This window comes from Colias eurytheme, chromosome 11, assembly GCF_061535395.1.
Source record: "Colias eurytheme isolate Ceu_HAF_F1 chromosome 11, ilColEury1 Martin Lab GWU primary, whole genome shotgun sequence".
Taxonomy (NCBI): Eukaryota; Metazoa; Arthropoda; class Insecta; order Lepidoptera; family Pieridae; genus Colias; species Colias eurytheme.
The window spans coordinates 5,122,246-5,681,537 of NC_142990.1; the positions used below are offsets into that span (position 1 = coordinate 5,122,246).

A 559,292-nucleotide genomic window follows, 5' to 3' on the forward strand; every position below is an offset into this window, starting at 1 on the left:
ATTAAAACATATTATAGTGTGCATATTTTATTATTACTTATTTCGGAGAGACTCTACAAAAATTTAAATGTTTTATTTTTAATATTATTCCTTTTAAATGTATATTTAAAGCAATGGCGAAGACCGGCTGAGACCTTCAGGAATTCAAGTAATTCTTGACTTTCACAATGATAATATTTTGTATGAAGAAGCCAAAATAGTGTAAAATGATGTTATTAGTTTCGAAAAATACGCGCAATCATTAAATGCTTCTGAATAAAACATGCAATTTAGTAGAAAGTGAAGAAAACACTTTCTATAATACCACAGACTTATTATGATAATTGTGCACAGGATTTTCCTTCATAAGTTCTTTCTCTATTATAAGTTTGTTGCGTAAAACAACACATTCGCTATTCTACGTAATTTATATTAGCGCCATCTATAATCAATTACTTGTAAATACAACATATAAGCTTAGTCCCTTTACTAATAAATTCTACGTATAAACAAAGATGGCTCTGATAAAATAAATTAAATATTAATAAAGATACAAATTGAAAGTTAAAAATGTCTACTTTCATTTAATTGTGTTACTTATTCATAGTTATTATGTTAGTTAAGGTGAAAGCAGGCTACAAATAAATCCGAACAAATTGCAATAAAGTGGTAGGTAGAGTCCTAAGTTAATCCACCAAAAAATTTATAAAAATAAATAAGTCCTTTTAGGAAAGTTGAATAAAATAATATGTGGTAGTGTAATATATGTACATGTTAAGTATCCTGTCTTCTGGAAGCTTCCTAATCGTAACTCGATAAATTGCAGGAAAATTTGAATAATCTTTACCACGTTACTTTTGCTATTAATGTAGATTCAATTAAGTATATTTCTGTATTCAGACAACTTATTATGACAAACTTATAAATTTTTATACATTTAACTCGACATTTTGCTGCTAAAACTGGAACTTTTTATTAAAATTTGGTACAGTGAAAATGTAAAATGTATGAAATTGAAAAAAAAAATATGACTCAAACCGCGCTCATTTGTAAAGCGAGATTTTTACAAGTATATAAAATACGTGTAATTGGAAGAGGTCCGTTATAAAATAGGTCAAGATGAGGTCAAAGCTGAGGTATGTCTCCTTCACAATATAGCACTCTTATGTGTATTTGCATTTCAACATTACATTTTTATTACTCTATACCTACTTGAGACGTACAAAATCATTCGAAATTTACAGAATTCTAACTCTATGATGAAAAATTAGAATGCATTTTATTTAGAAATCATACGAAAACTAATTACACGAATTGGCTCTTGGTTATCCTATAAAAAACAATGTGTGTTTAACAAAAGAAAAGCTACTTAAAAATAAAAGTTTCTCATTTGTCTACAAGCTAAACAAAAGAGTAACCAAAAAGAATAGAGAGTGTTCATTTCTATCGGATTACAAAGTAAAATCCAGTAGCTAGTGGTAAAAATGCCTGTATGAAAATTGGACGATAAGAAAAGCCTGCGCGCGCATTTCCGCCATGTTGAAATTCTATCCCACTCCCATGGCACAGTAAGAAGTAAGCAGGACGTAGGTAACAGCTGTTTCGTGCAACTAATTTTGTGAAGGGTTCACCAAAATTAAACAATTAATTAGGTAAAGAATTCCTTCGATTCTGAATCCCTTAGAACGTTTAATACAGCGAGAGCACGTACGTGTCCTCAAGTGAGTTACGAAATAAAATTCGAAAATTATCGATTTTACACGCTCAAGTTTGCTTAGTGGTACTGTTTGATATTGTGTTTGTTTTATCCTTAGAGCGATACTTTGTACATATTTATTAGCTTCTGTTAAATAAAAAGAATCGATAACAGTTGGTATTTGCTTTCATTACGTGAATGTAAGAATAGAGCTAATACGACTACTGTGACATCACTGTAAGGCTCATACATAGCTGCTTTACTTCGTTTCTCCAGTGGGAATATTTGAAAGGTAAGTTTGAGTAGATTACTTGTAAATTTTAAGATATTTGTCTATCGTATTATATACAACAATGAGAACGTTTTGAAAATATGTATGTACATAATGCTAAAATAATAGTTATTGCCAGCGGCATCTATGTTGTCAATTGATAAATATTATTTACGATGTTATATAATACGTGGAACGTAATTCCATACAAATTCAGGAAGCTTAAAATCTACCCGCCTACGCTTAACCTTCATCTTATTGCTTAGTTTGATTGCACAGGCGCACTTAAGTTTTAGATAAACATCTGTTACAGAATTATAAGGAGCACGGATTAATTAAACTTTCGCTAACATTCTAAAAGGGTATTTGAGAATCAACGACACACTGATAAACGGGGTTGGGTATCAGATAAAAGTAGGTCAAATCATGATAACATTTGCGCAACGAATAAAATATTTAGCAGATAGAAGCTGGCGCATTCAAAATTGTGGAGAGGATTCGCCGACGTGGCGCCTTTCAATTCTGTTTCATATTAACATTCACACAACATGAATAACATGAAATCAGCATCTTATTTAATATAGCTGTACACGCTATTCACCACACCTTATGATGTTTTGATGTTTCGTTCTTATTTTTTTTCGTATGAATCAAGACAGTAAATGGGTCACGCGCACATTTGGGTATTTAATTTTCTTAGAGGGTGTGGACCCTCTAAGAAAATTGAAGTAAAGTAATGACTATATTCTTCTTTTAAGGAATAAGGATTTTACCCATTAGAACATCAGTTTAAAAACATCTATATTATCTTAAATACGGCGTCCTTCTATGGTGGAAGGATAAAAAATGTATCCTACTAAAAACTACCTATCTATTCTTCTTATTTTTTCTATTCTTTATAAATTGATAACTACCTACCTTTTTCAAATTAGAATTCAAAATTTAGAATTCGTAATAAGTCATGCATTTAATAATAGAAGGAAAAATCAAATTGGACTACTTTCCATAAATATTAGATAACTGCTACAGAACAATCGAAGGAATTCTTGTAATATCTGCAGAATTCGTCTGACTCCAAAAATGATATGAACGATAATGTTATTGAGGGATATGACAAAACATTTTGTTATCGGCGAATATTTAGATGTAGCTATTACAATACAAAACTTGTACAAAGCAAAATGCTCTTTATCTCATGCACGCATATATATTTGTTGAAGAGCATAAAACACTCAATATGTGGTCTGTATTACAACGATGTAAGGCTGTGAATGTTCATATCATTTCCATTCTGTTTTGAACACAGCGGTTGTCGTGCCTGTTGATAATGAGTTTCCAGTAAAACATGACAGTCAGAAGCGACTGTTAATTAACGTTTGGAAATGAACAAGTTTCTGTAATGAAGCGACGAGTGACGTTTTTCTAATAGAGTATTAATCTCGTAGATGGCTGGCGGAGGCGACCCCAAATGGCCGAAGGAGGCGGCGGACCAAAACTTCGATTACATGTTCAAGTTACTCATCATTGGAAACAGTTCCGTGGGAAAAACTAGGTATTTTTTTGTATACGTTCTATTAACATTTTATATTTGCATACATTTGTTCATATTTTAATTTTAACAATCGGATTTCTGATTGATGAAATTTTGAGAAACTTAAAGAATTCAAGTCCTTAACATTTTCATTTACAAGTAAAACAAGAAAACGCTAAGTCAAATTCCATACAATGGTCATAAATATAAAAAAGTCTGTTTTACTAACGATGATGCTTTGTATAATATTAAAATTTATTTTATTTTTAGTTTTCTGTTTCGCTACGCGGATGACTCTTTCACTTCAGCATTCGTGTCTACTGTAGGCATTGACTTCAAGGTCAAAACTGTCTTCCGCCACGACAAACGTGTAAAACTCCAGATATGGGTGCGTTAACCTAGTTTTTGTTTAAGTACTTCTAGTAACTAACTTAACCTATTCACTGTTTTAATTGCTTGAAAACTCTACACATTCTTAGAATACCGAGATACCGAGACAAAAGCTTAGCTCTACTCAATTTAGACTATTATCTAACTGTATTGACGTATGCTTTGAATTGTTATATCTGTATAGTTTAGATAGAATACGAGTTCATAATTCATAGTTCTTTTTATGAATACCACAGAACGCCTTCCTCTCTATCATTAAAATAGCTCACATAATTAATAACACAAAAATACATCATAATAGAGTAGTATTCTCTCCCTATATATCTAGTAAATCAATTGTGTAAAGTTATTATCAATTATTTTGAAATTAATCGATTACTTCACGCTATATCTTAAATAATTTTAATACAAACTTCCATCACTATTGATACATTTATCAATATTGTATTACAGGATACAGCGGGTCAGGAACGTTACCGCACAATCACGACGGCATACTACCGTGGAGCGATGGGCTTCATCCTCATGTATGATATCACCAACGAAGAGAGTTTCAACAGTGTTCAAGACTGGTAAGCATATACCAGTAAGATATAAAAAAACTACGATACTAGGAAAAGACGTAGACGACGAATGTTTCATATCAAATATTTTCCCCTTTTTTAAAGCTGTTCGAATAATGGCTTTACTAATTATCTGATTAATTCCTATTTAATATTTGCCAGTCAAATTGGCGGATTGGTAATTGATATACCAAGGAAAATCATAATATTTTTTTTTTGCTAATACGCATTAAAATTCTAAATGCATTCCACCTGGTAGTGAAAACTTGTAATCCTTATCTTATCTCTTTCCCTTACTGTTTCTTTCTTACACGAGTTAACGATGCGGAAAGGCCTACATACTTTTTATTTTCCATTATATAAATTTATCACAATGGTATTTAAAACTTTTATCAGCTCCTCTTTATGTATTTTATTTTCCTTTTTAATCTAGACTATTCAATTATTTATCTTATAAGTAAATGTCATACAGAGATGATAAATAAACAAAATTTTCAGGGTCACGCAGATTGAGACCTACTCCTGGGACAACGCTCAAGTGATTCTGGTTGGAAACAAGTGTGACATGGAAGAGGAACGCGTGATCAGCCAGGAGCGCGGTCGGCAGCTCGCTGAACAGCTCGGTGTTCAGTTCTTCGAGACCAGCGCTAAGGAGAACATTAATGTTAAGGTAAGAGTTATAATTTCAATAGAGAAATCTGTCTAGTGAGTCGACTTTAGACGTCGCGCTTTTTTTAAATCTATTGTTATAAGTCTGGGTTACCTACCTATCTTAATCTCAAATTTTAATATTCCGAATATCATAATCCAGAAAACGTTTGGACATTTTTTCATAACCCGGAATTTTAAAATTTCGAAGTTTTGTTTGCCATATAATCGCAACTCCGAATTTCATTTGCCCATTTATTTATTTGTACGACGTTTTACAATCCAGACGAATGAGTTCCAGACATACGAAATCTAAATGCACAAAATCCAGATGACCGTAATCCATATGCACGAAAGCCAGATTTTTAAAACACAAATTTTTGAAATACAGTTAATTGATATCCAGACAAACAATGTCCAGATTTTTGAAATTCAAATAAACGATATCCAGCAAAACGAAATCCTTCCAGGGGGACGCAGCACGAACCTAACCTAACCTTCTGAATAGATTTTAACACTTTAACCTTTCTGTAATGGGCAAGCAAAACAATAGCGAGTCGGTTCTGGCACTCGCCGGCCGCTGCCGCGGCACGCTCGCTTCGCTCGCTCGGCTCGTGCGTAGGGGGTCACAGTTCAAACCTAACCTAACCTACTGAGTCGAATTTGATACTTAAACCTTTCTGTAATAGGCAAGTAAAACAATAGCGAGTCAGTTCTAGCGTGGGGGTCGTAGTTCAAACCTAACCTACTGAGTCGACTTTGACACTAAAACCGGTCTGTAATGGACAAGTAAAACAATAAATTTACTTACTGACAATGTTTATTTTCAGTCGATAGTAAAGGTATAATCACGATTGTATGGAAATCAAATAAAAAGATTATGAAAATCTGGCAATAGTTTATCTGTTATACGATTATATGGGAACCAAATAAAAAGATTATGAAAATTTGGCAATAGTTTATTTGGAAAATGGTACGATGGGAAACAAAAAAAAGTATTCTGAGAATCTGGTATAATAAGATCTGTATTATGAGAATACGGGAAACAAAAAAATACTTTTTAAAAATCTGTTTTTGGTGCATCTGGAAATTGATTCATCTGGGAAGTTAAAAAAGGAATTTTAAAAATTTGTCATTCATTACATCTGTCTTTTAAAAGTTCTAACAACCGTTTTCGGGGTTTTAAGATTCGGGTAATAGAAATTCGAGTTTTTAATAGGTTACCATAAGTCTGATTCCCAAACTAGATATTATAGAGCATTCTTATGAAGGTTTTAAAAATGTACTTAATTATATTAATATGTATTTATTGTTGGGTGTTCCATAAATAAAATCAATAAATAAATAAATATGACAATCAATGATGTGAAATCACAAGTTCGGATTGGCAATTGAAATGAAATGAAATAAAATAAATTTATTTGTCCATTTATGTTTCACAATTAATGTACGACAGGGGGTCCCAAACTAAGTGAAATACTTGTGTCTTGGGACCCTAACAAGAATATAAATATCTACTACGTAATTAGAATGTAAATTGTCATTTTTTTAATCATAGTAATGCTCGATATTAGCTTATTGGTCGTTGATATTTTACCATTTATTAAGATCTAAATATCCATTGACCATTTAAAGATTCACATAATATTGCCAACATCAAAAATATACACTAGCATGTTCAATGTGTAAAAGTTTATCAAAATGATTGTTTTCAGGCTGTATTCGAGAAACTAGTCGACATCATTTGCGACAAGATGTCAGAAAGTCTCGATTCAGAGCCAGCCATGGTCGCCGGCGGAGCTCGCGGGCAGAAACTCACAGAGCAGCCGCAAGGAAACAGCAACCCTAACTGCAACTGTTAATGACATAAAAAAATACTTATTCCTGCCTTGAAAATACTGGAATTGACCCAAAGTATTATTTAAATTTCTCTTTAAAACCAATTACTGAAACAAACCGCTGTATCGTTACAGAAATGTAGAGTTTTTATTCATTTAATTTATCCAGTATCTTCAAGGTTTATTTTTATAAAACTATTTCTTTTTTATCCGTAGTTCCTAGTAATGAGTAATTCTACGTGATGAACTATTCTTTGATAATAAATTAATTTTAATCTTGCGTACTTTACGTGATTCGCGTTTAAAATGAATATGTGGAGGAGAAAGCATAGTTTGTTAAAGGTTGAGTAACAATAATGGAAAAATATGTATTAGCTTAGGTGTTAAGTAGCCTCTATATATTTCGAGCTGGAGTAGGGATCTGACTCTTCTGTAGTTGTTAATATATTATCTTTTATGATAACTGTATTCGAAGTTTTCAATGTAACGAAAGTTTGCGCAAGCTGTTAAATATATTAACCGCAATTATTGCTTTTGGTGTTTGTATTTAGTTAAAATTGGTTAATGATTGAGGTTTACAACGAGATAAATGTAAGCTAATGACGAATACTGTATTGATTTTGCGAAAAGAGAGAATCATAAGTGCATGTGCAATAGGCGAGGAAGACTTGTGGAAATCGGACCAAAGTCAAATTCATTTGCTTTTTCACTATGTAATAGGCTTTTTAAAGGCGCAAAATATTTTTAGAAATAATTTATAATCTATGTGTGCATTTAAATGGACTAAAGCTATGCATTCCATTATTTTAATTGCTTTATAAATAAATTCATTTCTTTATAAATTCATCGACATATTGCCTAAAAACGTTTTGCATTTTGAAAGAAAAAAGGCAAGTCATCATTCCCAAGTCCCTAGTTCATGTTTCATATAATAACTATGTGGTGTAAATATGTTCTCAGTGTATAAAAATGTAATTGTATAGTATTATATCTACGTACTAAATATGTTTGTATTCTTGTTACCTGTGCTATGTAAAGCTCTGTGAAGTAATAATATAGGCTTTATTGGATCGCAGTCGTATTATCATATAATGTGACGTAAGTATGACTTTTAAACCGCTAATTACTTACATCTCACAATTTCGGGTGTATTTTAATGTGTTTAAGCACATTTATTATTACTATTATTAGACTTATCTGTAGAAGACATAGACAATACAATATATATCAAATTCTGTTAAATCTCTGCACATAAATTTTAGTGTAATGTTTAAGTGTAATATTAGTTCAACATCGTATTTCATACGTATTTAATTTTAGGATACTTTTGTGTTTAGATCGTGATCAATCAATGCTTTTAGAATGTAATATAACATAGATGTTTGTACCTTTCCACACTTGTTGTTCATGTCAAAACTTTATTTCTAAAAAAATATTTCTAATATTATCGGCTCTACGACTTTATTTATTTATATTTATATTTACAAGTACAGATTATATGTGACAGACTACTGAAGTATAAAGTATGTCAATTTTTATGTATTCAATTAATTTGAAACGAATGGAAAATTTGTACTGTAGCATGGAAATTATTGGAAGCTTTTCTGATCGTATTAACTGCTGTTAATAAGATCTAATGAGACAAAAATATACAGGACAAAGTAAATGATCAAAAAGTACAAGGTAACATTTCAAAATAATGACATAGAAGAAAGGCCATAGTATAATATATGTATAAACGTTACCTACTGAAAAATAAGCATAAAAAATTAACCAGAAAATATATTTTGACATGTTATGCCTGAAATGTTCCAAAATATTGAACAAATAATAAGTATTTATATGACAATTGAAGTTGTATTTGAATCTGTTCGTAGAACATAGTTTGAATTATACTTATATTAAATATTATTTTAACTTTAATTAGTGGACAATTACTAGGATTGGAATTTGGAAAGTTGTTAATTGGAAAGTGTTGTAAGGATTCGTAGTGTGTGATTGTATGAGGGGTATATTGGCATATCGTAGTGGAGAATTTAGGAAAGGTCCTCTATTGAAAACTTATGTTATTTACGTAGAGTGGAATTATACTTCATTGGGTATTTCTTTTAGATAACCTATTTGTATGCAACTAAATTGTCTAATCAAGTACCTATAAAACTTGTCATTGGATTCAAAGTGTATGCTATCATAGATTGTTTTTATTTCTTCAAGAATACTGTCTTGCAAATAATGTTTGGTAATACGTTTAAAACTAATCTGTCTCATCTACAAACAGATATTGCTATATCTTATTATAAATGTTAAAATAAACATAATATTAATAGTCATATTCTTTGTTTCTTAAGTGTATAATTTTAAAAAGCTTTGGAATGGGAAGCATCAAAAAAATTAATCAATTAGATGTATTAAATAAATAAATGTTATTATATTTGTTGTGCGTTAATAAAGGAATTATTTAAAAGATACACACGTGTAAAAGGTTTATGAATAATAAACGTATACAAACTGCGTTTTATTTTTCTTTTATTCTCATATGATTAAGTTTATTTTTAGTCACAAATTAAAATAAACTCATACTTAACTAATTTCGATAGCTGATTGTGTTATACTAACTGCAAAATTGTTATTTCTCATATGTGTAAAAGATCATTGTATTGTTCTTGTTTATTTTATGAGATAAATAAAGTTCTTTAAACCGAACTTTAAATTTTATAAACACCTTATTCACATAAGATTGTTTCAGGAAAATAAAATATTATTTTTAGAGAAGTTTACCTACCAATAACATTTTAAAAATATGCTGATGAAAATTGCACAGAATAAATTATCATATTTAAATGAGATATCTACCTACATATTATTATCAACAGTATTAAGAACCACCGCCTAGCCGACCCATACGCACTTTATTGATCGTTAATTTTATATCCAAAACAACTAACATGTTTTAAAGGACAAATTTTACTCATAAAGTGATCTTGATGAGAATATTTTGATAAATATTCATGCTTCGTTCAAAGGACATCTCAACAGCTTTAGATAAAAAAAAATTCTTTTATAATTAGAAAACAAATAGCGCGACACCCTGTGTTTAATTTAATTGTTATCGGTTCAGTAGTATTTGCGTGAAAGAAAACATACATATCTACACAATACACATACATCCATCCTCACAAACTTTCGCATTTATAATATTAGTAGAATAGGATAGCCTATAGGATTATTGTCTTTAATATTAAATAAAAAACATATTCACGAAATATAATATACACAAAGTCAGAAACTTTAAATGTTTATAATATTTTTGTTTTCTGATTGGCTCCTGCTTGCAGTCCCTAATATTAATTCAAAGTAACAACCTAAATATTGAATATATAGAAAGCATGTTATTCGGTTTTAGCTCTATCTATTGGTATTAGCATGAAACAAGCAAATTCATAGTTTAATTCCTGCTAATGCTATAGGAAAAGCGAATATTGCCCTCATGAGCAATGATTTTAAAGTTTGTATTTTTACGTAGATGGCGCTCTAATATATTCAAGAAGTATTTATTTTCTTCAGTTGTGATAATTCGGCATAGAAATATTATTGTTAGTGATAAGGTATAGAAAAAGCATACCTACACGTTTTGTAAAATAATGCATAATGAATTCTAAATAAAAAATTCAAAACAGTACCTATCTTTATACTATGCATAAAAGCATACCTACGTTTTTATGAAAGCTCCCTCTTATGTTAGATACCTATATGATATATAATACCTATATGATAGGGGATATTACTACTACTACTATTATTTGTAGTAGATTTAATAAAGAAAGAATCCAAAATTTAAGTTTCCTAAATACACACATCTTTATAAAAAATAATCTATGTAGGTAAATCTACTAAACATAGGTTCTCAATAACGTTATAAAATTTTTGATTTACCACAAATACTAATAAATGTTATGTTCTTCAGACTACTGAGACATTTCATGCATAAATAATATCTTCAAAATAACTTCAATTTAATGAGAATCCATAAAATACTTGAAATTTTCTTAGAACTGTGTAGGTTTTGTACTGCGTAGGTATGAGCCGACATCTTTTTCTTATTATTTTTATTCAATCACTATTTTATTACACCCACGACCCAAGACGAACGTTAAGAAAATATTTTTCTTTTTTTATTTAAAATAATAATTATTTACTCAATGTTTTTTTATTATTTTGCTCTGATAATAAAGCCTAAATAAACCTATCTTAGATACCTAATATTTTTAAATGATAAATTATAACAGTAATTTTAAATAAATAATATAAAACATAAGTTTCATTTCTATAGAATAATTTTCTTTAGTGTGCTCCTTATTATGAATTTAAACTTTCAACTCTACGTGCTGAGTTACTAAATTCACGAAGAAGTTTAACAGCATGCATGAACTTATATTTTGTCTTTATATATCGTCCTATTCTATGAAACCGAACAAAGAAAGTTAAATGAACGAACTGTAACGTACACATTCCTAAAGTTTTTCTTTCTGGGCCCTCACGTAATTGACATAATTGCTACAAATAATAATTCTTTGTTAATGCTCTTTGCTTTCCAAAGTAATGAGTTTCCTTATTTTCTCAGGCCATAGGACATAAATGAAAATTACTTAACTTACTTTACTAAACAAACATTTTTTAATAATTAGTATATTATTAAAATATGATGATTAAAAATTTTGTTTTTTTAGCATTTATTGATATTATGTTTTGAAAGAATTAATAAATAAATCGTGTATTTATATTACATATTATATTTATATTTATTAATGTATGTAACATATAATGTATGTATGTCTAGGTTATTACCCAGGCTCCTAAGATAGTATACTTAGTAGAATTCTCAAAAACTTTTTGTTTACATTAAAGACGTAACAATTTAAGCACACCCTTAGAGATTTGTAACATCGTTTATCTTTTGTTACGTTTACTTGTTACGTAACGCGATGCACGTTCAGACAACATTAAAGTGTTTTCTTTTGATATTTGCTGTGATAAACTTGAGGAAAGTCCTGTTTTAGTTGGGAGATTCAAGCAAACGCGGCTAACGTAATTTAGAACACTTTTGCTCGTGTAAGCGGAAAATATATTCCGAATGACCTGTATTTACTGCATTATAGTGATTTTATTACTATTCAGGTGATATTAAATTTTCAATATTCTTCTCTGTTTATTTGAATTAAATTTTTATGAGTGTCAAAATTATTGATAGATTATTTCTCTGAAATTACTTAAATCCTATAGATTATCAGTACATTTTATTCTTATTTCCTTGTCTAACATGATACATTATAAAACTCTATATAATAGTTTGGCCTTAACAAAACATCTCATATAATCAATTCTGAAACTGCTGAAGGATTTTATCCATCTATCTATAATAACATTGTCCGATGTTTGTTTGAATAAGCTTGTAAGTCAGAACTCGGCTAAAAGCCATGATAGTAGCACTTTGAACTATGTCCAACCATTTGTTTGTGAAGTTTGAAACAAAGAAGTGACGTGGTCATGAACTGTTCGCTAATTGACTATTTCTCTTTTATACTGGCTTAGTGGTTTTATGTAAAGTTGGACGCTTTTGAATGAAGTTGTTGAGAAATAATGATTGTTACTTTGTAATTATTCATTTATTTTATTTAAAAAATTGTTACCTAATACATTCCTTTATTATTATTTTTATTATGTTTCTCTCCATAATACACGGGTATCACCAGAAGGAAGATACCCGGTCCTTTGGGAGGCTTACGTGGGGACACAGGTCCAACACGCAGAGGCCCTTTAGAGAATTTTAATGTGTTTTGGGACACCAGCCGCAGCCTGCCCATGACTGCACTATAGAGATACAGCCCTGGGCAGTCCGCGGCCAATGTAGGACTATTGCAAAATATGGGAATTACGAATCTAGGCTATGGAAAGGAGGTGTTCGGTGGATCGGTAGGTTGGGTCTATGGGGACTATGGACGTCTGCCTTTTCAATATTAAAAATTGAAAAATATGGCAGACGGTGACTCGCCAGTTCGGTCGATGGGCTCCCAAAAAGTTTACCGATAATGGCAACAAGGGGGCAACATCAGCTGAACGGCTAGGGGTGTAGAGAGGTGCGGCACCGGTTTCACCATCGCGGGCCCTCGGGCCCGTAGCGGGTTTCCCCGCTATTACGCCATTAGACACTTCCACCCCCGAGCATATAGCTCTGGCGGCTCCACTCTGGACGGCCAACAAAGGCAAGCCAGAGGTGGGGGATCCTGAACCTCGTCATTGTTCACTCCGAACTGCCACTGGGACAGTCCGGAGGTGAAGACAGGGACCTCCCCCGGGAGCGCTCGGTTCCCGCGGGGTCGCTACTCCCCGACACCTCGCCACAAGGTGCCCTGCGGGGTGACTGACTGCACGGCTGGGATATCTATTGTAGATATGCCATCCGAGGGCGATGGGGTCGTCACATCCCTACGCCTTTATTATTTTTATTTATTATTATTTTTATAATAGAAAATAATAATCAATTGAATATAGAGCTGTGTTTGAGGTAGACATGGTTACTTTCAGTACCTACAGATTACCAGATCTAAACCATTCACAACAATATACATAATAAAATTATTAGACTTGGCGTATTTCATAGGTACACAAAATATAATTTGATAACTACTATCATCTATATATTATTTGGTAAATATGCATATCCATCTTTTAGCTAGAGAGTCTGGGCAAACTAAAATATTTTATTTTATATACACAGGATCACTCAATTTACTCATTGTTAAAAATTATTTCTTAATAAATAGCAAAAAATTCGATTTATGGTTTTAAAATGATATCTCATACAACATGAAAATCAATTTTGTAATAGCACTTTAATATACTTGGAATGAAGCCAAAACCGATTTCATGATTCTAACAAGAGTCGGATATGTTTTTAAACTTGCGAATCTTGCTTAAAATGGATACGTGGAAGCCTCTTAGAAATGATACTGGTTTTTATTATTAAGAGAATTTTAACGAGAATAATACATAAGACTAAAGAGGTTTTAAAATTATTAATATTACATTTATAATGAATGTGCGTGCTTCTATAATACCATACCAGCCTATGTCGGTTTAATAATATAAAACGAGGACGTTTTTATAAATTATTTTCTAAACGACTCTAAACTAAATGAATGTGTAATATGAATGGTCCGTTCAAAGCGGTAATACTCCGGGAAGAGCATCTGCAAAATTTTATTAGCTAACAGGAATTAAAAGGAAAAACGAAAGCATTCGCGGAACGATATGTCTCCTAACGTGACATGTTCTGGGAAGTATAACAGGGAAGACAAAGAAAATAGCACATTGTGTACCGTCAGCACGAATCTTCAATAGACTTCTTTATGCATTGTGACATTAGGTGGCATTGACTCGAATGCTCCCGAGAGATCAAACCAGACGTGGCGATTAAATTGCCGACGTACACAAACATTCTGTGCACGACGTATGGATGAAAATGTGCGTCTGTTTACCTCTTATGCTATTTAAACAGTGCTTTTCAGATATTTTTGCAGCTACTGCGCTTAGAATCCAAGAAGCCAGATTTGCGGAATGACTAAAATTTCAAGTCTTAAATATTTATTCCATTTTTATTTTATACTACTTATTTTTTTTCAAATTGGCGATCAAACGAGTCATCGAAACAAATATCCGTGTATCTGACAGCTGATGCTTTCACGGTAATGCAGATAATCCGATTTGAATGGAATTTTACATGTAGATAGAGATCAAATAGGCTTTATTTTATTTCACCTCTATGGTGACAAATCCCCGTAAGAATAGCAATTTTTATTGGAACTTTTTTCCACATTGTTTTGCTAGTAAAATTGTAAATATTACATGTGCTATCCATCAACTCTTCCTCGGTCAATATGATGGATTATGGTCTTGAACCTAATAGGAGAGCTATGTTTGTCCAATGATAATATTAAAAATAAAAAAGGATTGATTAGTAAATTAATCATTTTTTATAAGTCTCTATTAAAAAAAACATAGTTGTCAAACACATTGATTTGAAAGTCGAAAATAAATAAAATAATACTGCTAAAGAGACAACATAAGAACGACAACAATTTATAAATTGTCTTAACGTTTAATCGTTTCTTGACAGTTACCAAAGGCTTTGATTTTACATGAGTAGTACACTACTGAGTATACATAGTAATAGTGACTTGTCCAATGATTGGAATATTATAGAAATTATGCTGATAACATGGTGATGTAAAATATAATGACGTGCTTAAAATCAGTAAAAAAGTATAAAGTTCTAAATGTACAACGGATCTCAATTTAGTACCTATATGAATAACTATTCAAAGACAATGGATATCTTCTGATTATTTATTTAAGATTATTAATGAATAACAATAAATCATGAATCATATAATTTATTAGTCGTTCAAAATTTGTGTTTTATAGATTGTCATATTGTCGTAGCGACTCGCGAACATAAATGGGTATTACTTGATATTTTGACTTAATGTCGAGGGCTTTGGACGAGGGTCTTTGAATTCACCTTTACTATTGTTTAACATTTGGGTATTATTTAAGATTAATTGACATTAGCGTCGTAAATAACTGAACTTCTTCACGACCCTTCTATGAAGATTATACTTTGAGTTAAAGTAAAATATCATTGATAAAGATGCCTATAATTTACATTATATCAATGTCAATAACATTATGAGTTTTCTGAAGGAAATATCATATAGAGGGCACTTTGAAAACGTTTTATAATCACGTTTAATAAACGTTGAGGATGGGATTTTATGACGCGCATAAATAACACCAAAAGAAGGGTTAGAAAAAATAATTGGTCTTTTAATAAATTATCCTCGTGAAGATAACATAATGAAAATGAAAAAAATATATGAGCTACTTTGCTTTAGTAAATTTATTCATTATGGTCTATTTGTATTTGCACATAGGAGATAAGAAAAAATAAAATTAGGTATTCATGATCATTAATCACATTAGAAGAATAATCTACAATAATAATATGTATCTCATATACATATTTTATATGTATTTTGTGTGTCATTGACCTGTAGTATTATTTAAAAAAAAACTAAAAGCGACAGGATATATTAAAGTGAAACTTTTATTACATCGTCTCAAACTTTTTGGTCTGTGTAGCGCATGTCGCGTGTATCGCGGCTGCCGAGTAGTACCTACTCCGACGACCGACACGCGACATGCGCTACACAAAGCAGTGTTCGGAACCGTTCGAACAGTTTCACTTTTACCGTGGTTTCATAAAACCACACAACATTTTTTTTATTGTATGAGTCTATGTTTATATAAATTAATTCGTACTTAAATGTAGTGAAACAAGCCCCGTTGCCGGGGGTTCCCGTAAACCCTGATAAAATGTAAAGGTAAGCTACGATTAAATTAAGTTAAGAAATACCAAACATAAACATTATATTTATAAAACTAGCTTCAACCATCAGCTTTCTAGGTAGAAAACGTACTTTTTTAGATTATCACCTATATTATTATTGACTAAGTTATAGACATCAGTCGAATTAGAGAAAAATTATTACCTCTTTTAAAAAGCAACAAACCTCAATCCATTCTCAATCTAAATAGAAAACTGATATGTGACTCAAAAGGCGGGTTTTTAATATTTCTGTACTTGAAATACCCAGTATTTAATATCCAACTGTATTTGTGTTCCTAAGTTCGGATATAGCGTGTATGTAGATTTGAATCAAACGGCTTGTTATGCAAATATACAGACCATTTGAACTAGAACGAACGGATGATCAAAGGCAAATGCAATAATATTTAAAACTTTGTATTGGTTTGAAATACCATTTCAAATATAAAGCTTATTTAATTAAAAGTATTGGAATGGTGATTGTTTCTCTGTCAAGCTTTATAAAATGAAGCTTTAAGCTCTTGCAGATAAATATTTAAAACAATTAAGCTGTATTTGTTTGTATTGTTGAATATTCAGGTCTCAATAACTACAGATTTAAATGGAAAATCACTTTTAGTGCTCTATAATCCATTTATCGGGAAGACTATATTACATCACGCTTCGACCATTAGGAGCGGAGCATCAATGAAATATGTTGCAATATACGGATAAAAATATTCCATTTGACAGCAGATAAAGTTGCGTGTATTAGCTACATATATTTTGATATGAAAACTATGAGATCCCAAAATGTGATAATTAATTATTCTCAGTGATTATGAGTCAATTTTTCAATCCACGGTTAAATCTTATTCGTCGAATATAGTACAAACAAGTAACAACCATTTCAAAAATGTTTTACTTGCCCGTTTTTTGACCTTTTACAAATGACATCTGTGTATTATTGTGTATACTTTAAACGACCCTAAAATGTGTCCTTTTTACTAAAATTCCTACCTACTTCGGAAAGTAAGTTCAGTAGCAAAAATATATACAAATAACTTTATTCATATTCTACGATATTCATAAGCAATGTTTTACGGTTACTGTTATAAGTTATGATCGTTCCTTCCTTCCAAAAAGGGTCTAAAATTAAATTATAACTTTTTGATAGATCGCCACGATTTGTAGTAGGACATAGTTATGATTCTTTTGCAATTTTTCAACCAACAGATTTGTATCGTACTGTTTATCAAAAATATTATCATGAATAGCTTACCTTTATAGTTAATCAATATAAAATGAAAAGTCTAGGTTTAAAAAATGATTATTTCTTCTGTGATGCCATGTTTTATTATATCGTATCTTTTATTCCCTAGGGAACCTTAACGCGTTGATAAGTTTATTGGCAAAGAAATATAAATTATAAAGAATTTATACAGTCTGCTGGGTACGAATAATTTTCCTTTTTATATTTGATACAAGTTGTATCAAATATGTACAAAATTTAAATGATAAAAAAGAAATACAAATTCAGACTGAAACAGTAAGGTATATGTCATCAAGTTGTCGTATTTGGAATATAAAAAAATGTTATTTCCAACAGATTTTTCTACAGAGATATTTCCCAACATATTATTATGTAAATCGAGACAATTTATATTTTTAAAATTAGTTAAAAAAACATTTTATTAATAACACAGTTTACCATACCATGTACTGAAAAGCATGTACTGAATATCAAACAAAGTTTTTACTATAAAAATTCCAAAATATATGTAAAAAACATATCCCAACTCGAATGAATGTATTCTTGAAATTAATTTATTTGATTGAGCTTTCAAAGATCGGTTCGCCAATTGAGCTGTGATTGCGAAAAAGATAGGTTAAATTCTGAACGCTGTTAATAGACCTGCCATTGGTGTTTAATTTTCACAGCATGTTTCCACCGAAACGTTTTACTGAGATACAAAATATTATCCTTTAACGCCCAGGTATTTTGTGCGATGTGTGGAACGAATTATTTATTATAGAGTTATTTACTCGTATTTCTTTCTTTTTTATCTTTCTAAAATAACTTTAAATAATAATTGCAATATATTTTCTATAATTAATAGTTAGTTGTTCGCTATTCGTAAGCAAAACATTTTGAAATATAAAAATAAGATACTCATAGATATATCAGAATTTCTTCAAAGTCAAAAAGTTGAATAGTTCAAAGAGTTCTTCGATTCCCTTATCTGAAGGAACATAAGCTAAAAGTTATATTTTTGTACCAGATAGTTATTGTGACTTGCGTAAAACATTCTAGAATTTTCCCGACTGCACAGGAATTAAGTCTGTTTGTATTTACATAAAGTTTTGTGCAATTTAATACGTTGCTTGTTTGAAAGCCACTGAAATCCTGGTGGACACAACTATGAATAGATATAACAAACAAAACTGCTTTTTGTTGTATACGATAATTCCACCAGGTACATTTAGTAAATAGTCAGCCAGCTTGTTGAGTCCCAAGAGAAACACATTGTACATATTTAATTTGTTTCCAGCAAATTGAATTACAAATTCTATGTTATTACATGTTTAAGAAGGTTCGTTCAAGATCAACAAGCGTGTTTTCCTAATAAGAATTCTTGTTATAAACAGTATATTTTACTCTAGTTGTAAATTTCTATATAAATAAAATAATATCCTATCTCTCAATTTGGATCGAACTGCACATGGTGTGCGAATTTTATTATAATCGGTTAAGTGGTTTAGGAGTCCATTGAGGACAAACATTGTGACACGAGATTTATATATGTATATAGATTAAAAAAGTAAAGCGATTGGCACGAGTCAAACTCTATCATTTCATTTCATCTTAGTATTAGTATTATTATTTATTTCCAATCTTCACAACTAACCAAATCTGTTTTATCTGTTAAAGAACGTTCAACTCTAAAAGATAAAACATGTTTTTGGTAATAAAGTTGTTTTCGGGCAATTTTATACTTGAGCCGCTATTATTTTTATACTAAGTCATTTCAAATGTGTTTACCATTATAAATAATTGAGTGATTATTAGTATAATTTATACTTTGTAACTCTTGATGAAACTGCATATCAGTTAAGATTTTTTAAATAAATAATTACTTGTAACAAAACATGTTGTCAATGCTTAGGCCGTATTCAGAAAGAAAGCTGGAAACTTATAAGCGCTTACCGGTGCTTGTCAGCGCCCTTACGTAGGTAATATGAGAATAAAATAAACAACCTTTTATTTTACATTTCATACAAAAACTGTAAAAAGCCAACGGTTGCGCTTTAATTGTTTTTCGTACACATTTCGTGTACCAACTATGTAGCTGCAGTTTGTGAGAGTCACCTGAACAAATGTTAAACTGTGGTTTAAAATGTTTATTTTTCTCTAAAAAGTATTCTATTCGTTTTGCATGCTGTTCACAGTTAAGCCTTTGTGGAAACATTAGGTTTTTATAGCTACTTAGCATCTGCAAAGTGATACAAAATATGTATGTCAGTTTATTTAAAGCTCAGTTTTGGTACTTATAAGTTTTTTGTAGCAATACATTAAGTCATCGAGCTTTGGTTTTGTTTACACCTGTACTTTTTACCTGACTGTCCAAAAAAGGGATAATTGTATTGGTATTAATTTTAAAATTTACATAATGTAGATAGGTAGTTATTGAATATTAGAATTTACTGACTTTTCATTTTGAACCAATCTGTTCTACATACCTAGATTTGCATTGTTATTATATTGTTATTGGGTAAATTAAAGAGAAAAAAAACTACAACTTAATACTTATTTATTTATTTCATTTCATAACCTACACACAACACTGATACGACACGATCAGTAAAAGATTTAGGGCAGATATTCACAAAAAATGAGGTCCGCAGTGAATGAGTTCAATTTGTTTTCGACTTCAATTCCTGCCAAGAACACACGCCGTCTCCACATAACGATCTTATAGGCTCCTCGTTCATGTAGAAAACAACGCTGTAGTCATCCTCTTGGCTTTCACTTTTACATCTGCAAATTTAATTGTTATTTAGATTATTAGTTGAGTAATAAATTTAAAAAACTGTTTTATTAAATTCTCATTTTACAAGAGATATGGACATAAAAAAGTGTCAAATGGGAATTTACTTTAGTAGGATATTACATAATTTAATACGCATTACATAGTTAATGTATAAAGAGAGACAATTTGAGATATTAAGTAATTAGCTCTATCAAACAACTTTAAAGATCCAACTATAATTAGAACAGCGAGTGTATGAAAAATGAGTAATTTTAAATTTGAGAGAAATTTTAAAATGTGGTAAGAAGCTTTAAAAATATCATAGAGTGCTTTAATTTTTAATACGCTCGAGCGAGTTCGTAATCCTTATAATTTTAACAAAATACTCTTTGCACCGACCTGTGTAATACTGCTAAGAAATTTCCTGAATATACAGACATAACACTGGTCCTCCATTTTCTCTCTGGGTCCCTTTTTGTGCCTGTTAACGGGCTGTTATCTTTAAACAGACCAAGCGCGGTATAAATTTGTTCTAGAGTCTCTGCATAAGTCACATACGACACGAACTTCTTTCCTTCCCCGAGTTTGACCTTCTCGAAATTTCCAAAAAGGTCCGTTAAAGGCACGCCTCCCAAAAGTGCGCTGACGGGAGATCCATAACCATTTGAATAGAAATGTCTCAAGTCTTCTTCATATTCCAAAACTTGCAAGTCGTCTTTCGTGAAGAGTGCACACCAGGGACTCGCCTTGCCGTCGATCCCCGACCACGTGTAGCGACACAGATTATACAAAGCCGTAACGTTGTCATCTGTGAGCACATAATCGATCCCGGTTCGACGCTGAATACGATCCTTAACCTACATACAAAGAAACTTTTATGTATCTAGAATGTAGATAGAAGTTTAAAATACATTAATTGTACATAAATTTGTGAAGCACTGTTGTTATTAAAATAATAAAAAAAATATATTTAGAAGGCTACAGTACCATTACTTTTTATTTGTTTTTTAAAATTATAGATGATTTATTATTAAGAATATACTTACAACAAGATAGTCTGATGTGTTTAGATATTTACTCATTTCTACGTCCAAGACAACATTATTTTTCGTAGACTTTTCACTAGTAGCTGACGGCTGAAATAAAATGAAATTTAAATATATATCATGAACTTAAATTAAAATTTTACTAATTACTCAATCTTTTAATGTTGCTTACAGCAATATCATCATATCCCGTTTTGGGCTTATCAATAGCGACATTTTTAAGTCCCAATCCTTTGACAAATTCCTTTAAACTATTTTCGAACCACGGGCCTTTCGCAGATCTAAACGTTGAAGTACTTGTTTGCACATCATTCAAAATATCAGGGAACGCTTCCCTCAAGCGTTTCCCCAGAAATAGCATTTCTTTGCGACCCTCATCAGTTATATCCTCCTTGTTCTCAAACATTTTGCCGTCAAATTCCCAATTGCGTAAATTTTCCACATCTTGAGCGCATAATGAACTGTGTCCCTTTTCGTAACTCGAAAATATGTATTTTCTAAGAGATACTGCTTCTTTCATAGCTCTACCGGTAGTCAGATCGGGATATGGTTTACCATGTCTGTATATTCCCCAGACACTTACAGGTTCACAACCTAAAAAAATGTGGTATTTTTATTTTTTGTTCGACGAGGCAGAATATTTACATTTTTATTAATGGATTCACATAACATAAATAAAATGGATTGCAAAAATTTATTTGCATTTCGATTTCGAAAGATTTGTTTGTTTTTGACATGATTTTTATGATGTTTGCAACATCATAAAGTATATCTACAACTACTCGTATATTAAAAATCAAAGTATATGTACGAGAGTCAAATTCTAAAACAAAACGAGTAATGATTGCAAATAAGACTATCTATTAATAAAAATAATATCATAACAATATGCTCAGTTTCAATATCGTATATAAGCAAGGTTCGGTTTCACGTTTTGATAACCGAGACTTTGATTAATTTAGATCCGACCAGATACCGACCTTAATTTTAGCGACTTGTCATTTCGAGAAACTAATTTACTAATTCTCATTTGCAGCGAGATATAAATGCAAGATGTAAATAAACTATTCAACTGAATACTACAGTCAGAGCTTAGGAAAAATGATGAAAAGTGCATGAAATTTTGATTAAAAAAATCCATTTATTTTTAAAAACTATACTAACCACACTCGAAGGAGAAAAACAGGTATGCATTGCAATTTAATTTTAATACTGACATGATTTTCAATATTAATGTCGATTTTTATGAAATCCTACAATGTTATATTATATAGCAGAAAAGTTTTAAGTTATGAGATATAATAACTTCATTGAATCTTACCTTCTAATTTGACTACTGAATCGCGTATATCACCTCTTACTAAATTATAAGGCGTTTCACTCGATAAATATTTATATGGACATCCCGTATTCCAGTAACAATAGTAGGAAATTACAGAATTAATTAAGCAACAAAGGAACAAATTTAATAAAATTATCTTCATCTTGATTTTATTATGAGATGTCTAACTCAGAGAGCGCATAATCTTGAAATGGAAGCCTTACCATTAGTATTCGATCAAGCATTTGAGAAACTAATGTAAAATAAAAACAAATATTGATCGCTGGCTATAAATTTGGTGGATGTTAAGAGGATCGGCAAAAAAACACTTGAAATGCATAAATTAGTTTATTAAGTATAAACTTGACTAGGTTCAAGGACAAGTCGTACATAATTATAATCGCTAGAAAGAGAGTTGACGAACCGGTAGATTGCTTTTGTCTCGAACAAGTCCACAATTTCTTAGTCGTTTATCATTGGTTTTATGTGCAGTACAACCTCTTTTGAACACAAAGGAAAATCATAAAAGCAATCGTCACAAAAAAGTATGAATTATTGTTACAAGTAAGTTTTGAAGAATTATGTTACTTATAATAATATGTGTCTCCCGGTGGTGTCTCCTCTTCAGACTTCCTCCAGGCTTTTCGAGAGCTCTATTATTTATTAATATTCAACTTGCTATTGCGAAATGTTACTTGCATTTGATAAAACAACTAAAGCTATTATTGGATGAGTTTATACTTTGATACAAAAGCTTCTCTCACAATTCTTCAGGTCCTCGTCTTTACAAAACACAATTGCATGTTTTTAATCTATACTAATATTATAAAGCTGAAGAGTTTGTTTATTTGAACGCGCTAATCTCAGGAACTACTGGTCCGATTTGAAAAATTATTTCGGTGTTAGATAGCTCATTTATCGAGGAAGGCTATAGGCTATAATATAATATCAACACGCTACCGGCTACGACCAACAGGAGTGATGCCACGGGGGTGAAACCGCGCGGAGCAGCTAGTAACACATATTATCAAGCGTTACGTTTAGAAATGGTTTCAATTTATTTTCAAATTCTTGCCACGAACATATTCCGTTATCACACATTGATGTTAAAAGCTCTTCATTTAAATAAAATCCCACTTTGTAAACGTTTCCGCATCTGTAAATTTATGAAAATTGTTAACGACCTCCATTTGTGAGCAAAAAAGGGATGTTATTTACTACTTGTCCCCATAATGGTTTTACTGACGATTTGATTCGAATAGGGTTACTTTAGTTCACTAACTAGGATGAATAATGTCGTCCTTTCTCTACTAGACAGTTAATATCCATAATATGAAACCAAAATTTTATGTATAGGTACTATTTAAAATGTTATGAGTGTTACGTTATTTTAAGGTGATCAATTAACAATTGGAATTCTCACGAATACAATTATATCCTACGCAAACAAATTTTGATTATAATATGACATACACCAAGATTATTTCATTGGTTGGAATTACATATGTAGGTAAACAGTGTAACATTACCCGTCTCACATTTGTATGAATGTACGAGTGTATTTCCCCCTGTTGCTTTAACCATTGATCTATTCAATGGAAGCAGGCAATTTAGAACCCCACTATATAACAATTAATTATCACATTCTATCAGATCAATTAAATGTGATCATATCAGTTACATTCGTAGTATATTAATTATGTTGAGTACTTTACAAATCTAACGTAGAAATGTGAGGAGCAGGGTTTGATTCCCGAAACTTGGAAGAATAGGTATCATTCAGGAGATTGATAAATTAAAAAAATGCGAAATACACGCAAGGATACTGGATGCAACATTAAAATTACATTTTTTATAAGTATTATATTAATAAAGGTATACGATATCAAAATTCAATTATTTAGGTATCGGTACACTAAAGCGAAATATCCAAACCAATATATTTCTATCGTAAACATCCCTTGTATTCCAGTAACAACACAAAGCAAATTCTGCGTAATCGCACTCAGAACATGCATTCACGTGAAATAAAACTATCACAACTTTTTTTCCCAATACTAGAGTTCAAAATCCACCTAGTGGCACAAAAACAAGGTCAACACAACGTGCCAATTAGGTCGGCCAGCTTTCTCAATTAGCAAGTATTAAACATGTATCGTATTTAAAAGACAATACCTATACAAAACTGCAATTAAGTTCGCTGCGAATGCAGATACTTTTGAAGAACGCCATTTTCTATTCACGTTACGAAATGTACCCGTGAGCAGCATTTCATCGTTAAATACTCCGAGAGCTGATACAACCATATCTATCATGGTAGCATGACTAAAATTCGCTACAATTTTGACACCACTTCCATTTTTTGCTTCTTCGAACTTCTTGAATAGATCAGATAGGACAATCTCTCCCATTCGTACATTAATTTGATTGCCAAAGCCGTTCCTGTAATAATGTCTCAAATCTCCGCCGTATTCCATAATTTCAAGGTCTTTTACTGAGAATAAAGCGCACCAGGGACTTGGTTTATTGTCGATGGCTGACCAGGCATACCGACAAAGGTCATAGAAGCCCATAATGTTATCATTTGTAAGCTCCGCGCCAACTCGATTTTCTATTCTCTTTTTTGCCTGAAACGTATGGTGGATCAATATTCAAAAACATTTCATCTGCTTCGTATCATACATTTTGTTTTGTTATTGAGTATTTTGTATTCGAGATTTTTTTTTATATTTACTTATAGCAGAAATTGAAACAATTTAATGTTAGCTATATTCTGTGAATGTGATTTTGGTAAAAATATTATTATCATTTTTGCGTTTATAAAAATGCATTTTTATATTCTATAACTTTTCTGATTGTCTTAATTTTATCAAAATATGGGATGTAGTTAATATAAAAACTAGCATTGCCAAAATTTCTATCAATAATATAACAACTCCCTATGGAGCAATAACGAATTTATCTTCCAAGCAATAATATAAAACTGCAATAAGCAGTACTTTGTAAACAAAAACGTACACCTATATTATTTTGTTACTTTATTACTTGTTTTAAGGAAGCGAAGTAATTCTCAACTTATATACGTAATAATTTCAGATAAGCTTCCTTCATGTGTATATTTATTATTTACTACTTACTGCAAGGTATTCTTTCGTTTCAAGATATGTATTAAATGCGTTATATGTGTCAATATTTCTTCGAACTTCCTTCATGTACTTGGGACATCTATAATAAACCTGTAATAAAGATTATATTTTTATGCACACATATTCATAGGACACTAAATAACTAAAAAAACAATTGCTACTCAGAACATACTTATCAATTTTATAGTACAACAATAGAAACGTAACAATATTTAAGGATAAAAAATATATCTAAAGGGCTTTCATATGTATGAAAGCTCTTTATGGATTTGTATTTGATTTATTAACTTATAAATTCTTCCGCAACATGCACAATACAACGAACTTTAAACAAACTATGATGCACGTATAACATACCGCTAAACTATCATTTTGCTGAGCCATATACTGAATCTCCATACTCTTGTTGTTCGACAAGCCTTCAACGAAACCGGGCACGCCATCTTCAACCCAATCTCCATACGCCGATCGTATAATATAGCTTGCATTTTCCACGTTGTCCAACAGTTGTATAAAGGCCTCTCTTAACCTCTTTCCAATCCCGAACATTTCTTGATAGCCCTCTCTGGTTAAGCTTTGTGGCTTCTCAAACAATTCGTTGTCAATTTGCCAATTAATCAAGTTTTCCACATCTTGTGCACACATAAACCTATTTCCTTTCTCATAAGTGGATTTAACTTTATTTCGAAGTGGTATTGCGTCTTTCATGGGGATGCTATAAATTGCTCCTGGACTTCGCTTGCCGTGCCTTACTATTGTCCAAATACTAATAACTTCACATCCTTAAAAATCCAATATTATATATAGACACCTCTACCAAGCCTCTACCATTGTAGAGGTACAGTTTACAAACTAATTATTTCACGGGATATACTATAAAAATATCATTTCTGAATGAATATTAAATTATGACATTGTTTTGTTAAGATGAAAGTCTCGTCTCTATAAAACTAAAAAAATTTAATCATTATCTTAGAAAATATTTTACGGTTATTCAATATTTTCATATTTAATTGTTATGAAACAGGCTACACATTTTAACGTCATATGCGGAATTTAAAATATTGTAGTAGTTTAAAATTGTATGTTAAAAAAGGTCTATCACTATGATAACGAGGCATGTGTAGAACATACATCCGGACCCGATTATGCATTTATCAGGTTGATAACTAATTTATGGCTTCATGTTACATCAACTAGATACAACTATTAACACATTCCCATCAACTCAAAAATATCTTTGGGATATAAACTATTCGAGATCAGTAAACTTGTGTATGTTTAAAATTCCACCGTCCATCTGATGCTTGTAAGGAATTGTCCATATAAATGTTATCACACTGAACAATATCTTTCCCCTAGTGGCTTTACTATATGAGGCAAAAGCATTCCAAATGGACATTTAATTCAGTCATCAATTTTATTCTAATTGATAAACCTACTAAGTACTTATAATTGCTTGTACATGTTTATTATTATTGGGGGGGCAAGTAGGTATCTCGCCTTGCGGCGGTGTTGAAAAGAACTCCGGCTGATTGTTATAAGTGAGCTATTAATTATTGTTATGCTCCATTCGTTTCAATGCAAAGAACATAGAACGTACTAATTTTCTATTCTGTATGCTTGGTAGGTATTATTTATTCTAAGTTTCCAAAAACTTTTCAACAAAATTTATATTTACAATAATTTAATAGGTAGATATCTTTTTAATTAAATCTCATCTAAAGCACGATAAGATAAAGACGATTTAATTACTTTGATATTGTAATATATTACATCAAGGTAATAATTAAATTCTCTCTTTTTATAAAAAGGCGCATAAATTGCAATAATTTAACTATTATGCAATAATTTGCAATAATTTAACTATTACATTATGATCGTGTAAGACAAACAAATTAATAGATTGCCATCGACTTAGATTGCGTAGAGTATTTATGGTAAGTAATTAACAATAGCTTCATCAAGGTCCGAAGAAAACCCTAAGCAATTAATTAACGCACAATTTAATTAAATAACTTACCGTCAAGCTTTACAGCAGAATCCCTGATATCACCCCTTATACAGTTATACGGAGTTTTACTTGAAAATTTTGTATATTTACATGAATTCCAAAAGCAGTTCAACGACATGGAAATATGTATACAATTGAAAATAAAAATGAACGCGTAGAGTTTCATATTTTCTCTCTAAAATGTAGACAATTTTACACAACTCGGCCGTCAAATGATATGGTGGATACTAAATTGATAGAGTGTACGAATGTCACAACTCATTATTCTTATTAACAAGGTTTTTATAATGATCTATATATATATTATATAGTATAGTGTATACATTTACCATCCATTGAAGCATTAGACACAGTACATTAACAATTTACTTGCATTCATTTCTCATGAAAATTTTACATTAAGATTTATTTTTAAATACTCTATTATTAGACTAGAGTAGATAATTTTTGAAACAAAAAAAATCGCAGTCGGATGAAACCCATTACAAAAGGAGGGGAATATGATAAAAATGTAAGGAAAAATAAATTACGGTCAATCCGAGTTCGGGAAGCGGGAGGGGGGAGCTTTTAAGAGAAAAAAATAGTTTCTCTCAATTTCCGACAAAACTACAAGTCCTATAGAAAAAAGTTCAATGGCAAAGTTGTAGGTAATTAAAAGTTCTACAACTTTTGTATTCACAATTTTTTTCACATAACCTAAAAATTTAGGTGAAAAATTCAAAAAACCAAGTTTTTGGTCTTTTATTTCTATCTACTTCAAAATTTATTTTTTTTCTACGAAATTTGGTGAAAACTTACTTTATTATGTCCCAAATACACTGTAATTTATTTGATTGAAAATATTTATTTTTTCGCCTTATTTTGAATTAATACCAAAAAAACAACCTAATTTTCAATCGAAAAGTCACCCGTCAAAATATCAGCTTTTTTCAAAAACTTGGGGTGCATTTTATTCATTGAAATCTCTACTTTCATATGGTGTAAAAAAAAATAAACACCACCATAGTAAATGTTCTCAGGAAATGCATACAAACAGTCTGAAAATAAGCTTTTACTAAATCAGGCACACTTCTCGAACTACCTGAAATGTTTTTATCGACACCATTTTGCTTTTGAATATGCTGTAAAATATTAAACTTAGAACAGATAATTATTTTTCTTTTGAAATATTACCGAAAAGCCGATACAAGAGAAGATATAGAGTTCAAGAATTATGCCTGATTTAGTAAAAGCTAATTTTCAGACTGTTTGTATGCATTTCCTGAGAACATTTACTATGGTGGTGTTTATTTTTTTTACACCATATGAAAGTAGAGATTTCAATAAATAAAAGGCACCCCAAGTTTTTAAAAAAAGCTGATATTTTGACGGGTGACTTTTCGATTGAAAATTAGGTTGTTTTTTTGGTATTAATTCAAAATAAGGCGAAAAAATAAATATTTTCGATCAAATAAATTACAGTGTATTTGGGACATAATAAAGTAAGTTTCCACCAAATTTCGTAGAAAAAAAATAAATTTTGAAGTAGATAGAAATAAAAGACCAAAAACTTGGTTTTTTGAATTTTTCACCTAAATTTTTAGGTTATGTGAAAAAATTGTGAATACAAAAGTTGTAGAACTTTTAATTACCTACAACTTTGCCATAGAACTTTTTTCTATAGGACTTGTAGTTTTTTCGGAAATTGAGAGAAACCATTTTTTTCTCTTAAAAACTCCCCCCTCCCGCTTCCCGAACTCGGATTGACCGTAATTTATTTTTCCTTACATTTTTATCATATTCCCCTCCTTTTCTAATGGGTTTCATCCGACTGCGATTTTTTTTATCTTTTCATTATTTTCAAAGGCTTCTACCCCAGTCTATATCTGAATACTATAGAGATAAACTGTATTTTATTTATATAACATATTGTTTGCATGAATGCTATTAATACGTTAATATGGTTTGCCCGGTTAGCGAAGTTTGGGTCGAGGTAAACCGATCTTCAGAATCACTACATAGTATAAAACAAAGTCGCTTTCCCTGTCCCTATGTCCCTATGTCCCTATGTCCCTTTGTCCCTTTGTACGCTTAAATCTTTGAAACTACGCAACGGATTTTGATGCGGTTTTTTTTAATAGATAGAGTGATTCAAGAGGAAGGTTTATATGTATAACTAGCTGTGCCCGCGACTTCGTCCGCGTGGAATAGTGACTGCATAGTAGCTACTACTTAACACACAATTATTGAGTAAACACGTCTTGAAACACGTACTATCATATACAACTAAATTATAAGTACTTACACATTATTATAAAGTTAAGAAATAAAATAAATAATAACACAAAAGAACTGTTAGTAAAATTTATTACTTAATTGAGCTATAAAACTTAGGTACAGAAGAGTTCAAAATTTCCAGGATGTGGTTATTCTCCCGCTCCCATATTCCTTCTACTTTCACAGACTTTCAACTTTTCCCTTTCACCCCTAGTAAATGGCAGAACCGATTTTGATCTAAACCATGTCTAATCATACCTATATATTATGTACATGTCATATCCTTTCGTTTGGTACTCCATTTGGATTATTTATCCCCACTATCACCCCTAAGGTGCCCTATATGTAATAAACAGATTAACCAATTTTGATAAAACATGACTAATTGTAATTCACACGTCATTTGATATGCCGCTTGATTATATTATTTGACCACATTCGATTATTCATTCCCACTTTTACCGCTATAAATCAATAAATGGATGAACCGATTTTGATTAAATATGCCTCATCATACTTCTCACGTCAGGTCATGCCCTTTCATTTGATATTCCACTTGGGTATATTATTTGACAACTTTAATTCCCACTTTTATACCTATATCCAATAAATGGATGAACCAATTTTGATAAAATATGTCTTATTGTACTTTACATGTCATGTCTTTCATTAGATAAGTCACTTGAGTATATTTGATAAAATTTATTCATTTATTCCCACTTTTACCCCTATATCAAATAAATGGATGAACCGATTTTGATAACATTGGACTACTTAATTGTTTCTGACAGGTCGTCTTTTTTCATTTGATATATCACTTGGGTATAACAGACAGCATTCGTTTTTCTCATTCCCACTTTTGCCCTACATATAATTATTGGATGAACCGATTTTGATTATCACCTATGCCTCATTATACTTCTGACGTCAGGTCATGCCCTTTCATTTGATATGCCACTTAGGTATATTTGACAACTTTTATTGCCACTTTTATCCAATAAATGGATGAACCAATTTTGATAAAATATGTCTTATTGTACTTTACACGTCATGTCTTTCATTAGATACGTCACTTGAGTATATTTGATAAAATTCATTTATTTATTCCCACTTTTACCCCTATATCAAATAAATGGATGAACCGATTTTGATAAAATTTGACTAATTGTTTCTGACATGTCGTCTATTTTCATTTGATATATCACTTGGGTATAACCTACATTAACAACCTACATTAACAACTAACATTCGTTTTTTTCATTCCCACTTACCCCTATATAATATAATAAACAACTAATGTAACAAAAAAACGCATCTAATTCGTATTACCCGTTAGCGAGCTACAGTGGCACAGACAGACATGTAAACACATATAGCGGACATAACACCCCTCTTTTTGCGACGGGGGTTAAGAATATAATACCCACGACATAATTTCAAAGACCTTTTATATAGAAAATTTACCTAGAAGTAACCATAATGCTATTTGTGCAGGTTTTAGACTTATGAGCAAAAATCTAAATAAAGTTCCTTTGACCCCCCCTACTACCCCCTCAGCATATCCACCCCCCCCCCCACGCTTGGGAACTTTCGATATGATCATCTGGACATGTCAAAGAATAACTTTAGCGTATAATTTACGTAATAAAGTAATTCATGTATAGAATGCCTTAGCAAATGTTCGCTGTGATTACTTAAATGGTCATAACTTTTTTATTTATGAACCGATTGACATGAAATAAACACTAAATGTTAAATGAATCTTACCACAATATATTAGTGAAAACCGCATCTAAATCGGATAAGCCGTTTCTGAGATTAGCGTGTTCAAACATACAGACAAACAGACAAACAGACAAACAGACAAACAGACAAACAGACAAAATTTTTTTTAACAACAGTTTTGGGTTTGGGATCGATTTAGTAATAACCCCTGCTAATTTTTTTTTACATATTTTCATTGTACAGACACCACTTTTCTAGAATTTTATTATATGTATTGATGATAATATCCATTAAGTAGTGGAGAAGTACTGTTATTTTTAAGGTTTCTAATGTGATGTCGTAAAAAATTACATTTATTCCGCTTACATTGCAAACGCAGGCTGAACCCTACGAGTTTTATCAAAATAATGTACTAAGTATTATACACATTGAAAAGGTCTACAGAAAAGTCCGCGATGGTATATGTCTATCTCTTATGGATAACCCACAATAACTTTTTTTTTGTCATTTACTTTTTACGACAAATAATGGCTAATTTTCGAAGCGATTTTAACCAATACAGCATTAATCCTTAAGCAATTAAATACCATGGATACATTGTTCATTTAATATAGATCTATATGGCCCTTTACACCGCATGATTTAAGTGAATATTTTCGAAGATATTACAGATTTAAAAATTGCGGGACGTAGCGTTTGCGGCCGCCCGGCTATGTATTTTATACCCGTGCGAATTGCGATGCCGGAGCGGGCCGCTATATTTTTATACCTATACAACGTTCACAATTTTTCTGTAGTGTATTTAGTATCAGCATTGCACCCGTGCGAAGCCGGGGCGGGTCGCTAGTACAATATATAATCTACGATAACTATTGCAAGATTATATTGTTATAATTAATGAATGTGCAAATATGAACTTGTCATAAGTTATAATTTATTAACCCTATTGTACTGTAATACAAAACGTACGTTACTTAAATCTTTTTATTAAATGAAAGGTCTTTTAATAGAAAAAGGGAAATGAGATTAAATATTATTAACTATACTTGTTACACGCTATCCTTCGTTGCTACTTTTACAAAAAAGTCATGCTTTTCCCAACGAAGTATTGATATTTATTAATTATTAGTATAGTCAACACTTGCCTTTTCGTCTAACTTTTTCAGCAATCTTAGAAAAATATATTAACCAGGTGTTATCAGATTCAAAGCAGTGAAGAAAAAATTTAAAATTATAAAAGCACACAAAATTTCAAAAGTAGGTATGTGTAATTTTATACACATCCGATTCTTTCGAAGCTATAAAAAATAGGTCAGAATAATTAGCAAGCTATTGATTTTATTTTTCAATTGAAATGAAATATTTTTTTATGGATATTGTGATGTAATGTATGCGTGAGTAACTCCATACTTATAAAAATAAAACAAATATCAATTTGGCACAAATAATATATATTTTCTTCATAATTTACAGGATAATTAGACACTCGGACAAATAATATGATATTTACTAAACAAAAACCGAAAACTATTCAGCAATTATTAAAACTTGTTCTTTTAAATCTTTCAAATATATAATTAAAATAATTCGTAGATATATTTACATTACTTAACATAGAGATAATTTTATTTATTTTATTACATACATTTAATTCCTAGTAAAATTGGCGTTTCATTAAAACTCAATTATATTTTGTTTCGCCCGATCAATTTATCTTATTCATTAGTACTCATTATATCTATAATATATTTAAATCATTCAATTATTAAATACACAAAATAATTTTCCGGTTAAAAACTTAAAATGAAACTGTTAATATTACGCTAGCTGGCCAAAAGATTAACAGAATAAAACTGGATTACCAGCATGTCGTTACAAAAATTACGTTGCGTTGTAATAAAGTTTATTTCTTTTACAAAACAAATGCAAACTTCGTCTACGTTGGAACAAATAATTCTCTATTTTTGGACTGTTTACTAAAATACAAAATTCATTGTTTTTATTACTATAAAACTCATAGTTAGAGCTAAAATTTACTCGATTTTGATTAGAATATCTGACAATTAGCTAATTACGATTGTTTTCTATCAATTCCTATTATTTTCTAATTCTAAATATCTAATGTACAATATTTTATAAGAGAAATGCATAAGACATTAATATCACTAGATGAATCACATCCAATAGATCTTTACGAGCCATATAATTTAATAAATAATTTTATTTTGGTCCAAAATTCGAGAATAAACCAACCATAGAAATCCAGAACTGCTCAAATTTATTTTTAGTTAAAAAGCAATCTGGAAAAATAATAAAGAGTATTAAATAGTTTTGCTCATAAGATTTGAAGATAGCTAGCATAAGACATTGATAACTATAAAGGAATATTACTTGTCTAGGGTGCAATCCTATGTTAAGGTTAACTTATATAACCTACTCCTATAAGGTAATGTTGGCAGTATTTTTGACCATTTTTATGATATTTATTATCAATAAAATATTTCATTATATTTATTTCTATGCGAGTACATAATATAGTTTATTACCTCAAATCGGATTAAAAACTCGATATATTTATCCATAGTGCAATATTTAGTAAAGTAAATAATTATAAATAGAAACATCTTGTTCAAAACTCAAAATTGTTAAAAATTGCAGAAATTCTATAATTATATAAAATACTTGATAAATAAAAAAATGCAGACATTATTATTATCTCAATTAATGATGTCAAAAGCATTATGTGTGCTGTGTAAAAGATGTACCTACATCGGCACTCTACATAATACATAAATTACAAATAATATCTTAGGTGGTATCGTTACACATATGAGAAAATAAACTGACTAAATAAAAGCTTTAAGCACGTATCCTAATACAATGTGATAAATGCAACAAAATGATTGTTTATTTTTTATAATTCAAGTAGTTATAACACATCAACAAATTAAGCATAATACGCATTTTTTTCAATGCATAATTTTATAGAATAAATATAGTTCAATCGTCATATTTCTATGATACCTAATATATTTTAATTCATTTCTGAATAATAAGTCGTTTCGAATAGACACGTTTATTTATCATTAATTTTGCATTACAACATAACTCGGTATAATGCAATCTACACTAATAGTAGGATAAAGCACTTTAAATATGGTCTTAGCCAATAACGTACTCAATGCACACTTAAAATTTTAATTAATATATTTTATGCAAACTTTTACACACATAAATATTCATACATCGTTTCTTAAAAACATACTGGACGTAATTATTTTAAAATCATCGCACTTTTATTAAATTATTTGATGCCGATTTAGTTAAATAAATATTAAATTTAAGGCAGCACCCCCAATACAATAACAACAAGACACTAAAATGAACACCGATCGTTAAACTAACATCAGTTCGATGTATCCGCATCAAACAATTTAAGAAAGGCACAGCTCAACTACTCCGTGCGGTCGCGTAACTACACTCCTTATTATTCACCACGTGACGAGCTGCAACAATAAGGAATACGAAGTGATTTCCAAAAAATTTATTTCCTTTCCGTAACGCGCTATATTAAACCGCTCAGCCCGGATCTTGTTTGGGGTCCAAATTTGCTCTTTTTTCTTGGAGCGCAGCTAATAACGCTTCCTTCACTTCTCGGTCTGAACTTCGCCACAGTCTTAATAATTCCTCTTCAGACAGTATTGACAGTTCGGACTTAGCTCCCGGAGGAGATACACGAGGATAAGGTGGGGCGGGAGGAATGGTTTCACTTTCCTGAGAAACCATAATTTCTATGCTCGCGCGATGACTTGGAGCGTCTATTGTAAGATAGTTGTGATTCTTTTCGGAAACATTTTGATAAGACCTAGTGGAAGACCCTTCAGCTCGTCGTACCATTGGAGAGGGCGATCTCAATCTTGTATTAATATCCGGAGGAGAGCTGGTTAAAAAACTGACGTCTCGACTCAATCTCCTACCTATATTGAGACTTGTCCTTTCGTATATTGAAGCAGAATCTGAACCGAGAACTGAATCTGTACTGAAACGTCGAACGTTGAGTCCAGCGAGACTAGATCTTTTTCTTCGACTTCTAGGGGACCGAAGTTGTCGGGGTGACCTACTTTGGCGTGGTGACCGGCTAGAAACATCGGGCGAAGGCGATAAGAACTTTGACTCTGTCATTTCTTCGGATACCTCTGAGGTTTCTATTGCGACATTTTCTTTAATCGAATCCAGTGAATGATCTCGACCTTGTTGAACTCTGATAGAAAAAAAAATCTATCATTGTAATTTAACAATAAATAATTAATTCACGTATCTTATGTTAACAAAATAAATTTAGTTTATACACTTTTTAGCTGCATACCCGGTGAGCAATGCTATCAAATAAAACATTCATCGTGAATTTATTTTCAAATTTAATTTTAAATAAATACTTATGGATAATTGGAATAAATACTTATAATTTTAAATAAATACGATGGAAAAGTAAAATGAAAGGCTCACCTTCTGATTTCTTGAATCATTTCAAAAAATTGAGCTTTGCTTTTTCTTCGTCTGCGTTGTTCGTGTTCCTTCTGAAACAAACGGCTTTCCTATTGCAATCTGACTTATAAAATGATATATTTGTGTTTAAAATAAATTCATTCTGCCTTGAGTATTTAATTCTATCACAAAAAATATCTCGAATTTTAAACCAGATCCCTATAATATCGTGTAATAATTGGACGATAAAGATTAAGAAATAAAATTATACCATTACCCTTTTGACGCTCTTTTGGAATAGCGAGGTAAAATGCCCTTGACGGATGGTGTTTACAAGCTCTCGAGCTGCATGATGCGGAGACACCAACTCGACACAATTTATGAATCGGTACAATTTCTGAAACAAAATGCACCCATTTAAAATGTAAACAAGTTATTTCTAACACAGCATACGAATTCAGAAAGTCGCAGTTGTGAGCAATTTGCATTTATATTTGAAAACATATCCCATAAAACCGCACTAACCTGACTAAAAAACATTATGTTCCTACTTCTCCATATTGTTCCTTTCGGTTGGTGGCGTAATATCGGCAATGTATATTTATAAAAAAGGTGCTCCAATATCAATATTAAACATCCTACGACCATTCCCACTCCCAAAAGTATAAATACGCCAGCAACCGCGGCCACCCCTGAAAATAATAATGTCTCTAAGTTCAAAAAGTTTCAATTCATTTTTCCCTCCCTTTACATTTCCGTTCAATCAAACCTGTTCTTGTAATAAATTTACTACGAACAAACTGGTTTAGTGTGGTTAATGATCTATGAAGTCCACAGCCTTAGTTGTTAGAAATTTATGGCACGTTCGATCGAGCGGTTGCCAAATTGACTGGTGATAATGAAATGGCTTAGCAGAATTGGTTACAAGGACAATTATATGAGCTGTAATTAAGACGTTTCACTAATGAAATAATATTGCTTAGAAAAGCAAGCATTCAAAACAAAATTGTTAATTACTTAATTGGGCTGCGAAACGAATGGAAAATAAATTTTAAAAGTTATTCATAAAGGAATGCCAGCGTAGGTGTATAACAAGGGTAATGTGATAAAGTTTTCGCAGTTCTAGTAAGGTAGATTAATGTCTTCTACACAGTAACGAGGGAAGATGATAAACCGCAGTAAAATTTTCCAACTCCAGTACTAAAGGTACCATGTGACCCAGTTCAGTCATTGACTATAATACACAACACAAGAGGGAGGCACGTAATAATCTTGATTGAGATTATTATCGTGTTCGCTGTACGAGTATTAGATATATATCAAGTCTCTGCATCTTAGAGGAGCTTATTTAAATGCACTTGAAATATAAATCATACATATGTGAAACTAATCCTAAACAACGTTAATGTTAAGCTACTCAACTAAATTTGAACCCTGAAGCTTTGTAGCTGCCCCGGGCGAAATGGGACATAGGGATAAAGTACAAATTTGACCCACCTCAAAACAATATCGTTAAGCAACACATTAAATTAATTTCATAACAAATATTAGTTTAAACGAAGTTAATGCTGCTTATTTGAACTATTTAATATCGAAACAATGCTAAAATCTTTGTAGATGTATCTAATTATGCATGATATTTACCTCTTTGATTATTTTCTAACAAGTATATCTGTAGGATTGTAGTGTTTCGCTTTTTAAATTCGTTAAATAGCTGCTTTTAATTAATAATGATTTACTCAATATTTCTTGATCTTATAGGAATTTATTTAACGTTTAAGGATTAATAATAGTTTTAACTTTAATTATTAAAACAGTTTAAAAATACATTCCTGTCATATATATTACAACTAAAAATTCAGATCAAGTTAAAGGTTTCAACAATAATTAATATTTTTCTAAAAACAATGAAAATCGCAGTAGTATCATTTTTACTGTTTATAGAAATAATGATGTTAACAATTATTCATATTATCATAAACGAAGGTAATGTATACCACTCAATTTTCGAGTTGAGAGCCCATTTCAAGAGAAGTGAATCGTTAAAAGAAAAATGTAATCTACTGCTTGGCAATCCACGATAAGTTATTCTGCTCCACTTGATACTTTATTTGCATTAAGAATATTTTATACTTTATATCGAATACTTTAAAGTTTCATGAATAATCATTGAATTTAAAATTTTGTACTCTCGAATAAAAACCGTGTCATTAAAAAGGAAATGGCTTTATTCTGTTGGATGAAAATAAATGTTTCAACGAACGAGTTGTACAAGTCCTTTCATGCACGGATCTCGGATTTGCGACACACAAATGTAAGCGCAATGTCGCCGAATTTCAATTTGTTTCACTTTTAATTTTCTTTGCGTCTATTCTTCGGATTATCCTGAGTGAGAGGTAAATACACTTTACGTGCCATCTCATTTTTTCAGCGATAAATTCCATGTTTAATCTTTTAGGTTGACTCGTGGTAATATCGCCCCCTCGCGTGCCGAGGGGTTGGATTAACGTAAGGGTGGTGATAAATCCTAATGAAATTTCCGCCAAAGAAACAGATGTAGACGTCGTTGAAATATATCAACGATGTTCTATTTAAATGCATAGAGTGTGACTTTCCGTTCGGCATAAACAAATACATGATTCCATTACATGACTTATTCAAAATTATAGCATTTTCGGGTTACATAAGTAATTCTTTCTTGTCAAATGTAGACATTACATCCAATATATATCTAATTATAATGTCCACATAATAAGAACCAATGATTAGAAAATTTTAAATTTTAAAGATGAAATCAGAATTCTTCTAATAATTATTAATAACATATTATAATGTATAAAATGCACTCTATAAGACATTCTGCATTACCTCGATCTAGATACATTTAAATGATATAGTAATTATAAAATATTGATCACGAAATTTCATTTACGACTAGAAATTATTTATAATATTTGTAAACTTAGTTGTAATCTTACCCAGAGGTTTCGGTTGAATGCCATAATCCGGACTAAGCTTGAAACACGGTAATGCTCCATACCACTTTTCTGTCAATATGTCCATGTAACCATTCGATGAATATTTAGCAATCACAGCTGAAACACTGTCCTAAAAATATACAACGTTAATACTGAAGTAAATCATTAGTTAAGGAGAAAAAAATTGGTCCTACAAATATAGCCCCCCATCTGGCATCTAAAGTTGAGCACATTTTCTTACAAGATACGAATGCTTATGAGAGTTTAATATCTGTGGGCTGGAAAAGTTATTTTGTGGATAAGATAAAATGATGTATAATCTTGCGAATGTAAGCTATATGACATCGACTATCGATCACACCATTAGCAGCCTTGCGTCATCAATCTTTCCTTGCTAAAATCCGAAGTCGTTCCCCTGTCACTCAATCAGCCTATTTACGTACTTCGTCAAAATATGCCTCACTTAATACTAGTCCGTAAAAGTATTTTATACCTTTAATGGAAAGCCCTTAGCCATGCCGATAGCATAAGTGTCGTCGGTGAGGGAATGCTCTCCGACCCGCTGTAGTTTACATCCGTGATCTGTTGCACGGTAATAATCTAGCACAGGTGTATCAGCTATCAAAAGGTCCAATGTTCCATTTCTGTACAATGGAAAATAATGTTATTTGTTTGCAATTTAATTGTAAAATCTGCTCAGAAAAATCTTCTAAGAAGTGAGGTATGAAAGTGTTTTAACGTGGGTGTGAAAGTTCACTGCACTTTCCACCTACATAGAAAGGATAATGAATCGTATATTTCACAAATATTTACCTAAGTCTTTCTATACCCTCTTCAATGTCTTGAATACCGTATCGTCGCATTTGTTGAGCCAATTGAGGATTATTTCTCTGTACATAATATTCGGCTGCTGATGATCTTGGAGTACCCACTTTCAATGTTAACCACTAGAAAATAATAAATATTTATGACAAACTGCAAAAAATAGTCATAGTGATATTATGTCATATATAAAACCACTTACGTTACTTCGTCCTTGAAATTCATCGACAGCATTGTGAAAAAATAATCCGGCTATAAGAGCAGCTATGTTAGCTGTATAGCTGGCTACGAAAATTACAGAAAATCCGCCCCAAACGTTTATAAGAAATTTATTAGGCCAACTTTTCGGCGCCTTAAATGCAACTAAATGACCACAAAGTAACCCCCACATGACCCATAAAGCACTCGATATACTAAAGTTTTTAGACCTTTGACGTCCCCATGGATTCAGGCCAAATGGTGAGAGCCATTCGTATATAGCTACGGCAATGGCAGTTATATTTAGTGATGTGAAAATTGCAACCCATAGCTCTGGTGAAAAAGGCAAAAGGAATGCGAGTAACGGTATATCAGGCCTCTGGTTGGGTGCAGCTAAAATTGATATCCCGCTAAAAAAATATGGCTGACTGAAGTCTACAACTTCTGCTCTTGCTGATGAAACGCTCAGGGCGGCAAATGACATATGTGCAGCACCAGAAACCAAATCCCCAATTATACCATCCCATTTTTGTCGATCTTCGTCAATATTTTCTTCCGACACATATTGTAAATTGCCTTTATGCAATGTCTCGTAACCTCTACGATACTGCGAACGATAATTTTCTTCATTGGACATATATTCATTGACTGTATTATAATTTTCATATATCTTTTGAAATGGCTTCATATGCTTTCTCGATCCGTACAACCCATCCTCAACTATGTATAAATGGAAATCAAATTCAAGTTCTTGTGCGATATTTTCTAAAAGATCCATTGCAAGGCCGTAACAACAATGCGTTGCCATTTTTGAATCTGTATCTGGTTTTGGAGTAGGCATAAAGAAATCTTCTCTCATAGGTTCACTTTCTCTACCCGGAACAAATGCAAGAGTAAGGTTATCTCTATCGGATGTCTGCGGTCGATGACAAGGTAAGCCTCTGAGACATTGACCATCTTCATCAAGCTCGCCTTCCATAACAAATGGTGGAGCTAGGGCTGTTACGACACGAAATATAGTACGAGCGCCTGTAGATTGTCCATGTGCTACCAATCGACCGCCAGGCCAAATAATCGTATGCAACTTAACTGTCCGACCAATGATATGCCCAACCTGTCTCCACTTATTACCTCCTACTGGATTCGGTACCAAATTAAGAAAAGCAAACTGTGCCATTAATGATCTTTCTGGGTATTCTGATCCCCCATCTAGAACTGCAGCAGTATTTATCCTCATTTCTCTGAAAAGAAAACACACATCGAATAAAATTGCAATGCTATTCGTACGCTACAGTAAGTCAATAAAGACGTGCGCTATAAACTTTGATTGCAAAGTACATTTTCACTTACAAATAAGATTCCATGTCAAGTCTTATCACAGATAAACTTTTACGCCAACATTACCAGGAGTGTAGCGCGAAGTTGAAAAGTTAGGAATGAATGGGTTAAACTAACAGGGGCAGTTGTTGAGGTAACTTAGCTTTTACAGTGGGTTAAAAGATACGTCTGTAATTCCTCGAATACTTTTAAAGTAAGACCATTAAGTACCCTCTACATAAATCTTAAGTTATCTTCATATGGAGGTTATTTATCGCATATTCGATTTGGTTAGAAAATATTTTGCAAATTTATCATCATACAAGATAATACGCACGGTGTTTCGAACGGTGGTTTGTATCTGACATATTCAAGCAGCTTTTGTCTGTAACCGAAAGGGGAACAATGTGTGACGGCTGGCTATGAATTCAAACTTTTACGCTAACCTAGATTTTGAGGGGTTAATTATTCATTTTGACTTCGACGTTACTCAGGACAAAAGGTCAAAATTTTCTTTAATCTTCTATTCTTTTTCTTCGGCTTTATTTTTCGTACCTTTAAAATTAAGAGCGTTATAGTAAAAGGAAAGGGTGGAAAATGTATTTTAAGTTACTTAACTTCAGTAAGAATACTGTCGATACTTTCAATTTAAACCCAAGCAAAGGCGATCCAATATATTACGAAATAAAAAGTGCCTAATCTGTTTTACAAAGCATTCCCGAGCTGACCTGTAAAGGCGGCCTAATTCCATGATAAACTGAAAAACTATTGGCGTCAAGTCATGTCGATGGTCTGTAGTCATTGTGTCGAGTCAGCGGGCACAGCCTGGCTGTCGGCCAAAATTAGCTTCCGTTACATCCATCGTTTTATTGTAATACAGTAGCAAACTACTTTTTATACAATCGTTCATCATTAGTTATTATTAATAGTTTATTAATTAAATAGTTATTATTTTCACTAGAATTGCATTCCTGCGTGTTTGTGGTCTAGGTACCTACTAACTATAAACAGAGGACATTTTAAAATATGTAATATACGTGAGATTTATCTTGGACATTACTAAACAAACATATTGACTAATTATAACCGAAGGGGATTTTTATCGAAATATATTACGATACTAAAACCTTTTTTACTCGAAAATAATAATTAATCTATGTTTAAAATGATGGCTATTTTGAATAATTTAAGGTGAGTAATTAGGGAGAAAAGACAAAAAGTTGATAAGTTATTCATGGACTAATTATACGTTTTTCCTATCTCAGAGTAATATTTAATATTATAAGGAAAAATAATGTCATTTTTAAGTAAATTAATTTTTTTTATAATAATAAAATAATGCAACAGTATAAACGAGTGCCTTATCTCGGGGAAATTCAAGACAAATGAGTAGACGCAAATGCTATAACGATATTATCAAAGGCATTATGTATGGTCGAAGTCCAATATAAATACATTAAGAATAATTTATATTCCATTATATGAGCTTTCAGCGAAAGCTATTTATTACATCTAGATAAAACAAACATAAAAATTCAAAACTTTTCACTAAATAGCTGTTTTCAAACAGATTATTGGCAAAAGAATTTATCAAGCCACCGAAGTTTCGAAGTGAAGCAATCTAACTGCCAACTAGTACAGAAGATGCAATTAATACATGTCGCCAAGATAGGAAATCCGTTTCGAAGCGATAAACTTTTATTTCTCTTTTGACGAACGTGCTTATCATTAATTCACTTTTAGTTTTATTTATTGGCTGTATACGATCCAAATAGATTAAAAAAAATTCCGTTAAAGTACAAAGTCAAATTCGTTTATTATTTCAAAGAAATGTACAAAATGGACTACTGTTTTACTTTTAGTGGTATTTCTGTATTGCCCCAAAAGAAACATCATAAAACTTTTAAAGAGGTATTGAAGCTGCCTCCCCTTTGTTAAAAGAGTAAACAAAAATAACGCTCTTTATAAGTCAGTCCGCCGTTCTTAAAAAGAAATAATTGCGTTTTACGATATCCCGCAAAAGAAATATAACAAATCATTTATGTTTAAACAAGTTATTCGTTATTTGTGAATTAACTACAATGAAGAAATATAAATAGAGTCGTGTGTTTTCTGCAATTTTAACATCTTTAAGTAGAAAATGTTTCCTCAATAAAAAAAAATTAAAGTAAACAAAATGATGAGTCTGCATTAAGAAGAACAATTTCCAGTTGGCAAATAATAAAAATGGCGTATTTTAATGAATCTTTCTGATCTTTATATAATCTAGTATGTGTATAATGATAAATCTTTTAAATGCCAACATTTTAGCACTAGGAACAAAAATAAAGCATTAATTTCTTAACACACACTACATAAGGAACATGGCAAAATCCCACGTTTCTTGTTTGATATTCAAGTATTTCGCTATTCATTCAAAATTCATAAATCAACATCATATGTGCGAGTAATTATATAGAGCTGAAACCACAAACCTCTATTGTGCGTTAGTAAATAGGTAACGGAGCAAAAGTTTCATGCAATACAAGCAACCCTTTTTACATATTTTATAGGCCGTGAAACGGAGGCATAAATAATGTAATAATGAACGTGACATACGTGGGATATAAATTACATATTTTTATACGAATCTTGAAAAATAGGTGTGAAATGTATTTAGAATTCTTTTGCGCTACCTTATATTATATTGTATATGATTTTTTTACTGTTATAAATTAATGCTTAAGCAGTTTTGAATTATCAATAGGATATCTTTAGCCAAGTTAGTTTTAATGATAAATGAGGTAACATTATGAATTGTATTGCTATTATTTTCATATCTGTATTTCGACAATGGAGTGAATATTAATAAACATAAATTACACACAGGTTCTTAACATACCATGTTAGCTTTTTATAAATAGCAACTAGAATTAACAGAGTTTATTCTATGTTAGAAATACGTTAGCAAAATTACAGGCAATATTTTGTTGTAAATGAACTGACCCACGTTGTTAATTGAGAAAACATTCCCAGTTCGTGTCACATGTATGTAAATGGAACCAGGCTCACCACTTATGGAATTTGTTTTTGACAGCCATGTCTAGTTTATTGTTTTTTGGAAACACATGTCTTTAAATCGAGCTAAACTTTATTCCGAAACTGGAATAAAAACTCAAATTGTGCAGCATTCTATTACGGTTTTATAACGTAGAGTAATAATCTGTACAAATATATAAATATTTGTACAGATTACTAATAGCATTGAAATGCAAAACATACTGAAAAAAGCAGTTGAATAAATATTAAACTATGTTTTTGTTTCCTTGCCAAAACTAAGCAAAGGTGGCAGATAGCTGACGAATAAAAAACAACTTAAAGAGTTTTCCGCAATGTGATAAAATATAACGAAACCTTCAAGAATCAGGTAAGTAGTAAGTAATAAAGGAAAATTTGACCTTTTCTATGATAAAAGATATCCATTATGAAATAAATACTATATTATACACAAATGTATAATATAAAAACATAAAAATCAATAAAATTTATATTATAAAATTAATTAAACGTTTCACATTATACTCCACATAAATCTATTTCCAGATACAAAATAATCAAATTAGACGCTCACGCTATCACAGTACATTATTATTTATAAACATATTCACGTGGAACTCAATTTCACTTTGTTACGTTCCACGAATACAGACTATCGAGAATTTAATAGGATAGGATTAAATAAATCGAAAACAACTCGTGTGTATAAAAAAATGAGTTAATGAAGATTCAGTAGGTACATTATTGTATAGTTATTGTATAGTTATTGTGTAGTTATATCGAAAGGAAAGTCCTGAAAACAAGGTTTTATTGCGTAATGCAAGGCTCTGATATAAACCGGCCATCCTTCGACTAGAGATAGAGGGACATAAAAGTAATCTTGTGTCGTTCACGGACCAGCTAGTCAATTTGCTTTTACGATGATGCTCTACGCTTGTTTCCATTCTATTTTCTACATTATACATTGGGAGTTAGCGGTGAGAATTGAGGGGTGATTAAAAGATACCCTTGATTTTTTGTAATAGAATTATGTACGAAACAGGAAAATAAGACTTGACAATGGAGGAGTAAAGAAAATAGCATTGTGACTTTCAAAATTAATTGCATTCTCTCGTAAACGTATAAAAAAAATTATCACGTCTAAACACGATGGTATATATATTTTTACGTAATTTTCACTAAATTATAACAAAAAAGAAAATAACAAGATAATTCCTAATATTCTAAAGATATTTTCTGGTTTATTTTGCTAGAAACACATCATTTTTTCTTTTTTTGATATTGTTAATATAGTTGTGAAATATAAGTTGCTAACCAAATTCCGCTATTTTTTCGAAATTTTTACAAAAACAAAACAAAGAACTGTATTTTTAATAATTTTAAATAGTTACGAAACACCTATACATAAAATCGTCAGAAAAACCGTTCAATCTTATTTAATTAAATGTCAAGTAATATAACGAAAAGAGGATCAAAGCCCGAAAAAAGTTTCTCATTATTGTCATAATAAGAAGCCGCAAAGCAAAATGATCCATCAAGCGCAACGTAATCAGTCAGGATGGTCCTTAATTTAAGGCTCATAAGAAAAAATCTCTAGATTATCACGATGGATAACTATTTTTCTGTACGATAACATAAACATTTTTTGTTTTCAATTAAGCGATGATAGATTGAACTGTAAACGAATACGTTTTATTGAATTTATTTTATTTGATTTATTCAATTATTCCCAGGTTGTGCTTTAAATGTTCGAATATTTCTAATATTACGTGCGTTTTGGGAATTAAATTTTTTGTGTCATGCTGTTATTTATGTTTTGTTTTTCACATAGAAAACACACATAGAAAATTTTAAATAAACATTAACAAACATGTACATACCTTACAAATTCCAATGAAAAATCGGTAGCTACATCACTAGTTTCTTCCCAGCAAGAAGCAGTTGCGTCGCTTAGGAATTGAGCTTGAGCGGACCACGCGTCGCAAGCATACAGCACTCTCCTTAGAGCTCCTATTATCAGTCTAACTGCATTGTGTATGAATACTTCATCTATTAAAATTAAAAATCGTTTAGTATCTAAAACATATAATAAAAAGAATATCAAAATAACATTGAAATTCTTACCTATTTTCATAGGTTCTGGATGTAAAGCCAAGAGTCCTATTGGTAAACTGTTTAATGTCTCCGTCACATTGTCTTTAACATCAATAATTGGTTCGTCCATTATAGGATCCTCAACTAAAGGATCGTTTCTCTTTTTAGCCGTATTCCTAATATTAGTCGAAGTATGCACCGTGGGATTCATCAAGAAATCACTAATATCACTTGAAAAAGATAATCTACTTATAAGATCTCCACTACTTCTCTCCTCACTTCGTTTCAAAACATCATTACTTTCATACATATCACGTACACTTATACTATTTACATATTTATTAAATGATTCATTTTTTAACTTACTAGAACTAGTTTGCCTACTTTTATTTCTGCCGAGGGAAGATTTGCTTTCCTTCTCGACAGAATTGCTTTCAATTTTAGAAGTTTCAACGCCTTTATTATTTACATTATAATTCCTTATACTCTCAGAACTAATATTGCTACTACTTTCATATGATTGACTAAAATTTACATACAACGATTTATTATTAATGTGCGTTTCTGTCTTATTAATATTCCTTATAATACGACGAATGAAGGAGTTACTAGATTTATTCATTACAAAATAACCAGCATCCTTGATGAGCGTTTCGCGGGAAACCTTTTTCATTAACGTATTGACAATTCTTGTTTCCTTCACTGTGTTATTATTGTCAATATAATCTTTTTTAATGCGTTCGAAGCGATCAAAACCAATCGTCTCGTCTTCAAATTTTTCAGCATCTGCATAGTTTTCGGAGCGCTGAGCATATTGCGTTCTATTATAACTATCGTGAAAAACATTAAATTCTCTAGAAGCATCAATCCAAAGCCAAAAAAAATGTCCATCAAGCATGTTGAGACGCTTAGCTTCATTTGTTATTAGCTTGGCATATTTCACATCGCATATCATAACGACAACACCTCGAGTCAACCTTGATATATCAGCCAACCGCCTGCATGAATAAAAAGTGTAATTTATCACCACGTAGTACCACTTATTGTATTTTATTTCATGATTTGATGAAAATCACCGCGTATTCACGATTTTTCATGGCTGCATAAAGTTGTCGCAAAATGTGTAAGTTTCTTTAAACAACTTCACACTCTAACTTGCCACGAAAATAAATTTATGGAAATTTGCTTTCAAACTGCTGTACAGAATTTTAAGCTTTTGCCACGGCTGTATTATTAGACTAAGAATTTCATGTATTGTGTTTAAATGTTTTACTTTTTATTTGATAGAAAATGAATGTACAGTTATAAGCGTACCTGAAAACAGCACGACGTGAACGACTTGAAGGAAGCGGAAGCCATTTAGGATTAAGCGGTTGAGCGTTGAGTATCGAAGATAGATCTTTCCTTAGGGACAAAGTTAAGTAAATATCCTCCTCGGTAAGTAACGTGAAGGCATGCCAATGCGTGTGTAGGAGAGTTGCCCTGTGGGGAATAAACTTTTTGAGTTTGGCATATAAAACACACATTACGATTTATCAAAAAATATGGAACACGTATATTTATTACGGGAAAATATTATAGGTACTTATATAAAATTTGGGTAAACATTTAAAATCAATATTAGTTCAAGAGTTACATATTCTGAGCGATTCATATAAAAAAATAACAATATAATATAAAAAGTACCTGAGTGCATGTAATGTTTCCCTTATTGTTATTTCGAGACGAATTTCCAAAGTTAGCATATCCTAAAACAAGTTGTAGCGATTATTGTAACAATTATGACGTGACACGCCTCTGGTGAAAAATGTTATTAATTCACGTCACACTGTAATCGTAGCTAAAGCACGTTATGAATGACTGTCATTTTTTGTTAAAATTCACAATTTTTTCCCTGAGAACACGTTTTTATATAGAACAAAGTTTTATAATGCAGCTAATTATTGAACTAGATTAAATATTGTTTCCAACTAATTTAGTTTAATGATTGTGTATTTAATATATTTATCTTAACTCGAATTTAACTAACCAAATTACCTAGGTTTGTAAAGAAACTGTAATTACATTCAATGTCTTTTAAATTATAGTGATACAAATAACAATTTCAAGTAAATTGAACCAAATGTGGTTACTAATAGATTCTGTAAAACACAACCACACATCACACATGTCATTGGCGTAACCACAACGTCATGTTGTTCAATTGGCCAAATTACGAACGACGTATTTTCGCCGCATAGTATTAAACCTCATTTTCTTTGAAGTTTGAAGTTTGGAAATGTTTCTGTACCATTGGGAGACATGTGAAGTGAGAGAAGAATATCATACAAGTAATATATATATAAAGTCTCTCGACGTTGCAAGTAAATAAATTGTCTTTAAAAAAATATCTGAATCGTAAATCTAGATTAATCTATAAAAATCAAGGGTTTAGATTTTAGACTCTTTTAGATACAGACGTAGACTTAATATCTAATGAATTAGTGTCGATCTTGTCGACTTCTTTAATACCATACAGTATTTTAATGCATACAATTAAAAAGCAATAAACGATTAAATAGAGTAACATTATAAACTATAATGTTGTTATTCAAAACTACTAAATAGAATGTATCAATTTATAAACATAACAAAATACAAGGATTCCTCTCGAATGCAGACTGAATTTTTGAGGTTTCGAACAAATAACTTTCATACAAAGGAGCTAACTCTAACAGGAAGCCTTTAAACTTATTGCAACATGTTACCTATATACCTTTAAATTTAATTTTGTATACAAGTGGGTATTCATAATACTTGCGCTAATTGAAATATATTAAAACTGCGCAACGTGACCAAAAAGACCCGAATAAATTAGATATTATTTTTTATCTCCTACTATTTACCTTCGTACAAACTTGTAACGGCATTACCATTTTTATTCTCGTAGTAACATTCATATTACGCGGTATTACGAGCCAGATACGAGTACATAATATCACTGCAAATGACGAATAAAAAGCATATCACGTTTTATGTGAAAGATATCCACGTCGGAATATACTATCAAGCATTGTTGATATTGAAGCCACATTTAAATTATTGTCTCTTGTGTGTACAAAAATAACGTAAAATACAATATTTTTCAACAATGGTTTTTATTTTTTATTACTGAAATAAATTTACATTTCATTTTTCTGAATGAAATAACAACGGCTTTACATAAAGAGTTTCACACTGTTTTCCCTGAAGATAATAGGCAAAACCTTCTCGCTTTGTTTACCACAAATCACAATCTAATGAAAGCGAGAAAGTACTCCGCCCCCGTAGAAGACCGGCGTCAATTGAGTTTTAAAGGAATAATTACGTTTTGTCTGGTCAATGGAAACGGGGTTCAAATGCTATCCCCTTCCTTGTCGTTTCCTGCAATTCCCTTTTTCCTTCGATACGACAAATTGCCGACGTTTATTCCCTACCCTTATGTAACATGCTTGTTTACGCTCCCACCCTTGATATAAAACGTAAAAGAATTTTTATGTCTGTATAGAGATAATCTTCTTTTATATCTGGTAACAGAGAAATATTCCTGTGTCAGTTAAGCTTGTGCATTTTTTACACGAAACAAATCTCGTGGTAGTAAATGATCACCAAAATTTACGACAATTCAGTCGTAATTTACTGAAGAGAAACAGAACAATCCTACTTATAATGATAATATCCATTATTATCAGTGTTTTTAAAGATTGAAGAATGGATGGACATTTGTTATTCTTTCACACAAGAACAGTTGATGAGATTTGTATGAACTTTGTATCAAACATAGATTAAGTCTCGACACCACATGAGTAAAGCCGCGGGCTCTAGAACTTTCTGGAAACTTTCTATGATAGGAAGATTCTACTCACATTAGCAATGGTATAGGGTAGATGCAGATGGGTGGGTGATGCTCGTATGGTGGGGACGCCAGCGTGCGTGGCAGCAGAGACCAGGGCCGTGGCGGCAGCGCCTCCGCTGCAAACAAGCAGCGCGGCCACCCGCCTCCCCTCGAACGCCGAGCACGCTTGCTCCAATACTCGCGAACTGAATCTGTTGACAAAAACCAGCAATGAAACGTTCAGTTGAAGACATTTGATATGGAGTAATGCAGAGAAAAACACTTTCTTGCCCGTTTCTTCGTGTCATGGAAGCAAATTAAAAAATACATCCAACTGAAATATCATAATCTTTATGAACTTTTCTTTCCTACCAGGTTGCCTGGCAGAGATTGCTGTGTTTGACCAAATTTCCTATATTGTTTTGTACAATGAAGTGTTATAAATAAATAAATAAATAAATAAACAGTTTACATTATGCTGTATATTTACAGATATATAATACAGGCAAAATATTACCACCAAACAGATTTCTTCACTTTAACATTCCAATTACGTTTTATTAATTACTAGGTTTCCGCCCGCGGCTTCGCCCGCGCAGTCAAAGAAAAACCCGCATAGTTCCCGTTCCCGTGGGATTTCCGGGATTGCGTCATTGTCCCCGGATAAAAAGTAGCCTATGTCCTTTCTCGGGTATCAAAATATCTCCATACCAAATTTCATGAAAATTGGTTCAGTAGTTTAAGCGTGATGAGTAACAGACAGACAGAGTTACTTTCGCATTTATAATATTAGTATGGATTTATCTTTCAGCCTTAGGGTATAAAAATAGGAGAACGTTAAGTGCAAGCAAACGATACCGCGAATAAGAATGTAGATAATAAAAGAAATAAAATACACAGACTATGTATATGATATTGCAAGCCATCCATAGATTACGAATCTTGTATTCCAATTTATTAACTGTGCAATCAAAGCTTAGGGGAATAAAGCTTCTCTTTGAACATGCATCATATAATAATTGATGCGCTCTTTTGAATGTACATTGTACACAAAGGTTTACAATACTCAAACAGTTTTATTATGAATATAAATTGTATTTATTTTATCCTACAAGCTAATTATTCAATAATAAACACGATTTCATTTTATGTTCTATAACTGTGACAATTCTAAGAATACCCTGGAACTTCAAGTCGGTTCAGACATTTAGAAATTGTGGCGGAATAAAGAAATTCACATTTTCATAAAAATGAACTTTGAAAACATTTAAATCTGCCTTTGGACAGTCGTGTATTAATTAACGTCGTTAGTCGTGTATAACTAATTCTAAAGAAATATCGTTTTCTTTCTCAATTTAAATTTAATTATAATATTAATGCTCGACATGAAATATTGCAAAGATATTTTATAATTTCGTCAAGAATTATACAATTTTTACAAAATATATAACTGTCTGGATGAAGTCAATGCAGCAAGAAATCCTCTAGAATTATTAACTAGACGTAGTTCGGCGCCATTGCCCCCTTTTTGTTGTTTTTTCTCTCCAAGAAAATACTTCCCTGTGCCTTAAAAAAAATTAAAAAATAAATAAGTACCCGAAATATAATTACTGGTGATTACGAGTATTAATTGTCTTTTGTTTTTCGTAGATTGTAAATTGTAATTCAAGTAAACATTAAATACGTTACTAGTACTTACATCTATATAATATTACTTATTTATTACAATAATTACTAGGAGTTATTGAATTTCAAACCTACCACAATGCTTTGAATACAGATATCTATTGGTTATATAACAGATATTATAATTTTAAACGTACTGGCATTGTTATTGTTCACAATTAAAACTTTAGGGAGCCAAATACCTTAGGGAGCAATTAGTAATCATATCTCGATTTGGAGGCAAGGACAAATAATTATTAGAAACTAAATCCATACTAATATTATAAATGCGAAAGTAACTCTGTCTGTCTGTCTGATACTCAATCACGCCTAAACTACTGAACCAATTTTCATGAAATTTGGTATGGAGATATTTTGATACCCGAGAGAGGACATAGGCTACTTTTTATCCCGGGAAAATGACGCAAACTCGGAAATCCCTCGGGAACGGTAGCTATGCGGGTTTTTCTTTGACTGCGCGGGCGAAGCCGCGGGGGGAAAACTAGTATTATAAAAATATTAAGTCACTTTTACCGAAGTTTCAATAAAGGCCTATCTAAAAATAAAAATTTTCCATTTACAAAAATTCTCCCAAAAATAAAGGAATTTAACATGTGTCATAAAACTTAAATATGTCATGCCCCACTTAGGTTACATAATACCCGTGCCTCGTTAAGCATCCAATTACGCTTGTTTGTGTATCACTTCTATCTGTATAAGAAAAAAAATAATATATAAAATTATATCACGAATTTAACGCTTAAAACAATTCAAGAATCCCTAAATCCCTCAGAAATCCTAAAAACTACACACACAAGCAAAGTGTAATTATAGAACATTTTCAATCGCTTTAGAAACATAAACCAATGAAAAGCTCTTCTAAATCAACAAACGAGTTTTTTCCCGTAATTAATCATGAAATTATCCCGTTTATTTATTTGTTATTATGATGATAGTACCTTTGCATCCAATAACACCGCAAACGTATCGCGGGATCATTAACAAATATTATATTACCACACATCGATCGCATTGCTTTGCCTACAGATACAGCATGATTAATTCAAATATTAATTAATTTGCCTTTAATGTTAGCTGACGTCTTCCATTCATTGTTCACTATGGTTCTAATTAATTAAATACACAAATAAGTGATGTCAAACTATACAAGTGTAATAAAATTCGACGTATGTGTAATACGAGTATGGGAGCACAATACACTTCATTAAAACGCTGATATTGTTTATACGCTGCAGAAATAGGCTTTAATATTTAACTAAGCTTTGGGAGTAGGTAATTCAAGCGAATTGTTATTATTTAAACAATCTTAAACATATCAAATTATTCCCTATTTCACGAAATTCTATTTATATTTATGGTAATTTCCAAACAAACACAAAATGTATTTCGGTTGCTGTGAAACTCTAGGAAATGTTAGCATAATATGGGAATAAATGTTTAAATCCTTCGAATTTAAAATCGAGGCGAAACAATAAACGAGAGGACGACTCCATCAGTGAGCTAAATTAGAGTTTAGTGTGTGTTTCCTGCAGTTAAAAACGTAGTTTGATTAACAGAGATGAAAAAAAAACCGACATTCGTAAATGACGTGCAGTAGGTAGCAGTTAATTAAATTGGAATACGTAGCATTTCGAATTGTGGTGCAATAAAACTTTATATTAATATAGTCGGTAGTTATAATACGATAGAAGCTTCACTAAAGGTAAATATGATTGTCCACTCTTAATATGCAATCCACAAAAAAACTAAAAAGAACATCCTGTACAAGAAACATTATGTATCTATTCAGTCGTATCTAACTTGTAATAGATTCCAAGCCGTTGTAAGGAACCACATTACGAATACAATTCAGTATCAATCCGTACTGCTGGCGTTTTAGAAGTCTTTTCAAATTCAAGCGCTGAAGAATTATTGAGCGACATACAATGTCTCCGCGAGAATATCCCAAGATTTGGGGGAAATTCGAGCGTAATGTTGAAGGGAAGGGCACATTATCCTTTGTAATAGAGGATGTCCCTGAAGCTATGTGGGATTCGGCAGTGGAATTTATGCTCGGTAATTACGTAGAAGAGGACGTCTGGTGGTCGACAGCTGGTAAGAGCAGATTGCATTTTCAATTTGCATTTTTTGACATTAAGCCGTTATTGCTCAATAGCTAAATCCAATTCTGTCCAGTGTTAAAAAGATAAACAGAAAGGAATTTCATAACCATTGTTGTATTTTTGTACTTCCTAATTACATGTTAATGAAGTTCGTACATAATTCTTACTGTGAAAACTATTTTTTAAATTATGAATTCTATATTAATACCATTCAGTTGAATCTGAAAAATAAATACATAGTAAGAAAATTAATATTGAGTAGAAATATGTATTACAGAGGTAAACTCTACTAATCTTAACAAATGTTAGGCTTTGCAATTAATTAAGCCTTTAATCTGGCAAGGAACTAACGCAACTAAATGCGTAAGTCATTAAACATATTCAGCAGAGCAGTGCACACAATTACAGTGAAACTTGGTTAAGTGGGACCTGGATAAGTGAGAAACCTCCATAACTGGAACTCATGCTGAGGTCCCAACACTTTGGCACTGAATTCCCTCTGTTAGTGGGACGAGGTAAACCTCTATATCTGGGATTTGTTCTTTCGATTTATCATCATAGTTACCTCTATAACTGAGACAGCAAGTAAATTTTATATGCATAAACCTCTGTAACTGAGATAACATTGTTTGTTTACTCATTTTTATTCAACCCACAAATTCCACACGTAGTTCCAAGTACGTAAGTACAAATTTTGAGCTTCAATTACCTTCAATTTTAGTTTCGCTTTAGTATCATACAGATTTTAATTTGAAAAATGTCAAAACGAAAGCTATGATCGTTATCACCCCTCTGTAAATGAGACAGATATTTATTTATACCTGTATATCTGAGACACTGGGTAAGTGGAATACCTCTATAAGTGAAACGACATTGCAGGTCCCTTGATGTCTCACTTAACCAGGTTTCACTGTATACGAGTTATACGTGGAAAAGTCACAGGCATGTAGTTTCATACAAAACTTTATTTCAAACGAAATGGGTTCATTTAACACTTTTAATTACTATATTTCCATGTAAAGACAAACAGCGAACAAAAACAGATGCAAAAATTTTTCGCATTTGTGTCTTTCCATGTTATATTTTTAATATACGCGCATTTATAAACAATATTATAATATCACAAGTGTACTTTATTTATTAAAATTGTATACAATACAATATTAATATATTGTTTTATTAACCTTTTTACCTTTTAGTGCACTCTCTTTTAAACCGGTGAAAACATTTTTCAGAATCGGTTTCCCAATTCAGAAATATGGTCACAATTAGACATACTTTTTCATAATGAGTATACCAACATATTTTGTATTGTTTAAATTGTTTCTATAAATTAAATAGGATAATGTTAATGTTATTACAACATAATCTAATGAAAATTATACTACTTATTCATAATCTAAACTGAACGTAGTTTAATGATTTATTGGGTCCCCAAAGTCAAAACTATATGCAAATACGTTTAGTCCAATATCTACCCTAACGAATTGTATTTATCTTTCCCTTGTATTTAATGTTATGCTATTGTTCAGTATTATCACTATGGACAATTCTAGTTGGAAAATAGAGTTTGAATTTAGTGAACTAATTACAATTGGTCCATAAATAAACAGTACAATCTGTAAAGTATTGACGCTATTAAATAAAGTTATCGAATAATAGATATGTTGTAAATTTGCTAAAATCTAGGTCATGGGTTGGGATAAGTAGAAAGTTTTTCTAACAGAGATATTCTTTGAATATCGATGTCGTAGCGAAACCACGCGTAATGCTATCATTCTATAAGAGATGCAAGTGGTACGTGTGTAAGGGGTACGTTGCAAACAAAGGTATATTTCCAAACTTAAGGCAGCTTTAAGGTTGTAGATAAGAAATAGCACGTATAAAGTGAAGATATTAAAACATTTATTGAGTTTCAAACTATTATTGTACATAATGCCGAAAATAATCTAGTAGGTAACACCGACTAGTATTTAGCTATATATCTAAAGTTTAATTTTCTTTTCAATTATATCTAATTCCTATTGTATATATTTATATATTTATTAGTTGAACAAAAACCACACTTTTTATGACCGTTGTTCGAGTATTTTGTAATTACAATACTAAATCAAAGAACTTACTTCTCAGCTTACTCGAATACTCAGAGGAAATCTACATCGGAACGATATTTAATGTTAAAATCGATTTTAACAAATTGATTTATGAAGCTCCATTATTTTAGACTTTTGGCGGGAAGATGATTAATTAACGTCTCTGAAATTGATAGGTACTGCGCAAGACCAAGATGCTATACAGGAATACCGAGTGCTTTGGTCGTCTATCATTCGACAGAAAATGTCTCTGGCCTGTTTTCTGCTTGGAGAAGATGGTACAGAGAGGAAATTGGTGGGAGTCAATATGTGTATGCTGCAAGAAAAGAATCATTTCGTCGAACATAACCCCGTAAGTTGTAATTTTGTACTAACAATAATTAAATCACGTCCCTTGACAATTAAATGAACAAGGCTAGGCACTTTCTCCATATTAAAATTATATTAAATACACATAAAATATATTTACATGGTTTCATAGTAACGAAACATAGTAACGAAACATACTTTTAATGTTTTTATTATGAAAAACCAATTCCGTTCTAGAATCGCAGAAAATTTGAGATCTATACCTAATAATATATAGTCCGGGATACATCGCCCATTTTTGCAAGTGATTACTATCGAGCTAATTTTTCGTGAGTAGCTTTATTTTGATGAGATGCCCAATAATTTCATGTAGGAAACTCTCGATTGTGGTAGCTTACAGAGGTAACAAGGATAAAAAATTTTGATTTGACGGTTCTCAAATATTTATTACGCAATTTGTAGGACAATATGTCTGTTGAATTATATAAGTATTAAATAAGTGAAAATAAAAAAATCAGCTGGTTAGTAATCATTTATGATGACTTCGTTATCGATACACATTGGAAAGAGGGGTATACTCTTTATATTCGATATACTCTTTGATCAAACCATAGATTTTGTAGGATAAATATTTTTTCGAATAATTTTGATAATTAACTTGAGATTGAACAAAATAAAAAAAATCAGTTAGTAATAAATATTTGAGAACCATCAATTCAAAAAATTGTATCCTTGTTACCTCTGTTAGCTACCACAATCGAGAGTTTCGTATAGGAAATGATTGGGCGTCTCATCAAAATAAAGCTACTCACGGAAAATTAGCTTGATAGTAATCACTTGCAAAAATGGGCGATGTATCCCGGACTAATAGATATAGATCTCAAATTGTCAGCGCGTTCTTGAACTTAAATTCGAGAACGCGCTACCAAACACCTATTTCCTTTTTTTTAACAGCCTAAGACGAAAGCAGGCTTGCTATCTCTTCGAATGTTCGCTGAAGCAATGAAAGTGACAGCGGTGTACGATACATACGACACGGCGTCCTATCTCATGGGGGCGGGCCTCTCCGTGGCTCCGGAGTTCAGGAAACTCGGTATATCTGTTGAGCTGCTCAAGTGCAGGTAGGTATTTACTATTGAAACCTAAAATATTCCGATGCTCTATATAGAGTTTACGTATGCAGTCGTTGAGCTATTTCTAAATGTATTTTTAAGCGAAACATTTTTATTTTAAACCAAATAAAAATATTTGGTTTAAAAATATTTTAGTAAAATTGTAGCTCTTTTATCAAGCATGTAATAATAATTTTCTATTACATACATTTTTGATGATAATAAATGCAAATGCAAAAAAGTAGAAAATATTTTGATAATTATGTGAATAGATTTTGATTATAAAAGAAAAAAAATAATGAATCTAATAAAACTTTTAATATTTGTGGCTAGATTGCAGTAATTAAGATAAGTAGCATGCTTTGTTATTTAGATTTCTATGAGCATATACCTACTTTACACTTATTCAAACTACAAATAACATCTGAAAGCTCTTCAATTAAGAAAAATTTATAACCAATAATATTCCAATATACTTTTACGACTATAAGAATAATTATGATAGGTCCACAGTCCACTTCGGATGCCCAATAAGTCTTCGGCTATTAAAATTATTCCGTCTCAGTTATTATTTGTAGGAAAATAATGAATCCTATTTTCTCGGCGATAGTAGGATCCCATTTCCCTTAAACGTGTGGAAAGGCTATGCAGTTTTATAATGAATTTTCCTTCTTAATATACCTATAATTAAATAATTTGAATTTTTAATGAAATAATTAAAGTCATATTTCTGCTAATAATTATTAAGTTATGCCCCTTTAACCCACATTTTATAATAAAAAGTGTATATTTAATTCCAGAATGTTGCTAGCTAAAGAGCTTGGTCAACACGTAACTGGTGGTATATTTACAAGCACCGCCGCCCAACGAGCAGCGGAAAAGGCGGGAATGGAATGCCTGTACCAAGTACCATATAAAGAATTCGGAGAGCAATGTGAAATCGATTTCAACACTGACACCGAGTCCTTAAAGATTTTCGGTAAGAGAATCGAATAGAATTACAATAGCACTATAAAACGAGTCCGGGAAAAATCTTTAATATTAAAACGCTCTTCCTTTTAGTATTCTCTCTCTTTACGACATCATATTACAGGATTGTAAAACCACTTCAAGTTTAATGTTCGCCCTATTTCGAACACATTTTGTATTTCTTTTGCGTCGCTTGAGTATCGTAATAAACACTTTATAAACGAAATATATGTTTCATTTCAAATTACCCATTCGGTTTATGTTTGTTGTATCATTTTGCTTTATTTGAGCATTTAAATAATCATTTTACCTAATCTTTATTCATAATGAATTATTGATTGAATAACCCACTTAGACAAGATACTTCCGAGATTACTTGTATAAATTTGGCACGATAATTATAACGAATCTTTTGAGAACGTGATGTACATACAGATGCCGTGAGATATTTGCGTTTAATTACCTACAGTAGCTTTAAGCTCCGGCCTCGTTTGTCAAAAGGACTGCGGAATAGCCTATAATTTCTAACTGTTGACGACCCGTAGTTTTGTTCGTATCACTCCATGAATTCTGACTGCCAACTTAAATTGAGCGTCATAATGTTTTGAATAATATTCTCGTTACGTGTAAGTGCAGCTGTCGGATAAAATGTTTTATTCCAGTTTAGCTGAACCTTCCAGCTATATTATTTTTAACTTTGTGTATTTTCAACAATGTGACTTTAAAACCAACTGAAATATAAACGTCCTTTATCTGTGGATTTAACACTATCCATTCAACAAAAATGAAGTATTGCACGCCTCATAAGCGAAGCGTTGAGGTGGGTACTACTGTCACTTCGCGCAAAACATCTGATTTTTCTAACTTAAAATGTCTTTATGTATCATACATTGCACTTGTAAGATAATACATACACACACATATTAAGAAAAAACACTATTTTTAACATTCATGATATTTTTGATGTCATTTTTGTTATTTAAACTAGTTAAAAAACAGTTTAAAAAAGTTCTGTCTTGGACGTCCGTGTGTCTGTATGTGCGGATCCTTTTTCTTGTTAACACGATAGCGACCGAAATACTTTACTAATCGAGTCTTTTTTTTTCTCTTACGCTTGAGTATGCTCAGGAATAGAACCCTTTCATTTTTCAGGGTCTGATTCGATGTGGTTTAATTGTTATTAAATAAACAAAAATAATAATTAATAAATAATTAAGTATTAAAAAAAATTATGAGGCGTGCACTTTTGGATTTTCCAAACTATAATAATAATATTTTACGTTCAAATAAAAATATTGCGACACAAAATATCATTATTATTAATTTTACCATTACTAATTAGATAACAAAATGCAGAAATATGATGAAGTTTAAAGTAATTGAGATCGCGTAACCTCCCTTGCTAGTGAACCATTAAATTAATTGCTAATAAATAATTTCCCCCTACTTAGTGCGAAGCTTCGGAGTAATTACCATCTTCGGTGTTTCGGAGAGGCTTTATAGCTTAAAAAGAGCCTGTATTAGAGAGCTAAAAAATCGACAGGACATCTTCAATGTTCTAATGTTATGAATTTATGAATGGTCTTGAAGAACACCTATTCACGTATATGATTTATTGTATACGGCATTTGCTTGAAATTACTATACAATACAATACAATACAATCTATACAATCAATTTATATACTTAATCAATTTATAATTTATTGTGTATAAATTATTAAATTAATAATAAACGATCCATAGTCGCAGCTAAGTCTCATAGGTAGTGTATCGTGTACGCTATCTAGACGCTCTACTAAATATGAATTTCCTTGTGTATAATTATTATAATGTCCCCTTTATAACAAAATATTATTAACAACAAATTGGTAAACTTACAAACTTTGAAAGCTCAAAATATAGCTCTAGAGATAAATTACAATACACTTCGGTCGATCAATCTCAAATTTGAATATTCAGACGCGATCAGCATAGTTAAAAGTGAACTAACGGTTTTGTAAAATGCAATCACAAACTCATTCACCTATCAGCGCAGGGATTACTTGAATTGCCTTGTATAATATAGGTTGGGAACGATAAAGTTTATTTAATGCGATCATGTTATAGCCGCTCATATTTCACAGTTAACTGTTAGTTATAGCTAGCTTAACTTTCCCTACATGCTACTGTACCAGTCTTAATAGAACTTTTAAATTCCATCACGTCTGTCCATCTGTTACGAAGTTTAATTTGTTTGAATTGTTTAAGAGAAATCAAAAAATTTCCTCTTGTGTATCCAAACTTTTATATTAGATTTTCAAAGTGGTTTTGGTTAATATTTGAAAAATGTCATTTTTTAAGCGGTCATTCACTTTTTAACTTAAATTTATTAATAAATTATATTACAAAGTAAGGTCAAAGGATCTCTGCACTTGAAAAAGTGGTTCATAATATAATGTGCTCTTTTATAACGTGACCTAAAAGACTAGAAAAAAGATGAACCTAATACACTGAAACTGAAAAGTGAAATAATAAAATACACAGCCAGCTTTGTAATTTCATATCCGAAGCTTCATTATATTTTCATTTTAAATATTGGCATATAGCCTGGTTGTAGTTTACGTGTAATTAAATTAAAGGAACTTTTCATTAATCAACCCTTACGCTTTCGAGAAAAATCCTTTTAATACGAATATCTAAAGCGTCTAAAAGCAGACTAATTAATCTGTTGGCTTCTGGATTTATCGTTTTTTATAGATTTCTCATTTCTGTTAAAACAATTTAATACCCACACAAACACAATTGAGAATAATCATAATATAATTTTAAAACTCTGTATATCACCACTTACAAATTTACAAAAATATCTCATTGAAAATTACGTTCAACTAATTGTTTTTATAATGTTTTTTCATCAACTGAATTATTGTCATAAAATTGCCGGCCGATTATCTTGTCTTCAACATTAACGATGTCATTTGTCGAGCTTACGTTAAGGGTCGGCCATTTTAGTGAACACTTTGAGGTGGAACTTGGATGGATCTAGTGGTAATACTATTGAGGTTTAGGGCTAAATCATTAGTATGGAAGGACACTTGAACGGTGATAAAATCGTTATCGTATACGTAGCGGTTACTGGCTACGGTCGCGTAGAAGCGCGGTGAAAGTAATAAATGTCATAAATTATGTATTGGCGCCTATTTCACTTTCATATTTACACCATAATGATAGCTAGCAAGTTATGTAGTGGAAATTCAAGAGCGGGCACATGTTCCGTGTGTATTAAGGGCTTGGTCTAGTAGTGCAAACAAATGCATCCTGTCATCCTATATGTAAATAATACAAATGTACTAAGGGAAAGTTGCTCCACTTAATTTTTAAAAATTAAATCATTCGTATGCATAATTTAATATTCGTAATAAGTACCAAAAATGACAATTTGAAACAATTTTCGTGAAAATTACACCGGGTGATTTTTTTTTATCAGTACACAATATTTGCGAATACTTTCTATTGATATCTTCAACTTCATGTTTATATAACTGATCAACTTTTACAAAGAAATTTGGACGAAATATAAAAAAAATAAGCTTTCCATACAAAATGCAGAACTCTATACATTTTTTTCGACCTAAGTTTCTTAGTGAAAGTTGTTCAGTTTAACTAATAAAACGGATAAACAAATTTTGTATATAATAAAAAAAATGTAATGTTTGTGTTAAATGAAAACAAAAGATATTTATTTCTGACTAGCTTCCGCCCGCGACTCCGTCCGCGCGGATGTCAGTCTTCGCGTCTTCTACAGATTTATTATATTATGTGTAATATATAGATTTATTGACGACGCGGTTGGCGCAGTGGTAAAGTAACTACCTACTGAGCCGACGGTCCCGGGTTCGATCCCCGGTCAGGGCAAATATTTGTGTGATGAACTCAATTATTTGTTCTTGGGTCTGGGTATTATTATCTATATATGTATTTATTAAATATTATATTTATCGTCGCCTAGTACCCACAACACAAGCCTTAATTGAGCTTACTGTGGGACTAGGTCGATTTGTGTAATAATGTCCTATAATATTTATTTATTTATTTATTTATTTATATTGATAAACCTAATAAATCTTTTGCTAGCATTCTGATGCTTTATCGGTTGCACTGGATTTATCTCTTTTTTTTCAATCGCTTGAATGATATAGGATGGGTCCTTGATGGACATCGAATGCTGAAGTCTCGAATCAATCAATTCTGACAGTAGGCAATTTATGTAAAATCTTGATAATGGTCCATCATTTTATTTTGCCTAAACGTTACATACTTTTTTATATATTCTATTTTTAACGAATTATTCACTCCAGTCCAAACAGCAAATAAGCAGACTTCTGCTTCTGCAACGTTTAGTTGTCCCTGAATTTAGAAAAAATAGTCATGATTCTTATCTATGACAAAAGTGTTATTTTTTGCATTGTATTTCAAATATTAAATTTTTTTTTTAACCGCATCTTCCGCATTCATGTCTTTTGCCGGAATTAGACATTTAACTTCTACTAGTCCCATTTTCCCTTTTTGATATGGGAGTGTATAAAGTAAATTTTTTAGATATTTCTCGTTATACTTACTTTTAAAAAGTTATTATTGTCATTTTGCTCATTAGGTAAAGTAATTTCGATATCAGTTTTAAGTTTTTTGATACCTGCAATAATAACGTCATAATCGCCTGCACATACTTATCGATTACACCCTGTATACAATCCACCATCCACATTCATAATGTTTTCCTGTCCTCCTCTCCTTTACGCTGTTCACCGATACATTTGAAATGAGTAAATCTGCTACCTCTGAAGGATGTTTCATTGTGATCAGCAAATTTTCACCACTGTTGTCGATTATTTGTTTTTCATTTTTAATCAGCAATTGGGAATCATCAGTTTTGTTTTTTGCAGATTGGTGATGTACCCTAACAATACGTCGAAAAGGGAAAGCATCAACGAATTATCGTTTTCGTCCTCTTTTTTTATTCTTCGCGTCTCTGTTACTTCTGTTTGTTTAGTTCTCAACACCCACTGAATTTTCTATGTTATTGTGATCTTCCATTACATCTGAGTTTTGATGATGTGATGATAATCCATTCGTTTTAATATTGGTACTTAGAGTTGGTAGACTAAACTAGAAATGGCGGACTAAATTTGTCAGCGCGTCTGTAAGATCAGAATATAAAACCAACATCCTGTATTTAAGTTACAAAATTAATAATCAAACAACATGCCGCTACGTTGAAAATGACTAGAAGAAAAAATTAAAACACCTCGGATCAATTTTGGAGTAAACAAATCATTTTCCCCGTATGGGGATTTCCCCGGATGAACTTGGGAAGTTCAAGTTCTCAATACAAGTTTATATTATATTTCGTATTTCTCAAACCAAAAATAAACATTTTTGGTACTTCAAAAAATTATATTATAAGAAAATTTATGAGCTTACTTTAGTTTTAAAGAAATATACATCCCTTTACTGACACCCCGTAAAATAAAGAAATTGTTGCCAATCACCTTTGCAATCTATTTGGTTTCATTAACTTTATGTTCGAAGATAATTTTTTTTCTAGTATGTAGTTACAAGCGTATTTTTTTCGTTTATTTTCCATATCGAAATCAAATGTTTAAAAATACGAATATTTGCACAAAACTAAGATAAAAATAATCAATTAACAAAAATATTAAATTTAATGAAGTAGAGCAACTTTCACTTCGGTATGAAGGAAAATCGAGCGTAGAGCACACGTCAGAACGCTCCGGCCCAAGGAGCGCGACTAAAGAAATTCGCTAGGATTTTTCCTAATTATTTTAAATATTTTTTTAATATTTAAATAATTATCAAAATTCAAAAAAAATGTTTTTTAAAGGATTAATACTCATTGGTCTTCAACCAACTCGAATAAATTAATGGAAAAAATAACTTTTAGCAGTATTTATCAATAGATTTTGTAAGGCAAAAAATGGGAAATTTAATGAATTTATAACGTTCTAATTAAGAAAATCATAAGTTTTTCGGCAATTGTATTCAGCAGTTTTTAATAACGACTATATAAGGATAATAATGCGCTGATCAGATTGTGTAAATTGTAATCGGTTGCAACGTAGTGAGTGCACAAACTTAGCTCGAAATGTCTTTGGGGGAAAGAGACTTATCTTGAAGGCCTGATTAAGGTAACATAAAGTAACTTTATAAATGTGAAAAAATTCACGCGCATTGCGTATATAACACTAATTGATAAACAAGAAAAAAAAATTCAGTTTATCATTTCATTAGCCGGGAAAAAATTGTCAAATAACTTGTTGAAAACGTTATTTTGCTAGACTGCAGCCTTAACATAATATCTATTCACTATATGTTGGCTGTATGTTGGATACATATCCGTATGGTAGTAATGTTGCTCCTTACATATGTAAATATTGTATTTGGGTTGTTATTTATGCTAGTAGTTATCAGAATAAATAACTACGTGGAATACCATATTTTTATTCTTTGAAAATGTTAAATTGTAATAAAAATCACACTAATATTTAAACTTTAAATAGTTATATATAACAAATATGTATCAAAAAAATTTGATAAATTGTATTTTTAAACGCATCAAACGCCTCTCTATATAATTTCAACATGTAGATTGTAGATACTCATTAAAAGTTATAATACATTTAACTTTCCTTGGGAATTTATTAATTAAAACAAACGCAGAACAAACTAACTGTAAAATAAACGAAAACATTAGTATCGCGGATTAAAACTGAAAACTATTATTGCGATCGGACGTAGAGTAAATTGAAATTATATAATATTTTGCTGGAACCCTGGGTACTGAATCAACTTGCGTTGTTTTACTTTTGTCGCTTTTTCAAATGCTTTCAAATAAACGTAACTTTGGTTTGCAATATTATATTCTCAAAATTTTACCTTTTGATATTCACATACACATTAAGTAATCTGCCCCCCTAGTCAAGTGGCTTTCTGTTAGCGTAGCGTTCAATCGAATAGACTACGAATGTATGAGATTGACGTAGGCTGTAGATAAACGTATCGACAGGTTACGTCAATCTCATACATTCGTAGTCTATTCTATTGAACGCTACGCTAACAGAAAGCCACTTGACTAGGGGGGCTGGTATACCCTGGATTCTTATCGTTTTTTTATAAGTAATGTTTTCTCATAATCATAATTTTACTTGTTATTTTAAACTGCTTCTATAGTATGAATTTCTACAAATTAAATACCTATTATATTTAATATGTTAGATGTATACTATTTTAAAGACATTCCTAAAATACAAAGTGGTTTAATTACTTTGTCTAGAATAATTATACAAGCTTAAAATAAATGGTTAATTTGCATACATTCTCCGCGATGTACATTAAATTGAGTTTATAAGCATTGTTTCGAGGCAGGTGAGCTAGAACTATTTATATATAAAGCGTAGGAAGTTTGTAGGAAGGTTCCTTGAACTTCTATAATCTGCGTAATAAAATCAATACGAGTTCCTTCGTAAATATTAATAAGAATTGGCGCGATGACTACGCATATACTTGGAAGTAAGAAATAATTTCATCTGTATTCTCAGTGTGCCAAACAGCTCTGTAACGAAGAGATATTTTATATGACAAATACAAAAGCCCTGGTGAATATTTACCCGCATAATATGCAAACTAGCTGATTCTACGTATGGAGTGATATGGAGATTTCTGTACGCTTATATCATTAGGTAATAAACTTTATATTGAATATGCAAATGCGGCATAGTAAACAATAAATATGTTTTAGGATAGGCATGTATGCATTAGGATATATTATGTTTACATAGTAGGTACTATGCACCTTTGTTGATCCTTAGACTCGTTTTCTCTTCATTAAATATGTTTAATTTTTTTTATATAGAATCTTCATATAGGTATACGATATCATATGGGTTGAGCAAAGAGCAAATTATAAAAAAGTCTGGTATTACCACAGAATACATAATAGTAGCTAAACGCTACAGAACGGACACTCTCCGCCTCCCGCCAAAATTAAACTTACCTCACCCCCGCGCGATCAGACATAAAATGGGCCATATTTTTCTGCAAGGACGATACGCAACGAAGATTGACAACATTAATCAAATTGACTTAAAGTAATTTTATTATTTTGGATTTGTGATTATCGTTTTTCGTAGAAAATGGTTAGATATTGTGCTGTTTACGGATGTATTTCATCAGAAAAACGCGAATTTTTTTTTACGCTAGTCACAAATGTGCCAACCATAAAGCGTTAACACACACATTTGCAGTCTCTACAGTGTGACTGTCAAAACGATCATTTTGTATGGAGTGTCCGGGGTGTGGTATTACATTACTGGGTACCTTATTTCATTAAACTACTGTTTATCGTGCATTATCTATTTTACTGTTACATGTTTTACTACTTGACTTAATGGTGGTGTAAATGGAAGTTTTAGGTATTGGAAATGTTAACATTATCGATTCGCATTGGAGTAGGTATGTTCCATTACAGATCAAAAAACTAACCTTTCATCTTCTGGTAACTCGATGTAGAGCGGCAGCAGCGATATATTGCGCAGGTGCAGCGGGAAGTCGCCAGCCAGGTAGGTCTGCGCGACGTCGGCCAGGGTGCGGTTGAAGGCGCGCACGGCGCTTGCGGCCGACGGCGGCGCGGCGATGCCCACGTAGAACGCGGCGGCGTCGTCCTTGAGCACGCGCAACCTCCGCCCAGACGCCGCCAGCACAAGCAGGGTCAACAGCAGCGCCGCGCGCCGGTGCATCGCACCCGCCTGCCTCACCGCGCCCGTGCCTGCCGCCGCCCGCGCCGCGCCATGCCAGCCCCTTCAACACCATCCACGTCAGCGACACCGACCCGCTCTAACCATTACATGCGTGCGATGTAGATCTTAGTGGGAAGCTTCAGCTATTCCGGTATCATTGTTGTGCTTCTTTTGAAGTTTGTGTCTTGTGCCGTCTGTATGAGACCTTCTGAAACAAAAAAATAATTTCAATATTAACATTATAAGTTAGGTAGTACCTACACATGAACATGTGTATAGACGTATTAGTTCTGAAAGTATAAAGATACGACTGAGTTTAAACTTTAAACTTATCAAAGAACAAAGCACTACTTATAAACATAAAAGTAGGTACCATATACCTATGCATCGTGATGTCTGTCTAGCGTAAGGAAAATAAAATTAAAATAAATAAAATAGAACAAAGGGTATCCATTATCTAAACTATTTTAGATAATGAAAATGTTCATCGTCAGTGCTCTGTGAACTCGACCCGGTCAATCTGTCTGAGCGTTGATTAATCTCGTTTCAGAAAGATTCGTTAATTAATTTATGTTGGGTGCTATAGTTCAATTTCGCCCATTCCAAGGCAACATCACATCCAATTTAGTGGGGGCCTGCAAACGAATACTTGTCATGATATATGAAGCTGCGTAAGATAATTAGAGGTTACGGTTTTAAAAATAAGATTATGTGGGGTAGCGGAGAGCAGCACGTTGTAAATTCATTTAAGTAGTATCTACCTATTTTTTCTTTATTGCCAAGTTCATGCTATTATCACTTATCCACAATATTTTTATAATACAAACATATATCTATTATAATATAATATATTCTCCTTTACTTTCACAAATAATTATCCATTGATGAGTAATTAAACTGCATTTTTGTGTTTCCAGACTAGGTATGTACTTGTATCAATTGTAATGTGGGACAAACTTCGCAACTTTATTACTGGTTTTCTTACTGCCCGATTTATTGCTACGAAGGTGCTATTTTATCTTCATAATAATAAATAGGCGTAGGGATGTGACGACCCCACCGCCCACGGGCTGGATAACTGTGTGACAGTAGTTATCCAACCCGTGCAGCCAGTCAGTACCCATTCCCAGCAAGTGTGCAAACCGTGCTTCAGCTGGGGAGTACATAGGGTACTAAAAATATATGCAATTAACGGTTTCCTCGGGGAAATGGGCGACCCTCGAGTGTATAAAGCCTGGTTAATGGATGGCAGACAATAGAATACGATCAGGGCCGCTTCCTGGGGGTCGCCAGGGCGCGCCTGGAGCTGGCGCTGGGCGCGGCAGCATGCGGGACGCCAGCCAATCCCGCCGACCGACCCGACCACCTGGTCGGTCGAACCCACCATCCCCACCAGTTAGCTTGACGACAGCAGGGCCGGCAACGACCCAGCATGTGGAGTCCGCTACTGGTGGAAACAGAAAGACTCGCATGAGATGGTCAGTAGACCAAAATAAAAATGCCATGCGAGCATATTATAGGGCGACTGAGGGTGAAACCAACCGGACTGGATACCGAGTGAGACTGCTCCGCGAATTCAACACCTTGGAACCCAACATCACCCTCACTGAACAAAATCTGGTGGCCCGAGTTCGATACATCTTGCGCAGGAACATCTTTAGCGCCTCCGAACTCGAACAACTAGGATGTGCGGCTGTTTCCGCGGAAGCCCCTGAACCGACGCGCGTTGATGACCCACCCGATGTGTCAGTCCTTTTTGAGGAGAACACCGGGGTGGAGACCAATGTGATCGGAGCGGAGGAAACCGAGGAAATAGCTGCCCAGGACATGGAAAAAATCAGGAGAGAGCTTGAGGAGACGATCTCTCATTACCGAGGAATACCGGTTGAGCAGCGCTCCCAGCTTCCTCGCGTTCCCTATAGAGCGTCGACCAGACTTGCCGTTGAGACCGTTAATAAACTACTGCCACCATATTTGGAAACCAGTACTGACATTGGTGATACGGGATCGATACTATACGCTGCGGCCGTAGTCGTGTGTCGAGCGGTGGGGATTAACTTCTCGAATACGGGAAGAGGATCTCCGCAGCGACGTACGACTCCTGCTTGGAGGCGTCGTATCGAAGCTCGAATCGCTAATGCCAGAGTCCTCATCGGTAAGCTTACTGCTTTCAGGTCCGGTAACACAAGACCGCGAGTGATGCGCTTTGTCAGGTCTGCAATCAGTGAGATATCTCACAATCTGCCCCAGGCAGAACTATTGCGAATAGTGACTGTGCGCATCGACACCCTGAAACAGCAGGTCGCAGCTTGGGGCAAACGCATAAGACGGTACTCCGAAACAACAAGGAGGCACCGTGAGAATCGTCTCTTCGAAAGTGATCAAAGGAAGTTCTACAAGTACCTTCAATCTGGGGCTCGGCAAGCACACATGGAGCCACAACCCGAAAAGGCGGACCTGATTGCCTTTTGGCGTGGAATATGGTCTCATGCTGCTGAGCACGTCGAAGGTGCTTGGATGACGGAGCTGGAGGAAGCGTGCGCAACCTTACCACCCATGGACCCTGTTGATGTCACAAAAGACGACATCAGCGCAGCAGTCCGAAAATGCCTGAACTGGAAAACTCCAGGGGTAGACGGACTTCAGACCTACTGGCTGAAAGGGTTCAACGCATGCCATGCTACCTTAGCCCGCCAATTTGGAGAAGCGATTGAGCACCGCTTGCTTCCAAACTTCCTTACTACTGGGGTCACTTATCTAGCTCCTAAATCCAACCGCTCCGCTGACCCGTCTCAATACCGCCCCATCACGTGCCTGTCCACCATCTACAAGGCACTGACATCTGTACTGGCCGCCAAAATTGCCAAGCATATAGATGGCAATAGAATTCTGGCAGACACACAGAACGGATGTCGGGCGGGTGGTCGTGGAACTAAGGAGCTTCTCCTGATTGACACGGTTATTGGTCAGCAGGTCAAGCGTAACAGACGCAACTTATCTGCCGCCTGGATCGACTATAAAAAAGCATTTGATTCGGTCCCCCATACATGGTTAACGAGAGTCCTGGAACTTTATAAGATCGACCCTTCGATCCGAGGGCTTCTCGGAACATGTATGGGGCAATGGAGTACGATGCTTTGTCTCCGAGGTGAGCGGCTGTCTGACGCGGAAGACCGTATAAGGATACGGCGGGGTATTTTCCAGGGCGATTGCCTGAGTCCTCTGTGGTTTTGCCTGGCACTAAACCCTCTAAGCTATTTGCTAGAGAGATTAGGGTCCGGATTTCAGCTTCGCAGAGGTGGTCTAAGACTTAGCCATCTGCTCTACATGGATGATCTCAAATTATTTGCCCCTAATAGGTCCAGGTTAACGGAACTGCTAAATATCACGTGTGATTTTAGCAGCTCCATTGGCATGGAACTTGGGGTGGATAAGTGTGCGGTTCTGCATGTGGAGCGGGGTAAAGTAACCGCGTCTGATGACATAACACCATCTGGCGCGGCCCATCTTAGGGTACTTACAGAAGCTGAAACTTACCGGTACTTGGGTATGTCACAGAATATATGTGTGGAGGGGACGGGTGTGAAACAGGATGTTGTCGAAGTATTTTGTGAACGCATGACAAAAGTCTTTAACAGCTATTTGTCGGGCGTGAACAAGATACGAGCGTTCAATACCTGGGTCATGCCCGTTCTCCTGTACACATTTGGCGTACTCAAGTGGACTCAGACCGAACTCAACGCCCTGGATCGGAAAGTCCGCACAACTATGACTCTGCATCGGTTGCATCACCCGAAATCGTCAGTGATGAGGCTGTATATCCCTCGAAAGTGTGGTGGTCGTGGCATGTTAAGTGCCCAATCGCTGCATAATCGTGAGATATGCAGTCTCCGAGACTATTTCCTCTCAAAGGTTGGTCATGCAATCCATGCTGAAGTCATAGAATGTGACAAAGGACTCACTCCCCTATCCCTGGCCAAACAGGACTGGCAAAAGCCGACGGTACTCAGCATCTCCGACAGGGAGGCCATATGGAAAGAGAAAGAGCTACACGGTAGGTTTCACAGGAGTCTACGTGAACCTCACGTAGATTTCTTGTCCTCCGTGCACTGGCTGCGTTTCGGTGACCTCTTTGGGGAAACCGAGGGTTTTGTCTGTGCGATACAGGATCAGGTGGTTAGGACGAACAATTATCGGAAGTACATCATAAAGGACGGGACCCAGGACTTATGTCGTATGTGTCACCGTCCTGGAGAAACTCTCCGACATGTTACTTCCGGTTGTTCCATGCTTGCCAACTCTGAGTATTTGCACAGGCACAACCTAGCAGCCAGGATTATCCACCAAGAGCTCGCTCTGAAGTATGGCCTTCTTGAAGGAAAAGTGCCTTACTACAAGTACGCGCCGGAGCCAGTCCTGGAAAATAACCGTGCCAAGTTGTACTGGGATCGGCCCATCATCACAGACAGGACTATTCTAGCGAATAGACCTGATATTGTGGTGATGGACCGAGCAACTTCTAGGATTTTCTTGGTAGACATCACTATTCCACATGACGACAATCTTGTTAAGGCCGAGTCAGATAAACGGCTCAAATATCTGGATCTGGCGCACGAGGTTGTCGAGATGTGGGACGGTGTGTCTGCCGAGATAATCCCTATAGTTGTGTCCACCAATGGGCTGGTTCCTGCCTCCTTAAAACAATATTTAAGGAGGTTGGATTTACCGGTAAAGCCCATGACAGTGGGGATACAGCGGGCAGTCCTTCTGGATAACGCTCGGATAGTCCGAAGGTTCCTCACTCAGTCGCCCTAGACTCCGGCCGTCTGGCCACTCAGCCGGAGTTTTTTTTTTCAGCACCGCCGCGAGGCGAGATACTTGCCCCCCCAATAATAATATATTTAGTGGACTCCTTGTATACGTTGTTTTCATGTACCACGTTCACTGTTCATTTCGGAGTATATTATTTCAATTAAATTAAATTCCGAAACTGCGAAACATGTTAATTTATTTCATTTTTATTAACCAAGTAATAAAAATAATTAATATGTTGCTCCCGTATAAATTCGAATACCAACGATGTTCTGCCGTGTTGAAATAATATTTCACCCCTAGAGAATCGGCATTGATATATTTTGCACCGAGTCGCGGTTTTTTGAAGTATCAGCGATATTTTAACGAATCTACCCAATTCCAATGTTATGGGTATTTTAGCCTATGCATAATATATTTTATATTCTAGAGACTGTGATTATTTAATTAAAAAAACAATATCATCAAATGCATACAAATAAAACAGCTATAGGTAATATTAAACCAAATCCTGAAAAAGTTAGGCGTAAAGCAATTTTTATTGCTTATAAAGGATATAAAATTATGAGGGTTCCATAGTGAACTTGTAACTATTCAAGCTCCCCGTCCCTTTTATGGCAAACGAAACCACTGGATTAACAGATAAACTTGCTATAGGAAGAAGTGTGATACATAACATTTTCTTTATTACTATTAACTTCGTGTGCGTTTGGTTTCATGATAAAATTGCATTTCGCATTCTTAGCTACAATATTATCATTCGATCATATTCGAAGACAACCTTATAGGAAATTAAAACGAAACGTAGCTCATGACCTGAATGCTAAAATAATATTTTTGCACAGAAAAGTAACCGCCTCCAAATGGTCAGAGTTAGATATAATTTAAATGGGACCAACCGGAAGGCCATAAAAAAAGAATCATCAAAATTTTTTTACCCAGTCGAAAGTTCTGAGAAAACAAACCCAAAACAAAAAAGAATCAAGAACCTACTCCTTTTCTGAACTTTAAAAAAAATAGATGATGCAAGCATAAACGCTAATTTTAATATCATAATAACCTACGAGTGTATTCTGCAGGCATAGATCAATTCTCGGAAAACACAGTCGGAAAACTTAAAGTCGAAGAACTTGTTAGTTCCAAACAGCTTGCTCGTTTAACAGCTTAATTTTATCGAAAGGGTATTTAGTTAGAGCGCCGTGCAACTAAATATAACTAGGTAAGGTTTTAGATAGGAGCTTTAAAACGTTTGTCTTCAGGGAAGCTACGCAATTTTGTGTGCTACTTAAATTACTTTTTCACCTGGAACTCATATTATTAATAAAAGAGTTAACTCTTTTTAACCGACTTCAAAAAAAGGAGGAGGTTCTCAATTCGACAGTATTTTTTTTTTTGTATATTTGTTACGCGATTACTCCGGCAATTATAAACCGATTTGAATAATTCTTTTTTTATTTGGTAGGTCATACGTCAGAGGTGGTCCCATTGTCACCAGGTCAGGATCTGATGATGGGATCCCGGGAAAATCGAGGGAAACCCTCAAATTTTGTAGGCATATACACTGTTTATCAGAAATTATTTAAATTTGTACATATAGGTATAGTCTTGAAGTCGGTTTTTGTTTTTTTTCTAAAAATTTACTTTATTATTAGTTTTAGTTATTTTAAAAACAAATGAATTCATAAAAATCAGAAACACAGAGTATTACAAATGTAAAATAACTCAGTAAGTACTATTAGTATAAAATACAGTTAGGAATAAATTTTTCGTATTCAAACTGAAGTTTCATGTTTATATTCATGTTTAATACTAGCACACGAAATATGAATTTTATATGCAAATAAAAGTTTATAGGCAGCTATCTCTGTACCATTTCTTCAAGGATGATCCAATTCTAAAAATTATTTCACTAATAAAAACTCACTTCATACCCGATCGTTTATTTTTTATTGACATAATAATATGTGTTTCGGGAAAGCTACATTTTCCAGTCCTTGGTAACAAAGGTTCTACTGAACTATGGCTGCGACCGCTTTTGTCGTTGCGATTGCATGCATCTTTACAAACTAGCCAACTGCATAGGATTTATTGCGAAGTCTATTTAGCTTTCCTTTCTTTGAAGCTATTATCATAATAAATAAGATAAAAGGAGAGAAAAATCAACGCATGGTTATGGTGTCACCTCTCAACTGTCTGCTTCTGAATTTGAAAAATCCAATATTATATTTTTACCCCAAATCAAACCTGTCGAACCAAATTTACTAACGACATACCTGATGAAGAAGACATCGTTCGGTGTTTTTCGCATCAAATCATTTTATTATTCAAGTTACATGTTGCTAATACAATTTAGATAGAGAATATTAAGAAAAACCTGACTTCAGAAGGAGAAATTTTTATCGAAAGCTATTGCTATCAATCAGTCATTTATAATACAATACTCTGAAACAAGTCAATACCCTTATTACGGATTGTATGTTATTGTTTTCGTGCAATTTATAGCCAGATTATGTATTGATTAGTGGTTTGGTTGGAACATAATACAGAAATGTTGCTTTCTGCTTTGTTCGATTTCAAATGTATTAAATACGAGTTATGTGTTATTTTATTTTGGTGTAACATTTTACTTACTTGTGACTTTGTTATGAGTGTGTCACTATTCTTTATTGGGAACTATAAACGTATTTTGAGTATAATTTGCATGTTACTATCAACTATGTTTCAATTTACTTCCCCGTACTTCTCAACATAGTAACGTTCTTACAAAGTTCTTTATTAATATAATTTATGGCTGCACCAAACAACATGCAATAAATAAGGAATATTTAATATATCTCCCCACAGAACATTCTAATGAAGAGCTCTTTGTCAACGCGATACTTTATCTGATCTCATAAAATATAATTCACCACGTACTTATATCGGAAGCTAAGTACAACACAATGTAGCATCTCGGTGAAGCCGCGATAAAGCAGGGCAACCTCAACTAACAACTAATTTAGAGCCAGTTAGTACATAGAAGTTCTATTTAGGAACAAGTTCCAACGTTCTAGACATGCTTCGCTATTTACTCGCCTCCATGTCGAAGATAAATTCGACACTTTTCCTTTTCTTCTTAGTTTATATAAAGTTCATAGCTCAAAGAACACATTTCAAAACGTGATATTACCTACGGAAATCTCCCTGAGTATAATCTGAATATAAATAAGAAATCTTAACACCTACTGCACTTATGAATACAGAATAGAAATGGAGGATGCTTTCGTTTTGAACACCGCTCATTATAATATTCTAAAAAATATTCAATTTAGGGGAATCTCATTTTAGTAGAAAAAAAAATTGAATTCAAGATAACTATTGTATCTACTAAAACAGTAGCAGTTATTAATCAATTTAATAATTTGATTTTTTATCTACTAGTAACTAGATTATGTACCCATCAATCAATAAAATTATAAGCGCACCCTAAAATTACATAAAACTTTCAGCAAAGCAAAGCTTTCCCACATCCCAGGAACTCCATACGTGAATCCAATCCAATAAGGCAGGAATGCGGCGCGTGTCATATTATTCACGTGCTGGCGAAGTATGCATAATGTAGCCGAGTTAATGGTGTGACATACCGAGATTATACCTCCTAATACCGACCCTTGGCCCGCAGAGTGCTACATTTCGCACAACACAAAAGGGATTAAGCGTTTTTAACCGACTTCAAAAAAAAGGAGGAGGTTATCAATTCGGCCGGTATGTTTTTTTTTTTTTTTATATGTATGTACACCGATTACTCCGTGGTTTCTGAACCGATTTACGTGATTCTTTTTTTGTTCGATGCGGGATGGTGTCGAATTGGTCCCATAAAAATTTTATTCGGATAGGCCCAGTAGTTTTTATTTTATGAGCATTTTTGTCTGTATTTGTAAATGTTGCAAGTGCAAGTTTGAAGTCGGTTGTTTTTAACGCAGTTATTGACTTGTATTCTTTGTTCATGTAAAAAGTAAAAACGTATACCCCTAACAACTATAAGTAGATGCAGTGTGCCAGGATATAAACGAATGTAGAAACTGTTTGTTTAATAAACACGCGAATTTAATAGAATTTAGGCATGAAATGTTACAACATTTCAACAAATGACAAAGATACTCAAATGTTGATTACGGTGAGATAAGCATTTTGTCATCAAATAAAACAATTAGGTATCGTAGGTATGATCAAATTACGTGCCAGAAGTAAAAACCGTCTTATTCTTAAAATAATACAAACAACCAACATGCCAACAACGAAATTTCTTCAACATAAAGCACACAAAATATTATTTCACCAAATAACTGAAATTATGTTTATTACTTGTTTGGTCGGGGACCGGAATTTCCCCTCCTAATAAATTTCTGGTTACGGCTGCCATTTCAACTATAGCATAACTGCCTTCTGTAGAATAGTTGATATAACATGTTAAACATAATACTAAGTCCAAATATTTCCACAATGCAACCTCAAATGTACTGGTAGCATGCATAATATTGCCTATTACGTATCGCTGCAGACCGAACTTCGCTAAGTTCAGAAAACTACCATCTGCAAGCTATGGTTCGCATTTGAATAACATTTTCATTTCAAAATAACAATATCGGACGACTTCCGGTTATATCTTTATTATCGAGACGTAGTAAAGGAAGTAAGAGTTCATTACAGATTTTCTTGTTTAGCAATTCCATTAATTTACATATTTTATGTAAATCTGAATTTAAACTCGCAATCTTCCGTACTAATTCTATAGTATCGATACACGGTTATTAAAATATTGTCATTATTTTGTTCTTTTAACTATTTATCTACTGTTCTTGAAATTTGTGCAGTGAAATAAAATTAACAAATACGTATGTTGCTTTTTTCTTTAGAAATATAGCAATTCTAATTTCGCAGCTACAAAATTTTAACCGTCATGATATTATATTTAAATATATATTCTAATAAAGTGGCAATTCATCTTTGAAGAATTTGGACAAAGCATGCACCCCTGTCGAAATCTGTAAAAAGTCTGAAGCTTTTACTGTGGCAATTAATCACGCGTAGCTCTACCTACTAAATTTCGAGAAGAATTTTCATTAAAATACGAATAAATGCAAGTGGGAGTCGTGTTTTAAGAGATTTCGTGACTAACTATATTATTAAGTGGTCGTTCATCTTTGAGAAGATCATGTTTTTGACATACTATTAGCAAGAAATACAAAGCAATTCTGTTACTTATCTGCAAGTATCGAAGTAGTAGACGTCACTATCTCCGTAACTCGATTTAAAAAATGATCTTCACTTAAAGGTAAATGAAACGAATTCTACTTCCATCCTTCATATCTTCGCTCGTTTGCACTGTTGGCTTGCATCATTAACTGTGCAAACATTTTGAATGCACATGCCGAAGCTTGATTCGAATAACACCTACATCCATTTATTATTCACACGTTTTGGTCTTCTTTTGAACCATTAATAAAATACAAGTCATAACGTTGTGATTTATGCAGAGTACCATGCTCTTGCTGTTACTAATCTTGCAATGAATTTCTGAATGTTATGAATAGTTTTAGGTATGATGTAGTTCCGAACTACCTAGATATTATTATTTATTAGCAATTGCTAGTGCAGCTTCTTAGATAGTATAACATCAATAAATTTTTTATGTGGTACCTACTTGATTTGTTTTCTTGATGGAACTTTGAATTAAATCAACTTTTTGTATAAAAATCAACTGCTTTTTACAGCACGGATCACCCTTCTAGAGTTCGCGCGCGCGCCATTAATGACAGATTAAGCACAGATCACAGATAATAAATACAAAGAAAAAAAAGTTTGATGTTGCCAAACTGAAAAATAATATTTTTTTTATTTACAATTTAATATTAATGTGAATGTACAAGTGAGTGAAATAATCGTTAAATCCTTTAACCCTTAACTAGAGTCGTGAACAATTGTTACGTGTGTATAGTCGTGGGTCCATTAGACCCATGTATTTTTAAATGGTCATAATTACTTATTTATGCATTTATTTATGTAAATTTAAATAAAATATGATATTTTAGTTTATGAAGAATATATATTATAAAAATCAACAATTAGAACTTTTATTCACTTAACATAATTTCACTTATAAAATCAGTCGTTGTTTTCTTATACAACAAAAAGGCGTCTTACAAAAATTAAAAATCTCAACGAAATTTTTATTTTTTTTAAATCAATTTTTTTTATCTAACTAAAAAAAGTATGTTGCTTCCTAGAAAAAACAAAAACAAACTAAAAACTCTTATATATAAAAAAATAGCAATCCCTAATTACGTGCAAGATTTACAAATTATATTTGCTCAAGTCATGCATATGGGCTCCCTGCATTTAGTGCATAAATGTACAGTTTTTGCTCTTTTGCCAGGCAAACAGAATGAACATCGCTTCCTTTTATTTTTATCTAACAACAAAATCTACATCATCATCGGAAAACTCATTATCTGATTTAGTTTCTGCAATACGGGTAGGTGTTGAGTTTTCATCGGAGTCTTCATCATTTCTTAACAATTCTTCATTTAACCCTTGTTCTAACATCTCTTCGTTATCAACACATATACTTCTGGGATTCTACATAGCGATAAACTAAATAAAAATACAATAATAAATTTAATAACGAAAATAAAAAAGATACGTATCTATAGTCGTGGGTCCAGTGGACCCCTGTAAAGGTCAGTACCTACCTAAGGAGTACCGAGCCGAACACGTCTGTCTCACAGGATACGCTCCGGCGTACTATAGGAAGGTACTGAGCAGTGGGAGGTTCTGCGGTAAGTGCCGTGGAGTAAACGAGACTTTAAAAACTCAACCTGGGTCCATTGGACCCACGACTCTAGTTAAGGGTTAAAAATATGGATATTTTCGTAAATAATGAATGTAATACATTTACCAATGCTAAGACGAGTTTCTATTTACATACGTTGTGGCTTGCGACTAAATATCTGAAATAATTGCATCAGAGCAAAAATTAATATCTATTTTAATAATTTTTAACTAAGTCATAGTAACTTGACCCGTATTAATTGTTACGGTTCAAAAAATTTTTGAAAGCGGTTAATCACAGTTGCAGCTGTGCTTGATAACAGCTTGTAAACAAAAGAATACAGTACGGCCGTAAAAATGAAGAACATACTTTGTCGTATTTTATTAGGAACTCCGGCACTCAATTTCAATATTACAGCAAAGGACACCCTTCTTGATGTTTCTTCAATTGGTTATTTCCGTAAAAAATAAAATATCTTCCATGGGAAATTGCGCCACATTTTTGGCTTTACAATGCCCCGCTGACGTCTTTATGTTGTTTTACAATCACCTGCTCCATAATGTTATTGGAAGTTGGATTTGTGTTGATGAAAGTGCGTTTTTTTTAAAACCTGATGAGGATTACAAGTTCATCTTATTTATATTCATACTCATCGATATTAAGGTTCTGGTTGTTTTTAAAAACAAATTCTATTTTTAAATCATACTAAAACACACTACTTCCAATATAGAAACACCACAAGCCCTATTTTTGTATTGAACTGTTTGTTGGACATTTTTCGTTTTTAACTAAGACAAACTTTGACTTTTTTTTTTATCTTACGAGGGATAAATTACCTACGTTGGAGATATATTTTCCAGAGAACTTAGTTCATTTGCGAATAACAACTGATGGAAGTAAATAATTTTGTAGCAAAATGTTATGCTGAACTTTATATATATTTGCATTGGGTCGGAATATAAGAAAATGTTTCAATGCGATTGATTTAGAAACTAGTATATTATAGCTAGTAGTAGCTAAGCAGGTAAGTCAATAAATAGAACAATATCCGCAAGACTGTCAGGAATGTCGTGTTTCCATGACAATTCAATACGATCGCCTGATTCAATTCACCTTGTTCTGGATTGGTTCAATGACGAAGATAGTCTGGAATTGTATTAGTTTTATAGGAATACGATTTTATATTTTTCACTTTGTTACCTAATAGGATTTCATAAAATATCAATATTATTTACACAGATTATTTATAACTATTTCATCAACTTAAATGTGAATTTATTATGTTCGAAAGTAATATACTTTCTATTATTTGTTAGCTTTATTAAAGCTTAATAAAATTTTAAATAAGTAATAAAACCATTAAAAATGTATCTCTATTTTTATCTATAACCGAAGAATTTAAAAAGCTTATCTTGGTTTATCACATAAAATATTAACGGTGTCAAAGCTTCGAATTCCCCGGGCATGGGCAGGACATTGACAGCTGAATTTTAATATCCAATAAGAGTTGAATGTACTACATTATACTTTGTTATAAACTTGTGAAAACTGGTAAACTAAACACATAAATATAGTAAAATAATTGGGAGCACCAAAACTACAGAGTTAAATTAATCCTAATAAATATAAAGTTAGGTGACATTTCAATCTAACTTTACAGCCTTAATTCAGAACGGAAGATACGAAATTACGAGGCAGCCATTAATTGCTATTTAAATTTAATGTAATTAGCCTTATCAAATTAAAAGTTCTACATTTTTGGACTTTTATTTAATCTAAACCAAACTTATTTACAGTAATAAACATGATTTAGAGAACTCACATATCAAAGAGATTTACATTCTAAACGTTTAGGAAATAAGTAGAAGATACGTGGTATCGATCGAGCTTGCAAACCAAAAAGTCTCAACTCCTATAGGGCATAGACATTTGATTACATCTCGCGCGTAATGAAAAATCGATCCGTGTTTCAGACGCACGATTTCGTATTAAATTTCAAACTGAAAACACGAAAATCTAATTTTAATTACTAGAAAACACAGACAACCAATTTATATTCAATTAAATGTAAAGTATTCTATGTCTGTAATAGTCATAGTTTTTATCTCTTATAGTATGTTTTAAATTTCTTTTGATAACTAGCTATTATTTGACCAGCATAATGATAAACAATGATTCTATAATCCTAACAACGACCAAAAGGCATTGAAGTCAACAGACAATAAATAAAATGAATATAATAAATGTAAGTCTAAATGCGCTCCATTTTCCTCTATAGTCAATGCGAGACTAATCCTTTGCAAATCAAAACTTAATGCCAGAGCTCCTTAGGGCTTTAACTTGGTTTAACTTTATAAAGGTGATTACGGGCATACCAATATTTGTACATGGAAATTGATTTTATATAAAGAAATTACTTTTCAGCCTTAAATTGAAATTTATTTAGGTATCAGGTGACTAGGTATTTTTCGCTTTAAAGCAATCCATACTAATATTATAAATGCGAAAGAAACTCTGTCTGTCTGTCTGTTACTTAATCACGCATAAACTACTGAACCAATTTGCATGAAATTTGGTATGGAGATATTTTGATACCCGAAAAAGGACATAGGATAGGTTTTATCCCGAAAATCCTACGGGAACGGGTTTTTCTTTGAAAACGCGGGCGAAGCCGCGGGCGGAAAGCTAGTATTTCATATGTGAAAGAAATCAAACAAAAGTTACAAACTATATAATAATCTCATCCTCGTTTATTAGCAATGCTTTTATAATAGCAATAATTTACTTCCGCAAGGTTTCACGTGTCTAGAAGTAACCTTCAATAACCTCTAATGTAAGAAATAGGTAATTCAGCCTTGTCAAATAAGAAAACCTTTTCATACGTGGTTTTTTTTCTTTATAACCTTAGTTTACACGCACCGTGATTTAGATAACGCTTCAGTTAATCAAATCCATTACTTCACTCTGAAAAACGCATTAACAGGTTTATACTATAAACTAATCGATATTCACAAATAACACCTTCAATTAATCATGCAGGAAATCCGAATTATCACCAAGTCGGAGTTAACTAATGAAATCAGGGGAAATACAATGTATTACCCTTATCGACCTTATCTGAATGTTCTAAATCTGAGTAGCTCGGTTTAATCCGTGGATGATTGAAAATGCTCACCGTTTGTCATCCCCTAGGGCCGTCAGGTACGAATCTGTGTTCAATTGGTTCTTATCGTTCAACGGTTTTGTTTTAAATGAAAAATAAAATGCTGTTTGTGCGTATTTAAATATTTTTTACAGTGGTTTATATAGAATATAATATTAATGGTTCAGCAAATTTTAAATTGTTTATTTAACAATATAAATTAGGGTTACGCATAATTTTAAATATCTTTCTACCCTCTTCTTGTATGAATGATATGGTTGACGTCTCCCGCGCAAATTGTCAGTTTGCGTTTAACAATTGTGGGGAGGGAGAATCGCTTTTTGAACTTAAAATATTGCATATCAAAGTATTGATTTCAATTGTTAAAGTGGATAATATGTTTTTTTTACGTGAAGATACATCTACAAGCAGGACCGGTGATACCCAAGCTACAAACAAAAGGAATTCGAGACGAAACAAAAACGAAATTAAGGTTAGTTGTTTACTTCTCAGATATCAGCTATATTAAACATCTATTCAACAGAATCATCCTGGTACAAAGCATAACGTATATCGATTTTACCCTCGCATGTTGTTTATACAACGTATTGTTTTCGCCGTGTGCATGTGATATTAATTCCAAAATATCACATCATAATCAACAATTAGAGGGACGAGAGTTTAATTATTTTGAATCTATATTAATCTATTATAATTACGAACTATTATACACATTTAATACACACTTCGTGAATTCATGAGTGTGCTGAACTATTTTCAATAAGATTAAAACACAAAGTCTTACGGAATAAATAAGAACATTCAACGCTTTATAAATGAAAATTCTTACACAATCTAACTGCCTTTGAAATTACGTCGCACGGCGTAGAGAATTTCATTTCCTTCTTTACATAACAATGTTATTAGCACGTTTAAAAATTCAAAGCAAGAAAACTGGGATGCAGAATGCAACAACGGGCGAGAGTGCTCTAAACTCCACAGGCATTGTCCCCCTATGCAAGCTAAATAGCTCTTCGTGTCTGTCACTTAAATTTTAATTAGCACTGTTTAGCGGGCGATTAAACTGTTTAAACCTTTTATTTCATGGTACGTTTTACGCGAACTTAATCGGTGTATTACGTTTGAAATGAGATGATTTATTTGTGTTTGTTAATTTATAGGTATATTCTTCTTTGTTATGTTATAATAAACTCCATATTTAATATTCTAAATGGATAAACCTATCTCTTTTATGAATAGATCGTTCAAATATGGCATGGCAATATTTGCTGATCTATGGTCAACACGACTCCTTTTTTCTTCATAAATCAACTATATTCGTTGCGGAATACAAGATAGAATTTTGTATGTCGATTGTCGAACGACTTTTAGTGACAATACCGTGAATTACAAACTACGTCAAAGGGAAAACAAAGACAATACAGTGTATAGTAAGCCATAGTTGTTAGTTAAATCTGTTTTCATGATTTACTAAGTCTCCACGTCAAAATACTCATAATTTATTTGTAGAAGAGTAAAGTAATAATAACTATACTGTAAATAGTTCATTGCATAAATCTGAATTTACATACACCAAACTACGAATATAAGCTTATTACATTTCCATTGCTCCAACTATGTCTATATATATTGTGTTATGTTTTAATAAACCGACCTCAACTTTTCCGAGAAATGGAGGGTCATGCCCATAGATGTAAAGCCGGTTATTAACGATTTTAACCGTGCGGTTAAAAATGCATTTTTCGTTATTAACGGTTAATTAACCGTTAATAACCGGGGGCGGGGGGAGGTTGCGCGCCGGCAGCATGAGATGATGAAAGGTTATCGTTTTTAGGCTATTCATTTCATAATTATTATGTTGCAATGATTAAAGAATCTATTTTAATCAATATGTATAGTAGGTAGGTATCAGTCGTTTATGTTATGTTATTTATTATAGGTATAGGTTTGTAGTATGAATATTTTAGATACTTAAATTGTGTTTAGTTTACGTTAAGTGACTTACAAAAAAACAAAACACAGTACCATTTTTATAGGTCGCAGTCGGATAACTAACCGTTTTTTACCGCACTTTATGGGTAGCTAACCAAAAATTTAGTTAAATAACGGTAGCTAACGGGTTTTTTACAACTATAGACTCATGCCTCTAGGTGATCTAGAAAGATTTGAATATTCATGTTCTAACAGAAACATAATGTACAAAATATATGTTGCTCAATTTAATTAAAATGAACCTAAATTACTTTCTTTTTCGTTCATTATTGCATGTTCAACTAGTATCTAACATACAATTAACCGTAAAAGAGGATTATATTTTATTTCTTCAACGTGATTCAGTTGTAATATCAAATTCTGTTTTAATCTTTTTCTATATTTATTTTTTTTCTTACAAAAAATTCTTAATCAATAATGAAGCTCAGCTCTTTCTTAACACTTAATAATGTAAAGAACAAAACTTACACATGTAAATATTATTTTGTTCACGAGATCTATCACTTTTATAATAATTGATGTCTGATACTTCGCCCCTCATTTCGGTTATTTCGAATATTGACTTATTAATCATCATGGTTTCATTATTTATTGCCAATTAATAAAATGTATCAGATTTCCTATTTTCCCAAATTAACATTTAGAAATCCACTATTAAAATTTGATGATATTGGGGTAAACGGGGTTAGAATGTTAGTTATGGCGACTCAATTCGGAAATTGTTTACCTATATGTACACTCGTGAGCAAAAAAATCGACTCAGGCGACACACCTTCAGTCGCAAGTCACTGGCAAAAAAACTGAACGCGAAAATATTTTTTTTAGTTGATAGTATTAGCTTCAAAATGATATAAAATATTGTACTTAACGTTTCTTGCTAACACAAACCAACAATATGTTGTGATCGGTAATCACCCGTTGTATATCGTATTATTATTATCATAATATTAAATTAAACTTAAATACATAGATACTATAGATACCTAGTTATAGTAACATATATTTTATACATATATCTATAGTTCATTTTATAAAACTGATAATACCCCGTATCCGAACCAAATAAGAATTTGAAGAAACAACAAAACCATTATGGAAATACACAACAGTATATTTTAATTGAAGATAGTTTAAATCCATATAAGTGTAGCGAGAACATCTTAACAATCTCGGGTTACCAAACAGAAGCTAACCACAACAACGATATCTATTCTCGGTGAGCCATTACTTGCTTTAGTAATAGGTCATTTATGTATTTTCTATTATACAATAACCTGCCCTGACTTCACGTGGATATGTTATAATATTCTACGAAATCTTCTTTATTCATGAATCGCTCTGAGGCTCTGACTAGTGACTAATCTGTGCTAGTTATGAAAACCTCAACGTTTTTAAACACATCGCGATCAAAGAAAGAAGCCGTAGTATGTACCTAGAAACGGCAAAAAACTGTTTTATAATATTTCTCTTTACCTGGAATGAGCTTTACTCTGATTTGAGTGACTATTAAAATACTTCTATCATATCATACTATCACTACGATGTTCATTTTTGTTATTTCGCTAGCTTTAACCTATTTCCTGTATGTAAATTCTTACTGCGTATTTGTAATTAAGAAATTCTGATACTAAAACACTTTATTAGCGCCTCGATAAACACGCAAGAACGCTCGAAAAAGTTTTAATTGCACCAACTTCTGCATACCTCTCCGTGGCGGTTAAGTGTTAAACTTACATTCTGTACCCATTTCTATCCAACGCTTATTAAAACCATAACGAAACCGAAAAAATATTCGAGCAATGAATGAAGTTTTTCAATTAAATTTTTTCTTCTCGCTGCGCTTTGAAATTGTGCTATTTTTTAATTTTTAATTAAACTACGGAAAATTTATGTAGTTAGTTTGAGTGACGTTTCAATGGTTGTAGAATATGTGGAAAACACTGGTTGTCAGTTCAAACCAAGTGGTAAAATATGTTACTTGGCTCTCGTTAATTACTGCTTCGTCATTGTACAGTCGATTTGTACCTGAACAAGGGAAGTGATGCACGTGTGCCGTTGTTATAGAGTTATTGGAGGTTATAGTGCATATTAATAAGATAATAATATATGAATACTATATAAGTTGTACTCATAGCTAGGTAAAAATAAATGATATATTTTTACAGAGATTCGAAAAACTTTTATATAGAAATACCCTCATTGCCATTTAATGCGATATAAAACTTTAAAGAGAGTTGATAATATTGAAAAAATGATGCATACATACTATGTAAACACGAAAACTATAACTTCAATAAGTATAAAAATCAAATAAAGTAATGGTGTAACGAAAAATATATCATCCATATATGTATAATACATATATTATATCAAAATATATTATCCATAAATAATAAAAAGTCCACAAATAATAACAAACAGTAAAAATACCACGCCTCGGGTATCATAGCACAGTTTTTCCCACAATAATTGAGTTATTTCCTCGGTTAAATCCACAGCAACTGGAAAATCATATTTTTTAACGTGCCGAGCAAGCAAAGTGTGGACATCAGAATAAATTTATTGATAGGCCATACATGGCTGTCGACAGGTATTCAAACCTCGTGCTTCGTATGAAAGTAATAGTAATTTATGACATGAATCCGATCACAGTTTTAATATTGAAAAATGGAAGTCGCTATTGAAAAGGCTGGAATAACGCTTGGTTGGTATTTATTAAATTTATACAAAGTATCACTTTTTTGACGCACAGTTAGCTGTGGGTATCAGAGGCTTTTAGGATTTTTTTTTTCTTGTTTTTAGACCACAAAATTATATTTTATAATTTTATACATTTACTATAACCGTTTCTAAATCAAAATTGTTAGACGTGCATACAATTAGAAAATATTAAATATGAATTTTAATAGTGTTTGCACACAATATACATCTTGGCCCAGAAAGTAAGAAGACCTTTACTTTGAAAATATAATTTCATCGTGGAAGTCGTTTAGCATAAAGTAATTTTAAATATTACTTTTATGAAAATTATGACAGAAGACCAACTAAGAAGAAAAACATTTTCACAGTGTTATAAAAAATATGATAGTAATTGTATACTTATCTAATGCTTATGTAGGTTTCGTAATATTATTTAATTCTATAAAAGATATGTTTATTAATTTCCTAACCAGACAGATTATTATTGATTACAAATATAAACATTACAGATTTTGATATAATTCCTAAATAAACAACTTTGTTTAATATTCTCATTGCAAGGTTTTATTGCAACCTAACATTAAAATAAGTAGAATTATGTTATTATTCACATCCTACACAATACATACGAAATCAATATCTACCATAGCAACAGCATCAATACCTAGTCACGTAATTTAAAAGTTCCATCTCCAGCCTTCATTATCATCACACCAGCCAGGGACCAATACGATAACATTCCATTGTTATTCAAGCAGCCTCATTATACCACATTGAAGCTAATCGATGCCTACATTCACAAAAAACAAAAGATTCTGATAATACAAGAATACGGAGAATATGAGCAATTGAGCATAGTATATACGTATAAGCACGACGGATATAATTAATCCCACACACGGATCTTTAGCGAGGCGTCTACAAATTAGCTTGATTAACATAGATCTAGTAGGCAGATACATTATTAAATGTTGTATTCTAAAAGCAATATTTAATTATTAATATAGCCATTTAAATTTACGATGTATTTAGATAATGGTGTAATCCTACAAGCGTTTTAAAGAACATTACGTCTATTATAAGAAAAAAAAAATTATATCGAACCTGAAGAAAGAATCATGACTAATCTTCACCATAAAACTTGAAAAAGGAAATTCCCAATTACTTTTGCTCGGATAAGGGGTATGATTGAAGAGGATTTTTATTGCCTTGTCACAAAAAGATTTTAAAGCGTTATAAAAGATTTTATATTGATATTTGGTTTGTTTTAAATGAGAGAATGCAAGCGTATAGATACGTGATGTGATGAGTAAGCAACTGTCCTTCAGCTGTGCCCTTACACAAATGGGATTGCAAGCTCGACAGGACAAGTTTTAGGGATTTGGGACCCTCGACCACGGATTCCCAGTATGAATTGGTTAACATACTGTAAATACACTACATCTTAACGCAATATTCTGTAAGGTTAGTTAACTTGTCTGGCGCGAGTTTGACCCAATTCAAACTGAAGCATTGCTCGGCTACCACTTTCAAAACTCAATTGCTAAACTAGGCTTATTCCTTTGTGTTTTACAAGAATGTTCTTTGACGGTAGTTCGATAATTTCAAGTAGTGACGTTATAAAAGTACTCTCAACCTCCCCTTTGCCGAATTGTTCAAAGTATCGCTTTGAACGTAATTTCATCGTTCTTTTGTTTAAATATAATAATCGTAGGTACTATATAAGCCATATTTTTTTGTTTTTAGTCTTCAAATTTCTTCCTTTATATGGTTTGGTAAGTAAGTCAATACGTGGTAATAATTACTTATAATAATAATTTGTATTCGAATTATAATATTAAAGCATTATATTGTTATGAATTCAAGAATATGTTTATATATTTACAAAAGGTTTAGCATCTCTGTCGTAATGGAGTGTACCTAAAACACTAAAAGCATTACCGCGTTGAATAGCTAAGTAGCTTTGTTAGAAAATACGGTAAATATTTTTTTAATATATTTCAGTAAAATTACTTATATCGGACGAATATAACGAAATAAATTTTTAACGACCCATTTATTAAAATTCAAGTTAAATTTTGATCGTTAAATTTTTATACAATAGAAATCAATAAGATTATAATGGTATGTTTTCTGTCTGGCAAATTTATGAAAAATTAGTGTTATTTTGTTAAAATTATTGGCTAATAAACACGTGTAAGCTGAAAACAAGATAACCTTCTATTCTTGTTTCTGCCTCCTTTGATATGAGAATTCAATTCAATCATTTCGAATAATGCTATAAAGCTTAATGACGCGCAATACTTTGGTATAAATCAAGACAATTTATAAATATACCAAAAGAAAATCTCGTAGCAGTATATGGAACGTTTATTTTCCTCAACAGCGAGGTAATGTGGTTATAAATAGAATATAATACAAATAAACATTTCCTTCCTTTAAGATTTTACGGGGTAAAGGTCTAATAATATTAGGGTAGAGATCATTTCTATTTATATTGATATTGACGCTTCAATATACTCGTAATGGTATAATGGGTATCAAATCAATCATTAATAACATATTTTTGTCTTGTTGTAACTGATATTGACTATTATTTAAATGTACTTAAAAATGTCGTAGCCAAAAATATAACATCAATCAGTAGTACTTTCGAATACCTCATATTATCTGAACTGGCGTAGGCGGAGGCATAAAAATATCACGACAGTTACATGCAACAAAACACATAAAAAGCATTAAAAACAAGAACATCAGGTGTTCGCTTGCAGTGGTCTGCAGAAAGTATAATAAAAAGGGGTGAGAAACATGTTACGAAACAATCTGATCGTTTTCTTTGGACCAAACTTGTGTACTAAGTTTGAAATCAGACGTGATCATGAAACTGACGTACACGAAGATAACTTCATCTCATTTTTCTCTTTTTCTCAGCTGATAAACCTCCACTAGCCTAATTTTAAACATTCAGTGTTGATATTAGTTAAAAATGTCTGTTAAATTTACAACGTCCGTAGTAGTATGTATATTGTCTACAATTTACTATTACTAACGTAGCACGCGTAAACGTTTCATGTAGTTTAGATTCAAACTAATAAGAAAGATCATATAAATAGATCTAGATTTGACATCCATCTGTAATAATCAAGTAATAATGTACCCAGTAAATGTCTGAGAACTTAGAAGCGGTTTATATATTTTTCTTTATTTTTCCAAAGTAGGTTTATACTCGTAGTTGTTATATATCGCACGCTGAGAACGAAAGTGACCTAATACGAAATTCGTGTTTTTTGGGAATCATCAAAAAAGTGTTCGTAATTTACAGAACTATTTACAAATCATGTCATAATTTGTTCGCATGCAAAGTTATATAAGATATTAAAGTCTGATATCATTTTAGAGGATATTGTCCACCCATACAATCCATAAAAAATAAATTAAATTAAATTTAAATATTTTTTATCTTTTTTTAAAAATTACCATTAGATATTGGGTCACTTTAGTACTGAAAACTTGTAAATCATCTTTGACTAGTTTGGGAATGAGTCACTTTAGTATTTTTGTTCTATGCATGCATTTGGACGTAACCTGAATTATGTCATCTTAGTATTAAAATATTAATGGGAAGTAGTCTAATGAAACCAAATGTTAACTAAGAAATTATATTTATTGTTTGTTTCAAGACTCATTTTTACTATTTACTTAATACCTATGGGCAATCAACTCTAATATTGGTATTATTAATCAACAAAAAATTATACTTCAGTATAATTAATTAAAAAAAGTAATACAAAAGTGCAGTTTTAGTTAGGAACTAGCGGTCCGCCCCGGCTCCGCCCGTGGTACATATTTCGCAATAAAAGGTAGTCTATGTTCTTTATCAATGTCTAAAGATTATCTGTGCCAAATTTCATCAAAATCGGTTCAGTAGTTTATGCGTGAAAACCATACATACATACAAACCTTTCCTCTTTATAATATTACTAGCTTACCGCCCGCGGCTTCGCCTACTTTGATTCAAACCTAATAAATTATACACTAAAACCTTCCTATTTAATCACTCTATGTATTAAAAAAAACCGCATCAAAATCCGTTCAGTAGTTTTAAAGATTTAAGCATACAAAGGGACATAGGAACAGAAAAAGCGACTTTGTTTTATACTATGTAGTAGGTATAGATTTATTTCGCACCTCTTAAAGTGAAAGTTTATATAAAAATTTTTGCTCAGAACAGATAGATAAATAGCGAACAAAACGCAAGTAAGATCCTGGGAAGTACTAAGTAAAATTCTACTAACAGCTGCGAGTGAAAATCTAGGTAATGAGATACGATGCAGAAACAAGTGGCCGAATGCCAAAAGGTTACTAACGAAAAGAATGAAGCATACCTATCGTTACAGCAGACCTACACTTGCAGACGAGAGAGAGCATAAAGCGCGACGAAGGAAAAAAATAACTACACAAGAGAAAGAAGAAGAAATGTGTTGATGTCAACTTGAAGAGATTGCTAAAAGTTTCTCAACGAAGGACTCGAGAAACTTTTACAGCCAAACTAATAGAGGTAAGAAAGATTTCAAACCCTCAGCCTACCTCAGCTTGTAAAAGTAAAGATAGTGAGCTACTAAATAGTAAGAACGATATTATTAAAAGATGGAATTAGTACTTCCAAGAACTGCTAAATAGCACAGAAACTGCTGAAACACCTTCTGCCATACAAAATTATACTAACATCCCAGATATCTCGCTGCCTACAAATAGACGAAGTTAGATTGGCCATTAGGAAACTCAAAAATCATAAGCCACCAGGAACTGATTACATCTCTGTGGAATTGCTTAAATATGCTGAAATAATAGCTTTAAGGAGAAATTTTATGAGCTGATAGTCCAGGTGTGGTAGTCTGAAACGACGCCCTGTTAACTTTTCTTTATTCTTTCTAACACATTGCATAGGTACATGAACCACAGACTAAGTACAGGGTTGCCACAACAATGACATAAGAAAAATTATAGTTAAGTTTTTCTAAAATAATCTAATACGCCCGATGAGTGGAACATCGCAGTAACATAGGGTATATATTACAGCGGTGTGTACAGCACAAGAAAGATGACATATTTGATTGCCAGAATTATCACGTTATATCTCTTTTAAACACGGCATATAAAATCTTCGCCTATGTCCTTTTCAATAGAATATCTCCATACACTGAAGACAAACTAGGCGACTACCAGTACGCTTGGGGCCCTAACCGTTCGACTACTGATCAGATTTTGAAACACTTGAGTTCAATGTCATAACACACCATATTATTTTCGTGAATTTTAATGCTGCATACGACAATGTTCACCGAAATTTCCTGTACCAAGCGTTGACTGAGATCGGCATTCCACCACAATTGGTGTCACTTACAGCAATGACGTTAAAAAATAAAAAAGCGTCGTTCGGATCCATTCAGTATCTTGCAACCTTTTAGGGCAATGGAAGGCCTTAGGCAGGGTGATGCGCTCTCCAGCCTTCTGATTAACATAGCCTTAGAAAAATGCATCCGAGATTCCAGAAATTGAGACATCGGGCACTTTATTTTTCGAATAGATACAAATACTGAGATACGCGAATGATTTAGACCTGGATCAGGAGGACGCTACCAGCAGTGATCCTCTACTGCTGTTAACGCATATCTTGCTATAGACCAAACTGCCCAAAAGCTCGGTCTACAAGTCAAGTTCGTGGCTGTACGTGACTTTGTGTACCTGGCATAATTAATAACAAACCAGAACGAAATATCTGCAGAAATATGTAAACGAATTATGTCTGATTCGGCCTTCTAAGATATTTTTGATCGAAACTGCTATCCCGAAACATAAAGGTACTGCTATAAAAGACCCTACTAAGACCAGTACTAACATACGGGTCCGAAAGTTGGGTCCTGAGCAAAAAAATGAGGATTGCCTGCTGGTGTTCGAGCGAAAAATCCTTAGACGGATTTTCGGTGCTGTGCTGGAAAATAGACATTGGAGAACGCGGTATAACCATGAGCTTTATGAAATGTACGAGGAGCCGAATGTCTTATAGACCATAAAACTAGGCCGTTTACGCTGGGCCGGATACGAGGCACGTATGGACGACAAGAAGGCACCTCTGCGTCTTCTCTATGGAAAACCAGATGGGCCGAAGCTCCGATGGTTGGATGGCATCTAATGATTGCTGTGAAAATCTGGAGAACTCAGACTAAGGACCGAGAGATCTGGAAGAAAATACTGGACCAGGCCAAGGCCCACTAGCAGCTGTAGAGCCTCAGATGATGATGATCACTCAGCGAGGAAACTCTTGTATTTCATGATAACTTTTTGGGTATGAATTTTTCGTTTTCTTTTTCATTTTCTTGAACCATTTGTAATGTAAAATCATCTTTTATCTCTTCATATAATGACCTAAACATAAATATTTAAACAAATTATTATTGAAACAACGACATAAACTTTAATACGCCATAAAATTAACTTATCAAAATATTATTAAAACGGCCTATTTATACATAATACACTTAAACAAAGAAAGCATTTAATAAAGTACAGGCATAACGAGAAATATGTCGTTACCTTTAGAATAGTTGATAATACAAAAATGACTTAATATGATTTAAGTCACAATTCATAAACTGCATTTTAGTACAAAAGTGACCTAATACGAATAACGGTCTTGTTAGGATTAGAACATTGACAAAATATTTACTTAACTTTCGGTAAAAAAACGCCGCAATCAGGATTAAATCACTTTAAAACTAAGAAATGTAATCACCGTGCCGACATAATACTAAAACGGTCACTATTTTAGCGGAGGGACGTTTAAAATACGCAAATTATAAAGAGACGCAACATACGTGTTTTTCGGTTTCTAGGTGACATAGGATAGTTTTTGATTTATTAAATGATAGAATACCTTATTCTGAGTCATTTTATGAGTATAACTCATTTTTGCAAAATTTTGAGTTAGGTCACTTTCGTTCTCAGCGTGCGATATGTGTATGAAAATATTATATTGTACCCCGCAGACGTGTTCGTTACATTGTAACAGTAATAATACGAGCAGATATTTGTTATGTTTTCTAGGTTTCAAAGTAGAGAGACCATTACTATGTTACAGATTTTCATAAAACAGCTTGATACATTTTAATACAGAACGTAATAGACAAAGTTAAAGTACATTTATATGTTAAATGGACAGTATTTATTTATTCAAAATTTCCAAACTTCCACTGTAAGAGATACACTAAGATATAGAAATTAAACCTATAAAATATAGCAATAATAGAAGAAAAATCTCTACAATAAACGAATAAAAATTAAATTTATTTAACTTTAAAATATAAATAATGTGTAGAGATTTTACACATAATTTATTACGCGAAGCCAGACTCAGTCTAACTACCTACGTGCGGTGAAAACTTTTCGATACGTCGGAATAAATAATACAAGGAATAAAGGAATACAAGGAATAAATCCCGTTAAAAGGCTTCCTAATTTGTACATTTATTCACAGAATTATGTTTCTTTCGTTAAATAACGTAATAAACTTTTATGCAATATTTAATATTTCCATAGAATAGACCGAATATAATATTTTGTTATTCAAACTTAAATGTTTGAACGCAACGTCGTAATTGGTTTAAAAGCTTTTCTGCCATTTTGTACAGCTTTATCTAGATTTTACGCCATAACAATAATTGCTTTCTTTAAACTGGCAACAATTCATTGAACTTATTGTTAAATGCTTTGTAACAAATGAAATAGATATTAAATGTAACTTCTCTTAATTATTACCCTTACGTTCTAATTCCTTGGGAGACATTTTCAACTACACTAATCATATCAATACGTTATTTAAAGTTAATACCAAACAAGTAAAAATTAAAAGTACCTATGTATAGTCATAGAAATTCTGGATTATTTATTTATAAGTTATATAATAATAGTTTAAATTGGTTAGAATATCAAAATAAAACCTTTAAACCTCCTAGATGCTTGTATTTCCTAGTAAATTGAACATCATTTACGAGTTGTCTCTAGGGTTATATTAATTAACATGGGAAATTAAGTGGTCGTTCAAGATACCTTTGAGATGACAAGGTATTTCTAGAACGCTACGAGAATATAACTCTATTACTCGCTGAGTTATTATATTTTCTAGGTTTCTTCCAATTACTTAACTTTGAAAATTAAACGCAGAATCATACGTGATCATACTGATATATTTTATAAGCGAATTAACGTTTCATAAAACATAGTAGAACACAAAACCCATTCGTTTTCACTATATAAAATGAATGCTTCACCGCAAATGCAACATATATCATGTTTTGACTGCTATGAATTTTACATAGAATTTTACGTCCGATGAAATGTGCTTATGATGCTCAAATAAAGCTAACGGTCCAAATAAGGTTTAGATGAAATGTGAGTTTCCATCTGATGAAACGATCGACGAATTTACAACGCTATAAAATTACATTGCTGAATCGTTTTGATTTGGTTGGTAAAAATTTATTGGAAATATATGGCGATTACTTCGATCCACTTCGTAAGAAAATATCTGGACGTAGAGACGCGCTGTGAGCTTGTAACAAAACACGGGCGTTCGTTTAGTTAGTCCTTTTCCGTATTCTGTAAATGTTAGCGGTATACTTATCCAGGGACGTGACTTAGTGTCTATAATGAGAAAAGCGCGCCTTCCATTGGCCTTAGCCGTTAGCGTCAAGTATATTCTCGACCTAAAAACTCTTTCAGTCGACACCTCTCGAACTTAAGTGTATGGGATTGACTACGGAAATAATAATTGACAATACGAGAACCGCGGGTACTTCAATATTACTATTAATACTTTAATTTTAATATACATTAAACTTTCCATGTCAATGAGATACAGATTAATATGTTTGAATTCAGACAAGCAATAGGTAATCCCCTAATTGACTTGATCCCAAGACAATCGGAGTATGACGTGCTAATAAATCCTACGGGGATCAGAGAGGTAGTTACTGTACCTGTCTTAACAAGTTCCCGATAACGGTTGTTGGCATTGAATCCTTTAGGTTCTCTGTAATAAGTCCTTGCGTATCAGCCTCTCTTTCAGTACCAATTGATTTTATTCAATTCCAAACCTGATTTATGCGAATCGCTTCTCGAATGTAACAAAGTTAAGCGACGATAAATGCGACAACGGGATAATACTGGCTCTAAAACGTATGCTGAAAGGAGCAAACATAAAATATTTGCGTTATAACTTGTTTATGGCGCATAATAAATATTTAAATATTCCATTATTTGTCAATGTAACCTTTGGAAGCTATTTTTACATAAGGATGATGTCGTAAAGGTCGTGTTTTTATTTATGGAGTTCAGGTGTTATCCAATTGTTGCGCTTGGCATACTTGGCTGACCTGCGATCCCAGGAAGGTATGGAAATTTCAGGAATAATAAATACCTCCGTTTCTATTTCATGATCTAAACTATTCTCCTGACAATTTTTTTTACCCGTTCCGTGGTATGGACGTATTTGACGGACAACAATAGCGGGGTTAGGTGAAATATTTTTGCGTAGAGGCGCTAAATCTCATTATTGTTCGAGCAATATTCTTATATGAGTAGTTATTCCAGAAATTTACTGAATATTTAAGTGATTTTTCCTACGAACCATTTTCTGATTTAATTCGCATTCGCTTCCATAACCAATGTTTTACATCGCTTTCGACTTTGCAAATCATTGTATAAGCATTATTAGGCTCAGTTAGCCTGCAAATTCGAGCCACAGAAGTGAAAATATATTACTACATAAAAGCCACAAAACCGTAATCAGGCCAATCAGCTTTATGACCCGTGAAGTCCTCATAGTTATAGGGAATTTAATATGGAAATAATAAAACGGTAGGTCGTTATGATAGATTATTACTACACAAAATTTAAATTATTTAGATATTATTATGACGTGGATGACGTAGGTAATTCGACAGCAAACCAATATATTATTATAGACGTTAATGTAGTCCTGCTGGTAGTAAACAATTATAACTACGTCGTACATATAGGTACTAATAAATACTAAAACATGACTAAAACAAATAAAAATGCGATTTATTTTAATACATATAGAGGGCGTTATAAATTTCCCAACTACTGCTTCAGTGGCCAAAAAACAGGCAATCAAATAGCGGGTTTCGTTTTATCCTACAAAAACACAGCGTCCTTCGAAAAACAAACGTGGCTTTTCGACAATGTCGTACTTTTTACTTTCTGTAACCGGGGACTCAATATCATTATTCATATTTCTTTCTCCTGTTATAACAAACTCGTTCCTTTATTATAAAATCAATTGTGAACGTAAATACATTGTATAGTAATGTATCATGTTAAGTTTACCTACGAATCAATCATATTACTAATGTGAACGAAAATATTGAATACACTTTATAGAAGTAATGTATCATGTAAATTCTGCCTTGTTACGAATTATTTTTTTTTGTTCTACGGTATTGGTCGGTGGTCCCAAACCACTACCTTTTCTATCAATGTCATTAGACTTATTACCCATGCAAAATAGCATTATCTCAAAGTTAACAAATTAAACACAAATAAAGATAGGATCGCCACTTCGCACGCGTCACTTGGTCGCGTAGATCTCAACGTGTGAAGGATTTATAGTCCTAGCGTCCTTCACACGCATGTGTGTGTGAGATCGAACTCTGCCCAGCCTTGGTAGGCGCCAGACACTTATTCAAGCCGAATTGTTCCTAGCGACACTGAAAAATAATACGACCTGTATACGTTATGACGGTGGAACTATTTATATAAGTGGGAACGCCTGTTGGTATCGGAAAACAATATGTTAGCCCGCATATATTTTGAATAAACGGTATTACGATCGTATTTGTTAATATTGGTAGAATTCCACCTAGCAATGAAAGCTGGAATTTATAGTTATGTGTCTAATATGAAGAAGGATAAGTAAATGTGGAAAATAGTAATGCATATATTTAAAAAGTGTAATGTTTTTAAAAATAAAACATAAACATATATGCCCAAGAACTTAAAACTATTTCTTATGTTATAAAGAAGAAATATATGAATTTTATTAAGCTTGTTGTAACGGATAAACTCAGATTTCTCACCAGTATAAAGATGAATTATTCCTGAGTGATATTATTTATCCCGGATCCAGCCCGGGCGAAGCCACTGCGAGAAGTTAGTGTTGAGAACCATTATTTTTGTCATTCATCTTAAACATCCTAAAATAATAAAGCTTATAATAGATATGGAAAGGGTCGTCCTATATCTAAATATGCTACATATTGCCCTACGATGGCTACGAATATATTACAAAACATATTAAATATAATAAAGTTGCAATATATTTTAATCGCTAATCAACACCATAATATTTATTTTAATGTTTAATTTTAGCGAATGAAGTCATAACGCGATTACTTTAATTTGGTTCTTCATCTTCTTTTAAATAAAATAGATATTAAAATTAGGTCAGAATGCTACGAATCGTAAGTTCTACACAAACTTATGTTAAACATGCTACTAATTCATTTTATAGATTTTTGGATAATTTATAAAAGTCAAAGAAATCATGTTCAAGTATTCCTTTTTATAATCAACAAATTAAATAATATCCAATATCTACCTTTTCAATCTCAGAACCGTATTTATATTGCCGATAGCTGATGTTAGTCTACGAAATTGAATAACATTGTGTATCGACTTCGTAAAAGTAAATCGTTTTGTAAAAACCGCTCATCTAAAATTAAAATAATTGATGAATGGCAAACAAACCGCGATTGGTTTTAAATTAATTAGGCGAATGTTAAAAATTTTTTCGTACAGTTTTTATATGGTATAATCAATAAAATCATAATTTATATAGGTACATATTATAATATAATATTATTAAAAAACTCAATATAAAGCTTATTTTTCGCATCTTGTAAATTATATTATTATCTAATGTTAAAAAGAAGATGAAAGTCATATTGTGTGAATACAAGTTTTGCAACATCTAGCATACAAATGAAATAAGTTTAACACTAAAAACTAGTAGAAATATAACCGATTTCCTCACACAAAGCAGGAAATAACTTTTATTTTCACCATTTATATGAAGTGAGTGCATTTTATTTAGCCTTCTATTTCTTACTCGATTTTTGGCGCCACGGTCCTCGAATAGATGTTAAAAATATAATAAAACTTCGTTTCAACTTTTTGTATGAGAAAATGGACTTTATTGTGGGAAGTTTTTATTTTTCTCTCCGGTTAAACACAATGTTATAACAAAGAACCGTGCATTGTTTTTCTACAATTTAAAAGTACATTTATTGATACTGTCCAATATCTCGTCATATTTTTCAAAAATATTGTAAACGTTACTATCAGTTGAAGTATACCCAAATCGAACAAGGACACAATGTAAAATTATTCACATACAAAATTTTTACCCCGCTTTGAATCATGAAAATCGCGTCGAATTGAGTTCTGTTTTATTTGGCGGTCGGTTAAAAGGAACACGAAGCAGTTAGAATGACAATGCTTTTAGAAAGAAAGAAATAAATTTACAATTTTAAATTTCATTCATTGGATATCTATTAGTTTTATAACCTATGCAGTACCACATAAATTATATTGACTATGATTGTTCCACGGCAACCGCGTCTCTTCCTTTTATCGAATTCATTTCAATGTTGTGCAGTCCTTCTAATGAAGCGAAGAACGTTTAGCACAGAAAGTAAAGAAACAATCATACTATCTACAGTCTTTCTACATATATCAAAAATTTCAGACGTACTTAGTGAACAGTGCACACAACAAAAGCAACGCATGGCCGTGTCTATGTCACTGGTCACTAACTAAATTTTCCATATCTGTAGGTAGCCATTCACTTTACGTCCTTGCGCCGCTAACCAGCCGTAATGAAACTGAAATGATGTTACGCTTATACTTTGTATATTCGTCTAATCCGATTAAATCCAACGCTTTACTGAAATCTTGTATCGTGAAAGTTGGAAAACGTCCGTGTGATTTATGTTGACGTATTCTTTGACCAGCGTTGAGATAAAAATGTTAAACTTTATGTTGCTCTTATCTTTGTAATACAAGTTCAAGCTGTTATATGTAAAATATGCATTTAATTTTTTTATATAAATAGGTATAATATGTTATAATTTTATTGTTTGTATTTTTAACTGGAAGAAAATAGTAAGATAATATAGATTCGTCAGTCACCTCGATTGTGCTATCTATTAAAATTAATAAATTCAAAGCGTATGTTTGTTATGTCAACTAACAAATTCATACAAAATTTAAATAATTTGGAAAATCCAAAAGTGCACGCCTCATAATTTTTTTTTAATAAATATTTATTAATTATTATTTAATAACAATTAAACCACATCGAATCAGACCCTGAAAAATGAAAGGGTTCTATTCCTGAGCATACTCAAGCGTAAGAGAAAAAAAAAGACTCGATTAGTAAAGTATTTCGGTCGCTATCGTGTTAACAAGAAAAAGGATCCGCACATACAGACACACGGACGTCCAAGACAGAACTTTTTTAATCCATCAGTCCTCGGAATCACAGACACAATAGAAAATCTATTGTGTCGCGCCCCGATCGGGCCTTACGGTGGTCAATGGGTTAAACTGTTATTTAACTAGTTTAAATAACAAAAATGACATCAAAAATATCATGAACGATAAAAATAGTGTTTTTTCTTAATATGTGTGTGTATGTATTATCTTACAAGTGCAATGTATGATACATAAAGACATTTTAAGTTTGAAAAATCAGATGTTTTTCGCGAAGTGACAGTAGTACCCACCTCAACGCTTCGCTTATGAGGCGTGCAATATTTACAGGGCAAATATTACTCAAACATTTTTATATTTGACTAGACTACCCTCAAAAGCGCTTTTGAATCGTCACACAATATTGGACACGACAGTCGGTCGACAGTTTACTAAATGTGATTTACAAAACGGTAGCATACATTTATTATTAGTCAAGTCTTTTACAAGAAAATGTTGCTAGTATAAGAATTCTCTATCACAAATTATTAAAAACACCATCGTAAAAAATATTTTTATAAAACATTTCTTTTTGTATTGAATTTGCGTCATCCAGTTAAAAATAAAGTACGCCATACATAACAAAATCAATCATTGTTCAACGTAAATAAACGCAAAACCAATGAGGGGCTTTTGTTAAAAATATAATAACTTCACCCTCAAGTATTCGGGGTCGCTCATCCGTATTCATCCCAAAAGCATGAGATAAATAATTGATAAAAGACATTCTGTGATTTTTATCCTTATTCATCACGCGATGGGTACAACCTTTCCTCTTTTAAACTTACCTAACCTTTAAAAATGTATCTTTAAAAACAAAAGACCTAAAGATCATTAAGCTTACCTCATTAAATGATATCAGCTATCGAAAACAAGTCTTAAAACCCTTCGTCGTTCATTCAACAAAAGAAAGTGACAATTCTTTTTTATCTCGCTATAAAATCTTTTGCTTATTAAAACTGCTAACTGACTAAGAGCTGCTGCTCTTTTCTTAAGGGAATATTATGAAAATTGGTTCTGAAATCATTACATGAGGCTGACGGAGAAAAAAATTTCAGGGTTATAAAAACATACAATAAACATTATTACAGTGACATATTATTATCTTAGATACTAATAGGTATTATAAAGCTGAAGAGTATGTTTGTACGCGCTAATCTCAGGAACTACTGGTCCGAATTGAAAAAAAATATTTCGGTGTTAGATAGCCCATTTATCGAGGATGGCGATAGGCTATTGGTATATCATCACGCTAAGACCTACAGAAGCCGAGCCACGATGGCGAAACCGCGGGACGCAGCTAGTACAATATAAAAACTGAAATCTCCCTGAGAAATCGTAGAGCGATTATTACTATGAGCGTTATCAATCGAAAGAAAATCAACAAAATGGATACCTCAGCGAATTCCTTTGTAAAGACAAGAAGAAAAACTAAATTCTCTTGAAAACGGAGGGATTCACCCAATTTCGTCTGATGCCATTCACATCCAAAATATATCTTCTATTTTCCACAATGTACGAGATGGCTTTGGGAACAATCTATTGTATTTTTTCTTCATTTCGCATTCAGAATACCTTTTGAAATTGCATATAAAATACACTAACTGTATCGCATATATGTTTTTATTATTTTAGGAAGTATTAGGTACATTTTGTAAATAAATCAGCTAGTAACTTTTATAAAACAAACTGTTTAATATAATGAAGTTTTTTATAATGTTACGGCCGTCGAGTCTAATCAAATTTAATTATTCCTCGCAAACTAATTAGCTATACCTAACACAAATTCTGCACCTGTTTTTATCTTTTTTTCTCTGCTAAAACGAACGTAAACTTCCAATTGAATTAAATTTCACACAATACCTTGTTATTTGTTAAAACCTCCAAAAAATGAGCACAAACTGAAACTAAAGAGCATACAATGTACTTTTCTGAACTAGGTATACTAAAAAAATGTGAATGAGTAACTAACTAGATACTTTTATCGTATAATTTCTTGAAAATTTCATAGTCCTTACATTATATTTCCTGCTATATATTTAAACTTAACCAAAATTACAATATAACGTTACCCAGTAATTCCATACTTGTCCGTTCACCAAACGTCATACTTTATTATTCAAATTAAAACGTCTTCATCCAGCTTAAGTATCTGGCAAGTGAATAATATATTCGTTATCCAGCAAAATCCATCAAAATAAATCACTTGTGCCTGCGGGCCGTATCTTCTGTCCGTCCCATTTAGAGGGTTAACCCTTGGGATACCAAAATAACTAGATCATTTCATACCTAAATCAAGTCCTAACAATCCGTCAACAATTATAAATGAATTATATTTGCTTCAACAAACTTCTTACACGAACATAAATAGTAAACGATATCTACTCTTATATCTTTTCAAATCTAAATACTGCGTATAGACCAAGCATTTAGATTTGAAAATATCACCTCATCTCATTGAAAATATCTCTATCATCTAGAATATAAATTTTAGATGATAGTTTGAAGACAATTTTATGTTTTCTATTACCGAAATAAGTAACAGTCTTCTCTAAAAAAATAATTTATAATAAGTATGTAAATAGGTAATTAAAAACCTGAGCTTATAGAGTCTTAGAAAACGATACACCTCAGCTTTAACACGATTATATTAATCTCTGCAAAATACCTTAAAAACATAAGATTAAACTTTACACGCGATAGCGTAGCTTTATTAAAGAAATTCTGCTACCAAAAATAGACCCATTCTTAAATTACACTACTACTTTCACCTACTTGTCCCAAAAGAAAAAAATATCAGTAAAACAGATGTATGCATAATGTATCTGCCTCTTACCCCACTAGGGGATACGGGACTTCACTTTTATTAATTAAACTTCCCATTAAAAAGTGCCTTTAAGTACGATAAAACTATATAAAGTAGTTATCTCTTCGCACGTTAAATGAGGTATCGACCCTAACACCCAATGATTCCCTATTCGAGCATAATTTAATATTGGAAGTTATCGGACACTCATTGGTAGCCTTTGCTTATATTGAGTGCCATTACATCCAACCGTAACTTTCGTGGAGAAATGATTTCAAACAAATGTTTCATAAGATTAAATTTCTCTCCGCAAAACGCTTCGTAGTTTGTTATGCGTATAAATTTCACATTTAAGAAATGTTTAAAATATTCTAGAATACGGTTACCAAAACTCCCTCGTAACAAAACACAAATAAAAGTTCCAAAACCTTAATATAAAAATTAACCATAACCAATTCCACGCCCTTCACACTTTGAATGTCCAGAAACGGCTCTTATCCCGCCACGGTAAATATTTTGACGAATATTTCCTTCAGAGGTCCCGGTAAGTTTACTCATCTTTCGGAGAACTTGACATAATTCTATAAAATAACACATCCCTCAAAGAATTTTTCTTATCTGATGGCAATAAAAACTTTGAAACTCCTATCACTCGTTTGAAAACTCGAGGGTGTCAATGACTTCTGAAATCCATTTGTATAATGCGAAACTTTATCGTTGTTTAGTTCCTTCTACTCTACTACAAATTATATAAAATAAATAACAATAAAAATTAGATGGAGAAATACTTTTCTCCTTATAAAGTTATTATACTTTCTAAAGTATAAACGAACGTACTTTATAAACAAAGTTGTGTTTCAGGATTACCCTTAACGATGGCTCTATAAACAGTAAAACCGCCCTAATAATTCGCTGATTCAAGCGACAGGTATTTAATTTCACAGACTTTGCTTAGACTCGTTTTATTTAATCTGGCATCTGTCCTCTGCGTAAATAGCAATGTTTACTCAGGCGCAACAAATCGTTTAAGCAAATGTTTTACAAAAACCACTTCTTTATTTGTATTCACACCAAAGAAAATACAACCTAATTTTATTGCAATTGGATTTGGAGTATAGAAACTCCATAAATATCTTTAAATTATGACGACTTTACTATGCATAAAAAAATTATATTCTACTACCCACGGTTTTATATTAATCTGCTCCTATTAGTCTTGGTGTGATAATATATTATAGTCTTTTAGCCTCACTTGATAAATGGGCTATCTAAAACCGAATAGTATGCATCATTTTTAAATCGAACCCCTATTTAATGAAATTAGCACATTAAACCAAACAAAATCTTCAGCTTTATAATATTACTAGCAATGCACTGCGGCTTCACTCGCATAGATAGCGATATCGTTACAGTGAAAAGTCTACTATAGGTCGGACTATAGGTTTAATTTTTAATCACATGAAAATCACCTTTACCCCGTCCCGCACTACGGCCTTTTTTTTTTGTTTTAGTGGGGAAATCTTTCATAGATACCCACGGCCTCCGGGGGAGGGGCCGTGGGTTATGACGGATTCCTACCGACCAAAACCCCACTGTGTTCCGTCAAGACGCATATTGGTAGAATTCCTCCGTGACCCCCGCACTACGGCCTGCTCGAACAGTATACCTACTATTTTCTGTAGATTGACACTTTTAAAAATTCGTTATATCTTTTGAATGGAATATCCAATTCTTTTCATTTAAAAAGTATTTTGCTGGTATTGAAACAGTCTATAGTAAAACATCATTTAATGGGATAAGGATTAATATATGTGTATGGATAACATGGTTTGATTACTGTCGGCACTTCTATTTACTTTGAAAACGTAAAAAAGTTGTTGTAGTAACATAACTACTGAAGATGGACATAATATGGTATCGCGGACTTTCTTGTAGATATTGATCCATTCTATAATACCGTAGAACATTTTTTTGTTCTATCTTCAATAGATTCTGCAGCGCACGCGATGACAGAAATTTTATTGAGGATTTTTTTACACCTTGGGTTACATTATTGCATTTTTGGTAAGGATCTCTAATTTTTTTGAAAATGCAATATAGCCTATGTTGCTCAGTAAAGATGCAGCTTTCTAATGGTGAAAGAATTTTTGAAATCGGTCCAGTAGTTTTTGCGTGAAAACCATACATACATACATACATACATACATACTTACAAACTTTTCCTCTTTATAATATTAGTATAGATTAGTAGATATAATTTGTATTATTTTCAAAATGTCTGAATGGTTAACATAATATACACATACCTCGCGGTACATTCCTCTAAATTATTGAACATGTTATTAATTAATTAACGATAAGCTTCCTAAATCGACAGTGAATGAATTAAATGCGGTTGTTTGCGATTTAGAATAAGGCCTATGATTAATTTCCGATGAAATCCATTCTGCTGAAAATTATTTAAGTAAATCTATAGATAATGTTGAGTGTTGTGGGATAAATATCTATATCAGTTCGAATTCCGATTTGTGTGTGGCAGGACATTCCGTCTGTGTTTCTAAGATTGTGCTTAAAATTAAAATTTTTTTTTTTTTTTTTTTTGCCCGCCTTGGATTTGAACTCTGGTTTCGCGGATCGAGGGCCCGACGGTTGCGACTTCGAGCTATCTATGCTAAGAGACTTTGCGCGAAACAAGTGAACGTATTTAGCTCTGTACGACGTTCTATTGTCGCCTGTGCTTACAACCTTCGGCATGAATTGCAAACGTTGTAGCGACTTAGTGTCTGATGGAGCATTTTGTTCGAGCTGCCGTTGCACATATCACTTTCATTGTGCTAGTTTAACAGAAATCGGCTGGCGTAGGCTCGGCTACGAAAGACAGAGTGCGTGGTGTTGTCCGGAGTGTAGAAATTTAGCTGCATCTGGTGAAGTCGCCAAGTCCTGCGAAGAACCTTCTTCATATCAGTTATCTTTAAATCGAATTGAGGAAATGCTCTCGACTCTTTCTTCGTTGCCTGATAAGGTCGAAAAATTAAGAAATGATCTTAATGACTTAACGAGCAAAATTAATCCCAATGTCATTGAGGATATGTATAAAAGAATCGAAGATATTGACATTAAGTTATCCTTAGTAGACAGATTGAACGAAGATATCCAGAGGTTGAAATCGCAAGTTAAGGGATTCGAGGGACGGTTGCATAAGTATGAGGTGGATTTAGTTAAGAGTCATGATATGATAAAAAACCTTCAAACGACTGTTACATCCCTCGAACGTGAATCCAAGCGTACTGAACAAAAAAGTAGATTTTTGAATGTGGAAATAGTTGGAATACCGGAAGAATCAAGCGAGAATCTACTTCAAGTTTTTTTTCGTTTGGCATCAGCTATTAATTGTGATCTTAATAAGGAGGACATTGAATTCATTACTCGCGTTCAGTCATTCAGAGAGAAGAGGGACTCCCCACGTAAAATTGTCGCCAAATTAAGGGATAAGCTCACTAAAGATACTTTGATAAGCAATTTCAAGAAGTGTAATAAAACTAAGAGTATTATGTCGCATGACCTTGGTTTTACCGGTACCGCAACGAAGATCTTTATTAACGAACACCTCACCGTGGCAAATAAAATGTTATTAAATACTTGTAAGAAACGTGCCAAGGAGATGAATATTAAGTTTGTATGGATTAAAAACTGTACCATATACATACGCGCAAACGAGAAGGCTCCAGCCAAAGCTATATCTTCCGAAGATGATTTAAAAAATTTTTTAGATTCCAAATTGTAGTAAATTTCTGTTTGTTTATGTTTAAATTTTTCTCTTTAAAACTTATCCTATATAACACATATTCACAGCGTAACACAAATCTACACTCAAATTTACACATAAAAATTAATCATGCATATATTTATATACCTATTAGATTTAAAAATAATTTTATATTCCAAATTATAGAAATTTTTTATTTGTTATTGTTTGAAATTTACACGTTAAAACTTACCCCATATTACACGTATTCACAGTTTTATACAAATCCACACTCATTTTTACACATAATAACTAGTCATAAATCTCATACATATTTATTTTATCGTCCTAATTTTACTCCAGTTATTAATATTAAAGTGCTGTTCGATCTATTAATAATTACTAATAATTCCATAATTTTGCATAACCATATTTACTTCCGATCTTTAAAAGGTTTATCTCCCCCGATTTACACTGTTCGTTTGCAATGGACATTGAACTTGACGACATTTTTTAGAACTGCCCGCGGGTTTTTTGATATTTTTTGTAACGATCTTGTATTTCTTTGTCGTGAATATTTAAATAGTTATTATTCGTTTAGTACATTAAAAACCGTGTTTGTTAACAATATGTTTTGGATTACCGAGTTATATGCTTCTATTGTAATGAAAATTATAGTTTATCAACTTATTCTTATAGTTTCATTAATATTGTTTTTTATTTTTTATTGCATAGCTTTTGTTAATTTCATTCTTTTTCAATGGTTTCCAGAAGTAAGGATATAAGTATTTATTATCAAAACACTCGCGGCTTACGTACGAAATTACCGGAGTTGCATAGAAACATTTTGTCGAACAATTATGATTTAATTATTATCACAGAAAGTTGGTTATGCGATGGAATTTTAGACTCGGAGATTTGCGATTCGCGTTACGAGGTTTTTAGATGCGATAGGAAACACAATAGGAAAGGCGGTGGCGTATTAATCTGCATTAAAAAAATTTACAATGCTCTCATCACTCAAAATGTTCAATGTGGTAATGTAGAAAGTGTTTGGCTGTCAATGCCGGGTGATATGTTCGAAGATAAGGTGGATTTCCACATTATTGCCGCTTACCTGCCTCCTTCTTCAGATCTGCCTAATCTCTTAAGGTCTTTCAGTTCTGCGTTGCTTTCGATTCATGACAATTATCCCAATAATAATTATTTAATCATTGGTGATTTTAATTTACCCTTTATTTCTTGGGTGGATAAATTTAACTACAGCATTAACAATTATTGCAATTCGGATCTTTTAGAAGCCAGTTTGGGTTTTTTAAATATAACTAATTTAATGGGTATGGGTCAGTTTAACCATACACCAAACTTTTGTGGAAATATTTTGGATCTAGTTTTCTCTAATTTAAGTATCAACTGTCAGGACATTACTTCTAATTTCTTAGTCAATATGGATAGATTTCATACACCTCTGTTAATTACAATTTACGACATTAACAATAAGCCATTACGACCACAGTTTGGTAAAGTAAAAAAGTTTTTTAAAGCGGATTACGATGCTATCAACTTAGAATTAAGTAAATTTAAGTGGGATGAAATTTTAAACTCTGGATCAGTTGATGATGCTACCAATAATTTTTATGGTATTATAAGGTCATTAATAGATAAATATGTGCCTTCTGTTCGTATTTCTTCGCGTCGGCGTTATCCAAAATGGTACACTCCGGCTTTGATAAATATCATAAAAGAAAAATATAAATTTCACTGTAAATGGAAAAAATATAAGAATCCTAGCGATTATTCAACCTTTTCACTACTCAGAGCTAGAATAAAAGAATTAAAAGTAGAAGTTCACTCAAATTATCTTTTACGATGTCAAAATTCTATTAAATCTTCTCCTAAGGAATTTTGGACGTATATCAATAATAAACGTAGGAATTCTAGCTATCCATGTTGTATGTCTTATCGTGGACATATGTTAAGTAAGGGTAAAGATATGTGCTCGGCATTTAGCGATTTCTTTCAATCTGTTTTTCGATCAGACGATTCTGCTGATCTTGTAAATCCTATTAAGGAGTCAAATGTAGCCGACTGTTTATGTTCAATCTTTCTTACCGATAAGGATCTAAAAGCATTATTCAGAGAGCTTGATAGTCGGAAGGGTGCTGGGTCCGATGGTTTACCTGCAATCTTTGTCAAAAACTGTCAGTCTGGTTTAGTAATACCCTTACGATTACTCTTCCAGCGTTCTTTAAACGAAGGAGTCTTTCCTAAATGCTGGAAGGAAGCTTTAATCATACCCATACACAAAAAAGGATCTAAAAATGAAATAACGAATTATAGAGGTATATCTTTACTTAATATATTCGCGAAAATGTTAGAGAAAGTTGTACATAAACACTTATATAGCTCAACGATTAATTGCATCCCTTCCAACCAACATGGCTTTGTTAAGTCGCGTAATGTCACTACGAATTTATTAGAATTAACACAATTTGTGAATAGTAGCATGAATGAAAGAGCGCAGGTCGACGTGCTTTATACAGATTTTGAGAAGGCTTTCGACAGAGTCAGTTACAATATATTAATTCGCAAGCTTTACGCGGTTGGCATCAGAGGGAATCTCCTCAGGTGGTTGGAGTCGTATATTCGAAATCGTAGTCAGTCTGTTATCTTGGGAGGCTATAGATCTGACTTTGTTGATGTTACTTCCGGAGTCCCCCAAGGATCGCACCTCGGTCCCTTATTGTATAATATTTATTTATTTGATATTGATACTTGTTTTAAAAATTCAAAATTTCTGCTTTATGCTGATGACAAGAAAATTTTTAGAAAAATCACGACCCCTCAGGATTGCCTCTTACTTCAGGACGATCTCAATAGGCTTACCGATTATTATAAATTAAATAAAATTTCAGTAAACATAAATAAATGCCAAAAAATAACTTTTTCTCGAAATAAGGCTACTAAAATTATACGTTTTGACTATAAAATTAGCAACGAAATTATTCCATCCGTTACGTCAGTAAGGGACCTAGGTGTGATCCTCGACGACAAACTTAGTTACCGCATGCACATTGAATTTATTTCTCAAAAAGCCTATAAAAATTTAGGATTTGTTTTGAGACAAGCTGAACCCTTTAATGATTTGGCATGTTTGAAAGTTCTGTACTATGCTTATGTACGCAGTATTCTTGAGTTCGCTAGCGTCATCTGGCGACCTAGCTATAAATGCCATATAATAAAATTGGAAAAGATTCAAAAGGTATTTGTAAATAAAATGAACTATAAAAATAAACAATATGACTTGACCTATTCACAAGCTTGTTCTCACTATAAAATAAATACCTTAGAGGATCGTAGAGACGTAATCGACCTTATGCTATTGTATGATATTGTCAATAATAACTTTGATTTTCCTGTTGCTTTAGAATACTTACAGTATCGTGTGCCATCACAACGTACTCGTCATACGCCTCTCTTTAGTGTGCCAGCAGCCTCTACTAATTATCTCAAACATTCAACCTTTCTGAGACTTCCGAATAATTATAATAATAAATTCTCCTCGGCTGATCCCTTTCAATTATCTCGCACGAAGTTTAAAAAAGTAATACTACAGCTTATTGACCAAAATTGTAATGAAAATCACTAATAACACACACACATGCACACACACACACACACACACACACATACACTTCACTTTCACTCACACATGCATAATGTTACCTTTATACTTAATTGTAATATAGGATTTGTTTATTATTAGTACTGTATCTTTTATGTTTTCTTTTTTGCTCACACACTGTATCGTATTGTTATTGGTGTACCTTGTAATTGGCGTATAGTATTGTATAATGTTCTATTTAATTTATGTTTAGCTGTAAGGTACCTTTTAGAAATAAATAAATAAATAAATAAATAAAATAAATAAATAACATTTAACTCAGTTCAAATCAATTCATTTAAACTCTCTAGAAATTAACCGGACGACTTTACTAGCTATCGAAAATATAATAAAATGAAACATGCTTATAATCTAATAAATTAATACAGAGATTAATACTACAATGGTTTTGCTATAATTGTATTTCATAGAAAACTGTTTCATATTCCATCTCAATAGCGTAGAAATTGGAACAGACGATTATTGTAACAATGAATCCTGTGAAGCCTTTAATTGCATTCGTTACAACATGTTCTATTGAAAGCGTTTAACGAGAAATTTAAACGCAGCCATATTTATACTTTCTCAGCTCTTTGAAAGGAAGAAAAATATATTAAAAAGCAATATAATAAGGCTTCTGAATAATCTGATAGATAGTCAATTAACTCTGTAATTGCGCGAATTGCAATTCAACCCACTAGATAATTGTGATTAATGTAATTATGTGATAATAAACTTCATAGTAATTAATTATTAATTAAGTTCAGTGTATTCATTTAAATTATTTACTGCATAATGCATAATAATTTACGTTTAAATTTGAATACAAATTCAAAATAAAAAATGGGCATTTAATATTAATTAATCACAAAGGTTATCCGGTAAAGTTTGTATTTCCCAACAGACGTTGGCGCGTCTAACTATTGTAAGATCATAAGATATCAGTTTGAAAGCCCGTGACAACTCGCTGGACAGCTCACGGGAATCGTGACTCGAGTAAATTCCCGAAGAAAAATCTTTCTGATTACTTTTCTGGTGCCGTAGTCAATTATCTTAAGATATCTGTTACAATTTCCGTTCTCTTTATGAAGGTATTAAATGATTTTCCAAAAAGAAAACACTTTTAGCTACTTTTAATTCGCAATAGCAAAGCAAAATTAAAGAATGTGATGGTAAAGAATGATTAAAATGTAAAGTTTTTTCATTAATATTTCTCAAGACCTCAATATCTTCAAAACTAAATTCTTATTGCAAGTTCATCATTACTTTCGCCACAGTTTTGAATTCGGGATTTATGAATAACAAATATTTCCAGAAACGACAATTTTTAATATCAATAAAACCTTTCAAGCAGCTTTTATGCAATCTGAACTAATTGTACGAATATTTGAACTGCTGAATAGTAATTTACATGTCACATCGTTTTAAATTCATGTAATTCAATTTAATGAATATGTAATATCGTTTGCTTTTCACTGAAAGCAGAAATCCGATCCATACAAAATATATATTCATAACATGTTCATAAGGCAGTGGAAGATTATTCAACTGAGCAATAAAAAGAACGCGTAGTCCCTATTCGTAGAGGGAAGTCGACTATGTCAACTACGCAGGCCCTAATTATGGTTTCACGTTAATTACGGACTTCGCTGGGGTTGTTTGAACGTTAAGAACTTTTATCTTTCTACCTATAGAAGAACCTTGTTGTTTTATGACTTTAGCGAACACTTCACTTGAGTATTTAAAAGCTGCGGCGAATAAAGCTGCAGAAGACATTATGACTTGCCGTATACTTGATGAATCCTTTTATTTTATACATTTTTAAAAATGAAATATCATTTTGATTGTCTAAGACTAGAGGAATGGAAGATAGAATAAATAAAAATGGGAAGATAGCTATCATTAGCGCTTCTATCCATACTACTTAATACCTACTTCAAATTCTTTAAGTTGCAGAATTTCCGTAATTATAAATTAATACAGTGTCTATTGCATCCAATTAATATTCTATTAATTATTGTGATGTATATATGTAGGTGTATACTTGTGTTAGAACAGAACGGAATGAATAATTAACAAAATATTAATGAATCGTCCGTAGGCATTATCTTTAATGGGAACCGTGCCATTATGAGCTCATTATTAAATTAACACATTCCCCAGTTTAAGCTTGTTAAAATACTTAGTATAATATGAAATACATGTAATACTGGCGATAGCTTTTTTATTTCATGTCTAAAAGGGAATATGAAAAACACTATACGAATGAGGTTTTGAGAGGAGTACGTAAGGACAAGTGCTTTACATCGTAGTTACATGAAAATGTTCTCAGATACCCTTACATTTTGGATAGACTGTTAGGTTATGTAAATATGAACATGGGAAAAGTATCTATCTATATATTTTTAGTGACCTTTTTACCGACGACCCAAAAAACTAAACGATTTACATTTAATAAATTTTTAACTGAAGCAAAATTACTAAAATGTCAACGGTATAAAAACATGTTTACTACATTGGTTAGGCACGTAAAAAACCATGATATAATATGCAAAAAGTCATGAACATCATCTAAATATTCATGTCACTCACGAAAGTATTACCTTAATGCGGTTTCACTCTGAGTGGGGAGGGCTGTTGGATGTTCTAATTGTATACTATAAAACATATTCCTTTACGGTGCTAAGTGATTTCCTTAATAGACTCGCTCGGAAAGTGAACTTATGGATTATGAAATGATCTATATTCATGTTTAGCCATTACTGCTAATAGTGCAACTAAACCTCAAAGCAAAATCTCATGATTCATTTCAAACAGACATGCCGTCTTAATGAATATAGAAATGTTCATAAGTATAACCTACATAAGAGAGGAATTTAAATCTCATCATATTATAATTATTCGATTGTCCGATCATAATATATTAATAAACTTCTCGAGTCTTATCTCATACAAAAATGCAGCAAAATTTGTAAAATTCCCTAAGGCTCTTTTCCGTCTTCGTATCCTTTTACCTTATCCTTTCTCACTATTATAATGTTCTGCTCAAACATCCTATACAGAATTAAACAATTTAATTACGGAATATGAGCATTCTAGAAACATTGTACTTATTTCTAGAAATATTTGTAATGAATTGAAAAAAATAACTCAACTGGTTTTGTTCTCTCTCATTAACAAAATGCTTTTTACCCAGTGTAGAAGTTAAGTCCATACTAATGAGATGACAAATGAGCTCTTTTTATACTGCAATAATATATCGTTACGGACACAATTATAGTTTGTTAAATAGGAAGAAGTAAATAACCGATGATTTTTCTAGGGTATACGTCAATCACATATGTTCTATAAAAAACCAACAACATGCGTCCGCAATAATGAGTCGTAGTTATAAAAACCAATTTAAAAGGAATTGAAAGCCAACAACGAGCTAAGTAAGGATATGTTCGTCATACTCGTGAAGTTCTCTGGCGAAATACAATAGCATTCGAAATGAGTGTGCTTGCGATCCTTGCGACGGCGCCTTTTCATTGCGACTACCTTATAATATACACAATATAAATCTACGTATTAACTACGCACACAGTAACGTATTATTTGTATGTAAAAATATATCCACGTTCACGTTGGGTTCAAAATTGAAAAAGCTCCCTGGATTAATCCATAAATAAAAACGTTCGCTCCAATTACTAACGCTTAAATGATTATGTATGGCATTTCAGTTTATTTATCTGTCCTGAAACCTCTTTGAATACGCTCGTCGCTACATGCTACAAAGGCATTGAACGATTTACAACATTTATTTTCATGTGTACATGTTCTCTGATGACGTCATTAAGGTAAAGCATGCATCAACCACTTCATTGACCGATTGATCCGCCCGTATCGACCTAAATCCTTTCTACTTTATCACCGCGCTCGCGCCTGTCAAGTGTCAATCATACTGCCCTTCGGATAACATCTACATGCTGCCAATCCGCTGACAGTGACGACATTCAACTATACCCTCAGCTGCCCTCAGCAAATGTATTTTTTGCCACGAGTGATTGAGTCTGTTATACATTTTTCTTTTTTAAGAGTTATAAGGCCACTCCGATTTAATGGAATCACTATTGATGTAAAATAAAAAGAATAAAGAATATTAAAAGTTAGTCTTGTAAAACTTGCGGAAACTGATTCGACAGATTTCAGTATTAAAGCACTTAAGAGAACAAGGAAATTGGAAAAATGGGATAAAACAAATTGTAGATACGAAATGCACTGATTTATCTAAAAATGTTTTTCCTCTTATTCATAAATAATACTTATTATTTATGAATGTTTAGAATTGCTAGTCACGACGTTCTCTATTTAATTAGTGATTAAGTAAAACCAACTCACAGCTTACACAACCGAAATGCAAGACAACAACAGTATTTACATAAAGTTCTCTGAAATTGTCTAGCCACGAAATTAAATTAGCCGTACGAAGTCAGACCTTATCATTAGTATAAATAAATGAAAATAAATAAATATTTCAGGACAATTTTCACACATGGCACGATCTGATCCCATACTCGGCTTTCGCTTGTGTTATGGAGACCAGATGGCTGATAAACATACATATATAATTTTAAATAAATACTTATATGGATAATTAACACCTAGACACAGAGCAAACATCTATATCATAATATGTTCATCATACAAATATTAGCCCGGGGTGGGAATCGAACCTACGACCCCTGGCTTGGAAGGCAGGGTTACTACCAACCAAACCAACTCGTAAGTCAGTATTTCATACAACTGCATATTTATATTTAGACAACAAAAATCAGTATTCAAATAGCGAGATAACCCATCCATTTAGAACTTACACAAACTTTTGCATTCCCAACGTTGTAGCAAAGAGCCACGATTTAATGAAATAAATCTTCAGACTCTGTAGCCGATTTGTTGAAACAATCGCCAAGTGAATTCATCAATGTCTTCACGGTCACTAAATAATGTAGTACTTTAGCGACGATTTACAATATATTTCTTCTTACAAAATGGACAAAAATTGCATGCAAATGTTAAGTTGATTTATCTGATTGTGAGATTCATAGGTATCATGATATAGGATCACGCTCGTTACATAAAACCAAAATTCTGACAAAATTTTTTCATCAATAGTAAATACATTTTCTTTTATGTAATTTCATAAGAATTTTATAGGAAAAAAGCAACGTTCCATAGAATCGCTTTCTTAACCTTATAGCGACTATTCAATTAAACCATAAAGGCACTCCCTCTGTTAACTTTAACCATCTAAATTAATGGTTCTACTGATCTTTCCAAAGAAGAAATACTTGGCTATAACGTAGATAATATGTATTCTCGTATATACTGAAGTTCAAAAACCAAATATGGAAAAATATTTTTAGCAATTACAAAAGAATAAAAACATACTGAAGCGTGCTTTCCGGTTGAAGTGAAACATATTTTCTATCGAAATATTATTCGTATGTCAAGCCTTGAAATAACTTTGCCTCAAAATATGAAACATCCAAAACTAAACAAAAGCCCAGTGAACCTAGTTTTATGTAATAGGACCATTTGAATCACACGCTTTAGGTTTCATCGATATTCCGTGCTATTTGCTTTGTGCGAGACCGCATATTATGCAAACCTAAAATTGAAGTCTAAAGCTAGCTTTTAGATTTAGTTTTAGCTTCAAAGACTTTAATTAGAAAAACCTTTTTAAAAAACTGTTGTTTTGCTCAAACAGTACTTTCGGCACAATAGGTTTAAATGTTTTTCCCAGAAAATCAATTCAAAGGTTGTTTCTTAGAAATATATATAAAGAAATATACGCTTCAGATAAAGCATAAAGAAGAAAAGTATAAATAGATGATGTTCAATTTGTGCTTTGATTATTTAAATGAAAACAAGTTAAAAGAATAAAAAAGATGAATCCTTAAGCTGCTTGAAATATAGACGTAAAAATGTGAATGTCTTTTACCTTTTTTGTCTTATTTCACATAGTTCGTGCTGTTTAACGTTAAAATTAAATAGTTTAAAATTGATTAGGTGTTTACAAATGCCACATTGGTTTTAATGTAAACAAAGCAAAACAAATATCCTTTATGTACAAGACCATGAATTATTAAGTCTCACTGAGTGTAGTAAATACTTATTCTGTATCTACTGGTGATAATTTGGAGTATTTTTCGGTCTGTAGTGCTCTATAAATTACCCTCAACAGCAAGATTAATAGGCTGGCCGGTAAAAAGTAATAGAAAACGTACTTCAGTGACGAGTTGTTTATTTTCCATGCTTTTAATTTTGTTTCTCGCAACACTACTAAAACATGAATTATGTAAGTTTAAATTCTCAAATTGCTCATAAAGCGTTGAATGTTCGACGGAAGGATAGCACCAAGACTCGTTAAGAAATTCTCATTGTAAATACCTAATAAAATTTTGGCGTGATAATTGTTTTTAAATGAAGTGTTTATTAATGATGACGTAATTATTCGCAGTCTCACTAACTTTGAAGAGCTAAACAAAGCGAGTATTTTATCTCCATCCCGCTGAATACAAACTATTCAGGAACTTCTGGGTCTTAAAGTCTTTCAATGATAATTAAGTATTTGAAAGTAGTAGACGTTCTTCACAAATAACTCCCACATTTTCATGAAAATAAATATCGCTGGGAGATTTATTACCCTTACTTGACCCTCACACAGAAACTGAACAAATATGTCAAATAGCCATTAAATGAAAACATCACGGACAGTCTATTATATATGTATACGTACATAAAATATCAAGTGTCGTCCATTATCAGTCGCCCTTGAGAAGGGTCCGGCTTACACAGCAGGTTTTGTTTGGCAGTGAACAAATTCTCAGATATATTTATATGGACGCCATATGGTGGGTTCGAGCTGCAGTGAAAATATATTCGATTGTCTGCAATTTTATTACTCTATTTGTAAGGTATGCTCCGAAAACAACGTGTGGATCTTTCATAGAATATAATATGTACTTGTATAAATTTCATTAATTCTTGTATGAATAGAAATCTTTTTCTCGTAAATTATTGATCATAATATATCAAAAACATTCTCATTTGTGTAATTGTTAAACAACATTTCTTTTTCTCATTAACTACACTAATTTAAATTCCAATCCTCGTTAAGGCACGAGTATTTTCGTAGTACTTCACATATAAATAAAATAAAATAAATACAACACAACTACAAACGAAGAACCCATTCTATACAATCTTATCAATAGATTTGACTTGATATCTATCGCTAGTTCCACATGACCCGTTATCTGTAGGAACCCTCGGGCTACGAGACAAGCTACGGTCGTACGTACTTGACAGGTTTTTGTATGAAAATGGGGGTTATATAATGGCCGGCACTTGAATACCGGAGTAGGGAAATTGCGGTCCCGTCAATGTCAACAATACATTACGCCGTGTGCAATTTTTTATTTTATGTTTATCAATTTTGAGATCCGGTTCGATTTTATTTTGCAAATTGAACTGTATATCGAGATGAGTGAAATGTTTTGTAAAACTTATGTGATTGTTATAAACAATCTTAATACTTGATTGATTACAGGAAGTTTCATTGTTGAAGAAGATGTTGTAATGTCGAGGAACTAAAATCTCTTTATCAACATTAATAAATCGTCGTTATTTCTATAAATGTAAACGATTCATTGAATTTGAGTTTGTTTGATTTCGAATTATTTCGTGGCCTGACGTTTCATTATAAATTGCATACTTAAGTTATTGCAAACAGCAATAAAATCCTGTGATAAATCGTAGAATAGAATTTGTGTTTTAAATCAAAAAATAAATAAATTTCTATGATAGTAATACATTTGAAATTTCATATTCTGAACGTGAAACTGTCATTGATATTGGATAAATGGCAGATTTATTTGCAAACTGCACAGCATAGCAAAAATACCATCATATTGTTATTGTCCACTGAATTTACTTACTTTGCGAAATTTCACGATTCAATTTACAACATTATTATTAAATACTCGACTATTGGAATATTAATTAGTTTCTTTGATTACCAGATATTTGTTGATTATTGTTTTTAATAATATGTAATTTTAATCCATCATTCATATTTAAACTACGGTTAACACTTTTTATTTCAATCAGCTATTAAATAAGGTTTCTATGTCTTTTTGTTTTATTATTGCACCAAATACTGATAGAATTGACTCTCTGGTGTTCATATAAACTTGGTGTCCCGCAATCGGTATACTAAGCGCGAAGGGGCTTGTAGTTTTGCATACACTGATCGCGTAAAAAATACTTAAACAACAAAATTACGTCAAAAATTTTTTGCTAAATTTTTTCTAAAAATTCATGATTTCTTCTCTAGCATCGCGCAGTCGGCATATACCGCTTCGCTTATGTGAGCATTTTGTCTATAAAAACATAATCTTAAACGATAGGTCACGTGCTGGTATCAAAGTTGGGCGGGTAGCTTGTTAGGGGTGTACACATAGAGTTTTAAGAATTCATCTATTTGAAAAAAAACTGCGTCTGGAATTTTATAACTATTTTTTACGTACTCAGCGTATGCAAAACTATAACCTCCTTTGAGCTTAGTATACCAACAGTGGGACACCCTGTATAGTTCTTGTTGTTTTTCGTAGCCAAGTTATTTTTCTTTAGATGTAGATATTCTTAATAATGAGTAAATCATTTTAATGACTTAAAATGTCATGTTTCTGTAAACACCATAAATTAAAAGTTGTATAGTTACCTAGTATTAAACCAAATATGAATTGTATGTTTACCAGAAATATAAATTTGGTTCAGGTACGTTAATACGTTAATATTATAATAGAAATAAATTACAGTTATAAATCATTAACGCAAAAGCGCAAAATCTTTTCAATCTCACAGTGGATTAAGGGAACTATTTTGATAATATCACATTTTTGAACAAGCATGCCAAAATTCCATGTGCTTATATCAATTTTACTAACAAATACTATTCTGAACATGAAAATAGACACTGAATTCTTACCACTTAATACAATAAATGATAAATATTGTAATAGATATTAGTTGTACCATGATATAAAACAGCAGTGACCCATATACCACGATTTTAACGTAGTCGAGAGGACATAAGGTAAGGTTAATAGACCATAAATAAGTAAAGGAGTAACAAATCCAATTGAATTTTCAGTACACTAAGTTGAATGCAACTGTAACCGTTCAATCAGACACAGCTTTACTAAATCGCTCTATATCGCTTTCTAGAACATTTCAACTTAGATACAGATTTTGATGTCTAAATTTCGTATAGAGGTTATATTTATTTTGTATTTAAATTCGACTATTACGTCTTATATTCTATTAAATTAACATTGTCAAGCCTTAGTATCGCTATAAGTTGAACTTTTTTTTTCAGGACATTTTTCACACACGGCATGATCTCATTAATCCCATACTAAGCTTTTCGCTTGTGTAATGGAAACCAAATAGCTGATAAACATATATATTATATAACTTTAAATAAATACTTATACTATAGATAATTAACACCTAGACACAGAGCAAACATCGATATTCATCAGACAAATATTTGCTCTGGGTGGGAATCGAACCCACGACCTCTGGCTTAGAAGGCAGGGTCACTATCAACCAAGCCAACCGGTCAGTCAAAATTCGAGAAATAGATTCAATGATACTATATATAATCATTATTGTGGCGTTAGCTTTAGAAAGCAGACCAGTCTAGTCATTTTAGGAACATTCCAGACTCGTTTGAGTGTCTATATCGTCTTCCAAACTTTAAATGATAGTCGTCTGTGTTAATAGTGTCATGGACTTCTTCAAGTATGTGCTTTAACTATCTTGTGATATCCCTAATTTAAATATAAGAACGTTTTATATAACATATAACTTTTTAACAACCTAATTTGTGGAAATAAGGCATTATAGTTTATATATAATATTTTAAATGAAAAATAAATGAACCTATACAGATTTAAACTAAGTCGTAACAATCCTCACAAAAAGAATCGAAATAAAATACCACAAATAACATAGAAAAACGGTTAAAGATTCCTTCTTTAATATATCAGAACCTTTCATCTTCAACACTGACTACAATTTACACAAAATGCAGCCATACATAAAAGAAGCGAGATTAAAAGTAAAATTCGATTACGCAGCAGACATGTTCATAACGTAATATTCTTCACGACTTCATATGAAATTTTTGTACAGAACCATAAATCTTCCGACGTAAGGAGGGTTATAACCCAAGATATTTTTTACAAGTGTTTGTTTAAGACATACTTACAACCATATAAAATTTTTGAGATAGACCTGTATTTTATATGTAAATTTTGCATTTTTATATTTGATGAAATTGAATCAAGTTTTAAAGAAAAATCTGGAGATCTAAAAAATCGTTAGTATATTTGGCTAATGGAGCTAAATATACCAATAATTAATACGTTGATATATTAAATATTAATGTAATCAGAGGAAAATTTCAAAGAATTGAAAACAAATTTCACCTTACCGTATTGGCTGTATAAGTTGTTCTTCGAAGTAATAAAAGCATTATTTATATTTTGAAATCCTTTCAGCCCATGACAGCCTTATCGATCGAGCTCATTCACGTGAAAAACGCTACATATACCAATATATAATATGTATTAGTTAGTGGTCATACTATTCATACGGTTTTCAACATCGTCAGATATGTTATTTATTTCCTTTATGTTCAGATAATACATGGCGTATTGTCCCTCACTTTAATAGACGGAGCTCATTGATTTCTTTTCACATTGGATGATAATATAATTATCTAGAATATTACAGCTATTTCATTGTAAGTACTTATAAAATGTACAGAAACGTTCCAATTTCAAAGTGGTGAAGTGTTTATTCATGAGTAAGAATATGTTGAAAAAAATATAAAAAAAATGTGAAAAAAGTAATATTTATTTGAGGTCAAAGATAAACGTTACAAATTGAGGAAAGTATATGAAGTAATATTAATAGGTTACCCGGGGTTACGATAGAGATCGAAATAGCGTTTTGCCTCTACTTATCTTTATACCAAACCAACCCTCGCCCCCGTTTGACCTCCATTTAAGACGGAGTATTTATCCATACTTCTTACGAAAATATTAATTTTCTTACTTTTGGTAAAATTTTAAATAAATATTTCTATTAGAAAATTATTTTCTTATGGGTATTTGTTCATTTTCTATATGTAACAGTACAATACCAAATTATCGAATAAGCAGTAAAAAAATTCCTCATTACTTTAGTACAGTCATGAAAATACCTTTCAATAATCTTAATACTATTATAAAGGCGAAAGTTTGTATGGATGTATGGATGTATGGATGTATGGATGTATGGATGTATGGATGTTTGTTACTCTTTCACGTAAAAACTACTGAACCGATTACAATGAAATTTAGCACACATATAGAGGGTAACTTGGATTAACACATAGGATAGTTTTTATCCCGGAAATCCCACGGGAACGGGAACTATGCGGGTTTTCCTTTGCAAACGCGGGCGAAGCCGCGGGCGGAAATCTAGTTAATTATATGTTTAAATTCATATTTAGGCCTCAGAGATAAACAATTTTTTTGCCCTAAATGCAAATCCCTCAAGATGAACTTCCTTAATTGTTTCCTTGAATTAATCCGCAGGAAGGTGTTTTTAAACGCGTTCTCAACGACCTTAATTTGCAGTGTGATACACCTTAACTTTGTTTCAGGCTTATTTACGGTCAACGTAAATTTACTCCTAATTAAGTGAGTTTGTGCCGAAACGTTTCTGATAAATAGTTATATTTAAAAGATCAAATCAATATGCAAGCAACGTCACATTTTTGTATTGTCTTTTAAAACACGTTTTATTAAATTTTACTACAAAAAAAGCTTAAGTAAGAAGTTTCAAACAGAAAGCAAATGATGATAAAGAATCTAAAAGTTAAATACATTTTTAACGGCAGCCTTAATTTCCATTTGCTGAATTATCATCCAGTGTTTCAACTAAATCATACCTAATTAGAGTAATGGAATAAAAGCTTTCAAGAGAGGTATGACGTAGAAAATAACAATAATTCTATTTTGTCACATTTTCCTTCGTTAGTATTATATATTTTTTACTTGACTCGAGCTGGGAAAAAATATATCGTCAGGATTGTGGTCACGAGACGAAAGCTTCGGTCATTAATCACGAAGATGTCTTTTTTATCTGACGTTATCTTATCATTTGTTTTAATAACGTTTTGCAGTACACAGAGCATGTGTCCATTTGGGATCAGTTTGACATTTAATTCGTCTACGGCTAGCCCAAGTTGCCTTTTCGCCCACATGCTCTTACCCACGCTTTATCATAGATAACGGAAAATTGTGTCTGGTTTGTTTTTCTGCCGCCCTCTTCGGACAGAACTGAATTAGAACATTTTATAGATGTTTGCTTTTTTATGGTTTATTGTAATAAGAGAAAAGATATTACATTTCTGGTGTTTGGTTGATTTGGTACATATGAATGATAATATTATAAGTTTATATATTATTATTTTCAAAATGAATCTGTAGTTACGATTCTAATTATCTAAATTTTTCTAAATAACCTAGTTACTATTCATAGCAATAAATCTAGTTACTCACTCAAAACAGTATTTCATCTAAAATACTAATAATAAAATACTACCAAATTAGGAACCAAATCTACTCATTTGTATTTTTTGTAACAAAGGAACTCAAAAGATACGTTTTTAGTATTTTCTAAAGTTTGATTTTACGCCAGTATTATTCATTTAAAAGAAATTAAAGACTTTTTAACGGATTTTAAACGCGATTTATTCATTTTATTATTTTCCCGACGTCGAGTAGTGATTTCTTTTATTGGATAAAAAATATCAAGTTATTGAATATTTCGCTAAAAACAAGTATAAATCAAAGATAGAAAGCAATAAATCAAACAAAACTTTTTACAGTGCCTAAAACATTAATTTAATAAACTAGTTCAAGATCCGCGAAAATAGAGTTTATTTTTAACCAATTCAAATGAAAGTCAAAAGGTTTTATTCAATTATAACATCAATTTAGTACAATATAACTTATGTTACGGCAATACGGCGCCAATTTTATCAATTTTTATTGAGATTAATTAAAATCACAATAAATGTCACAAGTGGCTCTTGTGTTCGCAAGTTATAAAAGTCAATTTTGAGCTGAGCGTCACAAAAAGACATTATAAAATTAACAGGGTACTTAACAACATGATTGCTACTACATAGTGAGACTTGCCTCATTCTGACGCACTTTTCTGTTTTATGTATTCTTTAACAATTATTTATAAACTGTTAAATTCGAAATAAACCGCGAGTTTCAGGAATTTTAAATCCCCTAGCGAGATAAAATTATACTGCTTATATTAATTATCGTATCGAAAACATAATTGTATAAAGCTTCATAAAATATGTAGGTACACTACTTCACAAAGAGATCGTTAAATTGCGTTTTCAAGTGATGTCTGGCTCGTAAGCCGATTTTGCAAAAAAAAACAAGTGGATTAATGCCTTTCGTTTTAAATGAGCTGGATTTCGTTCAATCATTATCTCTCTAAAATATTAGTATGTTTCTGACAAACAAGGAATTTTTAGATACGTAAAAAACGGAAAATTAACCTGATTAATAACCATAGTATGTAGTTTAGATATGTCTTTGAAGTTAAATAATATTCAATATACGTATGTTTCTAGCATCATAAGTAATTTTGCTTATATTTAATTATACTAACTTGGCAATGTACAACAATAATAATGCTTATGAATGTATATTCTATCGATCAGTTTATTAGAGTAAAAGAAATATCCATGCCCTGATATTATCTTGGGATGTGCGTGTGCCAAGTCACGATATTATTTATATAAACAAAGATGTGTAATCAAAATAATTGTTTAATTTGCAATTTAATTATAGAAGGCCTTGTATACTTATTGGATCACACATATTATTTTTATGAAAGCTTCTTTGGTACAATGGTTAACGCATGAGTAAGGGGTCCTGTCGTACATTCCCGGTGAGGACTAAAAAAAATATCGTTCTAGTTCTATACAGAAGTAAATACTACTTGTTCATTAAATAGGTACAAATCGTTTGCTTCATATACCACACAAGGAGACACGAGACTTCACTAAAAGTTTCCTCGCGAAGCTTGGTATATTGTACCTATAATATTTAAGGTTTTTCGTAACAGATTTAATAATAACGCGAAAGTGGTTTCAGCGATATCGGAATAATCCGGTTAATTAATATCGGTCGCATATTTTCTCAATAAATACTACAATAACAGATTTGTTACGAAGCCAAACAGCTTCACTCATAAATGTGGTTTATTGCTGCACTAGAACGCAGCCGGCCCCAAAATATGATACTTAATGGAATCATAACTATTAAAAGTATTATTATATCATTTTATGGAATGATAGGACATGAAAGCCTTTCAAAACACACTAAAAACATATATAAAAATGAAATGGCTCTGTTAAATTTATACTCGAACCGATGTTTTAGTAAAAAAAATTTAAAAATCTAAATAATGCCAAGGGTGATAATAAAATTTCCGTTTGCGTAGAAAAAAGTATGACAGTTTTAATTTTTTTTAATTCCAGCAATATCTAATTATTCGTAATGTTTATAAAAAATGTATCTACAAAAATTAACTGGCCCACACAATGTCTTTGGATTCTGCTTATAACAATATTTGAACGTTGATACATTGTTCATGAGCTTCTGAATAATAACGTAGGTAACAAAAATATTATTTTGTAATAAAGCTACATACAGTATTATAACTCTAAATGTATAATCAAATGTCTGGAATAGCCAAAGTAATAATACGTCCCATGTTGTTTTATATATTATTTTATTTATAGTGAATGTATAAATATCTGAATGCTATACTACAGAACCGTACGATATATATTATGATATTTCAGTACAAGAAAGGAATAAACTGGTATCCTATAATAATACAAGACAAACACAATTATTACGAACAACATTGCAAAACGATTTCCGGTAAGGATAAAAATAATATCATATGAAATGACGAATAAATCAAAACTCAAAATGTAATACTGTCAACTGAATTTTGTCTCAAAGATCTTTTTAATGTGAGATTAAAACGATTTCAAAGAAAATCCCTCGATGGTCCCTTGACAACAAAATAAAGGACTTTGTGATTAGATTTTTTTATTCTTTGATGTCAATTTGGAAACAATAAAATGAAATAAAAATAGGAAAGGTTTCAGATTTCTAAAATCAAACTTGTCGCCTTATTTAATTTATTTTTAACGTAGATATTAAGCTACATTCCGAAATTTGGAGAAATATTATTTATACAGTAATCTAATTTAATATATATAAATCTCGTGTCACAATGTTTGTCCTCAATGGACTCCTAAACCACTTAACCGATTATAAGAAAAATTCGCACACCATGTGTAGTTCGATCCAACTTGAGAGATAGGATAGTTTAAACATATACACATAGGTACCACAGGTACATATAGGTACCACAGGCGGATTCGGGGCAGACCGCTAGTCTAATTATTATAAAGGGCAAAAACGTAAAATTCTGAATTGGAAAAGGCGAATTATTAAAATATATTAAAAATATTGAACAATTAAAAATAATATAAGCAAAGCCTGCACTCACAGAAAACCATTAAATTCTATAGAATCAAATGGCATTATATTATAAATGTTAACAAGAAAACGGTTCTCCCTTGTAAACCGATACCGTGGATTCAGATAACGCGAAGAAGTTCAATTTAGCTTGAAAACTACACTAAAATGTTTAACAGCAATTATGAAGTAGGTGCAATATCACAACAACTAAAAGCGTATAATTATTGTTTTTTGTATATTCTTTATACAAAAACATGAACAAACAAACAATATAAAATAACATACGCATAAGTCTCCGATCAAATACATTGCTTATAAAAGTGACTGAATGAATGAATTAAATATTTTGGGAAACCAGCGTCTTATTTCCACTGATCGTATTCTGAAATCAGATACGACTTTCAAGTGATTAAAAACACCGGAATTAGTTAATTAGTTAGACCCTTTGGTGAATCACTCATATTCACTAAAAGGAACAAAATTGTCAACCTGATTTTACGTGTTCAATGTATAAAATTATCAATTTAATTTAGTCCCAATACCTATAATAAAACAATTCAAAAGTTTATTTTATTTTTCAATTATATGTCTTCTTAAAAACGGCTAATAGAACTCTGATGAACCTCAGCATTTCTTTATAGAACGAGAAAACTTCCATAAAACTTCCATTCAAGATTAGCACCGACTAATCACACAGAAAGTTAATCCTACAACCATAAACTTCATAATTATTAAAGTTGAAGGCAAGTCGATTTTGCAGATTATTTCATACCTGGCATTTATCGGTGTTAGACTTGATTGAATTAGAATTTTCAATTAAACCTGATTCAACAGTTATTGAAAATACCGTTGATATTAAAGAAGATGAAAATAAAATAAGAATTCATAAAAGAGTATTTCATTAAAAAAGCCCGCTGAATTTATTTATAAAATAGCTCATTTCTATTTGAATGATAGAACGATGGTAACAGAAGCAGAAAACAGGCTTTAGAAAAAGAATTTATACATTTGTATCCACCGTTAATAAAGCAGATGATGTTCTGTCACGTAAGGGTATAAATGGATTAACGGTTAGACAATTGAGGGTCGGGATTTTGATCTCAGCGCAGCTAGTTACGCAACATCGCACCCGATGCACTTCAAAGCGAATCTATCACAATTTGTATTGTGCATTTTAATTGTTCCATCTCGTTGATCGCGAGTAAGACTTTATCGGCAAATTTATTTTATTATTTTTTTAAGGTTTCAGTTTTCAGGTTATATATTATTACCTATAGGTACTTGGTAAGCAAATAAATAATTCAGGTTTGGTAGTTTAGAAGAAAACTCCTTTAGCTTTAATTTTTTGAACCCGCAGATTTTTTATTTTTTATTTTCATACCTGTACGTTTAGTCCTTGATTTAGGGATGAGTTACAAACGGAAAAACAACAATAAATAACATTCTATTTTACGTTCAGCGTCTTACCCGAAAAATGACATCCACGGACATCGGCAGTGTCAGTTCAAGTCACAAAAATGGTCCATAAGTCCGCGTCCATAGTCACACGCACTGGCGAAAGTTCGGATAAATCGTGCGCGGGTAGCCGAAAGTTGTGAGACAGGGGCGACCGGAGTTCGTGCTCGCCAACCGAATAGTGTCGGGCGCGCAGCCCTGGAGCGGGGGAAACACAGCGCATGCGTTGTCCATCCGAGCCCGGAGCGCGATGACGTCACTGGCAATCGGTTCCACCCGATTCGCAGACCTCGTTATCCTCACACGCTACACTTAACTAAAACTTCTCTACTTATCTCGTATATCCATGTAATCAACTCACGAGATATTTTTTAAACAATAGCACATTTTGTTTTTGAGTGTGGAATGTAAGAAAGCTCTGACGTTTCAAAGATTAATGTACCGTTTAAACATAAACAACTTAGCAGGATTATCACGCAAGGATAAGTGCTCGAGGGGCTCTTTGCGAGTTATCGTCCTGAAGATTCTACAAGGAAATTTATCATTTAGACTCCTGACAAAGAAGTTCACGGTTAAAGCTTATAATTAAAAAAAATACAAAATATAAACAATTCAACTTACCCAAAATTTATAAAAAATAATATCTAAACTAGATCATACCATATTTTATACCTTAAAACCGACCAAATATAGTCTTAGTATGGTAACTAGGTTTTCAGCAGCTGCAAGCATCTCGCCAATGGAGCGGAGTAGTGCATTTAAGATGATCCAGAAAATTAGTGTAAAATGAAGAAAAGAATGTTAAATGTTACCTCGGCTTCATCCAGTTCCTATAGCCTTCGTCAATAGTGAAGTTTACTGTTAGTGAAAGAATTTTCATGATAGGATTGGATTCTTAAGATTATTTTGATAACCCTCAACACAAACAGGCAGAGTAAGAAATAGTAACTTTACCTCTATAAATTAATGTGTAGATAGACTCTTAGACCAATTAGTGTTTAGTTCGCGTAAAAGCAAACTTTTAAAATGGCCTGAATAGTAAAATACATACTACTATTTTATTAAACAACTCTAAAAGAATTTATCTGTCATCTCAAAAAGATAGGGTTTTCAAGCCTCGCGTCACACTTCGTATACTTAGTGATTCCGGCGGCATTTTACACTGAAACATTGCCAAGAAACTTAACAGGAAACAATTTATCGAAAACACCCGGGCAATATAAATATTATACCAAACATTGCATAGTACGATACATACATTACATACGATAGATATCAACTTTTGAAGTTTAGATGCGTTGAAGTAAAACTCGTGATTGCTAAATATTGGTTGGTCCGGTAATTGTCACTACTGCACATATCTTTTGGTTTATAAAATATACATACAGGAAAAACTACAAAAATATCTTCTTATGTAAAGCAATTTTATAAACATCATTGTAACTATATTTAAAAAAACAACTACTATAAGCTTAATTTAAAAAGCAATACAACAAAAAACTTTTAATTCCGACTTAGAAATATATAAATTGAGTATCACAGTATAGCAGCTGTACAGTATCGGATTGAATAAGAAACTACACTTAAATCTTGCAGCCTCATAAAAGCACATCCAGTTACTTTTACGAAACTGCCTTCTCTTAAATCTGTTCTCAGATACACTTCGATCAGAATAAAAATTTCGTTTTAAATAAGAAACTGTTTAATTTATTATTGAAGTAAAACTCCTTTAGGCGTGTAGATAGTAAAAATTCAAGGTCGCGTCATGGCAATATCGTCACATGGAGTAAGGTGACGATCTTGTTGTCCTTGAATTCTACCAAAGAAGTTTCACTTCAGTCACATGTGCTCGGCACACACACTTTTAAATACAAGCAATATGTAAGTTGTTATTATACATTAACAAGTATGTGATGAAGTAGCTAGATTTATGAACGAACGTGAAATGCTGGATGAAACCTCGGTAAATGTTTCCCAGAGTAAAAATACAAAAATAAGCGTGAAAAAATTCTTTATTTTCAGCATGATGTAGTCGACGGGATGCCAATTACACAGACTTAACACCTACTGAGACTAACTTAGTGTGCAGAAATAATAACAGCTTAAATCTTTTATGAACTGCAATAGTTTTATTGTGAAAAATTAGATTTTATTGTACTGTAGATTTTATTAAAATAGGTACTTTATCATGAAGTGCACAGCACTGTTTCACTGATATTAACAAACTCAATCCACCCGTCGAAAAATCTAAATTTATGAACCACAACTAGTCATGTAATCCCTAACCATAAAAATAAATCAATAAAAACAACATACGTATAATATTATTAAATTTTAAAATTAACTTTTGTTGTATCAATAACAAATATTAAGCTTTCCCACGAAAAGATCAACGACCTTTTAGATACCGTTACTGATAATTAATTAATTAATCTGTAATCCGTCTCTGGAAATGCAATTTTGAACATAAAATTAAATAAATGCAGGTTTTCTTTTCACGTTAATAGCTGTCGTGGTCCCTTTAAATTGTATTGATACAGGCAATCAAAATACCATTTTAACCTCTCTTTCACGAAATACGAATTTCATGGAATAATTTATAGGTATATTGTCTGAAGCTAGTTTTTTATTCAAAATGTTTAAAACGTAGTTTAAAACCATCGATATAATATCTGCTGATGCAGATGTGTCATGTATTAATACATAACTATTGCTATTGTGTCTCAAGAAAATGAATGTATATAATTTATATTTATAATATAAGAAAAAACAGCGTCGTGAAATAAGAATCTTTTCTTTTTAATCTGTGTTAAAACTAGTTACCTTTTTGATTTCTAACTTGTCGCATAAAATCGTTTAATAATGTAATACAAAATTTTGATGGTATCTACAAAATAAATAAAAGGATAAAAACATTAAAATTTTTAACACCGTTCCATACTCAACAACATTATAGTACAGTATAGGTATATTTCTGAAACACTTCCACAAGAATGCATTCTTTCAGAAAATTGCAATGAACGTTGCATCGCATGACCATCCTTTAACAAAGGGTTATTATAGCTATTTCAATAATCGAGATAGAACACGTAACTACGGTCTCGACGAGACAGAATAAAACTATATGAACGATGTCTAAACCCACACACCAACCTCCTACATCTTAAGAAAATCTTTGAACTAAAGTCTAGTGCTCTTAGAAGAAGGTAGGTACTCCAAGAATAGCGAGGGCGAATTAAATAAAAAACACGATCATTTACAATGTTTTGACGACGCTATTGTTTAAAGAGAAATGTGTATTTTTAAGAATTATTTCCACGAGAAAAATGTTTGTTGTGAGTAAAAATATTTTGTCAGGCGCAAGCTTATTTATATCTCGTAATGGCCGCGACCTCAGTTATGATAAATACCTACACGATATCATATTTTGCAAACTAGATACATACAAATATTCACATTTTAGGGCGTCGTTTCACAGAGATAAAACAGGATCTGTTATCCTTGTGCTATGATGTTTTTCCTCTCCATTTATTAGTTTATACACGGTGCGGAGATGCAATTGTAAAGTACAGCTACAAATTGCAACTCTCCATTTGATTACTTTACATTTAGATTCTCCTTGCAAGTAAACAGAAAACTCTAACATTAAACAGAAATACTTGAAGAATTTGTTAAAAATAATAAGTTCTGTTTTTTTTGGAGATATTCGTTTTTGGTGAGACTTATTTCATGCGGTTGTAATATCTGCCTGCACATTTTGATTTTCTTCATAACGCTATTAAACGTAACGACCAAAGCAATCTTTACATTCTTTGAGCTGCGGTTTACCCTATCAAGTGAATATGGCTGGTATTTTTAAAGTGAAACCCATTATGATTATTTATCATTTAACTTTTACTAATCATCATTTAACTACGAATTTTGTTGCAATAATTATTACCTCACTGTTGTGGGCCAATCACACGGATTAATATAAACAACCATAGAATAGAAGCTGACTTAGGTAATTCTTGAGATGGGGGAACTTCGATAACAACCGTAAAGTATTCAGTTTGTTTAACACATACGAGAACAACTTTGTTTTGCGTCGTTTTCTGCTTGGAAGTTTAATACAAATTTTTCTACCAACTGCTTTTGACATGAAGATCGATAGCTCATGCGTTTCGTATCGTACATTTAGGTGGTTCATGCGTAGTTTAACAAAAATTAAAGTATGTGTTATGATAGAAAGGTACAAATGTAATAAAATTGAAGGGGATTTTCGAGAAATTTCCACTACAACAAATCCTTTAAACTGAAATATTGCATCAGTTCTGAATCGGACAACACGTGGACAATGAATAGAATGCTGAATTTGCGAGTCAATGGGAAAATTTCTCGGAGTTGGAGTGTGCATAGACTGTTACACTGAAGTTTAACACGAGTTTTTATGCAACTATGGTTAAGTTTGTTTTTTTTTAATTATTTATTTATAAATAAATTTGTAAGTTGGCAAATTATCTACAGGAATCAACACACATAATATATACGAAACAATACTACCTTCAATTTAAAAGTATCGTCTTTTACATATTAAATTATGTACTTATCATGTTATTAAATTAACAATGGTATTTGCAATATTGGATTTGGATATAATCGAATACGGAAAGCAGTTAGTTGTTTTTACTAATATTGTGCATCAATTGACATTCAGATAATATTTTAAAATATAAATAACCAAAAAAAGAGCGAAACAATCCGTTCGTCGATACTAACTTTAGTAATTTTTTAAATGTGCAAATTACCATAATCTTAACGACATCTACATGAATTTTCTTAGCAAGTGTATAAGAGCTACAGACTCCATCAGAAGTCATCAGAGTATCAAGTAAGTAAATTTATATCGGCTACATTTCATAGATGGCGCTTTTATCAATATTACTGGAGTATCGACATTTTATATCCATACTATATATATATAATACTAGCGGTCCGACCCGGCTTCGCCCGTGGTACATATTTCGCAATAAAAGGTAGCCTATGTCCTTTCTCGGGAATCAAAATATATCTCTCTATACCAAATTTCATGCAAATTGGTTCAGTAGTTAAGGCGTGATTGAGTAACAGACAGATAGACAGAGTTACTTTCGCATTTATAATATTAGTATGGATTATAAATGCGAAAGTAACTCTGCGAAATATGTACCACGGGCGAAGCCGGGGCGGACCTCTAGTATTCATATAATTTTTTATAAGTTTTTTATAGATGAAGGACATAAAATACATTTTGAGGACTTTATAAGTTTATTCGGACGATATTTTTTATTTCTTCTTGGAATAGGACCTAAAGGACAAATGAAAGGTTTACTTTGAATATAAGGCGCCACAGTTTAAAATATTATTCACACTCATAGATTTCAAATAAAAATATTTATTCGTCTCTTACGTCCTTATTTATTTTCGGAAAGTAGAAGTTAACTTTAATTAAATAGATAAATTGTGTTGGTATTCAAATTAAATAGCAAATTGGACTCGCAATTTTTGCTGATGCATTTCCCTTGCAATTATCCCTATGATGATAAATAACTCTCAAATCATTGAGAGCCATTTTGGATTGTTATCTACCCATGTTTGTTCCATTGTCATACTCATGATTATGAATTGTTACGTGAACTATTGAACACAAGTTTGTATTTGTTCTGTATTATTTAATAAGTACGTTTATTTTCGCGCCATGTTTCAACGTTCAGCTAGTTTTTCCTATTAATATAAATATACTTTCATATGCTTAATCATCACATAATTATTTTACGGGTTTATAATCATCTGTTTTTTTTATATTGCACGACAATGTCCGAGGAACATTTTCAAGGAGGCATTACACACTATCCACAACCTACCTATTAAAAAATAATAAAATGTTACACTATACGAATTAAGTCGAAAATAATGATCTAATATTAAAAACAATGTTTATTAGCATATTGAAAGAAACTTAAGCCCATCGACCTTGACGAACAGAATATAATAAGATTTAGCCGGTTTCAAGTTTTTTCGATCTCCGGTTACATTTAAATTGCCAATATTCATATGAATATAACAATAAAAATCGAACAACTCGTTCACGCAAGGAAAATAATGTCACGGTTGAAGATACGTAGTATATTATTATTAGTCTGTGGTTGAAGCCCTGAAAAATTGAGAGCAATTTCTTTTATTGAATACTTATTAACGTAGATACATCAAAATTATTTCGAATAAAGCGAATAATTCGCTCGATGTGTACCAAAAGTATTAATTATTTACGCGTAGATACACTTTGACGCCTTAAGGCTGCAGTCTAGCAAAATTGCGTTTTCAACAAGTTATTTGACAATTTTTTCCCGGCTAATGAAATGATAAACTGAATTTTTTTTTCTTGTTTATCAATTAGTGTTATATACGCAATGCGCGTGAATTTTTTCACATTTATAAAGTTACTTTACGTTACCTTAATCAGGCCTTCAAGATAAGTCTCTTTCCCCCAAAATCATTTCGAGCTAAGTTTGTGCACTCACTACGTTGCAACCGATTACAATTTACATAATCTGATCAGCGCATTATTATCCTTATATAGTCGTTATTAAAAACTGCTGAATACAATTGCCGAAAAACTTATGATTTTCTTAATTAGAGCGTTATAAATTCATTAAATTTCCCATTTTTTGCCTTACAAAATCGATTGATAAATACTGCTAAAAGTTATTTTTTCCATTAATTTATTCGAGTTGTTTGAAGACCAATGAGTATTAATCCTTTAAAAAAATTTTTTTTTGAATTTTGATAATTCTTTAAATATTAAAAAAATATTTAAAATAATAAGGAAAAATCCTAGCGAATTTCTTTAGTCGCGCTCCTTGGGCCGGAGCGTTCTGACGTGTGCTCTACGCTCGATTTTCCTTCATACCGAAGTGAAAGTTGCTCTACTTCATTAAATTTAATATTTTTGTTAATTGATTATTTTTATCTTAGTTTTGTGCAAATATTCGTATTTTTAAACATTTGATTTCGATATGGAAAATAAACGAAAAAAATACGCGTGTAATTACTAGAAAAAAAATTATCTTCGAACATAAAGTTAATGAAACCAAATAGATTGCAAAGGTGATTGGCAACAATTTCTTTATTTTACGGGGTGTCAGTAAAGGGATGTATATTTCTTTAAAACTAAAGTAAGCTCATAAATTTTCTTATAATATAATTTTTTTGAAGTTCCAAAAATGTTTATTTTTCGTTTGAGAAATACGAAATATAATATAAACTTGTATTGAGAACTTGAACTTCCCAAGTTCATCCGGGGAAATCCCCATACGGGGAAAATGATTTGTTTACTCCAAAATTGATCCGAGGTGTTTTAATTTTTTCTTCTAGTCATTTTCAACGTAGCGGCATGTTGTTTGATTATTAATTTTGTAACTTAAATACAGGATGTTGGTTTTATATTCTGATCTTACAGACGCGCTGACAAATTTAGTCCACCATTTCTAGTTTAGTCTAACTACAAAACTACCAAAAAACTCTAAGTACCAATATTAAAACGAATGGATTATCATCACATCATCAAAATTCAGTGGGGTTGAGAACTAAACAAACAGAAGTAACAGAGACGCGAAGAATAAAAAAAGAGGACGAAAACGATAATTCGTTGATGCTTTCCCTTTTCGACGTATTGTTAGGGTACATCACCAATCTGCAAAAAACAAAACTGATGATTCCCAATTGCTGATTAAAAATGAAAAACAAATAATCGACAACAGTGGTGAAAATTTGCTGATCACAATGAAACATCCTTCAGTGGTAGCAGATTTACTCATTTAAAATGTATCGGTGAACAGCGTAAAGGAGAGGAGGACAGGAAAACATTATGATGTGGATGGTGGATTGTATACAGGGTGTAATCGATAAGTATGTGCAGGCGATTATGACGTTATTATTGCAGGTATCAAAAAACTTAAAACTGATATCGAAATTACTTTACCTAATGAGCAAAATGACAATAATAACTTTTTAAAAGTATAACGAGAAATATCTAAAAAAATTACTTTATACACTCCCATATCAAAAAGGGAAAATGGGACTAGTAGAAGTTAAATGTCTAATTCCGGCAAAAGACATGAATGCGGAAGATGCGGTTAAAAAAAAATTTAATATTTGAAATACAATGCAAAAAATAACACTTTTGTCATAGATAAGAATCATGACAATTTTTTTCCAAATTCAGGGACAACTAAACGTTGCAGAAGCAGAAGTCTGCTTTTTTGCTGTTTGGACTGGAGTGAATCATTCGTTAAAAATAGAATATATAAAATAGAATATATAAAAAAGTATGTAACGTTTAGGCAAAATAAAATGATGGACCATTATTGGATTTTACATAAATTGCCTACTGTCAGAATTGATTGATTCGAGACTTCAGCATTCGATGCCCATCAAGGACCCATCCTATATCATTCAAGCGATTGAAAAAAAAGAGATAAATCCAGTGCAACCGATAAAGCATCAGAATGCTAGCAAAAGATTTATTAGGTTTATCAATATAAATCTATATATTATACATACATAATATAATAAATTTGTAGAAGACGCGAAGACTGACATCCGCGCGGACGGAGTCGCGGGCGGAAGCTAGTCAGAAATAAATATCTTTTGTTTTCATTTGCGTATTTTTCTATTTTATAATTTTTTAACACAAACATTACATTTTTTTTATTAAATACAAAATTTGTTTATCCGTTTTATTAGTTAAACTGAACAACTTTCACTAAGAAACTTAGGTCGAAAAAAATGTATAGAGTTATGCATTTTGTATGGCAAGCTTATTTTTTTTATATTTCGTCCAAATTTCTTTGTAAAAGTTGATCAGTTATATAAACATGAAGTTGAAGATATCAATAGAAAGTATTCGCTTGTGTACTGATAAAAAAAAATCACCCGGTGTAATTTTCACGAAAATTGTTTCAAATTGTCATTTTTGGTACTTATTACGAATATTAAATTATACGAATGATTTAATTTTTAAAAATTAAGTGGAGCAACTTTCCCTTAGTACATTTGTATTATTTACATTTTACATATAGGATGACAGGATGCATTTGTTTGCACTACTAGACCAAGCCCTTAAGTATTACAATCAAATATTTTAAATGAAACAGAGCGTAAATAGTGTTGTCAAATCGTATTATAATGATTTATTATTTCTACATGGCACTTGACCGTTAGCTGTAATTACCAGTCACCATCATCGTCTCAATAAACGAAATATAGGCAACACAAACCTGTAATTATTTATAGTCTAATTAACCCTTCTCTGACAGAGATTACATTATTTAAATAAGATATCTATGTCAGAGAGTTCAAATATAAATTTAGTTGATATTTGATGGTGTAATCTGAAATCTGAAATTGAGCTGAAAAAATTACAATATCTGCATTTTTTCTTTTTTTTACAATTTTTTAATTTCAATTTAAAATAAAGAAAACAATATATAATAACAGAAAGAAAACCTTTGATGCATCTTTAATCCGAAACAACGCAAAAGAGTTCCTTTAAAACATTATATTAATCATAGTAGGCAATTAATTATGAAAACGTATTAATAAGGAACACATTAATCTACTTTTGCGTATAATTTATATAGAATTATATTTGAAAATTCGTAAAAATGTCACAGCGAGGCCTTGACTTATATATCTACCCACAATTATATAATACTTATTGCTGTTTCTAAATAAGATTAATCGTCTTCATTGCCTTGATGTTCTAAAAAATATTTATATATCGATATAGTTTCTTCACTGCCTAATGTAATATAGATGATTTTTTATAGTAATGAGGCGTTATTTTATAGTGTTATCATGATTATTACTGCAATTAAGATTTCAATCTTTGAACTTAATATGTTTGACCCATAGTAATATACTTGAACTTTAGATCAAACAGCATAATATATCAATTTTTACGTGCTATATGAAATGTATTTGGAAATCAGAATTCTTTAGTGCAGATTCAGTATGAGTAGTATGCATGTACTTGGCAGGTGATAGAGAAGAGTATAATATGAGAGACTTGTCCCTTATTATATTATATTATTAATATAATAAAAAAGAATAACAACAAACAGAAAAACTGGGATAGAGTGAGTTTCGAGTACGTATGCCTAACTGTTGAAGTCTTCGTTAATTAACTGTATACCTATTGCGTATGGTAAATAATAATAGTTTAGTGTACACATAGAGACATATGTATTGTCTCCAATACCTTCAAAAAGGTATTAAAAATAATGTATTAAACCTTACTGGAGATAATATATATTTATAATTAATATTACTGATTCCATGAAAGGAGTTTGCCTTGTAAGATAATAACTTATATTTAAGCCTCTTTTAATGTATTATAACATTCCCTTATTTGTATATTCAAACGAGCTCTACAAAGCTTTAAAAGACTATGACAAAACATTTTTATGTTTACCCTAAAATATGCTTTCCCAACTACTAGCATTAGCTACTAACTGTACCACTACTGAACTCATAAAATATTTTTATCATAAGTTACAGGTCAAACGTCAATTATGTTAGAAAATTCGTATCAAAAAATATATAAAAATGTTTGCAAAGGAGAATGCCCATTTTTGGTCTGGTTTTTCTCATGCATCAAGATAATAATACTATTAAAAAAAATCTCGGCAATTTAGAAGCCTTCTTACCATCGGAAAATATGTTTTGAACAGGGAATGTTTTGTAAAATCTAATAAGACATGTAATTGTTTAGATCCGTTATTATAGATTTAGTGTCCATTACCTTTTACATTTTTGGTACAGATTTTTCTCGTGCATCAAGATAACAATAGGTACTATTAAAAAAAATCTCGGCAATTTAGAGGCCTTCTTACCATCGGAAAATATGTTTTGAACAGGGAATGTTTTGTAAAATCTAATAAGACATGTAATTGTTTAGATCCGTTACCATAGATTTAGTATCCATTACCGCTTACATCGGTAACCAAGCGGTAACTATTATTACATTTACTATGGTAAATAGTGTACTAAGTGTTTTATTGCGTGTTATTGTTTTCATTGAATTACAAAAATATCAATTAACATATTAAAATCACTCTTTAAGGTATTGTTTATACACTGTAGGTTGTTTTAACATAGACAGTGAAGTTAAATAATATAAATATATATAAAAAAAATATTATTATGACATAGCTTTGTAGGTAACCAGTTATTTCTTATTTGTTTCTTTCTTCGAATATGTAGTGAAAAAATGATTCAAACAACAAGTTGTCTGAAAGCATAAGCTCTACGCATAGATTAAATATGTTAAACGAAAAATAACCTTCGGACGATAAAATGCTACCTAAACCACACATTTTGAGGTTATTTCATATTTTTCTCAAAATCTTGAAAACCCCTGTTTTTATCACAAAAAAATCAATTGGTAAAAATCTTTTGAATATCGAAGAACCCTCCAAAACCCCTCTGGCATTGACGCAACACTATATACTGTGGTCCATACTTTCATGGGCATTCTCCTTTACAAGAGTTCACCTATAAATTTCCACCAAATAAATTAAAAAACTTAGTTATTGTATTGTACTTTATTTAAATAAAATATTCTTAGTAACTGTAGATAATAATACAACAGAAAAACCTTTCAGACTAACATAAGATTCAGATTATTAACTTAACCCTTAAGCTTTAAACCAGATCGAATTACTTGTACAATTCATAAATATCACTTTGGACATTTATAACGCTACTTAGTTTGGACACATAAAAACATACAAAAAAATTATAATACAAATGCTAAGAATTTTGGACCAGACAATCTATTCTTGATTATAATGTAATAATTTTCATTAAATCATTAAGTAGAAGTATATGTATGCCTAAAATTCTACATCTTACGACTCTAGAATATCAATAACAATAATACTGCAGTTTTACTTGTGTTTTAACTATAAAACACAAGTAAAACTGCAAATTACTTATACTTAAGGACTTAATTAAGTAGTAATTACTAAATTACTTATACTTAAGGACTCAAGATTTAACTGAAACCATGGACTAATAGAATATATATATTAGTCCATGCTGAAACTAAAGCATAAGTATGAAGCGTTGTACGGCGACGTCAATTATTGGATATAGCTCAACCATTTTGCAATGATCCTTGACAATATTTAACTTTCTATAAAAAACATTGCAGCGAAAATTTAAATTGTCTAATATTATTAAAAAAAAGTCTATTTTAAAATTACTGCAACAATTGTAACACACGCTTCAATTTAGTAAGATGGCATAGTTTTAATAGCAATGTAAAATGATTACATTAAATCCTCTTTAGTACAATATGAAACTATAATTCTTCAGAAGTATAAATAGCACAATGTAGCCAACTTATTTGATTTGCATTTCATAATGAGCGAGGAGGTAAAAAACTTTGCATAAATGTTGTAATGATTTAATGTCCATTCACCCTCACTTACCACGCAAGGAAGTAATGCAATACTCGCCTAAAATTTCAATGAACCGAAGCCAATAGCCATACTTTATATTTAAGTATACACTCTTGATAATCTTTTATGAAACTAGCGCGATAAATTGAGAAAATTCTATTTTTCTCTTTCTCATACGCGCAGTGGCAAAGTAGCAACGACGCAAAGCAATGAACGAGGTCTCAAGCGAACTGCCTAGAGGTATACAAGTCTTGCAAGTAAAAGTAACTTTTAACAATACCTTGGCGGCGCCTGCGCGCTCCGTACGTCAGTTTTGCCAACTCTAAGCGCGCGGCATTACGTATCTCTATCGACCTTTTTCTCGATAATCGATATATCGTTACGAGTGATATTTACCCATTTCTTTATGTGACCTTCACTTCCTGTGGATCGGATACACATTGTGAATACCGTGCATAATTTTTCTTAACGTTGAATATTAACGTTAATGAGAATTTAAATATTTTATAGTTCTTTAATCGCCGCTTTTGGATGTTACGCTCACTTGAACGTAAGTTATTTTTGTTATTTTTAGTAAATAGAATTAGTTAAGTAGTAAGAAAAAATATTCTGCTTACGACACTTTATATTTAAAGACAAATATAAATAAAAGTTTGTTTAATATCAATAGTTTTAGAAAAAATCTGCGGTCTTTATAGACCGAGAGATTGCGAACGGGTGTTGTATCTTATAGGCTTTGCAAATAGAGTGACGTAAGTAGAAGTCCGTTTTCCAATAATTGGTCACCAGGCTACTCGGTACCTGTGATTACGGAGTTGCAATCGAACCATCGGAACTGGTTTATGTTATCGTAGATACGAGTTACCGCCTTGGGAACGTAGAAGTCAACCGTCGAGATATTACTGGACCTTATTATTATGTTATACATGCAATCGGTTACGAGATAGCACTGCAGGTATGACTTGATCTATTTTACGCAAATGCTGAAACAACCTGAATGATTCAATCCGATGCGTGAAGCATAGAAAATATTATACGAGTATCTCACATTAAATTGTTTATTCAATTAGTCTTCTTCTATTCTCGTTTATAACATATTCCAACATTTTAGCCGTTTTGGCATTTCCAACGACCTTGTAGTTCAAATGGAAAAATATTTATCAAACCTTATAGCGAAGTATGATTAATTACCGTACTGTTTATAACTAATTAATAGTATAACAACATTCCTCTGGACAAGTAGTTAATTATTCATATTTAATGAAAATAAATATTTTAATCACAACAACTCAGCCTCATTTTAATAATTGCCCATATATTTTATTTAGCAATATCATGAAAGCATTGAGTGACTTGTACATAACAACTTTTACTTGATATAAATTAGACCAAGAATTGTGTATGGACAGAGGAGCGTGATATTTGAAAGTTACATAGAAATGTGGTTAATCGTACACTCGGCATGCGTCTGATCAAAGGATGCAAATATAGACTAGAGTAGATAATTTTTGAAACAAAAAAAAATCGCAGTCGGATGAAACCCATTAGAAAAGGAGGGGAATATGATAAAAATGTAAGGAAAAATAAATTACGGTCAATCCGAGTTCGGGAAGCGGGAGGGGGGAGCTTTTAAGAGAAAAAAATGGTTTCTCTCGATTTCCGACACAACTACAAGTCCTATAGAAAAAAGTTCAATGGCAAAGTTGTAGGTAATTAAAAGTTCTACTACTTTTGTATTCACAATTTTTTCACATAACCTAAAAATTTAGGTGATAAATTAAAAAAACCAAGTTTTTGGTCTTTTACTTCTATCTACTTCAAAATTTATTTTTTTTCTACGAAATTTGGTGGAAACTTACTTTATTATGTCCCAAATACACTGTAATTTATTTGATTGAAAATATTTATTTTTTCGCCTTATTTTGAATAAATACCAAAAAAACAACCTAATTTTCAATCGAAAAATCACCCGTCAAAATATCAGCTTTTTTCAAAAACTTGGAGTGCCTTTTATTCATTGAAATCTCTACTTTCATATGGTGTAAAAAAAATAAACACCACCATAGTAAATGTTCTCAGGAAATGCATACAAACAGTCTGAAAATTAGCTTTTACTAAATCAGGCACAATTCTTGAACTCTATATCTTCTCTTGTATCGACTTTTCGGTAATATTTCAAAAGAAAAATAATTATCTGTTCTAAGTTTAATATTTTACAGCATATTCAAAAGCAAAATGATGTCGATAAAAACATTTCAGGTAGTTCGAGAAGTGTGCCTGATTTAGTAAAAGCTAATTTTCAGACTGTTTGTATGCATTTCCTGAGAACATTTACTATGGTGGTGTTTATTTTTTTTACACCATATGAAAGTAGAGATTTCAATGAATAAAAGGCACTCCAAGTTTTTGAAAAAAGCTGATATTTTGACGGGTGATTTTTCGATTGAAAATTAGGTTGTTTTTTTGGTATTTATTCAAAATAAGGCGAAAAAATAAATATTTTCAATCAAATAAATTACAGTGTATTTGGGACATAATAAAGTAAGTTTCCACCAAATTTCGTAGAAAAAAAATAAATTTTGAAGTAGATAGAAATAAAAGACCAAAAACTTGGTTTTTTTAATTTATCACCTAAATTTTTAGGTTATGTGAAAAAATTGTGAATACAAAAGTTGTAGAACTTTTAATTACCTACAACTTTGCCATTGAACTTTTTTCTATAGGACTTGTAGTTGTGTCGGAAATCGAGAGAAACCATTTTTTTCTCTTAAAAGCTCCCCCCTCCCGCTTCCCGAACTCGGATTGACCGTAATTTATTTTTCCTTACATTTTTATCATATTCCCCTCCTTTTCTAATGGGTTTCATCCGACTGCGATTTTTTTTATCTTTTCATTATTTTCAAAGGCTTCTACCCCAGTCTAATATAGAAAACCTCGAAAGTAAACTTATTAACGCCGGTTGTATATTTTACTCACGAATTACATATACGTGACATTTTGCTTTCCCTATCTGATTTGCAATGCACAGGACGAAGTAATATTCAATACATTGACACTGTTAGAATGATCTTTAGTATATAATATATAGCTAATAATGTATTCATCTTGCGGTACTAAATGTCAAGTAACATTTGGGTTACATTCTAATGAAATTTATTCTTTACACAGCCGTAAAGAACTTAATTTATTGGACTGTACATTGCGCATGTATTAAGTACTTACTCCGAATAGATCTTTTGTAGAATTAAAGTCCATTTATATAATTCAAAATTCAATTTCAACAGTATTTGCTGTTATATTAAAAATCCCTAAAATATGATACATTTGAAATGTACGTATCTACCAAATAGATTTACAAGATTACTAACCTCGTATTTATATAAATTGTGGAATGAATAAAAAGTGTCAACTGTGAAATGTCTTATTGTTAAAATGCAATAGTAAGCATTATGACGTGTTCATCGCCTTAAAGATTTATCTCATGATTGGAAAATCAACCAACTTAGCTCAAACAATATTGATTATTTAAATTATAGTTAAATACATGACCACATGATATTCTTTGAAATCGACATTGAGTATATTTATTTTTATCGACGTATTTAAAATGCATAACTAAAAATATACAAGCAAAATATCTGTTCATTAAGATAATATATAGGTAGCACGTGTGTTTGTCATATAGGTCATGCAATTAATACCTAATTACAATTATCTGAACTTCGACCTTGATAAAAAATTGCAAACACTCGACCCAAAACAATGTATCAATTTTCCATATTTTCCACCCTTTCTTACTTTAATTGCACTAAACATCTCAAAAATTACACTTTAACTTGTTTTCTGCCATTATAATATTATGCATGGCAATTACCAGATATTATTATGAAATTTTATGGACTTGGTGAGCTCGTAAAAATATTTGCTAATTGGGTTAATGACATTGTTGTCTAATCGGTAGCAAAAGTTTTATAATAACATTATTGATAAATGATTGCCGCTCAAAATTAATTTACGCTATTACTTTAGGAAGTGTTGAAATCAAGTCATTACGAGCAATGAGGCTTATACTTATTTATAATACAAATAAATTAATTATTATATGAATTAGTGAATGAATTAGTATCGGAGATAAATATTAAACAACGTTACGTATAATTCCATTTCTTAGCTGATAAATGATACTAAATTTTCAAATTGAACACTTAAATACTTAAACTCTAAAACAACGTTTTCACACGTAGGATTTTTCTATGCGTTTTTTTATGAACAGGTTTGCCAACTTAGTGCATAAAAGAAGAAGACAGTTGTTGAAAGTGTGGGCGTTTGCCAAGACAGGAGAATCCATAAGTACCTCCTCGTTGCTTCACATTTAAAACGCACACAATATTGCTTCCAAAAATAAACGCGTGTGAAGTATTATTTCTTTATTTGAGTTGAGTATCATTACGACACATACTTTACTTCTGATAGAGTTCCCGCCGATGCTATTTCTGACAACTGACATTTCCGACCTTCACATTTGTAATCGCTGCAATCAAAGTGCACTTTGACGTTAGCAATGAGGCGTAACGAAATATCACAATGACTACCGGCGGTGGTAATCAAAGACACTTTTTATTATAATAATTATCATTTTTGGACGGGCGCTTGCTGACGTCATTGGTTTGGCTGCACTTTATGCAAATTGATGTTGATTTAAATTTTTGGCCACACTTCAAGGTGAACTCTAAGAAAAGTTCGCTAGATCACGGAAGTACAAATATAAATCTATTATTATTACCGCTATTTTCTCTTTAGATGTTGAAAATGTTTTGGAGTAAAAATACCAGTTAATTGTGTTATATAATTCTTTTTAATGAATTTATTAATAATAAAACTAGGTAAGATAGTCACGTAATGCACATACAAACTATATTATATTCCTTCTTTGCAAATTTAATATTAAATCTTAACATTGTGAGTAAAACAAGACGCGACGCGACGGTGCGTTAAGCTGTGTCACAAACTTAAGGTCTAATTATTTCGTGTTGAAGACTTTGCGATATTAGATTTCAGTTTATTATCTTAAGTCGGTCACTTGTACGTTGTGCTCGACTTACAGTTATTTGATAGTCGTCTTCCGTAGATCAACGGCACGTAGATTGTACACTTTGATATAATATGTGATGGGGCGTGTAAATCGCAATTGTAGGAAGACTACGATAGTAGAATATACTGAACATGGATAGAATACAAAATACTTTTATACATTAAAGTGGAAATATTCTTCAATTTATAACTGTTTATACAAAATAGATGTTAAGAATTATGGTTATATGTGTTTGGCTCTAGCACTGATGTAAAATATAGAGATAATATGTTCATTCTCGTATATGTATTAAAATTGAGTTACCACCTTAAAATTTCACACAAAATAGTGTGTTAGGTACTTTACAAGTCGATTTCCCAGGGTACACACTACACAGCGTGCAGAAAGACAAGACAATAAAATAATATAATTTTAAATTTATACCGAACATAACCCAGCTTTTATCCAAATGAAAATGAAAATCCCCATTTTCATCTGGCACAATTAAAACATTACTTCAATTTAAATTTATTGATTTTAAATTTTAATGTATTACGTAGGCATTAGTCCTTATATAAAACCACCCTCATTTTCTTTCACCTAGTTCTTTCAAGTCAGTGATATTTCCTCAGTATCGTATCGGTTGTTAAAAATCATAACATAAAATAAACAGGTCGTTTCACCTATTATCATGCATGAGATGAGACTCAATTCAATTGGGTTTAAGATGCTGATCAATCATAGATATACCATTCCCAAACCATAGAGCATACCAACAAATAGACGAGCCAACCTACGACCAATGTTGTTCGAAGGTATGTGTGGACATCATTACAGTACGATGCGCCGCGTGCAGTCTGACGCAAGCAATGAAGCAACATTGCAACGTAACATACGTGAATATATACACTGACCTATTTACTAATTGTTTGCAAAAACGGCTCGTTCTAAATTGCTAAAGTATCAAGGAATAAGTCCTTTCGAACACGTGTGTATTTCATAATACACCCACGGTAACTACGCAGGTACTGAATATAATATCAAGGTTTTTATCAAACTCGTTTACCTGACTGCCTGTGAGAATAAGAGTTCTTACGTATTAACACGACTATTTAAACTTTTATTAAAATGGAACATTAATACATTATCAGGAAATATTTTGTGAATACAATATTACACATTAAAAAGAAATTACAATATTACAGTGTAAAAAAGGTTGTGCTAAGCTATAATATCTTATTCACATTCATTGGAGTGTGCTATCAAACGCAACATTGTAACAATAAAGCTCTATTATGTATCTAAACATTTGATTATTGTACTAAATTCGATACAATAACTACAAAAGCGAATAAGTTTTTATCAAGATAACATCGCCGTTTTTATTCGGTTCACAAATATACTTTATAATAGTTATTGCGTACTCTTCCACATTGCACTGTTCCAAACCAAATTCATTAATTTTCGGAATTTATGCCTCATTAATTAATAATTAATTTATTCGAAAAGCACACGTCAAACTGCATACTTCGCGGTAACCAAATTTCTAACAAATCTGCGGATAATTACGATGTTGCCAAATGTATAGCGAATTGAAAACGTAATTAAAAGTTACACATAGCAAACCCTACCACAAGAGTAATTTTTATACAAAATAATGATTACATCAAAATAATAGCGCTAATAGTCAGAAATGAGCCTAATCACAAACGATATGTAATCAGAGAGCTCTCACGCGACATAAGATGTGCAGGTCAGTGCCCCTTGCATACAAGTTTAAATAGCAATATATAATAATTTATAGGCTGTGCATGCATATGCACTACAATTTATTATCTGTGCCATGTCAGGTAATATTTGTAAACTTTGTAAAGCCCTGATTTCACAGCATAATATACTATCTGTATTACATAAATCGGTATGTGACTGAAAATTTAAAGAACGAAGTCTACTTGCTTTATTTTTTACATTCGTTGATGTCCAAGGTGAAATTAAATAACTTTTTAAAAACCTTCTCCAATTATGTAAGCATTGCACACAAAGGTTCGTTGTCTTTCCTTGATTTGAAGATTAAAATATGCCAAAGAAAAACAGAACTGTTATTATTAATGGCTTTAATGTTATAATAGCCTTGGGCTGTGTTTTAAATGTCTACTAGAAAAAGCTCATCATTTACCACAACTTAAAGGTTATATTTCGTGTGTTTTAAATACGTAATAATAAATCTTAAATGCTCTTTTGTATGTGAAGCTCGTCGTTACTTCTTTGGATATCTGATTTTTCTTCAGATATTAAAATTTTGTCCCATCGGGCTGTGTAGAGGAATAGAGAAGGCACTTCAGTTTGAAAGTATGCTTAAAGATACACTTTTATCATAGTTCCCGTTAGTTTTAAAGTCCCGTTGAAACATAGTTGAAGTTAGAAAAAAAACTGAGAATATCCTTTAGCCTTGACTATAGACTTTATAACGTGTAGTGTGCTTATATTGTAAGAAGTTTACAATTTATGACTTTATATTTCTAAAGAAACAGTGCAAAGAATTTCTGAGCATACTAATTCGCACATTAATGATCAAATTATAAGTTTAGTTTCATATCTGCTAATAATATTGCCCTTGCTAGGTTGAATTCAAAGTGAAATTCACTTCAAATAACACGATAAGTAAACATTTCCGACGTGTTAAATAGATATCCGTATATTCAGAAGAACATTTGTATATTTCCGAACAGAAAGATTGTATATTAATTGTAATTGTATTGTAATCTTTATTTATTTATTTATTTAAATAAATAAATAAATAAATAAATAAAGATTGTATATTTCCGAAAGTATCACGATACCTTCAAGAATCAGTCAATGATTTTCCTAATGAATATTTATTGGAGTTTTGCCTGCTGAGATTTAAAGTGATAAAATATATTATTGCCTCTTTATAGACTAAACTCAAAATACCGACTATTATTCCGTTTTCCGTTCCGGATCACTCGATTACGACGTAAAAGATGAACAAACTAGCATGTGTACAATATATTTATTTATATAACATATTTAATTATTTGTTAATAAGAAACTTGATGGCGACGACCCGCAAATGTCGGAAATGCGTGTGCAAGCTAACCTCGTGATGTCTCCTCGACTTGTTTTCAAACTTGTCTAGTTGAAGAGAAAATAATAAATGTACTTAAATTAGTCGTGTTTAGGTTTACAGTCATCTGCTTTACGTGAATAGAAAATACTTTAGTTACGCTTGTATTATTAAATCCAGAAATTCTTACCGCAACCCCAAAAGTTAATTTAACAGACTTAAGATTCTCAAAGTTTATTCAGTTCATTTTACCCCAAGCAGCAAAGTTACATTTAATTAAGAAAACATTTTCAATGCCTTCTTATTTCATACCTACCATGAGGGAAGTTTACACTTCAATTAAGTAGTATACGATTTGCATATTTATAATATTAAATTACATAATGTGTTGAACGTCATCGTTTGTTGGTCTAAACTCTAAATGATATCATATACATATTTTTATTATATTAAAAAATAGTCATGAATATAAACTGTCAGCCTATAATAATAGATAGCTAATTTATGAGCATTTATATCTGCGGTAGAAATTACATTGAAATGTCCTCATAATATTTAAGTGTTTACGAATATTGTTTGATGATGGAGAGGTTTATGATTACAATAACAAATAAAGATATTTTTAAACACCGATTGGTTCCAGTACTAATTGGTTTGTTTATTTAAAAATCAAATAACTACACTCAACAATTCCAATAAATTGCATAACATGAACGTCCTAGAGCAGTTTCTCAAGAGTATTTGCAAAGGTCGTGGAATAATGAATCGCCGTTAAAGGGTAAGGACTAAGGAGCTAGTGATTCAGGAATTCCGATGTGTGAGGCTAAATTACCGAACAATAGAACTATGGATCGTGAATTCTCTACAACGTAGCTGTGCGGAATGCGGGATTTTGAAAGTGGTACGTGCAAGGTCAAAGTGCAACAAGTTTACTAACTGTGACATGATATCCGTTCTAATGCATACTTCAACATATTTCAACGTAAAAACCGTTACTAAATTAAAATAATTACAATCACTACGTTCAACACGAACGCTATGTGCAGGTGCTAGAACGTTCCAATGATTTCGTATCCCAGGTATAATAAATAATCCACATTTCGTATTGATATTTGACGCAGTACCTACCTATTTGTAATCTTTCTATCAATCTAGACTTATCGGACTTATTAAGAAGGTCACATGTGAATGAACGAGGACAATAAATGACGGCGAGGTCCGCAAATGTCACTCGATGCTCGTAATGTAGAAAGTTACGAGTGGTCTGGCTAAATCGTGACCAGAGTGATGTTGATAACTTATCATTCGGACACTTGTACAATTAGCCGCCTTCGCAATACCCCTGTCACAAATGGGATTATCGTGTGACGTATGCTGAGAGCTAAAAGCCCATCATTCGAATAAAACTTGTCACGGATTTGCAAATCACCGTGTGCATTCCTATCGATGGTATTCACGTCTTCTTTTTATTTATTTTATTAAAAGGTTACATTCCTCGCAGTTTACAAACATGAATATTTAATTACATGATTTCCTTAATTTTGAACATCCTGTAAATATTTTTATTAGAATGCATTAGTCTATGTTAAAGTTTTTTTAATGCTTTTTTTTGCTTAGAAATAAATTATTTCATTTTCAATAAATGTATAATGTATTTACATGTATGTATAACAGGAATTCGGTGAAATTGATCAAATATACGAAGATGACGCACGGTGATACTTTCTATTGAATATTTGCTTCATTCTAATATATGCCGAAGAGAAAATATATATTTACCTACTTATTTTTAATGTACTAAAATATTATGTATTGCATAGTTTTTTATAATATTATTTATCTTTTTCAAAAAGAAAATTCGTAGTTACACTAAACATATTATGTGCTTATTCTTATTTTATTTTACAAATTAATATCATTACCCTATTTATCTATTCATGTCCCCATGTTTCACATGAAATGTAGGAATATGGTCAGTATTCACAAAGAAATAAAATGAAAGCAACAACTTTAATTTAACACGACCGAAAACGTGTCAATAACAATTTTGCAGCCAAACTGTCGTGTTATTTTATTTTAATATCAAAGAGAACAATTTTCAAAAAGCGCTAAATTCACTGACACAGCTCGTTTAACCAGAATATAAATAAAACACAAAGGGTTCTTATATGCATTCAGAATGCAGATCTTGTCTATTGTGATAGTAACTGCGAGCCGGTTCAAGAGTGTAAGTAAAAATGCAAATGAGGCAGTTATGTTAGCGCCGCGTCGCGGTTTGCAACTAAAGCGAAATCTCTAGATGTTACCACCCAAAAATGAACCTTTTAACCACCACAGAAAGTTATGATTCGTGTATTTTTCGAAGAGTTAAATCAGCAGCTACTTATAGTAGTTAGGTTTATTCAAAAATTTGTATTCAATCGATAGGGTAGACGTATTAAAATTTCTTATAATCCATTTAACTACTTTAAATATTATCTTGCTGCGAAAATGTGCTTCTGAATCCTAGTTTCCTAGTTTTCCTAGTTTTCTTATTCTTATGAGCTTGCATTAAAAACTATTAATATGTTATTTATAACAGTTACGTGAAAATTCAAGATTGACTAATACACATCTAGAAACACAGCAGGAAAATGTAATAAGATTGATATATTGTTTTGTAAAACCAATAGCAGCTGTTATAATAGCTATATCGTGCGTAACGTGACTGTTAGCTTCCGGCAAGCGTAAAAAAAATCATCAAATTATTACATTTCTACATGGTTTCATTCACATTGGTAGTATTGAACGATAATGTTCATGTTCCGCATCCATCAGGGCATGATACTGGCGAATTACATATTCAAATATGCATACGCAAATGTACCCCTCATTATGAAAGTTAGTTGCAATTGAATTTCATTCATTTGTAAACATATCTTCATGATATGATATAATAATCTTCTTTGCTATGTTGATGTTGTAATATTATTCACGTTTGTTCTTATTTCATTAGAATTAAAGAAGTTTCGCTCAATTAAAATCGTGACTACAAATGCTCAATCGAAATTGTGGTCGGTGAGGTATGCTCTATGGCCCAATATTTTTATGAAAAAGTGTTAATTTTTCCGTTCCATTTCACGCTCTTCCTAGCTACCTGTGTGTTTTTGTGCCATTTCATTTTGAAATATTTATACCTACACAATACGAGCTTAATAGGTAGGTAGGTACTATAAATGTGACTTAACGATGTTATAACAGATAACTTATAATACAGGTACGCCAGGTACAGTATTGGATTCAGTATCATTCAAATGGACAATCAAAAGGCTCATTTAGATAAGACCGGATTAAAACGAAGACTTGGTCCTATATCTTGTCCTGTTTCAGTCACAATTCGACTGCATTGGTTTTTCTTAACATCGTGTCATTTATTCGTGTATAATTTCTGATATCTATCTACCCGGTTTCTATGTAAAAACAAACTGAAAAAAATATATTTTAAATACTCATTTTGGTTCAATGTATACCGCCATAGTCCATAAAATACCAATACAGGACAGAATTTTGTTACAACACCGGAGCTATTTGAACTAAGAAGTACATATTTACAATGAGTTAATAAAAATGATAACAACCATAAACAAAACAATTTGATAAGTAACAATAAAAGCAATCGACAACATTCTTTCGCAAATACGAATGGAAGCGATCAAAACGCGATTAACCCACTATTTTCCTTTTGACCTGCTTAAGAAAACGTTACGAAATGTATTAACAAGCCAATAATAATTACATGATTCGGTATTTCCTCGACTTCGTTATGATTATATGATTATCATTATCATATTGTACATAAATATATATGTAGATCAATGTTACAATATCAGACATAAAATAAATAATAAACACAATAAAGTCAAATAATTATCTCTACGTATAATAAAAATGAATCGAATGGGTTGATAAGCGATAAACTCGAGAACCGCTGAACCGATTTCGTTAATTCTTTTTTTTATAATATTCCTTGAAGTACGAGGATGGTTCTTATGTAGTAAACGTAAACATGTACCACGGGCGATGCCGGGGCGGACCGCTAGTTTTATATAAAATCACACGTACAAATAACAAACTATATAGAGCGGTTTCTGAGGCCTATCACGAGTAAGTCATAAACAGGTATTATATTTTATTAAATATGTGTTACATTTATATAGATAATATTATACGGTTGTTCTAGCTTAAATATGAGTCAATTTAAATCAAATCTGATAAGAGGATTGCAATAAATAATTTCATGATGTTATCTTAACTTTTGGCAAATGAAGCAGCTTCCTTAAATAACATATTTTAAATAATTATCCATACACACATGAATAAATTTAATCGAAACACGTGTAAAAATATAACAATACATAAACTTTACTGATTATTTTTATCAGTACGATATAAAGTATTAAAGCTAGTTAATATATAATTTCCTATGCTCTTATTTTCCTCAACGTGTTCTTATGTAAAGCAGTTTGATGACATAACATATACATGACATTTATATGTATATGTAGAAACAAAGTCTAAAATATGAAACACAAATATCAGCACATAATTTAGGAAAACCCGTAGCCGAGACCGGTCGACGAGTTTTGCAAGGATTCACACTACGGCTGTTTGGTGACAACTCATGCTTTATACCTACGCTGAATAGCTGAATAACGACATTTTTATACTTTTTTTTAATTAACTAGCTTCTTAATTTTATGTATTTCTTTATCATGCCATTTAAATTAGGTAGGTAAGACTCTGAAATTAGATTTCTTGAAACAAGATTTGGATGAAATAAGAAAATGAGACGATAAATTAATGACGGCATTTGCATACATTACATATTTTGTATTACATATAAAAATGTACTAGTAATTATAACCCAAATCCTTAATGCTTAACCTAACTAAACATCCTCAATATGCCAAATCTCTTTAAAAAAGTATTATAAAATATTATAATTCCAAACAAAAGTAACGCAGTCTGTAACAAGTTCACCGCTCAAAACCGCCTCCAATCTCTACATCTATATTCTATACTAATATTATAAAGCTGAAGAGTTTGTTTGTTTGTTTGTTTGTTTGAACGCACTCATCTCGGGAACTCCTGATCCGATTTGAAAAATTCTTTCGGTGTTAGATAGCCCATTTATCGAGGAAGGTTATAGGCTATATTTCATCACGCTACGGGCAACAGGAGTGGAGCCACGGGGGTGAAACCGCGCGGAGCAGCTAGTTCCATATAAAAAGACGAAAAGAACCTTCACAGTCATCGTGCTATCGCTTACGTATTCGGTAGTTAGGTAATCGAAGATGCGACACGTACGTCGTACATACATACATAGCTAAATGCCACCGTCTTTCCCACGCTACTATTGTACGCAGAGTGTGTCTAGTTCAATAATTAAGCACGCTTTATCCATGCGTGTACATTGAACAACGGTTTTTGGTGTTGCACGTACTATTTGAGCCGGATTTCATTTAATATGAGACGCGAAACATTTTCTTTGGGAATTGTGTGTGAATTAAAAACTTGTTATATAAATCTCCTAGAGATATATGTACGACTGTTTGTTCCAGTGAATGATAGGAAATAGGAGTTCTCAGTACTTAATTTTGGAATCAAATTTATCTGAATCTATTACATATTATTTATGTATAGTCGCAAAATAACTTCACGCACAGAAAATATAAATAATAAACTTTCTTGTTAACAATTACTATTAGCCAAAGATTTCGATATTCACATACATATAGCAATAATGTTGTATACTAAATCCTACGGTAATAAACAGCTATTGTTCGAACATGTAATGCGGAACCACAAAGAATTCATAATACTAACTACGTATTCTTTCGTCAAGGCTTCAAACAATGATCATAATGTCGAAATGCAATTCGCTCCACTAATGGATATAATTGGTTAGTAATTTTATCTCTAAACAGTATATTAACTTGCTGGTAGCATATAGGTGGTCTTGCAACCTTCATGTAACAAGGTAATTGAATAGTTTGGATTAATATTTCGTTCCATGTGCTTTAAAATCCATTAGCAATTTAGGTTATTTGTAGGACACAATGCAGTAATGTAATAGTAATGGTCTGAATTTGAGTACAAATTATATTCCTACTTAACGTATAATTTGTAGAAAACTGTTGGCTCAAACTGTATAATTGGTCCTCTTCTATCGTGGATTAATTTATTATACCCATATAAGTACCTATTATATCATAATCAGTCTCATATGTTATCACAGATTATAAAGATAATAATCTGTGATAACATAGAGCAGCTTCCTATAAAATAGGATATATAGATATACTAGAGGTCCGCCCCGGCTTCGCCTGTGGTACATATTTCGCAATAAAAGGTAGCCTATGTCCTTTCTCGGGTATCAAAATATGTCCATACCAAATTTCATGCAAATTGGTTCAGTAGTTTAGGCGTGATTGAGTGACAGACAGACAGAGTTACTTTTGCATTTATAATATTAGTATGGATATCACTTCACTAGAGAGTGAATGTCGATCATATTCTAATAGTTGAACTTTTTTTCAATTGCTTTAATTACATTTATTAAATATTCACTGGGCACTGAAAAGATTGATATAATTCAATAAACCTAATTAATAAGATAAAGTAGTCATTTAACCATGAGTTAATATAATCGACGAATGAATGCCGCACTGTATCAAACTCTACCTCAATAACAATGAGCACATACAGTTTTCAATAAACCTAATTATTCCGTAACGTGCTGATTTTATCTGTCACCTTTGATTGGCGCCAATTGAATTGAACCGAGTGAGATTTTATTATAAGCCCAGTTAATTGTAATATAGTTATTATTTCGTTAAAGCGAGGCCGCGGCGTGCGGTGTGCGGCGGCGCGGAATGCCTTGAAAGGCTGATTTTTTTGCTCCCTGCCGACAATACTCAATAGTCATCATAGACCGGGAGATACTGACACAAAATTTCGAGTCATTTGTAACAAGGATGGCGGTTCTACAGGGGTCTTAGTACGCAATGACAAAAAGAAAAACGATGGTGTGAACGCTGGTACCGGTGGCTTAGTCGCGTGGGCGTTTGTCGAACTCGTCGGAAAAATAGCGAAAGTCAAACGATTTGTAACACAAAAATTTTAGAATTTACCGATAGCCCATAAAAAAGAAGTAGGCGGTAGTGTCATGCCATACTTTTCCGGTGTGACTTACAGCCCGCCTTACCGACGCGAATGTGTTGATTTAAATAAAACAATTATTCAACCTTTTGTACCAGGCTAACTTTTGCACAGGTAACTATCGTCGTGCAGCCATTTACGAAAATCGCCATGCCATACTTTTCGGACGATTCCAAATGGTCGCCATACCGCCGAAAATCTGCAAAAAATTTTTATTTCGCCAAACTTTTTGTACCAGTATTGCATTTGGATTTTTGGAGAGTATTTGATAAAATGTGACCATTATTATATTTGCCATACTTCTAGTAGGGGGAAAAAGTGCTGTCATACTTGAAAACTTAATTTATTATTAATTTATATAAGTGAAGATTTCCAACACATAGATCTTTGAAATTTTGTATTTATATTTGTTGATCCTCAAACTTACAGGAAAAATAAGTGCCATACTGTTACAAATCGTTTGACTTTCGCTATTTTCCGACGAGTTCGACTAACGCCCACGCGACTAAGCCGCCGGTACCAGCGTTCACACCATCGTTTTTCTTTTTGTCATTGCGTACTAAGACCCCTGTAGAACCGCCATCCTGTTACAAATGACTCGAAATTTTGTGTCAGTATCTCCCGGTCTATCAATATTTAGCACGCTTTCATTTCACTGTCGCATTTAATTCTATATGAACACTGATCGACACTTCTTTACGTTCAGTGTCGGTACAACTGTCACTTGCAGGATATCATGCTTTCTTTACGATAAAAACCTTTATGCGATGCTAATCGTATTCAACTTTCTTCTCCTCTCTAAAGGAAGTATCCGTCACACATATTAAATTAAAATTTATATGTATAAATAAGAAACGGTAGGAAACAAGTCAAATAAGTTTAAGAAGGTATTGGATAATATAGACATAGCAATGACTAACTTTGGAACTACTCATTCTTTTGTCAATCTGATATTTTAGGAGGATCATTAACCAATTATATCATCCGGCACAAGACAGGCGCAGTGATATTAACCAAACCGGTTACATGGCATTTGACGACTTATCTATTTAACATTCTCATACCAAACATTAATGAGGTGACCTAAGGCATGTCGCGAGGTGAGGATTAATAACACTGTCTACTGGCATGGACAGACTATACCTACATTATTAAAGACATATCAAACAGTTTAGATAATATATTATTAACGATTTCTATTGAATCGAACAAAGACCATATGTATAATTTAATGTCGATTTTTGAACTATTGATTTTATATTACAAATTGATTTATCATGATCATCAAAAATTCTTGGATCATTCATGTTTCGACATATCCTGTGTCAAAAAGTTAACATTTGACCTATTACATAAAGCAGATGACATTTGGTGGAGAATTTCATAGATTTAACATGAGAGGAGCAATTGTATGCGCATCAAATTATAATTACATATAAGTCTATTTATCAGCATATATGTAATACGATTTCTATCATCAACTGTCTGGATTAAATAGAAATACATCACTAATGCTGCATCATTACGCATGAATGTTAATTGGCAACATTAACATTCATGCGTATTGGATATATATTATTGTGAGATATATATGTAATATGTTCAATAACATCTTTGGTATGCTGTTAGCGTTTTTATTATACATTATGATAGCTAATCATAATGTTTAATTATTCAATTTTGAAGTATGTTTATATTTCTTATGACCCTTGATATAATTTTCTTCAGAAAATACCACCTAATTATTTTAAAATACAAACCAATGATTTAAACATTTCGAATATCAATTATTTTGATAACTTTTTTCATGTACACTATCACATGCATTATTGCATAGTATTTGTGGAAAGGAAAAGTTATAAGATTACTGTATTTGATTTTATATTTGAATACAAATAAACAATATGCCTAAACATTTAAAGAAAAATATATTTTTTTTTTAATCCAGAACATGAACATCAATGCTCCGTAGTAAGTGAGCGAAGTGAGGGGAAAAGCGCGCCATCATGAGGTGTTCACCACACCGTACCGTTTAGCCGACACGCTTGCTGCACTTTACTTTGGAGTGAGGTAAGTTAAACATCTCAAATCTTTACAAACTTTATCCACAAACTAAGAACAATGGATTCGTGATATACAGAGGAAAAACCTAAACAAAAGTTGTAAATGTAGAAATCAAACTGATGGTACAGACTATTCAAACATTCGCTTAAAAATGACGCATCTGTCGGTGAACGAAGTCGTTTCGTAAGTGTTTACATAGACATTGTAATGTCAGGCGACTAGTTACTGTCTGTCGCTATTAGGCCTTTCCCGCCAATTCATACTAATAATTCAAACTATGAACAAAAAGTTATGCCCCCATTTAGTTGAGTGAAACTAACACGCTTGTGTGCCAAGGCCGTCGGACAAATTGATATTACATCGAGCGAGAGCTTGCGTCGACCTGCCTTTACAAACTCACAGTTTGTCACGTTTTTAATGCGACTGCAATGTCCTACAATTATACACCCCTGTTGCGAAGCCAACTCATTAAATGTTACGAAACTGAGGAAATAAGGAAACAAAGACTTTGTATCTCATACCAATAAACCAGAGAATCGATGAAATAATGCACACAACTGCCAATTTGCAAATTGCAATTGATTGATTGTCGAGACGATCCCGGCCTATAATTAGCTACTGGCACTGAGGTTTGAGATAATTGTTCTATATTAGTAGTCTGATACGAATGCTATTAAACCAAAATACATTAAAGATATAATTTATAAGCAATCGTGAGGCGCCAGACGTATTCAGAATAACCACAGGGTCATAATATGACGAATTTGATAATGATATTACTTTCGAGTGTTCTAAGAATACATAATCGCATATTATGTCTGATTAATTGTAAAGCCCAGGAGGCAGTATTTTATTAGTTATGTTTTTTAGTAGAAATTACTGCTTAACGTTATCATTGGATTGTTCTGCATAAAAATAATTATAAATGAGAAACGTATTTAATGTATTAAACTATATTATCTTAAATGTAGTTCCAATCAGATTCATAACATTTTCTTTACCTCTTGATTACATGTTTATGATATATTTTATTTTATTTTTTGTAAAGGCACTTTCTTAGACGATTTAATGTACATGTACTACTAACATTTTATTGTTGAAACTACTGTACACATCATATCCCTTAAAGGTCGCCTTCTGGTTTTGTGTTACAAAGTAACTCTTACCTAATCCATGATATTTGTAAACAGAGATGATTCGCTCGTATTCCATTATCTTGACGATCTCTTTTGTAAAGCTAAAATTAACGGTTACTACTAGTAATAACCAACATTACCTTACCTTACCTTTATTTAATATGTATCCCAATACAGGCTATTTTGAATGTTATTTATTCTCGTATATATTTTGTTTTCCTTACTGATAGACTAAGATGGTGGTCTCATAATTTATGTACTTCGCAATATTTTGCAATATATTCGATATCCATCAATCACCGTAGACTGCAGTATAACGAATGTTTACTAATGATGTACCGTAATGATGAATCAACTACGTCCACAATATTGCTTTGTTTACATTTGATGGTAATGTATTTTCCCTTTAGAAAAAAACATCATGTAGATATATTATTTCCTGTGTTCCGATTTCTAATCATTACGTTTATAAATATAATAATTTATCTCCTAGTTAGCATGCGAGAAATAAACTTTATACAATCCTGTTTTATTATTATCGGTAAATTGGAATTGATTTTTATATTCTAATTTTTAGTTGAACAAAATATCTATCACAACTTTAATAATTCACACAACATTAATATTAAGTAGGTAGGTATACCTAAACGTAAAGTTGTGAGCCTGCTTTGACATACTACATAACCAAGGTCAAAATTTTAATCCTTATTTTGTTTATAATATTATAGTGATTTATCAATCACTATAATATGATATTGACTTGAACTAGTCCTTAAACTCGCTTTGATTTCTAACAAACTGTATACATTATGTCAATTTATACATTTTTTCAACTGATACTTCCTCATTCCTAGTAATTACTATGTATGTAAATAATATATGAAGTATATACAATTGAACCTCTTAATTATGGAATATAGAGCCTTTTTAAATTCTTCAAGCTAGTTTGGCGTAATACCTGACCACGCGTAATTCTTAAATGTCGTCGATTTCATGACGAGGGTTATAAATATGTATGCTATCTGCAATATGCAATGTTTAAACCTTAGTAAAGGTCTGCGATGCGAGCAAACGGAGGAGTGTAGGAAATGTCAAGGGCGGTACAACGTCAACTGTTGAAAGTTACACATGACTTCACATAGAAATAAATAATTACGCTAAAAGCGCTGTTAGGAAAAAACACTAGTTATAGGTAAAGCTCTACCGCAGCGCGAATTTATGTTCCTCGTTACGTAGTTGATAATATGCAAGATTTTGCTTTATTCTAAACATATGTGCAATGATTCAACCGTATGTGCTACGTAAATATGTAAATAAATGCGAAAATTTTAAGAATTATGAAAACATAATCATAGGAAAATAATAGATCCTATATAATATAATCCATACTATATCTAATATTATAAATGCGAAAGTAACTCTGTCTGTCTGTCTGTTACTCAATCACGCCTAAACTACTGAACCAATTTTCATGAAATTTGGTATGGAGATATTTTGATACCCGAGAAAGCACATAGGCTACATAGGCAATCCCGGAAATCCCACGGGATCGGGAACTATGCGGGTTTTTCTTTGACTGCGCGGGCGAAGCCGCGGGCGGAAACCTAGTGCTTTATAAATATACATTTATAAAGAATAGAAAAAATTCGATCACGAGGCGGGACAATACTATTCTTTTTAAATTTAAACTTACCAGAAGACTATTTCTTTGTATTAAAAACAACATAAATCATTAAAAAGTAAAAAGATAATTACTATGTTTTTCTTTTTATGTGTATTTGTCCAACGGTAAACGAGAACAGCGTGGGCGTGTTGAAAGTAAAAGCTATTAATTCACTTGCGTAAATAGATAACCATTAAGGGAACCTGTACCTATTATTCATTGAGACGAGTATTTATTAGCTTTTAAATGTCCGAGATTTAAAAAGCCAATGGACGTCCATGATTTTCACAATAGAAGCTATATAAAGAATTGTTTAGTTATCTACGATTAAATTTATGTACTTGGGTATTTTTTTATTTATTTTTATAAAGTAGTTACTACATTATTTAAAACATCTAAAAAAAGTATCTTAAAAAACACATTAAATGTGATCTTATGTAAACAAATGTATCGTTTTCCTACATTGCAACGTAAACACGCTTGTTCTACGTGAATACAAATTTTGATACACATTTACGTAATAGAAAAAGCGGGTTGAATGCGTTCTTGTGCAATTTAGCTCGTCACGCGCCCCACTAGCGGTATGCAATTCGCAAGTTCCAGATGTGTGACGTCATTGCAACGTCATTATCTTGCCGGAAAACATGATAGACTAAATCTATCGGAAAAGGAGATTAGTATAAACATCATATTAGGTATATAATCTGTAAATTTGCCTTAACTACCTCCTCTTAATGTTTTGAGTAGAGCTATGAGCTCGGAGATCAACTAACAAAATATGAACGCAAATATATTTACTTGGTAAAAAATATTGCTACGTAACTATGTATTAGTAAATAATATGTGAATTCTACAAAAGAAATGAGACAGGATTCTGATTGACAATTACGCATGGGAAGAAAGGTTGGAAGACAGAAACATATGTGAAATATTACCACAAAAAAGCGATATCTTTAGCGAATAACATAAACTATTTAACCCACACGAAACCGGGACTGCACCTAGTTATCTGATATTTGTTTTCATATGGTATAAATAAACTACAGCCAAAGTCAAATATGGCTCATAATTATTGAATAAAAAAACCTTCCTTAAATGTAGAAAATTATTAATTTATACGTTATAACTTGGTTATAACTGAAGAGGAAACGTTATTACATAAACTGCATTAACAAGGAACTATGCTCATATAATAATCTATATAAAATTAAAATAAATAATTTATAACACTTTATGACGTGCAAATCATAAAAACGTTTGAGTTATTAATCGTATGTCCATAATATTAATAACGATACCATGAAAAGAAAAATACATACTTTTTCATAAAATAGCACCAAGAATTGTCATTTTGTATCCTTTAATGTTCTATAACTATACAGTTTCCGTTGAGATTATGAGTTAACATCACATACATGTAGCACTAAGGCTTACATATATTAAGATAATCTTACGATCAGTATTTATAAGGAAATATACCCTTGAAGATTAGAATGAGGCATAGAAAACGTAATTATTGCCCTTGGAACGCGGTAACAATGATTTGCAGTCGATGCTTGTGATTCTATACGCACCACCCACTGAAAATGCCAATTCGGTAAACGTTTGGTGAATCATCAGGAATTTATTGCGACAATAATAAAGAGAAATTTTCTATTTATGCAATGGAATTGGGAAGGAAGTGGAAGTGCTTTACTTGTACCACACTTGTACGTTTTTCTTGATTTTTATATGCACTGTGAAGGATAATGCGCAAGGAAAATCGGTGATTAAAGTAAATTAACCATATAAGACGGATTAAATTACTCTTAATTCAGTCGATTTATATTAATTTCAAGAAATCATAAGAAAACATCAATTATAATTTTCTTTTCGGAAGCATATTTAGGCATTTTTATTAGGGTTCTGACTTCCGTACCTAAAGGGTATAACGGGACCCTATCACTAGCCTCCGCTCTCTGTCTGTTTATATGTCTGTCTCATAAACCGTGATAGCTAGTAAGCTGAAATTTTTACTAATGATGTATTTCCGTTGCCGCTATAACAACAAATACTATAGTCCTTTCCACCTAAGATGATTTCTGTGACACATCGATTTTTGACACGTGTAGAGATGTCTTTACTGAAATCATATCAATTCTTTCCGATAATCGATAATATTTTATATGGAAATGAAATCGATTTGAATAAAGTACCAAAATTAGTTTTTTCGGCATTTCGCCAACAATTAACTAAGGAAACTTAGCAAACAACAGCAACAAAAAGTCAACATTAACAATTAGTAACAATAACAGAATACCACGTAAAGTATCAGTATAAAAATGCAACTTGTATACAAGGCTGACGCACTCGTACAGACGATTGGCTCGTTTGACAAACGATCACAAGATGAGCGCCGATTATATGATTTTCCAACTCTATGATTTTTCAACGATCCATTTCATGTACACGAATTGCGTAGGTATTATATTTTTGTGTTATTTTATTTTATTTTTCATTATATTAAACTAAACAATACTGTTTTTGAGTTTCATTTTTATATTTTTGGTAATAATGCCGCCATAAAATAAAAAAAATATGCACTAAAATTATTTTGGCGTTTACGTAATTCGGAACACGATGAAGTGTCACAGGAATCATCCTACGTGAAAAGGACTATAAAAATGTAAAATATTTAGGGGGGTTCCCATAGTACGGAACCCTTCGTGCGCGCGTCCGACTCTTACTTGGCCGGTTTTTATGTTTCATATATATGTATATTTATTTCAGGACTCGTTTACTGTGTCCCATATTATATCGCGGAAAATTTGAAATCATCAAATAATTTCCAATAAGGAAAAAGCTCATCACAATTTTTTTTAGTTCATAATATTATATACACTTATAGCAGCAAACCGCAGCGTCTATTTCATAATTTAAAATCTTCATTAATTTGACATTTAATAGCCACAGATAACACATCCGTTAACATCTGTCAAGACAAGAAAAATATATATTAGATACATGCTTTCTCCATTGTTACTACATAGCTATTATTATTATGTCGCACTATCAACACGCCCCGCTATTTTTGATATTATATGTATTATGTATTATTGTTTACAACAAAAAGCATTGTGTATTCTGTATACTGTATACATTATGCATAGATATGACTGAAAGTTGAGCATACTTTTCGAATGGGGTCACGCTCATCAGGTATATTTACCTAACAAAATATGTTTTTATTGTATAAAATTTTGCGCTTTCAAGAAAGCAAGGACTATTTTCCAAATCTAGAATTCCTGAAAAGTTTTGAACGAATGATAGAGAATTATTAACTACTTTAATAGTAGTAATAGTTGAATTTAATTGTTTCCTTATCTGTAAACTGTATACAATCGGATTTAAATACATAAATTAATTAAGTAGAACCAGTTTTTTCGTAAATTAACAATGTTTACTTTGATTATCTATTAATTCGAAAGAATCAATAATCTTAGGTGAGTTGGATCACATTATACAATTTTTTCTTTCATTTAGTTGTTCCATATAAATATGATTTTATTTACGTTTACGAAATAGATGGATTCATTCAATGTTTTTTGTTAATTTTTCTAATCACACGAAGAAACGAATCGGAAGACACAACCAGAAACAAACGCTATTTAACACACGGCCAACAAATAAAAGGTCATGGGAAAGATGCGGTAGAATATGTGAGTATCACGTCTCTGAATGACAATTTGATTTTTTATTACCACATTGAATTTATGAAGATAATTATTAGCTACGTAAAGGTCGATACACTGCACGCCGTGACGCGGGATGCACGAGCGTGAATACGAATAAACAAATCTTCGTTCAGGATTTGATTGCATGACGAAATTCGATTTAGCGTTAGTTCAGCTCTCGTGGTTTAGCACAGTATTTAATTGCTCAAGCTACTAGATATTTCGTGCTTATTTTGTTAAAAACTCTTGGTTATTTCTGGAAATGTAAACGAGATTTTTGTGTTATCATGCCACTTTAGCAATAAAAAGGATTAAGAATTAGGATTTCTGATGAAGGTTGAAGTCATAACAATGTTTTTTAACCTTGGAAATAAATATTTTTACGACAATATCTAAATTAGTAGGTATATCAGATGTCATAAAAAATGTAGTATGTAGATTGTAGATATATTTTAAGCACGCATACGTCTATTGCATTAAAAAATATAATGATGCTTATAGCTAACATTGTATTCCCTATAATCTATATTATATATCATCTCGTCTAATATCATTTCAGACTGCATTTTCGACCGTAGCAAATTATGCCAACCATTTAAAAAGTTAATAGAAAAAAATCCGGTATAACGTACACTAGAACTATTATGCTATTAACACGTGTTACGAGTCCATGACATAACTCATACAGTGCGAAATATCAACTGTTTGATATTTTAACACTATTACATTAAAAATGCCATAAAGACATCATAACAAAGCCTTGTTAGAATGAGTGTACCAGGCTAGAGGTCAAACGTTCTTACATCTGTTGAGATAAAGTTACTTAGTTACTGCCTCAGATTATATAACTGTTGTGATGAAACAGATCGTAAATGCCAACAGTGGATCTGCTTTATATTTCGTAAATTTTAGCAATGAGTAATGAATGTTCAGGATGTTTAAAATTTACATATTCAACAGACACATGTATCATAATATTTTGATTATGTGCTTCAATCAATTAGACTCGACACATAATGTATAAACAAATTTTAGACGTTAGGAACGTAAGTACACCAATATCCTTTACATACTATTTGTTATCTTTACGCCAATATGTTAAAATTAAAAAGAAAGAGAAAACGGATTAGGATCTACCTCAACAACTGATCACTATAAGAGCGCCATAAACCGATGTATCTTTTGTATTATTTAGAAATAAAATTCAATTAGTACCTAACAAGGATATTGCAAACGTAATTATCATATTAAACACGGCTCCGTCGTTTATAGCGACTGGTAAATTAACAACAAAAAAATTCAACGAACGTCAATGAAAAGGAAACGGCGTGGAATTTGTCGGAGGCAGACAGATATTTAGCAGAACCATTTTACAATTAATATTATTACACACGCTTGCTTCGCCCACGTTTCTGCTAACAATTAACTTCCTGTTTAAATATCATAGCTTCTCATTACTCTGATAATCTTTAATTTAATAACTGTCGGTTACGGACCTAAGTTTCTTGACTAGTTATTTCAACGCGATGATATTTATTTAAAAAACGCTCATATTATTTTAAGTGCTCTATCAGGCAAAAGTTTCTTAAGTACTTGTGTCTATATAGCTGGTAATGCTTGTTAAATGTAAATATATCAGACTACTATACTACGTATACGGTTTATATAATTTAACTTCTATAATCTATAATTATTATTTATATAGACTATCGACTCTACATTTCTAATACAAAGATAATGGCTTCTTTTTTAAACACGTATAGCTACTTTTCCTACCTACTTACTACGTGTTTTCTAAAATAAAGTTATCTAAAATCTTTTACAGTAAAACATTTTAGTTATTGGTATATTTCGTAGTAATTGCGATAGAAAAGGAAAACGTTTGCAGTTTTCCTAGTAGCCGTGCAAAAATATTCGATCCTACTACTGCATATCTCATTAAGCATTTCACTCTTATGGTAAGTAAAAATACGTTTCAAAAACGAAATATTTACTTATGAAATGTTTAAAAATTCTGTTATAGTTAATGCAACAAATTCTGCTTAGAACTAGAATTGGTCGACTCATTGGCCATTGTATCCAATCATAGGAAAGGATACAGGCATAATTCTTGAATAACTGCTTCCTTTCTTAATAATTGAATCATACTTTGATTTCAATGTCTATCAACTACACAATAAACACGTTCATTTAGCCACTTCTTTATGTACATAGAAATTCACATTGTTACATTATTATACTTTACTAAGTTCCTCATCCAGCTACGACTGCTGAACAAAAGTCGAAATGGTGTTGTAATCTAAGATGATGTACAAAAATTTCTGTGTCCATAAAAGAAACAACAATTGAAGGCACTTAAGGCGTAGGCGAGGGAGACACACGTAATTGATAAGCATAATCGTACCGTGAATCAGATTTTACATTGTGGGGAACAGTTAAATAATCCTAATAAAGGTATAATAATATTATTCGTAACGCGCACTCTCATACGTCACAGTTATTACAGCAATTGAATGTGGTGTGGGGAACCATTGTTTAGAAGTTGTTACATGCTACTAGCCATTTAAACACGGGTTTAACAAATTTGCTTACAAAATATTCATTTGTCATACAAATGTTATTTATGTAGCACCATCTACATAATATGCAATGTGGATTCTATTCAATTGTAAAGAAAAATTCGGACCGCACCACAGAAAACTTAATAGCGCTAATTAACGCTAACCGCACATAACTTCTTATTGAAGATAACAGCTAGATTTTAATTTTACATTGTAAATCATATTTATATAATTCACAATCCTGAATATGAGTGAGTTCTTTCATTTTATATGAACTCGCGTTTTAATTTATTAAAAAATTTATCTTTTTACTGCAGCTCATTAACTTATCCAATCAGAAACATGTTAAATATTTAGTTACTCTTATTTTAATATATTAGTATAAAAATGTAAAAAAAATATCATCAATAAACGCATATTATTATAAAAGTCAATGCTGAGAAGATACGAATCATAGTATAAATCTAGCTTACAACACAAGTAGTAAAGCGAGTTATTCGGAACTTGGCCAAAACAGGTGCAACTCTTTCTCATATTTATATTTATTCAAAAGTTTGCATTAAATATCAATAATCGACAAATAAATAAAAATATTTAACTCTACCTTATTCGTAGTAAGGAAAATTATCTATTAAAGATACAGAGCTGCCTAATATTTAAGAATCGGCTTTAAACTAGGGCGAGCAGTTTATTGGCTTATGTAATCATCACCAGACGATTTTGTATGTTATACGAATGCTGATGGTTCTAAATCATAACAACTGTTATGGTTTTGTTTTATGGAGCGGAAGTTAGCAAGCCACCTAAAGAACGCTTTCTTTTTCGTTAACGCATTCTTCTGTTATATCATAGATCTCATTTAAGATTACCTAGCTAAAAATAAACGATTAGTCTGATATGGAATTAGAGATATTATAACTGAAGATGCTTTTCAAAAATTTCCTTATTCACGTGCAATTTTGTTGACGTTCTTTGTATTGTGTGGAATGAAACATTATTTAATTCATTTTTCATACTTTATACTATTAATTGATAATATGATGGTTGACGAAAGCTAGATATTGATTAGCTCAGAGCCCAAGGTACCTATGTGATATGATTTATTTACTTGAGGGTAATTTAGCTTATAGGTACACCTACATATTCACATTTAATAGCATTTCACAATCAAATTACAATTTTAGCGCAAATTGAGCCAAATTGTTTCAATGTTACCCCTACGCAGATAATAGCGTAACCCTATTGTTTTGTAGATTTAATGACCACCTTAATCCTATAGTATTCGAATGATTGGGAACGAAAAAAAGCCTTCTCCACTCTGAATAAGCATTGAAAACACGCAGCTCTTATGATGGAAACTTAAGTAGTTAAGCAAAAATATGTGAAATTAATTATTTCAATAAATCTAAATAATATACTATAGGTATACATCCACTTTTTACAAGCATTGAGAACACGCTCTACTTCTAAGTTATAGGAAGGCAACAGCAGCAAAAAATATGAAATTATATACCCAACCGGTTAAAAAATCTATACATGTATATGCACTTTTATGTATACAGATATAATGAAATGAATACAATACATATAATGTACTCGTAACACACTGACCGCTATCCGAGTCTGACATAACGGAGCTAAGGCCCGTTATATTGCAGGCACTGTTTAATTGCATATTATACCTTCGTGTTGCTTGGTTTTAAGTAAAATCGTATATGTACTTCGAGTAAAATATTTTGTGTAACAAATTTTTCAAGAATTTATCTTGCCTATTTTCTCACCTTAAAAAGATGAAACTAGATTTCATCTCGTGTAGTGAAATTAAAACATGCAATTGTCTCAAAAAACATCTTTGAGTCCCCCTATCAAAGTTCTTTAAAGATTTTTAAAAGTAGACAATTAATTGAAATTAACATTAATCAAGTCAATAAACACTACAAAATCAACAGACAAGTCTACATTAATCATAACAACCTAGCTACCTGCAGCTCTCAAATACTAACCTGTAATTATTCGATAATTAAATATTGAAACCGCATGACTTCTGCACCTGATGTAGTAGGTCGAAGACGTAGCTAGCCGCAATAGGATGTCTGCGACCTTCAATATAGAAAGTGATCGAAGTTTATTCTGATTCTAATAATCTTCATTAACTTCTGATACTGAGAGTTGTTTATGAGTTTCCGTGATATCGTTGCCTTGAAAATTAAAACCAAATTAATTGTAATTTTATACGAAATAATTATACTAATTAATAATACACTTGTGCGTGATAGTATAATGACCTACGTAAGATTTAAAACATAAAAAATATAGAATGTTTTAGAATTGAAGGCGGTAAACATTATACGACAAATTCGTAGCCTAAGCGTTCAACTATAAATCTAATTATTGAGAAATAAATGTAACGTTACCACTACTCTTATCCTAATAGGCGATTGTCAAGCATTGCGCTCCAGTTTCTTGCCGGTCCACTGGGCTTAGTTTTACAAAGTACGCCACACCCTAAACCAATCTGAGCTACTTTTTGCAATAGCTTTCCCCTTATAGCGTTATGTTCACAATATATCACAACTGGTACTGTGAGATAATACATTATTAAATAATATTTCATATTGTAACTGATTTTAGACTTTATTTTATAAATACTTCACGCATTCAACTTCAACATACATATTGTGATGGTGAAATGTAGACCATTTTACACATTCTCTAGAATTTAATTGGTATCTTGCATAATTCGTATAATTTTGTGTATAATTTTATTAATTTGCCTTTATATTTATCTTAAAATACCTAAAGTATTAATAAATCTAAGTTTTATATGCTAATATTTATTTTATTTAAACTGAATTTTGCAGTATGTACCCATACTACAAAATTCAGTTGCTTTTTCTGTAAATTTTAATTCAATGTAAGTATAGTCTAAATTGACCGACAACCGACATGAAAAACCACGTTACTATTTTAAACTGTCGCGTCGGTCAAAACACGTTAGTTAAAGAGGACAAATTATATAAAACAATTGATGACTTAAAAAAATGAAGCTCAAAATAACAATCGCTATTTGCGAAATATTCACAAGCGCATCGTTAATTCAACAATAGTGTTTCATCATTATTATGATGTACTTACTGACAACAAATACTTATTATTTCTCAGAAGCCAATGAGTGCTCTTCTACTTGGAACAATCTTTTAAAAAAATATGTCATATCCATGAAAATATATAATAGATGATCAACGAAAAAATCGGAGTACAAAAATATCAGTCCCTACTTTATATACCGTACTCTGAGGCTCGTTTTACTGCCTATAGATACATAGCTAATATTTTTAAATTTAACTGGTCGATTTAAAGTAATTCTTATATGGCACGTTGCCTTGCAGTCGACAATAATCAATAATTCATAATAACTATCATCAATACATATAATAAAATTCTAGAAAAGTGGTGTCTGTACAATGAAAATATCAATACATATAATAAAATTCTAGAAAAGTGGTGTCTGTACAATGAAAATATGTAAAAAAAAATTAGCAGGGGTTATTACTTAATCGATCCCAAACCCAAAACTGTTGTTAAAAAATTTTTTGTCTGTTTGTCTGTTTGTCTGTTTGTCTGTTTGTCTGTATGTTTGAACACGCTAATCTCAGAAACGGCTTATCCGATTTAGATGCGGTTTTCACTAATATATTATGGTAAGCTTCATTTAACATTTAGTGTTTATTTCATGTCAATCGGTTCATAAATAAAAAAGTTATGACCATTTAAGTAATCACAGCGAACATTTGCTAAGGCATTCTATACATGAATTACTTTATTACGTAAATTATACGCTAAAGTTATTCCTTGACATGTCCAGATGATCATATCGAAAGACCCCAAGCGTGTGGGGGGGGTGGTTATGCTGAGGGGGTAGTAGGGGGGTCAAAGGACCTTTATTTAGATTTTTGCTCATAAGTCTAAAACCTGCACAAATAGCATTATGGTTACTTCTAGGTAAATTTTCTATATAAAAGGTCTTTGAAATTATGTCGTAGGTATTATATTTTTAACCCCCGACGCAAAAAGAGGGGTGTTATGACCGCTATGTGTGTATTGCGTGTCTGTCTGTGCCACCGTAGCTCGCTAACGGGTAATACGAATTAGATGCGTTTTTTTGTTACATTATGGTCCGGGAGCCAGCAGCAGATTTTATGACCAAGTTCCTCTCAAGCGGTAATTAGTAAAATGCATCAAAGTATAGTATTATGAAGCCTCGTGAACGACAGCTGGAGCTCGGTTGGGGGGAAGAGCGGTTGTAGCCTCCCGTATCAGCTGACGGTTTTTCCACCAAGATACAGCCAGCTGACATATATATTTATCCACAGTTACATATAAGCTATCATCAGGTAAATTTTTGTTTGAGAGGAAATAACGGAAAATAAATTTTTCTTTAAATTTAACTTTCATGTTCGAGACACCAGCTGACGTATAATACACCATGTTGTAACCAGCTGACTATTTTTTTTCGTTGAGATATTGGGTTAGCTACAATTTGACAAATTTTTAGCTGAGAGGAAATGAATGAATGAATGTATTTTTTTTCCTATGTGCGTGGGAGGCTACAACCGCTCACCCCCCCAACCAAGCGCCAGCTGACGTTCACGAGGCTTTATAATACTATACTCTCATGCGTCTGACGAATTATCTCTTGAGAGGAAATAGTTAACCAAATTTGCACCTGGCTCCCTAACCATTAGTTGTTTATTATTATATTATAATATAGGGGTAAGTGGGAATGAAAAAAACGAATGTTAGTTCTTAATGTAGGTTGTTAATGTAGGTTATACCCAAGTGATATATCAAATGAAAATAGACGACATGTCAGAAACAATTAGTCAAATTTTATCAAAATCGGTTCATCCATTTATTTGATATAGGGGTAAAAGTGGGAATAAATAAAAACAATTTTATCAAATATACTCAAGTGACGTATCTAATGAAAGACATGACGTGTAAAGTACAATAAGACATATTTTATCAAAATTGGTTCATCCATTTATTGGATATAATATGTAGGTATAAAAGTGGGAATAAAAGTTGTCAAATATACCTAAGTGGCATATCAAACGAAAGGGCATGACCTGACGTGAGAAGTATAATGAGGCATATATTTTAATCAAAATCGGTTCATCCAATAAGTATATGTAGGGCAAAAGTGGGAATGAGAAAAACGAATGCTGTCTGTTATACCCAAGTGATATATCAAATGAAAAAAGACGACCTGTCAGAAACAATTAAGTAGTCCAATGTTATCAAAATCGGTTCATCCATTTATTTGATATAGGGGTAAAAGTGGGAATAAATAAATAAATTTTATCAAATATACTCAAGTGACTTATCTAATGAAAGACATGACGTGTAAAGTACAATAAGACATATTTTATCAAAATTGGTTCATCCATTTATTGGATATAGGTATAAAAGTTGTCAAATAATATACCCAAGTGGCATATCAAATGAAAGGGCATGACCTGACGTGAGAAGTATGATGAGGCATATTTAATCAAAATCGGTTCATCCATTTATTGATTTATAGCGGTAAAAGTGGGAATGAATAATCGAATGTGGTCAAATAATATAATCAAGCGGCATATCAAATGACGTGTGAATTACAATTAGTCATGTTTTTTTTTAGTCAAAATTGGTTAATCTGTTTATTACATATAGGGCACCTTAGGGGTGATAGTGGGGATAAATAATCCAAATGGAGTACCAAACGAAAGGATATGACATGTACATAATATATAGGTATGATTAGACATGGTTTAGATCAAAATCGGTTCTGCCATTTACTAGGGGTGAAAGGGAAAAGTTGAAAGTCTGTGAAAGTAGAAGGAATATGGGAGCGGGTGAATAACCACATCCTGGAAATTTTGAACTCTTCTGTACCTAAGTTTTATAGCTCAGTTTAGTAATAAATTTTACTAACAGTTCTTTTGTGTTATTATTTATTTTATTTCTTAACTTTATAATAATGTGTAAGTATGTACTTATAATTTAGTTGTATATGATTAGTACGTGTTTCAAGACGTGTTTACTCAATAATTGTGTGTTAAGTAGTAACTACTATGCAGTCACTATTCCACGCGGACGAAGTCGCGGGCACAGCTAGTTAATAAATAAATTCATAGTTCAATTATTTGAAAACCAAATATGTAAGCAGGTATTTCTTTGCATAATTCATATATAAATTATAGAGTACATCATTTATTGAAACTTATGACTAGTGAAGTTACCTTGCACACATTATTTCACAATTTTACATATGTTAATGTATAACTTTCAGATGCGGCGGCAGGGTCGGCTATCGGCCAGCGGCGCACTCGTAGTGCGTTCCGCCTCTGCTTTACAAGGTAATTAACGCCAAAAATATACAATTTTGATCACATCTTCATGTCATATTTAACAAAATATTTATGATATAATTTATATTATGAAAGAAATCGTGTGTTACTTTACTTAGCTATTACTCAAAAACGATATTTTGGAACGAAGTTCCTTATTGTGCGATTGAATACGCCGGCTAAGGGGGCTAGGCGAGCATCACAAAAATTCTTACACAGACACAGAAGTGTATGAGCATTCCTTCACTTATTTCATTTATCATTTAACTCCTAAATATTGTTAATTTAGGGCTGATTTTTCAATCCTTGGTTAAAACTTATTCGTCGAATAATGTATAAAACTACCATTCTAATTGCCCGTATTTGACAGTTTACGTGACATTTTAATATTATCGTGTAATACTTTATTGGATGGATAAGTTTTATCCAAGCATTGAAAAATCGGCCCTTATTTAATTATACCTCCCATAATACTTATTTCAAAACGGAAGGAACTTCGTTCCAATCGTGTATCCCACATGTCAGACATTTTTGTTCATTTTTCTTTGTATTTGTCTCCACCTGAATTAGAATAACTGATGGTATATTTGTTTGCAGATAATTGCTATATTTATTCTAGTACGAAGTTGGTTGGAACTAATAGATTCCTCTTTTTTCATTTCAGTGTGGCTCTGGTTGCTGCTCTTCGTATTTCAAAATGAATTCCGGATATCGTGGTCCATTCAACCCGGGGTATGTATCATTTATCATTTCACATTTATAGCTACAATTAATTTCATGTTGTGTCCCTATTTTCATTTATTTTTCAAATAAAAGGGAATTTGTCATTTGCTATACAGAGACTGTTATGATTTTGTTTCATAATTCATCTATTTAAGTAAGAAAATAAAATCACTACGCAAATACGTATATAATTGAGCCTTACTACATCAACAACTAGGAATATTTCTATATAAAGAAATATATATTTTGTAATAATTTAAATAAAAATAAAAATAAATTTTATTATTTATTATTAATTTACTATACTGTGGTTTTTCCAGTATTTGGACTTCGACAATCTTCCTGAAACAAATTTCACGTGTACCGGCAAAGTTATCGGTGGTTATTATGCAGATTTAGAGACGTCTTGCCAAATGTTTCACGTTTGCACTGTAGGACAACAAGATGAACCCATGGATATAAAGTTCCTCTGTCTTAACGGCACTGTCTTTGACCAGGTAAAGATTTAAAATAACCCAATTTAATTATTTTATTTATTAAACTAATCAAATCTGCAATACCTAATATTCCTAATATTAAATATTGGCTAAAATATGTTTTTCTGTTAATATTTTAGTATGTCTGTAATGTGGGTATTTAATTTAATTACAGGAGACTCGAGTATGCGAAAGGGTTGACGAAGTTGATTGCACAAAGTCTGAAAAATTTTACAGTTTAAATTTAGAATTATATGGAAATACTGTACCCCCTATAATAACGCCAGAACTGAAAGATGAACCTAAACAAACAGAACCACCTCAACAGCCATCCAAATCGAGCACTGAAGGTACTTCTGATCCATTTATTAACGATTCGTCTACAAACGCTGATAAAAACCTAAACCAAACGACCGATATTATTGATTCCACTGAAGATCCAATACAGGAAACTAATAAAGATGAAAATCGAAACCAACATACTAATAAACCAATACAAACTTCAACCTTGAAAGTTGAAGAGGAAGGTAATATCTTAATTAAACTTATAACTTAGGCGATATCACTAATATATTTAGAATTTATTTATTATTGCCAATTATTTTAGTCCGTTTTTAAAATAATTTCTCTTTGTATTTTCAGAGTACGAAGATGAGGAGGAAGGAGTAGATGGTGAATATGAAGATGATTATCCTCAATCTGTTACGACAACAACTACCCATCAATCGATAACAACCGTATCTTCAACAACCAAACATCCTCCTAGTACTTTATCACCATCAACTATTCGTCCTCCTATATCCCACATAATTTCTTCTTCTCCTTCTCCTACGCTTTCTTCGATTTCTTCTCCATCCTATTCTACTATCTCACCATCCTTAATTCCTTCGTCAACATTAGATCCATCATTATTATCACCACAAGAGTTTATATACCGCCACCGTGGTCCAGGATCTGAAGCCATATCGTTCCAAAGACAAAGTTTTCGACCAGCTGATGGTGTTTATATAACGCATGCTCCACCACAGCAGTTTGACCACTTTCAATACGAATCATCCAGAACTGCACCCCGCCCTACCGCACCACGGCCAGTTCCATTTGTGCAACGCCCACAACCAGCACCCTTTAGAGCAACTACAATAGATCCACGGGATCAATTGCTGCGACCAGGACAATCGCTACAAGCCCCAGAACGACATGAAATCTCTTTACAAAATAGACCACAACCTTATCCTTCACCGTTACCTTCACAACAACCATTACCTTTTAATCCATTCTATTATGATCGAAAGCGAAGTGAGGACTCTAGCCCTGAAGAACAGTCATCCTTGTCGGCTCGATCTGTAGCGCCTATAGTTGAAACAGAAAGGCCGCCAGTAAAACCCAAGAGTCCTCCTCGAGTTATTGTGACAGCCAGTGCATCAGTTAGTGACAGCACTGGAAAGCGATTGAACTATACTGTGGGTAATGTAGTTAGTGCAGTAAAACCAATTGTTGCGATAAATTATGATGACTACAAAGAATCCGATCTTATATTTGATCCATTCTTTCTGGACGTACCAAAACTCCAAGCAAGACGAAAAACAAGATCTAATCGAAATAGACAAATATTTACAGTACCTGCCACCGCTACTATATCTTCACTTGGAACGTTAGAAACCAAAATAAAGGCTACATTATCCCCAGTAACGTCACGAGCGACAACGACAAAATTATATTCTACTGAAACTCCAACGACAACAACTACGATGGCATGGAATCCAGAAGATTATGTCGACGATAACTATGAACCCCACGCATACATGCCGCCTGTTCCACCATTAGCAGTGTTGGCTCGTGATACTTTCAATAGTAGAAATCAAGACAGGCATTCGTTTAACAAAATTGTCGAGAAACATAACCAAGAAAATAAGAAAACACATCGCATGGAGCTGTCTAAGCCGACACATTCTGCTATGCAGACAATCTCTAGTCAAAGCGCGGGTACCGAGGCTGCGGATATTATCACCTCACCGTCGCCCATTGAAGCACCCGCTTGCGCCAAATCGCGCTCCTATGACTGTCGGAATCGTGCCTAATAAATATAGGAATTAGCTCACTTTATAAATAGATAAGTAGATTCATATTTAAATAGTTAGTGAATTTTAAACATAAAACTGTCTTTCCTGCTGTATAAATAAAATATTGTAACTTTTAGTTTGATTTACATAAGTAGACAATTTAATGTTATTGAAGTTACAACAAGATGATATTGATAAATCTGCGTTATACTTTTATACCATAATATTGTAAATGTTTATTATGACACCTTTTTGAATCGGTTTTAGAATACTGTAAATATTTTAACATAAAACAATAAAAACTAAGTTTCGTATAATTGTTTCACTCATTCGTTTATTTCGCTTACAATTCGCTTACCTATATAGTACATTACATAATACGCACTATGAAAAGATTAATGATAACCTGAAACTGACACTATTAACACTATAATATTATGTTAACATTTCTATCTCTTCCTAAACAACTTCTCGATAGCTATCTTGTTCTTATAATCTCTAAGTATACAAATGAATCCCTACTTATCTCGGTCATGGCATCACGCCTGAACGGCTGGACCGATTTCGATGATTCCTTCTTTGTCGAGAGATTTTGTCCATCTGTGTCTTTTACATGTTAGGTACCGACCTAAAAAGATTAATTTCTGTAGGAGTATAGACAAAATCATACATAAGTTATTAAATATAAGATTGCTAATTTGTGATAACGAGACCACAGTTTGTTAGAATAAGTCCACATAGAAAAATATCGAACTCTATCGAACTTCATTTTTTTCACTTTATTTTTCATTGAAAGTTTTGACAACCATGTGTCATATAACAAGACCATCTTGAATAAATGTGAAAAGTGTATGATTTTATGTTTAGCTACACAACATAAAATATTATTCCTATAATATAAGGTTGAGACTGTGAAAAGATAGAATTCTTTAGAAATATCAAGACCAATATGTCGAACTCTAGTATTATGAGCATCCGAGAGATGATCGATACTGCTTTTGGGGAATCTGATGTAAGTTTAAATAACAACTTAACAAACATTATAAAAATGCTTTATTATTTTTGTTAATTTATGCTTTTTCTGGTCTACTTTTTAAACGTATCTGTCTATATATTTATTCTGATATCGTATACTACTATGTTATAAATTGTAACTATAAGGTCACTTTAAATGCTTTATTGCAGGTTAATGTTGTAAACTTTAAACTTATACAAACAGTATTGTACATACTTGCGAGACAACTTAGAGTATTGGAAAGACGAGTACAATTAACAATACAACCAAGTGTGTATCCATCTAGCTCTGGCTTATCCATTAGTGAAGTCAAAATAAAGGCAAGCATGCCTAAAAAGAAAAAAATTATAAAGGCGCCAGCTCCTAGTCAGGAAAAATCTTTGGCAAAGCCGATGCCAGGACAAGCTAAATCTAAGCCAGAGACAGTAAAAACAACTATAGACTTGACATCTTCGAGCAAAACTATATCTGATCCAACTAAATCTTCCGCCAGTAAATCTACTTCTAGTAAAACTGAAACAACTAAAACTACAACTGATCTATCATCTTCCACCAAAACGACTACAGAGCCAACCGAATCATCTACCAGCAAAACAACATCGGATTTTACCAAAACGTCAACTGAAAAATCTTCCTCGAGTAAAACAACCTCGGATTTCACAAAAACTTCAACTCTTTTATCGAGTTCTAGTAAAACGACATCAGATCAAACAAAGACATCCACTGAGAAATCATCTTCCAGCAAAACTACTACAGAACCAACAAAAACTTCGACTGAAAAATCAAGCACGGAAATGTCTTCTTCCTTAAAGACATCTACAGAAATGTCTTCAACTGATAAATCTTCTTCTTCAAAAAGTAAATCTACCTCAGATAAACCTACAAGCGATGAAAGAAAGAAAAAGGTACATGTTTTAGCTTGTATTGTTTATTAATTAAAAAATTATAACGTGCTGTCTCCGAATTTTTATTGAATTAGTCTACATAGTTCTTCTCACAGGAGTTCCACAACATGCTACAGATCATCGAAGAACAGAGAGAAAGAGAAATTCGAACTATTCACCAGGTGCAATTGAAATAATAAACATTTGTTTGAATTGTTTATTTTTTTTACAGCAATACGTCAGCGGTGCTACGTTTTCTTTTTATTTTATTTATTTTTAAAGTATAGATGGCCGGTAAGTATTTCATATAAATAGTTACTCTTTTATTTAAAAACTTAAGTGAAGTAACATTTTCTTTTAGAGAGCAAATTCAAAAGAAGAAGCGGCAAGGTCACCCACACCAATGGCTTCACTTGATACTATGGGTATATTTTTTTTAATGTAGATATATAAATTAACATTTTAACCTATACATATTTATTTTTTATACATTTTACAGAGACGCAATACGAGAAGTTACTAATTGGTAAGAATTTTTTCCAATAAAACTTTGTTTGCAATCTTGATGGCAAACATATTAACACTTAATAAAATTTCAGTTGAACGTGTTCCTTCTGACGCTACAAAAACAACTAAAGGTATGCCATAAGTTCTAACTAACTAATGGCAGTCAACCGTCAAATAATATTTCCTGATACTATTCAAATTATTATAGAAAGAAAAAAAAGTCACACGCCTCAGGTTTCCATTGTGACCCAGGAACAGTTTGAAAGTTTAGCAATAGCAGTGCGAGAAATACAGAACAAGTTTGGCGCTATTGGCAAAGCCACGTTTCCTGAAAATCCGCAACTTATGCAAGAACTTCGCCGTGGTGCCTCATTGACCAATGCTATGGCTGCTCTGCAATTATCTGCACGTTTAGAAGCTGCAGAAAAAGCTTTGGACTTAATGATGGAACTAGTTACAGAAATGGCAATGAAAAAAGGAATAAATATAAATTTCGAAACAAAACAACAGGTTCAGTATGAGTTATATTTACCTATTTGATATTGACTAGGGTCCTTTTAATTATTTGGTTCTAATACTAGGGTACTGCTGAAACGCCAGAAACGAAAGTAGTATTTGAAGCTAACAATACAGAATCACAAGAACATCAGTCGCAATCACAAAAACATCGGACAATCACAAAGACATCGGATGTAAAATCTAGAGATAAAGTATCATCAATACAAATGTCAAAATCAACTACCTCAACATTTGGATTAGAAACATCTCTTGATGCGAGAGTAGAAGAAGCAACAGAACGAAGTGTAGAACCGGCCGAAGAACAAACTATAGAAATTGAATTAAAACCATCCATACAAAAACCTACAAATTTAATAAAACCTATGGATCTTGAGTAAGAATAGTAAAAGTATTTCAATCTGTATGTACATTTATTTTTGGTGATTTTACTTAGCTTCTATCTTTCACAGGCAAGCTATGAAAGAAATGTATGATGGAATGATGAAAGCAGTAAATAATATCACAAATAAAACCTCGGCTACTGCTGAAAATGCATTAAAAACATCGAACAGACTCGGTACTATTAATAACTCATAAAAAATATATACTTTGATTAATAAATCTTGGTTTAAATTGCATTACATCTAAATTTATTAGATGTATACTTTTATAATTGTTGAAAATTGTATGCATTATTTATAGAACATACTTTATTCATATAACAATGGTAACACGTCGTCTATTTTGGTGGTGTATTGAAACTTTATATTGTAATATGTTTTATTTCAGAAGCTAAATTGGAAACGGCATTAAATTTGGGTGACCGTATGGATAACTTAGATGCTCTTGTATCAGAATATGTAGAGCAAATAAATATAATGGATACGAATTTATCGTCACAGGTTTTATTTTCTCGTTATTTATTATGAACGTGTACTATCGGAAATCAATTTATTTCGGTTTTATTTCTTATTTTAAAGAACTTAAAAAAATAAGCATATATATTAATACAATAAATTACACACAGATGACCAACTATCAAGAACAATTGACACAAATGCAGCACGACTTAGAATCAGGATTAGAAAATATGGCTGAGGCTATGGCTAATACTGGCGGTGATACAGTTGGTAGGGAGACAATTTATTCCTTATGGGAGAAATGGAATTGATTATGGAATTCTTGAAAACAATTAATCAATTTTGACATTTTCATAGCTGTTGCTGAACTAAATGCGCACTTTACTGACTTGCAAGTTGATTTCGATAATACAAACACGAGACAAAAAGAATTGAAAGAATATCAAGATTGCTTGTCACTAGATTTACAAGTAAAGAACTTTATTTTTTAGAGACTCATTAAATAAAATTCTTAACAAAACACGATTAACGATGTTATTAAAATATTGTTTAAAGGCATTGCTAAAACAAATTGAAATACTCCGTGAAACAAAATCTGATCGAGAGGAAGTAGCTGATGCTCTCCGCGACAAAGCAGGTCTTGGAGCACTAAATGGACTAGTAACCCTGCAACAATTTAACGCTGTACGTGGAGATTTTGAAAAACGTATTGGAGCAGCATACGATAAATTCAATAACCAAGAAATAATCTGGCAAGTAAGTAAATTATTTTTCCTTACTTAAAAAAAATACTGATATTACGATAAATTATCCAATCCGCATGTTGCTACTCAATTTTTAGAAAGCAATAGATGATTTACTTCGTGAACTCAATGAAAAGGCCGATTTAGTTCAAGTTATGTGTTTACGTGATGATGTAAATAACAATCTTGATAAACTCAATAGTAGATTACATACAATGATGGAAATTGTGGGCGAGCCTAGAGCAGCGGCCGTAGCTAAAAGGCTATTTCGCAACACTGCGTGCTTATCATGTAATACGCCTGCTAACATGGAGATAGAGGAGCCTGGATTAATTCCAGCGCTGCCTGCCTTCCCCAAAACCTCCAAACGGCCTCCTACTATCGGTGCTGAGGGTGACTCCAATAAGAATAAAGAAGACATTAAGGTTTGCTACCCTGGACAACCAATTCAACACCCAATAGACGAAAGGTAACTATAATAATTTAAATATAAATTGGTTTGCAGGCAATTATAATATATGCCATTTAATTATAGGGCACAAATATGCACGCGATATTGCGGTGGATCGCACACAGCTGTCCCTAACACACTAGGTCGCGCCCCAGGGGGTATGATTGTGACTTCGATGCCTCGAGACCTTGCTACAGGCGTAGGATCGGACGGCAAAGTAATTAAAAATCTTCTTAATATCTATTCTTTTCGTATTCGCTTGTGACATACTTACCTACTTTAGATTTTATTACAAAAATTAAGGCACATCTTGTAAAAAGCTTTTATTACAGGTTTATATTATTGACGAAAATAATAAAATACGAAAACCTTGTGTTCCTTGCAATCAACCTTATGTTACAATCCCTCAACCATCTGAGGCTGATCAAGGTGATATATTTATTTTTACGTATTTACCTTTTGAACTACATAACGAAAATTATGTAATATAGACAGGTAGACTGAATTAAATTCCAATAAAACATTCTATTATGATTCGAATGCAATAATCACGAATCATGGCAACAATAAATAAGTACATACTAATACTAGGTACTAAATTTATTTTTAATAGCACCAACCGAGACTTCTGACATGGTACCGTGGGATTTTATGCAAGCTTTCGAACCCGATATCACTGAGGACGTGACTCCACCACCACCAACCGACGATTTAGACTAAATTATTCTTTAACAATTACCTATATAATATTTTTATTTCAAAATTTGCATTTTATTTCTTTGAGATACATGATTTTATTATTATACTCATAGTGATAATTATTCATTTTATAGAATAAAATTTATATGAAACTGAAAAATCTGTATTATTTCATGAACAATAAACCTAATAAAACTTGTGTATTAGCAGATTTTCACGTTACAGCAGTTGTGGCTCAGTAATTAAAAGACGGGGGCTCGAGACAAGATAAGCGTAGGTATAAGAAATAAAGAAATAATAGCTCAATGAGAAATAAACTGATTTTTTCAATTATTTGCATATTACCACATCACCACTGCTCGAAACTTGCTAGAAACGATGAAAGATCGGTATGCCCAACAATCAAAAGTTCGATGACATGTTTGGAGTGGGAATGTAATAATAATAATAGTGGAGTGCCTGTAGCATTCAAAACCGTAAAACCTTGGATTAGAGTTATAGCACGTTATAGTGAATGAATTATTATGATCGATGTGTTTTGTAAACTGTAAATTGCAATTTTTTCGTTGCCCTGTGGTTGCCACAAGGCACAAACAAGAAAAAATTTATATTTGAAGTTTGACAAGTGACAACTGACAATTGACATTGACAATATCGTCACCATTTCGAACTTTCAAGTGTCTACTTTTAACAAAAAATAATAACAATTTTGATTATCTAATATTACTATTTTAGTTTATTTATGGTTCGTTATAAAATATAGGTAAAGAATATAAACTGAAACTGGTTCAGTTTACAAAGAAATATCTACGGAAAAAACACGTAATTTGAGGTTAGAAATGCATAAGATTCTGGAGTTTCAAGCTGTTGTTTTAGCAGCAGGAAGAGGTTCTCGCATGCCTGATGTTGGTGGGACGGTTTCAAAATGCCTCCTTCCTATCGGCCCTTATCCATTACTATGGTATTCATTGAATTTACTTGAAAGAGTTGGATTTCAAGGTATGATATTTTGTTTTCTTATTAGTTATTGCCTATTGGTATCAGTTGATTATTGTTCTTTTCATTGGATTAACAAATAAATAAAACATGAACCTTTTTATAAAAACCTAAACTAGTGATGAGTGTATTAAACTAGAATTATGAATAATTTCACCATACATGAGGATTTTAACATCATGTGTAAAATTAATGTATATTATTGTATGGAATGTGATTAAGCGAATCATTTATTTATTTATTTATTTTATTTATTTATTTATTACGCCAAACCAACAGTAAATAAATATAAATCATTGCAAGCTTAAATCTAGAAGTATATAAATGGTAAGGATGTATCTACCAATTATAGGTAAGGACAATTCATTTAGAATATCATAAACTTACTTAAATTGTACCAACTAAATCAACATAGCGTTTCTTATGTTAATTTATTTTATGACTAACGTAACTATATTCAAATACAAAACAGATATGAATTCAGCATCAACAGTTATAAAAGTAGATTATGAATAATTATCTCATTAATATTGGGTCTCAAGCCCTTTTTCAAATTGTATAAAAGAATTAAATGTTTTAAATTATAATTATATTTTTCAGAAACTATGGTATTGGTACTTGATGAAGATAAGTCCAGTATTTTAAGTGCTTTAGAAAAATGCCCTTTGAAAATCAAATATGAACTCATAGTGATACCTGCCGATGAAGATTGGGGTACTGCTAACTCATTGAAACACATCAGCAGCAGAGTGACCACAGACTTGGTTGTTATTTCTGGTGATTTAATAACTAATGTCAATCTAAATGATGTCTTGAACCTTTACAGGAAACATGACAGTGTACTTGCATCATTATTCTTCAATAATGGACCAGAAGAATGGATTGAATTGCCAGGAATTAAAACAAAAGCAAAACCAGACAGAGACCTTGTCTGTATAGACAAAGAAACAGAAAGATTATGCTTTTTAGCAAGTGCAAGTGATTTTGAAGAGAATGTTTCCATTCCTAGATTACTTCTAAAGAAGTTTAGCTCTGTAAGCATGTTCAGTAGATTATTGGATGCTCATGTGTATGTTATGAAGAAATGGGTAATTAACTACCTTGTTGATATGGATAAGTTTACATCATTGAAAGGGGAACTGATACCACACATTGTGAAGAAACAATTATCAAAGCCTAAGAATCCTCTAGAAAAAAAGGGGACATCAGAAAAACATGTAGAATTAAACAAAGATATATTTGATTATGCTCTGGACTATGGTTATGAAAATAAAATAAGGCAGATGTCAGCTTACAATGATCATAAACTCGGTAGCAAAGGTGTTTATTACAATGACACGATAAAATGTTATGCTCATATTCCTGACAAGAGCACTTTTGGGATGCGAGTCAATACTTTATCAGCTTTTTATCTCTCAAATAGCAAGGTAATTCCACTGTTTTTTCACTTAAAATAATAGCTTAGTATGACAATATTTATATAATAAATACAATGGCATAAAAAAAAAACAATAGTTAGGTTATACAACAACAGTATTGTAATTAATTTCTAATACTCATGCAGTACAACTAATATAAGTATGTAAACTTAATATTTTTATAATTACAGATACTATCAAGATGGGAAGAAATAACTGGTTCTCCGCTTACTGACAGAATACATCCAAATAGTGATGTAAAGACCAAGCAAATTGATGAAACAAGTACTGTCGGTGAAAAAAGTTTCATCAGTGAAAAAACATCAATTAAATGTACCTTCATTGGATCTAATTGTACAATAGAGAATAAAGTTAGATTAACTAACTGTATATTAATGAATAATGTAACTATTAAAGAAGGGTAAGTTTTAGTTTTAGTTTGTATCATAAAAAATCAACAAAGACTGTGCAGAGCTTAATATAAATATATTTTTTTTTTTCATAAAAAAGTTTAATTAGGCGAGATTCCCCCGTACCTTGGCCACAGATGTCGATTTTAATGATCTAAATAAAAATTATGTACATAAACCTAAATCAGATTGTGCCATGTGTGAAAATTGTCCTGGAATATTTATTAATTATTGGTATTATTTTTAGGAGCGTACTTCAGGACTGCGTTGTATACACAGGAGCAACGATTGACACAAACTGTGCGATGCAATATTGCATTATCGGCCCCCACCATGTCGTACCTTCAACTGTCAAAGGAAACCACCAACTGTATGCAGAAACAACTGATAATATGATAACACTTGGATAATTTATAATAAATGATTCTTAATATTTATAGTATTTTATTTTGCACCTTTTAAGTTATAAAAGTTTTCTCTGATATAATGTTAAGCCCAATTTTCAAATTTTCTAAAATTTTACTCATTAGGTTAAGTCCTTTCGTTATCATTTATACATATTTGTAATAATTATGAAGTACCTAATCGCTACACTTAACGATTACAACCTGTATATAAAAAAATGTGTCAAGTGGCTGTCGCTAGAAACCATTGGCTATGGTCGATGGCCCGTCTGTGCCGAGCCTAAAGGTACACCAAGATAAAGAATAATTTATGATATGTTTAAACTTATATTACTACATATATACAATTTCTAAACAGTATATTACTTAGTAATGCTCAAATAAATCAGCGGAACTAACACGCTAAATGCGGTATTGCACAGCACGCCACCATAAATCTCATTATCTTAAGTATTATCTAGAGACATAATAATGTGATGTAAGCACATGTAAGAATGACATCACATGTGGAAGAGTGCTTAATTTGATATTAATGGGTTACTAAGCTACATGCACGATTACCGTAAATTGCTCAATAGATTAAATGTCATGTAGGTACTTCAATATATAGGAACTCACACTTAACCGTTTTTTTAAAGCTGGAGATAGAGACTATCAATATTTTTATACGGCTACTTATTTATCTATTTATATAAAAAATAACAAATTCCACTTATTTTCCTAAGTGTGCGAAACGCATTTTGTTTAATAATAAATTAAATCTATACCTAGGTACCACTAAACACTACTACAAAGATCTATTTTAATTTTGAGAGAGAGATTAAAGTGGGTACGTCTCTATGCAAGAAGGTAAAATGTACAGGGACCTACTACCCAAGCTACTTACGAGCTACGATAAGATAATGAAATAAATACCTGCTGAATTCATCTCGATAACACTATCGTGTTATCGATATCAAAACATAATTGTTGTATAATTCATAATACGATGCAACAGACATAAATATGTATTTCGAAACCTGTGACACTCAAGCTTTTCGCGGTTTTTCGCAAGCTTTTATCAACCACAATACGTGCAGTGGCGCTAGCGGAGTTTATATGTATATACCTACTTAGAATAAATTATAGGTATATTATATTATATATTAAGGATGTTAGGCTGATTTACGCATTATACGATTTACTCCATGTCGCGACCGGGCCGTGCCTGGTCCGGGGCTCGATCAAACATTATTAAATGCTTTTGTATGAAGTTTCATTTGTTTCCCGACTCCGGCACGGCCCGTCCCCGGCACGGTAAAAAGTATACAATAAAGTTTTATCGCACCCCGGACGGGGCACGGCCCAGTCGCGACACGGAGTAGCGTAATTATGGATGCATTTATGACACAAAACCGCGTCACAGTAAAATCGCGTCGTAAATTCTAAATTCATTTTGCACACTTGTAACTAATTTTGAATATTTGCATATCTAATAAATTAGAGTGAAGTCTAATAAATTATCCCATGTTAAATTCGTTATTTAATTTTGCATTTTAAAATCGCATTGCTTACATCAAATGCGATTTCTACTTTAAATGATAGGTTATTTGATGTTATCTAATTCACCAGTTTGGAAAGTCACCAAAGGCTTGTTGTATCCCAACCAATTTGTTTGGTATCGAGTGTAGAGCACTGCAGTTAGTGTGTAATACGAAAACATAAAACCACAGAAACTTGCATGGATTTTATTCTCACATGTCGCAATATTTACGGTTCATCGCGTGTTTTGGTTATATAATTGCATTCTGCACGTACACCTCGACGGTATACATCATTCGATCCGCTATCAGATACGAAAAGCAGAGCTTGAATCTTTGTTCTTCTAAAATGCCTGGATTACTTTCTAACGTTTATAATTTATACCTTATAACGATAGGTATATAATTTTCGCAATTAGTAATTACTAATTATATTACAACGCTGGCTTTCAAACAGCGGCTTTACTCTCTTGCACTTGTAATTTGATCAAGGTTTTCACTTACTTTCTTTATAAAATGTCTTCTCTCCAAATTTTTAATACATCAATAAGTTTTCTAAATAAAAGTACAGGGTTCAATTTAAACAGATTTTAGTCGGTTCGATTCCCGTAATGTGGCAAATAAATTTTCAGGAACCTTTAAACGTTTAATGCAGTTTTCTGTGTTTTAAAAAATAATGGAATATTTTATTATCTATCAAACTAAAGTATTTAGAGTACATTCCTACGTGTAGGTAGGTATTTACGTTCATTGTATAATATGAAGTAATTGAACCTGATGCGTAAAGATAAGAGTAGAATTCAACGTATTTTACTACTTGTATACACGTTCAAAATTAGATAATATTAATCTTTGAACAAACTGATTTACTTCAGCAATTTTGGAACTTAACACCAATACATAATATCTAGTTAGGTATCAATAAAATAGTTTATTACTTAGAAATTTTTATGATAGTTTTGTTATAGGTGAGCAGAGCTTTTATTGACATTTCAGTGAAAAGCTGTGGTTCTATTTCCCTATTAAAATATTAAGAAGCTGTAATATATACGTAGGCAGACATCTATTATATTGATAGAGCATATTCAAAACACAAATTTTGCAACGTATCTAATGCTAAAGTGGGTCTTGGCGCCATTCCTTTCGTTGCTCTTGCTGCATCAGATACAGATTATTGCGTGTAGATTGGGACACAGATTTCAGTTGTAGCAACACATATATCATGATATAGTTATATTTTGTGTGCCTAATATCGTGTAAACTTCTTTCTTTCGAAATAATATGTACATTGCAAGTTCCACTTTAGAAGGCGCTCGTACGTTAAAATTCAGTTTGACGGCACGTTTACGCAGTGATTAGTGACCCTGACTATTGCACCAGATAAGTTTCCCCATTCCACTGCTGCAAAAAGGTTATAGCAAATGTCTCTTGGTTGTTGACATATTCATGTTTGTTTTACTCTTTCAGTAGGTATAGAAAAAAATCAAAGTGTACAGTAATATAGATAGGAACAATGTACTGCGAATTTAGGCTGGTTCAGGCTAGAATAAATAGATGGCGAAAAGTTATTAGGTATTAATTTCTTTTTTTAGTTATCAAAGCATTATCATTTTTATGAAATTATAATGTAGATTGCATGGACATTTATCTGTGCATTGTCAAAGCACAAAATAAACGGCTGTATCACCAGATACAAAACACGGGCTCAATAGAGAAGTTAGGACAGAAACGATAATCAATCACTAATCTCTTGCATTTAACTCCAGCTTGTTTGTCGACATCACATAATTTATTTATGGTTGTCTAGTTAACACTTTGTTCATGTCAAGGCCACGAACATATTTGGCGGGCTTGGCTCGGAATTTACGCTCTGTTTGTGACACGAAAATTTCGACATGATATGTTTATAGTTTATACCAGACTGCATTTTTCATGTGCAATGTTATGTAGATACAGAGCCTTGGCTTTTGTCTTTAATTCATTAAACTCTATGTTAATATTAGTTTACATAATATTTATATTAGTATATTTGAAACTCTATGTTAGGTTTATGTTTTATTTTCATTCACTTTATTTTACATAGAGTCAAACCTGTTAAATTAAACATAACAAAAAAACAAAACTCAGAACAATACCTACGTTTTGAGATTTTTTTTTTAAATTGCCTCAATTTACTTAATCACTAATCTTCCTACAATGTTACTAAACAGATGATTACTTAAAGAAACAAAGACAAATTTTGAAAGCTAACACTATCTAGTGTTCAGCTTACAAAATATGAAAGCTAAATCTAGTGCCCAACTTTTCTTGTAACAGTGATGGCATCGACCGTCGGCGTCGCAACCGAACGATAAACAAGAGTGGAGACAAACCACTAACCAGCAGCAAGCACTAAGGCAGTTAACATAAAACTTTCCCGCGCAGTGCACGCGGCCTCTTACAACACTTGAAAACGTTCCGAAATTACGTGATTCCATTTAAAGCAATTCCCATTCAAAGTGTACATTCAGCCCTACCGATACATATTTAGATATTATAAAATCAGTTTTATAACAGCTAATAGAACACTATTATCCTGTCGTGTTTGTTTATGTGAGTTACTAGCCTATCTAAGACAAGTATAAATTGCTCGTGTGTCAAAACAGCTGTTTTATATTTCGGTGAGTTTAAAATACAATAAATCAAGCATTATGTTATGTAGGGCACTTTTAAAGGCAACTGAAACATGTAATAAGTATGCGTTCTAGAAGCACGCAGCCGGCAATGTATGTTAACCATATGAGGTAATTCTTTCTTCATCAAGTAAATAATTATACGACCTTTGCTATTCAAGTGAGAAATCTATTGCTGCCGATATTAATTATTGTAAAATTTTAACGAAATACTTACCTCAAATTATACAAAATTTCCTTGGGTTTGTACGGTCTGCACCTGAACCTACCTAAACCAAATTTTAAAAGTATAATTAATTAATTTTTGTTAACTGTAAATTAAGTAATCATTTATATTATTCGAAATCTGATTAGAACATAAATTAATATATAGAACTATTGAATAAGCTTAATACATAACTGGCGCACTTTTAATTAAAGCAAAGCAATTAATCTTAAATAAAGAGTTAGCAAAAGCACTAACAATCATCCGAGGAGATTATTAAAGTTAGCTTTAACAACCATTACATCACTTAAATTACGACGATAATTGTTCGCAAATGGTTACAATAATATGAGAGAATAATTGCGTGCCTTACGTGTTAAGCGTTTGTTATTAAAATTTTCTCGAAAATGGAAATGGATAATTCAAGGAAACACTTCCGAGTTCGTAACTAACTTTATTTTGCGATTGTAACGTTACTGCGGCCATCGATGCATGCCTCACTGCAAACTGCAATTATACGCAGCGTAATACTTTAAAATTATGATTAAATCTTAAATATATATAATTTACACTTCGTCTATTATAATTATAATGCAAAATTCTTAAAGTAATCACATCCAATAGTTTCAATTTAGTTGTGTTGAAGCGTAGGTAAATAGATATTTATTAAAAATTACGCTTTAATGTAATTTTATCTATCTGACCTAGCAATTAAATGTTTCGATCAATAACACGATTAGTGTTACCCAATATATATTGTCTCGAAGCCTTGGTCCTCCACTCTGAAAGCCGTGCACGTTCAATGTGTTAGGCAAGCGGGTTCCTCCTTGTAACGAACTGCTCATAGATTTACAGCACGCATCGCTTTCTAATCACTAGAACCTTCTAAAATAAAAATAAAAATAACAATTATTACAGCCAAAAAAATCTTAAATAATAACGTACGATTATTATTTGAACAAATTGTAAAATGGTGTATCTTTATTGTAAATAATAAATATTCTTTAAAAGAAATTCAATTCCAGAATATTTCAACGCATGTAGCATAAAAACCAGTTCACCCGCACAGTCGCGTTGTGTCATCCCGGCTTAATCATTTATTGCCTCAGCTTTACCCCAACTGGTATATAAAGTGGTCTTAGTACTTCCTCGGGCTACAATTTATCCTCCTTACACATCCAAGTATATAATTTTTGCACAGCTTAGAAAATGGTAGAGACGTAAGGGGTTACTTGATCATTCAAACATAATATCTAACATTCACAATTTCCTAATAGATAATATAATGAAAAAAACACTTGTGATACAATATTTATCTATAATCTAAATTTATTCTAGTTCGTAATAAATTTTGGAATAGAAAGAAACAATTATTAAACAATTATAAAACAACATTAGATATTGTTATAACTTACTATGTATTTAATATGGAAAATACCTTCATAGAAGATTGTTCCAATGAAAGAATCTGTAGTTCTATTGGTAATTAATCCATCTCATAAGAACTTTTAATTCACCTTTGTACACTCTATCATATATGTTACTAGTTTGTTGTACTAGCACTTAAAGTTTGATGCTCTCTGTGTTTTCTTTAATTTCCCAGAGTCCACATTATCAATACAAGGAAAACTTGTAAGACCACAATTATCTTCGACTCACCCATTTATTATGTGTGAAAGCAACAAGGAAACAATTTATTTATACTGCACATTCGTGTTAAGAATTTTTACTAAACTTTACGCATTAAATTGTTGTTAGTTTGTTATTATTAAAGAAATAATATATATAATTATATGAGAAGAATGAATTGCAGATTTTATACATTTTTATAATCAGATCTTATTTATGAGATAATTACGCTTATTAGCTTTCGTTATTATTCGACCTCTGATAAAAATAATTGTGAAAACGTTAATGAAATCAAAGCACGATACGATATAGCAACTCATGGATACGCTTATAATTATTGACGTAATTTGACTTATTCATTGATCCACGACCTTTACACAACTTACCATACAGTAGGTGAAATATGTAAAGCTGCTTTGTAATAAAAATAATAAATTTATTTATTCACTCAAATAAACTCAGCCTAAACTTATAGTTTCTACATAATATATAGACATACAATAACGATTTGGTTAGAAAACATTCTTAGAATTGCTAAAATAATTTTTAAGTTCAAGTTCAAATAATATTCAGTTCCTTTCTCAAATAATTTGTCAAATATATAAGAATTCCCTAGACGGTATAAGCAGCACATAACAAAAATAAATAACTAAAATTTTCACTGTAAGGTGGGACCTACTTTGATTGAATAAAATATTATCGCCGCAAATAATGCTTAAATCAACGGTAACGTTAACCTAATAGTACGAGTACATAGATAGTAAGTGGGTTTATTTACCTAGTTGAATAGCTAAAATAAAAATACGACACTCGTCTAAAGAAACGTCTCTACATTTCTATTTTTGCATTAGAATCCAAACAATTATTTATTTTTAGATCCACAAAACACATTGCTACACCTTACATTATTACTTAGTTCAACCATGTTATACCAACAATTTAGTATAATGTATTACATCAATGGCAATAAGAATTCGCATTGTATCAAACGCGTTTTCGCCTGACCGGAAGAGCGCGTCACTATACATTACAAAACCCGCATTAATATGATCGACATACAGTGATCTGAGGGCAAGAACAGACTTACAATTAATAATATGAGTAATAAAAAAACTGGGCAAAGCCTTGACCATATAGTTACGCAATGGACTACCAGATTCGTTTATTATTTTTAGCAGACATCAGAGCATCTTTGTTGTTGTTTGGTTCAGTAATATATATGCCGGGTTGGGATCACCAGGAAGAATCGGCTAAGTGTAAAGATTCAATAGCATGATTTGTACAATCGTATCATTTGATGCGGCAGCTATGCATTATGCAGTACAAATACAGACATAAACGCATTACACAAGAGCATTGGACTGTGGTCCTTTGAGATCGTCGTTCAAACAATACGTACGGAAATATATCAACCATTCATACCCCTTCTATAATTTAACGGACACATGGGCGTAGCCACGGTGGGGCAGGGTGGGGCGCTTGCCCCACCCTGGCTCTGACCTGGAAGGTACCTAACCAAATTTAAAAAACTAAAATATCTAGGTACTAACTATATACTTAATATTTGTAAGAAATTCACACTCAAAAGTCATCAGTAGACAAAAAAATGCGATCAAAACAAAAAGCTGGTATGATTTATCTTATGCGTACACAAGCGCAATCTTTTTTTCCGATTTCTCCGAGGAAGGAATTTCTCTCTTTTACTTTAGGGAAAAAATTATTATGACTTTTTTGTAGAGAATTAAATTCGCATCTTTTTCATCTTGTAAACTTTTTTGTAAAACTTACCGTTTACGATTTATGGCCTATTTAATGAACCGGTTTATCGTTTTTGGCTAATAACTCTTAAAATATTTGATTAATCAATAAAATGCATCTATTCATTTTTTAAGAGCACTTTATTTTCTACAATACAGTATTTGTTTGATTTTTTTTTCTAATGCCCGTACTTTTTGAGTTATAATTAGAACGTTTTATGTTGGGCGTTAAATCGAAAATTTCAAGGCATGCATAGTATTATAATGGTACAAATTCAACAAACTAAAAAAACGTACATTAAACGTTCTATACTAAAAAAATATGGGCAATGGAAAACATTCAGATTTACGAAAGGTAGAAAAGATGCGAAATTTTATTCTCTACAAAAAAGGTCACATTAATAACTTTTGCCCCAAAGTGGATAGTTTTTGAGATATTGGCCAAAAACTTTTTAAACTATATTTCATGGTAAAAAAGAAATTAATAAATCAAATTATTGTATTTATAGAAAGCTAAACTTTATAATAAAGTAGCCCCAAACATATGTTTATCAACACCTTTTTTTATCAGGAACGCGTGGATGTATTGTTTAAAACATTATCGAATACTCAAATCTAAGATCCTTTGAAGGAAAAAAAAAATGAAAAATCCAACTACTAGGCAAAGCAATCAAAAAGATACAGCCGCTTTTGCAAAAAAATTCAATTATCGAAAGGGTCCCAAGAAACAAAACCTACAGGGTACTTCCCGAAAAGCATAAATTTAAAGTAACAACAAAAAAAACATGTTTGTATAGAACCCTCGGTCTGTGAGTTCGATTCGCACTTGGCCGGTTTTTTGGTTGTGTCTACTATTAACTACATCCATGTAGTATCTAGAAGACACAACTGTTAACTTATTTCTTGATACAAGGCCGGGTGTTGTCCCTAAAACACCCAGCCAGACCCTTCTGGCCATTTTTTAGGGTTCCGTACCTCAAAAGGAAAAAACGGAACCCTTATAGGATCACTTTGTTGTCCGTCCGTCCGTCTGTCAAGACCCTTTTTCTCAGGAACGCGTGGAGGTATGAAGCTGAAATTTATATCAATTACTCAGGTCTAACTCAATCAAAAGAACTTCTAAGCCAACGCAATCAAAAGATACAGCCGTTTATGCCGCAAATTTTCGACACTTGCAAGGGAATCAAAACCTACAGGGTGCTTCCCGTGAACTCAGAATCTTGAAATTTGGTACGAAGCAACGTCATATAGCATAGATAAAGGAAAAATTACGAAAACCATAAATTTTTAGTTACATCACATAATATATTTTTTTTAATAATTTTAAACTTACTACCCATTTCCTCATAAACGCGTAGAGGTATTAAATTGAAATTCATACCAAATACTCAGGTCTATAATACCTTTAAGCTGTAACAAACCTTGCAGGTTTGTACGGAACCCTCGGTGCGCGAGTCCGACTCGCACTTGGCCGGCTTTTATTATGAAATAAAAACCGCGAGTTGAACTTGCGCACCGATGGTTGCGTATGAGCCTGTTTATAATATGTTGTTACAGAAAATTTATACTTTCCACAATTATTCTTCTATCTGTCATATAAGATGTTGCTTCTTACCAAATTTCAAGATTCTGTGTTCACAGAAAGTACCCTGTAGGTACCCTTGCGAAAGTCGCAATTTGCGAAATTTTACAGCATAAACGGCTGTATCTTTTGATTGCGTTGGTTTATAAGTTTGATTTTTTCACAGCTTCAAGGGACGGTAGACATTAGTATTTAATATTAATTTCAGCTTCATATCTCTACGCGTTCCTGAGAAAAAAGTTTAAAGATAAACAGACAGACAGACGGACAACAAAGTGATCCTCTAAGGGTGCCGTTTTTTCCTTTTGAGGTTTGGAACCCTAAAATTTAACCGGGATAAGACCTCGGGTACTGTTTTTAGTTACATATTATTTTATATGATTGCCCCACCCTGAGCCCATGGCTAGCTACGCCCATGAACGGACACATGGATTTGCGTTATATATTTATTATTTTTTCATTTAATATGCATTTGCATAAATTCATGATACATAAATATTGTAAGTGTAAAGTACAGTGTAAAGGTTTATGATACTCAAATTTTCACTATCACTTAAAATTTACAAAACAACATTAATAATACAAACATTATCATCATTAAAAAATCGTAAAATATAATTATGTAAATTATGTATGATTATGCAATAACTCTACGTATGAACAATTTCATACGGGAAGGCTGCCTCAAATGGAATGTTATAAATTATGATTTTATATCACTAAGCCAATTGGAAAGGTATAACACTGAAGGTAAACAATGTTTTATAATAATAGTAACCTCAACTTGCTTCATTCAATTAATATAATAATTTATTCAGTGTCAGTTTTCAAAATTACAGAGCACAGCTCTTTAGTAGTTTACCAATTTTTTTCCAAGTTGTGCAAAATAATTCATGTGAAAGTACACAAGAATACAATAAAAATTATAATACTTTTAAAGCCACAAATCTATAAAAATGTTAAACCTCTTCACCGAAGATTATTAAACTATATTGCACTCACCTCAATACATAATTTTGATAGTAAAAATAATTTATAGACGTTTTAGCTGATGGGTAAAGATTTAAATAATTATTCCATTTATTGCAATATATATTATCTAGTCATATTTTTGATATATGATAATGAAACATAACGTATAAGGGCAACGCTAAAATTGAATACATTTGAATAGAATAACTGGCCAAGGTACATTAGATTTGCGATACTCTACTTTGTCAATGTTAATGCTTATCCTATATTATTTTTGACCTTCCACTTTACCGTAGCGAGCACTAAATATACGTAATTATATACCATCAGATTCGCAACCATTGCAACGCATTTAAGCAATACTTCATAGAACAATATCACATTATATTTTACTGCTATCTCGCTACCAAACCGTCTTTTGTTTGTTTTAAAAATAAAACAAGTGACAGTGTCACGGTATTTGTCCGGTGTAATAATTTAGCATTATGTTTATACGAATTTATTTTTAGGTTCTAACATGGCTTTCAGGTGAAACAGTCAGAAAGCGTTAAATACACTTAAAAACTTTTAATAAGTATATCACTTAAATATTATTACTCACTTAAATAATTTTAATAAGCCTCTAAGATATCAAAATTTTACTTTTTGCTGGAAATATTATACATACACTGCAATTATTGTAGGTACTTACTTTTTTATTTATTCTTAAATACATAACATAAACCAACAGCCACATACTATATGTATTGTAGGCATATATATTTGAAAGACAATCCGGAATCACCAGCCTGCTCATGATATATATGAATACAAACATTAAAGATGTTTATTATGAGGAAGACCATTCCCGTTTTCAATTAAACTTCATTGTGTTGACAAGACCTCAAAATAGTGGCCTAATGACCACACTACCGACCGACTGCTGACCTCAATGTACAGGTAACTTCGTGACATAACAGTTACGTCGTGTGAGTTCTAGTTCGGCGCTCCTAAACTATTATACCATAATATCGCCAACAAAGACTTAATGACACATTTCTAACGATGTACATGCATGTCATATAGTATAACAACATAGGAAGTCTATTGACTTGCAAGCTTGTAACGGTGCCCGTAAATTAAGCAATTGTCATGTACCTGTGATATTTCTTGTGTAACAGTATTAAATGTAAACAAACATTTACATATACAAACACGATAGCTAAAAGAATTTAATGATTGCGGGCTGCAATGTGTATGCAATCGTTTGATTTAGGTAGGTACTCGCAATCGGTCAAGATGTCATTTATTTTTAATAGAAAACGTGTCGATTGACTTGGATGTTTTTGACATTTAGTTTATTTATGAGTGAAAATCAATATCAGTGTTCACATCGGAATTAGTTATTTAAAAGACACAGAGGCAGGTTAGGTCAGATAGAAATATAAAATAACACTACAACATATGAGTCAAGAATTATTAAAGAGACAAAAAAAAAATATTTCGAGCCACAACATCATAGTTATTTTTAATTAAAACTTATTTTAAATTCGAACATATAAATTAACCGGCTTTGCCGATGATGTCAATCACTGGCAATTATTTTATCAATAATTAGTAAGTAGTGTAAAGAATAAAGATGTTTCTAGGCCTGACGCTACATTTATTAGAGCGTAACGAACAAGCATTAAAAAATCAATGACTTTGTCTTGCAATAGGTTTACCACGGTATCAATATAGTTTACACAATGGCTGCTGATCATTTCACAATAAACGATATTAATTTCACATAGCGCTTGATTGGCTCTATGAAATGATATGTTAGTATTGAGAAAATGACAAATATTCTTACAAAATTTAAACAACCAACCAGAAATAAGAAGATACTTATGTGTCTACAAACTCATTTGCTAGTTCTATGATATAAAATTAACAATCTAAACTTCAACGATTGCTGAGTATCATTAATAAGTACCTACGTTAACTAAAGTAACAAAAACTCTAACTATAGCGTATTGTTAGTTACGTTATTCAGACTAAACTGGTTATCTAGCTTAATACCTCAAGTGTTATTGCACCCAATAATTTTCTAATAACTTTCATTTAGTAAGTATCTATGTAACTCAATACATCGCTAGTCGAGGTAAATCGAACTCGCCCTGAGCACTGAGACTTGAGAGAAAACACTTTCGTTTAATCACAACTTCAAAGATATTAAAATACCTACTTACTTTCGTATAAAAGTTAGACATGAGACGTTTATCAACTTATAATTATATCATACATTAATTAACTCCTTCTACACTGGCTTATTTTAACATACTTGACAAGTAGATATTACAAAAAAAACAGTAACAATACATACTACAATAGGTATCCTTAAAGATCCTATGTCGTTTGAAGGCATTTCAAAACATAAACTATGTTACATATATGTATTCACGTAATGTAACGTTCCATCGCAACCGAGGAAGTTAATACTAGAACGTTTGTATTGTAGCCAATGGACCATAAAAAATAGATTCATCAGTAAGCAAAACGATTGCTAGATTATATTTATGATAGACAATGCTATAAAATTACTATTCAAGATGATGTTAAAATATAGTACGAGTTAAGAATCGCATTAGTTTTTATAAATCCATATTAAAAAGGTTAGTTAAGCTAAAATCAAATCTATTATTTCAATTTGTATAACCTTCAAATAATTGGTTAGATTTAAACCATATGGCTGTTTCAATTATAGAACATGTCAAGGATTTTTTTAATATATCTACAAAATCAGTGTCAACCTATAGTAAATATTGAACTGTTAAATACATCGAGCACATAATCAAGTTAAATATAATACCTAGAAAGGATTAGTGTGAGACATTTAAAATCTACTTTAGTATTTATTCTATTGTAATGAACTCTATGTAAATTTCGATAATAATTGTATTTGACCTTCGGAAATATAAAATATTGTGACAATATTTAAGTTGTATAATAATGGGACGGTATATTATATTACATTACAGTACATATTGTAGCTTTCAAAATGAGATCGTAAATTTTTAAATAAAAAAATAATGAATTATTTTTGATTAAACCTAATATTCGAACACTTTATTTGATACTCTACATAACATGATAAAATTAAAATAAATATAATAAAATTTACAGAATTATTTTAAAACAAATTTGAAGCAGGCGGTCGTTCTTGACAATGACCGCTTTGACAAGCATAGGGAAAGCTGCAGTTAACTTAGTATGAACTATGAAGTATTGTTTATAATTATTTATGGAAAATGCATCAAGAAAGATTCTAAATCATTCATTCGTGCTTTGCTGTAACTGTCTTCTCTTAGTTAAGTTATCTAAACTACGTGTGGTTATAACAAAGCAATTAAACACAGCCAAAGCTTTGATTAGTGACAAAGAACATGACATTACTCAATCATATAAAATAATTATATTAAATAAACATTTTTTTGCTATACACTAAAGTATTTTTAATAATTTCACTTTTACACAACAATAAGAATACCTTATTTAATGAGACACGACCTAGAATGTTTGTATTAAGACCACATACATCTCCAACTTTGATAGCATCTTCATGAGAGCAAATAATATTTCTAAGATCTACGCAGAATAATGTTAATCGAGATCACAAAAATCACTTCCTTACATATAATATACTTTTACAAACAGCTTAAAAGTCACATGCTGAAATGACTTATACATTTATGAAAATTAAGCTTATGACGCAATTTTTGCCTTTTAAAATAAAAATATCATATAAAGATAAGGAAATTATCGGTTCTGAATGCTATTTATATAGTCTAAAATATGTTTTGTCGAATAAAAATTAAACCGATGTTTACATAATAGTTTTCGCATATAAAGCATATAATTTATACACAACTAGTAGTAATTACACTCCATATAAAACAATCGAATTATGTTGTACATAATAGATAGATACAGGTTGGTCGATCGAATTGGACACCTTTCACGAACCAGTCCTACCACTTTCGCTTCATCCACTCGAATCGGGTCACTATAGTCGAGTTCGGGATTTCTCCCACATATATTATACTTCTTATCTTGTATTTAGATTAGATTATACTTTAACAATGAATAAATGAAAATACTATGTTATTTAGTAATTAGTCAAATAATAATGGATAGCCTTAATATTAATATCTCTACATACTCTAAGATCTCTACAATCTACATAAAAAAAAAGGAAAGTTGAAAAAAAGTACATTTAAAAAGATGGGTTTCTGAAACCTCATTTCGGTTATAAAGAAACGATTAAATTTGTCTATGTTGTATATTTTTTTCCATTAAATTTAATTTAATTTGTAGTTCAATAGTGTTTTTTGTTAAAAATTATAATAGACCTTTTTTCATATCAATTTGCTACGCTGATCTATCTATTACATAATTCAATTTTATTTATTTTTTGTTAAATTTGCACCTCATTCACTTAATTCAATTTTAATCTATTTTATATAAATAAGAAAAATAACATTAATTGTGTTTATGTAACATATCTGATTCTAGAAAGAATGTGTGTAACTGCTAGGGCTGCCAATAGAGATATATATCATATTTATTTTATTAATTAAGACATTTAACTGCTAGTATATGATTAAATAAATTATATATATATGTAACAATAATTTAAAAAGAAACATAGATTTAGATTTATACAGATAGTTAATCGAATAAAATAATTTAAAATATCAATATCTTTATGTAGGAGTATCCTTAAATTTTAGTTTTAATACTTTTAATAACTTTATTGTCTTTGAAAAAATGATAACCCTTGCATAGCGTATACCAACGCGTTGAACTCTTTCACTCGTCGACTCTATGTACATAAAGAAATAGATTTTACGTAAACATTTTGTTTTATTTTATCAATTACTTTTTTGGTTAACATTATAAAATTGCAGAAAAGCTGTTATTTATTTGATGTAAAAAAACTTGGCTGTGAATTCGAAACTAAAATCAGTCGAGTCGAAGTTATTAGTTTCTGTTAGAAATTTGATTAACCACGAATAGTATTTTGACTTGATATAATGCTCCTAACTTTAATTAAGAAATGCAGGGAAAGTTGACCTGCGAGACATTCCGATATTTACTCCTACCAGTCACATTTACCCACTTTTTTCGAAGTTTATTCGGCCATAAAGGTCAATGATCGCACTACAAATATAAATTTGACCATGAGACTAGAAGAGAAAGGATGATGTCCATTATGACTTTTATCTATTGAATACATAATTTTCGTAATACTTGTCAAGGTTTAATTCCTTATAGTTAATCGGTATTTACAAATATACAACATCAAATGTATTGCATGACATGCTACTTTTATTTGTTGCGTGTTATTTATTGTTATGGCTGCTGCAACAAATTTGATGATAATAAAGTCTGCAAGCGCAATAAAAATCATAGATTTATTTATCTATTATACTCTATTGTATAAGAATTTTGATCTTACTTCAAAAATAACTTATACATTGTAACTAATTAAAGGTTTATGATCACTGCCTCTACTACCGGGAATAAACATTTAATCACGTGCAACATACTTGTTAATACATATAAATATAATCTTTTATCAAACACATAAAATGTATTAAAGGTATTGCTTGTTATGATTTACTATTATAATCAACTTTAACTACACCAATAATCTGTAAATTCTAGCGCCAATGTGACAAACATTTCGATATTTATTAACATACTTATTAAGATTATAATTAACAGATTGATTGAGATTAAAAAAAATAGAAAACAATTGGCGATAACCTAGTTTAATTAGCGGAACATCAAGGAATTTCATGAATAATACAAACTCAAACGTAATGAGCTTTTGATGTTTGTTCCATTCTAAAACATTGAAAAATATAATGAGTGTTCTTAAACATTTGTTTTGACATATTTTAATCACATTGTAAACACTAATATGACTTTAATTTTTTATAAATGGTATTTTTAATCTTTCAATCTCGAATGACCTTAAAACAAAATGTAGGTTAACCAGTAGTCAAAGAAGGCCAGACAGAAATGCCTACGTTTATAAATTTAATAAACCTTTCTTATATAATTATAGGTTTGACCTTTCCTAATATGTAAATGATACATCATTTTACAAATTTGTAAGAAATAATGTGTAACATCCATTATTTATAATGTTAGGTATAATTCGTATTAACATAATAAAAGATTATTTTTCTTTTGACATTTATTTATAAGTTATTTATAACATAAAAACACTAAAATATAAATTTTACTTTATTTCGTTTATATACTATTTTACAAATGTGATCTATAACATCGAATTGTGTTGGATTTATGTCAACAGACAATTTTACGATCTGCCGTTAAAATGCAAAGTAAATCCTACATTTTATTTATATTGGCAAATTCAATAGTGTGTTTAGTACCTACATAACTTCAAGGTGATTGTATATGTTCCTCTGTGCTTCTAAATGTGTGGTTTTTATGAATATTTTTCTGATTTTATAGATCTGCAACCCAGAAATACTTCCTGAACATCTATCCAAGCCAAGATTCTGACTGCTTTGCTGCATGCACTCGATGGGTTGGACTATAAATGCAGCGATCCTTATGTACTATTTTTATTACCTTATTATTTTCTAACACGCATTTCGCATTAACAAATGAGAAATCGAACCGGTAACGTCGAAGGGCTTTATTGCACACTTTACATTCTAGGCTATCTGTGACCCAGTCTGGTTGTTAGACTTACACTCAATAGCCACTTACGGTATGAATAGCATACGGTTATCTGACCTCAACGTATTCTTGCAGCATGCATTTTAAGCACTTTACTGTAAATACATATATATCTTCCATTTATTGGTTAGAAAGTCTTGGCTATTTCCTTTCATGATCTCTCTATTGTAAATCAATATTTCTTGTTGCAAATTGGTATGTTTACTAATTGTTTACAGTTATATAATTTGTAATTACAAGTGTTACCAAAGGAGCCAATTTGGTCTGAGAATAAAATTTGCATAGATACATTTCAATAAGGTAAATAAAAGCATAAATTTTGTATGAATATACCTACGTGAAATAATGAACATCGCTAACATATTGGTAATGCAGGATTTCATATAGAAAACCCTTATATCTAACTTTAAAATGGTGTTTTCTTATTTATCTTTATTTCCGGAGGTTTTTATGTTTATACAAATCGTATCACCATAATTATTAAAACTAAATAAGTGTGTAAAAAAATATGTTTCATACGTATTGCATGCAATAAAACCTCGGGCGAATAAACGAATCGAACTATCATTACTGACCTATCGCATAACCGCAGTTTCCCTATTCTTGCATTATATCAGACCATCAACATTGCATCATATAGGAAACACTTCCGTAATGCATAATAATAATAAGATTATAGGTAATATATAATCAGAGTATTTTTTCAAAGCGACCACGCGGTAAGAATTCATCAGACTATCTGATCGAAGATTTAATCAAGGAAAGAATCATCTGAAACAATATTAAAGTGAAAGTGAATTATATCATGAATTAATATCAACTGTTATAATATGCATTGTCGCTTTCGAAATAATTAATTAATTCAGACTCGCTCGCGGTCGCTTTACAATGTTATGGTTTTGCATTGTCGTGACCTTCTCGTAACCTTTGTTGCTGTAGCCACAGTCCATCCTAATCAAAATTTGGTAATGAAATAAATTGAGAAGCTATTTAGGCACGCAACTCGCAAGCAAGCCACTTTCATTTGAATATTACGTAAATCAATTTTATATATTTCGTTCTATTGTGGTTTATAATTTGACTGGTAATATACAAAAGTTTATCAAATTAATAATTAGACACTAGTCTAGGAGAAAGTAAAGAATAAGAAGCAAGATAACTACACACAATAACCGATACTTTCTTAAACGTTAAGTACTAAGAGCGTGGTAAATTCTTACAAGCTGAACAAATTCTAGAAAACTTAGACAACAGGGGCATTGATGTCATCGGTGCCATCACTAGAGTAGGTACTCAATTATTGTTTGAACGAAAGTTTTTGTCGTCACTTAATTAACATGGATAATACAGTTGGTCAAAATGAATTTATTTAACATTTGCAAAATATGACTCCGATATCGATATAGTATAAATATAAGTTATCCAACCTTACCGTAAGATATGACTTTTTCTTTAATTTAAAAATTTCTTACTCTTTAGAAAAAAAGTTTGCTGAAGTTTAAATATCATCCATTATTACAGATGAAAATATGTATTGTCAATTAGCGTCAATGTATTATTATAAATGTTATGAACTAATTCTGAAGCGGAAATTCCTGATTTTAGTATTATCGTACATAGATGTATCGGGCATGCTCTATTAACTCAAAACTCGTCGGTTGTATAATAGTTAAATCGGTCTATCGGTTGATAAACAAATTGCAGTCATTAATAAAATTTACGCAATCCTTAATAATATCAATGTTTTCAAATTGTTCAATTTAATTGCAACAAATCATTTAGTCGTGACTTGAGTTTGTATTGCGTTTTCTTTTGTTATAAACTTGCAACTATGTACCTAGTGCATTGATCTCATATTTCGTTAGACGATAAAGTTTTGTAAGATAAAAATTTAGTTAAGATCTCACACGTCACAATCACATTCACAGTAATTGAAATACGAGATAATATGAAGAAGTATAATATTCCATCGATATGTTATTTAATAATTATCACAATCGCTAAAATAATAAACATATGCTATTTACTCACACAAATTTAGAAAACCGATACCAGGAAAATAGCATCCCAATTTCATTATTTACAAATATTGCAACATTAACATAAATTTAGCATATATTGACATGATATTTTTTCAGTGTATGTGCACAAATGTTATTACGATCGCTCATGCTTGCTTATCATATTCATATTTTTTAGATATAAGTTCGAATGATTTTTACTACTACATCACTCATTTTATTTTAGATATACCATGCGGAGGCTACATTTGACTGACAGGCATCTCCGAGTGATGCTGTGGTGCATACTGTTGGGATTACAACCTGCTTTCGGAGGAATCCTTGACCCCTTCAACTGGGCTCGCTCAGACCGCATAGAAGTCAACATACCTTGGCTACCCTGTTAGTTATGTAACTGTATTTCAAATGATGCAGATGCAATTGATCGTTAATATTTATTGCAACAGATTTTACATGTTGTAATATTAACACATACATAAAGCCTTTTTATGGATTTGCATCATCAACCTTTTACCGTAGCTGCTACGATCTCACATCAGAGCATTCTTGTTTTCATAATACGATAATTATTGTGTTTATCGCATATTGAATATTTATAATAATTCATCCAATCTCTTTAATATTAAGATTTAATATATCGAAATTAAAAATGCACTTTCTACAGGTCTTTTACCTCGACCTACTAAGTAAACAAAGTCTGGCAAACCAGTATTACTTCCCGTAGACACATGATTACAGTGAATTTTAACACATAGTATAACTAAAAGACTTGAAATTAATAGATGAAGATACAACATGTACCTATAACCTGTCTATAATATTGTTGATTTAATTGTCTATTGTCTATTTTACGATCATTTCAGTTCGTAATATTCGTTTGTTATTTGTTGTTTATTTACTATTTTTCCCCGATGCCACAGTTGAGAACGAAACGCGATGTTATGATGAACTGGGTTGTCTCAACATTACACGCAGCTGGTACCACCTTATTCACCGGCCTTTTAACGTATTTCCTCTACCGAGAGTAGTAATTAATACCAGGTAAGTTTATTATTTTGAAGAATTAGGTAGGTACCTAAAACACCCTACCATCTACAATAGTTATATAACTGAAAACTCAACTAATATAATGAACTACACTAGTATAACTACACTGAACCTACACTAGTATTTTAAGGTTTTTGCATAGAATTAACAAATGCCTGATTAAGGTCTATAAAGCTGGATTCCATTTAACTTAACCAATATTCTTATCTAATACTCGCCACGACTACTCTCTAACAGAAATCTAATCTATTTATTCCAGGTTCATCTTATACTCCAAAAAGAACCCAACGGATGGACAACTGTTAAATGTCAATGTTAATAAAACAATAATAAAGTCAAACTTTAGTCCTCGACGTCTAACTAAGATGATTATACACGGCTTTATCGACACACCTTTATCAAACTGGGTAAGACAAGAAGAAAAAAAATTACGAGTATACGATACACTTTTTGAAATTAGCATTTATATAATTATATTATCATAGTAACGTAAAAAACATAACTGTTTCGTGTGTATGTAATCAAAATAGAAAGTTTTTTTAAGAAGTCAAGTTGAAAAGAGGAGGCTACTTTATTATTTTTCGTAATAATTAATATATATTTTAGGTCAGCGAAATGAAGGATGAATTAGTAAAAGCTGGAGATTTTAACGTCATCGTAGTAGACTGGGCTGGCGGGAGTCTTCCGCTCTACACCCAAGCTACAGCCAATACTCGATTGGTTGGTCTTGAAGTGGCGCATTTTGTCAACACATTGCAGGTATATTCCACTACTGTATTGATACATAGTCTTAAACAAGGTAACACTTTGAGTTTCATATTAAATATGTACTTAATTATTGTAAGTAAATGTTAATATTTGTCAATTCAAAATGCAATGTGAAATCGCTTAATAAATATTTAAAAATTATAAAGATCAACGTAAAAATGTAGAAAGTGGAGTGAAAGTTCTATTTTGTATGTGAAATACCTGTGTTATGTACTTACCTACTGTATATATCTAAAATAAATATGAAATTTCATTTTACAGAAGGAACATGGTCTCAATCCTCTTGATGTACATATTATTGGACACTCATTGGGAGCTCATACCGCTGGTTACGCAGGCGAAAGAATACAGGTATATAGATAATACTACAGCAAAAACATGTTTGTTATTTACTCGAGAAAAAAACTATCACATACATCATATTGTCCTTGATTTAGCTTCTTTGTTATTAGGATTTAGGAAGAATTACAGGACTCGATCCTGCTGAACCTTACTTTCAAGGAATGCCTACCCATGTGCGCCTCGATCCAACTGACGCGCAACTAGTCGACGTCATACATACAGATGGAAAAAGCATATTCCTTTTAGGTAACTACTTATAATATTATGATATAAACCTTCACATGTTAAATAACACAATATATATACGCTTTTTAACCTGCACTATATAACACTCATACAAATTCATCAAATAGTTAGATAACGTGATATAATATTTTATAAGAGCTTCCTTGCTATTTTCTACTAACAAATTAACATATTTATGTTATTTATGTATATTATCTATGTGTAAATATGTGTGCTATTTTGCTCGTAGGTCATCCTCCATTGTATATATTTATGTATAGTATTATATATTTTATTTATTTATTGCTCTAACTAATCATCCGACGTGTTTATTCCACGCGTGCGACAGATTTTGTGTTTATGGCAGGATATGGGATGTCGCAACCAGTTGGACATCTGGATTTCTATCCAAACAATGGAAAGGAACAACCCGGTTGTGATATAACTGAGGGACCCTTGATACCTCTCACTTTGGTCAAACAAGGACTTGAAGAGGCTTCTCGCGTCCTCGTAGCCTGCAATCACGTCCGGGCTATTAAGCTCTTTACTGAATCAATCAATGGGAAATGTCCATATATAGGTAAAACATGAAAACTCCTAATTTGTGATATAAATGATATCTCAAGTATTCATGATCTTGTAAACTATATTTTAGGTCATCAATGTCCGTCATATCAACATTTTCTTGATGGCAAATGCTTTCACTGTGGACACGGCTGCGCAATAATGGGGTATGTCGTATTATACAAACAGTTATTTTAACAAGTAGAATTTTTATTATAGTTGCGAATTAGATATATGCATATATTGTACCTTACAGTTCACAGCATCATTTACGATACAAGTAATAAAATTAAAATATCTGAATAATTTAATATTTGAAGATAAAAATATTTTATGCATCCTTATGCATCCTTCTAAACAAAATCATTTTGTTTGTAAGTCGGACCAAAGAATTGAGACGCTGCTACGAAGAAATACTTTATGTACCGTTATTTGCAGATTCCATGCAGATAGCTCACCTGGACTAATCACAAACAAGAACAATCAAACAGAAAATGAAGTTTATCCTTCTGAGGAACAAGAAACAATTGGCGCGAAATATTTCCTGAACACCGGCAAGGAACAACCATACTGTCGTAAGCATTACATCTCGATACTGGCAAATAAGTATTTCATATATTGTACATATAGATATCGTAACTTATACTATTTTTTAATTTAAATTTATATTTTACAGAAAGGCACTACAAAATCTCCATACATTTGGCCAATCCTAAAGGCGCTGAATCGTGGGTTCAGGTACATGCAAATAAATACATATTATAATTAGTACTAAATACCCGTTTACGTTTTTATTTTTATTGTTATCAAACATATCTTCTCTTTTACAGGGATTTTTGAAAGTGACTTTATTATCAGATAAAGGTGTGATCAGAGGAATGGATCTTACACCTAGCAATTACGTCAAGTAAGGCATAGTTATTATAATATTTTAATTAAAATTTAGTATGGGCAAATGTTTTCATAAAGTCCTCTTTTATAGATTGGAGCACGGTACTTCATATACCATTGTTGTAACACATCCTATGGATTTAGGCGGCAAAGTTCGAAAAGTAAGTACTTACATATTTTTTAATATTAAATGTTTCAGCACCATTGATATTGTTTATACAAAACTGTTTTTTTTTTACATCTAAAAATACCAGAATCAATTTAAATACAAATATCAAAACTTCGCGTTTGCACTGCCAAACATAGATATCAAAAGTATATTATAGTATAGCCTAAACCTCTAGATACTTACTTTATTTTAAGTATTAATTAAAAACATCTTTATTTCCAGGTAGAGCTATCGTGGGAGTACGATATGAATGTACTAGAACCACGATCTCTGTGCATATTGTGGTGTAATGACCGGCTGTATGTGAAGTCTGTTATCGTTGATCAAATGGAGCTTCCTAGTAGAGGGTAATCTTTTTTTTATATACTAAATACTTAAAATGTCGTTTTCAGCAGAGCCATTGTTTATTTTTCAAGATTTTTATCTTAATTCTTCTTTCTACAAGCGGTCCACCCTGGCTTCGTCTGTGGTACATAATAAATAGCCTATAGCACTCGGGGATCACGTCCCTGAAACGAACCTACCTTTTCAACAGTAAAATAATTTTTGAAAAGTCCATTAAGGTCCAGTAGCTCCTTAAAACAGCGCTCTCTAACAAGCAAACTCTTTTTCAGATTTATATTATTAAGTATTAAGTAATTATAATATGTAACCTAACAAAAATCTATTTACTTTTTTACAGGAAGCGTAATGTAGACTTCACTAGCAAGCTGTGTACACCAAAGCGAGAATTTGCCGAAATCCCCAACAGAGGTTCTGCAAGTTTCTATGACAACTGCAGCAGGTAGCTGTGCCATAACATCAAAATTAATTGTAGGTATTAGATGTGAAAATTATCTTGACAAAGCTTTAATGGAGAGGCAATTTGGTTGTGATAAAAGAAAAACGTTGAGTGATTGTTGTATTACAGGGACTGGACTCCATCTAAATTATAAATTAATTTAAGGCGTGTAAATAATACTATATTGTAACTATTGTATGTGTAATTATATTATAACTATTTTAATTTAATTTTTGATCATGAAATATTTATTTAATTAGGTAGTAAGTGCCCGTTATCTTTTATCTGTCCTTCAAATTCGAAAAAATATCTCTACAAATGGTAAATTTACCTTCATATGGCTAAGGCTAAAGCTGTACTACGGCTAAATCCGTGAGGATGTTAAGCTTAGCCTTAGCTTAACAGATAATAACAGATTTTTAATCGATTTTATACATCTAATAACGAGTAATATTGATACCCAGATTAATTTCTTAATAAAAATACAATTGGTAGGTAATTATTTTCGTCTTATAACATTTCTATATCGAAAACAAAATTAGAAGGTAAATATTAAATAATAATAATTAGAGTATCTATTCTACAAAAATGTACATACTTTTGTAAATAATAATTAGGATAAGGATGAGAGTAAATGAAAAATAAGTGATTTACAAATTATACTTATTTTTTATTTATTGTGCATTGGAGTACAGAATATCAAAGATTTTTTTTTTCATATAAAAGTAAGTAAATACTTAGTAATAATTGCAAACACTCCATTATGCACTGACACATACTTAATAATATGTATCTTTAAAAATAAAACTGTTTTCCATACCTATATCGTTGTTATTTTATTACGTATATCAAAATCGTACCTATTGTTATTTTACTAATACTAATATATCTATTATCTACTCTAATTTCCCGCCCGCATGGTCAAAGGAAATTCCCAGTGGAACGAGCTGTTTCACCGCGGTAACTAAGCCTATGGTACGGGAGCTACCAACGTTTTAAAAAAAGTCATTTTAGTATAGTTGGGTTTTTGATATGCTGTTTCTCTTGCTATTTCGGTTAGAGTCCGGGCTGTCTGGCTGGCGGTAGTGGTTGCGTTTATTAGTGCGCATCTTATCTTATCTACACAGGAAGATATTATACTTAACTTTAGTCATTTTTAACGCGTAATTTTTAATCTTTTGCCTTTAGATAGATCCATCAGACATAATTTTTTTATTGCAAGACGTTTTATTCGTTGTTAAATGGGTGCCATACGCATTTTTTTATTTAAAACAATTAAAATGTCATCGAAATAAGTGAAATTACATCAACATGAGTCCGCTTAAAAGATAAGTAACTAATAACTTTATTACTTGTGTTATATTATCCTTTTTTAATACTTATACATATTAAATAATTAGTAAACTAATATTTTTAATAGATGCTTTCATATTTATTACACTTTTGGGTATTAATATGAATTTGATGATATGTATTTAGTTTATATCAAGTTTACATTTATCGTCCTATTTGAGGTTCGTTGGGAATAGGAGGCACCATGGTAGATTGTTGCAAAAAAAATGTAAATAGTAAAATGAATATTATATATAGTATAAGTAACACAGTGATTACTTATCCTTCACGGGGACTCATGTTGATGGAATTTCACTTATTTCGATGATATTTTAATTATTTTGAAATAAAAATTGTGTCTGGCACCTATTTAACAACGAAAAAAACGTCTTGCAATAAAAAAATTATGTCTGATGGATCTATCTAAAGGCAAAAGATTAAAAATTACGCGTTAAAAAATGACTTTAAATTAAGGATATTTTCCTGTGCAGATAAGATGCGCACTAATAAACGCAACCACTGCGGCCAGCCAAACAGCCCGGACTATAACCGAAATAGCAAGAGGAACAGCATATCAAAGAACCAACTATACTAAAATTCTCTCTTGTCAACGTTGATACCTCCTATACGACTATAACAATGCCTTCCGGTTGGCCTCATTCAAATTATGTCCAGTTGTAACCATATTTTGAAGTCAGTTTAGCTTTTTAGAAATAATTATTCAAATTACATAAGATTCATATAAAATTGGTCTGTGCTAAACTACCACAACTGAGTAAGTATGAACGGTATGAACCTACACATTTTTAATTGTCATTATTTTATTTGTTTGAGGATGGCCTCGCACAGCTAAAATTCCTCTCTGAATTTAGATTCTTAATTCGTATTCTAGTGAATAAATATATAGGAGTAACTTACATTTGAATCGTCTCAGTTGTGCTTCATTTTTGATAGTGAGGGGCATGTTTTCTGCCGATTTTATTATAAGTGTTACGCACGTTACTGGACTTAGCTACTAAATTTTGAAAAAATAATCTGTATTCAGTTCTAGGCATTTAGTACCTTTTGTGTCACCTACCTAAAGTTTGACATATGTCAAAAATGAATAGATAATGACAGATCAATTGACATAACCGTACATACGATACGAATTACGAACAGTGTTGCCATATATACAGATTTATCTGTATCTATACAGATTTTAAGACCACTATACAGATTACAGATTTGGCTTTACTTTTATACAGATTTTAGGTAAAGGACACTAACTATGATAAAATAATTGATAAGCAAAGTAAATTTTATACATTTGTTAAAACCTTTTTTGGATAAGGACACTACTATGATAAAATAATCCATTATCTAAGTATATTATTTTTATACAGTTGTTTAAATCCGGCAACATTCATGGCGTACATCGGGGATTTCCCTCGGAACAAACAAACAATAATTGTATATTCTTCTGGGGATTTCCCGAAACATGTATTTTGTTAACGAATGAATGTATTTGTTTCTTTTTAATGTTTGCAAATCAATCATTCGTTCATTACGATGATTACGAGTCGACTACGTTTTCTGATTACATGAAAGGATTTTTTCATCTATTAATTTAATTAAAACAAAAACCAGGAACCATTTAGGCACCGAAACGATGGAGGGGCTAATTTTGACAAAACAATTATTGAATAACGAGCCATGTTTTAAGCTCAATGTTCACAAGAAATTGATTAATAAAATGAATAAAAGTATGTATTTTTTAATCAATAAAGTTTTAAGTACAATCCAATGTTTTCTTTAACAAACATACCATTCAGATTTTAAACAGCTTACGGTTTGATTTCATACAGATTTTATACAGATTTTTAGACTACTATATCCAGATTTATCGATTTGGCATGTGGCAACACTGATTACGAATTAAAATTATATCAAAACAAAATATAATACGTATTATACGTTACGATATTGGCTATTGCATAGCTTTTCCTCTAAAATAATAATCCAACATACAACTTATATATTCGGAAATCATATTATATCGAGCCTTTTAAAAACTTACTCAACCGCAAATCTTCAATCCATAATTCAAATGTCGTCCACTTCTAAAATCGTACTTGGTTTAACCTGTCTTGTTACTACAGGAATAGTTGGTTATGTGCATATAAAACAACAGTCGGACAGGTAAAATGCCCTGAGTAATTATTTTAACATAGGTATATCATTCAAACAGCAAAATTCTTGAATGCTGCACACTTACATTTTAATTTTATCCTCCTCCAAATTTTTTATTGATAAATGTTCATACATATAAAGATAGACTTGTATATGCTGTATATAGCAGTCTAATTTTATTCAATACTGCTATATACTGTAGCCATATGCCGCAGAAGGTAGTCTCTAATCTCTATCAAGGATCCATGGTATGAAGTCAAGTCATAAGACATGTAAAAGTAGGTAAATTAACTGAGCTGCTGATACAAGTGAAAACATATATGTAACTTAGAATTTTAGTGTTAAAATTTGGGATATTATAACATTGATCATTCACAAACAGGAAGCAAACTCAAAATTTTCTCAAGGAGACTCATTACATTACACTTCAAAAATTATCAACCATATCCATTTTTTAACACCATTTACAAACACTATTCATTTTTATCAAATCAGCCAATTTAACATTCTGTTATTGGATGAAAGTTATTTGTTACATCACAAAATAGTAACCTTTCTCGTACAAACATAAGAGAACAATATTTCATCTTGTCTACTTTACAGTTGAATTTTTCAAATATAACTTTTTGTGTTCAGCTAAGGAGTATTTAATTATTATTATTTTTTTAGAGAAAAGATGCATGAAGGTGTTCTAAGAGATACAGAGCGGCAACAAAGAAGAAAAATAGAAAATGTATATATCCTGGAAAAACAAAATGAATTGACAAAGCAACTCAAAAGGGACTTAGGCAGTAGTTGATAGGATTTATAATAAAACATTACTAGTTTAGCTAATTACTATTTATTCTTATAACTAAGACTAATAAAATGTTGACAATCTACTTTCTCTCTTTTAACCAAGCTTCCAACATTACATCTTGAAGGTTTAAATCTACTCCAGTTGGTTCCCTTCTATCCATATTATCAACGGTTCCATCAAGCCGTAGTTTTTCCTTTGCAACTGCAGCGAGGCATTCAAATGTTTTTGGTTCCCATGAAGCTAAATCAGACAAAGATTTACGATCAAGCATCACATTGGCACGGTCCAGGCCTTCTCTTAAAGAAAATTCTGTTATATTATGTTGTTCGCAAGCTGCCGTTATTCGTGTATCCCATAGAGCTTTCATATCTTGTTTTTTTAACTGGCGCGCTTTTGTAGCGTAAACCAGGGCACGATGAACATTTCGTACAGCTATAGAATAACAATTTCGGCGACGACCAACATAATGCGCTGCTAACCTGAATATCTTCCTTTTTCTCCAAAATTCATCTGGCCCCCGACATCTTACGAAATTTACAATGCTTAAAAATACCATTTCAAATATATATAAAGTCGGCTAATTCCTTTCTCTTATTTTATTTTCTTTTATTTACATCGAATGATTTGTAAATCATAACCTCAATCTTTCGTTTTACAAATTACAGTTTACCTTTGACATTGACTGTCATTTTTTGACATAGTAGTAACAGATAAGCAAGCATACAACAGAGCAAGTAATACGCAGATAGAGGAATAACACGCATACTTATTAATAAATTATCAAAAATGTTATAAATAAATCCGGCCAAGTGCGGGTTAGACTCGCCGCTCGCGGCCGGGGGTGCTGATTAAAAGCTTTTTTTTAAATTAAATGTGGTAACTTTTGTTACTATGCTTTTTACAATTATTTTTCCTGTTCTTTCACAGGTTCAAGGGAAGGAAGACCTTCAAAAGCAAACAAAAAACCATTAAATATAAAAAAACAATGTTAAATGGATAGTCCAGTCTGTGGGGAAATGTAAAAGCCTCTGCTCTACAAAAGGTGGCGTAGAAAATGTTTTGAAACAATATTGTTTAGGTATGAAAGGTTAATAAAAATCCAAGTTTTCGACCTTGACGGACCCAGGCGCTAGCCGCCATCTTGAATTAAAGGTGCTAAAATTAGGTATATTTTATATAACTTCTCAATTGTTTACTAAATCACAAAAGTGTCTATGAGGGGTTCAAAGAAGACAAAATTACCTACATTTTTTTCATACATTATTATTCTGTAAATCTTAAAGGTAAAAAGTTACAAGCGACGGAAATAATAATATTTACAGAAATCATATAATTTTAATTTTGTTCAAAAATTGTGCAGCAATCTTTTTTTATTCTTTTTGATGGCCCGGGCTGGTTAATGGTGGCTTCTTCATTATCGTCGCTGAAATTTTCTGTTTCATTGTCTGTATTTTTAGTTTCCAACCATGAAATTTCGTCGATTAAATTTACTTTTTATTGATAACTTTACGAATCGTTCATATCGGATATCTTCTAAGGATTCCTTATCCATGTCCCCTCCGTAAAAAGTTACTAGAAAGCGTGCTCCAGCGTCTTCGATTTCTTCTGGTCATGATGACGAAATTTCATGGTTGGAAACTAAAAATACAGACAATGAAACAGAAAATTTCAGCGACGATAATGAAGAAGCCACCATTAACCAGCCCGGGCCATCAAAGAGAATTAAAAAATGATAGCTGTACAATTTTTAAACAAAATTAAAATTATATGATTTCTGTAAATATTATTATTTCCGTCGCTTGTAACTTTTTACCTTTAAGATTTACAGAATAATAATGTATGAAAAAAATGTAGGTAATTTTGTCTTCTTTGAACCCCTCATAGACACTTTTGTGATTTAGTAAACAATAGAGAAGTTATTTAAAATATACCTAATTTTAGCACCTTTAATTCAAGATGGCGGCTAGCGCCTGGGTCCGTCAAGGTCGAAAACTTGGATTTTGATTAACCTTTCATACCTAAACAATATCGTTTCAAAACATTTTCTACGCCACCTTTTGTAGAGCATAAATACCTACAGACTGGATTAGGAATAAAGTAGTGTTTAATGTAAATAATTATACTACGATCAATATAGGAAATTTGACTAATAATCGTTATCATTGACAGATTTTTCATATTGTACTGCATCATCACTGTCTTGAGCAATATATTGATATGATCCACTTGAGGCATCAAAATTTTCATTCACCGACATAATATGACTTACGTTTTTATAATTCCTTAAATTATCAAGCATACTTTTTCGTCCGTCTATTATAATAGTTCTTAGTATGAATACCTTTAAAATGTTCATTAGTAAGTACCTGTTTGTATTGAAAAAAAATATACGCAGTCACAATGAAAAAATATCTACCATAGCTTGTAAATTTAGAAACTACATTGTATGTGACCGTACTATGATTTATATAGGAAAAGGATCAGTTCAATTACCTCTAGAAGTATCACTGAGACAAACATCACAAGGTGAGCATTCATGGAAATCATAATAATGCGGTACAAAATTTGACCACATCCGCTCGTATTTATTGAATGAGTTCCTAACTCTTTCAGATAACTTGATACACAAGATCCACTTTTACAACAGCTGGAAAATAGCAATATAAACACTTAATAAAAATAAAAGATATAAATAATAAAACTGTAGATTTTGGTGCTCGCCCCGGTTATTTTAAATTTTAACACATCTATACTAATATTATAAAGCTGAAGAGTTTGTTTGTTTGAACGCACTAATCTCGGGAACTACTGGTCCGATTTGAAAAATTCTTTCGGTGTTAGATAGCCCATTTATCGAGGAAGGTTATAGGCTATATTTCATCACGCTACGGGCAACAGGAGTGGAGCCACGGGGGTGAAACCGCGCGGAGCAGCTAGTATTACCATAAGCAGAGACGAACCGACCAACCATAACCAACCAACCAACTTTAACATAATAAAACATTTTATTAACATCATGCCTGTTATATAAATCAATCAGAAAGTTTCTGCTATGTATATTTCTCACGGTAATACAACAATGAATAAAATACGAGAGAAAAAGACTATACCTAACTTTAAAAAAATTTCGACAGTGAAAAGTAGGATAGTTAATATATTTTTTTATCGTCGTTATGGAAGGCGCGTGTGAGATGCGGGCTAAGATGGTACGCGCTTCCCTAGAAGGTACCAGCCCCCCTAGACAAGTGGCTTTCTATTAGCGTAAAGTTCAATAGAATAGATTATGAATATATTAGATTGAAGTAATCAATCGACGTCGTCGTCGTAATCAAACGTCAATCTCATATGATATATATCTCAATACATATTTTATAATCTATTCTATTGAACTTTACGCTAATAGAAAACCACTAGTCTAGGGGGGCTGTTCACTCTACGCTTGAAGACCCCCATAAAAATAGAAATGTAAATGCAGATTTTGATATAAAAAAGTCAATTTACTAAAATTAACGCCTGTAAACAGAACCTCATAAAAGCAAATTTAGAATGTTGATTTATTTCTAAAATTATACCTTAAAGGAACACTATCCACTTCATTAACATTCTTTGCTTCCCTTTGCTTAATAGTCGATGGCTCCAATTCGTATTCACTTACTTTATCATGCCAGTCTTGCTTATACCAATCCTTGTACGAAAGTAACTAAAATTCAATAATGTTTTAAAAAGCATTAAGCTTCGTTAAATATATAGGTAACGTTGGGTTATTTATTAATAGGAAACAAGTACCCCACAGCATTTAAATGTCCACTGTAGATTATCAACAAAGTTTTTATATTTTGGCACCGTTTTATAATTCTTCATACAACTTGTAATGAATTTCATGGTAGTTTCTTGGCATACATATATTTTATGTATGCACAAAATAACACCAATTACGTTGATAATTATTATACAAACAATGCAAAGCCATAATGGGCAACATAAAACTTTATCCTTGTGGCTGTAAATAAAAGTATTGTTGAAATTAGAATAAATAAAAAAGAATAAAATAAATTTATTAGGCACACCAAATTAACTACCACCACCACAGAAAAAAAAACAATATCAAAATGCACTCGTAAAGGCTATAAAAACAACAAGCATAAAAATTAAAACTAAGAATATTATTTGTGCAGTGACTGACTGACGACCTAAAGGGTTAATAATATTTCGTATTTTTAATGATAAAAATATTTTTTACATATTTTAGCTATAATAGTTATGTAAAAAATATTTTTATCAATAAAAATTTTTCTTTTAAAAATGATAATAGTAACTAGGTACCTACTTTATTTTCTTTCCAGTTGCAATTGAATTCAAAATAAATAGAGTTGTGGGCATCATTAGTATTCCAGATAGTAGAATAAGCGCATTCACTAAATCCGTTCCCGTAAAAAATAACAGGTCACTTAAACCTACAATTTTCAATATGTAATATACATATTATTCAAACCATCATCTTATCCGTGGTGCCATCGCAGATCTCCAGTCGAAAAATCATATTTTGTGGATGAAACAAACCAATTTTGTGCTTTTACCTATAGGTACATGGTTTCAGGACAATTTTTAATGCCCACTACGTAGTTTAAAAATGTTCAATGATGTATGTACTCAGTGGGGGCTGGATAGTAGGTATAGACTTTAGTTTAATAGCAAAGTTCAGTCTTTGATCGATTGAAACTGAAAGCTGGTGTACCTGTTAGGTAGCTTGTTGATTATTTAGGTAGTAATTGTAATTAAAGCGCAACTCGGAACACCAAGGAGGTTAAAATTATAATGGGTGTCTTCCGATATGCACTGCGACCACTGTAAGGTGTGAATTGTGATGTCAATTCAGTATACTGTGAAGCCGTTCCTTTATAGCCAGTTATACTGGTTACGATTTAAAACGGAACGCAATCCAGTATACTGTCAGCCGCATTTTTTGACGCAGCATTCAAATGAGTGTATTAAAGTTTTCTAGAACATAAAAATAAACTGTTTTGGAGTACTGTCCAATTAAAAATATTTTAATTAATATTAATTGTAAATTGAATTTATAATATAATAAAAGTAAGTACTTTTTCATAAAAAAGAACTTTCAGCTCGTATTGAAATTTTCAACACAGTCTAATAAAGTTAATTTTTGCAATTCTTCCATTGTTTTATTTATTAATCCAAACTAATTACAGAACTTTAAAATTTTCTGATTATACTGTAGCTTTGTATAAGACGTTAGGCACTCGAGTGGTTTTGACTGATCATATTACTTGCTCTGTGGACTGATCACGTGATCAAAGTACTGCGAGTACTTTACCTCGAAAACGCCAGTGCTCACAGTAGAATATGGCGGCGATTAATGACGTCATAAATTTCCCTAGGGTACTGCGGCAGTATACTGGCAGTCCATAACGGAACGAATTTTTCTACAGTGATAGCGCTGTGCAGTGGTTGCAGTGCATAACGGAAGACACCCATAGATTTATCCACACATATTGTACACAGGCAACCTGTGCTCAACTTATTTTCCAATTAAATGTTGTAAATTTTAAATCCTTTAACTAGTTTAACAGTTTTATTGTTTGAATAATTTTTGTCTATGATTTTAATTCATGATTTAAATAATTTAGGGTATCCCATAAAATATAGCTGTGGATAAACGTGGGATAAACAAATTTTTGGGTAGATTAAGTTTAAATTAGTGGAAAATAGTAACATTAAAAAAATATATTCGACTTACATAAAAACAAAAGCAAAGACCATATAATCGAAAAAACGGATATGGCCCATAGGAAACAGGACGCCCACACAACAAATGGGTGGTTTGGTCCATTCCACTCCATTACACTTTGTTTATATCTATGAAATATATTAATTTTGAAATAAAGTTGTTAATATTTATTTGTGTGACTGTGGTGACATCAAGAAAAATTCTTTGTCGTGGATTTGTCAAAGAAAAAAATTTTTTTTACATTGTCAGTCAGTAAGCAGTATTGACTTGAGCCCAAGTTGAGCCAATCAATTATCATTCACTAAACCGCGAGCCGAAACCGAATCGTTCTTATGCGTGAACAAATCCCTCATCATCCACCCACTTCACGAGCGCGGAGCTCACGTTGTACATTCACACGTAGATTTATGATTGACTAGGTCTCCCGCGGCTTCGGCTTATAAATTATAAAGTACTAAAACCTTCTCTTGAATTACTCTATCTATTAAAAAAAATAATCTGTTACGTAATTTTAAAGATAGCTAAGCATACAGATCCAGACAGTGATTAATTCAATAAAATTAAAAACAATAAAACGATCATATTAACAATAAACTTTATAAAACATTTATAAAATGCATAACATAAAATCATGGCAGTATACACAGTAAAAAAATATATAATATTATATAAAATATATCAAACATTTTTTCAAAATACATGCTTCTTACATGCTTAATTTGAGATTATAACTTAAGTACAAGTTCTTAGTTCAGTACATTATTCAGAATTAACCTCAGTTATGTCTCCCATTTTCTTTAGATTAGGTGAGACATGGAATTCACATCCAGTACTAGCTATAACATCTTCCACAGTAACGCCTTCAGCCAACTCAGTTAATATCAATCCTTTTTCTTTGACTACCTCCATAACACACTGAAAATAAAAAGTATTGGAATAATAATAGGGTAAGATTACAAGATATGTGAAGATAAGAGATTACATTTTAATTGTAAACATAATTTAGATTAGGTTAATGTAGCAGGTATATAAATTAATATTTTAATTACATTTTGAACTTAACATCATGTATAAAATAAACAATTATAAATGCTATAGTTCCTGTAAGACAGTGCTAATTATAACTTCAATATATTTCATCCTAATTATTACCTTCTCAGTGATGATCATATCGACGCAATGTTTTCCAGTAAGAGGCAATGAGCACTCAGGTACAATTTTATGGCCACCATTTTTAGCTGAATGCTCCATAGTGACGACAACCTTAGTTCCAGGAGATGAAACAAGATCCATGGCACCACCCATGCCCTTCACCATTTTACCCTAAAAAAAGTTATTATATTATGTTAGAAACATATAAATAATAAATAGAATTTTACAACTTCTTTAAAATAAACTAAGTAGGTATTTTGCTTGTATCTATCATAGAGATCTAGAGAGATGCCAATCGCTTGCGCTGAGTACGAAACCGTGTCTCATAAAAAATTTACGCACACAACTGCAGTAAACAAAATCAAAACAATACTTAGCGTTGTGTGCGTGTCATCACACAAAAATATGAGAGCGACTATTCGTTCGCACACTAGATTGTAAGTGACGTACATATACAGCACCGCTACAGTTTGTTCTCTTTATGTACATATTGCTGCGACACCGGCCCCGCCCCCTAACCATATCTCCCTTTAGTTTCTGTGATCTGTGATATATATATATATATAAAGCTCAAAGGTGACTGATATAGTGACCTATCAACGCACAGCCCAAACCACTGGACGTATCGGGCTGAAATTTGGCATGCAGGTAGATGTTAGGACGTAGGCATCCGCTAAGAAAGGATTTCCCGAAATTCTTGCGGGAACGGGGAAAAACGGGGATGCACGTACAAAGTCGTGGGCGGAAGCTAGTTTTGATTATAAAATTTGTGATTCCTTCAAAAAAAAACCATTAGAATTAATCATATGTTATTATTGAAGTGTCATTATTATAAATTACTTACAGGTATCATCCAGTTGGCAAGATCCCCATATTGTGAAACTTGCATAGCACCAAGCATAGTCAGGTCAATGTGACCTCCGCGGATCATAGCAAAACTATCGTCGGAAGAAAAGTATGATGAACCTATACAACAAGAAATATGTTAAATACAAAAGTATATTGATATAAATACTTATCATCTTCTATCCAGATAAGACAGCAAAAGGTAATGTGCTACTCTTTAAACAGGCATAAATTTTCAAATCATCCATATATAACTAGCTGTGCTCCGCGGTTTCACCCGCATTGCTCCGCTCCTGTTGGTTTTACCGTGACGATATACAGCCTATAGCCTTCCTCGATAAATGGGCTATCTAACACCGGAATAATTTTTCAAATCGGACCAATACTTCCTGAGATTAACGCGTTCAAACAAACAAACCAAACAAACTCTTCAGCTTTATAATATTAGATTTATGAACACCTAATACCTAGATAAAAACTTAATTGCACGGTTTTAAAGTAAATTATAAAAGGCTTTAAAGGAATTAAAAATATTTCATAATAATAATAGTATCTGCTTTCATTTTTTAGAGTGTAAATAATCAAAGATTACCTGGAAGAGTTGTTACAGTCTCCTTTCCAGCATTTATAAGGTCAGCGTCAATTTCATTTTCCGTGGGATATGGTCCTAAACCCAGGATACCATTTTCAGATTGCAATAGCACATTCATATTGCTTGGGATAAAGCTACTTGCTAACATTGGCATACCTGAAACATATTAAAGTTATAATTTTTTTGATCTTTTTGTAATAAATATCTATTAATAAGAAAGATAAGACTCACCAATCCCAAGATTAGCATGCATTCCATCTTTGAACTCCAAAGCTGCCCTTTTAATAATCCTTTCTCTGACCAAATCTGAAGCTTTCTTTTCCTTGTTTTCTTTCGGCTTGGCTATCGTTCGCCGTTCAATTCGCTTCTCAAATTTGTCACCCAACACAATTCTGTGAACATATACTGATGGTATGTGGACAAAGTCTGGGTCAATTTCATCAACAATTTCCTCCACTTCAACTATTGTAACTTTGGCCGCTTTACACATAGTTGGGTTAAAATTGCGTGCCGTTTTTCTGAATAATAAGTTGCCAAATCTATCAGCTTTCCAGGCTTTGATCAAAGCAAAGTCACCGGTAATGGCTTCTTCCATAATATAATTGATACCGTTAAATACTTGTGCGTGACGTGGAGAACTTGGTATTTCTATCTGCAATTTTTTATATAAATTACAAAAACAATACATTAAAAACTAATGTGTAAAGGCATCTAAAAATACATACATTGCATATAAATATGCATTACCTTTCCATTTTTATTATATTTTATTGGTGAACCTCCTTCATGTATTAAAGTTCCATAGCCTGTTGGTGTAAAGAAAGCAGGAATACCAGCACCACCTGCCCTTATTCTTTCAGCTAACGTCCCTTGAGGAGTAAGTTCAACCTGAACGGAGAAATAAAAAGGTAGTTATGCAATGTAATGAAAAAGAGAAACAACAGACTGAAATGACATTAAGAGATTTTTGTATAGTATGAAATACCTGGAAGATTAAAATTTCATTATATAAGCACAAATTAAACATTTACAACATGTTGTTTTCCTAATATAAAAAAATATTAATCACATTTACCTCCAACTCTCCACTTAAAAATTGTCTTTCAAATTCAGCATTTTCTCCTACATATGATGATATCATGCGCTTAACTTGTTTACTCTTCAGCAAGATTCCAAGGCCAAAATCTTCAACTCCTGTTAATTAAAAATCGTAAGTATTCATTCCACAAGGATTCATTTATTTAGGTAAAATATCAGACAAGCACCAAAAATATCTATATATATATAAAACTCAAAGTTGACTGATATAGTGATCTATCAACGCACAGCCCAAACCACTGGACGTATCGGGCTGAAATTTGGCATGCAGGTAGATGTCATAACGTAGGCGTCCCCTAAGAAAGGATTTTAGAAAATTCATCCCCTAAAGGGGTAAAATAGGGGATGAAAACTTATACCATGAAAATTTATCTTTCCACGCAAGCGAAGCTGCGGGCAACATCTAGTGAATTTATATAGGTTTATTGAATATCCATACATACGTAGCATTTAAAGAAGGTAACGAACCATATATATATAAAAATCATAAAAAATTCACTTACCAGCATTATTAGAGACAACTGTGAGTCCGTTAACTTTCTTATTGTTAACTGCTTTGATAAGATTTTCTGGAATACCACACAACCCGAACCCTCCCACCAATAGTTTTGATCCATCGTTAATATCTTTCACTGCTTCGTTGACATCAGCAACAATTTTGCTCTTTATAGAAGTACTATAAGCTGCACAAAATATAACCTGCAAGTTTTATTTAATTATTATAAAAATTTTAACTAGTAGGTACTTAGTTAGGTATAAAAAATTTTTTAGTGATATAAAATTAAAAATACCAAGAAATTTTATTTCTAAATAGTTTTATAATTTAAATTTATCTAACTATTATTACATATATTAAGTGCAATGTAATATTAATACATAATTTAAATAAATAGGTACCTAAGTTACCTAATACAAATTTTTCTTACCTTAGAAATTGAATATATCTTGGAAAGACCAGTTAATTTTGTGGTAGGTCTTAAAATTAAAAATGTCTTAATTCCATACATATTAAAATACCTAAGTTTTAACTTTTATGTAAGAGCAAAATCACTAAATAACTGAGAAACTTTATCAACGGACTGACAATTGTTTGCGGCTATATAATTTGATAAGAAGTTTTATTTTAGATGTTTGTAATAACAATACTCAGTCGTCACATCGCACTTTATAGCAAGGTCAACTACACAGAAAACAAGAATATTATTTACATATTATTACCTACCTTTAAACAAGTTGATATTAAATACATGGACGTATAAAAAAAGACGGACGGTATATCGCCTAAACATTGAGTGAAGCCTAGTAATGGCGGCGAAACATCCATGTGTGTGTGCCAAGTTGCCATGGCAACAGCTGTGTTGATGACAATGGCGGCTGTATTTTTTTCTATAAATTTTGCCGTAATAATTTTGTCATTAAAACATAAAATAAATAACTTGCTTCCCTGTGGAATGTAATCCCTTGTGTTTTGTTATTTAAAATTGTACTGTTGCGACACCATTTAACCACGCAAGACGGCATTTTAAATATTTTTTGTGAAACAGTGACGCAGTTAATCAGTCGGTAGTTCACGACGTAATGGCGGCCGACTAGCTTACTATGGTGAGAGTGTGTGCGTGTTTATTGTCTTTACACAATCGCTAGCTTACTATGGTGGCTTCACGTTGTTTGTTCGTAATACGGCGTCCGTCTTTTTTTATACGTCCATGATTAAATATTTAATTAATTCAAATCGAGTGATAGAATAGTAGGTACCTACCAACTGGTTTAATTAAAATTAAATATTTAAAGAAATATGTACATACTTCAGTGAGTATATTAATAATATTATTTATGTAATAATGTATAATATCATGTATATCTACATGCTTTTTAGAGCAGGCTCCAAGGAGATGTTCGTTTGCAAAAATAGCGGACCTAAATCTGACTTCTGATATATATTGTATAGATCCTAGACATCCTATAGACAGATGTTGCCAACCAGTTTTGTGGTCCCCCTCCCCCCACCCCGGTAATTAAATATGGCATACAAAGAAAAAAATAAAAATTTCCAAAACATGTCGTGTGGGGTATCAAATGAAAGAGCTTATTGAGTAGATCACGAATATATAGCATACTATAACATTTCTTACACTTTCTCTAAGATTTTTTAGAAAATTTACGAAAATGCTCCATTTTTGAGTTAACTTTAAACCACTATAGATTGAAAACTCATAAATATTTTTTTTTAATTATTATTTTAAATAATTAACAATAGTCCATTGTTTACGATTCATAAACGATTGTATTGTATTCGATTCTTACTCTTGAGTATGCTCAGGAATAGAACCCTTTCATTTTTCAGGGTCTGATTCGATGTGGTTTAATTGTTATTAAATAAACAAAAATAATAATTAATAAATAATTATTAAAAAAAAAATTATGAGGCGTGCACTTTTGGATTTTCCAAATTATTTATTACTTTACTCTTTGCCTACATGGTACCAACCTATATGGTATAGGTAGTCTAGGCACCTATTCACGAAAACTAAACATGCATTTATAAATTTATAATCTTTCTATAAATGAGTTTCATAAACAAAAAAAGGTACCTAGGTAGGAATTAACAGCTATAAATATCTCTTAGGAAGGTTGAATGAGTGCACCATTTATTCATTTCCAATCTTTTCCCATCTAATCGAAATTAAAATCAATTTACTTATTCCGATATCGATTTTACGATTTATTATGTATTCGATTCAGTTTGACGATTTTATTTTGACTTCTGTCATTCTACAATCTACATTCAGCTGACAGCTGTCAGCATTTTTAATTTTTAATTTTTATACAATCTTCAGGCGGCAAAGTAAGTGAGCTGCGGAACGGACCCAAATATTTGATATATTTTGCTATTGGTATATTAAATAAAATACTTGCAATTTTCAAAAAGCAGTAATCATTTCCTACTATATTTGAATTAAAGTACATTAGTGAAACAATTGAGGCATCAAAATTCAAAATGCACAAGATAACAGTGTTGCAAAGTAAGAACAATATTTATTTCAAAAAATTCGGCTACGTCTACCATTGGGTACGTATTTTAGTTTTGTAATAATTGTTATTATTTTATTATTTATATTTTTCTCTTTATAAATAGCACCGTCTTTTGTATTAGTAAATAGGAACAATACCAGTGCCTACATGTATTTTAAATTTTGTCTTATTTTGTCCAAGCCATATTATGTATATTCAAAAATATTGCAGTGTCTTCATTTTAAGTTTCCAGGTGGCATTATTTTTCTAGAATCTTCAAAAATCATAAAGATAGATATTTCAATTCATCTACAGAAAACCTAGATCTCGCTAATCGCGAAAATACAGTCATATTTTGGTAAAATAATATTTGCTTTAAGATGGTCATAATTTTGATAACTCAGTTAATCTATATATAGGTATTTTAATAAAATTGTAGGAAATTCAAAACTGTACATTAAATTTTTTTTATAAGAATACTTGAGGTGTGATAGGTATACCACCAATATCGAAGCCATAAATATAGTTTTTAGAATTTCTGTCTGTTTCTCTATATGTATGTCCCAACTAAGCTCAAAAAGTACTGCATGTATTTATTTTAAATTTTGCATAAATATTACTAACAGTTTGGTCAACTTATAGGCTATATATCATCATGCTAAGTCGTGGCTAAGACCAATAGGAGCGGAGCAATGTGGCTAAATCCGCGTTGTTTAGTAGGGAAATTGAAATAAACTACCACATTTGATTTTTTTAAATACAAACAAACTCAAATGGTTTAAAATTCGATAGCCTTCGAGATGACAACTAGGTAAGAGGAGACTTCCTGCCGTACCTAGTGTAATCTGTTCGTCGTGCGTTCTGTCATTCAAGTTAGAATATTGTTCACCTAATTCATATCACATCATCACATGTCTTATAATTTATGAGCTAAAGCTAAGGTGCATGTGGGTATTGAAAATAAATAAATTGTATTTACCTTGATGTAAATCAAGGTGGCCTTGATACTTACAGTAATAACAATATTAATTTTTACCAAAGCTTAGAAGCCGTCATATATAAGTACTAAAATAAAAACAAAATCATAGAACAAAAGATAATTTTTATTTATATTAGGTACAATCTATTTTTAGGGTTCCGTACCTCAAAAGGAAAAAACGGAACCCTTATAGGATCACTTTGTTGTCCGTCTGTCCGTCCGTCCGTCCGTCCGTCTGTCAAGACCCTTTTTCTCAGGAACGCGTGGAGGTATGAAGCTGAAATTTATATCAATTACTCAGGTCTACTGTCCCTTGAAGCTGTGAAAAAATCAAACTTCTAAGCCAACGCAATCAAAAGATACAGCCGTTTATGCCGCAAATTTTCGACACTTGCAAGGGAATCAAAACCTACAGGGTGCTTCCCGTGAACTCAGAATCTTGAAATTTGGTACGAAGCAACGTCTTATAGCATAGATAAAGGAAAAATTACGAAAACCATAAATTGTACTTTGTAAATCTTGCAGGTTTGTACGGAACCCTCGGTGCGCGAGTCCGACTCGCACTTGGCCGGTTTTTTAAATTAAATTTATAAAAAAATATCAACACAATGTAGACGATTTTGTGAAGGCACACATTTTATACATCAGAATAAAAAGACCTTAGTCAATCTATATACTTATTATAAAAAAAGAAAAAACTTAAAGAAGTTAGATAATCTAATTTCTTAGTTATTTCTATAATTAAATCTAAAATCTGACTTTTCGTCCCTAACTATAAGCTATCAACAAAGTTTCAATAGCACATTAGACAATACTTTCCAAGTTACACGAGTCTAATTATCTATATCTTATAATTTGCGTAATAAATAATTTATTCAAATTCCATTTTCAAATATGACATCATAATAATTGAGTACATATAGGCAAATATCACAAAATAAAATAAAAAAATGCACTTTCTCCGTTTTCTCCGTCCAATAAACGATAAAAATCTATTCTACTTCTTCTTTATAATTTTTCGGCAACATTTGTACATGTTTGTACTAACTATACATAAAATCTAGCTATTGTAAGTTTTAAGCAATCATTTTTTGGACCTTGTCAATGAAATAAAGATAAAGATCATTTCTCAATAGTTAAATATACCCTAAATATGTAGTTAAATAAATCACGAAGAATGGTAATACATATTATGTACATACATTTACCTTAATACATATATGAAACATTTGTGACGACTTACACATTAATTATTCAGAATAGATTGTTCTAAAAGGCACTTTAAGCAGGTCATAAATGCTAGGTATTAATATTTATGATTTTTTTTGTTATCCTATTTTTTAAGGGGCCGTTCATAAAATACATTCGCATACAAGGGGGGGAGGGGTTTTCGCGAGTGTGACAAGATGTGACAAGGGGTGACAGGGGGTCTACGGCAGCGTGACGTTCGCAGTTCATTAAAAATTTTTACTGTTCGTTCTCTCGCTGTGTCGCTGTAGCGTTTTGACTTGGTTCTAGTGGTGTTGCGATCGAACTACGATAACGTTTCTAAGCACTCTGCGCTCTCGACTCAGTAACAAATGAAAATAATATTTCTCATGCATTTATTATTGTATTTTTTATTAATATTTAAGATATTTATTCATTTAGGTATTTAAAGTTTATTATAAAAATAAAAAAAATATTTTCTAATATAAAAATTTTTGTATTATCAATCATGTTTAGGAGGGGAGGGGTCTTAGTTTTTGTGACGAAATCTTTCCAGGGGGGTCACAGAAGGTGTGACACAGCGTGACAACCGGAGGGGGTCAAAAAAGTGAATTTTAGTGTAACGTATTTTATGAACGGCCCCTAATCGGTTTTATAAATTAAATCAATCTTCTTAGAAAGTTCATCAAGTAGTAATGCGAAATGACCCTTAATTAGGATTTAATACATGAAGACTTCGTTTTATAATGGATTATTTTGTCAACAATACATTTTAACTTACAATATAAACAAAATGGCGTTTTGTGTGGCGATACGCAAAAGTTTGGGAAACTATAAAGTAGTTGGAAATCTTAACTCAGTCTGCCAGATCTCGCATCAGTTATAGCACCCCATAATTCTATGATAAACTCGTCGGTAAATCCAAACTCTTGTAAGTCGCTATTATCTATAGCTTCGGCTAATTGCATGGAATTAGTTTTTCCTTCAGCGAGATCCCACATTTGTGACGCTAACTCGGAATCATTAATTCCCATAAATGACTCTAGGAGCTCATTGATCTTCTCTATTCCGGCCTTTGATTTTTCGTCATGCTGGAAATGTGTAAATTCATTTTTAAATTAAATAGATCTTATTACTGTATATTACTCTAAATATATTTCCTTTTATAATGCTCGGGTACCACCAGATACCTAGTCTTTTGGTATGCTCAACTACGTGGGTTATTATGTAGTTCAAAATCAACAAAAATATTATAATTAATTTTATAATTATTAATATATACCTCTCACAGTGCTTTCATTTAACGTTTACATTTTGATTTCTAATGATAGAAAAGTAAATAATTATTAATCACCTATAAGTGGTCTTTAGCATTTTACGTCAACATAAAAATCTATCAATCAGTAAAAAAATATACCTAATACGACTAATTTACTAAGTGGTAATCACCACAGCAAATGTACGCAGAACATTTATAAGACTTCAGGGTCGACTTTTGCTAATCAAAAAATATTAAACGGAATAAAACAGGAATTAATCAAAATTTTACATACTTCATTTTCTATAGTGGCTTGTCCATTTGCTTTAAATCTTAAAGTTTCCTTGCCTGATCCATAGCTTTGTTTCTTGCTAGATCTTGCACTACCAGATTTCGGACCAATGCTACCAAATCCGCTTTTTAACGGTTCTACCAAGCGAATGGTGAACGTCTTGCCTTTGGGTATTTCCTTCAGTAATTTCGCTACTTCATAATGCCTCTTACCAACCATACTCTCACCTTCTAATCGTTCAATGTGATCTCCAACCTAAAGATAGAATGAATTTATGAACATGAACAGTTTAACTCAATAATAGATAGTTTCCTGTTGTCAAGAGGTCGATGACTGCATGTTTAAATAACCCACATAATGTATTGTGCGCTTTATTAAACACTGCATTCAATGCAGAGACATGCCTCACAAAAATTGTATAATGAACTCCAGACAATACAAGTCCTATAGGATAACTACATTAAGAAAACATAAACGTGTAACTACCTCTATATGTTGTATCCTTGATACAATTGAACCTTCTTTTATTCTCTTGATAAATGAATAACCAGCTCCATTGTCAGTTATTGTTAAACCGAGTGCATCTTCCGTTTTAACGATTTCTATTTCTTTTGGCCTGCCTTTTCGGTGTGCGAAAATGAAGTCCTCCAATCCTATTTGGCCACCTAAAAGCTTTTTCATATCCACTTTGTGAGTGTTCAAGGTGCAAAAAAGGATCTGGAAACATAAAATGAAGAAGTTATAGTAGGAAATGTGTTAATTAAATATTAATAGGCGAACGGACAAAACGTCGATGGTTCATATTCTGAGAAGGAAGTGTTATAGAATAATTAATTGTTGTGTGACATGTCATATAATACAATGTAGGTACATAATATAATGTAATCATGTAATGTAATCAACATTAGGTAAGCCTACTAACTTGAATATTAATATAATGTGTCTGTGGTTAGTTTTGATAAGTTGTTATTTGTATAAAGATTCGTTATAAGTTTATAACATAATCTGAATGAATAAGAAAATCAACATAAATCACACATTGCATTCCAATACATTACATAATCTGCATTTCCACAAAATACTAAAATTAAATTATAGGTAACAATTTTATGTCAAGACGAATTCTTTAATTACATATTGGAATATCTATTTTTTTTGTTAGGTAAGTACCTACTATATAACTCATGAATTTATTTAATTATTACATACTTTTAATCGTAAGTCGTAGTATATCTAAGGGGTTTGTAATAGTTATGATACTTGATAAGTTATAGAACTAAGATTAATTTACTAAATTTATTTCTCCACCCGCATATCTTTTTGCACGCCTCATAAGCGAAGCGTTGAGGTGGGTACTACTGTCACTTCGCGCAAAACATCTGATTTTTCAAACTTAAAATGTCTTTATGTATCATACATTGCACTTGTAAGATAATACATACACACACATATTAAGAAAAAACACTATTTTTAACGTTCATGATATTTTTGATGTCATTTTTGTTATTTAAACTAGTTAAAAAACAGTTTAAAAAAGTTCTGTCTTGGACGTCCGTGTGTCTGTATGTGCGGATCCTTTTTCTTGTTAACACGATAGCGACCGAAATACTTTACTAATCGAGTCTTTTTTTTTCTCTTACGCTTGAGTATGCTCAGGAATAGAACCCTTTCATTTTTCAGGGTCTGATTCGATGTGGTTTAATTGTTATTAAATAAACAAAAATAATAATTAATAAATATTTATTAAAAAAAAAATTATGAGGCGTGCACTTTTGGATTTTCCAAATTATTTTAACAAGACCCTTCACTGAGATTATATTTCGAACGCCCAGACATAAAAACGATCAAATAAATAGGTAATTGACTGCGGACCGATGGTTACCATTTACTACGTCAATGGGTCATTGCTTTACCTTGGAATGTAGGTATACTGACAGTACGTTATCACTGACCTTCATGCTAATTTACACTTTCATGTCGGAAAATTTAGAGATGTACGAATTGTTTTGGGTTTCGACAAGCAATAAACGACCTTGTTTAGTAGAACTAAATGCTATTTTAGAGTAAGTAAAATATAAATCAGTGGATTTAATGCGGTTTCTGCACTAAGTTCGACTACGCCCCTGGACTAAACTGACCCGCTTCCTGGAGAGTCAGCCATGCGTATATCCGAAACGACACTTGTAAATCTAGTTACATATAAATTAGACAAAAATCGTTTAATATTTCTGAAAACAAAAACGCTTACTTTTGCATTGCGTGTTTATGTTATTAGCTGATGGATATATGTATTATATTACCTACTACGGCTTAGTAAATTAGTACTGATTGAAGAATAAGAAAAAATAACCATCTTTACTTTCAAATGCTAATGAACATAATAGGATGATAATTTATAGAGGCTCGATACTTTATATTCTATGTTAGAGCTACAGCTCTATATAGCTCTATATTATACATAATTCAATAATGAAAATAAAAAATATTAATGTGATGTTAATATAGGTAGTAGTTAGTACTAGGTACGAAACTGACTCTCCCTTGAAGAAAGCACCGAAACAAAAATTATGCGAAAACTATCAGAATAGCGGTCACGCCATTTTCACTCGCCGACAATAACCTTTAGAATGCGCACAGCCTCGTTACAAATTTCATGGCCACGTATTGTCATTTATTTTAACTCTAAATTTTGTTAATAAAATAATGGTTTGCCCATCCACGAATGTGTCTTACTCTAAAAATATAGCAATAAATTATTGGCCCTTGTTTTTCAAGCAATGTCCAATGTCTACCTATTAGAACTATTAGAAGAAATAAAGAAACCTATTAGGTACCTAATAACTGCAATATATTATTCACTTCACTTGACGACGCGGTTGGCGCAGTGGTAAAGTAACTGCCTACTGAGCCGACGGTTCGATCCCCGGTCAGGGCAAATATTTGTGTGATGAACTCAATTATTTGTTCTTGGGTCTGGGTGTTATTATCTATATATGTATTTATTAAATATTATATTTATCGTCGCCTAGTACCCACAACACAAGCCTTAGTTGAGCTTACTGTGGGACTAGGTCGATTTGTGTAATAATGTCCTATAATATTTATTTATTTATTTATCAGTAACGCATATTTCACAATGTGGCTTAGATTTCCAAACAATCACTGTTGGGTTCTTTTATGATTCAGCACTGTATACTCACAGCTATTGAATAAAATGTTAATGACGTCACGTTATTATTACAATATAATAAACAACATTCTAAGTTTGCAAACAAAGGAAAAAATAAATCCTACCATTTTTTGTCTATCTATGTATTTATGTATTCATGAAAAAAATTATCATAGAAGGTAGTTTTGTATGTACTGATATGCAGCGTATAATTTCCTAAAACAAATGCTTCGTCATTATCAAAGTTTACTGATCGGTTATAAGCAAACAAACGTCATATTTTGCAGGCTTTATCCGGCAAAAAATCTTAAAGATTCCAATGAAAAATTTGATACAACTCTCCTAGTGTTCTGTTATAATAAATTTACAATAATTATTAGCGAATACACACGATGGACGGCTTTGGTAAGATAGAGTAGATGTAGGGATCACGGATCACCTAATACTTATAATATAAAAAAAAAAATAGTCAAGTAGAACTGATATTTTCTCTGTGCGTAAAAAATAAAAATATTCTGTTTCTTCTTTTTTTCTCTTCGTTAATATTTTAACGATAAATTTTTATCATTCTCGAAATATAGTCAGCAGATAAAAAAATGAAATAACGAAGTATCTATACTTAAATATCTCCGAAATTAGGGATGTAACGATACCGATACAGATACCGATATATCGGCCGATATATCGGCAAGCCGATATATCGGTATCGCCGATAATAAATCAACCGATACCGATATTTTTTTATTAAATTCTTTCTTTTCTTTTATGTTTTTGCATTGTATTCATTCATATTGTATTATTTCTGTTTCTGTAATAGTGTTAAGGAAGAGCGGAACCTCCTGACACAAGCATTTTATTTGCTTACTAGGAGTGTTCCAATCACAAATTTGTTTATGTAAAGGAAAGAAAAAGATAATTTTGAATTTTTTTTAATTTTTAACGTGATAACGTTTTTAAAATCGTTTTAGTCGGGTGACATGTTCATAAACTTGTGTCACACCAAAACCTCACGAGCGCGATCGCAGGTATAACGAGAGAGAGACGGACCGATCTCCCGTTTCATCTCGAGCGCTGCCACTGCATTATGTTATCACGTAAACATCTCGATCGTAAACCTACTTTACAAACAACCAATTTTTTTGATATCAAATAATTCAAAAAATCCGCGCCCAATGAACGATGCGGGAGGCCGCCCGCGCGTGCGCACTTTGTTTTCTGAAAAAACTCTACCAATTATAGTAAACTTTTATTAGGTACCACAGACATGTATCAAGATAGACTAAGCGAGTGTATGTACTTCCCGTGTCCAAACTAAGTTTATGAAACTTACTTGACGCTGGCCTACACTCAGTCCGCGCTTGCAGTTCGCCAAGGAAAGACGTGAAGCTGAATAAAGTAAAATGCCGAATTGCGCCGTTATAAACTGTAGAAACTCCACAGCTGTGAGTGGCCGAGTTAGCAGAGATGTTTCCTTCCACCGGTAAGTAATTTTCTAATCAGAATATGCACTATTTATTTTAAAATCAAATTAAGAATATCTGTGGAAAACGATCGTGACAAACACGGATACCAAATCATACGAAATGATTCGGAATACATTGCGGCTTTTACTTGGCACGGTGAAGATCGCGTCGTATGATAACAAGCAATGAATAGCGTCTTCTCATTTTTCTGTTCTCATTTTTCTGTCCAATTTTGTGGTTAGTGATGTTCATTTGATGCAACAGTTCTCGATTCTAATCGATTTTATAATCGAACAGAAAAATGATAATTTGAAGGAGCAATTTTTCAGAAAAAAAGGCATAGATTTTTTTTGTCATTTAATACGACTTGACCTAGAACTTTTAAGTATTTTAATACAAAGGTACTAAAAATAAATATTATGACATGGACGCCATTAGTTAAAGTGTCATCTTGGGAGTTTTTTAAGAAAACTCCTTATTGCTAAGACTATGTTTGTTTTTTCAGTTTTCCAAGTAACCCGAACATAAAAGGAAAATGGATCGATGCAACGGGACATAAAGATTGATTGATTGACAGTTTCATTACTTTCTTTCGATGGCCTCTCTAGTACGTAGTACATGGTAACTCAATGGGCATATGTAAGAAAAAGCTAAAACACATTAGTTTACTTGTTAGAATATTAAAAGGTTTATAACTTTATTTTATCATCCCTCTGTCTATGGTAATTATCATTTTTCTGTCTTGAATCGATTTAGTAATCGATTACGATTCATTTATTTGACTACCTCTTAGACATAGATCTAGTTTGATCTGATTTCTTTCGATTTACTTCGATGGGATAGGACGATACTAGAATCGCCGCGTGAGTGGCGGCCTAATCGATTTAGCGTAAAATGAAATTAACATCACTAAAAAGCGCTCGTGACGTCATAACGCGTCAAGGTCAGTACAAAAAATATGACACGCTTGGTTTTCATACAGATCGCGGTACTTGCGTTGTCTACTTAAATATACATGTCTGTGTTAGGTACTGATTGTATGTGTATTACTTAAAGTTTAACTGACTTCGTAAAATAATTATACCTACTAAAATAAATGGTTTTGTTGTTTTTTGATTTGGCCTTTTTATTTAAAAGAATACGATTAACAGTTGTCTCTGTTAAATGTTGGTAACTTTTTATGCATAATTCACTATTTATTTTTCTACCAAGCCATCGATATCGGTATCGGTATCGGTATCGCCGATACATTACTACAAATATCGGTATCGGTATCGTATCGGCAAAATCATGTATCGTTACATCCCTATCCGAAATGTTATTTATTTTTTTTAAAGGTAATTTTTAATTTATATGTAGTACGTGACCGTTGTCGAACATTTATGGTTGTATTATTTATACTTAACACATCCTGTATAAGATAGGAGTATACTTATAGATATAGGTCAGGTACCATTAATTTAATTCATTGAAAATGAAACCAAAATAAGTATAACAATATCACATTAGAATTTTAAATTAGTATTGAGTTTCATGGTATCTTTTAAGTTTTAACTTTAAATAAAATTGTATTAAAGTTAAGTATTATTCACGCAACGTGGAAACTAGGTATGTTGTCAGTAGCCACTGACTTACATAACTTCCTTATTAATCAGAAACTTAATAAGTATTTTATAATATTCCTTTCTATTCTATAATATGTGTAGGTTCCACATAATATGTTTCACTTTATCTTTTGTATAACTACTGACAACTGCTTGTATTTAGGTCAAATAGAATTTATGCCGACGCGACATTAACATCAAAAGTTTTTTCCTCACGGTTTAATATTAGTACATGCAACTTCTATGGACATGGTATATTTTCTCTAGTTGGTGATCGATTATCTAATATTGATTATAATATAATGCTCAAAACAATCAAGGATGTGGAAACTATACAACGGTATGATACATATTATGATTTATGACCAAAAACGTTTTTGGATATGTACCTAAGTATTTTTATTTAAAGAACGCGTCGAATGAAGTATGTACATACTCTTTTATTGGAAATTTTTCATAAAAACCTTAAAAAAAATAATTTTCATTTTCGATTTTCACAAAAACTACGCATTTTCGTTGGAAAAGAAAAGCAGTTTGTTAAGAAAATCCACTACCAGCTATCGATTAAACAGCACAAAATAATGAAATTCGGGGATATCGAATCAAATATTTAACCGTAATGTGTAACAAGCCAGTAATTAATCTGATACACTCGCAATTGTAATAGGTCAATTGTTTGTCTTCAGACAATTAATTTATACCTATTATTTTCCTCATTAATGTGTGTTTCATATATTGTGTATTAACAAACGTTTCAAGAGCGTTGTTAATAGCGAGTACACAGAAGTTATAGGACTTATAGGTAGCTATCATTTTTCTAAAATTCATCTTCTTTATTATTTTATGTAGGTTCAATTACGAAATATTTGTGTAGGTGTAGGTAATTAAAATGAAACACAATACGTGTACAAAAATATAAAAGTATCATGAAATTGTATACTTTTCCGTCATACTCATAGATAGCTGGTATATGTAGATCAACATTACGTAAGAAATACTTAATTGCAAAATAATCAAATGTGAATCGCAAGGTATTAAAACTTAATAGGTATTTAATGAGTAGAATGTCGACGAATTAGAAGACGTTTCAATATTTTTTTATCAATTATTGTGTGAGTCAGAATTCAATTTATGTTAATCCTTGAAAATTGATTAATTTCAGTATCTTTATAGAGACTATATAGATATCAATTTGCATTACATAGTTACACTCTAACTCTAGTTAAGTTTAAAGTACACTAGATTATTATTATTTATTATGGTATGACCCACCGTTCCCTTGTCGCAAATGAATTTAGCTCCACCGGGAATCAAACTCATTACCACAGACCAAGATACGATCAGAATGAATATTGTGACTAAATTTTACAAACAAATGATTAATCGCAATCTAATCTTCAAAATAGAGAATGTATATATATGTACTTACATCTTCGGGTGGAAAATCGTAACATTCTGCTATTTTTTGATAGAGCTCCTTGACATTTGAGAATCCAGATATAAGACCAAGGGGGCTTCCTTGCGCCTGCTGGCAATGAAACACTAACTGTGACTTTTGAGCACCATTGTTGTTATCTACACCGTTAGATTGATTATACACGTCTTCAACTGGAGGCGGCGGTACTGGAGGAGACGTGTATTTCGTGTTTTTCTTCTTAAATAACGACATTGCTGCTTGATCACACGAAGTAACGGTAAATTAAGATTTTCTTTGGTATTAAGTTTAGAACACACTCATTACACCCGTACACAGTAAATTTTAATCACCACACAGTCACATTGCCAGCAAGAACTTGAAATGTCGCTATCGACGCGTCATACTTCACGATAAGTTATCATCCAATGGTTGATACTGGATAAGATTATGGCGCACTCTATAGTTGAAGGTAGAACATTATCAAAGTATTTTCGAGGTTGTACATAAACGATAGAACTACACGTACACTCGACAACCCGACTGGCCAGTGACTGAGGAAATGAGGGGGAGGGGTGGCGACTGGCGAATGAGGTAACAAAATGTGGATTGTGCAGTTGAAACGAAAGCCGAATGGTTGACTTCACATGACTTCATACACTGTAACTTTGCCGTCATTTTCAAATTTCAAATTAGTTTGCGCTTCATTAGGAATTATAAATGCAAGCTTAATGATTTGTCTTTAATTATTATAATTAGTTTCAAATTAACTGATTAGATAAAACTTAATTCTATAGGTTCATTCATAATCTTAATATTACTTTTGTATTCCAGGAAATATCAATTCTTTTTGACCTTGTACCTTTTCAACGCAATGCCCGCCACTTAGCTCATCTATCCATGATTGGGTATGGATATTGCAATTAAGTATTAATAATTAAACGGTACATACATAATACGACTAAGAAAAAAAAATCTAGGGCATAGGTATAAATATAATATAAAAGAACAAAATCGTAAGAAAATGTGCGATTTTTTATATACATATTTAAGTATAATGTTGTACCTACTAGCTAAAAGTAAAGTATATAATATATTGAATATACCTAATATGTTCTTAAAAAAATATATAATTTCCACAATTTTTGCAGATAGTTACACAATTCGTACACACGAAATCATATCCGTCTTATTTCCATTATAGGTGTAGGTAATGGCTTGCATTTTCCCTTTGTTCCATAATATTTATATATAGTACACACTCCTTACACTATATATACACACTCCTTTATGTACCCGTACCACCTGTATCACATACAAGGTTATAAAAATGTTATCTTAGTCAACGCGAAGCAAAGCGAGTAGAATCTACTTCTACCATTAATTATTTTTCACCCATTGTTACTAATTTTGACCACCATTTTAACATTTCTGTTGGCGACAAACTATGAACTGAAGCTAAATTCCAATAAAATTGTGTTAAAGGCAGCCATGGTTTGAATCCCCGTAGTCGCGGTTCATGAGTTAGCCGTAACCCCAATTTCTTTTTCGCAACTAAGAAAGTAAAATAAATATCTTCTATATTGATAACAGGAACTGAATATGCCGCTTTCAAAATTGGAAGTACATGTTTTCCTGTAAAAGAAAAATATTTTGCTTACAAGTTTTAGGTACTAAGTTACATACCTATAGATTTCATACACACTATTTGCCATAAGTAGTGTAAGTAGTAATAGTAAAGGACAAAAAATTGAGTATGAAATGGGTAAACTAATTAAGCTTTACTGATGTAAAAATAATTTCTTTTCAAAAGCTTATATAGGGTGTCCCAACAAGAACGCAAGATTTAAATTTGGCGCCATTCGAAGTGTCATTGTTTGACATATCAACAAGTGTTATTTTTAATTAGTAGAAGGTATAAGGTTAGTGAAAATGGAACGCTAAACGAAGGATCAACGCATTCTCGTTATAAAATTTGTTTTACCAAAATAGTGAAAGTTTTGCGGCTACAGTACGCAAATTGCGATCAAAGAAATTGCGATCAGTAAAAGAGATTAATGGAAAAATTTGCTGAAACTGGGTCTGTTAGTGATGTAAAGACAAGAACACGCCTTCGACCTGGTCGATCAACCGAAAATATCGCAGCTGTATGTGATGATATCGCTCAAACTCCATCCATCTCAATTCAACACTGAGCTCCAAAAATTGGTGGTTCCGAATCCACTATGCAGCGAATTTTGACAAAAGATTTGCGTCTTGCATGCTGGAGGGGATGTGGTTTCAACAAGACTTCGCCACATGTCATACAGCCAGAGAAACAATACAATTGCTGCATCAGTCATTTCTCGGTCATGTTACTTCACGCTTTGGGGACCATAATTGGCCACCTAGATCATGCGATTTAGGGGTTTTTTTGAAATCGATGGTTTATGCGACTAAGCCGACGATGACTCAAGCCTTAAAAGACGAAATTGGACGCTGTATTAATGAAATACCACAGCATTTATGTAAAACGGTCATTGAAAATTTCATTAAAGATCGCATATGTGCCAGCAAAGCCGCGGTGGCCATCTCCCTGATGTGTTGTTCCAAACAAAACCTCATCTTGTCTACTTTACGATATAATATAGTTTTCACAATTTTTTTTTAATATCTGCGTTTCATGTCAAATTTAAATCTTGCGTTCTTGTTGGGACACCCTATATAATCTTGAAGACATAATAATACGACTTATGAGTTATACCTGTCCCCCTAGTCAAGTGGCTTTCTGTTATAGCGTAGCGGTCAATAGAATAGACTACGAATGTATGAGATTGACGTAACCTGTAGATACGTTTATCTACAGCCTACGTCAATCTCATACATTCGTAGTCTATTCTATTGAACGCTACGCTAACAGAAAGCCACTTGACTAGGGGGGCTGTGGTTATACCAAATTTCGTCAATCGTTAATAATAGGACGTCTATAGTACCTATCAGTTACAGGAATTGCACCTGCATCTCTTTTTTATTTAATTAGCAGGCAAACGAACAAACGAGTCACCGTTGAGCAATCGAGGTAACCCACAAAACTCCAAATTCATCTAAATAATAGAATCCGGCCAAGTGGGAGTTGGACTCGCGCATCCACGCGACGCGACGGTTTTTAACAAAACTATTTTTTATAATATTACATATAATATGTTATAACAAGACGTTGCCTTGTACCAAATTTCAAGATTCTGTGTTCACGCTAAGTACTCTGTAGGCTGTAGGTTTTGATTCCCTTGCGAATATCGAAAATTTACAACATATGCGGCTGTATCTTTTAATTTTTCCACAGTCATCACACATGTCTACATATTATATAAAATTCTCGCGCCAAAATGTTAGTTACCGTATATGGTGACCACTGCCCTACCCCTCCGAAGCTGCTGGACTGATTCCGATGAAATTTTGTGTCTATTATGTAGGTCTGAGAATCGGCCAACAACTATTTTTCATATGCCTCAGTGATAAGAGTAAGTCCGTTTGCCGGGACAGTTTGATATAAATGTCAACTTGATACATTTTTATGCGTTCATAAGGGGTTTCCGTTTTTTTTTGAAAAGCTAAAAACTCGAAACCCTAAAAATGTGCAATATTTTTGCATCGTTAAGGATTTCCCTTGTTAAAATGAGACAGGAAGCGTAAGCGTTATATCTGCATGTCACAAACCACTGATTTTTTTTTTCAAACAACAACAGGACATATTCCAGAGCAATGGTAAGTAATTATAAATTGAAAATTATTTACCATTTATTAAATACGCATTGCCAGAAAGATATTCAGGAACCATATCATCTGCGTATAACCAATGAGGAAGGAACCATTTTTCGTCTTCATTATGATAAACAGCAGCATTTTCATTCTTATAGCCTGGAATAAATTGGAGGTGCTATATAATTTTAATAAAGCCTTACCATTTTGAATTTCATATGAACCAAGTTATTACATTTAAATAACTAAAGGGGATTTGGGATTTAAGTTCAGTAGGTAGGTAACTAATAAAGACGACTGTTAATACTTGAAAAACTTTAAAAAAAGTCTAGGTTCTGTTCCTTTATGTAAGTATACCTATAAGATCTGCATCCAAATTTTCTTTAACAATTCTTTCTATCTGCCATGGATTAATTAAAATATCGTCGTCAGTCTTGAGTAAAAAATTTATTTTTGATGAACATTTCTGTGCCGTCCATTTCAGCATGAGAGCCGTCTTCAGTGTGAGATTCTGATAATGTTCTTGAAACTGGTAAACTACTAGATCACCTTTGTGCCTGTCGGACTGTAAAAAATAAATTTTTTTATTTAATAACTTATCTTACTTTAGTAAATAACTACATAATATTGTTTTCATGTTGTATTCGGAATAACTACTTCGTTGGAAGTCATTAACAAATTATCGGCACCATATTAAGGTTGATTTAGGTAATTAGATTATGTACAAGTATTACCAAATGATCAATTTCTTTGGCATTATTTAGGCCAATAATGAACAGAGTTCGCAATCGAGTGGCCCATGTGATTCTTATTGCCTCACGTTGATTGACATGGAAAGGAGAAGAAGCAACGATAACCAGAACTGAAATATTATCTCGACATGGTAAAGTTGAAGGTTCTTGTAGAAGATTTCTGAAATATTATTACAAATATGTATTTAAATATAAACAACCCCAGCTTTTTTCAAAATATCGCTAAGATACATTATTTCTTAGTTTCCACGTAATTGTTCTGTAGGTATGTACTATGTACCTATCAAGCAGCTGACTGCTGAGAGAGTTGATTAGGAGAAATAAAACAGAACTTGAACTTTGTAAAAAAACGTAACTTCACCCATTAACATACTTATTGTAAAAGTTTGTTTTATGATGCAACAAAGAAGTTTGGATAATTATTATAAAATAATAGAATAACAAACAATTAAAAAATCAGTAGGTATAACGTACATTTCTTTAATGTAATCCTCCAAATTGCGATTACGCTTGAAGTGATCGAAATAGTTCTCATGATGATGTAAATCATAAGCCTTGTAGCTAATTAATTTTAATTCCCACCAGCATAGCAGTGATACTGATAATATAATAAGCAGTACAAAAATATTTTTCGACGTCTTAATCTGTGTTGAAATTTTGAGCACTGTAATTAATAATGATGTACTTAATTGTAAAATATATATTAAATAATGGACATTTATAAGAGCACGGTATCAGATGCTGCCGCGGATAAAACCCAGGCCACGCGAGTAAAAGCAAATAATTATTTCTTTAGTTTATGTGCCTATAATCTATGTATATATCTGACAAGTATTATCAGAATCCGTCCAGTTGTTTTCCGATAAAACAGTAACAAACACACACACACACACAATCTTTCGATCATTTAAAATATTAGTAAGTATTATTACATAGTAAGTAGTAACTAGTTAGTTAGATAAATAATTTTAAATATTAAAAAAACTTTTAAATCTAATAACCTAACTAGGCGACATAAAAATAACAACTGATTCACACGCTTTTCATTTTATTTTAACACTAGCTGCTCCGCGCGGTTTCACCCCCGTGGCGCCACTCCTGTTGCTCGTAGCGTGATGAAATATAGCCTATAACCTTCCTCGATAAATGGGCTATCTTACACCGAATAAATAAATAAATAGTATCTAGCAATCATACTAAAATTTTATACTATTATCACAGATTAATAATAATATACTTAGTTACTACGTATACAACTATTATCATATTATGCACTATCATCAGTTTTACAGTACATAGTAATTATCAATATACATGATGTACTTACTTAAGACATACTTACTTACCTAAAAAATATAATTTCCCTCTCAAGAAAACATCCAGGATTTTCTTCTCCATAATCACAATTCGAATAATCAGTTTGACGGGAATAATTTAAAACCAAATGATTTAATTTTTTAAATGATTTATAAAACAAACAATTATTAAAACATACAAGTAAGTAATTTAATTTCAACGTATGGTAAGTGAACCATACGTTGTAAAAGGAAACTTCTCTCTGATAATGTTAGCGTACCTACTCGTAAGTACCTACTTATCAACTCGAAACGAGTACCCATTCGTAAACAATATCAATAATACTAAATAAGTTTCGTTTTGATATCAGTGAAACAGACATTAATTACTCTGAGCATCAGTAATAATAAATTATTATACCCTGAAACTTGAATAAGGGCTTATATCTCGCGAGGCCCGTGAGGCCCTGATTGTGTTATAATTTAGAAGAGGTATACATCCCTCTTTATTTATGACATATTACATATTATGATTCGTATAGTTCGTCAATTGCTTTTTTATTAGTTGAACCTTGTGGCGCTTGCTTAAGGAATTTTAATACTTTTTCAAATTTATTTACTGACTGTTAGGCGCGAGCGGCGAGGCCCTTAGGCACAGATTAGAGAATAGTTACTTCGTAACAGATACATCACTCCCATACAAAAGCTAAAATACCTACGCTATATTTACCTACAAAATGCGCCGCAACTCGGCTGCAGTAAGAAATGTACTCTACGAACACGCACCGAGAAGCGAGTTTCCCGCGCACGCCGCGTGATTGCGTCATCAAACGAAAACTTTAGGGTTGTACCGAGCGCGTAAATTAAACACAGAGTTGCTGAAACACTTAATTTTTTATTGTTAATTATATTCGTTACATTATACAATAAAAAAAATTAAATCTGATAGTAGTTGTTTCCTTCGGTTTCACCCGCGTGGAGCCGCTATATGTGTCTCCTGGTTCCTGTTTAGGCAATTGAAAAAAAGACAATTCCTTGTTATTCACTCTTGAACTCCGACGCCCGTCCACATCGCAATAACCGGGCATCTTGGTAGCGAGCGCGGGAAACGTGACGCGGGTGCGCAGTCTCGCGTGTGCCAACCAACTGCCGCTTGGGTCGGTACCGACCTACTGTGCGGTAGGCACTTATAGCGCGACCTTGAGCGAGTGATGGAGGCCTGCCTAAAGTTATAAACAGACGTTCGAATTTGGTACGGACCGCACCGTGACCTTGGTGCGCTCCGGACCATATTCGATCATGTGTACAGTGGTCCGCCGGACATAATTATTATTATTGACGGTACGGTTGGTTCGATGGTTTTTTCATCCGAACTTGGTGCGGACCGTACCAAATTCGCGCGTGTGGACGGGCGATCGCACCGGACAGCGCATTAGTCATAGACTATATACTTATTACAGCTTTAGTCATAGTTCTACCGCCAAACAAAACGGACGTCGGTCGATCGTTATCAATGGCGATGGCGTCGGATGACGTGGCTAATACTGAAAAAAGATTAATAATATAAATTTTAGAACTCTACAAAGATTTATGTTATGACTGCATATGTCTGAATGAATCCCTGTCTTTTAAATATAATTTTGCCCATTCTTTTCTCTTCGTTTTCTTCTTTTCAATGGTTGTAACTTGTACTTGTACTAGTACCAAAAGAAGCCTTGAACTGAGGTCTACATGTGAAAAAAATACAACATTCTAACCACGAATTTATTACGAGAAATAGATTTTCAAGGAATTCGGTTTGACTTTTAATGAGATTACTATGATGAATGCTCGAAATATTCACAAAAAAAGGAGATTAATTTGTATTAATTTGATATTATTGAATTGTCTTATAAATCTAAGATATTTTTTTCGTTCAGTTAATTTATTACATATAAAGATTATGTACCTACATATAATAATATATTGAAATATCGACTATAACTAACGACTAAAACATAAACAAAAACTTGGTAATAGATAGATGATATATATAATTTTGTTTACTAGGGACAACCCTGACATTCTTTGAAAATCTATATCTCGTAATAACTTCGTGGCTAGAATGTGGTATTTTTGTCACATGTAGAACTCAGTTCAAGGTTTTTTTTGGTACTAAACAGAGCTTCTACTAACGCCTGCATATAAATAAAAAAATAAAAACGAAAATCAGTAAAAATTACAATACTTTCGCCTCTATCATCGACAATATCGAAAATTTCAAAAAGGGATAATTTGCGCCTTTAATCACTTCATATATTAGCAACGTAATAAATTATCTAGTCACTAGTGTATCTATTTTTTATACGAATTTATTTAGCTCAGTCGGCCGCGAAAATTCCAATATTTTAAATGTTTTTTTAAAAATCGTAAATTTAATCATAATTTTTAAACAAAGAATATTTTTTTTGTGCGGCAATGCCTGGACGGATAGCCGAAACCGATTGAATATTGAAACTGTAAAGGCGAAGCTGCAAATTAATTAAATGTAATTTTAAATTATCGTGCAAAGATTTTTATACATTCGCTTTAGAAAATGAAGAGCTATTAAAAGCTGTTTCTTCCAACAGCAAATATAAATGCCAAAAATAAATTTTCTCTATTTAACATTGCTGTTTTAATTATCTCCCGTAAAAAATAACTAAAACTCGTATTTTTGATGCTGTTAACCCTTAAATCAAATACTGGCAACCCTAGGTGCGGTGCGGTCGTGTGGCGAGTCGATCGCACCGCACGAGTACGGTGGTCCGGTCGCACCAGTTCGAACGTCTGTTTATAATTTAACAGACGCTCGCCGCTCACATCCGCCTGCCTGCGTCCACTAGACGGGTTGGGGCGGGCCGGGCCGCAGCGCACCGCCGGCAGAAATCCGCCTGCGAAGCGATATCCGCCAATGCGTTGCGGCCCGCCCCGGCCCGATCCGTCGCTAATGGACGATGTTTCATACAAAACATAGGCCGGCGTATTTTTGCGTTGCGATGCGGCCCGGCACGATCCGCCTAGTGGACGCCAGCCATTACATTACACACAGCTTGACGCTTGTGCCTTGTACATAAAAGTTATGGTACGGACCGCACCGTGACCTTGGTGCGCTCCGGACCATATTCGATCATGTGTATAGGTATAGGTAAACCAGAATCTGATGGCAATTAGGGAAATCAAAATTTTGAGTGTGCAACCCTAGGGAAAATGGACTGAACGATTTTGATACTGCGTATTTTTTATTTTGTCCTCAATATCATTAGTCGCATTAAACAAGTGGATAATACTGTATTTTATAATGAGATATCCACGTAATATTATTTAGGTACTTATTACATGTATAATATACATATTACTTTTCTAAAAGTAATACATAATATTATGTATTTACACATACCTATATTTGAATATATGTATATCATTATGGCATGTGAAAATATGGATGTAATGATAATGCAGATCAAAACTTATTTACTATATTAATTAACGATTGTTTATAAATTTTCATAAAATAAAACAATAATAAAATAAAATCATGTTTATTTTCGTAAGTATTAACACATTATAAAATTGACTTGTACACCTTGGACTTGACAAATAGCCTAAATAAATTTATACAATTTATACAATAAATAAATTTATATTTTAATCAACAAACAAAATTATAGTTATCTATTTATAACATTTTTAATTTAAAGTATCAAAACGGGTAAGTCCAACTTAGCAATAAAATCTTTCACGCGCTATAAAATTGAAAATTGTGATGTGTTTGACCCTTCTTCATCGAATATTTTTCTATGCACATTGTAAACAACACCTCTTGCTTGTGATCGCAGCGGTTTTATCGACATTTCGAAGATTTTGAAGACAAAATCCTAAAAATTAATCATCAACACAAATAATTTGACAACCAATTTGATAGTTGTCAAATAAAGTTGCCACATGAAAATCTTTTATTTTTCAAATAGAAATATGCCATCAGATTCTGGTAGACCTATACAGTGGTCCGCCGGACATAATTATTATTATTGACGGTACGGTTGGTTCGATGGTTTTTTCATCCGAACTTGGTGCGGACCGTACCAAATTCGCGCGTGTGGACGGGCGATCGCACCGGACAGCGCATTAGTCATAGACTATATACTTATTACAGCTTTAGTCACAGTTCTACCGCCAAACAAAACGGACGTCGGTCGATCGTTTTCAATGGCGATGGCGTCGGATGACGTGGCTAATACTGAAAAAAGATTAATAATATAAATTTTAGAACTCTACAAAGATTTATGATATGACTGCATATGTCTGAATGAATCCCTGTCTTTTAAATATAATTTTGCCCATTCTTTTCTCTTCGTTTTCTTCTTTTCAATGGTTGTTACTTGTACTTGTACTAGTACCAAAAGAAGCCTTGAACTGAGGTCTACATGTGAAAAAAATACAACATTCTAACCACGAATTTATTACGAGAAATAGATTTTCAAAGAATTCGGTTTGACTTTTAATGAGATTACTATGATCAATGCTCGAAATATTCACAAAAAAAGGAGATTAATTTGTATTAATTTGATATTATTGAATTGTCTTATAAATCTAAGATATTTTTTTTGTTCAGTTAATTTATTACATATAAAGATTGTAATAAATTAACCTTTTACCTACATATAATAATATATTGAAATATCGACTATAACTAACGACTAAAACATAAACAAAAACTTGGTAATAGATAGTATGATATTATATATATTTTTATTTACTAGGGACAACCCTGACATTCTTTGAAAATCTATATCTCGTAATAACTTCGTGGCTAGAATGTGGTATTTTTGTCACATGTAGAACTCAGTTCAAGGTTTCTTTTGGTACTAAACAGAGCTTCTACTAACGCCTGCATATAATATAAAAAAATAAAAACGAAAATCAGTAAAAATTACAATACTTTCGCCTCTATCGACAATATCGAAAATTTCAAAAAGGGATAATTTGCGCCTTTAATCACTTCATATATTAGCAACGTAATAAATTATCTAGTCGCTAGTGTATCTATTTTTTTATACGAATTTATTTAGCTCAGTCGGCCGCGAAAATTCCAATATTTTAAATGTTTTTTTAAAAATCGTAAATTTAATCGTAATTTTTAAACAAAGAATATTTTCTTTGTGCGGCAATGCCTGGACGGATAGCCGAAAGTCGAAACCGATTGAATATTGAAACTGTAAAGGCGAAGCTGCAAATTAATTGTAATTTTAAATTATCGTGCAAAGATTTTTATACATTCGCTTTAGAAAATGAAGAGCTATTAAAAGCTGTTTCTTCCAACAGCAAATATAAATGCCAAAAATAAATTTTCTCTATTTAACATTGCTGTTTTAATTATCTCCCGTAAAAAATAACTAAAACTCGTATTTTTGATGCTGTTAACCCTTAAATCAAATACTGGCAACCATAGCCACTTGAGAATAAGGGGCTCTCAGGTTACAAAAAAAATTTTATGCTTATCAGTCCGTGTAACAACCGTGCCCATAAATTATACCTGTCGTAAAGCTTGCCCTATTCAAATTTGGTTGAGTATCTGTGCCACAGCTGTCACATTTATTATCTGGAGAGAACCAGAGACTACTTTAGAACAAAGGTTCATACAATTTGACGTCCTGTTTTAATGACAGACCAGTTTCAAAGGTCGTCATTTTTTCACCGTGCCGAGCAAAATATCGCTGCGCAAAAATGGCGTGATTACTTGAATGTTATTACTTCTTCCTTTGTGTGTTATATGTTATAATTTTCTATATAAAATTCTCTTTACAGTGATATATACGTATTGTAGTATTTCATTAGCCAAAGTTCTTATTTTTAACAAATAATGTAGGTCAAAATGCGCGTTCCAAACATGGCGGGTTTCGGTGTTGTTTACGAATTGTTGAAACTATATTTTTATATTTTGATACGTTATATACGTACTAGAAACTATCTAGATTAAGTAATTACTAATATAAATCTATTACATTCTTATATTTACGCAGATTCAACATTTTAAAATATTTGAAACGTAACAATGGCCAAGGACGTAACGATCCGGATAGCGTGCCGAGTCATTTTTATTAGTAAAAATAATAGACATATCCTGTATAATTTGTATATATTATGCATTCATTTTAAAGGAAATATAGTCTAGTTTTAAAATAAATAAGTAAAAATGAAGCCGAGCGCATAAATTTGTCGTAATAAAATTAAATTGCGAGAAAATCTAACAAAAAAAAGTACAATTAAGTATTATCATTTTTTTTAAAATATGAAATTGTAAGTTCGAAGTATATATTTTCTACTCTAATGATGCCTCATTTCATTACCTATCTAACAGTATTTTTTTTTCGTAATCTGAGCTATACTTTTCTTTCAACAAACGTTTTTGTAGGGATGGGTCACGCGATTTTTTTTTGAGCAGATAATGAGAGATATAGCGATAGCGTCGGACAGAGATCTCACGCGTCAGTCTGACAGCTCGGACCAGCTACTGGCTAGGTGCGGTGCGGTCGTGTGGCGAGTCGATCGCACCGCACGAGTACGGTGGTCCGGTCGCACCAGTTCGAACGTCTGTTTATAATTTTAGGACCGCGATGCCGTCTCTGCTTGTAGGTATGTATATTTTTTCTTGTAATTTGCAAATATTGATCAATGATATCTGGGTGATAAGCTGTGGATTTGTCATTTGATGATACTAACAAGGTATTTACTCGGTAATATTCCTTTATAGAATATACAGGGTGTCCCACTATTGGTATACTAAGCGTAGTTTTGTATATGTTACCGGAAATGTATGTAATCCGTCATTGTATACAATTCCTAGGAAATGTATATAATGCCTAAAATCGCACGGAAATTTGTGAAATAAATTATTTTATACACATTTCCTAGGAAATCTATTCATTTCCTAAATAGCTATCGGAAATGTAAAACATTTCAGATATTGATATGTCGCAGGCAAATTGTATATAATTTGGCCGTTTACAAACGGTTGGCATTTTGTAGTAACTAACTATGCCGATAATTCGTAATCAGAAATTTTTAGTTTGGATAAGGGGGTGGGTTAGGTTAGGTTCGTGTTTTTTAAAACTACACAGAAATAGGAGCCGGACCCCACGAAGTGGGGCTCCGTCGGCTCGCGACCGTCTTTTTGTAGAATTTTGGAAAATGACGAATTTTCGGCATATTAAAACAGCTACCTACCTAGCCGTAATGCAATACGGCGATTATACAATCCGACTGCGCCAAATATACGCGGGGACAGCGGGACGAGGGGACTGATAGGTACTTGCCAAATGAAAATTTGATTTTATAAGAATAAATATAAGTTGATTTTGTGATATTTACGTTAAAAGTTAGATAGTTGATTTTTAAAATGTTAATTAGTAAGATAATAATATGAACATAATATTATTACAATTTTACGGTATGACTGTTACCCGATTGTATCAATAAGACTATAATAAAAAAAATAACAACGTGTTTTATTACAAAAAGCATTTACTTTACACATTTCCTAATACGATATTGGAATTGTATACAATTCCTAGGAAGATTATACATTTCCTAGGATATGCATGCATTAAATAGTTTTTTAAACAATATTTTATACATTTCCTAATATATGTACACATTTCCTGTATCGGAATTGTACACATTTCCTAGGAATTGTATACAATTCCTTGATTTCATACATTTCCGGTAACATATACACTAATCACGTAAAAAATACTTAACAACAAAATTACGCCAAAAATTTTTTGCTTAAATTTTCCTTAAAATCCATGTTTTCGTCTCTAGCTTCGTGCAGCCGGCATAATATACCGCTTCGCTAATGTGAGTATTTTGTCTATGAAAACATAAACGATAGCTCACGTGCGGGTGGCAAAGTTGAGGGTTGCTTGCTAAGGGTGTACACATAGAGTTTTAAGAATTCACCTATTTGTCAAAAAAATTCGTTTGTAATTTTATCAGTATTTTTTACGTACTCAGCGTATGCAAAACTATAACCTCCTTGGGGCTTAGTACACCGTTGCTGGGACACCCTGTATAATAAGATATAAATTGTACCGAGGTGTATCATTTTTTGTGGATATCGATAAATTTTATAGATAGGTAAGTAACTAACTACTTAGTTAGCTTTTTTAATAAAAATGATTTCCAATTATGTATTACAATATTATAGTAATTCATGCTTATCTTGTGCGTTCGTAAATCATTAATTTTTTATTAGGAAACAACACGTTTTGGGACTCCCCTTAAAAAAACTGAAACCTGAAACAGGGAAATCCTCTCTGCTTCGATATGTTGCGCACGTGGTTTATTTTATTTTACACGCTTTATATTAGCTTCACCTGTATGTTTGTAAGTTTGTAACCGACTTCTTTGGGCGGGATTTTGACCCACTTTAAACGGCCAGATTTCGTTCAAACTTTGTAGATTTATTTAGGACCGATACACTAATTTGATAAAATAAATAATAGTTAAAAAAAAATAAAAAACACGCGTTTTATAGAAAACCGAACTAAAAGCGTGTTTTTTAGTTTTTTAAACTATTATAATTATTTTTGTTTTCATAGACAAAATACTCACATTAGCGAAGCGGTATATTATGCCGGCTGCACGAAGCTAGAGACGAAAACATGGATTTTAAGGAAAATTTAAGCAAAAAATTTTTGGCGTAATTTTGTTGTTAAGTATTTTTTACGTGATTAGTGTAAATGTAAAATTTATCTGAATATTAACTGGATATTCCTACGTTATACGGATTTTAGTCTTGTTTTAGTACCTATATAGCGCATATAAAATCACAAAGTACCTATTAAAGTATGTATTGTCAATTTGTTTAGGTACCTAGGTACTATGTGTTAAATTTTCAAAAACCACTAGGTGTCTAGGTGTTAACATTTTATGTTTTAAAGATTCCCTACAGCAAAGAAGCCTTCTAATTTTAAATTTATATACAGTCTAGCTCTAGATTTCCGACCGCGGCTTTGCCCGTGTTTTCAAAGAAAAATAGTTCCCGTTCTTGTGGGATTTCCTATTTAATAAAAAGTAGCTTCAGCTACCTTTCAGCATAGGTAGCTGCCACCAAACTTCATTGTAATCGGTTCAGTAGTTTTTATGTGAAAGAATAACAAACATCCATCCATTCATCAATCCATCCTTACAAACTTTCGCATAGTTAAGTACTTAGGTACTTAAATAATACATATCAGTAAGATATGTCTTGGAAACTATTTGATAGAGTTCTTATCTTTGTATATTATCGCGCATTAATATAATTATTATTGTTACCTATATAAAACATGAAACTATTTTTATGTTTTATATAACTAGGTAAACTAAACTCAAACTGGGCTAAACTCAAACTGGGCAACACTGATTGACGTACATAGATAAATTCTATTAGTATTATTTATTAATTGTAAATTATTTGCTCCGAGATTGTAAAGTACATAAACTCAAAATATTATTGTCTATACCTTATTTAAAAGTTTGTTTATACCTACCTATTAAATATTGTGTGATTCTACATTGTACACCTTCCGTTTTTAATCAAAGTAATATGTTTGTAATTTCGCGAATTATAATAACCGCAACCAGAATTTCTCGTGTGCAGATAAGAAAATGGCACTACATAAGTATTATTTTCCTTTATTCAATTATTTAAATTTGTTAATTTCAATTTTTCCAGTTATAATATGTGAGAATTTAACGTAACTATATAATATATATAGAATTTTACGTTTTAATTAATAAAAAAAAATAACCTTGTACACCATGTGTATACCTATATTTTTTTAACGTTTTAGGTTCAGAGGCATCGGTAAAAAAAGTACACCATATAAAATGTGTAACGACGGACCCAGATTCAAGATTCCATGCAACAAAAATAATTGATCCTCATCACGAAGTTGATTATGAGGATGTTGTTGGTAGTCTAAATAATCATAAAACACTTATTATTGATGTAAGAAAGCCAGATGAAGTTCAGTCTACTGGCCAGATTCCATCCAGTATCAACATTCCATGTAGGCAATTTGCTATTTTTTTATATACCTACTTTTAGTTTTACATAATATATTATTTTATTCTTGAACATAATAAATTAAGTCTTAGAAGTTAGAGCTAATTAAAATAATATCCAATTTGGTACCTATTCAAAAATAAAATAATTTTCAGTGGACAGCTTACAACAAGTTTTGACTAACATGTCTGAAGAAGAATTCAAAAGGCACTTCCATCGATCCAAACCAACACATTCTGATGAAATTATATTTTATTGTAAATCAGGAAAAAGAGCTACCAAAGCACTAGCAACAGCTCTCAGTCTTGGGTATTCAGAGTATGTAATTGACTTAGATTGTAATTGATATTAATTTTTTATTGCATTACAAAAATTTAACTATGTACTCACCTCTAAAACATAAACTAAGTACATACAGGCTACTAACTAAATATTAATTAAAATTTTATTGACTTTCAGGTCTAAGAAATATTTAGGCAGTTGGGATGAATGGTCTAGCCGACAATGATTACCTACATTTAATTACATGTTAAAATATTTTTGTTTTTAATTTACAATCCCAATTGTAATAATTTATTATATTAATTAAAAAATAACCTGTCTTGATGGAAATATAAATTAAAAAACAAATACTTTGACACTGGCAAATAGTTGTCTTATTGCCATATAGAAGAAAAAAAAAAGCAATTATAATATCAATTCGTAAAGATCAATCATTGGTACAATTTAATAGGCAACAATTATTTCGGTTGTACTTTTTCTGAAGTAAAAATAAAATGATCATGGTTTAAGATATCTGTAAACACCTAATTTCTACTCTATACAAGTAAATTTAGGAGGACAATAAAGAATAAAATAAACACATTTTTTTACTGTTTTTATTTGTCACAACAATACATCTACGAGGAGGCTACAGCTTTCTTGGGTGTTGGTTTGCCCTCCTTGAAACCGTTACGGAAACGCCTTCTGACAATCTTGAGGTGACGCATGCGGCCAGTGCCTGTTGTCTTCCTCCTCTTTGCCTTCACTGACCAGTGGTCTGAAAAATATTTTCATGTTTCAATGTTTCATATTACATCTTCTTTCTTATATATAAAAATGAATCACAAAATGTGTTGGTAAGCGCATAACTCGAGAACGGCTGAACCGATTTCGATAATTGTTTTTTTATTATATTCCTTGAAGTACGAGGATGGTTCTTGTGTAGAGAAAAAGTAAATATGTACCACGGGCGAAGCCGGGGCGGACCGCTAGCATAATATACAGATACATACAGTAAGGAAACTTCATACAAAATGTTCGAAATGGCTCCCCCCCCATCAAGCGTGTTTACAAGGGTATTGAGGGGGATCGATAGTAGCGGGTGACACATCCACAGATTTTGAATATAGTATGGAAAAAAGTTTAAAGTGATGTCAATTCACATTAAATAAATATCGATTGTTTCAGTTTGTAGCCCTATCAATAAATATATTTGTAAATACCATATCTGACTACAAGTTAAAAAGAGACTATTTTTTAATTTCTATAGATATGGCAGTATGAGTTTTATATTTTGTTGACATAATATTTTCTATCAAAATGATAGCTACAAATAGTACCTATCAGGAGTCCAGTAAAGATTGCATCTATTTTTTACGCAATCTAGAAGAGCACGAAAATATAAAAAAAGGAAACCTTAAAATAATCTTGTTTAAATTTATGTGCATAATTACGTAAATATTAGGGAAGAAAAATATAGATATTATAATTATTGTATTTTTATCGATACGTGGCGTCTCCACTTTGTCAAGCACTAAGCCTGTCAAACTATTTTCTTTTTCTTCCTAAAACAAAAAGATAGAGGTTCTGTGCTCGTATAATAATAATTTTAATTTATTTTTGTATATTTTGTGTTTTTTAATTTAATTTAATTTATCGTTTTAAAAATAATTTAGTAGGTATACCTACATACAAGTATTGTAAGTAATATTAATTTGTAAGTAATATTAAGTATAGTAAGTAATATTGTAATTAAAAACATCTATAATTTGTAACTACATTCTTGCAAATAAATATAATTTGAATTTGAATTTGAATTGTAAATTCTGGTTTAAAATAATTATTGAATATATGTATAATACAAATATCAAGCATTATAAATAATTTAGGTACATTAAATAGCCTTCAGCGTCCATAACAAAACTAGATTTTGAAATATAGCACTGATAAAAACGTATTTACTTTTACAAGCTGTATTAATTCGGATTGTTTCTTCTAGTAAATTCATATTTAGGCTACACCATTTTTGTATTTTAACGGGTTTTAATCTCCAAATTACCACAAAATCAACTGTGAAAAAAAGCAAACAGAAATATACAGGCCGAATTGATAACCTTCTCCGTTATTTTTCAAGTTGGTTAAATTTCAAAAAGTAACAGCCCTATAGCTATACGTCATAATTTCATGGGGGGGGGGGGCTTAGTTTCCTAACTGTATGTGCGTAGTATATATCTGTCAACTGTGCCGCTAGTTTCATATACACCTCCAACCACCTCATGAAAATTTATCTTTAATATCAGTCAATAGTAGGTACCACCAACACAATCTAATGCTAAGAATTAGAATTTTAGTAACTGACACTAACTATTCAATATCACATTAGAGTAGTAAGAGATTTCAATGATTTATTATTTTTGTAGTAGATATGTATTCTACACAGAAAGATGTACACATCTGCATAATAACTACATACCTTCAAACTATATACCTACATCTACAAGGAAATATTGCTAATTGACAAGTATCTCCTCAATCACTGTAGGATACAAACAAATATATTTGAAAGTGATTTTATTAGTACCTACATATTATGTTAGTAATAATAACAAATATCATTTTAATTAAACTTATTAAATATTTAACAGCAAAATTAATAATCAAGGTTTAGTTTCCCAACAAATATAAACAAAAAAATGGATATAAATAGGCAGTTTTCGAGTGTTAATTGATAAAATTTATGATAAAATTACATTTTAAACACAAAGTAATGAAAAGTTGCATCCAGAAAGCTCAAAATATGTCGCTAACCTCTTAAAAAACTGCATACACGTTGTATATCTTTACTAAATTAACCTAAGTAGGTACTTACATGAACGTAATTTAGCGGCTGGGTATCCACATTGTGCACATTTGGATTTCTGAATATGATAAGAAGATCTTCCACATCTTCTACATAGTGTGTGTGTCTTATTTCGGCGTTTACCGAAGCTTGACGTTCCCTTCGTCTGTAATAACGGAGTTAAACACCATTAAATAACCACTTTTTTATAAAATATATTTAAATTTCATTTTACTACACTTAAATGTAAACCACAAAAATTTAAATTTCCTATAATATAGAAAAATATCATTGATTCATTTCGATTTGTTTTACAAACAAAAAGTACGCTACCATTTTCGCCGAATTTGACAATGAAAGAAGGAAGAATTTCAGCAATAGCCAATAACCAATGGCAGTTATTTTGACATTGACACTTGCTGACAATTGACAATCTAACAATTGCGTTCATGGTTAGTTCTCTTAGCGTTCATTATAATAATATTTTAATGGGTACATAACTACATAACCATGGTTCAGAGGTTAGGTAAAAATTATCATATAGAAAATCGAATCTCAAAATATTTGTCGATACTAAATAATCTTTGGTTCAATCGTAAACCGCTAAAATCTTCAAAAGAAAAATGCAGTCATTTCTCATATTATTTCTTTTTTGTTTAATAGTTCCAGGCCTTGACCAAAATTATGTGAAATTTTCTATATCTAATCCAGGGGCAGTATTATGACCTCTTATTTCCAGACAGTTTACGCCGTGAATTGAACTGACTGGCAAATTCATATAATGATCGAAATAACCAGCCATGGTTAATAATAGTATGTGTTAATGTGTATAATATGAATTTGCCAGTCACTAAACTGTCTGGAAATAAGAGGTCATAATATAGCCCCTGAACATTAAAAACATTGGTCTATTTAGCATTATCATGGAATCGATGACCAAATAGTTACAGCTATAGTATAAGAGTTTTACGTAGTAGCTAGAATTGTCACCATCAAATAAGTGCGGGACGAGGGTAGAAACCACAGTAGGAACAGTTTTGTTTTATGCCGACGCGACGACCATATTGTATAATATTATAATAGGACATGAGCTGCTCCTCTACAACTTACGTAGTAATTAATACTTAATCTGTGTTTAAAACTGTGAACTTAGACCATGTGCAGGATTGCGTTGAATTGTTATTATAATTAATGTGTGTAAACACAGAACAGTAAACAACTCACACTTCAAACACCAGCATTATCAACTGGATTATGAGGGCTAATTAACTGATATTATATTATAATCTGACACAAAATGAATTAATCCGCAAATTAGATGAAGCGGTATTTATTTTACTCCATTCTAGAGGAAATTTTAGTAAAATGATACTGACGATATTATTTTCGGCGCGCCGACAACACTGCGTCTACGAGTCTTCTTTCGCGGCCCGCACTCTAGACTAGTACATAATCTGTGATGTAGTCTGTTTATTTATATCTGTAAAGAGATCAATAATTGCGAATCGATTTGCGACTTGCGAGTTTTTCGATTTCGGTGTCTACCTGTTATTTATTACCTACTCATACATTCATTGCTCTTGTTTTCTTTCCTATTTGAAAAATAGGAAAGTTCCCAAATTTTTTTTAATAAATCCACAATCGTGTATTGGTTTTACTTGCATCTATTGTATTGACCCGAAGGTTTGTTATTGTTTATCCACATTGCTTGCAATATTACATATCGGTTCACTTAGATCCTTCTTTTATTGATCAAATAGGTATAGGAATTTGTAGTAACTTTCAATGATCTATATTTTGTTTTACTTTTAGCATAACAAAAATATGGAACTACTTGATGTTATGAAAAGTTTAACCATTAAAAATGCGCGTCAAGAAAATGATCACAATTTTTTCAAATCCATTGCTGCCAATGTAGATGGTGTTTCTACAGAAATAGTTTATGCCGATTACACTGATAAAATTATGCTTATTGTTTCTCAGTATCAAAAAATTGGTAGTATGTTAATGATTCAAAAAGACCAAGTGCACAGTCCATTAGGTACCAATGATATTTATACAACAAAAGTTATTTTTGGTGCTTCAGGAGAAGAACAACAAGTAGCTGCAAGACATCTGGCAGAAGCAATTGAAATCAATAAACCTCTTTGCATATTTATAAACTTGAAGTCATATGATATAGAAACAGTAAAAGCTTGCAGGGACATTATTCTAGAATTGAAAAAAGAAGATAAGTAGGCATGTCAATTACTGAAAATAAATTTAAAACTGTTCAGAAATATTATGGACAGTTGGTTATTGGACCACCAGGGGCAGGCAAAACAACATACTGTAATGAAATGTCTAAGGTACTGAGAAAGCTTGAGAGAAAAGTGATAATAGTCAACCTAGATCCAGCTAATGATAATGTAACCTATCAACCTGATATAGATATTCGTGAATTAATTCATTTAGAGGATGTAATGGCAGAATATAAGTTAGGACCAAATGGTGCTTTACTTTATTGCATAGAATATTTGGAGAAAAATATTGACTGGCTTTTAGATAAAATAAAGGGTGAACATGCAACAAATTTTATTTTTGATTTACCGGGTCAAGTTGAACTTTATAGTCATCATGAGTCCGTGAGTAACATTTTTACAAAGTTAACCAGTCTTGCTAACCTTCAATTATGTGTAGTTCACCTCATTGATTCTCACCACTGTTCAGATGCCGCCAAATTTATATCAGCATTGATGTTGTCCTTAAATGCTATGTTAAAAATAGGCCTTCCACATATCAATTTACTAACTAAAATAGATTTGCTCAAAAAACATTCAGATAAGCTACAGTTTGGAATTGATTTTTATACAGAAGTTTTGGATTTGAATTATTTACTTGAAAGTTTGGACTCAGATATGTTTACAAGCAAGTACAAGAAGTTAAATGGTGCATTAATTTCCATAATTGAAGATTACAGTTTGGTAACATTCCAATTGATTAATATGTACCAAGAAGAAAGTTTAATCAAGATTAAGAATTTGGTTGATAAGACAAATGGTTATGTATTTAAAGCAGACGAAGGTAGACATATTAACAGCATGCTAGCCTGTGCTATGGGGGTACCAGATAATAGTAATGTGTACAGTGACTTTTAGTGATTACAATCACATTGTATCTTATATAAGCTCCTAAAGGTGTAACAATGAATTAGTTAAGGATACTTTTATATTAAAGAATCGTTTATATTAAAAATATATTGATAGTATATGTACCTGCTTGTTTTATTGTACCTACAAAAATTTAACACAAAAGTGAGAAAACAGAATTAGTAGTGTTTGTCTTATAAGCCATCCACACGTCTGCCGAACAACGTGACAAACAACAAACACATTACGGACAGCACTATACAAAGAAAAGAGATACTAATTTCCTTCTCGCTTCTCTGTATAGCGCCGTCCCTGTGTTTGTTGTTTGTCACGTTGTTCGGCAGACGTGTGAATTCACATGTGAATTAGACTTTTAATGTATATCTTGCTCTGTGATGTATATTTGATAATATATAGGTACTTATACTTTGGTTACAGATGTCTATAAGCAGGCAAGAGGTTTATAATAAATTATTGGAGGAAGAAATGAAAATTGATAAACTCTTGGTAAATGAAACTGATAAAAAAATAAAAGTCAAATTGTTGCATCAGTATAATAATATTAAAGATGCAACTCAAATAGTCATCAATCACTTGGCAAATCTGGAGGAAACAACAATTACCGATATTCATAAAAGATTAAATTTGAATGAATAAATAAAACAACACGTAAAAATGGAACCTTTTATTTGAAGACAAATACAACTCTTTACAATTTAATTACGTCCAATAGTTTAATGTTCATAAAGTAAAACAGTAATGAACTTTGTTTTAATATCTTTCTAACAGCAAGTTTATGTTTTAAGTTATAAGTGTTTTCAAAAAGCCACAGTTCCATGTTGCTACTCAATTACGAAAAAGGTATGAATATGACGAATACTTCTAATATATTTTATACGTTGACAAATATTAAGTGACCGTTGTCAGCAAATAAGTTTATAAGATGGATTAAAGGTATTATACTGTTGAATATTCTAAAACTATACGGAATATTGGTTTTAAGATAAAAATAAAAACTACTTCCTTCTCGGAATCAGCGCTAATATTATAACATTTTGAAATATTATATGTGACATTTAAGCAGCACACATACGGTACATTAACATAAAAGGAAATTTTATTATACAATTTCCATAAGATTAAAAGTTTGTTGTAAATAGTGCCCATTAGTTATAAACCGTCTAATCTTATACATGCATCCCATGAAATATAACCGTCCCCACTAAACATGCTTTTGACGTTACACAATTCTCTTAATAAAATGAAATTACATTGAAGTTAAAATTCTAACTCTACAATATTGTGTTTATGAATAAGCAAGCAATAATATAAAAATGTTTATATAAGTTTGCGTCGTGCGTAACGACTGCTAGCTACTCGCCGCCCGCCGGCCGCTCGCCGTACGAGCTGCTCCGATCGCTTCTGCGACGGACATAAAGTCTGTTGCGTAATTACATTATACTTTGTTTGGCGATCACTTATAACGACCGTATCGTCGCAATGTATATTTTCGACTCGTTCTGATCATGTGTCCTTTGTTAAAATCAATATGTTATTCTGGCAACATATTTGTCTCCGTTCCGGCCAGGGAATAAAGCGTTCCAAATTGTAAAGTCTTCATTAGTTCCATTCTCTATTGGTGTCAACTGTTTAGTACTTTACAGGTATTACGAACGTTTTCATTGGATAATATGGAATGTTGCTTTGAGATGTTAACAGTTTTATTCACCAATCGAGTAAACGATAAGACTTTGTCTTATGTGTTTCTTGTAAGTCATTCCAGCTAAATTTAAGTATAACAATATAACAAATTTACAAAAATACATATAAATTGAAGAACATTCGCAGTTTTGAGATTCCTAAAATGCATATAAATATATCACTAACAACTCTACGATATTCTATCGAAATAATACCCTATAGGATGTGGAAAACTCAACACGCGAATGTTCTTTCAGTTCCATTAAAGGTCTAGCGTTAGACTTATATCTATAAGTTTCAGACTCGTTTCAGGCAGTCCCACAGACTAATTTTCAAAGCACCAACCATCAATCAATAAATGCGATTTTTAATCCTAATTTCATCATCCTCCTACCACTATGTTATCAAATGTCCGACAAACAAGTGCATACGAAAATAGTATATCAAAAGATATTAGGAGGACAAAATTTTCAACAATTGTAACAATATACGCAATATCGTTGTAACATGCTTATGCATAAAAGATCCATATATTATGCAATTTCTTATCCGTGCATTAAAGGCACGCATTTTAACAAATAATAGTTTATTGATCCTAATTCGCAGGAGTATGTTACAACGATACATTTACAGAACAATCCCACATTCATTCAATAACGCCTAAATATACACCAAGATTTCCTAAAAACAAGTCTGAATACATTAGGTTTAATCTATGAAATCGATTTGCAAAGCGTAAATAAAAAGAAACAGATTTTTTATCATCGATATATATATAAAAAAGGAGAATATTTTAATCGTTAAACAATATTTGTAAAATGGAATCAAGGCTTATACAATGCACATAGATTATAGAGTAGGTATATAAATAACAATCATACAATTTGTAGGTGTAAAAGTGAATCAACCGATAACATTATATGTTACAAATAATATTTTATTTAATGTTAAGAAAAAATATACCTAACACTTTTTAGGGCATTTATAATGGGTTTCATAGACCAAACCGAGCTTAAAAATAAGACATTTTGGTAAATTGTAAATATACTATGTGTAAATAAATAATGCCGACTCAGTTATTCATATGCTAAAATAAACACATTACCTACTAAGTCATATCACTTTTAATAAAACATGACTGAATCAACTTGATAATTTAAATATATATTCACTAAATATCACTTGTCACGTAATGGATGTCCAGGCGTTTATCTTTTTTAAAGACTCTTTACGCCTCAAAAAGCTAATGACTCGTTATTTTGTCACTTTTGAAACAGATATTTTTTATTGTATAGCTCTCGTCACAATATTAGACAAAACACCCTGAGCGTAAAGTCGTGTTCGGATAAAAGCGTTAAAATTCGCTCTTTTGTCATATTCTCTTCGAAATTACGATTAATTTAACACTAAATGTGTCGAATTAATATAAAATCAGTCTCAACATCGGGAAGTCTTTTAGATGTTTAGGCACGTATACATTAGTGTCAACTTATCGGCAACAATATTAACTCTTATACCATTGTAATGTTACATTGCTAAATTACGAGATACGTGCTATCTTACTGCAATAGTGTTGCCCAAAACCGGTGTCTTAGTATATTGTTCTGGCTGAGGCCAGGTATTGTTTTTACAACTCGAGATGAAACAAGTCAATTGTAATGATTGGCTTTCATTACAAAATCTACAGAACTACAGAAAAAGATGAAATAAATATAGTACGATATAAAAAGACTGTAAATAAATACATAACAATAATTACCTCGTTTAAATAAAAACAATTTAATTAGAAACAGGCGCGTCACCCTGACCGATATGTTCCTTATCAGAGATATTAGTTTGCTCCGCCACCTAAAATAAATTGGAATAGGTCATCAATAGATACTTGAGGATAAATCTGAATGGTCTTGTAGGTTTTATATTATGTATGGTGAAATTTGATATTCATTCTGATGTCACCTTGTTCTTATCAAGCGGCCCATTGGCTTCCAAGGATTGAGCCACATCATTCTTCCCAGCGCTCTTCTTTTTACCCTTCCCCATGGTTTTCTTGGCATTTTTTCCAGTCTTTGTTTTTTGTTGCTGTGCTCCTGTAGAATATATAATTGTTAATAGGTATATTGTGTATGACTTGGTTTGCTCGCTTAATTCACATGAGATTATTCTTCAAAGTGCATGGTACCTTCGGCGTCATTGTCTAAAACATTGTTGTCTTCGTGCGGGCTTCCATCGTCCGCTGGAGGACTCATCTCGTCAGATCTCACTGTTCTCCTGGAAAGAAAATATTGAATGTTTAAATATAGAACATATATATACAATAATTTGTGTTCATGATTAGATTTATATTGCATCTGTATCTTCTATAATATAAAAATGAATCGCAAAATGTGTTGGTAAGCGCATAACTCGAGAACGGGTGGACCGATTTCGATAATTCTTTTTTTATTATATTCCTTGAAGTACCAGGATCATGGTTCTTATGTAGAGAAAACATAAATATGTACCACGGGCGAAGCCGGGGCGCTAGTTATTAATAAACAGCTAGTTAATAATAAAATTGAATACCCATCATTTTATGCATTCATCCTTAAGGTATGTATAATAAAAAATAAACTATAAACAGTTGAAAATCTAATCGGTATCAAAACAGTTCACCCAGTCCAAAGTTCTTTTGAAGTCTATGTAAACCAGTAATCAGTATAGACCACAAAGCAGATACAAAGAGATGCTGTAGGCAATGTTGCCTTGATGCCATCAGTGTTGTCCTGACATTCAAGTTCAAGCTATTCAAGTGATTCTAGGTGGCGGTAATTACGGGGCATTGCGTAACGTCCGGTCAACCTTCTGCTTCCTACCAGACCGAGACATTTTTTTTTCGGGAATCGAACCCAGGACCCCTCGGTGCTCACGCGTCAACCACTGTACCAAGGAGGCGGCTTTGTGGTATTAAGGCTTATTAGACCACCCAATTTTTAGGGACCCTAACCCTAACTAAGAGTGGTGTAATAAGACTTAGGGAGTTAGTGTCCCGAGTTTCGGTACTGACGACGGCATAATGTAAAATGCAACAATACGTTTATCTCTCTAGACATTCGCATATAAACTGAGTTAGGGCTCAATTCGCAGAGAAGTGTAATAAAATGCCGTATAGACTCACCCGTTGACCGTGAGCGTGGCCGGTCGCGCCGGCTCGTCTGCATCCCGCCTGGCTCTCCGCCCCCGCCCCCCGCGCGCCGCGTGCCCCGCGCCGCGCCCGCGCCCGCGGCCCCGCGCGCCGCGCCACCCGCGCCCGCTGTACGCGTTGCGCGGCGGCGGCGTGTAGCCCACGTAGCTCACCTGACACGATAGTATTCATAATAATTACATTGGAATCCTTTTATAATGACATCTCCTGTTTTTGTTAGTACATATTTAGTACAGAGAAACAAAATAGAAATCCCTACACATTGAGACTCATAACGAACAAAAAAAAGTGTTGTCGGATATCGAATAATTTCCCAAACAGACAAGTGTTGAAAGTGTTAGAATTCATTTCGGTCAGTATAAACGGACAATTCATTAAAAATTGGTCACAATAAACGACATGTCACTATAAACGAAGTCATTTTATCCGACTTTTATGAAGAATTTTATATGAAAACCAAACTTTGCTGTGTAATACGTCATAATAAGAGGTTGGTCAATATAACCGGAGTCATAATAAAAGGATTCTACTGTAATCGATAAATTATTACAACTTTTTTTTGCATATCTTCCGTAAAACTACAGAATACATAAATATAATTTTTTAAAGAATAGAACACCTTGCTGATACACAGATTGAATTGAATTGAATGCTATAAAAAACTAAATATTAATTTTACGTCTAAACTCTAAAGTGTAACACCAGGCAAACAGGGACATTAGCAACGAGGAATGAAACACAGATATGAACATTATGGTTGTTTGTTATGTTGGTGGCATTCATACATTTTTGAAAATTTATTAAATTGCTTCCAACAAAGTTAAGAAAGACAACAAAGTTACGTCATTTAAAAAAATGTGTGCGTGTACTAGTGTGCACACGTAAGAAGTGGAACTTCTTTATGACCTTATTTTTCAAAAAATAATTTACTATATGCAACTTTACAGAAATACGTCAATCACGCGTGTAAGGGATAAAAACAAGATGGCGCGTAACGAAAAAATGTTACACTAAATTTTTTCCCAACCCCGATAAAGAAGTTTCACTTCAAAAATCAGTCAATATTAGCAATTCAAATCACCTGTGGGTATCGTGTAGCGCGCGGTGGATAGCTGCCCCCACCCCACTGTCCCACAACCACGCCGGCGATCTCCAGCCTCGCCCCACGCCCACGCCCACGCCAGCCGAGCGGCTCGCCGACCACGCCCACAAGTGGGAGTGGGGGCATAGCGAACTCCACTTCAAGTCCCTCCAGTATAGCTTTTCGCATACGCTCCACCTAAGATTGACAATAAAATATACAGGGTGTAATCGTTAAGTGTGCACAAGCGATTATTCCGTAACTATTGCAGGTATCAAAAACTTTAAACTGATATCGAAAGTACTTAACCTAATGAGTAAAATGGCCATAATAAATTTTTAAAAATAAAACGAGAAATATCCAAAAATGTTACATTAAACGCTCCCATACATTTTATTTCCCATACATTTTGTATTCATAGCAGATTTTCGAAGTGATGTCCTCATTATGTGCAATATAATGAGGAGCTCTATTTAAAGTTTCTAAATGAACTTCCCTTCAAATTTGCGAAGTAATTAAAGCAGAAAACCAAAAAAAGAAAGAAAAAGCTAAAATCTTTCATATTAAAATGTACATGGAATATTCGTATCTCATACTAAATGTATGGGAGGATTTCAAGTTAATTTTTGTTTTCTCTCAAGAGAGCCAGACCCTCAATCTGTAGAACAAAGGTGAAATAAATATTTATTTTATATGTAGTACCAACCTTAACAACAGTATCCAGGTGGTTGTCACAGAGCTGCGCGAGATGCTTGCAATGGTTGGCGCGGTGCAGGTTGCGCTGCAGCAGCTTGCCGTCGAAGTACAGCCACGGCGCCGCCACGAGCCACGGCACGGGCGCGCCGCACGCGTCGTTAGCGAGCAGCGCCGCCTCCGCGCCCGCCATCACTAGCGCGCCGAGTTGCACGCCGCGGGAGCTTATGCCGTTCACCTGGTTATGTTTCATATTTCATACTATAGTTGAAAACTTGGTATTATCACAGAATACATAATAGTAGCTAAACGCTACAGAACGGACACTCTCCGCCTCCCGCCAAAATTAAACACTTACCTCCCCCCGCACGATCAGTCTAAAAATGGTCCACATTTTTCTACAGGGACGATACGCAACGAAGATTGACAACATTAATCAAATTGACTTAAAGTAATTTTATTATTTTGGATTTGTGATTATCGTTTTTCGTAGAAAATGGTTAGATATTGTGCTGTTTACGGATGTATTTCATCAGAAAAACGCGAATTTTTTTTTACACTAGTCACAAATGTGCCAACCATAAAGCATTAACACACACATTTGCAGTCTCTACAGTGTGACTGTCAAAACGATAACTTTGTATGGGTGTGGTATTATGTTGAGAAATGCATATTTTAGTTTACATGGTCATCAATAGAAAAGTAAATTTCAGTGATGCCTACATACATTACAAAGATTAATAATTTATGGAAGTAGAAGAATAAGTTAAAGAGGAAAACCTCGAAGACTTATTTATTTCATGACATTAATAATTTCATAAAAAAAATATAGAGAAATTAATTAAAATCAAGTAGTTGGAATATATAAAAAGGTACAAACAACAAATATATTATAATGTGCATGAATTCAAAATAAATCTTTACACTACTCACTGTCATCTCCTGCAAATGGAGAGCATTCATGAGATCACTAGAGAAAGCTGTAGCTAAAAATGCATCTAACTCCTGTCGTCTTAATATTTGGATCTGAGATGTCATGATAAATCTGTAAAGATATAAAAATATGAGTTAGTTTACTGTGAATGGAAATACAGAAACAACCAATAAAATTGTAACCTTTAATTTAAAAATTACCTTAGCACAGTTGCTAAAATGAGCAAATGTTGTGGAACATAAGAGGTATTTAGCATTAGTGGTGTATCTGATTTCATGCAAGAGAGGAAAGCTCTCATACGGCGACATTTGTCATCTTGCGCAGTTCTGTAAAAAAAAAGACAAAAATTATAGATTTTTACTATTATGACCCTATTATGAATATTAAAGTATAGCTTCAGGCTTACCCGAACCAAAGTCTTTGTACTGTGGGCACAGGCCAATCAAGCACAATGCCTGGTACAATTTCTGGACTTTTACCTGGATTTACTTTTGAGTAAATCCATTCAGCTACTTGTACTGTGCATGGGCGTTCACTGCTAGCAGATGCTGTACCTTCCTCTGGAATTTCAATACAATATGAAGGAATATAAAAAAATGTGTGCGTGTACTAGTGTACACACGCAAGAAGTGAAACTTCTTTATGACCTTAAAAATGTCACGAGTATGGCGTAACGCAAAAATGTCACGCGTACGGCGTAACGCAAAAATGTCACGCGTACGGCGTAACGCAAAAATTTTTGTCCAACCCCGATAAAGAAGTTTCACTTCAAAAAAACTTGTCACCAATATGAAGTTAATTACAGTTTATGAAAAATATACAATAGATAGTGCAAAAATCAATATGCAGTAAAAATTTAATGCACACATACCTTTAGCTTTTTGAGCCATAAACCGGTGATGATGCATATTATACAATATAGCATACACGTTTTGGCGTATTGGTCTGTAGAAATGGTGTATGGAGGGTATTTCTCTGTGGTTGTCGTCCTCCATTAATACGGGCAGAGTAATTTGCCTATGAGTTAGTATGGAAAGCATCTGTGGATGCATCAAACCGCGCGTGTGGCGCTCCGCACAAGTACGGAGTACCTCAGCTGGGGCACTGGGACAATTATCTTCACTTTGCAAATTAGCGCTAACAGTTTGAATTCCCTAAAAAAATTAATTCAGTTTTCAATTACAATATCTGTTTATTAGTAGCGTGGAACACAAATTTCGTTACATAATGATATAATACAACAAATTATATCAGTATAGCCTAATGAGCCTGAAATGTCTCTTTCTAGACTAAAAAGTATGAATTTATTATCACACCTCCTTGGATGCTGATTTCTCGATTTTATCGTGTGTTTTCTCAACTGGCTGTGGTTTGGTTGGTTCTCCATCTGCTTCAAGGGTCATAGCAGCCACTCCATGACTCAACTCATGACAATGTTCTTCTAAGCTATAGTCTGCGTTCATCGACGCGTTTGCTGTGGCCAATTTGTAATCTTCCAAGCCTTTTTGCTGCAATTTACCGAGATACAATTTTGACAACTATCCAAGTGCTCAAATAACATACATAACAAATAAGACGGATTAGTAACAAAACAAAGGTGTAAATGATTAAAACTCACACAAAAATAATAGATACAAAAAATTAAATATGTACATGATAGAAAACATAAGTAGAAAAAAAGAACATACAAGCACCCAGCACATGGTAGTTTAAAATGATTTCTAGTGAAACTCTAGTGTTAAATTATTTTGCCAATCAATATGATGCCAATATAAATGGACATGTAAAAGGCGTGGATGACCACAGCAAAACCACCGCTATATAAAAAAATTAACCTCATGCTCTGACGACTCTGCTGCTAGTTTGGAAGTATCCAGATCTGTTGAAGTTGACTGAGGACTAATCTCAGGTTTTTGGTTCTTTTTGTTACTCTTTGGGCGACGACCTGTAAATTGAAAATTAATATTTTCTGTCACAGTGGCAGTGATAAATAAAGATGTAGTTCAAAATTGTGATTTCTCTCCTTTACATCTATTTATAGACATCAAAACTATTAAAAGTAAACTAACATTTCATTGGACTAATAATGTTATGTTCTTACATAGTGTATTAACACAGTATAAAACAAAGTGTATATCTTACCAGAAGCGGTTCTATACTTGAGGAAGCCATCTTTGGTTCCATTAAAATAATACTGTACGGCTTGTTTAAGTTTAGCAGCACGGAGATCATTCAGATCACCAAAGATTTCAATGCAAGCAGCATCAATATCTGACGAAGGTAAGTCATGGACAAACTGGCCAATTGTTTTAATTAACGTCTCTGGAGGAACTTGTTGCTAAAAAAAGTTGCAAAATGAATATAATACTACATTTCATAAGGTCAAATTTAATGTGTAAGAAAATTCAGCCAACCTTCTTCTGATTAATTCCAAGACGTTTATAGAAGTCAGTCAGACTTTGTTCAGACAATATCACTCCACCAAGAAGTGCAGCAAAAAGGCACAAACGATCTTGAGGCACATCTAATACTTTAGGCAGTTCATGAACCATATACTCCTTTGTTTCCAACGATGACTAAAATGAGAAATTATGAGAAATTAATATTTAAATTGAACTTTTAAGAGTTATTTGTAGTGATATATTTATGTTAAAATTATACTCACTCTGTATGTAAGTTTTAATTGCGATGAACTAAAATACCTTGGTGGCTGGAATACTAAATACTCTCCTGAACACCCAACTAACCCAGCATATGCCTTCTCTCTACATAGACCCACAACTTCTTGACAATGATCATCAGAAGATACCATCTGTGTATAAAAAAATTAAATTAAAACCAACGCAAAAAAGAAAGAAAGCAGAAATTAAATAAGACCCAATTTCTAACTACACAAATAAAGATGACTTAAAAAATTTATACAGTATACAAAATACATACAATTGGAATATTCAGATATCTCAATGCAGTTCTGAGGCATGAGTGCAGTCCTGTAGGTGGCACCCACCATACTTTGGGTGGTGGTGTTCCCTTTGTGACAATGTGACGCAATACCTTTAAAGATAATGTATGATTTTATTCAAGCTTTCCATGTAACAAGATAAAAAAAGACAGGTTGCACTCCAGGAGTGTCGGCAGAAGTGAAAACTTGATTATTAACGTTCAGCATGTTTGATTTTTTGGAATGGTATCCGTCTTACGCATGGAATATAAGGGCTAAAAAAAAAAGGCCGTCTTACGCTTTATCGATCAGGCCACGAGTCCTGACCCGAGTTTAAGATTTTATATCCAACGCCGCTAAAGAAGTTTTCACTTCAAAAAAACCATAATAAACATATGCAGATATCATAGTCATCAAATCATAGAAAAAAATACTAACAGAATTAACTCTGTGTCTATAAGTAGCCTGGGTTTGAATCCAATGCTGAGGTAAGGCTGGTGGTGTAGGATGGGCCCCATTGAAACAAATACAAAGAGCAACTTGGTGTTCAGCGAGCGCCTGCGCTAATGTTGTTAGGAACTGAACACATCTAGCCCATTGGCCTCCACAAGCCCAATCTGAAATTTAATGAAACAATAGTACTCATGTTTTTTGTCATAGAATATGTAATTATATTCCAATTAGGTATATGTATAGACTATAGACCACAGTTCATAAATTCAGTTAAGTTACCACCTATTTATATATTGAAATTTGTTAATTATTTTCAATTGGACAGCATACTTTATCAATATATGGGAAATTTGTCTAAAAATAAAGAAAATAAATATTGTAGGTTACTAGATACATATTTATAGGGCAAGTTAAACTGCAACTCTTTAATCATGTTTAATTACATTGACATCTTATAATAATAAATAGATCACGTTCAACGAATATAAATATGCTTTGCGGTCTACTTACCAGAAAAATATCCGCCGTAAAGACGGTCAAGACATCCCTCGGCATCAAGTACTAATCTAAATCCGCCAGGATGAGATCTGGCGATTCTAAATAGATCTATTCCTACTCCTTCGTTTTCTAAAAACGTTTGTAGATCTTGTATACCCATGGTTATCGGCACCTAAAAGTACCCTTATAAATCGTTCGAATGCACGTTCGTTTCGACTAATTATTGACCGATCTGAAATAATTTTATTTCATTAAAATAATAAGAGTGTAATATGTTTCCAATTAAACTTTAAATAAATATAAATCGGATCTCATGATCGCTAAAAAACACAGGAAAAAATTAATGCATAACCGGCACGTTTAATAGCTACGACATTCACCTGGAAATATAAGCTAATACACTTTTAATTAAATATGAATAATTCGATAAGACATCAACATCATTATACAGAGGACTACGAACCTTATTTCAAAAAACCATGCCCTCAAATAATTAGGTACGGCAGCCGAAAGTTGGAAACGGAAGCCATTTGTAATTTTGTAATTTTCTAATCCATTCCCTGCTTGCCTTGAACAATTTTTTGTCATAGACAAAGAATACCATAGATAATAGCAAATCAATAATATTATTGCCCATCGAAACTTGTCATAACGGTATAGTTAACACAGTGGGCATATTTGCTAATTATTTTAAATAATTTTAACTGTAAAAATATCATTTATAAATGAAAAGACGTGTGGCAACTGGCACTCGGGGACTGCCGCCAAAGAGTACTATAATAATACGGCAACTGCCGCGGCCCGCGGTAAAGCTATTGCATAGCATGCCTTCAAGCCGCACCTCCGTGTCCGTCGGAGTGGGGAGCGTGAGGTTTTTTCGATACGCAATTTCTAGATTCGGTCCCCGCGCTCAAGGCCCGCGATAGAAGCTATGAAATAGCTTAAAAACTTATGATCAGTTCATAAACTTTAAGTTTTTTTTTTATATTTTGAGATTTTTTAAGTGCAATTACCGCCGTCTGTCCGCCAGTCCGGTGCCACACAAGTTAATTAAAAAAAAAAAACGTTTGACATTCCTTCTCCAAGGGTTGTCAGCTGTCAGAAAAGAGTTTAGAGTAGCTGTCAGCATTCAGTGTCAACGTAGGCGTTATACGATTCGTATTGTACTGTCTGGGGTATTTGATTGGGCGTTGTGAATTAAAAATAAGAATGTGTTTTTATTTTTCCGTAATTAATCCAAACTACTAATCAAATGTGTAACATATATGTATATTTGTTTTATAAGCATTAAAAATACATACTTATGATGCTGTAAAATAGTTTCCCTCTGTGTCAGAACGAATTTAATGATTGATTTTCATAAAAGGCTCATTTATTAAAACTAGTAATGCCGGAGCAAAGCAATGATTACCGTGTTGTAGTTTTTGGTGCGGGTGGCGTAGGAAAAAGTTCTCTTGTGCTACGTTTCGTCAAAGGTACATTCAGAGAATCATATATACCGACGATCGAAGATACTTACAGACAGGTATGTTAAGGTATTTTTTTTATTATCGTAGTTATTAATTAAATCTGTTGGTATTGAATAACAATTATTAATTATTACCAAAAATACGCAATTTCTTCTAGAAAGTCGCTATTGAAGCTTTTGTTTCACATGAATACTATATTATGCATCCACTGAGAGTTAACAATTTAATATTGTGCCCTAGAAATTTTTTTTTTCCCTGTTTGGCTCCAAAAATATTTTCAAATGCCCAGTTGAAATTTTTGATTTTATATAAAATATAATTATCATTATTTTTTATTACTTCATTGAATGTGACTTAATTTAATGATTTACGAATAATTAAATTTTTGTTGTTGTATTACTTTATTATTGTTTTTCTATATAATTAGGATTTGAGTCTGCTAGATTTATGTATGTAATAAATTTAAAAATAATTGAATAGATAAAATAAAATGTTCCATTTCCGATTCATTGGCGTAAAGTAAACTTGTCAATTTTATCCTTAAAGATGTACCTATGTAACTTATTAACCAAAATTTGATGGAAGTGTGATAAGAGGGTTGTAGTTGGTTGTAATTTTTTTAATAACATAAGATTATACTGCATTTATGCCGGATATTTAAAATGTCATATGAACAGAACTAATTTGTCTAAAACCATGAATTGAAAAAATAACATATTATGTAATACAATATAATATATCTAAGGCAAAATTCCATCCTAAGTTGCAAGTAATAAAAACCTTGCCCCTATTCTGGTCCTAAATCTTGAGATTAAATGAGTTTCATTTATAGTAAGTAATATTTTCACATCATGTTCATTGAAAAATCAATATCATAACAAATTAATGTATGGTGTGTTGCCAAAGTTGTTTGGCATTCTGACAATATTTAGTTGTAAGCAAAGAATATCATAGGAGGGTACACATAATATGTACAGTCAAGTTTTACAATCATAGTAATGGAGATTTCTTTTGTTTTCATAATTATGATTCTGAATATACATCATCTCTTTAACAAACTTTATTAATGAATATTCTATGTGATTACGATTATTCAGCCGGGATTTGATATCCGTTATAGTATTAAAAAAAAACAAACTTCTTGTAGAATCAAAGTGTACAACAAAAAGCTACACTTAGATTCACACTCAAAAATTTTCCGAGGATAAACTCTGCCTACGCATCTGACTTTTCGTTTTTGCTTTGACCATACATAAATTAAATATGTTGTGTAATACTCTGATGCGCGTTTTCAAGAAATAAATGTCTTTGCCAGATTTAAAGACATTTATGTATTTCTTGATTCTAGGCGGTATAGTTATAATTTTTAAGTGAAACACTGATTAAATTAATCAATCTCTTATTTGGTTTTTATGAACACCAAAAATAGCAATAGCGACAAGTTCGTTATTTCACTATCACCACGTATAAAACAGCATTGCTTTCTCTGTCCCTATGTATGCTTAAATCTGTAAAACTATGAAATGGATTTTAATGCAGTTTTTTCTAATAGATAGATAGAGTGAGGTTCAACAGGAACTTTTTAGTATATAATTTATTAGGTCAAAGCTGGCAAAACTGCGGGCGGCAAGCTAGTTATTTATAAATCCATTGCTTAGAAAATATTTTTTATTGCTTTCAGGTTATAAGCAGCAATAAAACGATATGCACTCTACAAATAACTGACACCACCGGTTCGCATCAATTTCCAGCCATGCAGAGGCTATCAATCAGTAAGGTAAGTTTTATTCCTAAAATTTTCTATGTTACCTTTGTTATTATTATTTGAATATAGTAAACTTTTGTTTAGTAAGAAATAACTGACCCAGTTTTACATGGTACAATGAATAAGTAGGTTTTGATATTGTGGAATAAAGTATGTTGAATTGTTGTTATTTTACCTGTGTAAGTTTCAATCTCATAGATGAGAAAGCTTTTTGTACCTAAAGGCGTTTGTTAGGGCATTCATAGCAGTTCAAAATCAACTCTCAGAGTGAGTTTCACGCTAGCTATTGCCTATTGGTGTTGAGAAAATATTTTAATATATTGTATTTGATCGAACCGTGATCAAAGTTATATTAGAACACCTTTTTTTATAAAACTAACGGTCCGCCCCGGCTTCGCCCGTGGTACATGTTTACGTTTTCTCTACATAAGAACCATCCTCGTACTTCAAGGAATATAATAAAAAAAGAATTATCGAAATCGGTTCATCCGTTCTCGAGTTATGCGCTTACCAACACATTTTGCGATTCATTTTTATATTTAAGATTAGGACCCAGGTGATTGAAAATCAACCTTTTCGTCCTCAAAACTCACCCACAGTGCAGTGTGGGTGTGTAGGTATGTTTCATTGCCCTTTATCGCAATGAAACATACCTACAGGCTACATTCGATGAATCTGCATTGTATGCTTGGTATCATTCAAACGGGAAATACTCTTAAATATGAACGAAAAGACCACAATACTAACTTTACCAAACACATTACAGGGTCACGCCTTCATACTCGTGTATTCTGTGAGCAGTCGGCAATCGCTGGAAGAGCTGAAGCCCATATGGCAAACGATAAGGGAAATAAAGGGCGCCGATCTTCCAAACATTCCAGTGATGTTGGCGGGGAACAAGTGCGACGAGAGCCCTGAAATTCGAGAGGTTTCTGCTGCAGAAGGGCAGGCGCAGGCGCAGGAGTGGGGCGTGTCCTTTATGGAGACTTCGGCGAAAACCAATCACAATGTCACTCAATTATTTCAGGTAATAATTTTTTTAACAATTGTTTTTTACGTTTGGCAACATTTGTAAACAGTCTATGGGAATCAAATACTTGAATCTTTAGAATATTGTTTAATAATATTTTAATCCAAGTGATATGTGGTTTTTTATATTGTTAAACATAAAAAAACATAGATGCATTCTCATACCAAACCAGCACAATTTTGTACCTATTCTGCATTCAGCATAGGTTCTGTACTTACCTATATTATTATTTGTGAATGTTTGTTCCTAAAATAACTAATTTGTTTGGAAGTTACAATTTATTCTCTTTTCTTGAAGGAATTACTGAATATGGAAAAGAACAGAAATGTCTCTCTCCAAGTTGATGGTAAAGGAAAAAAGAAAAAAGAAAAAAATGTCAAGGAAGGAGGTGAGGGATCGGCGAGTGGGAGGGAAAAATGCCTATTGATGTAGATAACATTTACTTCTTATGTAATATCCCACCTTATTTGTAAAATAACCAGCAGCATTATGTTATATATACATATTATATAAAAAAAAAACGAATTACTTTATAAAAAAGTTAAAAATCGCTAGAGAGTACAACAAACAAGTTAATTTTTTTAATGATATATTGTATATCATAATGTTGCCTGTTAGTGCTAACTAAGTCACAGTTCTAGTCATTTAAATCCATATTTTCATTAGTTAAGCACAGGACAAGTAGCATTTAAATAAGTATTATCATGCCTATTATAATGTTAGTTTATGCGATGTATTGACATCGTAGAATATATATTTTGCTATAACTAAAAATTATCTTATTTACACTAGTTACATATTTATCTATATATGAGTATAGGAAGACTAACTTATCTGTGAACTGCGCGCGACGTTTAAGGTAGGGTTGCCATATTTGAAAAACTCGTAATGTACTAATTTTACAAAAGAGTAGAGAGATAGTTTCTCTGTCAATAATAATAAAGAACGAATATCCAAAGCTGGATTGCATTTCATGAATGGTATATTATGACAAACTTTTCAAATTGCTAACATATACAAGAGCGATCCACGTTTCTAAAAAGGTCAGTGAAAAGATTACAGCTTTAGTAACATAATCGGTAGAATGGTAAATGTTACTTGAAGGGACATTTAATATGTATATGATTGCCACTTCACGGATAAGTTAGTAGACCTATAATGACTGAGACGCTAAGGTCGTGAAGTTATTCCGAGCGTTAGTGTGAAAATACAACGAAGTGAAGTCTCTAGGACTACTGTTATTAAATTATATGTACGCTGACAAATAATAATTAATTAAATGTCATGTTTGCGTTAAGTATTCAGTACCTGAAAATCGGAATACTGATAGGAGCCCGTCAAATATGCTTCTGGAAGTATTAATACATATTATAACAACCGTCAACAATTGCTATTGGTTATGTTTCTTAAATAAGTATTTATTTCAGTGCCGTTATAACATTTTAGTTTTTTAACATAAAATATGCTTTAATAATTTAGCATTTTCATCGTGAGATTACAAAAATAACGGGTGATTTTTTAAGAGGTTAGGATTTGATTTTCAAAAAAAAACACAAAAAATTTGAAAAATTTGTTGTAATCTTGGAATCGATAGAACGATCAATATAATTTAATGTTTGAAGATGATTTCATGCAAATACTGGCCGCGGCTCCGGTTTAGATGGCCCATTCGCAAGGCCCAATTTCGGCACACTCTCTACAACATATCGGCCAGTATATCACGAATAAATGCTTCAATATTGGCTCCCAGTGCGTCAATCGTTGCTGGTTTATCCCTGTAGGCATAAGAAATAGTCCAAAGGCGTTAGATCACACGATCTAGGCGGCCAATCGACGGGCCCAAAACGTGAGATAAACTGTTCGCCGAAGGCGGCTCTCAATTGGGCTATTGTTTCGCGTGCAGTGTGTCATGTGGCACCGTCTTTTTGAAACCACATGTGAGGCATGTCCAATTCTTCCATTTTGGGCAAAAAAAAAATCGCCAATCGAAGAAGTGCATCGCGCACTTCTTAACCGACTTCACACTCTCTTAACCGAGCATGCATTTTGATAGTAAAATTCAATAATTTGCAAGCGTTGTTCGTTCGTAAGTCGATTCATGCTTAAATTATAGACCAAACTGAACAAGTTTGATAAAGACACAAGACACGATTCACGCGTGATCTATCAAAAACAGTATTGCCAAAAAGAAACCAGCAAAAAAAATCACCCTTTACATACAATTTAGTATTATATTAGTCATAACTTAAGCAAATCATATGTGACTTTTAAATAGTAAACTCCACTTCTATCGTAGGAAGGAAAGCTTATAAGATGATTTATGTCATTGTGAGAGACATATTATGTGCCAAATATCTAAAATGTTTACATCGTAAAAATCATCTTGCAATTCCGTACACATGCCAGTTCCAAGTGTATAACTAAATGTAAAAAAATAACTGATTCGTTTCTAAAGCGTGTGACTGAATAATTAAAGAAAATGAGTGACAAATTTAGATAGATTATACCAACAGTCAACAGAGATAGAACTCTTATAGCGACACCATAAAGTAGTCAGTATATCTCACAATGACTAAACGCCATATTCCCTATAATATTTTGACTATAAATTAAATTTATAAATTTAATATATTAATCGTAGCTATCGCTAGTCATTAGTGCACATTATTTAATATCGTTCACTAACATATCTAATTAGAATTGTCCATAGTTACAAATTTATCTAGTCAGTCGATTATTATTATTGTGTATGCTGGTTATAGTGAGGAATAATTAAGAATTAGAAACATATGATTGTGCAGTTGCCAGTTTTATTAAATATGCTCGCATGACCCAAACGCTTATTACTAAAATATAATTTAAATAATATCCCTGAATTGTTGTGCATTTTTATAATTATTTATATATTTATAAACAATTTTTATAATTTTAAGTGTTATCAAGACCTTTATTAACCTTTAAAGCAAGACACCTGCGTTGGAATTATTGTTACATGGGCACATATAATAATTAAGAATATTATGTACACATTGATGGATAAAATCATTGTTACATTAAATTGTTGTAACTGGACCAATGTTGTTTAAAGTTGTTTGATGTTTTCCATTATTGTAGAGATATCTTTGTTTGATGTGTGTCACTGTATATGTTAGATTATACTTGTTTTTATAACTTGTCTTCTATCTCTTGTCTATGCAAACTTGAAATTTTTTTTTGTCAAAATGTCTGTAAATTTTTATTTTTAAAATGTAGGAATTTACATTTGATGCATTCCTTAATAAATTTTCCAAATAACATTTCCTGATGATGTTAAATAACGTAAAACTTAATATTCTTGGTATATTTCAAATTCGTAGCTTCTAGCTCGAAATAAAAATTGTAAATGGCATAAAACATTCCTTTAAAATTCGTTAATTCTTCATTACGCATCGTTTTCATGTCTTTCCTGACTTCAATCTTCTTTCAATAATCTATAAGCTATTTAGCATATTCTGAAAATATGTAGGTAATATTAAAATTTCCATATTCTCTAAATAATTAGTCTACAGGTAGTGTAGTGAACAAGTGAGCTTATAATTCAATTTCTTACTTTCATGGATGCATCATTTTTGTCTGCATTGTATTTTTTTATTTTATTAAATTTATATCAACAATGAACGGTTAGTTATTGTCATTTGATTAATAACTACATTCTATTCATAATGCAACGAAATAAATATTTTTATATTCAGTAAGATTGTTACAAGATGATCCATGAAAGTAAGAATTTTTGTCAGATCTTTTAAAATTAAAATTTATCGAAATAAAATTAAATCCTCATAAAGGTGCAAAATAACGTTTATGGCAATAATATTGAAATAGTTTGAATCAGAGAAGTCGTTTTTGTCTTGTGTAAGTAATAATTTAGCATCGAGTCCAGCGAGTAGGGACTTTGCTGTGGTCATTTCGTTATATTTTATAGCTTTAAAGGTTTACTGGAAAATAAATAGAGGTATAAAATGTTTCTTTTTATATAAAAAGAATTCTAGAATTATATATCATTTTTCCGAGGCAAAGATATTTAAATGACATCCAATTTTTTTTAATTCCTCTATCAATTGACTCCTTAACTTGAGCATTGCTTTAATTCTCATTCATGATTTCTAACATTATATTTTATTTAATTTAACGTCGCATAGCGTTGTTTTAAAACATCGACAAGGGTCGTCCATTAATCACATAATACCTATATGAATTTTGTTTCCTCCCTTCCGAATTTGCAATATTTGTTGAGGTTTTACACTAAAATATCACTTTTTTTTTTCGAATTAAACTAAAAAATAATACTTGATATTTAAAAAAAATACCTACTTGATATTTCACGAATGTTTTTCAACCATTTCTTCAAACCTCAAGTGATTGATGGACGTCTTTTTTTTTTGTGTGGTGTCTGTCAATGTTAGCCAGAAGGGCTTCTACATTTTAACGCGGACGCGGGGGTGAACTGAAGGTTCACCCTGGTAGCGACATGCACAAGGGCGTCCCCCCTTGACGGGGATCTCGGACCTCGGCTTGGGCTATCGCTTGAGTGGAGGAGGCCAGAAGGGCCCTAATCGGACGGGTTGATGGACGTCCCGTAGCAACATTGAGTTGCCGGTCACTCACATTCGCATGAATACGAAGCCATGAAATATGAAATATTTTTTTTCCATACATGACAAATGTACTTTGTACGAATATTTTCACGCAAGTGAGTGACCCAGGTCACACGAAATACTGCCAAAGCACGTTAAGGTGTAGGACGTAGGTACTTACTATTCGAATGTGAATCTAGAAGTAGTATTCACTCTATATTGTTTGTATGGGCATAATTATGTAATTATTTATGGTTAACAAAATTTTTTGGTTAGAACCATTGAGATACTATTACTACGTAGGTATGGAGAAGACACCGCCTACATCACTTATGTTTCGCTCAACAGAGGTCAACCGGCCACACTGCACTGAGTCGCTTTAGCGCGATGGTCGCGTTCATGTTTTGTTTGTTTTAAAGCAAAAAAAACTATGCAACTCATCAAATTTGCCCTCGAGTGTGTTACGATATTGCACTAATAATTCAAGTAATGCGGCAAAGTGCAAAGAAATAACTTTTAATCGGTAATTAACTAGATAATCATTTTTAAAACTTGGTTCGAGCAAAATTTTTGGCGGCCGCCGTTTTGCGCCATCTGTCATAGACTGAAAATTCAAGAAATGGCATTGGGTATGAAAGATGTTTCGATAGTAATATTACATGACGTAAATTTTTATAGTGGAAAATAATAATTTTACACATTTAGAAAAAGTAATAGGCAGAATATTCACAAAGTTTCGCCTCTATAGCGGTGAGTCGATGACATCGCTTAATCTATGACTCACTAGCCGCCCCGCACGCTTGGAGCACAGATTTTGTTCGTGGTGTCTTCTCTATACGTAGTAATAATAGCTCAATGGATAGAACATAATATTTACACTAGTTGAGATATCTTCAGTTCGGTTTGATAAAATTCATTCGAAGCTTTAAATTAGAATTAATGGCGAAATTTGTTTTTATTTTTTCATTATGAATTTATTATACATACTTATACATTTCTTCTACAAATCTTTGGCGTATGATTGGTGGTAAAGTATAAATATTTTTCTTGTTTGGTGATGTCTAATTTTAATATTCTGTAAATGATATGGCACATGCACATAGCAATGCTAAGTTGTTAGCTATATATTTTCTTTTTTGTTGCGTTTATGCGGAGTGGAACTCAATGAGCTGATACATCAAGTAAAACTTAACTATAAATATAATTTGAGTCCTAATTTCACTATTTTTACTGTGATTTTAAAAAAGCATTGTAAGATTTTAATTTTAATAAAATTATTATTAACTCACATGTAAATTGTGGATTCAAAACAATTCGATAACAATAATTAAAATTTATTCATATTTGTATATTTAGCGTGATCCATAAAATTGCGAGTGTAGACGATACTGCGGTAGATCCTTAGATGTAGAGTAGGTGGAAGTAGGCGCCTCGGGGAAGCGGTCGAAGCTTGGCAACACCTTGGCAACGTGCGACAGTTAGGGGTCTCTGTGCACTCGAAGTGATGTTGTACATATTTTGTTAAAATGTTATTTATTATGAGGTTGCGAATGTTTGTTGACCAATAGCATAGAATATAAGATTAGAATTTGCTTCGTCCCTAGATACAGTTGTATCTTTTATAAAAAATTCTGCTTCTTGTATCCGAAACGAAGATTTCAATTAAATTATTATATTTTTTAATTTATCTTGTAACACTTTCTCAATAAGGCATCACGAAATAAAATATGAAATATTTTGCTGTTTATTTATTTACAAAATCCTTACACATAAACATGATTAATAATTAATGAAGCGCATAATATCACAGTTAAGTACAGTTTATAAAAACATAATTCATTACATCAAATTTTTACACCTAGACAATAAATTATAAACAAAGCTGTGCGTTGTGCAAAGTTACCACAATTATTTTATACTAAAATATCATAAATTTTGTTTTAGTTTGCCTATTTATATTTAATGAAAATATGGCGCTTTAAAATTACGTCGTCACTCAATGAATGTGCTAGTCTGAATACCAGATTCAACCAGATGACTGCGACATATACATGATTACCTCACCACAATATCTTGTGCAAAATTTGTACATGACAATAAATAACTAATATCCCAGTTAATGAGATAGGAAGATTTTTAATACCAATAGCATGGACGTATAAAAAAAGACGGACGCCGTATTACGAACAAACAACGTGAAGCCACCATAGTAAGCTAGCGATCGTGTAAAGACAATAAACACGCACACACTCTCACCATAGTAAGCTAGTCGGCCGCCATTACGTCGTGAACTACCGACTGATTAACTGCGTCACTGTTTCACAAAAAATATTTAAAATGCCGTCTTGCGTGGTTAAATGGTGTCGCAACAGTACAATTTTAAATAACAAAACACAAGGGATTACATTCCACAGGGAAGCAAGTTATTTCTTTTATGTTTTAATGACAAAATTATTACGGCAAAATTTATAGAAAAAAATACAGCCGCCATTGTCATCAGGACAGCTGTTGCCATGGCAACATGGCACACACACATGGATGTTTCGCCGCCATTACTAGGCTTCACTCAATGTTTAGGCGATATACCGTCCGTCTTTTTTTATACGTCCATGACCAATAGCAATCTATTCGAAAACATGATGGTTGTGCTGCTTTTTTGCTTAACATTTCAAGTAATATTATTAATGTGAATATCAGTAGGTGCACTATTAGTCAAATATAAGAAGCACCATTCTTATTATTTAAATAATTTTTACACACAATTTTTTCAAGACACTTGTAGAAAATAATTTTACAATGAAGCATTTCATGCATCGCCACTTCCATTATGTCTTGTTTTTTTAGAGAGACTTTCGTTATTCTTAGCGTTACTGTTATTAATATTTGAAGGTAAGCTTTGTAATCTACCAGTACTGGCCGATCTTCGTATAGAGCTATGCCCTGAATTTGTTATGGCCAAATTATGACTATGTGTACTATTTGATTGTGTGGCATTTAAGGCTTTGTTACACAAATCCAAAAACCTGTTTAATGTTTCGCCACTTATTCTATCGCCTTCTATAGTTGGATTTCTTTCCACGGGTCTTTCAACAGTCCTATAGCGCTTGGGTAACACAATACTCAATATGTTAAAGAAGTTTAGTTGAAATGGTATGTTCAGTATGAAGTTGAAAATAATACTAACTAGCAACATTATGAGTAGGGCATTAAAAACTAGAAGGAGAATTCCTTGTACAATCTTGTTGAATGGGTACATTAGATCAGCTGAAACAAAATACAAGTATTATTATAAAATGACCATAGTTGCATAAAAAAAAGTGTGTGTGCCAAGCACACGTGCCAAAAGTGAAACTTCATTGGCAAGATTCAAAGATACGAAAATCGCCGCCTTTCTCCATGGCGTGACGGTATAGCCATGACGGGACCTTGAAATTTTACTTCCAGGGCGCCTAAAGAAGTTTCACTTCAATAAATTATTTAATAAATGTATTGCCAATTAGCTATTACCTGTGATCCCATTAAGCATAGTGTTCACAGTGGCACTAATCGTAATCATGGGTTCAGATATAATGGTTGTAAACATTCTGATGCCTATTTTCAAAGGATTCATATGTTTCAACATTATAAGTGGGTCTGGTGGTGTAACTTCACAGTTTGACGTCCAAAAGTACCATTTGCATGCATTTACAGCTGATAAAAACCTTGTTACTTCTTCTTTTTCTGCTTCCTATGACCAGAAACAAATGTTAGTTATCTATACTAATATTATAAAGAGGAAAGGTTTGTAATTATGTATGTATGTATGGTTTTCACGCATAAACTACTGGACCGATTTTGATGAAATTTGGCACAGACAATCTTTAGACCCTGAGAAAGAACATAGGCCTATACCTTTTATTGCGAAATATGTACCACGGGCGCAACCGGGCGGACCGCTAGTAGTTTGATAAAATAACTAGCATTATTTATAGCACACTTTAACATAAAAATAAAATCAGTTTATTTTCGTTATTGACAATAAAATAAATCTCCATTCAATGGTTGACTAATGAAAAGGGTGTATGAGTGGGCACAAGGTTGATGGCAAAGAAATTTAGTCCAAGGACTTCTTTGTCTTCAAGTCTCAAGATATTAAATTTATTACTACTGCAGTTATCTTTTTAAATATTTACATTAATTATTAATTCATTAGTCTAGTTTTAATTGCCATTATATAGGGTAAGGCTTCGCAAACTCTACTTATGAATCATATCATTCTGACCATAATTTGTCATTGGCTGATAATAATGGAAAAAGTTGCAAAAAATTGGAAATATTTTTGTTATAAATACTTACTTTATACGAAATGAAAGCTTCATATAGGTACAGCGCAACACCTAGACATATTAATATGTGTCTGTAGGATATGTAACGCCACAACCAAAATGTACTTGCTACACACGCAAGAATACTGAAACCCCATGTGAGATAATCCTGAAATCATTAACAATGATAATTGTTAAATAATAATACCTAGTTAAAAAAAACCAAAAAACACGCTTTTTATAGAAACCGAACTAAAAAATGGAATAATTTTATCAAATTAGTGTATTGTCATCGGTCCTCAATAAATCTACAAAATCTGGCCGTTTAAAGTGGGTCAAAATCGCGCCCAAAGAAGTCGGTTACAAACATACAAACATACAGGTGAAGCTGATAAAAAGGAAATTAAAGTTTGGTTTGTATTGATTACTTGGAAAGAACTGTTATTTTTATATTTTCAAGCTCTCACATAGTTTCTATCGCGGGCATTAAGTGTGGAGAGCGAATCCAGAAATTCCGTAACGAAAATAACCTAACACCCCCCACTCCAACCGGCACAGCAGGGATACTTTTGCACGCCTCATAAGCGAAGCGTTGAGGTGGGTACTACTGTCACTTCGCGCAAAACATCTGATTTTTCAAACTTAAAATGTCTTTATGTATCATACATTGCACTTGTAAGATAATACATACACACACATATTAAGAAAAAACACTATTTTTAACGTTCATGATATTTTTGATGTCATTTTTGTTATTTAAACTAGTTAAAAAACAGTTTCAAAAAGTTCTGTCTTGGACGTCCGTGTGTCTGTATGTGCGGATCCTTTTTCTTGTTAACACGATAGCGACCGAAATACTTTACTAATCGAGTCTTTTTTTTTCTCTTACGCTTGAGTATGCTCAGGAATAGAACCCTTTCATTTTTCAGGGTCTGATTCGATGTGGTTTAATTGTTATTAAATAAACAAAAATAATAATTAATAAATATTTATTAAAAAAAAAATTATGAGGCGTGCACTTTTGGATTTTCCAAATTATTTAAGCAATGCAATAGCTTTACCCCGGCAGTCTCAGAGTGCCAAACATCTTTTTTTTATTCATAAAAGGGAATCTTTACCTTATACTCTACAAAATATGTGTAGACATATTCACTCCAGGCCATTGCAATTTTTTCAGTAATTGAAGGTTTGTATATAGATTCCTCTACATATGCAATTGATCTCCGGAACATTTCTTCTGAGATAGCATTACTTGATGTTATGTATTCATCAAGAATGTTCAATTGTTCTTGGCTATATTTCATTTGTAAAGATATATCTATTGTACTGTCGTCATTTTCCTAGAAATAAGGAAGTTCAAGGGATAAATAGATTTTAACATTACATTTAAAGCCACTATATGGGTGTTTATAGCATACTTGCCTTCTTTTGCCCGCCTTTCAGGATTATTGTCAACAAACGTTTGTAAAACCAATCACTCATTCCTTGGTTAGAGTCCGTTTTAATTTTTATTACCTTTTTCGGCAATCTTAGATCTGGGGGAAGATTGTCTTCATTTATGTTTATCTGGTTATTTACTTCATCCCAAGGATCTGGTCCCATTTGAGAGGAACATTGTTGTGCACCAAGAATTAAACATAAGAAAATAAATGATTTCAACATTATTAAGTTGTCTTAATACTTTTGTGGAGTGTACCTTGAGGTATAGAAATATAATTTTCATTTAAAAATTAAGTTTCAAAGTTTGAAAATATGTATTTTACAACTACGAAACCGTTTTCAATATAAAATACGAATTTAAATTTTCAACAGCTGTGAGCTGTTGAAGCATTGAAAACATGCATTACTCTCTGACAGTTGACATTGACACTTTAATTTAAGGTTTGTACACACCGAATGTTTAAATATTTTGGATTGAAAAAGTCAGTAGTGAAACTACGCCTACAGATTTTCACTTCAAAAGTCCTAAATTTTATTTAATGACTTAAAATTTCATTGAGGGATAAACATAAACACCGAGTTCTAAAAAAGTTGGGCCGTCACGGGACGCCTGGTAGATGTGAAAAATCGGTCATAATCTGTGGTCATAATTTTATAGATAGTACCTGCCTACATGTACTTAGATCATTAAGTAATGGATAACACTCGCAGGCGTTTCCCCTTTTGCTGAGGTACAAGATTATTCGAATCGAAAGATCTTATGCTTTCATAAAAACTACTTGCGTAATCGATTACAAACACTCTGCGTATTCGTAAAACATCGAAAGGACGTCTGCGAGTGCTCCGCTAAAAATGCCGTTTTGCACTGTCAAGTCTTGCAGAAGCAATTCAAACATGTCGAATATTAAAAAAGATGGAATAACCTTTAATTTGTGTATATTTTTTTATTTTTTAACGTACATTTCTAATTAAATGCAATTTCTAATAATCGTCGATGTATCGTTTAGCGATATGATCAAGACAAATAATCGAGTCATGTTTCGAGAGAGAAAGAGACGAGACTATCATGGAAAGAAAATATACAAATTTAATCTTTATGAACTAAGAGAGAAAGTTGAATTTAAAACGCGATAATGAACCGCATTCCTTACGAGACTATCTTTTAAAGAAATACAAATTTAATCTTTATGGTCTAAGTTATAAAGTTGAATTTAGAACGCGATACTGAACCACACTCCCCACGAGACAACTTGGAATGAAATACAAATTTAATCTTTATGAACTTAGGGATAGAGTTGAATTTAAAAACTCGTCGCTTAATAGGTCGTAAATTTTTACGACTTTCGTGACACAAATTATTTTTGTGAATGTGTGATTGTGTTTCAATAGTGTGAGTTGCCCTCCCCGTGCCCTCCCCGCACCAAAATCAGCAGAAAGTTTAGTTAGAACATTTGCCAGCGTACTCCATCCATTACTTAATGATCTAAGCTACATGTAGATGTCTCGGATGAAAAGGCAATAATATTGCCTTATTTTATTGATATATTATATAATATTATATATTATATCGCAAAAAAGACACGTTCTGTATCTGTGACTGTCAAACTCTGCTTTTCACATGGCTGACACTTGACACTTGACAGCCGAGTGCCGACAAATGTCAACAAAAACCAAAACGTCTGACCAAAAATCTGTCACACATTTACAATAATGCACGAATTGAATTGAATTGAATTAACTCCGCTCCGACCATAATAATTCATAATTTATATTGTTGAATTTTTAACACTGAAGTAATTAATAACAGGTTATACCTATCAGTTGTTGGTATCAGTTGTTCTGTGAGTTGTTCATCTCAAGCAAGAACCAACAGTAGCGTTAGCTACTATTAACTAATATAAAGTATTCTGTGCCAACAGTTTCAATTCATCACAAAATGACTTCAATAGATTTGGATCCTGCCATAAAATTATGCCTTAAATATTTGCATTCAAATGCATCTGACTCGACAGAGCAATTGCGTTTAACCTTAGATGATATGATTCGTCAAACCTACGGAAATTCTAAAACCCTTGGAAACGTACTACCGAAAAAATATCTAAACGAAGAAAAAACAGCGTCTCCATCGCGGTCTAAACATAAAAGCGATAAGGGATCTAGTAGTTCAAAGACAATACCGATTCCTCAACAAAGTCCTCAGCAAATACAGATTCCTGAAAGAGATAATGATGATGATTCTGTTATGGACGGAGAGTTAGCATTTGACTTCTTACAAGAAGATTTGACCTGTGTTGTGTGTAGACAGATAGCTGTACAAGCTGGTAATCGCTTGGTTGAGTGTGATGCTTGTCATGCCCTGTATCACCAGGTAAATTATATGTACCGTTTTATCATCTTTATTTGTCAAACAAATTACAATACACAATGTCATCTACATTGATGATATTAATATTATTTTTTATCAGATTTTAGCTGATCACATGTTCTTTGAACTTAACCTAATAAAACCTCTTATTTGACAAATTAATGGATTTCTTATCTACATATTTGATTGTATTCTATTTCAGGATTGCCACAAGCCAGTTATTAGTGACAATGACATGAGCTCTGGTTGGCAATGTGCTACATGCCTGTCTTCACAGACATATTCCACAACATACACTACAAAGCCAAAATCTCCTACCATTATATCTGAACCTACAACTCCTGTTAAGATTACTGCAACTACTACAGCGTCTTCCCCACCATCAAAAGTTGTTACACCAAATATTAATATTGTATCAGCTGATAAGCGGATCCAAATTATGAAGAAGAAAGCGGCCAAGCAACATGAAAAGAAGAAAAGTAAATGACAGTTCCGAATTTAGTTTTTTTTTCGATGTTTGTTTGTTTATAACTAACGATTTGTAAAGTGGAAGCTTAGTAGTAATTATAGTTAATAGTTAATACTGTTAAAATAACAGTTCCTTTTTTTAAAGGTTAAGTTTAAGATTGTATAGAATAATAATGGGTATAGATGATAGGCATGTATTAATATAACATGTATATTTTAAAGCATTTTAAATTCAAGTATTTTTTCAAAAGTTGTGTGATAATGTGGGACACAGTTTTTTTTACTTTTTTTAAATGGCTAATTGAATAAGTTGACTATGTCATATTGAGTACTATAATGAGAAACATAGAACACAGAGCTGTAATTTGGTTCACAATCTGCCATGCTCCTGTTACCACAAGGTTGAATGCCTTGAAAAATTAGAAAAATTGGTATCTATCTTAAATAACTTTTAATTGATGAAATGCTGATTTTTTGTAAAAGCATTGTAGCCAATGTATTAAAGCATTATTATTGTGAACAAAAATAAACTATGAAAAAAAAGGTTGCTTTTTATTTCACTCCTAACTAGCTTAATTATTATTATTATAGGTACTCACCACATTTAAATAACAAACAAGCATTTCATACAGTATAGGTTTGGCTGTATCTTAAAATTTTTGGCCAACACTGAAAAAATAATTTTAAGAATTTGAGAGAATTTTGTAAAATGTCCCTAAACTTGTGATATTGTAAGATGATCATCAGGAGGTTACAGTTTCTTTGCTTGCCGCGTTGTAAGATTTCGTACCAATTTTTAAGCTTTTAATGGCATTGTAAATGTATCATAAATAATGAGATATCCATTTTTTGGTTTTGCAAAACTATACACACCGGCACAATTAGCGGAACAGAAAAAAAAGTGAGACTATGAGATAATAACGCATATATTTGACGAAAATGTAATTAGACACAAAATAACAAATTGATTAACATCTTTTAACAACGACTTTGAAAAGTCTTCGTTATTTTTTATTGAAAAATAAAGAAATTTGAAATAAGTGAAATTTTCAGATGATTATCAACCATCACAAAAAATAAAAAAAGATGATTTAACAATAAAATTTAAGCAAAATTAATAACGAGTGTTTCCCCCTCTTGCTCTGATTACGGTTTCCATTCGTCTGGGCATGCTACAGATTATGTTATCGATGATTTCTTGAGGCAACCGCTCCCAATGCTCAAGTAATGCGTTTCCAAGTTCATTCAGATTGTTGGGGGGTGGCATTCTGGATTTAACTCTTCTTTTTAGCAAGTCCCAGACATGCTCTATCGGATTTATATCGGGGGAATTTGCTGGCCACTGCATCACCGGTATGCCTACGTGGCTCAGATATGCCTGTACCGATTGTGCACTATGAGCACGAGCATTATCTTGCATTAGAATAAAGTCGTCACCAATAAATGGGGCAAATGGTACAACATGTTCTTCTAAAATGTCTCTGATGTATCGATCTGCTGTCATGGTCCCTCCTGTGACTATCACTAACTCCGTGCGAGCTCCCAAACATATCCCTCCCGAAACCATAATCGAGCCGCCACCAGAAGCCACCGTGTGTTCAAAATTAGACTGTATGTGGCGTTCTCCTTTGCGTCTCCATATTCGCCCATCGATCTGTTTTAAAAGAACTCTGCACTCATCAGTAAAGAGAACCTGCTGCCATTCGTTCAAATCCCAGGCGATGTTCTCGCGCATCGGTTTCTGTTCCGCTAATTGTGCCGGTGTGTGTATTTATAATAACTAACTAAATAATTATTAAAAATATAAATTTAAGTATGATAATTTTATAAAAAGGTTAATTAAATAAAATATAAGGCAAATAGATTTTTATTTCAATAACTAGGTACCTACCTACTTAAAAATACATATCAAAACGCGAATCAGAAAAACCTGAGAAAGCCGGCCGGAGATAGGGCGAGCGGCAAGTATTAAAATATGTTTGTGAATGAATTATATTGTATTAAAGTAAAATTGTATTGGAACAGTTAGGTACTGTTTTTTTATTTCTGAAAATGTTTAAGGACAGTTGCAGTTGCAAATGTGCAAGGGCCAGTTGTTGCGATATTAGTCGTAGGATTATCATCGGGCGATCAAACTCATTTGCCTCCTCTTGCATGTTTACCTACACTCCACGCAGAAATTGTAATAAATAAATACCCATTTTATATAGATATCTAATAGGTATAAAAAAAAACGTTTGTATTAAAACTTGAAGCACCCTTAGAGCAGGCTCCAAGGAGATGTTCGTTTGCAAAAATCGCGGACCCAAATCTGACTTCTGATATATATTGTATAGATCCCAGACATCCTATAGACAGATGTTGCCAACCAGTTTTGTGGTCCCCCTGCCCGCACCCGGGTAATTAAATATGGCATACAAAGAAAAAAATAAAAATTCCCAAAACATGCTGTGTGGGGTATCAAATGAAAGAGCTTATTGAGTAGATCACGAATATATAGCATACTATATACATTTCTTACACTTTCTCTAAGATTTTTTAGAAAATTTACGAAAATGGTCCATTTTTGAGTTAACTTTAAACCACTATAGATTGAAAACTCATGAATATATTTTTTAAATTTTTATTTTAAATAATTAACAATAGTCCATTGTTTATGATTCAATAGTTCGTAATATAATATAAGTGAGCTATGTGGTGGATTTGATGAAAATAACTATATACTATATGAACTTGAAAATATACTCGCCATCTTTGAATGCTCCCCCCACTCCCCCATGCAACTATTTCACTGTACGAAATATTGAATCGTAAACAATGGACTATTGTTAATTATTTAAAATAATAATTTAAAAAATATATTCATGAGTTTTCAATCTATAGTGGTTTAAAGTTAACTCAAAAATGGACCATTTTCGTAAATTTTCTAAAAAATCTTAGAGAAAGTGTAAGAAATGTATATAGTATGCTATATATTCGTGATCTACTCAATAAGCTCTTTCATTTGATACCCCACACGGCATGTTTTGGAAATTTTTATTTTTTTCTTTGTATGCCATATTTAATTACCGGGGTGCGGGCAGGGGGACCACAAAACTGGTTGGCAACATCTGTCTATAGGATGTCTGGGATCTATACAATATATATCAGAAGTCAGATTTAGGTCCGCGATTTTTGCAAACGAAACTCCACTGAGAGTTCGGTCTACCTGTCATCTGAAACGAACATAATATTAAAGCTAACAGTGAACCAACCCTTTAGTTGAAACCAGATGAAGATCATAAAAATAACTATTTAGGAATAATTATACTTAGTTATGTAAGTACTAATATCATCTACATTTACGATTATCTCCGAGTCTATTCTTCGTAGCAGGGGCGTAGCTACCGCCGCGGCCGTGTCAATTATACAGGGGCACAGGGCCATGCTACGGACACCCTGTAACGTGAGTTATAAAAATATATACATACATATTTCGATATTGGTCTTAAAAACCGTATGGGCCCGAAAACAAATTTTATACGGGGCCCTCGTAAGCACGCTATAACATTGCTTCGTAGACTCTATATCCTGTAATTAAAAAAAATATTGCATTAAACATGGCTATATTACAGGAAGGTTCACATATTGTTAACATAATATAAACATTGTCTGAGTGTACCTAATTCTTTTATTAAAACAACTGCACTCAGACTATCCCAATATTTTTAAAGCCAAAACGCCGCAATACTTAATCCATAAAGCTCTATACAGTCTACACAGTTGTTACCTATATAGAACCCCTATATAACATAATAAATACCTGTATATTATCTTCCATTAGTCTGAAATCTATAAATCTAGATATAAGTATATATTGTAGCTTATCCAAATGAAACATATGTCAATAGAATCTTTTGTTTTTCTAGCCGGGAGATGTAACCAATCGTTAAAAAGTCCGTTTCTTATTGGTCACATCTCATGCGAGGGCGGATAGAAATCTGCAGGATGCTGGGGGAAGATTTTCGACACTGTACCCTGGATTACTGAATATAGAGTCGCTTTCCACGAGAACCGTTTTGTAACATTTTACTGGTAGCAACGCCTATCGCATTGTTTCGTGAAAAACACTCAGCTTCCCGGTATTAGTTTCAGGGTGGATTATTATGTGGGCGGTTGAGTTGATATTTGTGGACGTGATAAAGTGATTATTATATTGAAAGATATTTTAGTTCGTATTATAAGATATATTATCATTTAGTGGTAGTGTATCAAAAATAATAAGTGTTTTTTTTTCAAGATATAGGTAAGTGGAAATTTCTAAAATGAGATGTTTTTGTGATGATAAGCTTTACACTTTTCCTTACATTTTGTAAAATTTAATTTTTAATTTTTAAAAGAATTTAGTTTTTACAGAAAAATATATCATATAGATACCTAGGCAAGTACCTAGTAAGGTAGGTATGTATTTTTATATTCAAATAAATTAATAAACTATTATTATTAGTAGTTAAGCTGCCCAGTGCCCTTTAGTTACAGTACCTATACATACCTACCTACAAAAATCATCTGTAGGTACTAGGTACCTAAACAGTAATTAGTAGCAAAAAAGCAAAATAGTCTGAAGTTAATTATTTAAACACATATAGGTAGGTATAAGTAGATAAAATACAATATGTCATTTTAGAATAAGAACATTTTCTAAAAGAAATGATGAACGGCGGCAGAGCAAGAGTACCAAAGTGCGCTAGGTGCCGTAACCACGGGCTGATATCTAGTTTGCGGGGACATAAAAAAGCTTGCGCGTATAGAAACTGCCAGTGCCCCAAATGTGGACTTATCAAGGAACGACAAAGGATAATGGCAGCTCAGGTAAAGTTATTTGTTAATCATTAATTAAATTAAATTCCAGCAATCAAATTGAGAATATTTAACGGGAAACCCATGGAACTTTGATTATGTGTAGGTAGGGAAACCATCAAATCAAATGAAATGTATGCTTTTACTGGGTTAGAATAAGAATTAAGACCAGGAGTGAGCACTTACAACCTATAGGTACCAAAGTCAATTTATTGCTTCATTGTTCCTTTTTCAACCAACAATCCTAATTATAAAAAAAATTAACGAAATTGGCAGCCGTTCTCGAGTTATGCGCTTACCAACACATTTTGCGATTCATTTTTAGGTACGAATATTACTATAGAAGATTATTAAGTACCTATATGACATAGATTTTTCACTCATTGTTAATTGATCAAGAATATTCTAAACCTAACCGTGTTCTAAACCATAAACTCGGTTTTAAAAATTACTACTTAGGTACTTGAATTCATAAATTCTGAACTCAGTAATATACGATGAAGACCTAATAAATATTTGCCTAAAATCTAATAAAATAACACCTAAAGACAATTTTGTTATATCTTTTCGATATAGCCACCTTTTCGAAAAACGAAACCATAGAAATACAAGGCTACCCTTTCAATTCTAGTTTCATAGTTCAAAGGTAGGTATGTTTTGTTTATGATTTAAAAATATTTTCCCTCATTTGTTAAAAAGTAAGTAAAATACAATATTCCTACTTACCTAGTTTATAATTTTGTTGATAAACATAAAAACATCGCTTAGGTTCCAATATAATAGCTAGAGCTGAATATCCAACATTTAATAGTGGTGAAAAATGAAACGTTTTTCATTTCATTGTATCTTCGAAATTGGCACGTAATATCATTTCAAAAATTAGATAAGTAGATTACTAGGCCACGATTTCCTTTTGTGTTTCATCAAATTATCCAGTCGACGCAATGATGTTTTTGTAATTTCGCATTTTCTAAAAGAAGATTCAGTAGGTTTTGATAGAAAAATTGCTATCATATACATCATATTCATGCCAATTATCTAGCATGTGTCTTTTTCGAGTAAAAAGTGGAATGCGAGACGCAAGTAATATTCTAAGTTTGTTGTGATATCAATACCTGCCTAATTCAGAAATAACACGCGACGTGAAGGCGTTAATGTGTTTTAATGTAGTGAAATCGAGATCAGCTAATGCGGCGCTGGGTTTATTTGAACAAGTGGCACATGTTTACAGAAGACGCCGGATGAAACATCGATCGGTTTGTACAGTAATGCATCGCTGTCGATGTCCCACCACTTTCGTGCGGCATTTCGAGTTTGCTTTAATTAATTCTTGAAACTTTTTTTTAAAGTGTACCCACTACCCATGTTCAAGAATGGAATACCATGTAAAAGTACAGTCTAGCTTTTGGATTAAGAAAAAAACTAGTATGTCAAATTTTTTATAAAATAAAATTAGACTATGTATTTTGTCCTGTACCTCTTTATTGCACTTTATTTTCTTTCTTTACGTAGGAATCTTCTAAACTCTTATTTTCATGGTAGCCCAATAACTAGGTTTTCTTCAAAATAAAGAGATTCTATACAAACATTCCATTACTTATTCCAGTCGCAAATCCCGTTATTCAATTTGTAGGGATCAGATTTTGTTTTTGTTATCAATGAGGCGAGAAACGCTCCGGGTGTGATCGCCTGTCGGCTATCCCGTACTATTTCCCCTGGGTGACCGCTTACCAAACATAAACATTGTCTGTTTATCATTGATTTTCCGATAAATTAATTTACTTTTATATCAAATTACCCGTCCTCGTTTATACTTTGACGTGGCGCATCGTTGATGTTATTTTAGTTTAATTTTATGAGTTGGTATTCATTTTAAAGGATTTGTACTTTGTACGCAAGCTAAAGTACGTCTCTTATTTCTACAATAAAACTTAAATTAATTAAAAATTTATTAGATGAATGATGGTCTTAAATCTTAATAACGATTAACGAATTTAACCAAGTTTAGATAAAATTCAATTTGTGTTTTCTGCGGCTACATATTCCCATTATTAAATAATGCTCTACTTTATATAAATTAATATTAATGGAGGAAAAGTGAATAGTGTCATTTATCAAATATGAATACAAATGAAATCTTATTATTCTTCAGCAACAGTTTTTCATCAATTCATAATTATTATAAAGAGTTCTCTATATATATTTATTTTCATAAAACAGGTAGCATTGAAAAGACAACAGGCCGCTGAAGATAAGATAGCCCTACACCTGGCTTCAGTTGAAAGCGGGACATCTTTGGAAAGCTTACCTCCCGGTCGGATATATGGCATGCGAGTGACAGGGCCGTGCCAAAGCCCTGGCCCTGAACGTGATTCCGCAGCTGAAGATCACACTGTAAGTTGTATTTCTAATACAAGTCGATTTTTCAACTTCTACGTTAGTTTTTGAAGTGAAAACTTCTTTAGCGGCGTTGGGTATAAAATCTTAAACTCGGGTCAGGACACGTGACCTGATCGAAAAAGCGTAAGACGGATGGATTGTGGATGGATATCAAACATGCTCAACGTTAATAATCAAGTTTTCACTTCTGCCGGCACTCCCGGAGTGCAACCCGTCTTTTTTTTGACCCAGGAGTTTTTCTCTATCTTAGTTATATCGGTTTTTTTTCAAATTAAAACAAGCTTCAAATTCAAATTAAAAGAAGCTTTTTATGATTTCCTATCATTATTCAGAATAAATATCGTGTTTGAAGAAAATATAGGGCTGTGAAAAATACTGTGAGGTATATAAATAAGTTGTGTATAGAATAGCTTTGAGATGTTTTGTATTACACAAGTAAATAATCAAATTGATAAATTATGTTTACTATATAATATTATCCTATTAATTAAATGATTATAATTTTTAGCCAATCCACATTGATAGCGAAACGAGCGATTCTCTACCCGATTGCTGTACATCTCCAGACTCTACTGGTCACAGTTCTACGGCTATACGACCATGGTACTATAACATTTTAACTACTTTATGGTAAAAAATAAAAATAATAGTTGATATTTTTTTTTATATCATTATTGCAAGAATTAGATGAATGGTGGTAAATTTTAAAATATGTAATGACGTTTCAAAAGTGCTTCTAGAAGTCTAATTGAATAAAAATAAATGTTTGAGTTGAGTTGAGTTAAAAGTGAATCTTGCATCACTTTTACAAGTGACACAGTCACACGGATAATATACCTTATAATAATATAATATACCGTAATTAAAAAGCAAAGGTTTCAAACAAATAGAGCAATTCATTACCAGTACTGTTTCTACCACTTAATGTGAAATTAATGAAATAATCAATTAATGTAAAAATACTAATATATTTGTTAATTGTTAGTTAGTTAGCCCAATTAAGTAGGTAGATTTGTTTTGAGTCATAGATCTAATTCGAATTTAATTTCTATTCATATAGTGCCTCGAATGACGATTGTGCAGATACAAATCCTGTTAGTACAGCAGGATTAGAGATGTTAAGGAAACTATTTCCTGGTAAAAAGCGCTCTGTATTGGAATTGGTGCTCAGGCGCTGCAACCATGACCTCTTGCGAGCTGTTGAACATTGCAATGCAGTTCAGGTAAGGGTATTTTACTAATAATTTTCTATGGTAAAAAATAAAAATCATACGTATAGTTATAATAATATTATATAAGTACACCTTGATCACTTAGTTTTTTCTCCACTGGTTATGACGTAAGTAAATAGGTAGGTACATAAATCATCGATTCATAATTTGCTAATGAATTCAAGGTTAAACATACACATGGTTCAAGGGAATCTGTTTATTTAACTTAATCATTAAATATGAATAGACCAATAAATTGTTGCTTCAATATTTCACCTTAAAATTTGAACATTAACGATTGTTACGTTTACAGGACTCAAGAGACAAATCCACACCAAAGAGTAGTCCCAATCCTTTGAGTTACGATGTATCGCTCTCAAATCCTGAAGAACCGTCGCGGTGGTCAGCTTTCCGACCAGTAGGTCCCAGAGCTCCACTAATGTCCGCGCTAGTGATGGGACGAGTTTGTGGTTCCGATTGGTTGGTCCCACTACCAGCTTTGCCAACACTATCAGCGCCATTACTACTTCCATTGCAGCATCCACACGCACCACCACCTCCTTGCAACCCATGCTCTCCTGATTGTCGTCAATGTAATGGCCACCATTAAAGCCTCATTCTAAATTAATGTTTGCGAAAATATGTTTTTTAATCTGTGAATTCAAACCTCGTATCAAATAAATACTGTTTTACTTGGGTGTCAGACAATCATTAATTAAAGTATTATACAAAACATAGAATTAATAATTTATCTAAGTCGCTGCCTCTGATTTCGTGAGAATTTCAGAACAATAACGTAACATTTATTCGCGCACTACTTATGATGCTTGTTTGATGTTTCTTCAAAATTAATAGACTTGACAACTTGTTCACTGATTCATAGAATGAGTAAGTTTTATTTTGTAGATAAGTATTATTATATTTTGTATTATGTAATGTTTATGTTTACTTTTATTAGAATAAATGAATTATTTAATGGCTTACTGTTATTTTATTTTGAAGTACCTTTAGATTTAATAAAAATGCTATAGTCTACGTAGTTAGGTAATCCATAATAAATTGTACCTAAATAAATAACATTATTGGGTACAAATCTAGCAAATATAATAATTTTGAGTTTCTAAATCTCTATCTGTTGAGTGTGTCTCTATCTATTAATTTTGAGGTCGAAATAAATAGATAAGTAAACAAAGGGTGTTTATTGTCTCATTGCCGCTAGCTATTACGGTTGACAGAAACAAATCCGTGGTCATACTGCAAATGAAGACAACTTGATGCTGTTGTATTTATTTCATGTCACCATGTTCTGATAACTTGTTTTTCTTATCAAAGAAAAAAACATGAATCACAAGTTAAGGGAATTTTTTCCCTTAACTTGTGAATGTTTTTTTTACAAGCAAGTACGTTTCCTGTTTGGTATGAGGTCAGATTTTTAAATGCACTAAATAACACATTTTGTATTTTTCCACAATCTTTTTTTATAAGATTACAAAACAAGCAAACACTTTTTGATCACGTCAAATGAGACTATAAATAGCCTCTACTCAGAGCTATTGGAATAATGTAGATCTGTGAATTTTTCTTTGAAAGTAAACAAAATTCAGCAGTGTTAACTGTGAAGATAAGAGTTCCACATATTTGCAATCAAATCGTGCAATTAATAGAAGCTATAAAAAAGTAGATATTTGCAAAGCAGACACATGCGTGTCTGATAAAGTTTAAATAGGTATGTAAATGTCCGTTTAATATAAAATAAACTATGCAATGAACAAGGTAGGTACGTAAATCGGGTGTTATATTATGTTAATATTATTTATTTATTTAGAATAGTCATTTTAAACTGAGTAAGGAATGGTAAATAATCGTTGAGTTAATGTAGGGATCAAAGATCAATGTTAAATATTCTTCAGTATGTACGACGATTGTTCTATAAACACATAACTTGATTTTCGTTTAAAAATAAAAGAAAAATAATGTTCTATTGCTATATAGTTTGTACTTTTCTTGTTTTGTACATATTATGTGACATAAGGTATTTTCTACGCACGTTGTTCACTGTGCTAAGTGGTAGATTGTACCAAAAGGTTTACTCCTTGAATGATGTTACTACCATCTACGGTAAGATATTATTCAATTTACGCACACAATAAACTTAAATAATAATGAATCATACATATATAAGTGATGTAGCAAGTAAGCAACGGAAAATGACCTAGATAATATTTAGAAAATTTCAAAATAGAATTTCGACATATATTTTTTTCTTCATTGTATAAAGTATGTCATATTCCATGCATAAGCTGATATCTTTGAGATAGTATTTTTACAAATATCCTTATGGTTCAAAGAATGAAGATTCAATTACAGGGCTTTGTACTTTTCAAGACTGCGATATTTTCTTTAAGAGTATACGGATAGCAAGACTGGTACGAGAAATTGATTTCGCCAGATATCATTTTTATGATAGGACTGGTATCTACAAGAGAAGTAAAGAAATAGGTATAAAGTCCTTACAGGGATCTACTTTGACGTTAACTATGGATCCTGTACCCCTTTTTTCCATCTATAAAATAAACACTAAGGTAATTACTAATTATATTGAACCTGTGTTTTTGTATCCTTTTACAAAATTTGTATCTTTCACCACACTGCCGGCCATTCCAATCGTGACTCCGGAAAATCAGTGCTACAACAGACAGCCACGCTTTGACCATTGCCTTCTAGTACAATTCCACAATTTACATTCTCAATTATTCCTTTTTTTGTACATTATTATGTCTTATTTCTTTTTGTGGACTTATTTCCTTTTTCTTTGGATTATCTCGTTACAAGTGATTAATTTGTCATTTACAGTTAATTTATTGGGACGATAGATCGCTATTTTTTGAACACGAAGTGATAACATTGAAGGATGGTAAGATAAGATGTTTATTGATATCTAGACAATATGCAATTGGATCGAGCAACGAAACTATACCCGAACTTTTAAAAGGACTTCCTGGGTTTAATATTGCGCCAACGAAGCCAAGGCATATGGAGTGTTGGTTGGAAAGTATGAGAACATCAAGCATTAATCTTCGTAAAAAAGTTTGAATAAATATACTTCTTCTTTACGAACTTAATGGAATTTTTATTTTACCACGGTACCTACTGATAATAATTTATCAATTAATAGATATAAAATAAAGACCGATAAAAATAAAATTGTTGAATATCTAGGTATACTGAATACAAATAAGACGTGATTAGACATGGATTAGACGTGCGAGTATAAGAAAGTACTACTTAGTTCATAAAACATTAAGTTCTGTTGAATAAGTAATAACAGGACAGGAGCCTTCGTCCTGCAAGTTGTGCCGTTGCGTTGTTCGAACTACTTTAAACTATGTATATCCAGGGCACATTAAAATTCCAGATGTAGGACAATTATTATTATCAGCATACCATCGCTCATACATAACTTTCCTTTTTACTTGACAATAAATAGGTACTCAACATGTTTAACCGCAACCTTCTTTACATACCTACAGACATTCAAGTACGCTGTACGGATACTAGTACGGTAGTACCATAGTAGAAAAGTACCATTAGTACATGTTTGCGGAATGCATTTCGCAGCTAACTTCAAGTATCACAGACCGGTTCAATGGCACCGTGACGTCTAGATTGTGTGAACTAATCGCCGGTTGAACAAATACATTTTTTGTATAGCTAACTCATTTTATCGTCAGTCGATACTTGCATTTTTATCGTCGCACACTTGTTTATAAATTATTTAAAATGTATTGCATTATAGTATCAATAATAGCATTAGCGTATATGTTCTGGGACGTCAATTACTTTCTAAGAGTGGCTTTCACCATAGGAATCGGAAGACTGTTTAAAAAGAAATGTGGGCTTAAAGATTCTTCTACTATTTACGGTAAGATATGATATACATATTTTATTTGTAATGGTTTCCTTGTTGTTTTATTTAATAAATAAAAATTATAATTGTAATTTAGATATATTCTTGTGATATTTATTACGTTAAAATGTGAAATTTTATTTCTGGCAAAAATGCGATGTCGCAAAATTTATTCAAATGGTTCTAGACCGGGATCCCTCGCCCTTTTTCGTAAGTGATTACTAACAAGCTAAATTTTCGTCAGTAGCTTCATTTTGACGAGACGCCCAACATTAGCTAGTACAAAAATTTCGTAAGTGGTAGCTAACAGGGGTAATGAGAACATAATTTGTTGATTTAGTGGTTATCAAAAATTCATTACTAACTGGTTTTTTTATTTATAATTCTTATAATAATAATCTAAATTAGCCGAAAAAATATTTGTCCTACAAAATGCTAGGTTTGATCAACGAGGTCCCATTTTTGCAACATGTACTATTTACGAGGTCATGAAAAATTATTACTAACCAGCAGATTTTTTTTTTGTTGGTTAGTTAATAATTATATAATTTAACGCCCACATTGTCCTACACATTACGTGGAACGTTTTTCTAGTCCGACACTCTTAGGTTGTAGTACAAATACTAGATGTAAAAATAATTAGTATCAAGTTGAAACTTCGTGAGTAGCTTCGTTTCAATGAGACGCCCAAGAATTTCCTTTACGAAAATGCTCGATTGTGGTAGCTAACAGGGGTAATGAGGACATAATTTGTTGATTTAGTGGTTATCAAAAATTTATTACTAACTGGTTTTTTAATTTATAATTCTTATAATAATAATCTAAAGTAGCCGAAAAAATATTTGTCCTACAAAATGCTAGGTTTGATCAACGAGGTCCCATTTTTGCAACATGTACTATTTACGAGGTCATGAAAAATTATTACTAACCAGCTGATTTTTTTTTTGTTGGTTAGTTAATAATTATATAATTTAACGCCCACATTGTCCTACAAATTGCATGGTATATTTTGCTGATCCTCCAATGGAATTTGAAATTCATAACAATAAAAATCTATTCATTCTGTACATTTTTCTATTGGAGTTTAGTTATATTAGTACGCATGCGCGCGATGCTGCGTACTGTGTTTAGTTACTCCATGCTGAAGCCGACTATAACCGTGCTGTTTTTTTCTGTTGACCACGTGTTGGACGCTCTGAAATAACTTACATTTTTTTTTTAATTGCTCAGCAAAAATGGAGTGTTTTTTATGCAGTGTATTGTGTGATAACCCTCGCTTTAGAGAGAAACGCGAAGAGATCAAGAAATTTTCTCAAGAAATTTTGCTTTCTTGTCGAACTTTTTTGTCTGCTCGAAAGCATCATAAACATAAATATAGTAATGTCGTATTACCGGAAAATTGGAATGACGACATAATCGGGTATCATTCCTCTTGTTATAAGGAATTCAGAGTGAAATCTCAATATTTGTGTTATCAACGGTAAGTTGATTGAATATTTTTTAATTTTATTTTCAAAATAAGGTAAAGCACGCAGCCGTTGCTCAGGAATTTGTATATCTATATATATGAATATAGATATACAAATACATGGAGTAAGCAGTTACTGATCGCTGAGCAGCTACTGGGTGTTTTACCCTATATGATAAATAATTTATTAAGTAGAAGTTTTCACATAATTATATAAAAAGCATGATAAAATTATAGCTATTTTTTTTTTGTAAACAATAATTTTACAAAGTACATTGTGCTTTACATATTTTACTAAAAATTTTGAAGTATAATATATAAATATATATATACATTTAAGAAGGGTTTATCGTTCAGTTTGTCCATAAAATGCTCTTAAACAAATAAAAATGTTTAAGAGTATTTTATAGACAAAATTTGCATTTATCGTTCAAGTGCAACAAGGACCTTACTATTTATCTCAACGGATGCAATAAAGAAACAAGTATAAACCCTTCTTAATACAGAAGTTAATTTAACCGCGTGCTTCTCATTTTCTCCATTGAGAGTCAGAGAGCACAATTATATTTGGAAATGCCCAATTGTTTTTGATGATTTTCCACAGAGCGTAAATCTAAAAAAGCACATGGTCGTACACTTAAAAAAAAAGCAAATTGTTGTCTTAAGTGTCTACTTTTCGGATCTGCTCATAAAAAATGTTTAGCAAACTAAGAAGTATCAAATTTTTTAACAAATCAATGAGGTGAAATTTCGAAAAAAAAGTTTTCAAACTCACAGACTTTTTTTAAAGGAAGCTAAATTGTTGAAATTTTTTTATTTTTGTAGTTCTCTCTGAATAACTCCGAAACCGTGAATGATAAAAATTTTGTATGGTAACATATGAAAACTAAACAGTTGGGACTAAAATAATTTTTTTTTTTGTTTATTGAACGACGATCTCCTGAAATTATGGATGGACAATAATTGATGGTAAATACGAGTATTATTGGTTTGATGGTCCTCAAAGCCCATCCTTTGAAGAATTATCTTCTCAATTGCAAGGTACCCTATTAATATTATTGAAATTTGGTTTTTAATTTTTCGGCGACATTAATTAATTTTTTCATATTATTACAGATTTAGATACCACGGAAGATCAGAATGAAGAAGATACTGATGAAGATGAGGAGAGTGATGCCAGTAGTGAGGATGAATGTTTTTCTGATGAGTCAGATGAAAATTAATTACTTTTTTATATAAAAATATCTACTTTTTCATGTATGTTACATAATAAAGTTGATTTATTTCAATAAATATATTTTCACTTTACCTCATGTTGCACATAGGAAAAAGGAAAATGTTAAATTACGATTATTGTAGGACTACGGATGCATACCAGTTTTTTTGTAGGACATTGTTTTATTCGGATAAAAAACACACTAATGTATCACGTGATACTTTTGTCCTACAGTTACTAATAAAAAAAATGGTCCTGTGGTATGGACAACTTAGGAGTCTAGGACTAGAAAAACGTTCCACGTAATGTGTAGGACAATGTGGGCGTTAAATTATATAATTATTAACTAACCAACAAAAAAAAAAATCAGCTGGTTAGTAATAATTTTTCATGACCTCGTAAATAGTACATGTTGCAAAAATGGGACCTCGTTGATCAAACCTAGCATTTTGTAGGACAAATATTTTTTCGGCTAATTTAGATTATTATTATAAGAATTATAAATAAAAAAACCAGTTAGTAATGAATTTTTGATAACCACTAAATCAACAAATTATATTCTCATTACCCCTGTTAGCTACCACTTACGAAATTTTTGTACTAGCTAATGTTGGGCGTCTCGTCAAAATGAAGCTACTGACGAAAATTTAGCTTGTTAGTAATCACTTACGAAAAAGGGCGAGGGATCCCGGTCTATTCTTTGCATCAGCATATAAATTGTATCTTAAAAATTATTAACTATGAATGTAGGTTACGTACCTATGTCTTAATACGAATTAAAATGAAATTCATACTATTCTTCTTCACTAGATGAAAAATATAGTATAGCTGATAATTAATTAATAAAGTGAATTGTCAGACAGACAATTGTCAGACGTGGGAACTAGATTAATCGGTAGAGGGTAGAGCTATATACATCTACAGATAGGTACATATTATAAGAACTATTTTTCAGTAGGCTAGCCTTTTCATTAAGTACCTATGAAAACTATAAATTAGATCAGTCGTGACTCATATGATTTGGATAAAAATAATATTGGATGTTAATAATAGATAGATTAGATTCATCTTTCTTAAAAGACTTTAAACATTCTATATTAATGAATGCAGTGGCATTGTATACAATACTAAATATTATGTACCTAGTTTTTTAAATGTTTTCCTTGTACTTATCTAGTTATATCATATATGTAATACATTCGCATATTTGTGTAGCGTTGATGTTATTGTAGTCGTTACCTGCAGGCAGCAACCGTTAAGTTGTATATCGGCGCACTAGATTTGCGGTATATTTAGCTTTACTTCAAAATTATGTGGTGTGGTTAACGAAATTTATAAGTGGATATACAGACTTATCTGTGATACAGGTCAAATTTTTAATAAAATCAGCTCCCGTATTCTTAGCAAAGTTGGGTAGGTTGCTAGTTAGGGCTGTAAACATAGAGTTTAATTGTGTCGGGAATTTAAAGTGTATTCTTTACCTTATCAGCCTATGAAAAACTATTAGTTCCATTGAGTATAGTATACCAAATGAGAGTTACCCCCGTATATTTAGTAAAATATTAAATCTTCTTTTTATCTAACACTAGCCGCGCCCCGCGGTTTTATCCGCGTGGCTTCTCTCCTGTTGGTCTTAGCGTGATGATATATAGCCTATAGCCGTCCTCGGTAAATAAGCTATCTAACACCGAAATAATTTTTCAAATCGGACCAGTAGTTCCTGAAATTAGCGCGTTCAAAGAAACAAACTCTTCACTCTTCAGCTTTATAATATTAGTATAGATAAGGAAGTAATAAGATGGGAACGATTAGGAAGTAAGGATTATTAAAGATTTGGAGTAAAATGTATAGGTATTATTATTTTTATTTTTTTTTGTTTATTTTTTTTAACAGGCAGCATTGCCCATATACATGTATTGTTAGTAGTACTCATTACGTTACAATTATTTTCAGGATTCTGCACGACACAAGACGTCGATATATTCCTGAGGCATATGAATAATGCGCGTTATGTACGAGAATTAGACTTTGCTAGGTTTCACTTCTATGACGCTACGGGAATATATGCAAATATCAAAGCAGTTGATGGTCACGTATTACAAGGAGCTTCTACTATTAGATACAGAAGAACTATACCCATTTTCACTGCATATAAGGTTGAAACAAAGGTGAGGATTAGATAGGAATTAGTGTGAAATCTTTGTGTTATCGTCAATTTATAGAAAAGTATATAGTTTACTATATAATAAATTTCCATCGTTGTAATTTATTCAACTTGGCTTCAATGTCATTTGTCTTCATAAATTTCTTTTGTTTTTATGACACTTCATACTTACATAATATAAAATTATATGTTCCTTTTACAGTTAGTATATTGGGAGGACAAATCACTATTCATCGAACAGAAGTTTATTACACTGAACGACGGTTTTGTGCGTGCTATTGTGTTGTCGCGGCAAAACCTTATTAATGTTGATGCTGATACTCTACTCAAGAATATTCCTGGAGCTGATAGTAAGCCTCAATGTCCAGAGGAAATTAAACATTGGCTGGATGCTATAGAAATATCCAGTGCTAAACTTAGGAAGAAAGACTAAACTTAACAAATTTTTGGGAAAAATGTTTACCGTTAATAAATAAAAATTTAATTTATTGTATGTGCTTGTTTTTTAGCTTATTTAGATTCAATTATTTCCCTGAATGTTTTCCTTTGGATTTTGATAATACATACTTAAAAAAAATAGCGATACAATAATAAGCCAGTCTTGAAAATATTTTTGTTACGTAAGTACCTAATTGTAAAACATAAACTTGTGCAAAATATACTTAATTAATTAGCAATGCGTTTAATTCTTTTAAAGTGTAAACTTTATCTATTCTTACTAGTAAACTTATTCAATAGCACACACATATCTCGATATTTGCTTTGTGTTCAATACAATACTTATCTATTATAAATTTTAAAAAAATACATGGATCATAAATTATTTATTTGCTTTGCAATTTACTTAGTGTAGAGATGTTTTGATACAATAGAGTAGTTGTTCGTCTAATAATTATTTCTTACCTGCACCTAAATATTATATAACTAAAGTAAAATAAATAATGTTGATATTAGTAAAAGAAATATACTTCCCTATCGGGAACTAAACTCCATCAATTGACAACTGAACTCCGCGGGTGCAACATATGGTAAAAAACGGGCGCCAACTGCGGTATCGGGTTACATAATATATACCTACACTGCTTGTCATATGTCCCCAAACCAAGTTTTAGATTACTCTTTAAACATCTTGGTTATTATTCGAATTAAGTACTTATCACTTAATTTTTTATCCAATTTGGCGCTTTGATCCTTGACTTTGTAGCTATAAATCTATAATCACAGTGGGAAAAATTGTAGACATTAAACATTGTAAATGTTATAATATTTTACTTACGTATTTTCATTTTTTGTTCAAGCTTATTGCAGTTTTTTGCTAGAAAAACCCAGTTCTTTATATGTGAGAATATCATTCTAAAGTCGTTATTCCAACGTCATTTTTACGCCCTTGAAATAAGTTTTCTTGTCCGAATAAAGAGCAGGTATTAATAAAAAAAATTGTTTTGTTTCCACTGAACTAAAAGTAAAAACTAAATCTTCAAATCTCGACTTGACTTTACACTTCGAAATTAACGTAGGTATATAATTTACCATAATATATTCCTACTTCAAGTACAAGTAGATCTATACGTACGTATGTACAAAATAAATAAGTAGCTAATAAATAAATAATTGCAAGCCACACTATATAAAATATAATTAGGAGATATGTTTTCTAAATCTTTATTTGTGGTGTTTGTTCACCGCGTGGATAAACATGAAGCTAGTAGGTAATTTGTATAAAAAAGGACCACACACATGAATTGTGCTACGATGAAACGATTTTGATATTTTATAAATATTCTGAAGTTAACTTTAAACACTATTTTGTAACAAGTCATCATCATCAAGTTGTAATTAATATCAAACGTATATGAACATGACACGTAGTAATGAATTAGAGAACCTACCTGTAATTATTCTTAGACATAATAAGCATGACTATGCAATTAATAGAACTAAAAACAACATTTTTCTCACATTAAATATGAGTATTGTGGTATTTGGGAACATGATTGATAATAATTAAAAGAAAAACCGTTCAAGTACGACTTAATATCACGTGAAAAGAGTTCCGTATGTTGTTTATATTTACGTGTGTAAGTTTTAACTTAGTATTTTTGTTCATTTTATATGTCAGACGCTTTAAAATGTGTTTTTTTATTATTTTTATACACAAGATATTCTATATATCTTGTCTAAAGCACCTGCACTTTATCAGGTTTGAAATGATGTGATACATATTAATAGATAGATGTTTAATTAGATAAGTGGATAGATAATCAACGAATCAAGTATCTTTTTCATAATTCCAACAAGTAGAGGTGGCGCTTAGCCACCGTATGTGTCTCGTCGCGTAACAATAATAAAATATCCATTAACTGTAGTGCCAGTTTTCTTTCCATAATGTTTATTTAGTTTAAACACAAAAAGACTTCCTTGTGATATCAGACATCAAAAGAATCATTCTCATTATGCAATTAGTTATGTACATAAAACTTTTGTTCAATAATAACGAGTCAATAGTATTATCATTCGGTAAATATACATTTTAGCTATTAGAAAAATGTTGTACAACATGAAGTATAATTACAGATATATAATTTTCTTTGAAGCCTCAAATGAATGTAAACAATTATCTAATAACAATTTTCAATAGCCAACACTTAATTGTGTGTCTATAATATATCATGTGAATAATTATACTTTTCCATTAGAAATTGGTTCATTATATTTTCCCTAATCAATTTTATAAAAATATATTTAAGTGTATGATATAATTCCGCCATGAAATAACAGTTAGGATACATTATTATAGTCCCAAAAAATTCGTTTAAAAATTAAGTTTAGTTGAAAGAAGCTTAAAATGTAGAGCGTGTATGTATGTTTTATGGTTTTAAATGAGTTCTTTTAGTAAGTAGGTAGGTATACAAAAAATTAAGATATTTTGACGGGAAAAATATCAGCAACACTTCATTTTCTCTGCAAAGCATCATTGTAGTGCAAAGCCCTTCTTGGCAAAGCCTCAAATCTGATTTCTGCTATTGTCAAAATGTGAATCGATCTAATGGAAAAAATATCAAATATAATATAAACAATCTGAATGCCGGTAAATTTATTTCATTCCATATACATACATATGTTATGAACATTTTGATGGATCTCTAATTGCTTCCATATTGCGTCTATATCACAGGTCTATATAATAAGCCTATACATTATACAGATATCAGAATACTCGTTTTCATTACATTGTTAGGACTACTTATAAACAGCAAAATGTTATTTTTACCTAGTACTTTGTCACCCATAGAAATACTATTAAAAATATTAATCGATCAATATTTATTAACGTCTTATTGCGTTACAATTATTTCTGATGAGTCAATACATGCGGCTCTTTCAATCCCTTATAGAAATATTTTAATACAGAACATAACTGAAAATGTCGTCGATGTAATGATTAATGCCTCTGATGCTGGGTGTTCGGATTATATTATACGGTTAGAAAATCCAGTCGAGTTCATGGTTGCTTTCGATAAAGTGGCACATAAAGGACTTGTTAGACGCAGTGATAAAAAAGTTATTATTTTGCCATCTAAACTATCTCATGCAGTAAATAGGCAGCGGCAGTTAGATGTTTTGAGTATGAAAGAAACGAACTTTATTGTTCATATACTGTTAGTTATCCCTATTAGCACAAACGATGATTGTGAAGCTTATGACCTAGTTACTCACAAATTTGTAGGTGTTGATCATAATATGCCAATTTATTTGGACCGTTGGAATTCATGCTCGCAAACGTTTAAAACAAATTCGTCGTTATTTCCTCAAGAACTTTCAAATTTAGAGGGAAAAGTGGTAAAAGTAGCAGGATTTACTTATAAGCCCTATGTATTGTTGGATCTTGATACTAATATTGCACCATATGGACGGGACGGTGTAGAAATCCAACTGATGGATGAATTTTGCAGGTGCAGTTTCCAGAGATGTATAATTCAACATTAACGAGTTATATTACCTAAAAATTACTTTCTTTCCAGATGGGTTAATTGTACAATGGAATTAGTAGAAAATAATGGGGAGGAGTGGGGAGAAATATATGAAAATTTTACAGGTCTAGGTGTACTTGGACGAGTCGTAGATGACCGGGCGGATTTTGGCATAGGTATTTAATTAATGTTGTTAATCCTTATTTCTTCAAATGTGATAAATATTATTTTATTTTTAGCTGCATTATACTCATGGTACGAATCGTTCTTATTCATGGATTTTTCTGTATATAGTGTAAGAACGGCTGTGACTTGTATAGCTCCATCTCCCAGGTAAGAAATTTCAATGTCTGTCTGACTAAAACCACACATAAACAAAATGCACATACTTTCATATCATTGCACACTATTAATGCATACTTAATTACTTTAATTTTAGATTATTAGCTAGTTGGACTCTGCCGCTGATGCCATTCAGCTCAACCATGTGGATTGGACTGATATTTACATTTCTTTATGCCTCCCTGGCTCTATTTATCAGCCAAAAGTTTTCATCAAAAAATATATTTTTCATAACTTTTGGTCTATTAATTACGCAGGTGAAATACATTTTTATTAAATTCATGAGCGTTTAAAGATAAAAATTGCACTTTCATTAATACTAATACCATCTAATACATACATATATGCTTTTTCCATAGTCCCAAAGTCAAACAAAATTTCAATCATGGCGGATTCGGAGTGTAGTCATTTGGGTGATGTTAATTGGATTAGTACTAGACAATGCTTATGGGGGAGGACTAGCAGCCACCTTCACCGTTCCTAAATATGAGCCGTCTATAGATACAATTCAAGATATTGTCGACAGAAAGTTGCCATGGGGAGCAACACACGACGCCTGGGTGTTTTCACTTACTCTATCACAGGATGTATGTTAAAGTCGTTTTTGCTACCTACAATCCTTTTTATTTTTTAATTACCTTCCACCGTTGGCGGAGTTGGAAAATTCATTACTAGACATGTAGGTAGTTAAAGATGATAAGAACTTTGTCACTAATTTTACATAGGTAGTTACCTAAACATAAATTTATTGTATATTTTAGCCGCTTATTAAACAATTAATAAAGCAGTTCCATACTTATGAGCCTGAAGAACTACAGCGTTTAAGTTTCACACGAGAAATAGGTTTCAGCATAGAAAAGTTGCCTGCAGGTAAGTGAAAACATCAACCTTCAAGTACCCATGGACAAGTATCTAACGATTTCCTTCATCTTATCTGTGCCTATTTAAAACCTAGTCACATGTGATTAATAATTTTTTGGTCTTCACTTGGATTAGGATTATAACTGATACAATTTGAGAAACTTAAATAAATAAATCTAGCCGTGCGGAGCCGCGGTGAGTAGCTAATTAATGTCGTATTTCTTTGTACTATTTAGGATACTTTGCTATAGGAGAATATATAACTGAGGAAGCAGTTCGTGATTTTACATTAATGTTGCAAGATTTCTATTTTGAAAACTGCGTTGTAATGATGAGAAAAAGTTCACCTTATACCAATAAAATAAACGAACATATTGGAAGACTTCATGAGTCAGGACTCATGCTTGCTTGGGAAACACAGGTTATAAAAATATATTGATATAATATGTACAATGTATCAGGAATTTAATGATAAAAATATAAAATGACTTTTTGCAATAGATGGCGCTGAAGTATCTAGACTATAAGGTTCAGCTGGAAGTGAAGCTGTCTCGATCGAAGCATGATGTAGAAACCATAGAACCGTTACATTTCCGCCATGTTCTTGTAGGTGACCTTATGAAAGTTTTGATATAGTTTTTCACTTTCTTACTAATACTTATTAGATGATTTTATTATTATGCTCTAAAAATTGTAATTATTGCAATGTAGGTAGGTACATAATTATTATTTTAAAATTAAATGACACAGTAAAAAAGCAAATTAATCTCAACACCTCTTTTAATTTTTTTTGCAGTCACACATTTTTTTACTTTTTAACACATAGCAGATTGTACTTAGTCAAAAGTAGGTAAGACCTAAGAAATTAATAATTAATACATTTTTTCAGGGAATTTTTATTATTTATGTTATTGGAGTCTTGCTTGCGACACTTGCTTTCATGGGAGAAATTCTAATAAGCAAAAAAACGTAATGAAAATACATACATTCATGCTTATTCATGTATACATATGATGATTTATGATCTATGAATCTTTTTATCAAGTAAATAAATGTAATATGTTATAATACATATATTATTGTTTTATTTATCTGATTCTGTACGACAGTGTACGACAGTTCTATTTGAATGCATTACTGAAGTATAGTATCTAATAAGTAGGTATCTGTTGGCATGTGACGACTGACGAGTGACGATATTCGGAACTAATGCCACAGCCGTCATGTTGTAAAACATTTGATGACAGCAGATCGACTTATCGCTTAAGTTATTCAGCCGTACAAATAAAAACTTGATTATTCAAACCTTATGCAATGCATAGATATGATAAGAATAAATAAAGAATAAGGATGTCATAATTTCTTACAAATAAATTTGGAATAACGTCGATGTATCTATGCTCACGCTATGCAATGGGCGCGAAGCGGCAACGTCGCAATTCATTCACAAAATTATGAAAAACATTGAAATTGTCTACGGTTGCCTTGGTGCTGTCATTTTGCTGACGCTCGTTTGACTTCGTCAAATTTGTTGTGAAGTTTCATCATACGATGTTCTGTTTATTTATTTTTTAAATATTTATTGGAAATAATTTAAATATATCATTAAGTATGCAAGCAAATGATAGATAACGCTATCCAATATCTGGAGAACAGAAGATAAACCGACCTTGAGATAGAGAGTTGCCAAATAACTGGTACTCAAAACATACAACTCCAGGCTTAGAAGATTTATATTTTCAAGGAAAGTGTTATATTATTGTGATAAGTTTAGAAATAAGTTTTATGTATGTATGGTTTGGCGCATGTTGTAAATAAATAAATCATTATAAATATCAAAAGGGTTTTTCATAATTTCGTATATTTTGACATTTCATACAAAATTTTCCATTTCAATAGGTACGTAATGAAATTATTATTTTGCTCAACTTTTTCTACTTCTCGTATCGTCTCATTGCTATTATCTCAAATTTAGATTGAAAATTGCTTCTAAAACTTGTAAAACACAGCACAATGTACTAAAAGATATGTTATACTCGGTTATGTCAGACTTATACTAGGGTGGTAGCCGTAATAAGGACGGAATAGCATTAGTATGAATACTTATTACGAAGTTATACTAGGTTACATTTATTTCGTGTTTATTTGTATGATTTTCCCTTATTCTTAGTTTATTCTTTGCATAAAATGTTATAACTCGTTTATTTGTACGGCTGATTGAGTTTAAGCTGTCCATTAAAAGGCATAGTTTATTACTATTTAGCTATCGGTTTTTAAATGTGTCGGTTTGGCGACAGTGGTTTTCATACTAATTATGACATTATAGCACTTCTATTTGTTTTTACTATTCTGTGCACTCAACACAATATGTTAAAAATTTTTGTATTATTGATTACTTTTATTTCAAATACCGTAAAATAAAATAAGGCATGATATAATTATAATGGCAACACAAAAACATTGATGGCAATAATTTACTTAAGTTTCTGTAGGTTGGCAACATGTAAACGTTCCGCGGGAAAATCGATATTCGCTGCCGACTGCCGACAGCCGAGTGTCGACTGTCGAGTGTGTACTGTGTGGTGACGGAGCGTGTTATCTATTCACTTTATTTAATTCGAATAAAATAATTTATTTCGATTCGATATAAAGTGCGCTGGTATTAAAAAATTATGTGATTCAATATATTGTATACCTAAATATATACAAAAGGTTTGATAATAAAATACGAGAAAATGGCATTCTACAAATTTGTGTATTTGGCTTTTTTTATAACTGTTTCGTCAGAATTTGTATGGAAACATCATAATAATGAAGAACTTCCTTTAGTTTTGGAAGAAATACATGAAAAATGTCCTAATGTAACGAGAGTGTATGCATTAACCGAGCCATCTGTTAGAAATGTGCCACTTTATGTTATTGAGTTTTCCGAAACTCCTGGATTTCATCAACCATGTAAGTCATAATTTTAAGCTACCTCCTTCTTTAGTAATATATACTTACTTGTAAGGTCTTGCATTAAAAATTAATTTGTTTTACTAGTTATACCAGAAGTGAAATATGTGGGCAATATTCACGGGAATGAGGTGCTCGGCAGGGAGTTGTTACTGGGTCTAGCGAATTATCTTTGCGATCAGTATATAAATCGTGATCTCCGAATTGTGAATCTGATTCATAATACCAGAATTCACTTACTTCCCGCTATGAATCCTGATGGGTGGCAATTATCAACAGATACTGTAAGTTAAATCTTCCACTTAATAATTTATAAAATTCGGGTGTACGGAATTAAATATTTCATTCTTATTATTTTGTATTTAGGGTTCAAAGGATTTCCTTATCGGAAGGACGAACAATCATTCTATAGATTTAAATAGAAACTTTCCTGATTTGGATGCAATTACATTTGAATTTGAACGTCAAGGAATAAGTCACAACAATCACTTATTAAAAGATGTTACCCGTCTTGCTGCACCGGTGAGTTACTTTGGAATAAATATTATTGATATTAATAAATAAAAAATTAGACCTATAGAAACCTACCTATCTATAAGTCAAATAAAGTAAGACAGCGGAAGTTTGGGATAACTTAAAAAAAGCTCTGAAATGATACCATCACATATCAATATTTACTAAAATAAAGGTAGATTACATTATTACAAAAAAAAAACTTTGTAACCATGTTATATTTATGATGTTATCTTTTTAAAAATAAATTTAAAATAATAATTTATGTTAGCTGGAACCAGAAACAAGGGCCGTAATGAGATGGATGATGGCGATCCCATTTGTGCTAAGTGCAGCGTTGCATGGAGGAGACCTTGTTGCCAATTATCCTTATGATGAGAGCCGCAGTGGAGCCCCCGTCTCTGAATATTCTGCTAGTCCCGATGATGAGACATTTAGGTTAATACATTTTATTATTTAATATATTTATACATATACTAGCGGTCCTAGAACAAACATTGTGACACAAGATTTATATATATTAAGATATGTATTTTATTGTAAAATAAATATCATGTGCAAATTCGAAGTAAATGTTGATTGATAAAGGACATTAAAATAATAAAAATTAAATGTTGTATGTGATACAATTTACTGGTTTAATGCTGAAGGCCAAGTCCTTTCTATGTTTTGCTTTTTATGTAGATATGGAAAAAACTGTGGAATGTTGATTTAGTTTTTATAGACTAAATTATAATACATAACAATTTATGGTGGACATTCCTCAACCCCTATTACTTTTTCCTCACTACATAATTTCTGGCCCTGTTTGGTGTAGTAAGAAGGAATTTAACTAAAGTCAATAACTATAAATAAATAATGCTAATTGAAATCTATATATTTTGGTGTCTTTATTGCACATTGTAATGATACTATTAAGTTACAACATTTTTGTTATAAGTTTGTTTTACCAATTAATTATTTGTGTCAAAAATCTTCTAAAAATAAACTCACTTAGAAATTAAAGATTGTAACGGATTTTAAACGCGATTAATTCATTAAGTATATTATTTTCCCGACGTTTCGCACACTTGTTGCAATTTCTAAAAGTATAATATACTCGCGATACTATTAGACCGGGAGATACTGACACAAAATTTCGAGTCATTTGTAACAGGATGGCGGTTCTACAGGGGTCTTAGTACGCAATGACAAAAAGAAAAACGATGGCGTGAACGCTGGTACCGGCGGCTTAGTCGCGTGGGCGTTAGTCGAACTCGTCGGAAAATAGCGAAAGTCAAACGATTTGTAACAGTATGGCACTTATTTTTCCTGTAAGTTTGAGGATCAACAAATATAAATACAAAATTTCAAAGATCTATGTGTTGGAAATCTTCACTTATATAAATTAATAATAAATTAAGTTTTCAAGTATGACAGCACTTTTTCCCCCTACTAGAAGTATGGCAAATATAATAATGGTCACATTTTATCAAATACTCTCCAAAAATCCAAATGCAATACTGGTACAAAAAGTTTGGCGAAATAAAAATTTTTTGCAGATTTTCGGCGGTATGGCGACCATTTGGAATCGTCAGAAAAGTATGGCATGGCGATTTTCGTAAATGGCTGCACGACGATAGTTACCTGTGCAAAAGTTAGCCTGGTAAAAATGGTTGAATGATTGTTTTATTTAAATCAACACATTCGCGTCGGTATGGCGGGCTGTAAGTCACACCGGAAAAGTATGGCATGACACTACCGGCTACTACTTTTTTATGGGCTATCGGTAAATTCTAAAATTTTTGTGTTACAAATCGTTTGACTTTCGCTATTTTTCCGACGAGTTCGACAAACGCCCACGCGACTAAGCCACCGGTACCAGCGTTCATACCATCATTTTTCTTTTTGTCATTGCGTACTAAGACCCCTGTAGAACCGCCATCCTTGTTACAAATGACTCGAAATTTTGTGTCAGTATCTCCCGGTCTATATAATCTCACGTTCTTAACCAAAATGTAAAAATTACTAAAAAAATATGACAATATATTAATTAATATACATATTAATTATTATCCTTATAACAGGGAATTAGCAATGTCATACGCGGAAGCCCATGCTGACATGGCGGACCCCAATCGTCCCGGGTGTCCCATAGGCGCGGGGGAAGATACACAATCGTATAATTTTGGGAAACAAGGGGGAGTTACTAATGGAGCAGCGTGGTATAGTTTGAAAGGAGGTAAGTTTATAGATACCTATTAAGTTTTAAAAAGAAAAAAAATGTATGTGTACTAGTGTAGGTACACACGTAAGAAGTGAAACTTCTTTATGACCTTATTTTTCAAAAAATAATTTACTATAAGTATGCAACTTTACAGAAATACGTCAATCACGCGTGTAAGGGATAAAAACAAGATGGCGCGTAACGAAAAAATGTTACACTAAATTTTTTTCCAACCCCGATAAAGAAGTTTCACTTCAAAAATGAGTCACGTATTTAAGACTATCAGTAGAATTTCACGAATTTTCGTATATTTGAGAAAAAATTGAATAGTTTGTAACGAGGTAAGTTTTTGTATGTTAAATCTATACCTATCTGTACTGCTATTTACCAATAATATTCCGATGAAGACTATGTTTCGTTGAACGCGCTAATGTTATGAACTACATGGATGATGAAAATGATTTAGATACAGTAGCACCTCTATAAGTCGAATATCAAGGGAGACGCCAAAAAATTCGAGTTATAGAGTTTTCAACTTATGGAGGATTTCGACTTAGGCGGATTTTGATTCGACATAAAGAGTTTGAGGTTTATTCTTATAAAATTTGAGGTACAGAGGTAAAATAAATTAAAATTCAACTTGCAGAGGTCACAAACATGTTTTTATTTATTAGAAATCAACATTATTTCAAATCATTTTAAAATAAAAAATATGGCATTAAAAAAGTCAGTATTTTTTTGCTTTAGATAATTTGGTTGTTCTCTAGCATTTTATAATCTATAAAGAGCAGAAAATTCTTCTTTTTCAAAGATACTGGTTTGCTTTATAAAATTTCGTAAGGTATTCAATGCGGTTCTTGCCTCTTTGATGGAAACCCATGGAGCGCATGTACTATTCACGTCTTCTATGTCATCTTAATCATTAGTATCGGTTTTCTGAGCTACTGAATCGATAATTACGTCATCAGATACCTACTCCTAAAATGTTTTCTAAGAAACAATTATAGTGAACTGCACTGTCGGCAAGTTGTTAAAGTCCAAATGATCAAGTTATAAAGATTGTAAAATAAAATGTTGCCATGTTCGAGATACAGAGGTCAAATTTAATTTTTCGAGTTATAGAGTGAAAATATGTACCAAAATGGCTTGGAGGGACTCGGTGATTATTTCGACTAACAGAGGGCCAAGATTTCAAGTTACGGAGGTTTTCGGGTTTGAAGGGAAGGGAACAAGACATTTTTTCGAGATTTGGAGGTTTTTGACTTATCGAGGTTCGACTTAACGAGGTGCTACTGTAGTAAGGATATCGAGGATAGTTTATTGTTTCTCTTTTATAAGTACTAGCTAGTTCTTTCTGTAAAATATTTGACTAAAACCATTTTTTTTCGCAAGTCATATCATATCTTATTGCGTAAAACGGTAAAAACAAACATGAATTGAATCTCGCGCGGCTCGTGTCGTGTTTTGTTTATAAACTGAAGGCACGTGGCTATTACGAACAATGGGCTTTGCCGTAGATCGATTGATAGTTATTAAAAGCATTTTATGTCATGTGTATTGTACGATTTTTTGCAAAAAAAAAACATTGAATTGTCGTAGATACTTACTTGATGTTACTAACGTTTTTTGACACAAATCACAGATGAATAGGTATGTACAAATTAGCACATTTTAGTTAGGATCAACAAAATCAAACTAAAAAAGTACTAAAAACCACATAAATATCACAGTATTACAATATAGGAAATATTGTAATACTGTGTAAATAGTATGAACTTACATGTATTAAAATATTCAAATTATTATTGTTTTAGTGTAGTTTTAATACTAATATTTCAACGTTGATATACCTACCATTACATACAATATGTCTGATGACCTCAAAACGTATTTAGCTATTGCAAGCTTTGAGGGTATAATGGTTTTTACGTAATAGGATTGACGTAAGCTGCTCAAGTGATTTGATACTTGAAAATAGTGTTGTAATGGAACGCCTCGGATTAAATACTAATTAGATCTGATATATTTGATTTATCCTTGTCGAAAGCTTATCTTCCAATTACGTAAAAAACTTGAATTTACAACAGAATAAATATATGTAATTCAAAATGTTTTATAGTTTTAGCTTGACCTAAGCCTTGATTACCATATCATAGAATTCATATACCTAATATAATTATCATTAATTCATGGAATTCAAACATATATTGTAATCGTGTTGGTAATAATATTATTATTAATCCCTCAGCCCCCGGAATCACAGACACTATAGAAAATCTATTGTGTCGTGGCCCGATCGGGCCGCTCGGTGGTCAAGTTGCAAAATAATAAAATATTTTTTATTTTTGGTCTTATTTCCAAAAGATCGAGCTAGTAACCTTGATCTAAAGATTTCAAAGCATGCAACAGCTCATATTCACCTACCAAAAATAGAGACTCGCGATATCAATTAACCGTTCATATTTAATCATGTCCTTTTAAGACTTGTTAGTCCGTCTGTCCGTTGTTTCCTTTATAGAACAGGAAGCGCTCGGTAATAAGTAATAACGTAATACTCTGGCATTTAAGATCGCGTTAACCATGAGATGTGAACTGGTTCGTTTATGTTATTTTTACTATTGTTCAACCTTTCTCTTGAATGCTTATTGTTATTCAATATTGAGGACGTGTTTGTGATTTTGCAAAATAAATATTTGAGAAATATGTTATACATAGTGTACCGGCTTGATCCTGGGGCTTTACTCGTGTGGTACGGTGAATCCAGATAATTAGTAGCCTATAATGTGTTTATCCAGACTATATTCTATCTCTGTACATCTGATTCAGTCAGTCAGCAACAAACATCCATTAAAGTCAGTCGGTATCTAAATGTAAGAATAGTTGGAATTATCCTTAAAGAAATCTGTCTTCTATATAATATCATAAACATCCAATGATCCAAAGCGTTATCCAAAGGTCTCTCTTAACTTGTTATTAAATTAAGATTATCACTTTGGGAATTCCTACACCTTGACCTTTGAGATACTATATTAGATCACCTACATGCACCAATCTTAAAGAAACTAGATTAGAAGCTAAATCCATTAACTAATTACATTTTAATTTGTGTGGTCCCATTCCCTGATTTAATTGATAAGTTTTATTGGATTATTCAGACACTACGGCTGAAAATAATTCTAAGAGCGAGGCTATTTAATTCTCTGCCCTGGATAAAATCCGTGACCTTATTTAACACAAACGTAAATCAACCAACCAAGATTAGTATGATTAAATAATTATTGTTAAAACATTGCTTAATTAAATCCACATACTTACCTACCTGCAGTCTTTTGACTTTTATCTCTGGTATAGAAATACATAGATATTAGATATCTATTCAATTCAACCTCGCAGAATTCAGTCTTGTCTTGTTTACTCAAGCTTTATAGACAGGAAGAATCTAGTGTTTTGTGAATAAGTGTTTCAAATACATAATTTAGTTTGTAATAATTATATTTATAAGAGGCGTATATAAGAACCTTACTCTCAAGTTTAAGACAGTAGCCTTTTTCATTTAATATGCAACAGATATGTAACTACTAACTAACCAAGGTATATTGTGTTGATTGTATGAGAAATATTTACTATATGGAGTAGAATACGAAATGAAACATTATTTCTAGGCATGCAAGACTTCAACTACTTGGCAACTAACGCGTTTGAGGTAACGCTCGAATTGGGTTGCCAGAAGTATCCTCCAGCGAACGAATTAAAAAACGAATGGCACAGAAATCGTGATGCCTTACTCGCGTTTATATGGAAGGTGCATACTGGAGTCAAGGGTGTGGTCAGCGATGACTCGGGATTCATACAAAACGCTATAATATCTGTGGTCAACATCACTGGACCGGTGCCAAGGCCGATACGACATGATATTACGACAGGTAAGATTGGGAAAATTTGTCCTTTAAAAAATTTATTGAAACGTGTTAGGAAATAATGTGTGAAAAATTAAGTTCAATCTGTCTAGATATTGTTTGTTTATAAAGAAAGCAAAAACAACGTTATAGAGCTTGGTCAGTCAACAAAGAATTTCTCGAAAATTTTTCTAATGTTTGTTTACTTATATTGGTTTACCAACATTAAAAAAAAATATCGTAAATAAGTCCCTACATAAATTGATGGTAAATGTAGTTAATGAACGCTTGTATTCAAATACATCAAGAATTTTTACATAGGTTTAATTTAGATTGATATTGGCTTGGCTAACATTAATTTTCCTCGTTAGGTAATTTGTATATCTATATATCCTGTTGCATTGTTCAGTGATAAAATATAATATAAATAGCTAGCATACCTATTCGTACAATATACCATTTTAATCTGTCTTTTGTTGGTATGACCAAAATGGACAATTATTACTTTTAATTCTATTATACTGTAGGCTTAACTGTAGGTATGTGCTTGACTTAATATCATAGATACAATGATGATTATAATTTATAATTTTAATATGTGACAATTTCTATTCTGAGGCTACAATAAATGTAATGTTTTATAAATATATTTATTTCTTATTATGTGAGGCATCCTTCCGTGAAGGCCGTCGTTTCATTCATTCATTACAAAAAATAGAATAACGATATAAAGCTTCTCTCATAACATCTTTATCTTGTTTCTTTATTTTTTGTACCAATCTCTAATTGAGATTCATAGTCATGTGGGTTTTTATTGTTCGAGGCTGGCGTACGATCTTATTTGGCTTAATGTTGAGTGAAGACATAATTTATAATTTAAATATGAAAGGATATCCTAATAAAGCTTGTTGCTTGTTAGCTAAGTATTACGACTCACAGATATTTAAGGAAAAATACACTTTGATAAAGCATAATAAATTTATTTGATATAAAGAAACAATGGTATTTTCGAATGGAATGTAAACAAGGGATCGGTGAGGAAATGAATGATTGAACGCAATTGTCCACAAGCGATTACATCTAATCTTGAGATAATAACGCATTTAATGAATCTTGAATGTACTACAATGGTCATGAGAAGGAATACATTAGAATGCTTCTATAATTCTATTATAATAAATAATAGCAGACAAGATCCTTTTTAATCAGAAGCAGCATTTTTAAACCATTTACATGGACCAAAAAAACTATTTTTTGGTCCATGCCATTGATAACTCGATTTATTTTAATTCTTTCTACTTCAGGAGTTATGTAGTTATAGAGCTCAGGATATTACCTACATTGATAAAAAAGCGTTAAATATTAAATTCCATAAAAAATATATTTAAGTTTACGCTAAATTTCTTTAGTCAATAAGCATACCACTCTTCAAAATTGAAGATGCCATAAATAATAAGTATATCCGTTAAATTATTATAAGATATATATATAAATTATAAAATATATTCACAAAACTAGGTGCATACGGTGACTACTACCGTTTATTGACGCCCGGTCACTACGAAGTAACAGCAAGTCATCCCGGATACTTCCCTGTATCGCGAATCGTCACAGTACCACATCACCAGACTGCTGCTAAGATCCTTAACTTCAGACTGGAGGTAAGAAATTAATAATTATTATGGTATTAAATGACATTTTTTATACTAACTGTTTTTGTTTGTGAATTTGCAGCCAAATAAACGCGGACGGTACGAAATAGTTGTTAATAAAAACAGTAAAGTAATGCTTTAACGAAACTATAATTGACAAAAAAGCGTTGCAGAGTTGCAGTTTAAATATATGATACAATGTAACCCTAGAAATTATAAATATAGGCAAAGCCATATTGTTGAGTAAGCGCATAATGCACCAACTTATAGGTATATTATAACATAGCTGGGTACGCCTAACTTATCATTAAATCGTCGTATTGAATGTGTAAGTTGTGTAATGTGTAATTAAAAAATGAATGATAATAATAAATAAATAAATAAAAGTTCATTTATTTGCCTTCACAACTTAAAACTATTACAAAGGAACTAAATATGTAAACGTGTAGCATTTTCGTTGTGAAGGACTAGTGTCTGAAATAGGTCTTTGAAAGACCTGTAGTACAGATCACTAGCCCCCCTCGCGGATAGCACTACTAAAATACATTTAAAGTTTCAATAACTAAATATCAATCGACAATAAGAAGAGAAAAACAAAACAATAGACTGAACTTAAATTTACTTCTGCTTAAAAAGTAACTTAAAATTATATACGTGACCAGTGTGTTAGTGAGTGTTTGTCTGTATGTGTGCGCGTGTATATGTATGTTTGTATGTGTGAGTGTGCGTGAATGTGTATGTTTGTGTGTGCGTCTACGTGTGTGTGTGTGTGTGTGCGTGCGTTTTTGCGTTTGTGCGTGTGTGTGCCATACACAATAAGATGTTAATACAGTGCGAAATAAACATTAAGTTTTTATATTTAAAAGATTTTCAGTTTGTTGGTAATCTAGGGTTTTCAAATAATTAGTTACGGCTGATTTACAATTATATTTATTTTGAGGATATATGTTTAACGTTTTATTTATTCGGTTATAAAGAAAAGGTCCCAAAAAGCAGAAAAAATTGTGTGAATGAAAACTTTTGAATTGTAAGGTCGGGCATATTTTATCTTTACGACGTTGGGTAGATTGTAGGTTTTTGTCAAAAACTAGTTGAGAATGCTGTTTTATGATTGTCTGTAGTATAAATGATTGCCTAACCGTCAGTAAGTCCCATTTTTTGTAAAGCTCGGTGGTAGGGAAACGGTAAGGGAGGCCAGCACCAACTTTGAGGATCGAGCGCTGGGCACGCTCAACTTCTATCAGGTAACTCTTAGCACTACCGCCCCAAGATGTGATACAATAATTTATTAAAGAGCTACAAAGGGCAAAGTAAACCATTTTAATGACTTGGTGATCTCCTATATGTCTTAAGCCTTGAATGAATGATAAATAGTATGTCTTCTTACTTCTCCAAAACTAATCAATCCAATCCTGAAAATAATTTCAAAATTTGCCGCAAACTTAAAAAAATGTAATAATCAAAAAGAGCCGTTTTCCATTATATATTTTTTTTATTTCCGTTATTACATACGAATGATTTATCCTGTTTTATTATGTCGCAGATTGATTCAGGGAATGTAGGGGTCAAAAGCGATCGATAATGCGCCTTATCTGTACGATAAATTGTTAATAACTATATGACATAAATTATTACATACCTATAGTAGGTATTATAATTATTCACGTGACTATAGTATACCATAATATTATTATCAAATCAATTATTCACGATATATTATTATATACGGATTATTTATTACGGAGGTACGTGTAGTAAAAGTGAGGTAGGTTGTAAAAACATTCAATAATTATGGTCCATACTTTTTAATGTTTTTTATATGCTAGTTCCTGCTCAACTTTCATCTACAATTACCTTGATCTATAGTTAAAGGGCGGTTTAAATTATAATACGGACACGACAATTCATCTTTAATATTTCACTTGCGGTGACGTCATAGAGACGATGACGTCAAATCTCTACGCAAACTGTAGCAGACTACTAAATTCGCGTAGGCGGGAATGGAAAATCGATATTTGATACATCTAACTCAACGAGATTAAGAAATATTTGGCAATGGAATATGGTTTCAAATTATAATGTATCCTTTACGTATTTTACAATACTAAAATTTTATAAGATACTCGTCCGCTGGCTTCTCTCGCATACATTTCTCGTTATTACATGGTATTCGATTCCTTACAAATTTCTGACTGCCTGAAATTGGATTAGATGAATTCTTGTAGACCTAATACAACCACGCTTCTAATGAGCATGGTATTATATCATAACTAGCGGTCCGCCCCGGCTTCGCCCGTGGTACATATTTCGCAAAAAAAAGGTAGCCTATGTTCTTTCTCAGGGTCTAAAGATTGTCTGTGTCAAATTTCATCAAAATCGGTTGAGTGGTTTAAGCGGGAAAGCGTAACAGACAGACAGACAGACAGAGTTACTTTCGCATTTATAATATTATAGTAGGGATACAATAATATACACTATCTAATATATTCCTATATATTTTCAGTCCACAACAAGTTTCCTACTAATAAATAATAAATATTTATATTTTTTCAGCCCACAACAAGTTGGTTCGACGACTACACAACATTCGGTTTGTATCCTCACGGCCTTCGCGACGGACAGCCGCGTATTTACAAGAGATCGCTCTACGAACAAATAACTAACACGTTACTAGAGAAAAAAGATACCCCAAAACATTAAAACCAAAGCCCAAATTTATAATCGAGAATTCTAACAAATTAAATAAAAATTTTAACAATTTTTGAAATATATTTCTAATAGACAATTGAATGTTGTGCAATGTATGTGTAAAGCGCGTCACACACGGTGAAGATACTATAACCGCCATGCTGTTACAAATGACCCGAAATTTTGTGTCAGTGTTTCGGGTCATTTGTAACAGGATGGCGGTTCTACAGGGGTCTTAGTACGCAATGACAAAAAGAAAAAATGTTGTGTGGTTTTATGAAACCACGGTAAAAGTGAAACTGTTCGAACGGTTCCGAACACTGCTTTGTGTAGCGCATGTCGCGTGACGGTCGGCTGCAGAGTAGGTATACCTACTCGGCAGCCGCGATACACGCGACATGCGCTACACAGACCAAAAAGTTTGAGACGATGTAATAAAAGTTTCACTTTAAAAATGATGGTAAGAACGCTGATACCGGATACCTTAAGATACTGTAATATTTTATATTAGAGAATCTTAACATAAAATATTTTAGTATCTTCACCGTGTGTGACGCGCTTTAATGATAGTAAAATCATGTTATCGTACGGTTTTTCTGAGATGTAAATAATGTTTAATAATTATGATCACTTTTACGGCATTAATTTTCCTTATCTACCTTTGTTTGGAGTAACAATTAATTAGTGGGGAATCTTTGAACAAATTTTATTATATCTATATTCAATTGCAATGATATAATATGAAATATATTTTCACATAATAAAGTAGTTGTATCATGTATGCCACAAATAAGTTCACAAATAACTTCACGTTTTCCACGACAGTGCCATAGAATATATTTTTATTGTATTATATTATGTGAATATTATTTACTTACAATAAAATTAGTGGTTGAAAGTATTTTCAGTGTAAATAATTTCTCTAGTCGAAACTGAGATGTAGTCAAAATAACGTATATTAATTTTTATTCAAAACGATCGAAATGTCTCGACTTTCAAGTTTCAAATATTATTTATTACTGGGTCATGAAATAGACATGGCTGGATCAGTGAAATAAGTAAATGTAAACCCATGAAATACCTTTATAGAGAATATTGTAATTAATATTATATAATTTGACCGTATATAATTCCTTGTATTTGGTGATTTATAATAAATTCGTAAGTTTTAAAAATCGTACTATACAATGTTATAAGTTTATTTGATAATCTCACTTTGATACATTATCTGTATATTAACCATGAAATGCTACCATTGTTTTTAATTTTATATGTACAGTAACAACTAACATTCATATTAATAGGACTCTTTTATTGACGAAACTTTGTACCTATACATATTTTAAGTTTATTGTCACTTTCAGACTTCTTAGAATAATAGTGTAAAACACTGAAATAAAATAATGCGCAACTTACTATTGTTTTTTCTTTTAAAACCCTTTCGTTTATCTAGTATGTATTTATTTTTGTTGTATTGTGAGATATGGATATCAGAAAAAACGGGACCAAGATCAGAAGAAGATCTATTGATTTTTCCTCTTGTAAACATTGAAGAAGAAACGTCGAATAAAATATTATAGAAAGAGTAAATTTGGAAAAAGGAAATTAAAATAAATACAATGTTAAATTGTTAAAATTTATATTTATTATGAGATACTCCAAATCACATTTGAATCATACCTATAATTTATTATCTACAACCGTACAAAAATACACTATTAACACAAAGGACGGAATCTTTTTGAGCATACAATAAAAACTTGACTTTATAAAGAAGGCAAGTTTACTCTGCCCTCTCAATAATATATTTTTACCTATATGGTTATCATATTGTAGTAGCCCATTAGGCAAGTATTTACAGTTAATACTGTTATCATTCTTTACACTAAATTCACATTTATTTTGACGTCATTTACACTTTAACACTACACATAATATACATATAATTAATTGCAATACAATTAGTTCGTGCGTTTTCATTACATGACTCTTACACTTAAAATAATTCTAAAGTTGAACATGTTAAGGCACCTTACATTTATTAAATTAGCTGCAATTCGCAAAACATTAATTGAGAACAAACATATTAAATTTAATGTCTCGTCCTTTCAAAATAAAATGCGCCCAATCCTGGTCTTAATTTCTTTTAGGTTAAATTTTTGAGTTCCAATCATTTTAAGACAGGTGCTTCATAGAACAAGTTCGTAATTTTAATTCTTAGAAGCCAGGTACTCAAAACTTTTTAAATTCATTTGATCGTAATATTTTATTGGTATTAAAGAGGGTCGAATTATTTATAACTATAGTTTGTTATTTCATTCTTATATCTAACAGTTTTCGGTTCGTTGTGCTACAGAATAAGGAAGTCATATTTAATAGTAAAGGAAAAAGTTTAGTTTCGTGTGTATGATTAAAAAATGGCACATTTACTGAAATGACAAGAAGGTATATGCAACATTGCATATTAAATAAAAAGGTTGATCACAGTATACCTATAAGTTGGTCCCGAGATATGTCACAAGAACTGATCCGCATATCCTAAAATTCATTTTATTAATATTGGGTAGATTATTTAATGTCTACTACGATGCATGCCAGAGTGTCGACTGCCGGGGCGCGATTGAACTATCGCGTAGTGGTCGCTGTTATCAGATACCGATCTGAAAAATAAACATTTTAACGTTATTTATAGTTTCGAGCTATTTCTATTAATTGTAGTTTAACGTTACGTTTAAAACTATATGAAATGTTATTTACGACATTAACGTGCTTATATATTAGGTATTCAACAGACAGATAAACAGTATAACAGGAACAAAGTGATAAAATGAATAGTGGGGTTCAATATTAATAAATTAATAGTATCTAATACATAAAATAAAATTTACATCGTGGTTTTATAATACGTTATCCATCCACACATAGTAATATGAGCTTACACCTGAATTCCCAAACATACAACACATAGACTACTTTTCTTGGAAAAAGAAACAGAAAGTATTTGTCTTGGATATAATCAACTAAATACTACTATAGTACTATAGTTTTAGAATTCAGACGAAGACAATATTATATATATTACGTTACAAGTTTTACACAGAACAAAAAAATGAATGTTATATGAGTGTTACCTCGCAGAATGTATAGTAGAGGAGGGATACCGACTGCCATACTGGCTTCCATGCCAGCTGCGGTAAGGGTCATAGTCCTCTACAACTGACGGGTCCTTTTCTATTACCTGTGCGTAAATGAATATGGCATTACACCTGCTATCCGTATAATCAAGGCAGCAGATATATTGGAATCTCCTTCACAGACTAGGTACCGATGTAGTAAAGTTGTAAACTAGGTACGGCCTTGAATATAAGTGGGGAAAAAAATTGTGCAATGATCATGCCGTGATCACAAATGAGTTGGTATGTTAGTTACAATAATATACATGTATTATTTCACACATTAATTCACACATGAATTGAGTCAAATTATGAAAAAATCGTTTAAGATTATATTTATTCGGTTCACCTTTAAGTTTTAAACTATTTAATATGCCATCAGTAAAAAACATTCAGATAAGACGTTACTTATGAGAAGTATACAATCATCATTCCTACGCTCAAGATCACAACGAATTATTAACATAAGAAAACTTTTTGAAACTTTTCTGCAAGCTGTTGCTTACTTCTAGTTAGTTCAACAAGATTTTTTCAACTCCATATCAAATTACATACTTTAAATTTAATTATCAAGAAACCCATCACTTACATCAGTCCTAGCGCATGAGCACGTCATGGCGGTGCAGAGGAAGCAGTTAATGAGCAGCATCACGACGAACATGACGCCCAGCGCGATAGCCAAGTATAGCAGCCAGAGAGGATGGACTCCTGCGCTGTCTACACACGCGAGTGCAGCAACTGAAATTGAATTTTTAAATGCTTATACCTAGTTAGTATTATTTTTTTTTGGTTGTAGGATTAGAATTTGCGTTTGGGGCTTGGATCTCTATTTTTGATTAATATAAACAATTCTAGTATAAGGGTTAGGCTTGATTTCTTCAAATGGCTATTACGTTTACGTTTGACAATATTTCGTTCGACGGTCAAGGTAGATTGAAAATATTGTAATAAAATTTAGTATGAAGTTATTCTTACTATTAAAATCTAAAATATAATGTTATATAGTTACCTGCACTGTCGTTAGGATCAAGTACAAAAACTCCAGTCGAAGCTGTGACAGTGCCTTCTTCGTCTGTTGGTTCAGCGCCACCCTCAGTGGTACAATCTACCGTGGCACATGTTCCTGAAAAATGGCGATTACGAACTTAGTAAAATTGAGTGTCAGAGAGTAGTGTGTAATTTAATTAAAATTTGAAGGAATAATATGAGGAATATAGTACGATGAATTATATTTATCGTATCTAATAATTATACTTCTTCTAAATACCTATTCATAATGAGATATTCACGTGGAAGACAAAAATCCTATATTCAAAAATATCATGTATCATTTACAAATTCCCATACCTAGGTATTTTATAATTGCTACCATACTTTTTTATCTGTAGATATTTCGATTTGAATTCTATTTTATCTATCATTATTATCTCCGTCGTTAACTAGAACATACCTTTACAAATTCCTATATCACACTGCAGATTTATTTGTGAAGAATCAGAAAACCGGAACATAGAGGCAATGGCTAACTCTGCACTATTCGCATCCGATTTTGTGACCAAAGACTGCTGTTTTACTGGACACCTGTAATCAGATTCGATTAATTTAGTATTTCAATATGAAATTATTGATGGATGGATTTATAATAGCTGTATCTTATAATAAATAGGTATGTATAAATACGTAGATATTTATTATATTAATTACTAATGTAATTAGTTCTTTACCCTCTTTTGTCTAGAAGATCTACAGTATTGTTGCGCATATTAAAAGCAAAACAACTCTTCATTCGAATTCCATGAGTCCCTGAAAAAGATAAAACAAATTGAATAAAATATAATAGAAAATTATTCCTTAAACTTTACTATAAGGAGTTATTTAAAAAACTGCGTTGATAATATTCTTGCTGACAATATAATTAAATTTCTGTAAGTGGCAGTGCTTACCGTCAGGTTTACTCATTTCAGCTCGGAGGGTGTAAGGCATTCCATAAGCTGCATTTAACACTTTACGTCCCTCGGAATTCAATAGACGTAACGATACAAGGGACGTTTCGTTTCTGAAAATTGAATAAAATTATTTTTTAATGAAAAAATGAAGTATTTTATGTTCGGCCACAAGCTGCAGTTGCACATAATAAGCAAGTTGTCACATAATAAAATATGTAATATCTACTTTTAAGTAATTCACAATTGTGGATTAAAATATTATATGAATAGGAGTAAGTATACCCTTCCCTCATTGCAGTTGCCTCTACATAAACCCGTAATTCAATGAATGGAATGACTTGATTGTTATCAATGCAATTTACGATCAAATTGTTCAAGTTTTTGTGGTCACTGAATCTATTACTCATCATGTACTGCAAATACACTTCTTGTGGACTATGGATCTGTTAGTCATAGCCAACTGATGATGACAGATGGTAAAAATAATATGCAAGTGCAAACACACTTGAATTATGTTATTCCATCTAGAGGAGAATCTCTTAAAGAACTTAATGACTGAAGTGTCGTCAACGAGGACATCAGTATTTCTAGAATGTAATTCCGGGATAGCGCGTGCCATTTAGCAGTGCTAATGATAAGTTGGAATTGAAGCAAATTACAAGGTAAAAATGTTAAGTAACCTGTACTGTATATAATACTGTTTACCTTGCATTTCTGAAGCCGGCCTTGCCGCACGTGATTACGTAGAATTTGTCATCTGCAAGCTCTAATGTTCTGTGCACTCGGACAGCAAGAGGCAGCGAACGCTCGTCGGTGCGCTGGAATTTTATATCAAATATTTTTAAGTATGCTATAATGTTTAAAAATTAATGATTGTTGACGTCTGCTTAATTTTGTATGTGATAAGATATTATTTTCATTTTGGAAGAAACACAATCACAGGTGATACTTACGAATGATCGCAGTAGGAACTGGTTTTATTTGGTGTGTGTATTTTTAATATTATGGACCTTTAAAGGCTGGGTGTACATTTTTTATGTACCCATTTATCTATGCATCCATAAACCTATTTGTAGGGAATGAATATGTAGAGATAATGTGCATTTTAATGGCGATTCAAGGCTGTATGGGTGACGCATTTAAATATCTGTTTAAAATTTATGTATGCACGTATGGTGCATTGTGATCATTTTTTCCATTGTGTATTAGCGGTTATGTAAATAACAATCATGCTATAAATAAAATGGAGATTAGCACGTTTATGTGTTATTGCATTTCGATGCGTTCCTAGCTTGTGAAGTGCATTATTCTAGATTGTTCTTCCATATTTCAAGTAGTAATCTTATATCCTAGTCGTAAATCTACAGGACCCATAAGCTTTATATGAGAACACTAACGTTCACCTTCAACACACATACATAACACATAACTTATCAAATAAATGATGCAATCGTGTTTGTGTTTCTCCAGAATTTTCGCTTTTTAATTTATAAAATTAGATTTTTACAAAGTATATGTAACTTACATTATTCCAGTACACTCCACAATAGTCTGGTGAGCCTTTTACAGCGTTGAGGTTTATGTCGAAGCTAAGAGATTCGCTCCCGTTGCCCATCGCCATACATGGAGGAGTCCTTTAATAAAATAATACGAGATTTTAATAAGTTTATGAGTAATGAAAGTAAAATATATATTAAATATTAATTAATATAAAATCCATTACAAGTTATCAACAAGATATGTTTTTACTTTTATTTCATTAGCTTACTGCATTTCTGCATGCGTCTCTTACAAAATATTGTCATATATATTTTCTCATCTATTCGTACTATAAACTACTGTAATAAAACACTTTACTACCTGTATTCTCGAGCGTGTGTCACCCCATTGAAAGGCTGGGTGAAGTTGATTCGAATGGACATAACTCCACTTTTGCATGTTGCGGTCACCACAGGTGAAAAGTCTCCACTGCTTTCTGTGTTCTGAAATGGATAATAATTGGTCTATTAATATAATTGCACAATATTAAAATTATATTCATCATATCGAGAGACAGACCCACAGACAAACTGCATGTGCAGTTTTGTGGGACTTAGACTTAAGTTATTGTAATAATTTGTAAGAATAATTTCAATAAATGAAATAATAATAAATAGTCTTCGAGTCGTTTATTGGTAAGCACACAAAATCCTCATTTTAAAAGGATGTTTGGTATGTACGATGCAAAAAATTGCAGGTTCATAAATAAAGATTACAAATTACATTTATGATCATTCCTGTGAATGATTAGTTTTTTTATGGTTGTATAATCTTAGACCGGAAAACCCCACAGCTACAGTTGTATTTTTATCAGAGCTATGCATAATATCCGGTGTGGAAAATACGCATAATAAATAATAATTATAGTTAATACTTGGAGTAGATTTATTGCCATAAAATAATTGACCATTGTAAACTCAATACGAATAACATGGGCGAGGGTCTTGGACACAAAAGCAATAAGAGAGAGGGTCCTTGAGTCGATTACTAAAATTTCATGTACTTGAAACTTCCTATGTTCATTTAAGTTTATAGAACGCTTTATTTAGTAGGCGTTACAAAAGCTTTTTTATCCCATTTTTTTATGACGAACCTGACTCTACCTAGCATGTTAATCGAATCAATTGATTTTAATAATTAAAAGTCTAGTCACATCGTTTTCTTTATCAGTAAGTACATTGTCATTTATATCACTTGCTAACTATTGGAGTACATTTCACGAATGTCAAACTAAAACTTAGTTTATCTATTAACTACGAGTATAGTATTATATTATGGTCTACCGTAATTCGAAGTGCCTGAGTTTGTTCTGGCAATTCCTTGTATTACCTATATCCTAAAGTTGCTCTTTCACGCAAAAAGTATTGAACCCATAGAGTTTCTGTGATCTGTGATTGAACCGGTTTGTTTGAGATTTGGTGGGCAGACAGACAACGTTCTGGAATAACATAAAAGCTACATTGCATACCGCGAAACACGTGCACGCACTTTTGTACTGAAGTTGTTTGGCGAAACAAAACTGTCTGAAGAGTTATAATTTACTAACCTATTTTATATTAATTGTTTAAGTAACTTTAACTATTTCGCAAAAGGGAAAATGTAACTCACAAATATCGTTCAGATGTTAGTTTCTGTCCAATTCTAGGGTCATGTCCTAAGGGTGACCGGCGCTCACGATTCTATCGGCCCGACCTACTCTGATATCTGCCTCACATATCGGACGGCTATCATTATCTTTCTGTGTATGGTGTTCGAAAATACCAAGAAATTTCCAAGTATGTCTATTTTTGTATGTGTACAGATATTTCTTGAGGTATTTTACTCGACTATAATATGATTTTACCAATATTATTGTAAATACTTATAATATATCTAATTTAACGATTCTGAAATGTGGGATATCTGTTTATAACTTTAGTTATTACATCGTATGAATAAACATTAACAATTAACTCCTGATAACTATTTTTAATTGGAATTTGATTATTTATTGATCACCAGTAGATGCCTAATCATTAACAGTTAGATATGTTAATACTGCTATTATTTTTATATAATAAAGTATCTAATGGTTCAGTCAAAATTACTTTTCCTATTTTAAACCTGTAATTATAAATGTAGAGTCTCCCAAATTCTACGTAGGTTATCTCTATGTAATAATCTTCTCGTCTTTATAATGTTTCATGAATATTAATCATTTAAGAATCCATTGAAAGCATGAAGTATATCAATCATCCTTTGATAAAACATGCGATGAAATAAGTAAATCTCTACGTATCAAATAATAGATAAATGCAATACGTTTATTGTGGCCACAGCAATTCTTAGAAGCCAATGTCCGTTCACTTTTGAATAGGCTTCAAGATAAATCTTAGTACTTTAATATGTACTGCGGCTGAGTTTGCGACGGATTGTCAATATATGGGAATGTACCGCCATGCATAGGGTTGAGGTCAACGCACGCTTGACCACTTCGTTGCACGACGACTTGTTGGTATTGTTGAATATGCTTGAACCTTTCAACACTCACACAAACTTATTATAAGCACAGTATAAGCTTTATGGGGTCAAGGGCATATTTCGTCTATATATCATGAAACTGGATATATGGATCTTAATGTATCTTCTTAATTATAATCCAAATATCTTATTTCAAGACTGACATTTCTTGTATAAGTAATTCAAGAAGTAATTGTATATTGTGTGCTAATGAGATGTCATAGAAAATTGTTTCACATTAGAAATTCGTGAAAAGAAGGTTGAAAATACCAAAATCAACATTGTTGTATCTTTTTTCAAATAATTGTACTAGTATCTAATATTATGTATCAGCACATTAAATCTGCGTTACAAGATTGCTTTCAACGATAGTCATCTCAGTTACTTAACCTATTTCGATAATAAAGTACGCCTCTTACATTAAGGATAGAGTGAAAAATAATTATTAGAAGATTTCCGGAAAGCCGATAAAGGTTGAATCCGTTATGAAGATCTCTTTAATTTTGTACAGTAGTAATTTCGGCATGGGTAATTGTAACGGCCTACATTCTTTTCATTCAATGTTCCAGCACATAGATTGTTTTGTTATTTTTACAGTTATCGTCGAATATGGCATTGCGATGCAATTTTATTTGTTGAAATGTTTTAAATAAAGTTAATACATACATTTATGTACAGCTTCATACATCATATATTATCGTAAGTTGATGAAGATTTACAAAAGTAGATATGATGGAAATCTTTCAATGAAAAAGTCAATTATGAGATTCATATAAAAATTATTTTTGTCATTATAATATACATTTTATATTGTTATGAATTTATTTGTTTCAATTTTCTATATATGAAAGAATTACAAACAGGCAACCCTTTCTCTACCAATCTGCTGACACAACTCGTCGATCTCTTTTTTTGCAAATGCGGTAAATTATAATATAATAATATGCAAGTAAAGTTAAAAAATAATTTAATTTTCCACATTTTGATTACCACTATCCAAATAACAAACTTTATATATTAGCTTTAGGTTTAAATTTAAATCCAAAACCTTGAATGGCAATATGCCTTTCGTTTTAAAGATACTAAAATTATTCAAAATGTGGTTACATTTTATCCTAGAGCTTTTGATATCTGCGCTGAACTAGTTTTCGTGTAGCCAACGTCGTTTTACTTATCTTTTAGTCTTATTTTCAAACAATAGTTATATTATTAAACATTGTATGTAGTCACCGCAAACATGGTCGCATAATAACCTGTACCCATTTTGAAACATTACATAAGGCGAAAGATCTTTATCCCAATATGTATCGCGGTTTGATGTAACCAGTGGGCCAACCGGTTCGAATGGCCCCAATATTTACGGCAATTCAAGTTATGTTATACCATTGGGCCTAACAGTAGATTATAGTAATCCGTAAAATAATATCGTAGCTATTTATAGTCGAGCTTTCAATGCGTAGCATTCGCAAGCTTTCAATATTATTAATTCTTACAGGAAAAATAAAGAAAGGTAATTATGTGAAAACAAATACAATCGCGATAGATTCCGAGTGACAATCATGTTCCATTACAGACCGATTTAAAGCAAATTGGTAATGTGTTTATTGTTGTCTGTCATTTGTTATTTCCCATGGACATATTGTTAGAATTGCGAAGCTCTATTACACTGGGGTAGATCCCTTTAAAAATAATAAAAAGTGCAAAAAAATCGCAGTCGGATGAAACCCATTAGAAAAGGAGGGGAATATGATGAAAATTAAAGGAAAAATAAATTACGGTCAATCCGAGTTCGGGAAGTGGGAGGGGGGAGCTTTTAAGAGAAAAAAATGGTTTCTATAAATTTATAAAGAATAGAAAAAATTCGATCACGAGGCGGGACTCGAACCCGCATCCTTCGCGCCATTCCGGGGCGGATGCCTCACCAACTCAGCCACTCGTGACCCGCCCAAGTGATCGAATTTATTCTATTCTTTCAGTTTTATGTGTCTGAAGGGACACACCGCGCGCCATCTATTGAGATGATTAACAACCATTTCAACCATTATCAAGCACTTTTCAGTGAATACAATATTGTAACGATGGAACACGACCTTTTTTGTTGAATTTATATTTTTGGTTTTATGCATTCAAATGCTTTATAAATATAAATTTATAAAGAATAGAAAAAATTCGATCACGAGGCGGGACTCGAACCCGCATCCTTCGCGCCATTCCGGGGCGGATGCCTCACCAACTCAGCCACTCGTGACCCGCCCAAGTGATCGAATTTATTCTATTCTTTCAGTTTTATGTGTCTGAAGGGACACACCGCGCGCCATCTATTGAGATGATTAACAACCATTTCAACCAATATGAAGCACTTTTCAGTGAATACAATATTGTAACGATGGAACACGACCTTTTTTGTTGAATTTATATTTTTGGTTTTATGCATTCAAATGCTTTATAAATATAAATTTATAAAGAATAGAAAAAATTCGATCACGAGGCGGGACTCGAACCCGCATCCTTCGCGCCATTCCGGGGCGGATGCCTCACCAACTCAGCCACTCGTGACCCGCCCAAGTGATCGAATTTATTCTATTCTTTCAGTTTTATGTGTCTGAAGGGACACACCGCGCGCCATCTATTGAGATGATTAACAACCATTTCAACCAATATGAAGCACTTTTCAGTGAATACAATATTGTAACGATGGAACACGACCTTTTTTGTTGAATTTATATTTTTGGTTTTATGCATTCAAATGCTTTATAAATATAAATTTATAAAGAATAGAAAAAATTCGATCACGAGGCGGGACTCGAACCCGCATCCTTCGCGCCATTCCGGGGCGGATGCCTCACCAACTCAGCCACTCGTGACCCGCCCAAGTGATCGAATTTATTCTATTCTTTCAGTTTTATGTGTCTGAAGGGACACACCGCGCGCCATCTATTGAGATGATTAACAACCATTTCAACCAATATGAAGCACTTTTCAGTGAATACAATATTGTAACGATGGAACACGACCTTTTTTGTTGAATTTATATTTTTGGTTTTATGCATTCAAATGCTTTATAAATATAAATTTATAAAGAATAGAAAAAATTCGATCACGAGGCGGGACTCGAACCCGCATCCTTCGCGCCATTCCGGGGCGGATGCCTCACCAACTCAGCCACTCGTGACCCGCCCAAGTGATCGAATTTATTCTATTCTTTCAGTTTTATGTGTCTGAAGGGACACACCGCGCGCCATCTATTGAGATGATTAACAACCATTTCAACCAATATGAAGCACTTTTCAGTGAATACAATATTGTAACGATGGAACACGACCTTTTTTGTTGAATTTATATTTTTGGTTTTATGCATTCAAATGCTTTATAAATATAAATTTATAAAGAATAGAAAAAATTCGATCACGAGGCGGGACTCGAACCCGCATCCTTCGCGCCATTCCGGGGCGGATGCCTCACCAACTCAGCCACTCGTGACCCGCCCAAGTGATCGAATTTATTCTATTCTTTCAGTTTTATGTGTCTGAAGGGACACACCGCGCGCCATCTATTGAGATGATTAACAACCATTTCAACCAATATGAAGCACTTTTCAGTGAATACAATATTGTAACGATGGAACACGACCTTTTTTGTTGAATTTATATTTTTGGTTTTATGCATTCAAAAAAATAAAACCAAAAATATAAATTCAACAAAAAAGGTCGTGTTCCATCGTTACAATATTGTATTCACTGAAAAGTGCTTCATATTGGTTGAAATGGTTGTTAATCATCTCAATAGATGGCGCGCGGTGTGTCCCTTCAGACACATAAAACTGAAAGAATAGAATAAATTCGATCACTTGGGCGGGTCACGAGTGGCTGAGTTGGTGAGGCATCCGCCCCGGAATGGCGCGAAGGATGCGGGTTCGAGTCCCGCCTCGTGATCGAATTTTTTCTATTCTTTATAAATTTATATTTATAAAGCATTTGAATGCATAAAACCAAAAATATAAATTCAAAAATGGTTTCTCTCGAGTTCTCGACTCGAACTACAAGTCCTACGGAAAAAAGTTCAATGGCAAAGTTGTAGGTAATAAAAAAATCTACAACTTTTGTATTGACAATTTTTTCACATAACCTCAAAATTTAGGTGAAAAATTCAAAAAACCAAGTTTTTGGTTTTTTAATTTTAACTACTTCAAAATTTTTTTTTTCTACGACATTTGGTAAAAACTTGCTTTATTATGTCTCAAATACACTGTAATTTATTTGATTGAAAATATTTATTTTTTCGCCTTATTTTGAATTAATACAAAAAAAACAACCTAATTTTCAATCGAAAAGTCACCCGTCAAAATATCAGCTTTTTTCAAAAACTTTGAGATCCTTTTATTCATCAAAATCTCTACTTTTATATGGTGTAAAAAAAATAAACCTTACCATAGTAAATGTTCTCAGGAAATGCTTACAAACAGTGTCATAATTAGCTTTTACTAAATCAGGCACACTTCTCGAGCTCTATATCTTCTCTTGTATCGGCTTTTCGGTAATATTTCAAAAGAAATAAAATTATCTGTTCTAAGTATAATATTTTACAGCATATTCAAAAGCAAAATGATGTCGATAAAACATTTCAGGTAGTTTGAGAAGTGTGCCTGATTTAGTAAAAGCTCATTTTCACACTGTTTGTATGCATTTTCTGAGAACATTTACTATGGTAATGTTTATTTTTTTTACACCATATGAAAGTAGAGATTTCAATGAATAAAAGGCTCCCCAAGTTTTTGAAAAAAGCTGATATTTTGACGGGTGACTTTTCGATTGAAAATTAGGTTGTTTTTTTGGTATTAATTCAAAATAAGGCGAAAAAATAAATATTTTCAGTCAAATAAATTACAGTGTATTTGGGACATAATAAAGCAAGTTTCCACCAAATTTTGTAGAAAAAAAATAAATTTTGAAGTAGATAAAAATAAAAAACCAAAAACTTGGTTTTTTGAATTTTTCACCTAAATTTTGAGGTTATGTGAAAAAATTGTCAATACAAAAGTTGTAGATCTTTTTATTATCTATAACTTTGCCATTGAACTTTTTTCCGTAGGACTTGTAGTTTTGTCGGAAATCAAGAGAAACCATTTTTTTCTCTTAAAAGCTCCCCCCTCCCTTTTCCCGAACTCGGATTGACCGTAATTTATTTTTCCTTTAATTTTCATCATATTCCCCTCCTTTTCTAATGGGTTTCATCCGACTGCGATTTTTTTTTGTTTCAAAAATTATCTACTCTAGTCTATATGTAGAAAAATAGGAAGTGATTAGCTATGATTACCACGTACTGATAGGCGTCACTAATCGTATGTCTTTCGTCACTTAATGTAAGTTGTAGGCCAAATTGATGTTTGGCGTAAATAATTGGCGTATTAACGATTACAATGTAAACATTTATGTTTCCACACAGCTTGTTTTTGCTTCCTTATCTTATGTGCCTACACAATTTATAAAAAAGACATTGAATTCTGTAATAGTTACTTATTGTGCATTCTAATTTTCACTTCAGTGCATCATTATAACCATCTTTTTAAAAAGTTGATACAATATAAAAAATGCTCATAAATATTATGATAACTAGTTGTTCCTATAACCAAATTAGCAACAAACTATATTTTCAAACAAACGAAAATTTTCATTTTTTATTTATACAAAATAATATAAGTAAAGCAAATTATTCAATTTACCCAATTATAAATTATAATTACATCATTTTAAATGATATTATTTTTAATTCTAGACATGTGTATAGATTCTACATTTTTTATTTTGGCTAATAGGATAACATTTAATTTGTCAAGGCTGTCGTGTATTTAACGTGTCAAATGCAGACAATGAGTTACAGTCATGCCTGCAAATCAGATACTTTACCTTGTACAATGCTACTTTGGTTATGGTATGAGGTAAGCTACGGTCCTGGACGTGAAGACAAAGCTAAACGTTCTTACAGATACGTGTATTGTAAGAAGAATATTTTACTAGGCTTCACAGTAGTCGCGAGGTAAATAATAACAACACCAAATTGAAAAAGCTTCTTACTACTTACCTACATATTTAATGCTAGAAATATAATCGTGAGTTATATATTAGACTCATTCAATTCATTTCTTTATTAATATACTGTGTTTCCACGCATAAATTTATTCCTCAGAGGTAAATGGACCTATTCGTGTAAGTGCCAAGTGAGTAGGCGAGGCTTTTAGTGATCTAATAAAGTCACGATTTTCAAACTAATAAAAACATGTGAACTGGTGTTTTTATTGAGAGATAGTAAAATTTGGAGGTAAAATTGAGAGGTAGCTGATATTGTCCGTTTACGTATTCAACATATTAAAATGAATTTATTATTCTATATTGCAGCCTTGCTAAAACAATAAACTATAAAGTTGCCTTGATTCAGTCGGACATAGTCATTTCGACTACTACAGCTACATTAATTCTCCTTAAAATTTATAATCTCGGAAATTACTATCAATTTTACTGCTGCATTATGATACGATGATGACCCTAACGATTGTTGCTGCTAATGTTATTCTTGTCCTTGCAAACCGCCGAATTGCGAAACATCTGATAGCAAAAGATGATGTTACTTTTAACATAATAAAGAGTTACTCGAGGTGCAACTTCGCTATTTCCGTAGAGCTAGTTATCATTGCACGATCGACGGTAACAATCAGAGCGTTTCATTCGCTCTTAACAGCAGGAAATCTATGAAGTAAATGCAGCTGGCTTTACGTTATATACCCGTATTAGATGCCACTTTGCATAATGCATTCCTATTTGCACACATCAATTTATTCTATGTGGTTCTAATGGTACTGTAGTTCGGTGAATTATATTAATTAACAATCCGAGCTAACGTGATAAACATTGACAATTCAATGGGATGATGATAGAAATCATACAATTTATCCTCCTGTGTAGGTAATAGAATATTTTAATATTATGATATTAACATTAACTAAACTGACTGGTGAAATAATACCTAAAATTACTATCATTATCAATGACTAGTAAGTATCTATATATATAAATCTCAAACCACTGGACGTATCGGGCTGAAATTTGGCAGGCAGGTAGATGTTAGGACGTAAGCATCCGCTAAGAAAGGATTTCCCGAAATTCTTGCGGGAACGGGGAAAAACGGGGATGCACGAACAAAGTCGTGGGCGGAAGTTAGTAATACCTACATAAATACCGTCTCCATGTGTTCTTGGTACATTAATTAATAATACTTTAATGACCCTGACCTGTGCGCTGATGTGTAAAGGCCAAAAATTGTATGCATTAATTTTATGTACTTATTATATAAACCCTGATGTATTTCTCTTCATTATTACCTACAGACCCTGAAGTTATAATTGTATCTTTAATAAAATATTTTATAATGTAAATATACCAACAAAATTAAACAAAATATTACAATGAGAATGAAATATTACCCAATCGTAAAGATTAACATACCTATAATATAATTAACCTACTTATAATATAGAGCTATTCATTAGCTATTGTTCGAATAACTGTAAAATAATATAAATTAACTTTAATAAGTTAAAGTCGCCTTGTAGTATGTGAAGTTAATACTTATGGATAAATATTAAACGGTTTCTCTTGCAAATAACTACATATTTTGATAATTTTATTATGAAACGTGCCAAAGTTGAAAATAAAATTATAGCAGAAATTAACATTTTGATATAAAAAACCTTTACTTGAGCATGTGATAAATATACGCGTACAACAATTATTTTACAGAAATATCACGGAAAAGAGCGATCCAATCAGCCGTGTCCAAAGTTAGCGGACGTAATTAAAAATAACAACAATTATTTTCACATTTCCGATCGCACATAAACACGAATTCTTAATAAAGCGGTTGGCATTTGTTATTAAAAGTCATACATGTGTACTGATTCATTGTAAAGGCAGTTCCACCTACTAAGTATGCTATGTGAGTCAATGAGACTTGACTCACGGTTGGTTTCCATGAATGATAGTATAACGAATATTTGTCAATTGAATATTAATAATCTTTATCGTAAAAACTACAGATACTACACTGTATACAATACTACCCCTACTATACAACCAGCAATGCTTTAAGAAAATTTATTGGAAAATTCCGTGAATGTTTAACGATCCTGCTGTTATTTTTGGAAAAATAATTACATACTTAGATAAGTTAATAATCAAAACTGAAATTTTTGTAATGCCTGCATTAAAACAAAGTAAAATATATACGCCCAAATTTCTTTAAAAGTAGAGCGAGTCTGTCAGAAGTTATTTTTTTGGATTTTAGTTATTGTGCATTGAGGTTAAGAATCTTTACAAATTGTAAAAAAAATATGATAATAAATACCAAAATATTCGGTACTTCTTGAGAAGCGAGTATTAATTCAAGGATTTCTAGTCGAAAAATAAAACCAAAGTTTAGTTTATATTGATTTTGCGAAAAGTAGAGTCGAGTCGAGTGGGATGTAAGGGAGCAAAATAACATCTTTGTGCTCCAAATGTCAACCTCACCTTCACGTGGTACATCCTGTTGAACAACGGACGAGGCTCTGACGACCGGATGATGGCGGTATAACCATCCAAAAACGGCATAGCTAAATACAATAAGCCGGTAATGGGCAGCAGCATCACCGGTGGGAAAAGGCTATGCTCTGCGGTCGCCAACCCGCATGCCCAGCGTGGCGACTATGGGCATTAACCTCCAATGGCTAGTCAAATTCAACCACGGCCCCCAGTTCCCGGTAGTTCTACTATTCCCGGCTACGGCGGCGGTCGTGGTAACGGTAGAACAGGGGGTGCGAAGAATCCCCGGGCTACGGTAGGCCGCCAAACACAAATGACCATTGCAACGTACAACGGACGCACGCTACGGCTTGACGAACATCTGGTTCAGCTTGAGGAAGAGTTAAGACACATTAAGTGGCATATTCTTGGGTTATGTGAAGTCCGAAGAGAGGGAGAGGATACCATAACTCTTGAATCGGGCCACATGATGTATTACAGGGAAGGAGAACGTCGTTCCGAGGGTGGAGTTGGGTTTTTGGTTAATAGAGCACTCCTCGACAATATTGTAGAAGTATCTAGTGTGTCATCTAGGGTGGCGTACCTGATACTTCGACTCACTAAGCGATATAGCCTTAAAGTTATACAGGTTTATGCACCGACATCGACATATCTGGACGAAGATGTTGAAAGTTTCTACGAAGACATCGCAAAGGCCTTACATAACACCAGAAAGGCCCATTTTAATGTTGTCATGGGGGACTTTAACGCGAAAGTAGGAGTACAGGATTGCAACGAATCTGCAATTGGGCCGCATGGTTTTGGATCGAGGAACCAAAGGGGTCATATGCTAGTCAACTTTCTCGAAAAGGAGGGCCTATTCTTGATGAATTCCTTCTTCAAGAAGAAGACTCATAGGAAGTGGACATGGCGGAGCCCTGATGGTCAGACAAAAAATGAAATCGACTTCATCATAACAGACAAAAAGCGGATATTTAGAGATGTCTCCGTGATCACAAGGATTAAAGCCGGCAGTGATCATAGGTATCTAAGAGGCTCTCTAAATATAAATTGCAACCTTGAACGCTCTCGTTTGATGAAGTCGACACTACGACCAAACAAAATTCAAACTGACGCGGACCCCGAGTTCCAGTTAACATTGGAAAACCGCTTTGCAGCACTAGCAACCACAGACGATATTGACCAAAAACTTGAACAAATTCTGGATGTTCTTAGGCGTGAAGGAGCAACCTTCTACAAAGGAAAACGCACTAGCAGGAAGTCAAAGCTCTCGGAGGGGACTTTGGAGTTGATGAAACAACGACGTGAAAACCCACCGTTAACTTTGTCAGAACAACGGGCCCTTAATAAAAAAGTCAGCAAAATGGTACGATACGACCTGAGATGCTCCAATACCATTGCAATTAAAAAAGCAATCGAGGAAAATCGAGGTTCCAAAGTATTCGCTCGAAAACTTAATAGAAGCCACTTGACAAAGTTAACTACAACCATGGGGAGCGTCGTAACATCGAAGCCAGAGATTCTCTCGGAAGTTGAAAACTTCTATAGCCGATTATACGCGTCGCATGCACCTCAACCTAAGTCCACCAACCAAGATCCAAGAGCCACCCTGACACGACACTATACGGAAGAGCTGCCTGATATAAGTCTTCACGAGATCGAGTTGGCCCTCAAGCAACTAAAAAACGGAAAGGCCTCAGGAGAGGATGGGATAACAACGGAGCTGCTTAAAGCAGGTGGAGCTCCGATCCTTAAAGAGCTAATGCATCTTTTCAATTCCGTTCTCTTCACTGGGAGAACTCCGCAGGCGTGGAGCAAAAGTGTTGTCATACTGTTCTTCAAGAAGGGCAATAAAACACTTCTGAAAAACTATAGACCCATATCGCTTTTGAGCCACGTCTATAAGTTGTTCTCTAGGGTAATCACCAACCGCCTTGCACGCCGCCTCGATGAATTTCAGCCCCCAGAACAGGCCGGGTTCCGAAGTGGTTATAGCACCATAGACCACATCCACACAGTGCGGCAGATTGTGCAGAAGACAGAGGAGTACAATCAGCCCCTGTGCATTGCTTTTGTGGACTATGAGAAGGCTTTTGACTGCATCGAGACCTGGTCTGTTTTGGAATCCTTGCAGCGATGTCAAGTCGACTGGCGATATATCCAAGTGTTGAGATCCCTCTATGATGCCGCTACGCTAACTGTCCAAATCCAAAATCAGCAAACTAACCATATCCCTCTACAGCGAGGAGTGAGGCAGGGTGACGTTATCTCACCGAAACTGTTCACTACCGCGTTAGAGGATATGTTTAAGACGCTAAACTGGACGGATAGGGGCATAAACATCAATGGCAATAAAATCTCACACATGCGATTTGCTGATGATATCGTCATCATGGCTGAGTCGCTGCAAGAATTACAACTTATGCTGAACGACCTTGCTGAATCCTCCCAACGAATCGGTCTCCGCATGAACACCGATAAGACGAAGATCATGATCAACGAACACATTACACCGGAACCGATCACTACTCAGGGAGTCACTCTTGAAGTTGTTCCAGAATACGTATACCTAGGGCAAACGCTGAAACTAGGTAGGAACAACTTTGAGAAAGAAATCAGCAAGAGAATACAATTAGGGTGGGCAGCGTTTGGCAAACTACGTGAAGTCTTACAATCGTCAATTCCACAATGCTTAAAGACAAAAGTCTTCAATCAGTGCGTCCTACCTGTCATGACCTACGGAGCCGAGACGTGGACACTCACAGTGCGGCTAGTCCACCAACTTAAAGTCGCTCAGCGTGCTATGGAGAGAGCTATGCTCGGTATTTCTCTGCGGGATCAAATCCGAAACGAAGTCATTCGCCAGAGAACGAAGGTTACCGACATAGCTCAGAGAATTAGTACGCTGAAGTGGCAGTGGGCTGGCCACATTTGTCGCCGAACGGATAACCGTTGGGGCAAACGCGTTGTAGAGTGGAGACCGCGACTCGGCAAACGTAGTGTAGGGCGCCCTGTAGCGAGGTGGAGCGACGATATACGCAGGGTTGCTGGTACTCAATGGCGGCGTAAAGCTGAAGACCGAGCTCTATGGCGTGCCTTAGGAGAGGCCTATGTCCAACAGTGGACGGAAAAAGGCTGAAGAGAGAGAGAGAGAGAGAGAGTCGAGTTAGTATGCTCGACTACATAGACTTTTACACTTATATGCGGGCATAAAATTGTAGTTAGTTTTATATGATTGAATAGCGGTAGAGATTATTAACAGAGATAGTGTTTATTATTCAGTTTGTTTGCTAACGAATTCAATGGCAGGAGCATATTTATGAGTACATGCGTAGGCGCCGGTAGCCTTGCAGCCAACACACCGTCTTTAGCGGCATTGGCAATATTTCTGACCCTTATAAGGTATTGCTTAACTCAATATTATGATCTAATTCTACTTCTTTACCAAGAGATACTTATATAAGAAACGTTTTTTAGGCCTGTTATATTCAACTTAGAGCATGTTATGTAGGTAAAAAAAATAATTTAAGTTTTACGTGCCTAAGTTTTTGCATTATAAATTTATTTGATTTTTTAATAATTGTCTTATACATACCTACTACAAAAAAATCTCCCTCAACGACCGAATTCAAAGAATTATTGTAGTAGGTAAACACAAAACAATTCGTCGAAGAACATCCCAAAGAGGATTGTCGTGGTTTAAGAATTTATACAGCTGTGTCATAGTAAATCGTCTCATAGGATATTGACTTAAAATATTTGCGTACTACGTAAATATTGAATAAGACCTTCTTAATTCTTTATCAATTACGTAATGTCCTCGTAATGTTGACTATTTTATTTTTCCAATACGATACACTTTATTTAACATACATAAATACAGAGAAGAAAATTAAAGTAAAAGAAACATTTATATGATAAATTTCTTATATAATTGTTACAAAATTATGAATAATGTGGTTATGATAAATTTAAAATAGACACTATTAGTCATTTTAAATATGTAAATAGCATGCATGAATTATTTATGTTTACTTTTTTATGAATGAGTGCGTTACCACCATCTGCGAATGAATCTGGGTTAAGCTTGATTACGTAGTATTACATATTGTATTGCATATTTCGTAGCGTGTGTATTCTGTTAATTCACATCTTCAAAGTAAACATATCGTATAAGGAAAGGTCAAATTATTATCATTAACATTGTATTCATTTGTTACGCTTTACGCACTACTACCCTTAACTTTCACTAGTATAAAATAAAGGAAATTATGGTCGACATGCATATTGCATACATTATATTACTTTTATTTTAAATAATAAAAATTGCAAAAAAAGAAAGCAATTTCTACAAAAAAGCGGTATAACTTATAAGTTTGTCTGTTATCGGCTAACAAAAAATATGGAAAACGTCCAGACAGTATACCGGTTTGGAATCTTGAAATGCTATCTTGCTTATGAATTGTGTTAAATATTTCTTGAGTTAATTCATTTACGTCGCAAATATAGCAAAATAAATATTTTTTACTCTAGGTTTTTACTCTACATGACACAACATCCGTCATTACGTCGTGGTTTATTTACTTAACTATAGATAATACCAATTAATGACTTTATTAATTAAGTAAATTTATAGAGTTCGATAAAGTTTATTTCTTTAACTGAGAATAATGTATTTTAAATAAATTCTATTAATATATTTGACATATGTATAAATAATATGATTCACAAACTTATGGAATGAAACGATAAATTAAAAGAAGTTAATTGTAAAAGAGCGGCAATTTAAACGTAAACAATATTACTACATTCCGTCAATGAGATCATCTGTTCCCAAGGTTCAGTGCAGGGACGCGTGTAATTTAGCTGCAAGTTGCAAGTATCAATTATATTACCTGAGCGGTTACTGTCGCCAGCAGCAAGCCGGTGAAGAGACAAGTCCACATGAGGCACAGCATGTTTCACAATTAGTCACAGTTGGAGTTAACACGAACCTCACCGCGACATGGCGGCCGTTCTGGGCGCGGGGCGGAGCGACACTGCCTCTGATACCTTTGTCAGAGTAGTCTGTGGTCTGCACGCTAAGTTACGAGACCAACAAACTTACTTTCAGTGAGCGGCTGTGTCCACAACAGCGCTAATGTTGATGCTATTGTTTGAACTTAGAGTTCTTTTCCAACTGCGATGTCCCTGTGTTAAGAGAATTTTGCTTCTTATGTGTAACTTATTACTTATAGGCTAGATACTGTTATGAGTTATAACAATCTTTTTAACTGAATAGCTATATTCCACTTCTTAGATAAAAACTTTAGGTAGGTATTGTTTTTGCTCGTAACAGGATTAGTATAGAAATTTAAATCCTAATCTGATATTTTTGTTAAAATATACTATTGAATAAACTAATAGCATTTTTTTCTTATTCCCAATAAATTAATTTAAATCAGGTTTCTATAAAAATATTTTGTTCAATTAGTTCAAAGTAATTAAAATATACAGATAATATAATACTATACTAATATGCCGATAATAATTAATATTATATTCTGTTAGTGTGAACGTAGGGTCCGTAAGCACAGTTGCGTCGGCGAGCAGGCAAGCATTACGACATACGCCCCACACACGCACTTTTGCCTGCACATTAAGATCGCACACACACATACTCGCTAACAGGTAGAGGTGTAGAGCACCGGCGAATCCTTCGAAATAATGTTTATTTTTATTTTGAATTTCATTAGCAGCTATTTTAGTATCGCTGGGAGGTTTGTACAGCTTAAACTAAAGGATTTTATGTTATAGGTAAAGAAAATGCAAAAGTATCTTACTCTGGAAAATATTGTTTAAGTGCATAATGCAGTTATATTTTTAATACATATTTCGTAGGTATGTATTATTCCTTCTCATTTAATTCGTTATTTCAATTAAATATTGTTGAAAAGATGTTGGCGCCAAAGTATTATACAGGGTGTCCCACTATTGGTATACTAAGCGCGAAGGAACTTGTAGTTTTGCATACACTGATCACATAAAAAATACTTAAAAAAAAAATTGCGTCCAAAATTTTTTGCTAAATTTTTCCTGAAAATCCATGTTTTCTTCTCTAGCTTCGCGCAGCCGGCATATACTGCTTCTCTAATATGAGCATTTTGTCTATGAAAACATAATCTTAAACGATAGCTCACGTGCTGGTGGCAAAGTTGGGCAGGTTGCTTGTTTTGGGTGTACACATAGAGTTTTAAAAATTCAACTATTTGAAAAAAAAATGCGTCTGGATTTTTTAAATTATTTTTTACGTACTCAGCGTATGCAAAACTATAACCTCCTTTGAGCTTAGTATACCAACAGTGGGACACCCTGTATACAAAGCAATTATTCTTAAATATCCTTTGCGAGTAGAGCCAATGAGTCAGATCGTTAGCAAACAAAGCTATTAGGACTAAGATAAACGGCTTGATTTTCTGTTGTTAGTATTATAATTATTAATTATTTACTACCCTACGTGCTATGAAATAATCATATTGTTTTTATAATTGCTTTGAAACATTTTGTTAAAAACGTATTCAACATTTTCGAAAGTTCGTGATTTTTTTTTGGGTTTGTCTATTAATCTTAAACTACAATATAACCTACCCATACAATTTACAATAAATATAATTAATACTATGCCAGCATTCAAGTTTTTTTAAATTAAAAACTCAATATTATGAATATTTTAATGACTCTACATTGATGATGACGATGATTCTAGAAACCAAACTACATGCAAAAATAATATTTTGCCAGGGTACGTCCTTGCCATGATCATCTTCTACGTTGTTTTTTTTAGATTTCTAATATTTTATAAGGTTGTGCATCACATACACACACAAATAATAGTCCTAACTGAAACAGATTAAAAACTCAATTATTTTTTCTAATGCTACCTGCATAAGTGCATAGTTAATTTTACGTTAATAGTTCAGATAATATTTACCTAGTTCAAATGCGGTAGAACTTAGTTACGAATATAACATTCAAGAAAGCTAAATTAGCTGACCTGGCTAACAATGAGCGGCTAACGAATATAAAAGCTCGCACTTTACTTCTAATAAGCAATTTGCTACTTGGTCAGAGAAAATGAAAAGCCAAAAATGCGCCATCTAATTTAAGTCACGTACAACTATGTAATTTAGTTCGGCACGTGAGCGGTCAGGACAGATGGCGTGCCGGGAAATGTTCCCACCCAAAATCAATAAGCCCGGTGGCGTGCGCCGTCCCGCCGATTTTCACTTCAGTTCCACAAAAGGCACCCTCATTTACTTACTTCCCTACCCGTTAACGCGTAACCTGTGCTCGTACGCGAAACCCGTATCTTCGGATTTGTCTCATTCATCTGTAAGTATATTTGTCAATTTACTAACATAAAACCCTGCCTTTATCGATGTTGCCTTTTAAATACGAACAGCGAGGGTTGGAATTGATTAAAATTTTTGTGTCAGTAGACAGGAAACGAGTCTGTGTTTAAATGGGTATGTAGGGCGGAGGATGAAAATGAAATGGAGTACAAATGCTATAGTTTTGTAAAAGACTATTAAATTCTAAGAAATAAAATTAAAATGAAATGTGGACGTGCTTCGTAGTAATGTTGTTTTAATGAAGGCTTTTAATGAATGACAATTAAAATGCCATTGACCCATTTTTTGTATTTTTAATTAATGGACTATTGTATAATTATTATCGTTATGCATTTTAAGATTAAATAATGCTTTATGTTACTGATTTATGTTCAACTAAAGAAGAGAGATCTTAATAATTGTCGAGTCTCTTATTACTTACGTAAAACAGAAAATAATAATTCAATAATAGTACCTACTTCTGTTGCACATTGAAAATAAATTATTTGATTCAGTTGATTAAAATACAGAACTAACTAAATAAATAGATCCAATTTTTTTGAAACTATTAGATAATAATAATTAATATTGCAGCGTTCGTTAAAAATAATTTATTAAATCTGTGATTAACAGCTGCGATAAAAGAAAATGTTGTTTAATTAAATACTAACTAAAGCGAAATACGAAGAACTATAATATTTATTCAATCTTAGAGCGTTCATGCGGCCCTTATTTTTCTTTCCTCCGGATAATCATGAATAGCAAAATGTTACACGCGAATATTGCATTATAGTTATGACAGGATATAAGTTTTCTGAGCTTTTAGTATCATTAAAAATTCAATTCTTCATTATCGTGTAGGTAGAAGTTTTCATTTATAAATGGCAAAGAAATAAATAAAAAACGATATCGATAACGATATCTTTTACTTATTTGTATGAAAGTACTAACCAAACCAGCGTCATACAATAAAGCGTAAGATATGGGTCGTATATAAGTTTTATGGCATTTTTATATTCTCTTTATAGCGTATTAATATCGCAGGTTTTGTCCTGATTTCGTTGCCACAGAAGGCATTTGAATTTAAATAATTACATATTTACATCCAATACCGAGAGATTTTTAATACATATTTTTTGCTTGTCCGGATTTGATGTTATTTACTTAGTCAACAACAAGAAATTCGTGTTTATATTCACGACGCAATATTTCTATTCTACGTCGCAAATTTATTTAAATGAGTACAAATGCTGAATAATTTACACATTATACTAGAGAGCTGCACAATAGCACTAAATTTTCCGGGTAACAAACTAAATAGTTTTCCTAGAAATTGTATTAAATTCGGAAGCACTATTCCGTGGTTTGTGTGAGGAATATTAACGGTCTGGGAGGATCGATCCTACGGCTGTGTCGTCAAATTGGCACAGCTCCAGAGATACTTGGCGGTGTTTTCTGACGTCGCTTAGAACCCCTGAATATTTGATATCTGTGTCAAGTGAGCAACATATAATTTATTAAAGGTGTCACATGGTCTCTTTGAGAATTGCAATATTCAAAGTTGTATGCACCTAGGGACGTTTGTTTAATAGAACCCGCTTTCGATATAATAACTTTTTGTATCTTCATATACAAACTTCGTATACATATTTCTTCCGGTCTTTAATACACAATTATATTTTGAAAATTAACTTATTAACGTTCGCTTATAAATATATGCGAACCATAAAATAAACATTCCTACAAAGCCCCGTTTGTAAAAGTTTATGAAACCATAATTATAGAATATGAGAAGGACTTTTTCAACAATGGTATGTTAACTTTTGTAATAAAAAGATCCCTTTTAGATTTATCACTTCTGAAATTAAATTTTTGTCTCGGGACAACATAAATGACTACTTTGGGATTTTCGCAAACATTTATATATTTCTTAATACATAAACTGGTGAAACTAGGCGCAAATCATTGTTTTTCTTTCCTGTATTGTCATTATTTGTATCAAACGTTTAATTGGCTTTTTGTGTAGATGTATCATCATATGTGAAACTGCATAGTTATACAAATAGACAACGTTATGAATAAAAGGCAATTCCTTGATGTCATCATAAATGTAACCCAATCGAAAACTACTCACAATTTGTGTTTCTTTCAATGGAATGAACGTAAACGATTGAACATTGGAATTCAATGGAAAAACTGCCTTTCAGTTTGAGTTTCAACATTTCATTCATGCCGAAAACAGCTGCGGTGCTTTGTGGAATTTACAAAATGCAATTTGCAGAAAACGTTCACGTACCTATATTTTTTAACTCTTTCGGTGAAAACCAACATGTAGAGCGTGTGTATGTAAAATGTAGGAATTTCAAAAATCGTCAATCATACAAGTGGTGTCAAAAATGCAATATCAGGTATGTCTCTCATTAAACGCGACAAAATTTGTACACAAAGTTTCACTTTATCGTAGGTAAATGTGTTTTACTCAGGTGAGGACAGTCGATGGTCTGTAGGCTGTAAGTGACCTCGTGAATTGCGTAGGGCGGGACGAAATATGGCTGGCGGCTGACAGCAATTGGCGACATGCCAAAATACAACCTCGAATAACATCAAATATAGGCTTGAATTACAGCGTCTAGAGCTATGTGATATAGGGTTTCAATAACGTTCCATGGTGCGAACTGTGAAGTAATTATATTCTGTTTGTGCAATTTATTGATTTGTTTTTGATTTATACTTGCGCATTTTCATATATTGTGTAGTTTATAAATTAGGTGTTTGTATATTATGTAGACGGTTGTAGGAACCTACGCCTTTAAAATAATATAGTAGTTTTATAGAGTGTAGAGTGTATCGCAATAGATTGTCAAAATTTCTTTACTACTTATATCTCAAATTATACATCGACTCTCGTATTTATACCTTGTAATCTCGTAGGACGTAGTTCATTATTGTACAAGCTTCCGAAGAATATTTGATACTTATTAAGTTTTAAATAAATCGAAGCTATTGTATTTAAAATGGCGAGTTATATTGATTTTTCTCCTTCATTTTTTTTTCTTTTTCTTTTGTTATATCCATAAAAGATGTTAGGTGTTATAGTATGTCAAAATGTATCCTATCATGTTGCATAGGGCTATCATTTTAACTTCCGATAATACGATTAGCATTAACAATTGTTCACTGCGTCTATTTTTAACGATACCATACAAGTTACATCGATAAATCTTCAATTTTATAAGTAACGATGTTAATAAAGGTACATAAGCATCAATAATTATGATTAAAACAGACAATACCTAATTATGAAGAGCGATATAGGATTGTGATAAAATATAAATGTACATTATTTATGTTATCCGAGATATCATTAAAATATTTGTTTTATAAACTGTATTTCACAAGTATGTCAATCGTTTGTTTTATTAACTTTACATATATTTAATTTTTATTGCTAACTTATATTTTCATACGTTATTTGTCATTTTAACTGAGAGATAAGCTACATAGAATAGAAAAAGGGCTGTATTATAGACTATATACTTATTATAGAGCGTATTGCGTTTAATTTTGGTGAAATGATTGACATTTAAATTTAGGCCAATAAAGGTGTAAGTCAGCTCACGAAAAAAAGGTTTATCCTTAATAATATTATTTCGGAGCCAACCCTTACCTGCCCTCATTTTGTGAAACCTTTATTATGGTAAAGGGTCATTTTATTTTTATTTAAAACTTCCTGTTACATTATGACGCAGTTCCTATCAAAAATAAAATGTAGTTGGCCCTACGTAAAAGTCAACTTTGTATTTAAGTAAAGTGTAGTAGAAGGAGAATCAATACACATAACAAAACAAAATTGAGAACTATATAATGTAGTAACTACTAAAGATCTTCACCCTAGATTTCATAAGAGTTAACCTCGATCGAGCTCGAGCTTCGAGAAGACGATAATCTATATATACAAAACTATCAACGCACAGCCCAAACCACTGGACGTATCGGGCTGAAATTTGGCATGCAGGTAGATTTTAGGACTTAGGCATCCGCTAAGAAAGGATTTCCCGAAATTCTTGCGGGAACGGGGAAAAACGGGGATGCACGAACAAAGTCGTGGGCGGAAGCTAGTAAGTAATATTAATGTTATTTTTTACCAGTTGATAGTCTTTACTCTATAATATTAAACAAAAACGAAAAATGCGATGATTTCCGCTCCAATCATCTAATCCGCGGTAATATAATATTTTCGATCTAAGACCAGCAAAACTTCCACAGGAACCCTTACCCCCTTCTACAAGTTCCTGTGTAGCTCAACGTCGCATACCGTCGACAAACCGACTTGCAAACAAACTTGCGAGTGAATTTTCCAAGGTAAGATTTCTAATTCCGATTGATGACAGAGCAAGATAATAGATAACTAACTGTACAGACTATTTATTATATATTATGAAGTATTTCAATTATTTTTAATGCTTACAGAAAACATTAGAGCTAATTTTATAATACAAAGATTATGATTTCAATTAAATTAAAACACCGTTTCTCAAATAATTTAGAGGCTCTATTATACCCAAATGGTATAATAGAGCCTTATTATTATTCTGAATTATTAATTACGACGCTTGTTTGTAAACAACACTTCACGGAAAACTATACGCTTATTTTACTTACATGAATAATTTTGCTGATTGGTTTTAGTCAATCATGAGTTTCGCGATAACCAATCATGCTTAAATTAATTTTAAATCTACATATTTTAAGCTTCAATATTTATGTATAGAGACTTAGCTATAGTAATAATAGGTTTCATACCCAATGTTTTTCGGATTATTAATACTAATATTTCAGTGAATTGATTTTAATTCATTTCTAACATGTCGGACATGTGCCTAGTGCCTACAACAGTGGGTATGTACAACGTTTATCCTCGTAATTGTTTGTCCAGGGGCGGTCAAAATAGATCGGTCGGGGTGTCCTGGCATTTGTGGCCCGCAGGCCGCGACCACATCAACCCTGTCTTTCTCAAGCTTCCGAAATTCCTTCACCTCCAATGTCAATTACTTGAAACGAAGGTATGCTATCTCGAAGTTGTGTTGTTCATGTGTGTGCTTTCATTTATGAAAACTAAAATAAACATAGTCAAGAAATAGTTTTTTATTATCGTGTTACATAAATGTTGTGGGAAACAAAAGAGCTATGGAACAAGAAAATCGAATTCTCAAAGCATGCTCCCTTAACCCTTTTATTATAGAAAGTAAATGAAAGAGACTTCCGAATACAATGTCAAGAATTAAATTTAATTTTATCTACGTATTTTGAAGTGCAACTGCAAATGAAAAACAGACAGGGTTAAATTAATGTTTGCGAGAACACGTAGAAAATATAAACGAGAGCACTCGACAAATGAGATGTGTTTTTTAACAAATACTTTAATGCATTTTTTAGTTTAAGAGTGTCAAGAAGTTTAACGAAGTTTTTCTTGAAAATAAATTTGAAAGGTGCAGATTTTATATCTAAGCTTTGAAATTCCGGCATCTTCGTTTTGCTAACATTGTATAAGAATTGCGTTATGGTTATAAAAATGGTTTACATTTTATTGTAATGTACGTGTGATTTAGTCCACTCATACGTATAACTAATTTGCGCATTCCTAAATGCAGCTTGCTACTGATTTGCTCTACGGATCAAAACCTTTACCCCAAGCAAAAGCTGAATCATATAGCTAATTCCGTGATTGCAAATTTAAAACTAGAATGTGTCTGGATATTCATTGTTATTAATCTTTGTAATTATGTTCGCTACGATGATACAGCTAAGCTTACCCTTGTATCTGACTTTATTGTCGTCTGTTTACCGTACATGACATTTCAACACCTATGTCTTAAAGCGAGGAGCTTTAAACAGTTAAGTCAGGTACAAGGATTATCCCTCTCACGATCCTTGCTGTTCACATACCGTGTAGCACTCATGAACATTTAAGCCACACTGATTGTCACCTGGGAAGAATCAAGGAGAATTCACGAACAATAAGTATACCAATTACCATCGTCATTGCATGGTGCTTCCTCCCTATCAATGTTGTGGATCTCCAAATTGCTTCAAATTTATTTCCTGAGCGCCAAGCAATTGTTTTGTAAAGTTTTAATTGTGGTGCAGATTATTGACTCACTTTAAGGTTCGTTTTATCATTCCATTAAAATTTTGTTAATTGAATTTCTATTGAATTAGCGTGTGAGTGTTATATCCGCACAAAAGCTTTTAGCAGTAGATGAACTCCTAGTAAATACACAAAGAGGAAGTATAAGATAAAATTAGTAAAGAAAGTGATAGGTAGGTGTTGGCATCAATGAGTGGCTACATAGTGTGTGTCGGTTTCCCTCCCGTGCGTGTCCCTTGTACGCACGTAGTTCAGCGGAGGCGTTGCGCAGATTTAGCTCCGGTGACCTTCAGTCGGAGTGCGATGAGGGCGAGGTGGACCCGTACACCGGCCGGCCGGCCACCACCAGCCAGCCCAAGCCGCAGCAACGGCCGGTCTCCCAGGGTAAGCAGTTTTAAATAAGACTCTTATATAATATACATATTACATTACGTAATAACTTAGAAAAATAAAACAACTGCCATACATTGGGGCGCGGCTTTGTATAATGTAAAAAATATGGTTTTAAAATGATTGATACTTTACTAGCTAATACAATATGTAGTACATAATATTTAGTTAATGTTTATATTTCATTTAACAAATCAATATTTATAATTTCAGTTTATTGATTTTACATTTTATGATAAACTTATCGACAAAATGGAAATGTTGGTTCATTTAATTTCAATACTATGCTATGCCATGGTATAGCGACAGGTGGTAGCCTCGGGAGTGGTGCGGCACCACCAACGCCGAGCGCAGCAAGCACTGCTAGCGTTGCAAGCGCTGCAAGCGCTGGCTCTGGCGGAGACCTGTCCCTGAACCTCCGTGGAGGGTCTCGAGGAACATCAGCTCCTTCCTCTCCAGCCAAGTCCAGGGAGTCTCTGCTACAGCGGGTACAGTCGCTGACTGGCGCTGCAAGGGATCAAGGCGCTAATTTGCTAGGTAAGTTAACGTTAAAATTGACAGAAACTTTCACAGCTTTTAACAATTAATGTTACAAAGAGTTCAAGCTTATTTAGTTGACTGAAATTAAAGATTTATTGACCTTATTGTAAACAACATCGTGGAAATCAATATCGTGTAGAGAAAACCATTTTAAAGCAAAATCACGTAACAAAGGAATAAAGAACATTCACCTATGTAGAGGTATAACGAAACAAATTTTCACCTGTCAGGATTCAGGTGTTTGTCTGTAGGTACATAACTAAAATTTGTCGCCTTAGTTACACGAGAACGATTAATCAATGTCGGATAAGAAATGTAATTCGCACAGAGCTGACGGAATCGCGTTTGCTGTGAAAAATTGGAGGTTTGGTTTCAAAACATTATTCATGAACTTACATTTTCATTATTTGAAAACAATGATTTATGCAGAAACTTTACTGCATAACACTGTATTCAAATAATGAAGTTTATCAAAATGTACCAATTTATGGTAAAGCTTTATAAAAAGCAAAATCCTTATCCCTAAAGGTAATGAAGGCAATTTCAGCAAAACGTACAAAAAGCTTTACGTGGTTTTTAAGCCATCAGACATTTGCCGGATCATTATGTTGTTCAGAAAGAAGATTACTGGGAGATTTTACCAAAATAAAAAGGTCGTCTTTTTCCATTGTCTCTACATATACTTTTATTTTGACCCGTTGATTTAAAGCGTAATCTTTTTACTTATCTCTAACAATTCTTTTAAGGTTAGCACTGTTGGGTGTTTTTTTCTGTTTTCTAATACATATATACATTATACATAGATATTTATTTTGATTTTAAATAAAGCTTTGAATTCAGTTAGAGTAAAAATACAAAGGATTCTAAATCTCGCCAAAATAAATGGCTAAATGATTTTATTCAGTGAGTTCTTTGAATCGTGAATTAATTTCCACGCAATGTTTTTTGGATAAATAGAATTCCTTTTACATGTAGATACTAGTAAGTGATGGAAGTACGATTTAAGTAAACGTTTATTAGTAAGTTTAGCGATCAATTTGGGAGACGTTATGAATTCCTGATAAGTAAACTGGTGGTAAAATTATTGTAATTATGAATTTCGGCGTAGTACCATATTTTATACTATGACCACAGACTAATAATAATATACTACGCTATGACGTAGTACTGTACTACAAAGATAAACATTTACATAGGGAGTGTAACATCAGTGGCCTCAGTGGGCCGCGGTTACAACCGCGACCGCTGCGTCACGCTCCTGGTTGTGGATGACCAGAACACTGATTGGTCTAAATACTTCCGAGGTCGACGTTTGCCAGGCGAATGGGATATCCGCGTGGAGCAAGCGGAATTCCGGGTTTGTACATTGTCATTTATCATCCCGTATTTCATTACCTTTATGTTTTGTTTCATGTGAAGAAGTAGCTTATTGATTAACATTTTAGATCGAGTTAGAAATACTTAATTTTGAATCATAAAGCAGGCTAATTTATTTGAAGAGAAAATCTAAGAATGAAACAATTTAATCCTCCGTAATACTTCAAAAGAAAGTCTTTGATGTTAAATAAGTTTACCTTCGAATAAAAAATGTAGGCAGTAAATATTTAATAGACCGAAAATAATTCATTTAAGTGAGAGAAACGTAGCGTAGGTAAATTAACTTAGTTTCCGTGACGACTTAGTCGCTTTGCTGAGCTAATTAAAAGAAGTTGAATTAATTTTCTTCAAGATATTCTAAGAGAAAAGTTTTCATTCTAAGAGGTAAGTTTTCAACTATGTGTTTGTTCTTGTGTAGGAAATATCTGTGACAGCCAACTCTGATGGCGCCAACGTGTCTATGGCTGTGTACCGCAGCGGAACTAAGGTTACGAGATGTTTTAAGTAAGTCTTCTCAATTGTTGTATCATTTTGTGTAATACCTTATAATTACAGTGCACTTGTGAGAGGATAGAGCAATTTATAATTGGATAATTTAATTTGCTTCTCTTACTTAGTGGATAATAAACAATTTTTCTAATTTGCCGGCTTGCGTATAAGTTTTATGTTCTAAGAAAAATGTTTCAATTAGGTACAATCAGTTTAGAATATCTATTACAATTGTTTAGTTTATATTCTTTGTCAACACTGGCAGACAATTAATTTAAAACATTTGGCAATAAAATCGTACTAGAGCCTAGAGGAGAGATTGGGGAAGAATATTATTAACTGCATTGTTATCTAGAGAGTTTTAGCTGACTCTTGCCAAAAGAAAAAAATACAAAAGACTGTTGTAACGTCTATATAATTATTGGAACATTCTAGAATGTATAATTTAACTCAAATTCAGCATTAATTTCTTATTCTCTCATTTATGGGTCCCCTTTTCCATTAACCCGTAATAACAGCCATATAAAAGTTTATCTCTATCCTTCATTTTTAAATGATCGTTAATAAAGATTTTATGCGATTTGGACACCATATTTACCGCATACCAAAATATATATTTTCGTATTTTTTTGTTTTTATATTTTTATAGTGTTTTTGACACTGAACTGTTCTGAAACGGCAAGTTATATTTTTTGTGTGCATTTTTTTGGTATACGGTTGTCAATTTTAAATTAAACTCAACATCTGATTATATATATGGGAATTTATATTTATGGTTTGGGAATCATCATTAGAATTACGATAGGCGTTGTTGCTTTTCCTATCCTATTACTACTTCTATCTCTGCTCGAAACTGACAAGAGCAGATGTAGATTTGCGTTTTTATTATAGACCGGACTTCGTGTTGGTGAGACAGAACGTTCGCGACGCTGGTGCCGACCACCGCCCCCTACTCCTGGGCCTCAAGTTCGGAGGTGTACCTTCTATCAACAGCCTTAACTCAATTTATCACTTCCAGGTAATTACTGCTCGTTCGATCGACACCAAAATAGGGTGCGGGGCCTTGTAACCTTGTGTTAAATAGAGTTTGTTGCCTTTGATAACTCATTGGACACTCGAACACGAACGATTTTTTAGGTTAAGTGCAAAACGTACAGTGTATTGGACGAAGGTTATTTTAGAGATGATTTTTCAACCGTCTCGATACTATTATCAGGATGATAAATGTTCCAACTGTCATGGATTAATAAATTGAAAAATCGGTAATACTCTCTCACCGACTTTCTATTAGATCGAAATACGTTATTTTTTTAACATTGATAACAGAAAATTTTCTTTTAAATATTAGACGGTGGATTGATCGATGGTAAAATTAGTAAACGTCTACTTAACCAATGATTTATTATATAGTTGACGACTCTAATGTCAAGGAAACAGTACTTTATAGCTACATTATGTTTTCGACTGTTTTTATACAAAATTACGTAGAAATATATCACTTTACAATTTACTTTAAATCTTTATGTAGTTGAAAATTTACTGTAAAATACGCTGAAGGTAATAAGCTGGTTTGATGCATTTTAAAAAGGAAATATGAGATTGAGTTGGCTATAAATCACCACGCTCCTCGGGGTATTATGAAATGTCAGCTTCGGGTTGCTTTATGCTAATAAATAGGAGCAGTTTGTAGCGGTCGATAGAGTAAAAGGCAAACGTTGTTACAAGTTTCAACTACATAACTCACTTAAATTATCTTTGTAGAGTCAAATAGTTTACAATCGAGTTATAAGTTGTATTGTTTGGTCAACTCTTGATGTAATTGAATTGGTTTTAGGATCGGCCATGGGTATTCGGTCATCTACTTCAATTGCAACGACGCTTGGGACGCGAGAACTTCCCTCTAATTGAACAAACTTATTATCATAACCACACTGATATGGTAAGTTTTTATTTATTATTTCTCTACTGTTTGATATTGCATTATTCAACAAGTGTCACTTAGATTCTTGCTAACAAGGCACATAATATGTCGCGCCTTGTATAATACGTGCGTTACTGTAGCGCTTAGACATCTACGAGCAATATTTTTCGTAGGCGTCCTACAGTTAAACATAAATAAAACAAACTTTATTAACTTAATCTTTTATTCTAATCTAATTATATCACTATTTTGTTAATTTACAATACTTTAACTTAACATAGTTATAACTTACAATAAATAATACAAAATAACGTTAAGCAATTTGTCTGTGAAGACTAAATAACAATTTAAGAATCTTCAAAGGAAATATTCCAAAGAATAACAATTGGTAATAGCGTTCAGTTAATTCGTGTCGTTTTGATATAAAACGTCGCTGCATCTAATAATTTATCACGATTTTTACGTCTACACATTCATAGCCACATGCATACTGTCTGCTTTCTCCGATTTTACAATAAAGAAAACCAAATCCAATACTAGCCTTCCGTCGAGCTTATTAAAGCTCTATATAATTAACGAAACAAACATGTTTTGTTTCACCTTAAAACATTATCATGTAAAACATTCTAACATGTCATCTCAGATTTGGCTTAAACATAACTTTGAATCTATAAATATTAGTAACAATCGAAGGTAACACCGGAATTTCAATCGAGTGGAGGCGAGATATACGGTAGTTATTAGTGCTATAGTTATTCGTTCGATTAATCAAGTCATAGTGCTGTTATTGTTGAACAGTTGTTTTTGAAGACATCTCGTGAGGGCAGGAGCTCTGGAAAACAAACAAAAATCCATAAGTCAAAATAATACACAATGAGAAGGGAGGGAGAGAGGGATTTAATAACACATAATTTATTCATGACTTCTCAAAGGTATAATTTTATTGCATTATATTTTGATGTTAAGATCAAATAATATAAATATCATCATAACTAATAAGCTAAACACACGTTAAGGTTAAAGAACTAATTTAAATAATCGGTTAGAAGCCATGATAAAATCAGTTTGCATTAGTCATTGTCAACACTCGAGCAAGCAAAAAGTGCGTAGGTACATCGTATTTGGTTTTTATGTACACTTTATATATTTAAAAATAACAAAATTCTCGATTTTATGCCTCCAATGATGTCATACTTTTGATGACATTAATTTAGAAGCTAATTTATTTAAAACATTTTATAATAAGTTCTAAATGGTAAAAATAATTAAAACAATAAGTGCTATTGCTATCCCAAAAATTATTTTTTTCTTCACCAACATCCTGCATAATACATGTTGTATTGATTACATTATGCATCTACAATAATTTTAAAAACATCGTAGAGGTTATCACTGTACATTTTCAATGTACCTATAAAAATAAAGCATAAACAAGCTTGTTTATCCTATTTCATAGTAAATTAATGTAAATAAATAACTAAATAAGTTACCTAGTCCACCTGCACCGCCTCTCTCGGTCATGAAGACAGATGCCGTGACGCTCGTAGCATTCGTCGTAGCCCGACACGCAAGTGTTTGGCGATTTTGTTGTTCGGCGGTTCACATGTACCTGAAATTATTTCATTTATATGATTATAATATTATAATAATTATATTGCATTGGATGTTCAAGGTTAATAATTTAATATCTTGATTGGTATAATCCATTAACATATTATAATTAAATCATAATATGTTATCATGCAAATAATATGTAGTTCATTATATGATTACATCTTCGTTGTGCAACTAATGTGATCATAGTAGTTCATGATTTTATACAAATGATACTTCTTCAAATAAAACAATTAGTAAAGAGTAATGTTTAGTTTGAAATCTATATTATTATCCGTAATATTATTTTAAATAAATAGCACGATTACCCAAGAGTTAAACTAAGTACTAAACATTAGAAGGCAACGTATTGTTATTTCCAAATGCTGTCATTTCTGGGTCAATTGTAAGCAGTTAAAGAAAATTAACTTAATAGTATTGTTCTTAAGCTGTTTTGCACACGAATCTTATACTACAGCGGGAAAATTCGTGACTCGTTTACTTGATACTCGTAATGTAATTGAAGGCAAAGCTAAACAAGTTTGCGGAATTAACACGAGAATCCAATAAGCCTGACGGCGTCATCGGTTCCAATTAAGTCATCGCTTTCATTTTACATGAAGGAAATGTTCACACAATCGCTTTCCATTTAATATTTCAATTTTAATCTTATCATACGAGGCAGATTAACCGCTTCGCTTAGGAACATGTATAAAGAGGAGTAATTACTCGAAATGTTTTCTTTATTTATGTTTTGTTTATTAACGCTCTGGGGAAGTGTGTTGAGTTTCCTTATTTCGCTATATTCGTGTTTTAAACGCATTATCATAAATGCTTGGTCTCATAAATAATTAATCAAAAGATAACATTGGATAATATCTGCTTGCCTTGAATATTAATATTAAACTTATATTGTTGTTTCATTGAAGAGCGAGCATGCGTCAGGTTCATTGAGTTACTTGGATGAAGTTTTGTTTTTCATTCCAAATTATTATTCATTTGCAACTTGCAACAATTTCAGTTTATTGTCTTTTTGATAATAATTATACATATCTACTATTACTATTACTTTGAGTGCTACTTCTAGCATTGTACTAAAAAAGCTACCAATGTAACTAATCGATCACTCCAACTTTATATAAACGATGAAACAAAATTGTTAAAGGCCAACAGAATTAAAATAATCGAACATGCTTCGTGTATACACACAATTTGTCGTGTATTTCGATAATTAAAAAGCTGCATGTCTCGTATATACGAGTACAATAATTAGTATGTCCGTCAATTACCTTGCACGTGCAGCCCTGTCGATAGAGGAGTCGGAATCCTTTCCTTTGCCGCGGCGTCACCTCCCGCCACTTGTTAATGTAGCCACACAGCTGCACGTGAGCCTGCAGGTGCATCACGCGACCTGTGACTCAACTTATTAGTATTTTGCTCAAGTTTACATTAGAATAATGATAAGAGCAATGAGCTATCATCAAACAATGTCTTGCCGTCGTATTACGTACGTTTAAGGTCAAATGAAGTCAAAAAGTTGCTAGCTGACGCTTCGACATAATGCGTTAATATTTAAGTTAGCTACTATTATGTATTCTGTGATTTAAGGGAAATTGGAAGTTGATTGTTATGTAATGGCGTTCAGCTCGTTATTTTTAGCCTTAACGTGAAGCTTTAGGTAAGCTTTTCGTTGTTATAAATTGATGTCTATGAAACTAGTTTAGATATGCGTTAGAAAATAATGTATGGAATTGATTTCAAGAATATAATATGTATTTACAAATTTACAATACCTGTTATAACATAGGTCTCTCTTGGCTGTAGGCTAACTCCGCATAAGGAATCCTGAGAGGGCGTTAGTATTCGACCTGATTTTAGAGCTAAAGCTGCCTTTGGGGTTGCCTGTAATTAAAATTATGAATTTGGTTTTGAGGCTGGCTTTTCATAATACAAACAAAAGTTAACAACAATGATATATTCTTTCATTGAAGACACTAAGAAAAATAATAAATTATATTGCTTACTTTAAAAACGTTTCGAATTTTCACTTTGTAAGCGTCGTAGAAATCTTTTCCTCTGAATAGTCTTTGTACTCGACCGACGATAACTGTAAGGAAATAGAATAAATTTGTAGTGCTCAGTACTTCAATTTGTAAGATTTTCTACATCTGCTTCGTTATACAATTTCAATTTACGAGGAAATAGATGTCCGAGTTGTACTATAATGAGACTCTTCTAGATAACAATGATAGAGTTCTACAAAGAAGAAATACCTTTCTACAAGATATATCTTGGAACACGAACGACAAAAGACGGGAAATTACTCTGCTAAATAAATAACAATTTTCAAGTATACGAAAGCAGACGTATTTCAGATGGAATATCTTAAATGTCGCCAGTGGCGTTTGTAATAAAATAAATATTGAGAATGTCGTGAGCCTTTAGTGTGATTGGGAAACAAGATCTGCCTGCAAGATAGAAGGGTGAAGGGTTAAAAGATTTGGGCATTCAGCTTCCGCACTTACTATGCGAAGCACGATAACATAATGTTAATACGCTATCAATCGACGCTAATCTTTTATCAGTATGGTATTTCACCGTACAAGCTTGACCCAAATTTTGTCGCAACTTAAATTAGGTAACTCACAAGACATAATGGATACTTTTAGATAAAATCTACTTTCATTATATCCTTGTGTTTAGTGCCCGAAAGATATCTGCATGATTATTGCTTGATTGATTTGATTTTGATTTTCAGGTCACATTTCGCATATCTAAAATAGACGATTGAATGAAAAGGTAAACTTACCGAAGTCACTGTTACAAAAATGTGTTTGTGGATGTTCTAGTGAGCAAGAGCAGGCGTCGGTGAGCCGCCAGGTCGCTGCCACCAGTGCTATCGTCACTAGTCTAGTCAGCATGCTCACTCTAATTATCTGAAAAGATATTATTTGTTAGCAAATATCTATGAGTTTATTTTATTGTAAATGTTTGTCTTTAGCGGTCACAGACAAGCGTTACAGTTCTTTAATCCTGTGATGTTAATTCGATTATTCTACAGCTATTTTTTGTTCCTAATCTCTAATTAGTAACGTTTCGTGAAAAGAACTAAGAACTTAGCATCTTTAAAGCGATCAAATGGAATTATATTTTATTGGGAATAAACCGTGCATGATAATTCAAAGTAATCAAAAATATTTAGCATCCAGCGACGCCCCTGAATTTGAAATTTATTCGATTAAGAATAAACACATTTTTCATTTTCCATATTCCATCAAATAATTAATACTTAAAAAAAATAACAATGAACGATACGAAATAAGAGATTCCTATGATATGGTTGTATAACTTTACAGTATGCCATAAATGTGAACGTTAAAATTGCTCGGACATAAAACCCAATTTATGCTAAGCCGAAATATATCATCCGAGTGGAATTAATCATCCATTTGCTACAGTTATTGTACTTATTAATCCTTTACGCATATGAAAAACACAAAGTATCGCATGTGATTTTTACAATGTAAATTTTATGGACGGGATAAATTTTTATAGATTTAACATTTACATAAAAACCTCCAGCAAAACCAATAAAATGTGACCCCATCCTTAAAGGTACTAAAGTATCATCGTCTACGACGTTTACGTATTGGTAAGGTGCTGACTGGATATTTTTGCAATTTTAATGTGAATTCTGCCACGTTATTACTCGCCATGACTTATCGCTGAATATTTTAGTTAGTCTATTTTAATATCGCTCCTTAATTCTAGGAAATAAAAAAGGTTAAAGGAGATTTGAGAATATCACAAATGAAACTAGAAACATGCAGGTAGATATAATTGTTCATGAAATTCTATAAATAGAGATGTGTAGTCCAAACCCCTTTAATAATTGACAATGGCTCTTTGTAATAAGGTAATGATTCACCAGGTTAGATTATTGAGTCCATAAATACATCTGCATAATGTATTAACAGCGCATTCATTTATGCCAAAAATACCTCATGTCAATAGGGTGATATCTGATCATCTGATTCCACATTGAATGGGTCTGGTTTTTAAAGCCACAAATTACAATGCAGGCTGCACTCTGCATGCCCCTAATCACTGTACCACATCGTGACATCCAAATACACAAATAAGAACAATTTGTAAGACTTAATGGCACCAATTTGGATCCTAATTCAATGATTTGAGTTTAATTTAGCGACCCTTAATTTTCGATTTTGCGAATTGGTAATGGGCATAGTTAACTCTGTTTGTTTATACAAATGTAAGTTTATTTTTAATTCATTTCAAAATTTTCTGCATAACTTGGAATATATTTTCACAATAATTGTGAAAATATATAATGTAATTATTACAATAAGCTGCACGACTTTAAATAAATGTTCATAATTAAATTAGTTGTAAACATATTTTCAAAATACGCAATTAACAAAAACAACAAATATAACTGAAAAGTGGTTAGTGAGAAACCACAAGGCGACACTTGCGACCCACTTTAGGTACCATATAGATGCACTGGCCTTGTTTTTTCTTACAAAGTACGGATGTTTCCACAGGTATATTGTCCCTTTATCCTCACAAAGGCTTCGCTGTCACAGCCCGACAGTTATTAAACTGCTTTGAGGCTTAACAAAAGTGATGGAAAAGAATTTTGTAAAGCGCAAATAGATGGTATCCCTTTGTGAGTGTTGACGTTGATCCGATTTGCTCGGTTTATCTCACGAACAACGCTATCTGCTATCTATAATTATTATTTAAACCAAGCACACGAATCGATGTTAAGCATGCGATAGAAATCAATTTTTTGTTGACTACGTGAGAATATTTAAACATTTTTTATGGTTTAATGTAATACAGTTGTTTAGATCTGTTTGACTGATAGGAGCTAAAGGAATTTAATTGATGGTATGGTTGACACAACATAGTATCACATACAGTTAAAACGGAACGATAACGATGATGCGATAAAATTAGTAAAACAACAAAGCTCCGCTATTTATAGTTCATTTATAAGCCGTGAATGGTATTGTGTGACTTTCACGTATACTGTTGGTAATGGCTTGTCATTTTCCAACACAACAAAGTTAGAGAACAATAAAGGAAGCATTAGGGTCGGAATGTGTAGGAGTAGATACTTGTCCTACTCGCTACCGGCAAACAACAGCGAAATGCAACACGCTAGTGATTTTACCGATGATGATGCAATACAACTTTGGACATTATTGGTATTGTGTGAAGTTTACAACAGTATTAATTTATATCGCTGGAGATACAACTCAATAATACTGAATACAGCATCTACCCAACTATAAAATTGTTCCTACAGAAACTCTATTCAATAGTCAAAAAAGTATAAAAAAACTTACGGACATTTTCAACAACAGAAGTCTGTTTGGGACATCTTGTCGGATCGTTTGTTTCGGATGAAATGAAGTTCAACCGCGGCTTCGATGTGGACGCAACGAAATAAAAAATTATAATGCGGAAATTTTATAGGTGCATTCTATTCTATGGCAAATTCTTAACGTCACGTCGCATCGCCGCAACAATGCCTCATTTGTCAGGGTTCATCGAGGAACATAAGGTTATTGATATCACGCTTGTTTCACGTTCCGATATTTCAAAATTTAAACTTATTTTAACCACTTACAAAGTTGTTGCAAGACAATGAATAATTTAATATGAACTGATTCGGAAACGATCATCTACTAAATAAAATGAATACCGCTTTACAAATATTATTACGAAGAATGATCAGTCACTCTTTCATCATTATTGATTTCTTTTTCTGAAAGAGCATTTCATATATTCAATGCTGTACTAAGTGCAGGTATTTGAATTAATTCTCTCCTTTTTCACAATACAACAGGTATTGGACAATCAGGAAGTAAAATAATTATTCTCTTCATATGGAGATGAAGGATATTATTATTTCAAGTCTTCGTATTTAACTCACGTTGTACCTTTTCAATGGAACAATTATACTGAAAAAGTAATTATGCCGCTTACCTATATATAAAGGTTACTTGTAAAGGAATTAAACGACGAATTTGTTACTTATATAAAAATTTACTATACTCTATGGCAATTGAAGCACGTTCCTGTAAAAACAGAACGCATCGATACCTATTGATAACCGTCACGTATTCTTACGTAATAAAATCTGATCAAAATATAAGAATTTCTTCTTTTATTACGTGGAAGGTCAAATGGATGGAATCTTACAAAAGTTACGTCACTCTTAAGTAATTGTTTTATTGTTTCTTCTTATTATACCCAGAATTTAAAGATAACAAATTAAGTAACTTAAATAGCACTAGATAGTATAAGTAGTAGTTAAGTAATAATTACTTAAATTAATTTTATTAATTTATTAAGTACTTAAATTAATTTTATGAATAGCGAGATTATTCGTTCAGGAATTGGCAAGAAATACTAACCATGCTCCCAGCGGTTTCTCAATAATTTACTCGAAAATAAACACAAAATTGGTTACGTTCCAGTGTCCTGTTATTGATTGGATGCGGTTTAAACATTCTGGGGAATTCAATTTTCCGTTTATATTCAATTACCTTTATTTTGATACTTGTCAAAATTTACCTTGTATTATAACATAATTAATAATAGAATAATAGAGAAAATATAATAATGTTTATGACTTATTTTTCAACCAATAAAATGTGTGTGCAAACAGAATTGAATATTTTATCCTTAAGTTTAATTCTCATAAATATAATATGTTCTTTGAATATTTTCTAAAGCTGATAAGAATTTCCTAGTTGTATATTTCCAAGGAAAAATATTTATCAATAAAATATTAATATAGAAAATATTTTTCATTTTTATTTTATTTTATTTTATTTTATTTCTTTATTTGTATCAGGCAGCATTGCCCATATATTGTTAGTAGTACTTATTCTAGTGTTAGTAAAACTACATATACTTATTTTTAGATTTAAGAGTTACAAGCCATTTTTTGTTGATAAAATTATGTACATTATTGAGAACTTTTAAAATACTATTATCATTTTTATTAATTCTATCCCTAATTGAAAAAATTTTCTTCCTTATTATAGCATAAAAATCATCTACTCTGTATAATACAAACATATGAGATGCACTACAAAAACGTGGCAATCCCATGAACATCCTGAATGCATTATTATATTGTACTCTAAATGTGTTCATTTGAACAATATAAACTTAATACGAACAAGATTGATCCATTTATTATTTAATTGCATAAAATGATTAGGTATTTGATATTATATTGAATCGATATGTATTTCCTTAAACTACACAGAGACTTGTTGAATGAGATGAGTAGGTAGTAGGTAGGTAATTTGTGGTTGTAAAATCATATTAAGCTTCCGTTTACAGAATTATTTTAATTATTTCCTCAAATGTGCTCATAAATTCTTCAATTGATGATAAAATGCTCTATACTATTCGCCGTATATTTGGTATTATAAATATTTAAAATAAATATTTGAACTTACAAATATAAAGACATTTTAAAATCAATAAAAAATGTATTATAATATATACGTATAGCTTTTATATACTGGATAAAAGTTGCCTACTATTAAAGAAACTTCTTCCGATTGTGATACCTAGTTGTTTAATAAAAAAAATGGAATCCAAATAGTTCGGAAGATAAATAAAGTGCTAACGATTTGATCGCATCGATGGTGTCGGAATACCTGACGGATGTTATAAATATTCTATCGCTGATATGTCGGATTCGTGACGTATCAATTAAATCGCTTAACATTAATCAATCTTTGTAATCTACTCGTATTCATTTGTGTATACAGTATTGAAATACAATGCGCTTATAACCCACATACAAAACGAGGCAGCGTAAAAACTTCTTCTGAGAAATAACGATTTTATCTATGTATAAAGAATCTACAAATGGCTATCAATTAAATATTTAATTAAATAGACAAATAAGATATTTTTTACACAAAATAATCTATTTAAATGAAAAGTTAAGGTTGACAAACTCGTTAACATGATGATATTTTATTTTCTTATAACTTATATTATCTATAGCATTTGTTGAAATTGATATGAATCGCGCATTGCTATGCTTTAAAGATGTTGTAGCGCCGGCGCATATCTTAAAGTTTTAATCACTTTAAACAAGCATATTCATTATTTTTTTATGTGTTTCACTGATGGATATAAGGTGCACGGCCAGGTGTTATTTAAATGACAGTCGTATAAAACGATAAAAGACTCATTTAAAGTTGGGTAAGAGCGAAAGTGCATTTGCGTCATGAGACCGAAATCCCTCTGGAAAGTATGTTAAGATTGTATTTATTTTATACGCTGTCAAATATGCAATAAATTAAGATACTGACATTAATAATATGTTTGATTTTAAAACATCCTGAACATAAAAGCAATGAGTAATAATTAAAAAGGAATTGTTGGAAAATTATGCTTAAAATAGAGTCGAAATATACGTATAACGTACTAGCTGTGCTTCGCGGTTTCACCCGCATTGCTCACCCGCTCCTATTGGTCTTAGCGGGATGATATATAGCCTATAGCCTTCCTCAATAAATGGGCTATCTAACACCGAAAGAAATTTTCAAATCGGACCAGTAGTTCCCGAGATTAGCGCGCTCAAACAAACAAATTGTTCAGCTTTATAATATTAGTGTAGATTCGTATAAAATGTAGTACCTAAAGTATGCAATTAGTGCAAGCCTTGTTCGTATTATTCGCTATTCGCATTGTACGAGAAATTGTTCGCATGTTATTAAATTATTTAAAAATAAATCCTTGTAGTGCAAGTTGTTAAGACTCGCATAATTTTTAGCTGCATCAGATTGTCTGAATTGATGTTCTTTGCAATTACATCCAGACACGTTTTTATTATACGTCATTTACATAATTATGCAGTGAATATTATATCTAGTAAAATCAATTTACCAATATGAATTATTATGAATGATAATTTTTACAATTTCTGTTTTATTTTTATAATATCAATAATATTAAATCCTCATATAAAACAACGGAAGGCACATAAAATATTCAGATAAATGCAACAACATAAAGTATGTTAAATGCGTTCGTAAAACAGTCGATTTATGTTTAAAATATGTACCTAATTAAAAATAAGCTCTTTAAACTCAGTCGGGTAAAAATTACTTTTTTAATTGGCAATGGGCAATTATTTCTGTGTTTAACATTAAGATTAACAATATTCACTGCGTTTGGCAACATTTTGTGTTTCACGATATTATTGTTAAGTTTTTTTTACGGTACAAAAAATTTTGTTATAGCATAGATCTTTAAAGCCTGATTGAGATTATAGTGCAAAACATGACAGTGACGCATGCGCATATAAGAGGGTTATACTTATAGAGCATATTTAAGCCGGCAGAAATATTTAAAGTTTATTTTACAAGAAAGTCTTTCATGATGTAGAAGATAAATGAGGCTAGGTACTTATCCCGTAAGTATCAAGTACGTTCACGATAATATTTGTGATAAAAGTTATAGATCTAAACTTTCACACTATTATTCGGGTTCATAATAAACCCTAACATTATGACAGTCAAACCGCTATGAAAGTAAACGATGAAATTTATGATGCATGGTTCTCTAAATTACATGCTACTCAGTAATATAGTAGAAAGTATAGCTAATATTATGGCAAAATTTTAAAGAACTAAATGTATCTTTACCTACAAGCTTTAAATTATATTTTGAATCCAATTAATAAAAAGTTATTTGACTATGTACTAAGGTGATATTTTACGCATTTTTTCCGTTTCCTGAATCCAAAAATTACGTATTAAAAAAATCCACTACAGCTTACCGCAAACTATACAAGTTCTACACCCATTTCGTTAACTCCCATATTTTGATTTACGCAAAATAAAACTTTAGTTAATTTAAAGTGCAGCAAGCTATTGAATCAATTTCTATTCTATCTAATATTCCGACATTGATTTGAACGTAACCCAGACTTATGTCTACATGACTGGTATTCAATCTAATGAGTGGTTTGTTTACAAGTGGTTCTACTAATTGCTGTGTGGGCGTGAACACGCTGTTTCTGTTTTCCTCTTCACTTTGAGATTTAGCCATTAATGCTTTGGAACAAATAATGCCCATTCCTTGAGGCAAATTAATGGGATCTTAGAGTAATTAATGTGTTGTGTCAATTTTATCCAGTAGGTATATTAAATATATTTTTAATTAAATTAATGAACGTTGCTGTCAAAAACAATTTTGTTTCTTTTTTAACACATGTTTCAATATATTTCATATTATTAAATATTTATTCATGTATTTAATGATTGCATATCTTCCAATTTTTAAGTAATAATGGAATTTAAATATCGAAAATGGCGATGTGGGTCTCATTACAATATTATCTATCGACGGTGGCAAGCGGCTGGCTCCATTGAATATATTTAACGTTATCAATGTTACTTCAGAGTTCAGACGTTAGAACCTCAAAAACAAAATGTACATTCTTGTTTAAAACCTTTTAGAAACTTGGCAGCTTGAAATGGTGTGTTTTCACGAAATATCCAAAATCGAATCAAAGTACTTGTATATAAAATCTGCACGTACGATTTTGATTCCGCAAGCCGAAAGTTTACAAAAGTAAATACATAAATTTGTCCGTTTCGCACGATGTTTGGTGAAGCCATGAGAAATATTATGAGTGCACTTGGTGTGCGGCCAACTCACGTAGTTCTGTATTACGATGTGGGTCGATTTCTGAAGCTCTGTTGATAATCGGGTTTATACACAGCAAAAACAATAAAATTTCACGATCACGACACGCCACCGAAATAATCCACCGAGAGAAAGATATCTTCAATGAATTAAATGTATTTAACTAATGTTGCAATGTACAAACATAGACAGCAATGAGTTTATTTTAGAATGTGCACCGTCCATCGACTGTAAAATAACAAACGTACTCACTTGTTGACATTTGAGCCACCGGTTTTAAACGCTACTAATTTTTTGCTATCAACCGCATTCAAAAATATCCTGCGTTAGTTAGCGGAAAATGCGGACAAACAATGTGTTAGTCGAAGTAACTTTAGTGAGTCATTGTGGTTCTTCTTTTCTCTATAAGGCGGTGAACCTTTGAGATCTGACCTCTTGTTCCCAACAACATATTACAAGCGAACTTGACCGCCCACGCACGTAAGAACTTTCATAACTATTACTCTAATAATATGCTATTATATGTAAGGGCAAATTGATCGTATCACTTTTATAATGACGTATTCGAAGGTTTTAAATTTTAAGAGTAATATTTGCTATAATATCTACACTTACATAAAAACCTTGTTAATCCATAGTTTTATTTATCGCGTCGCAAGTTTATATTTTAATTAAAAATATATAAACTTACCTTTAAACTAACTGATTTATAAAAAAAGAACATGCTGTTAAAAATACTTAAATTTCACAGTTTTAATATATTTGGTACCGTGTTTACACAATTAAAAAAAAAAATTATTTTAAATAAATGGTGAGCAAGTTTTAAATAATATCGCATAAGTGTGCAATAAATCTAGCCAATTTTGCTTGGTGAAATTATATGATGTATAATGTATAGACGTGTGAGACGTACATCAACCAACCATCAATCACATCACTACAGCTTGCTGTATAATGAAATTGATACGCTGATGTATTGATTCCCAACAAACACATATAATTTTAACGTGACCAACAATTTTAACATACTTTTTACATCTATAACAACCGCTAATAATAATTGAAGTTGTGAGTTGATGATAATAGATATACGGCTTATAAACCTCACGACGTAACACGTTTGAAATATTGAGACAAATACGTGCAATTAACATTCACGAGTAATGTTCTATTAATATGTATGACTTGTACTGACTCATGTTAGGGTAATGCAAATAATTTGTCTATAAAATACCATCTCTCTGGATGTTTCGTGCAAGTAGCCTCGTGCAATGTACAGAAGTACGAAGGTTCACATGCATAGGTAAATATTTCCACTTACTTTCTAAATTAGCTACCGGCTTATTGTGATATAAATATCCCTTACACTCCCAATTTACGTTGAAAACATGAAATAGAATAGTATACCTACATAATATTATATGTAGGTAACTCTACAATAAAAAATAAAAAAAATATACCGACCGAATTGAGGACCTCCTCCTTTTTTTGAAGTCGGTTAAATTTAATACTTAATTAATTGTAACAATAAAGAATAGAAACCTCTCACTGAAGGCGTATTCCAACAATATCCACACGCAAAGCAAAAGTATTGTTCCTTTAATAACAATTTTCCACAACATAGGGCACAAGCCGCTTTAATTTATCGGTAAGCGGCTGCATAAACACTGGTTAAGATTTAAGTTCATATTCTGGATAACTGTTCGCTTAATAGGTACATCGTGTCTGGCTCTAGGAGGGTAGATTTGTGAGCGAAAGTAGTGGATGCGAATGCCGTTAATCTCACACTGCACCAGCAAGGTCAACTTTCGCGGCCTGCAAGCTGCAGCCTTTCCAATTATCTTCGATATACTAGTAACAGTAAACTAGATAGTCATTTTTGCTAACTATAACATGCTACATGAGAAGTTTGTATTGGATAAGAAGTAATTAATGTAGTAGCCAATAAAGAAAATACGAGATAATCGATGCCGAGGTTTATTATCTGAGGTATTTTTTAAGACCATTATCCAGAAATCCAGTTATTTTTTTTTCTTTCATTAACTGAATGGTGAAAAAGTATCTACCAATTTAATTTAAGAAAATATCAGAACAAATAAAATATTATTTGACATTATGCAAATGAAGACCATGAAAAAGATTAATAGAATGATTTAAAAACAATATTTGTATTGTAACAATATTTGTAATATTTGTAACAATATTTGTAAACAGTATTTGTATATTTGTATTTTTTATTTAAATATGAATACTAATAATGTTCTAAAAAACGTGTAAAGCGAGCGAATCTGATTGCGTGGGGCAATAAAATTAATATAAGTTTCCTACCATTAAATGTATTCACATAAATCAATGTCAAAATTCCATAGTTAATCGAAGTTGAGGACACAAAAATGGAGGCAGTACGTAATTATTTATTAATAAGATAAAAAATACATCGAACTGATCTTTTTTAGATTAATAAATAATCAACTGATAAATAAATGTCAACCTAAAATAGTATTCGACACAATTAGTCAGCATAACAGCAAAATAAAAATATCATAAAATTCGTTTGAAAAATTGACTCACAGCGAAACGTAGATTTATGTGAACACTTTCTGAAGTACTCCTTAATCTGTCAAATATCGTATCATATACATTATCCCTTGGACATTACCAAGGCGGCGAGGCCTGTAGGGTATCATATAGTATTTAATTTCGTAGAAATTGCCTTTATCGTCCCTGTGCGGGTCATAAAGCTGCGTCACTCCGAGCTACTACTGAATGAGCCATGATGATTCATTACAATTTATTTTTAGTACATATATTGCGGTATTCCAGTAATTTACTACGAAGTACGATCATTCTCACGCCCACGATTGATAAATAATTAATTGACTGATACTTTTTTTTATATAAAAGAATGTAATTTACATGATTTTGTTCACAACGATGAGCATTATTCATTAAAGTATTTCCTGTTTTGTGGTCAAAACGCAAAAGTTATTTTGGTTCAACCTATCAACAATTCAATGTCGTCAGTTGTAGGAAACGTTACCTTTAGGCAACAACGTTGAAACACAAAGGAGAGTTTTATTTATTCGTTATCTTGGAAGCGGCTCACCCTGAGACTGGAGACACACTAGGCAAAGAGAAATAAAATTGTGCCATATCGTGGCTAAGTTCCCTATATCTACTGAAGGAATCGTTTCTTTGTGCATGCATTATTCATGGGTGCCGAGGCTCTCTTTTTCGTGAATTGTCTACGCATCTGCAATTATGAAATTTATGTTTCAAGCCGTTGGGTAGATCAGCGTTAATGCAGTTTGAGTCATCGCAGTGTCAAGCCTGAATAATCAAGGTTGTCCACTTGTTCAGTGATCTGATGCTGATTTATCGACCCCCTATACATATTGATCGATGTGTCTGGGAATTGAACGTACCGCTACTTACTTTTAGGTTACATGGCCGTATTAGACCTTAAAAGATAATAATGATAACATCAACGTATAAGCCCGCAATCGTTGTATCTATTATGGCTTTAGGTAGTAAAAGACTGGTTGTTACGCTGCAGTTTGGAGAATTAAATATCTTCCAATAATTATTATACTTCATGAAACACTTATTTATAAATTACACCTTAATATAGAAAATTTATCCAATGTACTTGGTAACTTTGCATTAAACTAGCTGTTAAAGAAATAATTAGCTAAATATTCTATTCAAAAGTTACAAAGTAAACTTCTAAATAAAGCTATTTAACATTGTTATGTTAAATATACTGTTAATTTACCGTCGTATGTAATAATAGGTTTTTATACATTATTGTATGTAACCAAAACAATCGTAAATATACACGTCTCTTGTCGCATTGTCTTTGGTCATAAATCAAACATTTAACGAACCGGGCGCGCTGTCAAGTCAATAAACCATTACTGACCGTGTGTGTAGATGTAGGTATACATATTAACTGTTACATAATAACAGACTAATCGAATTCTCATACATCCGCGTTTCAAGATGAAACCGCAAGCACGCCGACGGCGAGTTTAAACTATTTGTAATTACTCGAAATTATCTATAGGAACGGCACTATTTACAAACTATTTCCTTGTTTAACACATTCTTTAATGACATTAAAAATCAATTGGAAGTACATAATAATTATTATAATAAATAATAATAAATATTTTTTTATTTATTATAGAAGTATTTATTCTATTTCTTTTACGCGTATGAAATCGTCCACGTTAGAAGTTTTAAATAAATTCTATAGCTATATAAGTAGATTAATACAGTGATTGATTGTGGGGTAGCTGCACAAAAAGTCACCGCAAAGAGTGTTTAAAAGTGACATCGACAAATTATCGTGCAACGACAAATTGAATTAGTTGTGATGAAGCGTTACTTCGGACGTCAATGGATCTTGTTGTTGCACTTATATAATAATCATTAGGCACAAGTATTGTAAAATGTTACAATACTGACGTATTATATAGTTCTGAGAAAAGTGCATTGCACTATCTTCAAAGAGCTAAATGAAGAACATGACTTCTACTTATATAATAGAATCAAGTAATCAACAGTACAAGTAAAGTGTTTATAAATGTTTGAACTTTGATCATTAGAAAAAATGCAGTTTTAGCCATATTAAGTTTCAAATAAATTGCGAACTTATTGTTCTCAAGCGCTGAACGTTTACGTAACATCTAAATTTAGGATTGATGGATTTGAAATGTGTGGACATAAACACAAATTTACGATCGGACGAGTCTTTAAAACGAAGTTTGGGTTATGAAAGAATGCTTGAAACAATTTGAAATACGCTCGCACATAAAACCAGGTGGGCATGGAAATAAAAACAGTGGCCTTCGTCATTTATTTATGCTGTTGGCGAAGAAAAGTGAATGCTGCTAGCCTGCGAGTGACGCGACCTCACCTGTTCCGAACGCCAATTTTAAGACGTATTACCTTTTGTTCCCGAGACCCGCCTGCAAGTGCCGCCTTTTATTGAACGACTGACTTAATATGATGGCAAAAAAAAAAAAAAAATTTACGAATGGTTTCAATAACGAGATTTTATTTATTCAGTATGCTACGTCTTACGAACAAAATTAAATATATTGCAGTATAAAATATAAAATAATAACTGCAATATATTTAATTTGTCTACTTACACGTTTTTAACGGTTCCTAGTAAATAGAGTCTCTTTTGTCATGCTTATTCTTAAAAGTAATTGAAAGCCGGTAAAATTTAACCAATTGGCTTCGCTTCAGGAATAGTAAAGGTGTATTCTACTTAGCTAACTGCTAAACAAATTAGAGAGACTGCGAGCCCTTCACATGGTGATAGCTTACGATTTCACATATTTAACAAGAGAGTGTAACATTTCGTTATTCTGTCAAACAATTGTTAACATATATCGTTTGCATATACTGAACCGGATTTATAGTGGCCTAAAAGGTACCTTTTAACGCAATTAAAATACATCTCTGTCTTGGAACGATGCTAAGAAATGAGTAAGCTTTCTTAAACGAGGAGTCATTGCAATTTGCAAGATGCATCTTGTTTATAAGATTGTACAATAAATTTAGACATACTTACAATTAATTCTCTACATATATTAATATTTTTCTTTTTTCTAGTTTATGTACTGAAAGGCTCTTTTAATAGACCATATTTTAAAATTGGTAATATTGTTTTGTGAAAATTTTTCGTATTAAAAATTTTAATCATGACGCATATTGTTATTTGTATTTTTCATTTTTCTATAAAGGGATTAAAACTTGCAATTGATAAAGAAAATATAACTGTTGAAACAGGAATCTAGAATAAAGATATTTATTTTTTATAATATTTATTTAGTTGGAAATTTTAGCTCTATCACAAAAAAAAAAAACAGAAATATGATTTCAGATAGAGTTATTTAATTCCTGTGATAATGGGAAAAGTTATCGAAGTAAAATGATAACTTTCTACATCGGTAACAATCAAATCTATTACTTTCTCCATAACAGGATGCAACTATATCCGTCCCTACAAAGTGAAACTACAGACTTTCCTGGCTGTTAATAAATTAATAAAAACAGATCGTCATATTATCGATCGATCGAAAATAAATATTATCTAACATAAGTACTAAGCATAAGTAATTAAAAGTTTAATTTAGTTAAATTTACAATCAACTTGTATGTCAATTAAAAAAAATTACAAAATTGCTAAGACGATGCGGTAATTCCGCCTAAAAATTTAACCTCAAATATTTTTTTATTTATAAATTCATCATAAAATTCCCAGCCTACGTTTTGTTGTTCATATGCGAATCTAATTCCGGCAAAATCATAACGTTGCTCTAGGTCGTAATGGAAACGACCTCGACCCAATTTGGATAGCAGACACCTCATTTAAGTATTGAGAGCATTCGATATTTTGACCATTGATTGAGGTGAATAAGACGATGCGCACAAACAAATGAATGCAACGCATTGACACAATTATCCTTCTCGATATTATTACGTAAGTATTTTTGTATTCTATTATTGCATTACGTATTCAGTATGTGGTTCGGAACGGCCACGCTGTCTGTCATGCTGTCAACAGTTGATAAGAATGTACTGTAAGTACAGTAAATTAGTCTAAGATATAATTATTATTATATCATCTGTGAATATTCACGTGATGATTCCACTGCCATACACATGAATGCATGTTTGAAACCGATTTGTCCGTAATGTTTTAAATAATTGTTTGTTGATATTTTTATATCGATTATTACTATAATTATTGATTCTATGGATTCAATTTTACTTATACCCCTGGCCTAAATATGTTTACAAAATTTGATCTAGGTCTATACACGAACAAACTAAATGCTTTGACCGTTAACGCATACCTGATAATCTCTAGCCATTATAAAATAGTACGGCTAAAAATATATCACACTGAGTCATGTTTTCACATAAATTTTCTCTCCCCTTGATTTTATGCAAATGCAGACGTGAAATGTATGCTAGGAGCGTAGCATGATCGGTTGACACCTGGGCCCTGGCTAATGTAACTTAATCTATTTACGCCTGCTCTATGTCAAGGATGAGAGATACCAAGCGCTTTATTCTGGCTACGTTATTATTCGTATTAACAATCCATTTGCACTGTATTAATTCGTGCAAATCATTTGCGATTACGCGAAGATGAAATCTCGCTACTTTAAATGATTCATGCGAATTACTTCACGGTTGATTCGTTCTGCAAATTAATCAAATAACCTATGACGGACATTTAAGGCTTCGAAGAAATATTGTGCATAGCTTGTTCATTGTTTTACATGAATCACATTTTCTAGCAGGAAAACTTTCATCTAACAATTTCCTAATCTGGCTTTTGTAATGTATTTCGAGTTCTCGGAAAAAAAGAAAAGGTTTAAAATACATAATAGGTATTTCGGTAAGTATTGTAGTGTGATAGGATCGACACAGGATAATTAAATCCCTGCTGTTCTGCTCTTACATCAATCCTTGATATTTAAAGAATAATGACATCGCGATTAAAAAGTTGTTCCCTGAAGGGCATTTAAGCATATATCGTGCCGCTATAAACTATTATTATTTGCATACTAGAACGATGCGTTGCGAGAAACATCGTTGTGACAGTTTCTTGACTGTCCATGTCAGATAATACATCTCGGTCCATATTCGTGCCAATACAACTCTGCTCTAAAAATAGCTGTGTTTACTTGATATAAATAGGTATATCGGTCTATTTAGATCGCATTACCTATTCGACCAACCTTTCATTAGGCGTATGAAGTCATAGTTGTCGACTGCACCTAGTGCATACAATAAAGCAGTTCATTATTTCGCGATTGATGACTCGATAGTGTATTTCGATTTATGGCACCATTGAATTCTTACAGCGCTCGATCATTACCCTAGTTACCGTGTCCACGACTCATAGAGTCATCACAATGAATGTATGTACTGGTTAACATGCAAAAGTGAAGACTACAACATATTGTGCACTTACGTTTAAATTTACTTATACTTTTATCAATTGATATAAAATGAAAACACGTGCAAATTAACAGCATGCAATGAATAATGGAAGAAGTAAACCAGTAAAATTATTGCGTAGCTCTATCACATGCATTAAGCTTCACGTCGCGCGCAATAAAAATGTTATGTTCCGAGATTCGGAGAGAATTTCAATTTACTATTATATATTTTTATATGATTCTTATTAATGTTGTATCCCCCTTTATAATATTAGGTCATGTACATTTTACAAATTATATTTCTCATTTCTTATCTGCATTTATCAAAATAGTTCATAGACGATTATAGAGATTCTGAAAAAAAATGACTCGTTTAAAATAATGATAGTTTTTAGCTTAATAAACACAACATGTACATTTTCTTAAAACCTGACCAAATATTGTATAAATCTAGATGACTAATAATATAAAGAATATAAAATAAGTATGTATTTTCTTTTGATATGTGTCTCAATTTTGAAATCCTAATATGGTACTCATTAATATTATCTACAAAGATTTTCATTTATATTCAACGAATACTGTTTGAAGTATGATCCACTTTACCGTAAGCCATATTTAGTGAAACACAAACGGCTTAATCAGAAACAGAATGTAATCCACATTTGGTCCAATTAAACATGAACGTTCCCGTTTCAAATTCTAAATTAACAAAGGAAAAATATTATGATAATTGACAGGTTTTGAAAATTTACATAAGTAAATATAGAAAATCTGCATTGGTAAGTTATTTTTATTACAAAAAATGTCCTACATGGCATAGATTTCAGTTTCCTTCTTTTTCATGTTAATAAGTTTTCGTGCTAGCGTTGTTCCAGGATGTGTGCTAACGTGGTGCTAACAGTGATTACTTTGACGATCGTTATCTTGTTAATCTTATGCACCGCTGAGTTACATTGGCTGGCCGCATGCCGCTCTTATCGCATCTGGTCTAGATGCAAGGTCGCTACGCATTAGCGAACAATGAAATTCGCAGAAAATGCTCATAGGAATATAAGACTGAACTATACGGATATTCATGAAGAAGAAATAAATCCTGTGAACGCTGTATGTGGCCTCATATATGGCTTCAGTTTGTTTTAAAGCACGGTTCGTTAAGAGTGATTAGATTTGGAAGTACCAACAGTTTCATAACAAATTTATTAAAGCAATTTAGAAGTACATAGTAGTAGAGATTTCTTTCAAAAACAATTATTTTGATGTAAAATGTCCTGAGCGTAGATATTATCAATTTATGGTGTGATAAAATTTGTGAATTATTTTCTTGTCATTTGACATAAGTAAACGTGGGCGGACCAGTGTTGGTGGCAGTGCCCTAGATTTTACCTAATCAGAGTCATAAAATACACCTGAGTTAAAGATGTGGACATAAAATGTTTTGACATTATTAAGAAAACACTATAGATAAAACATGATATGGAGTAGCGTGATAAAAATGATTAGCACCTTCATTCATATGTATTAAATTCGTCGTTAAGTTTTGTTTGGATTCCGATTCAATCTAAACTCTTGGGTGGCACATTATATCACATTCCGTAAAAGCTTATTGCTTTTATACCCTTAACGTTAGTTATATTTACATGGATATACGCGTGTGGGTGTGAGAACGTATGAGTTTATAAGCGGCCTTAAATGGAGTGGAATATGTTTTCCTTTATTGTTAAACGTTAGAAAGGTTTCATTCAACTTCACTGAAATTTCACGAATCGTAACCTCTCGCTTACAATAATTTGTAGGTCACGGGAACGAATGGAATCGTACATTGGATGAGAAAATGAACGAAAAGAAATCGATACGTACTAGTGTCGATGACAGACGGGATTTCAGAAATAAAAAGAAGCCACAATGCTTATAAAGTTGATTGTGCTATATCATTTGGATACATGCACACATTTACATAACAATAAACACATTGAACGTAATAAATGGGGCAAATATGTGCAGCACCGACGCGTAAGCAATCTGAGTCGTGGTCTAATTATAGTGCAGTAGGTCTTGACGCGACATCCGATGCTCAATGAATTTAATTACCACATATGTTATGCATAATAATTTTGAATTGTTTCGATGACCAAATATGGACCTTGATCTGTTCTTGTTATCTTTTATTCTTTTTCCCAGTAAAAAAGGTTCAATGAAATTATTTTTTATTTTTATTTTTAGTGTCTGTCATTTTGTATTAAATAAAAATATCCAAAGTACCTTTTAACCACCCGTACTTTTTATTTATTCTATAAACATATTCTGTCTGACAAAACACAATCCAAACGTTTAGTAAAACATTTTCGATACTAAGTCGCTGCGGCTTCTCGGTTTTTACATAAGCCACAAAACGTGCGGGTTCCATCGTACGTGATCCTCGTATCATTTCAAAAATCAGAATTGGTTTACCGCCTCACAATAGAGAAATGAGCGTACAATTTTGTCTGTTTTTAAATAATAAAAAAATCTAAATATCCAGGTTTCACGTAACGCGACCGTATAGTAAATTTAACAAAGCTGTTAGATAAAGCCGCTGTTAGATGGCTATAATCCTATCAGTGATTGATCGGATTAGAGGGTCCAGGCTCTGAATGTATTACGGGGAACCGTATATATTCAAGTGGTTGTTTGTGATACGAATTACCACAATAAAACACATTTACGAGTCTCGACGATTTAGTGTCTCGAAGATTTTATAGCGTATGTCTCTGCTTCTGTAAGCTAAGATGTATTCAATATTTTTGAAGATGAATAAGATGACGAAGGGCGAAGCCAGGTTCAACTGGTATTTCTATAAATTGTCATTAGCTGTAGCTTTCTTGTAAATATTAGTAGAAGTGTTTGACCTTACGAATTGATAACATAAGTTATGTTGTGTCTAAGCATGACCGCGTTAATTAAACATTAGTAATTCTGCGTATCGTGATAAATACTCACTACCTGTTGATATAATTTATCAGATTCACCGATTTGTCCTCAAGTACGTATTACATAATAATATGCATTTTATATTATGTATGTAATACGTACTGTGTTATACATAATATAAATATTTATTTTAAATATGTACCTTTTATTATTATAGATAAATATGACAAACGTTCATGTGTAATCGATTATTTTCTTCAATTATCACAGATATATCAAGATTTAGGTACACATTGGTGTTGTTACAATAAATCATCGGAATGTTGAGTATTTTTATGTTTCAAGTTATTTATATAATGGAATATATAATTTTAATTGCAGATGAAATTTTTTTCGATCCTGCATGTTATATTTTAGATTCAATATTAATAAATAAGTTGTAAGGGAGCGTATTTTTATATTTACAATTCATGGGATATCGTAATAAAAAAGTCAAAGACAACTTATAACGTATAAAATATAACAACTGATAACATAAATTACAACCTTAATTTGCGGACTTTTTAAGCACGAACGCCTTAAGGCGTTTAAAAACAATTTAATGCAGTTCTTCGGCGAATCGTCTGACAGTGGATTTTAATTGAAACATTGCAGTTAAACCGTTTTAAGAAAGTTTTGGACGCACGCCAGCGGTTGTTCTGTATCAAACACTCGCACGGATTTTTGGTTCAACGCTAAGGTCAAGGTTACTCAAGTAGGCGATTAACATCGGCACTCACATATCTCATTAAGTGATAGTATTCATTATAGCCCGCTTACGCTTGTACACATTTCGAAACATGTTTTATCTTCAGGCTGTATTTTAATGCTTCCGGTGATGAATTTATTGTTAGCATACGTTGAATCCGAATTTTGAGGAGTCGGTAGCGTAACAGTGGGGCCGGTAGTAAGGATTGATTACTGAAGTTAACGTAGTCATAAATGACGCAATACAATTAGGAAGCTTACCGTGTACGCGCATTTCCCGTAGATGTGCCAGATAATAAATCTGACAGTGCTAACTTTGGCTGCCATCCAACCTTACTATGATTAATACCGGATCAACTGCACACTACATCTATTGTTGACGCCTTGTGTGCAAAATCGTTTGTTGCACACACACGCAGGCTCGCGAGTGCTCATCGGCCGATCGCCCCCCCCGGCCCCGCGCGCCTGATTCCGCAGTCCGCACTCTCAGCTCCGCGGCTCGTGCGAACGGTCGACACACGCATTAATTATTGTAACAATTGTTTGCACTTATAAAGACTTCTGTATGTAAATTGCCGAGCATAATTATAAACCTTGAACTACCATTACGACTTATTATTTCATTATTTCACCGGCGACGAAGCCCTTAAGCCGCAACCAGCCTCTTCATTTTGGTCCTTCGAGCCGGATCCTGGGCCGGCAACATGTTGACGCCTTGTGTGCAAAATCGTTTGTTGCACACACACGCAGGCTCGCGAGTGCTCATCGGCCGATCGCCCCCCCCGGCCCCGCGCGCCTGATTCCGCAGTCCGCACTCTCAGCTCCGCGGCTCGTGCGAACGGTCGACACACGCATTAATTATTGTAACAATTGTTTGCACTTATAAAGACTTCTGTATGTAAATTGCCGAGCATAATTATAAACCTTGAACTACCATTACGACTTATTATTTCATTATTTCACCGGCGACGAAGCCCTTAAGCCGCAACCAGCCTCTTCATCTATCACAATTCGACATCTGTTTTTTGTGCATACATAAATGCCATAATCAGACACTTTAAATGTGTATAAAAACTGATACCTACTTGTATGTTAAAAAATACATTATGAACAATTTATTTTAAACATACGTGAATCCGAGTTATATTTTTTTTATGTATCTCCATATCGAATTGTCTGAGTTAAAATATGGTTAAAGTAAACAAACAAATCCGGTAAAATTGCACAATGTGCAAAAGCACGGGTGCAAAGTCTAAAATTATGTCGATAATCAAATAAAACAAGTGTGTAATAAAATATATTGTACGTATCTGCTGTCTAGTTTCAATAATTTAAAACCTTATATCATAAAAAGAAAAAAAAAATCATAAATTAAAAAGTTAAATTGCATTACTGCGAATTTTAGCAACACATTAACATTGTTAATTGCTGAAACCAAATATGATACTAAGTATGATTTGATACTAACACAGCTAAACATGGTTAATGATTCTGACCTTACATTGTCTTTTTGTATTCGCAATGAACGCACTGTCTAAAATTTAAAATCGAGCTTTACTCATCTTATGGTATGACTGTTCCTTTTGTAAAAAAAAAAACAGTAACTCAGTTCAATTATTTATTCTTCCATTTCTGAACTATCACATTTTTTAGATTTGAATCGAATTTAAAATAAAAGTTTACCTACATTTATGAAACTTGATCTACAATACCTAACCTCAACCATTATTAAATCCATTTTTAAAAAGTAACTAGTAAATATAAAATCCTTCCAGACATAAAATGAAAAATAAAGGAATCGATGTAAAACATATAAAAACACTGACTGTTAACATCGTATTGTTTACACAACTTATCAGATCGCAAATGTGTGTTTTAAGATGAGCGGCCAGTTTAAATTGGCCTACAAAAAACATGCAGGTAAACAGACTACTGTGCTAAACTTAATTTAGCATTTAACCTTGGCCGATTAGAGAACCTGGATCGTATTTTCAACAGGATGTTTATATTCGGCGCAATTTCATTGATGAGTGTATGAGCAAGATTTAAGACATCGTAAGCTTTGCTTTATATGTTCAAAAATAAAGCCTACCTACGGGATGAAAACAGGTACATATACCATTGAGCAGAATCATTCTTCATTCATACAAGTTTAATAACTAAAAAATCTGGGTGAACATAGGAATGTAAACAACACAAACACATGTGTTCTTATTTTCCTGACATTGAGAAAAAAGAAATTGTAAATTCATTCATTACCTCACTGTCTATAATTAAAAGTTACGACGCAGAATTTGACTGTGCCGTTAAAAATACATTTGCTTGCCGTAGCAATTACGGTAGCTAATAAATGTTTAAATAATATGTACATCAAGAAATACATTTTTGTTCGCAGCATACTACACGAATATCCTTACATTTACATACTCTTATATATGTATATTCTCTACATAAGTCTTTATAGACAGCAATTATTTTATTTTTGGCCGGACGCAAAGTTTAAAAACCTTCATTGTTGCTAAATAAATTCTACAATGTGAAGCTTTTGTAATATAACGAAAGTTTATAAGTTTAAAGTTTTTCTACTTAGTCTGATAACGGAGAAAAGAGGAAAATTAATTCAAGTTGAAGAACAGCAACCGTTTATCCAGCTCAAATCAATTTAAAGATTAGAAAGTTTTTAAACTTCGTTAAAATAAACTACGGAACAATAGTTCCTCATAACTTTCATAAGTATCGTTCGGATACAGCTTCTGTTTTAAGGAACCAAAAAAGAAAACTAATTCAGGTAAAACGTGTTTTGTGTAAAGAAGAACAGATAAAAACGCGAAAATAATAAAAAAGTGCAACCAGACAAAATGCGTCGTAAATGTGTCGGCGGTGGCGGCACGACGCTATTGCTAAAACGTCGCCAAATTCCTTAAACGAGGCGTAGGTTCTTTATGAAGTGAAGCAAGAAAATGAGGTGCATCATTTAATCCGTCGTTTTATATTTATGTTTTGCATCAGCGTGATCGTTTGGTTGACGCCTTTCTCGAAATTATCGGTCACGTTTATTTCGGGAATTACAACTTTGACTACTGCGTACTGAGCGACGCACGGTAGCGTAATCGATTAAGGTAGGTTTCGTCACATTGTAACACTTATTAATGTAACTCGTTTGTGCAGCTACGGATTGTTATATAAAAATATACAACAAATAAAAAATTGACTTTTCAGTTTCAATGATCTTGCTTACACAATTATTCAAGTTCTAATTTTAATGAGTAAAAGACTCTTTCAAATGTAAACCACCGAATTTATGATTCACCAAGTGAAGTGTATGATAAAGACTCTTCCTAAATTCTTACAAATAATATAGAATTAATACCACAAAACTATTGACAACACTTAAGAAATTATCTTGCCTTAATAAAGTCTTTTCCACTTCATATTAATTTTAAACAACATACCATCTCATAAAACAGTTGAAAGCCTGACACATAATATCTTGAAGAAATTCGATAACATTGTTAGTGACATATCACACTAGCGGATTGCGAGCGGTTTCAAAGCGGAGCGGGTGCGCAACGAATACGTTGCGGTTGCGCAGCGAATTCGTTGCGGACGCGTGGCAGATGCGCAACGTTTACGTCGCAGTCATGTACACTCATTAACAAAATGGAATCCGTGCTGGTTGTTACTTATAACTTGTGATAGTATAATAATTATGAGATCATTATTTTTTACGAGTTTCATAACATGTTAATGTTTAGGGTATTGTTTTATCTATTAAATCTTGGTCGAAATGCAATCAGATAACTTAATTGCTCATTAAGAAAGTTCATTAGTGAAATAAATGTTAAAGCTCCTTAACTAAAACAGGGCTATCTTATTATTAGATAAATAGCAGTGAATAGAAAATTTTATCAAGCAACCAGCAACTCACTATCACTTTGCTCATAATTAGGTTCACAAAATCTCTTTATAACATACGTTGCTATGGGAGAGATTATACTGGTCAGTCGTTACATACTTTTGGAATGTATGGTACATTCTAAAAGTCCTAGTAATTCAATTTTATAGCACCTTTTTTTAACAACTCCAGTTGTTATTACATCTTTAGTTAACTGTTAAGTAAGTGCATTTCCACAGTACGGTTAAAAAATTGAGTGCTACAGAAACGATGGAAATATTGAATGGAAGTTAGGCAAGGCGGAAGGGCTGGCTTTTGTGCGAGAGTATACAAAATGACGCGTCCGCAACGAATTCGCTGCGCAACCGCGGCGTGTTCGTTGCGCGCCCGCAACGTATTCGTTGCGCACCCGCTCCGCTTTGAAACCGCTCGCAATCCGCTAGTGTGATATGGCACTTATACATGACGTTAGTTGACATCATTAATTGAAACCAAAAAATGTGCTGTGTAATGTAATAGATGTCTAGACTACCTTAGTAAGTAAACACTAGGATTGTAATCTGACGCGGTATTGCAATATCGTAACGATTTTGTTACCAACTTCAAATAAGTTGACTGATTAATTATTGTTATTTTAATTGTAAGAATAACTTATAGAATTTGTATTATGTATAATAAGTACTTAGTTTCAGTTTATAATAGTATGTAGGTGCGCACTGATAAAATTCAGTTATAAAATTAATAATCTCTCCTTCATCATATAGGGCAATGTTTTTACCAAATTGTGTAAAGATCTTATGTTTATTTTCCTGAATACTAATAATGTGCATAATGCAGGTTTGTGGTTGGCGCCAAAAGCATACTCAGACCCGATTTTGATCATGATTCAGATTCTGCCTGAGAATTTTGGCTACAAAACTTTCAACAATACATTTTAGTACCACTTACAATCCCATATTTAACTTTGTTTACGGATTCTAAAATGAAATCAATATTAATCACATGTGTATTATAAATTTTAAACTTATTTTACGAGCCGGCGCGGTTTAGTACTGTATGTAGTACAATGTACATAACACACTCCTTATATATAATACAAAACTTACAGACATTATTTAATTTTATTAAACTACGGGATACATAAAAAGTACCTATGTTATAAACCGCTTAGACTAAACATACTCGTACCTATATCCGGGTTAGATTTATTTAATAAAAGCTCTACAAAGTAGCGTTGATGAATACAATATATTTTTCGTTTGCCAATAATAAAAGCGCTTCTAAAAATATTGATTTCTGTTTATTGGAATGTCACTAAACGGAAGTTAAAAGTTTCATTATTAATTGAGTTGTATATAGTCCGATGTGTAATAAATGCAAAGGCGGTATAAGTTTTATCTAACGTGATACATAACTGTAGCTCCTCCTCTATGCGGTTCTCATGATGTACTTCCCATGGTTTAGAATAAGCTTAAGCTAGGCATCTTGTATTACCGTTAGCGGCCAAGAGGCGCCAGCTATGTACTAGTTAATATGCATCGAAATGGGTATTATTTAGTAACGATTTATGACTTTTAAATTACGGACACAATAAACATTATTTATTTATATTCTATCTTTATCGGTATGTATCTAAATATGTTTGTAATCACGTTTTAAATGATTTGGACGACATGATAAAAGTAACAAAAAATAGCTACAACGTTTTAAATGTAATTTGTTTTACTCGTTCATTAGAGCTGATTTATATCTAGTAAATTGCTGATTTTAGATTTGATTTAATTTTTATTTTTTCTGTCAATTAGACTTAGTTCAACGAACCAGGTAACTAGGTAAGATACATAGAATTATATAAAATAAAATAAATATTTATGTATTTACTTAATTCGAAAAACAATTCTGAATTTGATTGGGAGAGTGACACTGCAACTGGTCTCAGAATCGTATGATTGTCTCTCACTTGCAAAATATCTCGAAACATTTATAGTTTTGTATCAAAAATTTCTTCGGCTCTAGATTCCAAAAGGCAGCGATAAAAGTATGATATTTCTTTAGTACATTTTTATGTGTAAATTCCATAATTTTAAGTATAATTGAAATAGATATATAGATTAATAGAAAATAGAAAATCTATTGTGTCGTGGACCGATCGGGCCGTTCGGGGCTCAATGGGTTAAATCTTTGTTATTACTTTTTATACCCACTTGTGTTCATTAGCTAGTTGGTAGACATCCAAGTTTAAATAACTTTGGCACCAAATTCGCTATTTTTAGAATTGTGCTCTCCGTAAATTGAAAGCTCTATAAAGCAATACATACATGTACGTATACGATATATTATGTACTTTTTATTAGTCATATTATCAAAGACCAAATACAGTATCAAAGTGTTTTCAGTAAGTTAAAAAATTTTAACCTCTTTAACAATATTAAGTAATCTAGAAATAGAAGGTTGATACCTAAAATTTTTTATGAATATTAAATACAAAGTCGTAGGAAGTGATACAGTAATTTAATTGTAAATGACGTAATTAAGATAATTTTAATGTAATTCATTCAAACGTAGTTCTAATCGTGTGCTTCTTATTAACTATGTATTTTACCTTGTACTTGAGTTATTACGAAATAAAATATGTTTATGTGTGCTCTTTATTATTACAAATATTTAAACCGAATATCCCATGATGTCATGCTGTTGTGTTATGAAATATTCCATATTTACTTCGCAATTGTCATATTTGTAGATATAATTTCATTTTCATGTGGATATGCATATTTCAGCGTAATCGTAGCGCTCTGATAACTGGAAGCGTGTTAAATGGCAACATCAACACACGTTTCGTGTTGTCACCTGTGTTGTGTAGACACGGCGATTGTTTACCTTCAGACGAAGTAATGCGAGCTTGTTGCACTTGCGGCTAGCCGTGGGACCACAGGCCATACTACAAACTGTCGACATTTCCTCAACAATGTTAATCTGATACGTAACATTGTATAATACTGAGCTTATGCAGACCGTGTATCTTCTAGTTCGATAAAAGTTGGCCACTTATTTATTGGGCTACGTTGTACGCGACTGACGTTATGTTTACTATCTTGATTGAAGTAGTAAATATGCTATCGGCATATATAATTGCCGCTTACGCAGTAACCTAACTGTGGATTTAATGCGATGTATCTTTTGATTCGTATAACATTAAGTAAAAGCGCAGCACATTATGGTAATACATGGGAACTACATTTATATATTCTATCGCGCTCGTAAACTAGAAAGGGCTCGCTTAAAATATTTATACGCCGAAGTGAGATTAAATAATCAGTATTACAAATCGTTGTGACCATGCTTTCATTCAGTTACTTTTATGGTTGAAAACGTGGTCGATAAAACAACGATATACAGGTACCTGTTGTACCATAGTACAATAATAATAACTGCGTCTGATAGTTGGAGATTTTGAATAAGTACAGGCAAATACTTTCCCTGAATACATACATTTGCTTTTATTATATAAATTATTAGTTAATAGACTGCATAAACTAATTGAGTAAAGATAAAAAATAAATTATGATATAAGTTTTATCGCAGTTAATTTTGGAAAGCCAATGTTTAAGATTAGCATATCATTGATAAAGGTTTATCAGAACACATCAGCGGCCAGACCACTAAATATCAATGACTCTATTTGTCGATATCGAGCGTCGCTCATGAACTTGGCCTATGTGTCTAAGATTGGGTCAAATAGATACAGCGGATGATTGTATGTCGCGGCATTATATTCATTGAAACAATTAATATAAAACAGTTAAAATGCGACTAGACGGTTTTTATTACAGTTTATTTCAGGGAGACCTTACAATTTTGTAAATATGTTATTTCTGTAGGTGGATTACCAGTTTAGAGGTTGGCCTTCCGATCTACAATAAAAGTGTTTTAAGGTTATATAATTTATGAATCATAAAAATATATATTCGAATAGTCGATGTCATCATATTTCATAGATGTATAGGTACACTGTACGGCAATAGAGAGCGGGCTATGATTAACATCTTCCTTGAGTAGGGTCAACAACGAAGGGTCACAAGTACTTTGGTGTTACCTAGCTACGGATCGGAATGTCCCTAAATAATAAATTTTCATTGTACATATTACTTTATTAATCAAGAGACAAAATTTGAATGTAAAAGGCATGTTTCGTAATCTTTTTATAACATCTTTATTATTTTAAATTGATTACACATGTTGTATTGGAACCTTGCATATAATTTAATAGTGATAATGCAATTATGATAAGAGAAAATAATTAATTGAATTAACTAAAATAATTAAAAGAATTAAAAATTGTTCTTTAACTTTTAAAAATATAATATTTATATTGACTTTATTTGTATTATTATATTGAATTTCCGTTTGATATAATTAATATACGCCGTGAACTCTACATCTTTTTACAATTTCATTGCTACGTAGGTACTCGTATTTACTATAAATCCAACTCTAATATTAATTCTACTCTTAAACAAAAATATTGTTCTATTTATTTAGAACAATACCTTGTTATTTTGTTCGATAATATAGTTAAGACCGCAATGTTCTCAATGATTCCTCCGGTCAATAGCTCTTGAATCTTGGTCATTATGCAATAAAGGCGTTTGATTAATCAATAGAGAAGAGTGGGTCCTGCCGACTCCTGCCGGCTGCTGCCATTCGTACTAACAACACATTTCCTTTTGTTTTGTTTCTAGTTATTCTGTTTGAACATTCGATGCTAGAATATTCTATGACGTCGTTTATTCAGACACTTTACAACGTCTTTACTTCATATTATATGCGTGTTTAATAAAATATACTTTAAAGATAAAGCTACAAGGTGGTTAATAAATGTAACCTATATTTAATTGGCCAAAGCAATCCAATGAAGACGTGATTGCGATAATAGTTACGTAGGTTAGTGAGGACTATGTGCTAAGGACGCCTGAACGCGAACTATGTTTGCGGAATGTGTCACGTTTGCTTTGCAGTCAATATGCTAGGTGCCTACAATCTGTCTTCAAATCATTTATCGTGTTTAAAATAGAATTTATTTAATACTTCGTTTGTTTGTTTCCTTATTAATCTGACATAAGAAAAAATTATAATAATTTTCCGCACATTTTTGGTATTTATTATTTTTTATAAGGTAATAATTTTCATTATTATTTTTAAGAACATTACATGTTAGATAATAAGCAAACAAAATATTCTAAAACGTATAATAAAATTTTATCACTTATTGGTAGGTAAACTAAGTAAACATTGCACCTGCACACGTAGATATTTCAGTTTCACTTTCAGACTCCTTTAGTTTCATCCAGTACAGGACATACACTTTAACTGTCACTTTAGTTAGGTTCCAATTTATGTGAAACGGTAACAAATCGTCTATTACAAACTGTTTATCGTGTATGCTCCCGCGCAATGCCGGCTTTTCGATTCGAGCGACACGCGTTCCCCGTAGCGAGCAATCAGTGACTGAACGTTTGGTAGAGTCGAACCAGTTATTATGCGCCCACTGGTGCCATCAATAACTTCAGTTACACGTGGGCCTCGGTATGCCGTGATATCACACATGCAGGATACAATGCTCGATGCAGCGCTGGTAAAAGCTAGTGATTCATCAGAATTCGGTATCGAGTGACATCAGCGAACTATGCATAACACAAGGGCCTTGTTGATCCTGGGACATTCCCCGAAAGTCCCAGGATCTACGCATACAACAACTACGCATACAACTTACGCAGACAAATATAACTAGAGCTTCGTATAGACGCAAATTCCATGAGATAATATACTAGAAAAATGAGTAATTTGGCAAATATACATTGATAAGATAATATGTAGAGTTATGTTAGTGGTATTTGTTTAATTGTTTTGTTTGGTGAATTTCTTTGTAACTTAGTTCCAAATTTGAATTTAATTAGTTGCGAACTTGGAGTTACGAAACAATACAATTTTGACTTAATAAATATTAAATATTAATTGAATATATTTTTTATTTGATATTATATGATTATAAATATTCATAGTATAGAATAAATAGGAAATTATACCTGAACATTATGAAAGTACGCTAATGCAGTATGCAGGGATTTTCACAATATTAAAAAATAAAAGAACTAACTGACTTAAGTACCTAGTTTAAAAAGGTTTTTAATATATAGAGACATGTTCGGCTTGGACATAGAAAGCACGACTTTAAAAATGTGTGTAATTTTAAAAATGGTGTTGTTTGTTAAATATTATAATATGTTAATATGTACAAGTATAACAAATAAATTTCTATTGCTATTATCAATTTTAATCAAATGTTGAAGGAAAAAAAACAAAGATAAAGAACCCATATCTCTCTTCACAGAATACCTAGGTTAATCCAGAGTTCCGTGTTTTGAGAAAGTACGTTTTTACAATATTTCATTCAATTCGCTTTGAGGAAAATGTTATATTATTATAATACTATTATATAATATAACAAAATTGTATAGATTAAATCACACAAGCAAATTTTATCCTCATAAATAGATACAGTCAATTAAATTAAGTGGATCTAAAAATAAAATAAATTTTATTGACATAAAATATGCGGTATGAAGTCATTTTAAATAATGAATAATTGCAGGAAAATTCCTTAACGTTGTGGTGTAATTGATAGGTAGCTCATACAAATAGGTTTCAATTAAAGGCCCCAGTATTGCACACTTGTTTGTAGATGCCTCTTGCTCTTATCGAAGTGGGCCGCTGTGTTGCAATGTTATAACAAAGCTATAGCTTTACTCCTTATCCCCTATTTCTATAACATATCGAGGTTATAAGGAAATTTAGCTTAATTGAAAAGTTAGTACGAAACAAATAAGTATCGATTTTATAAGAAGCTTAATTGTAAGCTTTTTCTTTTTTCGTTTACGTTGTTCTCTATAAACAAGACGTAATTTAATAAAACAGTTCCATATGTAAACTTCTTACATATTTATAAATACGATTCATTAAACGTTCCTATAATATAATAATATTGAGTAGCATATGTTTTACAAATACATCATAAAACAATGATCCATAAAATAACATTTAGTTTAATTGTTACTTCCTGGCTTCATGAAAATAACCGAAAATGTTGAGTGCGTTTCCTGTAACTCGATGCTTACATTTTATATTATATAACGTTAATCCTAGTATAATCTAACTAGATGCAAACGCTAAATACATAACGTCTCTCATTACTAAGAATTAAACTTAGACGGAAAATGTAAACAGCGGGGTAAAGGTGTTAATTTCGTCGATGAACATAATTATATTCTCACCTTGAGTAAGGTCAATAGCAGATGTAATGAGTTCATATTCACATAACGAAGCATCCGCACATGCGCATTGGCCCGATAGATTAGATAACACATAAAACTATGATAGAGCGATGACGATTTATTATTGTGCATTTATATAGTACTTAACGCGCGTGGCGGAATGATAACATCAAAGGCGGTCATTATATTGATAAATGACAATTGTCTTGTCCTTTAAGGACAATATATGTTCCATCGAGACTTGTGCAATATTATTTCTCGCTTACTTATAGTCATTAAAAGCTATTGTCAGGTATTGTGTCGATATTTGAATTGAATGCTTCCACAGGCGCCGCAAAGCTATCGGTCCGATTCATCAGCAGATAACAATTCTAGTTATAGTGCAAATTATGAACGCTGTCAACGCGTTGAAGCCCATGACTTCAGATCTTAAAAATGTCAAGTCTTTAAACTTTGGATTTGCATAGTGTATTCAGTAAAGTCTAGAGAAGAATAAATATGAACTGGAAGGATATAATGATTAAGTGGACAACAATGTTTAATCATAAACGACGCGAAACTAACCCGCGGTCCATAAATAGTAATACACACCAACTGATGATTTTGTTTGTTTCTCGGAGTTGACAAATGACGGTGCGTCATCACTCACTCGGAAGTCTACCTTGCGAATTGTGACCGAACTCTTGATCCGCCGACGCCCACGACCGCCTTCAATACGATTGCGATTCAGCATAACAAATTGCTCTTGAGAACTTGAGATCTTGAGAGGATACATTTGTTTTTAGCTTTTTGCATTAACAGCGATTTTCGTTCATGAAATAGGTAATGCCTATAATTACAAATCCACGTTAAATGCTCACTTTGTCTGGCTAAAACTCTACACGGATAGACAAATAAATAAAATAGAATTGTATAAATATTCAGCATTCAATAAATCGTCGGCTCTGCATTTATTGTACTTTAAAATCACACCTGTACGTCCATTAAATTTATTTATATCGTTTATATAATAGGTATCGAAATAAAAAATACAGATGCAGTGAATACGAGCTTTTGATATTTTATGTAAAATTTATCGATCATGAAGTGGCCTACATTTAGACAATGATATTGCTTATTGAATTCGTGCCAATTCCATCTAAACTTATGAGTTATGAGTTATGACCCATGAGCGTAAATATAAGTTTCGGAAAACGATTGTTATGGCTAGTTTATGGGCGCAACACTCATGGGAGACCGGAGACTGGGGGCATTAACGAGAAACTAGTATTTCTGAACTAGATCTATCAAATTGATTTAATTAAAGGATAGATTATCCGTTAATACGAGATCTCCGTGAAATTACTCGAGATTTTCCAATTAGCTTGCCAAGTTTGACCTTTCGCCGCAATTTGAACGCCTGCTTGGTTTAAGTGGCAAACGAAAGCCCTCTCATATTATCGGAGTTCTTAACCTTTACGCCCATGCATGTACAGAAATCAAAAAATTAAATCTCATTGTGATTATATCCTCGGTTGGGAACTCGGCATCATGCAAATTGAGTTTGTTAACAACTTTGTTGTACCTACGTAATGTATAAAGGTGATAACATAAATAATTCCAGCTTATCCCACAACTCGGCCTTTTAGTTTCTAAACTGATTCCAGTATGTCCGTGGTGCTGTGGAATATAGTTAAAATTATAAAATGGATTAGATTATATAATTCTTAATTAAAATCTACAGTTAGTAAGCTTCCAATGAACGAAGAAAAAAATATACTTATTTATTAATCTTCGTCTGATAGAAATAAAGACATAAACTTTTCCTGTTAAGGTTCATTAGAACCTTATTAAAAAACTGAATATGAACATGAAAATAAATGCGAAATAATACGTTTATTCATTAGAATAATATTTCCATTTATTTTATACTAGCGACCCGCCCCGGCTTCGCACGGGTGCAATGCTGATACTAAATACACTACAGAAAAACTGTGAACGTTGTATATAAAAACATAACGGCCCGCTCTGGCTTCGCACGGGTTACCGGGTATAAAATAGATAGCCGGGCGGTACCGCCGCAAACGCTACGTCCCGCAATTTTGCACGCCTCATAAGCGAAGCGTTGAGGTGGGTACTACTGTCACTTCGCGCAAAACATCTGATTTTTCAAACTTAAAATGTCTTTATGTATCATACATTGCACTTGTAAGATAATACATACACACACATATTAAGAAAAAACACTATTTTTAACGTTCATGATATTTTTGATGTCATTTTTGTTATTTAAACTAGTTAAAAAACAGTTTAAAAAAGTTCTGTCTTGGACGTCCGTGTGTCTGTATGTGCGGATCCTTTTTCTTGTTAACACGATAGCGACCGAAATACTTTACTAATCGAGTCTTTTTTTTCTCTTACGCTTGAGTATGCTCAGGAATAGAACCCTTTCATTTTTCAGGGTCTGATTCGATGTGGTTTAATTGTTATTAAATAGCTGGGTCCACACCGGCCGATCCAGTGATCCCGCGATCCGCGATCCAGGATCGCGGAGCATGGATCGTGGATCATGTTAGGCCGATCCACTTTAAAAACTTGCGATCCAAAATATGCGCTCCAAGTGATCCTAAGGCGATCCGTGATTCAGCCAGTCTAACTCTTGTACGATATGGAGTCACACGTACAACGGCGGCGTCTTGCCGTTGCAGCAGTAACTTTTATTATACTGAAATGTTTGCGCAAAAAATCAAAAAAAAGAAATCGACGGTTTTGGGTGAAACAACTTTACAAAAATCGATTGGAATTTGGGACTCAGCTGTACGCAGAGTTAGTTTCAGATGAAGTGGAACACAATTTTGCAAGAATGAATGCTATTCAATTTGAGATATTCGACTTTCTGAGATGTCCATGGTGGCGATCCAACACAACCGTCCACACCGCGCGCATCACGCAACTGAGGCACCTTTGAAGCGGGTACAAAAACCGCCCGCTAACGGATCGCACGAGTAAGGGATCGCGCGCGGCAAAACGCGTGCATGGATCGCGCGCGGCACGTCCACACCGCCCGCATCTTTGGATCGCGCGCCTGCCGCGCGCGATCGGATCGCGGTGGATCGGCCGGTGTGGACCCAGCTATTAAACAAAAATAATAATTAATAAATATTTATAAAAAAAATTATGAGGCGTGCACTTTTGGATTTTCCAAATTATTTAAATCTGTAATATCTTCGAAAATATTCACTTAAATCATACGGTGTAAATGGCCATATAGATCTATATTAAATGAACAATGTATTCAAGGTATTTAATTGGTTAAGGATTAATGCTGTATAAGTTAAAATCGCATCGGAAATTAGCCATTATTTGTCGTAAAAAGTAAATGACAAAAAAAAGTTATTGTGGGTTATCCATAAGAGATAGACATATACCATCGCGGACTTTTCTGTGGACCTTTTCAATGTGTATAATACTTAATACATTATTTTGATAAAACTCGTAGGGTTCAGCCTGCGTTTGCAATGTAAGCGGAAAAAATGTAATTTTTTTACGACATCACATTAGAAACCTCAAAAATAACAGTACTTCTCCACTATTTAATGGATGTTATTATACATATAAACCTTCCTCTTGAATCACTCTTTCTATTAAAAAAAACCGCATCAAAATCCGTCGCGTAGTTTCAAAGATTTAAGCGTACAAAGGGACATAGGGACATAGGGACATAGGGACAGGGAAAGCGACTTTGCTTTATACTATGTAGTGATTCCTTCGTAATTGACACTGAGTTTTAATCATGAGTCAGGGTGACGATAGGGACAGTAGTGACCACCAAATCAATTAAAATTTGAAAATGATTTTGTTTTATTTAAGGATAATGTAATTTAAATTTGCCTAGAATTTGATTTAATTCGGTAAAAACATGTTATGATTACATGTTAGTGCTTAGTGCTTTATTTTGGTAGAGTGTGATAAAAATACACAAATGTTAAATAATATAATATGAACAAACATCAATGAAATATTATTTTCTATAAAATATTTTAGCATATAAAATATTTTATTTTTTTCATTGCATTTCAAATAAACTTTTTAATAAAGAACGTCTAACTTAAGCAGCTCCTGTTCGGTGAATCTTAACGGTGTCTTATTTTAAAGATGTTAGATGCCACTTCATATAAAAGTTGAATATTATTGCTTAAATTAGCATTGATGATTACTGATTAGTAATATTTTATTCGTATTCATTGTTAATTATTATTTACTTTACGTATTCATGCAAACATTGAAGCAAAATACAATTCGTTGCGCAATTAAAATTAAAATCGAGGAATATAAATAATTATACGTAACATTAAATAACACATTACTGTATAAAGCAATTATTATCCTCGCTTCAACAAAATAAAGCGAATCGTTAAGAATTAATGGTCGATTCTATGATAGTACTAATGATAAACACAATAAAGGCTTGCTCTATAGTTATTAGTCATGGCGTAATTGCTATTAATGGTGCTTTTGATGATTTACCAGTACATTAACTTAAAATATAGTGTTGTGGAATATAATAAATTCATTGATAGTTTGCATGGTAATATAATATTTCAACAGTCTACGAAAAATCTGAATGATATTTGAAACTTGACTTATTCGGAATCTAATTACACTAGATACCGGATAAGTCTTTCCCTGAAGGAGGAAATATGTACCTACACAAAATCAACGTTATACTAGTCATCTGATTTGGAAACCATCTGCTATAAATAGTACCTAACTAAATATAGTATCTAATTAAAAGGATTTCAGGCAGGTTATTTTTACACAGTTTATTGTTGGACAGGTAACGGCACCGAAGTTCCCAGTGGTTATCAAGATCGGGCACGCGCATAGTGGCGTGGCCAAGGTGAAAGTGGACTCCTTGGCCGACTTCCAGGTAAGCCCTGCACGGTTTACGTCACATGTATATTGTATACAGTTTATATATGTATAATGGAAAATGCAATTACAAATGTTTAGACGAGAAGAGAATTGATGTTAGAAATTCTAAAAACGTGTGTAAAAAAGCTCATGATTGTTTATAAATGAAACTAGATGAAACTATAATTTTGTTTAAAAGGTTACCTATATCCTATACAGCAGTATATGTATATAACCTATAAATATTTTAAATAAATCAAAAGATAAAGTAGGTACCAAAGAAAACAGTTTGAAAGGACGCAACATAGTTTTTAAGCTCACCGCTACTAGGTACATCATATTCTAACTCAAGTGAAATTATATTAATAATAATATACAAGTACACTTTTATCATAATAATCTGTGCTATTTAATCTACTTACCTACATTGAAACGCTCTTCACCCGGCTATAATCCGAGCTTAACTTTTATCCAGTTTAATAAAGCACACGCTAAGAAAGTTTCTTGCGTTATAACTTTCAGACACTTTGTGCCTTTATTGTTCGTCGTATTTTGTTTTTTATTTTGAATATATACCAATAAGAAGGCTTATAAGAAGGATATAAAATGAACATTTGTTTATTTATTTAAACGATTTTTCAAATAATTTATAAGTTTGTTTTCAACTTTAATATTTTCCTCATTTTTAATAATGTCGATGTCGTGCTTGACATTTTCCGAGGCTGATAAAGGAATTACATACCTAGATACAAATAATAACATTACCTATAGTGTGTAAAATAAACCGTATAAATTCTAAACGGGTTATTTTCTGCACTTTTAGTATAAAATAGACCGGACTCTCAGTGGAGTTTCGTTTGCAAAAATAGCGGACCTAAATCTGACTTCTGATATATATTGTATAGATCCCAGACATCCTATAGACAGATGTTGCCAACCAGTTTTGTGGTCCCCCTCTTCCCACCCCGGTAATTAAATATGGCATACAAAGAAAAAAATAAAAATATCCAAAACATGCCGTGTGGGGTATAAAAATATGAAAGAGCTTATTGAGTAGATCACGAATATATAGCATACTATAACATTTCTTACACTTTCTCTAAGATTTTTTAGAAAATTTACGAAAATGCTCCATTTTTGAGTTAATTTTAAACCACTATAGATTGAAAACTCATAAATATATTTTTTAAATTATTATTTTAAATAATTAACAATAGTCCATTGTTTACGATTCAATAGTTCGTACAGTGAAATAGTTGCATGGGGGAGATTTCTATTTGTTCTATGCTAATGAAATCTTTATTGTTATGAGATATTAACGAAAGTCGATGGCATGGAAATATGACCGCCCACGCCTGCACATTTTCATTCTAGTTATGAGTCAAGTGTCGCGGAATAGGGTAGTTATATTTTACTAGATTTCCGCCCGCGGCTTCGCCCGCGTTTCCAAAGGAAAACCCGCATAGTTCCCGTTCCCGTGGGATTTTCGGGATAAAACCTATCCTATGTGTTAATCCAAGTTACCCTCTATATGTGTGCTAAATTTCATTGTAATCGGTTCAGTAGTTTTTACGTGAAAGAGTAACAAACATCTATACATCCATACATCCATACTTACAAACTTTCGCCTTTATAATAGTATTAAGATTAAGATATTAAGATGTAACTAGCTTACCGCCCGCGGCTTCGCCCGATTTGTCTAAAACCTAATAAATTATATACTAAAACCTTTCTCTTGAATCACTCTATCTATTAAAAAAAAACCGCATCAAAATCCGTTGCGTAGTTTTAAAGATTTAAGCATACAAAGGGACATAGGGACAGAGAAAGCGACTTTGTTATACTATGTAGTGATTAGTAGTCCGTAATTACGAGCGATGAACATTGTGTTAACTATAATATTAATAACTATGTAGTAATCTGTGGTACCTATATGTATCTCTTTTACATATTTTTTTTTTTTTTTTAGGATTTTTTTAAATATAGACCAAGAGATTTGAAAAATCCTGAAACATTTTGGAAATTCATGGTGTTTATTATTATCTACGTTTCTGTTGGCGTTGTACTTTGAGTATTTATACTACCGTAATATATACTCTAAGGCGTTGTACAAACGTTCTTATAATACAGTCTAGGAACGTAGTACCAATTTGTCTTCATAAATGTTGAAATGTTTTGTTGACAGTGTGTACTTTGGGTGAGGTATTGTGGATCTGCCGTGTTTCCGTAAAATAGGTACAGTACTCCTAAACTGATAATGCGCATAGAAAAATTCGTCACTGTTCGGAAACTGTCATATTCCCCGAGCTTCCGAAGACGATATGTATATAGAGTGGTTAAATGTATTTTCTTCATGCATACTTTATTAGAATTATGAGTTTTATTATGATTTTATGGTAAAAGAGATAAGTAACGAAATTTGTTTCGATAATTCAATGTAAATTAATAGCGAGGATAAGCCACACGATTGCGAATATATATTTGTTGTATTGATTTACTTGGAAAATTCTATACTTAGAACTATTAGGTAAAGTGTCTTACTGAAGCTGGCGTGATGATGGATGTATGGAAGGTACGACAAAGTTTATATTTAAAAAAATATTTTCAATCACTGTTTATTTCACATTTAAATTGTAGAAATCTAATCATTAAAATCTCAGACCAAAGGATTTACAGAATCAGGGATTATCTCTATTTCTGATATCGTAGAATGATCAGAACTTTCATTATTCTCTTATTAACTTTCACTTTCCCCACTGCTATCTGCTAACTGTGTAAATAATCATTTTATCGGAAAATACAACTTTGAAACAAAACTAAGAAGGGTATGTAACAGCAGCTCTATATAATTCCATACAGAGATAATACGTGCGGTAACCACTAATATATAAAGACGACTGACGGATTTTTGAATTTATTGACTGACAGGCTACCGTCACCTACCGCCCGAATTGTTTTCGATTGTGTATGACTCTGAATTGACTCCTATTTCTTTCGAACAAGGTGCAAGATGCAAGTGCATTGTTTAGGTCACTTACGATTCGATGATTCGGGGTGATTCGGGTGTTTCTGGAAATACGTAATTGGCGAAGATCTGCATGCGCATTATTAATTTTGGAGTACTGTATATGCATATTAATATTATATTCGAAGCTAGCGTATATTATTTTGTGGCAATGCCGCAATGGTCATATGTGATCTTTTACCTATGTAAAAGATTACATAATGCAACGCATATTTCTGAATTTAAATTACAAACACATTATAATAAAGCACTATTACGGTCACTGATAAGTCACGAGATAGTGCTGCAAAAATTATTAAAAAAAAAATGGATCGATTTGCCGTATTCATCTCGGGGTCTTCCACGCAGGCCTTCACAGGCCTCGGGGTAACTGTTCGGGGCGACGGCCCCTTTCAGTGGTGGCAACGCCGCCTGCAACTACAGGCGGGGCACTGGGTGGGATCTAATGGTCCGAGGTGTCGTGTCCGGGAAGTGTTCTGCTGCAGTGCGATCGAGCCCGCGTGGTATCGCGGGCGATCTGCTAGCTGCTGCAGGGAGGAATGTCCGTGGGTGAAGCCACCCGCCGCTTAGCGAGGTCGAGCCCGCCGGCAAGGTGCCGGGGGGCGCCCATCAGCCAGCGGCGAGGAAGCGGTCGTGTCCTAGGAGACTAGGTCACGTGGTAGGCCTCTTATGTCCGGCGGTCTCCGATGGTATGGCGCGATGCCCTGCAAATGCTGGGATCGTGCTCCATCGGCGCGCGCGAACATAGAGGAAAACTCCCTACGTTGTATATACGGTATTCATAAAACATTTCGATAGCGCCTTCTAGGATACCGTCAGCGACATCTAGTAGTGTAATAAATAAAACAGGCTATTCACTGTACTGTAATTATATGTCTAGTACCTATTACTTTTGTATATACATATAATCATATTGAAATTAAGAAATTTTTATTTGATTTATTTATTTATCTTAGGGTCGACTTTTCAATGCTTGGATAAAACTTATCCGTCCATTAAAGTATTACACGATAATATTAAAATGTCACATAAACTGTCAAATACGGGCAATTAGAATACGTTTTTAAAATGGTAGTTCTATACATTATTCGACGAATAAGTTTTATCCAAGCATTGAAAAATCGGCCCTTAAGATAAAATATTATAGTATCTTCACCGTGTGTGACGCGCTTTAGGGTGTAAATTTTTGGAGCGATGTGATTCTATGTATCGAAAGTGGTCGAAGGAACATTTATTAAGAAAATGCGTCTTTTATGAACTTTACACGGAAATAGAAAATCCTAAATAATCACAAGAGTATTTAAAACATAATTTTCTATTTAATAAAATTATTTAATTATTCGTCTTCTAGGACATAGCTGGTGTGGTCGCAATGCTTGGCACCTACTGCACCGTGGAGCCGTATATTGACGCTAAATATGATATCCATATACAAAAAATCGGCACTAACTACAAGGCTTTCATGTAAGTATTTATATTCATCTACATTCCCCATAATAATAAAAGAACACACTTGTGTCTTGTATAAAATAAATTGAATAGTACCTACGCGCAATTTCCGCCCAAGATCACTATTTTCATCAAGCACACCAATAGATCTATTTAATAAATACATAATTTTTAACTCTTAAATTATCGCTCTGTGCAACATTGTTAGTAAAATTATTATCTTTTATGTTCAAAGTCTGTTTACATTTATTAAACGCCTGATGAAAAGGAACAAGTTTTTCATTTTGATTATTCAAGTCTTAATAATTGACAAGGCAATTTATTATTAAGGCTTTTGACTTCAAATAATATTATTGTGGGTAATTTATGATTTGAATACAATTCCTGTGTATTGGTTGAATAATGAATTCAATAAGCATATCTTTTCATCAAGAAACTAAACTAGTAATTAATCGATCAAACGTTATCTCTTTTAAGATTTTAGGTAACATGAAATTGCAAAGTTTTCCTAACTATAAGAGTGAGGTAATTAATAATAATAATATATGTTTTAGGCGCAAGTCCATATCTGGAAACTGGAAAACCAATCAAGGTTCTGCAATGCTTGAAGCTATCGGCATGAATGATAGATATAAGATGTGGATTGACGAGGTAAGACTTAGCTTTTTGGAAAACATTACTATTGCGTAAGGTGTTTACGTATTTTAACCCATTAAGTGAAATAGAAGTCAGATTTATAATCCATCTCTGGTGGAAAAACACCAGGAAAATGTTGACGTTGATACACATTCTAAATATTCGTAACATGTACCATAAAAAATATACAAAAGTAGAAAGAGCAATCAATTGTACAATTAATTTTAATCTCATAAATCGACGACAGGATAAGAAGCGTAATAACACTGTAAGAATTTGTTATTACAGTTGTGTTACGCAACATTACAATGTACTTGTGTTACATATTTCTGCCAGGTGAAAATACAATTTCCCTGAACTTTAGATCACCAAATTACATCATTATTTATAGAAATGTTATGGTTCATGCTCTTTCTATTTATGAAATAATATATGAGAGTTTAGATTTCCGTTTTGTTTCCGAGAAGGTCACGTTCGCTATTCGTTTATTCTATATTAAATAAGATGCTGTATAAACAATATAATAAATTGCAAACGCTGGATGTTTATTCATTTTCAGACGAGACTCTGAATAATATCTTACCCTTAGAATAATATCTCTAAAATTACAATCCTTATCTCATATCGAATAATTCCGTCGGAGTTATTATTCTTATTTCACTTGTTTCTCCCTTAGTTTATTTTACGTTTGAGCTGACATAGCTAAAATGATGTTATAATTATGAATAGGTATATGTAGAGCACTTATCAAATTAAAATTTAATTATTAAAGGTCAGTGAAATTTTTGGTGGGTTGGAAGTCTGTGCTCTGGAATTGGTGGTCGGCAAAGATGGAAGGGAACACATTATCGAGCTCAACGATTCTGCCACCTCGTTCATGGGAGACTCTCAAGAAGAGGATCGACGCCATCTTTCTGAACTGGTCTTCCAACGGATGCAGGTAAAAATTTTCCTGTTTTTTGTCCGTGTATCTCTTATAATTTCCTGCCCCATTTATATTAAACGTCGTAGCGTTGCATCACCAAGTTTTCAGCGTTTTCTGAAAGAGATCGCTGCTTTAGTTATAAGACCGTCAGTTTTGCTCTTCTGATTCAGATTGCTTTATTTTATGTAATTTTTTACTTCAGTTCTGTATTGGCACGTATAACAAAGACATTCATTCGTTTAGCAACTTTTCTTTATTAAATTATTTAGGGAGATGTTCCAATGCACATTTAAAGGATCATCCAAATATATAGGTACAATCTTATTCTGAAAGACGTTTTTCCTTAGCAAAAATTCGACAAGGCTACGTATTTTCACCATCCATTCAGCCATAATATCCCTGTTACAGAATGTATGCCGTCCCGGTATAACCAAGACGACATCACGCACGTCCGTGTCGGGCAGCGGCACGGCGTCGCCCGAGGAGCGCACGCCCGCGCACGTGGCGGGCCCGCCGAGCGTGCCGCCGCCCGCGCCGCTCGCCACCGCCGCTAGCATCGACCGCCCGCTGCCGCCGATACCGGCAGAACCGTCGCAACCGCCACCACCGCCGTTGACACGCCGTGATTCGCAAAGTAACCCCCTTGAACTGTATTTCCTTTTAGTGTATTTTAATTTAATTTTTCAAAATAAATGAACACCATATTTTCTTTTAATACCTAATCTTTGATGAATAATTTTATACAATTTTCTTTTAAATGAATAATCCAATATATCACTAGGTTCGATTTTTTTATAATTTTCTTTATGAAAGATCTACTTATCAAAGTTACACCAGTTGATAAATCCTGTGTCCTGTTTGCCAGCACTATTAGTATACCTAATAATTAATAATACTAATCAGTCCTTAAAAATGAGTCGTCTTTTTTTTACCCACTTAGTACGAGTTGAAATCAATGACCAATCTCCCAACCTGACTACCTATAACAATCTTACAAACACGAAACAATAATTAATATAACACGTATGAAGGACGAAAATCAATCCCGGCTCGTGATCGATTATTTTATATTACTTAAAAAATTATATTTATAAAGTATTTAAATGTTATAAATCTCAAATTCAATATTCTTCGTAACTTCATATAAAACATTTACAGTATCCCAATCGTCCACGGTATCGTCCACGTCCGCGGCGCCGACCACGACCGCGGCCCCTGCGACCGCGACCACTAACACGGGCAGCCGCTTCTCGCGGCAGGGCTCCCTCAGCGCCGCCCTCACTGAGGACGCGGAGGACACCATGAAGAACTTGAGGAAAACCTTCGCCGGCATTTTCGGAGATATGTAAAACCATACGTTTGAAATATAGAGACTTTTCTTTAGAATTCGTTAATTTTTTGGGGTTTTCTGATATTTTGAAATTGGTTAACGCTTTAAACACAAATGTAATATTGATTTTTTTAAGTTAATGTTATTATTTATATAGGTTTGGATTTTTTTAAAACTTTGGCATGAAAGCCAATAAGTTCGTATGTTAGGTTATACCTACTTAAAGTATTTTGTTTCGTTTTCAAACCTTATTTATTACATTTTATTTTATTAGTTCCTTTATTTTTAGAGAGCGTAAACGGTGTTAACAACTTCTGTATCCGCTATATACATTTGAATATTGTTAATTGAATTTTGATTTGTAACCTCCCTTGCGTAAACTATAGTAAGGGAATCGCAAGTTGCACTGAATACCTAATGAAATAGGATCCTTTATAATACCTTAAAATATAATAGCAATACAAATCTGAAAAAGCTTAGTTTAAGTGTTGATTGTGAATGTAGATTTTTTACAATGAGTTACCATGAGTGACTTTACGAATCATCTAAGCTATATTGTGATGGAAACAAATTAATCTTGTGTCGTCACGCTACAAATATTATATTCTTATTAATTATAAAGTTATTATAAAAATCATAAATGTCGCTACGTTATTAGAACTCTTACATCTCGTAGGGACTCATTTACACAAAATAGTGCTTGTCATCTTTTATATTATAAAGTATATTTTATTCCTGATACAACTAAATGATGGAAAATAAATAAATATTGTTAAAATATTATTTACGTAAGTTATTAGTTTTTATAAAACTCAAATATATTATGTTTAGTGAATGTTAATTTGGAAGGAAAAAATATATTTGAAAGAAAAGAAGATATCTCACATGATATTCGATAGAGATGACGGAGAGAGTAACTGGTATGTAAGCAATGCTATTTGAGACAATATTGTTAAATGCAAACATGTATTCCACATTTTATTATATAGAATGTATCTTACCTATTATATCTTGTAGATTAAGACGTAAATCTTTAAGAAAGCGTTAATTATTATTAACACATCCTTCGCTTCCTTTCTTCTTGTAGTAGACCTTCTTTGGCTCTAACGCTACCGTTTTTCATAATTAGTAGAAGTTAAATTTCTATAAGTTAAATACATATTATTATGAATCCTATGATTTGCTTCATACCGAAATAACAATAATTTATAAATTAGTTTTATTGCGCATAGTCATATCATAAAATGAGAATAATCATTGTGTTGTTATTAATGATAGATTGTTGTGCGTCGCATTGTCTACTGTTTAACTGTTTTCAAATTTTAAACTAATACTCTTTAGCAAATATAGTAGAAAGTTATAATGTATAAGTAGCTGAATTTTATATGCAATGGAAATGGCAACCACTTGAAGTTTTATTTGGGCGAATGTCATCAATAACTATTCTACTAGTTGTCGTACAATTACAACGAAAATAACTACATAATTATATAGCTACGTGTTTAGTACAATATTAAGTATATAATAGAAGGGAGAAGTTCTGAATTGGAAAAGCTGTGTTGAGTTTATGGTATCGAAGTCAATAGAAGCGTGTCTTTTACTACTGAGGCCTTGGCATTGTGTTAAATAATTGAAATACGATATTCGTAGATGAATGATATTATTATGCACTCGTAGCTAGATTTTGACACGAAAACATTAGCTCTAATTACGTATATAAGAATATGTAACCGTGCAACTAGATCATCACAATGCCGGGACCTAAGAACTGATGTATTTTGCGTTCTCAATGACTAAAGTGGTTAAATTTTATTTAAGAACATATTTCCAATTATTAAATGTTAAGATAATATAAACACTAAATATAATGCTGTTGTTGTTGTTGCTAAACAAGTTATACATTGTGTATCCACTCGTATGAATATGCTCGATTGGTTAATCACGATAAAATCGGTTAAACAATATACAATATATCCTCCGAAGGAGCGCGAGGCCTCCGAAAGAGAACTAGGCTCGGGCACCTGTTTACCTCGCGATTTTATCTTGATATAATCATTCGATAATATTAAAGAGACATGGTCTGTCGTAATTATAACTGTTTATAAATTATTCTCATTTTACTTCTCGTGTCATGTGTTAAATTAATTAAAGAATTACCCTGTGTAAGTAGCGTAGATTATAATTATAATTAGTTTATATTGATGTATGTTCATTTCAGTAAATTAAGTTAATCCCTTTAAGTGATGAAAGCAATAATATTACCTTACTCGTTATTCTCATTATATTATGACATCCATGTCTTATTGTAATTTAATGGAATTTGAATGCATGTTAATCTATATTATATTAAATATATACCAAATACCTCTTTTGGTAAGTCAGTAAATGCTGGTGTTTCATTGCTAGTTCTATTCCTACATCAGTAGACAATAAAAGATTGAAAACCGAATTAAAACTTTATTAAAAATTTGATCAATAGGAAAAGTTGATTATGAAACATTATATAACATGAATGAATATCTAAAATAAGGCAGACACATCTCAAATAACGAATGCTAACAATACACATGTAAATATTAGATCTAAAATAAAGATAGTTAACGATAACCAGCTGGGTCCATTCCAGTGTTGAGACTGTAATTTCGATACATGCCGGCTGCGGCTAGGCGATTGGTAAACGTTTGGCCGGCAGGGAAAAACACTGAGCTAACAGAATGGTAACCTAGAAATAAAATACTATTATACATGTGTTACATAATAATTTGAACGCTTTACGCAGTCTTCATTCCTACTGGAACCAGGCTTTTAGCGCTAGGCATAATTAAATGAAAATTGCTTTACACGATAAATACTGATCCCAATAATTACAAGAAAATTTAAAGAGAAAAGACGGTATTAAAACGTTCTCTTTTTATAAGAAATAGCTAAACAGATTTAAATGTATTCCAAGCATAAAGAAATTAAGCATAAAAAAAGAAATTCAGCTTAAGTATAAGGGAAACTTAGTACCACTATGGTAGAATAACCTAAGGTAAAATATTTTTTACACAAATATGTAAGTACATCATTGATAAAAACTTTGAAAGCATCTCTATGTTCTGTTTATTTTGCTTTACAAAAAATTGTGAGCCTCGAATCCGTATACAGGATTGTTTCTTGACAAAATGTTGTATAACAACCCTTAAATACTCGTATGAGGTAAGGTATATAATAGTTTTTCAAATTAAGCTTTTCGCTGAAATACTTTGCGCTTATTTTATTATAAATTTAAAGTAAAAAAATAAAAGTCATCACAACTCAGTAACATTTTATTTTCTCACAAAACTCTTACGTAAACATAACATAACGCTTAGATATTACAACATAAATCGCTTAACAAACAAAATTCAGCTTATATGAAGATTCTCGAACATGAATAAAGAATATTCTTATTTAGTTGATGGTGGATCCATAGAAGTGTTGAGAGAGTAATTCCTGTACATCCCCGCTCCGGCCAGGTGATTGGAGAAATGCTGGTTCTTGGGCAAGTATGTCGTCGGTACCGAATGAAGCCCTAATAACAATAATTAAAATAGTTTATATACTTCATTGGCAACTAAGTCTTGTCAATCTTTCTATTAAACTCACACACGTGCCTACACTACACATTCATATCACAGTTCAAATAAAACAATTCATGTTTAACATTAAATTACTAAGATTTAAACATTTAAGATACTTGTAAAATAGGATATAAAATGATTGAAAAGAACTTACTCTTACTTATGATAGAGATTATCAGGAAAAATGCTTAGAATTAATAGAAACACGCCGAGACCTATAGCCAACTAAAGCCGTAAACATAAGCACACCGAATAAAAATGTTTACAATTTTCAATCTTTTACAAATATATATATATATATATATATATATATATATATTACCGCTACATTTGCTACCGTAAAAATTAACCCATTCTTAGACTTAAAATATTATTGTAATATTAAAACAAAGTTTTATTTTGCAATACAATATTTACCTGGAGGGAACCAACCATATTCACTGGCCGATGTTCTGTAAAAGGGGTGCTGTTTACTCACTTGACAGCCATATCCGTTAAACCAATCTAGAAACAAAATTATATACTACGTAAACACTTAATAATATGATCGATTAAACGATTAAAGATTTAAGTTAATTATTCTAAATTATAATTAATGGTAGCCATTTTAATTGATCGTGCTAAGGTTATATTTAAATAACAGGAACATTTATCATAATAAATAACTACGGCAATACTGAATTGATAAAAAATAACACCATTTAATAAATTATATACTAAAACCTTCGTCGAGAATCACTCAAAAAATCGCATCAAAATCCATTGCGTAGTTTGAACGATTTAAGGACACATAGGGATATAGGGACAGAGAAAGCGACTTTGTTTTATACTAAGTAGTGATGATAATTTAAGCAGATAATTTGAAAAGAAAAACCAGGTAATGGATGAAAAGCAGTAGATATTATTAAGGCAAGATGACAAAAATGCCAGGCACATAATAAATATTCTAGAAAGGAGCTTCATCACGAATTAGAATCAAAAAACTTCGCGGAATTCGTAAAAAATTTGAATATTATCTCAGAGTTAATTATAAACCATATCAGGCGCAAAATAGGAATACTTTACGTGTCGGTCGTATAAAGGGAAAATTTTCAAGAATTTCTTTAATATAAACTAATAAATAAACTTAAAGTCTTATATGTACTTTCTATTCCCCGTCCAATCTATATAATCTTTTAATATTAAATGGTATGGTACAATAAATAATGAAATAATAATAATAATAAAGTCTACAGGACTATTGAATTTTGATGTTCAGCATAAGATAGGAATAACAAACCCGCATAGTTGAAAATGGGAGTTCAGTGACTCGAATCATCTATCATATAAATGTATAGTCTAGCGAAGGACATGACTTTGCATACATTTAAAAATAGTTAACCTTTTGAAGCAACGTTTTGAAGCTTACTTTTAGTAAAGAACACAATTTCTTACTAATTCACAAAGTTATAAGAAATGCAATACGTTCGTATTTGATAAACTTTTGAACCTACAAATACAGAGTATTTGTACACGGATTTCAGGCTTACGATTCCAAAATTCTAAATAATTAATATGCCTACATTTATTTCTATACTTATCCTTATAATTAAATCGATTATCATGTATTCCTTACGTGGATGCTCAAATCTTTTGGGCAGATTACAAGTCACAAAGATATCGGAAGTTTTTACAGGCCTCTTGATCTCTTCTTGTAAGCTCGCTCTATCGATGCAAGTAGCAGAGCAGAATCCTGCTTGCTTCTCCTGTGATTGTTGATTGTTACCACCTTCACTCATGCTTTATTAAAGGAGGCAAAGAAAACTTTTGTTGAAAATGAAAGTACTAAATTAGACGAAACAGAGGACGTTGCTAGGTTTACGCTTAAATTGATTGCAGCTGCTATCAAACTGTCTTGTTTATACGTAACCTTGGCAACAATATTATGATATGTTATATCCACAGAACAGGTTATATCGGTTATATCGAAAGGAGTTTTTGAATAAAATTTTGTAACTGAAAATTTTGTGTAGTTTTTTTTCCTTCTGTGGCTTGTTAGCTAACTTATTTGCATAATTAAGTTCAGTAACGTTATCGATCTGACTTGTACTGTTTAAAAAACTATTTCCTAAAGGTGGTCATACATTGAACTGAGTCTACAACGAAAAAGTATTATAAATTTCCATTGTAATTTTCATCTTTAAGAAAAACTTAACTAAAATGTGAATTTTTAAAGCAAATAGTAAAACAATTTCATGAAATGATCGGTTTGTAATAAGCACTTCATAATATACAATTAGTAATTCATAATGAGGCTAAATAAATATATTATATTCTCGGAAGAAGCATGACCATTAATCCTAGGTGTAATAAATCTATTGCAGTTTAGAGAGCATAATAGTAAATTAGCATTTAGGTATACATTATTGGTACACAATGTTAAGTACCCATCACATCTTCATAATTTAATGAATTGGAATAAATATGAATGATTATAACATTACATTTTTTGCGTTATGTGCAAAAAACGTTGGTTCATTTCCAAGCTTATTAAAAGTCCAAATCATTCTAGTGCAAATATATTATGGAAAATTTAAAGTACATAATTTTAATATTTTTAGTGTTAGATGACCTTAAACTCATTGAGCATGCAATCCAGTGAATATATTAGCCGTTATCAGCAGTATCAGGAGGAACAGACAATAAATGAGTGGGTGTCTATCGCACTCTACCATCCTTCCACAGCTTATTTCATTTGCACTTAAATATTACACATTATACGTTTATCCTCCTTGCTGTCAATAATCAGCATCAAAATAAAATTCCTTTGCCAAATATTCAGTAATTTTTATTTATAAAAGTAAAGTGTCAAACCCTACAACATGAAAACAATAACAATAAATGAACCGATAAATCTTAAAGTCGTGAGTTATGAGTTAGATTTTTCTACTTTGTTTACCCCACGGGAAAGGAAGCAGAAAAAGAAAGATATCAAAATACCGCTTATAAGGCTACCGAAAAAGCACTATAAAATTCCTTCACCTCCAGTTATTAAAAATAAACAACAGGTATTGTTTCATCAAACTTTATGAATAATTTATAGAGCATGCTTATTTCTTTTATCTTTTTACTGTATTTTGAAAATTACACTAAAATTTATAAGGTAGATCTAATTAATGGTAGTTTGGTTTTTTGTTGTTGTTATATTGTATGTCCTTTGTGTCTCGTTTATAATGTACAGCGTTATCATTTCATGACTTAAATTGATTCATAAGTTAAGTTAACTTCTATTATAGGAAAAAAATCATCTAATACAAATTTGTTGATTCAAGCTTTATACAGTGCAATTTTCAAGCAATGTAAACAAAACTTCGATGACCTTTTTCTAGAGCAGAGATGTAAAAAGCCTCGTGGAAGAACTATTAGACGACATATATGCAGATCGACGCGACTGGTCTCACAATAGTGATGTTACATATAGCCACGGGTAAGTTAGGATTTACGTTGCCTATTTTAAAAACTTCCCCGTTTGTTAGAAGCCTTCCACAATATTATTATTATGAATTACTAGCGGTCCGCCCCGGCTTCGCCCGTGGTACATATGAAAAATAGATGTTGGCCGATTCTCAGACTTACCCGATATGCACAGAAAATTTCATGAGAATCGGTCCACCCGTTTCGGAGGAGTATGCAGACTAACATTGTGACACGAGAATTTTATATATAAGATATTATTTGAAAATCGACAACTAGGAAAAAAAACCTATTTCAAAGAGTTTACGGCTTAAACTAGTAGAACTTACTATCACTTCCTTACTGCCATGTAAACTGAAATAAAAATATCTTCAATTTGAGTGATCACCATTTTTCGTATGTTATAAATACATCCCTATAAATGCTCATAACTTTTTATAGCGAGTCAGAAATTTGAACACAATTTATTACAGATCAACTACAGCCCCATCTTTTTCATCGTCTCAATCAAATTATGGAGAGCAGACAGATGCCATAGAACGAAGTTATTTGGAATCATTACGTAATGAAATTCTATATATATCGTAATTCGTATAAGTACATTTTTAACATTTGTAAATACCTACCGTAATATCTTTGATGTTTTTAATGTATTTTACAATGTACTATTAAGTTAGTAATATGTAGTATATTGTAGTATAAATTTCTTTAAAGCTATTCGATTTGTACACAACAACTCTACATTCTCTACATTCCGTTTTTCACTGATGAAAACGTAATCTTTCAGAAATTAATGAACTGCACTATCAAATTCAAGAATGGGGGAACAATTTACAATCGGCAGGCGCACGGCTTGCAAAGTGCTTGCGAACACGAGATCGTCTGAAACGCCAGCAAAAGAAGCTTTGTGCGGCTTTCACAATACTCTTGCGGCATATAAGTACGTATGCTATAATAGCGCTCGTATGTGACATTTATGAAAAGACATCACGATGCTTTCAGTCGGTAGTCTTTCATATCGTTTCTCATTTGTATCTTGTTTATTGTGGATTTGTTGAATAAACTTAATGTTTTTTTTTCTATTGATAACATATTGCTTTTAAACAGACAATATTTTTTTAATCGTCCCATTAATGGAAACATTAAAACAAAAATCTATTTTTATTCAAAATATTCTCACTTTGCTATATATTTAAGAATAACTTATTAATTACTTTATTTAACACGTAAAAAGTTATAATTAAAAAGATGACAGATTCTCTAAATAAAATTTCATTTGAGTTTTACAAATGGGAAAAGTTTAACGCAAAGTTTCATTCAATGCTTAAAATAATATGCCGACGTCGAGCTTTGTAGAGACTGGGATGGTTCCTCGGTATTATGGCTAAAATTCAGATACAGCGGTGTGAAATCGATATGCAACGCACACATGCTCAGGCTCTAAGCCCCAGTGCGCATGTCCGAAAAACACTACCAACTTTCTAGTTCCGAGCTCGGTATATCCCTGCATTTACTGCTACTCCAACATTGATTTAAATAAAAAGCCAAAACGATTCAGTGGTACGGGGTGCGCAGCGCCGCCTATCCATTCCGCGTCCAGCCCCGTAAACATCACATCAGCTGGTTGACGTCGGACTTAGATGCTTTATAGACATGACGTCTTTAATCTTCGTCGACTTTTATTTTGTGAATTGTGAATTGCGCAAATGCTCCAGAGCTAAAATGTCCCTCTTATCAGCGAACTAATCGACGAGTAGGTAGTTTATGAAACCGCAGTGATAATGGATCGAACAAGGCTAGCAGATCAATTACTTGGTTCGGTGCACTTGTAAGCTATGCATTTATTGTCAAATGTGCGCGTTGTGCAAAACAGATGAGTGCTATTATAAACTCTCTCCGGAATTTGGCGGGTTCATCGAGGACCACGTCAGGTACCTGTATCTTTTATATTTTATTATTTTCTGAATAAAACTAAACATGTAACGATTGTGTCATTGTCTGCGTGAATAAATTTAATTAGTGGTTTGAGGGAGACGTTGAAATAAGGAAATTCATCAAACTTCATCGTAATTAAGTTTTTCGCATATCGTTATAGTCAGGAGTCACGTAACATTAGCATATTTTAGACATGTGACTGAAAATCATAGTGAATTCCCCTTATAGCTGGCGACACAAATGCCCGGTTCGGCGTGACGCCAGGGAACGAAGGCCCAGGAGAGGGAGGCTTCGGAGAATGGCTGCATGCGATGCGGCTGGTCGCTCGGCTCCCGGCTGGAGTGCCGCAACATTTTCGCAGAAGAGTATATAGAATAATATATTTCCTATGTAGTGAAGTTAATAGACGTTAATAGATATAAAGAGTTATATAAACACATGCATAGCGTATTATAAAAAAAAAAAACAAATATATTCCTGTCCATTTATTCGTATACACATTATCCATAAAAAGCAGTGTTCTAAATCTCATAAGACAGAGTAATTAACCGTGGATGTTTATAATTTCACTTCGTGATTAATAACCTTTGTTTCAATATCTTTATAACTGGATCACTCATGAATGAAACTATAAATGGAATACAAAGGAATTAGTTATATGAACTTAATATTTGCCCTACATAAATTTCCTCTTTTGAAAGCTCTGCCAACATCCAAAGTTTGTTTGACGTCATTGTCAGTACCTGAGTTTAAGTGGTTTCTATATTTAGAATATCTCAAAGTTCTTCGTTTAAATAATAAACATTGGATTATAAAAGCCTACAGAAAGAATATAAGGTTTTTTTAATAGGTATTACAATATCACATTTAAGTTTATTTTGGAAACTACAACCTGGAATTGCTTCTAGGTATGCTTAATAAGGAAAACCTAGAAGCTTAGGTATGCTTAATAAGTTTATAGATTAGTTAAAAATACTCTTGCAAAAATTTATTACAAATTTTGATTCGCTATTTATCGCGACAGTTTTAATATGAGTAAAACAATAACTACATTACATTACTTTTTTTAATAATGATATTTTTTTTATAAAATGTATATCCAAAAAAGTATGTACTCATATGTATTATCGTATTCATAACATTGTTTTTTATAGTTATGGCTAACATTAGCAGAGCGTCACCTAAGTACAAGGAACATAGACTGGCCTGTTGCGGAACGCGCCTGTTTCAAAGGCACAGCCCTACCTGACGACGCCGAATTGAGTGCTCAAATACTTAAGGTAAATAAATATTACATGAACAGCAATTTATATGAAAATTTACATGAATTGTAAGTATATGTACTAAAGATCCGTCCGTATGTTAGATGGGCCATGGCCAACTAATTCATCCCATTAACTTTCAGAATAGAGGAAAAAAATAATTTACGTCTATTACAATATGTAGAAATAAAGATATAATTTTGATGTTTTATTGTTTTAGGATCTGCATCGTACGGGCTGCTCCTTATTCTGTGGTACAGAAGGACGCGAAAATCAAGCTATGCTGCGTCGGGTTTTACTTGCATATGCACGGTAATTGTTATTTTTTATTATCTTTGTCAAATAAAAGCATAAATTGTAACATTCTATAAAAAATATCCTACGCTAAGGCAGGTAGGATATTTTTAATTTAATTAAAAAAAAATACTTTAACAAAACTTAAAATATTATATTTTATAATATTAATTACGTTAAAAATTTATTAATTTGATACGATTTTTTTTATGTTTCAGATGGAACAAAGATGTGGGTTATTGTCAAGGATTCAATATGATGGCTGCTATAATTTTAGAAGTAATGGAAAAGTCCGAGTCGGATTCTTTAAAAGTAAGTATACATACCTAGGTGTAGCGTTAAATCATCTAGCCTTTACTTAGCACTAAAAATCACAATTATTCTTCATTTATTTTAATTATGCGGTATCCTATACTATAAGATTTTATTTATTCCGATATTACACTAAAAAAAACTAGTTACGTAATGAGCGATTTAATAACATTTTTTTTTCTGAAAAGTATACATGAATGTTGATATTACGCCAAGTTTAGGCTTAAAAAAGCTACCTCAAATATGTTTTTTCTTTTCATTTTTCAATATGGTTATATGTATATATTACTTATTAGACTTGATGTACTGTGAATTAAATTGTCTTTGTACTGTTTTATAAATAATGTTACAGGTGATGATATACTTGGTGGAGGCTGTGTTACCAGAAGGATATTTCGCAGATGACTTGCGTGGTTTGTCTGCGGATATGGCTGCGTTTCGGGACTTGCTTCGGTTAAGACTACCGCGACTGGCACATCATATGGACTATTTGCAAAAAATATCTGACGGTATTATTTATTCTACGAAGTTAGACTTTTAGGGCCGATTTTTCAATGCTTGGATAAAACTTATTCGTCGAATAATGTATAAAACTACCACTTTAAAAACGTATTCTTATTGCCCGTATTTGACAGTTTACGTGACATTTTAATATTATCGTGTAATACTTTATTCGACGGATAAGTTTTATCCAAGGAAGCATTGAAAAATCGGCCCTTAATAAAGTAGGCGAAGTTAATACTGTGAATAGTTTCGACTTGATATAGGTAATATTATATATTAGGCAAAAACTGAAACTTTAACGAGATGCAACATGTTCTCTTCATCAGATTATAATCAAAGTAAAGTAAAAAACATTAGTCACAACGGAATTAGAATTTGTTACTTATTTAAAATCTTCTCACCAAAACGTCAAAAACTTAATACCTATGTATTAATTGTGCTGTTTGGAGACAGTCATAATTTTGCAATATTATTTATACCGAAATAAAAATTTATGAAATTATTACAATCACAGGGGGTGGCGTAGAGCCGCCTTTGCCAGACGTTTTCACCATGCAGTGGTTCCTAACGCTCTACGCTACGTGGTTGCCTCGAGAAGCCCTCCTCAGGATATGGGACTTGATTTTACTCGATGGAAATGAGATCCTTCTCTTGACAGCTCTTGCAATTTGGGATATGTTACAAGAGTAAGTCTTTTTGTAATACAATTGACTAAAACTATATTGAGCATTTTCTAGTGTATTTTTTCTTTTCATAAATACAAAATGATCACAAAGATTACGGAGTAAAATAAAGTTCACATTAATTTTAAAAATGAAATTAATAACCATTCTAATATAGTTATTCAAATATTGTTACCATTTTATTTGAAAGAGTAACATTAACATAAAGCTTATTGAAATAATACCTCACCGTATATTCATCTATAATAATATATCCTCAAAAGTCGAAATAATACAATATTATGCTCCTAACTTATTACGTGTCGCTTTCAGCCGAATATTATCAGCTCGATCTGCGGATGAGTTCTACAGCTGTATGGGAGGTGGCGCCAGTACGATCTGGGAAGCGAGTGACGCTTTGGTCGCTCGAGTAGTTTCATTGAACTCAGCACCTGAATTACCGGGTTTAAGGAATCTACATCGGTACAGAGTTACTCCTCCAGCACCACCTAACGCCCCTACTTCTCATCCACCTTTACAATCTGCGGTAGGTTTAATACTCATAGTTATATATAATGTCTATGTATTGGAATAGATAATGCCAATTCTAAATAATTACAGATGCAATCGATGACGAAACGAGGTTTGCGTTTGTTTTATTCTGAGGATGAGGGCGATTCTAGTGATGATGGCAATAAATTAGCCCTCGCCACGGTAAGCATTTTGAGAGGTTAAATTTTACATTAATTGATGAAATTTCAATTAAGTAAGACTTACAGTAAATCTTTAATATTGTTCAATTACAGGTAATACCTCGACGAGAAAATCGATCAGGGACGGGGGATAGATTAACCTTAGATATTGGAGCATTGAAAAGACAATATGCGCGACTTCGCGAACGCCAAAGACAAGCACACGTCATATTAGCAGCTGCGTGTGCCCGTCATGCTGCAGGTTACACATTTACTTCATTAATGCTTTGTCGATATTTCATTAATGTTTAAAAATATAATTAACTAAATATTACTTTTCAGTTGGTGTACCCACATCGCCCACATCACTTACTGTAAACAACTTGCTTCTTGGAAAGAGTGCAATAGTGAGTTCTAGAGGGAGGCGACTTGGTCCTCCTCCTGGTGCTGTACCACCAACTCGCCAAAGCTCAACAAGCTATGAAAAAAATACTTCACATTCACGTGCTCCTTCCAATGAAACAATTAGTTGGACGGAAGTTAAATCACGTAAGACATTAGATAGAAGAAATTCAGTAAAATGGAAAGATATAAAAAAAGAAAAGACTTTAGAATTAGTTAGGAAGCCATCTATAGATTTAGATGAAACTGGAGATGGTATTATTGTATCGGAATTAGAGGCAAATGCAATGATTGCTTCAATTCGTTCTCGTAGTTCTAGTGAATCTTCATCATATTCCTCACATTCTGGTTCTAGTACGGATACTAGTCTGTGCGATGAAAATGAAGGCGCAAGTGAATCTGAAGCGGAAGTGGTTGATGATAATAAAGAAAATGAAAAAACTGTCAGGTTAACTGAAACTAAGCCACTAACTACGAAGTATAAGAATCCTGAGATAAGTTCACCAATCACGACAAAAATTTCATTAGTGCCTACTTCCTCCGAACCAGAAAAAAAATATTCTTCCCACAATGAAAATTTCACGAATCAAATCGAAATATTTAAACAATGTTCAACACGGGCTAATATAGATAAGTTAAGTTTAAAACTCACGGAAACCCAGTTAATGCCTGATAAGATATACAAAACAGATACCATTAGTCCTTTTGCACCAACCACTCGAGCTTCAAAAGAAATTAAATCAAATTTTTCCTCTACTAATTTTACTGCTTTAAGCCCTGTTGATCTTTCACCTTACCACAATATAAATTTCCAAAAATCTTCCTTTTGTTATGATTTTGAAGCAAATTTAAGACGGCCTTCTACATCGAAATTAGATGTAACTTCAAGACCACCTGATTTAATTGATAGTTTTACAATGTATCCTAATTTTGTACCTGATATCGATATATCTGAAAAATATATATCAGATATAGATAGTCCATCGAGAAGTCCAGATTCTGATAGTGTCATAGTAAGTGAAGACGAACCACCAATCCCACTTAGAATTGATAAATATTTCGAAAATAGTCCTGAATTTTTTGGAGCAAGGTTAACAGATTCAAAAAACGATCACATTCCAAGTCGAAGGCCTACTAAAAGAAATTCTCGTGTACTTAAAAAGCCAGATTCGTTGACTCTCAAAACTAACAACAATGAAAGAATGGGAAAGAGTGAAGTAGAAAGAGCCTCATCATTACCACAACAGCATACATTTGTATGTAAAAAGTCCGTAAGCCCAGAAAAAAATGAATCAAATATATTAAAAACTATCAAGATATTAAAAACGCCTACTAAAACAGAAAAACAATCTTTAACGACACCACAAAAAGAAATCAATGTTGACATCAAAACTAAATTGGATCAACAGAAGATACAAACAATTACCAGTCCGAAAGAATACATTCTACAATCCGGCCGAAAAAATAGTGAAAGAGCATTACAAATTATCCAAGAAAATTCTCAAATTTTAAGCAGGATATTAACAAAACAAAATGTATCTAACAGTTTTAGTATAAGTAACACTTCAAAACAATTAAATAAAGAGTTGAATAGTGCAGAGGAACACGTGAGAATAGATCAAATCATATCAAAATCATTAGACTCACCTTTTCTCAAAGAATCAACTTCAGATTCTTTAATAGGTGGTATCAGAAGAAAACCTAGCAGTGAAATAGGAGATAAAAATGATTTTATAAGAGCTCGACCGATATCCATAGATGATCCATTTTCATTTGAAATGCGAAAAAAACTACTTTCGCCAGACCACACATTAAAAAATTTAAAAAGTCCTAGTACGGATTGCCTGGGTAATAAAACTGACTTATATGGTTGGGAAAACAAAGGATTTCTAGCAAAATGTGAATATAAAAATACAATTATGGAGTCCGAAGACAAAGAAGATAATATTGTTAAGATGAGAAAGACAAGTGACTCGTCAATACGGAACCAGACTTTTTCTCAAAATGATGTAAAACGTACTCCGGATTATAGTCGATATTCTTACACAAGTGATTCTAAAACGTCCATTACCCAACAATCATTAGATCTTAAAGATACATCCACATATGAACGAAGATTTACTTCTGACGATATCAATTACCCCTTAACAACTTCAAGTAAATATAACGATTATATTTTATCTAAAGTTAGTGACATTTGCAGTAAGACTATAGATAAGGAGCCAAAAGTTTGTGAAAGATTAAACACAGAAAGCGTTCAACAAAGTGATTTCTCACAAAAAGTTACTTCATCTATAAGTTTTACGTATGAACCTTCAATGGAAGACGATTCGCCGATGGGTGCAAAAAGCAATTCAAGTGACACACTATGTCAAATACAATCATTAGATCAGGTTTCTACGCCTATATCACCAAAAATATTTCCAAATAGGGATACGTTACCTTTTCCTAAGGATTTTGCGGAAAAATGTGATAAATCAAGAGTGGAATCGGACGATACATGTAGTGCAATAACTTCAATGCTAGAAACTGATACATTATCATCATTGTCATACCCTCGCAGTCCGTCATCTAATTCTTACTACCCATTTCCGACGCGACCTGCACTTCGTACGCCAAAAGACTTCGGTGTGAAGTTGGGACTGTATCCTAAAGAAACAATTAGCTCTCCACCAAAATAATTTCAATAAAATAGTTTGTAAATAAGTAATATATTACTGTGAACTTTTCTAACTTTTTACATGTTTTGAATTATTTATTATAGCTATGCGTGGTTTCTTGTTGTGTAAAACTTTTTATGTTACGTTTGTTATAAAATGTTTTCCCAGAAATAATTTGTATGCAATATTTTATGAGAAAAACTGAGCTGTAATAATTTAAAGTGAACTGACTACTACTGGCAAATGCATATAGGTACTAGTAACTGTTAATGAAAGCAATAATCTCCTTTAGTTTTATTTTATGTGAATACTAAAAGATTAATGTGGCTAAGTGCCATCATTTACGTAGCCAAATATGAGTATTTTTAAACAAAAATAAAAACTATAATATTTCAAATTAATTAAGGATGAAGTAGAAATAAAAGTAACAAGTTGCCTTGAATTCAATATTATGTTATATGTTAATATTTTAGTGCAAAAAGAGAATTATTACATTAAAGAAAATTACAATGTTAATATAGATTGAAAAGGGTGGCATTTGGCAATGAAAATATTGTATAGCTTAATGTAACTAATTTCTATTGGGATAAAAAGAAGATTAATGTGGTAATTTATTTGGAGACAGTATTTATTCTAAGAGAAGATTGTCATGAAATACATATTATATATTAATGCAAAGGTTTTAATATTTTTATTTTACTTAGAAATCATCTATAACTGGAGGACATGTACAAACGAGATGTTTGTCGCCATACATATCGTCTATTCTTCCAACTGTAGGCCATATTTTTGTTTCTCCTTTTACGAATGGCTGAAAAGAAATATAAATATAAGAGACATTTTGAGTTTAAATTCCTACAATTTTATACTACACATACTTTTAAGAACAAGTAGAAACATATCAATTCATATTTTTTCGAGAGAATTCAATTACCTGCAATAAATAGAAAACGTGTTTATATACAATAAAAAACTTACTGCTGGAAAAGCTGCTTGTTCCCTGCTATAAGGGCGATTCCAGTCCTCAGTAATTACATCTTCTTGAGTATGGGGTGCCATCTGAATACAACAAAATATCTTGTAGTACTATTCTTTTTGAAGAATTAAGCTATATATATACAAAATATATATGAATGAAAAATATTAATAGCTACAGCATTTATTACCTTTAATGGATTTAACCGTTTGTCCATAACACCATCTTCTATATCCTTAATTTCTTTCCTTATAGCTATAAGAGCTTCACAGAACCGTTCTAGTTCCTGCAAATCTTCTGATTCAGTTGGTTCTATCATCAGGGTACCGGCTACCGGCCAAGACATTGTTGGAGCATGGAAACCTGAACGTATAAAAAATACTTAAGAATTTAAAATTTCGATACTTAGTTTAAAATAACGTTAATCTGAGAAATATATTTCTGAGATCAGTATTTCTTCCAATATCATAGAAATTAAGTTCAATATAAAAAAAAAAAAAAAAACAGAAAATTAGGACTTTTTACTTCACACTGATGTCACCTTAAAAAAGTTACTGATCTTAAAATTTTCAACACGTAATTACTTATCATAATGGCGTGTGTGTACAACGCAGCTCTAATTGTTAGTAGAAGAGAAACTGAATGCTCATTTTAGTACCGAAAAAATTTGTCCATCACATGACACTAAGTATACCTACGTTACATAAACAATAGCTTACCAAAGTCCATCAATCTCTTGGCAATATCTCCAGGCTCGATATTTGCGGTCTTTTTAAGATCTCGCACGTCTATAATGAATTCATGTGCTACGAGTCCTCTTTCGCCTTTGTATAACGTCTTGTAGTGACCATCCAGTCTTCGTGACATGTAGTTTGCGTTGAGGATAGCCACCTGTGTAGCGCGCTTTAGACCTTTTGGTCCCATCATCTAGGAAAATTAGAGATGAATATTCGTATTAGTATGAAAGTTTTTGTTGTATTTATGAGTGATATTCTAATTATTATTAATTAATTTAAAAACAAGAAAACAGCGCGGAACTTCCCAAGTCAAAACAAGATAGAATAAAAATAAAATATAGCAATCAGAGACAATATACGTTTAAACAGGTAAAATGATCTTAAATGTTTAGGGGGAGGTGGTCAGCAAATACATATATATTATGTATTTCCTTTTTATAGCATACATTTTCATCTTACATGCAGTTTGACTTACTTTGATATATGCCCATGAAATCGGCAAAATAGCTGAAGAACCATATGGCGCAGCACTAACTGAACCGAAGCTATGAGCCGCTTCACCAAGGTCAGCTAGCGGGTCCACTACTGGGTGAGAAGGCAAGAATGGTGCTAAGTGAGCTTTCCTAAGTATAAGAAAAATATAATATCAAAATAATACAGAAATAATATAGTTTCATTAAACTAAAAAACACGTTAAATCTCATGAAATTATTGTATTGTCACCGATCCTCGATAAATCTCCAATAAGGCTCCAAAATCCACGTCCACGATATGAATTTTGTAAGAACGTTTTTTTCAGAAACGAAATGGTTATTCGAAATTACGCTATATCTACAAATTACACAGCTACCTACATAATCAAAGCAGCAAAATAAAGTTTTTTAATATTCAACTTACACTCCAATAGGACCCATACCGGGGCCACCACCACCATGTGGAATACAGAATGTTTTGTGTAAATTCAGATGGGATACGTCACTTCCATAGTCACCAGGACGACAAAGTCCAACCTGTAAATTACAATGAATTAAATGTACACTTGCTAAACATGCTCCGCAAAAAATCATAAAAACCTATACAATATAGCCTTCCTCGATAAATGGGCTATCTATCACCGAAAGAATTTTTCAAATGGGACCTGGTTCCTGAGCTTAACACGTTCAAACAAACAAACAAACTCTTCAGCTTTATAATAAATTAAAAAAGTATAGACTAAGTTCACTTTGAATTGCAACAACAGTCAACAAAAGTTACCTGTGCATTCATATTAGCTCCATCCAAATACACTTGGCCGCCATGCTTGTGCACCAATGCGCAAACGTCAGCTGCCCTTTCGTCAAACACTCCAAATGTGCTTGGATACGTTAGCATCAAGCAGGACAACTTTTCACTGTGTTGTTCGACCTAAAAAGCATTATACTTGGAATGAAATGAGCTTTTAGCATTACCTACAAATTATTATCTAGAAAAATAACCGTTCGTTTAAAAATGCATGATGTATAGGGATTTTAAGAAACAGAAAGTGCTACAATGTTCTATTATACGAAAGCTAACTGGCCCGGTGAACGTTGTTCTGCCTTTTACTTTATAATTAGGGGTATAAAAAATAGTTTGCAACCTATTCTCAAACCTACAGAATACTTTAACATACAAAATTTTATTAAAATTCTTCAAGCCGTTTTCAATAAGTATGGGAAATTACACTCACGAGAAATTTAAGATTAAAGATACAAAACTTACCATCTCTTTAAGATGCTCCATATCTACATCACCATTGGCCGTAACACGGATGGCACAGACCCTCATGCCAGCCATATGAGCTGATGCTGGGTTAGTACCATGAGCACTAACTGGAATCAAACATATATTCCGACCCGTGTCTCCTCGAAACTCATGGTACCGCTTTATTGTTCGCAAACCAGCGTATTCTCCTTGGGCTCCACTGTATAGAAAAATTGCGAATGAAACATTACATAAAAAGGGCGTGTGTGCCGAGCACACGAGTCAGAAGTGAAACTTCTTTGGCAAAATTGACATGACGTGACGGTATTGCTATGACGCGAACATGAAATTTTACTCTCAACGCGCCTGAACAAGTTTCACTTCAAAAGCAAAAATTTATATCAAAACTGAATCTGTTCTGAAAACAACCTTCATTCATTCCGAAATATTTTATTTTAAACATGACTTACCTATTAGGTTGGAAGGAAACACGATCATAGCCAGTGATAGCGCAAAGATCTTTAGCAAGCTCTTCGAACAGTGCATGATATCCTTGACACTGATCCAGAGGAGCAAATGGGTGAATTTCAGTAAAATGTTTAAAAGAACACGGCATCATTTCTGTTGTAGAATTCAACTTCATTGTGCAAGATCCCTGTGAACATAATTACATACATATAAATAATACGTATGAACATTATTATGAACTTTTAAGAAGCTATTGTTATTTAATGCCCTTACCAAAGGTATCATAGAATGCACTAAAGAAATGTCCTTATTTTCTAGTCTCTTCATGTATCGTACAATTCTTGTTTCGGAATGATGCGCACTGAAAACGGGATGAGTTAAATACGGTGATGTCCTTCGAAATGGTCCGTTCTGTACACTGCGTGATCGTACATCTCCATATTGCATTACCTGTATTGAAATAATGAAAATAAAATGCCCTAATCGATAAATTATTGGCTATATCAATCAGTTATTTGTGACGTTTTACCTCTTCCACTTTCTTACAATCGAAGATCCAAAGCAAATCATCAACATCTTGCATTGTAGTTGTTTCGTCTAAAGCTACTCCTATAGCACCATCCTCAAAGTAACGCAGATTAATTTTCTTTTCCTGTGCCCTTAATTTTATCGCATCTGTGTCATGGTCTGAATTAGGGACTATGTGAAGTGTATCGAAATACACATCGTTTGATTGTTTGTGTCCTCTTTGGCGGAGACCTGCATGCATTAGTAAAAATTTAAGCTCAAATCATATGTTTTTTAAGTAAGTTTATAACTTATATTAATAGTAGCAAAAATTACCGTGATCCAAAACAAGGGTAGCATTGTGAACCCTAGTGGCTATATCTCTAAGGCCCTGTGGTCCATGATACACAGCGTACATCGCGGACATGTTTGCTAAAAGTGCTTGAGCAGTACATATATTTGAAGTAGCTTTATCACGACGAATGTGCTGTTCCCTGGTTTGCAATGCTAATCTGTAATAGATTGATTAACGATGAAATTACATCAATCCAGAATTGATTTGAAATCGGGAACCTAATTTAATAATATTGTAATACACAAAAGTTTAATAAAATCTATTCCATATTGGTAAGCCGAATCTTTGCCACCCGCTGAAATACATAACACAGTCTACTAATAGTAGTAGTCTACTAGTTTTAATTTGTATTAATTAGGTACTAACCTATAAGCATCCCTTCCAGACGCGTCCCTGGTCACACCAACCATACGGCCTGGCATGAGTCGCACTAGAGCATGTTCTGCGGCGAAAAATCCGGCATGTGGACCTCCGTAACCAAGCGGTACGCCGAACCGCTGGGACGTGCCCACTGCTAGCGCTGCACCACATTCAGCTGGTGGCCTCAAAAGAGCTAATGCTAGAAGATCTGTGGCAACCACTACTAACGTCTGCAATAAAATTAAAGTTTATAATACAGGGTAAATTTCACCGCTTGCTGATAGAGACACTTTGATAGCTGATGATACGTATGTCGTATAATTTCATATACATGTAATTTTAACAGGCCGATTAGCTAAATAGAACATATCCAGAAGTTCTGAAACTGGACCGCAATGTACTTAACGAAACATATGTATAAATTATAAACTTACACCGTGTTCTTGAGCGGCTGCAGCCAAACCAGAATAATCGTATACTAGACCTCTCGTATCAGGACATTGCAATAATACTGCCGAAATGTCTCGCTGTGCGAAATCAGCCTGCCGCACGTCCGGTAATACTTTGACTTCTAAACCTAGAGCATCCAGTCTTGTTTGAACTACTGCTAACGTTTGAGGGTGAATACGTTCCGATACTACAAACTTTGTTCTTTTGTTGTGTCTAAAAATACAAGAATAATTTTAAATCGAAGTACTCAAATTATTGTACATTATTTAGTATAAAAATATGTAATAGTGAGTAGATACCTATGACACAGCGATAGGGCTTCAGCAGCAGCAGTTCCTTCGTCAAGTAATGACGCATTTGCAACATCTAACCCAGTCAAATCGCTAACCATCGTCTGGTAATTGAGAAGACCCTCCAACCTGCCCTGAGAGACTTCTGGTTGATACGGCGTATACTGAGTTGTCCTAAAAATTCAAAACAATCTCCAACAATGTCGCTATAGAAAAGTTAATGTTTTTATTTTATTATAGGTACATACCATCCTGGATTTTCAAACATATTTCGCATAATTGTATGTGGAACACAACAATTGTGGTACCCCATTCCGATGTATGATCGCCATATTTGATTCTTTTCAGCAATTTTCCTCACTCTTTCAATTAGATCATATTCACCTGAAATAGATAATATTAAATGATTTTACGTTTTGATCTCAAAATTTTCTTATTTTTTTGCTTATTGCGCATATATATTTAATATTCCTTACTCATTGGATCATTGATGTCCATAAGGCCATTGAGTTGAATTTGCTTCGGCACTGCATCGTTTGTGAGTTCATCTAAACTCTAAAAGTATAAGAATAATTATTAAATCTAATTTATAAATATAATGCTTTAAACTAAGGAGGAATCGAGTTTTAAATAGTCCTGAGAAATATAATTTGCTTTTTTCATTTGAAGTTGAAACAGGTTGAAACACACGCACATTGAATCCTACTACTATTATAAAGGCGAAAGTTTGAATGGATGTATGGATGTTTGTTACTCTTTCACGCAAATACTACTGAACCGATTACAATGAAATTTAGCACACATATAGAGGGTAACTTGGATTAACAAATAGGATAGGCTTAATCCCGGAAATCCCACGGGAACGGGAACTATGCGGGTTTTTCTTTGAAAACGCGGGAAAAGCCGCGGGCGGAAAGCTAGTACGTACATAATTTCACCCAGGCGCCATCCTACACGCATACGCATAACCGTATGGTTCAGAGCAAACATGTTAGAAGAGAGACTGCCAGGTTTAGCTCTTTAAAATATTCATCTAGAGATAACCCCCAACAAATATTATCCACCCGAATCGCAAAAAATTGGCAGATATCCATTTGTTATATACCTAGTGTGTGCCATAATATAATTGTGTATTGTGCAATAAATTAATAATTATTACCTACCGACTCAACATGTTATATTATTGTTTTTAGTGAACGTCTTGCAAAATTGCATGTTGTGACCGCACCTGATTTCATCAAAAACAATGGATTATTTTTCAATATATATTTTTTTCTTTTTGACAATTAGGAAGAGAACATTTTTATATTTTATGCATATTCAATTTTTATAAAATCCATAGGTATATAAAAATAATGCACCCCTCACAAATTAAAAAATCAGTAGATCAGATTCTTCACTTATCCACTTGCGCATCCATTAACTTGTCTTGTCCCCATTACGCATTCAAATAAATGGCACGAGAAAGACACATGTTTTAAAATGTTTAACTAAGGTTACGTAAAACAAGGATTGTATCATTTGTATAACTAATTTAGAAAGTAATTTTACCTTATATCCTAAAAGATCTAACATAGTAACTACATCTTGATCCCTAGGGCCGATGTGACGACTGGGGAAATCAATTCTCTCAGGGAACAAACGATCATTTTTTGAACTTATATTCGTCAAACAACGGAAACACGCACTTCCATATTTAATTTCTAAATTTTTGTGTAATTGATTATAAATTTTCACAGGTTTTAGTAATCGATTCATTTTTAAAAAGATTTATTCATAATATTGTCCGTTCACATGAAAGCTATACAATATACTGATAATAAGGTCAAAGCTTAATAAGACAACACAAAATTAAAATAGATAATTAGATAAAGCAATAAGTAAATACACACTTCTGTTTGTATTGCATGATTATTGTTTGTTACAAATGACCTCTTATCGTATGTGTTTTAACTTTCGATTATTATTGCGTGAAAAATTGCTGTGATTTCAAATATCACAGAAAAGGTACGTGGCATATTATTTTGTAATAAGTAGAATTAATGAGAAGAGTATATATTATGGCATTATATACCATTTGTTTAAAAAAAAGGATATTCGAGAACACAATATTTATTTACATTTTCATTTTCAAAATTAGTGAATCTTATATGAAATAATCTTATATATGTGTATATAGTTACTTAGTTTCGACAGATAAAAAACAAACTTTAATGATAATACCTAACATCTGATTAAGTAAAAAAAATGATTCGGCGCCGAATCATTGGAATTTACTAGCCAGAAACTATCTCCATCGACGACCTTTGGAAATGCTGCGATGAGACACCGATCGCCCATTAGATTAAACGCTATAAGTGGGCCTGGATTGGCCACACGCTACGTAGAGACCCGGAACACATACCAAAGCAATCTTTGCATTGGAACCCCCAGGGAAAACGGAAACGTGGCCGTCCAAAGCTCACTTGGCGTCGTACTGTTATCGCAGTGGCCAAGTCTATCGGAAGGTGCTGGAGTGAGATAAAACGAGCTGCCCAAAATCGACACGCATGGCGGAGTACTGTTGACGCCCTTTGCCCCAGCTAGGGGCCTTAGGATATTATTAAGTAAGTAAGTATGTAAAAAACAAAATTAAGCATTATTTATTTTTATTACTTTAACAAACTATTCAGAATAATAAGATAATGTCATAAAATCATTGTATTGTCATCGATCCTTAAAAAGTGTCTGATATTGGATGAAAACCGCGCATTAAAAAATGTTAAATTCGAGTCGGTCGGTCGGAGTATGGACGAAACTCGAAATGTAATTACATATAATGTCTATAACTTTATAGCTATTATTATAAAATAAATAATAAAATGTACATAGTAAACTACTAACTTCCTAAAAAATGAGCTGGGCTATAAATTTTTCATTTTTTGAAAATAGCTGAAAATGTATTCAATTGTGAGTAGAAGGCGGTAGAAGTGCATAACAAAGCAGTGACATCTAAAGTTTCAATTAGGTAACCTTTTGTGCGGTAACCGAACCGTTGCGTGCACCAGTCGAAATTTAATCTTATCCGTTTGTGTAGATTATATTTGTATACGTAGTATATTATTATTAGTCTGTGATTAATGATTATATATAGTTACTTAGTACCAGCAGTTAGACTAACCTTTGATTACGACTTACCCTATGATTAAAACCTTCCTAGTGTAACTAATTTTTGAATGTTTCAAACTCAAAAGCCAATTCGATCATAGTTACGAATGTTTTCCAGTTTTTGGTGTTTTTAGTTTGAAATCCGTAATAGTATAATTCGGAATATGATTAGGTATATAAGAACACTATTTAATAATTTTTTATTTAAGTACGCGAAAAAGTTACTCTTTTGGAGTTTTGGCGCGTGGTGAAATAGGGAATATGCATGAAACTCGAATTAGTCTCAAATATTTTTTTAATAATCTTTATTACTTCATAATGAAGCTCCTGTACTTAAATATTTTTAATATAATTTAAAATTCATTGAGAAATTAATTTCTAAAAAGTCTTAACAAAGTCTGGGAAATTTCAAATATATAAAACGCGACACCATTGGTCAGAGCAAACCAAGGAGCAAACGCATGAACTATGACGTCATAATGCATAAGGTACCACGTGGTACCATAGAATATGTCATTTCACAGAATACATAATACCTCAGAGCAATATTTATTCCTCTGAGCATAATACCTCAGAGCAATTAGGTTTATTCCTCTGAGCATAATACTAGCTAAACGCTACAGAACGGACACTCTCCGCCTCCCGCCAAAATTAAACAATTACCTCGCCCCGCACGATCAGACTAAAAATGGTTCACATTTTTCTGCAAGGACGATACGATCGATCGATCGCGCTCGTGAGGTTTTCGTGTGACACAAGTTTCTGAACATGTCACCCGACTAAAACGATTTTAAAAACGTTATCACGTCAATAAAAAAAAGTATATAATGCATATTCCTTGGAACAAGAGTATTTGCCACGAAAGGAGTCCCGCAGACACAGCTCTGAGCTCTGTGATCTGTCAAAGCTGCCTAAAATAATGTTGCTAGTAATCTTCCATTTAAACCAAAATTGAGTTATTTAATATGAAAACGGTTATAGATACCGCTTCATGGTTATTTATTTTACACAATAGTATCGAAAAGTTAGGGAACAATAATCGCAGCATTTCTCTTAGAATATAGGTTATATCTGTTATTTAACACCCTTAATGCTGGTATGTGAAGTTTGTAAAGATTCGACGCATTTATTAGGTATTTCAATGCAATACTTCGTTACACCAGATTTGATGGGGATGTTGTTTCCCTATTAACTATTAACATTAAATTTTCATATCTCATTCCATCAATTCAAACTACCTTTACAAAAAATAATATAATATAATATAATATGTATATTAAAAAATTGGTTGTTTGTAAAGTAGGTTTACGATCGAGATGTTTACGTGATAACGTCTTATTGGTAGCAGCGCTCGAGATGAGACGGGAGATCAGTCCGTCTCTCTCTCGTTATACGGTCTGCGATTGCGCTCGTGAGGTTTTGGTGTGACACAAGTTTCTGAACATGTCACCCGACTAAATCGATTTTAAAAACGTTATCACGTCAAAATCAGTTACGCAATCATAACTTGGTCGAAAATATACATATTATATCTGAGATTAATTTTTGAGAAAAAAAAATTGAAATTATCTAAAAAAAACATTCCCAATTTCCACCTCTAACATCCCAAATTACTATGAAATATACAAAAAAAGAAGTTAAGTGTTTTTCAATTTCTGTATCTGGCAACACCATATTTACCCTTGTTTACCAAAAAATGTTTGTTTTTGTTCCGGGATTTCTGTCTACTGACTAGACAAATTAATAAAATGTTTAAAAATAGTTAATACAATACAATTCACTTTTTCATGTGTTGTATAATGACTTTATCCGAGTACAGTAAATTAAAACAACAAGTTGTATACAATGTGGGAACCTGCGAGAAACACGATCGAATACTCAACCAGATAAAAAACCTTTACAAAGACGATATCGATTCTAGTAGAAGGTTTGAACAAATAAACACAATTGGGCAATTACTCCGAATTTTAGAAATAAGAGAAGTTTTATCAGAAGATAATATTTCACCATTAAAAGAAATAGCTTGGTTGATTCAAAGCAATGATTTGCTAAAAAGTATTAGTGAATATGAATTATCCCATGTTCCTAGAACGTATATGAATTATTATGGTGAGTTTGTTTATATTATTTACTACTGTTTTCTAATTTTCTATAAATATGTGTATAGATTTATAATTGTAATAATATTCACTCTTTATAGGTGATTCTTCCTTATTCGTCAAAAATATTACTAAGACAACATAAACACAATATTAAAACAAACATTTTCTTATTCTTTATGTAGAACAAAGAAAAGAAAATATGTACTTTAATTTCATTTGTTCCCAATTGTCCATAAGTTTCAGTAGGTACTGATTTTATCAAATATATGATTTCTTTATTAAACAGAAGTAGTTTATTACATAATAATATCTAAACTTCTTTCTATTTTTCAGCAACTACTAACCACAATGTATCAAAATCAGAATCCATAGACAGTATACCAAAAGGTCATCCATACGGAAACATAAGTGCAAGGAAAAAAGCAAGAATAAATGAAACAATAATTGAAGAAATCGGAACATACTGGAGAGATCTTGCCAGAAACTTGAAAATACAAGAAAAAAGAATCGATGAAATTGATATTCGAAATAACACATTGGCTGAAAAAGCCATAGAATTACTTAAAATATATGAACATAAAGCAGATCCACAAAGAGGATTTTATGCGCTCTGTAATGCTTTGGAAAAAGCAAGGAGAAAGGACTTGAGTAAAACATTACAGGAAATAATGGTTATGAACATTTAAGTCATTTATTGAGACAATAATAACATGTTACAATAAAAAAAAATGTATTGTGCTTAAACATAAAAAATGTATAATAAAAACTTAATAATAAAAAGGAATGTTGAAATGGAACATTTTCATAATATATTCTTTATTTTTTATAACAGCTTTTTCTTTTTATAAAAACAACAGCAATACAACTCATGATATAAATGGAATGTAAAATATTCCAAACTATTGCCTCATTTGATTGCACTAATTCTTTATAATAAGTGATAATTATATAATCAGTATCACACTCAAATATTCGAGGAATTCCATGAATCTTAAAATTTCTTATTCATTAGTCAAATAACAAGAAGAGCAAAAAAACTCCAGCACTTGTTCTATACATAACAATACAGCCAAGCCTCTTCAAGTTTTCTTTTCAATAAAACTGGAATAAAAATTAACATCCAGTAAAAACATTTCTTACCTACATAATTTAACTTTGAATACATGCTTTATATTCAATCAAATAGCTATTTCCATTACATAAAACTTATAAGAAATATATAAAACATAACATTTCATTAAAAACATATAAAAGTGGCACTTATAAAGTATGCTATTTATACTTCTGAAGTCTAGTTTTGTGTAGCGGCCCAAGTGTATGCGTTTTGGAAGAGACGTAGCCATGGTGAAGCGTTGCTAGCCGGGTTTAAGGTAGTGGCACCTCTAGCTTGTGGTGCTGGGCATTGCCAACGTAATACACAGCGTTCGGGATGAGGCATCATCGCCACGTGCCGACCATCAGGTGATTTCACTCCGGCTATTCCAACTAGAAAAAAATATAAATTTAAATTGTATGTGTGACAGGATTTTAAACTATTGCATAGCTTCTATCGCGGGCCTTGAGCGCGGGGATCGAATCCAGAAATTCCGTAACGAAAATAACCTCACGCTCCCCACTCCGACGGGCACGGAGGTGTGGCTGAATAGCTTTACCGCGACAATACCCGAGTGCCACACGTCTTTTTTTCTTTTTTGTAATGGATAAACTAATTTAAGTTTAAATCCTTTTATTACAAGAATGTTAAATTACATTATGTATATGTACAAATTTCTATATAGAATAATAGTCTTACTTAAATTCAATTTAAGTAGAGAGTAATTGAAGATATTTGCTTTTACACTACTAAAACATATCGCTACATTAACTTTTATTTAGCATTTATAACATACTTGGACTGCCATTAGGATTCATTGGGTAGACTTCCGTAGGTGTTCCTTCATCGTCCACATATTGCATAGCGACTTGTCTATTCTTATGCAATTGGTCCAACACAGAGTTAGATAGTGTGAATCTTCCTTCACCGTGCGCTACCCATACGCCAAGCACACTACCGCCCATTCCTTTGAACCAAACATCTTGCTTGGTGTCCTCGGTAATTTTCACTGCACTCCAGCGGCATTCGAATCTATGGAAGATTATTTCATTAAACAATTTTAGATATTAATATTTCATTTTCATCAAAGATTGTTATAGTTAATATAGGAGAAATAAGGAAATCAGCATATAAATAAAAACAGCAGAACTGCCTGTTCAGCCAGAAATTAGTTCTGCACAGCATAATTGTAACATAGAATAGACTTGAAGATGTATTTCTAATTCTATTACATTACTTACATATTATTTAATTTTTATTACACCTTAAAATTATTTTAAGTGTTATATCACAGATAATATAATACTATACTAGTAATATCATCGATCATAAAAGACATGAAATTTAAAATCGCAAATTACCTCTCAGATAAATTATGGTCAAGGAATATTTGTGTCTTTCGCACGGCCGTGTTGTTTTGTTCCGGATCGATCCAGCCCAATAGAGCCATCAATTGGCATCCATTGCACACGCCCAGCGAAAACGTATCCTTTCTGTTCTTGAAGTGCGAGAACTGATTGTATAGCGCTTCAGAGAAGAGGATACCGGCGGCCCAGCCTTTGGCGGAACCCAGTGTATCTATGGCCAGAAAAATAATGTAAGATATTTTTAAGCTATTGCATATCGCGGGCTTTGAGCGCGGGGACTGAATCCAGAAATTCCGTAACGAAAATAACCTCACGCTCTCCACTCCGACGGGCACGGAGGTGTGGTTTGAGGGCATGCTATGCAATAGCTTTACCACAGCAGTCCCTGAGTGCCACACGTCTTTTTTTTTCTTAAGCAATTATCTACTTAAAACTACAGGAATAGTAAATTTGTTGTGTATGTGTTAAAGAATTAAATTTAATTATGGACAGTTTACACCTACGAATAACAATTGAAACAGAGGATAATTCGCAGTCTAATTAAAAACATAAAAATTTAATTAAAAATAAACATGGAATTTTGTCTTTTCTTAGATAAAAAATCGTGTTAATTTTGATGGATTAAATAAACTAATAGTATTTACTTACCAGCATAACTGAATCCACCAGGGAACACCAATCCTTGGAATGCATCAAGTGTAATCTTCTTCGATTGCAAATCGCTCATAGTAACATCGAAAACTTCAAAGTTCGCCATCATGAGAGACGCAATCATTTCACGGTCACCGTTTGTACCTATACAAATACAATGAAATTTATTTTAAGTTAGGATTAGGCAAGCATTTGTCTATTGTTTCACCTGATGCCAGAAATATAGAAATAACTTTTTATTATATTTACAAATATAACAAAACTAGTCAAGTGTGAGTCGGATACAGTCGGAGATTAAAGAAAAATAAATCTACATAGATCGTGTATTCATGTAATAGAAGTGTGGTACTAAATAATTATATTCAGCGTATACCGCTACTGTTTACAGCAACACTGATTTTCAGTGAATATGTTAGAAATACTTCTCAAGATATGATATTTTTAGAGATGATAAATATTAAATACCTTCTTCACGGAGAACTGCAACTTTCACAGACTTAGTTTTGACAATCGCCGCCGAGGGGTCGAAGGAGACACTGTATGTTACCCCCTTACGGTTTTCCAAACCTAGATATGGAAACAATTACAAACTATAATGTCAAATATTTTAAGTATTTTAAGTAGCATAAATATTAATGCTACTAGTAAAATTGAAACTGAATACATTACGCACGATTAAAATACGTTAATACATTTAAATACGTTATTTCATGCGACAGATGATGTAAAAAAATTATATCTTACCATCCCATTCTTGTTTTATACATTCAGAGTTAGCTTGCAAGCATTCCAGCTGGTAGCTGGTCTCTTCCCACATTCTAAACACATTGATGAGTTTTGAATCCAGAACTTTTTGCCCATTCACTTTAACAATCACCTACAAAAATTATAACATTATAATATTGTATTTAAAATAACAAATAAAGATAACAAAACAATTTTATATTAAATGATTATTTAGTTGGATATTAATTGTTTTATAACATCTTCTTCATAAAAATACGATTTTTCGAGTCACTGTTCGTTTTCAACAACAATGTCGAAAATTAACAGAAGTACTTACAGCTTTTCAGTCAATGATTATTTAGTTACAGTACATATTTATTTTTATATATTTTTAATCCATTATGAACTTACCTCAGATTGCATGCCATATTTCCCAGTTTTACCAATCGCTTTAGCACTAACACCACTCTTGTTATACTCATTCAAAACATATTGAACATCATTCTGGTCAACTTCAAGTACAATACCAAGTTCTTCATTAAACAGTGCGTTAATAAGTGGTACTTTAGAATCTACTTGTAAATCTAATTCCAAACCACGGATACCGCCAATACCCATCTCCAAAACGGTTGTTATAAAACCTCCTTCGCTAATGTCGTGACCGGATAGAAGTTTCTTTTCTAAAAAAATAAGATTTTACCAATCAATTAACTATTTTAATCAAGGGAATATTTTTCCTCGTTTTCACAATGTTTCGCAAAATACATTAAAAATTCCATGTTATACAATACCTTTGAGAAGTTTCTGTGTTACTTTGAACAATGTTTTCAATACTTTAGGATTGTCCAAGTCTGGTGGATTGTCTCCCAGTTGCTTATAGCATTGTGCCAAAGCTGAACTGCCAATTCTAAAAGCAAACAACATATTATTATGTAATTGCTTTTAAATATTATTTTATCAATAATTCTAATAAATAATAATGATTAACGACTATTTATTTTTGAACCCAGCAAAACTCATACCTTTATTGATAAATAATAATAATTTAAAACTGTATACTATTAAAAATTTAAGTCTGTATTTATTATTACTATTTATTTTATCAAATAATAATCACCTATACTGTCCTGCAGAAGCGGGAACGTGAACCAATACTGAACCTTCCTTAATAAGAGCAGGTTCTATCTTCACTGTGATATCGGGGCAAGGAGCATATGTGGATATTACCAATGTTCCCGGTGATTGGACTGAAAATAAAAAAAGTATTAGTGATTGACATGATGATATTTCTAATAATTCGTAATTAAAAAAAATGCCACCAAAATTTCATATAAAATTCCATCACAGCAAATAATTATTATAATATGTTAATAATATTACTTGTATCACTTTAGTTGAGCGATACAACTATTAAAACGCTCCTATATCAATAATTACCGACCGTATCCTTAGTACAGTGGTTGACGCGTGAGCGTAACACCGAGGGGTCCTGGGTTCGATTCCCAGAGGAGACGAGAAAAAAAAATTTCTCGGTCTGGCAGGACACAGAAGGCTGATCACCTACTTGTCCCTAAAGAAAATCGATCAGTGAATTAGATGTATAATGCATCTGCCCCTTACCCCACTAGGGGACATGGGACTTCACTTATATTAATAATTACTACTGTCACATTAATTGTCTTATTATTGGTATTCCTTTGTATTGGCGTATTGTTTTGTTAAAGTTAATTATAAATATTGTAATACAAATAGCTGTAAGGAATCTATGTATGTAAAAAATAAAAATAAATAAATAAAATAAATTACCTGTTTTCCCCTCCACACTAGCGCACATAGACAACGAATCCTTCCCCCCATCGACGGCTACTCCCAACTCTGCCATAGCGACAGTGAGCGCCTTACAAGCTATCACTAGAGTTCCACCCTGAGTTCCCGTTTTGCCCGGCCACATCCAGTTACCGGAACACTTTACGTCTTCCAAGTCTGATATACCCGCGAATACCTATATAAAACATTAATGTACTATAAACAGTCATAATCGTTTCCACCTGTTAAAAGGTAATATTCAAATTCTATAGTACTATAAAAGTAATCTTATATATAAAAATGAATCGCAAAATGTGTTGGTAAGCGCATAACTCGAGAACGGCTGAACCGATTTCGATAATTCTTTTTTTATTATATTCCTTGAAGTATGAGGATGGTTTTTATGTAGAGAAAACGTAAATATGTACCACGGGCGAAGCCGGGGCGGACCGCTAGTATATTATAAAACTCTGCCTAACACACTCGTAGGCAGAGTTTTTCTTAATACAATTTTTTAACGTAACTTTGAGTCAAAACGTAAATAGTAAAAAAGTGTTTTCGAATTGTATTTTTTCTTCAGATGTAATCATTAGATAATAACCAATTACAATTATTATTTAATCCTATTTCAATTAATCATAGAAGATTCCATTTATTATAGTTGCATAATTATATCCTTACCAAATTAGTGAGAGCTTCTCCCAGCGAAAGTCGGGCCCCAGCGGCGGGATCCAACAAGCCCTTTATATTCTGAGTGCCGATAGACGTTGCTGAGCCAACAAGTTCGTTATACGATAAGGCGATAATCGCATAGTCGGATAGGGGTGTGTGAAGCGGCCCTACACATTGTTGTTGCGCTATTAGACCAGTTACACAACGATCAACCTGAGAAATATTTTTATAGGTAAATTATATGTAGTAGCATGAAACTAAGAAGGATAAACATGTAAGTTTAACTGTAAGAAAAGAAACAAAATTCATAAATAATCACAATGCGTAATTTAAGTATGTGCCAATATTTTAAATAAACCTTTGTAGCAATTTTAAATCACGGAATTAATTTACAATAAATATCTATCACTAATTTAAATAAACTAATAAGAAGAATAAACAACTCACCTTGTTTGTCAAATAGCGTTTACTGGCAACATTAACAAGCCTCAACACTCTATTTAGTGCTTTTTCTACTGTGATATCATTTGGCAAGGAAAGAGGCAGTTTTGTTCTCTTCTCAGATTGCAAGTTGAATGTTTTTCTTGGCATGTTCCCTGTAAATAGTTTATTTGTTATTTAAGCCAGGCCAGGTATTCATTTTTTTTTAGTCATCATAGGAAACAAAGACAAATTAATAGTGAATATAAAGTTTAAATCTTATTGACTTAATGTGCAACTAAATAAAAGTATCAAATAGGTGCATCATTAAATAAATCAATTAAAAAAACAATCAAAAAAATTAAATCACTTATAATATTATTTTACATACAAATGTGGCCGATTTCTTATAATCAACTTTAAAAAACAAAATACACACCTAAAACGGCTTCCAAGTGCAAATCATACGGCATTTTGGAAGCAATGTCTGGTTTCTGGCTGTCAGATCTCTGTATATACGCGTCATTATAGGAATCTTCTACAAGGCTCATGTAACCGTCACCAGTCACTTCACCAACAAACGACACTGGACATCTCTCACGACGGCATATTTCTAGAATAAATTCGAAATATTTTCTCCATAAAAAAGTTTAATTATTGCTTTATTTAATCAATAATGTAAAGTAATATCAAAGAAAATGGATTAACAAATTGACTTATTCTTACAATAAGTATATAAATAAAGTAGGAATTAAAATATAATATTTACCTCATTTACTTGTCCTTTCATTGACATCAGTTAGCAATAAAATTAATAAAATGTTAATAACTTTCATCAAATCATTTTTTAAATATTATTTAAATCCTTTTGTCAGACCTAATAAAGATTAAATTCACAAAAAAATGTTGTGTGGTTTTATGAAACCACGGTAAAAGTGAAACTGTTCGAACGGTTCCGAACACTGCTTTATACCTACTCGGCAGCCGACCGTCACGCGACATGCTCTACACAGACCAAAAAGTTTGAGACGATGTAATAAAAGTTTCACTTTAAAAAATAACACTTAATAACTAACCTTCAAGTATATTCCTATTTTCCTTCTTACACAGTAAAGCGTCGTTTTCTTGGTACTCAGCACCCCACAGTTCTAGGGTGGTGATAGTGGGATCACCCAATTGGAACTCTTTGGTGAAAACCACAGCACCTTCCGGTTCTACTAACTCTTTCAACACATTGCCGTTACCGCCTGCACCTTGGTCGTGGATTGCTGGAATATTTAGAAAGGGTAAATATTCTATGTTTCATTGTTTATATCTTCTTATATATAAAAATGAATCGCAAAATGTGTTGGTAAGCGCATAACTCGAGAACGGCTGAACCGATTTCGATAATTCTTTTTTTATTATATTCCTTGAAGTACGAGGATGGTTCTTATGTAGAGAAAACGTAAACATGTACCACGGGCGAAGCCGGGGCGGACCGCTAGTTGTTTATAAAAGTTTAGGACAAACTGACGAAAGATTACACGAATTACAAACCCTATATCTCAAAATGAATTCATAAATATTAAAGTTAGGTACAACATAATAAAAAATAGATGTGTCGGAGGGCTCGGTGCGAGAGTCCGACACGTACTTGGCGAGTTTTTTTTTTATAGTTAAGAGTTGTAGCAGTATAAAGTAGCATTATAAATGTTTTTAATAAGATTGACACTGATACAAACTTAAAATGAAATAAATTGCTTACTAATATCGGTTGACTGTAAGGAGTACTGATAAGATTAAATAGTTTTGTGAAAGAAACTTACATTCAACAGGATTAATATCAGCTTCAAGACATCCTCTCACAACTCTATTGAGACGATTTCCCATCTCAGCATCACCTTCGAAGAAAATATAATGTTATTTTAGGGGACATTTATTTAATCAAAATGTCATCATTAAAAAAAACCTGTGAAAAAAGTAATTACAGAAACTGTCGCTTGGTCATACTCAATTTTCGCTCGACTTGGCGGACAGATAATGAGTAGATACTAAAAACTTTATTTAAATTAGTGTAAATCTTTCTATAAATTAATCCATCTGTACCTCTTTGCACAGCACCAAAGTCCAAAGCGTGATCTCTCGAATCACCACCCTGTACAGCCACGGAAGATGCGGCCCCACCTCCCACTCCGATACGATATACTGGACCCCCCACTTTTACTAATAACATGCCTGCACGAAAAAAAATATTTCATTTAAGTACGCGATAATTGCATTTTTGCTACATTTTAATTTGATTATATTTAATCATATTGGTAATACTTTGTTATATAAAGCTTAAAGATTTCGATAAAAATAATATTCAACAGAAAAATTCGGCCCGTAGCTGTTGAGATACTGAAGTTCGAAAAAGCAATCATACAAACTCTTCAGTTTTATAACATGAGTATAGAATATTAAAAACTTTTTTTTAATTATTTCAGGAACACGCGCTTGAAACTTCTATCGCATTATTTAAATTATTAATAACTATTAATATTAATTAATTTAAAAGGTGTTGTTAAAATATAATGTTTAGCGTTATTAAAAAAAATTGTTTACCTTTCTCCGGCTTATTCTTCTTGATCATATTGTGAGGCATGTAACCAATACCACCACTGAACATTATTGGTTTTATGAACTCTTCGCGAATATTGTCACCATTTTGCAATCCATATGACTGAACAAATCCTAGGAAGATAAAAATATATTAAGCATCTGGTAGAAATGATTTAATTGAAAAACTATTAAAATTATGTTTAATTAGATATATTCTGTATAATTAATAAAACTTCGTCGTCTATTGTTTCAAATAAGCCAATCTATCTATTCAACAAAATAAATTTAATTGCTTTTAATTTATTTAATTTCACTGAATCATCTATACTTTATTGACATATTTTTTTTTATTTTTTATTTATTTATTCACACACGTTATTACATTATATGTAAATACCTGATACAAGTGGTTCTCCGAACTTATTTCCATAGTCAGAAGCTCCATTACTCGCCTCGATAATAATTTGCAGAGGGCTAGCAAAGTTGTTGGGATATTTCCAGTCCTTTTCTTCCCAGGGTAAGTCATAGCCTAGTTTCATAAAATTATAACGTTAAATTATGTACTTAGTTTACATGAAATTCATGAATGTGTGTAGGTAAATATGATAGGTACATAAAAAACTATAATTTACCTTTGTACTTTTAAATATGTAAGTACAACCAAATTTTAAGATACTGTTTTACTACACATATGTATATTCCATAACGGTATTAAAATTTAAGAACCCACTCAATATTTTATCAAAAACAAGTAATTGTCGTAAATTTGACGAAATAATTTGTTGTTATGAATAAGTTGTTTTTATGTAAACATCATAATATGATGTCGTCATAATGATAATAATTATAATATTAATAGATAATATCGGTATTTAGATCACAGCGCCATATTGCATCATTGAGATTGGAAAAGGCATTGTTCGGGTTCCGTACCGAAAGGGTAAAACGGAACCATATTACTGAGAATTCGGTTTCTGTCTGTCTGTCCATCCGACTTTCACCAGGCTGTATCTCATGAACAGTCAAAGTTAAATATTTGAAATAATTAAGGGATAAAAAAATATATTTAACGGAACTCTCATACAATAAACTTATATTGTTACTTACATTGATAACGGCGAAATCTATTTTCAATTTCTATGTGTCTATGTGAAAGAAAAACTCATTTGAATATTTTTAAAATATCCTCCTATTGAAGATAGTGTCAGATTACAAGCCTGAAGTTGGTAGAATATGAAATTTTAATAAAAATCTAAGTTGATTCCATAATATGTGATAATATAACTGGCGGCAAAGAGCCAACGACCGTCAGTGGCGTGCATTAGGAGAGGCCTACGTCCAGCAGTGGACATCGAAAGGCTGATGATTGATTGATTTCTCTCCTAATTTCAAAGGAGATTGCCCAAGTTACTATGGCACTTGGTATCGCATTCAAACTTATTGTGTCAAGATGAAATATAGCTCAATTTAAAGCTTGATGTTAGTACAATGTTGTACTGTATATCTCACCTGGAATCAACAAGTTGCCAACACTATATCCAGCAGTACCCGCTACTGTATGCCCTCCACGGCCCACACCTTGTACGTCCCTTATTCTGCCCCCCGTACCCGTCGTCGCCCCACTGAACGGGGCCACCGCAGTGGGCATGTTATGAGTCTCAGCTGTGAATATTATATCTGACTCGGTTTGTTCAGATATCACTTGTGAAGGAACCTTTACGTCACTTGGCCGCAATTTTGTGTGTTTGAAACCTTTTATTGCACTAAAATTAAAAACATATACAAATGAACATGTTCAATAGACTTAAAGCTTTTTTAGCAATAGGATTACAAAATCTATTTTTATGTATAAAATCAAATTGAATTCTATAACAATACAATACTTTAATATTGTTACTCTATTGAACTCTATTAGAAATGTAGTAACTATTTGTCAATTAAAAGTTAGATCATTTTATCTCGAAAGTTTAAAACAAACTAAGTCATAGATCTTAATAATATATCAAAATAAATTTAAATAGTTCACACCATAAAATCCTCCTTTTTTTAATGAAAGTCAAAGATTACATTCAAATAGTTTCGTAAAATTACCTGCTGTTATCCCCAAATTTGATAACATTATTGTCATTTGAAAACTTTTGTGTTGATGCAACCATATCAATTAAAGACTCATTGATTTCTTGGCCATCTAATATCATTTTACCCTAAAAGATAAAGATTTTTTGTAACTATGCAAGTAATAATCATATGGTTCTGCAAAATTATTAATAGTAAGATGTTATCAACAAGCAATAAAAAGGTAGTTAAAAAATAATACAAATTTATCTTATGTAAAACTATTCCATTTACCGTAGTGGGTATTACATCAGTAATTTTGATAAGCAATGGCAGTTTATTGTAAACAAGTTCAAAATTTTGTTACTTATAACAGACAAGTACTATCATAAATTAACAATATAATATAAACTAACATTTATTCCACTTTATATCATTATAAACAATAATCAATTATTACTTTCATTTGTTTAGTCATTTCCTAGTTTCATTAATTTATATATAGTTTAAATTTAACTCATAAATCTTACCTTGAAAAACCAATGTCTTGAATGTTCACTATTGCTCTGGGCAAGGTCAAATAACTCAACACTAGTTGGATCTCTCTTTAGCTTATTAACAAATAAGTCCATATAGAATTGCATGTCCCAACTATCAAACGCCAAACCTACATTAAATTGAGATAAATAGGCAATAATTTTAACATTAGACAACCTTATATTGTAACCATTAAAAAACTACATTTCAGTTTTCCGTTCAAGGTAGTAGGTATAAACTATAATTACAATATTAGATTTTTAAGGTAATTAATTTACAATGTTTAAGGAAATGCGTAACAATAACCTGTATTGGAAATAATTTCATGTAATATGCATATTTTAATTAGTGCAATTAAATACCTAGTTTTTGGTTCACTTTTTCCATTGCTGGCATTCCTTCTTTTTGGAGAGGCACAACATACCACGGTTCCAAGTCTTTTGGTAAACCTTCATTAAAACTATGACGTGGAAGATTTTCCTTGGTGTAAATACACTGTGTCATCCTATCGTGTAATGGTGCAGCCAACTCCTCAAATAAACTTTTGCTGACAGTTTTAGCATTATTGAAAGTGATGAGATATCTGGTGGACACTTCAAGTCTGATAACATCACGTAGACCAACACTTTCACAAATTTGTACAGAGTTACTTGAGTCGGCTGTTGAGAAATTAAACCTATAACAAACCATGAAGCACATATATTTTACAACAATCTGAAGTTTTACAGAAGTCTTAATAATGCAACTATTATACATAACTATTATATATATACAAGACAACAACTATTATATATATATACAAGAAACTGTACAGTTTAAAACCATGTTATTAACTTCAGAGTTTTATTAATTGGATGAATGGATTGCATACTATCAAAAGTAGCTGAAAGATTGGGGCCACTGTATGCATTGTACAGCAGTACAACATTTTTAAGTTGAATTACCTACTACTCATACTTGCTTACTTTGTATAATGGCTGGTTCACACTTTGATTAGTGCGAGTGCAGGTGATGAGTAGTACTACGTGTGGACAGCGACTGTTTAGTGCGAGTGTTTAGTAGGCTGTGTAGTAAAGTGAATAGAAGCGTGTTCTATTTTTTTGCGAGTGGACTGCGAGTAGCCACGTCCCGCGCGCCCTCCCTTCCCCCTCACTCGCAGTGAGCCTGCCTAAACACGTCTGGACAGGAGTGTTTAGTGTTTAGTGTTTAGCGTAGTGTGTAGCGTCGCGAATTGCACCATTGTCCTGCACTCGCACTAATCACCTGCACTCGCAGTTGAATTGGACACTACTCGCTCTACACACCTGCACTCGCACTAATCACCTGCACTCGCACTAATCAAAGTGTGAACCAGCCATAACAGTCAATGTGATATTATTGGAAATATAGGAAGGAAAACAATTTTGCACCAAAAACTTAATATTGTGGCATGATACACGCATAATATACGTTCAAGTTGCATTTCGAGTTATGGCTGGTTCACACTTTGATTAGTGCGAGTGCAGGTGATGAGTGCGAGTGCAGGTGTGTAGTGCGAGTAGTGTCCAATTGACTGCGAGTGCAGGTGATTAGTGCGAGTGCAGGTGTGTAGTGCGAGTAGTGTCCAATTGACTGCGAGTGCAGGTGATTAGTGCGAGTGCAGGCACGCTGCGAGTGAGGGGGAAGGGAGGGCGCGCGGGACGTGGCTACTCGCAGTCCACTCGCAAAAAAATAGAACACGCTTCTATTCACTTTACTACACAGCCTACTAAACACTCGCACTAAACAGTCGCTGTCCACACGTAGTACTACTCATCACCTGCACTCGCACTAATCAAAGTGTGAACCAGCCATTAGATAGTAATCAAGTAATATATTTACTACAAAAGGTTTAATTAATGAAGTAAAAACTAAAAACTCATTCAAGATAATTCAAATTAAAATATAATAACTTAAAACTGTAAAAAATAAAAATAAAAGTATTACCTTGGTCCTATTTCGATAATGATTTGATTATCATCAATGAACTTATAGACTGATTCGTTCTTTAAAGAATGTGGTTGTAAGGGAGAGCTAAGTAACCATCGCAAAATTTTTATTTGGTTGATATTCAGAAAGTCACATCCTTCTGCAAGTTCCGCATGATAGCAAATTTCAGTGGATAAATTCAAAACATCATTATCTACTTGTCGCAATTTATCCAATATCTCTTTAGTTTTATGCGCACTAAACGCTTCACACGTGAAAAATCGTATAATACACATCTTCTATTTAGCACGACTACTTCCCACTGAGATTCCAAATTTACTAACTCGACTGACGAGTGACGACTTTATCTTGCTCGAGACTCGAGAGTCGAGAGCAACGTAGTGAATAGTGATTATATCCTCTTTGGTCGAGTAGATCGTTGAACAGAAATTTTAAATTTGCTCTTCTGACAGTGACAGATAACAGCTGATTATGCAGGCATAAAATCGCTGTCAGTCTGTTCTTGGACAATACGACGCTATTCCAACGGCCGCGGCGTATTGGGCGTAATTACGTTATGATGATAACATTAATGTTAAAGTTTATCATCATTATCTTACTGACGATAAGCCAAATAAGTAACTCATTATAAATGAAATAATAATCATCTTATGTAATTTTAATTTTAACTAAGTAATTATGTACCATACCTTGTCGAGCTTTTACATGCGTGGTAACATATTCGTCAGAAATCCATAAAATCCGTTCAACTGAGATTCAACTGAGTTTAATGTACCATAGGGTAAAAAAAAATAATCAAAGATGATGTATTTCTGTTGGAGTTTTGTAGCAACAAATAACATAAAAAAATCTCAGCTCAGTCTCGGTCATAAAAAATAATTTATTTTGTAGTAATATTATTACAGTACGATCCAAACTTAATGGCGCCTCGGTACAATGTACAGACAAACAGAAATTAATTTTAGATACATATTAGCGGGACGGTACGGGTCCTGTGCGCCCGCACTCGCACCTGCACCTAACTTCCGAACCGCTATTAAGTTTGAATCGAATTGTACTCTTAGCTTTTCGCGAGTCTGACTCGAACTTGACTTGTGTGTGCTTTGTACGGCATTATTAAACATATAAAATTATGTTTTTTACAAGTGACAACAAGATAAAGGTGTTTTTTTTATTCTAAAATAATACCCTAAATAATATACAGGATACGAAGTAAGAAGAAGGTGTTGTTACTCTCCATTTAAAGGTTCCCAATTCGACTCTACTGGACCCTACACCCTAAAAGTTCCGTCATCGACGACGATTAAGTGACGGCGTAATTTATTACTATAAGGTGCCGGAGAATTGGAGATATCGTCTAGGACTGACGACTGAGGACAAGTTCATTGACCCTAACTTATGTTTTTTATCCCTTTCACACCTAACTTGGTATTGCCACTGATAATACGAAATTTTCCCAAGGCTCCTATGTATTCTGTGTATTCTGTAATATTATGTGCAAAAGGTTAGATTTTGTAGGTACATGAGTTCATTGATAAATTGCCAACAATATCATTCAGAAGCATTGTTATATTTATTATATTGTATGATAATGGGTAATGTTATAGCAACTCTCGGTTTGTCAATGTGGCATATGTGTCAAAAAAATTGCGTCGCTTCGAATATTTAAGTTAATGTTTTTGCAAGGTTATTGCGTATTTAATAAATATTTTCCGAATATAAAGAATGTATTGTATTGTGCAAAATTGCAGAAGTGTTTGGAAACCAAATTCTGACCTATAATTTCACAGGCAAGTGTATATATTTTACGTTATTTACAATATTCCTCAGTACTCATGCATTTACCTGTTTAGAATCATTTTAATTGCAAAAATCGTCAAATTTATCATTATTTTAGTAAGCAGTCATGTTAAGTTCTTTTCCTACTACTTTCATCATTTTTCAACAAGTTTTCAATAACTTTGTAGCCAAAAGTTATCAAGCGTTATTTAAAACTATCATTCTCTACCAAATAAAATCATATGTACCTATAAAGGTATATTCTTGTAAGTTGAACAGTAACTATAATATAAATTAGCTTACCGCCCGCGGTTTCGCCCGCTTTGTCGAAATCCTAATAAATTATATACTAAAACCTTCCTCTTAAATCACTCTATCTATTAAAAAAAAGCATTGAAATCCGTTGCGTAGTTTGAAAGATTTAAGCATACAAAGGGACATAGGGAAATAGGGACAGAGAAAGCGACTTTGTTTTATACTATGTAGTGATAGTGATACTGTTAAAAATATATGTCGTTATTATTTATAGACCATGATTTTTAGTTTTTTCTATTTCGAAAAATCCTCAATTTACAAACCAGCATGGTCACCCCACAGAAAGAGACAAAAACATAACTGACGTTATTCAAGGTCATATTTCCATGTTCTAAGCTTCTTGGTGTACCAGACATCTGTGGTGTACATATTGACAATTTGAATTATCAATCAATATGAAAGTTCTGTGGAAAGTTCAAAGTCAGTCAGTAGGTACTCAGTAGTCTGCCGAGATCTTTTAATTGAAATATATAATATTGTACATGTGCTCTCGTTTTGGAATTCCAAGGAACCGGCGTCCGGCATCAGTTTATCCACAAGGCATAAACGCGCGCAGCATTAATCAATTGTGCGAGGCACTTCGGCCCTTCGGCGCGCAATTATAGTTCAATCAGGAATCATGTCCTACTACTCTGTGTTTGCAATAACTCTACCTGGATAGAATCAACGAAGCATTCAATAATCTACCTATGTGTTAGTGATTTTGCGAACTGGCTGCTGAGAGCTGTCAGCTACCACTTGACGGCACAGCACTCGGAGTCGGATATTGGAAGCGGCCATCTTGTGTTATATTGAATATGGCGGTTAGTCACATTGGTTTATCTGAAAAAGTTTATAACTAAGAGTGATAATTACATGTTCAAAGTGTATCTTTTTATCATAAACATGATATATTAAAAATGTGTCTTTTTATATAAAGATTTGCATGAATATACGAAGCTCTAAAGAGTTTATAAGTAGGCGTCAGACTTGGGAACTCCACTACACCGAGCCGCCTTTAATTGTATTGATTTTTGTTTGATAATTATAAAGTTTCGCGAAAATGATGATGTATACGGTAAGCCTTTATTCATAATCACTTTGGTATCAAGCATGGGTATTAAATAAAATCAAATTATAATCATAACCTCTCAACACCATTTAGACTGAGCTTCTTGCTGCATATTTCTTATGATACAGTTAATTAAGAGAAATTTAAATAATATAAGTACGTTATGTAGGTGCCTAGTCAACATTTATTTTTGAGCAGAGTTTAGTACATACATGTTCTTTGATGGTTGGTTGAGTCGTTGCTTTGGAGCTATTAACTATAATTGATTAAACTGTAGCTGAATCTGAAGAGATGTAGATGCGTAATGAATGAAGTGAAAAAGATGTTGCAGACAAATTGTTAAATTTGCCTTTTCACCATAGCTTCTTAACAGCACAGTTTAATTAACGGTGAATATTTTTATAAAAAATTTGGTATTAATGTTTTCGATCTACATTAGACCTTTAATATGAAGAGGCATAGCAGAAATATTAGTAGGGCCATTTAATATAGAAACTAGTGGATTAATGAAATGGTAGATCTAAGGTAACTCCCAATGTCCCATATAATAAGTACTATTTAATATTTTAAGCCAAACATATGCAGTCACCGTTCATGTTCACCGTTCATTCATGTTCAGTCACCGTTCGTTGTCAGAGTGGCCCCACAACTCTGCTCATCTGATCAACTTTTTTTGTCTTCCTCTTTTTCTTTGGGAGTTCATTCAGTTATGACCCTTGTCTATCGGTCCAAGAATACCAGTATTGTTGAAGTAATCCTTCTAGTTCTATTTTAAAACATTCTATCAATGTTACATTGGATATATTATGTTATCAATCACATTTTATTTACTATAGGGAACTAGTACTGAGCAGGACACTCGCTTCAGCGACAAGGAGAAGAAGCTAATGAAGCAAATGAAGTTTGGTGACTGTTTGACCCAGCAGGTAATAAAAGATCTTTCAAATATTAAATTATAAGAGATAATAAATATATAGATCTTTAAACTAACATATCTATACTATGTGAATTTTTTAAATCCATATTTTGTTTTATAATCTATATAGGTGGACATGTCCAAGGTGAAGCTGGATGTTTTGAAGCCATGGATCACTCAGAGGATCACTGAAATACTGAAGATGGAAGATGATGTCGTCATTGAATATGTCAACAATCAATTGGAGGAAAAGGTGACTTATTTTATGTATTTATATTTTCTATCGAGAAGTCATGTATGTAATCATTGCAGTTTCTTTGAAAAATTTTTATTTTTTATAATGGGCTAGAAGAGCTGTGAATTAAAAGAAACTGCAATTGAAGTATTTATTCAATTGTATATATTGATTGCGTATGGCTATTTTTATGGTCGCCGGTTAGCGTGCCGCCGCCAGCCAGCAGCCAACGCCGCCCGCTGCCGCCGCGCGCCTCTTCGTCCTTGCGGAGGCCATTAGCATTTCCAATCGGTATTTACGGGGAAATTTAGTACTTAATGCTAACTCAGTTAATTATTTATCCGACATAAATGTTCGCCTCACAAGGAACAAGTCTAATATGTATAAGAACAAGGCCTTCAGAGAAAGACATGACTCGTGGTATGGAAGTGTCCCAGTTAGGCTTTGCGGTCAGCATAATGTGGTTGTGTTCGCAAAACCCTTACAGATTCGAAGAAAAGAAGAAAGAAGCGTAAGCAGTCTGCGTGCTTCGATGCAGTCCTGCGTTCCGGTCTTCGAGCAGCGTTCGTGACATCGCCTTTGGAGTTCACTTCGCGGCGTCTTCATGCTGTCTTCCCTTCGCTGCTGAAGCCATCTCATCATCACAAACAACGATTATAATGACGTATATAATGTTTCAAGCTTCCCTACCCGAGTCATTTTATATTTGCTTTTAAACAACAATCCAATGACAATGCGCTCTGATCGTCTTCCTGAAATAAAAAAAATGTTAAAACAAATATACATACAATACAATGATATCTTGAAAGAGGCTGTAAAGGAGAACCGTTAGGAATGTTTGATTGTTTGAGTGTGTGTATCATTAATGATGTCTTTTTTTCTTTCCCGATCTGTCTCCTCACCCCAGTTTCCTTGCCCCAAGAAGATGCAGATCAATTTAACGGGATTTCTCAATGGGAAGAATGCGAGGCTGTTTATGGGGGAATTGTGGGAGTTGCTGCTGAGCGCCCAGGCCAGTGAAAATGGTATACCCGAATCGTTCACTCAGCAGAAGAAAGAAGAAATCAAAAAGAGGATGGTTAGTATTGAGTGGTTTGAATGTTATTCCTTGAAGTTGAAAATTATTAATAACAGAGTTAACTTTATAAATATCGATTTATGAAACATGGTGTTACAGGAAGAGCAGCAAAAGGACAAGGAGAAAGACAGGGACAGGCGTCGCTCGCGGTCTCGCTCGCGCTCGCGGCGGTCGCGCGACCGGCGCCGCTCCAGGTCTCGGTCGCGAGATCGATCCAATGACAGGAAGTGAGTGCTTGCAATTATGAACTACTAGGTTTCTGCCCGCGGCTTCGCTCGCGTTTTCAAAAAAAATCCCGCATAGTTCCCGTTCCCGTGGGATTTCCGGGATAAAACTTATCCTGTGTTATTCTGATGTATAAGCTATATTGTGGTAAAGTTTCATTCAAATCCATTCAGTAGTTTTTACGTGAAAGAGTAACAAACATCCATACATCCATACTTACAAACTTTCGCCTTTATAATAGTAGTAGGATGTTTCTTTTTTGGTTGCTGCCGATAACAACCATTTACATAATTAATGTGGCACAAGAATATAAATGAAAGAAATTGACTGAAGCTATAATATTGAGTGTCCAAATCTGCCTATATTTGATAAAATAATTCTTTTGCACACATTTTTGTTTAGGTTTAATTAAAAAACAGTTGAAGTCAAATTTGTATTTTAAACAAACGAACAGGCAGTACATTTATTTTATTTAAATTAAATAGCAAAGTAAAAATGTTATTTTCTTTCATAAGGTATCGCAGCGGTGGCAGCCCCCGTCGAGGCCGGCGCAGGTCACGTGACCGCAGTCAGCCGAAGACGACTCATGTCGATGAAATTAAACTACCAGAACCAAAAGGTAAAAATGTTGTGTGGTTTTATGAAACCACGGTAAAAGTGGAACTGTTTGAACGGTTCCAAACACTGCTTTATTATATACTCGGCAGCCGACCGTCACGCGACATTGGTCCGGGAGCCAGCAGCAGATTTTATGACCAAGTTCCTCTCAAGCGGTAATTTGTAAAATGCATCAAAGTATAGTATTATGAAGCCTCGTGAACGTCAGCTGGAGCTCGGTTGGGGGGATGAGCGGCTGTAGCCTCCCACGCACGTAGGAAAAAAAAATATATTCAGTCATTTCCTCTCAGCTAAAAATTTGTCAAATTGTAGCTAACCCAATATCTCAACGAAAAAAAATAATCAGCTGGTTACAACGTGGTGTATTGTACGTCAGCTGGTGTCTCGAACATGAAAAAAGAACAATTATTTTCCGTGATTTCCTCTCAAACAAAAATTTACCTGATGATAGCTTATATGTAACTGTGGATAAATATATAAGTCAGCTGGCTGTATCTTGGTGGAAAAACCGTCAGCTGATACTTTGAAAGTTATTACATAGGAGTTAGACAGAAGCATCTATTGCCAATTTATATGCATCAGCTGACTAGGTTTTCCTCAACTTATTGCTAGCTGATTTTTTTTATTTATCGCATCAGTATATTAACAATCAGCTCACAAATTTTCATCTGAGAGGAAATGACGTATCTTTAATTATTCGACATTGCGCTTCAATATAAGAGTTAAGTTGAAATAAACATTCAGTATCAATATTTTTGAAACGAATAAGTATGTAATCAAATAATTTTATATATTTAAATAATTAAATAATCAATTAGCAATAAATGAACTAGTTACTCGATAAATAATATTTATTATATAAACTTGATAAAAAATGATAATGAGACCAATATGATTTATTCGTTTTCGCTCTGGCTTGAGTCACTTTCCTCTCTTTCCGATTCATTATCAGAGTCGTTATATACCAACGATGTAAGTTTTACAGGACGTCAACATAAAGTCAGATTGAAATAATTTCTCGTAAATGTTAATAAATGTTAAATGAAGAGTTTGTTTGCCATATGTACGGATTTAATCGTCTAAAAAAGATCAATGATTAACGTAGTTATTTTTATTTAATACTTTTTAGTGTACATATTTTTCAACACGAATCCAACGAGCCCAAACTCGATACCTAAAGTTGAGTCAATATATTACCGAGTTCCTATGGCCACCTTCCGATTCCATCATCAAATCAGCTCTATATCATGATAATGTTTCATCGCTATCCAATTTACATACGTATACAAAATTTCAGCTCAATCGGTTACCAGGAAGTGAATCAACTTTACTTGCTTCATTTCAATTAAGTCATCGAGATTAGACAAAAATGCTCATAAAATAAAAACTACTGGGCCTATCCGAATAAATCCGAATCCGAATTTTTATGGGACCAATTCGACACCATTCCGCATCAAACAAAAAAAAAAAGAATCACGTCAATCGTTTCAGAAACCTCGGAGTAATCGGTGAACATACATAAAAAAAAACATACCGGCCGAAATGATAACCTCCTCCTTTTTTTTGAAGTCGGATAAAAAATCAGCTAGCAATAAGTTGAGGAAAACCTAGTCAGCTGATGCATATAAATTGGCAATAGATGCTTCTGTCTAACCCCTATGTAATAACTTTCAAAGTATCAGCTGACGGTTTTTCCACCAAAATACAGCCAGCTGACTTATATATTTATCCACAGTTACATATAAGCTATCATCAGGTAAATTTTTGTTTGAGAGGAAATCACGGAAAATAATTGTTCTTTTTTCATGTTCGAGACACCAGCTGACGTATAATACACCACGTTGTAACCAGCTGATTATTTTTTTTCGTTGAGATATTGGGTTAGCTACAATTTGACAAATTTTTAGCTGAGAGGAAATGAATGAATGTATTTTTCTTTCCTACGTGCGTGGGAGGCTACAACCGCTCACCCCCCCAACCGAGCGCCAGCTGACGTTCACGAGGCTTTAAAATACTATACTCTGATGCTTCTGACGAATTATCTCTTGAGAGGAAATAATGAACCCAATTTGCACCTGGCTCCCTAACCAATGCGCTACACAGACCAAAAAGTTTGAGACGATGTAATAAAAGTTTCACTTTAATAACTTGTTAATCATACATTCATGTTCATTCATAATTGATAAAATTTGCATAGACTTGGCAGGATACTTTGATGATATAAATTTTCATGCTAAAAAATTACTATGTTGTATGGGTAGTAATAATATAACAACAATTAAGGTCAATTGAGGACAACAATGTGTTGTATAATTTAGACAAGTCTATTCACATGAATAATAATATATGAACAGTATTAATGAAGAATGTGTGCTATCACGCTTTCCCTGCCAATAATTTATGTAACTGATTTATTTTAATTTTCCAACAAAATATAAAAATAATAAATAGTAATGTAAAAATGCATACATTGATATTTAGTTTTATAGCATTTTGCATGCTTTATAAATGAGAATTTTTTAAAGAATAGAAAAAAATTGTCACGAGGATTCGAACCCGCGTCTTTCACCTGGCGAATCTTAATTTTTAAGATTTTTTAATTATTAAAATATAAAACGGTAGCAATATTGATGAACACCTAAGAGCTAGCGCGCACGAGCAACTTTGTCTCCGCAACTATTATGTCTCTCCACCCATGGGCTAGTATGAAAGTGCGCGCACGTAGCGACGCAACTCCCCATACAAATTGATGGGAGAGACAAAATAGTTGCGGAGACAAAGTTGCTCGTGCGCGCTAGCTCTAAGTGGCTTTGTAACAGTGCTCTTTATTATTTCGATTAGAAAACGGAAAATCGCCAGAGAAGCAAGAGGAAGCGGAAGTTAAAGTAGAGAATCACGTGGAGCAGAACAACCATCTCGACGAGTCGTCGAAGGAGGAGCCAGTCGCGGAGATTCAAGATGTCGAAGAGAAGAAAGAGCCCGCTAAGTCAAGATCTGCATCGCCAGCTCAGTAAGTTGATTAGGAAACTAGCTTTCCGCCCGCGGCTTCGCCCGCGTTTTCAAAGAAAAACCCGCATAGTTCCCGTTTCCGTGGGATTTCCGGGATAAAACCTATCCTATGTGTTAATCTAAGCTACCATCTATATGTGTGCTAAATTTCATTGTAATCGGTTCAGTAGTTTTTACGTGAAAGAGTAACAAACATCCATACATCCATACATCCATACTTACAAACTTTCGCCTTTATAATAGTATTAAGATTAAGATTAAGATATGTATCTAATGGGCCCTCTTCACTATGGGCAGCGTTGGGCGAGTAGAGGCAATCACGATTGTGTAGAGCCTAAATGTCTATGGTCGGCCGCCATTGTAGATGTTTATTCATAATCCCTGTAATGGAAGCAACATTGATGAGCATTTGTTGGGCCAACGCTGCCCATTGTGAAAAGGGCCCATAATCGCCGTAATGGCAGCAAACATAGACAAGTGTTCGTTGATTGTTCAAGATTACATTTAAAAAAAATTGGTTGTTTGTAAAGTAGGTTTACGATCGAGATGTTTACGTGATAACGTCTTATTGGTGGCAGCGCTCGAGATGAGACGGGAGATCGGTCCGTCTCTCTCTCGTTATACCTGCGATCGCGCTCGTGAGGTTTTGGTGTGACACAAGTTTCTGAACATGTCACCCGACTAAAACGATTTTAAAAACGTTATCACGTTAAAACAGAAGTGTGCTCAATAGTTCATTTTATTGTAGGTCCGTAACTGAAAAGGAGAATGAAGAAAAGCCAGCTGAGAAGAAGCATCGTTCAGACAGCGAACGACGTTCATCGTCGGCGTCTTCACGTGAGTATTTTATTTATTTAATTTATCTTTAAACATCATTAACATTTTTTGGGTCAGCGTTACTTAAGTATAATCGCGAAATACCAAGAGTTTCATAGAATTAACATAAGTTATGTAAGGGCAAGGTCGATGTACGAAATTCTTCGTAGTTCGCGACCATGCTATATAAATATACGATTTAGCGTTGTTCAATATTCACTAGTTACACAAGTATGATGAACAAATTTTATAATTATCCAGGGGGAAGTATTAAGAAGCCAGCGTCACACAAGAAGCGTCACTATCGTTCCAACAGAGACTCTTCTACCAGTGTCAGTCCGCGGCGTAGCTCTCGTAGAGAAAGGTAAATTTTGTTAAATCTTTTGACGTGACAACGTCTTATAATTCGATAGAGCTGGCTGCACGCACGAAAAAACATGACTCATGTGGCGTTACCTCGCTCTGAGGCGTTCCATGTAAGGCTTGAAGTGCAAGCGAGAGCGCGGAACGAGCGACAAAGAAGCCCAATCAGATGTCGTCACGTTCAACTATCGTCAGTAAAGGACATTACAGACAACCATTTTTTAATTTAGGGATAACTTTGAATTTAATTCACTAACTGTATATTGAGCCTATCAGAACATAAAAATTAAAGAAAAGTTGGGAAAAAAAAAATATCCATAGTTCAAGCATAAATAAATGAGTTGTATGGTTAGTTTCACATACCTACCTATTTTGAGACCAGAAAAGTGTAGTAATAAAACGTAAATTAGTTTTTTCTTATAAAAAATAAAATTAAAGAAACATTACCATCAATACTGACCGGTTGGCTGGGTTGGTAGTGAACCTGCCTTCCAAGCCAGAGGTTGTGGGTTCGATTCCCATCCGGGGCACATATTTGTGTGATGAACATAGATGTTTGCTCTGTGTCTGGGTGTTAATTATCTATATAAGTATTTATTTTAAATTATTTATGTATGTTTATCAGCAATCTGGTTTCCATAACACAAGGGAAAGCTTAGTATGGGATCAGATCGTGCTGTGTGTTTAAATTGTCCTGAAATATTTATTTGTTTATTTATTTAATCCATACTAATATTATAAATGCGAAAGTAACTCTGTCTGTCTGTCTGTTACTCAATCACGCCTAAACTACTGAACCAATTTTCATGAAATTTGGTATGGAGATATTTTGATACCCGAGAAAGATAGTCTACTTTTTAACCCGGGAAAATGACGCAATCCCGGAAATCCTACGGGAACGGAAACTATGCGGGTTTTTCTTTGACTGCGCGGGCGAAGCCGCGGGCGGAAAGCTAGTACAATATAAATGTATAATTTTCACATAAACTTAATTTTTGCAGGAGTAAGTCTCGTCACCGCAGCAGCCGCAGGCGATCCATCGAGCGGCGCGAGCGAGACCGCGAGCGGGAACGGGAGAGGGAGAGGGAGAGAGAGAGGGAACGCAGGCGGAGGGAGCGAGAGAGGAGAGAAAGGTTTTTGTCTTTTTTTTTCTCTTTCAATACTTATTATAGTAATTATTCCTACTTATTGAAGTGAAACTTCTTTATCGGGGTTGGAAAAAAATTTAGTGTACCATTTTCCGTTACGCGCCATCTTGTTTTTATCCCTACCACGCGTGATTGACGTATTTCTGTAAAGTTGCATATAGTAAATTATTTTTTGAAAAATAAGGTTATAAAGAAGTTTCACTTCTTACTTGTGTACACTAGTACACGCACACATTTTTTATTACTAGTGCACATTTCTCTTGAGATACTGGTGCTCATGCTTTATTAGTGGTCAACTGGATGAAGTAATAAGAATCTTGCCATTATAATTGTTGTGTGTGAGCACCAGTTATGTTTTTGATATTCAATTAAAGTATTCAAATTCAGTATTGTTAAAGTTATATCCATTTAATATTAATAGCTTTTTCAATTTTTATTTTCTCGTTCATAATGTATTATTTTCATTTGGACCTCTCGAATATTGTTATAAATTAAAAAAAAAATAGTAGATGAGATAACGTAAAACGGATTCAGGTCACGCGAACGTCGACGATCGCTTGAAAGACGTAGAAGGTCCTGTTCACGCTCTCGACGACGTTCTAGAGACAGGTAATAATAATTATTTCCTTCTTTTTTTTATCTTTCCTTTCACATCATTCAAGTACTTTTTGTTCGCATTCTTTACACCCATTTTCGACGCATCCGCATCGTATATATGTAGTCTGTACCTATATTTTATCTATTTATAATATTCTTGCAAAAATGCTTTATTCATATTTTCCATAAATCATTAAGAAAAAAAAATATACTCATAACTTGGAATAATTTTTTCTATTCTTTAAAAATTTATATTTTCATTGATCACAAAATCATCAACCAGTCAATGGAATTTATATTGAGGTGGCAAATGTTTGTTGAAAATTAATTTTTTTAACCCAATTGACAACTTCTACATATTTTTTTTATATTTACATATTTTCCGTTTAGCTTATCCATCAGTTAGAATGACCAATAAGAGACAAGATTAAGATTTAAGATGAAATTCACGTCATCAGAAAAATAATTGTATCCATTCAGTTGTAAAAGCATATTATTTGTCTACTATTGTTTTACAAATTGGCTTCCTCAACAAATTTCAATATGTACTAGTAAATGTTTTGTCCTTCGTCTAAAGGTCGTAAGCTCTTGGAGACACAAAGCCATACTTAGTATTTTATAAGATTTTTGGTACTATAATTAATAATTCTGTACTAATAATGAAAACTCGACTCCACTAAGAAAACGGGATATGCTAGGTTATAAACAGGCTACTAAAATCTCGCCTTGTAGCTAGGTGAATAAACAACGAACAGCAGATTATTTGATCTGTTATGTTAAGTAGGTTTACGATCGAGATGTTTACGTGATAACGTCTTATTGGTGGCAGCGCTCGAGATGAGACGGGAGATCGGTCCGTCTCTCTCTCGTCATACCTGCGATCGCGCTCGTGAGGTTTTGGTGTGATACAAGTTTCTGAACATGTCACCCGACTAAAACGATTTTAAAAACGTTATCACGTTAAAAAACTTTGGTTATTGAATGTGTGCACGTTGTCAGGTCGCGCCGCCGCTCTCGGTCGCGCCGCCGCTCGCGCTCGCTGCGCCGCTCCGGGCGCCGGTCCCGCGACAGGCGCTCCCGGGACAGGCGCTCGAGGGACAGACGCTCCAGGGATCGGTCCAGGTGATGTAACATTAACGCCATAGAGATCTAGAGAGATGCCAATCGCTTGCGCTGAGTACGAAACCGTGTCTCATTACAAATTTACGCACACAACTGCAGTAAACAATATCAAAACAATACTTCGCGTTGTGTGCGTGTCGTCACACAAAAATATGAGAGCGACTATTCGTTCGCACACTAGATTGTAAGTGACGTACGTATACAGCACCACTACAGCTTGTTCTTTTTTTGGGCATATTGCTGCGACACCGGCCCCGCCCCCTAACCATATCTCCCTTTAGTTTCTGTGATCTGTGATTAACGCCTTTAGTACACCGACGCATTCGCGTGCGGCAGCGAAACAACGAAAAATCTGTCAGTAGTGTGACAGGATTTCGCATATGATATGTCTCTAGCACATAGATAGATGAAATAGTTGCGTCCTTGTCAGTATTGTTTCGCAAGGAACTGCGAAATGGCCATTACACAGACGCATTGCGAAAACATTGCTGTGTACTAACGTTCCGCAGATATTTCGCTACGCAGTAGTTTCGCAGAGATTCGCTGCCGCACGCGAATGCGTAGGTGTACTAACGGCGTTAGTATCAAAAGTTTTTTCTTTAAACCAAAAGTGAATTTTACTGATTTCACTTTCACTAATTTCACCGATTTTGCTGGTGTGCATGTGGTCAAGGCAGCCGGTGCAGATACGGCGGAGCGCAACTCAGAGAATTTTTCATTGTCAAAATATTATCGACATTGTCCTCCTTAAAATGGTCGTAAAAATTAAGTTAAAACCTATGAGTTATTTGTTACAAAATACATTGATTGATTTCAGATATATTTAATGCAACAACTATTTTTTTTATTAAAAAACAGGGATAGGAGATCAAGGGATCGCACTAAGGACAGAAGGTCAAGGGATAGGAAGTCCCGTGACAGGAGATCTAGCGACCTCATTAAAGAGCGATTAGAGAAATCTGTTTCTATTCCGCGTAAAGGTAAGCTGTTTAGGACTGTTTAGATTCATAACATATATTTTCGAATATTAAGGTTTTACTTACCATTTTTTTTTGTTTTGTTGCAGAAAATCTAGACAAACTTCGCCCCAAGTCAATAGAGCGGGTTTCTTTACCTCAGGAAGAAGTAAAGGTTCAAGTATCTAGTTCAAGTCGAGAGTCGTCAGTTGCTAATGATAAATCTGCCTCTCAGGAAGACATTGTGGTAAAATCTACTCACTTGTCTGATGAAGACGACTTTATTCCTATACCTACGTTGAGAGAGTATTCGAGGAGCCTCAGTCGTACTCCGTCTCCTTTCGTTAGGAGACATAAAACATCTAAGAAATCAGATAGATCCGCTGATGAGGCGTCAGAAAAAGAACAGGAACAACAAGAATCCAGAAAGCAAGAAGTCGAAGAAATTAAGAAACCGAAACGGAAAGCAAAGCAATCTGAGTCTGAAAGCGAAAGTAGTGAAGAGGTACCTAAGTCGAAAGGTAAAGCCAAACTTAAGCGTAAAGAAAAAGGCACGTCAAAAAGGTCTAAAAAATCCAAAAAAGAAACTTCTTCTAGTGATAGTGACTCTGACGATTCTTCGTCCAGCGATTCAGAAGATGATAGGAAAAAGAAAAGCAAGAAGACTTCCAAGAAAAAGTTGGCAAAGAAGTCTCGCAAAAAGAGGGCTCGTTCTTCGAGTTCTGATTCTAGTTCTGAAGAAGAGGTGAAACATAAGAGCTCTAAATCCAAACAAAAGAACATTCCAGAAGAATCGGATAGTGATAAAAAAGGAAAGAAACGTAAAGATTTAAGCATGGAAAGATCTAAATCTGACAAAGGTGATATTAAGCAGAGCAAGTCTAAGAAACCTGAAAACTCAGACGACTCAAACGATGATAGTTCGGAGAGTGATGAAAAGTCGAACAGAAAGAAGAATAAGCATGAATCATCATCAGAAAAAGATGTACGGCGTAAAAAAGCTGATGCTTCCAAAGCAATTTCCCCTGAAGTGTCAAAATCGCGACGGGATGATAAATCTGGAAAACCGAAGCAAACCGAGGAGATAAAATCAAAATCTCGCGATGACTCTGAAAAGAAGGGTAAGAAACGTGAAAAGGAAGATTCATCATCAGACAGTGATCAAGTGGCTAAGAAAAAAGCGAGGAAGAAAGTATCCGAGTCAGATTCTGACTCTGAAAGTGATGAGCCCAAAAAATCTAAGAGGGCTAAAAAGCACAAGAAGCATTCAAAGAAACATAAGAAGCATAAGAAACATAAAAAGGCATCAAAAAAGAAGGACGATTCTTCTGAAAGTGAGGAGGCGGAAGAGGAAGATGAGGGAAAAGTCAACAATGAGGATTTGGAAAAAAAGCTTCGCGAAAGAGCTCTTAAGTCTATGAAGAAACAAACTAGTGTTTCCGGATCCGACTAAATTAAGTTTTATCCAAATTTAAATATTTTGAGTATTTATACTTACTTATGTATGTTGCGTACAAACAATTTATGAATTTGTATGATCCATTTCATAGAAAAGGTATGAATTATATTTTAAATGTTTGTACCCACCTCACAAGTGTAGACGTAATATTGATTTACACTGTCAACAAGAAAATGGAAACATGTAATTTTTAAGTATGACTATTTCTTCGTTAGTAATAAAGTTTGCAAAATAGAAATGCTTCTTCTGTTATATAACTTTTTACAGATCATTCCCTAATTTAAACTAGTACAAGTATATCTGTGGTGTTTGGTATATACCTCGTAAGTGCAAAAATGGCCATTTTTTGTTTTTTGGCCATCTATACTGATAAAAACGTCCTCTTTCGTTTGGTCTATGTCACATAAGCCTATTGATAGTAGAAATACCTTAAATAGGTTGTATCAAAACCCCTTAAGTACAAAAAAAAATATTTTTATTTGATACAAATATATTAATATAACTTAACATAGACTTGTAAAACGAATACTCAATCAACGAACGGCCATTTGCAACGTAAGAGCACTTAACATAATTAGACCAAACTTGAATAATTATTATCATCACTTAACTTATTTGTACCAAATCAAATAAAATTATTTGTGAACTTAACAGGTCTTCTCCCTTACTTAAATATAACGTTATTTGGCACATAATTTAAATCTTCAGACATTAGGTCTCAAGCCTATTATCTATAAAGAAACATGCATGTGATGCAAGATCTCTTAGACTTTGTGTGTTCAGAAACGTTTACCAATCTTTAAATCGATTTAAAGATTGGTAAACGTTTAAAAAGCCAAATAACGATACCTACATGCACAAGGTTTGATTCTTTGTCTCTTCAAATTCATTCTTTCATGTCAGATTAGAATAGATTTAGAAAAATCGGAGCGTAAGGCAACATTTCACTATGAAACTAAAAGATAAAAGCTGTTTGTTTACAGATTCCAAATTTAACTGCATCTGTAGCCTTTTATAAAAGAAACTTTGGACTTTTAATTTAAAAATCCGCAAAGTTACTATTAGACGAACATTCCATTATGTTATGTATGAAGGAATAGCTTTAAAGAGGTGCGGATGAAATCGCATCATGCTTATGGCATTTTATTAACCGTTTGGCAGAAGAAGTAGAGTAGCTTATTTTATATTCAGTGTTTTTCAGGTCAAAAACGGTATAATATCTTGCCTGTTAAGCAGATATTGAAAGATTCATTCAAAAAAGAAACAGCACCATCTCCGTTCCTCGAGATAAATGAAAATGACCAGCAATTGCCATGATGTAAAATTAATGAATGAATCTGACTTCTTTCCATTTTCGAAACTATTGACTACCTACTCATTTTATCAAAAGAAATACTGCAACAGACGAAACTACATTTGGTTAGAACTGTATTTTCTGGTTGATGTATGAAAAGTCTAATGACGTAGATTTTAAATACTCTTTGAGTGAAAATGAGGAGTTTCTGTATTTCTGGTTTAAGAGAACTGAGAAACGATAGAAGTCTCCGAAGTGGCTTTGCTATTGGCCTCTAATGAGCCTATCAATATCGATGCTCTGAAATTCAAAGATATCTTAGATCTCCTGCCAATAAGTGATCCAATTTATGATGATTATTTCAAATCATTGTCTCATGGTCCGACCCGAAACAATCTTATGACTTTCAGTGACAGTGATGACGACTATGAATGAATGTTGTAGGTAGTGGTACGTTTTACAAACAAATTTTATTTGACTTGATCCAGCTCGTAACTATTTGCAGGGTAAAGACATCTTCTCACAAGGAGAAGACATGAGCAGTAATCACCACGCTTGCTCACTGCTGGTTGGTGATTTCAGACCAAAATCCCGGTTGCCATCACGATGTTTTCCTGTTATTAGAAATGATGATGTTTTCTTGTTATAGAAGATGTATCTCTGGTTATTAGAGAATCTACTTATGCATCCGAAAAAGACACATTGGTACATGTCGGTTGATGGGATCGATCCCGCAGCATCTAGCACGGCAGGCAAGCGAACTACCGTGACTTCTGAACCACACACACAAACACACACTACTTTTAGGATTTTACTTTGTAGAGAGAGTATCAGAGAATTGCATATTGCACGAAAATCACAATATTTCCTGGCTTTTTTATGAGTAGGTACTTATTTGTGGCAAATCACACTCCTATTCGTTTTTGTTTTTATATATGGTTAAATCTATTTACTATTGAAGACGTTTCCCCATAATATTTGTTTTTTAATGTCTGATTATGTCTCCGTCGAAAAAAAAAAGAAAAATCCTTTCCATTAATGTAAAAATAGGAATAAATACTAATTAAGAGTACAAATAAATATGCTCTAATCCACTTAAGTACACACGTTTTAGACATTTTCACATCATTTTCACATTTTTTTCTTTTGGTACAAACATGTTAAGTAACAATTACTCTTGAACTAGAACATTTTTTTTATTTTTTTTGTAAGTGTTCAAAACTTGAACATAATAGACATTTAAATATCATAAATTTGTTTTACTCAAGTGTTTATTCCGATCTGTAGCAACAGGGTAGCAACCGTGAAAACTTTCAAACGCTCATACCCAAAAATCACCATTTTGCACTTAAGTGGTACGTACCAAATACCACAGATATATTGGATGAAAATCCAAATTACACAACTTAGGTATAAATCTAAAAACACTAATTATGATTTTGACTCAAGAATATCTGAAGCGATTTTAACATTTGATGAGCGGCTGTTAATTTATTCTTACTATAATATAATAATCCTGAAAGTTTGTGAGAATGTATCTAAGTACATTATGTATGTATGTACATTATGTAAGTATGTATGTTTGTTTCTCTTTAACGGGAAAACCATTGAAAGGATTTTGATAATACAAGAATGACTGGTCCGATTTGAAAAATTCTTTCGGTGTTACATAGCTCATTTATCGAGGAAGGATATACATATATCATCACGCTAAGACCAACAGAAGCCGAGCCACGCGGCTGCAACCGCGGAACGCAGCTAGTAATATAATCTTATGATTTAGAGTACGGTTTTTTGGTACAGAGATAGCTTGAGACCTGAGGAAGGACATAGAATAGGTTTTATTCCGGAAATCCCATGGGAACGGGAGCGGGGTATTCTGAGACTACACGGGCGAAGCCACTGGCGGAAAGTTAGTAACAAAGAAAATAACGAAAAATACATTGAATAAAATATATTATTACAATATTACAATAAATAACATTAATTTTTATTCAATGATTTCTTTGGCAAAACAATATTATTTCATTAACACGCAACACATAAATTTTCGAATAATTAACAACAATATATTAACTAATATAAGATTGTACTCCATTTATTGCTTTTATTTTCCAAGTTTGGTTCATATTACAAGAATTAACGTCTAGAGTAGCCTCTGTAACCAGTCACCAGATTTGGTGTTACACCACTGCTGTAAATATTTCCGAAACCGAGCTTTTTATTATAATATCCGTAACCGAGATGATTGGCCTCATTGTAATAAGGGTTATTATAACCGTAATAGGAATTTAAGCCACCATTTCCGCCATTTCCGCCATACCCTCCAAAGCCCCCAATATTATTAGAATATCCCCCGTAATTATCGCCTCTTTGATACTCGTAATCCTGTCCAATATAACTTGGATTATTGGCTCCATACGGATAAGCGCTTTCTCTCACAGGATTGTAGCCTCCTGCAGCTTTAGAATCATAAGCATATCCAGTATCCAATATACCATTCCCAGAAATAGTGTAATCATAACCACCTGGATTGCTTCCAGCCCAGTCGTAATATTGGCGCGAGTCTAAAAAGAATATCCTATATAAGAATAATATATAAGAAAAGACATGTCTTTAGTTTTTCAAACACCTAAAAGGCGGTTCTAACTTCTAATTATTTATTAAATAGCGCCATCTATTGCATACTTACTCAATCCAGTCAACAGATAATAATATGTAAGAATGGTTTGAGGAAGGAGCTAACAGATATTCGAAGTCAATTAGTAGTAGTATTGATAATAAATTACATAAAACTGAAAGAGTAGAATAAATTCGATTGCTCTGGTGGGTCACGAGTGGCTGAATCGGTCAGGCATCCGCCCCGGAATGGCGCGAAAGGATGCGGGTTCGAGTCCCGCCTCGTGATCGAATTTTTTCCATTCTTTATAAATTAACAATTAGTAGTAATTAAAAAAAACTGCACCCGGGGTAAAAATCAAGTTTTAAATCGGTTCAGTAGTTTTGGAGTCCGTCGCGGACAGATAGTGACGTCACTGGTGACACGTACTTTTTATATAATTAATAAAAATAGACTAGAGAATAAGGTACTCACAGGAACTACTCGCTGTGTTCAAATCTAGATTCGTTAGGTCCTGTATTTTTGACGCTTTTGTATCAGCAGGTATTGATGCGCATTTGCAGGCTACAACCAATGTGTACAACAAAACTTGGCATTGATAAAATTTGTTCCTAACCGCCATCTGTAAGTTTTGAAATTCAAAATACCTAGATAGATTATTTTGTTAAGTCAACAAAACACAGAACACCAACACACGATATGATCATCTAGACATGTCAAGGAATAACTAGCGATTTTTAAAACTACACAATTTATTTTCCGATAATTTTACTAATTTTCTCGGACTATACATTACACAATAAAACCATAAAGCCATAGACCACACACACATAAACACACAGCAATTAGGTATTTATAGTTATTTGGCATAGACATTAATTATCTCCAATAAGCCAGACCAATTCCTATTCGCCAGACCAAGAGCGTATGTGCCGAGCAAACGCCACACGTGTCATAAGTGAAACTTCTTTGGCAAGATTTACAGAAAACAAAATCGTCGCCTTACTCTATGACGTGGCGGTATTACCACGACGCGACCTTGAAATTTTACTTTTTACCCCTCCCAATGAAGTTTCACTTAAAAAGTGACGTGTGTTTAGTGTTGAATGTGCATTCATATTACAGTCTTATTTAAATACGGTCTACATAAACATAATACTTAATAGACCGTACATATTATACTTAAAAAAAAGAATGCTTTGTTTTTGTTACAGCAAGGTTTACAGCAAGTAAACGAACGTCTCGATCAATTTTTTTTGACATCTTACAAAAAATTCAATATCTAAATATATTCTAGTAATGATATTATATTATCTAAAAAAATATAAAATGTGAAAAAATAACAATTGTGATTTTGTATGTATTTTTATTTTAAACTCGTTCTTGGGGAATTTTTTGTTTTTAATGTTCTTATTAGTTACTAATAGCCTATAGGTATGCGTCGAATAATGAAATAACTAACATTCCAAATTAAGGGTGCACTCACACACATCAGTCACCGTCACGGCACGTCACCGGACAGGATTAAAAAAAAATATGTATCAATAGTTCTAGTATGACTCTGTTCCCACACGACAGTCGCCGGCACGAAATCTATCAGTGACGTCACCGGTCAGGCACGTCAAATAATCTTTCCATACATGTATCATACTTTTATCCCCACTCACCCGGTGCCGTCACGTCTCAGTTCAGTCAGCGTCGTGCTACCGTCAATTGCTACATGTTCTCTAGCGTGACACACGTCTAATCACTGACTAACCTGATGTATGTGTTCAATGATTCAGTCAAACCGGCGACGTGACTGACGGACAACATGACGGTGACTGGTGTTTGTGGATACGTACACGAACCGTCACCGATCAGTCATCGGTGACTTGACGGTGACTGATGTGTGTGAGTGCACCCTTTAGCGTATCCACAAACACCAGTCACCGTCATGTTGTCCGTCAGTCACGTCGCCGGTTTGACTGAATCATTGAACACATACATCAGGTTAGTCAGTGATTAGACGTGTGTCACGCTAGAGAACATGTAGCAATTATTGACGGTAGCACGACGCTGACTGAACTGAGACGTGACGGCACCGGGTGAGTGGGGATAAAAGTATGATACATGTATGGAAAGATTATTTGACGTGCCTGACCGGTGACGTCACTGATAGATTTCGTGCCGGCGACTGTCGTGTGGGAACAGAGTCATACTAGAACTATTGATACATATTTTTTTTTAATCCTGTCCGGTGACGTGCCGTGACGGTGACTGATGTGTGTGAGTGCACCCTAAAGCTCGTAATTACTTCGTGAAGGTGAGGCTTATTTGTTTGACCCCCAATGAATCAAGTTACATAGCAATTCTTGTCTTCACAATGTTAATTGTAATACATATATAGTTAAATGGAGCAAATTGATTGATTGAAATACCTGCTCGTCGATTAAAAGTTAAAACAGTAGTACATATTACCTCTTTGCCTATTTATTTAGGACAGTGACTTTGATAAAGTACCTTTGTAAATTTTACTTTATTTTACATTTTGATATTTTTTGACTTCAAAAAAGGAGGAGGTTCTCAATTCGGCCGGTATATTTTTTTTTCTTATTGTAATATCGGAATTTTTATTAAATTTCTACGCTTAAGACACATTTTATGTCTATTATTTGTTTTTCTTTTTAAATTAAAATCGATACAAATTGATATTTATTATTTTAATTTTCAAATATTGACTTGAATTTGAAAAAAAAATTGAATTTAAAAAAATAAATTAAACTTTTCTGGATCAAATTCCTTACAGTTATTAATTAATTTACTCACATTAGTTTAGGTCTACTCTGAAGCACTGTATGATACAACAATAGCTGATGCGCTTTATGCGTTTGTGTATGTTGTTTCCGACTTTATAAACGTGGGAGTTCTGCCGTACAATTGAGAATACTGGCTGAGGTTATAATGAGACTGTTTGTAAGCAAATCGGCCTTCTGCAGATGTCATGACGCACAGCAAATTTAGCATAACACAATGTGTCGTTCAACACATAAACCTTAGATGGTACCTTTACCGGCAACTAAGGTCACTTAACCCTAGATTAGACGCGCCTCACCGAAAATATCAGTGGGCGCGTGGGGATCATTTTGCAATCCTCACAAAAACTGTTTATAATTTGTAAAATAATTGCCCTTAAAGTTCCCGCTTATAATTAGTAGCTACTTCTAATCTCTTTCTCTTCATTCTTTCTTTCTTCTTTTTAATCATGCCGAAAGGCCAAATAGACGTTATAATCTGGCTGCGCTTGACGTTTGGCGGCATTTTGCTATTCGTTAGTGAATAATATGGTGTCATATATTTATTTATAGAATAAAAAGGAATCACCAAATGTGTTGATGAGCGCAAATAGCGCAATAAGCGCAAATCTCGAGAACGGCTGAACCGATTTCGTTAATTTTTTATTTATAATAGGTATTCCTTGAAGTGAAGGATGGTTCTTATGGAGAGAAACTGTAAACATGTACCTACCACGGGCGAAACAGGGGTGGACCGTTAGTTATACATATAAATTAAAGGTGAATTAAAGGTGACTTTTCGATTGAAAATTAGGTTGTTTTTTTGGTATTAATTCAAAATAAGGCGAAAAAATAAATATTTTCAATAAAATAAATTACAGTGTATTTGGATCATAATAAAGAAAGTTTTCACCAAATTTCGTAGAAAAACAATAAATTTTGAAGTAGATAAAAATAAAAAACCAAAAACTTGGTTTTTTGAATTTTTCACCTAAATTTTGAGGTTATGTGAAAAAATTGTGAATACAAGAGTTGTAGATCTTTTTATTATCTACAACTTTGCCATTGAACTTTTTTCCGTAGGACTTGTAGTTTTGTCGGAAATCGAGAGAAACCATTTTTTTCTCTTAAAAGCTCCCCCCTCCCACTTCCCGAACTCGGATTGACCGTAATTTATTTTTCCTTTTATTTTCATCATATTCTCCTCCTTTTCTAATGGGTTTCATCCGACTGCGATTTTTTTTTGTTTCAAAAATTATCTTCTCTAGTCTATTACCCGCATAAATGAGATTTTTTAATACCAGAATAATAAGTAGTCTTATTAAATCGGCAATCTGTCTGTGAAATTCCCGTCAAAAACGATCCAGCCTTTCCAGAGCGGAAGGTTAGCCGGAATAAACAGACAGATAGACAGACAAAAATAATAAAAAATACTATTATAAGAGAACCTATCTAGGGGTTAAGAGCCTTAGATAGTGAGATATTTATCGTTTAAATACCTACATACTTATGAACAATAGATATTTTAATTATGCTTGCGTTTTTTAATTTATTTGAATGCCAGCGCCTTCTGGTTGGTCCAATTCAAATTTTGCCCAGTTCTGACCATTGGGAGGCGGGTTAGTTTATTTTAAAAAAATATTCTAAGTACCTACTTAACAACTACATTAAAGGTGCTGGTAACTAATATCGTTGAAACTTAGGTAAATAGTTATTAGTTACCTATATATAAAAAAAACAATATCTTGCGCTATGTTAAGTTAGTAAATGTTAAAACTGCACTTATAAAATTAAGGAGAAGGAACAGCTAGCTAGTTATCGTTCGATTCATCGGGTGTTGAAAAGTTTAGAGTCGTGAAAGTGGCGCACTTCGATGGTGTCTGTCGCGACCTCTAGGTACTATGCGCCTTTTATTGGTTCATTAATGTTCACCATTGAATAAAACCATAGCGGCTGCACACACAGCCATGCTCTCTGTAGTGTATGAATGTCAGTCAACAAGCGGCAGGCCAGGCCGGGAGTCGGGACACGCCGAGGGTAGGTACGCTCAGTATGGGACGTTACAGACGTTTACAGACGGGAAAGCGCGACAAATACAACCCAAAAACCTTCCTGCGTGAACTTAATTTACAGGAAGAATGGCAGATTTGAATAGGGAAATAATAACTCTTGCGTGTTATTTTCTCACGCTTCGTTGCGTAGACACATAAGGACAAGGTTATTTACTTAAACATTTCTGTTGAGCTTAGTCTTTGAATAACTAGGTAGGTAGGTACCTACCTACTAAGTTATTTTTTTTACACATTGTGATATATTTATTTTTCTTATTTATATCGTTTATATCTTCGACTTTACTAGATTTCCGCTCGCGGCTGTTGCCGCGTTTTCAAAGAATATATAACTACCTATGAAGAATAATATATTATGGGTATACCTACACCTATACATGTGTCATTTTTCTATACTTCTATACTAATATTATAAAGAGGAAAAGTTTGTAAGTATGTATGTATGTATGTATGGTTTTCACGCAAAAACTACTGGACCGATTTCAAAAATTCTTTCACCATTAGAAAGCTGCATCTTTACTGAGCAACATAGGCTATATTGCATTTTCAAAAAAATTAGAGATCCTTACCAAAAATGCAATAATGTAACCCAAGGTGTAAAAAAATCCTCAATAAAACTTCTGTCATCGCGTGCGCTGCGGAATCTATTGAAGATAGAACAAAAAAATGTTCTACGGTATTATAGAATGGATCAATATCTACAAGAAAGTCCGCGATACCATATGTCCATCTTCAGTAGTTATGTTACTACAACAACTTTTTTACGTTTTCAAAGTAAATAGAAGTGCCGACAGTATTCAAACCATGTTATCTATACACATATATTAATCCTTATCCCATTAAATGATGTTTTATTATAGACTGTTTCAATACCAGCAAAATACTTTTTAAATGAAAAGAATTGGATATTCCATTCAAAAGATATAATGAATTTTTAAAAGTATCAATCTACAGAAAATAGTAGGTATACTGTTCGAGCAGGCCGTAGTGCGGGGGTCACGGAGGAATTCTACCAATATGCGTCTTGACAGAACACAGTGGGGTTTTGGTCGGTAGGAATCCGACATAACCCACGGCCCCTCCCCCGGAGGCCGTGGGTATCTATGAAAGATTTCCCCACTAAAAAAAAAAAGGGCGTAGTGCGGGACGGGGTAAAGGTGATTTTCATGTGATTAAAAATTAAACCTATAGTCCGACCTATAGTAGACTTTTCACTGTAACGATATCGCTATCTATGCGGGTGAAACCGCAGGGCATTGCTAGTATATAATAAAATAATAAAATATAAGTACTATCAACTATGTTATATAGTTACGTGTTAATTGAGCATATAGTTAATATCATAATAAATACCTACATAAGATACAATTAATTAGATAATGTCCTATATACAGGGTGTCCCAAAACTCAACGTCAAGCCAAAACGGGGCGACAGGATTGATTGTAACCATCATGAGAAAAATCTAAAAAAAAATCTATCCCATGCATTTTGAAAATTATGGGCATTTAAGAAAAACCTAAAAATTTGGTCAACCTGTAACTATTTTTCGGTTATTGTGGTTAATTTTTATTATTTTTGTTCATTTAAACTTTGGAACCGTAACCCTAAATATCATTTCTAGAATCACAGTCAAAAATAATGACACAATTGCCCCAAGTTTCCTTGAATTGAAGACTATTTGTTAAACTATGAATTTAAAATTTTCTAAATTTGTCGACTTTGACGGCCCCTCCTTTAAAAAAAATGTACTAGAGTGCCTTGGCAAGTGCCATTAAAAGTTGGCGCATTTAATCAGGATTGTAAAATAGTACAATACTTGTTAGTTTCATACTAAAAAAAATGAATGAAAAATAAAAACCTCAAGTAACCCGATTTTTGCTAACCCTTTTTATTCAGTTAAAATGTTTTTTATTCGCACAAACTCTTGGTAGGTTCTTAGTTTTACGGTAAAATGATGAGAGAGATGGATAGTGGACATGTTTGCCATGAGTGAGCGAGACAGATAGTGACGCCACTTTTACCAAAGTCAACAAAAGTAAGTAAAATTAAAAAAATAATTAAAAATCTTGACCTAGTTTACTTTAGGTTTATTGAAATAAAAGTCAGATAGGGAAATAACATTATTTATTACAACAAATGTTCAAATTGTTTGCCATCAGCCTCAATACACGCCCTACATCTTCTTAAAAAAGATCTACTTATTTGCCGGGCATATCCTCGAGTGTTGATGTCCTCAGCAGCTTGAGAAATTCGTTCTCGCAGATCGGCTACACTCTCAATGGGCTTTGAATAAATTTTTTCTTTGAGAACGCCCCAATAAAAAAAATCCAGGGGATTTAAATCTGGGGAACGGGCTGGCCACGAGATAGTGCCTGAACGTCCAATCCACCTTCCCGGATATTTCTGGTCAAGGAAATTTTTTACTTGCACTGCGTAATGCGCTGGGCAGCCATCTTGTTGATACCACATGTGGCGAAGATCTGCTAGTGGTACGTCCTCTAACAAAGTTGGTAAATTTTCTCGTAAAAAATGTAGGTAATTCGTGCCATTCAAGTTCTCAGGCAGCTCAAAAGGCCCAACAATTTTGCCGTTTAAAATTCCGGTCCACAGGTTTACTTTAAAGCGATACTGGGATCTGTCTTCTCGCATTAAATGTGGATTCTCCACATGCCACTCGTGAAAATTGTGTAAGTTTATGTAGCCATCTTTTTTAAATGTACATTCATCTGACCAGAGAATTTTTTGGATGAATTGGGGATTTTCATTATGCCTCTGTAGCATTGTTCTACAAAATGAAATCCTTTCAGGATAATCTCGAGGGAGAAGACTTTGAACTCGTTGTACGTGAAACGGATGCATTTCGGCTCTTTGTAAAACACGATGTGCTGTGCTTTTGGGTATTCCCGTTCTTTCTTCAATTCCACGAACTGAAATACTTCGGTCATCTGCGACCTCTTGCAACACTTCTTCCTCGTAAGGAATGCGAGGTCTACCTCCAGCCCGCATTTGATTCGGGAAATGGCCGCTCTCCGTGAGTGAACGGTGCACATTAACAAACACGCGGTGATCCGGATAGCGCTCTAAATTTGGATATCTTTCACGATAAAGTCTAGCGGCGGCACTTGCGTTGCATCTGCATTCCCCATAAATGAGGTGCATGTTTGCATATTCTTGTGAAGTATAGCGAGTAGGCATCGTAGATAACAAGGGTATTATGCTAATACCAAAGTCCAATTCCAAAAGAAAGAAGCCAAAGTTGCCGGTATGTAATCAACAAGTCCAATTCACAATAATCCAAGTCCAAAAAGAGAAGCCAAAGTTGTCAGTACTAAATCAACACAAGCGAATACGGAAAGGTGCGCAGTAGACGAATGAGCGAAACGTACTAACTGATGTCAAACTGGTAGCGTAGCCATTTGCTTGGTATGGCGTCTGTATCTATTTCATTCGCACTCGTTTAAACGACGCATCTTCGTCTCACTGCGTGGCGTCACTATCTGTCTCGCTCACTCATGGCAAACATGTCCACTGTCTATCTCTCTCATCATTTTGCCGTAAAATTAAGAACCTACCTAGAGTTTTTGCGAATAAAAAACATTTTAATTGAGTAAAATGGGTTAGCAAAAATCGGGTTACTTGAGGTTTTTATTTTTTTATTCATTTTTTTTTGTATGAAACTAACAAATATTGTACTATTTTACAATCCTGATTAAATGCGCCAACTTTTAATGGCACTTGCCAAGGCACTCTAGTACATTTTTTTTAAAGGAGGGGCCGTCAAAGTCGACAAATTTAGAAAATTTTAAATTCATAGTTTAACAAATAGTCTTCAATTCAAGGAAACTTGGGGCAATTGTGTCATTATTTTTTACTGTAATTCTAGAAATGTTATTTAGGGTTACGGTTCCAAGGTTTAAATGAACAAAAATAATAAAAATTAACCACAATAACCGAAAAATAGTTACAGGTTGACCAAATTTTTAGGTTTTTCTTAAATGCCCATAATTTTCAAAATGCATGGGATAGATTTTTTTTTAGATTTTTCTCATGATGGTTACAATCAATCCTGTCGCCCCGTTTTGGCTTGACGTTGAGTTTTGGGACACCCTGTATAATGTAGTGTGTATTTATTGTTGTGTGTTCCATAAATAAATAAATAAATAAGATAATAATATGTATGTATTAACTACTTAGTTAATTATAAAAAATATTTCTGAAACTAATAAGTTTCGGCACAGAATATTAACTACTTAGTTGGTTTCGGATGGTTTGTATACAGTATTCTTTTCTTTATTTTCTACTTTTTGATGTGTCACGCTGTGTTGTCAAATAAATGTTTTTCTTTCTTTCTTTCTTTCTTTCTTTCTAGATATATATCAAGTCACCCTATAAGTATACCTATTACGAAACTGCCTACTGGTAAGTAGTATTATTAAAATATTATAATTCTCTGAAAATCATGTAGTGGATAATATACTAGAGTTCTCCCATGGTTCTCTCGAACGGAGCTGTAGAGCAAATGATTCTAGAAATACATTAAACTACTTCCGGTCCACTCGAGAATGAAAATACCTATCTTGTATACCTATCCTATTACAAATACCAATCGAATCAATATTCTCACTGTACCTATTCTTCATACCTACTAAAAAAATAAACAAAATAAGGCAGTGTTAAATTATCACATTTCTTTCATTTCTAGGTAACTAACTACTAAAATAAATATAGTTTGAAAAACTAATAAACACGCTTTCAAGATAAATGTTTCTTACAACTAAAAAGTAGAAAATAATTCTTAATCTAGGAATCAAGCAATAACCAATACATAGTACCTATTTTTGTGAAAAAAAGCGTGGGGCGCTTTTCATGAGCTGATTATACGTATAAGGCACCCCACGCTTAACCACCAACACCAACCCACAAAAATACTATGTATTGGTTATTGCTTGATTCCTAGATTAAGAAATGTTTTCTACTTTGTAGTAACTCAGGCCCCGGAACCATAGACACAATAGAAAATCTATTGTGTCTGGGACCGATCGGGCCGCTTGGGGTTGTAAGTACTTATCTATCATGAAAGCGTGTTTTTTAGTTTTTCAAACTAGTTACATATATTTATTTTTCATTTTTTACTTTAATATTAATTTCTCCATTATATCTACACTAATATTATAAAGAGGAAAACTTTGTTTGTTTGTTTATTTTATTTATTTTATTTATTTCACCTTACCACCACCAATATAATATTACAATGTAACAATTTTAGTCTTTGAAATCATCAACATAGATTCGTAGGTATAAAAGGCACGAGATAAACTTTGTGACATACAAAATATGCTTGTTCTTAGAGTATAAATACTGAAATTACATACAAAAAAATACCATAAATTAATTAAATGCTTAACTCATACATAAATTAACTAAATACACTCTACTATAAAATTCTAAAAACTATCCACAACAATTTATTATTTAGTATATTTAGTATATTTATATTTATATATTTACCTCCAGACAATTTACAAACATCAATTAATCTATTTCAGTAAGACATAGTAATTATTACAAATAAACATAAATTACTTCCCTCCGTGCTAGTCGCTGACGCCACTGTGTTACAGTAGGGAAGTTTATTTTTATTTTATTTTTATTTATTTATTTTTTTTGCAAAGTTTACACTACGGTTTAAAGATATAAAACTTATGAGGATAAACAATAATTAGGTAACTTTAAGTAATACGTGTACTAAAAGGCACGAGCCACAAACAGTTTTTCTGTCTCGTTGTAGTCGAGGCTAAGCAGAAATTTATCCAAAGATTTACTGCAAAGGTATCTACTCATTTCTTTTATTTTAATTTTATTGTTAATATAATTATACAAATAGGGAGCAATATAATATGCAAAATTTTTCGCAAAACGAGTTTTACAACCCGGCACACAGTAAATCTCTTCAATGCGGGTTTTTCTTTTTGTAACAACGGAAGAAGATGGAGGAACTGTGTGCTGCTCCAGGACTATTACTTTGATAAATAATTGCCTCACAGTCAGAACGCGGCATTCGGTGTACAAGAGATTTGTTGGATATCTAAACGGCTTAAATTGCAGTACTTTTAAGATACATCTCTGTGTGCGTTCGAGCTTAAGAAGTGTTGTTTTGTTTGCGCCACCCCAAGCCGAGATACCATAATTAATGAGCGATTGGCACAAAGACTGATAAACGATTTTGTTCGTGGTTTCATCCTTAAGGCGTCTTATTTTTTTAAAAATTGGTATAAGTTTACGTATTCTACTTTTTAAATCATCTATTTGCGGCTTCCAGTTTAAGTTTTTATCTATTGTTATCCCTAAGTATTTTATAGTATCGACAGGACAAAGAGTATAGCAATCGCAGTTTCCTACATTTAAGCACGTATGCGCCTTTATGGTAAAATTTTGGGGAGGTCTATTATTATTTTTAAGAGAAAAATTTATATATTTAGTTTTTGTAAAATTTAAAGTTAAAAGATTATGATTTAGCCAATTTATTACCAATCGCATGCCTGATTCAGCTGCCAAACGAGCAGATTCCCATGTCTCCCCTTGAAAAACAATAACAGTATCATCAGCAAAACTTATTAACTTCGCGTCAGGTATGTGTAGATTACATAGGTCATTTAGGTATATTAAAAAGAGCGTAGGGCCGAGTACCGATCCCTGAGGAACGCCAAAATTTATGGACCGCTTTTGACTCCGTACATCACCAATTTTAACAAATTGAGTCCTATTTGATAAATAATCTCTAAACAATTCTAGAGGGGTACCACGAATTCCCATTGATTCAAGCTTTGCCAGGAGCAGGGGGACAGAGACAGTATCGAACGCTTTCGCCAGATCCAAAAAAACACCCAAACATTTTATCTTCCTGTCTAAATTGTTAGCAATAAGAGACACAAGAGTATTGATAGCATCACTAGTCGATTTTTTTGCACGAAAGCCAAATTGATTAGTTGAAAGTATGCAATTCTTTTCCAAATAATTAACGAGACGCTTGTTAATAATCTTCTCCAGAACCTTTGATATGGTTGGCAAAAGTGAGATAGGGCGATAGTTGGTTATACTGTCTCTGTCTCCCGACTTGTAAATCGGCACAACTTGAGATTGCTTTAAACGATCAGGAAACACACCCGATGATAAGCATATATTGCATAATTGCGTGATCGGTGGGCCAAATATAGCAAGATTTTTCTTTAAGAAAATAGATGATATGCCATCATATCCTGAAGAATAAGTGTTTTTTAAAGACAAAATTGTACTAGTAACCTCCACTATATCTGTTTCCAACAAAACAAATGAATTAAGTGAAATGGCGCCTTGATTATTTTTAGATTTGAGCTGAATTTCTGATAAATTTAGTTGATTTAAAATATTTGATGCTAATTCATTACCTATATTAATAAAGAAATCATTTATAAATTCAATAGAATGAACTGGAGTGTTCTTAAGTTTTAATAAATTTAAAGCATTATCAGGGCTTTTTAATGAGTTACTGTTTATATGGCAAATGCGTTTAATAGTTTTCCATGACTTTTTAATATCTTTTCTGTTATTATTAAGCTCAATTTTATCATAGTTGTTTTTAGAAGTATGTAAAATATTACTGCAATGATTCCTATAGCGTTTATATATGAGTTCAAGTTCCTTATTATTTGGATCGTTTTTGTTTCGGCGGTGTAAAATATCTCTGAAACGTATACATCGCAGCAAACCTGGTGTAATCCAGGGTTGTAAAATAGAATTTCTATTAGTTTTTTTAAATAATCGGGAGCTATCGCTTATAATATTGCCAACGGTATCAAGAAATGAATTAGTTAGACTATTAGGATCATTTGTAGATAGTAGATTGTGCCAATCTACCAATGAGAGTAGTTTGGAAGCTTTTGAGTAATTTATATTGGTTGTAAAACATGTTGTCTTAGCTATACTAGTTTTTTGATTGTTAGAAAAAGTAAGAAATATCGCAGAATGATCCGTTATTGCAGACTCACATACAAAAGTAGCCACTTTTATATTAGATTTTACGAAACAGTGGTCAAGACAGCTTTTACCACGTGTAGGTAAAGAGTGACTTGGTAAGAATCCGTGACATGCAAGAAAATCTAGATATTCGTCAGATCTTTGATCAGTGTTCTCATTACTGATGTCAATATTTAAGTCGCCAATTATGAAGATATTAGGAATAAACCTTAAGTTACACAATATTAAGTCAAAAGAATGCAGGAATTTGTCTATTGTCGCAAAAGAGGGAGATCGATAAATACAAACAAAAGCATATTGTTTTGCAATAGTTATAATTAGACCATCAGCATCATCCAAATTTGGTTCAACAACTTCGATATCAGTAATATTATTACGTATGTACGCAGTAACCCCGCTGTTTTGGTTTATATGTCTTGTAGTGTTGTAACTATGATAGTTCTCTAGGGGTGGAACAAAGTCATAATTTTTTAGCCAGCATTCAGTAAGTATTATTAAATCGCACTCGAACGCACAACGTGACAGAAAAACCTTAAATTCCAAGAAGTTTTTATTAATACTACGAATATTTTGAGTAACAATTTTAAAAGAGAAATAAGAAGAAAAGCTGCTATCATTAAGAAGTTCCGGATTAGCAATTAAACAAGAATTACCCACTCCAATCTCACTATCAACTTGGTTCCCTAGTGTTTCCACATCATTTCTATCCATTTTCCAATTTAAGAATGTATGGAAAGTATTTTTGACAGTTATTTCTGGGGATGAGTGAGTAATATTTAGTTTTTTTTGGGTCTTCTTGATAATTTTAGGTACTCCATTGAAGTATTTTATACATAGTTCTTGTTCACCTTCTTCAATGCGACGATTCATCTCTTCTCTTACTGATAATAAATGGGATTTTTGCGCGGGCGTTTGGTCAGAATACATAAAAATATTTTTAGGGAGTTTAGTTCTATTTCGCAGCAGAACTCGGGGAGTGTCATTCGAATTAAATATCACTTTTATCGGTCGACTTTTATTGGGAATGAATTTCCCCAACCGTATGCACTTTATTGGTTTCGGGCAATTTTCGTATATTGTCGAGATAATTTGGAAAACTTTTTCATAGTCATATGTGGTTCTAGAATTAAAATTTGTATCAATTTTTTCCGAAATACCGACCAAAATTACATTTTTTTCACGCTCATTACGCTCCTTCAATTCCGAAATTAAGGTTTCATCAATAACGCTTGTTGTTTTTATTTTGTCGTGATCAGGTAATAATTTTATTTTTTGAAAGTTTTGTTCTAGGGTTGAAATTCTGTTTTCTGACGAGATTAGACTAGAACGAATTTTTTGAGAATCACATTTCAAGTCATTTATTTCTTGGGTAAGCGATTGCGTTACCGAGTATACGGCAGTTATATCTTCTTTAATGCATGATATCTGTTGGCTCAATTTAGTTAAATTTTCATTTTGATCTTTGGCGAATTCTTGGAAAAAATTCATGATTTCAATACGAAAATCCGCTAGGTCTTTTTTAAAATCTTGTTCATACGTGCGCTCCTTTCTTTTCCTTATGTTAATATTTGAATTCTGTGTTTCCTCCATGCCGTATCCACGCAAATTCGGTGTTGATCCGCCTCCGCTACCGCTGCCGCTTATAAATGTAATACTCGGCGGCGTGTGTTGCAAACTCATAGCGAAAACCTGTTTGTTATCGTAAATATACTGCACGGGCGTTTAGTAATAACACTTCACTCTTAGTATGAATGTACTTTTGTATAACGTCAATGGCAGGTTCGATGTAGACTACGTAAATGTTCATATAACGTTTTATTAATTAATATAGCTCAACACACGTTATTTCAATGTAGATAACATCCGTAGTGAATAGTATCGACGAGTTTATAGCGAGTCAGACCGTGTACAGGCGCCGATAACACGAGTGCATCGCGCTGCGGCCGTGCGTTAACTCCTCTGTTTGTTTGATTGTAATGAATAGGCTCATAAACTACTGGACCGATTTTAAAAATTCTTTCACCATTCGAAAGCTACATTATCCACGAGTAACATAGGCTAGGTTTTATCCCGGAAATCCCACGGGAACGGGAACTATGCGGGTTTTTCTTTGAAAACGCGGGCGAAGCCGCAGGCGGAAAGCTAGTCACAATATAAAGTTAAGTGTGCAGTAGCTTTGAACTCGTAATAAAAGTCGAAAACGTAGCGGTTGCCACAACTCAACTCAATAGTAAATAATAACATGATAACAAGTAGGTAATGATGAAGCAGCAAACGCAGATTCTTTTTTAAAGATTTTAAGATTTGCAATAATTACTCAAAGCGCAAGTGGTATGAACCGTTTTTTACAACGTTTACATATAACTTTCAAGCATATATTTTCACATCATCACTATCATTACATACCTATTATGAAACAAAGGCGCGTCCCGCTGCCTGTCTGCACATCTGTCTGTCATATTATATGCTTAGATCTTCAAAACTACGCAACGGATTTTAATGCTGTTATTATTATTAATATAAATTCGTGAATTTATTGTATTGTTACTGGGTTTTGATAAGTAAGTATACAAAATTTTAATAAAATTATTCGGTTTTATGTGGGTCAAAATCGAGTCGAAAGGAGTAGGTTACATACAAGTTACATACAAACCATTGAGGTATTATTATGTATAGGTACGTAGTACCTCAATGATACAAACACTCATTTTCCTCCTAAAACAATGTTTTTATTTTATACTAGCGGTCCGCCCCGGCTTCGCCCGTGGTATATATTTACGTTTTCTCTACATAAAAACCATCCTCGTACTTCAAGGAATATAATAAAAAAAGAATTATGGAAATCGGTTCAGCCGTTCTCGAGTTATGCGCTTACCAACACATTTTGAGATCCATATTTTTTATATATAAGAAGATAAGTTTGCTTTCTTCCTTTCCAGCTTATTGAAAATGTGGGTAAGTCAATATAAATACGAAGTAAATAAAGAAAGTCTATATATTTTTGATATTAGTTTATTTTACACTATTTTAGACTTCATATTTCACAATAACTTTACATTACACATCAAATGACATTTTAAATTATTCTAAAAAGTTGAGTAATTCATATTTATAAAATCTCTAACATTGGGTACTTCTATCTTTTCATTTTAAATATACATATTTTTTTGTACATATTATATGCAATGTTCATCAACGTAGACAAATGTCACACAACAGAATTTACTCAACTAGGAAATTTCGAAACCGTCCAAGTATAAATCGGCCAGTTCCAAAATTTTACCTCTTATCCCTTATTAATCTACTTACAATAATTAAAACATTCGAATTATATCTATTTAAATTTTCGTATTTAATACAATCTTCTTTTCATTTTTTTCGCCATTAAGAGCGCGTGCACGTACAGCAATTCGGCGAAGATTCTTTTCGGGAACTTTAATTTCATTCATTAATAAGCTTTCTAGTTCTGGTAGCGACTTAATTTCTTTTAAGTCTGTCAAATTTACACTGCGTCCTCCGCCGAATCTGCCCAAGAATCTATAGATGTCTCTATTCGCTTGGCACTGAGCGCAATTATAAGATACAGGTACTGCATTAGGGAAATTTTGTTGCGCTGTTTGCATATCAGTTGTGCCCCCTGGACAGCTTGGAACAAAAACTACTGGTAGGAAACCTATAATACCATATGGTGAATAGTACTGATTCTGATTTGGCATTTGACCTTGAGAGACAGCTGTACTACTGCTGTTATTGCCTGGATTCAGGAGATAGCATGGACATGACCCTGGACTTGGGACGATTGGCAGCGGATATGGAATTACGTAGATCGGAAATGGGGGCATGTAATATCCTCCCGGAGGATAAACTGGAGGTTGTACTCCTGTTCCTGAAGGTGCACCTATTGAATCACCACCTGTAATAATAAAATTACATTGTAAAGTAAAAGTAAAAAAAAAAAGTAAAACATATTTATTCAAATATCAAGCATACAATCTCGTTGAACTTATGGCAATAAGAGCGTATACGCACTATGCGGGTAGCCGCATTGCGTGTAGCCGTCCGGCTGACCGCAAGCACAATTATGTACGTAATATTCATTTCTATGCGCACTGCGATGCGGCTACCGCAGACCGCACAGTGCGCATAGAAATGAATATTACGTACATAATTGTGCTTGCGGTCAGCCGGACGGCTACCCGCAATGCGGCTACCCGCATAGTGCGTATACGCTCTAAGGCTGTTAACACAGCAAATAGAGTATACATTATTTGAACCAAGATGACCACACTAGACTCGTGGCCTGTATTGTAAGCATCAATACAAAAAAATTTAGAAAAAAATATTAAGAAACAAACAAAATTAGACATGGATGTAGTTAAATGAAATGTCGATTTATTAATGTTTTAGGAATAAATATTGTAATTTAAATATTATTATTTATGCTTTATTTTATTAGATAAAACTTAAATGAACAAATAATAAATAAATAAATAATAATAACTATCAAAATAAAAATAAAAATATAAATAAAAAGATACTTTATATATGTGTGTGTGTGCTGAATGCATCGGGGTAAATCTTGGGCGTTAGATTAAAGACCTAATCAAATTTTCCGTTTGTTGAAAAGACAAAGAGAGTATAAACGATTTTTTAATAATTTTCTTGTATATATACTAAGAAAAACTGGATATCTGATTCTGATAATTTTTAATGCACGACTTCGAATGTAATTATCAGTTAAATAAAGTAATTTTTAAATAAATTGATGGCTGAATAATATTATTAGGGTATATACCCCATTAAATAAACTTTTTATTCTCTTATTTCGAGCTTCGAATTAATTTTTAAATTCCCAAAAAAAAAAACATATTTTTCTTTGTAAATTTTTACAAACTTCATATTTTTAATATTTTTTTAGATCGTGAAATAAATAGCATAAAGTCTTATACAACGATTCTATTAAACTTAGCTTGAATCATACTAAAAAGACAGTTAACAAATTATATAATTTAAAGAATATTTCGAAATAACGACTACAATTATAGTACATTTTGTATCAGTTCAATACACGATTTCAAGATATGCCATTAGCGGTCGGTTACCTGTATTGCCTGGGTAATTGGCGCCACCACCGGCAGGACCTCCGGGTGACCCTGCAGTGCCTGGCTTTCCTGGTTGTCCTGTAAATGATAAAATAATAATTATAGTGTACATATATATAATATTATTATGGATGAGGTAGATACTATTTTATAGAAGTATGTATCTGTGCTTATCACAACTAATGGAACGGAAAAATTTATTTATTTATTTAATTTATTTATTTTACAAAGGATAGCCAACAATTGTTAACACTAATTATAGACATACAAGGAAAATCATCGATTGATGTGAAAAAATTATCAAAAATCTGGAGAACCGTCCGTGCCTTGAGTTCCTGGTGCACCTGGCAAGCCTGGTTGGCCAGGTTGTCCCGGCTTATTACCGCTGCCGCCTACAGGACCACTTGGACCTGCCACGCCTGAGCCGCCTGGACCTCCAGGTCCACCTGGTCCACCTGGAGCTCCTGGAGCTCCTGGACCACCTGGTGTGACTGGATAATTGCTGCCGCCTAAAACATAACATTATTATTAATGTCGACAAGTAAATTATTATATTAAAAAATGTTATGCAGAATACGAAAGAGTACGTGAAAGAAGTGGATACAGTAATATTAATTATTAACGTTGAATAATAACGCAGTTATGCTTTCGATTTCATGTTATTCTAAGCTATGTTTGTCATGACTTAACTTTTTGATAGACGACCGATGAAACAATAATTAATATCAAACCGCCTAAATTCGTGAAGAGTTAACGCTATTATTGTAAAGACAGATTTTAATATACCTGGAGGGTAGAAACCGCCTCCACTAGGACCTGTTGGACTTCCTGCTCCTCCTGGGCCACCTAGACCACCTGGACCTCCAGGTCCACCTGGACCACCTGGAGCTCCTGGAGCTCCTGGAGCTCCTGGACCACCTGGTGTGACTGGATAATTGCTACCGCCTAAAACAAAACATTATTATTATTATTATAAAAAAACTTTATGCAGAATACGAAAGTGTACGTGACAGAAGTGGATACAGTAATATTTCTTAACGTTCAATAATAACACAGTAATTATGCTTTTGATTTCATGTTATTCTATGCTATTACCGCTGCCGCCTACAGGACCACTTGGACCCGTCACGCCTGAGCCGCCTGGACCTCCAGGTCCACCTGGTCCACCTGGAGCTCCTGGAGCTCCTGGACCACCTGGTGTGACTGGATAATTGCTGCCGCCTAAAACATAACATTATTATTAATGTCGACAAGTAAATTATTATATTAAAAAATGTTATGCAGAATACGAAAGAGTACGTGAAAGAAGTGGATACAGTAATATTAATTATTAACGTTGAATAATAACGCAGTTATGCTTTCGATTTCATGTTATTCTAAGCTATGTTTGTCATGACTTAACTTTTTGATAGACGACCGATGAAACAATAATTAATATCAAACCGCCTAAATTCGTGAAGTTAACGCTATTTTTGTAAAGACATTTTTATTTAATATACCTGGAGGGTAGTAACTGCCTCCGCTAGGACTAGTTGGACCTCCTGCACCTCCTGGGCCGCCTAGACCACCTGGGCCACCCGGAGCACCTGGAGCTCCTGGACCATTTGGATAATTGCTACCGCCTAAAACATAACATAATTATTAATGTCGACAAGTAAATTATTATAAAAGACGAAATGCAGAATACGAAAGAGTACGCGAAAGAAGTGGATACAGTGGTATTTCTTAACGTTGAATAATAACCCAGTTATGCATAATATACCTGGAGGGTAGTAACCGCCTCCGCTAGGACCAGTTGGACCTCCTGCTCCTGGGCCGCCTAGACCACCTGGGCCACCCGGAGCACCTGTGGAACCAAACAATATATTCAGTATATTCTTTTATTACTTCGGTTTTTTTGTAGTGATATCGTAGTTTTGAAACATACAAAAAAGACAGTAAGCAAATGATATATTTAAAGAATGTTTCGAAATAACGACTACATTTCTACACTTTGTATCAGTTCAATACACGATTACAAGATATTGCTATTAGCGGTCGATTACCTGTACTGCCTGGGTAATTGGCACCACCACCGGTAGGACCTCCGGGTAACCCTGAAGTGCCTGGCTTCCCTGGTTGTCCTGTAAATGATAAAAAATATAGTATACATATTATATTATGGTCTATGGATGAGGTAGATACTATTTTATATAATTATGTATCTGTGCTAATCTCAACTAATAGAACGGGGAAACATCGTATGATGTGAAAAAATTACCAAAAACCTGGAGAACCGTCAGTACCTTGAGTTCCTGGTGCACCTGACAAGCCTGGTTGGCCTGGTTGTCCCGGCTTATTACCGCCTAAAGGACCACTTGGACCTGTCACGCCTGAGCCGCCTGGACCTCCAGGTCCACCTGGTCCACCTGGAGCTCCTGGACCACTTGGTGCTCCTGGATAATTGCTACCGCCTAAAACATAACATCATTATTAATGTCGACAAGTAAAATATTATAAAAAACGAAATGCAGAATACGAAAGTGTACGCGAATGAAGTGGATACAGTAATATTTCTTAACGTTTAATAATAACCCAGTTATGCATAATATACCTGGAGGGTAGTAACCGCCTCCGCTAGGACCAGTTGGACCTCCTGCTCCTCCTGGGCCGCCTAGACCACCTGGGCCACCCGGAGCACCTGTGGAACCAAACATTATATTAAGAATATTCATTCATTACTTCGGTTTTCTTTTAGTGATATCGTTGTTTTGAAACATACTAAAAAGACAGTAAACAAATGATATAATTTAAAGAATGTTTCGAAATAACGACTACATTAGTACATTTTGTGTCAGTTCAATACACGATTACAAGATATTGCTATTAGCGGTCGATTACCTGTATTGCTTGGGTAATGTGCGCCACCACCGGTAGGACCTCCGGGTGACCCTGAAGTGCCTGGCTTTCCTGTTTGTCCTGTAAATGAAATAAAACATAGAATATTATTTGTATGAGTTAGATATTATTTTATAGAAGTATGTATAAATTTATAAAAGAATAGAAACAATTTGATCACGAGGCGGGACTCGAACCCGCATCGTTTCACGCCGATCTGGGGCGGATGCTTGACCAACTCTGGCTGAGTTGGAGTCAAGCATCCGCTATCCCGTGACCCGCCAGAGCGATGGAATTAATCTATTCTTTCAGTTTTATGTGTCTAAGGGACACACCGCGCGCTATCTATTGCGATGATTAATAACCATCTCAACCAATACGAAACATTTTTCAATCAATACTTTCATTTTTCAATAATAATTGTAACGATGGAACACGACCTTTTTGTTGAAGATATTTTTGGTTTTAATGGCACTCAAATGCTCCATAAACCCGGAGAACATGTGGAGAACCGTCCGTGCCTTGAGTTCCTTACAACTTACAACCCTTTTACTCATGAATACTTACATTTATTAAATTGATATTGTTAAGTTGGCTTATACGTTTTATTTTTTCCACATCATCAAGGTACCGTAGACAGGAGTAATGGATATAAATTTCAGCTTGATGCATCCGCGTTCGCGTTCCTGAGAAAAAGGGTGCTGACAGACAGACACACAGACGGACATCTAAGTGAGGGTCCTATAATAAGGGTTCCGTTTTTTTCTTTTGAGATTCGGAACCTTAAAAAAGGGATTGTTCGAAGCCCTCAGTGCGCGAGTCTGACTTGCACTTGGCCGGTTTATTTTTTTTTTCAATCAAGAGACCGTTTGACAGGTATGAGTCAGTACTGAATGTAATTTAACATGTAATAAAAGAACTACTAACCGTTAGTGCCTGGGTAGTTGCCATTAGGTCCATTTGGTCTATTAGGGCCTCCTGGTCCACTAGATCCGCCAGGACCTCCGGGTCCGCCTGGCCCACCTGGTCCGCCAGGACTTCCAGGAGATCCTGAACTTCCTGGATTATTACCATCACCTGAAAAAAATGTTACAGAGCATTATAATAATGCTAAAATAATCATTGTGTATATGAAAATAGAGAATGCGGAAAACTCTTGCGCGTAATATTACTATTACGCGCATTTTGATTACTCAAACCTGCCGTTTTGTATTAAAATTAATAAATGATTTTTTAATAATAGGTACGTGGTCGTATTACAAAATGTTACGGTTAAAAAGTTTATTGAAATTACCTGGATAGTAACCACCGCTTGGGCCTGTCACGCCTGGGCTACCTGGAGTACCTGCAGTTCCTGGAGTTCCTGGTAAACCTGGAGCTCCGGCTTGACCTGGTTGTCCTGTGTAAAATATTTTGTTTAATGGACATGTATGGTTAATGGTTAGTATAATTTCTGTATATATATAAAAATGAATCCCTATTTCCCTTGGTCACGGACTATGAGTCAGTACTGAATGTAATTTAACATGTAATTAAAGAACTACTAACCGATAGTGCCTGGGTAGTTGCCATTAGGTCCATTTGGTCTATTAGGGCCTCCTGGTCCACTAGATCCGCCAGGACCACCGGGTCCGCCTGGCCCACCTGGTCCGCCAGGACTTCCAGGAGATCCTGGATTATAACCACCACCTGAAAGAAATATCACAGAGCATTATAATAATGCTGAAATAATTATTGTTTATATGAAAATAGAGAATGCGGAAAACTCTTGCGCGTAATAGTAATTAAACCTGCATTTTGTATTAAAATTAATTAATGATTTTTTAATAATACGTGGTCGTATTACAATATGTCACGGTTGAAAAGTTTATTGCAATTACCTGGATAGTAACCACCGCTTGGGCCTGTCACGCCTGGGCTACCTGGAGTACCTGCAGTTCCTGGAGTTCCTGGTAAACCTGGAGCTCCGGCTTGACCTGGTTGTCCTGTGTAAAATATTTTGTTTAATGGACATGTATGGTTAATGGTGTATAATTTCTGTATATATAAAAATGAATCCCTATTTCCCTTGGTCACGGCATCACGCGTGAACAGCTGGACCGATTTCGATAACTCTTTTTATAAAATATTCCTTGAAGTACGAGGATGGTTCTTATAGAGAGAAAACGTAAATAAATTCCACGGGCGAAGCCGGGGGGACTGCTAGTTGACAATAATTATGTGTTATATGTAAATTTGGTTTGCTTAAAGTGTCTCTACTCATGAAATACATAATATTATAGTAGTCAATGTTTTTTTATTTTATTTTATGTACTTTATTTCTCTGTCTTCTGTGAGTGCAATTAAGTATTTTTAATCAACAAAGAAATGAAATTAACTAATATTTATTTTTCTCGTATGTACGGAATAATAGGGGATTTACCATTTGAATCTTAGCATGTCAATTTATGAATTATTGAGTAAAATATTTTATCTTGATATCAATAGAGTTAAGAATCACAGTTACAAAAATATTTGGAAAAGTTTAAAAGAGACCGTTTGACGGGTATGAGTCAGTACTGAATGTAATTTAACATATTGTAATAAAAGAACTACTAACCGATAGTGCCTGGGTAGTTGCCATTAGGTCCATTTGGTCTATTAGGGCCTCCTGGTCCACTAGATCCGCCAGGACCACCGGGTCCGCCTGGCCCACCTGGTCCGCCAGGACTTCCAGGAGATCCTGGATTATAACCACCACCTGAAAGAAATATCACAGAGCATTATAATAATGCTGAAATAATTATTGTTTATATGAAAATAGAGAATGCGGAAAACTCTTGCGCGTAATAGTAATTAAACCTGCATTTTGTATTAAAATTAATTAATGATTTTTTAATAATACGTGGTCGTATTACAATATGTCACGGTTGAAAAGTTTATTGCAATTACCTGGATAGTAACCACCGCTTGGGCCTGTCACGCCTGGGCTACCTGGAGTACCTGCAGTTCCTGGAGTTCCTGGTAAACCTGGAGCTCCGGCTTGACCTGGTTGTCCTGTGTAAAATATTTTGTTTAATGGACATGTATGGTTAATGGTGTATAATTTCTGTATATATAAAAATGAATCCCTATTTCCCTTGGTCACGGCATCACGCGTGAACAGCTGGACCGATTTCGATAACTCTTTTTATAAAATATTCCTTGAAGTACGAGGATGGTTCTTATAGAGAGAAAACGTAAATAAATTCCACGGGCGAAGCCGGGGGGACTGCTTGTTGACAATAATTATGTGTTATATGTAAATTTGGTTTGCTTAAAGTGTCTCTACTCATGAAATACATAATATTATAGTAGTCAATGTTTTTTTATTTTATTTTATGTACTTTATTTCTCTGTCTTCTGTGAGTGCAATTAAGTATTTTAAATCAACAAAGAAATGAAATTAACTAATATTTATTTTTCTCGTATGTACGGAATAATAGGGGATTTACCATTTGAATCTTAGCATGTCAATTTATGAATTATTGAGTAAAATATTTTATCTTGATATCAATAGAGTTTAGAATCACAGTTACAAAAATATTTGGAAAAGTTTAAAAGAGACCGTTTGACGGGTATGAGTCAGTACTGAATGTAATTTAACATGTAATAAAAGAACTACTAACCGATAGTGCCTGGGTAGTTGCCATTAGGTCCATTTGGTCTATTAGGGCCTCCTGGTCCACTAGATCCGCCAGGACCACCGGGTCCGCCTGGCCCACCTGGTCCGCCAGGACTTCCAGGAGATCCTGAACTTCCTGGATTAAAACCACCACCTGAAAAAAATATCACAGAGCATTATAATAATGCAGAAATAATTATTGTTTATATGAAAATAGAGAATATAATACGTTTCAGAGATATTTTACACCGCCGAAACAAAAACGATCCAAATAATAAGGAACTTGAACTCATATATAAACGCTATAGGAATCATTGCAGTAATATTTTACATACTTCTAAAAACAACTATGATAAAACTGAGCTTAATAATAACAGAAAAGATATTAAAAAGTCATGGAAAACTATTAAACGCATTTGCCATATAAACAGTAACTCATTAAAAAGCCCTGATAATGCTTTAAATTTATTAAAACTTAAGAACACTCCAGTTTACTCTATTGAATTTATAAATGATTTCTTTATTAATATAGGTAATGAATTAGCATCAAATATTTTAAATCAACTAAATTTATCAGAAATTCAGCTCAAATCTAAAAATAATCAAGGCGCCATTTCACTTAATTCATTTGTTTTATTGGAAACAGATATAGTGGAGGTTAATAGTACAATTTTGTCTTTAAAAAACACTTATGCTTCAGGATATGATGGCATATCATCTATTTTCTTAAAGAAAAATCTTGCTATATTTGGCCCACCGATCACGCAATTATGCAATATATGCTTATCATCGGGTGTGTTTCCTGATCGTTTAAAGCAATCTCAAGTTGTGCCGATTTACAAGTCGGGAGACAGAGACAGTATAACCAACTATCGCCCTATCTCACTTTTGCCAACCATATCAAAGGTTCTGGAGAAGATTATTAACAAGCGTCTCGTTAATTATTTGGAAAAGAATTGCATACTTTCAACTAATCAATTTGGCTTTCGTGCAAAAAAATCGACTAGTGATGCTATCAATACTCTTGTGTCTCTTATTGCTAACAATTTAGACAGGAAGATAAAATGTTTGGGTGTTTTTTTGGATCTGGCGAAAGCGTTCGATACTGTCTCTGTCCCCCTGCTCCTGGCAAAGCTTGAATCAATGGGAATTCGTGGTACCCCTCTAGAATTGTTTAGAGATTATTTATCAAATAGGACTCAATTTGTTAAAATTGGTGATGTACGGAGTCAAAAGCGGTCCATAAATTTTGGCGTTCCTCAGGGATCGGTACTCGGCCCTACGCTCTTTTTAATATACCTAAATGACCTATGTAATCTACACATACCTGACGCGAAGTTAATAAGTTTTGCTGATGATACTGTTATTGTTTTCCAAGGGGAGACATGGGAATCTGCTCGTTTGGCAGCTGAATCAGGCATGCGATTGGTAATAAATTGGCTAAATCATAATCTTTTAACTTTAAATTTTACAAAAACTAAATATATAAATTTTTCTCTTAAAAATAATAATAGACCTCCCCAAAATTTTACCATAAAGGCGCATACGTGCTTAAATGTAGGAAACTACGATTGCTATACTCTTTGTCCTGTCGATACTATAAAATACTTAGGGATAACAATAGATAAAAACTTAAACTGGAAGCCGCAAATAGATGATTTAAAAAGTAGAATACGTAAACTTATACCAATTTTTAAAAAAATAAGACGCCTTAAGGATGAAACCACGAACAAAATCGTTTATCAGTCTTTGTGCCAATCGCTCATTAATTATGGTATCTCGGCTTGGGGTGGCGCAAACAAAACAACACTTCTTAAGCTCGAACGCACACAGAGATGTATCTTAAAAGTACTGCAATTTAAGCCGTTTAGATATCCAACAAATCTCTTGTACAACGAATGCCGCGTTCTGACTGTGAGGCAATTATTTATCAAAGTAATAGTCCTGGAGCAGCACACAGTTCCTCCATCTTCTTCCGTTGTTACAAAAAGGAAAACCCGCATTGAAGAGATTTACTGTGTGCCGGGTTGTAAAACTCGTTTTGCGAAAAATTTTGCATATTATATTGCTCCCTATTTGTATAATTATATTAACAATAAAATTAAAATAAAAGAAATGAGTAGATACCTTTGCAGTAAATCTTTGGATAAATTTCTGCTTAGCCTCGACTACAACGAGACAGAGAAACTGTTTGTGGCTAGTGCCTTTTAGTACCTATTACTTAAAGTTACCTAATTATTGTTTATCCTCATAAGTTTTATATCTTTAAGCCGTAGTGTAAACTTTGCAAAAAATAAATAAATTAAAATAAATTAAAAATAAACTTCCCTACTGTAACACAGTGGCGTCAGCGACTAGCACGGAGGGAAGTAATTTATGTTTATTTGTAATAATTACTATATCTTACTGAAATAGATTAATTGATGTTTGATGTACATTGTCTGGAGGTAAATATATAAATATAATTAATATACTAAATATACTAAATAATAAATTGTTGTGGATAGTTTTTAGAATTTTATAGTAGAGTGTATTTAGTTAATTTATGTATGAGTTAAGCATTCAATTGATTTATGGCATTTTTTTTTTGTATGTAATTTCAGTATTTATACTCTAAGAACAAGCATATTTTGTATGTCACAAAGTTTATCTCGTGCCTTTTATACCTACGAATCTATGTTGATGATTTCAAAGACTAAAATTGTTACATTGTAATATTATATTGGTGGTGGTAAGGTGAAATAAATAAATAAATAAAATAAATAAATAAATAAAGAATGCGGAAAACTCTTGCGCGTAATAGTAATCAAACCTGCATTTTGTATTAAAATTAATTAATGATTTTTTAATAATACGTGGTCGTATTACAATATGTCACGGTTGAAAAGTTTATTGAAATTACCTGGATAGTAACCACCGCTTGGGCCTGTCACGCCTGGGCTACCTGGAGTACCTGCAGTTCCTGGAGTTCCTGGTAAACCTGGAGCTCCGGCTTGACCTGGTTGTCCTGTGTAAAATATTTTGTTTAATGGACATGTATGGTTAATGGTTAGTATAATTTCTGTATATATAAAAATGAATCCCTATTTCCCTTGGTCACGGCATCACGCGTGAACAGCTGGACCGATTTCGATAACTCTTTTTATAAAATATTCCTTGAAGTACGAGGATGGTTCTTATAGAGCGAAAACGTAAATAAATTCCACGGGCGAAGCCGGGGGGACTGCTAGTTGACAATAATTATGTGTTATATTATGTAAATTTGGTTTGCTTAAAGTGTCTCTTCTAATGAAATACATAATATTATAGTAGTCAATGTTTTTATATTTTATTTTATGTTCTTTATTTCTCTGTCTTCTGTGAGTGCAATCAAGTATTTTTAATCAACAAAGGAATGAAATTAACTAATATTTATTTTTCTCGTATGTTGGGAAAAATAGGGGATTTAACATTTGAATCTTAGCATGTCAATTTATGAATTATTGAGTAAAATATTTTATCTTGATATCAATAGAGTTTAGAATCACAGTTACAAAAATATTTGGAAAAGTTTAAAAGAGACCGTTTGACGGGTATGAGTCAGTACTGAATGTAATTTAACATGTAATAAAAGAACTACATACTAACCGATAGTGCCTGGGTAGTTGCCATTAGGTCCATTTGGTCTATTAGGGCCTCCTGGTCCACTAGATCCGCCAGGACCACCGGGTCCGCCTGGCCCACCTGGTCCGCCAGGACTTCCAGGAGATCCTGAACTTCCTGGATTATAACCACCACCTGAAAAAAATATCACAGAGCATTATAATAATGCTGAAATAATTATTGTTTAATATGAAAATAGAGAATGCGGAAAACTCTTGCGCGTAATAGTAATCAAACCTGCATTTTGTATTAAAATTAATTAATGATTTTTTAATAATACGTGGTCGTATTACAATATGTCACGGTTGAAAAGTTTATTGCAATTACCTGGATAGTAACCACCGCTTGGGCCTGTCACGCCTGGGCTACCTGGAGTACCTGCAGTTCCTGGAGTTCCTGGTAAACCTGGAGCTCCGGCTTGACCTGGTTGTCCTGTGTAAAATATTTTGTTTAATGGACATGTATGGTTGATGGTTAGTATAATTTCTGTATATATAAAAATGAATCCCTATTTCCCTTGGTCACGGCATCACGCGTGAACAGCTGAACCGATTTCGATAACTCTTTTTATAAAATATTCCTTGAAGTACGAGGATGGTTCTTATAGAGCGAAAACGTAAATAAATTCCACGGGCGAAGCCGGGGGGACTGCTAGTTGACAATAATTATGTGTTATATGTAAATTTGGTTTGCTTAAAGTGTCTCTACTAATGAAATACATAATATTATAGTAGTCAATGTTTTTTTATTTTATTTTATGTACTTTATTTCTCTGTCTTCTGTGAGTGCGATTAAGTATTTTTAATCAACAAAGAAATGAAATTAACTAATATTTATTTTTCTCGTATGTACGGAATAATAGGGGATTTACCATTTGAATCTTAGCATGTCAATTTATGAATTATTGAGTAAAATATTTTATCTTGATATCAATAGAGTTAAGAATCACAGTTACAAAAATATTTGGAAAAGTTTAAAAGAGACCGTTTGACGGGTATGAGTCAGTACTGAATGTAATTTAACATGTAATAAAAGAACTACTAACCGATAGTGCCTGGGTAGTTGCCATTAGGTCCATTTGGTCTATTAGGGCCTCCTGGTCCACTAGATCCGCCAGGACCACCGGGTCCGCCTGGCCCACCTGGTCCGCCAGGACTTCCAGGAGATCCTGGATTATAACCACCACCTGAAAGAAATATCACAGAGCATTATAATAATGCTGAAATAATTATTGTTTACATGAAAATAGAGAATGCGGAAAACTCTTGCGCGTAATAGTAATCAAACCTGCATTTTGTATTAAAATTAATTAATGTTTTTTTAATAATACGTGGTCGTATTACAATATGTCACGGTTGAAAAGTTTATTGAAATTACCTGGATAGTAACCACCGCTTGGGCCTGTCACGCCTGGGCTACCTGGAGTACCTGCAGTTCCTGGAGTTCCTGGTAAACCTGGAGCTCCGGCTTGACCTGGTTGTCCTGTGTAAAATATTTTGTTTAATGGACATGTATGGTTGATGGTTAGTATAATTTCTGTATATATAAAAATGAATCCCTATTTCCCTTGGTCACGGCATCACGCGTGAACAGCTGAACCGATTTCGATAACTCTTTTTATAAAATATTCCTTGAAGTACGAGGATGGTTCTTATAGAGCGAAAACGTAAATAAATTCCACGGGCGAAGCCGGGGGGACTGCTAGTTGACAATAATTATGTGTTATATGTAAATTTGGTTTGCTTAAAGTGTCTCTACTAATGAAATACATAATATTATAGTAGTCAATGTTTTTTTATTTTATTTTATGTACTTTATTTCTCTGTCTTCTGTGAGTGCGATTAAGTATTTTTAATCAACAAAGAAATGAAATTAACTAATATTTATTTTTCTCGTATGTACGGAATAATAGGGGATTTACCATTTGAATCTTAGCATGTCAATTTATGAATTATTGAGTAAAATATTTTATCTTGATATCAATAGAGTTAAGAATCACAGTTACAAAAATATTTGGAAAAGTTTAAAAGAGACCGTTTGACGGGTATGAGTCAGTACTGAATGTAATTTAACATGTAATAAAAGAACTACTAACCGATAGTGCCTGGGTAGTTGCCATTAGGTCCATTTGGTCTATTAGGGCCTCCTGGTCCACTAGATCCGCCAGGACCACCGGGTCCGCCTGGCCCACCTGGTCCGCCAGGACTTCCAGGAGATCCTGGATTATAACCACCACCTGAAAGAAATATCACAGAGCATTATAATAATGCTGAAATAATTATTGTTTACATGAAAATAGAGAATGCGGAAAACTCTTGCGCGTAATAGTAATCAAACCTGCATTTTGTATTAAAATTAATTAATGATTTTTTAATAATACGTGGTCGTATTACAATATGTCACGGTTGAAAAGTTTATTGAAATTACCTGGATAGTAACCACCGCTTGGGCCTGTCACGCCTGGGCTACCTGGAGTACCTGCAGTTCCTGGAGTTCCTGTTAAACCTGGAGCTCCGGCTTGACCTGGTTGTCCTGTGTAAAATATTTTGTTTAATGGACATGTATGGTTGATGGTTAGTATAATTTCTGTATATATAAAAATGAATCCCTATTTCCCTTGGTCACGGCATCACGCGTGAACAGCTGAACCGATTTCGATAACTCTTTTTATAAAATATTCCTTGAAGTACGAGGATGGTTCTTATAGAGCGAAAACGTAAATAAATTCCACGGGCGAAGCCGGGGGGACTGCTAGTTGACAATAATTATGTGTTATATGTAAATTTGGTTTGCTTAAAGTGTCTCTACTAATGAAATACATAATATTATAGTAGTCAATGTTTTTTTATTTTATTTTATGTACTTTATTTCTCTGTCTTCTGTGAGTGCGATTAAGTATTTTTAATCAACAAAGAAATGAAATTAACTAATATTTATTTTTCTCGTATGTACGGAATAATAGGGGATTTACCATTTGAATCTTAGCATGTCAATTTATGAATTATTGAGTAAAATATTTTATCTTGATATCAATAGAGTTAAGAATCACAGTTACAAAAATATTTGGAAAAGTTTAAAAGAGACCGTTTGACGGGTATGAGTCAGTACTGAATGTAATTTAACATGTAATAAAAGAACTACTAACCGATAGTGCCTGGGTAGTTGCTATTAGGTCCATTTGGTCTATTAGGGCCTCCTGGTCCACTAGATCCGCCAGGACCACCGGGTCCGCCTGGCCCACCTGGTCCGCCAGGACTTCCAGGAGATCCTGGATTATAACCACCACCTGAAAGAAATATCACAGAGCATTATAATAATGCTGAAATAATTATTGTTTACATGAAAATAGAGAATGCGGAAAACTCTTGCGCGTAATAGTAATCAAACCTGCATTTTGTATTAAAATTAATTAATGATTTTTTTATAATACGTGGTCGTATTACAATATGTCACGGTTGAAAAGTTTATTGAAATTACCTGGATAGTAACCACCGCTTGGGCCTGTCACGCCTGGGCTACCTGGAGTACCTGCAGTTCCTGGAGTTCCTGGTAAACCTGGAGCTCCGGCTTGACCTGGTTGTCCTGTGTAAAATATTTTGTTTAATGGACATGTATGGTTGATGGTTAGTATAATTTCTGTATATATAAAAATGAATCCCTATTTCCCTTGGTCACGGCATCACGCGTGAACAGCTGAACCGATTTCGATAACTCTTTTTATAAAATATTCCTTGAAGTACGAGGATGGTTCTTATAGAGCGAAAACGTAAATAAATTCCACGGGCGAAGCCGGGGGGACTGCTAGTTGACAATAATTATGTGTTATATGTAAATTTGGTTTGCTTAAAGTGTCTCTACTAATGAAATACATAATATTATAGTAGTCAATGTTTTTTTATTTTATTTTATGTACTTTATTTCTCTGTCTTCTGTGAGTGCGATTAAGTATTTTTAATCAACAAAGAAATGAAATTAACTAATATTTATTTTTCTCGTATGTACGGAATAATAGGGGATTTACCATTTGAATCTTAGCATGTCAATTTATGAATTATTGAGTAAAATATTTTATCTTGATATCAATAGAGTTAAGAATCACAGTTACAAAAATATTTGGAAAAGTTTAAAAGAGACCGTTTGACGGGTATGAGTCAGTACTGAATGTAATTTAACATGTAATAAAAGAACTACTAACCGATAGTGCCTGGGTAGTTGCCATTAGGTCCATTTGGTCTATTAGGGCCTCCTGGTCCACTAGATCCGCCAGGACCACCGGGTCCGCCTGGCCCACCTGGTCCGCCAGGACTTCCAGGAGATCCTGGATTATAACCACCACCTGAAAGAAATATCACAGAGCATTATAATAATGCTGAAATAATTATTGTTTACATGAAAATAGAGAATGCGGAAAACTCTTGCGCGTAATAGTAATCAAACCTGCATTTTGTATTAAAATTAATTAATGATTTTTTAATAATACGTGGTCGTATTACAATATGTCACGGTTGAAAAGTTTATTGAAATTACCTGGATAGTAACCACCGCTTGGGCCTGTCACGCCTGGGCTACCTGGAGTACCTGCAGTTCCTGGAGTTCCTGTTAAACCTGGAGCTCCGGCTTGACCTGGTTGTCCTGTGTAAAATATTTTGTTTAATGGACATGTATGGTTGATGGTTAGTATAATTTCTGTATATATAAAAATGAATCCCTATTTCCCTTGGTCACGGCATCACGCGTGAACAGCTGAACCGATTTCGATAACTCTTTTTATAAAATATTCCTTGAAGTACGAGGATGGTTCTTATAGAGCGAAAACGTAAATAAATTCCACGGGCGAAGCCGGGGGGACTGCTAGTTGACAATAATTATGTGTTATATGTAAATTTGGTTTGCTTAAAATGTCTCTACTAATGAAATACATAATATTATAGTAGTCAATGTTTTTTTATTTTATTTTATGTACTTTATTTCTCTGTCTCCTATGAGTGCAATTAAGTATTTTTAATCAACAAAGGAATGAAATTAACTAATATTTATTTTTCTCGTATGTTGGGAAAAATAGGGGATTTAACATTTGAATCTTAGCATGTCAATTTATGAATTATTGAGTAAAATATTTTATCTTGATATCAATAGAGTTAAGAATCACAGTTACAAAAATATTTGGAAAAGTTTAAAAGAGACCGTTTGACGGGTATGAGTCAGTACTGAATGTAATTTAACATGTAATAAAAGAACTACTAACCGATAGTGCCTGGGTAGTTGCCATTAGGTCCATTTGGTCTATTAGGGCCTCCTGGTCCACTAGATCCGCCAGGACCACCGGGTCCGCCTGGCCCACCTGGTCCGCCAGGACTTCCAGGAGATCCTGGATTATAACCACCACCTGAAAGAAATATCACAGAGCATTATAATAATGCTGAAATAATTATTGTTTACATGAAAATAGCGAATGCGGAAAACTCTTGCGCGTAATAGTAATCAAACCTGCATTTTGTATTAAAATTAATTAATGATTTTTTAATAATACGTGGTCGTATTACAATATGTCACGGTTGAAAAGTTTATTGAAATTACCTGGATAGTAACCACCGCTTGGGCCTGTCACGCCTGGGCTACCTGGAGTACCTGCAGTTCCTGGAGTTCCTGGTAAACCTGGAGCTCCGGCTTGACCTGGTTGTCCTGTGTAAATTTTTTTGTTTAATGGACATGTATGGTTAATGGTTAGTATAATTTCTGTATATATAAAAATGAATCCCTATTTCCCTTGGTCACGGCATAACGCGTGAACAGCTGGACCGATTTCGATAACTCTTTTTATAAAATATTCCTTGAAGTACGAGGATGGTTCTTATAGAGCGAAAACGTAAATAAATTCCACGGGCGAAGCCGGGGGGACTGCTAGTTGACAATACTTATGTGTTATATTATGTAAATTTGGTTTGCTTAAAGTGTCTCTTCTAATGAAATACATAATATTATAGTAGTCAATGTTTTTTTATTTTATTTTATGTACTTTATTTCTCTGTCTTCTGTGAGTGCAATTAAGTATTTTTAATCAACAAAGGAATGAAATTAACTAATATTTATTTTTCTCGTATGTTGGGAAAAATAGGGGATTTAACATTTGAATCTTAGCATGTCAATTTATGAATTATTGAGTAAAATATTTTATCTTGATATCAATAGAGTTTAGAATCACAGTTACAAAAATAATTTGGAAAATCCAAAAGTGCACGCCTCATAATTTTTTTTTAATAAATATTTATTAATTATTATTTTTGTTTATTTAATAACAATTAAACCACATCGAATCAGACCCTGAAAAATGAAAGGGTTCTATTCCTGAGCATACTCAAGCGTAAGAGAAAAAAAAAGACTCGATTAGTAAAGTATTTCGGTCGCTATCGTGTTAACAAGAAAAAGGATCCGCACATACAGACACACGGACGTCCAAGACAGAACTTTTTTAAACTGTTTTTTAAATAGTTTAAATAACAAAAATGACATCAAAAATATCATGAACGTTAAAAATAGTGTTTTTTCTTAATATGTGTGTGTATGTATTATCTTACAAGTGCAATGTATGATACATAAAGACATTTTAAGTTTGAAAAATCAGATGTTTTGCGCGAAGTGACAGTAGTACCCACCTCAACGCTTCGCTTATGAGGCGTGCAAAACGCTTCGCTTATGAGGCGTGCAATATTTGGAAAAAATTAAAAGAGAACGTTTGACGGGTATGAGTCAGTACTGAATGTAATTTAACATGTAATAAAAGAAATACTAACCGATAGTGCCTGGGTAGTTGCCATTAGGTCCATTTGGTCTATTAGGGCCTCCTGGTCCACTAGATCCGCCAGGACCACCGGGTCCGCCTGGCCCACCTGGTCCGCCAGGACTTCCAGGAGATCCTGGATTATAACCACCACCTGAAAGAAATATCACAGAGCATTATAATAATGCTGAAATAATTATTGTTTACATGAAAATAGAGAATGCGGAAAACTCTTGCGCGTAATAGTAATCAAACCTGCATTTTGTATTAAAATTAATTAATGATTTTTTAATAATACGTGGTCGTATTACAATATGTCACGGTTGAAAAGTTTATTGAAATTACCTGGATAGTAACCACCGCTTGGGCCTGTCACGCCTGGGCTACCTGGAGTACCTGCAGTTCCTGGAGTTCCTGGTAAACCTGGAGCTCCGGCTTGACCTGGTTGTCCTGTGTAAAATATTTTGTTTAATGGACATGTATGGTTGATGGTTAGTATAATTTCTGTATATATAAAAATGAATCCCTATTTCCCTTGGTCACGGCATCACGCGTGAACAGCTGAACCGATTTCGATAACTCTTTTTATAAAATATTCCTTGAAGTACGAGGATGGTTCTTATAGAGCGAAAACGTAAATAAATTCCACGGGCGAAGCCGGGGGGACTGCTAGTTGACAATAATTATGTGTTATATGTAAATTTGGTTTGCTTAAAGTGTCTCTACTAATGAAATACATAATATTATAGTAGTCAATGTTTTTTTATTTTATTTTATGTACTTTATTTCTCTGTCTTCTGTGAGTGCGATTAAGTATTTTTAATCAACAAAGAAATGAAATTAACTAATATTTATTTTTCTCGTATGTACGGAATAATAGGGGATTTACCATTTGAATCTTAGCATGTCAATTTATGAATTATTGAGTAAAATATTTTATCTTGATATCAATAGAGTTAAGAATCACAGTTACAAAAATATTTGGAAAAGTTTAAAAGAGACCGTTTGACGGGTATGAGTCAGTACTGAATGTAATTTAACATGTAATAAAAGAACTACTAACCGATAGTGCCTGGGTAGTTGCCATTAGGTCCATTTGGTCTATTAGGGCCTCCTGGTCCACTAGATCCGCCAGGACCACCGGGTCCGCCTGGCCCACCTGGTCCGCCAGGACTTCCAGGAGATCCTGGATTATAACCACCACCTGAAAGAAATATCACAGAGCATTATAATAATGCTGAAATAATTATTGTTTACATGAAAATAGAGAATGCGGAAAACTCTTGCGCGTAATAGTAATCAAACCTGCATTTTGTATTAAAATTAATTAATGATTTTTTAATAATACGTGGTCGTATTACAATATGTCACGGTTGAAAAGTTTATTGAAATTACCTGGATAGTAACCACCGCTTGGGCCTGTCACGCCTGGGCTACCTGGAGTACCTGCAGTTCCTGGAGTTCCTGTTAAACCTGGAGCTCCGGCTTGACCTGGTTGTCCTGTGTAAAATATTTTGTTTAATGGACATGTATGGTTGATGGTTAGTATAATTTCTGTATATATAAAAATGAATCCCTATTTCCCTTGGTCACGGCATCACGCGTGAACAGCTGAACCGATTTCGATAACTCTTTTTATAAAATATTCCTTGAAGTACGAGGATGGTTCTTATAGAGCGAAAACGTAAATAAATTCCACGGGCGAAGCCGGGGGGACTGCTAGTTGACAATAATTATGTGTTATATGTAAATTTGGTTTGCTTAAAATGTCTCTACTAATGAAATACATAATATTATAGTAGTCAATGTTTTTTTATTTTATTTTATGTACTTTATTTCTCTGTCTCCTATGAGTGCAATTAAGTATTTTTAATCAACAAAGGAATGAAATTAACTAATATTTATTTTTCTCGTATGTTGGGAAAAATAGGGGATTTAACATTTGAATCTTAGCATGTCAATTTATGAATTATTGAGTAAAATATTTTATCTTGATATCAATAGAGTTAAGAATCACAGTTACAAAAATATTTGGAAAAGTTTAAAAGAGACCGTTTGACGGGTATGAGTCAGTACTGAATGTAATTTAACATGTAATAAAAGAACTACTAACCGATAGTGCCTGGGTAGTTGCCATTAGGTCCATTTGGTCTATTAGGGCCTCCTGGTCCACTAGATCCGCCAGGACCACCGGGTCCGCCTGGCCCACCTGGTCCGCCAGGACTTCCAGGAGATCCTGGATTATAACCACCACCTGAAAGAAATATCACAGAGCATTATAATAATGCTGAAATAATTATTGTTTACATGAAAATAGCGAATGCGGAAAACTCTTGCGCGTAATAGTAATCAAACCTGCATTTTGTATTAAAATTAATTAATGATTTTTTAATAATACGTGGTCGTATTACAATATGTCACGGTTGAAAAGTTTATTGAAATTACCTGGATAGTAACCACCGCTTGGGCCTGTCACGCCTGGGCTACCTGGAGTACCTGCAGTTCCTGGAGTTCCTGGTAAACCTGGAGCTCCGGCTTGACCTGGTTGTCCTGTGTAAATTTTTTTGTTTAATGGACATGTATGGTTAATGGTTAGTATAATTTCTGTATATATAAAAATGAATCCCTATTTCCCTTGGTCACGGCATAACGCGTGAACAGCTGGACCGATTTCGATAACTCTTTTTATAAAATATTCCTTGAAGTACGAGGATGGTTCTTATAGAGCGAAAACGTAAATAAATTCCACGGGCGAAGCCGGGGGGACTGCTAGTTGACAATACTTATGTGTTATATTATGTAAATTTGGTTTGCTTAAAGTGTCTCTTCTAATGAAATACATAATATTATAGTAGTCAATGTTTTTTTATTTTATTTTATGTACTTTATTTCTCTGTCTTCTGTGAGTGCAATTAAGTATTTTTAATCAACAAAGGAATGAAATTAACTAATATTTATTTTTCTCGTATGTTGGGAAAAATAGGGGATTTAACATTTGAATCTTAGCATGTCAATTTATGAATTATTGAGTAAAATATTTTATCTTGATATCAATAGAGTTTAGAATCACAGTTACAAAAATAATTTGGAAAATCCAAAAGTGCACGCCTCATAATTTTTTTTTAATAAATATTTATTAATTATTATTTTTGTTTATTTAATAACAATTAAACCACATCGAATCAGACCCTGAAAAATGAAAGGGTTCTATTCCTGAGCATACTCAAGCGTAAGAGAAAAAAAAAGACTCGATTAGTAAAGTATTTCGGTCGCTATCGTGTTAACAAGAAAAAGGATCCGCACATACAGACACACGGACGTCCAAGACAGAACTTTTTTAAACTGTTTTTTAAATAGTTTAAATAACAAAAATGACATCAAAAATATCATGAACGTTAAAAATAGTGTTTTTTCTTAATATGTGTGTGTATGTATTATCTTACAAGTGCAATGTATGATACATAAAGACATTTTAAGTTTGAAAAATCAGATGTTTTGCGCGAAGTGACAGTAGTACCCACCTCAACGCTTCGCTTATGAGGCGTGCAAAACGCTTCGCTTATGAGGCGTGCAATATTTGGAAAAAATTAAAAGAGAACGTTTGACGGGTATGAGTCAGTACTGAATGTAATTTAACATGTAATAAAAGAAATACTAACCGATAGTGCCTGGGTAGTTGCCATTAGGTCCATTTGGTCTATTAGGGCCTCCTGGTCCACTAGATCCGCCAGGACCACCGGGTCCGCCTGGCCCACCTGGTCCGCCAGGACTTCCAGGAGATCCTGGATTATAACCACCACCTGAAAGAAATATCACAGAGCATTATAATAATGCTGAAATAATTATTGTTTACATGAAAATAGAGAATGCGGAAAACTCTTGCGCGTAATAGTAATCAAACCTGCATTTTGTATTAAAATTAATTAATGATTTTTTAATAATACGTGGTCGTATTACAATATGTCACGGTTGAAAAGTTTATTGAAATTACCTGGATAGTAACCACCGCTTGGGCCTGTCACGCCTGGGCTACCTGGAGTACCTGCAGTTCCTGGAGTTCCTGGTAAACCTGGAGCTCCGGCTTGACCTGGTTGTCCTGTGTAAAATATTTTGTTTAATGGACATGTATGGTTGATGGTTAGTATAATTTCTGTATATATAAAAATGAATCCCTATTTCCCTTGGTCACGGCATCACGCGTGAACAGCTGAACCGATTTCGATAACTCTTTTTATAAAATATTCCTTGAAGTACGAGGATGGTTCTTATAGAGCGAAAACGTAAATAAATTCCACGGGCGAAGCCGGGGGGACTGCTAGTTGACAATAATTATGTGTTATATGTAAATTTGGTTTGCTTAAAATGTCTCTACTAATGAAATACATAATATTATAGTAGTCAATGTTTTTTTATTTTATTTTATGTACTTTATTTCTCTGTCTCCTATGAGTGCAATTAAGTATTTTTAATCAACAAAGGAATGAAATTAACTAATATTTATTTTTCTCGTATGTTGGGAAAAATAGGGGATTTAACATTTGAATCTTAGCATGTCAATTTATGAATTATTGAGTAAAATATTTTATCTTGATATCAATAGAGTTAAGAATCACAGTTACAAAAATATTTGGAAAAGTTTAAAAGAGACCGTTTGACGGGTATGAGTCAGTACTGAATGTAATTTAACATGTAATAAAAGAACTACTAACCGATAGTGCCTGGGTAGTTGCCATTAGGTCCATTTGGTCTATTAGGGCCTCCTGGTCCACTAGATCCGCCAGGACCACCGGGTCCACCTGGCCCACCTGGTCCGCCAGGACTTCCAGGAGATCCTGGATTATAACCACCACCTGAAAGAAATATCACAGAGCATTATAATAATGCTGAAATAATTATTGTTTACATGAAAATAGAGAATGCGGAAAACTCTTGCGCGTAATAGTAATCAAACCTGCATTTTGTATTAAAATTAATTAATGATTTTTTAATAATACGTGGTCGTATTACAATATGTCACGGTTGAAAAGTTTATTGAAATTACCTGGATAGTAACCACCGCTTGGGCCTGTCACGCCTGGGCTACCTGGAGTACCTGCAGTTCCTGGAGTTCCTGGTAAACCTGGAGCTCCGGCTTGACCTGGTTGTCCTGTGTAAAATATTTTGTTTAATGGACATGTATGGTTGATGGTTAGTATAATTTCTGTATATATAAAAATGAATCCCTATTTCCCTTGGTCACGGCATCACGCGTGAACAGCTGAACCGATTTCGATAACTCTTTTTATAAAATATTCCTTGAAGTACGAGGATGGTTCTTATAGAGCGAAAACGTAAATAAATTCCACGGGCGAAGCCGGGGGGACTGCTAGTTGACAATAATTATGTGTTATATGTAAATTTGGTTTGCTTAAAATGTCTCTACTAATGAAATACATAATATTATAGTAGTCAATGTTTTTTTATTTTATTTTATGTACTTTATTTCTCTGTCTCCTATGAGTGCAATTAAGTATTTTTAATCAACAAAGGAATGAAATTAACTAATATTTATTTTTCTCGTATGTTGGGAAAAATAGGGGATTTAACATTTGAATCTTAGCATGTCAATTTATGAATTATTGAGTAAAATATTTTATCTTGATATCAATAGAGTTAAGAATCACAGTTACAAAAATATTTGGAAAAGTTTAAAAGAGACCGTTTGACGGGTATGAGTCAGTACTGAATGTAATTTAACATGTAATAAAAGAACTACTAACCGATAGTGCCTGGGTAGTTGCCATTAGGTCCATTTGGTCTATTAGGGCCTCCTGGTCCACTAGATCCGCCAGGACCACCGGGTCCACCTGGCCCACCTGGTCCGCCAGGACTTCCAGGAGATCCTGGATTATAACCACCACCTGAAAGAAATATCACAGAGCATTATAATAATGCTGAAATAATTATTGTTTACATGAAAATAGCGAATGCGGAAAACTCTTGCGCGTAATAGTAATCAAACCTGCATTTTGTATTAAAATTAATTAATGATTTTTTAATAATACGTGGTCGTATTACAATATGTCACGGTTGAAAAGTTTATTGAAATTACCTGGATAGTAACCACCGCTTGGGCCTGTCACGCCTGGGCTACCTGGAGTACCTGCAGTTCCTGGAGTTCCTGGTAAACCTGGAGCTCCGGCTTGACCTGGTTGTCCTGTGTAAAATATTTTGTTTAATGGACATGTATGGTTAATGGTGTATAATTTCTGTATATATAAAAATGAATCCCTATTTCCCTTGGTCACGGCATAACGCGTGAACAGCTGGACCGATTTCGATAACTCTTTTTATAAAATATTCCTTGAAGTACGAGGATGGTTCTTATAGAGCGAAAACGTAAATAAATTCCACGGGCGAAGCCGGGGGGACTGCTAGTTGACAATACTTATGTGTTATATTATGTAAATTTGGTTTGCTTAAAGTGTCTCTTCTAATGAAATACATAATATTATAGTAGTCAATGTTTTTTTATTTTATTTTATGTACTTTATTTCTCTGTCTTCTGTGAGTGCAATTAAGTATTTTTAATCAACAAAGGAATGAAATTAACTAATATTTATTTTTCTCGTATGTTGGGAAAAATAGGGGATTTAACATTTGAATCTTAGCATGTCAATTTATGAATTATTGAGTAAAATATTTTATCTTGATATCAATAGAGTTTAGAATCACAGTTACAAAAATAATTTGGAAAATCCAAAAGTGCACGCCTCATAATTTTTTTTTAATAAATATTTAATAATTATTATTTTTGTTTATTTAATAACAATTAAACCACATCGAATCAGACCCTGAAAAATGAAAGGGTTCTATTCCTGAGCATACTCAAGCGTAAGAGAAAAAAAAAGACTCGATTAGTAAAGTATTTCGGTCGCTATCGTGTTAACAAGAAAAAGGATCCGCACATACAGACACACGGACGTCCAAGACAGAACTTTTTTAAACTGTTTTTTAAATAGTTTAAATAACAAAAATGACATCAAAAATATCATGAACGTTAAAAATAGTGTTTTTTCTTAATATGTGTGTGTATGTATTATCTTACAAGTGCAATGTATGATACATAAAGACATTTTAAGTTTGAAAAATCAGATGTTTTGCGCGAAGTGACAGTAGTACCCACCTCAACGCTTCGCTTATGAGGCGTGCAAAACGCTTCGCTTATGAGGCGTGCAATATTTGGAAAAAATTAAAAGAGAACGTTTGACGGGTATGAGTCAGTACTGAATGTAATTTAACATGTAATAAAAGAAATACTAACCGATAGTGCCTGGGTAGTTGCCATTAGGTCCATTTGGTCTATTAGGGCCTCCTGGTCCACTAGATCCGCCAGGACCACCGGGTCCGCCTGGCCCACCTGGTCCGCCAGGACTTCCAGGAGATCCTGGATTATAACCACCACCTGAAAGAAATATCACAGAGCATTATAATAATGCTGAAATAATTATTGTTTACATGAAAATAGAGAATGCGGAAAACTCTTGCGCGTAATAGTAATCAAACCTGCATTTTGTATTAAAATTAATTAATGATTTTTTAATAATACGTGGTCGTATTACAATATGTCACGGTTGAAAAGTTTATTGAAATTACCTGGATAGTAACCACCGCTTGGGCCTGTCACGCCTGGGCTACCTGGAGTACCTGCAGTTCCTGGAGTTCCTGGTAAACCTGGAGCTCCGGCTTGACCTGGTTGTCCTGTGTAAAATATTTTGTTTAATGGACATGTATGGTTGATGGTTAGTATAATTTCTGTATATATAAAAATGAATCCCTATTTCCCTTGGTCACGGCATCACGCGTGAACAGCTGAACCGATTTCGATAACTCTTTTTATAAAATATTCCTTGAAGTACGAGGATGGTTCTTATAGAGCGAAAACGTAAATAAATTCCACGGGCGAAGCCGGGGGGACTGCTAGTTGACAATAATTATGTGTTATATGTAAATTTGGTTTGCTTAAAATGTCTCTACTAATGAAATACATAATATTATAGTAGTCAATGTTTTTTTATTTTATTTTATGTACTTTATTTCTCTGTCTCCTATGAGTGCAATTAAGTATTTTTAATCAACAAAGGAATGAAATTAACTAATATTTATTTTTCTCGTATGTTGGGAAAAATAGGGGATTTAACATTTGAATCTTAGCATGTCAATTTATGAATTATTGAGTAAAATATTTTATCTTGATATCAATAGAGTTAAGAATCACAGTTACAAAAATATTTGGAAAAGTTTAAAAGAGACCGTTTGACGGGTATGAGTCAGTACTGAATGTAATTTAACATGTAATAAAAGAACTACTAACCGATAGTGCCTGGGTAGTTGCCATTAGGTCCATTTGGTCTATTAGGGCCTCCTGGTCCACTAGATCCGCCAGGACCACCGGGTCCACCTGGCCCACCTGGTCCGCCAGGACTTCCAGGAGATCCTGGATTATAACCACCACCTGAAAGAAATATCACAGAGCATTATAATAATGCTGAAATAATTATTGTTTACATGAAAATAGAGAATGCGGAAAACTCTTGCGCGTAATAGTAATCAAACCTGCATTTTGTATTAAAATTAATTAATGATTTTTTAATAATACGTGGTCGTATTACAATATGTCACGGTTGAAAAGTTTATTGAAATTACCTGGATAGTAACCACCGCTTGGGCCTGTCACGCCTGGGCTACCTGGAGTACCTGCAGTTCCTGGAGTTCCTGGTAAACCTGGAGCTCCGGCTTGACCTGGTTGTCCTGTGTAAAATATTTTGTTTAATGGACATGTATGGTTGATGGTTAGTATAATTTCTGTATATATAAAAATGAATCCCTATTTCCCTTGGTCACGGCATCACGCGTGAACAGCTGAACCGATTTCGATAACTCTTTTTATAAAATATTCCTTGAAGTACGAGGATGGTTCTTATAGAGCGAAAACGTAAATAAATTCCACGGGCGAAGCCGGGGGGACTGCTAGTTGACAATAATTATGTGTTATATGTAAATTTGGTTTGCTTAAAATGTCTCTACTAATGAAATACATAATATTATAGTAGTCAATGTTTTTTTATTTTATTTTATGTACTTTATTTCTCTGTCTCCTATGAGTGCAATTAAGTATTTTTAATCAACAAAGGAATGAAATTAACTAATATTTATTTTTCTCGTATGTTGGGAAAAATAGGGGATTTAACATTTGAATCTTAGCATGTCAATTTATGAATTATTGAGTAAAATATTTTATCTTGATATCAATAGAGTTAAGAATCACAGTTACAAAAATATTTGGAAAAGTTTAAAAGAGACCGTTTGACGGGTATGAGTCAGTACTGAATGTAATTTAACATGTAATAAAAGAACTACTAACCGATAGTGCCTGGGTAGTTGCCATTAGGTCCATTTGGTCTATTAGGGCCTCCTGGTCCACTAGATCCGCCAGGACCACCGGGTCCACCTGGCCCACCTGGTCCGCCAGGACTTCCAGGAGATCCTGGATTATAACCACCACCTGAAAGAAATATCACAGAGCATTATAATAATGCTGAAATAATTATTGTTTACATGAAAATAGCGAATGCGGAAAACTCTTGCGCGTAATAGTAATCAAACCTGCATTTTGTATTAAAATTAATTAATGATTTTTTAATAATACGTGGTCGTATTACAATATGTCACGGTTGAAAAGTTTATTGAAATTACCTGGATAGTAACCACCGCTTGGGCCTGTCACGCCTGGGCTACCTGGAGTACCTGCAGTTCCTGGAGTTCCTGGTAAACCTGGAGCTCCGGCTTGACCTGGTTGTCCTGTGTAAAATATTTTGTTTAATGGACATGTATGGTTAATGGTGTATAATTTCTGTATATATAAAAATGAATCCCTATTTCCCTTGGTCACGGCATAACGCGTGAACAGCTGGACCGATTTCGATAACTCTTTTTATAAAATATTCCTTGAAGTACGAGGATGGTTCTTATAGAGCGAAAACGTAAATAAATTCCACGGGCGAAGCCGGGGGGACTGCTAGTTGACAATACTTATGTGTTATATTATGTAAATTTGGTTTGCTTAAAGTGTCTCTTCTAATGAAATACATAATATTATAGTAGTCAATGTTTTTTTATTTTATTTTATGTACTTTATTTCTCTGTCTTCTGTGAGTGCAATTAAGTATTTTTAATCAACAAAGAAATGAAATTAACTAATATTTATTTTTCTCGTATGTTGGGAAAAATAGGGGATTTAACATTTGAATCTTAGCATGTCAATTTATGAATTATTGAGTAAAATATTTTATCTTGATATCAATAGAGTTTAGAATCACAGTTACAAAAATAATTTGGAAAATCCAAAAGTGCACGCCTCATAATTTTTTTTTAATAAATATTTATTAATTATTATTTTTGTTTATTTAATAACAATTAAACCACATCGAATCAGACCCTGAAAAATGAAAGGGTTCTATTCCTGAGCATACTCAAGCGTAAGAGAAAAAAAAAGACTCGATTAGTAAAGTATTTCGGTCGCTATCGTGTTAACAAGAAAAAGGATCCGCACATACAGACACACGGACGTCCAAGACAGAACTTTTTTAAACTGTTTTTTAACTAGTTTAAATAACAAAAATGACATCAAAAATATCATGAACGTTAAAAATAGTGTTTTTTCTTAATATGTGTGTGTATGTATTATCTTACAAGTGCAATGTATGATACATAAAGACATTTTAAGTTTGAAAAATCAGATGTTTTGCGCGAAGTGACAGTAGTACCCACCTCAACGCTTCGCTTATGAGGCGTGCAAAACGCTTCGCTTATGAGGCATGCAATATTTGGAAAAGTTTTAAAGAGAACGTTTGACGGGTATGAGTCAGTACTGAATGTAATTTAACATGTAATAAAAGAACTACTAACCGATAGTGCCTGGGTAGTTGCCATTAGGTCCATTTGGTCTATTAGGGCCTCCTGGTCCACTAGATCCGCCAGGACCACCGGGTCCGCCTGGCCCACCTGGTCCGCCAGGACTTCCAGGAGATCCTGGATTATAACCACCACCTGAAAGAAATATCACAGAGCATTATAATAATGCTGAAATAATTATTGTTTACATGAAAATAGAGAATGCGGAAAACTCTTGCGCGTAATAGTAATCAAACCTGCATTTTGTATTAAAATTAATTAATGATTTTTTAATAATACGTGGTCGTATTACAATATGTCACGGTTGAAAAGTTTATTGAAATTACCTGGATAGTAACCACCGCTTGGGCCTGTCACGCCTGGGCTACCTGGAGTACCTGCAGTTCCTGGAGTTCCTGGTAAACCTGGAGCTCCGGCTTGACCTGGTTGTCCTGTGTAAAATATTTTGTTTAATGGACATGTATGGTTGATGGTTAGTATAATTTCTGTATATATAAAAATGAATCCCTATTTCCCTTGGTCACGGCATCACGCGTGAACAGCTGAACCGATTTCGATAACTCTTTTTATAAAATATTCCTTGAAGTACGAGGATGGTTCTTATAGAGCGAAAACGTAAATAAATTCCACGGGCGAAGCCGGGGGGACTGCTAGTTGACAATAATTATGTGTTATATGTAAATTTGGTTTGCTTAAAATGTCTCTACTAATGAAATACATAATATTATAGTAGTCAATGTTTTTTTATTTTATTTTATGTACTTTATTTCTCTGTCTCCTATGAGTGCAATTAAGTATTTTTAATCAACAAAGGAATGAAATTAACTAATATTTATTTTTCTCGTATGTTGGGAAAAATAGGGGATTTAACATTTGAATCTTAGCATGTCAATTTATGAATTATTGAGTAAAATATTTTATCTTGATATCAATAGAGTTAAGAATCACAGTTACAAAAATATTTGGAAAAGTTTAAAAGAGACCGTTTGACGGGTATGAGTCAGTACTGAATGTAATTTAACATGTAATAAAAGAACTACTAACCGATAGTGCCTGGGTAGTTGCCATTAGGTCCATTTGGTCTATTAGGGCCTCCTGGTCCACTAGATCCGCCAGGACCACCGGGTCCACCTGGCCCACCTGGTCCGCCAGGACTTCCAGGAGATCCTGGATTATAACCACCACCTGAAAGAAATATCACAGAGCATTATAATAATGCTGAAATAATTATTGTTTACATGAAAATAGCGAATGCGGAAAACTCTTGCGCGTAATAGTAATCAAACCTGCATTTTGTATTAAAATTAATTAATGATTTTTTAATAATACGTGGTCGTATTACAATATGTCACGGTTGAAAAGTTTATTGAAATTACCTGGATAGTAACCACCGCTTGGGCCTGTCACGCCTGGGCTACCTGGAGTACCTGCAGTTCCTGGAGTTCCTGGTAAACCTGGAGCTCCGGCTTGACCTGGTTGTCCTGTGTAAATTTTTTTGTTTAATGGACATGTATGGTTAATGGTTAGTATAATTTCTGTATATATAAAAATGAATCCCTATTTCCCTTGGTCACGGCATAACGCGTGAACAGCTGGACCGATTTCGATAACTCTTTTTATAAAATATTCCTTGAAGTACGAGGATGGTTCTTATAGAGCGAAAACGTAAATAAATTCCACGGGCGAAGCCGGGGGGACTGCTAGTTGACAATACTTATGTGTTATATTATGTAAATTTGGTTTGCTTAAAGTGTCTCTTCTAATGAAATACATAATATTATAGTAGTCAATGTTTTTTTATTTTATTTTATGTACTTTATTTCTCTGTCTTCTGTGAGTGCAATTAAGTATTTTTAATCAACAAAGGAATGAAATTAACTAATATTTATTTTTCTCGTATGTTGGGAAAAATAGGGGATTTAACATTTGAATCTTAGCATGTCAATTTATGAATTATTGAGTAAAATATTTTATCTTGATATCAATAGAGTTTAGAATCACAGTTACAAAAATAATTTGGAAAATCCAAAAGTGCACGCCTCATAATTTTTTTTTAATAAATATTTATTAATTATGATTTTTGTTTATTTAATAACAATTAAACCACATCGAATCAGACCCTGAAAAATGAAAGGGTTCTATTCCTGAGCATACTCAAGCGTAAGAGAAAAAAAAAGACTCGATTAGTAAAGTATTTCGGTCGCTATCGTGTTAACAAGAAAAAGGATCCGCACATACAGACACACGGACGTCCAAGACAAAACTTTTTTAAACTGTTTTTTAACTAGTTTAAATAACAAAAATGACATCAAAAATATCATGAACGTTAAAAATAGTGTTTTTTCTTAATATGTGTGTGTATGTATTATCTTACAAGTGCAATGTATGATACATAAAGACATTTTAAGTTTGAAAAATCAGATGTTTTGCGCGAAGTGACAGTAGTACCCACCTCAACGCTTCGCTTATGAGGCGTGCAAAACGCTTCGCTTATGAGGCGTGCAATATTTGGAAAAGTTTAAAAGAGAACGTTTGACGGGTATGAGTCAGTACTGAATGTAATTTAACATGTAATAAAAGAACTACTAACCGATAGTGCCTGGGTAGTTGCCATTAGGTCCATTTGGTCTATTAGGGCCTCCTGGTCCACTAGATCCGCCAGGACCACCGGGTCCGCCTGGCCCACCTGGTCCGCCAGGACTTCCAGGAGATCCTGGATTATAACCACCACCTGAAAGAAATATCACAGAGCATTATAATAATGCTGAAATAATTATTGTTTACATGAAAATAGAGAATGCGGAAAACTCTTGCGCGTAATAGTAATCAAACCTGCATTTTGTATTAAAATTAATTAATGATTTTTTAATAATACGTGGTCGTATTACAATATGTCACGGTTGAAAAGTTTATTGAAATTACCTGGATAGTAACCACCGCTTGGGCCTGTCACGCCTGGGCTACCTGGAGTACCTGCAGTTCCTGGAGTTCCTGGTAAACCTGGAGCTCCGGCTTGACCTGGTTGTCCTGTGTAAAATATTTTGTTTAATGGACATGTATGGTTGATGGTTAGTATAATTTCTGTATATATAAAAATGAATCCCTATTTCCCTTGGTCACGGCATCACGCGTGAACAGCTGAACCGATTTCGATAACTCTTTTTATAAAATATTCCTTGAAGTACGAGGATGGTTCTTATAGAGCGAAAACGTAAATAAATTCCACGGGCGAAGCCGGGGGGACTGCTAGTTGACAATAATTATGTGTTATATGTAAATTTGGTTTGCTTAAAGTGTCTCTACTAATGAAATACATAATATTATAGTAGTCAATGTTTTTTTATTTTATTTTATGTACTTTATTTCTCTGTCTCCTATGAGTGCAATTAAGTATTTTTAATCAACAAAGGAATGAAATTAACTAATATTTATTTTTCTCGTATGTTGGGAAAAATAGGGGATTTAACATTTGAATCTTAGCATGTCAATTTATGAATTATTGAGTAAAATATTTTATCTTGATATCAATAGAGTTAAGAATCACAGTTACAAAAATATTTGGAAAAGTTTAAAAGAGACCGTTTGACGGGTATGAGTCAGTACTGAATGTAATTTAACATGTAATAAAAGAACTACTAACCGATAGTGCCTGGGTAGTTGCCATTAGGTCCATTTGGTCTATTAGGGCCTCCTGGTCCACTAGATCCGCCAGGACCACCGGGTCCGCCTGGCCCACCTGGTCCGCCAGGACTTCCAGGAGATCCTGGATTATAACCACCACCTGAAAGAAATATCACAGAGCATTATAATAATGCTGAAATAATTATTGTTTATATGAAAATAGAGAATGCGGAAAACTCTTGCGCATAATAGTAATCAAACCTGCATTTTGTATTAAAATTAATTAATGATTTTTTAATAATACGTGGTCGTATTACAATATAACACGGTTGAAAAGTTTATTGAAATTACCTGGATAGTAACCACCGCTTGGTCCTGTCACGCCTGGGCTACCTGGAGTACCTGCAGTTCCTGGAGTTCCTGGTAAACCTGGAGTTCCGGCTTGACCTGGTTGTCCTGTGTAATATATTTTGTTTAATGGTCATATTTTATGGTTAGGTTAGTATAATCTCTATATATAAAAATGAATCCCTATTTCCCTTGGTTACGGCATCACGCGTGAATAGCTTGACCGATTTGACAAGATAAACATGATAAAGTATTTTTAATCAACAAATGAATGAACTTAATTAACATTTATTTTTCTCGTATGTACGGAAAAATAGGGGATCCACCGTTTGAATCTTAGCATGTCAATTTATGAATTATTTAGTTAAATATTATATCTTGATATCAATAGAGTTTAGAATCACAGTAACAAAAATATTGGGAAAAGTTTAAAAAGGATCTTTTTTTTTTAAATCAAGAGACAGTCTGACAGGTATGAGTCTGTACTGAATGTAATTTATCATGTAATAAAAGAACTACTAACCGTGAGTGCCTTGGTAGTTGCCATTAGGTCCATTTGGTCCATTCGGGCCTCCTGGTCCACTGGGGCCGTCAGGACCACCGGGTCCGCCTGGCCCACCTGGTCCACCAGGACTTCCAGGACTTCCTGGCCAACCTGAAATTCCGGTTCCTCCTGGTTGTCCTGCGTAATATATTTTGTTTAATTGTCATCTATGGTTAATGGTAATTGACAATAATTATGTGTTATATGTAAATCTTGTTTCCGTTAATTGTCTCTCCTAATGAAATACATACTAATGTAGTCTGGAAGAGATCGCAACCTAGCTATGAGACCGCCATTTGGACAAGTTTTTTATTTAATTTTATGTACTTTCTGTATTTCTCTGTCTTCTGTGAGTGCAATTAACTTTTTTAATCAACAAATGAATGAAATTAATTAACATTTAATTTTCTCGTATTTACGGACGTTTGAGTCTTAGCATGTCAATTTATTTATTATTTAGTAAAATATTGTATCTTGATATCAACAAAGTTTGAAATCACAGTTACAAAAATATTTTAAGAAATATAAAAAAAGGATTTATTTGTTTTTTTTTCAATCATGAGACAGTCTGACAGGTAGAGTATGTACTTAATGTAATTTATCATGTAATAAAAGAACTACTAACCGTGAGTGCCTGGGTAGTTGCCATTAGGTCCATTCGGGCCTCCTGGTCCACTGGGGCCGCCAGGACCACCGGGTCCGCCTGGTCCACCTGGTCCACCAGGACTTCCAGGACTTCCTGGCCATCCTGAAGGTCCGGTTCCTCCTGGTTGTCCTGGGTAATATATTTTGTTTAATTGTCATCTATGGTTAATGGTTAGTATAATTGACAATAATTATGTGTTATATGTAAATCTTGTTTCCGTTAAGTGGCTCTCCTAATGAAATACATACTATAGTAGTCTGGAAGAGATCGCAACCTAGCGTAGGGACCGCCATTTGGACAAGTTTTTTATTTTATTTTATGTACTTTCTGTATTTCTCTGTATTCTGTGAGTGCAATTAAGTTTTTTAATCAACAAAAGAATGAAATTCATTAATATTTAATTTTTTCGTATTTACGGACGTTTGAGTCTTAGCATGTCAATTTATTTATTATTTAGTAAAATATTGTATTTTGATATCAACAATGTTTGAAATCACAGTTACAAAAATATTTGAAGAAGTATAAAAAAGGATTTATTTGTTTTTTTTTTCAATCAAGAGACAGTCTGACAGGTATGAGTCTGTACTGAATGTAATTTATCATGTTATAAAAGAACTACTAACCGTGAGTGCCTGGGTAGTTGCCATTAGGTCCATTTGGTCCATTCGGGCCTCCTGGTCCACTGGGGCCGCCAGGACCACCGGGTCCGCCTAGCCCACCTGGTCCACCAGGACTTCCAGGACTTCCTGGCCAACCTGAAGGTCCGGTTCCTCCTGGTTGTCCTGGGTAATATATTTTGTTTAATTGTCATCTATGGTTAATGGTTAGTATAATTGACAATAATTATGTGTTATATGTAAATCTTGTTTCCGTTAAGTGGCTCTCCTAATGAAATACATACTATAGTAGTCTGGAAGAGATCGCAACCTAGCGTAGAGACCGCCATTTGGACAAGTTTTTTATTTTATTTTATGTACTTTCTGTATTTCTCTGTCTTCTGTGAGTGCAATTAACTTTTTTAATCAACAAATGAATGAAATTAATTAACATTTAATTTTCTCGTATTTACGGACGTTTGAGTCTTAGCATGTCAATTTATTTATTATTTAGTAAAATATTGTATCTTGATATCAACAAAGTTTGAAATCACAGTTACAAAAATATTTGAAGAAGTATAAAAAAAGGATTTATTTGTTTTTTTTTTCAATCAAGAGACAGTCTGACAGGTATGAGTCTGTACCATAGAAATCTAAATAACAAGGCAATAGAAGTGGTAAGCGCGCGTGTCATTGTCGCCGCTCAGGTGGTTACCATGCCACATGACCATGACCATTCTTATTATCACGTTTAACACAAATTTCAACCTTATTTCTATGAGTTTATTTTCAAAGTTATATGATCTATTGCAAATTGACAACCTCTGTTGTAGAAAAGCCGAATTTTTGCGTGTTGGAGCAAAAATAAACAAAACGTCTCATATGCTTAGGGATTTTATTCTAAAATAAACCGTAAATTCGTGCGTTAGGATACATATTAAAAAGCTTAATTTAATATTTAAGTTAGTTTTCACTAAAATCAAGTTGTCCAATAAAAGGCATAGTTTACTTGTGTGTACTGTTTAGCTATCGGTTTAAATGTGTTGATTTTGGCGACAGCGGTTTTCATACGAATTATGACATTATAGCACTTCTATGTGTCTTGTTATTTAGATTTCTATGGTCTGTACTGAATGTAATTTATCATGTAATTAAAGAACTACTAACCGTGAGTGCCTGGGTAGTTGCCATTAGGTCCATTTGGTCCATTCGGGCCTCCTGGTCCACTGGGGCCGCCAGGACCACCGGGTCCGCCTGGCCCACCTGGTCCACCAGGACTTCCAGGACTTCCTGGCCATCCTGAAGGTCCGGTTCCTCCTGGTTGTCCTGGGTAATATATTTTGTTTAATTGTCATCTATGGTTAATGGTTAGTATAATTGACAATAATTATGTGTTATATGTAAATCTTGTTTCCGTTAAATGGCTCTCCTAATGAAATACATGCTATAGTAGTCTGGAAGAGATCGCAACCTAGCGTAGAGACCGCCATTTGGACAAGTTTTTTATTTTATTTTATGTACTTTCTGTATTTCTCTGTCTTCTGTGAGTGCAATTAAGTATTTTAATCAACAAATGAATGAAATTAATTAACATTTAATTTTCTCGTATTTACGGACGTTTGAGTCTTAGCATGTCAATTTATTTATTATTTAGTAAAATATTGTATCTTGATACCAACAAAGTTTGAAATCACAGTTACAAAAATATTTGAAGAAGTATAACAAAGGATTTATTTGTTTTTTTTTTTCAATCAAGAGACAGTCTGACAGGTATGAGTCTGTACTGAATGTAATTTATCATGTAATTAAAGAACTACTAACCGTGAGTGCCTGGGTAGTTGCCATTAGGTCCATTTGGTCCATTCGGGCCTCCTGGTCCACTGGGGCCGCCAGGACCACCGGGTCCGCCTAGCCCACCTGGTCCACCAGGACTTCCAGGACTTCCTGGCCAACCTGAAGGTCCGGTTCCTCCTGGTTGTCCTGGGTAATATATTTTGTTTAATTTTCATCTATGGTTAATGGTTAGTATAATTGATAATAATTATGTGTTATATGTAAATCTTGTTTCCGTTAAGTGGCTCTCCTAATGAAATACATATACTATAGTAGTCGGGAAGAGATCGCATCCTAGCGATGAGACCGCCATTTCGACAAGTGTTTTTATTTTATTTTATGTACTTTCTCTATTTCTCTGTCTTCTGTGAGTACAATAAAGTATTTTTAATCAACAAATGAATGAAAGTAATTAACATTTATAATTCTCGTACCTGTGTACGGAAAAATAGGGGATTTACCGATTGAGTCATGCATGTCAATTTATTTATTATTAAGTAAAATATTGTATCTTCCAATAGAGTTCGAATCACAGTTACAAAATACCTAATGTGAAAGAAATGTGAAAATAAAAATATCAAATCGCGCACGCGCGCGATAATAATCAAATCTTCCATTTTATATTAACACTGTTGCCCGCAGCTTGCTGGCGAAAGCTGTTTGGAAAAGATTAATTTTCATGGTATTAACTTTCATCTGCTATTTTATCCCCATAGAATAATTTAAACTCCTATCATAGCGGATGCCCACGTCCTAACGTCTACCTGTATACGTACGTACATACGTCTACGTGGTCGTATTTTATTAATTATTTGTCTTTTATTTGGCAGACACCATTACCTGTTAGCTCCAAATGATTCTTACATATGGCGAAATCTGTTGACTGGATTGAATGAGTTCCCAATAGATAAAAATACAATTTTTATCTATTGGATTTAAAAGCATAGCCACCACGAGTTGCTGTGGCGTTACTCGTTTGACAGTTCATATTCATAACTAAGACAAGACAACGTCTGTCGGGTCAGCCAGTGTAATATATTAGAATATATTTTATCCAGTTGATAAAATGTGACCGTTATTGAAGTGTAAACTTCTTTAGCGGCGTTGGGTATAAAATCTTAAACTCGCGTCAGGACACGTGGCCTGATCGAAAAAGCGTAAGACGGATGTTTTTTTTAAAGTGAAACTTTTATTACATCGTCTCAAACTATTTGGTCTGTGTAGCGCATGTCGCGTGACACAACGATAATTTTGTGCCTAAGTTTCACTTTTACCGTGGTTTCATAAAACCACACAACATTTTTTTTAGCCCTTATAATTTATGCGTAAGACGGATACCATTCCAAAATATCAAACATGCTGAACGTTAATAATCAAGTTTTCACTTCTGCCGGCACACCCGTCTTTTTTTTTTATATTTTACATACTTCTAGTAGGGGATATGTTTATATATATATATATATTTTTTTGTTTTACCTGAACCGGGTTTGTATCCGCCGGGACTTCCTGGGGAACCCGGGCTTCCCGCGGTGCCAGGGCTTCCAGAGGTTCCAGGGGTGCCAGGGGTTCCAGGGGTTCCAGGGGTTCCAGAGCTTCCAGGTGTGCCTGGATAATACCCTGAACCTAAAGAATATATATATTTATTTAAAATGATTTGATTTATTTCAAAATAATTGGATTTAGATCGTATAAAGGAAGCATGTTAGGACTATGGGTACAAGGCAGCAAAAGCTAAATAATTGTAAGATAGATTGATAAGTATGTTTCGGTTTCAATTCATATTAGACTATGCGAGGTAAATTTTACAAAATTTCAACAGAAACAAAAATAAATATATTACGATAATTTCGATGCATGTATGATGTAGCATATATTATATATTATGTATATTGTATAATGTATATGTATAGTATATATTGTAATATAAAATATATATATTGTGCAATATTTTTTTAATGCCCGCATGCCAAACATTACATTAGATTAAATAAGATATTACGGGTATTAATTGATAATATTTCAAATTCATAACATACCGCCAGGGTAGATTACGCCTGGAGGGTTGCTAGTTTGGCCAGTGCTATCGGTCGGGGGTTTGGGAGCCGGCGGAGGTCGCGTGGGTTTCGGAATTGGCTTCGGAGGTACACCACCTGGGGTCTTTCCACACCCTTCGGGTAGGTATAACTTATTCCATGGAACTATTTGGCCAGGTATCAATGCAGCGTTATCCGCACTGTGGAATTAAATATTATTTTATATTTCTTGACGTTGAAAAGTCAACTATTGGCGATTTCGTATACATGCAAAAGCTCCTTATTCGCACTTCAATTGCGGTTTCACTATTCGCGGATAGAAAAAATGCGACCTAATTCTTATATTCGCGGCCTAAAATTCATTTTTCATCATCATCATTCAACTACAACTACGAATTTATAATATTGTCGAGTAAAAAAAATTGGTCTGTAAAGTCGGTTTACTGACGATAGTTGAACGTGACAACGTCCAATTGTGCTTCTTTGTCGCTCGTTCCGCGCTCTCGCTTGCACTTCAAGCCTTACGTGGAACGCCTCAGAGCAGAGGTAACGCCGCATGAGTCATGTTTTTTCGTGCGTGCAGCCGGCTATATCGAATTATAAGACGTTGTCACGTCAAAAAAATGAAAAAACGAGTAAAAAGTGCCAAGCCATTGCCTAAATAAAATGTACCTAATTAAATGGTAATCCATACTAATATTATAAATGCGAAAGTAACTCTGTCTGTCTGTCTGTTACTCAATCACGCCTTAACTACTGAACCAATTTGCATGAAATTTGGTATAGTGATATTTTGATACCCGAGAAAGGACATAGGCAACTTTTTACCCCGGGACATAGGATAGGTTTTATCTCGGAAATCCCACGGGAACGGGTACTATGCGGGTTTTTCTTTGACTGCGCGGGCGAAGCCGCGGGTGGAAAGCTAGTCAATAAATATGTATGGTCAAAAACTTAAATTAAACTGACTTTTTTCGTCACCTAGGAACGTATTCCCTATAACCCCATACAAATTACCATTCACGGTTTCTCTATTCGCGGCACATTATCGGAACCTATTACCCGCGAATAAAGAGCTTTTACTGATTTATAGTTAGTTATTCTGAATATCTCACTTTTCATCATACACGTGGTTAATGTCGGGGAATACTTCCACGTCTTTCCCTGGTTCGATTACCCTGTAACCGTGACTGTCAGCTACGTAGTGTGTGGCACGGAGGTAGCCATTGGTATCGACGTAACCGTAGCAACCATAGGTTACACCGTCAGGACCTCTAGTCTCATGATGGAACTGCCCATTAGGGCCGACATCGTAACCAAATCCATATGCACCTGTAAGTCAAATATGGAAACAACTTAGTATCTTCATATTGTTTATTTATTTTATTTTAAAATATCAAATTCAAGAATAAACTTAACAAAAAATATGAGTAAATTTATGTGTGGAATAGCGAAACATGAGAATTTTGCATAGATCAAAGACTTTTTAATTAGGAAGCATGCCGTCGAAGGTGAAGGTGAAGGTGAAGATTAATAGGTTGTTGTTAGTTTCCTATTTTAGTGCCGATGCTTGTAACGGCCGGTTGACCAACGCCCACTGTTATTAATGTTTTTATTGCAAAGTTCAATATTTTTAACCGACTTCGAAAAAGGACGAGATTCTCAAGATTCTCAAGAAAGTATAGTGCCTTCCTGTTGGATGGTCCCATTTAAATTTTGTCTAGTTTGAGATTATTAATTAAAGGTGGTTGAATTTTTTTCTAAAAATAATTATTTCATTTTTATCTCTCACGTGAAGGATTTTTTTATTTGAAAATGAAAATTTCTGTGAAAAATTTATAATCTTCTATAATTATTTTTATTTATTCGCCTAATGTGTTGGTAAGCGCAAAACTCGAGAACGGCTGAACCGATTTCGTTACTTCTTTTTTCATAATATTCCTTGCGGTACGAGGATGGTTCTTATGGAGAGTAAACGTAAACATGTACCACGGGCGAAGCCGAGGCGGACCGCTAGTTGACAATAAAATGAAATATAATATTTCATAATAAAATAAAATAATCTTAATAAAAGTTAAAAAAGCTTCTCAAAGGTTTTTTAATATATATACTTAGGTAATATTGAAACTTACTAGTATCGTAATTAGTTTCGTAATACTGTTTCTTTTCGTCATCTTCGATTGCGACGACAACTTCGTTGCTGTTCTGATTTTGTTGTCGAGCTTCCCGTACTTGAGTATTTATAATTTCTTTTTCGTTATTCTTTGGTACATTTTCGCGGGCTTGCGTTAGCACAAGCGACGCCTGAAACAAAAAAAAAATAGGAATAATTTACCGTATACCTACATTGATCACAATTATTTACCAAAATAATAATAACAAACACCTACATGTTTATTTCTTTTCATTTTACATTTGGAAAAATATGATTTAAATATGCTTAAGTACTTATAAATAAAGTTCACGAAATAAGACCATTTTACTGTTTCAACAAATATAATTAATAATGTATATAAAATTTTATTCACAAGTTCTAAATAGAAGGATCATGATTATTTCATGTTTCGTTTGCGCCAGTATTATATTCTTTAGCAAATTTTATTGCCGCAATCTTTTGCCTATTTTTTTTGCTTAGTATTGTCTAGGTGCATCTGGCTGATGTCATTGTACCTTTTTTTCGTCAATTAATGAATAATATTGTAGAATATAATATGAAGTATATTTATATAATACATATTGCAATTTATATGATATAAATAGTAAAATGTGTATATATATATAAATTATAGGTACCTAAGATTATGTCTATCTACCTATTTCTTATTATTTAAAGGGACGTTTATCAATTATGATAGGTACGATTTTATTATTATCAAGGTCATAAGCATGAAGGACTAAGGAGCCTCTTGTAAAATTTGATTACTTAACAAAATCTTTATCTGAATACAAATATACCTTAAACATCAATTGGCACACATTACACGTCGTTGGATTGTTTTTAATAATATTAAATGGATGATTCTTATTATTTAACTCATAACAAAACTTTAATGGTTTGTAGTCTTTTAACGAAAGCTGTTATTGTTTGTACGCATATACTTATTAAATTCTTAGCAGCAGTTTGCCCTATAATATTGGAACAGTAAACCTTAGACTATGATTGAAACAATAAGTAGGTATGTTAATAAGAATTTAAGAATCGAAATGTAATAGATATACTATAAGTCCTTTTCAACTAGGATGATTCCTGTGACACTTCATCGTGTTCCGAATTACGTATTTTATGTTTAAAACGCCAAAATAATTTTAGTGCATAATATCATATTTTATGGCGGCATTATTACCAAAAATATAAAAATGAAACATCTTAAGCTTATAAATCAAAAACAGTATTGTTTAGTTTAATATAATGAAAAATAAAATAAAATAACACAAAAATATAATACCTACGCAATTCGTGTACATGAAATGGATCGTTGAAAAATCATAGAGTTGGAAAATCATATAATCGGCGCCCATCTTGTGATCGTTTGTCAATCGAGTCAATCGTCTGTACGAGTGCGTCAGCCACAGAACAGTAAAGTAGATAGAAGTGTGATGTGGGCGTGGCCCACGTGTCACTTGTAAGGTAAGATCACCTAACTTGCTCTCATTTGTGCGCAGAAAAATATTCGAGTCGGTTGTCAGCTGTCAAACCTTTTTTCCGTATTTATTCATTAATTAGGACGTGTTGTTCGGTATAAGAGTGCAAAAATGATAGCAGACGAAATAATATCAGCAATGGAGGCATTTCATACCATCGGTAAGTCTTATTTTTATTTATTTTACATATAATATTTTATGTTATATCTTCGCTTGTAATTTGTCAAAATTGTATACAAATATCTAGTCAAAATGAACCTTAATCCGTAAGAAATTAGTACTATTATAGATTGAACAGCAAACAAGAATTTCTGGAATATTATTGCAATAAACAAACGAATGTCGCTTTAGTGATGCTTGTGGCGCATATCGACAGTATCGATACTTTAGAAAAGACAAACATTATAAATATTAAATTTTTCCTTAGCTTTCATTAGTCCAATTTATTTACAGATTTCCCAAAGAGGCTAATTTAAAAGAGAAATGGATAAATGCAACGTGACGAGTTAACTGAATGCCGAACTGTAGGTCTACCATGAGTTTACGCACACGATACTCGCTAGCGATTGTAGTAAGCGGTTTGTATGAAATTTCGTACAGCGCCCCCTAGTGTGCCGTATTAGAACTAAAAAGCCTACCATGAGGTGCATTATAGTATACTACAGTAGATAACGTATAGTAAACTATACTACACTCGCTGTAGTAACCATACAATTTTTGCACCATGAGTTCTAATTTTGACATATGTCATAGTTTATAACTATTCGATGATAGATACGTCATTCACGGAAAATAATCTCGTGAACTATTCACGTTTACTATTGTAGTTACGTCAGACGATTTAACTATGTCAACTCATGGTAGGGGTACAGCACTAAGCAGTCTAACAAAGGCCATCGATACAGCAAACCTACGGCAGTTCCAAGATTTAAAATAATGCATATTTTCTGTTTGTATTTTGTAAATATAGATTAATACTATTCTATTCCGTTTTTTATTTAATAATAATAATATAAAAAGACGTACTTAGTAGTAATAAACATACTCCAAAATGTGACACATTATACTATACTCGTATAATAGAAATAAAAAAAATACACAAAAAATATTTATTTGTGAATTATCGATATCTCGATATCGATAACAAGGCTGACATCCCTCAGGGCATAGCATCAGATAAATATCAAGTTAATGTCATTAATGTTGAGTGACACAAATTTCAACCTTATCTCTATGTGTTGAGGTTCAAAGTTATATCTATCGAAAACTAACGCCCTCTGTTGTGGAGTAGCTGAATGTTTTTCGAATTTGGAATTTCTGTGCAATGAGAAACAAAACAGCTAATATACCTAGAGATGTTATACTAAAATAAACCGTAACATGGTGCGTTAGGGTACATATTGAAATGCTGAATTTATAACCTAAGTCAGTTTTTACTCAAATTAAGCTGTCCAATCAAAGGCATAGTTTACTTGTAGTGTACTGTATAACTATCGGTTTAAATGTGTGGGTTTGGCGACACTGGTTTTCATACTAATTATGACATTATCGCACTTCTATTTGTTTTTATTGTTCTGTGGCGTCAGCCTTGTATACAAGTTGCATTTTTGTATTGATACTTTACGTGGTATTCTGTTATTGTTACTAATTGTTATTGTTGACTTTTTGTTGCTGTTGTTTGCTAAGTTTCCTTAGTTAATTGTTGGCGAAATGCCGAAAAAACTAATTTTAGTACTTTATTCAAATCGATTTCATTTCCATATAAAATATTATCGAATATCGGAAAAAATTGATATGATTTCAGTAAAGACATCTCTACACGTGTCAAAAATCAATGTGTCACAGAAATCATCTTAGGTGGAAAGGACTATAATATCTGAATAAGCTGACTGAAGGAATAACGTATGGTACAGAAGCTAGACATTTGCTTTTAATTTTTTTCTAATGAAGTAATTGAATCATCATCATCATCATCATCATCAGCCCATATATTATGTTCCCACTGCTGGGACACGGGCCTCATAAGAGGGTAGTAATTGAATATAAAAAGGTTTTTAGAATATTCATCTCCCAAGGGTGAAGGGACCCAATTAATAAAAACGATAAGAATTACTTTGTTCAAATCTGGGGGAAAATATAACGTTTTTAGGCTAGGTTAAAAGCAGCAGGTTTACATCCATTGCTGTAACATAATATTATAGACATCGAGATTGAAATAATTTGTATTTATTAATTAATAATCGACAGATAAGCTTTTGGTTATTTGTTTTTTTTGCCAAAATAAAAGTATGGAACACGGTTCTATATTAACATTGATGGTGATGCGATAGTATTGCATAAGTAATAAATACGTTGTTATCAGGCCGTTGGTTGTCGTGAGCACTCCGATAGTTATCCCCAAGAACATCAGCTGTAATCTATTGCTAAACTGCCAAGGAGGCAGTTTGTCAATTGAATTTGTAAAGTTCAAATGTGTAAATGTATCTAAAACGACCGATGCTTGATGTGAGATAAACCCATGATGAATTTATTCATTACTGAAATAAAAGACGTCAAAGACACTATATTTTGATTAGTTGATCAACAGCAGTTTCGTTAATTCATTTAATAAATTACTACATTTTGATGCATTAATTTTATCTTCGACTATTATTTATACCGTTTGTGTGTAAACATATTCTCAGCGAAGTATAAAATCGTACCAAAATCGTACAATCAAATTTTATTTAATAAGTAGAACAAATGAAATCATAATCAAGTCCTCTGTGTAAGGCAAAAGTCAGGAAAATTTTCTGAACAGCAAGTCGCATAAATGAGAGTGGAAACTCCGATTGATCATATTGTGTTTGCTTGATTAGGAATTTGAAATGGTAATATGTACATGTAAAAGTGCTTTATCTTGTTAGCCGTGCGCTTCTCTATCTTAGTAATTGGATTTGCATTATCCAGGGACAATACTTATTCTAGAAATTACAATGGAAATCAATTATTTAAGAGCCACATTCGTAACATAATTTTTTGCGATGTTGATAATTGAGTATTTATAGGTTATCTACTAATTCATAGTCACGTACTTATGTGTAAATCTTTTTTAAAGGATAAAGTCTATATTGGGTTTAGGTATCTGTGCCAATAGGATTGCTAAGCGAAATTTTTATAGCTTAAAATGACAACGGTTCTTTCCGAATGCTCACACGTTTGTTTTGCGGATCAAAACTATTTTTCTTGATTCTTGTCTCGTGTACGTGATGTTGAAACATAAGTTGGTTAAGGTAGGGTTACGGTCGAGGACATGGTGGACATCGATAAAATATAAATCACTTGCGGCATGAATGATAAAATGTGGCGAAATTTCATGTCGAGTTCTATAGGCACGAAAACAAAAGTGTCATAGTACCTACAAATAGTTAAGGGTTGTTTTAATTACACTTTGTCCTTGTGTTGAAAGAGATTTATTTTATACGATGACGTTCAAAATGAACTAAGCATACATACTGGCTACTTGTATAAAAATATGATGATTTATAATTGTTTAATAAAAGATACCTTCGTTGCATAGCATGGGGTTTCCAAGATTTGAATAATATGCAGATTGACACACTGCAGCGAATATAGTAAAGGTATCGTCGGTGAGGCGCATCAGCATGTCGCATATTTCCACATTTTTATTAATATTCACTTACTCATACGAGAATTATGTGGTTAGATGATATGTAACATGTTTCTAAGCGGATCTTCACTGTCGAATAACGTGTTTATAACAATAATGTTAAATGTACCTAGGTAAAATCCGTATTGACAAACTAGTTAACTTTATTGTCCGTGGAATGTTTGATGATTTAAGACTGGCTTGATTTATGTGAACAAACATAACTTAAAATGTAACTTGATGTTTTTAAAGCGACAATCCTCAATGCTTTAATTAATATTTTTTAAATGAATAAGATTACTAAGGCAATACAAATTGTACATTAATTTATTTAAATGTAAAGCATTACATCAACATCATTATTGTCATTGATTGTTTTCTGGGTGTGTCTATAGATTTATAGATGTGTTGAAATTTGGGTAGGTTACATATTTGGGTATACATATGTATAAAGTAATACCTCTGTTACACGATCTTTTGGCTGCAATCCAAAATGATTTCGTTCAGTTAATGCACTATTTCTTATCGGAACAGATATAGAATACAAAACTTTTATTAGATACTTGTCCTTAATACAAACATCCAAATAAATCGGAAGGAAAGTGTAAATATATTGTATTATGATAGGTACAACATTACAATAACTTATTCAATAATCAGTTATAAGATCATTCAACCTTCACTTTTGTAGGTTTTCTTGACAGCCATACTATACAGAATTTACATTTTATATTATTCCAAGATATGCGTTGTCCGATCGCATGGTCAAATTTCAATATATTTATAAAAAAACATCGATGACGTATAATTTAAATATTATTTTAACTCATTAAACAATGATTTTTTGATATCTTCATCAGTTCGTTACTCGTCATGATTTTATTCTTGTCGGATGTTAACAAGCGTCTTGTTGTGGAATTCTCATATTATATTGAAGAAAGGCTATTCATCTGTGAATTAATGTTTATGTCAAGGCACGATGTGACGCCAGAGGCTTATGTCACACATTCGTATGTTTGGCTGGCAATTTACGTTAAGTAGTTTTATAAACAGGTGAAGGCCATTCATATCCGCCACTCCTTAAGGAATAACAATTGTATGATAACGAATTGATTTGCTTAGGTATTGAAATATTTAATTGTATACTCTCATAGTGTACCTAAGCCTCACACGCAGTATACTATTGTTATTGTATATTATTGTATTTCAAAAATACTGAAACCAATAAACTTACCCAAAATCTAGTTTTCAAAAATGTAATTCATCAGAAAAAATCCTATATTGACAATCACTATGGCGTACATTATTATATTATCTGTTTCTTTACCTCGCGAAAGTATGATAGCCTTTGCACCTGAGATACAAATCAATTGTTGTAAGGCCGGTGATGTCAATAAAGTAAGGACGTGCATTACGCCACCTGTCTCGAAATTTTCGTTATGCAATGTTTATCTATTCGATTATTATTTGTTATTGTTTGGACTGTTCCTAATACCAACACAATACACAGTTTTAAATGTTAATAACATCACTCTTTAATACACTGATTGGTATTAGATTGAATGTGAAGGTTACATTGTTTGGTTGTGTAATTTGCGACTAAGTAACTAATAATATAACTTGGAATCCTAGTCCTACTATAGTTTACTTGTAACGTAGCGCGATTTTTTGTACACATCTAAATAAAAAGTTTAACCTTTCTGATTTATACAAATTAAATATTATAATTTGAAGTCGTATTATAGAGGTACCTATCTAATTTGCTTGACACCTCAAAGTGTGTTATGCAAGGTTTTATTTATCTTAAATATGCAACTTGTATTGACTACAAAGAGTTTTAAAGACGTCGCTATTTGCTGGGAATAAAATTGTGACATCAACTAGTTTTAAGGTTAAATTGACAGTATATTTTATATTTAAAATGGATTTCGTGTTATGTAATAATTATATTTAACTTCCAAGAGATGATATAACTTCAAAAGCGGCCGATACATAATATCGATTAATTAAAAATGGCAAAGAGAAAATATTTAATATGGCGATGAACATAAACTTTTTCCGTAATCAATTTTGAAAACTGCAAAGTGCATTATGATTTCATACTTAAACAATTCTCTTAATTGACGATTCATGATTGATACAAAGAGGTTGAGCTGTCGACAAATATATTTTAATGATGTTGTCAAAGCGAAACAAAAACTACAATGAAAATTTTAACAATTCAATTATTCTTCTTTTCATTATTAACAATATATTTATGTAAAATGGGCGTTAATGTTGTCATAACAGACATGATGTTGTTATTATTATTTCGACGGCTTGATATATATTGTAAGAAAATTATGATAGTAGATAATATTCCTTATGAGCAAGTTAACTAAAACCCTACTATTGATATTAATTGTCAATACACTGATAGATGAGTCCGTTATTATATTTCCAAAAAAGGGGACTCAAAAATCCATTTGTTGGTTAATTTCTCAATCTTTGTTCGGGAAAAGAAAACAAGCTGCGGGCGATATTGCGTGTCAGACTTGCGTGAGAACAAGAACAGAGCTATCTGCAATACCTACTTAAGTTAATGACATACATTTCGCTTCGAAATATTTAATCAATTGTATTTTCCCAATTTTGTATATGACTAATTTAAAGTATTTGTATTGGTTAATAAGACTAAATAAAAGATAAATGCTAATTCGAAAGGATGCATTTGCATTAAGTATCTACATTACGTCATGGTCTGAGGTGAACCGGCACATATATCCTCAACCTTTAAACTATTCTGAACTCATACGAATGTTCGGTTATATCTCACACACTCCTCTAGCCGGGTTCATTTCAAGTGAATAAAAATAGCGATGATTCACACAATATTCTAATTTATTCTTAACGCGTTTTTGGAATAGTATCATACATGTTATTGCCAACTGAAATATCCATTGATAAGGTGATTTATCGTAGACCCATTCCTTTAAGTTTTATAGAAAATGCGGCCAGGTAACTTTTGTGCAGGTTTTTATATGCTAAAGACTTGGAATATTTATGTTAATTAATTATCTCTTCAAATATCAATGAACGTTTGATATTTGGAAGAGATTTTAAATTTCAAATTTACTAAATACATAATAAACAAGTGAAATTATTTTTGTTTAACCATCCTGATTATGAGACAAAAAGTTATGTTTGCCTACGCAAATAAACAAATTACAAATAAAAAGTTGTTTAGCTTGGATTTCTAAATTCATTTTTTTGTTTAATTGAAAGGTTGAACTGAATTTCAGTTAAACATTGCTTGTTAAACAAAAGCTTGTACTAAAAACTTTTAGCTACACATACAAAAAGCGCAGCAAGTTCAGTTATGGCTGCGTGCTTTGTTGCGCCGCGAATCTGCGTTTTTGAATGGTTTTTGAGGAATTGATTGACAGTTCAATGGGCTCAAGATAAAGGCAGAAGTTGACTGGTACGCCCATTAAGAGGATCAACTTGTAAGTCGATGTCAATGTCCTGTTATGTTCATTTTCTTTGCAACATGGATGACGTACGATTTATTGTGGGTTACAAAATGCTAACCGGGCTTGGTTGTCTCCAACATTTTATTACGTAATAACTCGGACATTCAAGGGCTTTATTACTTTTTGAACTGTTCTTAATAAATCGTTGAGTACATTCTTAAAGCATTATATGCATCGTTAATTTATCTAAGGTATTTTAATCCTAAGATAATATAATTAAAACATGTACCTAAAGTATGTAAACATATTAAAAATTTGATGTGTATCCTATATTTATCTATGAACTTTACATGTTTGTAGGTTTGTAATCTTCTGAATTCATGAAAATTCTTTCACGAATATAGCTGCACTATTCAGGAGTGTCATAGTCTATTTTTTATCCTGGATCGACTTGGGCGAAGCCGAGGCAAGCGGCTGGTCTTCTATACATATTTTATTACTTAATACTATGCACCATGTTTGTTGAACTATGAACAGATAATAACATGAATAAAAATTTTGCTCATAGACCTTGATAGCTGTTTGATGAATGATATAATGATATATCCTATCTATATTTTGTTTTTTTGTTAAAGGTTATTATAATGCGGCAAGTTTCATAGCAAACATGTTTAAAAGTCACCAGTATATACATAGTATTTTAAATTTGATCTCTATTAAAGAACCAATACGACGAGTCTAAGTAAAATTTTCTATACCTAGGGAAAATTTATTTTAATAAATATTATGTAAAACAAATTAGAAAATACATGTCAGTGGGATAAAATCATCGCAAAATATTGGTCAGAATGTGTCATGCTTACGTATACATTTTTCATTGATTCGTTAACGGATCATTAAACATTACCGGCGTTGTGTCAGCCCACAATGTTATCATACTATATATTATTTTAACCATACAATACAGAGCAAGCTAGTTAATACCTACATCTATTTTAAAAGATCCGAGAATTCATTTTCAGTTTTTATCTTTTCAACAACAAATATAAGTCTGTCTATGTTGTGTTGTGTCAGTCAACTCACAAGCAAAATGTAAATTTGTACTGGGTACAGTAATCTGTAACTTGGAAGAGATTTAAGCTGAAGGATAAGCAAATATGAACGCAATAAACGAGGATATTTGCCAAAAATGCTGCCCACTTTTATGAACTGCTGTTTTCCTAACACAGAATAAAGATAACAGAGCCCGTGCTTCTATTGTTTATTTTTTTTTTCTTTGTCATAATTTAAGACGAAATATCTTACTAAGTTTACTGATAAGCTTATAAAATAACTATTTTTATATATTTTATATACATGTTTTATTACGTCATTCGATATTAATAATTCAAGTTTAATTTATACTTTATATAGGTAAATTAATTTAACGAAAACAACATGGAAGTATTTCAAGGAAAAATTAACATAATCTATGTTATTTGATACTTTTGTCGCATTCATTACAATAGTCGAATTTATAGAAAAAGACAAAAAGTACAATTGAAGTCACATTTCCCAAATTTTGATAAATTTAATCATAATATTAGATGCATTAATTCTAGGTACGTGTTAAATATATATTATATGAATATGATAAAATATTTACATTATAAAGCCCACAATTATAATTCAAAGGAATTCTACAAATTTCACGATTGACACGTGTAAATTTTTATCGAACAAGATTTAGATCAGATATTCTGGAAGTTTCTATTTTGTGCAGCAATTGATTATAAATTGAGTATTTTGAGATCACGATTCATTCATGTGACACATTTTTATATACCCAATAATTATATGGATTTTTATTTTAATCATATCGGTATAATATATCCAAATGTGTCACTTGGATCGTGATCTCTAAATACTCAATAATATATTATATAATATAATAACGCTTAATGCACGTACTAGTAGCACAAGTGCAGTCATAGGGTTGCCCAACCACGATTTTATTTATTTAGAGAGCACACAGAACAATTAACTACAAAAATAATAATTTTGCCTATATATATATTTATATTAAATAGGTACATAAAAAATTTGATACATTTAATTCAATCAATTATATCTATTTATATTGGTATATAGATTTCTATATCCCTGAAACTTCTCTTCATCAAGTTAGGCATCATACTATTTTTGTCATGGATTTCTGAGATAAATTTTCACGAGGATAAATCTCGTGATAAAAGAGAAAAGCGTTTTGTATGAAAATAAGCACAATATGGTATATTGAGGAAAATATCTCCTCACACAGAATCATTCTATATTCACAATTTTGGCAATCTAGTTTAATTGACAATTAATGTTTCGAATAAAATAATATGTTCACTATGTATAAAAATTTGTTGAGTGTTGAAGTGTTTGAAGATAAACATTATAAATACTGGTTACATTAAAAATACATTTAAATAAAAAAAAAGTTCTTTCTACCGTCTCATCAACCTTTACGACGAGTATATGTTATGACTCAATCATTATTATTATAGTTATGGCAAAAGGTCAAGGCCGATATAGTAAAAGAAATATTCTGAATACATCCGCCAAATATGCATATATTTTTCTAATGTAAATGTAATAAGCTTTCGAGAACATACGATTAGCATTTTAAGATGTTTGTAGATTAATGTTTAATTCATGCCAGGATATATTTTTTTAAATGTAACGAACTTTTTACATGAACTTAAACTGATTATGGGTATTATAATTAAGTATTATTTTAAAAAATATTTTTATAGAAATTGGTTTGTATTTTAATAAATATTTTATGATCTTTTAACTAACGTTAAAACAAATTTTAAACCAACTTAATTCTTATTTTATCCAACTATTTAATCTTAATAATTCTTATAAAATAAATGTTTTATTGATAATAAAATATAAAGTAATATTGACTAATATTAAATTCCATAAAAGTTAAAACTTCTATTTGTTAACACATTCAACAGGTAGAAGAAACTTACCAAAATATAAAAAAATATTCCCGGCGCCATGGCACGGGACACGATTTCGGGACGCACTGTCCCGAAATTCAGTCTTCAGTCTTGAGAACACTAGATAAAGGCTCTATACAGAGCCGGCTAACCGATAAGTCGTGCTAAAATTCGCTTACATGCCCCGCTCACCTGCGACCGGCTTTTAAAACTAAATTGTACAAACTCGAAGATGCGACTCTTATATTACCTCTTACGTTAACGCCGAATACCGCAACGTATTTGGCATATAGCTGTAGGTCCTTATCCATGTGTGGGTGTATTTTGGCGACGAAGCCTTCTGCTACATGTGTGTCGCCAGCCACATGCTAGGCGTCAATGTGTGCGTGCTGTATCCTATATCCTTTAGCCATGTTCGTCAAATCACAAATCACCCATTCAAACAATCTTTTGATTTGTTTTTCAGTTTTTAGGCTAATTGGTCAAGTTTTAAAAGTAAATTTTCATTATATGTTTTCCAAGATAGGTTGTTCAATATTATGTTACAAATTTATGAAATCATTTCACAGTAATTTATGAGAAAGTAGCGGTTTTTGTTGTTAATGTATTTTTAATTCTGAGCATACTTTTGCCGTTTTATTTCAGCTACAAAACAAAGTTTCATAAGGAAGAAGAAGCATCCCGTTAAGGACATAAAAATTAATAGTGACACGAGGAAGACTATCGATGTATATGCACTTGCGTTTCAGAGCTCTACAAATAGAGTCAGTAAAAGCTTTCAATTTGCAACGTACTTGCATCCTTACAGTTACATGAGCCTTTCTTTATGATATCTTAAAAGTAAATGTAATACTATACTAGTATTGTAACCTTATTTTTGAAACAATGCAATGGACGCGAGCTATTCAGTTTCACTGACCGATTTAAGAATGTTGCCCTGAAAACCGGAACTGCACCTATATAAATAACTGATAAAAAGCTATACATATCTGAGATGTTTATTGAATATAAGATGATTATACGTTAAAGATGTCAATGTAAATATGCGTGAGGTAATAATATGTTTCAAGTTGTTTATTTTTGGCTTTATCAGAGTTATGATTAGGCTTTTTATTATAATGCAAATGTGTTATATGACCAATGAACTCGTTTTTTAATTCGAAGTTCTTTTAATTTTGAAATCATCAAGTATATATCTTTGGATATTATGTTACAAAGTTACAATACAGGTATTTTGTTCTAAAACTAAATCTTAAATTGTTTATTAAAAGATCTCACGTAAGAAGTAATAATTTCAACTTAAACTTTACTTGAAGTATATTTCTTGAGATTATTATTGTATTTTAGTTTTTTATTTCATCGTTGGTTCTACGATTTTTTGTGTTAATTAAAAATAGTAGACCCTTGGTATCTCTATTCTTTTAAAATATTCATATTTAACCTCTACCTTCATATTGACTTTGAAGTATAAAATGTCGTTCTATACAGGGTGTCCCACTATTGGTATACTAAGCGCGAAGGGACTTTTAGTTTTGCATACACTGATCATGAAAACAACAAAATTACGTCAAAAATTTTTTGCTAAATTTTTCCTGAAAATCCATGTTTTCTTCTCTAGCTTCGCGCAGCCGGCATATACCGCTTCTCTAATATGAGCATTTTGTCTATGAAAACATAATCCAGGTGCTGGTGGCAAAGTTGGGCGGGTTGCTTGTTATGGGTGTACACAAAGAGTTTTAAGAATTCATCTATTTGAAAAAAAAATGCGTCTGGAATTTTATAAGTGTTTTTTACGTACTCAGCGTATGCAAAACTATAACATCCATTGAGCTTAGTATACCAACAGTGGGACACCCTGTATATATTATATTGTGATTATACATCTCGAAAACATCGAACATAATAACAGTGAAATGTCGTGGTTTCAAGTTAATAGACATCCACTAATGGCTCGTAGTGTGAAAGTACTTCATTTGTTTTGCTGCATGCTTGAAAATTGACATGTACGTAGCTTATAGTTAGAGGTCTATAAATAAGGGAATTTGCAAAAGAGTGTCTCTAGGGACTATTACATGTTGGTGTGAAAGTTCTTCATTTATTCGTGTTACAAACTTAAAAGTTGATAGTTGGCAGATGTCAAAAGTGAACGGGTTCTGCTATAGGGTTGGATTAGGGTGTCTAAGAGCTCTGAAAATGACCGTTTAGAACGGATTTTGCGATACAACGGGTATTTAAAGGCTACCGTGAATTAGTATGAAAGTTCCAATTTTTATTTCTTCATCTTAGAGTTTTTGAATTGGATTCACTTTAACTAAGAAATTATTTTTAACTGAGCTGGAAAAAAGTTTATATGAAATCCTTGTTGTTATTCCTGAGAATAAGTAGTGAGATACTTAATATATTTAAAGCAGGGAGGATCCCATTGTATGACTTTCATTAATTACAGCTTTTTTATATACATTTACGAAAGGATCAGTAATTGCATCAAGTTATTATTTTATTTTCTGCTCAAGTTTTTTAAGCTATTGCATAGCTTCTATCGCGGGCCTTGAGCGCGGGGACCGAATCGAGAAATTCCGTAACGAAAAAACCTCACGCTGCCCACTCCGACGGGCACGGAATGGGGAGGTAGAAATATCATGGTTTGAAGGCATGCTATGCAATAGCTTTGCCGCGACAGTCGCCGAGTGCCACACGTCTTTTTTTTCTTCTCCGCTGTTGGTACCCCTTTCTCCTACCTATATTATGTTGTAAGTTTGAGTTTGAGTTTGTACATATTATGCATATTTGCTTATCCATAATCCATCATTGATTTCTGTAAAACTATAGATTGAATTTTCTAAAACTCTTATGTGTGTAATAAGTTTTAATACTTTGGCAAATCAGAAGTGTCGTCTTAGTAAAGAACACCAAAATAATGAAAGGAGTGACATTTCATATTTTACAAATAAAATGGATGAATGCAGGTTGCGTGGACCACAATTCTCATAGCAAATGATATCTTCATGACTGCAAGGACGAAGTCGCGGGCAACAGCTAGTAGGAGATAGATACAGTTAAAGCATCGTATAAGTTCTATATATGTGATGTTGATTTTATTCAAATATTTTTTTCAGAAATTAACATCCACCTATTAATCTTGAAGTTAACTTACTAGGGACATGTTATATTAATTTCCATGAATTAACATTGTGTTTCTTTAGCTGTGGTCACTAATGTCTTCTTGTATACATATTTGAGTAGCGGGCGTTAACCTCATTTAGAAATTTAGTCTTGTAACCAAATTTAGCGATAACAGGATTTTAATAAATAGTTTTATTGAACCGATGTAAATGGATATCGGAGGTGACATGGGGAGTATAAATTATATTACATGTTCTAAACGGCGATTGGTCACATGACCCAGATGTTCAAAAACTAGTAGAACTAAATAGGTAGATAATAACATATTATTGCTGTTTGTTATTAAAATTAAGATTTATATTTGTTACGATTATTTCTTTTACAATCGTTTTCGTGGTATATTAACGATGAATCAAAAAGATTTAAAGGTCGTTAACTCATTACGAATAAATGAAAAGTGTCAAATTTTAGTGGAAACATATTTTGAGTGAAATGTGGGCTCATAAATTATTTATTAGATGTAGGTACGTTAATAAGTTTGCGAGGGTCCTGGTTCTTTATTAAACTTTGAATAAATAAATAACGTATAAATACCAAAAGCAAAGACGAGTAAGTTTTTGTAAATTTTATATTGATTAAAAATAATGTAAATTTAAGTATTAAGATAACACACACAATATCTTGTGGCCATAAAAATGTGCGTGTTTGGTAAGTTAAGGCAAGTCAGAATTATGTTTATTTGAGGTCCTACATGATAAAGATAGCGGTATCTGAAAGTGCTGTGAAGGTGTTCTTGCTCATTCTTCGAATGCAACGGGAGACGGGAATTACAGATTCGATTTATAATGAAATGGTATTTTTCTTAAAAAATTGGTTCATTGACCCTAATTCGAACTTAATTTGCTGGATAATATTATACATTATTACAAAAAGATACATAAGTATGTATTTATGAATTCGTATAAATATATTATGCTTTAAGATGATAATAACTAATTTAAAAAGACAATGCTTGTTCAATTGCCTACATGTGTAGATAATAACAAAGATTACCATATTACTGGAACTTTTATGGCATATTTTATGGCAGTTTCGTAATACGTTAACATCTAGTCCTTAGAATTCCTTAAAATCTCAATTAAGTGTAAAATAATTTATGCATTACTTATCAAGGTCTTGAAAGCATCCTCATTAAGTAGTAATATATTATAATACGATACATTTTAATCTACCGTTAAGTGGAACCATCAACCAATTTTTTTTACTTCACTCACAGCCCACGGGCCGGTAAATTTGTACTGATAATTTTCAATTTATTAATTGCTCTGGTCGTCAGGGTTTATATAAATCATTCGCGTTGTTGAATTCTGTCATGCATGAATGTTGATTGGTATCCATACACGTTAAGTATGTTTACTTTAGTAATAATCATGACAATCAAGCTGATCCCGTTAAGTGATTGTCATAACAACGCCAAATGCGTGTAATTAAATTCAGACATCAAGTTTTTATCGCCCATAATTTAGTTAAATGCATTATGAAGGATAATAATGCTTAACGCTTTGATAACTCGTGAACAACGTCGACGTTTTATTCCATTAAATAAAACCCTTTTTGTAAATCCAACACTACGTATGTATACCTGGACTAGTCACCTAAAAACTTACTTTCAATACAAAGAAAGTCAGACAATAATTGTTTTGAAACATTAAAAAACAAACAACGTTTCGCAATAACGGAATTTGTCGAAAGTAAAGATTAGCTCAAAGATATAGGTATTGTAATTCTGAGTATTAACGTGAATAAATGAATAACGATGTTTTCAATTTTAAAGTGTTAGCAGTTTCAGAAGTTGCGATGTAGTTGCACGATATGTTATTTATTACCTCGTTAGCGACATACTGAGGCTAAATTTGCGAAATACAAATAAAACTATGATATTCAGCCATTTCACTTTTTAACCACCATTATTAAAATAGCTATTTTTATATAAACAGTGGGAATATTGATGTGTTTTTAAATTGAAATGGAAAACATTTTCGAGCACAATATCTATTATTTTGCTCTCAAGTGTCAACAAAAAGCCTTAAAAATTCTATTTACTGTGAATAACAGAATGAATTAACATAGAAATTGGTTTGAAAGCGCTTACATATTATTTGCAACAGTTTCCAAGTTGCTTGAGTTTCTTAGACATAAGGTAATAATGCTTGTAATATGAAAATATATAAATGCTTTTATACACGCTTGTTTATATTTAGATAATAAAAAATGTTTTAAGATACCTAGCTACAACCCTTAGATGTAAATAGTAGGTAAAACAAATCCTTAGTTATTAAGTTCGTAAGTCTTCGAGTTAAACACGTTAAGAGTTCATTAAACTTTTCCGTAAGAATAAATTAACAATTACTTAAGCGAAATGATATTATTTATTCCTCATTAATACGCTTTGTAAACTTGGTACGTAATAGAAGTTTACAAAAAAAATCCGATCATAAACTTTTAAAAGTAGGTACTTAAATAACTAATGTTAACCTTCGGCATACAAGGTGGGGTTATTTTAACCCCAACACTTTTAAATTGCGTTGATTTTATATTAAAATGCAACCAAATAACTTAATTTTCACAGTAGCTGAAGTTTAAATATTACCGCGTCGAATCACAGCGTTGAATCAATACTGCGCGCGCCAGGGTCGTGTGAGCACGTGCGCAAAGTGGTTCCCGGGCGTTTTTTACCCCACGTTGTATGGGACGTTGTCAAAAAAGTTTGTACCTACTTCTGTGTTTTTTTGTTATTTACTGCTACAATTAGTGTTTTATTTATACTTTTTTATTTTTATTGTAGGTATAGATAGTCAATATGAATAATAATCTGCAGGATGATCGTATTGCGGCGGCCTTATTGGAAGAAAATAAAACTTCGTCGGACGACGAAAACTTTGGGCCAAGAAGTTCCAGGACCACCGCAAAAGCAACCAAGAAGGTCTCAGCGATGTTTTTTCTGTCCAAGACAGAATAACACAAAGATAGGAAGACTCTAAACGGATGTTTCAAATGTAACGCCGCCATATGTAAGGAACATATGCGAATTTGATGTGTCAAAATTGTACTATTTTAGATAACGAATGATCTCGCTCAAATAGTCATAAAGAGCCAATTATTGTGATTTTTTTATAAAGCCTTATTGTCTTATTTTATATAAGAAGTAAAATAATTAAGTTATAAAAGAAGAAATATTTTTGTTGATTTTTTATTTCGATTTAATAACATTTTGTTGAATTCACGGAAAGGTTACGTGATTTTTAAGTTTTTTTTTATAATAAATGTTTAATTTGATACTTTTTGTATTTTATTCATTAGCTTATTAATGTACGTAACAGAAAAACCCATTCAAACTTATTGCACATGATGCACACATAAAGTAGAGACAATCTCTAGTGGGGTTAGTTTGACCCCACGTTGTATAGGTGAGGAGTTTTTTTCACCTTGTATGCCGAAGGTTAAAGAAACACAGCATCGAAATTATTATCATTTAAAACAAATTCAATTTATTATTTATAATAACGCATTTATTGACTGGTTATAAAATGAGACGTCATGGGTTTATGGCTTATATTGAGGCAAATATTCGCAAATTGCATTTTGCAACAAAATGTTTAGATCATTGGTTATTTGCTGCAGGTTAGGTAAACTAAAGCTTATATTTGAAGTTTACCATCGTTACTAGTACTTTCTTATAAGACTTCCATTTTTTTATTATTATATTATTAAAAGTGTCTAACTTTTAATAATAAATATAATAATAAAAAATAATAAGCTAGCTGGTGCTTAACGCAGTGTAACGATTTATATATTCTAGTAAATATAATATGTAATTATTGTTCCTTAAATTTTTATATTAATTTTGCTATCCTTTTATATCTAATGTTTTTTGTATGTAAAAGATTGCAATGTTGTTTATACAATTTTAATCTGTATTTTCCCGTTGATATCAAGTGAATAACTACCATAGAGATCCTTTAGTTTCTTTGATCTGTGATAACTACTCATAATGTATTCAATTTATATTATAACCGTCATAACCGCACCGCTGTGACCGGTTAATTTGGAGGGCTTTAAGATGACAAAATGAAATTGCAAAGCCTCGCGTAAATTAATAAACAAAATCTGCCTATTTTAATATGAAAATATAAGCAAAATTGGCGATTCATTCAGTTACGTGTACGTGGGATGTTATAATAATGTAGTGTTATTGGTAGGTGGGCTTATTTGTTGTGTTTTGGGTAAGCGTGTATAATCAAACTGTCAAATTAATTTCGTTGTAGCATTTGCACATTGCATACATCGTTACTGCAGCTTCAAAGCCTTTAGTGACATTTCGTAAAAGTTTAAGGTCATGTCGAAGTATCATCAATAAATAGAAGGGCTTGTACCGAAAACATAGTCATCATTCACATACGCGGATCTTCATTTCGCTGGTTTCATAGATGATTAGTAGGTATGAAATATTAAATCTTATCTGCTAATATCTGTTAAGACAAAATAATCAATGTTTAAGCAATCAATTTTAAGCAACACAGTAGGTATATATTATGTACTCGTCAATTTGTCGCATTTGCAAATTATACGGGATTGCCTATAAAAAGCCTTTTTTTAATTTATTAATATGTTAAAGGGCGTGTTATTAGAAATTTAAATGACTAAAAAATTAAAAATTAGATGAAATTTGAAAGAAACTGATACATGAAAAGAATCTGCAGTAGTAATTTTTAAATTATTTGCCTAGCTTAAGCTCTCAAAGAAGAATTTATACCAAACTTAGAATTACTCAAGTTAAAATGAGACTACTTTATTGAACGTAGAGCTTATAAAATAGTTCCTGTTATTTGTCAAAATAGGTCATATACCTATTCATGAAATAGGAACCTATATTGGTTCCTATTTCATGAATACGCCATTTCACGAAGTTCCGTGATCTACGTTTTTATTCGGTAATAATTGAATCTATTTTATATCAAGTATTGTTTGTATGTTTTTATATTAAGTGTTTATAATCGTATCCTATCCTATCGTACTTAATATTATAAATGCGAAAGTTTGTGAGGATGGTTGTATGTGTATGTATATATGTTTGTTACTCTTTCACGCAAATACTACTGACCCATTACAATTCAATTTAGTAGGTACACATATAGAGGGTAAGATGGATTAACACATAGGATAGGTTTTATGCCGGAAATCCCACGGGAACGGGAACTATGCGGGTTTTTCTTTGAAAACGCGGGCGAATTATCTTTTGAAAAGCTTAGAATCAGAAATCTTTTGGGCATCACACTGACACAAACAAAGTATTAATAAATTTTATAAAGAAGAGCTCCTTATATTAGAAAAATTCCTAGATACCAACTTGAGAGTTTAAATATTCAAGTAGAATATCACCATTTAAAAAAAATATCTCTTTATAACAAAGACTTCTTCATTCAATCGGTCACCCACTCTTTGACACCATAAATAACCTAAAATATTCATTTGGAAATTTTGGGAGAAAGATATAATATGTTATGGATTTTTAAAACAGTGACATAGATTTTAACGTTGAACTTTTGTTAACCTAGTTTTAACTGTTGGTTATATTGAGTTGTATTCGTATGATTAAGTTGATTATTATTTTCACATCGGAGTACCTTTACATACAACTATAGATAGTTTCATTTTTTTTGTATCAACTACTAATCTGTACCTATATTATGCTCTTAGAAATTATTCGTAAGCAATAAAAGGCAGACATTAGATTGCAAAAATATGTAAATAAATGTAAAGGAACTTATAGACACTTCATTCTTAACATAGAAGCGGCTATAAGCAGCAATTTGGTATTTCCGGCGATAGCAAAAGCTGTCTTTTCTCTTCCCAAATTCAAATAATAGGTTTCAAAACTAATTTATTGCTAAGCCGTGACTAACTGTATGTTTTTTTAATTTATATCAATTGAAGCAAGTTTGACTACCAATATTGCGGTTATTAACACCGGCATATATTATTGAAATAATAATAGATTATCAATTTAAATATATTTTTTTGACTATAATAAATAAAAAAGTAGTTCTTGAATTTGTGGCAACTTCCGATGGACATTTGAATCACAAAAAATTTTCAACACAGAGATTCTATTTTTCATTTAATTTGGTGTAAGTAATTATTATTTCATTATTGATATTATATAGGTACATTTCCATCAATTTTATTTTTGATATTAAAAATTAGTTTGATTGAAAGAAATAGACGAAAGACAGAAAGAAATAATAACGAAAAAATAATATTCTTTAGCTTGTCGTTTTAAATTCACGACTATTGCCTTTGCAACAATGCAACAGAATTTACAGAACCTATATTTGGAAAATGATCTTAAAAACTATTTTTATGCACGATGCAATCACAAGGCTCTGAATATTCTAGATTAATTAATTAGTAATTGTTTACTATTAGACTTATTTAAATAAATACTTAATTATAAGAACTTTACACGGCCAAGATATTTATGAAACCGATGGTAAAACATAGACAACCCTCTATTTATAGATATAACAAAAAATCTTATGCATTTGTCGAACCAAGAAAACAACCTAATTCCTTAAAGTATTGTAATTATATGTGGATTGGAAAAACCTGTGTTCTTTAGTACCGTTATCTGGCACAGGTATTATTGGTATTGGTTGTATGTCAGCTAAAATAAGAAATCGCAAATGTATTAGTGTATTTGTGGAATATGAAATTTATGAAAGGATTTTACCAAAATGTTTATAAATAATAATTAAACGTTTTGTTTAAGACGATACACAAAAAAAAATCCACTGCTTGGCGGGCGGAGTCTAATAGCTCGCTATCGCGAACGCGGGTGTGCGCGAAGTCATTCTTGCATACTCGCCGCGCTGCCGCTGGCCGACTCGGGACAAACATGTATGGAGTCGTCATACAGTTATAATATTGTTATACATATATTTAATTGTTGATTTATTGGTTTTATTTTCTTGCTTATAAACACAAAATTATCTTCTTTTTAACAACTACTTAGACATTATTAATAATTATTAATTATTATTATTTCGTAATGTTTACTTTATTACAAAATAATACAGGTTATAAATAATCTTTAAAATAACAAAAAAATATTGTTACTCTGAAAAAATGAAATGGTACCTAATTACGCGGACTACTGAATTGATTTAGATAGAATTTGATGCTGACGTAGATATTACATCATGCCCAGAAATGAAAGGTACTATTTCTGAAAGAAGTTATAAACCCTAATTCTTCTCAGTCAAAGTCAAGAGTGGAAGATATCGCTAATACAGTAAAACTGATGCGAAACTTTGGATGTTAATTTGTATATTTTTTTGTTAGTTGTTACTTAATCACGTCAAGACTACATTACCAATTTTGATAAAATATAGCTAATTGCCTGGATTTACACATAGGATACTTTTTATCCGAACTGAACACTTCTGTGGGATAAAACAGGATTCACGATATAACCTAATTCCACGCGGGCAAAGCCGCGGTCGGAATGATATTTTTTTAAATAAAAAAATTGTTTAAAAAAAACACAAAATATATTGACGCATGTATTTATTTTTTGCACTCTATTATAATTATAATTATTCATTACAAATAATCAAAATAAAATAGCCAGAACAAAGTTAGGCCCTGGTAGGATAAGTAGGCAGGTACAGCAATGTGAGACGAACACTGGCTTATTTATACCAATAATAATGTATTATAAACATTAAATTAAGTTTACTTTCTAACAACAAAAATACATAATATTAGCTAATGTGAAAACGAATCAACCAATCATCCCACAACAATGAAATGTGCACACAAATATTCATCCAAATCGGTTCATGTGATTAGGAGGAGTGACTGCAGCGCCATCCTCAGGGCCCAATTGTGTTTCCAGATCACCCAGGAACTCAATTTAATATACTTACACAAAATTTTTCGAAATGAAAACTCACATTACTATGTAAATATGAATATAAACCGGTTTTAGTACTAAGCAATTTCCCGCACAGGTGTAGTAAGTATAAATGAAATAAATATCAACATCAAATTCTTTATACAACATACTTATCTACCACCTACTAAGAAATTCTTGAAATTTTTTCGTGTTTTTTTAAAATATAATACTACTCCAACGAGCTCCTATTCCATAATTCCATATTACGTCCACCATACTTCCACTAAGTTCACCATGATTTTTTATTTCTTTGCACTTTGTTGCTTTTTGCTAAAAATGGAATCATGCGATAAAACCAGTAGAGCGTTGATAACATACATTTTTGACTGAATAAAGGTACTTACGAAGGAGTGGGTTCACATTGTGAACAATCAGTGGGTTTATTTTCCTTCTGGATTCCGAATTTCTGAAAAGATTATTTATGCTATAAATGAAAAAATCTTACACATTCGTTATGTACTTAAAACAGGGGTACATATCAAACATCGTCTATAATACAATTATCATCAAATTTAAAATAAAACCAACTTACTTCATTAATTTGTTCCAATTGTAAGCATTCTTTTTCCTCCAACCTTTATGTTTCTTCTTCTTATTTTCTTTATTGTCCCCATTTGTCTCATTTTGTCTTATCGTGTTGTCACCCTTTTTTACGATTGCGCAAGCGACACAAGTTCCCCGTGTGACGGCTGTAGCGGGAATGACTCGTGCAGCGATCGGGGTAGGAAGGTACAGGGCGGCTCTCGCTATATTGGCTGGTCAGGCGCTAATTTCAAGTATTTCTTGTTTATTTCAAAACCATCGCATATTTCAAAATTCTAACACAGTAGACGTATAGGTTGTATATTTTATAGTTAATATCCAAAAAGTCGTAACTTTACGTTTGTTATTTTGAAGATGCCAGAGATTAAAAAAAAATAACAATGAGAACTTTGTATTTTTTTTCTATCGAGAAAATATCATGGAATCATGTTTCTAAAACGGTAGACGTATTGTGTTACTATTGAACTTTCTTGTCAAGAATTTTCATCACGACAACTTTAATAATATAAAAATTACGAAGGTTTAAAAAGGGCCGTAAATGTTAGAAAAATTAGTTCATCACCTTAAAGAATGCTTCCAAGCGTAAGGAAATATCTCTTGTAGTCTTTTGTCATGTGATATTATTTTTATTCAATTCGACGATGTTCCTTCAAAACCATCTAAATAAATAAAGTGACTGTTTACTCGTAACAAATTGCAATAAATCGTTCAACTATAAGGAAACGAATAATTGGTCAGGATTTGGATATAATTTGCGAGTGTTCGTGTACAATTAGAGCCTTTATGTATGGAATCAGATGTTAATTAATATCGATTTTATGCATATTGACCAATTTTTTTTTATTTGAATATCCGATACAGTGATAATTAATTGTTATAAGATGTAACGTTTTTTTCTTTTAATATTCAAGAAGTGGATTTCGTTTAACATATTGCGTGGATGTTAATAGTTTTGTTCATTTAGCTTATACTTTAGGAACCTATAAATAAAGTTTATATTCTATAATTTGTATACATGCATATTAAAAGTATGTAAAATAAACATGTCTTTAAAAAACCTTAGTTTTATTTGAATAAAAAAGCGATAATTCTAGTTAATATGATTTTGTTTGATTCGAGATACCATTACCAACTTTCGCGAGGGTAATCATGTATCTGGCATTCTGGCAACATTTAATGTTAACATAATGCTTCTCTTTCTTCTGTAACACATAAAAAATATTGATATACTTATTAAAACAAAGAACATACCAATTACCAACTATCGAAATACATATAGGGCCTATTAAAGAAATCCCCGAAACCTATATAACAGAGCTTTCTACATTTTTTTTCATGAATATTCATCAAATCTGTGCCAAGCTCTGTGACTATGAGTAAAGTAACCACTTTGTTTAGGTAAATAAATAATGATTGACAAATTCTCAGTCGTTTTCAATTAAACGAATCAAAATATCAATTTTCCGAATAGCCAAATGAAAACGGAACCATTTTTACGTAATATTTATTTATCATTTTCCGCGGCCTTGTAGATTGGTGTGGCAATTTGATTATCACATTTTTGTCGTTTCCATTCCATTTTACGCGATGTATAATTGTTTGTCGCGCTAGTTCTCGGAAGCGTCTTGAGACGTGCAAATTCTTTTTATTGCAGTGACCGCTGATCCTGCACTCGTTAAAACGCAATGAGTTAAAATAAAAATTTGATAATATTGTATCTTAAGGGAGCAATTAAAAACTGGCACTTTATTGCTTTATGAGCGATAAATAAAAATAAAACCGGCCAAGTGCGAGTTGGACTCGCGCACGAAGGGTTCCGTTCTATACCCTTAATATTGTACTTTTTTGAATTTTTAGTATTTGTTATTATAGCGGCAATGGAAATACATCATTTGTGAAAATTTCAGCTTTATAGCTATCACGGTTTATGAGTACAGCCTGGAGACAGACAGACAGACAACGAAGTCTCAGTAATAGGGTCCCGTTTTACTCTTTCAGTACGGAACCCTTTAAACTGACACTTTATTACTTTATGAGCGATAAATAAAAATAAAATGATTGGACGCGCCGAGTTGAACGTGCATAATATATTTCTTGCCGTGAAGCTCGGGTCGGAAACTAAAATGCGATTTATTGCTTCTGCACGGATGTGCACGTCGCATTGCATACGATAGGCTTAGTTCTAACGTACAGGCTATTGGACAAAGATAAGATGATTATTTTAAATTTATGCTTTATATTATGGATATTTGATTTACTAAAACTGTCTGTTAAGAATGCAGGAGAGAACAGATAAATAGTTAAAATGTAACAGATTTTCGTAAACTATGCTTCTTCTCAATATATGAAATGTTTAGTTTTTTATTTAGATATAGTTGTGATTTGATTCATTATAGATTATTGTACATAGACTTTATAAGTAACGTTTCCGCATTTAAACTGCACAATATACCCTTATAATTTTGATTTGAATCGTATGTCTCTATTGAAAAAACGTAATATGACTCAGAATCGTGATTGGCTGAATTGGTCAAGGCAAGTTATCGAAGATGTGGGTTCGAATCCTACATCACGATATTAAATTCTTTTTTGTTTTTTTTCTTTGAATGTTAATATTTATGTTTTATTAAATATTGTCATGGTTATGCTTTCATAAAAATTATGTTCAGTATTTCTGTCATACCACCTGTATGTATTATTCATACCACCTGTTTTATACAAAATTTAAAATGTTGCGTTTAAAATTTTGAAGATATTCTTAGAAGTGAACTCACTAAAGTCATAAATATTATTTTATATTATAGGATATAATGTAAACTTTTGAGTAAATACGTCTTCTTGTGAGCTTAATGGATTGCACTTTACCGATGTCAAGTTAGTCAGTCAGTCTGTCTATTAAAAAAATCGGTATTAAAATCCGTTGCGTAGTTGCATTGGGGCAGATAGACAAACATCGGGAAGCCACTTTTACATCATGTAGTTATAGTAATTTTATTTATTCTAGTTCTTCGTTTTTTTTTTTCATTGAGAATAGGGAAGCGCTTGACCACAATCTCGCCTGATGTTAAGCTGAGATGTGGTCTAAGATGTAACGCGCTTCCCTATAAGGTACCTGTTCACACTACACTTGAAGTTAGCTTAATGTAGTAGACATAAAGCTACCTAAATGTCGGTCATTTTGGTGTGTTCAGTGACTGAAAAGAAAGGCGTTGCATCGTGGAGTGCATTTAGGACATTCATTACTGCTCCTCCGCAAGCCCCTCACGTATAACCAGCCACGCAATTTATTGTGTTTCCTTTGTACATTTTCCGACAGTCTCCTTTTTAAGTCTTTATTTATAAATATCAATGGCTGTCGTAAATATGTGTATTGTTAATGCTTTGAATAATCAAAACACGTTCTTTTAATTCGCATTTGGGTTGAAAATTTATTAGAATGCATAGTGGTAAATTGGATTACCGTTGTTTTGATATGTTGTGCATCATAACAGTGCATAAAGGATAAAATGTAGTAGGTACATATTTACATCATTTTTATAATATGAAGAATAATAAATAAATAAATATTATAGGACATTATTACACAAATCAACCTAGTCCCACAGTAAGCTCAATTAAGGCTTGTTTTGTGGATACTAGGCGACGATAAATATAATATTATAAATACATATATAGATAATAACACCCAGACCCAAGAACAAATAATTGAGTTCATTACTCAAATATTTGCCCTGACCGGGGATCGAACCCGGGACCGTCGGCTCAGTAGGCAGTTACTTTTCCACTGCGCCAACCGCGTCGTCATGAATGCATTGGTTCAGCTTGCAACGTTAATCTATAGCCTGTAAAACTTAATTAAAATATGAAATAATTCCATAAAGCACGAAGTGTAAATCAATTTATATAGAATGTGCGAAATTTTTAAAAGACAGCCTTAAAACGACGTCTCATAATTTCAGTAGCTGATTTCATTATCTTTAATACAATATGAATTTTGCAGAATAACGGTTAAAATTTATTCAACTATGGCTTCTATTTGACCTCTGATAGAAACATGTAAAATCTTAATATTATCTAAACATTAATATCACAGATATACCTCGAGTATTATTTATTCGCCTCTTGTTGAAACAATCAGATAGAAACGACGATCGAATATGTAAAATATCCTTTTGTATGATTTTGAAGACCTTATATTTTAGCTAATATTCGATCGTAATGACCTCAGAGACAATGTTGTCTGTTTGAATGTCTTTCATTATTTTAATGTGTCTATGTGTTGTTTTTTCTTTGCAGTAGTTATGTATTGCAGTTTTATTCATTTTATTTATTGTAGTTTTCACATCGTAACGTTATCTTTGTGGTACAGTTTTATTGATCTCTACTAACATGTAATCTAGGAACTGTGTCTGGAAAGCTTATAACTATATGAGCAATTGTAACAAATACATTAATTAAATACCAAATTATAACTATGATTTCACTTAAACGTGCCTACACAATATGTCTCCGAAAGATGACTGTTATGATTAGACAAATGCAAATGTAAATTCATGTTTGTGGCTATTCAGGGAAATAGTTTGTAGCTATTTGTTTTACATATTCACAGCACGCTTATGTAATGTTACGTATATGCTACTGGCCGGATTTTAAATGTATTTCCCCTAATGTTCATGAGTAATTGAAATTTCAATGTTCATGTGAATAGGAGTATGATTTATGTCTTATTATATTCCTCGTGTAAATACCTACCTTTAAAACAACGAAAGAAATTCATGACTGATAATGCAACATTTTTACACGGATTCCACAGGAATATTCACTGTGTTCATTGTTTTTAAAAGCATTTTATTTAAGTATTAAGTAATCTGATCTGTTGCGAAAATAATGTTGTCTCATATCTCAACACCCATATCAAATACGAAATAATTCAATAAAATATATACATATTTATCATTATTATGTCCCAGTCAGTATTTGTACTAATTGTAAGGCATGCCTGGCTTTGTAGAGCTTGTATTATACCTACAATTTAATATTAATTATCTTTTGATGTCTAGTTGTATGTACTGGGTAAGAACCTTTGTTTCTTCATCGATAATAATAACGTTCATTATTAATTGTAATTCAGTTACCTACTAATATATATATTTTGTTTAAAAACCTTAGTTTAAACAATTAATTACATTATTTATTTTGACAATGGAATTACTAAAGAAAACTCGATAATTTCTACATATTATCACTTCGGTTAATTAACTTAACTTTTATTAATTAACTTCGGTGTTGTTCATCTTCTGTTAAATTCTTGGTGATTGTTTACTAGCAGAAAATTAATAAAACAGTCGGGTTGACGAAAAAACCTTAAAATTGAAAGGGTACCAACGACGTTTTTCCAGTCAACTAGAAAGAAATAAATCAACTTATCTAACTCAAACTCATAACTTTTTAATTCATTTAAACTTTAAAACAGCTTGTGAATATACAATAAAAATATAGGAAAATACAACACACCAATTGTAACAATAAAACTAATCTAACATCACTTTAAAATAAAATTCGTAGCGAAACAAAAAGCATCCATGAAAGCTTGCAGGAAAAACGTGAAATAAATAAATACATAGTAGGGCTTGCATTTTCAATCAGTTGACGTAGTAGTGTAATCAAAATACAAGTTAGTGAACAGAAAACTTTTATGCTGGAACCGAACAATTTATACCGAAATTGGTTGCAGTTCAACTCTTTAAATTTCTTTAAACTCTTGGATTTCTTTTCTAAATTCAGTACATACAATTATTAGAATGTAATCTAAATTAAAAAAATATATTGTATTAGCCATTTTTTAAACAATATATCCGTAATTATGAAATAAAAACTATTTTTTAAGTCGCCATTAGGACGGTGCTCTTATTTTTATATCATAATTGCAACTGTGTTACAAAAAAAGAAATGTCATTTTAGCTGTGGTTTTTACAGATAAAAATATTATTATATGTCCCTTAGATTTAACAAATATAATCACATAAACGCGACGGTCGAAATCAATACTTTTTGAACATAATATTTTCTAAAGCTTCATATTAAAATATCAATTGTTCTGTTGGGGTTAGTGCACTTTTGACAAAAAGTGGACTGGTTCTTGTCCCAGGTTTTAGTAAGCGTGTCTGTATCTTTATTAGTGTTTCGACTTTGTTCGTTGAATCATAGAGTAATTTAAGCGACATTGAACTTGTAAATGTTGGTGTACACCTACTTAGTGCTTAGATATATTATGATTTATGAGTACTATACCGTATAATTTCCCATTGTTTTAAGCCAAAGGTAATATATTATACTTACATCTATACTAATATTATAAAGCTGAAGAGTTTGTTTGTTTGTTTGTTTGAACGCGCTAATCTCGGGAACTACTGGTCCGATTTGAAAAATTCTTTCGGTGTTAGATAACTCATTTATCGAGGAAGACTATAGGCTATATACCATCACGCTACGACCAACAGGAGAGGAGCCACGGGGGTGAAACCGCGCGGAGCGGCTAGTAAATTATAAAGTAACACGTGAACTGTTGTAATTTTTATTGTAAGATTTTAAAACATAGACAAGGTGTATAGGTACTAATAATATTTACAAAAACGCAGTATTATAAACTTAGGTATTATAGTATATTGTAAGGTCATATTATAATGTTTAGCTTTATAAGTAAGCTATTTATGTTAACGGTTAATAATTTGTAATATCATATTATAATAGTTACACGATTCCTCTACAGCTATTTCAACATCTCAAAGACAGGTTGTAATAGTAAGTTTACTATCGTATTGTATGAGTATACTCATTTAATATATGCAAAGAAAATCTGTGACAAACTTAATTGAACAATAATATAATATTTTTAGGACGTTTTATTGATATTCTTAAAACACTTGTCAACAATTGATATACACCCAAATATAACTGGAAATGGTAGTTAAATATGGTTGTAAATTATATTTTATGAACAGACGTCTCATCTGATTTTATGTATATTTGACAATAAAATACTTTTACAAGCTGTTATGATTGTAAAGTGGAGAGCTTTTAGCTGATTTTGGTCGTATTCAAATTGTTTTCTTTATTTGTATGTAGACATGCATGTATAAAAATGGACCACAATAATGACAAGTCGATAAAGCCAGAGTCTAGCGATTGTGTCTAACTGTGTTATCCTTTAGAAACATAATACCTATTGTATCACTAGCTTTCTATTAGTCGTATTTTCAAACGCCCTCAATAAAAAGGAAGAAAGTTCTCAATACGACTGTTTTTTTAGACTTGCAACCTCAGAGCTTTCAACTGTGTGCAACAAACTTTTACAAAATTTTAATTCGATTTTTGATCTGATAATTTTTTTATCTAGTTATGACAACTTCATGGTCGTTTAGTGTTTCAATTAAAATTAACTTTAAAATATATGAAAAATAATGAGCAATAATACCAAAAAACAAATAGGTATCATCAGAGTAGTACTTAATCGTTTATTACATAGTTATATCATATTGCACGTTCAAACAAACAATCTCTGCAGCGATGTATAACATTTTAATAATAAAGTGCAACAGTAAAAAACAAATTATACCAGAATAGTCATTTATTATTTATATTTCTCCCGTCTGAGTAAAATTTCAATGAAAAATATGAAAATGCTTTATATAATATCAGCACGTGCTTCTCAATTTAGCGTTATTTTTTTTTTATTTGAATGACATCTAATAAAATCTTCTGAATATAAATTATCACTGAGTTTATAATAATATGGGTTTATTTATATATATTTAGTGTTTACTGTAAGGTAATTAAGGTTTATTTTAATAGCTTTATTGTCGATAATTATTACAATTAAAAGTTTGTGTTTGGGTTTCCAGCGTTTAATTTAAGGTTGTAAATGTATAAAAGTCCATTAAATTTTGTTTCAGTATAAAAAGAGCGGGTAGATATTTAAGATAATATACATAACTAGCAGCTGAGCCGCGCGGATTCACCCGCTGATTAATCCGCGTGCAAAATGAAGTATTTCTATAGCTCATGTGTTACTCTTATGTATAATCTATATTCCTGTAAAGTTTCATCCAAATCCGTCGAGTAGTTTTTACGTGAAATAATTATAAATACAATACATTCATCCATACTTACAAATTTTTGCATTTATAATAATATGTAGGTACCTACGTCTAGCTTTCCGCCCGCGGCTTCGCCCGCGTTTTCAAAGAAAAACTCGCATAGTTCCCGTTTCCATGGGATTTCCGGGATAAAACCTATCCTATTTGTTAATCCAAGTTACCCTAAATGTGTGCTAAATTTCATTGTAATAGGTTCACTAGTATTTGCGTGAAAGAGTAACACACATACAGCCATCCTCACAAACGTCAGCATTTATAATATAAGAAGGATTATAATAGTATGGTTTTAGTATCTATGTTGATAGCGATCGATTTAGCAGGTGTATAATATCGAAATCGATCATAAGACAAAGAGACAAAAAATGCGGAGGCGTAGCCATATTCAATGGTTGTATCATGATTACCGTTGTTGAAATTATAAACGTTTTTATTTGATATTCTAAAGGTTTTCTTTGAGCAGAAACTTAATGTATAACAAGTTATACCTACGTTCTTAGCATTCTAATGAAGAAAAAGGAAGACACTTTCAGAAAATCATTTTATTTACTTTTTACACTTTGACATATTCCGATCGGAACAAAATGTTAGCTGTTCATTATTTTGTTGATATTCAAAAATATATTGTGTAAAAAAATCACGTTCAGTAAGAGGCATAGGTACTTTTTTTAATCCATCATTTCAGTTTTAGCACACCTTCGATCTTAATCTTGCTCCGCGCCTGTGAAACACCGTCGTAATAAATAATAATGTTATTATAAAAATGCTTAGCAAAATAACTGTAAAACGGGTTCGCCAAAATAGTAGAGGCGCGTGACAATTAGACCGGGAGATACTGACACAAAATTTCGAGTCATTTGTAACAGGATGGCGGTTCTACAGGGTTCTTAGTACGCAATGACAAAAAGAAAAATGATGGTGTGAACGCTGGTAACGGCGGCTTAGTCGCGTGGGCGTTAGTCGAACTCATCGGAAAATAGCGAAAGTCAAACGATTTGTAACAGTATGGCACTTATTTTTCCTGTAAGTTTGAGGATCACCGAATATAAATACAAAATTTCAAAGATCTAGGTGTTGGAAATCTTCACTTATATAAATTAATAATAAATTTATTTTTCAAGTATGACAGCACTTTTTCCCCCTACTAGAAGTATGGCAAATATATTAATGGTCACATTTTATCAAATACTCTCCAAAAAGCCAAATGCAATACTGGTACAAAAAGATAGGCGAAATAAAAAAATTTTGCAGATTTTCGGCGGTATGGCGACCATTTGGAATCGTCCGAAAAGTATGGCATGGCGATTTTCGTAAATGGCTGCACGACGATGGTTACCTGTGCAAAAGTTAGCTTGGTACAAATGGTTGAATAATTGTTTTTTTTAAATCAACACATTCGCGTCGGTATGGCGGGCTGTAAGTCATACCGGAAAAGTATGGCATGACACTACCGCCTACTTCTTTTTTATGGG

At 32.7% G+C, this 559,292-nt stretch overlaps 38 protein-coding genes and 1 pseudogene across 56 annotated transcripts; 20 read left to right on the top strand and 19 right to left on the bottom strand.

Moving 5' to 3' along the window:
- The first annotated feature begins 1,559 nt into the window (after positions 1-1,559).
- Positions 1,560-9,428, top strand: Rab3 (RAS oncogene family member Rab3). The gene is made up of 6 exons (XM_090107212.1): positions 1,560-1,967; positions 3,392-3,498; positions 3,748-3,865; positions 4,321-4,439; positions 4,929-5,100; positions 6,794-9,428. Exons 2-6 carry the CDS (start codon positions 3,392-3,394, stop codon positions 6,938-6,940), a joined length of 663 nt encoding a protein of 220 aa, XP_089963338.1. The 5' UTR covers positions 1,560-1,967; the 3' UTR covers positions 6,941-9,428.
- Positions 9,429-20,139: 10,711 nt separating this feature from the next.
- On the bottom strand, positions 20,140-22,949 carry LOC149904548 (multiple inositol polyphosphate phosphatase 1-like). Its single transcript, XM_090107248.1, has 5 exons — positions 22,739-22,949; positions 21,590-22,011; positions 21,418-21,507; positions 20,771-21,228; positions 20,140-20,379 (listed from the first exon to the last, which is right to left on the bottom strand). Exons 1-5 carry the CDS (start codon positions 22,899-22,901, stop codon positions 20,256-20,258), a joined length of 1,257 nt encoding a protein of 418 aa, XP_089963374.1. The 5' UTR covers positions 22,902-22,949; the 3' UTR covers positions 20,140-20,255.
- Positions 22,950-23,749: 800 nt separating this feature from the next.
- On the bottom strand, positions 23,750-28,106 carry LOC149904549 (multiple inositol polyphosphate phosphatase 1-like). The gene is made up of 5 exons (XM_090107063.1): positions 27,908-28,106; positions 26,242-26,666; positions 25,876-25,974; positions 24,914-25,365; positions 23,750-23,894 (listed from the first exon to the last, which is right to left on the bottom strand). Exons 1-5 carry the CDS (start codon positions 28,062-28,064, stop codon positions 23,750-23,752), a joined length of 1,278 nt encoding a protein of 425 aa, XP_089963189.1. The 5' UTR covers positions 28,065-28,106.
- Positions 28,107-34,869: 6,763 nt separating this feature from the next.
- Positions 34,870-67,727, bottom strand: LOC149904550 (uncharacterized). Its single transcript, XM_090107128.1, has 14 exons — positions 67,474-67,727; positions 50,694-50,874; positions 48,496-48,557; positions 48,124-48,291; positions 46,840-47,807; positions 46,596-46,764; positions 40,367-41,603; positions 40,156-40,289; positions 39,836-39,986; positions 39,343-39,472; positions 36,890-37,056; positions 36,642-36,761; positions 36,386-36,456; positions 34,870-36,140 (listed from the first exon to the last, which is right to left on the bottom strand). Exons 1-14 carry the CDS (start codon positions 67,725-67,727, stop codon positions 35,459-35,461), a joined length of 4,494 nt encoding a protein of 1,497 aa, XP_089963254.1. The 3' UTR covers positions 34,870-35,458.
- On the top strand, positions 54,201-59,140 carry LOC149904551 (uncharacterized). Its single transcript, XM_090107540.1, has 4 exons — positions 54,201-54,442; positions 56,720-56,895; positions 57,807-57,973; positions 58,765-59,140. Exons 1-4 carry the CDS (start codon positions 54,274-54,276, stop codon positions 58,958-58,960), a joined length of 708 nt encoding a protein of 235 aa, XP_089963666.1. The 5' UTR covers positions 54,201-54,273; the 3' UTR covers positions 58,961-59,140.
- Positions 67,728-140,914: 73,187 nt separating the features above from the next.
- Positions 140,915-177,135, top strand: LOC149904552 (uncharacterized). Of its 2 annotated transcripts, none has more exons than XM_090106925.1 (7): positions 140,915-141,216; positions 157,971-158,092; positions 173,494-173,560; positions 174,216-174,283; positions 174,595-174,771; positions 174,926-175,100; positions 175,393-177,135. In XM_090106925.1, exons 3-7 carry the CDS (start codon positions 173,494-173,496, stop codon positions 176,826-176,828), a joined length of 1,923 nt encoding a protein of 640 aa, XP_089963051.1. In that variant the 5' UTR covers positions 140,915-141,216; positions 157,971-158,092; the 3' UTR covers positions 176,829-177,135. The 2 variants fall into 2 exon arrangements, with proteins under 2 accessions (XP_089963051.1, XP_089963050.1); XM_090106924.1 differs by having other exon boundaries at positions 140,917-141,216; positions 174,926-175,277.
- An 84-nt stretch (positions 177,136-177,219) lies between these two features.
- LOC149904553 (uncharacterized) lies at positions 177,220-182,936 on the top strand. Its single transcript, XM_090106923.1, has 16 exons — positions 177,220-177,822; positions 177,996-178,730; positions 179,071-179,134; positions 179,209-179,235; positions 179,309-179,347; positions 179,425-179,726; positions 179,798-180,108; positions 180,185-180,291; positions 180,504-180,616; positions 180,742-180,844; positions 180,932-181,044; positions 181,130-181,330; positions 181,416-181,786; positions 181,853-181,985; positions 182,101-182,197; positions 182,382-182,936. Exons 1-16 carry the CDS (start codon positions 177,760-177,762, stop codon positions 182,486-182,488), a joined length of 2,886 nt encoding a protein of 961 aa, XP_089963049.1. The 5' UTR covers positions 177,220-177,759; the 3' UTR covers positions 182,489-182,936.
- A 184-nt stretch (positions 182,937-183,120) lies between these two features.
- Positions 183,121-185,724, top strand: eIF2Bgamma (eukaryotic translation initiation factor 2B subunit gamma). The gene is made up of 4 exons (XM_090106926.1): positions 183,121-183,466; positions 184,064-184,890; positions 185,073-185,302; positions 185,539-185,724. The coding sequence occupies exons 1-4, from the start codon at positions 183,307-183,309 to the stop codon at positions 185,699-185,701; spliced, it is 1,380 nt and encodes a 459-aa protein (XP_089963052.1). The 5' UTR covers positions 183,121-183,306; the 3' UTR covers positions 185,702-185,724.
- A 3,878-nt stretch (positions 185,725-189,602) lies between these two features.
- On the top strand, positions 189,603-210,005 carry LOC149904555 (pancreatic triacylglycerol lipase-like). Of its 6 annotated transcripts, XM_090107599.1 has the most exons (16): positions 189,847-189,875; positions 202,543-202,646; positions 205,021-205,175; positions 205,715-205,835; positions 206,101-206,248; positions 206,448-206,600; positions 206,871-206,960; positions 207,062-207,197; positions 207,526-207,756; positions 207,832-207,907; positions 208,179-208,315; positions 208,417-208,478; positions 208,571-208,647; positions 208,723-208,792; positions 209,023-209,147; positions 209,483-210,005. In XM_090107599.1, exons 2-16 carry the CDS (start codon positions 202,606-202,608, stop codon positions 209,586-209,588), a joined length of 1,728 nt encoding a protein of 575 aa, XP_089963725.1. In that variant the 5' UTR covers positions 189,847-189,875; positions 202,543-202,605; the 3' UTR covers positions 209,589-210,005. The 6 variants fall into 6 exon arrangements, with proteins under 6 accessions (XP_089963727.1, XP_089963728.1, XP_089963729.1 ...); XM_090107601.1 differs by lacking the exon at positions 202,543-202,646 and having other exon boundaries at positions 189,603-189,875; XM_090107602.1 differs by lacking the exons at positions 189,847-189,875; positions 202,543-202,646 and adding an exon at positions 189,603-189,807.
- Positions 210,006-212,867: 2,862 nt separating this feature from the next.
- LOC149904556 (protein PET117 homolog, mitochondrial) lies at positions 212,868-213,966 on the top strand. The gene is made up of 2 exons (XM_090107435.1): positions 212,868-213,094; positions 213,755-213,966. Exons 1-2 carry the CDS (start codon positions 213,003-213,005, stop codon positions 213,882-213,884), a joined length of 222 nt encoding a protein of 73 aa, XP_089963561.1. The 5' UTR covers positions 212,868-213,002; the 3' UTR covers positions 213,885-213,966.
- Positions 213,911-214,571, bottom strand: mRpL20 (mitochondrial ribosomal protein L20). Its single transcript, XM_090107434.1, has one exon. The coding sequence runs from the start codon at positions 214,438-214,440 to the stop codon at positions 213,964-213,966; it is 477 nt and encodes a 158-aa protein (XP_089963560.1). The 5' UTR covers positions 214,441-214,571; the 3' UTR covers positions 213,911-213,963.
- Positions 214,572-215,979: 1,408 nt separating this feature from the next.
- Positions 215,980-220,085, bottom strand: LOC149904558 (uncharacterized). The gene is made up of 6 exons (XM_090106855.1): positions 219,643-220,085; positions 218,212-218,338; positions 217,671-217,884; positions 217,457-217,584; positions 216,378-216,531; positions 215,980-216,225 (listed from the first exon to the last, which is right to left on the bottom strand). The coding sequence occupies exons 1-6, from the start codon at positions 219,743-219,745 to the stop codon at positions 216,031-216,033; spliced, it is 921 nt and encodes a 306-aa protein (XP_089962981.1). The 5' UTR covers positions 219,746-220,085; the 3' UTR covers positions 215,980-216,030.
- Positions 220,086-220,216: 131 nt separating this feature from the next.
- Positions 220,217-225,098, bottom strand: SCOT (Succinyl-CoA:3-ketoacid CoA transferase). 2 transcript variants are annotated; one of them, XM_090106854.1, is made up of 10 exons: positions 225,081-225,098; positions 224,248-224,501; positions 223,825-224,020; positions 223,299-223,417; positions 222,971-223,111; positions 222,455-222,875; positions 222,224-222,379; positions 221,630-221,751; positions 220,786-220,956; positions 220,217-220,548 (listed from the first exon to the last, which is right to left on the bottom strand). In XM_090106854.1, the coding sequence occupies exons 2-10, from the start codon at positions 224,326-224,328 to the stop codon at positions 220,393-220,395; spliced, it is 1,563 nt and encodes a 520-aa protein (XP_089962980.1). In that variant the 5' UTR covers positions 224,329-224,501; positions 225,081-225,098; the 3' UTR covers positions 220,217-220,392. The 2 variants fall into 2 exon arrangements, with proteins under 2 accessions (XP_089962980.1, XP_089962979.1); XM_090106853.1 differs by lacking the exon at positions 225,081-225,098 and having other exon boundaries at positions 224,248-224,564.
- A 4,186-nt stretch (positions 225,099-229,284) lies between these two features.
- On the bottom strand, positions 229,285-238,271 carry kermit (PDZ domain-containing protein GIPC-like protein kermit). Its single transcript, XM_090107162.1, has 4 exons — positions 237,737-238,271; positions 230,558-230,788; positions 230,075-230,326; positions 229,285-229,612 (listed from the first exon to the last, which is right to left on the bottom strand). The coding sequence occupies exons 1-4, from the start codon at positions 237,974-237,976 to the stop codon at positions 229,373-229,375; spliced, it is 963 nt and encodes a 320-aa protein (XP_089963288.1). The 5' UTR covers positions 237,977-238,271; the 3' UTR covers positions 229,285-229,372.
- A 496-nt stretch (positions 238,272-238,767) lies between these two features.
- Positions 238,768-243,676, bottom strand: LOC149904561 (beta-1,3-galactosyltransferase 5-like). Its single transcript, XM_090107310.1, has 6 exons — positions 243,558-243,676; positions 242,686-242,875; positions 242,194-242,371; positions 241,817-242,024; positions 241,496-241,618; positions 238,768-239,356 (listed from the first exon to the last, which is right to left on the bottom strand). The coding sequence occupies exons 1-6, from the start codon at positions 243,607-243,609 to the stop codon at positions 239,106-239,108; spliced, it is 1,002 nt and encodes a 333-aa protein (XP_089963436.1). The 5' UTR covers positions 243,610-243,676; the 3' UTR covers positions 238,768-239,105.
- Positions 243,677-244,030: 354 nt separating this feature from the next.
- Positions 244,031-254,117, top strand: LOC149904562 (rhodanese domain-containing protein CG4456-like). 2 transcript variants are annotated; one of them, XM_090106928.1, is made up of 5 exons: positions 244,031-244,158; positions 250,135-250,160; positions 253,364-253,582; positions 253,734-253,896; positions 254,038-254,117. In XM_090106928.1, exons 2-5 carry the CDS (start codon positions 250,142-250,144, stop codon positions 254,084-254,086), a joined length of 450 nt encoding a protein of 149 aa, XP_089963054.1. In that variant the 5' UTR covers positions 244,031-244,158; positions 250,135-250,141; the 3' UTR covers positions 254,087-254,117. The 2 variants fall into 2 exon arrangements, with proteins under 2 accessions (XP_089963054.1, XP_089963053.1); XM_090106927.1 differs by lacking the exons at positions 244,031-244,158; positions 250,135-250,160 and adding an exon at positions 252,982-253,192.
- A 312-nt stretch (positions 254,118-254,429) lies between these two features.
- Positions 254,430-257,138, bottom strand: RpL37a (ribosomal protein L37a). The gene is made up of 3 exons (XM_090106929.1): positions 257,012-257,138; positions 256,709-256,844; positions 254,430-254,617 (listed from the first exon to the last, which is right to left on the bottom strand). The coding sequence occupies exons 1-3, from the start codon at positions 257,012-257,014 to the stop codon at positions 254,478-254,480; spliced, it is 279 nt and encodes a 92-aa protein (XP_089963055.1). The 5' UTR covers positions 257,015-257,138; the 3' UTR covers positions 254,430-254,477.
- A 1,150-nt stretch (positions 257,139-258,288) lies between these two features.
- LOC149904564 (GPN-loop GTPase 2) lies at positions 258,289-259,931 on the top strand. 3 transcript variants are annotated; one of them, XM_090107577.1, is made up of 2 exons: positions 258,289-258,361; positions 258,491-259,931. In XM_090107577.1, exon 2 carries the CDS (start codon positions 258,919-258,921, stop codon positions 259,813-259,815), a length of 897 nt encoding a protein of 298 aa, XP_089963703.1. In that variant the 5' UTR covers positions 258,289-258,361; positions 258,491-258,918; the 3' UTR covers positions 259,816-259,931. The 3 variants fall into 3 exon arrangements, with proteins under 3 accessions (XP_089963703.1, XP_089963704.1, XP_089963705.1); XM_090107578.1 differs by having other exon boundaries at positions 258,765-259,931; XM_090107579.1 differs by lacking the exon at positions 258,289-258,361 and adding an exon at positions 258,420-258,438 and having other exon boundaries at positions 258,765-259,931.
- Positions 259,932-260,883: 952 nt separating this feature from the next.
- On the bottom strand, positions 260,884-271,634 carry LOC149904565 (constitutive coactivator of PPAR-gamma-like protein 1 homolog). 2 transcript variants are annotated; one of them, XM_090107574.1, is made up of 18 exons: positions 271,301-271,633; positions 270,776-270,954; positions 270,337-270,450; positions 270,062-270,208; positions 269,811-269,972; positions 269,539-269,734; positions 269,232-269,341; positions 268,713-268,904; positions 268,268-268,550; positions 267,803-267,956; positions 267,597-267,722; positions 267,396-267,507; positions 266,476-266,700; positions 265,770-265,967; positions 264,662-264,840; positions 263,687-263,775; positions 263,464-263,594; positions 260,884-263,355 (listed from the first exon to the last, which is right to left on the bottom strand). In XM_090107574.1, exons 1-18 carry the CDS (start codon positions 271,446-271,448, stop codon positions 263,287-263,289), a joined length of 2,814 nt encoding a protein of 937 aa, XP_089963700.1. In that variant the 5' UTR covers positions 271,449-271,633; the 3' UTR covers positions 260,884-263,286. The 2 variants fall into 2 exon arrangements, with proteins under 2 accessions (XP_089963700.1, XP_089963702.1); XM_090107576.1 differs by lacking the exon at positions 268,713-268,904 and having other exon boundaries at positions 271,301-271,634.
- An 803-nt stretch (positions 271,635-272,437) lies between these two features.
- Positions 272,438-276,058, top strand: LOC149904566 (GTP-binding protein Di-Ras2). Its single transcript, XM_090107203.1, has 4 exons — positions 272,438-272,813; positions 274,439-274,534; positions 275,289-275,549; positions 275,850-276,058. Exons 1-4 carry the CDS (start codon positions 272,676-272,678, stop codon positions 275,982-275,984), a joined length of 630 nt encoding a protein of 209 aa, XP_089963329.1. The 5' UTR covers positions 272,438-272,675; the 3' UTR covers positions 275,985-276,058.
- Positions 276,059-282,783: 6,725 nt separating this feature from the next.
- On the bottom strand, positions 282,784-286,270 carry LOC149904567 (uncharacterized). Its single transcript, XM_090106865.1, has 5 exons — positions 285,892-286,270; positions 285,588-285,809; positions 284,501-284,638; positions 283,673-283,892; positions 282,784-283,429 (listed from the first exon to the last, which is right to left on the bottom strand). The coding sequence occupies exons 1-5, from the start codon at positions 286,129-286,131 to the stop codon at positions 282,972-282,974; spliced, it is 1,278 nt and encodes a 425-aa protein (XP_089962991.1). The 5' UTR covers positions 286,132-286,270; the 3' UTR covers positions 282,784-282,971.
- Positions 286,271-287,779: 1,509 nt separating this feature from the next.
- Positions 287,780-289,344, top strand: IntS12 (integrator complex subunit 12). The gene is made up of 2 exons (XM_090107179.1): positions 287,780-288,277; positions 288,477-289,344. The coding sequence occupies exons 1-2, from the start codon at positions 287,846-287,848 to the stop codon at positions 288,759-288,761; spliced, it is 717 nt and encodes a 238-aa protein (XP_089963305.1). The 5' UTR covers positions 287,780-287,845; the 3' UTR covers positions 288,762-289,344.
- A 4,067-nt stretch (positions 289,345-293,411) lies between these two features.
- On the top strand, positions 293,412-298,003 carry dmrt93B (doublesex-Mab related 93B). Its single transcript, XM_090107539.1, has 5 exons — positions 293,412-293,593; positions 295,802-295,975; positions 296,490-296,584; positions 297,042-297,204; positions 297,506-298,003. Exons 1-5 carry the CDS (start codon positions 293,432-293,434, stop codon positions 297,800-297,802), a joined length of 891 nt encoding a protein of 296 aa, XP_089963665.1. The 5' UTR covers positions 293,412-293,431; the 3' UTR covers positions 297,803-298,003.
- A 1,157-nt stretch (positions 298,004-299,160) lies between these two features.
- LOC149904570 (protein THEM6 pseudogene) lies at positions 299,161-300,285 on the top strand (annotated as a pseudogene). The gene is made up of 3 exons (XR_016457221.1): positions 299,161-299,310; positions 299,560-299,774; positions 300,046-300,285. The product of XR_016457221.1 is annotated as a protein THEM6 pseudogene (transcript).
- Positions 300,286-300,839: 554 nt separating this feature from the next.
- LOC149904571 (protein THEM6-like) lies at positions 300,840-306,440 on the top strand. Its single transcript, XM_090107208.1, has 3 exons — positions 300,840-301,114; positions 305,737-305,951; positions 306,150-306,440. Exons 1-3 carry the CDS (start codon positions 300,973-300,975, stop codon positions 306,378-306,380), a joined length of 588 nt encoding a protein of 195 aa, XP_089963334.1. The 5' UTR covers positions 300,840-300,972; the 3' UTR covers positions 306,381-306,440.
- Positions 306,441-309,205: 2,765 nt separating this feature from the next.
- On the top strand, positions 309,206-313,340 carry LOC149904572 (glutamate receptor ionotropic, delta-2-like). The gene is made up of 10 exons (XM_090107383.1): positions 309,206-309,900; positions 309,970-310,094; positions 310,158-310,251; positions 310,358-310,517; positions 310,620-310,847; positions 311,022-311,130; positions 311,358-311,542; positions 311,623-311,727; positions 312,011-312,080; positions 313,131-313,340. Exons 1-10 carry the CDS (start codon positions 309,206-309,208, stop codon positions 313,187-313,189), a joined length of 1,830 nt encoding a protein of 609 aa, XP_089963509.1. The 3' UTR covers positions 313,190-313,340.
- Positions 313,341-313,664: 324 nt separating this feature from the next.
- On the top strand, positions 313,665-325,820 carry LOC149904573 (carboxypeptidase E-like). Its single transcript, XM_090107384.1, has 8 exons — positions 313,665-314,076; positions 314,164-314,360; positions 314,443-314,598; positions 314,861-315,027; positions 316,656-316,810; positions 320,458-320,718; positions 322,210-322,352; positions 324,897-325,820. Exons 1-8 carry the CDS (start codon positions 313,857-313,859, stop codon positions 325,041-325,043), a joined length of 1,446 nt encoding a protein of 481 aa, XP_089963510.1. The 5' UTR covers positions 313,665-313,856; the 3' UTR covers positions 325,044-325,820.
- Positions 325,821-326,653: 833 nt separating this feature from the next.
- LOC149904574 (uncharacterized) lies at positions 326,654-347,819 on the bottom strand. The gene is made up of 11 exons (XM_090107385.1): positions 347,654-347,819; positions 332,011-332,132; positions 331,676-331,784; positions 330,856-330,968; positions 330,148-330,260; positions 329,929-330,007; positions 329,655-329,785; positions 329,214-329,327; positions 328,794-328,942; positions 328,163-328,269; positions 326,654-327,691 (listed from the first exon to the last, which is right to left on the bottom strand). The coding sequence occupies exons 1-11, from the start codon at positions 347,714-347,716 to the stop codon at positions 327,604-327,606; spliced, it is 1,188 nt and encodes a 395-aa protein (XP_089963511.1). The 5' UTR covers positions 347,717-347,819; the 3' UTR covers positions 326,654-327,603.
- Positions 347,820-350,045: 2,226 nt separating this feature from the next.
- On the top strand, positions 350,046-410,772 carry Syn (synapsin). Its single transcript, XM_090107236.1, has 15 exons — positions 350,046-350,129; positions 354,395-354,490; positions 355,065-355,191; positions 356,548-356,667; positions 356,970-357,203; positions 358,403-358,563; positions 359,002-359,087; positions 359,964-360,090; positions 360,907-361,011; positions 400,981-401,073; positions 405,434-405,546; positions 406,086-406,182; positions 406,940-407,107; positions 407,501-407,726; positions 408,251-410,772. Exons 4-15 carry the CDS (start codon positions 356,580-356,582, stop codon positions 408,439-408,441), a joined length of 1,689 nt encoding a protein of 562 aa, XP_089963362.1. The 5' UTR covers positions 350,046-350,129; positions 354,395-354,490; positions 355,065-355,191; positions 356,548-356,579; the 3' UTR covers positions 408,442-410,772.
- Timp (Tissue inhibitor of metalloproteases) lies at positions 361,759-394,351 on the bottom strand. Of its 2 annotated transcripts, none has more exons than XM_090107003.1 (7): positions 394,132-394,351; positions 365,396-365,522; positions 364,611-364,693; positions 364,380-364,488; positions 363,876-363,997; positions 362,484-362,602; positions 361,759-361,825 (listed from the first exon to the last, which is right to left on the bottom strand). In XM_090107003.1, exons 2-7 carry the CDS (start codon positions 365,505-365,507, stop codon positions 361,762-361,764), a joined length of 609 nt encoding a protein of 202 aa, XP_089963129.1. In that variant the 5' UTR covers positions 365,508-365,522; positions 394,132-394,351; the 3' UTR covers positions 361,759-361,761. The 2 variants fall into 2 exon arrangements, with proteins under 2 accessions (XP_089963129.1, XP_089963130.1); XM_090107004.1 differs by lacking the exon at positions 394,132-394,351 and adding an exon at positions 372,437-372,520.
- Positions 410,773-410,980: 208 nt separating the features above from the next.
- On the bottom strand, positions 410,981-413,908 carry LOC149904577 (piercer of microtubule wall 1 protein). Of its 2 annotated transcripts, none has more exons than XM_090107237.1 (3): positions 413,640-413,908; positions 412,442-412,528; positions 410,981-411,144 (listed from the first exon to the last, which is right to left on the bottom strand). In XM_090107237.1, exons 1-3 carry the CDS (start codon positions 413,800-413,802, stop codon positions 411,020-411,022), a joined length of 375 nt encoding a protein of 124 aa, XP_089963363.1. In that variant the 5' UTR covers positions 413,803-413,908; the 3' UTR covers positions 410,981-411,019. The 2 variants fall into 2 exon arrangements, with proteins under 2 accessions (XP_089963363.1, XP_089963364.1); XM_090107238.1 differs by lacking the exon at positions 410,981-411,144 and adding an exon at positions 411,775-411,975.
- An 818-nt stretch (positions 413,909-414,726) lies between these two features.
- Positions 414,727-424,703, top strand: LOC149904578 (uncharacterized). Of its 2 annotated transcripts, XM_090106833.1 has the most exons (14): positions 414,727-415,071; positions 415,393-415,490; positions 415,951-416,039; positions 416,265-416,417; positions 417,641-417,777; positions 418,567-418,692; positions 418,895-418,986; positions 419,187-419,280; positions 419,633-419,789; positions 420,299-420,470; positions 420,780-420,993; positions 421,068-421,160; positions 421,253-421,400; positions 421,481-424,703. In XM_090106833.1, exons 1-14 carry the CDS (start codon positions 414,886-414,888, stop codon positions 424,219-424,221), a joined length of 4,500 nt encoding a protein of 1,499 aa, XP_089962959.1. In that variant the 5' UTR covers positions 414,727-414,885; the 3' UTR covers positions 424,222-424,703. The 2 variants fall into 2 exon arrangements, with proteins under 2 accessions (XP_089962959.1, XP_089962960.1); XM_090106834.1 differs by lacking the exons at positions 414,727-415,071; positions 415,393-415,490; positions 415,951-416,039; positions 416,265-416,417 and adding an exon at positions 416,657-417,408.
- A 169-nt stretch (positions 424,704-424,872) lies between these two features.
- Positions 424,873-431,859, bottom strand: LOC149904579 (glycine dehydrogenase (decarboxylating), mitochondrial). Its single transcript, XM_090106835.1, has 18 exons — positions 431,617-431,859; positions 430,542-430,620; positions 430,314-430,449; positions 430,075-430,239; positions 429,760-429,988; positions 429,332-429,555; positions 428,947-429,122; positions 428,633-428,862; positions 428,377-428,553; positions 428,106-428,290; positions 427,654-427,855; positions 427,168-427,317; positions 426,811-426,923; positions 426,389-426,536; positions 425,896-426,103; positions 425,367-425,539; positions 425,179-425,259; positions 424,873-425,011 (listed from the first exon to the last, which is right to left on the bottom strand). The coding sequence occupies exons 1-18, from the start codon at positions 431,821-431,823 to the stop codon at positions 424,901-424,903; spliced, it is 2,994 nt and encodes a 997-aa protein (XP_089962961.1). The 5' UTR covers positions 431,824-431,859; the 3' UTR covers positions 424,873-424,900.
- A 3,021-nt stretch (positions 431,860-434,880) lies between these two features.
- Positions 434,881-436,143, top strand: Fadd (fas-associated death domain protein). The gene is made up of 2 exons (XM_090106772.1): positions 434,881-435,321; positions 435,648-436,143. The coding sequence occupies exons 1-2, from the start codon at positions 435,000-435,002 to the stop codon at positions 435,998-436,000; spliced, it is 675 nt and encodes a 224-aa protein (XP_089962898.1). The 5' UTR covers positions 434,881-434,999; the 3' UTR covers positions 436,001-436,143.
- Positions 435,981-449,559, bottom strand: Pfas (phosphoribosylformylglycinamidine synthase). The gene is made up of 23 exons (XM_090106771.1): positions 449,190-449,559; positions 447,587-447,900; positions 447,218-447,354; positions 446,724-446,836; positions 446,142-446,395; positions 445,030-445,161; positions 444,636-444,764; positions 444,138-444,266; positions 443,858-443,932; positions 443,126-443,317; positions 442,489-442,662; positions 442,077-442,225; positions 441,639-441,842; positions 440,958-441,153; positions 440,269-440,398; positions 439,943-440,058; positions 439,563-439,831; positions 439,170-439,302; positions 438,891-438,992; positions 438,423-438,569; positions 437,769-437,985; positions 437,204-437,439; positions 435,981-436,799 (listed from the first exon to the last, which is right to left on the bottom strand). Exons 1-23 carry the CDS (start codon positions 449,465-449,467, stop codon positions 436,606-436,608), a joined length of 4,020 nt encoding a protein of 1,339 aa, XP_089962897.1. The 5' UTR covers positions 449,468-449,559; the 3' UTR covers positions 435,981-436,605.
- Positions 449,560-451,723: 2,164 nt separating this feature from the next.
- Srrm1 (Serine-arginine repetitive matrix 1) lies at positions 451,724-465,117 on the top strand. Of its 4 annotated transcripts, none has more exons than XM_090107428.1 (14): positions 451,724-452,343; positions 453,174-453,263; positions 453,384-453,506; positions 454,396-454,566; positions 454,666-454,793; positions 455,307-455,410; positions 458,251-458,419; positions 459,167-459,255; positions 459,496-459,598; positions 460,599-460,730; positions 461,280-461,354; positions 462,342-462,464; positions 463,323-463,444; positions 463,531-465,117. In XM_090107428.1, exons 1-14 carry the CDS (start codon positions 452,329-452,331, stop codon positions 464,871-464,873), a joined length of 2,787 nt encoding a protein of 928 aa, XP_089963554.1. In that variant the 5' UTR covers positions 451,724-452,328; the 3' UTR covers positions 464,874-465,117. The 4 variants fall into 4 exon arrangements, with proteins under 4 accessions (XP_089963554.1, XP_089963555.1, XP_089963556.1 ...); XM_090107429.1 differs by having other exon boundaries at positions 451,724-452,089; XM_090107430.1 differs by lacking the exon at positions 461,280-461,354.
- A 2,948-nt stretch (positions 465,118-468,065) lies between these two features.
- Positions 468,066-471,737, bottom strand: LOC149904583 (uncharacterized). Its single transcript, XM_090107281.1, has 3 exons — positions 471,602-471,737; positions 469,268-469,415; positions 468,066-468,740 (listed from the first exon to the last, which is right to left on the bottom strand). Exons 2-3 carry the CDS (start codon positions 469,413-469,415, stop codon positions 468,313-468,315), a joined length of 576 nt encoding a protein of 191 aa, XP_089963407.1. The 5' UTR covers positions 471,602-471,737; the 3' UTR covers positions 468,066-468,312.
- Positions 471,738-484,646: 12,909 nt separating this feature from the next.
- LOC149904584 (uncharacterized) lies at positions 484,647-493,105 on the bottom strand. The gene is made up of 18 exons (XM_090107066.1): positions 493,084-493,105; positions 492,561-492,665; positions 492,229-492,369; positions 491,510-491,614; positions 491,178-491,318; positions 490,924-491,028; positions 490,557-490,706; positions 489,633-489,710; positions 489,346-489,432; positions 489,038-489,205; positions 488,798-488,875; positions 488,515-488,598; positions 488,252-488,374; positions 487,848-487,973; positions 487,539-487,697; positions 487,079-487,261; positions 486,753-486,830; positions 484,647-485,563 (listed from the first exon to the last, which is right to left on the bottom strand). Exons 1-18 carry the CDS (start codon positions 493,103-493,105, stop codon positions 484,989-484,991), a joined length of 2,508 nt encoding a protein of 835 aa, XP_089963192.1. The 3' UTR covers positions 484,647-484,988.
- Positions 493,106-548,720: 55,615 nt separating this feature from the next.
- LOC149904585 (uncharacterized) lies at positions 548,721-550,818 on the bottom strand. The gene is made up of 4 exons (XM_090107067.1): positions 550,797-550,818; positions 549,657-549,879; positions 549,469-549,530; positions 548,721-549,394 (listed from the first exon to the last, which is right to left on the bottom strand). The coding sequence occupies exons 1-4, from the start codon at positions 550,816-550,818 to the stop codon at positions 549,354-549,356; spliced, it is 348 nt and encodes a 115-aa protein (XP_089963193.1). The 3' UTR covers positions 548,721-549,353.
- Positions 550,819-559,292: the final 8,474 nt, after the last annotated feature.

Coding starts and splice junctions, on each gene's coding strand:
- Rab3 (XM_090107212.1), top strand. CDS start 3,392: ATGGCTGGCGGAGGCGACCCCAAATGGCCGAAGGAGGCGGCGGACCAA. Junction 3,499..3,747: donor AGTTCCGTGGGAAAAACTAG/GTATTTTTTTGT, acceptor TTTTATTTTTAG/TTTTCTGTTTCGCTACGCGG. Junction 4,440..4,928: donor TTCAACAGTGTTCAAGACTG/GTAAGCATATAC, acceptor CAAAATTTTCAG/GGTCACGCAGATTGAGACCT.
- LOC149904548 (XM_090107248.1), bottom strand. CDS start 22,901: ATGAAGATAATTTTATTAAATTTGTTCCTTTGTTGCTTAATTAATTCT. Junction 21,508..21,589: donor CGGGATATGATGATATTGCT/GTAAGCAACATT, acceptor ATTTTATTTCAG/CCGTCAGCTACTAGTGAAAA. Junction 20,380..20,770: donor TTCTTAGCAGTATTACACAG/GTCGGTGCAAAG, acceptor TTAAATTTGCAG/ATGTAAAAGTGAAAGCCAAG.
- LOC149904549 (XM_090107063.1), bottom strand. CDS start 28,064: ATGAAACTCTACGCGTTCATTTTTATTTTCAATTGTATACATATTTCC. Junction 25,975..26,241: donor AGCAAAATGATAGTTTAGCG/GTATGTTATACG, acceptor TCTTTATTACAG/GTTTATTATAGATGTCCCAA. Junction 25,366..25,875: donor AAACGAAAGAATACCTTGCA/GTAAGTAGTAAA, acceptor CATACGTTTCAG/GCAAAAAAGAGAATAGAAAA.
- LOC149904551 (XM_090107540.1), top strand. CDS start 54,274: ATGTCTCCGCGAGAATATCCCAAGATTTGGGGGAAATTCGAGCGTAAT. Junction 56,896..57,806: donor ATTTCGTCGAACATAACCCC/GTAAGTTGTAAT, acceptor TTTTTTTAACAG/CCTAAGACGAAAGCAGGCTT. Junction 57,974..58,764: donor GTTGAGCTGCTCAAGTGCAG/GTAGGTATTTAC, acceptor ATTTAATTCCAG/AATGTTGCTAGCTAAAGAGC.
- LOC149904550 (XM_090107128.1), bottom strand. CDS start 67,727: ATGCACCGGCGCGCGGCGCTGCTGTTGACCCTGCTTGTGCTGGCGGCG. Junction 48,292..48,495: donor GAAACATTACATGCACTCAG/GTACTTTTTATA, acceptor TATTCCCCACAG/GGCAACTCTCCTACACACGC. Junction 39,473..39,835: donor CTAAGGGCTTTCCATTAAAG/GTATAAAATACT, acceptor GTATATTTTTAG/GACAGTGTTTCAGCTGTGAT.
- LOC149904552 (XM_090106924.1), top strand. CDS start 173,494: ATGCGGCGGCAGGGTCGGCTATCGGCCAGCGGCGCACTCGTAGTGCGT. Junction 173,561..174,215: donor TTCCGCCTCTGCTTTACAAG/GTAATTAACGCC, acceptor TTTTCATTTCAG/TGTGGCTCTGGTTGCTGCTC. Junction 175,278..175,392: donor CTTGAAAGTTGAAGAGGAAG/GTAATATCTTAA, acceptor TTGTATTTTCAG/AGTACGAAGATGAGGAGGAA.
- LOC149904553 (XM_090106923.1), top strand. CDS start 177,760: ATGTCGAACTCTAGTATTATGAGCATCCGAGAGATGATCGATACTGCT. Junction 179,348..179,424: donor CGCTACAAAAACAACTAAAG/GTATGCCATAAG, acceptor AAATTATTATAG/AAAGAAAAAAAAGTCACACG. Junction 181,787..181,852: donor CAACACCCAATAGACGAAAG/GTAACTATAATA, acceptor ATTTAATTATAG/GGCACAAATATGCACGCGAT.
- eIF2Bgamma (XM_090106926.1), top strand. CDS start 183,307: ATGCATAAGATTCTGGAGTTTCAAGCTGTTGTTTTAGCAGCAGGAAGA. Junction 183,467..184,063: donor TGAAAGAGTTGGATTTCAAG/GTATGATATTTT, acceptor TATATTTTTCAG/AAACTATGGTATTGGTACTT. Junction 184,891..185,072: donor TTTATCTCTCAAATAGCAAG/GTAATTCCACTG, acceptor TTATAATTACAG/ATACTATCAAGATGGGAAGA.
- LOC149904555 (XM_090107599.1), top strand. CDS start 202,606: ATGCACTCGATGGGTTGGACTATAAATGCAGCGATCCTTAT. Junction 205,176..205,714: donor CAACATACCTTGGCTACCCT/GTTAGTTATGTA, acceptor CCGATGCCACAG/TTGAGAACGAAACGCGATGT. Junction 208,479..208,570: donor GCGCTGAATCGTGGGTTCAG/GTACATGCAAAT, acceptor TCTCTTTTACAG/GGATTTTTGAAAGTGACTTT.
- LOC149904556 (XM_090107435.1), top strand. CDS start 213,003: ATGTCGTCCACTTCTAAAATCGTACTTGGTTTAACCTGTCTTGTTACT. Junction 213,095..213,754: donor ATAAAACAACAGTCGGACAG/GTAAAATGCCCT, acceptor TTATTTTTTTAG/AGAAAAGATGCATGAAGGTG.
- mRpL20 (XM_090107434.1), bottom strand. CDS start 214,440: ATGGTATTTTTAAGCATTGTAAATTTCGTAAGATGTCGGGGGCCAGAT.
- LOC149904558 (XM_090106855.1), bottom strand. CDS start 219,745: ATGGAGTGGAATGGACCAAACCACCCATTTGTTGTGTGGGCGTCCTGT. Junction 217,885..218,211: donor GCAACTGGAAAGAAAATAAA/GTAGGTACCTAG, acceptor TTTTATTTACAG/CCACAAGGATAAAGTTTTAT. Junction 216,532..217,456: donor GTGGATAGTGTTCCTTTAAG/GTATAATTTTAG, acceptor GCTATTTTCCAG/CTGTTGTAAAAGTGGATCTT.
- SCOT (XM_090106854.1), bottom strand. CDS start 224,328: ATGTATGGAATTAAGACATTTTTAATTTTAAGACCTACCACAAAATTA. Junction 223,418..223,824: donor AGTTGTCTCTAATAATGCTG/GTAAGTGAATTT, acceptor TTTAATTAACAG/GAGTTGAAGATTTTGGCCTT. Junction 222,380..222,454: donor GCATGCTAATCTTGGGATTG/GTGAGTCTTATC, acceptor AATATGTTTCAG/GTATGCCAATGTTAGCAAGT.
- kermit (XM_090107162.1), bottom strand. CDS start 237,976: ATGTCGTTATTTAAGAAGAAAAACACGAAATACACGTCTCCTCCAGTA. Junction 230,789..237,736: donor ACGATTTTCCACCCGAAGAT/GTAAGTACATAT, acceptor TTATGTTTCCAG/ATCCTTTTTTGCACCTTGAA. Junction 230,327..230,557: donor CAAGGATACAACATATAGAG/GTAGTTACACGT, acceptor TTCTATCTTTAG/GTTGGAGATCACATTGAACG.
- LOC149904561 (XM_090107310.1), bottom strand. CDS start 243,609: ATGGAGAAGAAAATCCTGGATGTTTTCTTGAGAGGGAAATTATATTTT. Junction 242,372..242,685: donor GAGGATTACATTAAAGAAAT/GTACGTTATACC, acceptor ATAATATTTCAG/AAATCTTCTACAAGAACCTT. Junction 239,357..241,495: donor CAATGCGTATTTAATAAATG/GTAAATAATTTT, acceptor TTTCTTTTACAG/GAAAACATGTACTTCCAATT.
- LOC149904562 (XM_090106927.1), top strand. CDS start 253,117: ATGTTTGTAATTTCGCGAATTATAATAACCGCAACCAGAATTTCTCGT. Junction 253,193..253,363: donor AAGAAAATGGCACTACATAA/GTATTATTTTCC, acceptor TTAACGTTTTAG/GTTCAGAGGCATCGGTAAAA. Junction 253,897..254,037: donor CTCAGTCTTGGGTATTCAGA/GTATGTAATTGA, acceptor ATTGACTTTCAG/GTCTAAGAAATATTTAGGCA.
- RpL37a (XM_090106929.1), bottom strand. Junction 254,618..256,708: donor AGCCGCTAAATTACGTTCAT/GTAAGTACCTAC, acceptor AATATTTTTCAG/ACCACTGGTCAGTGAAGGCA.
- LOC149904564 (XM_090107577.1), top strand. CDS start 258,919: ATGTCAATTACTGAAAATAAATTTAAAACTGTTCAGAAATATTATGGA.
- LOC149904565 (XM_090107574.1), bottom strand. CDS start 271,448: ATGGGTATACAAGATCTACAAACGTTTTTAGAAAACGAAGGAGTAGGA. Junction 270,451..270,775: donor ATAGACACAGAGTTAATTCT/GTTAGTATTTTT, acceptor TTATCTTTAAAG/GTATTGCGTCACATTGTCAC. Junction 265,968..266,475: donor ACCTGGATACTGTTGTTAAG/GTTGGTACTACA, acceptor TGTCAATCTTAG/GTGGAGCGTATGCGAAAAGC.
- LOC149904566 (XM_090107203.1), top strand. CDS start 272,676: ATGCCGGAGCAAAGCAATGATTACCGTGTTGTAGTTTTTGGTGCGGGT. Junction 272,814..274,438: donor TCGAAGATACTTACAGACAG/GTATGTTAAGGT, acceptor TATTGCTTTCAG/GTTATAAGCAGCAATAAAAC. Junction 274,535..275,288: donor AGAGGCTATCAATCAGTAAG/GTAAGTTTTATT, acceptor AACACATTACAG/GGTCACGCCTTCATACTCGT.
- LOC149904567 (XM_090106865.1), bottom strand. CDS start 286,131: ATGTTGAAATCATTTATTTTCTTATGTTTAATTCTTGGTGCACAACAA. Junction 284,639..285,587: donor CATATTTTGTAGAGTATAAG/GTAAAGATTCCC, acceptor TAATGATTTCAG/GATTATCTCACATGGGGTTT. Junction 283,893..284,500: donor AAGCTTTCATTTCGTATAAA/GTAAGTATTTAT, acceptor TTCTGGTCATAG/GAAGCAGAAAAAGAAGAAGT.
- IntS12 (XM_090107179.1), top strand. CDS start 287,846: ATGACTTCAATAGATTTGGATCCTGCCATAAAATTATGCCTTAAATAT. Junction 288,278..288,476: donor GTCATGCCCTGTATCACCAG/GTAAATTATATG, acceptor ATTCTATTTCAG/GATTGCCACAAGCCAGTTAT.
- dmrt93B (XM_090107539.1), top strand. CDS start 293,432: ATGATGAACGGCGGCAGAGCAAGAGTACCAAAGTGCGCTAGGTGCCGT. Junction 293,594..295,801: donor AAAGGATAATGGCAGCTCAG/GTAAAGTTATTT, acceptor TTCATAAAACAG/GTAGCATTGAAAAGACAACA. Junction 297,205..297,505: donor AACATTGCAATGCAGTTCAG/GTAAGGGTATTT, acceptor TTACGTTTACAG/GACTCAAGAGACAAATCCAC.
- LOC149904571 (XM_090107208.1), top strand. CDS start 300,973: ATGTATTGCATTATAGTATCAATAATAGCATTAGCGTATATGTTCTGG. Junction 301,115..305,736: donor AGATTCTTCTACTATTTACG/GTAAGATATGAT, acceptor AATTATTTTCAG/GATTCTGCACGACACAAGAC. Junction 305,952..306,149: donor CATATAAGGTTGAAACAAAG/GTGAGGATTAGA, acceptor TTCCTTTTACAG/TTAGTATATTGGGAGGACAA.
- LOC149904572 (XM_090107383.1), top strand. CDS start 309,206: ATGTTATTTTTACCTAGTACTTTGTCACCCATAGAAATACTATTAAAA. Junction 310,848..311,021: donor CACTTACTCTATCACAGGAT/GTATGTTAAAGT, acceptor TGTATATTTTAG/CCGCTTATTAAACAATTAAT. Junction 311,728..312,010: donor TACATTTCCGCCATGTTCTT/GTAGGTGACCTT, acceptor ACATTTTTTCAG/GGAATTTTTATTATTTATGT.
- LOC149904573 (XM_090107384.1), top strand. CDS start 313,857: ATGGCATTCTACAAATTTGTGTATTTGGCTTTTTTTATAACTGTTTCG. Junction 314,361..314,442: donor GGCAATTATCAACAGATACT/GTAAGTTAAATC, acceptor TTTTGTATTTAG/GGTTCAAAGGATTTCCTTAT. Junction 316,811..320,457: donor GTGGTATAGTTTGAAAGGAG/GTAAGTTTATAG, acceptor CATTATTTCTAG/GCATGCAAGACTTCAACTAC.
- LOC149904574 (XM_090107385.1), bottom strand. CDS start 347,716: ATGCTGTGCCTCATGTGGACTTGTCTCTTCACCGGCTTGCTGCTGGCG. Junction 330,969..331,675: donor GTGGAGTGTACTGGAATAAT/GTAAGTTACATA, acceptor ATAAAATTCCAG/CGCACCGACGAGCGTTCGCT. Junction 329,328..329,654: donor TGATATAGGAATTTGTAAAG/GTATGTTCTAGT, acceptor GCCATTTTTCAG/GAACATGTGCCACGGTAGAT.
- Syn (XM_090107236.1), top strand. CDS start 356,580: ATGAGGGCGAGGTGGACCCGTACACCGGCCGGCCGGCCACCACCAGCC. Junction 356,668..356,969: donor CCGGTCTCCCAGGGTAAGCA/GTTTTAAATAAG, acceptor GCCATGGTATAG/CGACAGGTGGTAGCCTCGGG. Junction 360,091..360,906: donor ACTCAATTTATCACTTCCAG/GTAATTACTGCT, acceptor AATTGGTTTTAG/GATCGGCCATGGGTATTCGG.
- Timp (XM_090107003.1), bottom strand. CDS start 365,507: ATGCTGACTAGACTAGTGACGATAGCACTGGTGGCAGCGACCTGGCGG. Junction 362,603..363,875: donor GACAGGGCTGCACGTGCAAG/GTAATTGACGGA, acceptor AAATAATTTCAG/GTACATGTGAACCGCCGAAC. Junction 361,826..362,483: donor AGGCGGTGCAGGTGGACTAG/GTAACTTATTTA, acceptor TTTGTTTTCCAG/AGCTCCTGCCCTCACGAGAT.
- LOC149904577 (XM_090107237.1), bottom strand. CDS start 413,802: ATGAGTGAAGGTGGTAACAATCAACAATCACAGGAGAAGCAAGCAGGA. Junction 412,529..413,639: donor CAAAAGATTTGAGCATCCAC/GTAAGGAATACA, acceptor TTTTGTTTCTAG/ATTGGTTTAACGGATATGGC. Junction 411,145..412,441: donor ATATGGTTGGTTCCCTCCAG/GTAAATATTGTA, acceptor TTTTATTTCTAG/GTTACCATTCTGTTAGCTCA.
- LOC149904578 (XM_090106833.1), top strand. CDS start 414,886: ATGAAAACAATAACAATAAATGAACCGATAAATCTTAAAGTCGTGAGT. Junction 418,693..418,894: donor TGAGTGCTCAAATACTTAAG/GTAAATAAATAT, acceptor TTATTGTTTTAG/GATCTGCATCGTACGGGCTG. Junction 420,471..420,779: donor ATTTGGGATATGTTACAAGA/GTAAGTCTTTTT, acceptor TGTCGCTTTCAG/CCGAATATTATCAGCTCGAT.
- LOC149904579 (XM_090106835.1), bottom strand. CDS start 431,823: ATGAATCGATTACTAAAACCTGTGAAAATTTATAATCAATTACACAAA. Junction 430,240..430,313: donor ATGTTTGAAAATCCAGGATG/GTATGTACCTAT, acceptor TTGAATTTTTAG/GACAACTCAGTATACGCCGT. Junction 426,537..426,810: donor GGTATGGGTCCTATTGGAGT/GTAAGTTGAATA, acceptor TCTTATACTTAG/GAAAGCTCACTTAGCACCAT.
- Fadd (XM_090106772.1), top strand. CDS start 435,000: ATGTGTTGTATAATGACTTTATCCGAGTACAGTAAATTAAAACAACAA. Junction 435,322..435,647: donor AACGTATATGAATTATTATG/GTGAGTTTGTTT, acceptor TCTATTTTTCAG/CAACTACTAACCACAATGTA.
- Pfas (XM_090106771.1), bottom strand. CDS start 449,467: ATGTGTATTATACGATTTTTCACGTGTGAAGCGTTTAGTGCGCATAAA. Junction 440,399..440,957: donor TAGTGTGGAGGGGAAAACAG/GTAATTTATTTT, acceptor TTTTATTTTCAG/TCCAATCACCGGGAACATTG. Junction 439,832..439,942: donor AACACAGAAACTTCTCAAAG/GTATTGTATAAC, acceptor TTATTTTTTTAG/AAAAGAAACTTCTATCCGGT.
- Srrm1 (XM_090107428.1), top strand. Junction 453,264..453,383: donor GTGACTGTTTGACCCAGCAG/GTAATAAAAGAT, acceptor TAATCTATATAG/GTGGACATGTCCAAGGTGAA. Junction 459,599..460,598: donor CGTAGCTCTCGTAGAGAAAG/GTAAATTTTGTT, acceptor TAATTTTTGCAG/GAGTAAGTCTCGTCACCGCA.
- LOC149904583 (XM_090107281.1), bottom strand. CDS start 469,415: ATGGCGGTTAGGAACAAATTTTATCAATGCCAAGTTTTGTTGTACACA. Junction 468,741..469,267: donor GAACACAGCGAGTAGTTCCT/GTGAGTACCTTA, acceptor TATTCTTTTTAG/ACTCGCGCCAATATTACGAC.
- LOC149904584 (XM_090107066.1), bottom strand. CDS start 493,105: ATGGTAAATCCCCTATTATTCC. Junction 488,375..488,514: donor AGGCGGTTACTACCCTCCAG/GTATATTATGCA, acceptor GTTATGTTTTAG/GCGGTAGCAATTATCCAAAT. Junction 487,974..488,251: donor AGGCAGTTACTACCCTCCAG/GTATATTAAATA, acceptor GTTATGTTTTAG/GCGGCAGCAATTATCCAGTC.
- LOC149904585 (XM_090107067.1), bottom strand. CDS start 550,818: ATGATTACCCTCGCGAAAGTTG. Junction 549,531..549,656: donor AATTGGAACAAATTAATGAA/GTAAGTTGGTTT, acceptor TAATCTTTTCAG/AAATTCGGAATCCAGAAGGA. Junction 549,395..549,468: donor CAATGTGAACCCACTCCTTC/GTAAGTACCTTT, acceptor TTCCATTTTTAG/CAAAAAGCAACAAAGTGCAA.